The 542,511-nt window shown below is 44.9% G+C and overlaps 89 protein-coding genes and 1 long non-coding RNA gene across 153 annotated transcripts in view; 49 read left to right on the top strand and 41 right to left on the bottom strand.

The window, feature by feature from the left end:
* The first annotated feature begins 13,601 nt into the window (after positions 1-13,601).
* LOC6553059 (indole-3-acetaldehyde oxidase) lies at positions 13,602-17,959 on the top strand. Its single transcript, XM_001980042.3, has 7 exons — positions 13,602-13,711; positions 13,792-13,946; positions 14,010-14,750; positions 14,800-15,033; positions 15,095-16,186; positions 16,242-16,950; positions 17,013-17,959. Exons 1-7 carry the CDS (start codon positions 13,672-13,674, stop codon positions 17,810-17,812), a joined length of 3,771 nt encoding a protein of 1,256 aa, XP_001980078.1. The 5' UTR covers positions 13,602-13,671; the 3' UTR covers positions 17,813-17,959.
* A 175-nt stretch (positions 17,960-18,134) lies between these two features.
* On the top strand, positions 18,135-23,650 carry LOC6553132 (abscisic-aldehyde oxidase). Of its 2 annotated transcripts, none has more exons than XM_001980041.3 (8): positions 18,135-18,850; positions 18,913-19,013; positions 19,324-19,478; positions 19,538-20,272; positions 20,332-20,565; positions 20,621-21,712; positions 21,778-22,486; positions 22,545-23,650. In XM_001980041.3, exons 2-8 carry the CDS (start codon positions 18,974-18,976, stop codon positions 23,342-23,344), a joined length of 3,765 nt encoding a protein of 1,254 aa, XP_001980077.1. In that variant the 5' UTR covers positions 18,135-18,850; positions 18,913-18,973; the 3' UTR covers positions 23,345-23,650. The 2 variants fall into 2 exon arrangements, with proteins under 2 accessions (XP_001980077.1, XP_026836543.1); XM_026980742.1 differs by having other exon boundaries at positions 18,640-18,650.
* A 134-nt stretch (positions 23,651-23,784) lies between these two features.
* Positions 23,785-28,887, top strand: LOC6553131 (indole-3-acetaldehyde oxidase). The gene is made up of 6 exons (XM_001980040.3): positions 23,785-24,016; positions 24,143-24,877; positions 25,764-25,997; positions 26,060-26,504; positions 26,576-27,613; positions 27,674-28,887. Exons 1-6 carry the CDS (start codon positions 23,804-23,806, stop codon positions 28,804-28,806), a joined length of 3,798 nt encoding a protein of 1,265 aa, XP_001980076.1. The 5' UTR covers positions 23,785-23,803; the 3' UTR covers positions 28,807-28,887.
* A 449-nt stretch (positions 28,888-29,336) lies between these two features.
* On the top strand, positions 29,337-34,940 carry LOC6553130 (indole-3-acetaldehyde oxidase). Its single transcript, XM_001980039.3, has 6 exons — positions 29,337-29,596; positions 30,170-31,098; positions 31,207-31,440; positions 31,593-33,408; positions 33,470-34,090; positions 34,147-34,940. Exons 1-6 carry the CDS (start codon positions 29,557-29,559, stop codon positions 34,326-34,328), a joined length of 3,822 nt encoding a protein of 1,273 aa, XP_001980075.1. The 5' UTR covers positions 29,337-29,556; the 3' UTR covers positions 34,329-34,940.
* Positions 34,941-35,023: 83 nt separating this feature from the next.
* On the top strand, positions 35,024-36,581 carry LOC6553129. 2 transcript variants are annotated; one of them, XM_015154680.2, is made up of 3 exons: positions 35,024-35,268; positions 35,332-35,732; positions 35,781-36,581. In XM_015154680.2, the coding sequence occupies exons 1-3, from the start codon at positions 35,143-35,145 to the stop codon at positions 36,094-36,096; spliced, it is 843 nt and encodes a 280-aa protein (XP_015010166.1). In that variant the 5' UTR covers positions 35,024-35,142; the 3' UTR covers positions 36,097-36,581. The 2 variants fall into 2 exon arrangements, with proteins under 2 accessions (XP_015010166.1, XP_026839698.1); XM_026983897.1 differs by having other exon boundaries at positions 35,024-35,732; positions 35,781-36,108; positions 36,156-36,390.
* Positions 36,582-56,834: 20,253 nt separating this feature from the next.
* LOC26525991 lies at positions 56,835-57,721 on the top strand. The gene is made up of 2 exons (XM_015154950.2): positions 56,835-57,018; positions 57,115-57,721. The coding sequence occupies exons 1-2, from the start codon at positions 56,872-56,874 to the stop codon at positions 57,619-57,621; spliced, it is 654 nt and encodes a 217-aa protein (XP_015010436.1). The 5' UTR covers positions 56,835-56,871; the 3' UTR covers positions 57,622-57,721.
* Positions 57,722-57,984: 263 nt separating this feature from the next.
* LOC6553128 (major allergen Equ c 1) lies at positions 57,985-58,942 on the top strand. Its single transcript, XM_001980037.3, has 2 exons — positions 57,985-58,234; positions 58,337-58,942. Exons 1-2 carry the CDS (start codon positions 58,073-58,075, stop codon positions 58,844-58,846), a joined length of 672 nt encoding a protein of 223 aa, XP_001980073.1. The 5' UTR covers positions 57,985-58,072; the 3' UTR covers positions 58,847-58,942.
* Positions 58,943-71,624: 12,682 nt separating this feature from the next.
* Positions 71,625-72,392, bottom strand: LOC6553127 (ELAV-like protein 1). The gene has a single exon (XM_001980036.3). The coding sequence runs from the start codon at positions 72,390-72,392 to the stop codon at positions 71,625-71,627; it is 768 nt and encodes a 255-aa protein (XP_001980072.1).
* A 1,651-nt stretch (positions 72,393-74,043) lies between these two features.
* Positions 74,044-81,323, bottom strand: LOC6553126 (activating signal cointegrator 1 complex subunit 3). The gene is made up of 6 exons (XM_001980035.3): positions 81,092-81,323; positions 79,340-81,021; positions 78,311-79,286; positions 77,834-78,242; positions 74,889-77,777; positions 74,044-74,828 (listed from the first exon to the last, which is right to left on the bottom strand). The coding sequence occupies exons 1-6, from the start codon at positions 81,220-81,222 to the stop codon at positions 74,364-74,366; spliced, it is 6,552 nt and encodes a 2,183-aa protein (XP_001980071.1). The 5' UTR covers positions 81,223-81,323; the 3' UTR covers positions 74,044-74,363.
* Positions 81,324-81,914: 591 nt separating this feature from the next.
* LOC6553125 (trissin) lies at positions 81,915-82,638 on the top strand. Its single transcript, XM_015154681.2, has 3 exons — positions 81,915-82,065; positions 82,128-82,218; positions 82,277-82,638. Exons 1-3 carry the CDS (start codon positions 82,014-82,016, stop codon positions 82,455-82,457), a joined length of 324 nt encoding a protein of 107 aa, XP_015010167.2. The 5' UTR covers positions 81,915-82,013; the 3' UTR covers positions 82,458-82,638.
* Positions 82,639-82,791: 153 nt separating this feature from the next.
* Positions 82,792-84,229, bottom strand: LOC6553124 (opsin Rh6). Its single transcript, XM_001980033.3, has 3 exons — positions 83,364-84,229; positions 83,023-83,303; positions 82,792-82,947 (listed from the first exon to the last, which is right to left on the bottom strand). The coding sequence occupies exons 1-3, from the start codon at positions 84,069-84,071 to the stop codon at positions 82,827-82,829; spliced, it is 1,110 nt and encodes a 369-aa protein (XP_001980069.1). The 5' UTR covers positions 84,072-84,229; the 3' UTR covers positions 82,792-82,826.
* On the bottom strand, positions 84,145-85,540 carry LOC6553160 (B9 domain-containing protein 1). The gene is made up of 2 exons (XM_001980032.3): positions 84,991-85,540; positions 84,145-84,851 (listed from the first exon to the last, which is right to left on the bottom strand). The coding sequence occupies exons 1-2, from the start codon at positions 85,376-85,378 to the stop codon at positions 84,514-84,516; spliced, it is 726 nt and encodes a 241-aa protein (XP_001980068.1). The 5' UTR covers positions 85,379-85,540; the 3' UTR covers positions 84,145-84,513.
* A 5,994-nt stretch (positions 85,541-91,534) lies between these two features.
* Positions 91,535-125,900, top strand: LOC6553158 (A disintegrin and metalloproteinase with thrombospondin motifs 9). Of its 3 annotated transcripts, none has more exons than XM_001980030.3 (17): positions 91,535-92,921; positions 117,940-118,336; positions 118,425-118,732; positions 118,877-119,409; positions 119,482-119,631; positions 119,707-119,865; positions 119,928-120,508; positions 120,584-120,754; positions 120,846-120,983; positions 122,060-122,283; positions 122,342-122,622; positions 122,685-122,886; positions 122,948-123,112; positions 123,174-123,347; positions 123,406-123,774; positions 123,839-124,558; positions 124,625-125,900. In XM_001980030.3, exons 1-17 carry the CDS (start codon positions 92,517-92,519, stop codon positions 124,727-124,729), a joined length of 5,082 nt encoding a protein of 1,693 aa, XP_001980066.1. In that variant the 5' UTR covers positions 91,535-92,516; the 3' UTR covers positions 124,730-125,900. The 3 variants fall into 3 exon arrangements, with proteins under 3 accessions (XP_001980066.1, XP_026831616.1, XP_026831617.1); XM_026975815.1 differs by lacking the exon at positions 91,535-92,921 and adding an exon at positions 104,300-104,765; XM_026975816.1 differs by lacking the exon at positions 91,535-92,921 and adding an exon at positions 106,906-106,981.
* Positions 125,901-126,117: 217 nt separating this feature from the next.
* On the bottom strand, positions 126,118-128,036 carry LOC6553157 (actin, indirect flight muscle). Its single transcript, XM_026975817.1, has 3 exons — positions 127,948-128,036; positions 126,429-127,369; positions 126,118-126,355 (listed from the first exon to the last, which is right to left on the bottom strand). The coding sequence occupies exons 2-3, from the start codon at positions 127,351-127,353 to the stop codon at positions 126,150-126,152; spliced, it is 1,131 nt and encodes a 376-aa protein (XP_026831618.1). The 5' UTR covers positions 127,354-127,369; positions 127,948-128,036; the 3' UTR covers positions 126,118-126,149.
* Positions 128,037-133,155: 5,119 nt separating this feature from the next.
* LOC6553155 (myb-like protein I) lies at positions 133,156-147,249 on the top strand. The gene is made up of 5 exons (XM_001980027.3): positions 133,156-133,837; positions 142,793-142,886; positions 142,946-144,083; positions 144,164-144,373; positions 144,713-147,249. Exons 1-5 carry the CDS (start codon positions 133,771-133,773, stop codon positions 146,141-146,143), a joined length of 2,940 nt encoding a protein of 979 aa, XP_001980063.2. The 5' UTR covers positions 133,156-133,770; the 3' UTR covers positions 146,144-147,249.
* A 341-nt stretch (positions 147,250-147,590) lies between these two features.
* On the top strand, positions 147,591-151,551 carry LOC113564846. Its single transcript, XR_003408346.1, has 2 exons — positions 147,591-148,039; positions 151,245-151,551. It is a non-coding gene; the product is annotated as an uncharacterized LOC113564846 (long non-coding RNA).
* A 932-nt stretch (positions 151,552-152,483) lies between these two features.
* Positions 152,484-159,990, bottom strand: LOC6553002 (ataxin-2 homolog). 2 transcript variants are annotated; one of them, XM_001980026.3, is made up of 5 exons: positions 159,201-159,990; positions 155,879-156,279; positions 154,888-155,821; positions 153,460-154,829; positions 152,484-153,341 (listed from the first exon to the last, which is right to left on the bottom strand). In XM_001980026.3, exons 1-5 carry the CDS (start codon positions 159,263-159,265, stop codon positions 152,896-152,898), a joined length of 3,216 nt encoding a protein of 1,071 aa, XP_001980062.1. In that variant the 5' UTR covers positions 159,266-159,990; the 3' UTR covers positions 152,484-152,895. The 2 variants fall into 2 exon arrangements, with proteins under 2 accessions (XP_001980062.1, XP_015009795.1); XM_015154309.2 differs by lacking the exon at positions 159,201-159,990 and adding an exon at positions 158,852-158,973.
* A 1,225-nt stretch (positions 159,991-161,215) lies between these two features.
* LOC6553001 (sodium-independent sulfate anion transporter) lies at positions 161,216-165,805 on the top strand. Of its 2 annotated transcripts, none has more exons than XM_001980025.3 (6): positions 161,216-161,398; positions 163,305-163,969; positions 164,217-164,553; positions 164,631-164,893; positions 164,955-165,140; positions 165,197-165,805. In XM_001980025.3, exons 1-6 carry the CDS (start codon positions 161,368-161,370, stop codon positions 165,548-165,550), a joined length of 1,836 nt encoding a protein of 611 aa, XP_001980061.1. In that variant the 5' UTR covers positions 161,216-161,367; the 3' UTR covers positions 165,551-165,805. The 2 variants fall into 2 exon arrangements, with proteins under 2 accessions (XP_001980061.1, XP_015010169.1); XM_015154683.2 differs by lacking the exon at positions 161,216-161,398 and adding an exon at positions 163,051-163,232.
* Positions 165,806-167,908: 2,103 nt separating this feature from the next.
* LOC6553000 (RIMS-binding protein 2) lies at positions 167,909-194,115 on the bottom strand. Of its 10 annotated transcripts, none has more exons than XM_026976119.1 (19): positions 193,681-194,115; positions 187,292-187,457; positions 187,072-187,170; positions 186,779-187,006; positions 185,319-185,442; positions 184,795-185,255; positions 182,884-183,424; positions 182,708-182,819; positions 181,990-182,168; positions 181,672-181,872; positions 181,211-181,395; positions 179,987-180,674; positions 179,676-179,920; positions 178,485-178,565; positions 176,701-177,222; positions 175,765-176,136; positions 174,938-175,226; positions 172,088-172,155; positions 167,909-169,341 (listed from the first exon to the last, which is right to left on the bottom strand). In XM_026976119.1, the coding sequence occupies exons 1-19, from the start codon at positions 193,788-193,790 to the stop codon at positions 168,586-168,588; spliced, it is 5,427 nt and encodes a 1,808-aa protein (XP_026831920.1). In that variant the 5' UTR covers positions 193,791-194,115; the 3' UTR covers positions 167,909-168,585. The 10 variants fall into 10 exon arrangements, with proteins under 10 accessions (XP_026831920.1, XP_015009790.1, XP_026831933.1 ...); XM_015154304.2 differs by having other exon boundaries at positions 181,211-181,401; XM_026976132.1 differs by having other exon boundaries at positions 181,211-181,401; positions 181,990-182,135; positions 182,884-183,394; positions 184,840-185,255; positions 193,681-194,114.
* On the top strand, positions 185,569-186,749 carry LOC6552999 (FGFR1 oncogene partner 2 homolog). The gene has a single exon (XM_001980023.3). The coding sequence runs from the start codon at positions 185,692-185,694 to the stop codon at positions 186,481-186,483; it is 792 nt and encodes a 263-aa protein (XP_001980059.1). The 5' UTR covers positions 185,569-185,691; the 3' UTR covers positions 186,484-186,749.
* A 377-nt stretch (positions 194,116-194,492) lies between the features above and the next one.
* On the bottom strand, positions 194,493-196,850 carry LOC6552997 (programmed cell death protein 10). The gene is made up of 5 exons (XM_001980021.3): positions 196,557-196,850; positions 196,192-196,369; positions 196,001-196,133; positions 195,748-195,912; positions 194,493-195,361 (listed from the first exon to the last, which is right to left on the bottom strand). The coding sequence occupies exons 1-5, from the start codon at positions 196,620-196,622 to the stop codon at positions 195,277-195,279; spliced, it is 627 nt and encodes a 208-aa protein (XP_001980057.2). The 5' UTR covers positions 196,623-196,850; the 3' UTR covers positions 194,493-195,276.
* Positions 196,568-197,931, top strand: LOC6552996 (copper homeostasis protein cutC homolog). The gene has a single exon (XM_001980020.3). It carries the CDS (start codon positions 196,990-196,992, stop codon positions 197,767-197,769), a length of 780 nt encoding a protein of 259 aa, XP_001980056.1. The 5' UTR covers positions 196,568-196,989; the 3' UTR covers positions 197,770-197,931.
* A 5-nt stretch (positions 197,932-197,936) lies between these two features.
* On the top strand, positions 197,937-198,857 carry LOC113563980. 3 transcript variants are annotated; one of them, XM_026978176.1, is made up of 3 exons: positions 197,937-198,187; positions 198,249-198,508; positions 198,566-198,857. In XM_026978176.1, the coding sequence occupies exons 1-3, from the start codon at positions 197,949-197,951 to the stop codon at positions 198,754-198,756; spliced, it is 690 nt and encodes a 229-aa protein (XP_026833977.1). In that variant the 5' UTR covers positions 197,937-197,948; the 3' UTR covers positions 198,757-198,857. The 3 variants fall into 3 exon arrangements, with proteins under 3 accessions (XP_026833977.1, XP_026833978.1, XP_026833982.1); XM_026978177.1 differs by having other exon boundaries at positions 198,285-198,508; XM_026978181.1 differs by having other exon boundaries at positions 198,249-198,857.
* Positions 198,858-198,911: 54 nt separating this feature from the next.
* LOC6553100 (coiled-coil domain-containing protein 149) lies at positions 198,912-201,133 on the top strand. Its single transcript, XM_001980019.3, has 6 exons — positions 198,912-199,222; positions 199,280-199,864; positions 199,923-200,030; positions 200,092-200,179; positions 200,237-200,375; positions 200,437-201,133. Exons 1-6 carry the CDS (start codon positions 199,157-199,159, stop codon positions 201,005-201,007), a joined length of 1,557 nt encoding a protein of 518 aa, XP_001980055.1. The 5' UTR covers positions 198,912-199,156; the 3' UTR covers positions 201,008-201,133.
* Positions 201,134-201,230: 97 nt separating this feature from the next.
* On the top strand, positions 201,231-205,160 carry LOC6553098 (colorectal mutant cancer protein). Of its 2 annotated transcripts, none has more exons than XM_015154684.2 (7): positions 201,231-201,783; positions 202,346-202,595; positions 202,653-202,982; positions 203,039-203,172; positions 203,227-203,528; positions 203,590-204,300; positions 204,357-205,160. In XM_015154684.2, the coding sequence occupies exons 1-7, from the start codon at positions 201,496-201,498 to the stop codon at positions 204,487-204,489; spliced, it is 2,148 nt and encodes a 715-aa protein (XP_015010170.1). In that variant the 5' UTR covers positions 201,231-201,495; the 3' UTR covers positions 204,490-205,160. The 2 variants fall into 2 exon arrangements, with proteins under 2 accessions (XP_015010170.1, XP_001980053.2); XM_001980017.3 differs by lacking the exon at positions 201,231-201,783 and adding an exon at positions 201,999-202,278.
* On the top strand, positions 205,057-206,172 carry LOC6553097 (aprataxin and PNK-like factor). Of its 2 annotated transcripts, none has more exons than XM_001980016.3 (3): positions 205,057-205,629; positions 205,691-205,854; positions 205,909-206,172. In XM_001980016.3, the coding sequence occupies exons 1-3, from the start codon at positions 205,178-205,180 to the stop codon at positions 206,118-206,120; spliced, it is 828 nt and encodes a 275-aa protein (XP_001980052.2). In that variant the 5' UTR covers positions 205,057-205,177; the 3' UTR covers positions 206,121-206,172. The 2 variants fall into 2 exon arrangements, with proteins under 2 accessions (XP_001980052.2, XP_026833971.1); XM_026978170.1 differs by having other exon boundaries at positions 205,899-205,990.
* LOC6553096 (translin-associated protein X) lies at positions 206,135-207,295 on the bottom strand. Its single transcript, XM_001980015.3, has 2 exons — positions 206,446-207,295; positions 206,135-206,394 (listed from the first exon to the last, which is right to left on the bottom strand). The coding sequence occupies exons 1-2, from the start codon at positions 207,156-207,158 to the stop codon at positions 206,211-206,213; spliced, it is 897 nt and encodes a 298-aa protein (XP_001980051.1). The 5' UTR covers positions 207,159-207,295; the 3' UTR covers positions 206,135-206,210.
* On the top strand, positions 207,273-209,841 carry LOC6553095 (conserved oligomeric Golgi complex subunit 2). The gene is made up of 4 exons (XM_001980014.3): positions 207,273-207,483; positions 207,534-208,604; positions 208,657-209,342; positions 209,399-209,841. Exons 1-4 carry the CDS (start codon positions 207,391-207,393, stop codon positions 209,679-209,681), a joined length of 2,133 nt encoding a protein of 710 aa, XP_001980050.1. The 5' UTR covers positions 207,273-207,390; the 3' UTR covers positions 209,682-209,841.
* Positions 209,702-211,884, bottom strand: LOC6553094 (3-hydroxyisobutyryl-CoA hydrolase, mitochondrial). Of its 4 annotated transcripts, none has more exons than XM_026978143.1 (4): positions 211,740-211,884; positions 210,789-211,673; positions 210,152-210,420; positions 209,702-209,898 (listed from the first exon to the last, which is right to left on the bottom strand). In XM_026978143.1, exons 1-4 carry the CDS (start codon positions 211,740-211,742, stop codon positions 209,892-209,894), a joined length of 1,164 nt encoding a protein of 387 aa, XP_026833944.1. In that variant the 5' UTR covers positions 211,743-211,884; the 3' UTR covers positions 209,702-209,891. The 4 variants fall into 4 exon arrangements, with proteins under 4 accessions (XP_026833944.1, XP_026833946.1, XP_015009786.1 ...); XM_026978145.1 differs by having other exon boundaries at positions 210,789-211,670; positions 211,740-211,883; XM_015154300.2 differs by having other exon boundaries at positions 209,702-210,420.
* A 133-nt stretch (positions 211,885-212,017) lies between these two features.
* On the top strand, positions 212,018-215,335 carry LOC6553093 (cysteine protease ATG4C). Its single transcript, XM_015154685.2, has 6 exons — positions 212,018-212,228; positions 212,426-213,389; positions 213,448-213,643; positions 213,711-213,787; positions 213,956-214,431; positions 214,489-215,335. Exons 2-6 carry the CDS (start codon positions 212,426-212,428, stop codon positions 214,789-214,791), a joined length of 2,016 nt encoding a protein of 671 aa, XP_015010171.1. The 5' UTR covers positions 212,018-212,228; the 3' UTR covers positions 214,792-215,335.
* On the bottom strand, positions 215,116-217,869 carry LOC6553092 (transmembrane and TPR repeat-containing protein CG5038). Its single transcript, XM_001980011.3, has one exon. It carries the CDS (start codon positions 217,735-217,737, stop codon positions 215,620-215,622), a length of 2,118 nt encoding a protein of 705 aa, XP_001980047.1. The 5' UTR covers positions 217,738-217,869; the 3' UTR covers positions 215,116-215,619.
* Positions 217,870-218,072: 203 nt separating this feature from the next.
* On the top strand, positions 218,073-218,752 carry LOC6553041 (trafficking protein particle complex subunit 6b). Its single transcript, XM_001980010.3, has 2 exons — positions 218,073-218,243; positions 218,310-218,752. The coding sequence occupies exons 1-2, from the start codon at positions 218,175-218,177 to the stop codon at positions 218,697-218,699; spliced, it is 459 nt and encodes a 152-aa protein (XP_001980046.1). The 5' UTR covers positions 218,073-218,174; the 3' UTR covers positions 218,700-218,752.
* On the bottom strand, positions 218,702-221,064 carry LOC6553040 (gastrula zinc finger protein XlCGF57.1). The gene is made up of 2 exons (XM_001980009.3): positions 220,653-221,064; positions 218,702-220,591 (listed from the first exon to the last, which is right to left on the bottom strand). Exons 1-2 carry the CDS (start codon positions 220,980-220,982, stop codon positions 219,590-219,592), a joined length of 1,332 nt encoding a protein of 443 aa, XP_001980045.2. The 5' UTR covers positions 220,983-221,064; the 3' UTR covers positions 218,702-219,589.
* On the bottom strand, positions 218,732-219,391 carry LOC26526137. The gene has a single exon (XM_015154961.2). The coding sequence runs from the start codon at positions 219,388-219,390 to the stop codon at positions 218,743-218,745; it is 648 nt and encodes a 215-aa protein (XP_015010447.1). The 5' UTR covers position 219,391; the 3' UTR covers positions 218,732-218,742.
* Positions 221,065-221,088: 24 nt separating the features above from the next.
* On the bottom strand, positions 221,089-222,848 carry LOC6553039 (NF-kappa-B-repressing factor). The gene is made up of 5 exons (XM_001980008.3): positions 222,419-222,848; positions 221,952-222,310; positions 221,699-221,895; positions 221,479-221,640; positions 221,089-221,414 (listed from the first exon to the last, which is right to left on the bottom strand). The coding sequence occupies exons 1-5, from the start codon at positions 222,828-222,830 to the stop codon at positions 221,192-221,194; spliced, it is 1,353 nt and encodes a 450-aa protein (XP_001980044.1). The 5' UTR covers positions 222,831-222,848; the 3' UTR covers positions 221,089-221,191.
* Positions 222,849-222,932: 84 nt separating this feature from the next.
* LOC6553038 (surfeit locus protein 4 homolog) lies at positions 222,933-225,366 on the top strand. The gene is made up of 4 exons (XM_001980007.3): positions 222,933-223,226; positions 223,961-224,224; positions 224,290-224,700; positions 224,759-225,366. Exons 1-4 carry the CDS (start codon positions 223,176-223,178, stop codon positions 224,843-224,845), a joined length of 813 nt encoding a protein of 270 aa, XP_001980043.1. The 5' UTR covers positions 222,933-223,175; the 3' UTR covers positions 224,846-225,366.
* A 168-nt stretch (positions 225,367-225,534) lies between these two features.
* LOC6553036 (N-acetyl-D-glucosamine kinase) lies at positions 225,535-230,658 on the top strand. 2 transcript variants are annotated; one of them, XM_001980005.3, is made up of 5 exons: positions 225,539-226,091; positions 226,681-226,783; positions 229,211-229,421; positions 229,514-229,739; positions 229,931-230,658. In XM_001980005.3, exons 2-5 carry the CDS (start codon positions 226,758-226,760, stop codon positions 230,515-230,517), a joined length of 1,050 nt encoding a protein of 349 aa, XP_001980041.1. In that variant the 5' UTR covers positions 225,539-226,091; positions 226,681-226,757; the 3' UTR covers positions 230,518-230,658. The 2 variants fall into 2 exon arrangements, with proteins under 2 accessions (XP_026833994.1, XP_001980041.1); XM_026978193.1 differs by lacking the exon at positions 226,681-226,783 and having other exon boundaries at positions 225,535-226,091.
* Positions 225,866-228,756, bottom strand: LOC6553037 (serine--tRNA ligase, chloroplastic/mitochondrial). The gene has a single exon (XM_001980006.3). The coding sequence runs from the start codon at positions 228,227-228,229 to the stop codon at positions 226,979-226,981; it is 1,251 nt and encodes a 416-aa protein (XP_001980042.1). The 5' UTR covers positions 228,230-228,756; the 3' UTR covers positions 225,866-226,978.
* A 77-nt stretch (positions 230,659-230,735) lies between the features above and the next one.
* LOC6553035 (cytoplasmic FMR1-interacting protein) lies at positions 230,736-235,864 on the bottom strand. The gene is made up of 9 exons (XM_001980004.3): positions 235,500-235,864; positions 233,578-235,409; positions 233,230-233,522; positions 233,060-233,172; positions 232,800-232,999; positions 232,206-232,741; positions 232,046-232,140; positions 231,605-231,991; positions 230,736-231,539 (listed from the first exon to the last, which is right to left on the bottom strand). The coding sequence occupies exons 1-9, from the start codon at positions 235,704-235,706 to the stop codon at positions 231,327-231,329; spliced, it is 3,876 nt and encodes a 1,291-aa protein (XP_001980040.3). The 5' UTR covers positions 235,707-235,864; the 3' UTR covers positions 230,736-231,326.
* A 67-nt stretch (positions 235,865-235,931) lies between these two features.
* LOC6553034 (39 kDa FK506-binding nuclear protein) lies at positions 235,932-237,504 on the top strand. The gene is made up of 3 exons (XM_001980003.3): positions 235,932-236,091; positions 236,272-236,484; positions 236,558-237,504. The coding sequence occupies exons 1-3, from the start codon at positions 236,076-236,078 to the stop codon at positions 237,394-237,396; spliced, it is 1,068 nt and encodes a 355-aa protein (XP_001980039.1). The 5' UTR covers positions 235,932-236,075; the 3' UTR covers positions 237,397-237,504.
* On the bottom strand, positions 237,486-238,405 carry LOC6553050 (39S ribosomal protein L9, mitochondrial). Its single transcript, XM_001980002.3, has 2 exons — positions 238,268-238,405; positions 237,486-238,210 (listed from the first exon to the last, which is right to left on the bottom strand). Exons 1-2 carry the CDS (start codon positions 238,337-238,339, stop codon positions 237,536-237,538), a joined length of 747 nt encoding a protein of 248 aa, XP_001980038.1. The 5' UTR covers positions 238,340-238,405; the 3' UTR covers positions 237,486-237,535.
* A 267-nt stretch (positions 238,406-238,672) lies between these two features.
* LOC6553049 (serine protease easter) lies at positions 238,673-240,425 on the bottom strand. The gene is made up of 3 exons (XM_001980001.3): positions 240,139-240,425; positions 239,563-239,949; positions 238,673-239,490 (listed from the first exon to the last, which is right to left on the bottom strand). The coding sequence occupies exons 1-3, from the start codon at positions 240,197-240,199 to the stop codon at positions 238,760-238,762; spliced, it is 1,179 nt and encodes a 392-aa protein (XP_001980037.3). The 5' UTR covers positions 240,200-240,425; the 3' UTR covers positions 238,673-238,759.
* A 397-nt stretch (positions 240,426-240,822) lies between these two features.
* Positions 240,823-243,821, top strand: LOC6553048. Its single transcript, XM_001980000.3, has 8 exons — positions 240,823-241,002; positions 241,067-241,202; positions 241,331-241,481; positions 241,548-241,735; positions 241,798-242,401; positions 242,458-242,818; positions 242,873-243,177; positions 243,254-243,821. Exons 2-8 carry the CDS (start codon positions 241,084-241,086, stop codon positions 243,566-243,568), a joined length of 2,043 nt encoding a protein of 680 aa, XP_001980036.1. The 5' UTR covers positions 240,823-241,002; positions 241,067-241,083; the 3' UTR covers positions 243,569-243,821.
* A 397-nt stretch (positions 243,822-244,218) lies between these two features.
* On the bottom strand, positions 244,219-248,401 carry LOC6553047 (protein ENL). Of its 2 annotated transcripts, none has more exons than XM_001979999.3 (3): positions 248,237-248,401; positions 247,554-247,768; positions 244,219-247,482 (listed from the first exon to the last, which is right to left on the bottom strand). In XM_001979999.3, the coding sequence occupies exons 2-3, from the start codon at positions 247,732-247,734 to the stop codon at positions 244,859-244,861; spliced, it is 2,805 nt and encodes a 934-aa protein (XP_001980035.3). In that variant the 5' UTR covers positions 247,735-247,768; positions 248,237-248,401; the 3' UTR covers positions 244,219-244,858. The 2 variants fall into 2 exon arrangements, with proteins under 2 accessions (XP_001980035.3, XP_026836232.1); XM_026980431.1 differs by lacking the exon at positions 248,237-248,401 and adding an exon at positions 247,877-248,230.
* A 416-nt stretch (positions 248,402-248,817) lies between these two features.
* LOC6553046 lies at positions 248,818-252,001 on the top strand. Of its 2 annotated transcripts, XM_015154686.2 has the most exons (3): positions 248,818-249,075; positions 249,133-250,081; positions 251,384-252,001. In XM_015154686.2, exons 1-3 carry the CDS (start codon positions 248,989-248,991, stop codon positions 251,770-251,772), a joined length of 1,425 nt encoding a protein of 474 aa, XP_015010172.1. In that variant the 5' UTR covers positions 248,818-248,988; the 3' UTR covers positions 251,773-252,001. The 2 variants fall into 2 exon arrangements, with proteins under 2 accessions (XP_015010172.1, XP_001980034.1); XM_001979998.3 differs by lacking the exon at positions 251,384-252,001 and having other exon boundaries at positions 249,133-250,678.
* LOC6553043 (mastermind-like protein 2) lies at positions 251,829-253,819 on the bottom strand. The gene is made up of 3 exons (XM_001979995.3): positions 253,454-253,819; positions 252,788-253,389; positions 251,829-252,725 (listed from the first exon to the last, which is right to left on the bottom strand). The coding sequence occupies exons 1-3, from the start codon at positions 253,630-253,632 to the stop codon at positions 252,082-252,084; spliced, it is 1,425 nt and encodes a 474-aa protein (XP_001980031.1). The 5' UTR covers positions 253,633-253,819; the 3' UTR covers positions 251,829-252,081.
* A 1,598-nt stretch (positions 253,820-255,417) lies between these two features.
* Positions 255,418-260,334, bottom strand: LOC6553042 (tropomyosin-2). 2 transcript variants are annotated; one of them, XM_001979994.3, is made up of 4 exons: positions 260,142-260,334; positions 257,317-257,962; positions 257,024-257,201; positions 255,418-255,769 (listed from the first exon to the last, which is right to left on the bottom strand). In XM_001979994.3, the coding sequence occupies exons 2-4, from the start codon at positions 257,908-257,910 to the stop codon at positions 255,687-255,689; spliced, it is 855 nt and encodes a 284-aa protein (XP_001980030.1). In that variant the 5' UTR covers positions 257,911-257,962; positions 260,142-260,334; the 3' UTR covers positions 255,418-255,686. The 2 variants fall into 2 exon arrangements, with proteins under 2 accessions (XP_001980030.1, XP_015009785.1); XM_015154299.2 differs by lacking the exon at positions 255,418-255,769 and adding an exon at positions 256,595-256,722.
* Positions 260,335-262,108: 1,774 nt separating this feature from the next.
* LOC6553169 (tropomyosin-1, isoforms 33/34) lies at positions 262,109-289,639 on the bottom strand. Of its 14 annotated transcripts, none has more exons than XM_026977537.1 (10): positions 289,416-289,515; positions 286,301-286,450; positions 285,682-285,807; positions 275,665-275,798; positions 274,166-274,283; positions 271,493-271,563; positions 269,975-270,050; positions 269,735-269,797; positions 267,596-267,665; positions 262,109-262,791 (listed from the first exon to the last, which is right to left on the bottom strand). In XM_026977537.1, the coding sequence occupies exons 2-10, from the start codon at positions 286,412-286,414 to the stop codon at positions 262,715-262,717; spliced, it is 849 nt and encodes a 282-aa protein (XP_026833338.1). In that variant the 5' UTR covers positions 286,415-286,450; positions 289,416-289,515; the 3' UTR covers positions 262,109-262,714. The 14 variants fall into 14 exon arrangements, with proteins under 14 accessions (XP_026833338.1, XP_026833336.1, XP_026833351.1 ...); XM_026977535.1 differs by lacking the exons at positions 271,493-271,563; positions 274,166-274,283 and adding exons at positions 270,646-270,716; positions 275,367-275,484 and having other exon boundaries at positions 262,114-262,791; XM_026977526.1 differs by lacking the exon at positions 262,109-262,791 and adding an exon at positions 262,838-263,237 and having other exon boundaries at positions 289,167-289,639.
* Positions 279,825-284,086, bottom strand: LOC113563928. Of its 2 annotated transcripts, none has more exons than XM_026977508.1 (2): positions 283,195-284,086; positions 279,825-282,731 (listed from the first exon to the last, which is right to left on the bottom strand). In XM_026977508.1, exons 1-2 carry the CDS (start codon positions 283,550-283,552, stop codon positions 281,500-281,502), a joined length of 1,590 nt encoding a protein of 529 aa, XP_026833309.1. In that variant the 5' UTR covers positions 283,553-284,086; the 3' UTR covers positions 279,825-281,499. The 2 variants fall into 2 exon arrangements, 1 of the variants encoding a protein (XP_026833309.1); XR_003407702.1 differs by lacking the exon at positions 283,195-284,086 and adding an exon at positions 282,882-283,041 and having other exon boundaries at positions 282,639-282,731.
* Positions 280,323-280,649, top strand: LOC113563929. The gene is made up of 2 exons (XM_026977553.1): positions 280,323-280,475; positions 280,534-280,649. The coding sequence occupies exons 1-2, from the start codon at positions 280,323-280,325 to the stop codon at positions 280,633-280,635; spliced, it is 255 nt and encodes an 84-aa protein (XP_026833354.1). The 3' UTR covers positions 280,636-280,649.
* A 3,028-nt stretch (positions 289,640-292,667) lies between the features above and the next one.
* On the top strand, positions 292,668-293,335 carry LOC6553168 (cytochrome c oxidase assembly protein COX16 homolog, mitochondrial). Its single transcript, XM_001979992.3, has 2 exons — positions 292,668-292,858; positions 292,920-293,335. The coding sequence occupies exons 1-2, from the start codon at positions 292,740-292,742 to the stop codon at positions 293,116-293,118; spliced, it is 318 nt and encodes a 105-aa protein (XP_001980028.1). The 5' UTR covers positions 292,668-292,739; the 3' UTR covers positions 293,119-293,335.
* On the top strand, positions 293,245-294,928 carry LOC6553167 (nuA4 complex subunit EAF3 homolog). 2 transcript variants are annotated; one of them, XM_026975670.1, is made up of 5 exons: positions 293,245-293,393; positions 293,454-293,568; positions 293,625-293,740; positions 293,799-294,038; positions 294,156-294,872. In XM_026975670.1, exons 1-5 carry the CDS (start codon positions 293,321-293,323, stop codon positions 294,773-294,775), a joined length of 1,164 nt encoding a protein of 387 aa, XP_026831471.1. In that variant the 5' UTR covers positions 293,245-293,320; the 3' UTR covers positions 294,776-294,872. The 2 variants fall into 2 exon arrangements, with proteins under 2 accessions (XP_026831471.1, XP_001980027.1); XM_001979991.2 differs by having other exon boundaries at positions 293,799-294,928.
* LOC6553166 (ribosome biogenesis protein TSR3 homolog) lies at positions 294,883-295,870 on the bottom strand. The gene has a single exon (XM_001979990.3). The coding sequence runs from the start codon at positions 295,756-295,758 to the stop codon at positions 294,934-294,936; it is 825 nt and encodes a 274-aa protein (XP_001980026.1). The 5' UTR covers positions 295,759-295,870; the 3' UTR covers positions 294,883-294,933.
* Positions 295,871-296,073: 203 nt separating this feature from the next.
* On the top strand, positions 296,074-300,871 carry LOC6553165 (centrosome-associated zinc finger protein CP190). Its single transcript, XM_015154687.2, has 5 exons — positions 296,074-296,220; positions 296,745-297,241; positions 297,300-298,293; positions 298,381-299,327; positions 299,382-300,871. The coding sequence occupies exons 2-5, from the start codon at positions 296,840-296,842 to the stop codon at positions 300,327-300,329; spliced, it is 3,291 nt and encodes a 1,096-aa protein (XP_015010173.1). The 5' UTR covers positions 296,074-296,220; positions 296,745-296,839; the 3' UTR covers positions 300,330-300,871.
* A 16-nt stretch (positions 300,872-300,887) lies between these two features.
* LOC6553164 (zinc transporter ZIP1) lies at positions 300,888-302,717 on the bottom strand. Of its 2 annotated transcripts, none has more exons than XM_026975672.1 (5): positions 302,327-302,717; positions 302,002-302,261; positions 301,737-301,938; positions 301,227-301,605; positions 300,888-301,158 (listed from the first exon to the last, which is right to left on the bottom strand). In XM_026975672.1, exons 1-5 carry the CDS (start codon positions 302,573-302,575, stop codon positions 301,148-301,150), a joined length of 1,101 nt encoding a protein of 366 aa, XP_026831473.1. In that variant the 5' UTR covers positions 302,576-302,717; the 3' UTR covers positions 300,888-301,147. The 2 variants fall into 2 exon arrangements, with proteins under 2 accessions (XP_026831473.1, XP_026831472.1); XM_026975671.1 differs by having other exon boundaries at positions 301,737-301,941.
* A 104-nt stretch (positions 302,718-302,821) lies between these two features.
* LOC6553163 lies at positions 302,822-304,588 on the top strand. The gene is made up of 2 exons (XM_001979987.3): positions 302,822-302,840; positions 302,969-304,588. The coding sequence occupies exons 1-2, from the start codon at positions 302,826-302,828 to the stop codon at positions 304,580-304,582; spliced, it is 1,629 nt and encodes a 542-aa protein (XP_001980023.3). The 5' UTR covers positions 302,822-302,825; the 3' UTR covers positions 304,583-304,588.
* A 31-nt stretch (positions 304,589-304,619) lies between these two features.
* On the bottom strand, positions 304,620-305,752 carry LOC6553162 (ATP synthase subunit O, mitochondrial). Its single transcript, XM_001979986.3, has 3 exons — positions 305,631-305,752; positions 304,948-305,391; positions 304,620-304,884 (listed from the first exon to the last, which is right to left on the bottom strand). The coding sequence occupies exons 1-3, from the start codon at positions 305,658-305,660 to the stop codon at positions 304,729-304,731; spliced, it is 630 nt and encodes a 209-aa protein (XP_001980022.1). The 5' UTR covers positions 305,661-305,752; the 3' UTR covers positions 304,620-304,728.
* Positions 305,753-305,966: 214 nt separating this feature from the next.
* On the bottom strand, positions 305,967-307,739 carry LOC6553161 (protein SET). Of its 2 annotated transcripts, XM_026976162.1 has the most exons (5): positions 307,668-307,739; positions 307,310-307,581; positions 306,688-306,877; positions 306,275-306,625; positions 305,967-306,214 (listed from the first exon to the last, which is right to left on the bottom strand). In XM_026976162.1, the coding sequence occupies exons 2-5, from the start codon at positions 307,565-307,567 to the stop codon at positions 306,204-306,206; spliced, it is 810 nt and encodes a 269-aa protein (XP_026831963.1). In that variant the 5' UTR covers positions 307,568-307,581; positions 307,668-307,739; the 3' UTR covers positions 305,967-306,203. The 2 variants fall into 2 exon arrangements, with proteins under 2 accessions (XP_026831963.1, XP_001980021.1); XM_001979985.3 differs by having other exon boundaries at positions 305,976-306,214; positions 307,310-307,720.
* Positions 307,740-307,744: 5 nt separating this feature from the next.
* Positions 307,745-313,273, top strand: LOC6553114 (eukaryotic translation initiation factor 2 subunit 3). Of its 2 annotated transcripts, XM_001979984.3 has the most exons (5): positions 307,745-307,964; positions 308,523-308,697; positions 311,589-311,825; positions 311,891-312,764; positions 312,829-313,273. In XM_001979984.3, the coding sequence occupies exons 1-5, from the start codon at positions 307,899-307,901 to the stop codon at positions 312,902-312,904; spliced, it is 1,428 nt and encodes a 475-aa protein (XP_001980020.1). In that variant the 5' UTR covers positions 307,745-307,898; the 3' UTR covers positions 312,905-313,273. The 2 variants fall into 2 exon arrangements, with proteins under 2 accessions (XP_001980020.1, XP_015010174.1); XM_015154688.2 differs by lacking the exons at positions 311,589-311,825; positions 311,891-312,764; positions 312,829-313,273 and adding an exon at positions 309,351-311,091 and having other exon boundaries at positions 307,765-307,964.
* Positions 313,274-314,883: 1,610 nt separating this feature from the next.
* Positions 314,884-321,366, bottom strand: LOC6553113 (histone-lysine N-methyltransferase 2D). Its single transcript, XM_001979983.3, is given in 5 exon segments — positions 314,884-315,612; positions 315,752-316,716; positions 316,903-318,850; positions 318,914-319,328; positions 321,134-321,366. Coding segments are annotated over 5 exon segments (3,450 nt in total). The 5' UTR covers positions 321,177-321,366; the 3' UTR covers positions 314,884-315,533.
* Positions 321,367-322,114: 748 nt separating this feature from the next.
* LOC6553111 (putative ammonium transporter 3) lies at positions 322,115-324,246 on the top strand. Its single transcript, XM_001979981.3, has 4 exons — positions 322,115-322,570; positions 322,628-323,023; positions 323,089-323,996; positions 324,065-324,246. Exons 1-3 carry the CDS (start codon positions 322,155-322,157, stop codon positions 323,966-323,968), a joined length of 1,692 nt encoding a protein of 563 aa, XP_001980017.3. The 5' UTR covers positions 322,115-322,154; the 3' UTR covers positions 323,969-323,996; positions 324,065-324,246.
* A 388-nt stretch (positions 324,247-324,634) lies between these two features.
* LOC6553110 (heat shock 70 kDa protein cognate 4) lies at positions 324,635-328,513 on the bottom strand. The gene is made up of 2 exons (XM_001979980.3): positions 328,370-328,513; positions 324,635-326,821 (listed from the first exon to the last, which is right to left on the bottom strand). Exon 2 carries the CDS (start codon positions 326,819-326,821, stop codon positions 324,866-324,868), a length of 1,956 nt encoding a protein of 651 aa, XP_001980016.1. The 5' UTR covers positions 328,370-328,513; the 3' UTR covers positions 324,635-324,865.
* A 356-nt stretch (positions 328,514-328,869) lies between these two features.
* On the top strand, positions 328,870-338,949 carry LOC6553109 (serine/threonine-protein kinase ATM). The gene is made up of 28 exons (XM_001979979.3): positions 328,870-329,192; positions 329,251-329,359; positions 329,411-329,596; positions 329,652-329,872; positions 329,927-330,271; positions 330,335-331,438; positions 331,493-331,670; positions 331,728-331,897; positions 331,949-332,075; positions 332,133-332,500; positions 332,562-332,703; positions 332,757-332,877; positions 332,934-333,066; positions 333,122-333,415; positions 333,468-333,741; positions 333,800-334,176; positions 334,236-334,433; positions 334,487-334,634; positions 334,698-335,115; positions 335,176-335,335; positions 335,390-335,902; positions 335,967-336,272; positions 336,338-337,319; positions 337,379-337,546; positions 337,609-337,985; positions 338,044-338,296; positions 338,377-338,631; positions 338,692-338,949. Exons 1-28 carry the CDS (start codon positions 328,992-328,994, stop codon positions 338,874-338,876), a joined length of 8,313 nt encoding a protein of 2,770 aa, XP_001980015.2. The 5' UTR covers positions 328,870-328,991; the 3' UTR covers positions 338,877-338,949.
* A 507-nt stretch (positions 338,950-339,456) lies between these two features.
* LOC6553178 lies at positions 339,457-340,557 on the bottom strand. Its single transcript, XM_001979978.3, has 4 exons — positions 340,310-340,557; positions 340,060-340,254; positions 339,761-340,001; positions 339,457-339,692 (listed from the first exon to the last, which is right to left on the bottom strand). Exons 1-4 carry the CDS (start codon positions 340,528-340,530, stop codon positions 339,552-339,554), a joined length of 798 nt encoding a protein of 265 aa, XP_001980014.1. The 5' UTR covers positions 340,531-340,557; the 3' UTR covers positions 339,457-339,551.
* Positions 340,558-340,624: 67 nt separating this feature from the next.
* On the bottom strand, positions 340,625-341,521 carry LOC6553177 (28S ribosomal protein S10, mitochondrial). 2 transcript variants are annotated; one of them, XM_001979977.3, is made up of 3 exons: positions 341,421-341,521; positions 341,134-341,360; positions 340,625-341,070 (listed from the first exon to the last, which is right to left on the bottom strand). In XM_001979977.3, exons 1-3 carry the CDS (start codon positions 341,427-341,429, stop codon positions 340,815-340,817), a joined length of 492 nt encoding a protein of 163 aa, XP_001980013.1. In that variant the 5' UTR covers positions 341,430-341,521; the 3' UTR covers positions 340,625-340,814. The 2 variants fall into 2 exon arrangements, with proteins under 2 accessions (XP_001980013.1, XP_015009782.1); XM_015154296.2 differs by lacking the exon at positions 341,421-341,521 and having other exon boundaries at positions 340,630-341,070; positions 341,134-341,399.
* A 183-nt stretch (positions 341,522-341,704) lies between these two features.
* On the top strand, positions 341,705-343,549 carry LOC6553176 (protein arginine N-methyltransferase 1). The gene is made up of 2 exons (XM_001979976.3): positions 341,705-341,922; positions 341,986-343,549. The coding sequence occupies exons 1-2, from the start codon at positions 341,901-341,903 to the stop codon at positions 343,515-343,517; spliced, it is 1,554 nt and encodes a 517-aa protein (XP_001980012.1). The 5' UTR covers positions 341,705-341,900; the 3' UTR covers positions 343,518-343,549.
* Positions 343,550-343,596: 47 nt separating this feature from the next.
* Positions 343,597-345,643, bottom strand: LOC6553175 (probable histone-binding protein Caf1). Of its 2 annotated transcripts, none has more exons than XM_015154295.2 (3): positions 345,284-345,643; positions 344,672-345,229; positions 343,597-344,524 (listed from the first exon to the last, which is right to left on the bottom strand). In XM_015154295.2, the coding sequence occupies exons 1-3, from the start codon at positions 345,303-345,305 to the stop codon at positions 343,815-343,817; spliced, it is 1,290 nt and encodes a 429-aa protein (XP_015009781.1). In that variant the 5' UTR covers positions 345,306-345,643; the 3' UTR covers positions 343,597-343,814. The 2 variants fall into 2 exon arrangements, with proteins under 2 accessions (XP_015009781.1, XP_001980011.1); XM_001979975.3 differs by having other exon boundaries at positions 344,672-345,232.
* A 236-nt stretch (positions 345,644-345,879) lies between these two features.
* LOC6553174 lies at positions 345,880-347,986 on the top strand. The gene is made up of 3 exons (XM_001979974.3): positions 345,880-346,215; positions 346,361-346,553; positions 346,912-347,986. The coding sequence occupies exons 1-3, from the start codon at positions 346,152-346,154 to the stop codon at positions 347,864-347,866; spliced, it is 1,212 nt and encodes a 403-aa protein (XP_001980010.1). The 5' UTR covers positions 345,880-346,151; the 3' UTR covers positions 347,867-347,986.
* Positions 347,987-349,783: 1,797 nt separating this feature from the next.
* LOC6553173 (DNA-directed RNA polymerase II subunit RPB7) lies at positions 349,784-350,727 on the top strand. The gene is made up of 4 exons (XM_001979973.3): positions 349,784-349,894; positions 349,953-350,273; positions 350,342-350,479; positions 350,537-350,727. Exons 1-4 carry the CDS (start codon positions 349,883-349,885, stop codon positions 350,585-350,587), a joined length of 522 nt encoding a protein of 173 aa, XP_001980009.1. The 5' UTR covers positions 349,784-349,882; the 3' UTR covers positions 350,588-350,727.
* On the bottom strand, positions 350,617-353,761 carry LOC6553172 (small G protein signaling modulator 3 homolog). Its single transcript, XM_001979972.3, has 3 exons — positions 353,509-353,761; positions 352,917-353,439; positions 350,617-352,853 (listed from the first exon to the last, which is right to left on the bottom strand). The coding sequence occupies exons 1-3, from the start codon at positions 353,572-353,574 to the stop codon at positions 351,028-351,030; spliced, it is 2,415 nt and encodes an 804-aa protein (XP_001980008.1). The 5' UTR covers positions 353,575-353,761; the 3' UTR covers positions 350,617-351,027.
* A 186-nt stretch (positions 353,762-353,947) lies between these two features.
* Positions 353,948-358,270, top strand: LOC6553171 (trafficking protein particle complex subunit 10). Of its 2 annotated transcripts, XM_015154689.2 has the most exons (7): positions 353,948-354,259; positions 354,313-354,536; positions 354,595-356,595; positions 356,667-357,281; positions 357,343-357,685; positions 357,774-357,779; positions 357,931-358,270. In XM_015154689.2, the coding sequence occupies exons 1-7, from the start codon at positions 354,235-354,237 to the stop codon at positions 358,158-358,160; spliced, it is 3,444 nt and encodes a 1,147-aa protein (XP_015010175.1). In that variant the 5' UTR covers positions 353,948-354,234; the 3' UTR covers positions 358,161-358,270. The 2 variants fall into 2 exon arrangements, with proteins under 2 accessions (XP_015010175.1, XP_001980007.1); XM_001979971.3 differs by lacking the exon at positions 357,774-357,779.
* LOC6553170 (diamine acetyltransferase 2) lies at positions 358,185-359,096 on the bottom strand. The gene is made up of 4 exons (XM_001979970.3): positions 358,907-359,096; positions 358,793-358,844; positions 358,663-358,738; positions 358,185-358,602 (listed from the first exon to the last, which is right to left on the bottom strand). Exons 1-4 carry the CDS (start codon positions 358,979-358,981, stop codon positions 358,281-358,283), a joined length of 525 nt encoding a protein of 174 aa, XP_001980006.1. The 5' UTR covers positions 358,982-359,096; the 3' UTR covers positions 358,185-358,280.
* A 208-nt stretch (positions 359,097-359,304) lies between these two features.
* Positions 359,305-361,736, top strand: LOC6552897 (zinc finger imprinted 3). Its single transcript, XM_001979969.3, has 3 exons — positions 359,305-359,561; positions 359,628-360,756; positions 360,812-361,736. Exons 1-3 carry the CDS (start codon positions 359,442-359,444, stop codon positions 361,471-361,473), a joined length of 1,911 nt encoding a protein of 636 aa, XP_001980005.1. The 5' UTR covers positions 359,305-359,441; the 3' UTR covers positions 361,474-361,736.
* On the bottom strand, positions 361,615-363,866 carry LOC6552896 (MAU2 chromatid cohesion factor homolog). The gene is made up of 2 exons (XM_001979968.3): positions 362,301-363,866; positions 361,615-362,237 (listed from the first exon to the last, which is right to left on the bottom strand). The coding sequence occupies exons 1-2, from the start codon at positions 363,716-363,718 to the stop codon at positions 361,757-361,759; spliced, it is 1,899 nt and encodes a 632-aa protein (XP_001980004.1). The 5' UTR covers positions 363,719-363,866; the 3' UTR covers positions 361,615-361,756.
* Positions 363,867-364,276: 410 nt separating this feature from the next.
* LOC6552895 (serine protease inhibitor 88Ea) lies at positions 364,277-366,463 on the top strand. 2 transcript variants are annotated; one of them, XM_026979947.1, is made up of 3 exons: positions 364,277-364,409; positions 364,974-365,966; positions 366,025-366,463. In XM_026979947.1, the coding sequence occupies exons 2-3, from the start codon at positions 364,986-364,988 to the stop codon at positions 366,322-366,324; spliced, it is 1,281 nt and encodes a 426-aa protein (XP_026835748.1). In that variant the 5' UTR covers positions 364,277-364,409; positions 364,974-364,985; the 3' UTR covers positions 366,325-366,463. The 2 variants fall into 2 exon arrangements, with proteins under 2 accessions (XP_026835748.1, XP_001980003.1); XM_001979967.2 differs by having other exon boundaries at positions 364,277-364,386; positions 366,025-366,462.
* A 91-nt stretch (positions 366,464-366,554) lies between these two features.
* LOC6552894 (serine protease inhibitor 88Ea) lies at positions 366,555-369,931 on the top strand. Of its 2 annotated transcripts, none has more exons than XM_026976015.1 (3): positions 366,555-366,695; positions 368,458-369,458; positions 369,519-369,931. In XM_026976015.1, the coding sequence occupies exons 2-3, from the start codon at positions 368,472-368,474 to the stop codon at positions 369,813-369,815; spliced, it is 1,284 nt and encodes a 427-aa protein (XP_026831816.1). In that variant the 5' UTR covers positions 366,555-366,695; positions 368,458-368,471; the 3' UTR covers positions 369,816-369,931. The 2 variants fall into 2 exon arrangements, with proteins under 2 accessions (XP_026831816.1, XP_001980002.1); XM_001979966.3 differs by having other exon boundaries at positions 368,461-369,458.
* Positions 369,932-370,006: 75 nt separating this feature from the next.
* Positions 370,007-376,494, bottom strand: LOC6552893 (transmembrane protein 165). Of its 4 annotated transcripts, none has more exons than XM_001979965.3 (7): positions 376,402-376,494; positions 373,836-374,121; positions 373,478-373,768; positions 373,274-373,414; positions 371,764-372,324; positions 370,789-370,968; positions 370,007-370,720 (listed from the first exon to the last, which is right to left on the bottom strand). In XM_001979965.3, exons 2-7 carry the CDS (start codon positions 374,013-374,015, stop codon positions 370,541-370,543), a joined length of 1,533 nt encoding a protein of 510 aa, XP_001980001.1. In that variant the 5' UTR covers positions 374,016-374,121; positions 376,402-376,494; the 3' UTR covers positions 370,007-370,540. The 4 variants fall into 4 exon arrangements, with proteins under 4 accessions (XP_001980001.1, XP_026831815.1, XP_026831814.1 ...); XM_026976014.1 differs by lacking the exon at positions 376,402-376,494 and adding an exon at positions 376,020-376,220; XM_026976013.1 differs by lacking the exon at positions 376,402-376,494 and adding an exon at positions 375,856-376,013.
* On the top strand, positions 376,253-381,948 carry LOC6552892 (E3 ubiquitin-protein ligase RNF123). Its single transcript, XM_001979964.3, has 12 exons — positions 376,253-376,322; positions 376,892-377,174; positions 377,233-377,479; positions 377,633-377,778; positions 377,838-378,578; positions 378,640-378,922; positions 378,981-379,296; positions 379,372-379,781; positions 379,844-379,957; positions 380,017-380,667; positions 380,727-381,333; positions 381,398-381,948. Exons 2-12 carry the CDS (start codon positions 377,011-377,013, stop codon positions 381,715-381,717), a joined length of 3,999 nt encoding a protein of 1,332 aa, XP_001980000.1. The 5' UTR covers positions 376,253-376,322; positions 376,892-377,010; the 3' UTR covers positions 381,718-381,948.
* A 795-nt stretch (positions 381,949-382,743) lies between these two features.
* Positions 382,744-386,892, bottom strand: LOC6552891 (soluble guanylate cyclase 88E). 2 transcript variants are annotated; one of them, XM_015154293.2, is made up of 13 exons: positions 386,725-386,892; positions 386,383-386,662; positions 386,112-386,319; positions 385,926-386,049; positions 385,738-385,870; positions 385,383-385,609; positions 385,223-385,327; positions 385,014-385,160; positions 384,812-384,962; positions 383,684-384,755; positions 383,392-383,604; positions 383,059-383,334; positions 382,744-382,992 (listed from the first exon to the last, which is right to left on the bottom strand). In XM_015154293.2, exons 1-13 carry the CDS (start codon positions 386,890-386,892, stop codon positions 382,824-382,826), a joined length of 3,273 nt encoding a protein of 1,090 aa, XP_015009779.1. In that variant the 3' UTR covers positions 382,744-382,823. The 2 variants fall into 2 exon arrangements, with proteins under 2 accessions (XP_015009779.1, XP_001979999.1); XM_001979963.3 differs by having other exon boundaries at positions 383,392-383,625.
* Positions 386,893-392,745: 5,853 nt separating this feature from the next.
* LOC6552880 lies at positions 392,746-402,054 on the top strand. 7 transcript variants are annotated; one of them, XM_001979962.3, is made up of 9 exons: positions 392,746-392,850; positions 393,886-394,027; positions 394,521-394,730; positions 396,506-396,575; positions 396,645-396,754; positions 398,532-398,894; positions 400,100-400,330; positions 400,901-401,068; positions 401,610-402,054. In XM_001979962.3, the coding sequence occupies exons 2-8, from the start codon at positions 393,937-393,939 to the stop codon at positions 400,921-400,923; spliced, it is 1,098 nt and encodes a 365-aa protein (XP_001979998.1). In that variant the 5' UTR covers positions 392,746-392,850; positions 393,886-393,936; the 3' UTR covers positions 400,924-401,068; positions 401,610-402,054. The 7 variants fall into 7 exon arrangements, with proteins under 7 accessions (XP_001979998.1, XP_015010176.1, XP_015010185.1 ...); XM_015154690.2 differs by having other exon boundaries at positions 398,532-398,738; XM_015154699.2 differs by lacking the exon at positions 400,901-401,068.
* An 18,362-nt stretch (positions 402,055-420,416) lies between these two features.
* Positions 420,417-426,509, top strand: LOC6552879 (glycogen [starch] synthase). Of its 3 annotated transcripts, none has more exons than XM_015154702.2 (5): positions 420,417-420,620; positions 422,971-423,944; positions 424,444-425,311; positions 425,434-425,569; positions 426,063-426,509. In XM_015154702.2, the coding sequence occupies exons 2-5, from the start codon at positions 422,971-422,973 to the stop codon at positions 426,152-426,154; spliced, it is 2,070 nt and encodes a 689-aa protein (XP_015010188.1). In that variant the 5' UTR covers positions 420,417-420,620; the 3' UTR covers positions 426,155-426,509. The 3 variants fall into 3 exon arrangements, with proteins under 3 accessions (XP_015010188.1, XP_026831725.1, XP_001979997.1); XM_026975924.1 differs by lacking the exon at positions 420,417-420,620 and adding an exon at positions 421,346-421,696; XM_001979961.3 differs by lacking the exon at positions 420,417-420,620 and adding an exon at positions 422,737-422,894.
* A 110-nt stretch (positions 426,510-426,619) lies between these two features.
* LOC6552878 lies at positions 426,620-428,632 on the bottom strand. Its single transcript, XM_026975926.1, has 2 exons — positions 428,538-428,632; positions 426,620-428,016 (listed from the first exon to the last, which is right to left on the bottom strand). The coding sequence occupies exons 1-2, from the start codon at positions 428,550-428,552 to the stop codon at positions 426,811-426,813; spliced, it is 1,221 nt and encodes a 406-aa protein (XP_026831727.1). The 5' UTR covers positions 428,553-428,632; the 3' UTR covers positions 426,620-426,810.
* A 953-nt stretch (positions 428,633-429,585) lies between these two features.
* Positions 429,586-431,275, bottom strand: LOC6552877. The gene is made up of 3 exons (XM_001979959.2): positions 431,150-431,275; positions 429,848-431,089; positions 429,586-429,786 (listed from the first exon to the last, which is right to left on the bottom strand). Exons 1-3 carry the CDS (start codon positions 431,253-431,255, stop codon positions 429,611-429,613), a joined length of 1,524 nt encoding a protein of 507 aa, XP_001979995.1. The 5' UTR covers positions 431,256-431,275; the 3' UTR covers positions 429,586-429,610.
* Positions 431,276-431,403: 128 nt separating this feature from the next.
* Positions 431,404-433,848, top strand: LOC6552876. The gene is made up of 6 exons (XM_026981573.1): positions 431,404-431,587; positions 431,650-431,719; positions 432,126-432,185; positions 432,389-432,448; positions 432,555-433,439; positions 433,552-433,848. The coding sequence occupies exons 1-6, from the start codon at positions 431,504-431,506 to the stop codon at positions 433,743-433,745; spliced, it is 1,353 nt and encodes a 450-aa protein (XP_026837374.1). The 5' UTR covers positions 431,404-431,503; the 3' UTR covers positions 433,746-433,848.
* A 114-nt stretch (positions 433,849-433,962) lies between these two features.
* On the top strand, positions 433,963-461,891 carry LOC6552874. Of its 2 annotated transcripts, none has more exons than XM_026980499.1 (10): positions 433,963-435,344; positions 454,077-454,667; positions 457,028-457,144; positions 457,204-457,639; positions 457,844-458,092; positions 458,170-458,429; positions 458,499-458,643; positions 458,705-458,854; positions 458,918-459,095; positions 459,153-461,891. In XM_026980499.1, the coding sequence occupies exons 2-10, from the start codon at positions 454,090-454,092 to the stop codon at positions 461,720-461,722; spliced, it is 4,683 nt and encodes a 1,560-aa protein (XP_026836300.1). In that variant the 5' UTR covers positions 433,963-435,344; positions 454,077-454,089; the 3' UTR covers positions 461,723-461,891. The 2 variants fall into 2 exon arrangements, with proteins under 2 accessions (XP_026836300.1, XP_015010189.1); XM_015154703.2 differs by having other exon boundaries at positions 433,963-434,349; positions 458,915-459,095.
* A 1,819-nt stretch (positions 461,892-463,710) lies between these two features.
* Positions 463,711-480,155, top strand: LOC6552873 (protein fem-1 homolog CG6966). Its single transcript, XM_001979955.3, has 5 exons — positions 463,711-464,588; positions 475,882-476,242; positions 478,265-478,865; positions 478,926-479,712; positions 479,775-480,155. Exons 1-5 carry the CDS (start codon positions 464,529-464,531, stop codon positions 479,958-479,960), a joined length of 1,995 nt encoding a protein of 664 aa, XP_001979991.1. The 5' UTR covers positions 463,711-464,528; the 3' UTR covers positions 479,961-480,155.
* A 1,579-nt stretch (positions 480,156-481,734) lies between these two features.
* On the top strand, positions 481,735-482,490 carry LOC6552890 (low choriolytic enzyme). The gene has a single exon (XM_001979954.3). The coding sequence runs from the start codon at positions 481,735-481,737 to the stop codon at positions 482,488-482,490; it is 756 nt and encodes a 251-aa protein (XP_001979990.1).
* Positions 482,491-483,784: 1,294 nt separating this feature from the next.
* On the top strand, positions 483,785-504,589 carry LOC6552889. Its single transcript, XM_001979953.3, has 8 exons — positions 483,785-484,107; positions 484,688-484,850; positions 488,945-489,744; positions 494,105-494,610; positions 497,909-498,131; positions 498,721-498,848; positions 499,517-499,703; positions 503,519-504,589. Exons 3-8 carry the CDS (start codon positions 489,369-489,371, stop codon positions 503,926-503,928), a joined length of 1,830 nt encoding a protein of 609 aa, XP_001979989.2. The 5' UTR covers positions 483,785-484,107; positions 484,688-484,850; positions 488,945-489,368; the 3' UTR covers positions 503,929-504,589.
* A 14,614-nt stretch (positions 504,590-519,203) lies between these two features.
* On the bottom strand, positions 519,204-520,029 carry LOC6552888 (60S ribosomal protein L10a-2). Its single transcript, XM_001979952.3, has one exon. It carries the CDS (start codon positions 519,932-519,934, stop codon positions 519,284-519,286), a length of 651 nt encoding a protein of 216 aa, XP_001979988.1. The 5' UTR covers positions 519,935-520,029; the 3' UTR covers positions 519,204-519,283.
* Positions 520,030-541,459: 21,430 nt separating this feature from the next.
* Positions 541,460-542,511, bottom strand: part of LOC6552887 (EF-hand domain-containing protein D2 homolog) — a 1,395-nt gene continuing 343 nt past the window's right edge. Inside the window, exons 1-2 of one of the 2 annotated variants that reach the window (XM_026982744.1) lie at positions 542,258-542,511; positions 541,460-542,188 (exon numbers count right to left, since the gene is read on the bottom strand). The exon at positions 542,258-542,511 is cut by the window's right edge and continues 343 nt beyond it. In XM_026982744.1, the coding sequence (XP_026838545.1) occupies positions 541,635-542,188; positions 542,258-542,511 (808 nt within the window). In that variant the 3' untranslated portion in view covers positions 541,460-541,634. The other variant, XM_001979951.3, reaches the window with a different exon arrangement.

A 542,511-nucleotide genomic window follows, 5' to 3' on the forward strand; every position in this document is an offset into this window, starting at 1 on the left:
AGCTGGAAAAGCGGGCTGGGCAAAGGAAAAACGGCGGAGGTGCCGGTGGAAAGCGGTGGCGAAATGTTTGCTGATAGTCGGTTGTCTGTCAAAATGTGTGGCGAACAGCAATTGGCATTGTCTCCCGTGGTGGAGCAAGTGCATCGTCATTCAATGGAATTCGGCCCGGATTAGGTATGCTGATCAGAAGCGGTACTGAATAGTTGGATCAAATTAGTTCAATAGCAGGAAGATTATTTAGCTTAGAGTCATGTTTTTTGAATATCTAGTGAACTATTAGCACATTTGCCTTAATCCTTTAAGCCAATTTATATGTGTTTTTGCACCGCATGTGATGGGCTGTTCCCATGTGGTTCCCAAAACCTGCTCCTTCTGCTCCACCACAATCTTTGTTTGGTTTTGTCTGCAGCCCCCACGAAAATCCTTTCTGCCGTTTGACAATAACTTCATTAGCAACAAACCGACAATCACCCGACTTGACTTCGCCCCAAGTGCTTCACTGTGCCCCTTCGACCTCGGATGCTTCACTGTACCCCCACCCGCCACTGTCGCCCAGCCAACGACGACCATTTGGCCACTTTTCATATGGGAGTGTGTGTTCGTTTGGCAGTAAAAATCAACAGCTTCTTCCAATGGAGTGTCTGGAGCTTGTTCCATCCAAAACCAGCACCCAAAAAGTGCAGCGAGCAATTAGGCAGAGGTCGAGGGAGCAGACCATACACTGAGCGAATAAATTGACCACCGAAAGGATAATTTAGCTTGCTAATCATACATACAGTTCTACTACTAGTTACATGGTCATATAATTTATTGCTGATTTCCTCTTGTGTAATAGCATTTTTACATACACGTAGGAGTGCTTGGGAAAAGTGTTCCTTCGACCTCAAGAAGTGCACCCGCTATCCGATGGCAGTCAAATATCCCTCGGCATTTATTGACATTTGAGGGGCGTGGTCGTCTGGAAATTTACTACAAATTGGCACTCGGTGTTAGGTGAAGGAGCTGCCATTCTGCTAGAAGAAAGCCGAAAGAGTCATCTCCACGTCCATTTAGCGTCGAGTGGGTGATGCTTTTGTTCCGGCACTTTCCGCATCTGGCAGCCATTTGGGGTTCAGGGTTCAAGTGGCTCGGCTGGCCAGAGGCATCGTTACTACCCGTACAAGTTTCCAATTTAATTAGACAAATTTTTAATTGATATCATATGGCCCAAGCCCCGCAATCGTCGGCGCTTCCCGCCTAACTCCTCGGATGGCTTTTCAAAGTAGCCCCCGAAAGTTTCTCAGCAACTTGTTAAGGAAATTGCGTTGCAAGAAGAGCGGCGTCGGCAACTGAGGTCCTGCCAGCAAATGCAATTATTTGCGTCAGCCAGTATGGAAACTGTGGAGCTGGGAGCCGAGGATTCACTCGAAATGTGAACCGCTGCTCCGGGCACTCAAACAATTCAAGTTTGTCGGGGATCTCTTCTCGAGTGATTCCTTGGAAGGTGTGAGCATAATGGAATTTGAATGCACTTCAAGCGGCTGCAGTTGCGTTGCCAGCATGTTAACACAGTTGAAAACTCTGTGCCACTTCAGGAACGGAAAGTTGGCGAAAGTCAAAGGGGCATCAGCTTATATGGCTTCTTACCAATTAGTTTAAAAATGCCTTGCAATTGAATTAAGTGCGAGAGCTCACTTTTAAAAATGCCTCAAAAGAGCCATCCTTTGGCATAAATCTACCAATTTTGTGTACTCGGTTCATTCATTTTAAATGTACAATTCTTCCTATTTACCTTCAATAACTTTAGGCACTTAAAATCATTTTCGGCTAGCCTGACCTCCATTAAGAGGGATTCTCCGATAATCTATGGTGAACACAATTTACGCAGAGCTCCCTGGAATTTCAAGCAACTTTGCCGGCAGGTGCCCAACTATTTAGCTGTCCTCTTGTTTCCAGTCTATTTCCCCAGGAACCCTTTAAGCGCATTTTAGTGTTAAGTAAACAAGTGCATAATTAAGGAGATTCTAAACCAACAAATAGCAGCAGCAGGAGCAGCAGCACCAGCAGGAGCAAGGATTCCAGCCAGTCAGCAGGACACAGCCAGCATTTAAAAGGCAAGCCGGGAAATCCCAACTCACGACTGCGCCCCTCTCTTCATTCGTGGCCCAGCCACTCGCCCTTTCGTCCTCTTCGCCGGGATGTCAGTGACAGGCGATAGACAAACACACAGGACGAAGCGCCAAGGGAAGGACATTCGAGGGGGAGCGGCGTGAAGCAGCGGGTAGATAATGTGCCTGCAGGTCATAATATTAATTGTTTTTACCGTTCAGCACTTAAGGGGGCCAAAAGGGTTGTGTTCCGCCGGCCCGTCCGCCCGTCCGCCCGTCCGCCTGTCCACCTTACAGCAGAGGAAAATAAAGGAGGCGGCTAACAAAGTGGGCCCTATTGAATGTCTTTGACAGCCGCTGGCACGCCCAAAAGTATGCTTTCCAATTTTGCAATTAAGCCGACGCGTGTGCCAGGACATGGCTTTGATTCAATTAGCCAAAGAATCAAAGCGCCAAAGAAGAGCTGGTGGATATCTGGAGCAGGAGCAGGAGCAGCAGCACCACCACCACCAGCAGCCTAAGCCACATGATCCCGGGTCCTTGTCCTTGCTCCTGCGCGCATTCCTCCGCCGATTCATTAAGTCGACGAACTCCTATTAATTGAGCATTTGTGCGGCTTTCGGGGACTGCCCCCAGCGCCACTTGTCGCCGGCAATCGCCGCCAGTTGACAGGCCAAGTTTGCCAGTCCCACCCTCTTTTCCGGCCACATGTCCACCTTTGTGTCAGCTACATTTCCGGCTTTGCCTGCGACTTAATTTGATTAAAAGTTTGCGGACAAACAAGGAATTTGCCGCAAAGCTCTAGCCCAAAGTCCGCAGCAAATAATTGATGAAAGTAGCGGGCCGCCAAAATCGGGAAACAAAAGAACTTGTTCCTCATTGAACATTTTAATGATTTAATTGTCCAAACAATTAGGTGGCAAATCGCTGATGAAGAAAGTTGAGAGTTTCTGGAGCAAATTGTAGGTGAATTTGTAAACAAAGTAAGCCCAGGATAAACGCTTGTAAAGCTAATTAGATAGGCAGTTTTTGGGGTTGAGAAAGGTGGAGTGGCAGTAGCACCAATTAGGGATCAATACTTAAATTCAAGTTTTAAGGTACTTGAAGTTGAGAAAATGTTGACAGTAGGTAAAGCACAGTAAGTAAGCAGCTTAAGTGCTCATATTTATTGCAACTTATCTAAACCCAAGTAAAATGTATCTTTAATATTAATGAGCGCACATTTTTGCCAAAATACGGCAGCATAATACCATCCTAAGACCATGTAAGAGCCGAATATTTTGAGGTGCAACCAAATTTTCAATTTCTGCCTCTGGCCAAGTAGCCCATATCAGCATTTTAGCCCGGCTTATGCCACTTAAATTCAAAATAATATTTCAGGATGCTCCCCGGATCCCCAGACAACCGCACTTGCCATGCCCACGTCTTCCTGACTTGCATATTCATGCCGTTGAAGTGGACTCGGCTTATAACTTTATGCACATGTAACTGGCATTCAAGCAAGCGTCAAAACAAAAACTTGAGCGAAAGACAAAGAAAACTGCTGGCAAGACGGTGCTCGGAAAAACGCCGGGATGCAGAAGCCAGGAGTGCTTGTGTTCCCAACTCCATGACACTCCAGAGACCTCCTGACAACCTCTGGGTCTTAGGATTTTCGGGTTTTTCCTGTTCGTGCATGGCCTGCTTAAATGTCAGGAGCACAACAAACGCGTATGTTGGCCCTAAAGGAAGCGGAAGGCAATGTCAAGAATTCAAATTATTCGGTGCACAACAAATAGAGGGGATATCTGCCCTCCTAACCGCACTTTTTGTGTGGCTCGTTGCCATTACTTAATTGAATTGACTGCAAATACTTTCCTTTGTTTTTGCCACGGATTTTTCCGCTCCCGACTCTTTTGGCCTCGCTTTCCGTTCGATGATTACAAAGCGCAGCCAAAGGAATTTCTCATTATTGACCACAAAAGTCGTCGCTGGATCACCGCTAACAATGTCTCTGTTACAAATGGCATTCCGCTTCTCCACTCCCCTGAAAATGGAGGAGCATGGGGGCAAATGGAATTAAAAATCGTTTGGTGGCAAAACCCAATGGCTAGATTAATGTAAAATCCGGTACAAGCCAAGGATACTCGACTAGTTGCATCTGGGAAAAAATAGAATTAATTAAAACCGAAAGCCATCGGGGAAGTGACATCAAAGTGTTTCTTTATCCTGGCTTGGGATTCCCGGGTCCTCCTGAGCAAATACCAAAAAACTTCAATTAATGCAAGCAAATGAAGCTCGAATCATTCGCTCTGTTTGAATGTCTGAAACAGTGGTCGGTAAATGAAGTGGGTGATAAAGGAGTTGGAATATATATTTTTACACCATTACACCAAGTCCATTCCAATTTCTAAAGCTCATAAAACAAAGTGGAAAAGTAGAAAAGAAAACTCATCACCCGAGCTAATTTAAGCTAAACAAAAGCACAACAATTTTCTCATTACATGAGCACACACATTTCATCTTTCGGCCCAACATAATTTTCCCCCATAAAACGTCAAATGTGGCACTTAAAGTGGCCCACACCCAAAACGGGCATCCTCGATCCAGAATCCGAGAATCCGCACCACCGACTGGTGTTCCCGGTCCCACAGGTGTTTCGACCGCCCGGACGTTCTTCAAATTAAATGAAATGCGTAAAAATGGCAACAATTTGATTTTGTCAGATTTTCCGAGGGGAAAAGGACCCACTCACAGCCGCAGACACACGGGGCGGATACTTGACGGCAACGGCAACGGCAACGGGAAGGGGAATGCGAATGGGATTGGGATTGGGAATGGGAATGGGGAGTATCGTAGCTGAGGCACGTAAACATCTCGGGATGGTCGAGCAACCCCGAAACGCATGTTTTATGCAATATAACCTCCCGCTCCACCCACCAGCACTCCTCCTGCTTCGAATTGCACGCGCTGAGCTCCCAAGTTGCTAATTTAAGTGTAATAATCCTCAAAGCCAAGGAAACGTGAGCCAATTTATATGCAAGCATTAGGGCCAGTATTGCCATGGTCGAGGGGCTGGTGTGCAAGGGGAGAGCTGAGATATGGCAGCAGGTCCATTTACCTGATGGCCAGATTTGTACTAAATTACTGGGAACTAGTTCAGCGAGTAGATGGCCTGTGGTAATACTCTCGGTATATATTACATGCATTCCTAATCATTTTTAAAATCCTATCGAACTTACATCTCATTATAATGCTACCAAAGACACTAGAATAATGAGATGCGTAACGGCCAAAAAACGGCGTAACGCATAAAATTGAGAGCATAAAAATATAAACTAACTATTGCTTACCGATATAATTTGCTCCTTTTTTTAATTCATTTTATTAAATTTTTGTATGTATGTGTGTATGTATGTAAGTATGTATGAATGTATGTATGTGTGTATATATGTATGTATGTATGTATGTGTATAGTGTAGTGTAGTGTATGTGTTACTTGCACAAAGTAGTAAAAATTGTCTTAATTAAAGCCTGAAGGCTGTTTAACTTACTGCCGGAACACGTAGTTATTGCCGCTTCCAATATTTGCTTAGGAAAAATATTGTCTTGTAGCCCTATAATTCCCAACCAGTTCTCGTGAGGACTGTAAGGCATGTCTTCAATTTTGAGTCGCAAAGTAGTTTAAGTAATCTCTCTTAGCGGTCGAGCAGTGAGTGTAGTGTATGTATCGGTGTATGTAAGTATGTATGTTTGCATGTATGTATGTATGTATTTATGTATGTATGTATGTATGTACGTATGTATGTATGTATGTATGTATGTATGTATGTATGTATGTATGTATGTATGTATGTATGTATGTATGTATGTATGTATGTATGTATGTATGTATGTATGTATGTATGTATGTATGTATGTATGTATGTATGTATGTATGTATGTATGTATGTATGTATGTATGTATGTATGTGCGTATGTGCGTATGTATGTATGTGCGTATGTAGTGTTACTTGCACAAAGTAGTAAAAATTGTCCTAATTAAAGCCCTAATTACTGTCGGAACACAAAGTTATTGCCGCTTTTAATATAGGAAAAATATTTTCTTGTAGCCCTATTATTTCCCTATTGTTTCTCTTAATACCCAACTAGTTCTAGTGAAGACTGTAAGGCATGTCTTCTAATTTACAGTCGCAAAATAGTTCACGTAACAGTCGAACATTAATTAAATAATAAACTATTATTTTGTCATAATTATATTGAAATAGTGAAATAGTGAGCTCTTTAAAGTGCGTAGTAAAAATTGTCGTAAATAAAGCCTATAAAATGCCCGAAACGTATTTGAAACGTATGAATCAATTCTTCTAGTGTATTCGATGTTACCAATGCTAATTATTTGCTAACTTTATGATTAAATACTAATGTTTTTCTTAATAAATATTAGTTTTAGCACATTTCAGCCCTAATGCTGAACCTTCAGCTCTATTGGCCATATACATATCCCTGGGCTTTGGCTAATAATTGTGGAATACACGCGGCGGCCGACGCCCGCAGACAATTGTTTATCGAGGGATCCCTGGTTTTAGCCCACACCCTCGACCAAAATTATGATGCAAACAACCACAACAAACAGACCCCACAAGCCTCGCACCACCGCCCAAAATGTTGTACGTGTCCGTTGTTAAAATAAATTTAATATTGATTCAGCTTTTGTAATGAGAAACGCGACAGCATCAAAAGTCCACTTAAAACCCACGGCCTAGTTGCAGTTCATAATGCTCTAATGGAGACTGGTGGGGGATGTTGGGGATGCTGGGGATGTTGTCCAGGGTTACCCCGCTGTCAAATGTTGCTGCTGTTGCACTTTAGCTGCCCGAAATTAAAAAGCATTTAAATTATGCTGATGACCAGAGAGGAACGGAGAATAATCGGCAGTGGAAGGGCAGGAAGAAGTCCTTTTTCCACGCCGTGCTATATCCTGCCATCACATCACGCTGTACTAGCCAGCAAATGCCGCCCATTTCATACTTGTTATCCCTAACATGGGGCCATTTCATTATAATGCTTGTGGGTCCATCGGCAGACACCGAAAGCACTTTACACGTTTCAGCCGGCCCTTTCATTAGGTTTGGCATATAGCATAAATGATAAAGAAGGATGCGAACTGTGGGCGGGAGGGAGGAATTACAACAGAGTACTTAAATTGCACAAGTGAGGCCCTGGGAATTTTTGGAAAATTCTTACCACTTTATTACTGCGAGTGGAAGAGTTAAATACCAATTCTGAGTAAGCCTTTGAAGTGGCGAGGCAGGATATTTGCAAAACTCATATCACAACAACGCATTCCTTTAGGCTGTAATCTTTTAAGTAGATTTAGAGTATTGGTCAGACGAGAAAGTAATAATTTCTCATTAGTATGCTTGAGCAATTGTTACATATTCTGAGGCTCTGAAAACTTTTTCTGCCATTTCTTTGGCAAAACCATTCTCACTCCACTTTTAAGGACGCTTATTTTTCGAGCAGCTCATTAGGCTAAAGCAAAAGTCCTGTTTTGTGGACTTGACAAAGGTTGGCCAAGTGAAAAGACATCAAATCTAAGACTGACGCATTTATTTTTCGCTTTTGCATAAAGTAAATTTTTATATTTAGACCGCCTGCAGAGTGAGCCGAAGAGGAGGTAAAGGGTTCACAGAACAAACTATCGTCCTTTTGGCCACTCCTTAGCTGTTGTGACTGCTATTTTTGATAAAGCCCGGCAGGTGAGCTTCCTACCCAACTCTCAGTCGACATTGAAATGGAAATCTGCCCAAAGTTCCAGAATGCAATTAATTTCAACGCCAAAACTCATTAATATCCAGCGAGGAAGGACACTCGAGCGGTCCAGAGTCCTTGGCAGCTACCTTTTTGTACGTTAGCCCTTTTGCTATTTGCCTTGGTTAATAATAAAGCAGCCAAAGGCGCGCCTTGTATTATTTTCGCCCACAAAGATGAAAACAAATTCAAACTTGTTGCGCGCCCTGAGCTTTTCATATAAAAAATTCCGCCCCCACCTCCTTATTTACCCCTTTTGCCTCGGATTTCTCTTTTTTTGCAGCTTCTTTGAGGCAATGATTTATGGCCAGAGGCCAGAAAAGGTCCTGGCCGGGAAATGAAGTTCAAGGCATCGTAAGTAGTTTCGGAAACGTTGAGGAAACGCCGAAACTCCAGAAACGCTGTTAGAAACTGTAAAAACTCATTCTATCCTGTGCCACTCGTCCTGGCGCTCCGCAGCTCGTTACCTTGCTCAAATTGAAAGGCTCACTCGGGGCACTCGCGAAAGGATTTGCCGGAGATCTGGAGTCCCTCTTAGGCAGTTGTAAAAAGTTTCATTGTTGTCCCGGGATTTGGGCAAACAAAATTAAGCAGTCTGCAAGTTTTTAATTAAAAAAGGACGACCGACGTGTGCCTTAAGCGGCTAAGATGCGGGCCGCCCTTTAGGCCAAAAGGTGGGGAAGAGATCTCTTTAAAAATGAAACTCCATTATATCGTTCGGGGATTAATTTATAATTTTTCTAAGCCTCGGGCATATTTAGAATAAGGATTTCATCTTAATCCTAGCAAAGTTTAACCCAGCTAATGGCGTTTTCAAGTCTTCATTGACTCACGTCCACTTAAATTCTATATGGCTTTTAAAGTAATTTCTCTTTATCCCTTATATGCTAATTCTATAAAACTGTTAACGAGCTCTATGACAGCCAGACAAAAGTCGAGGATCCCCACCTGTAGGTCGCGTATATGGGCACAAATTGCGTGGCCGCTGGCAGGAAATTTGTTTAATCTCCCAACAAATTGGCGAAGACACGCAATCCACCGAATGCGAATCCGAATCCGAATCGCCAGTCAGGCCAATCGAGCGACTCGAGCAGAGTGTTAAGCCACAACTTGATGAGATGCAAATGGATTTGCGAGATAAAGAGCAGAGGAGGATCGTGGACCAGTTCGGAGACTGGGGACTGGAACCCAGTCCAAGCTCCAGACGTGGGCCGGTCCACGCCGGCTTATTATTAACTGTATAATGTAATGTGTAGGCAGGAAATTGATTTATTATCAACGTCAGTTAATTTTTTCTCATTTTATAAATTTTATAAATAAGCAACTCCACAGCGGGCAGCATAAATCTTGCAACTATTCCTCGCAGCAAAACAAAAAAAACAACGGCGAAAAATAAGTCACAAATTAAGTTGTTGGCTCCCACAGTTAACCAGGCCGAAAGAAAAGGCAGCGGAGCTGCAACCAAAAATAAATGAAATAAAGCCAAACAAAATAACGCCCGTCATCCGAAGATAAGGCAAGCTTGTTCGGGTGACAAACTCCACACCACAGGAGGATGTGGATGGCTTCCAGAAGGATCGGGGATGGAGCAGGGAAGCTGAGCAGCTGGGATGGGAGTCATCCCGTCACAGTCACTTAATAATTTATCGCGCCTACTTTTTATGTGCGTATCTGTCTCATTCACCTGATACCCTCACCAGAGGTTAAACCAGACGACTTGCTCATTAAATAATAATAAGCCAAAGAAGAAACCCACGGTACATCGTTCTATCCAAATCAGTGTCCCTTACATTGCATAAGATTCAATCAGAAATTTATGTCGATGTAATGATACTACCCCACATTCCTGTAACGTCAGCGTAATGTAATATATTTTGAAATCTTGACTATTATTTTATTTAATAATTTAAGAGAATCTCGGCTTCGACTAGAATGCACTCGATTATTTCCCGTCTTGTTTGTATTATCTTTGTATCTTAATGTTTTCTGTTCGTCGTCGGCTGAGATATCTGGCATTTTATCTGCTAGGTAGGCGCCTTGCCAAGATGCCGAGTTGTGCAAAAATGAATATTTGTGTAGGCCCAGACGAAAAAAGACAAATCAAATAAGAGCCGAAAATAAGTGAGATAACAGGGAACGACTACATTAAAAAAGACGTATTAAAACACACGCTCTTCCTATCTTAAGTGGACACTTAAAACTTTATAAGATACTCCTTTGTGTTGGTAAGACACCCTAATATCATATAAAATACACCAGCTCCTGATCGAGATAGTTGCCATCTGCCATCTGCCTCTGCCATAAAATCGAGCCCACTCAACTTTCGATTTCTGATCGATATTGTTCGTTATTTGTATGATAGCTGTTGCCATTGTTACGATTCGGACGGAAGTCCAACGAGTCAGTGGAGCCGTGACAAGTTTCCAATTGCATTTCATCAAAGTTTCGTCAATTTTCGGGTTCAACAGCAAATTGCTATTAAATTGCCACACAATTGCGAATGCCATAAATCGAATGGAATTGTTACGAATCCAATCGAATCGGTTCGAATCGAAACGGAGCGGAGCGGAGCGGCTGAAGTGGAGTTCCCTCTACTCCAGGTCCGTTTCCATAACCATAACCATGTCCATGTCTATGGACCCGACCAACTCCCACTCCCGCGGAGCTGAAATTTAATGGCCTGGTTTTCCGCTTGGTTAACTCAATTTGCGTGGCTTCTTTCAATTAGGTTTCCGCTGTCTGCTTTGTTGGCTGCAAAGCTCATTTCACTTAAATATAAAATTCGTTATTTGTTTATTTGTCGCCCATGGAGGAGACGGGGGTTCCGTTTAAAGAGTTTTTATGGATTTTCCGCTGAACTCGTAAAATATAAATGTTGAGTAGTGTTTCAGTTTCAGTTTCCATTTGTCTGCCGCAAATGAGTTCGACGACAGTTTTTGGTAGAGTTGTGGGGCAGGCTCGGCAGGTGCACGTTGACCCCACCCGTTTTCGGTGACCAACCGATCCCATTTACACCTGGGTGGCTCCAACAAAAGGCAACCCGAAGCCGAAGCAACGGCTAATCAATAATGAAGCGCTGATGAATCAATTAAAGGGCGTTTTGGCCACACAGAACTTATCCATGTGCAGTCATTTATCACACGCCCATGAAGAAGTTGCCATTCAATGCAGCAAAAGTCATTAAAGTGGGCCTGCGTGCCGCATCTCCTCAGCATTCGTGCCACAAACGGACGAGGAAGCTGGCCCAAGACGATAAACGCGAAATTATTTCAAGCAAATAATGCGAATTTAATGTGACATCCGACAGGCGACAAGAGACTCGCCAGGAGAAGCACCCAGTCCAAGTCCCGACAAGCCATTGAAAGCCAAGGAAACAAACATGTCGAGATGGCAGGGAAACTTGAATGCTCTTACTTGCGCGATTAGCCGAAGAATTCGGGGGCATGGAACATGGGATCTTGCAAATGTAAAAACATATAGTATTTTAAGTTTTAGGAAACTAGTTTACGAAACAATTGCTTTACTGTGGGTTGTACAACGTCTGCCATATCCTCAGCTGCACTACTTAAAAATGTTTGGACTCACTAAGTAATCAGCGCGAACATATTATGTTCAAATAAGTGGCACTTAGCCTGCGCCCATTTCAATCTAAGCTCCCAATAAACCAGGCTTTACCCTACCCTGTCCGCAGGAGGATTCTTGATACCTGCTGCCAGTTTCAGTCCCCCTCTGTCCAGTTTGATGTGACAGCCGACGGACCCGCCATCCCTTTGACTGCTTCAGGAGGGGAACTCGTGAGTCCCATCTCCACAACCCTGACACACCAAATGACGCATTATTGAACTGTCAATGGAAGTGACAAAGGGTTACCGGTGTCACCAAGGAGGGTTACCCATTTATTTCGGTCGCCCCGCTTTTCTCGCTTTAACATAATAATGCTGGTTGGTTGGTTTTCCGAGCTCATTGGAATAGGGTTGAATGTGAGTACCTTGAACTTTGCTAGAAGAAATAACTATTTCTATTAGGAGCAGTGACTAACACAAATTGAGTGACTAAAATAGAGCCCGCCCCTACATGCATTTTAGAAAGACTAACCACATCGTATTCTGGTATCCACACCACTATTTCGAGATATGTTACAGGCTCACCCAAGAGAATTCCCATTGTAAGATGGACGGAATAAAGTTCCACAAGCCTGGACTTCATCCATTCACTCTTTCTTTCACTGTCACTATCTCTGTGCGGAAAGTTTCCCCAGAAACTTTGCCTAATCTCAAGGCCCCGAGGCGACTGGGCATTTGGAGCTGGCATATTTATGGGATGCGCTGGGAGGCGTCTCACCTTGCCTTCCTGACCTGGGCTTGGCCGGGGCTTATGGCTCTGGTTGTGGCCCGGGTTTTGGCCCTGGTTTTGGCCTGGCCGACTGTCAGTGGGTCAGTGTCATCGTCCGAGCCGCACTGCTGAGCACCAAATGGCCGTTGGCCAATAAGGCCCAACACTTGGCCAGGGTGTGGGGATGTCTCGACTGGCGACCAGGTCTCGCTGCGCATCATCTTTTGGATCGGACTGCGAATCCGCATGAATCTGAAGTCGGAGGTGGGGAAGATGGAGGTGCTCACGTCACTTTTCTTGTTTGATAAGGATCCGCAATCGAGAACGAAGACAGGGCGAAGGCGTACGCTCGAATATATTGGAATTTTATTATGCATGACAGCTCCAAAAAAAGGAGAAACAACAATGGACACTCCCCCAACAACAACGGCAACAACAAGGAGCGGCTGGGTCAGCGTCGGGGTCTCCAGAAGAACCCCTTCCCCGACCTCCGGATACTTAACCCTCTGCTTACCTGTTTGACAGCGGGTTGCCTCCGATTCCATCGATTCCTCCGATTCCTCCGACTCCTCCGACTCCTCCGCTTGGAATAACCAAAATGCTTAGCCATGTGAGAAGAGATTGCGTTATTCATATTTTAATTTTACTTCTTTAGGCCTCCTCATCATTTTCTCCTCATCTCCGTTCGGCTTTGATTATTATTTTGTGTTTGGAGAACGATTCTTGAATATCGATAAGGTGCAAAGGCGGAACGGCTGCTTTGTTGTTGGATCGGCATAGCCTCTTGTTCTGCATGTTTTGTGCATGATTATGTAATATTTTTCGTGGCCGTTGCTCGAAAGGAAACATCGATTTATATTTTGACAAATGATTTACCAATGAGTTGACAGTTTTATTCGGCTTATTTTCCCCTTTTTATGGAAACGGTTAATAAAAGAAACAACGAGGAGGGAACATGTATTTAATTAATTAAGCCGCGTCAAGATACAAACTCCGAATGGCGATAAAGGAGCCAATAACGAAAAACATTAAGCCTTGTTAGGGATAAAAGTGCATGATAAAAAGTGACTAATGATGAGTTGGCAACTGAAAAACTGCATTTGAATACAACCACAAATTAAATCCTTTTAACACAAAGCATTGCATTTCTAATGGAATCAGTTACCTCCGCTAATCGGTATATCAAATAATGGAAATTGCAGCTCAACAAAAGCGAAAAATGTCAACATTTTGGATGAATGAAATCACCAAAGCGGGAATATGCTATTTATAGTTTTTTAGCAAATTACTCTTTATTTAGGCGCTGACAAAGGCGAATATTGAATTAGTGCACATATGGTGAAATGCAATAAAAGGAGGTTTAAAGCCAGAAAGTGCCAGTTGAGCGGAGATCGTTACTGCAGCCAGTTGTTGCGACCAAAACTGAGAATTTATTCAATAACTAAATATAAATTAAAGTGAAATGTCGACCACCTTCACCATCAATGGGCAACCGTACACGGGTATGAAACGACACCTGGCATTCGATCCTTTAGGTGCTATGAGTATCCTCTCCTTACCAATAAACCGCTTTCTGTGCCAGTTAACCTAACCGACCTGCCACCGGACATAACTCTGAACACCTTCATCCGGGAGCACGCCCAGCTGACGGCCACCAAGTTCATGTGCCTGGAGGGAGGATGTGGAGCTTGTGTTTGCGCAGTGAGCGATGGGAAGAGCACCTGGACAGTGAATTCGGTGGGTGGTGGGGCAGCCAGATCCTTGCAGCTCTAACTATGCACCTCGTCCGTCGCCTTTCAGTGCCTCAAGCTGCTGAACACCTGTGTCCAGCTGGAGATCATTACCTGCGAGGGACTGGGCAACCAGATAAGTGGCTACCATCCGATTCAGAAGCGGCTGGCCAAGATGAACGGCACCCAGTGCGGCTTCTGCTCGCCGGGATTCGTGATGAACATGTATGGCTTGATGGAGCAGCATGGCGGCAGAGTGACCATGGAGCAGGTGGAGAACTCCTTCGGTGGAAACATTTGTCGCTGCACTGGATACCGTCCCATTCTGGATGCCATGAAGTCCTTTGCGGTGGACAGCACTGTTGCAGTATCCCAAGAGAGTGTTGATATAGAGGATCTCAATCTGAAGGCCAGAAACTGTCCAAGGACGGGAAAAGCCTGCATGGGTACGTGTAGGCAATCCAAACTAATCTTCGAGGATGGATCCCAGTGGTGCTGGCCAAGCACCCTGGCGGAATTATTCGAGGCACTGGAAAACGTCGGCAACTCGGATGAATTCATGCTGGTTGGAGGTAACACGGCTCATGGTGTTTATAGGAGATCCCCGGACATAAAGCACTTCATTGATGTGAATGGAGTGGAGGATTTGCATCGGTACAGCTCGGATAAAGAAAGCCTAACATTGGGGGCTAATCTCAGCCTGACCGAAACCATGGAAATAATACGAAGTACTTCCAAACAACCAGGATTTGAGTATCTTGAGGTCCTGTGGCACCACATCGACCTAATTGCCAATGTTCCGGTTCGAAATGTACGTAAACTGATATCGTTTTAGGCCAGTTTAATATTTTAAGTTTCAGACGGGCACTTTGGCAGGCAATATCTGCACCAAAAAGGAGCATCCCGAGTTCCCATCAGATATATTTATATCCTTCGAAGCTCTAAATGTCAAGGTTATTGCCATGAAAGCTGTCGATGACGAAGAAGAAATGACTCTAGAGCAATTTTTGGGTGAACAGGACAGAAAAATGTTGGTCAAGGCTTTCATACTGCCTAGCTATCCCAGGGACACGTATATTTACGACTCCTTCAAGGTAAAACCAGTGAGAAAATTTAAAATATATTCATTTTGTAAAACTATTCACTAACCCTTAGATCATGCCACGGGCTCAAAATGCCCATGCCTATGTCAATGCGGGATTTCTTCTGGAATTGGATGGCAACTCCAAGGTGAAATCTGCCCGTATTTGCTTTGGAGGAATTAGACCGGACTTCATTCATGCCACAGATATTGAACAGTTAATGGTGGGTCACAGTCCCTACGAGTCCGATTTGGTGGAACAAATATTCAGCAAGCTGGAGGGTCTGGTCAAACCGGACGAAGTTCTTCCCGATGCCAGTCCCGCCTACCGCTCCAAATTGGCCTGCGGACTGCTCTACAAGTTCCTCTTGAAACACGCACCCGATGCGGAGGTCAGTGGAAAGTTCAAGAGCGGCGGTGAGCTGCTCCAGCGGCCACTCTCCTCCGGCTTGCAGCTCTTCACGACCCAAAAGCAGACCTATCCCGTAACACAGGCCGTGCAGAAGCTGGAGGGCATGATCCAGTGCTCCGGCGAGGCCACCTACATGAATGATGTGCTGACCACTTCCAACTCCGTTTACTGCGCCTTTGTGGGCGCCACAAAGGTGGGAGCCACCGTCGATCAAATCGATGCTTCGGCAGCTCTCCAATATCCAGGAGTGGTGGCCTTTTACACTGCAAAGGACATTCCCGGCACGAATACTTTCTGTGAGCCCAGTTTTGGCTACGAAGCCGAGGAGATCTTTTGCTCCGGATTGGTGCGCCACTCGGAACAGCCAGTGGGTGTAATCGTGGCTCTCACTGCTGACCAAGCGCAAAGGGCCACTAAGTTGGTCAAGATTAGCTACAGCAATCCCAGCTCTGACTTCCAGTTGATGCCGAGCTTGAAGGATGTGTTCTGCTCCGACACTCCGGATCCATCTCGCATTATTCCCTTGGTCATATCAAAGCTAAAGGAAGTAAAGTTTTCTGACAAACCGGACTTGGAAGTGAGGGGCATCTTCGAGATGGGCCTGCAGTATCACTTCACCATGGAGCCGCAGACCACGATTATTATTCCCTTTGAAGATGGGCTCAAGGTCTTCTCGGCCACCCAATGGATTGACCAGACTCAATCAGTGATTGCTCATGCCCTGCAGATGAAAGCCAAGGATGTGCAACTAGAGGTGGCGCAAATTATTTAATCATTTTTCTCTAATTAACTGAGTAATTGCGTTACAGGTGCGCAGATTGGGGGGTGGATATGGCTGCAAAATATCCCGAGGAAACCAGGTAGCCTGCGCAGCCGCCTTGGCTGCTCATAAGCTGAATCGTCCCGTTCGCTTTGTCCAATCCCTGGAGTCCATGATGGATTGCAATGGAAAGAGGTGGGCCTGTCGCTGTGAGTATCAGTGTCACGTGAAGACCAGTGGCAGGATCGTCGGGCTGTCCAACGACTTCTACGAGGACGCTGGCTGGAACGCGAACGAGAGTCCTGTGCAAGGACACTCCACGTTCACAGCAGCCAACTGTTATGAATTCACCGATAGTAACTTCAAGCTGAGTGGTCATGCTGTTCTTACGGATGCCCCAAGTTCCACTTGGTGTCGTGCCCCTGGATCTGTGGAGGGCGTTGCTATGATGGAGAACATCATCGAGCACGTGGCTTTCGAGCTCCAGAAAGACCCAGCCGAAGTGCGACTAGCAAACATTAGCAGGAAGACTAAGATGGCCACGCTCCTTCCGGAGTTCCTCAAGACTAGGGAGTACTACTCCCGGAGGAAGGAGATCGAGCAGTTCAATGCCAACAACCGGTGGAAGAAAAGGGGCTTGGGCCTCTCCTTGATGGACTTCCCCATCATCTACATCGGACAGTTTCCAGCAACGGTGACTATTTACCATGTGGATGGCTCTGTTGTGGTTACTCATGGGGGCATTGAAATGGGCCAGGGTGAGTAAGCAGCTCTCCAATATGGGATTTTGGCTGATTACAACCTTCTACAACCTTAATAGGTATGAATACGAAGATAGCTCAAGTGGCGGCCTATACCCTGGGAATTGATTTGAGCTACGTGAAAGTGGAGTCCTCAACCACCATCAATGGAGCCAACTCAATGGTCACGGGCTACGCCATCGGTAGTGAGAGTGTCTGCTATGCCGTCCGTAAGACCTGCGAGACGCTCAACGCCCGCTTGAAGCCAGTGAGGAAGGCCAAGGCCACTTGGGTGGAGACCGTGGAGGCGGCCAATGCCCAGATGATCAATCTAATCGCGTCGGATCACTACAAAACCGGCGACATGCAGAACTACCACGTGCTGGGACTGGCCCTTTCCGAGTTGGAGATGGATGTGCTGACCGGCAACATTCTGATCAGGCGGGTGGACATCCTGGAGGATGCCGGCGAGAGCCTGAGTCCCTGGATAGATGTCGGCCAGGTGGAAGGTGCCTTCGTCATGGGCCTGGGCTACTGGCTCAGCGAACTGCTCGTCTACGAGGGCGACAACGGTCGCCTCCTGACCAACCGCACCTGGAACTACAAGCCCCTGGGTGCCAAGGACATTCCCATTGATTTCCGCGTCGAACTGGTCCACAATCCGCGACCAAGCAGTGCGGGATTCATGGGCTCAAAGGCCACCGGAGAGCCACCTTGCTGCTTGGCTGTCAGCGTAGTATTTGCACTGCAACAGGCTCTGCAATCAGCGCGCCAGGATGCAGGACTTCCTCGGGAGTGGCTTCGCTTGGGGGCACCTACAACTCCAGAGACTCTGCTGCTTAGTGCCGGACACCAGGTTTCGGAATTCAAGTTGAAATAGTGTCATTCATTTCATGTATCCAAATGGAAGTATAAAACCTGCAAATATTTTAGTCCAATAATATACATTTCACTACAAATACATATGTATTTACATGTATTTATAACCAACTAAAAATGTACTATACTTCCAATGCTTTTAATTTTATTCCACAAATCTTTTTTCTCACTGTACTATATCATTCAAAGCTTGATATTCCCGTTTTTCGCCTAAAGTTGTCTAACATGCAGAGCTTTCAAAATGATTTATTTGTTTCGAAAGCTCTGAATTCCGAACGCGAGAGAAAAAATAAATATTTTTCGCCGGCCGGCTAACTCATTCTCTATTCTCTTCGTGTTTATCGCGGCACTCTCTTTTATTTTTAGTGTACACGTGATTCGCCTTTCCCCTTAATTACAGTTTTTGTGGCGCTCGTCGCGAATTAAAAGCATATTATTTGCGAGGCTGCCTATTTGGAATAGTCATTATAATATATTATTACATTTAATACATACCTAGTCAAATTATTCGCATATGAAATCAAAGTGCAATCTCAGTCTAACTCAGTTAATTTTTTCTGTTGATAGAGTACTTTTGTGACTCAGCATTATTGGTTTTTTTTTCATTGCTGGTCTTTCGATACTCTAAAAGGTCATTTTATAACGTCTCTTGTACGAAATGCATTAAATGTCTGAAGCAATATTCCAAGCAAATTGTAGGGTATCTAATAGGCTTCTACTGCAGCCTTCCTTTCCCCAGCTATTTTTACAAACATCGACGCTTCACCGCCGCCGAAAATTGCCGACGAATTCGGCGGACCCAGTTTTTAGATTTTTGCAGTCGAGGCGCGGAGCAACCAGTCCACAATCAGCAATTAACGTCGATCGCGGAGCTCGACAAGCTACTCAAATCGTTGTTGGCTCTCACGAAGTGTGTGGAAACTAACTTTTGTTTACTTACGGCAGTCTAGAAAATCACAATCTAAAAACGCAGCAAGCTACTCGAGCCCCAATGTTTTGACCAGTCGAACAGCGACACTCGCAGCCAGCGGAGCAACCAGTGAGCAAGTGGAAAATAATGGAAAGCCTCTGGCAAATCACAGCTAATTGAATTATTTATAGAAAACACTTGAGCAGCTGACATTTAAGTTCTGGTTACCCCGTTTTGCTGGAAACTAACAGAATGACTACCAAATTCTCAATCAATGGGGTGCCCTACGCAGGTGAGTTGCAGCTACATTCGAATTTGGGCCAGAAATTAGTTCTGGGTGCTGGGTTTTCATAGCTTATCAGCAAACTTTAAAGTGGCATACGAGCACATACATGGGCACACAAAATACTTGAACTACTCCAATGAACGCAGGTGTATCATTAGATTTCAAAATCAACGTTAATCGGAATTACTTATGCATAAGTCTGGTAAGCAAATTGAAGTGCAAATTTGGGCCCATTGTTCGATGTTTTTGCTCACCTAAGCCCACATTCAGGTTTGCTTAATTAAGTATACACATAAATATACTCTGTACTCCACAGTGAATCTAAGCAACCTTCCACCGGACATCACCCTGAACACCTTCATCCGGGAGCACGCCCAGCTCACGGCCACCAAGTTCATGTGCCAGGAGGGAGGATGTGGCGCCTGCATTTGCGTGGTGCGCGACGGAAAGCGCAGCTGGGCAGTCAATTCGGTTGGAGCACACCCACTGCATCTTAGCCAATCGATCGCTAATGAATTACCTCTCCCTAGTGCCTCACTCTGCTGAATACGTGTGCCCAGCTGGAGATCGTGACCGCCGAGGGACTGGGCAATCAGCGCACCGGCTACAATCCCATCCAGAAGCGACTGGCCAAGATGAATGGCACCCAGTGCGGCTTCTGCTCGCCGGGATTCGTGATGAACATGTATGGGCTAATGGAGCAGAATGAGGGCAAGATCAGCATGGCGGAGGTGGAGAACTCCTTTGGTGGAAACATTTGTCGCTGCACGGGATATCGCCCCATTCTGGACGCCATGAAGTCCTTTGCGGTGGACAGCAACATTGCGATTACCGCCGAGTGCGGGGACATAGAGGATCTAAGGCCCCGGAACTGCCCAAAGACCGGACAAGCCTGCAGTGGCAGCTGCCTTCCGTCCACTCTGGTCTACGAAGATGGTGTTCAGTGGCACTGGCCCAAGAACCTTAGCGAACTGGTCGAGGCCCTGGACAAGGTGAAGGACTCAGAGGAGTTCATGCTGGTGGCTGGCAACACGGCTCATGGGGTCTACCGAAGATCGGCGGATATCAAGCACTTCATCGATGTGCGCGGAGTGGAGGAACTGCATCAGCACAGCAATGAGGGACAGCAATTGAAGCTGGGAGCTAATCTCAGTCTCACCGAGACCATGGAAATCATTCGCACTACTTCCAAGCAACCGGGATTCGAGTACTTGGAGGCTCTGTGGAACCACATTGACTTGATTGCCAATGTTCCAGTGCGAAACGTAAGTAGATTTGATTTGATTATAACTTGATTTGAAACTTTCCTCTCCCCTCCTTACAGTCTGGAACTTTGGCTGGCAATATTTCGATTAAAAAACAAAATCCCGAGTTCCCTTCGGATATCTTCATATCCTTTGAGGCCCTGAATGCCAAGGTGGTGGCTTTGAAAAGCGCTGCTGACGAGAAGGAAATGACCCTCTCGGAATATCTAAGCACAAATGACAGGAAGCTGGTGCTCAAGGCCTTTCTTCTTCCTGCCTACCCGAAGGATAAATACATTTACGACTCCTATAAGGTTTAATACTTGCGCACACTCTCGATTACACTTTCTAAAACTTAATCCTCCACAGATCATGCCTCGTGCCCAAAATGCCCATGCGTATGTCAACGCCGCTTTTCTCCTTGAATTGGAAGCCGATAACAAGGTGAAGTCTGCTCGAATTTGCTTCGGTGGAATCCGTCCAGATTTTACCCATGCCTCAGCTATTGAGAAACTGCTGGTGGGACAGAATCCCTACGCACCTACTCCGGTGGAGCAGACATTCACACAACTGGAGGACCTGATTAAGCCGGATGAAGTGCTGCCGGATGCCAGTCCCGCCTACCGTTCCAAGTTGGCATGCGGACTGCTCTACAAGTTCCTCCTGAAACACGCACCCGAGGCGGATGTGGGCGAGAAATTCCGAAGCGGAGGGCAGATCCTGCAGCGGCCACTTTCCTCTGGCTTGCAAGTGTTCCAGACCCAGAAGAAGAACTATCCCGTCACCCAAGCGGTGGAAAAAGTCGAGGGCATGATACAGTGCTCTGGAGAGGCCACCTACATGAACGACGTCCTGACCACTTCCAATGCGCTGCACTGCGCTTTCGTGGGGGCCACCAAGGTGGGGGCCACCATTGATTCCATCGACGCCTCCGAAGCCCTCAAACAACCTGGAGTGGTCGCCTTTTACAGTGCCAAAGACATTCCCGGCACCAATACTTTCTGTGAGCCCAGCTTTGGTTTCGAGGTGGAGGAGATCTTCTGCTCGGGATTGGTGCGCCACTCAGAGCAGCCCGTGGGTGTAATCGTGGCTCTCACTGCTGACCAGGCTCAAAGAGCTTCGAAGCTGGTGAGGATCAGCTACAGCAATCCCAGCTCCGACTTCAAGCTGCTGCCGAGCCTAGCAGATGTATTCGCATCGCCAACCCCGGATTCCTCTCGCATAGTGCCAGTATCGAAATCGGATTCCAAGAAGATCAAGTTCTCGGACCAGCCGGACAAAGAAGTGAGGGGCATCTTCCAGATGGGTCTGCAGTATCACTTCACCATGGAGCCCCAGACAACTGTGGCCATTCCGTTTGAAGATGGTCTCAAAATCTTTTCGGCCACCCAGTGGATGGATCACACCCAGTCTGTGATTGCCCATATGCTGCAGGTGAAGGCCAAGGATGTTCAGCTACAGGTATATAATGCATACATAATCAGTACTACTAACGCATTTAATTGATTCCTCATTTTTATATTCAGGTCCGTAGATTGGGCGGTGGCTATGGATCGAAGATAACCCGAGGCAATCAGGTGGCCTGCGCAGCTTCCCTGGTTGCATACAAGCTGAATCGTCCCGTTCGCTTCGTCCAATCCCTGGAGTCCATGATGGATGTCAATGGCAAGCGCTGGGCTTGTCGCTCCGACTACCAGTGCCACATCAAGGCGAATGGCAAGATTGTGGGCTTGACCAATGATTTCTACGAGGATGCTGGCTGGAGTCCTAATGAAAGTCCCATTGAGGGTCATTCGACCTTCACGGCCACCAATTGTTATGATTTGAGCGGAGATAACTTCAAAAACAACGGAAACGCCGTGCTAACTGATGCCCCCAGTTCCACTTGGTGTCGTGCTCCGGGATCTGTGGAGGGTATTGCCATGATGGAGAACATCATCGAGCATGTGGCCTTCGAAGTCCAGAGAGATCCGGCTGAAGTTCGCCTTGCCAACATTGCGGCGGGTAACAAGATATCCGAGTTGCTTCCCCAGTTCCTGGAGTCTAGGGAATACGCCCAGAGAAAACAAGAAATTGAGTCCCATAATGCCAAGAATCGCTGGACGAAACGAGGTCTTGGACTGGCGGTTATGGACTATCCCATTTTCTATTTTGGTCAGTACCCGGCTACTGTGGCCATCTATCATGTGGATGGCACTGTTGTGGTTACCCATGGAGGCATCGAAATGGGACAGGGTAAGTAATCAGCCCCTTAAGATGTCATTTCATTGACAACATGTTGATTTTCTTATAGGTATGAACACTAAGGTCGCTCAGGTGGCTGCCTACACCCTGGGCATCGATTTGGGCTTCATCAAGGTGGAGTCCTCCGACACCATCAATGGAGCCAATTCGATGGTCACCGGAGGAGCTGTTGGCAGTGAAAGTCTCTGCTATGCAGTTCGCAAGGCCTGTGAGACCTTAAACAGTCGCTTGGAGCCGGTGAAGAAGAAGGATGCCAGTTGGGTGGAGACAGTTGGAGCTGCCTATGGCAAATCGATAAACCTGATTGCCTCCGATCACTACAAGGAGGGCGATATGCAGAACTATCATATATACGGTCTGGCCCTAACCGAAGTAGAGCTGGATGTTCTAACCGGAAACAGTCAGATCAAACGTGTGGACATCCTGGAGGATGCCGGAGAGAGCTTGAGTCCCTACATAGACATCGGACAGATTGAGGGCGCCTTTGTCATGTGCCTGGGCTACTGGCTGACTGAGCAGCTGGTGTACGATCGGGAAACAGGTCGCCTGCTCACCAACCGCACCTGGAACTACAAGCCGCCGGGCGCCAAGGACATTCCCATCGATTTTCGCATTGAGCTGATTCAGAAGCCCAATCCCACTGGGGCGGGATTCATGCGGTCGAAGGCCACTGGAGAACCACCCTGCTGTTTGGCCGTGAGTGTGGTCTTCGCCCTGCGACAGGCCCTGGATTCAGCCCGCCAGGATGCGGGACTACCGCGCGAGTGGGTGCGTCTCGGTGCTCCCACAACTCCGGAAACTCTAGTGGTCAACGCAGGACATGAGGCCGCCAGTTTTAGGCTTAAGTAAATGCGGGGTTTCGGGGATTTTCTGCATCACTTATGCATAATATTGTTATATCTTCCTACATATGCTTGAAATATTTTTATTTCGGAATGCCTTTGGCTGCATTGTTATAATCATCTATAATCACAAATCTGCGATTATCGTTTAGACGTGACGTTCACAAGTCTTTTTGACTCTTTCATATTGTATTTTATCACAAATGATATCATATGTGAAGTTCTGGAAATAAAAACCCAAACGGATTTAGTATAGTTTTCTGTGCAGCTTCTGCTTGTATTACAAAACTTTCAATAAAGTGTAAAGCATCAGCGCGCTCCGTTTCCCTCAGTGTATGCTTTCGACGGCACTGTTGGAGCAGATCCAACCCGTTTAGCCTAATTAACAGGTAATCAGGTTTCAGCAGCGCTTTGAAATAGCAACGAATGGCCAAAAGTGCTCCATTCGACCAACGACTGTGCAGCGATGAGCATCAAGTTCAATGTGAATGGCTTTCCGTACGAGGTGCAGGCGGCTGACTATGCACCGGACACCACCCTCAACGCCTTTCTCCGGGAGCACCTGCACCTGACGGCCACCAAGTACATGTGCCTGGAGGGCGGCTGCGGCTCCTGCGTCTGCGTCATCCGCAGGCGCCACCCGGTCACCCAGGAGGTTCAGTCCCGGGCAGCCAACTCGGTAAGAAGTCGCTTTTCGGGGAGTGGCTTTCTCCACACCTGAATACGGCGAGCAATTTAAAGCTGAGCTGCAATTACTAGAATGGAAATATAATTAAACGATGGGTTACACCTGACCATTCCGCAGTGCCTGACTCTTCTGAACACCTGCGACGATGCGGAGATCATGACGGACGAGGGCCTGGGCAACCAGCAGAGTGGCTACCATCCCATTCAAAAGCGGCTGGCTCAGATGAATGGCACCCAGTGTGGCTACTGCTCGCCCGGATTCGTGATGAACATGTACGGTTTGCTGGAGCAGCATCGCGGACAGGTGAGCATGTCGCAGGTGGAGGACGCGTTCGGCGGAAACATCTGCCGCTGCACCGGCTATCGACCCATTCTGGACGCCATGAAGTCCTTCGCGGTGGACAGCAACATAGAGGTGCCGCCGGAATGTGTGGACATCGAGGACTCCTTCGAGCTGCTCTGCCCGCGAACTGGGCAATCCTGCAGGGGCAGCTGCTCGAGACCTCCTGTACGGGATCAAGGAGGTAGTCACTGGTACTGGCCAAAGTCCCTGACGGAGCTCTTCGGGTCCCTCGGTCAGGTGGCAAGCGGAGAACTCTACATGCTGGTGGCCGGGAACACCGCCCATGGAGTTTACCGGCGACCCAGGGACATCCGACACTTCATCGATGTGAACATGGTGCCGGAGCTGAGGCAGTACATCATTGAGACGGATCACCTGCTGCTGGGCGGGAATGTCACTCTCACAGATGCCATGCAGGTTTTCCTGCTGGCTGCCAAGAGGCCCGGATTCGAGTATTGTGCCCAGTTGTGGCAGCACTTCAACCTGATTGCCAATGTGCCGGTGCGAAATGTGAGTAGAGCGCTCCATAAGTCCAGAAACTCGTTTTCGCGCTTGGCAAAGATAAAGATTAGCGAAAGTAATAGCACTATTCACAACTGAATGCTCTTTCTTGCGCGGTTTATCTCAACACTCATCTAACAAAATACTTCAAGGCCAGTGCACTTTTCGATTTATTATGTCACCATATAAAAATTGTTCTTATACATTACGGAGCTACTTTAGCTCTTAAATGAAATGTATTGCCTTGTATTTTATTCTCCAGTGCTTAACAAAAGCAAACAACTTCTAGCTCAGACAACATTTTAGCTTCAAAACCCATTTTACTTTCCCAACATATATTAAGGTCGCTGCAGACACTGAAAGAAATTGTATTAGGAAAAATGTATTAAATTCGATCTTTTTACCCGTAGAGTAAAAGGGTATACTAGATTCGTTGAAAAGTATGTATATATATTCTTGATCAGGATCAGTAGCCGAGTCGATCTGGCCATGGCCGTCTATAGCATTCTATCTTGTTTTTTATTTTTTCTTCATTTTTCTCATGTTTTGCTTTTAATTTTTTTGTAATTTTTGTGATGTTATGATATTGTAGTAAATTCAATAAAATTAAAAATGTTCCAAGGCCGAACTTCTAAAGCCCATAACTCAACTAATCTTAATCGGATTTTGAAGTGGCATACCTCCAAATGTTTCTGGCGCAATTTTCTAAAAATCTCCATCCAAATTTAGAAACTTTTTTATATAATTTTATAATATTTTCCCCAATTTCTACCGGTATTCCAGAAAATTTTGAAATGTCTCGTTTGTACTTCCATTATCGTATGTGATAGTCGGGAACTCGACTATAGCATTTTATCTTGTTATTAATTAAATCATTTTTTTGAAATCTCCACAGAATGGCACACTGGCGGGCAACATTACTATCAAGAAGCAGCATTTTGAATTTCCCTCCGATGTGTTTATCACATTTGAGGCTTTGGATGTCCACGTCCTGGTCTACGACAATCCCAGTACCCAAAGGGTGATGAACCTGCTGTCGTATCTCAGCGATACAACCTCCAAACTAGTGCTTGGTGGTTTCATCCTCAAAGCCTATCCAAAGGACAGATTCCTGTTCAGATCTTATAAGGTGGATAAATAGGTTCCTTAATATACACGTTGAGTTGACTGAATTTTGTCTCCAAATAACAGATCCTGCCCAGAGCACAGAATGTTCATGCATATGTGAATGCAGGCTTTCTCATTGAATGGCAGGATATTCAGCGCAGGATCGTCCACTCCGCCCGTATATGTTTCGGCAACATCCGTCCAGATTACATACACGATGACCAACTGGAGCAACTGCTCCCTGGCAGGGATCTGTACGATCCCGCCACAGTTGCCCAGATATTTCAGCAACTTCCAGCTAGTCTGCAGCCGGAGGAGCGGCCACCGGAAGCCTCCCCGGAATATCGCCAGATGCTAGCCTGCTCCTTGCTCTACAAGTTTTTGCTGGCCACCGCACCCAAGGAGCGGGTTCGGGAACGTTTTCGCACTGGAGGCTTGCTTCTGGAGAGACCACTTTCCTCGGGAAGCCAGTCCTTCGAGACCATTAAGAAGAATTATCCGGTCACGCAGCCTGTACAGAAACTGGAAGGTACATCATTCCAGGAAGCCCTTTTTCGTATGTGGAATAATTTCCTAATTCTTAACTTTTTGTATTTCCAGGTCTCATTCAGTGCTCGGGCGAGGCCACGTATATGAACGACTTACTGACCACCTCGAATGCCGTCCATTGTGCCTTTGTAACTGCTAAACGAGTTGGTGCCACCATCGAGCAGATAGATCCTTCCGCTGCTCTCCAGTGCAAAGGCGTGGTGGCCTTCTATTCGGCCAAGGATATCCCAGGTGCCAACAACTTTGTTCTGACGGATCAGCTCACCCCTGAGGTTGACGAAGTCTTTGCTGCCGGGCGGGTCAAATATTTTGATCAGCCGTTGGGAGTCATCGCAGCTCTCACCCATGATGCGGCTGTCTATGCCGCCACATTGGTGGTGGTCACTTATGCTCGGGATCAGCGGAAGGTGTACACGACCATGAACCAAGTGCTAGCGGAAAAGCAAACCGATCGCATTGTGAGCAAGAGCAGGGATCCCGTGGAACCCCTGAAGATGCCTCCTCTTGCACCTGGCGATGTTCTCGGAAGGGGGATCCTGGAACTCGAATCACAATATCACTTTACCATGGAACCCCAAACAACGATCGTGGTGCCGTTGGATGACATTCTACAGGTATACTGTGCCACCCAATGGATGAACTCCACCCAAGGAGCGATCGCCCGCATGCTGAGGGTTAGTGTGAACTCCATTCAGCTCCAAGTTAGACGAGTGGGTGGGGCATACGGCGCAAAGGTCACTAGGGGCAATTTAGTGGCTTGCGCCACGGCCTTGGTTGCTTCGAAGCTGAGGAGACCTGCCAGATTTGTTCAGACCATAGAGTCCATGATGGAGACCCTGGGCAAACGATGGGCCTGCAGATCGGACTACGAGTTCCGAGCCCGAGCCAATGGATCTATCATCATGTTGACTAATAACTTCTATGAGGATGCCGGGTGTAATCTAAATGAAAACGTCGTTGACTTCCTGACTCTGCCAGTTCTGAGAAATGTTTACAACCTGACTGACTCGAACTATAGGACCCAAGGCAGTGCCATCAGAACGGATGCACCCAGCTCCACTTGGTGTCGAGCTCCCGGCACTGCGGAGGGTAAGTCAAAAGCCATTTTGCAAATGGTTATGAATAATTATTTACCTCTCGCATTCAAAGGAATCGCCATGACGGAAACCGCCTTGGAGCACATAGCCTTTACATGCCAGCTAGATCCTGCCGATGTTCGTTTGGTCAATCTTCAGCCCGGAAATAAAATGGTGCAGCTGCTGCCGAAGTTTCTGGCCTCCACGGAGTACCGCAAGCGGCGGGACCAGGTTAACTTATACAACTCCCAGAACCGATGGCGCAAACGAGGTCTGGGATTGGCCCTAATGAGTTTCCCGCTGAACACGATCGTGGCCTTCAACTATCCCGTCACGGTGGCCATCTATCAGGAGGACGGTTCGGTGGTGATCTCGCACGGAGGCATAGAGATTGGCCAAGGAGTGAACACCAAGGCGGCCCAGGTGGCAGCATTCGTGCTGGGGGTTCCGTTGGATCAGGTGAGAGTGGAGGCCAGCAATACTGTCAGCGGAGCCAACTCCATGCTGACGGCCAACTCGATGACCAGCGAGATGATCGGACTGGCAGTGAGAAAAGCCTGCGACACCCTGAACACGCGACTGGCTCCGGTGAAGGAAAGGCTCGGACCTCGGGCCACCTGGGTGCAGGTGCTCCAAGCGGCCTTTTTGCAGTCCGTCTTCCTCATCGCCACGGAATCTTATCGGTTGGGGGATATACCCAACTACAACATCTACGGGCTGGGTCTCACCGAACTGGAACTGGACATTCTGACTGGCAACCATCTGATCCGCCGTGTGGACATCCTAGAGGATGCTGGAGAGAGCCTGAGTCCACACATCGATGTGGGTCAAGTGGAGGGAGCCTTTGTGATGGGCTTGGGGTACTATCTCACCGAGCAGCTGGTTTACGATCGCCAGACAGGTCAGATCCTGACGAACCGCACCTGGAACTACCACCCGCCGGGAGCCAAGGACATCCCGATAGACTTTCGCATCGAGCTGCTCCAGAAGAGTCCCAACCCGGTGGGCTTCATGCGGTCCAAGGCCACGGGTGAGCCCGCTTTGTGTCTGGCTGTCGGAGCTCTGTTCGCCATGCAACACGCCATCCAGTCGGCCAGAAACGATGCGGGTCTTCCGAGGGAGTGGGTTCGCTTGGGGGCACCTACGACGCTGGAGACGGTCGTCCTTAACTCCGGAAGCCAGGTGGAAGCATTCGCCTTGCAATGAAAGGAAGTTCTGGTTTAGATTTTTCCCATTTTTCCTTGGTGCACTGCTACTACCCCAACTATTTATAAAAATAATGTAATTTTTGCTCACACATTTTTCATAATATTAAAATATTCTTACTGGAATCGTGTTGAATCCCGTTGAATCGCGTTACATAATTCCCCTTGGAGTTGTATACATACATGTATGTACATGAGTGTGTTGACGAAAGCTTTGGAATCATGATACCTCACTCTGTTTACAACACTAGTGCCCCTTATTCCGAACATTAATCTCGCCAACTTTTTGTTTAGAAATATGAGCAAAACAAAGCGTCCAAACAAGCCGAAAATGATAAAGCTCTCAGTTCCGAGAGAGAGAGTTTTAAACACCGGGCAGATAACGTTTCCGAGTGCTAAGATGATCTAATGCCGAATTGTGAGCGCAGTACAGAGCACGGTAGTTAAGAGCGGGGAGAGGTGAACTTGAACTTGGGCACGCCAGAATCTCTTGCGGGGAGCGAAGAGCCCATATATATGGGACTCCGGAAGGCCCAAGCCCTCAGTTGCTCGGAGATCGACGTGGACATCAAACGAAGCGGACAAGTGGACTCGTTGCCTTATATGGTGAAATAGCATAGTTTCCAGAACGCTCAATCAAGCAAATAGTTCTAAACCCCGCGTCAATTGAGGGCGAAAAGGCTGCAATTAATTTCACAACGACTCCCGGACGGCTTTTAACTGATTCGAGGACTTATATAAGGAACAGATAATGGCTGGAAGCATTACAATCAACGGCACCAGCCACGCAGGTGTGTATCCGTGTGTGGGCAGTTAATTGCCTGTGGATTGACGGGGCTGTCATCTACAAGATTGTAGAGACAACGAACTGGAACGCCAGCGTAGGAAAATTGTACTACGGAATACCTGCTAGTTATATGGGAGTTGCGAGCTGGTAAAAAGTTTCCTCTTCCTCCAAAACTGCATCGTCATGGTGATGGGGTATACTTATAACCATAATTATGGTAACCCAAGGAAAACAATATTAAGTATCTTCCCCGGAACTTCGAACTGGGTAAACAGGTGTTAGATTCTGCATTACAAAATGGCTCGTTTCCGAAACAGTTGTGCTAGTTGTTAATAGGGCACATTTCATCTGCTAATCAGAGCATTTCTATAAGCATTGAATATCAATTACAAACATTTTCTTTCAAAACGCGTAAAAGTTATTTGTATTTAGAAAACCCTAATAAAAGCTCAGCAATCGTTAGCTTGCGAGGAATGCATCGCAAAGTATTGTACTGACATGTAGTGAGGAGTTGGGCTGCTCGATAAGATAACTGGATTGTGTAGACACCGATTCCCTCGTTTGTTTGTACCCCTAGTTAATCTGGCTGCCCTGCCGGCGGATATCTCTCTGAACACCTTCATCCGGGAGTATGCCGGACTGACGGGCACGAAGTTCATGTGCCAGGAGGGCGGATGCGGCGTCTGCGTGTGCACCCTGACTGGGACTCATCCGGAGACCGGAGAGCCGCGCACCTGGGCGGTCAACTCGTGCCTCACGCTGCTGAACACGTGCTTGGGCCTGGAGGTGACCACCTCGGAGGGATTGGGCAACAAGCGGAGCGGCTACCATGCCATCCAGCAGCGACTGGCCAAGATGAACGGCACCCAGTGCGGCTACTGCTCGCCGGGAATCGTGATGAACATGTACGGGCTGCTGAAGTCAAAGGGCGGCAAGGTCACGATGGAGGAGGTGGAGAACTCCTTCGGAGGCAACATCTGCCGCTGCACTGGCTATCGTCCCATTCTCGACGCCATGAAGTCCTTCGCCGTGGACAGCAATATCCAGGTGCCTGCTGAGTGCATTGACATTGAGGACCTGAGCACCAAACAGTGTCCCAAGACGGGCCAAGCCTGCTCCGGCAGCTGCAAGAAGCAGCAGCCCAAGGGCAGCCAACTGTATCCGGATGGCAGCCGCTGGAGTTGGCCACAGAGTCTGGCGGAGCTCTTTGCCGCTCTGCAGGGAGCAGTCAAGGAGAAGCTGCCCTACATGCTGGTGGCGGGAAACACGGCCCACGGGGTCTACAGACGTTGTCCGGACATCAAGGCCTTCATCGATGTATCCGGCTTGGCGGAGCTCAAGGGTCACAAGCTAAGCACGGATAGCTCCTCCCTAACTCTCGGAGCAAATTTGAGCCTCAGCGAAACCATGGAGTTGTGCCTCCAATTGGAGAAGAAAAAGGGCTTCGAGTACTTGTCTCAGGTGTGGCAACACCTCGATTGGATCGCTAATGTTCCAGTGCGCAATGTAAGTCAAATCAAAGTGGTTTCTAAGCCCTCAAGCCTTATCTAATCGGCCAACAATGAAAACACCTTGAGTACCCTGTCTTTATCAACCCATTTCGCATTAACCCAGGCCGGCACCTTGGCGGGCAACCTGGCCATCAAGCATGCCCACCCGGAGTTCCCCTCGGATGTGTTCATCGTCCTGGAGGCCCTAGATGCCCAAGTGATTGTCCAGGAGGCGGTGGACAAGCAGCAGACTGTGAGCCTGGCACGCTATCTCGGCTCTTCCATGGAGGGAAAGATTATCCGTGGTCTGGTGCTGCGCGCGTATCCCAAGGAGCGTTTTGCATTTGACTCCTACAAGGTGAGTAATGTAATTTGTGAAGTGCAGTATTATTTCTTATCAACGAAGGAAGGCGACTTTGTTAATGGCTTGTACATATTCCAAATCCCTTCCCTTCCTTTATTTACAAATGATTTTAAATTAAAAACAAATCAACTTAACTCTGTTTTCAGATTATGCCCCGTGCCCAGAATGCCCATGCCTATGTGAATGCAGCTTTCCTCGTGGAATTCGCAGCGGACTCCACTGTGAAATCATCTCGCATTTGTTTCGGTGGCATCCATCCCGAATTCGTACATGCCACAGCGATTGAGCACTTGATTCAGGGTAAGAATCCCTTCCAGAATGGACTGGTGGAGAGGGCCTTCGGCCAGCTCTCGACCCTGCTCCAGCCCGATGCCGTTCTTCCGGATGCCTCACCCGTCTACCGACGCATGTTGGCCTGCGGTCTTTTCTACAAGTTCCTCCTAAAGGCAGCGGCTCAGCGAAAGCTGGGACTGGGCAGTCGATTCGCCACAGGCGGTGCCCTCCTCAAACGCCCGGTGTCAAGTGGCCAGCAGAGTTTCGAGACATTCCAGGAGCACTACCCGGTGACCAAGGCGACGGAGAAGCACGAGGGTCTGATCCAGTGCTCTGGCGAAGCCACCTACTCCAACGATCTGCCCACCCAGCACAACCAGTTGTGGGCTGCGTTCGTCACCGCGAAGAAGGTGGGCGCCAAGGTCACCAAAGTGGATACGCAGCCAGCTCTGGATCTACCCGGAGTGGTGGCATACCTCGATGCCAAGGACATTCCGGGACCCAATTATGTGGGGCCCAAATTAAGGGACGCGCACTTCTTCCCACAGGATGAGGAACTGTTCGCCGCAGGTCAAATTATGTTCTATGGTCAGCCCGTGGGCATGATCCTAGCCAACTCCAATTCGCTGGCCAATCGGGCCGCAGAGCTGGTGAAACTGACCTACGAGGGCGGAGCGGAAGAAATACTGCCCACCTTGAAGGCAGTTCTGGATAAAGTTGGATCCGAAGCTGGAAACAACAAGCGGTTCCAGCAACCCGTCAAGTCCTCCATCGATGTCCTCCAGCTGGAGGAACCCTTCGATGTGAGCTCCTCCGGTCAGCTGGATATGGGACTGCAGTACCACTACTACATGGAACCGCAGACGACAGTGGTTCTGCCCTTCGAGGGCGGCCTGCAGGTCTACTCGGCCACTCAGTGGATGGACCTCACCCAGGACACCATCGCGAATGTGCTGAACCTCAAGTCCAACGAAGTTCAGGTGAAGACGCGTCGTATTGGAGGGGGATATGGAGGCAAGGCCACTCGATGCAATGTGGCTGCCGCCGCTGCTGCCTTGGCTGCTCACAAGCTGAACAGACCCATTAGATTCGTCCAGTCCCTGGAGTCCATCATGACCAGTCTGGGCAAACGCTGGGCATTCCATTGCGACTACGATTTCTTCGTTCAGAAGTCCGGTAAAATCTCCGGCATCGTAAGTCGGTTCTACGAGGATGCTGGATATCTATCCAACGAATCGCCCATAGGCCATGCCGTTTTGCTGTCCAAGAATTGCTACGAGTTCAGCGACAACTACAAGCTGGATGGCTACTTAGTCTGCACGGATTCGCCGTCGAACACTCCCTGCCGTGCTCCTGGCTCCGTGGAAGGCATTGCGATGATGGAAAATATAATCGAGCACATCGCCTTCGAGACCGGCCTGGATCCGGCTGATGTGCGTGCTGCCAATTTGCTGCCCGCCCACAAAATGGGCGACATGATGCCGCGATTCCTGGAGAGCACCAAGTACAGGGAACGCAGGGCGGAGGTCGCTGCCCACAACAAGGAGAACCGCTGGCACAAGCGCGGCTTGGGTCTGTGTATCATGGAGTACCAGATCGGTTACTTTGGACAGTACCCCGCTACAGTGGCTATCTACCATAGCGATGGCACCGTGGTGGTGTCCCATGGAGGCATTGAGATGGGTCAAGGTGAGTGCTGAACTTGATGAACTTCAGGAGCTGGTCTCAAACTTTAGTATCTGTCCGCCAGGCATGAACACTAAGATCTCGCAGGTGGTGGGCCACACCCTGGGCATTCCGATGGAACAGATACGCATCGAGGCCAGCGATACCATCAACGGAGCCAACTCCATGGTCACCGGAGGGGCTGTGGGCAGTGAAACCCTCTGCTTTGCAGTCCGCAAGGCGTGCGAAACCCTTAACGAACGATTGAAGCCCGTGCGCGAGGAGCTGAAGCCGGAGAATTGGCAGGATCTCATCAAGGAGGCCTTCAACCGCAAGATCAATCTGATCGCCAGCGATCAGTGCAAGCAGGGCGACATGGATCCGTACTCCGTGTGCGGTCTCTGCCTAACCGAGGTGGAGCTGGATGTCCTCACCGGCAACTACATTGTGGGGCGAGTGGACATCCTGGAGGACACGGGCGAGAGTCTGAATCCCAATGTGGACATTGGCCAGATTGAGGGCGCCTTCATGATGGGCTTGGGCTACTGGACCAGCGAACAGGTGATTGCGGATCCCAAGACCGGCGAGTGTCTCACGAATCGCACCTGGACGTACAAGCCGCCAGGAGCGAAGGACATACCCACGGATCTGCGCATCGAGCTGCTGCCCAAGAGTCCCAACAAGGCAGGCTTCATGAGGTCCAAGGGTGAGTATCCACACCATGGCTGTGAACCCATCTAACTGGGAGTTCTTCTCCTCCAGCTACCGGAGAGCCAGCCATCTGTTTGTCCATCGCAGTCGCCTTTGCCCTGCAGCAGGCCCTGCAATCAGCTCGCGATGACGCCGGCGTGCCCAAGTCGTGGGTGACCCTGAACGCCCCGATGACGCCCGAGTACCTGGTCCTCCACTCGGGCACCGAGCCCAGCCAGTTCAGGCTGAACTAGGCGGCGAAGCAGTATTTGGACTCGTATCCCTGACCGTGGGATGTGGCACGTGGCCGCGATGGGAACGCTCCGATAAGCACGCCAAGATAACCTGCACTTACACCCCACTTAACCTGGCGGATCCGCCGACCGTAGACTAGCCGACATTGTGTTGTCTGCACAATAAATTAAAAACTTATCCAGCGCTTAATCCGAATGACATTCATTGCCAGCCAGCCGTCGGCCTGGGTCAACAGAAGCCCCTGGCCCCTGTCCAGAGCTCCAGGCATTCGGAATTTACATTTTCCGGGCTCCCGCTTAATGCTTAACACCTCAACACGCGGACCCACCCCGCCAAGAGCTCTTCATTAATTTTAACATAAATTGTTGTATAGAAATTTTATGCCACGCGGAGCGTTAAGTGTGATCCGACCAAAGGAGGGCGGAAGCGGAAAAGGGGCGGGGCAGGAGTTGCAGAAGGACAGGCGCCTCTAATGGATTTTTCAAACATCGCCAACTGCTGTGCTCTTAATGGGCACATCCCTGACGACATTGTTCAATTGACACACTTGCAGGGAAGGTGGCAGCTTTAATTGGGGGAGTTCAAGGGCCCTGCGGTTTTGGGTCATGGCATACCAATTATAATTAATAATATCAAAAAGGTTTTCTATTTATTACACAAGGTACCGCTATACGCGCTCTAACTTCCAAGAAAACATGTGGAGAATAAGCAAAAGCCGCAGCTTTTCGTGTTCCTAGAAAAATTGATATATGCCGTGTCTAGACAATAAATAGGCGTACTTCCCCTGGCAGAACCTCCAGACTTCACTGAGAAATGGAGCTAAGTCGGTTCGTGTTCGTAGCACTACTCAACTTCTTACCCTTTGGATGCAGCAAGATGGTTGATTTTTGCCAGCTGCCCTACTGCGGAATAAATAACCTAGCCTGCAGAAATCCATCTGTGAGTAGCGGACAACAATCGGAACAAACGATGTCAGTGAAATTGTGTATCTGTGTATCTCAGAAATTCAGCGTCATGTGTCCATCGAATGCCAGAACTCTTTCCATGTCGACCTACCGAAATGTATTGCTAAGTGCCTTTAATGAGTTTCGCAACTTTACGGCGAGCGGAAAGCAAAAGTATCTCAAGGCAGCAGCGGCACGTATGTCCCGATTGAGTTACTCAGTGGAACTGGAGAACCTTGCCCGACTGGCGGTCATCACGTGCTCCGCGCACAAGTTCTGCCTGAGCTCACCGGAATTCTATTCCGTGGGCACCAATACAGGTTCCACCTGCTATTGGGGTAGCTTAAACGACTACGAGGACCTGGAACTCATGTTGCAGACTATCCAGGATTGGACCGGATATGCGGACTACATCAACATTAAAATGGTCCTCTATATGCCGACTACTTTGGAGAAAAGGTGGGTAATAAGGCTACTAGAGCAAACTGTTGAACGATATCTTTTCAGGGAAGTAGCAAAAGCCCTACTCCTGATGGCAGACCGGAACACCCATGTGGGCTGTGCGGCCATGAGATTCACAGTGGACTTCGTCCACAACTTCGTCTTCCTGTGCGCCTTCAGCACCGATCTCTTCGTGGAGCGCCCCATTTACCTGATGTCTAGTAAACCAGGAACTGCGTGCCAGCGGCTGGATCCCACATACTCAGCGCTTTGTGCTGCTGGGGAAAACTACGACAACAATAAACCCGTGGCGCAGGCAAGGGTATTCCAGTTACCCCTTGATGTATCCATTGCTCGCCAAGCTTACGTGCCAGCCACATAGACCAAGCTTTAAGTAAACTTTTGAATTCGCGCAGCAGAAACTAGTTTTTGTTTCTCCAGTTTTTTTAGAGTGCCGATGGCCAGACAAAAGTACACGCCCCTGGATACCCAAGCGAAATCAGCGCACAAAAACAAATAGTTAACACCCAGACATGGTCATGAAGGAGGAGCACAGAGGAGCACCAGCAGCAGGAACAGACATTTCAGCGCAGCCTCGATAATCACAGGACACATTTGCATACAAACACGCTTCCGGGCTGATGTCCTTCGCATGCAAATGAAAACATTAGCGAGACACACGCGCATCCGCATCCGCATCCGCGTCCGCATCTGCGAAATGCAGATACAAGGCCAGGGACAGATTCAGAACCAGATACAGATACAAATGGCATTCGTCGCTGTCGCTGCTGCCTCTTCCCTGCTCAAATATATATTTCAATTAAAATTTTACACACGAATAAATGCAAAGCCACGCCCAGCACATTAGATCCCCCGGTCACTCCTCCCGCCCTTGCGGATGCGAATGCGGAAGCTCCGCTGGCAGTGTCCAACTTGTGTCGCTTGTTTATGAGCGTCTGAAGGCCACGAGTGCAGACAGCAGACAGCAGACACGGACATGGCCATAAAACGGTCCCAGTTTATCGGGAGGGTGTTCGAGGTGCAGATACGTTGCGGACTCGGATGGGGCACAGGGATCAGCGCATTCGGGAAGGCAGCCAATGGAGCATGCTGCTGAATGTCCACCGAATTATTCAAAAGCTTCACGGAGGAGACGGAGCAGCGGATCCCATGGAGCGATGAAACGATGAGTTTGGCATTGTGACAAGACGAGTTGGCTGTCCCAAAAGGGCCAATCATGGACGCGAGGGTATGGGCATAAAGTGCTCTTGGTGTGTACATAAAGAAATTAGTAGGGAGGATGGGTGTGGGATATCATATCATATCCTTAATGCCTTAATGAGTAAGACCCATTGGAACGGTCTGAAATACGCATTCTAAGCATTCAACTTTCAAATGCCTTATCATATTATTTAGTGGATGCACCGCTCATTTTTCTGCGGCTGTCTCTTAATCCGGCATCATCCGGCTGCATCTCCATTTCGAGAGCAGCCCAGAGTCAACCATGAACTTGAACTTGCGACTGTAATAATAATAATGCAGATCCCGACTGCCACTCCCTGTGCCTCCCCACTTTCAGTTGGAGCTGGGCAGCCTTTATTCCTTTTTCATAGCCAGTGCATCCTCAAATCTGTCCTCCGTTTGTCTGCGGCCATTGTCTGGCTTGCATTTCAAATTCTAAGCAAATTTGTCGACCCAGGAGAGGGGTGGGGAGGAGCTGCAGGATCTGATTCCTGGGTGTGAGCAGGCGCAACATTTTATGAGCGTGCCCGCGATGCAGCGAGCCAGATATGACCAGCAAACGTCTGCTTGGCGGACTCCAACTGCTCCAGTTTCCAGGGAAACCTTTTCAATGGCTTTTGCTTTTGCACTCGCAGAAAAGGGCAAGGCAAAAATCCCTCGGAAAATGTTATGAACGCAATTGATTTGAGAACCCTTCAAAATATGATAATCTGAATATTGCGGTTGAAGTAAAATGTATGAGGAAGGAGAATTATAGTTTAGTTCACTGAAATATTGACTTGTCGGTAGAAACTGAGCATCTTGAATTGCCGCACTCGACTGGTACTCTTTCGCGCAGTGTTGGTGGACTGCTGCTGGTCTGCAATGGTGTTGCGTCTGCTGCTGGCACACAAAGATGTCCCGGTGTGATTTATCGCCGGCAGAGCCGGGATAATGGCCACGTATTATAATATCTGGCGCGCCCACAGGGCGTATGCTTATCGGAGTCGACACCGCCAACGACAAGGACGACGATGTGGCCGTCAAGGTCTAGACTCTAGACTCCTGCGGTGCAGCTGGTGGCAGCGCCAAGGAATTCGCACTCCGTTGGTCCTTCGTCCTTGCAGTTTCATTTGCATTTCCCCGTGCGCGGAAAACTGCATGCAGTTTATTAAATAGAGACGGCGCTGAAAAAAGGGTCTGCGATGAATTAAGTACATCATTTCGAGCCAGCTTGATTGTCCGCCGCTTTTGGCGCATATCCTGTGGGCAGGAGTTGTGCACACTCGCAGTTGCCGGATTGTGTGCCGCAGCAATGTCTTCTCCAGCAGCTTGAATCGTGAGGCAAATACATAAAATCTACGCATCCATGTCTGCCTGCCTTTTGATGTGTGAGTGTATCTCTTGCCGCATCCTTTTCCACTTAATGCCGACTGCATTGTGCCCAGATACACACATGTGCATACGTCCTGGCTCGGCATTGTATGTATTTGATATCATTAAAATTTTCAGCTTGCCACTGCAGTGGCAGCCAAAGAAGCAGAACCAGCAGCAGCAGCAGCAGCAGCAGCAGCTTGTCCTTGCCATTGGTCCTCGCCATTGTCCCGTGGTCCTTTCCCGGCCCCTGATCCTTCGACCGTCTGGCCAAATATGAATAGCAAAGTCTAGCAGTCTCCCCGAAAAAAGAAGGAAAACTATGCATTTATGATATGTATTTCAAGTTTATTTGTTCAACGGACTTTGCACTGCTCGAGCGAGTTAAAATATTTCTGCATGTATGCACAAGTTTTGGGAATTAGGAGGAATCCAGATTGAATCGAGGTGGGGAGATTTCGTGCCTTTCTTGCCACCGCTTTAAATTTTACTTACTGCTTAAAATGCCGAGAGATTCGTCGGAATCCCTCAAAGAGCAAGGAAAAAGCAACAACATGCCCAAAGTGAAGTTTAATTAAATTTAAATCCAAATGGGACTTAATATCGCAGTCTTTTCGTTCATAATTAAAAAATACGCAATATCCGATTTTTCAATAACCGAGTGGGGGAAAAAGTGAGCAGCATAAGGAAAAAGTCCTGCTGATGTCCCCTTCACGGCCATGGCCACCGCCATCGCGGAATCCCATTGCCAGGACGAGAATCCGATTCGGACGAGTGCGACTGATAGGCGACGACAAGGACACCGACTGCCGGTTGCAAAGGACAAGCGGGCGTAACTCAATCTGCGGATGTGCAAAAAAGGATGCCGCAGGACAATGATAGCAGAATGTGCTCAGTCCTGCCAAAGTAAAAGCGCTGCAAAAACTCCCACAAAATAAAACCAATCTGGTGGCCATTTGCTTATATACCCTGTATAAAATTGAGTCGCATCCATAAGGGTTTTGGGAAAAAGTCAGAACAGAGGATATATGGGATATTATTGCAGGAATACGCATATTTCTAACGATATTCTAACGATCTGGATGGTGTACAATCATTAAGGACTATACGAGTATATGTTCACTTTTCATAGACCTTTCTTCTTTCCCAGATTACTTTTCTATATCAAATTGAGGGGAACCCTCAAGTCCATAGATGGCGCGCCACTACTAAGCCGCTTCAATTGTTTTCCTTTTTACTCGGTTTTCGGAGTAAATTAAAAAGTAAATTTCCGCGCAGAGGGCGCATCTTCTCGCCCAGCCAATAATTCAATCAATTTATTTGCACTTTAATGCAGAAATTGGTGGGAAATATCGGGGTTGGATAGGGGGTCGATATGTCTGTATACAAGTATATATATACGTGACCGTAAAGCTTTCGCTGGCCGGCGGAGAAAGCGCGAATAAAAACGAAATCAATTATGTTGGAACTTTTTTGAGCGCCAGTACCGCTGTCTATGTTGTAATTAATACAAAATGCTCTGTTCCGAGACAGGCGAGGGAGTGGAAAGGGGTGCGGGGATCGTTATAGCCGGGGGCATGCCAAAAGTTGAGTCCTTGCCGCAGTGCCGTTGCCCCAAACTCAATTTGATAAAAATTTCATTTGCAATTGCCGACGCCGTCGTGGCAGTTCCTTTTTCCACAACTTGCGGGAGTGGACAGTTGGCCAGGACTCGCACGATTCGCAGGACTCCCCTTCGCCGCCGCCAATTGTTGTGTTTATTAATTTAATTTGACAGTCGCGAGTGCCTCGCACGTTGCCACTTCGCCTTGGGCCATTCCGCAGCAGCTGTGGACGCTTGTGGTTTTCCAAAAGGTTGTGAAAGGGCATTTTGGTGGAATGGCTTCGTTTTGTGGTCTATACTGCGGTCCGCATTAGTATCTAGACGAGGAGAGCAGGCAGCGGATACAGCGGATGGCTGGCACGCTTTATTTAGTCAATATCCGTTAACCATTTCAATCCATCCATTTGCTTATGGCCATTTCATAATCAATGGGACATTCGCTGAAGTCCCTGGCATCGCGTTCAGCAGAACTATTCAATGAATCAATCGAACGGATCAAGTGGGAGACTTAAGACCAACCTGAAGACTCGACGCTAAAGATATTCTATAATCGTGTGTTAATTCTTAAACTGAAATGATGTATAAAATTACATTTTCATTTAGTAACACCTGCAAGTGTACCATAAATATTTAACATATGATTCAAAAACTTTGGTGCGCTTTTTAGTTTCAATTACACCAAACATGAACTTAAACTCTCTGGCCTCTGCAATTTTTCCGATTAGCGCCGCGATTTGTTGTCAGTTAACTTCGCACGTATTCCGCATCGAGGTAGGTGGAAACTTGATAGCTAAGGCCCTTTCCTCCTTCTTCTGACCACTATCCAGAATGAATCCCAGTCGGCTGGACAGACGCTCTTAGTTAAGCGGCGCATGTGGCTGGCACATTTGTCAACCGGCAGCGAAGTCGGCAAAACATCAACGCCAACGCAACTAAACTGGGCAAAAACCCAGCTGCCTGAGGAGCGAGTGTTAAATGGCAGATATATATGTATATATACCCGATCCGATCCGAGCCGAACTGATCCCCTGGGCGCTGAGCTATAACAAATTTATGGGTTTGGGAAGTCTCGCGCCGGCGACATGCGATGCATGCCAAGCGCCTTTGCAATTGCTGTCAATTCGCCGCCCGGCAACTTGTTGGCCGGGTCAAAACGAAACGGTTCGGGCCAAGATGCGACTTTGGCAGCATGTTGGCAGAACGGACAGGTATTGCATTTCAGCTGCACTGGGACCGAACACAGAGTGAACTAGTTTCGACTTGCTTTTGAATACTGCCCAGTGTTGCAGTTGTCTATCACTTGGTGGTGGCAACTTTGTTGGACCGAAAACTTTGTTGCACTTGAACTTATGCCCCACGGTTATTTGGCTAATTATTCGCTTGGCCACTTTGTTGCAGCTTCCCCCCTCGTATAATTCACAAGAAGAAAAAAAAAATTCCAGCAACAATAGCTGAAGCAGCCAGCGAAGAAGAAGTACGATCTCGTTGAAAGTTTAACAAGTGTTAACTTTGCCATTTTCATTTTCATTTTCATTTCCTTGGGTTTTATTTTGTATTCATTTCGCGCAGATAAGCTGGGAAATGAGCAAAGAAAATGCTGCTGGGCGGATTGGGGGAGATTCTGGATTCTGGATTCTGGGCCAGCTGCCGCTGAGCAACTACAGTGAAATAATTTTAAATGACCACAAGTGTGTAATTAAAGTGCAGCGCATAATAACAACCGCAACAACAGACCACCATAATAGAGGGAAAACAACCACAATTACAAATGGAAACCCAGGCAATCAGCTTTTCTTGGCTGGAGGGAAATTCGCCATGGCTTGTCTGAATGCGAATCGCGCAACTCCTGAAGGAGTTAAACTTTTGGCCTGATATTCCCCGAATTGGGACTTCAAGTCGGGTTTCAGTTGGCTTTCAGGGGCACTTTTGCTGATTTAAAATTGAAATTAATTAAATCACGCAGCTAAGTCCTGAATGCTTGCATTGTTTGTCAATTATAATTGAAAATTCAGTGTGTATTGGGAATAGAATATGCAAAGCCGCTCTTCTCAGAAAGTCCTGAAACTTTAACACTGCATGGTAACACACTCGGAAATATAACTAGTAATTTTATAGATGTACAAGTAGGTTTAGTTCTGCTCTGGTTACTCCTCAATTTGTATTGCCCAATTCACCCGTATGACCATGTTTGCAGGAAATTCCCAGCAGTCGGCCCATTTAATTAAGAGTATTTGCATTTCTCGCTGATTTCTGATTCCATCGGCTGAACAACCCCAACCGCCGGCTTAGTATCTGCAGCATCCACTTCCGCCCTGCTGCTGCCGCTGCAGTTGCAACTTCCGCTCGCGTCCAGTAAACTGTATACTGTATACTGAATCCTGAATCCTGAATCTGAAACCCCCATACCATCTACGTTTGTGATCCATTTGGCAGACCGCGGCACGAGCATCAGGGCCACTTTTATGTGTATTTAAAATCGTTAAAAATAATCTGCAAATTGTGCATTTTTAATGCATTTCGTGTCTGCTGCTGCTGCTGCTGCTGCGTCCGCCCCCTTTATTTTTCATGGCCAAAGGGGGGGCGTGGCCCCAGGAGCAATCATGGCGTCTGGTGGGCGCGGCAACGTCTGGTTCTGGCCACCATGGTCATCATCATCGGCATCGTCATCATGGAGATTATCGTTCGCGGCATTGTCGCGGCTCCATCATTATCACCATGCGCTCTCCTCCTCGACGCCATCGTCATCGCCATCGTCATCGTCATCGTCATTTGCATTTATTGTTTTTGTGCCTTTGTGTGCGAAAAGTGATCAGCGATTGCCTTGGCCCACAACACTGAACACAGGACGCAGGACACAGGACGCAGGACGCAGGACATGCACACCTACATATACGCGTATGAAGAGCTGCCTCCATAAATGGATATGTATTTACATGTATGCATATGGCTATATGTCTCATTGTGCCTGCGCGTGCATTGATTGCACAGCGGAAGTGTTGTGGCGGAATTAAAATAAATAAATGCATTCGCATTTCCCGCTGCCAACTGTCCTGGATGTCCTCCGCAGGACTCGGCTGGATCCCGGGCTCCCATTTTGGCTTGTTGCTTCATTTGTTGCACATTAAACAAGGCCATAAGTTACCGCCACTGGCACAGCAGCTGACAACCTTCAATGGCTCGAATGAAGAGGATACGATCTTTGGTGAAAAATATCCGTTAAAAGCTTCAGTTGTTGCCATGCATATTTTTATTCAAACATGGATACCCATTCTGTAGATACCCACAACTGCCCGAACTTTAAGGTGAAGCACCACACCAAGTCCCAGAACCCGCCTGCGAAACCATTTCACCCCAATGAATCGCTCTTTAAGGTGGAAACTTTATCCGTGTTATTGATTCGAGGCGAATGTAACCGAATTTTGCGGCTCATTTAATCCGCAACACGTACATCTGAGGCGAACACGTATCTGCCAGATACGCCCATCCCCAGCCTCGAAAAACCAGTGCCAGTGCCAGTGCCAGTGCCAGATTCAGAGCCAGGACCCGGACCAGGAGTAGCCGAAACCAGAAACAAATCAAATCGAAGGTTTGCCCTTGCTTTGATGTCTCATTAGATGGGCGGTTGCCAGGTGACGACGAAAACGACGACGACGATACCGATTCCGTTCCGATTCCGAATTTGTATCCCGGGATTTTTAGGTGCTGGGCTGCTGGGATGGAATGTCAGCCGGCAATTGGGGCATGGTTACACGTACCTGTGCGTCCTTGCCGGCTGCAAGTGTATCCGGACTCGTATCGGTTTCACCTGATTCCGGCTTCTTTGGCAACTTACAAAGTGATACTTGCCTTGTTTGTCGTTGCCCAGGGAGGAGTGTGTATAATCAGCGAGCAGGTTTCGGTTACCCATTAAGATCATTTCGGTTTGCTAATTGCGCGGAGTCAGCTCACTGATTTAACCAGCTGAACTCTGGCTGTTGAAATATGACAACCCTTAATGGCCGAATTAATTAACACAAAAATGCCAATGGCAGCGATGGCGGAAGCACAGCTCCTGACCGTCAAATGGCCGCATATCAGGGGCTCGGAGGATATGGATATGGCCGGAATATCCGCACATCCTTCACACACGCCCAACTGAAGTGTTGCGGTGTGCACTTGCGATAATGAAGCGCTGGCCGCATTTGCATATCGCCAATTTGCAATCCGTTCGCGGTTCAAACAAGCCCATTCAAATTGGGTTTCTTGGCGGATGCACAAAAATAAAGCGCAAGTGAGTCACTTCATCAATGGTGAATTTGCGTTGATTCCCGGACTCTCTGCAAGCACAAATTCCCGAGCAAATACCTTTCCTCAACAACAATTACAACTTTTTCCCTGTTTTCCTGGATTCACCGCGAGTCTGGGAAACTTTTGCAGCCGGCCAGCAAAGTTTTCAATGCGGCCGCATATTAAACAAAATATAAGGAATATATTTATACCACGCCCATGACAGAAAAATATAGGAAACTTGCGCATTTTTTGGGATCCAAAAGTTTTTCGCCTCTTCCTTGGCTACATGTTTCTCTTACGGCATTCCTACTTTAATGCCCGGTGGTAGGAAAAGTTTACGAGAGCTCCTCGGTTCGGTCATCTAATAAACCAGGGCGGACGAGGCAGCCCTGGACTTTGGCTAAAAACTCAACTTTTACTACTACTAATATTGCCGCATAAACTTGGCACAGGTTGGTACTGCGTTCAAGCCCGCTTTTATTGGCCCCTCTGCACGGCACAAAAATATGAAAGCCTCTCTGACCCAGAGCTCCATCCATCCACTTTCGGTCCTAGAAGTTGGATGCGTGACTTTGCATTTGGTTTTATGTGGCCTGCGGCTAGTCCTTGGGGTAACATTAACATGTATTTTGTGCTAAAAGTGTTATTAGATTTTAGTTTCGAGTCAAGTGCGAGTGGGCGAGTCCTTGCGAGGCATTTCAGTCATTCGTGCACTAAAGTTTTATTCGGCCGGGCATAAACCAAAAGTGCCTTCGAGCCCGGCTGACAACACATCGCCGAGAGCTTTATGGCCGTCCCAGTGGGTGGCTGCGTCCTGATCCTGGCCAGCAGCAGCTGTGCGGATGTCACTTTAAAGCGTGCCGACACTTAACAGTGCGATAAAGATAACAGCCCCCACAATCCAGAAAGCCATGTATGCCGACTATACACTTGTATGAACTATCGTGACTTTGAGGGAAAAGCTAAACCGAATTAGAACATTATTATTGCCTCACGGGAGCCCTTCTCACTTGTTGTTGTGGTCCGCCAACGCGGGGAATGGCCATTTTAATTGCAAAGTTAAGTTTCTGTCTTCGGTCTAGACACAACTGCCACGAAATGTCAATCATAAACAGATTCCGAGAGCAGTTATTACAGGCTTGGCCAGGAGCTATTTGCTGGCTACACTAAAAGAAAATCTAAAGGAAGATAACATATTACTTTATTTGACATTATCTGTGTTGTAGATCCTTAAGATAGGGATCACATCGCTATTTGCCTGCTTTCATAACAACGAATTCATTTTAATAGCTGGCCTTCTTATTTAGAAATGGTTTCCTTTCTTCCAGTATTTTTCTGCGTTTCTCCGGCAGTTTGAAAAGTAATTTAAAGCCCCAAGCGAATGCTGAATGGCGAAAAAGAAAACCGATTCTGAAATCAATACGATGACATTCATCCGATGGCTAGACAACTTGGCCCTGAAGTGGACAGCCCGGCCAGGAGTTGACTCAATGCCAAAGGACATAGCTCTTTTGAAACGGAGCTGGAAGCTGTACATATTTTTCATTTGTCGCATTGACACGTCAGTGTCATTAAAACTGAAAACAGGCGACCCCAAATTAAATAAAAAAGTGATTATCTAAAGAATAAATAACGCAGTGCAGACAATGACCCATGCGGAATGGGTTTCCATGGCGCACATTTAGTCCAGACGGTCATGGCGGACAATTCATTTTTGGCATCAATGCATTCAATTTAATACGAATAAAATAGTGAATCATAAGCATTTGTGTAAATGTTTGATTACTATGTGATTACTAGGTTTATGTTCAATGCGCCGCATTGATGTGTCAACACCTTTGAAAGAACAATTTATATGGCTCCACAACCAAGAGTTAGCATTTTCCGAAGAAGCCCTATCGCCACCTAATTCGATTATGTCCTTTCAGCTTTCTTTCGACCCAAATCTTCCGTTCCTGGCACTTTCACCCCCCTATCCCATAGATACCTATCTGGCGTGTAAAAATAACATCTTCCTTGGACACCCACAGAGAATGCAAATGATGTATGCCCCAGTCCCCAGTCCCCAGTCCGAGCCCGATCCTGGGGAAATTCGTTTGAAGTTCTCACTTTAAAAGTTGACAAAATTTACATAGAGCTCGGCGTGCGTCGGGCTTCTAATTAAATTAAGAGTGTCCTGGGCGCAGGCGGTTGATATTCAATTTTGGCGGGCGTCAAGGCGTTAATAGCATTGAATTAGGTCGGTCGGGAGTGGCCCGTTTGGACCGGGAGGTGTTGGCAATTCATGTTTACAAGTAATTAGGCAATTTCCATCCATTAAGCAGAAAAAATGAGGCACTTTGATGTCGCACGAAAAGCCATAGATATAATATTCTTTTTCAGCCATCTCTTGATAACACCAGAATGGATTTTTTGATGGCGCCCACGAAAGGAGAAAGGAGGAAGCGAGTGCCGAAGCCGAGGGCGAGGGCGAGGCCACCACTAATTTGAGCTTTGTGCGCTGTCAGACCGACAGCATCTTCACAGCTCCTTGTGGCAGGAGCATCCTTAGGCCAGGAGTCCTGGCCATATTCCTGGTCCCCCTATTCCATATTCCCTGACAGCTTGTGGCTTTGTGGGAAATATTTAAATGTCGTTTGAAAAGCTGCGATAACAGCAGGGACAATGCAGAAGCTGCTGCTGAAACTGCAATAAAGTATCTGCCAGAGCGTCCGTATATATCTGTATCTGCATCCGTACCTATGTATATCCCTGCAGCTCAGAGTTTTCGTGCATTTGGCATTCAGCTTTTTGCTGATATAGCTGATTCCCGGAGAAGGAAGACGTTGAAGTGCGGTTTGCTGGCATTTATTTAGAGGTTTGTCCCTGGATTGTGCTTTAAGTGTGGCCGACTCTACCGGCAACCCATTTAACTTGCCACCTCCCAATCACAGCGATTTCGTAATGCCGCATCTAAGCCCCACTCCGAATCCATCAATCTTTGCGGCATAGCTGCGGACCTGCACTCATTAGACGTAAATCCGCGCCGAATTTAGCCAGATTCCGAACGGAATTAGAACCAGCCTGAATTAGAACCCCGGCCGCATCAATCATGCGGCATATAACACTTTAAAGCCTCTTTCTCCCGAGCAGAGAGTGTTGTGACAAAAGCGTATCGCTGTCTGAGGTGAAAGTCGGGCGAGTCGGCCAAGTGGGCCCCTTATTGATTGATTGATTGATGGATTGATTTGTCGCGGCAAGTATATGAATGCGAAATGTGCATGATTAATGAGTTGTTCATTAAGCCGGTTAAGGTGACAGCCTAGCCGGGATGAGCCCATCGAGCAGGACGTGGCCTGTTGCTGCTGCGTGTTCCTTGTTGGCAAGAGAATGCTGATGCTGATGCTGATGCTGATGCGGATGCGACAAAAATAATGTAACGCCAGCGTGAACCTGTCACAAAGGATGATTGTGCGGAGGTGACGGGGCAACCCGCTCGCGTGCCCATCAGATTGCCAACGTTATCCTTGACACTCCACGTCCTGGCGGCTGGCTGGTGGCTTTTTTCTCCGCCACTGCCAGCTGAAAAATGAAGTGCAAAACAAAATCAAATATTTTGCTTTGCCACGGCGCACACACACACCCAAAAAGAGCGAAAACGAATTTTCATAAATTGGGTTAAATCCTTGGAGGATTCACCGTGACAGCGCGAACAAGTGGCACGCTGACTGACGCTGACTGACTGACACCAGGGTGGATTCACTTTCGCTCCTTGGATCTTGGATTCGGCGGTGGGTCCACTGGTGGTGGTTCGCCACCCCTAAGTAAATGGCGGCGCAGTTTTAAGGCCGTTCCCCACACCTCCGACGCCGGTTACTGTATGTTTTTTAAAGGATGCAGGCATCCTGCCACTGCTCGTGAATCGCCCAACAATGGTTGCCTAATTTGGCCTTTTGAGGCATTTCCCCTGTGCATTGCCACGCCCGCTGCACGCCGCCACCTCCGGGCCACCATAATTAAATCATATTTTGCATATTCTGAAACGAGCTCGATGCTCATTAAGCGTTTGCCAATCAAGCCAAGAAAATCAACATTATTATTGAGACCAGCAGTGGGAATCGACAGAATGAAGGAGGGAGTGATTGTGGTAGAATAATGGCGAAGGGACTTGATATAAGCTGGTTACCTGGATTACATGCGGAAAGAGCTTAAATTCCTTCGAATTCTGGCAGTTGATCCGAGGAAAGAACATTCGTTTGAAGCTGGTGGTGTTTCCTCAGTTCCTCTCAGTTTCCTTTCCTCCTTTCTTAAATCTCTACATTTTCAGTATTTAATTTTGAGATTTATTTTGTTAAATCTCTTATATAACATCATGTAATTATTTTCAGAATTAGTCCATATGTATTATTATGGCATATCCACAGAGATATCTGCATCAGTTCCCACCCCTTATTAATTTCCCATTTCTTTGAAAAATGTTTTCCAATTACGTCAGGTAACCGCTTCTCTTTAATGAGCAATTCTTTTCTTAACTACGAGTTCAAAGTGCAATTGGCATTATCCATTTAGCCGCCAGCCGTTAGACACGTTTTGCGGCAGCGGGGAAAACACATTGTGGCAGGAAAATCAAAAGGGCGAGAGAGCCTCACGCACACTACTGCACGGCCTAGACAGCCAAAATGGCTGTTGGCATGTCATAAATTTGCGGATTAACTTTTAACCAATTTACAGTGGAAGCAAACAAGCTGCAAGGCCAAGATGCCGCCATATCCTGTTGCCCCACACTGAAAGTGTAATAAAAAGCAGCTGTGCGCCGCTCCCACTCACACGTACGAAGTTTTTTATTTTGCAGCGCTTATCACATCCAAAAAGCAAGGGAGTCTGGCCAAGTTTTATGCTTGGTTAAGGGGCACATGTCTACATAGATGATGTACGGCTTCCTGGGCTAGATGCTTAGATCGAAGAACACGGTCAAGGCATGGTACCCGTGTCCTGACGCCGGACGGAGTGCTTTGCGGACAAAATATTTGGTCAATTTGGTCATTTGGAGTGGGCCTGGTACCGGCCCCGGCACCCGATCTGTCAGGATCAAGTCCTAGCAGCGGTTGCCAAGGCAATCCCGGAGCTCCAGGACAACAGCAACGCGACGATCAGGTCGAGAAAGTAGTCCTGTTGAGCAGCAGAGTTAAGATCGTTCCAGCTGGACCCTGAAGTACCTGGGAGTCCAAATAGACCGTAGGTTCTCACATCCTGCTCACCGAAGAAATACCTTGACCTGCAAGCCCGGTGAGCTTGGCCAGGACTGGAGAGGCAACGTAGGTTTTAGGAGGTTTATGAATCGTGCCTGCCATCTACGAACGGCAGAGGGTATCTTCAAGGATTTCACTTTCCTACCGTATAAGATATAATAAACACACACACGTACGAAGGAGCCGAGTTTGTGAGAGCAACAAGGAGCAGGACGAGTCCTCGACTTCCTCTTGGGCACCTCAACGAGCATCACGTGCAGCCCACTTCCGTTTCCGTTTGCTTGTTTTAAACTTCGACCCCCTCCTGCCCGCCGCCCTGTGTGTAAATCAATGCCGAATGCGGGGCAGGACGGCAGGGGGTGTCAGACAAAGTACATTGCTTACACAAAGCTTAACAGCGGAGAACGACAACGCACAGCCGGCGGCAAAACCCCTTTTCACGCCCGCCACCCCCTTTGGGAAAGCCACCCATTGCGAAGGAAAAACAAAGCAGTGCATAAAAAAGTAAAAGTAAAGCTCTGTCGCATCCGCGGGAACATGATCAGGATGCGGAGCAGGAGCAGGAGCTGGAGCAGGAGCAGGAGCAGGAGTCTCGACATCCAGAGCCACTCATTAAGCTGATTATATTGTTATCCTTTTTATGATACGTGCAATACGTGAGCGCATATGGCTGAGGCCCAGCCAGGACATCAGCGACATCAGCCACTCCGCCAACTGTCAATGTCACCAGACGCCATCCGCCATCCGGCATCCGCCATCCGGCATCTGCCATTTGCCTCCTGCCACCTTGGTCCCCCGTCGAGGGATCCTTTGTCCTTGCCTTTTTCCAGTTAATTTTTGCAAGTGTAATTATATGGGTGGTTCCATGAGGAGCTTACTTTTATGAACCGAGATGCAGACAACAGCAAATTTATATGATCTTCCTGCGTGGAAATTGTCAAACGAGATTCTGCAGGGAGCAGAATAATGTAAAGGTTTCGAACTTGATACTTGTGTACGATGGAAATGGCGGTAGAATATTTTCAGAAAAATATGTTAATTGTTTTGACTAGTAAACTAAACTATTAACTTTTGTTCAATAGACTGCTATTATTTTTGTAGTAAGATTATCAGAAAAGTCACCCCTTCCCTGGTTCGAGAAATCAGCAGTGAAGGCAATCCAAAATTAACCAAATCATTTTTACCAACAATAAATTCACAAAAATTATATGCAAATTGTGTTCGTACTGCATTGCTCAAAAGCAAGCTGAGTAAATTAATTTGGAAAACGAAATGGAAATACAAATGTAAGCAGACGCGGCTAAGAAATAAGAGCTCACATTGCGGAAAGGGGGAAATATAAATTTGTTGGGCAGACTTAGCCGGCGAATGCAAATGAAAGTGCTCACAAAACGGCGCTGGATTTATATATAAACAAATGTAATTCAAATATAAATTTAAGTGGCGGCTCTGCTCCCCTGACGAGTGGAATTGCAGTCGAGTGCCGCGGCAGAAGGACAGCATTGCGTATACGCCGCGTGCGCCGACAACGAGCCATGTAAACCAGAGTGCGACTGCCAATGGCAAAGGAGTTGAGGCGGGGGCAGACGGGGGAAGGAAGCTGGCGGAGAAACCAACAAAATTTCATAATCATAATCAAAATGGCATTAACAACAGCAACAAAGGCAATGCAAATACGAGCATAAAAACGACAACAGACGCGCCGGAACAAAGTGTAACCAAAAATGCCATAATGAAATGCGAAAAAAGGGGCCAAATAGTTGTTGCTGCTGTTGTCGCCATTGTTGTGCATAATGCAGTTTCAATTTCAATTGTTGTCGCCAGCCAGGACTTGTGCCAACATGGCTCCTTCGAGCCCCACATCACCATCACCATCACCATCACCATCATCATAATCATCATCATCGTCCTCATTGTACCCATAGTCGTCGCCATCAGGGCAGCCAAATTATGCTAATTAGATTAAAGCATAATTTCATGCAACTTGCAGTCACAGTCACAGCTCCACTCCAAGTTAAGTCCGCCTTGGTCCTTTGTGTCTGGCATCCTGGCTGTTGTTGTGGAGTACTTTTGCCAAAGGATGTGTCAATTTGTCCCCTGCCGATGGGGGATAATGTGATTATGGAACAGGAATAATGTTCAGCAGATAAAACGTATTTAATATTATAGTTTAGGGAAGTATAACCATATATAATGTTATCATTACATCATTCAACTTTGCGTAACTTCACCCTTTCCTTCGCCTCCGAGTGGCAAGACAGTTCCAATTTCAAATTGATTTGCGCATCCCATTTTCTCGCCACACTAAAGTTTATTTCGCTAAAGTTCTGCTAATGTGTCAGTGGAAAACAAATGATTGCAGACGAAAACTAAGGGATAAGTTGGGAAATGCTGCGAGCTTCCATAATGCCATCAGAGGTCAACACTTGATAAATAGTTGCAGCTCGGCGAATCCTTGGCGATTCATAAGCGAACGCAAAGCGGAAACGGATACGGATACGGATGCGGATGCGGATGCGGAAACGCAAGCGAAAGCAATAATAAACTTAGCAATCAACTGTCAGTGCGTAATGGAAACTTGCTTCCCGGCTGCAGTTTTTCGACTGCGCCACTCCCTGGGAAAATGCAGTCGAGGAAGACAAATGATTAGCCGGGACTCACGTGCTCCGTACCCACGACGGAGAACCGGATCTGGAACTGGGTTATGTTCGGGCCAGCGCGTGATCTTTGGCATATGTCGGCGTGCACCGATATGTATCTATGGCTCTGGGTAAGTGGGCCGTAGGGCCCGTCAGCCAGGTAAAAACAGGAAACAACTTTTGACCATTTTTCAAATTTCACCAGTGCCCACCCCCCACCCCGCTGCATGCGCTGGATTTCGGTGAGCAATTTCAATATGCTCGGCACGTTTCCGCATGGCAGAAGCAGCAGGAGCAGCAGGAGCAGTTGCTGTTTACGGCCAGCTCCATCTCCGTCTCCATCTTGTGCCCGGCCACGCCCATTGGCCGGGCCAGGTCGTAAAGTGCCCGCCACGGTATTTACTCAGGGCCCTGGAGTTGAGTAATGATGACCATGATGCAGCAGCAGCAGCAGCAGCAGCAGCAGCAAAGGATCGAGGTGAGCGGGGCCAGGAGGACGCAATATGCTCGGGGCTGACGCTTATGCAAATATGAACAACACATGCCGGAGATGCCTTCAACTCGGAACAAGGCTCCCATTCAAATGGCTCCTCTGAAAATCATGTCCTGGCAGCGGGTCAGGCGCGGATTACCTGATGCACTTTCCAAGGCTAGTTCGAATTTTTCGAACCAAAAAGTAGGCATTTAGATGAAAATTGGAAGGACTCTTTTCGGCCGCCACCAGCTCTCCCATGGAATCCAATTAGATTAATGCAAGGCAATATAAACAATTATGACTCCCATGATTGTTTTTCAATGGATGACGACACGCGGCCTGTCTCCTGGCTATCAGCCTGCCTCCCTTGCCACCTTGCCCACCCCTCGATCATAAATCAGCAATGTTGTGTGTCCAAATATGAATTTAATTAAAGGTCCCTTTATGACAACAAGCGGCGGCTGGGTCGTGTGCTCGGGTCCACTTTAAAATATTACCAATATTGTCAGCTCTTTTCGGTGCGACCTCCGGCTCCTTCCGCTTTCCCATGCATTAGGCTTATTAGAAGGACACGCGTTCGCGTTCGCGTTTGCCGGGGGCAAGTGGGGCAATGTGCAGCGCATGCAACTTTTGGTTGTCAAGGTTGGTTGCCGCCTGACACCGTAGGATGGCCCGTCGGCCAGCACCCTAGCCACCCCAGGACTCGCTTTATTTGCCGCAAACAGTTCACGCATCAAAGGACCTGCAACGCATCCTTCGCAAGGCGGTTGCCACGAGTGACTCCCGAGTCGTTGAGTGAAGGTACACAAGGGAAAATAAGGTTAATTTATTTAATTTCATTAAATATGGGTCAGATCAAAGGGATTCGAGCTCATTTTGTAGGCGGCTCGACCCTTGATAATAAACGTTAAGCAGAATGATGGGTATTCCAAGTAACAGTGAAATTTTTGCCTGTGTATCATCTAGTTGGTCTAGATGGTCCAGACCAGTCTGGTCCAGCTTCTTTTGATGATGTGTTTCCTTGGGCCATAATGCCGTCACAGTTCCAGTTGATGCATGCAAATCCCGATTTTGCACAGGACACGCGTCACTAGGCATCAGCCCTCCTCCATCCCTCCAGCGTTTATATCCTTTGGGCGTCACGTGCTTCAGCGACAATATGGCAACAAACGTTTGATTGTCAGGGTTACCCATATGCGTGGTGGATTTCCCTTTTACGCATCCATTGCGGCCGGAACTTTCCCGGAATTTATTGACGGGGAGTGCAGACTAGGCAGAAGGTGTGTTGCTATTAGATTCAAATCCGATTTGGCAGATACAATCGAACTTCAACAGATCGAATCACAATTTCAGTTGCGTAGCTTTAATAACACAAATTTTCGAATGGTTATAAATGTGTAATCCATTGCCAGCTAAAAATGGAAATGGAAAGTAGTAGGTATTTCTCTACCTTATTCCAAAAACCTAAAACACGATTGCCCTGACATTCAAGACGATGACAACTCCGTTTGGCCGCACCTTCGCATTGATGGCTGCCAACTGTGGACAACAAGCACTCGTCCTTTGTTTATGCAATGCCTGAAAACGCTTACAAATTATAAATCAAAAGTGACTTTTAATTAAAAGTTCAAGCCTCTGTGGCAACCGACGGATGGGGGATGTGGTTGCTGGGAAAGCCCGGCTAAGATGCTGACGCCAAGTGTCGTTCGTCCGCCGGCTTAATTTTGTTTTGCCAGCGCACCCTCATAAATCACAAAAGGAGCAAAAGTCGGGGAACGAGGGTTGATGTTCCGGACGCAGACTGCCAGTATATTAATTGAAGGTGCAAATGCGACGTACTCGCACCCTCGAGGACCAGGAGAAACAGACAGCTACTGAGAAAGGAAAACAATAAAGGATGAGCATGAGGACGAGGATGAGGACTACGAATGCAAAATACGCAACAGTTTCATTTAAGTTGGAGTTTTTCATGTTCGCCCAGGGAATCGCCGTCGCCACAAAGGAGCTGGAGCGGAAGTCTCGATTGCAGTCGCCGGAACATAAAACCCACTTGGCCACATTTTCACCCCTCTGGCAGGGTTGTTTTCCCCCGATTTCCAAGGACTCGCCGTTGTCTTGGTGGTGGTGTCAAGTTCTTTTTGCGCCGTCAACTTGAATTATCATAAGTAATAATCATAGCCCAAATATCCGGAGAAGCTGGGACAAGGTGCACCGAGGGTATGGGGTCGGTTGTTTTGTTTTTCCTGGGCGGGCACGGGGTTTTCCTCATTGGGGAGTTTTTTTTACCAAGACGCTCAGTTAATTGCGCGACCCTCGGGTCTTTATTGGCATTGCAGGCCAATCTGGGGCGTCTCGTTTGCCACTGGGCTTATTCGATAATTAACCGGGAGTTCCCAGTAGTATCTGCATAGCTACAATGCAGGAGCGATCTCTGTCCAACATGCTCGTCGCCATCGGTCGTCCAAGGGCGACAAGTGTTAGTGCCCAAATCGGACCACGCCCACATGGCCGCCCAAGTGGGTGGCAGTGGAGTGTAGGTATTCTGGGAAAAGGGAGTTGAGCACTTGGGCAGGGTTGCCAAAGCCAAACACCACAGCAATTGAATGCCAGTCACAAAAATGCAATCACAGTTTGACACAATTTCACCGAGGCGCCACTTCAACACGTTGCAGCTGCAATATCCTTGCAGTTACAAGAGCCAGCCCACTCACACACGCACACACTCGCACACACTCGCACACACACGCACACACTCGCAACTCTGCAAACAACACAATGACAACTCTTTAACGCAGTTAACTTGGCAGCGCTGCAGCGACAATCGATGTGATGCCGATGCAGAGTTACCCATTTGCAAGTACTCTACAGGGTATCGCGAGTATCTCATCGTAACAGGCCTTATCGGAGGAACTTCAGTGCGTAATCGTACTATATAACACTTGATGGTAACGCTATCTAAGGTGCATATAAGTGTCAACATTGAAACCAATAAATAATGTTTGAATATAACGACCTAAATGATCTTGACCGTCCCTTCCTCGTTTAATAGCTTGAACTCTGACCCAAATAAGTCATACGAACATCACACTGCATCCAATCCAACTAATCCAATCCAAACTAATACTATTAAGTTATAAGCCTATTTTAACGTTCGCAGCATATTATCAATGAATCACACCAGTTTTACGAGGCTTGAGTTGTTATCAGCCCAACTATTTTGATTAGAAAGTTCAGAGCGGATTGAATCTTATCGAACCAGAAAACATACAATTTACCGCCTGACCTATAGAAACAGGTGATTTATCTTAGCAATCAAGATTATGACAGTAATAAATTTCAATTAAATAAACCGTTTAGACACTATAAGCTCTAATAATATAATTTATAAGCCCAAGAAGTTGTCTACATTTTGCTTGATAAATCTGTAAGATTTATAAATCTTGTACTTTTGGACTGCTTTCTGCCTAGGGCTTCAGCTATCCGAGGGTATCGGGAGATTCCGTACCGCAGGATTACCTTGCACTCCTTGGATGAGCGTGCTCGAGTGCATTTACTCACACACACAGTGGCACAAACACAAACACAAACACAAACAGATGCCGTTGCCATTTTTGTCTTTTTGTTGTTGTTTGATTGCGTTTTTATCTTCGTCAGTTCAGCAACGCCAGGATGTGGGGAAAAAGGACGAGTTGCAAGGACGAGTTGCAGAGGCAGTGCAACTGCAGCATGGAAGGGAACGGAAGGGGAAAGGGGGTTGCAGCGATATTTTACTGCGACAACATTTCATCGCAAACATTGTGCAATTTCACTTTAAGCGCCAATCGAATTTCACGTGATTTCTACAAGCAGTTCGCCCGACTTTTGACTTCTCTACGGTGTCCGCAAAGCGCATTGTGTCCCACTTTTTGCAATGAGACACATTGAATACGCTTGCAAGATTATAATTTGTTTCTGTTACTGCTGTTACAGCAAATGCTTACTTATAGATCATGTAATCATGTTGAGGTGTAAATTTGTTTACTCTGCAATGCGAACATTTCGAAGTCATAAAGCAAATAGTCAAAGTTACCAATCCCACTAGGTCATAGTGAGGAATCTAAAAATCTATGGGTGCGACTCGCTTTTTGCTATGACATGGGCTATGGGCGAATGACATGGAGTTCAAAGAAATGCGTTGGCTCATAAATGTTTATTTATCACCTAATGCTAATAAATATTTACTAGCTTACCAGCAATTATTTTATATTTATTTAATGATAAGCCACAGCATTTCGCAAGAGAATAAAAGGAGTGAGAAGAATTGAGTTCGCGTCTAGTTGCTGAAGTTAAGCGGAGCACACTGTTCGAAATGGAGGATCACATGTTTATCCGATCGCTTTTACTCGCTATTTGTATCTGCGGAATTGAAGCAAATATATTGCCCAGGCTGCCGGAGAACATACAGGATTTTAAATGTGAGGAAGACGATATTGGATTTAAGTTCAACTTAACAGACGTAAGAAAAGTCCAACGTTTAACGTTGTAACGTTATACTAGGCGATAATTATTTATATGACTCAAATCTGATGATTGATCTGATCTGATTTCTAAGTTCGCCGGCGACTGGTACGAGACTCTCCAAATACCATATGTTCCGGGAGTGGAGTGCCTGAATGTGTCGATTCCCTCGGAAGCCAAGGGCAATATTCTCACGTTGGACTTGCGCTACGTCACCATACTCAATAACAATTGGACCGTCAGCAGGGAAGCCGTGAGCTTTCCCTGGAACAACTCCACCCAGTTCGGCATCTTCCATCCCGATGGCAGTGAGGTCTCATACAAGCTGGTGACCACCGACTACGTTTCCATAGCCGTTCTCTGTGGCTACGGGAGCAACTCCGTGATCCCCATCTTCAAGCTCTTCACTCGAGATCGCGAGGTCAGCGCGGAGATCGTCGAGCTGATCAACACCCAGGCCGAGGAAAATGGTTATAGCTCCCTGATCTATTGGGAAAAGCAATCCCTTGAGGAGTGCAGGGAACCCAGTGGCCAAGCACCTTTGGCAGCTCTAGTGGGTCTAACCTTACTTTGTGGCTTATCTATTTGGGCTAGCAACTAGAATGAAAACCAGAGGGCGCGCTGTAGTCGTGTTTCCCGACTATCAGATACCCGTTACGCACCTAGTAGAAATTTCAGTATTGCTTTTCCATATCGATAGAAACTGGGAGAAATAATAATAAAATATTGTATAATATGTAGTTGTATATACATAATACATGTAACTTGTATTGTATAATATTGTATAAATTGTAGCTGAGTAACGGGTATCTGATAGTCGAGGAGTTCGACTGCAACGTTCGCACTTATCAACTATCGTTATTGTTAGTACGAGCTTATAGAATATGTGCACGTTTTAATGTAGATAAGCCCTATCGGTAACAGTGAGTCATCGCATAAGTTTTCATTAATAAATCGGCACCACTGATAAGCACATCACTGGAGAACTGAAAGCTTGGGCGGCACGGCAAGGCGTTTAGTTGTCTGGAAATCGGCACCGCGAACGGATCGAAATGGAGGTTCAAACATACAAGTATATGTGGATAATTGCATTGGTCCTCTGCAGCTGTGGAATTCCATTGGAGGTCGAAGCGGTCCAGACGAGAATGCCCGTTTTGCCAAAGTACCTAAACTGCCGGAATGAGAGCATTGCGTTTAACTTTAACCTGACGCGAGTGAGTAAAACCAGTACAAGTTTGGTACATTGCCTGGGAACTACTATTTTTCCAGGGGTACTTTGACTTTAAATATATTTATTCAAATAACCCACCACTTAGCTGTCAGGTTACTGGTACGAGGCGGCTAGAGTGCCCAATGTCCAGGTACTGGAATGCCTGAATGTCTCTGTGCCCGCTGAGATCGAGGAGGGCAGTCTCTCGCTGGACTTGAACTTCATCAGCACTGTGAACAATAGGTGGCAGTTCACCGAGGAGTCCGTCGCGTTCCCCTGGGACGACTCCACCCAATCCGGCATCTTCAAGCTCCAGTACGATACAATCACAGTGACCTACAAGCTGATGCTGACGGACTACGAAAACTTTGCCTTTCTCTGCGGATACGGAAGCATTTCGCCCGTTCCGCTGTTCAAGCTCTTCACCCGGAATCGGGAGGTCGACCAGGCGGTGATCGACAAGGCGGAGAAGTTCGCTGAGGAGAACGGCATGGGCGGCCAGATCGCGTGGGAGAAGCAATCGCCGGGTGAATGCAATGGTTCCGGCGGACTAGCTTCTATGGAAACTCTAGTGGCTACCATGGCAGTGCTCTGGGGCTTAAGCTTGCGAAGCTAAATTTTTGCTTCGAAATTACTATTTGCAAAGTGAATATTTCATTTTTCGCTACCACTATCAGAACAACTTCCTATCAATGTTTTCATTTTGTTTGCACGCAATGTGTTTTATTTGGGGTCATTAAAATGTGATTGTCGGGAACGGCTATTATTCTGGTCATTGCAAGCTAATGAGTAAGCTAATGTGATAATTAAAAACGTACTTGTAATTTAAAATATTGTTGAGTATTGAGGGAAAGCTATTTTACTCTTATCACTTCCCTCTAGCTTCTGGCTTTTGCTTTTCATTCTCTTAGATGTTTTCGAGTCCTCTCTTTGACCTGATGAGCGATTTGTATTCCGATTAAATCATGCCAATGCATCTGTGGGATACATGGGGAGTGAATTTATACTTCTATGCACTTTCCGATGGAAAGTGTGCATCGGGCGCCTTTGCCCCAGTAAGCTCATACGAGTTGCAATTACGAAGCCCGAAATTCAAAGAGAAAATGCCGAAAAATATGAACTGAACTGAACTGGAGCTCAAAAATGCTGTTGCTTGCTCGATTTTCTTGGCAATTTTCATTTTCATAAACCCAATTCCCCCGGCGGAAAATAAAGTGAATGGAAAACGCCTTAAATCGAGATCGATCCATTGTTCGCATCACTGAGAGAACTAATACTCCATTCTGGTATTCATTTTAAGCATAATCATTTTAAACATGTACTAATAAGTCTAAAAAATAAGATAAGATTATAAATATTTATTAAGTTCAGAGTTCCATATGTTGAAGTAATATTGAGGATTTTTTCCCCTGTGCTGTTTGCCTTCCTATTGCCCCGTTCTTGGGTGAGCCAATGAAGTGAAAACCGTGGTCAAATGAGCCGGAGTGGGGAGTCCTGGAGAGCCATCGATAGCCGGGCACTTTCATTGATTTGATGCTTGATGCGTTTGCGTGCCGCTTGCGATGGTTGCATGCTCGACTTGAGCGCCACCCAAAGCCAGCTGAAATCGAGGAGCCGCAAAGCTGTTTACTTGCAGCTAACCAAGTGAAATTGAAAGCCCTCTTGGTCCCCGATAATTGTGTCCGGTCTGAGCACCCAATCCAATCCGCTCCTGCTCCTGCTCCTGCTCCTGGTCTAGTCGTTCGTCTGGGTAATGGGATGCGGAAGCTGAGATTGGGTGTACACATGTGTTCGTGCACCAGATGATTACTGGGTCCCACAATCGACGTAATCATGCGATGACGCTGCAAAAGTATCCGCAGACTCTCCAGATGCCCAGCCACGCCCACCAAACACAGTGGATGGAAGGCAGCAGAACTCGGGGAAAGCTGGCTAAAAACGAAAGTTAATGTGGCACATCGGTGGAAGGGTTAAACGGAGCCAACAAGTGAGCCCCAGCGTACGTGTTCCAATTAAATTTGACATTTGCTCTTAATAGATGTGCAACAAGGTTTCCATTTCGATTGAGCTACGCCCCGAAAGTGGGTTCATCAGTGAGCTTCTCCTTCCAGACTTCAATGGTTGAATAGTTTTCAAAGAGAAACCAGAAAAAGCGGCCTACTTTGGGGCTAGAAACGAGTAGAATTCCTAATAATGGCCCAGGCAATAAGTTAATGGGATTTTTTTGCTAGCTGTGGATAACAATATCTGTCATAATCAAGCGTTTTTAAAGATTTTCCCAACTCATTACGACTAACTCCTGACAGATTCACAATTTATGCTCTGCACGACGAACTGCTCAAAAATGCAACTATTCAAAGTGCAAGCACAAAAATCTGGCCAACTTTGCGCATACTGCACACAATCGGAACTGCGAGGGGAAAGGGATAGGGGGCCAGGATCCTCCAGCCTCCTCCGAGGAGGGGCCAAAAAAAACAAAGCCTGCTGCACAAACATGCGAAACTATTAAAAACATGTCTTTGTCCTTTGGCCCGGGGTGCATATAATGAAATTCCTAGCTGCTTTGTGCCCACGACGAAGCCACTTGGCGGGATGTCCCGATCCCTGATCTGTCCCCTACATATATCCCCCTGCTGGTTTTTTGCCGTATCAATCTAGGTGAAATATTAACAAGCGGGAGTCGGGTATAAAGTTGGCGGGACGGAAAGCTGAGGGACAGAAGGACGCCGGCAAGGCAGCTCATAAAAATTCCTTAGTTGACGACAAGAGCTGAGGACTGAGGACTGAGGAGGAGGACTCTGGAGGAGATTGGTGGGCCTAGGGGGCGGCGGAGAGCTGGCTTAAAGCGGACCAAACGGCGATGAAACAATAGACTCGAGTTAACTTAAATTGATTCCCAGACGTTCCCGGCGAAATGAAACCCAACTCAATCTCGGGCGGGCTTCGCCATTTTGTTGTGACTCCAGAGTCACTGGAACCCCATCCCAGCCCTTTTCCGTACTTCTTGCACCTTGATTGCAAGTTATTTGCAATTTTGTGCAAATTTAAAAGGAGCAAAAGGACGAAAATGAAGGGAAATGAAGGAAAATGAAGGGAAACCCAGCCAGACGGCCACCATCCACCCACCCACCTTCACCTTCAGCCAGTGACTTTGGCACTGCACTTGAAAATTTTTTAAGTGCGCGCGAAATTTTTCATGCAATTTGTGCCGGAAAAGCAGGAATACCCGCACCGAATAAAACTGGGACCGAGCTGGTGGGTTATTGTTGTGCCCAGGAGATTGGCAGACTCCTCCTCCGGCTGCTCAATTTGCTGGTTTATTTTTGCATTCGGGATATTAAAATTGACACTTCATTTGTGTCACTCCCGCGGCAGCGACGTTGAAGGGATTTTTTAAATGATTTTCAAGCGGCTGCATTGTTGTCGATTGCCGTTGATTGTGCAGCAATTTGCATTCAAGGATTCCAGCACTGCATTCAACATGGAGTCCTTGTTGTGGCTGGGGACTTGACTTAAGCTGTGTGGAGTGCTCCATTTGGCCAACATGGATGGCTAAGTCGGGCAGTGGATATGGGTCTTAATGGAAGGTATTATAGGTGGAAGGATTACTGACCATGTTGTGATATCCATCAACTTGGACTTCAGAAAATTGATAACTATCTCAGTTGTAGGTATCATCAAACAAAGTCTTGATGTTTTTCAGTCTGTGCCCAGCATGCTGCCTTTATTTACTCCAACACTCCTCCGCCTGGAGGAAAGGACCTGGCCCAGGAAGATTTCATTAAGTGCCGGCCGTAGAACTCCTGCCGCCGCCCCACATCCTCGAGTCCTGTGAAACGCAACAAAGGAGCTGCAACAATGCCCGACCAACGGCAAGGTTGCACTTGAAGTCATTCAGCTTCGTCCTGGCAGTGCAAACTTTTTAAGTGAATTTTTGATTAGATCTGGACGAAACTTTTTTGTCGCACCGCCCAGAAAGTCGGGATTGTAGGGCGTGGCAGGGCGTGGCAGGGAGTGGCAGGGAGTGGCAGGGGGGAAACGGTTATAGATATAGTTGTCTTTCCAACTTAAAGTCACCAGTTAGTTGCGCTCTTTTGTAATTTGCGCACAAGTATATTTATTTGTGCGAAAGGATAATAATAAAATATGCGCTCCAGATAGTGTTGCGCAGTATTGCCAACTTGTCCCTGCTCCTGGGTCCCCATCTCGTCCCTCCCGTCCTTCCCGTCCCTTTTCGTCCTCGACGGTCCGACGAAACTGTACCTACTGCAACTTTTCGCGAACAGTTCACAGTCTGTCTGACCCTCACCTGCACTTTGCCCCACTCCATGCCCATTGCATCGCTGAAGTTTTGCGCAAAAGTTAATAAAATTATTTGCCACAGACTTTGATAAATATGAAACAGGTCCTGGCAAATGGCGAATAAATACAGAAACGGCAAGCTGAAACAGAAAATGTTTTGGGCCACTTTGTCCCTGATACGAAATATTTGGCAAAGTTTTATTGCAATTTTTGTGCAGGCTGTTTTAAGTAATTACGGTGCAGCAGAGATGCTACTAGACGAGTTTATACAGAACATGTAAAAACAAGGGAATTATCAGGATCTTAATTCGGTGTAATTACGTGCATGCATACTTCTCCTAAGTGGAGGTAAAGTAGTAGTATATGCGGTCAAAAATGAATTCAATAGCTTTCCAATTCTAACTTCTAATTCTAATCAGTCTCAAAAATCATCAAATACTATGTAAGGGAAGGCCCTTAAAATGGAAGCCAGCTTCTGCCAACCCTTCTGGTTTTCCTCGGGCTCGTCCTTTTCGCCAGCATATGCATTCCATGTAGTTATTATTCATTGTCGTGCTTCAGCAAATATCAAATGGAGTCCAGGACTCCTTGTTCCCAGCTCCTTCCGCCTCGGCATCCTTCGAACTTTGTTTTCCGAGCTACTTTTATTTTGCACATATGACCGGGGCGGGGTGGAATGACGTGGATTGGGTGTGGCTGCTTTATTGGCAACCCCAGAACGACATTGGCAAAAAAATGATATTTTTAATCGAAACATTTGTAGCGTGAAATTGTCGTTATGTTTGTTCTTCTTTTTTAAGCGGCAATATGTTAGGATTTAAACGTATTTTGGGCTTTGGGTATTTTAGGCTGAAGTTCTAAACTACATAACTGAACATATCTTGATCTGATTTTGAAGTGGAATACCTGATTGCTTTCTGCTTTTCCGAAAATTTCAATAAAGTTGCAACTTTGACGAGCTGCGAAAATTGCTGATGTGTGACATTGATGCGCCTGCGAAGGACGAAAGCAGTCATTAGCCGGTCATTAATCATAATTAGCTGGGATCTGCACAACTCTTTAATTTGGAAGGCAACTTTAAGCGCTAGACGAATCGAACTGCTGGCCATAAATCTCAATTTTGCACAAATTAGGCGACGATATGCCAAGCCGCCCAAAAGCCGGAGGACTTGGCCAACTTCCGGAGCAGGTAACTGAAAGCCACACATCAGACACAACTATAACTCAACTCAGTTCGGTAGTTTTGGCTTCTCTTCTCGCTCGGTGACATCTGCTCAATTTATCGTTATTTTTGGACTGGTCCAAAACAAAAAATCAATTTACCCTATGATAAAGAACCAAGACAGGCCGGCAAAAAAAAACACTCCCATCGAAATGAAGACAGCGTCGAAGGGAGCTGGGAAAACTTTTGAAGCTGGCAAATCGAACTGTTCCCGTTTCCACATCGACTCCTCGGACTCCTCGGACTCCTCGGTCTCCTGGAGCACCAGCCTCCCAGTCCCAGTGATTTATGCCCTGGAAACTGTTTTTGAAATGTGGCTTCAGTCTCGCCGAGTGAGCCTATTCCCCGCTCATTGCTCCATTGCTTCACTGCTGGCCAAAAGTCAAGAAGGGAGCGCCGCACACAAAACTGTCCAAAGTATACAAATTGGCCTGGCATGAGTTATTGATGATCCGGGCCGTGAAATGAACGACCGCTGCTCCTCGGACTGCCGGACTCCCGGACTCCTTGGCCTCCCAAAGGCAGCCAGACCGACTGACTAACTGGCGGTCTTACTGTCCTGGATGTGGGAACAAATGCCCGGCACTTGGCCGAAAAGAAGTCAAGTTTGTCTAGGTCTTATTTCCAAATGAGTGGGAGTCCAGCTAATTGAGGAACACTTTTATGTAGGAGCAGGGCTTCGGAAATAAAGGCCATAATGGGTTTTTAATAGGGTCCAATTTAAGCATATTATATTATTAAAAATGAAAATAAAACGATTTTTAGCGCTAGCAAAGCAAAAGGATTGAATCAGAAATAGAATTCAGGGATCTAAAAAATGTTTCCATTTTATGAGCTTCCCTACGAATTATCTGGAGGAAGTAGGCTGGCCCAACGTTAACCTAATTAGTCCAAACTATGACCAACTAAGACATAACTCATCCGCTCAGCCCATTAAAGCGTATTCCATAAAATATGCACGAGGTAGTGGGGAGCGCCCCTTCCCAATTATTACAAGATCATAACTCATGTCGGGGTAGGTCGTCGCAAACAAATATGCGAGTCTCGCTTATCACGGCGCCGAAATCGTGTTATTTAATGTTGTGCTAATTCCTGGCCAAGTCAACAGGATGGAAACACACCCCTGGTGACAACTGGGAGGGAAATCCCGTGCAACCAGGTGAAAGTCGTGACATTTTTCGTGTGGTTGGCAACGGGGGCTCATTTCTTGGCCATTTCCGTCAAGTGTTGCGTCTGCGGCTGCGACACGAACTATTTACAAATGACCAGACATTTAAGCCAAATGCTTCCGGGTTGGCCAGGTTAAATGCCTGAAAATTATGCTACCTTAACATGCAGGGGCGAGAGGCTACAGTACACAAAAAATGAATGGCAGAGTGAAGGGCGGGCAACGTCGAATACGGGATACTCTTAGAAGCTATCAAACATCAACATAAAATAACAAATGTGTGCAGACTCATTAATTATATACTGATAAGTCTCGGTTTCAGCATTATGAGATAATTTCTTGTCACTTAAATTGCAGACTCATTGACTAAATATTATACGTTTGGCCTGCAAAATCCTTTCATTAATTATTCATAATTCCCAAAACCTAAAATCGCAAGATGAGTTATGCAAGCATAGCTCGGCTATGTAGACCGCAGGGTGGTCAGTGGCTTCTTGGTGTCACTGTGTCAATTGCTCGGCTCCTGCACCAAAAGGAGCAGCCGGAGCAGCCGGAGCAGCTGCTGCCCCACCCAGATCGACTTGGACTTAATTAAGTTACAACCTCGGGGCGACAGAGTCGAGGACGATACAATTTCACTAATTTCCGTGCAAGGCGACACCAACAATCAGCGGCGGGCGAATGTTAAATGCTCGGCCCACCAAAAACTGGTCACGAGTTAATAAATATTGTCAGTGGGCGCACCCAGGCGCAAGTGGGCAAACATGGCCCGTTCCAGGCGTTAAAAGCCCCGAAATGAATGGTCAATATATGGGAGGGCATAAATAATATTTAGGGGTTGGCTGCCACCGATTGCCACTTTCGCTGCCATCGCCTAGCGTGTTTGAGCAGCATTTCCGCAGCGCTCTGTTTTGTTTGCTTTCAATTAACCAAAACTGGACTTGGACATCGCCCAATTGGACGCAGTCGTGGTGCGTCCTGGTTCTGGTTCTGGTTCTGGTCTATGGTCTCACGATGGCCAACTGCCTGCTAATTGAGTGCTGGCAGACATAATGTTTTCGGAAACTGAGCAAACTGTCGAATGAAATATGATTGAAAGTGTAAATAGATATTTCATTGGCATGGCAATCAACTGGCCGTATGTAGCTATTAAAGTGGGAATTAAGTAATCATTTCGCTTCAATGGAAACTAGATTTGGCTATTAGATTTAGCATATATGTGCGCCATAATTTCATTTAAATGGAAGGTCTGTGTGATATATCTTCGGGGCTGCAATCAGATTATTTGCATTTTATGAGCCATGATTAACTAAGACTTATTGGAAACTTAATAAGGCGCAATTTATACTGCAATACTGCTAATGCTTTCAATAGTGGTACCAAATATGTATAATTCACTCGCATAGCAACCTCCCTGCCCTTGCAAGATGCAGTTAATCATCGCGCTTCAAACTCTTTCTGGACTCTAATTGTGCTGACACCTAATGAATCCCCCTCTGACAGTTTAATAAGTCCAATGCTACAGGCAAAATTGGATTTATCCGACACTTTCCAGCTCATCGCCCCGCCACCGCTCTTCGCGGGCCCCAATGGCTTCAATGGCCACTTCTGGGAGCCGTTAAGACAGTCAGTCAGTCAGTGGTCAGTGGCCAGTGGCCAGTGGTCGGCGGTCCTTGGATAACCACCGGCACTTCCGACTACCCAGGGATAAACTTCAAAACGCCACCCGGGGCCAGCAAGAGAACAGAGAAGGCCACTCGCCCACCCCGCCCACTTTGCCACTTCAGCTCTCGAGCTCGTACAATAATCTTGATTTCGTGGTCAATTGAATTCTTAACTTCTCAAAGCCCGGCACACAACACACAACAGCCAAGGATATCTCGAGGGCGTGTATCCCGGCCACGGATGACAGTGCAAAGGAGCTGGCCAGTTGGCCAGTTGGCCAGTTGGATGCTTGGCAGTTGCTTGCCAAATTGCGATTACTCAACAATAGAAGAATAGAAGCAGCGGCTGGCCGACCATAAACCAGAAACCAGAAACCCATTTGGCCGTTGCCTACTTATTGGCCATTGATTTCTGAAAAATGGGCCAGGCCGAGAGTAGTCCAATTTGTGGGCCAATTTAATGCGTTATGATCTTTACGAGGCAAGTGTTTGCTGGACCTGCCAGCCAGCTCCTGTCGATTACATTTTGAGGCCCTCCAACGAGGCGAGACCGAATCATTTGCCATAACACTTGGGCAATGCCATCGTCATCCTGGCTTTCCATCCCAGGCCATGTTATCCCTTCCGCTCCAGACTTCCCCCCTGTAGTAGTTCGTGTTTCGTGTACCAACATCTTTATGGGTAATTAAAACTTTTGCCCATTTTTGTCTGAAAGTTGGCTTTTGTTTTGCACAATCCCCCATGCCCATACCAATTGGATTCCCAATCCCGATCCCGATCCCAATACCCAACCCCTCCACATTCACTTCCTGTGTTCCTAGTCAAATTTATTGCTGTTCAATAATACCAATTTTTGGCCTTTCTCTGCCGGAGATGCCAACAGATGTGTTGGCAAACTATTTCGCCCAGAAATAGTTTTCGGAGCACGTTTGTGTTCACACTCGAGTGTTCCACATTATTGAAATTGAAGCGCGGTAATGTGTCTGCAATTTTTGGTCTGGGCTTCCCTCTTCCGCTCAACTTTTCGCATTCCGCGCTTGGCAAATTATTTTCGCTGCCAATGCTCCGCGCTTATCTCGGCAACTTTTGGCCCGAACTTTGTGCTCCGTTCCACCCAGTTCAATTCCTTCGTATCGATAAGAAAGGCGAATAATGGATCGGAAAGGACTACGGCACTAAACCCATCTGAACTGGCTTCTTACGAAGAGACACCCTAATACCTGATAAGTTTCAGAACAACAATAACAGGTGATTCCAGTGATAATTAGTGCCAGAGATAATGTCAAAAGTCAGATCGAGTTTAGTTCAATCAGCTCAGATGGAAATTTCTTAAGCACTTAAGTAGAAACCCAAAGCTTAAGTCTCACAACTGAGTCTGGACCAACTGACGCATAAACCTGTGAACGCACTTATTGTTAACGTAAGGGCAATCCCAGCCAACTTTTAACCCTACCCAATGAAGACCCCCAAAGCCGCCTGGAAAGCGGCTTTCCCCGCATTATCTCCTGGTAGGTGGGGAATGGGGCCTGGTTTTATCGCAAATTTTCGAGTATTAACGCATCGTGGGGAAACTTCCGCTTGTTTGCCGAGCGGCTTAGAAGACTCACGAGCTCACGCACTGCCAACCCCCCAATCACTCCCCCACATCCGGCAAGACAAATTGCAGATTGGTAGACTCGGCTCCAAGGACCATCTCACCGTCTCTAACTGGGATTCGCCTTCGGGTGCGTGGAACAAAGAAAATCCATATTTTATTTTGATTATTTTCCGGCGCCACGGCAGGTGTCGATTTCGTGTGATTTTTCTTTGGGGCGAAATTAAATTTAGCCTGGGATTTTCCCTGCCCCCTGCCCCCTGCAACAGCCCCCTGCCGCACACTCAAATCAGCGTCAATCAATTTTGGTCGCTTTCGTCAGACAAAAACAAGCCTCCGCCGCCCAAGGAAGCCCAGGAAAACCACCGCGTCTCCTTTGTAATGGGAAAAATTATTGAATTTGTCAACGACTGCCACAGGCGCTGGGTCCAAAAAAAAATTAGAACGAAGGACGAAGGACGCCGGACGGAGGACGCCGGACGGAGGACGAGGACGAGGACTTTAAGCTTCCCCAGCCGGAATCAGCATTAAAGAGCTGCGAGATTTATGCGACTGTTGTAGGTGTCAGGCAAACAGAATTATGTTGGGAAACGATTTTCCACCTTTGCCGTCATACATCATCGGGGGGCGCAGCCCCGCCTCACAAGGCCTGGCAAAACAACCCTCCAACGTTAACAAATTTCTTTGCGACGTTTTTAAATTTCGGTTTTCTCGTACTTGTATTTTCATTCTGATAGAAGGGAGCGGCTAATGTAAATCGCATGTGCTGTGTGTATGACCTACGCCTTATTTAGTGAAGCGCCCCGCACACCAGTGCCAAGTGATTTGTTGACAAAGAAATTTTTTAATAATTCACCGAGTCTGGGACGGTCGGTCGGAAATCTCATTCAGCATAAGTGATGATGTAATTTTCGCCAAAAATTGAAAAAAATCCCCACGCAAGCAGAAGCCTGGGAGCGTTGAGGTGGGGAATCGAGGTTGGCGTGGAGCTACTACGGTAACCCCTCACGTAAAATATGTTGCAACAATATGTTGAGTTAGAGTCGAGTGTGTGCCGCTGACGATGATGAATGGGGCACGCATGCGTTGCACTGATTCCACTGATTCCACTGCTGGGACTGACGGACTGACGGACTGACGACTGACGACTGCCTGACAATCCCGTCACGGATCCCAGCGAATTATATGACCCTTCAGAGGTCCACGCTACTTTATCATTTCGGGAAGGGAGCTGGAGCGCGAGTTCATAATGCACCAGGTGCCACGATCGCCCAGTTTACATAGATTGCTTACTCCATGACTATATGGGGGCAGCTTAACATGCAATATTCCAGGTTCACTTACCAGCACTCAATAGATTACGCATTGCAGGCGAGTGAACCCCGTAATGGCCATCCATTACCGGACCTGCAACGGTCAAACTCCACCCCAGGCCGAAGAAACTCCCTCGGAATTACGCTGATGGCTCAATGTGCTCCTTGGGGAGGCGGAAGTCCTTCCCCACGCAAATGATATTCGGAAGCTGGACAACTTTTAATGCCTGCTGTCGATGGTCATGTGCATAGCTCATTAGTTTTTGCCTAATTTGAAAGGCAGCCGTTCGGTGCGGTTCGATTTCGCCTGCTGCCTATGCTGGCCTAATGGAATTCAATCAATTTCCATTTACTTCGATAGCGAAAGTCGCACCACCAAAGGACCCAACGAGGGCCAGGAAAGTGGGGTCCAGAGGCGGGAACTGAAAAATTTCTTAATTATCCTGACGTGACGCTTGTGGGCGGCTTGGTTGACAAGCTTTTTAGCCTCCGCCGCTTTTCCTTCCCCTGCCAATTTGCGGGCAGTCTGTTTTCCTAATGCTCGCGGACAAAGCAAGACAAATGAGTCGGAGTCACTGCGGGAAAATTCTGGAATAAAATAAAAATAAAATTCTGCAGCAGAAGTCTGCCAAATTAAAGCTTCATCCTATGACTGCCGAAAGTAAATTTAACTTCTGTTGAACGCAATATGCCACAAATGTCAATAAAACAATACACGAAGCTAAAAGGAAAATGCCCAAAACACTCGTAGCCAGAACGCCGAGTGAAGAAAAGAATGAAAATGATGAAAAGCGTATAATCTGCTTATCAAGAGGCTGCAGCCCTTCTTTTCTTGTACGACTCCTCATTTTTTCCGGACGCAACTGTTCCAAGAAAGACGAAATGAAAACTGTAAGCAAAAGGGATGTGAAAATTTGATTTGCATTTCCCACACAAGATGAAGCTGAAACCCAATTGTTCTCATTTTCGGGTTTCATTATGATTTGTTTTTTAGCTAACGTACATGCTAACTTCATACAACACTGATTTTTTTAACTTTGCCTCCTGACGTTTGGCAAACTACTGCTTTTTCATGAAATTTCAATAATTATGCACAATTTCTAGTTGTGACCCTTCACCTGCCTCTTTGAATTAAACATAGGAAGTTCAGAAGCAAGTTAATTTAACAGGGCAACAAAAATTGCAAGTCCTAACAATCTGTTTAATACTGTGAAATTATTGGTAAAAACCCAGCGATATGTTTAGTGCCCGACCATTCCCCCTGATTATATTCCTCAACCCAACCTTATGTAACTCCGTTTAAGCCCCGACCTTCAAAAGTGGATGCCACAGTGGAACAGGAGGCTCCTTGTAAAGCAGAGGAGAGTGAGCAAAATCTTTGAGTTAAATCTGAACTGGGACCAGAGGCTGAAACAAGAGCAGTCGAAGGGGAAACAGGCCGAGGAACCGGAGGAGATGCCGATTCCGATTCCGATTCCCAGTTGCAGGGGCAACTTTGCGCCTCAATTATAATGAGAAAAGCAAACGAATTGGAAATAATTTTCAATTCACTTGTTTCCCACCTACTTTCGTAAGCCGTTTCGGTTCATTCGGCTTGCGATCTTCAAATATTTATGCGCCCTTTGTTTTCATTATTTATTTGACTCGCGAATCCTTTGCATGCACCCCGCAATCGAAATCAAAAACCGAAACGGAATCGGAATCGGAATCGGATGCTCCGCACCTTTTTTGGCCAACTGGAGGCCCTGGGCAAATTGAGGGTACCAGGCGACTGATAAAGCTGTTAATGTTTTTTAGGAGCCGAGGAGCCGAGGATCCGACGATCCGACGTCCGTAGGAGTGGCTTGTTTGCGAACGATAAGCCAAGCTCCTGCGGCAATATAATGAATTATTTATGTAAGGCCAAAAACAGAGGGCAGCCAAATGCATAACTACATGAATGCGTTAAGACCGAAATTAATTGGACCGGACTACCTAAAGGAAGGTGGGTATAAGCTCAAATGGCATCTCCCTTTCCCAAAGGCTTTATAATAATATGATCTCGTTATATATTACTCGTTCTCAATTCAATTAAAAAATAAAACTAAACTAGTTCTGACAAAAGATAGGCACTGCAAAATACGCGCAATAGTTAGTCGGAGTCGCGAGAACGCTTGGACTCAGGGTGATCGTCCCGCTCCTGGCGGCGCTTGGAGGTTGATGGGAAAGCTTTGCCCCGGAGCTTAAAGTGGAGGCCATTGTGGGTAGGACCCGTTCCTCGAGCTGGCGAGTCCTTGGGCGGGCGATCCACAAACTTGACCGCCAGGGGCCGGAAGGCGCCCTCGATCATGTGCCGATCCATGCCGTACTTGGCCATCTCGGCGTCCCGCCAGTGCTTGAAGTGCACGAAGGCCACTCCGCGGGAAGTTCGGTTGAACTTGTGGCGCAGCAAGTTCACATCCAAGACGATGCCGTAGACGGCGAAGAGCTCTCGCACCTTCCTCTCGTCCAGGTGCGTCGGCAGGTTGGCCACGTATAGGTTGGAGTTCCTGCTCTGGTCCTCGGAAGGTCGGGCGAAGGCCACCTTCAGCCGCTTGCCGCGAGTCTCGTAGCCATCCATGCTGCTCTGGGCAGCAGCCGCCTGGCGGGCTGACACGTAGTCCACGAATCCGTAGCAGCAGCTAATGCCAGTCAAGCGGTGGCGAATGATTTTGGCCTTGCGGATCTCCCCGAACTTGGAGAAGAGACGGCGCACCTCCGACTCCGTCATGTCCTGCGGCAGGTAGTTGAGAATCAGGTTCGTCTGATCCTGACTATAAGGAAAACTGATGGGAGGCGGCACTGGGCTTCCGGTCTGGAATGTCTCGGAGCCGACGTATCCCCAGCTCAGCGTCTGGTTGGTGGATCCCTGGGTGGACATTGTCTCTACGCTATAGATGCGACTCTTCAGTAGGAACAAAGGCGTAAGTGACTGAGGTCAGTCCAATGCTTTCCACGGAATGGGATCCAATTCAGAAAAGTTACTATAGAAAATTGGCAAATTACAATATTGGGATGTGACTTAAAATTCGGGGTACTTTGCAGCACTTTCCAAATGCTAAAATTTGTGCAGGTACTGAAACTTAGCTTTCAAGTTTTTCAGAGTGTGGTTGAGGATTAGTTTTAGTTCAGATTAGAAACAGGTTAGCTTTGGCCAACAATCAGAAAATAAACTATAATTCTACTTTTGACAACTCACGTTGTGTTGCAAAACGAAGTTGTCGAAAGAACCAGTGCTGTGCAAAGTTATAAAATCTTTCAAACTTGGCGGCTTGGAACTTTAGATTCGTTTTAAACAAATTCAATACAATTTCTAGCTTCATCTGCATTAAAAAAGCCCTACTTAACACCTAAATCCGAATGCAAATTAAATAAATTCCACTTTGCGAAATCGCTGATTTGGCTGAAAAGTTGGCGTGCCAAGACAAAATGAAACCCTTTATGTGCACAAGGTGCAAAAGTTTCTGAAAAGTTTTCCAGCTGTTTATTTATTTGTTTTCTGATTATGGAATTTCGACATTGCCGATTCCAAGGTGGGATGGGAGCACTGCACAGAGGAATGTAAAAAGTGTGCAGGTGGAAATTAAATTGGATATTGTGGATATTTGGGGAACCAACATGGCACTCGAGCCCATCGATTGGATCATTGAATGTTCCTTTGTTTATTGCCAAAGCGAACTTGTTCATTATTTCTTTTTGTTTTACTTAGCCTCATATTAATTAATTTCCATTTCCGTTTCGTTTATCTTGGCTACGCCGATTTTTACCTTCATGCTGACTAGACAATTAATCAAGTTTAATTACTCGACTGCTGTGGGAGGAGGCCAGCTCCTTATCCTAGTCGGGGACTCCCCGGGGACCAGCGGATCCGCATTCGCCCGATGTGGTGGCCATCTGCATTAATCACTTGAATATGCTTTCATTTCTCAGCCCCATGTGTGGGGCAGGAGGGCAGGAACGTTGGAGTGTAGGAGCCTCCAGAAATGGGCAGGACTCAGATAAAACCCGCCATTAAAAGACGCCTCACGTAAACAATACATTCGGATGAGGTGGGTCGTTTACATATTTTCGCAGCGAATAATGTTCGCAGCTGGTATATTGGAACAGTTTAAAACGCCTTGCTCGGACTTGGGAACTAATGATTCAAGTACATATTTAGCCTCACCGGGCTTAAACTGTTTAACCTCTTCATGTTGTCGACTCTTTTCGTTCCTAACTTTCTTGGCTTACTTTCTCGCGTTACTCTCCTTATTTTCATAGCTTAACTCCCAAATTCAAAGTTAATAAATCAATTAAGAGTTATTTATTAAAAGCTATTTTAATCCTGTCGCTTGGTACTATTTCTTTTTAACATGCATTTTGATTCACTTCTTTGAAAGGCAAGTGAACGTCAGGTGTCGCCACTGTGCCTTGTAGAGTAAATGTAGTTAACATGTCAATAGGTATGCCAATGTATGTATTGAGAAATTAAAAATGATCATGTCGAAGATTCGAGTCCATTTTGTGGTGGAATTTAAAAACCTTTCTGCGCTTTCAGTACAAAGTTTATTCACTTTACTCAATAAAAATAGTTACTTCATAAATTCATAGAAAAGGATTCATGTAGGTAGGTTCTACATGGTCGGTTAACAATGGAGCTTCGTCGCGAAGCAAGTTACTAATGATAAAAATGTTATACATGTTTTGGGGAATCACACAATAAATACGCAAGTTCAGTTTTACTACAAGCTCTAGGTGATAACAGTGATTGTGGAAAACGTTCATAGGCCATATGAACTCCATTAACTAAAAGGTAAGCCTCAACTCTACAGAATGCTACGGTATACGTTAGATTTAATCTCCTAAGAGGACTTTAGACGTCTTTTGCATCGATGATCTCGAAGCGCAGGTCGTACTGCTGGTCAAAGCCCATGAGGCAGTCGGACATGAAATAAAGCGTGAGCTGTAGACGTCCAAGTCGGGGAGTTGCCTGGAACGAAATGCGGTTGGAGCAGCGCTGTCCGCGAATGGAAGTCCGCTTCATGGCTAGGAGCTCGTCATTGGCTTGGGAGCCCAGGGTTAGGAACCACGCTTCGTTCTTGGGCTTTGGATACTTGGGGCAGTGCACCGTGTAGCTTTGTCCACCACCTCTTCTCTGTCCACTGACATTAAGGCGCTGTAAGTTTACTACGAGCACGTAGTCCTCATTGGCATGTAGGGGCAACCATTCGCTCCTCGTGTCATCAGAAAGTGAGAGCGGTCGCTTGGCATACTCGTTCTCCATATACCGACCCTCTACGGCTATTTGAAGTGCTATCTCGGGCAAGTCTTGGATTACCTGGAAATGCGTAAAGTGCTGCTTATAAATCGTTCAGAAATTTGGAAATACGAAGCGTACCTTATACATCTGTTCAATCTCGTGCTCCTCGAAGGAATCTCGCAGAGGCTTCGCCAGTACTTCGTACTCTTGTTTGCACAGCTCCTTCAGCACGGGCAGCGTCAAATAGTCGTGCTCATCGTGTGGTATGCTCAAAAAGGCATCGAGATTGTCTGCGTTCACTCCTGGCAACGTTAGGAACTCACTGCCGTCGAACCAGCGGGCTTGAATGACGCTCTGCATTAGTTGCTGCACAACCAGAGTGGTTGACAACCAACCGCGCTCCGCTGTATAGTCCACCATGGCTTGCATCACTCGAGTGGCGTTGTCCAGAGCCGACTTGGTGTCTGTTAGGTAATCCGAATTCGGAAGGGACTGCCGCGTAAAGTGGGCCTGGAGTAGCAGGAACGTCTTGGTGTATGGGGAGTCCCAGGACGATGACGGCGGTCTAAAGCGACTCACTTCAGCCATCTGCTCGTTGTACTTGTCCTCGTTGTGCCGGACAGGTTGCTGATCAAATTCGTATGAATCGGCGATGGCGAGAAGAACTTCCTTGGTGCTCATGCCCGGCTGCAGATCCTCCAGAAAATGCTTCATTGTGCGGTACGACAGGTAGTAATAGGAACTGATTCGCCCCAAGAAGGTTGGCACCAGACATCCGTCCCGCTCCACCAGACAGGCAGCAGCAGAAAGTTCATAGACCACGCGCTCGACCAGGTTGGACATAAAGGCATTAACATTCTCGGGTTCTACGCCCTGTAGCTGGTAGTACGACGGGTTTCGGAGTAGTCGCCTGAAGAAGTAAGTCCACGTAAGATAGTCCAGAGCGGCCTGCTTTGACTGAACAGTTCCGGCAACGATTTCCGCGTTTATGTGCTCCGGTAGTACTCCCAGCAGACTGGACTCTACGGGGAATGGATCGTACAAGAACTTCTTGTAGAAATTCTTCTTTTCGTCGTGGACCAGAACGACGGCCACACCTTCATTGTCGAACTGCGGCCGCCCGGCTCGTCCCATCATCTGCAGCACATCAGTAATGGGCATGTCCACGTACTTCTTCACCTTCCCGTCAAAGTATTCGGTACCCTTGATCACCACCAGATGAGCTGGCAGGTTAACTCCCCATGCCAGTGTGGCTGTGGCCACCAGGACCTGGATCTTCCTATTCAGGAACAGCTCCTCAACACACTTGCGATCCTGTTCCTGCAAGCCGGCGTGATGTAGACCAATGCCAAAAGCTAGGCAGAATTTAAGGTTCTGGTCTCGAATATTCTGCAGAATCAGCTCCATTTCGTTCTCGGCGATGTGCAGGAACTGCTTGGGATTGGAGTCGCCGGCCACGAAGGTAATCAGGTCCAGAGCAGTGAGACGCGTCTGCCGGCGCGAGGAGACAAAGACGATGGTTGGCTCGCACGGGGAGTAGGTGCGAATAGCCTGGAACGTGGGCCGGTTCATTGTTGCCATGCGAGGACAGTAGTGCTTTCCTGGGAAGCCGTTGATGTGCACCTGGAGAGGCACTGGACGCACCGAGGGCTTGAAGTTGTACAGTCCCATCGTTTTGATTCCCAGCCAGTTGGCCAGATCTTGAGCGTTGGCCAATGCGGTGGACAATCCCACAATTCGAATCGCTCGACCGGTATGGGAACTGATAAAGTTTGTACGCGATACAATCACCTCGATGACCGGTCCGCGGTCCTCTCCCAGCAGGTGGATCTCATCGATGACGATCAGGGACACATGCTGCACGTACTCGCGGGTCTGCCAAGAGCGACTGATGCCGTCCCACTTCTCCGGGGTGGTAACTATAAGTTGTGACTCGCGGATGGCCTGGATGTCGGGAGTGACGTCGCCAGTTAACTCAACAACCTTGAGACCCAGAGAGGAGCGCTGGAAGCGCTGCTCCCAATCGCCTATGCGCTCCTTTACCAACGCTTTGAGTGGAGCAATATACACCACTTTGCACTTGGGATTCTGGTTAAGTGCCCTGAAGATGGCTATCTCCGCCACGATGGTCTTACCACTGCCAGTGGGAGCGCCTAAGAGCACATTGTGGTCGGTGTGGTATAGGCAGTGAAAGATCTGCGTTTGGATTGGATTAAAGTGCGTGAACTTGTACAGCGATTCGTAAAGAACGTTCTTGAGGCAGTTGACAGGGAGTGGGCGGAGGGGCAGAAGCTCCGTTAGCGGCGGGTGGTGTTCCGGCAGCACCAGATGTTGAAATGATAATGGAATACATGTAGTACTTCCAAGCCAGCTATCGCTGCTTACTCTAATGTAGTATTGTGGTGGCAGTGGCTCCTTCAGGGGAATGGTCATCACCAGCTGCTGCGACTGGCCACTCATCACCAACTTCCGGGTGACCTGAAACAGCTCCGAGTGGTAAATGTAGTTTGACTCTGGATCTTCAATCCACAGCCAGAAGCTTTGGCTCGTTTTTCCATGAACTCGGTCGTTCCATGTGAAGCTGGGCCAAATGTCCACCTTGATACGCAGCACCGTTCGGGTAATAGGCTGCAGACTGGCTTCCACCTCCAACAAGGGTAGTTCCTGCGCCGACCGGATAACCAGATCTGCATAGGTATTACTGCGTAGCCACTCTTTTAGCTCCCGCTGCTCCATATCCCTCAGCCGATAGACACTCAGACCGCGTCGTTCAAGTTTGTCGATGGTCTCAGCGTTAATGGCTGGGAACTGTTTGAGGTGGCAGTCAACGTCCCATTGGCGCCGCTCAAACATCTTGCAAAGCTGCAGCATGCATCCCGCCAAGACCGCATTATTTTGCCGCAGTACAATGGAGAACAGCGCTCTGGTTATCCTTCCTATATTCGTGGTTATATATGACATGTCGGAGCTCAGTGAAAAGGACTTCACATACCCATTGGAAAGATATGTCTGGATGAGAATGTTCACCTGGCAAAGAACATACAATTAAGCTTGGGTTCGGCTTGTACAAGTTTAATCATTACCTTGCCGTGTATATTCTCACTTCCTCCGTGTGGCTTTATCTTACAATAGTTGTTTCTCAGTTCGTCCAATTCCTCCATCTCATCATCGCGCACCTTAAGCTGCTGAAACTCCTGCGCCTGGGAAATCATGGCCAAAATCTCAGCCTGGGTCATAAATGGCTTCATCAACTCGTTAAAAGTCTCCACTGTATCGTACTTTATGTAGAAATGAGATGCAGTGCGACCTAAGTCAGTGATGTTCATGTCCATGGTGCGCTGGTTAAACCGCATCATCCGAGCTTTGTCCAGACTCATCGATGCGGTCATGATGAGAGCTCGGCGGCGAGTCTCTAGGGTGGGATCCTTCTGTAGCTCCGAATACTCGATACCGTACACATGCGGATTTATTCTCATTCGCACAAACAAGTACCTTTAATTTACGAAACAAAATAGAAAATAATCAAATAGATCGTACATATAAGTGCAGTATCAACATACGTGTAACTGAGCCACTCGATCGCTTCCTCTACATTGGTAATGGTGCCAAGACCAATTTCCGCATTAAGGTTGTCGGCCAGACAATTCACGAAGTTGGACTCGATGGGGAATTGATTGGTCAGCAACGACAGGTAGTGATTAAGCTTATCATAACTGGTGATGATCGTGCCCACTCCACTCTTGTCGAATTGTGGCCGACCGGCGCGGCCAAAGATTTGCAGCACATCGAGAATGCCCAGGTCGACAAAGCTACCATGCTTGGCGTCGTATATATCTGTTCCTCGGATAATAACAGCGTGAGCCGGCAGATTGACACCCCAGGCCAGAGTGGCCGTGCAGACCAGCACCGAGATGTGGCCTTCGACAAAGTACTTCTCCACCATCTGACGATCGGCGCGTAGCATTCCCGCATGGTGCATGGCCAAGCCGCAAGAGAACAGATCCACCAGCTGCTTGTTTCGGCTCCTCTGTATCGAACGCGTTGCAAGTCCGTGAGCAGCGGAATCCTTGGGAAGGAACAGGGCACTGGTATTGTTTTGCTGGGCCAGTTCGCGGATTACGTTTGCCGTTCGCACAGTGGCGTTCCGGGCATGGACAAAGACCATTATCTGATGACCTTCTTGCACCATCTCAACGCACTTTTGGTAACAGCACTGGTCCATATCAGCAATCTGCTGCAGCGGCTTAACCGACTTAATGCCCACAAAGTTGGTGTCCAGTGGAACAGGTCGGAAGCGGGAGTCGAAATAAAACAGACCCTTCATAGGATTCACACGCAGGAAGTGAGCCACATCGATGTAATTGGGAAGGGTTGCGGATAGACCTACGATGCGGATCATTGATTGCGAGGACTCAACAAGGCGGAGGGTGCGGGCCACCAATGCCTCCACAACAGGACCACGCTCACCGTGCAACAGATGCACTTCATCAATGATGAGTAGCTTTACCAGGCTTATCAAAGCCACGTCGCCGCTGCCTGAAACATCATTTTGTTAACAAGTTGTGCAAGATATAAAATATTATGCTTACCCTTTCGGGTTACCACGTCCCATTTCTCTGGTGTGGTGACTAATATCTGGGTGGCAGCCATTTCAGCCTTAGTTAGCTGCATGTCACCCGTCAGCTCACGTACAACGATCTGTAAGGATTTCAGGCGCTTGGAGAAGTTATCAACCATTTCCGAGGCCAACGCCTTCATTGGGGCAATGTAGACGATCTTGAATTCGTCCCGGTTGATGACTCCCTGTTCCAGGTGGCAACGGATGGTGTGCACAATAGAGAGCATAGCCACGTTGGTCTTTCCGGCTCCCGTGGGCGCGCACACCAGCATATTTTCGTTGCTGTGATAGGCAACCGGATAGACCACGGACTGGATGCGATTCAGCTCCTTGCAGTTGGCAAAGGCCAGTCGGCCCACGTCGTCCAACTCTTCGATTTTAATGCGCTTGTTGCCGACGGACAGTGGGGGTGGCTCACTCGCTGGGATCTTTACCTCCTCCCACTGCTTGTTATCGACACGCTGTGCGTTGTCGGGTAGAGTGATTCTGCTGCCTCCTATGAAGCCTGCGTGCTGTTTGGCCACCAGCTGGCTGTCGAACACATAAGGATAGTGGATGGGCTGGTTGTACAAGGACTGTTTGAACTCCGCTTTAGCCGCCTTTGTGCTGTGCAACAGAGGCTCGCGCTGCGCGGCCTCCAAGAGCTTTCGCTGGTGCTGCATGCGCAGCTGTTGAACGGAAACGGCAACTGCACAATTCGGATCATCCTCGGCCTCTTCGTCCTTAATGCTTCGCATGATGCGCTGCAGTTTTTTCTCCTCCCGCCGTTGCATTTTGCCCAGCTGCTTCTCCTGGGCCGACTGAACCACAACGGCACTAGCCACGGTGGGACGCCGCTCTGCGGCTCCCCCACTGGCCGCCGTCTGGATGCGCTTCTGTTTCACCTCCTTGACGCGGCGGGATCGGGTGGCAAACTGATCTAATTGGCGAGCAATCTTGTCCCGTTCCTGGAGCAGTTTTCCCACCAATTCAAAGTGATCGAATCCTAGAAGTTCCATTAGTTCATTCTGCAACTCCTCGTTGCTGCGCTTGGAACCGAGAATGTCGCCCACGCGATTCATTAGGTGCTCGTCGTCCAGCTTTTCGGAGATTCCCAGCAGAGTCTGCAGTTCCGTACTCAACTTGACGGCTTCCGAGCTCTTGGACCCCACCGGGTCGGCTTTAGTTTTGTACTTCATAGAGAACTTGTTAACGGTGCGGTTTTTGAGAAGCGCATCCGGCGCTAGATCCGTCAGCAGGCTGATGTCCATCCACTCGGCGGGCGTGCACTTGACATGGATATGGGCGCCCCAAAGCGGACCTACTCCGGGCGCCTTGTGCTGCGTCTGTCGCCAGCGCTTGAGCGCGGATCGTTCGTGATCCTCAAGCAGATCGCCGATGGCCTGGACGCAGTCGTGGATTTGCGTCTTTTTGCGATCGAAGGTCTGGCCAAACATGCCGTGCAGCCGCTGGGTGGTGGCCACCAGGAGCACCCGCTGATCCAGCAGCAGCCAGAATAGGAAGAGCGCGGCGTGCTCCACCACCTGTGGCTGTTCCTCGTAGCCCATACACTCCTGCACCAGATTGCGCAGCTTCTGCAGCTGCACCTTTGCGGCGGGCTGCTTTCCGGGCGCCATCTGGGCCAGAAGCCGCGCGATGGTTTGCTCCTCCTTGCTGGAGTGGATCGAAGTTGCAGGGAAACAAAGTTGAGCCGAAATTCACAGGTGGTGAAATCGCTACTTACATTTGGCTGTTCGTCGTCGTGGACGCAGTAGAGGTGGTTTTCGCCTGCCGCAGGACGCTGAAGCGCCGGCTTCGGGCCTCCAGCTCCGTTTTGGTGCGCAGCGATGCACTCAGTCGTGGCGGCTCCCACATATTTAATCGCGTTCTATGACTAGAACTGGTGCAAAATTAATGTTTACGTTTTTTCTTTCCAAATCGCAGAGTGGGCCGGCTTCTTCTTCCACCTAAAATACTGAAACGGACTAACTGAGGTCACACTGGATGGAAGCGGTGTTGCCACACCGTGGAAAATGTCTTGAATGTCGTATATCGTAAGTTGAAATTCAAACAGAGGTCGTTACAAATGTCGCTTTGCCACTAAAATTGATTGCGATGACTAAATTCAAGTAATTAAAGATATAAACCAACTGTTGGGACGGATTTAAGTTGACAACCTCACAACACTCAATGTGCTCAGTATGGTGTGGAAATCCGCAGTCGCCTTTGAAGACTTGCTCACAATTTTAATATGCTTAACTTGCCACTTGCCAGCAAGATTAAGAAGTTTTACAACCTGTGTCCAGCTGCTTTGATTTGCGGCTGCCAAGCGCCCCCCACCCCAATCGACCCCAAAATAACCCCATGAACTTGTTGCGCAAGCTGCAATTGTCTGTGTGCTGTTACTTAATATGCGCTGCGTGTTCACATGCCCACTGGAATCCTCCTCCCGGTTATTCATCTGCCACATGCTTCATTGACCACTTTGAATGCCACTTTGAATGAATCTCAAAGTGGGCAGCTGTCCTGCAACCGACGAGTATATAAAGTCAGGAGCCGGCATCTCGGTCCCTTCATTTGCGCTTTCTCAGGGATACGAAACAGGACACCAGGAGAAGATCATATGTGTGGCACCGCATTTTGAGCCGACTGCCGACTGCCGACCAATGACTAAGACAACGATGCATTGGCTGGCGCACTTCCAGATCATCTTGCTATGTGAGTTCAGACTAAGAGTAATCAATGGTTAGGCTGTGTAACTAAAGGTTTGCGTTGTAAAGGCGTTTGGTTGATGTGCCCCAGTTCGCAGGCCATAAAATGCGACACTTGTGGCAAGGAGTGTGCCAGCGCATGTGGCACAAAGCACTTTCGGTAAGATATGATATGCAAGGGGTGCGTTTCACAAGTGCTGTACATTTTGCTCACCCAGAACCTGCTGCTTTAACTACCTTCGCAAGCGATCTGATCCTGACGCACTGCGTCAGAGCTCGAACAGGAGGCTCATTGACTTCATCCTGCTGCAAGGACGTGCCCTCTTCACCCAGGAGCTGCGAGAACGGCGCCACAATGGCACTTTGATAGACCTCGGCCTGAACACCTACTACCGCTGAAGACTTCCCCAGATTACCCTGATAACGTACTGATAACGAAACTGGCACTGACTTTGATTGACGAACTATGTGATCCAATGGCTAGGCAAATGGTTGAAATGCTTGAAATGTTACTTACCAAATAAAGGCACAAACTTCTTTGGGGCCCTGCGCCCTACAAAGCAGTTGCAGTATGTGATAACTGGGTGATTTTGAATTTGATTTTGTATCAATTGCTGTTATATTTTTACAATATTTTTTTTACATTTTTCATTGCCATCTTTTTTTTGGGGTTTTCCTTGAGGTGCCTTTGCAAAATACAAGTAGTTGAGTCTTTGTAGATCTAGAGCCGTCAGTTCCCTACGTCTGCAGTCGTCGTCCCTGATTCGCCTAAGCCTGAGACTCGCTGATCTCGGCGGTGGCCTGTGTCCTCGAGTCCGAGGTGAGGTCGTCCTTGCCGCAAGCCAGGCATGGCATCTTCTCCCTGAGCACCTGCTTGTACTTCGGGTGGCTGCGGCAGGAGATGAATCGGAATATATGTTGTTAGATACATTAGATACATTAGGTAGAAGAGGGCAGCACCCACCTCAGTCCATACACAATGGGATTGCAGACCGCATTGGCCTTGGCAAACACAGATCCGCAAATGGTGCTCAGCGGACTCAGGTGCATGGACTCGAAGATGCCCGCGTAGTTGATGATGGTGTACGGGGTCCAGGCGAAGAACCACAGCGATATGGTGGTCAGGGCCACCTTGGCCAGCTTGATCTCGATGGCCTTGCTCTTGTCGGCCTCGCTGTTCCGCAAGGAGGCCACGTTCATCTTCTTCGCCTGCTCCCGCATGGCCTTCTCATGGGCAGCTACAGCCTGAGGGACAAGAGTCAGTCCTTAACCGAATCCTTGGATAATTACTAAGCGAAGTCATACCTTCATGATGTGCCAGTAGGAGAAGATGATGGTCAGCAGCGGCGTGAGATAGACCCACAGGGAGTAGACGATGATGTAGGACCTGTTCCACCAGTCCTTGGCGAAGTAATCAGTGCCGCAGGCGGTCATGTTGCCCTCGGGCACATAGCGATTCCAGCCGAAGAGCGGCATCAGAGCCCAGGCTCCGCAGATGGTCCACACGACCATGAGCCGGAGCACCGCCGCCGTGGCCGTCAGTGGTTTCCTGGCCATGCCCTTCACGATCACGCAGTACCGATCGTAGGCAATCAGCGTCATCGACCAGATGGAAACGCATCCGAAGAGCGAGCCAAACATGCCGTACAGCTCGCAGAGGAAGGGACCCATTATCCAGGTGCCATAGAATCCATTCAGCACCACCGGCGGGAACATGGTGAACATCATCATGAAGTCGGAGAAGGCCAGGTTCACCACAAACATGTTGGACGGCGTGCGCAGTCCCTTCGACGAGGTGAAGATGTACATCACAATGAAGTTGCCCGCCAGCGACATGGTGCCCAGAATGGCAATCACGAAGCCAATGATGCCGAACCACATGGGCTCCAGCGGTGGCCACTGGTACCAGTACGGGTCCACCATGTGCATGATCTCGGCGGGCACACTCTCCGCCAGGCTGAGATTGCGCCCATCGCGCATATAGGCGAAGCTCGGGGGATTCAGGCTGGCCATTCTGGGCGCTGGTACTGGTACTGGTGGTGCTTCGGTGGTGGCTTCGTCTGAACTTGGATGGCTGACTACTCTGCTGCGCCGACTACTCGCTGTCCATAGCAGGACGACTGACTCTCGGGACGCGAACTCGGCGGCAATGCCTGGGGCGGAACCATGGCCGGGTCTTTATATGGCCACTTGTGTTCGACGCGTCTTAGACTAATTGCCCTAATCCAATTAGCCGGCACTTGGCCAATCCAAAGCTAACCGTTCGAATTGGGCTTTCGATTGCCGCAGGTCTGCTGCGTCGGATTAGCAGCAGTCGCGTCATTTCGAAGCCGTCTTAGCTGCCACAACCAACAAGGCCAAGTTTGAGGTACCACCCACCCGGCAATTAGATTAAGACAAACGCTTTCCTGCTTCGCCCAGTTCACGTTTTACTGACACACTCTGGACTCTCCTCTCAGGAATGCCAATGGTAGCCCAGCTTGCGGGCTCCCCTCATCACGGAGGACAGCTGGAACTGCAGGCTGCCGTAGGACTCCATGGAGAGCCCCTTGCACTTCAGGTTGTCCAGCAGCACCTTGGGGTCCTTCAGCTCCGGCTCCCGGCGCAACAGCCAACTGGTGATGTCTGCCATCATGCTGGGGCACTTGGGCATCAGGATGGGGGCCTGCAGCTGCTCCGTCTGATCTGCTGGACGACGGCTGCCAAAAACGGGCAGGTGGATGTGGGCGTAGCCGAGTAGTGTTTCCCTTCCCAGGCCACTGCGACCGAACACGCTCACCAGGATCTGGGGCCCTGAAAACCAAAGGAAATGAAGGATATGCTAAAAAATTGTAACTCATTACCAAGCAGACTTAGTAAAAGTTCCCAGGTCTCTTTGCAGTGCTTGTATCTGAATCAATAATAGCTTCTAAATGATCAAAGTCGAACTTACAGCCATAGGGACTGGTGCTCTTGTAGGTCACCTCGATGGGCATGTTGAACACAATAGGCTCGTTGAAGTGGCCCCTTCTGTTGGTGGCCAGTTGGGTGAGTCCGTGCTGGGGTCCGGAGGACAGCTGCCAGTCGGGACCAGCGACCATTTCGTAGCGCAGGAAGACGAACTCCTTGTCGGGACCCAAAGGAAAGGTGGCCGACACTATTTGGCCCACGATGCTCAAACTGAAGTAGCTGGCAGTGGCTTTCGCGTCCATCGCATTCGGAACACTTTCTTTGGCACTCCGGAACTTCTTTTTGGCCTTTTTGGCCCTTTGTTTATGTTTTTCATGCGGCGGAGTGGTGTCCTCGTTGCCTGGGAGACTGACGCCCTCGCTGGCGCTCATGGTGGTGGTTACCGATTCTCGACGGGGTGTGTTTCCAACCTGGTTGAGTGCCAACTACTTTCCGCCTGACAACTGACATGGGCACAGACTTAGTGTTGAAAACGGTCTGAAAATATGACAGCTTGGCCCAAAAAGGGGTATTTTTATACCCGTTACTCGTAGAGTAGAAGGGTATACTAGATTCGTTGAAGAGTATGTAACAGACAAAAGGAAGCCTTTCCGACCGTATAAAGTATATATATTCTTGATCAGGATTAAGAGACCGAGTCGAACTGGCCATCTCCGTCTGTCCGTCCGACTGTCCGTATGAACGCCTCGATCTCAGGAACTACAAAAGCTAGAATGTTGAGATTAAGCCCACGCCCACAAAACTTTTAAAAAATGTTTAAGTTTCTTTTCATTTTATTATTTTTTCCACAATTTCTACCGATATTCCAGCTGATTCTAGCTGAGTAACGGGTATCTGTCGGGTAACTCGACTATAGCATTCTATCTTGTTTATTATAAGAACTTAAAATCGATATTTTTTGCTTATAAAGCAAAACTGATATTCAATGCATTTATATGATTTCTGATTTCCATGTTAAAAACCAGTAATGGTTGTCAAGTTTCTAAACAGCTAAGCCAATATTGTCATTTTCGCTTTTTTCCATTCGATTTTATTTAAATGCATTATTGACTTGCAAGATCAAAAAGGAAATTAATATAAACACTTTTCTATTTTTTGTTGATTCTTGACTCAGCACTTATCGACTTAAAACACGGAAAGTATATGGCCTGTCTGCATTTAATAATAGTTTAGATAAAGCGGCGATGACAATGTCTATTTTTCGCTGATTTAATGAGGCAAAGAGTTCATAAATCACATTAATGATACCTTTGATTGTAACTACATTAGTCGCCTTGGTCGCGTTGGTGGATTTCCTTTGTTTCGCTAGTTAAGTAAGGAAAACAACTTATTTTATTCGCACACTTTGTCATTGTCGACGGCAGTGTAATTTAATTCCAATCGACAGCGCTGGTTACATGGACATCGAGTGGTTCTGGCTTCCCATTTGCATGCTTTCATCCAGATCGAGATTGGAGCGGAGTAACATATCTGCGCACCGCTAGTAAGTGACAACTACAAGATAATAACTCATTCTGCAGACCGGCAGTCTGGGTGGGGCAAAAGGTCAATTTCGATTTGCCCAACAACGCTTGGGCCGTCGTGTAATTAATGCTGTAATAACCATTTAGCAATTTATAGCTGCCAACGCGGAATGCCTGTAAATCATTGTGACAATTGCCGGCGCTACCGAAACGGGAAGTCGCGCCTCCGATCTTCGATCTTCGATCCCCGGTCCCTGGTGCCGCTCCCTATTAGCATGAGGCATGAGGCATGATGCATTATGCAATGGGCCAACTGGCCAGCAGCCAGTCAGCCAGCAGTCAGTCAGTCAGTTAATCAGCCAATTCCCCCTGGGCGCAATTAAATTGCGCCTCAAGTAATGTCAAGGGTTCAAGGCGATTCCGGGCTCACCTGGCATCTTCTCGAGCCGCAGAACCACCACGCAGATGATCTCGCACCCACCGGATTGGAGTGTCGCTGCAGCTGGTGCCACAGCTGGGCCACCGATTGGTGCTGCAATAGGAGCCAGGTCAAGTGCTTACACTGCGCGAAACTGGCACTTCCCTGCCAGCATGTGCGATAATAAAACTTGCAATAGGGAATATTAATGTGGTGTATTTTTAATGAAAGCATAACCCATAAGTGAATGACGTGTAGTTAGTAATTATTTCAATGATTAACTGGTTTCAATGATTAAATGATGATTAATGATTAAAATGATTAAAATTATTCATCGCAAATTACACAGTAAGAAGCACGGAATACGCACCAAGTGCTGTTGGTCTATGACATTTCAGCTATTTTATCTAGGCGTTTCTAGCAGTGTAATGTGTGTGGCATGTGCAGTTCCACGAAACCAGCCCCTGATTGCCAAAACAAAAGCTTAGGCTTAGTCAGTCAGCCGAAAGCAAGAGTAAAGCCATCAGAAATCGGACATCAGGCCATATGCCAAGCCAAAAGCCGCTCAATTCGTGGCTGCAATTGGAGATTATGCTGATGCAGCGCAGAATCGACATAATTTCGGCTCGAGTTTAGCATTATGGCATATGCTCCGCGATTTCGAAAATTGGTTGGCCCTTCTAATACTAAGGAATACACCGCCTGTGGAGAAACTCACACACTGCATTCAATTACGTTTTTGGAATCAATGAACGGAGGAATTATTCAGAAAGAAATATAAATGTTAAAGCCTTATATAAAACCAAGCCGATTCATATCCATTGAATGGCCGGCCTGGTGTAAATGAAAATTTTCAATTGAAGTCTTTGGCAAGTGCATTGGCCACTCGAAGGAGGAGTTGCATTACTGAAAGTCGAGCGCCGTGTGTTGAACCGATCGGCGCAACGCGAATTTCTGGAGCGGTTCAGGGGCGGATTAGGGTCGGAATCATCTGCAGATGGCGGATGTCTTTCCCCAACTGGCAGACAGTTCAAAGAGTCCGGATGGGTCTCGGGAAATTGAGTTATGCACGCGTATGTACTTGAATTCTAGTCCATTTTCATGATCTTGCCTTTCAGCGGGCACTCATCTTTTATGGCGATAGAGCGGTGCTAGCCATTGTATGTTACTTCTGCTACTTTTAAAATGTTTTTAATTTCAGCTCACTTCAAGTCTTTTCCACATGATACCCATAAATATTTGCAAGCCTCTGGGATATGATTTGCATGCCAGTTTCTTAGACTCAAGGAACAGTCTGGTACACTGACAAAAGTAATGACTGTTGGGGAAATAGCATTTGAAGTCCTGATCAACAATGTATCTCAAGGGAAGAGCTAATCTAACTTAATTTAATTTGAAATACAAATTGAAATATATACATTTTATTATTTATATTTTTAAAAATTACTACTTTCTGTTCCCTACACAAATCCAAATTGGTCAGTGCTGACTGTGGAATCGAAAATAGTGTCTTGTTTCCCTCTGTGCATCTATATATAAACCACTATTAGTTTATGCTTTTCGCGTTGCGTGGGTGGGTGTGGGCAAGTCTCAGGGTCAACGCACGTCGGCCGGCTCCCAGTGATCCCCACGCCCGTCCCCATCCAAATCACCCCCGATTTCCATCTAGATCAGCATCGGCATCGCCATCGCCATCGCCATCGCCATCTGCGTGTGCTGTCATGGTGGCTGCTCTGCGCCGTAGTTGAATGGATGATATATGCCATACAGTTAAGTGAAATGTATCTTCGAGATACGCCACCTATATGGGAGTACCACAAATGCCTCTTACGCATGCCTCTCTATTCCGATTCCGATTGGGATGCCGATTCCCAATTCGATTCCTGCCGCTGATTGACAGCGGCAGTAATTGAGTTTGATTTTTGCGAATTTCCAGAATTTAGACATCATCGACGAGGGCATGGAATTGGGGGCTCTTTAGGAAAGGTTTTTGTTTAGTTAGCCCAAATATTTGATTCGATTTGATTGAGCAGCTGTCAGGGGAACTTCAAAACCTGAGCTCTCAATAATTGCGCAGGCCTGCGGATCGGATCGCTGGACTGCCTGTTTCGGGTTTTCGCAAGCTTTCGATCATTCAATCAGGATCAATATTTATTAATCAAGTGTGTGGGTGAGCGCAAAAAAGCCACTGAATGAAACTATCAGAGCATTAATATATAGAAATGCCAAGCCAACTCACGCATTAGGCATATGTACATATGTATATATGGACATAGATATACGGACAGACGCAATTGACTAAGAGGCCCGCGCGTGTTGGACGCACGGACGGATAAACAGACAGTCAGTCTGACATCGAACATCTGAAGACTTCGATCTGAAGACATCGATAGTGATCCATAGTATGGGGCCCTTCACAGCCTCTCGCTTATTGATCTTTGATCCACTTGAAGGCCGCTTGCCTGCGGATCGGAGTTGCACATATGCAGGACAGGGGGTCTGGGGATCCACCTGAAAGTGATGCTCTATCCAAAGCCAAATCCAAATCCACAACGGGGGAACGCAGCTGATGCTGTTGCCATATTGGCATCAACTGCTAAAAAAAAGTTTATGGCTGATGATCCAAATGCGTTAATTATTAGGATGATACAATACGATCTGAGCAGATACCATAGATACAAAGATGGATAGACAGATAGATACATTGTGGTCAGCGGTAGCGGTCTCCAGTGGCTCGATCATTAGCATCTGAAAACCAGCGGCGCCCCTTTGAGCAATATTTCCTAATTTAGACCGCATGGTTCCTCCAGATCAGTATGTGATTTGCTAGACTGAGCAATTAATTAGAGACTCGCAGTCTCCAGCTAGGAAGTCTTTTATTTATTTAGTGGCTCTGTAAACATTGCTTACAGGGCATGACTAGTTCGGTGCAATGTAAACAGGCTTCTAGGGGAACTCACTTGCCTCCAGACGTTTAGGGCTATTTTGTAAGACTTGCTATTCTGGCTGCTGTTTTATGTTGGCATCATTGGGATGCCGGCAGTTTGTTGTTGATTACAAAACAAGCGTTTTGTGGCCGATTGCATGGTTGCTGCTGCCCCAATGCAACGCCACGCTGGAGATTGCTCTTCCTGGAAACTTTTGAGCTGTTTTTCATTAGCCCAGCACTCTCATAACATCCGTATGTACGCATCATCGTATTTTGGAATACGAGTATTTTTAAATTTTTGCCGACATCCATGTGGCGAAATGGATTTTTAATTTCCAACTATACTTTAATTTGGCAAACGAGCTCTCGTCTCTAATTGATTAATTCTTATTGCTGCGTTTGATTAACGAAAGTATACAGAGGGTCAATTGCTACATATGGTAATTTGGCACAGAAGACACTTATGTGGAAGAGTTCTCGACGTTGAAATAATGGAGCATGGCTACTATTTTTATTCACTGACGCGATCAGTAGTTTGATCTTGACCCACATTGGATGGGCTGGGATCCAGCAGATGGCGCACACTCTTTGTCTAAATGGCCTAAAATAAAGTATAACATAATGTTACTAGGTTCAGACTTACTAAGCTCAGGCACTATCATTACTATTGCGAAATATATTTCCAGCTTCCGGTTAAATATTGTTAAATTTCAATGAATACTGATGAGCCAGTCATCTAGCATTCTTTTGTCATCCAAGTCCGATTTCCTCTGGAGGGAAGTTCCCCTCTGAGTAATGCTGAAGGTCCAAAAATTTTTTAAGTCAAAGTGTTTAGTAATTTGGATTAGAACATTTGTAATGGAGATTAGAACATTTTTTTCATGTTTTTAATTAATACTCACTATTACTTCCTGGAAGTTCCTAACTACCAACGTTACTCAGCTGGGGAAAAAACAAATTTAAAATTTTCCAAATGTTTTGGTCGTGATAGTTTGGCAGGTTTGTGGGCGTGGCAACATTTGAAAACCAACTTTCGCTGCGTCTATGTCTTTGGAAGCTGCCATCCCAGCATTCGAGCTTTTGTAGTTCCTAAGATCGAGGCGTTCATACGGACATGGCCAGTTCGACTCGGCTATTGACCCTGATCAAGAATATACATACTTTATATGGTCGGAAACGACTCCTTCTGCCTGCTACATACCTATTTACTCTATTACTGAATACTACAACTGAATAAAGAACGCAGTGGAAATGAAGCTTATTATACCCGCTTTCGCTCTTATTTTTAGAATATTTATGTTCATATTCTGCCCAAAAGGCAGATATTCTAGATGCCAAGATTGTTACTATGTTAACAGCTAATCTTATCGGATGATAATTTTCTGGCACCCCAAAGGTTGCAGAGCCTAGCATATAATCCGCACATGTGCAAAAGAGCACGCTGGAGTGCTCTTAAGCCTCTTTCAAGCCTCTCTTTGCGCCACAGCGCTCTCTCTGCGGAGAGCGAGAGAGCGAGAGAGAGAGAGACCGGCTCAGTACTGAGTTCTATGTACTGGGTACTGATAGGGCATTTCGGCGTCTTTCTAATCGCCCAAAAGGCATTCGCTTACAGTCCTAAGCCCTTCAGTCATCCCATATCCCTGCACATACATACATATGTATGTTGCACAGCAACAACATAAGAGAGCAGCTTTTAGCTTTAGCTTTCGGAGCGGTATGTGCTCGCGATCGCGATCGCAGATTGCCTGTGCGCGGTACGTTGGAAAGTCGGCTACCAACTGCGGATCGCCAAGCAGTATTCAGTCCGCAGCGGGAACTCAAGCGAGCCGAAACGAAACATCGCCAGATACAGATACATATTCTCTGGTTCGCAGCACTTGGTCCATCGGCTCGTTACTCGTCCGCTTCGTTTGTTTGCGCGCGCGTTAGAATTAGCCAATTGCTGAGTTTCATTTGTAATATTACTCCAGTTCCAGTTCCGATTCCAATTCCAATTCCAATTCCATATACTAGCTTAGCGGTGTATCCTGACCAGCCATGTCGGCCAGCTAGCGATAGCGGTAGCGATAGTATGCCAACCGATCGGCGCGTTCTTGTGAACTCTGACATGGTTCACAGTTGTGGGACAACCTTCGCCACCGAAAAGTTTGCAAAAATAGCCAGTGGCCGAAAGCGAAAAGAAAGCCAGAAACGCAGAATGCCAAAGGTGACCAAGTTAATGGTGCAGCTCGAAAGTGAATGCAATCGGCGCGATGTGTGAGGTTCAAGCTTAACATTGGCCAACCACCACGAATAAATTCTGTGATTCGGCAAAAAGATTCATCATGAGATCGTACTTAGGCTAGAGCAGTAGTACTAAAGTAGTTTATCTAGCTAATCACAGCCATAAGTGTGAGTCGTTTTAATACCCACGAGCCGTAGTAATCGCGTTTCTGTTCGTATTTTCGCATTTTTTGGCGGGTGCGGTGCCCACGGCAACGGAACGAGACTGTCGCATTTCAATTAACAAAATAAGCAAAGAGCCAAAGAGCCGCAGAGCCAACATAAGTGTAAAGATACATATATCTTCAAGATATATGTACATATAGCCGCACACACTCACTGTGGATTTTGTTGCTCTTTCGCGCGCATTTTTGCACGTGCCATTTGGGATTCGAAAGATTGGATTTGGGAGATCGCCATCTTATCTGGTCATCGCCATGTCCATGCCGGATGCCGGTTCACTGGAAGCCCCCGCCGGCGGCGGCCAGGAGGTCGAGTGCCATCGGCTGCTGTCGGACCTGCCCGCCTTCGCGTATCCCAGCACCACACTGCGCTCCACCACTTCCGGTCACAGCACTCGCACGAATAGTACCACTGTCTGCGAGTCCCCCGGGGCAGGGGATCGCACCTCCTCCGTCTCCGCCTTCGCCTCCGCCTCCGCTTCCACCTCTTCCACCGCCTCCGACGAAGACGAGGATGAGCGTGCCCTTGACCGCTGCCTGCGGGGGACGTCGGACGACCTTGGGGAGGCCGGGCTGCGGTATTCGCTGAAAGGACCACCGCCGGAGCTCTATTCGGCCAAGAAGGACTTCATCAGCAAGGGACCGCTGCTGGGCAGACAGGTAGGTCCTAAATCCGAGCTATGTATAAATATTTGCAGGGAGGCCTAGTCAGTCCTCCGCATCGAATTTCGTGGGCTGATCGAATTCGCATTTATTTGTGTTTGTATTCGTCGCTTTTTTCCGCTTTATCGAAATCGGCTAGCCAAGCGAAAAGCAAATTCAAGTTAATTTATTGCATTGATTCCACATCGATGTGCCGAGTTCTTTCCTTTCTTTTAAAATTTCGGTTGATTTGTCGATATTTTGGTGTGCTCGTCTCGTTTTGTATGCCGCATTGTTTTATTTCATTTCATTTCATTTCATTTTTTTTTGCCGCTTTTGCCGCTTCTCTGCCACTCTATTCGATTTTGATTAAATACCACTGGGGACACAAAGAAAGCGACAACCGCAGCGTTGACCACCGCATTTGAATTCACACGCCTCACTGGCCACGGAGCACCGCGCACCCGGCAACAGAAATGCGGATCTCGAGGTGGACTCGATGTGATTCTCGGCTACCTCGCCGTTCGACAGCTTTAAACAGACTGAAGAAGGCAACGTGCTCGGAGCACTGCGATCCAAATGCAAGAGTGCGTCACCGAAGTGCATCTATGCATCAAACACTCTGGTCAACAAACTATTTCGTGGCTATTCCACTTCTGGACTTCTGGGCTGCCACTTCTTTAGCTGACTCATAACCCACTCACCCATCCATTTGCGTCAGGCAGGGACTGACTGCTGACATGTCGGACGTGTGTTTCCGCCAGGTTGCCCCTATCTGGTTCTGCTTGCTCTGCAGCACCACTTTTCGGAAAGCGAAAGATTCTGCATCATCTGGAGCACATGTCCCACAGGAGATAAGAAACTCCAAGTTATCTAATAGAGATAAAGAAAATAGACATAGACGACCCTGTCTGGCTGGTGCTGCTATCCCCCGGGCGACTGGAAACGAACGGCTCTTACCCATTAGCGCGCTGCAGACGAATTTAGATGCAAATTTCGAAAACATTTACAAGTTCGGCTCGAGGAAGTGTAATTGCAATTACACGAGCTGGGTGGAAAGCGCACATAACTACGATTTACAAGGCTCGACACGGTGTGAAAAGCGTTCGTTTTGGGACGTGACAACAACAAGTATGGAAGCATGCCTAGAACTGCTAACTGACTAACTGGCTAACTGGCTAACTGGCCAACTGGCTTACAGGCCATTAGAATTTTATCAACGTCCGCCTGGCGGGCAATGTAAAATTTGAAAAACAACACGATCCCCCGGTCCACGAACACAATACATAATACATAATACATAATGATGGGTGCGGGTTGGGAAGTCTGTTGGCCCGACCAGCCCTGATAACAGGCCATGTGTAGCAACGTAACCCCCTCGGGATCGTATGGAACTGGGAATGGGAATGGGAATGGGAATGGGATGGGGATTGGGATGTACTGGTTTTTGGGCGTGCTGAAAGCCGACTATGTGGGTTGTATATATGCCCAGCGGATGGCTTTCAGAAGCACATGAGTAATTGTGACAGATTCAGTTCGGTGCTGTGCTGCGAGTGTTTCGAAAATAGATTTTCTAGTTTTTCGTGGCGCCTAGAAGCCGAGTCGGGAAATACTTGCTGTAAGTATTGCAGTGTGCCGTCCAATTTGTATTTCGACGATGAAATGTGCACAATGTGTAGAATTTGAATATTTATTTTCTCGGTTTTTGTTATTGTTTTGCTTTGCTTTTTGTCTTTTGTCGTTTTTTTCCGATTTTTTTGTATTTTGAGTCGTACGTCGTCGCTTTGCGCATGTTTCTCTGTCCCAACTACTTCTCGTTATTCATTTTGTCTTCAATTTATTTCGTCTACCTTAAATAAAAACAAGCAATGGAACTAGTTTCGGCAAGCCGATGCCTATATACCCTTGCGGTAATTATGTGCTTAAAAGCTTATTCCTAATATTTTTCCGAATGTTTCCTAGGGAAGCTGCGCGAAATAGTTGTGCGATTTAGATCAAATAAAAATCGAATTCTATGTTGCTTCTTTAGGATTGAAAGCCACCCACTTAAAACTACTTCATTACTAACTACTACTTCGCAGCTATTTGATATAGTCGTCCAATTGTTATCAAGGGAAAGGCTCTGACTGAAAGCAATGTACACAGTGCAAGGCTATAATGATGAAAATTTGAAGCGTTCATTGACACTAGCTAAAACAAGAAAAACAGAGAAAAGAAGTCTGAAATGCTCAATTCGTCAGTTGCCAAGAAAGCAGCACTCAATATGTGGGTGTTGTGGAATATGCGATGAGTATGACCATCCATCCACCCAAAACTAGATGGGCTATCCATCCGAAGACCCAGACCCTGCAGAAAATCGAATTGTAGCCAACGATTAATGATCGTTAAATATTCAGCTCGTCTCCCAGTGATTAATGCCACACATAACCATTTCGTATACCGATTCTCATGCAAATGAGTAGGGCGTGTCCTTGCAGCCCTTCGGCTGGATGGGGTGACAAATAATTTGTCGGAATATTAATGCCGTCAGAGAATACAAAAAATAAAATAATCACAAGCAGTTACAAAAAGCGGCGAGGCAATTTCAAGTAAAAAGGCCAGAAAACGACCAAATCATTTTAGGTGTGATGCCGGGGCGTGACTTTGGGGTGCTGTGCTTATGCTTTAAGCTGGTTATTTTGAATTTAATACAATTTTTTTCGCCAAAAGATGTATACGTGATCTGCATGCAAACACTTCTGCGAAGGCCCGCATCCCCCGCATCCCCCTCTTTCCCCCCTCCCCACGGGAAGCCACCCACGTTCTTCACAAGACCAAAGTCCCAAGTGCTCATTTTCTAGCATACGAAAACTGTCAAAATTATGAAAAAATGCTTATAAAAGTCTCGGGAATTATCTCAAGGAAGAGCGTCGACGCTGAGATACTCTACGCTGCATGCTGAGTAGTTAAGGCCGTTCCACGGGTAAAATATCCCTTAGACATGTAAACTAACGACTTCAAGCCAGCTCGCCTACAAATTAATCATTGGCTTACAGGTAATCATATTTGTATTGTTTACCTTGCGAATTAATTACATCTAAGCCATAGGAAGTGTGTAGGAAAACATCAACAAAGCACTCCGGGCCTGTCTAGTGATTGCTCATTTTAATTAATTCTTTTTTAATTTATCAGTCAAGATTAATGTTAAACATGCTCAATCTGGCTAGGAGTTGCTTTGGAAACCGAATTCGGCGCTGGCCCAGCCGGAGTCTCTGTGTTAATAATTTAAATATGGATTTTAGCGGCCTTTTTCGGCGGGGTATTAGCATAATTGGGGGCCAGTGTCCATCCCCGGCTGCCGAGCTAAGCCACTCAAGGCGAAAACACCTCTAATAATTACCTGTCCAATTTTTCTTCGCATTCTGGTGAATCTGGTGATTTTCTATCCATTCTGTGTCTGGTGTGCGAGTGTCTCTGCTCTGCTGCTCGCAGGTCGTGAATGAATTTTTCAACAAATTATTTGGATATTTTGGGAAATACAAATTTGTTCAACTGGCTGGTGGGCTTACATCAAAAGGCCAGAACCGCCCATAGAGCACAAGCTGGTTTCAGCTCGGCTTGATTGTCTTCGGGGTCCATTCCAATGCTTTATTTGGTGTTTAGTTTCTGGTCTCAGCCCCATCCCTAGACTTGGTCGACTTATCTGGCCGTTCCGCGAGCCTATCTTAATGATTTCTTATTTATTTGCTGCCATTTGTTGTGAGCCGACTTATCGCGTTTGTGGCCATTTGGAGATGGAGCGTGTAACATCGCTTTACATAAGTCCATTATATTTTATTTTTAACGACACTCTTTTAATTATTTGGCCCGCCGGTGGCATCATCGCTCCCATCTTCACGGTCAAGGCAAAGCGGGATCATCGATTCTGTTGTTTTGCATATACATTTGGGACTCCAATTTGGATTCAGATGCGTATTCGAACTCGGACGAGACGAGACGCGACGCGAAGATACGTGGACGTGGTCGTGGACGTGGAAGTGGGGCGGTGCGTCTTTATTCATATGCTAAACTCTTCTGAATTCAGAAGTCAGAAGTGGCTTAGCTGGGCCGACGGGCTCGGCACTTATTTGAAAGCCATTTGGAAACCTTGGGGCATCATCGCTTTATCATCGGAGGCGGATGGGTGCAGCATAAGCCGAACGCAGTCCGCGATCTAAATACTCGTATAGAAAGAAGAAGGTTCCTTAATGGCATCGCCAGTTTTTGGCGTATTGTTTTATTATTGTTCCCTCGCTGCTTTTTATTAATATTTCAAGGAGGAGGAATTTCGATATTTGTTGCGATTTATATGTGTCTGCTGAGCCTTTGTTTCGATTCCCCGAAATTAGACGAGGCAGTGCGGTTCTTGAGCTGCGATCTATGCGGGGTGTTCTTTATTTATGGCATAGCATGGTATGGTGTGGCATGGTATTAGATACTCATTCATTTTGAGCGGCATGATTTATTGGACAAGTGATGTCGTTGTGATGGCACATCACGTATACGCCCAGTGGTGCCATGCAGTTCCCGGACTGCAAAGGCTTACGGAGTTCAGCAGAAACCGCGGCCCCATTATTCTGGGAACGCCGAGCGATACCTGACATATATTAATACAACATATAATCGCATTATTGCCACACGCCCTCGTTTTGCCAAAATCGAATGTTAACCATCTTTGCCGCAGGCCATCTGACTAACGGTTTCGGCAACTTAGCGGCAACCAAAGACAAAACCGACCGCTATTTGCATAGAAAAACTATCAAAGACATTAATAAATCAACCTGTTTTATGTGTTATTTGTCAACATTGCACACATTGTATTAAGCCAAAGAAAGATTCGGGCTAATATTTGTACGAGTACACAAACGCAGTATAAGTAGATACCAATGCAACTAAGTATTTTCTGTTATCTCACTTGATGCAGCTAGTTCTGGGTAAGCTTGTTTCGCTTATAAAGCTATCTCGCTAGCAAAAACTAAGTACCATTTAGTACTTGTATGTATAGTTAAAAACAAATACAGCTACAGCCGTAGCTGGCATTTTCTCGGCAACCACACACGTGGTATCCCAAATCATAAAGATATAGTATATAAGTATATATAACTATATATACGTATGTATATGCATGTATATAAGCATATAGGGGTGTTAATTTGCAGTGACAGAAGTGCACGTCACGGCAAATTTGGTGTTTACCCAAATGCTTAGCAACGTAAGGCACACATCTTTTGAGCTGTAAGCCGTAGATACTCAGAAGGTAATATTAGCATAGAGTGTTTCTTGATCAATAGCAAGTACATCACTCCGTCAAAATAAAAACCTACGAAAGTGTTACTTTCGATTTCAAACACTGTGCCTCTTTGGATATATTTTTGCGTTATATATGCGACTGTTATTGTTATGACTTTTATTGGTCCCGCATGACAAAGTTTAGCACAATAAAAAATCATGTTTATTGCTGAATTATGTTATGACGGTCTTCTGTGGGGAGCGGGATTCTAGTTTCACGATATGCCTGAAATCATTTCGGTATTGGCCGAATGATGTGCTATTCGATCCCCATTATTTTCCATATTATTTCCGTGTACTTGAATCCGCAGCTTGTGAGTGCGATCGATGTGATCTGCAAATGAATCTGCGAGGCATCGCTAATTAATGCTGGTAGCAACAGGTTCAGCCCCCTTATCTGTATTTTATTTGAAATTTATTTTCTTGCCGGTGCCCAGCTCACTAAATACATACTCGTACATATGTGTGTACAATATTCGGCTCAGCTGTTCGACTAGACAAACATGGATTTTGTTTCTTTTTATAACATTAAACAGAAGTTAATGAAACGCTTATGAAACGCTAGCTGATAAGATTATTGCTGGAAATTAATAATATTTCCCAACCCCTTTGGAAATATGGCTGCTCTTTTTGGACTCGCGAGAAAAATGCTTGATTAATTACTTTATGGGACCGCCGTTTTCCACATCCATACATTTAACATGTACTGAGTGAACTTGGCCCGTTCTATTTATTATTTACGCAAGTGCACTTACCCATTTGTTGAAACAATTATATATTTTTAACACTTATGTACGTACATTTGCCGCTGTCCCGGGCCAATATTGCCCATTTTGTTTTTATATAAAATGCATATACAAACGAAATATGAAATTCTACTTGCGCAAATAGGAACATGAGCAGTGTGATGCTCGAATTCCTGTTGCAAAATAGCCTTTTGCAATTAATTCAGCGGCGTGGATGGATGAAAATTAAATTTAAATTAAAATTAATCCCCAGTCATAACAAACGCAAACTTTTGCTTAGCACTCGCTTCTTTTTGCCAGGGGCAAAATTCAGCCTTTGCTGTAAAGATAGCGCGTCACAGTAAAAAACAAAATCCAAATAAAGTGAAAAAGTGAAAAAACCTAAGCACCCCTTTTAATTTTAGCACTCCAGACAATTGCCACAAATTTTGGTAAAGCAGGCGTGTCAATTGCTGTACAATATAAACAAATTACTGTTGGCGGTAACTACTTTAACTGTTTTCGTTGCCGGCAGCCAAACTCAGGCGTGAATTTGTCAAATGCCAATGATGATGGCCGAAAATGCCACTGGTTCGCACAAGCTGCCGCTAGGTGGCTCAGCCGATAATGTGGCAGCAAGCTTTTAACGTGAAATCACGATTGTGTTCGCCAGCGAATTAGTCGCTTTTGCCAGTACCAATACATGTGCACGTATAGTGTATAACTTACCCGCTCCCTGCCACGTTATTGTACAATTAGTTATATTTATGCTGCTGCTTGTTCGTCGACGGCTGTTGCTGTCTGTCGTTCAATAATTAAACGACCATTAGGCGTATTTAGCGCACAGCTCCGAAAATTTGGGTCATTACCAAAGCAAGAAATCGGCCCAAACACAGCCACACACGTGCTGGCCGTCGATCAGATGTGTTTATTGTTTATTGTGATTGCGATTATGATTATGTTATTGTGGGCCGTGTCTATCCGCCTGTCCACTCGGCTATCTGCCCACCACCCATCCAAGCGCATCTGGTCTTCATTTAGATTATGGAACTCATAATTTAGAGCCCGCTGGCCGCCAAAACGATTTGCATCAAAATGCACAGCCAGAGCAATCACAATAACAATAATAATAACAGAGTTGGAAGGCGAAAGTCGGCGGCTGTTGCAATGAGCAGCTGAATGGATCGATGGTTATCCTCGAAGTGATCTACACGTATGATAAATGCAATATAAATAATGTGGTGAGGCCTCTGTTTCTAAATATATTTGCATGTGTAGAATTGCTTTTCAGAGCGATTCCTACATTCAAATTTTATTGAAACGTTATGGGTACTGCAATGTGCCATGCCATCTTCCATATTGAATGCCTATTACTTTCAGTTTGAAGTACCAGGTAGCGAATAGTCGATACCGGAGTTGGAGCTCCATCTTGTTTGGCAATATTGAGGCGTGCGTGAAGAATTCGAGGCGTGGGAACTCCGTGGCAGGCTGGGGTTCTCGATTCACAATTCGCAATATGCCATCCGCAGTTCTGAATGAACGTGGCCGTAAGCTGGCGTTGCTCTTTAGCGCCAAAAACCGAGGTTGTTTGCCCGGCTTTTGGCCCCAGGGCCCAGGGCGCCTGGCCGTGTTTATGGGCTCACTGACAATCAGACAACTAAACTCAATTATGACCTAATGAAATCGGCAATTGGGGAAAAAGAGACAACGCCCCGCTGAACTCGCGCAGAAACAGAATTAATTATTGTTAACCGTAACAGTTTTTGTTTGTAAACCTGCCAGGCATGTGTCAAGGAAATTGGGTCAAAAATCGCTGGCCAGGGCACCAGAATCGCAATGTCCGCAAAAAACCAAAAAAAATAATAATGCGAGAAAACGAGGAAACTTGTTTGGAACGGAGAAACTGAGTGAAAAGACTTGGGGCTGTTTGGATACAGGGTATACTCGTACAACACTATCCACCCACAAATGAACTCTTGTTCAATTTGTCATGCCGAGCGTGACAATCGAATAGGCAATCAATCGATCGCTTGGCCAACGGCCCTGCTAAGTAGATTGATGGCAGAGCTAAGCCAAATTAGAAAAATTAGAATAAGAACGTGGTAGCCCGGCTGGAATCGTTGGGGGTCATAAATAGCCGCGGTTAATGAACGCCGCTTAACGCCAGACAATGCAAAGCGGCAAACAAATGTCAGCCAGTTGAATACATTTGTATGGATACAACGATACAACGATCCATTGATTTCGTTGATTTCGTTGATTTCGTTGATTTCGCAATCCACGGCTCTGCAAATCGATCGATCGATCGAATGATACGATCGCGCTATTGGTGGGGCCTTACAATCCGGTCTTCGAGCAGATGTGCGTCGTCGAGAGCTCTGCACACACACCGTGTGGCACACCTTCTGATCAAGAGTGGCCAGGCGACGCTGGTGAGGATCGGGCCAACTATATAGTTGCTTGTGAAACTTGGCTCTACCCACTAAGAAAACATCGTCTGTGACTAAGTTCGAGTATGTGGGTCTGTTTGCTGAACAAGAGCATGTGTGCACTCACCGCCTCGCCTTTCAAGTACATCAACCTCGAGTGGATCTCGCCGGCTTGCCAAATAGAATACTCTTGTGCCCCCAGCCGAACTGAGTAATTACTATTACGAGTATTCATAAATATTAATTCGCCTCTAAAATGCCTTATTCGATTGGGTCACAGTGAAACAAAGCCTTCGACTGCACTGGTTAGCCCACTTGCCAGTCAAGCTACCAAATTGGTAGAAAAGACGATTCGAATCGATGGACAGATAAAGCCGAAGTGGTTCCATTTGCCAAATTTGCATCAAGATCTCCGCGGTCGCTCCTTTTCCGTGCTAAACTGCGTGCAATTAAAATTAAAGCAATTAAATTTAAGTTTGTCTGCGCCATTAATAATACATTTTGGTGGAGTTTCCAAAAATCGTTTCCTCATTTGTCGCCGAGGTCGTAGTTTCCGGAAGCCTTCAAGCACCCTGCCCTTTTACAGAGTGTTCACGAATGTGAATCTCTTCTTACGCCAGCCCAAAAATTTCGTGAGGGAAACCAGCTGCTCCCCATAATTAGCGGACTCTAGACTTGGCCAATCGAGTTTGGTTCTTGTAAACATGTCAAAGTGAAAACAAACTAATTGCCTGAGCACATCCGACAGCTGCGCGAATCTGTATCTGTACTTAAATCTCATTCGATTTGCTTACATATAGTTTATATGTAATAAGTTCGACGGGGCGGATCCGGACTACAAGGCCACGAGATTGGATGACCAAACTCTCATAATTTGAATGTCAAGAGCGTTAGGCGCTGACTACTTGAACAGATGCTGCCAAGAATTTAGATCAAATTTAGGAGGACGGGGCATTAATTTTGATGGCTTCTAATTGTCAGAAATAACAACGGCCTTTTAATGGAGTCCACAGATCTCGCATCTATTGAATACCGAGAATTTCGGCATATCATCCGCGCCACTGGAGCTGTTAGATGATTCTTGTAAAACCCCTTGCTCGCCGGAACGGACACAGATACAAATAACAATGGCAATTTCAACACATTTTGATGAGAACTGTCAAAAAATTAAGAAATTCCAGCAGTCCAGCACTCGAGCAGTCCAGTGGCCATCAGCGCCATCGAAGTTCCAGTCTTGTTGCCGTCCGCTCGCCTAGTTAATGAATATAATCTCTTTTGATGGATTGAACAGTCGCCCCACAAGCCTAATGCCCAATGCCCAATGCCCAAAAGCCCAACCTGACCAGGCCCAAAACCAAAACCAAAACCAAAAACCCAAACCCAAAGCCGAAAGCCTCAAAACGCGACTTTCAATGGCCAACTGGCAACTGACAACTGCCATCGCCATGAACTTGGCTCAGTTGTGTCTCTTTTCCCATTTTTTTCCCAGTTCAACTCATTGTCTTTGTTGTGGGGCCTTTTTTTGTTTCTCGTGCGTAATAATATAATACGAAATATTTATTAATTTTTATGGTTTATATTTTGTTAATTTCTTTTCCACCGGTAATCATCAGCAGCTTTTCGCAGCTGCTCAAATTTGCGAGATAAGTAAGCGCCCACTTGCGTATACCCTACACTTTTTATTATGCCCTGCCATTAAGCGCAATCAGTTTAACTGCTCGATCATCTTGGCTTAATTAGCTCAGCCAAAGATTGTCATTTTCGGCTATCAACGATTAGGCAACTGGGCAGTTTGAATAATTTGGCATTTAGAGTGGACCTTATCTGATCCTTTCGCTGGCTAATAAAATATTTAAAAACAAGATAAAATGCAGTCGAGTTTCCGACTATCAGATACCCCTTACTCAGCTAGTGGAAGTGCAAGCCAGAACTTTCAACATTTTCTGGAATATAGATAGAAACTAGGGAAGAAGTAGTAATAAAATGAAAAGAAAAACTTAAAAATTTTGTAAAAGTGTGGGCGTGATAGTTACTCTACGAGCAACGGGTATACAAATTCCTAAGCTCTTTGCATTCGTATAGCCACACAGTTCCGGTACAGAAGTTTTTGCCAGGGCACTTGCCAGACTCAATTAACTTAGATCTTATCGAACAGCGTGCTCTCTCAGTGAATCCGCCTTATCGATGGGTTCTGGAAAACCAGTTTCGCCCTCTCGAGTATTCCTAACCTTTTGCTGGCCCTCTGGCTGCCAAAAACTTTGTGGCTGTCGCTTCGCATTTGCTTTGTGGGCGCAAACGCAGACTTAATGAAGCGTTAATAAGTACCCAAACAGGCCCTTCAGGCCATCCAGAGCCAGAAAAGGGTCTTAAATACCCCATATCGACAATGGCTGTTGGTTCCCAACTCTCTGGGGTCTCTGACGTTTGCATATCCCAAGATACTCGTACTTGCTTTGGTGGACCCGTGTAGAATGTGGGGTATACAAACAGCAGGCCTATTGCCATGCCATGCTGAGCTCGGGAATTCATAAGTCCATCCATCCAGTGTTCTCATTAGTGTTTGTACAGTTGTTGTAATTAAGAGCGGCGAGTGCTGTTTTCATTTGTATATTCTTGCTAAGGCACAAAACTTCTTCAATCAGACGCCACGGACCACGTAATTATTTCAGCCCATTTTTCATTAAAATGTAATAATTCATTAGGGTATTATAAACAATGTACGCGACCATCTGAGTCGAATCGAATACTGCAGATGAGGCGACAGCGCCCTTACTGTTTCCCCTTGCTGCTGCTGCGGCTGCTGCGGATCTTGCTGCTGCTGCGGCTGCTGCTGCGGCTGCTGCTGCGGCTGCTGCTGCGGCTGCTGCTGCTCTTGTTGTTCTCGCTGGAGCAGCAGCTGTCGCCGCGGCACAAAACCAGCATCTGCGCCATCCGCCTGCCACCAACAAAAGTGATCTTTCAGTCGCTCGCGTGACGCAGAGCCGATCATATTTGCCTGCTCCTCCTACGCAAAAAACCAAGAAGAAAACCACTGGCACTGTGGCTTGTACCACATGCACCCACACAGCAAACAGGCTGTCTGCAGAGCAAGGACCTCCTGATTTGTGGCGGGGCTTGGCAGCTTAAACGCCTTACAAATTGCAGTTTAGTGAACCCATGATCGCGAGTTGCATTGTGATTGCAGAATGGAGTTGCGCCTGCGCGACATTTCAGTGCTGAATCGGTGGTCACTGAGTGCGGGAAAGGCAGCACAGTGAAAACTCCTACGGACGGAGGGACAGTGAAACAGTGTGAAACAATCAGAGACGATGTACAACAAGATGGTGATTTCCAGTGGGGATTTTCCCCAAGGAAAACAGCTGAAGGCAACGCCACCGACGCCTTTCATCGAGATCATTAAGGTAGGAGGCAAAAGGCCTGGTACAAGTAAGTCCCCGCATGGTTGTCATAAATTTACTTCTTGGCTGACTCTCTATTATTTTTAATAGTGGCCATTGGCCAAGTGGCGACCTCAATTGGTGGCCCATAAAATTGCCTGCCACAATGTCTTAATTTTAAAGCTAAAGTTGCTAGGGAATTTATGCACTCTTTTACGGGCAGCATAGAGTTATTGCCTTGTTTTCAACTTCTGCCAGTGGTTGCAGCAATAAAATGTACTTTAAGTGCCTAATTATGATTTGATATGCTGCTAATTGGGAAATCATAACAAAAACCCACATTTAAGAGCTTTTTTATTGGGGCATTCTAATACTAATTCCCAATTAGTGGGCTAGCATCTCAGATCATCGACCAAAACAATCGCACAGCCTTAGAGGTGCAATAAGACAAGCAACTCAAAGCAGCCGACTGGTGAAGTCTTCGCTGGCAGAGCCAGTTTCGCAAAGTCAAACATCTTTGCTCTCAAATATACGTATATACATATATCGAATTAATGTCACCGATTCAGGGACAATACCATAAATTAGAGTTAATTTGAGTGCAAATAACCCAATGGAAGCTAGCGAAACCGCTTGCATAACAAATTGCATACTTCCTGGAAGACCAGTGGTCCGAGCTCAACCCTCGAGATCAACGCACCCACATGTCGGATGGATCTGAGAATTGTAGCCTTATGTCACAGATCGCGGGCGAGGCACGAGCGTACATGACTCGGAGGCATGTGGCAATTAGAGCCAGAAAGCGGAACAACAGCCACCAGCCACCAGCCACCAGCCAAGCAGGCGATGGCAATTTTTTGAGAAAAGTCCCCGAAATTTGTCAGGGGCGTAGCGATTTCAGTTGGTCATAAATTCGCACGAATAGGGCAGGGCTGCGGTGCGGTGCGAACTTAACGAGCCAAGACGAGATGGTCTCCGAGATAGACACTCCCCAATCGGATCCCAATCCAGAGCCACGCCGCACTTGGGGATCCCGATCCCAGACGAGCAATTAGTTTGGCGGCCATCAATTGAAACAACAAACTTTTCCACTTTTCCGCTTTTCCGCTTTTCTGGCGGCTCCGAGGTTCAAGTGCAGGGCGATGGCCACTGGGCGCCAGAATTGCTGAGATTCTTCCTCTTGAAAGTGAGATATTTTCGTAATGGGCGTCGCATTTATCAGATTGTCAAAATCCGTTGCAGATGGTTGCAATCGAGCACTGCGATATTATTAGTAGTTGGCCCAGTGCAGCCTGCCAAAAAATGGGAAGTGCGATAACTTTGCATAGCCGAAGCTCACATATCCTTGCATTTGAGGCTATGTCGAGCATTTATGAAATTTTCTTTAGTAGCAAAAAAGGATTTTATTTGAAATTGTATTGCTAACCCTGTAACAAAAGTTAAGGTTTATGGAAGCTAACATTTTGCTACTGCTTTCACTCCATAAGTTTTCAAATCGTTCCTATGGAAGGTACATATAAATTTCTTATTCGAAACGGTGCATACATTAAGGGGTCATGGAGCGAACTAACCATAAATTCCCGATTTTTCCTGCATTCGTACGGCACACTACATTTATAAAACCGCCGCAAGGGTATGGAAATAGTCAAATACGAAATAGAAAGCATATTAGAGAACTTATGTGCGTCGTGCGAACACGTATAAAATGCTATTCTAAAATTATTTGCGAGAGAAAGAACTTTCGGCTAGAGGTGGGTGCGTGAATCTCTGGATTCCTCGGCGAAGAAAGCTCTACATTTTCACGCAAAAGTGGTCCGACATCCCACACCCACAGCCACAGCCACCCGAGTTACCTGCTCTCAGTCTTTATGGTTTGTTTGGGCCAAGCGCTGTGGAGCAGGAAAATGAGAACAGAACAGAAAGGAACACATTTTGTATAGTTCGGGAAAACGTTTTCTCAGTCTTGTCCCGAACTTCTAGCCAATATCTGCACAACTGCTGGCGGCGATCGCGGAATTTCATATATGCCGAAAACTTTGCGAAATATACAGATATCATAATTCAAGTGGGCTAAATAATATCGAAATAAATAGATTCCTTGCAGTTGTGCAGCGGAAGTGCAAAAATAGAAATATAAAATTGAACAAGGTTATTGTGGAATATGTCATATATTATTGTTCGAAAAACTACGAATTTTTAAAGATTTCTTCTGCCGCTATCTTCGAGCTATCCACATAAAGGTATTTTGTATAACATTTTGAAAAGGCTTAACAAATAAAAATGTATGTGACCATCACTCCTGAAAAATTACCAAACTAGGACTTTATTTTCAATGTTTATTTTACAAATCTAAGCATCACTAGATTTTAAATAACATTAACTTGTAAGCAGGAAATTAATATTAACACTAGATATTAATATCCACATTTCTTTCAACGGCAGGAAAATGCCAACATTTTCGGCCTATCTTTTCATGCTTCAGAACAAAAAAATTTTGGCATTTTGCTTACATACAGTGGCTACTAAAATTAATGTTCGAATTCTTGAGCGTAAATATTTTTACAAAAAAAAAGCCGACAGCATATAAGAAATTGGTTTTAAATAGACATTTTACACGGTGAATAGAATCGAATTGAAATTGAAGCAATGTTTATGCCAGACTTTCACACATTTCAGCGCCACTGCAAAAATAAAATCAAATCGAAATACAATAAAAATCGAAAATTAAGTAAACACGCCCTTTACTAAAAATAGTTAAAGCGAGCGAATTTCTGCCTCTGTAGGATGTTGGATGGCCAAAAGAAGAAGGCCAAAATGGATTTGTTAACTTTTTTGCAAGCATTCACGTAAGCAAACAAAACAGAAGAGAAATATGCGTAAGGAAAATGCGGGGAAAATAAACAAAAAACGCAAGAACTGTGCTAAAAAAAATTTAGACAAATGATGAGTGCGAGAGGCTTTGAGCTTAGATTTATGGCAAAATAAAATTTCCAATAGAAAAGTCGAAAAAAATTTGGGAAATGCATGGCATGGAAACGAAGGCAATCGAGGACGCCGATGCCGGGTGCCAAAAATAGCGCAGTCGGGTTTTTTCTGAATTAGCCATTTATTTTTTATGTTTATTTTACCATTTTGTGTACTTTCTTTTTCTTTCCCGTTCCCGTTCCCGTTCCGTTGTCCGTTGTGTGTATTTTTGCAAGTAGACAGAAGCGTGTCAGAATTTTGATTTATGTATTTATTTGAAATGAACTCTTGTGTGCAGCGAATCGAACGGCCATAAAAACCATGATGTAATGTGTGGCCAGAAACAACAGCGAGGAAACAATAAAATGGCTTAATTAACCTACCAAAAAAGCAAGGAACCAAGCAAAAGGCGGCATCTAAATGTTGAACAAAAATGCAATTAAAAACTGTGATATATGCAAGGCATAAACAAATATTATAAAAATACACCAGCAGTTTGACAATAAATAAAGCAGGCGAAAAAAGAGCCACCGGCAACAACAAGCAGCCGGCCAATAAAATATTTATAAAATACGAAAAGTAAGAGTACAAATAAATAGCAGAGAATACTTTAAAATAAAAATAATAATAGCTGTGTCACATGTGGGCCGATCCGAGTGCTTCTGTCTGGGAAATGATGTTCTTTTGGATTTATTAGCCGCGACTAGAGATCTCCGGTTTGACTTACGCATCTAGATGCTAGATTCTAGATTCTAGATTCTAGAGGCTTGTGCAAATGTATCAAGATATTTCTCAAGAATTTCTGTGCCCCCTAGTGTGACATTTTTCGGGCTTTTGGAATTAGCAGCACAGCCGGCGACGCATAAATAAATATTTTGATGACAACATATAAATGAAAACAAACCGGAGGCGTTAATTTTTTGCAAGCATTTTTGAGCCGTTAATAAATAACTGCAAATGTTCCAATGAACTGCGAGCTAATTGGTGGGTGTTAAAATGATATAAATCTGCATTAGCACAGTGCATTGCCACATGTGATAAGGAAGCAGTTTTAGGCCCCGCCATGCCATTCTGGTAACACAATGGAGTGCCAGCTGAAAAGTTGTAGCAGAAAGTGTTAATAGATACATCTCAACTGACAACTACGCGCATGCAAAACAAAAGCCGTCAAGAAAACCGGAGAAAGAAACGTGTCGGAAGTTGCACGACAGCAAACACGTTGATATTCCCACAAGTCTCGTTGAACATTAATATAACATTTGTCCGACTACTTGCTACACTTGACCTGAGTTCGTGTTTTTCTCGCCGTCTTTGTTTGGAGCGGAATTCCATGAATTATTCCTCGTTTTCGTGGGCCTCTGCTTCCGTTTATTGCAAGATCGATTAAAAGGAGATCCTCCCACTTCGACGAGCCCATCAATTTTAATTATCGAACAAATTAATCAGTCGCAACTCTCGCATCATTAAGATTAATGATGCCGGCCAAGCTGGGTGGCAGCAGCAGAAGGCACAGCAACACCAAAGCCAAATCAGCTGGCAGTACCAGCAAATATGCAAATAGCGCACTTGGCTGAACTCGAACTCGAACTCGAACTCGAACTAGAGTGTATCGCGAGCTGAAACAGTGGAGGAGAACAGAAAAGATTCAAGATCAGGCAGGGGATCGACGGCGAGCCAAATGAGCTGTGGCAAATGCGATTAGAGAGCGCCTATTAATTGCCTGTTTGATTGGAACTCAGAGGGTTTTCCCCCATCCCCACGATAATGCTCCCAATTGCCCAACACCCCAATCTCGATTCGGAACCATAAATAATGTCGCGTTTTGAAAAGTGCACTGACCCGACCAAATTTTTGATATGCTCAGACATGCAGACGTACTCACATGTACAAACTGCTTATACCCGCAAAATGTGCTCTACTCTACTCGGGCTGATTCATATGATTCATATGTCCCGTTTTGCAGTGCCTTCGCCTTTAAATGCAGTCGCGGGGGTCAGTGACGTGCCTCAAAAAGTCAGCCGTCAAATGTCGACACTACTGACGTATCTGTCAGATACAAAATGCCCGATCCTCGGTTCGCCGGCAATTTCGCAGGGATATGCAATGAATTATTTATGAAATGCAGACGAACTGCCTCCGGGACCTGAACGAACTGACAAAGAGACACAGGGAACACAAATGTAAAGATCACTGGCATTTCAATTGCCTATACATCCACTGACGAAATAAGGAAAATGTTGGCTGAAACCCATTTGATATATTCATTTTATGTCCTCATATAAAATGAATACAATTCGTGTTTTTGTTTTGCTTAGTTCAATACGTAATTAATTGCCCACATTGGAGTGATATTTCCACAGTGCAATCCGAACTCGAACTTCACATTGGACATGCACTTGGATTCATGGGCATGGACTTAGCTGGAGGGTCTGATAATGAGACGAAGTTGGCAGAATGACTGACTGAAGGAGTGGCTGCCTGACGGACTGACTGACTAACTGACTGAGTGACTGACTTACTGAAGTGAAATACGAGCACGAGCCCAGTTGCTCATGCAAATTTTCAGCGATTAAAAAGCCATAACTTACTGTATCAACGCAAAGCGTTGAGGTTAATTGACAGACAACCAGACAACCAGACAAACTCGCCCAGACACAGAAAAAGATACATATTCTCGCACAGCCAGGGATAGAGACACTACAGGCAGTGCTCTCAAATTAACACTGCACATAAAGTAAGGCAGCAAATGACAATAATTAGAATAAATGAAGGTTTCGCAAGGCTTTTCCGCATAGCTCGCGGAATGCAAGTCGCCAGACACGGAGCACATGCTCTTCGAATTTCACATCTGCTCCCTGGGCCAAAAAGGTTCCATTGAGTGGAGCTCGGCTTCGCCGGAACCGAATTTAATACAAGTCCGAACTGCTGATGGCCATTTCCAGGGAAGTACTCTGGCTTTGAATTCTTGACGTGACTCGGCGTCTGGCGAGCTTCCCACAGAGTTGCGAAGTCAGGAGGAATGCGCAGCGAACTGGGAGCATTTGGCCATTGCACGAAATCGATAAGATAGGAATCCTCTCAAGATTGATACTCTTAATTCCTTACATCTTTTTAATGCGATGATGGATGTGGCGCCATTCTGTGCGATCGGCGAAATGCACTGGGCCCCAGCTCTGGGTTTTTATATTATTTTAATGACAAGTGACAGTGACGAAGGCGCCCCCACTTTGTTTTTTAATAAGCAACGTATCTGAGTGACATTTACTGACACTGGCAAATGTGATCTTCCACATTCCAAAACAAAGGAGGACGCGTTGGCCGAGTGACTCGACTATCAGATGCCCGTTACTCAAACATTTGCTAATGAGATCTTAAATTTCATACGGACGGACAGACGGACGCTATACGGACATAGTTATCCCGACCAAGAATATACATAACTTATACTCGCAAGTCGGAAAAGTTTCGTAGCATAGCCTAGCATACTCTACGGTTTAATAATAATATGAAATTACAGAACCCAATTCGAATGGTTTGGTTCTTAAGCATAGGCATTCCATAGCATTCCTGGACTTTGGCTCCCAGTTGGCTCCCGTTATTGTACTTTGAACGAATCCCTGCCAGGCCCCCATAATTCTCAGTGGGCATATAAAATAATTAATGAATGCTCACCTGGGGCATGTTTTCTTTTGCCCGCCGCAAGCTCTTAATTGCCAGAGTGAATTTTCCAACTCATAATTTCGCGGTTCTGGCATACCTATTGGCCATTTTCTTTTTCAATGAGTAAATGAGTCAGACCATGACCATTTACCTGTGAGTAACCTTAAGCATTCAGGTCTGCGTGTGTGGCGAAGGAAAACCACACAAACGTCTGACTATTTTCGTTTAATTACCCCAAATATTTCACTCATCATAACCGCGAACGTTTAAAAATAGATGTATTGCCATCTATTGACTTGATGAATTAAAATAGCCCTGGCTAATGACTCAAGTCGGTTCGATTAATGGATGTGCACTAGTCCATCCCGCATGCACCTCACGTGAGCCTCTACCAGTGGTGTAGATGGATTCCCTTTTCGGAGCACGAGGCCATTATTCCCCAGCGGTCAGTCCACCGGCGCCCCTGGAAGTGCAATTCATCAATCTACTCGTTTGGCATTCAATTGGTATTTCTGATCGATTCAACGGTCGACTGTGGGCTGCCATTCAAAATAAACGACTGCGGCTGTAATTTGCCAGCGCATTCTGGATGTCAAGGCGGGGAAGACCCATCCAATATCCAATCAAACTAACGATCGCGTCAACACAATGTTTACACGATGAACATGATGATATTCATCGGCGTTGTGGACAAGGATGAGTTTGTCGTGGGCTGGGTGCTCAATTGAGATGTCAGACTGAGACTCGTTACTCAAGTGCATAATCAGAAGCAATTAAAAGCTGCACTGCCAATGCCAAGCACAACAAGATGCATAAGAGCCTCTGCCAAACAAAAGCAAACAACACAGTGCTGGCGTTTCAAGTTTATTCGCATTTCCCTCAAACACCACGAACAGTGGACTACGGTTGCCTTCTGCTTACATTTTATCTGCCGCCCGATTGTTTGTTTGCTTTTTAGGATAACATATGGTCAGGCGGCTCGCCAAGGTGGTATATCAATCATATATTATATGCGTTTGTGTATCGGATACATCATCCAAGTGCTGCATACACAACGGCGCTCCCCGAGGCAAAAGTGCATCACGTATTCCTCTGCTCCTTGTGATACCTCAGAGCTTTGAAGTGTTTATGAGATGCCCAACAATGAAAACATTGCCGTGTCATTGACTCTGCTGGTCTCCGAACACAAGGACGGCACGCTGGAGCGCTCAGATTCAGTTTCAGACGCTCGGCGGATACGGCAAGATCGGTACCCGTTAGCCCAAGTGAAATAGGAACCTTTACTAAGTTCGGGAGGAAGCAAAATTCTCGCATTTCTGGCATACCTGCTGCCAATCGCATTTGTTTAGACTCAGCACGGCGATTATTTAACTCAATGGAGCTTTTAATGTGCAACCTGAGAGAACCACATAAAAAATAAACAACGGGCACGATTGCTGTTCCGCCCTGCCCTGCCCTCCGTGCCCTGCAATCAACTCACATTCCACCGGTTGCTAGGCCATTTAGGCATATCCACACCTTGTTGCTCGAAGGGGCCATCTGTTCTGTGCCACCACCCACCACCCACCACACACCAGCCACATCTTCCACCGGTTTCGCAGAAGAGCGCCTGCCTTTGAAGTGGCCAGTCGAGGAAATTCGGCTAATTTACAGCGTTTTTAAAATCATTGCCTCGAATTTGAATTCAAACGGCTGCTCTCGGCTGGGGGCTCACGCCCCCATAAAAAAAGGGAAGGGAAAGGAAAACGAAACCGCTTTTAATTGTCAAGTGATTGGGGCTCGGATATGGGAAGGTGTGCCAGGTGCAGAGCCTGTTTCCCACTCCTCGCAGCGGGCACTTCATCTCGGGCTGTCCAAATAAACACGCATACACTTTGTAAGCGCCGAGGAGAGCAAATAAATATTTGTAAATTATACGTTTCTGGCTGCGTGGGCAACACGCCGCAGATACATAAATAAATCGGGTGTGAGAATCTGTAAGGCTGCATGCACTACGCCCAGCCAAGGCTCAAGTCAGGAAATGAACACAACGAGTTTGCGAGCCCGAATTCGAGAATTAATGGAAAACATGGAAATGCAGAAAACGCATTAATTTATCAGCTAATTGCGGACAAGCCTGCTGCAGCGCACAACAAATTGCCAACTGTTCGCACATGGCACATTGCTCATACGCAGTGTGTGCCCATAGAGCAGCATTGGCTTGTCTGCGCCTTTGTATCGCACGCCACTCGCAAAAGTGTGCCAAATAAATCAAAAGCATGACCATTAGGCCGGGTATTAAACAAAACCCAAGTAAACAAACAGAACGGGCCTTAATCGCATGACAAAACAAACCCCAATTCCAATGGTCAGGTTGCAACTTAATGGGCAGTTAAATCTTTACGATGCTTTGGGACAAGTGCACCAAAACTGGCTGCACCAACTGAGTCATCCACGCAGCCCATGCTCCCATGTTCCCACGTTCCAAAACAAACAAACCGAAGTTGCAAAATGCCGCATATAGATGAATGCTATTATTTTAGCTAATCTCTTGGCTCGCCTGCCCAAGTTTTTCCCCTGCTTCTTTTTTGTGCGAATTTTATGGAACGAAAGCTAAACAAAGCTGATTATTTTATAGTTTTGAATCAATCGAAACGGGCGAAAACACATAAATATATGTACCAGTATATACACCCAGCGATTTCAAGGTTAGCCCGGCAGCAACTGATTTGTGTGGTAGCGCCATGTGCTCCTCCAGCAACATAGGCGGCCGGCGAAGGCATTAAACAAGCGGACCAGCCCGTCCAGCCCGTCCTGCCCTCCGAGTCCCCGGATCTCCCGATCTCCTGACCTCCCCGGAAAACATATCCACACACTTCAGACGGCCCAAAGAAACACATGGGAAAAACGGGCGTTGTCCAGCCAGCCAGCCAGCCAGCCAGCCAGCCAGCCAGCCAGCCAGCCAGCCAGTCAGGCGACCAAAAAAATAAGGAGAAAATGGCCAGACGGCTGGCAGTCCAGCCAAATGGAAGGCATAGAAGTCGGTCTAATGCATTTTGTAGCCCATTTTCAATTAAAAATTTAGCACATTTCTCGTTTTTGGCCAAGGTTAATTGATTGAATTAGCGATGATGGCTTTCAATTGTGAATTTGAAGTTGCACGAGTATATGCACTTCGGCCAAAGGCTGATTTCAATTTAGATATCCGAATGCATGGAAATGCATTTCCATGAACTATCACGTCTATGCCGTCATATACGGATTTGAATTTGGATTGCGATTTGGATATGGATGTGGATGTGGATTTGGATTTGCCTGCGGTCATGGATCTAACTGGGCGCGTGCCGGATCCACCGGATGACCAGAGTTTACCATTAAAACGGTGGAGACTCACACATTTTCCAGGGAAGCGCGCAGAAAATGATTTTATGGCCCTGTTTTTCCCCGGCTGTTCATTGGGGTTTTGTTTTCGTTTTCGTTTTGCCATTTAGCATTTCGCGAAATTCAAGGGCCATGCCGCATCCTCCTGTCTATTCGCAAAAGGAAAATGGGAAAAACATTTCCACGAAATGTTTGCTTGTAATTGAAAAATATTTACAAATGCTTTCGCCCGTCCTGACTAAACGAATTCAAAGTAATTCCTGTGTTTTCCCATAATTGCCTGACTGCGTTCGTTCTCCAGAATATTTTGAATGCCTCAGCTGCAACATTTTCCTTCAATGAATTTTCGATCCCCATTTATAGGCCACACTTTCGCTGGCCCACTCCAGTTAGTTATCAATTTGTGTTGGGCCAGATATCGGCTTAGAAATTTCCAAGTAATAAAATAGTATTTACTTAGGGGCGATTTCGATTTTGTTTGTGGCAGTCACGCATCGCGCATCGCGCATGCATAACAGCCCCATAAAGTGCACAAGTTTATTTACCATTCGCCAGCAGGCACGGTAAACACACGCGCCCCAAATTCTACAAAGTGGAAAAGTGGAAAAATACTAAGTAGGAAAGCCGCAATGCATGTTGCAAATGGCATATAAGGTCGGAATGGGCATGGGCTCAATACGTGTAATTGTGAGAGCAGCGCGAGGATGAAATTGAAATCGATCTACGTCGATGCCCATGATTTATACCCAATTCGGAGCTGCAAGCTGATAATTTGCAGTTGCCCAGCCGATATTTGTTGCCATTTGCGGTTTGCCCGAAGTGCCAATACATGCCAAAAATCGCGCATACGACCTGTTGCCCAAAAGCAGCACTGGGCGCCAGTTTAGTCGGCCAGCAGTGCCATTAAGTCATTAAATACAAATTAACAGCAAACAATTACCAGCCACAGTCACAGCCGTGTAATTAAGCATACGCCGCGTTGTCTGGCCAGACATGCCACGCATTCGTCGGCTAACACCTCCAACTCGAGCTGCTGGCTGAGGTGGCTTACACGCGGGATCCAATTCCAAGTTGTGGCCTTCACGGGGACAGACTGAACGGCGGCGAGCCGACTCCGCAGACTGTGTGTAGCCACAGAGCCACAGAGCCATGTAGCCCCACAGCCATCTAGCCATCTAGCCATCTAGCCATATAGCCATTGGCATAAGTTATGGCACACGGCGGAATATAAAGCAATCGACTGACACACAAATCGCTTGTTTGTCCATTCCGAATGCCCAGTCAAGTGTAAACCTGTTTTTTCTGGCCAAAGATGTTTCTTCGGCGGCCGACCCATCGAATTGGTCAATTAGTCAGCGTGATAATAAATGAAGCCGCGTGGAAGTGAAGCATCCGCAGAAGCGGAGAAGTCCCAGAACACAATGGAAGCCCTAAAATAAAGAACGCCACGGAAATCCATCTGCAGCAGGCTACTTAACTGAAATGAGGAGGCACGCAGGGCATCTGCATATTTATAAGGCGTGTTTATAAGAAACAAGTTAATAAGCAGCTCTCCCCATCGCATGCATAACTAAGCCAGCGAGAGATAAAGCCCAGATTGGCCGGAATGAGGCTTTAATTAAATACTTTAAGCGTATAGATATCTTTGGGGCATCGCGGCATGCGCGATTTGCATTGCAAATTGCGCACAGGCATTTAAGTATTGGATGAAATTTATGATAAGCCTCACACCATCGGAATCAGTTCCAGATTTTAGTACGCAGATTCTCCAAGCCATCTATCTTTCGCAGATGGATTCCGGCCAGCCCGGGCAACTCAATGATAAGCTGGACCATTAATCAAGTTGCTGATGAAGCTTGAAGCTCAATGAATGGTTGGGCAATAAGTACTCAAACACAAAGTTCATTATACTGAACACCCATAAGTAATTTCCAGACTGAAGAAGAACTGCGCTTAAAAGTAGGCAAATTCAGACTGGCCGGCAAACTATTTTCTAATCTAGATGACATTTAGACTAATTACTAATGATTCCGATCGTTAAAAGGCCTTTAAGTGCGGCGGCACTAAACCTAATGAGAATTTTATGGCCCAACGTTCTCAGCTATTTGCGAGCATTATTAAGTTGTAACTTTCGGTGGCGCTGTGAAAGGTCAATGGCAATTAACAATTTCAAGGACAAGTTTTACGACCCGCTTGTGCTCAGAATGTGCTGAGCTATGTCTCTTTTAAGTTTCGAGAATAGTATCCCCATTTGCGGTTTCCAATGCTCATCAGTGCGAGAACCGCAAAATAGCCGGAAATGTGATCACGATCCCCTTCCTTCCACAGCCGGAATCACACGGCACGCCAGATCGGTGTCCATCCATCGATGTGCCATATTTTGCAGATACTTTTGAGGCGACACTCATGAGCATAACGAATGTGTCGGTGGCAGCAGAGTTCACAGAGCTGCCATAAAATTGTGTAAAACAGCCCATCATTTAGCGGCATTCATTTGCTAATTTCGCAGGGGAATCTTAATTTATTTGCGCTGATGTATGAATTGGCCGAAACAATTTCGGCGGAGGTGCAAGCAAAGAGCTCTCACATAAAATTACAAATTAGAGGTATTTAAAATTGTTTGCGCCGGCTGACTGGTTGGATGGATGGTGGGGGGCACTGAATCTTTTTATGCGCATTTTTTCGGCATCGCCTCGCTTTTGTTTTATCTCTCGAGCGCAAATTGCCGCTGGCACACTTTACACCTTCGCGTTTGGGCACTTATTTTAAACAAAATGTGCAAAAATTCGCGCTGCGAGGAAGTCTTTTCAACAGCTTCTCCTATCAGCTGCTCTCTATCTGGTCTGGCTGCAGCCAAAGGCCACCGCCGCCGGGCAAGCTCCTCCTCCGCCTCTCCGTTTCCTCTGCATCGGAGCATCGCACAGGTGGTCAAGGTATCTACAAGCATATGCCGGCGGCAGTCCATCAATAATTCTTTCAAAAGTCAATCACTCACTTGGTTTGGAGAGCACGGAACGTGCCCAAGCACTTATCTGGTCGGCTTTTCAACTTTTCAGCTTTTCAGCTTTTCACCTTTCCAGCCGCCAACTAATCGAAATCCGCACCCAAGGTGTGAGAGAATGCCGGACAGTCCGGCCTATCTGCCAGCGGGAGCCCATAATCTGCGGAGCAAACGATGAGCTAACCGGATCCCCTTCTTCTCCATCCATTCCAGCTCGAGGTGAAGAAGAGGTGTGAATGGTGGTTCCACAAGTACCTACAAAAGATGTCCACCCACTGGCGGCAGAACGCCTGCCTGTATGCCTGCTGCATCGCCTTTCTGCTGGGCATGTTCATCATGTACCACGTCGCCATGCGAAGTACCCATAAGGGCCAGGAGGAGCACCCGCTATCCATCAGTCCACCACCTGCGCCGCCAGCCACGCTCCACCCCAGTAGGCTGGATAACGACACCGCGACGGACTACGGACCACCCGATGGCCTGGAGGATCTGGACGCGGAGGAGCACAGCGTCTTGGTGACGCCCACCAAGGTCTACAACTACAGTCTGAGCGAGGCTGATCTGATCTACGAGTCGAAGCGAAACAGCGACATCAGCAGTTTTCTAAAAGGTAGGATCCAGTCCCCTAGCTTTCATTACTTCTACAGAGGAGGAATCTATAAAAATCGACCATTTGTATGCATGCCATCCCCATATAGAGTCCCCATCGGCCTTCAGCATGACGGGAACGTACCGCAACATGTCCAATGAGATCTGGGACCCGCATCCGCAGTACAACCTCAATGTGTTCGGTCGCCAGCTGCATTTGGTGCTGCGGCAGGACGCCTCGTTCGTCCACAACCACTCGATGCCCCGCATCCGGATACTGAAGGAGGGGGAGGAGAACCCGGGACCGGAGACGGCGACGGATACGGAGGCGGAGCAGCGGCACCTGGGCTGCTTCTACTCCGGCTACGTCGAGGACGACCCGCACTCGATAGTCTCCGTCTCGCTGTGCGGCGGCATGGTAAGGCCATCAAGTGTCTGCGACTGACCTTCGCTCAGATTCAGATTCCATCCATTTGCATCGCATTTACATATCGCAAATTATGCTTATCAATATGCCGCCGAATATGACCACTAATAAGCGTTTCCCCGCTCTCGGCTCCAGACTGGTTATATCAAAACGAGTTTCGGCGCGCTGCTCATTGAGCCGGTGAACCGGACCAGCAGCGATGAGGTGCTCCACCGGGTCTTTCGGAAATCGCAGCGCAACGCCAGACACGCTGTCTCCAAGCTCGAGCTGGGCCTGGACGCCTTCATGAGCGAGCTGGAGCAGGTGGAGCAGGAGGAGCAGAGGCGGGAGCAGAAGTCCAAGAGCCGCAAACTGAACCGAAAGAAGCGACACTACGCAGAGGTGGACAACCAGGTGTACACCTTGGAGGTGCTCATTGCCGTGGACAACAGCATGAAGCAGTTCCACGGCGACGACCTGCAGCCCTACATTCTCATCCTCATGTCGATCGTGTCCAGCATCTTCGCGGACGCCAGCATAGGTAACTCCATTCGCATTTTGCTGGTGCGACTGATCAGCCTGCCGAACATCAACGACCAGACGCATTCCAGCAACGAAATGCTGAAGCACTTCTGCCAGTTCATCAACCAGTCCGGATACGAAAGGGACACAGCCATGCTGATCACACGGTGAGTGGAGATCTAGTGGGGATCACACCTTCTAATAATTCATCTAATGGTATGATTCCCTCTGGACAATAGCGAACCCATCTGCGGCAGCGTGCCGGGCAAGATTTGCCACATGCTGGGCTTGGCCGAGCTGGGCACCGTCTGCAGCTCCAGTTCCTGCTCCATTGTCCAGGACACCGGACTGCCCACCGCCTTCACCATGGCCCACGAGCTGGGGCACATGTGAGTTATCAAATTGAGGAAGTGTTGACCACCTGGCTGATCAATGGCCCATGCCCTGTTTTCAATGTATTCCAGCTTGAACATGAACCACGACGACGACGACAAGTGCATGCCCTATGTCACCAGGCAGAACAACAACAAGGTGCTCCACATCATGTCCAGCGTAATGGGCATCCACATGCATCCGTGGTCGTGGTCCCGGTGCTCCCGCCACTTTGTCTCCGACTTTCTCGAGTAAGTTTTCCGCCCGTCGCGTGTTTATCAGATTTCCAATTTATCGCCTCTGTACGCCTTAGGAAAACCGACAAGTCCTGCCTGGAGACCTCCGTGGGTGGACACATTCCCTACGGCTCCGAACGGCTGCCCGGGGAGATCTACTCCCTGGACGCCCAGTGCCAGCTGAGTTTCGGCAATGACTTTGGCTACTGCCACACGGACGAGGAGTGCAAGCGGTTGTGGTGCAACCGCACTTCCGGAAACTCCAATGAGCAGTGCGCATCCAGCAATCTGCCGTGGGCCGACGGAACGCCCTGCGGCACCAGCGGCCACTGGTGTCAGCGGGGCAGGTGTGTGTCCAACATGCTCGGATACGGACTGCAGGTGAACGGTGGATGGGGACCCTGGACGCCCTTCACGCCCTGCAGTCTCACCTGTGGTGGCGGCGTGCAGGAATCGCGGCGCGAGTGCAACCAACCGGTGCCGGAGAACGGTGGCAAGTACTGCACGGGGAGCCGAAAGAAGTACCGCTCGTGCAACACCCACCAGTGTCCACCCGGCAGCATGGATCCGCGCGAGCAGCAGTGCTATGCGATGAACGGACGGGACTTGAACATTCCGGGCGTGAGCCCAGCCACCAAGTGGGTGCCCAAATACGAAAGTGAGTATGGGAGACAGCCATGTGAAGACCATTAGGGGGAACCCCAGGCTAACCAACCCCTTTCTCGACCCGCAGAGGATGCGTGCAAGCTCTTCTGCCGCATGGACATGCAGATCACCTACTTCTTGCTCAACAGCATGGTCACCGACGGCACCTCCTGTGCGGTGGACAGCTTCGACAAGTGCGTCAACGGCATCTGCCGGCCGGCGGGATGCGACAACGAGCTCAACTCGATTGCCAAGCTGGGTAAAGAGACTCATCCCAGCACCCATCGCATGGATGAAATGAATCACCTCCCAAGATCATAATTAATCGATTTCCGCTACGCTCTTTGCAGACAAGTGCGGCGTGTGCGAGGGTCGCAATGACACATGCCACGAGGTAACCGGAAACCTGCTCGTCTCCAATCTCCGGGGGCTAAATGATGGCAATGAGCCGAACAAGACACTCTACTATGTGACGCGAATACCAAAAGGTTTGCATACGCTCAGCTAACATTTCTTCAATTCATTTTTGGCTAATAGTTTCCTCAATAACTGCTAATGGTATCTGTTTGTGCCTTACGGGCCTCAGCTTAATGGCTCAAACGCTTACCTTACATACTCGTACCACACAAGTACGTGGAGCTCGCCAACTGGGGGCAGATAGTTCCCAGATAGAGTTGTCGCCGGATGATCAGGTTGCGGCGCCAGGTGAACGCACCCCACAGCATCACGTACGCCAAGATTGCACTATTTACGATTCGGGGCCTATCAACTGGGGCTGCTGCCCAGTTCAAAATTGTCCATTAACTATATTCTATATTGTGGCGCCAGCGGTAATCTTGTAAATTCTAGGCCTTGTGTATGTCGCAATGGCAATCAGCAGCGTCATCGCTGATTTCAAATTTTTGCCTTAACAACGCAAATATTTTGTGCTCACTCGGCATTGCATTCTTATCTCTGCTCCCTGTAATCTAATTTAAATTTACATGAATTTAAGGGTACTTGGGACTTCGAAGGGTATACTAGATTCGTTGAAGAGTATGTAGCAGGCAGAAGGAAGCCTTTCCGATCAGCACCAGTAGCCGAGTCGAACTGGCCATGTCCGTCAGTCCGTCCGTCTGTCCGTATGAACACCTCGATCTCAGGAAAGCCACAAAAGCTAGAATGTTGAGATTAAACACGCAGCTTCCAGAGACATAGACTCATATTTTGTTTCCAATTTCTACTGATATGCCGGAAAATGTTGAAATTTCTCGTTTGCGCTTCCACTAGCTGAGTAGCGGGTATCTGATAGTCGGTGAACTCGACTATAGCATTCTATCTGGTTTGGGGTCCGAATAGATACTGATTACCTGTTGCAAAGCATTATAATGGCATTCAAAAGTATCAATAAAGCCACTTGATGTCCTTTCTCGCATAGCGACTACTTTACATGACCTTATTAAAGCCAAATTAAATTGGCATAAGAATAATAATAGTTAATACCGTTTTGATGACCTTAAGACCTACTTGGTTTTCTATATTCAAGCTTTCGGAATATATTTCAATGAATTACGTATCATTACAGGTGCCTCCAACATTATAATCACTCAGCGGGGCTATCCCGACCAGAACTTCATAGTGCTGACCGATGACCGGGACAACGAACTTCTTAATGGCAAATTCCTGAAGACCTATCCATTGAAGTTCGTTTATGCCGGGGTCACCATGCAGTACACCGGATCCAGCAGTGTGGTGGAGCAGGTGAACACGACCTACTCGTGGAAACTGTCCCGTGATCTTATAGTACAGGTATGCCCGTTGGATCATCTACCACATGGTTAGTTGCAGTACTTATCCTCGTTTCCAGATCATTTCACTGGACGTGAGTCCGGCCAAGCGCCAGGACACTGTCCTGATGTCCTACTCCTACACCATCGACAAGCCGGCGGATTACGAGGCGGAGGTGGAGATCTACCGCTGGGAGATGCAGGCCCCGAGCAACTGCGATTCCCTCTGCGAGGGCAGGAGTCATCGCCTACCGGCCTGCATCAGCACCACCCAGGGCGTGAAGGTCGACCCACAGTTCTGTGACAAGTCCGCCATGCCCAAAATTGAGGATCGGGCTTGCAATACCGACTGCCGCCTGAAGTGAGTTAGGAATGCATTTTGCAACGTACTAAACTAAACTACATAAATCAACCTACCTGCAGTCTCACCGTGACGAGCATCTCGGAGTGCTCGGCCGCGTGTGGAGAGCTGGGCACCCGGGAGAAGACCTACACCTGCGTCCAGACATTCACGACTATGCAGCGATCCAATATCGTGGACATGTCCTATTGCAAGCTGAAGTTCGATGTGGCTTACCACGAGGAGTGCCGCGAGGGATGCTGGCTCCTATCGGAGTGGTCAACTGTGAGTTCAGCACAACATTTATTGATCGAAAAGGATCCTTCACTTACACTTGCCCTCGTAGTGCTCCAAGTCCTGTGGCGCTGGATCGCAGCAACGTGAGGCTCACTGCTACCTGCACAATTCCCGTGTCAGCGATGATCTCTGCAATCCGCGGACCAAGCCCCATCTGAGCGCCCTAATCAGGATATGCAACACCGAGTTCTGCCCCACGTATATAAAACCACAAGTAAGTCCCTGAAATCCCAGGCAATATTCCATGTGTAAGTCGCTGTTTCGTTATCCTACAGGATTCCCCGGCAGTTAATAACTGGGTGATTGGAGAATGGGGCCAATGCAATGACTGGTGTGAGAAGACCAGATCTGTGAGTTGCTCACATCCTTACGGAATCGGCTGCGGAGGCAAGAAGCCCAAGGACGTCCGCAAGTGCTGCCACATCAAGTACACCAGCGATTGGACAGACGTGAGTTGTGCCCATCGACAGTAGAGATCCAATAAGTTGCATTTCTCACCCTTCACAGTGTTCGGTGCAATGTGGCGAGGGCGTCAAGCGGAAGAAGCAAAGCTGTACCCGGGTCTACAAGCCGGATGTTCCGGGTACCCGGAAGCGGCGGGTGTACGTGGACGAGTCCTTCTGCATTAGCCGCAAGGTGCATCGCCCCAAGCTGCGCACCACCACCAAGTCCTGCAGGATCAACTGCAAGTGGAACGCCTCGGACTGGCGCCGTTGTCCCGCCGACTGCTCGGAGGAGTACCAAACGCGCGACGTGCGCTGCGAGACCTGGCAGGGTGACGGAGTGCAGGACAAGCACTGCGACGCCAAGAAGCGTCCATCCAAGCGACGCATCTGCAGCAACTGCGTGCGCCGGCAGTCGAGAGTCATCTCGCAGGTGAGTTGGCCCCTTGGAAAGCTGCCTTCCTAGACAGAGACTTACACTTCACATCCCCCACCAGTGCAACTGCGAGGGCGTGGAGAAGAGGCGGGACTTCTGCTTCAACTCGCACAAGGGTCGCATCGCCTGTCCCACACGCGCCAGGGTGGAGCGGCACAGCTGCACTCCGCCGGCACACTGCCGGAGGAGAAGTGCCATCGGGAGCAGCATCAGCAGCAGACCGAGGAGCACTGGCTTGAGTAGCAGCAGGAGCTTGAATTCAATTGGAAGTGTACGGCATCGCGGAAGACCGAAGAGCTGTGCGGACCTGAAGGAGATGCACGGCTACAACGAGGATGGCAACTATCAGCTGGAGGTGCGGTCGCGCATGGTGCACATCTACTGCCACCAGATGAGCAGCAGGACGCCGCGGGAGTATGTGAACGTGGATCCGCAGGAGAACTACTCCATCTACTACGAGTACAGGACGAAGCAGACCAACAGCTGTCCGCCGGAGTCGCGAGCCCACGAGTACTACAACGACCAGAACTCCGGCCGGACGCACTTCAAAAAGCTGCGGCTGAACATCACCGATCTGCGCATCCTGGACAACGACTTCCAGTTCGCCGACACGCGTGGCTTGCCCCAGAAGCTGGGATCAGCGGGCGACTGCTACAATCGCATTGGCCAGTGTCCGCAGGGCGACTTCTCCATCAACATGAAGGACACGGACTTCTCCATACGGCCGGGAACCGTGTGGCGGATGCACGGCCAGTACTCGGTCATGAAGCGTATCAGCGAGGTATGTCAGCCCAACCCAATCAGCAAAGTGTGTTATTGCTCACAGCAATCCTGTTCCCGCTTTCAGTTCGACACCACCGGGCAGATGCGAAGGGGATTCTGCGGAGGATACTGCGGCGGTTGCTACATCGCACCCGACTCTGGTCTTTACCTGGACGTGGCTGCAACGTGACCGAAGCCACTGAGCAGTCAGCGGGAAACTTTGTTTGACCTTCCCACGGTAATCGGGTCTACGTCCCGGGAAGGACCAAGGGTAAAGTTAATCCGAGCACCCCAGCATTTCAGGGTTACCCCAGCCAAGAATTACCACTACGAAGAGTCGCCGCCATCGATGGTTAAAAGTATTCTCGAATATTAGTTAGGATATGTAAGCCTTAGGAATCGTGACGAAGTCTGTATATATACTTATATTTCCCTCGAAATTAGTAACTAGATATTATTGCCATGTAATGTATTAAGTATTGTAAATACTAGAGGATGTGAGCCTTTAATGTAGCAAATAGGGGTATCCATATCCATGCTGTACACCATCATCATAGGTCGCCGCTCAGATAAGCCCGTATTTGTGCCGTATTGTGCCAAATACGCCACGTATGCAGTGATGGAAGGATCCTTTGCCTAGGTACACTCAATAATGGGTACTTTTTAGCTTACCAACAAATGCATTTCAACGATGAATAAGTTAACATACACTTACACCTTCCCCCACCTCCCACCATCTGCCCATCGGCCCATCTACCCATCATTATAATCCCCGAAAGGAGCCTAGGCCATAAGAAATGGTACTCCTCCATCACTCAGCAAGCGAAAACGAAGAGCTCGACTAAACTAGTGCAATGCCGGTTTGTACAATAGTTGTATTAGCTTAGCTCCGCGATTAGTTAGTTAAGAGGGAAGCTCGGAGCAAATGTATGTGTAACTAAAACGAATACTCATATTATTTAGGATACCCCGATCGCACAAGCCAAACCAAACCATTCATCGAATCGAATTAACACTGCTGATTGACTGTTACCACTGCCAGATTTTCAACGTTCAATCGATTGTATCCCTCATCGCCTAAGTCCCGGTACCAAGTATCCTCGCTGTATTTTCATTTAACTAGCTAGGCTAATGCAATGCAAAACCAATGTTAACAATTAATTTAATGTCAATTAAAGAAATTTAAAGCTGTTACCAACCAATCGTGGTTCGCACCTTCAGGGCTTTTCAGTACACGCTGGGCGGGTAATAGAAAAATGTATTTATTTAAAGTATTTAATAGTTGGAAGTTTAATGGAAGATATATTTGGCTTTCAATTCACTGACTAGGGTTAAAAGCTCCTCATATACATTTGATTGCTACGCGACATGGACAGTGGCGATTAGTTCTTCAAAGTAAAAATCCGCTGTGCCACTGCTGATGCCGCTGAAGTGGCCATGAAGGATGAGCTCCGGCAGCCAGAGGTTGCCGCTGATTATCTGTTGTGAATCTGAGTTGGATGATAATTGTTGTGCGATGGTTTCGCTGCTGGTGTCTATCACTGGGCGAGCCGAGGTTGTTGGGAAGCTCGATGGATGCCTTTGAAGAGCTTTCGCGGCGGGCGAAAGACTTAAAAGCACTTGCGGTGAACGATTCCGGGGCCGGACTCGTCGTACTCCTGCTTCGAGATCCACATCTGCTGGAAGGTGGACAGCGAGGCCAGGATGGAGCCACCGATCCAGACGGAGTACTTCCTCTCGGGTGGCGCGATGATCTTGATCTTGATGGTCGATGGGGCCAGGGCAGTGATCTCCTTCTGCATACGATCGGCAATACCTGGAAAAGCACACCAATCGGATGGATCGGATTAGGCATGCGTCTGGGCGCTGGAGCGGATGATTTATCTTACCAGGGTACATGGTGGTGCCGCCGGACAGCACGGAGTTGGCGTACAGATCCTTGCGGATGTCCACGTCGCACTTCATGATCGAGTTGTAGACGGTCTCGTGGATGCCGCACGACTCCATGCCCAAGAACGAGGGCTGGAAGAGGGCCTCGGGGCAGCGGAAGCGCTCGTTGCCAATGGTGATCACCTGGCCGTCGGGCAACTCGTACGACTTCTCCAGTGAGGTGGAGGCGGCGGCGGTGGCCATCTCCTGCTCGAAGTCCAGAGCCACGTAGCACAGCTTCTCCTTGATGTCGCGCACGATCTCACGCTCGGCGGTGGTGGTGAAGCTGTAGCCGCGCTCCGTCAGGATCTTCATCAGGTAGTCGGTCAGATCGCGACCAGCCAGATCCAGACGCAGGATGGCGTGGGGCAGGGCGAAGCCCTCATAGATGGGCACGGTGTGGGAGACACCATCACCAGAATCCAGCACAATGCCGGTGGTACGACCGGAGGCGTACAGGGAGAGCACGGCCTGAATGGCCACGTACATGGCCGGCGAGTTGAAGGTCTCGAACATGATCTGGGTCATCTTCTCGCGATTGGCCTTGGGGTTCAGGGGGGCCTCGGTCAATAATACTGGATGCTCCTCGGGGGCCACGCGCAGCTCGTTGTAGAAGGTGTGATGCCAGATCTTCTCCATGTCGTCCCAGTTGGTGATGATGCCGTGCTCGATGGGGTACTTCAGCGTGAGGATACCGCGCTTGCTCTGCGCCTCGTCGCCCACATAGGAGTCCTTCTGACCCATGCCCACCATCACACCCTGGTGACGGGGACGACCCACAATCGATGGGAAGACAGCGCGGGGGGCGTCATCGCCGGCGAAGCCGGCTTTGCACATGCCCGATCCGTTGTCGATAACTAATGCACCCGCATCATCGTCACACATCTTGGCAGCTGTTTATCTGGAAGGGAGAGGGTGGAGCCTGCGGTTAGCCCAATCCGCGATTACCTTGTACCCATACAAGTCTCGAAAATATGCTCTTAATAATGATTTTTCAAACTACCGCCTACACTCAATCCTTTAAATTCGAATGCCTTAGTGAACAGATGGAAAACTAATCACGAAAATATTTGATAAACATTAAACTTTCCGAGCCGTCGAAAGGGAAACTCTTTAGTCCGCACATTTGAGCAATTAAAATCAGGAAAAACTGTAGTATTTATTTGAAATTAGTATGTTTCATTTTCTTCTTTTGATTGTCTATTCTATTTCTAATTGGTTATTCACTTGAAACTAAAGCAGTGCTCTAAAAATATCCGAACAGAATAGTTCACAGAACTTAAATTAAACGGACCAATTAATTGAAAATTCGATTCGATGCAACTACTCTTCACTTTATAATTAGATATTGAACTTTAGAAGGTGAAATCCATCAAGCAATTCGAAACTTTTAAAAGGCGTTTTGATATCCCTTGGCTGTCCTCGCGGCTTTCTGTAATAATCCTTGGCTCCTTCGACATTGAGGTCGCACTCACACACCTTTAGGTCAACGAAAGGAGGTAAATTGATAAAGTCGCACGTTCGATTCCTGCTGACGACTAGACTCAACAACAAATGGCACGCCGATCGGTCTGTCCTGCCTTTATATCTGGGCTCTCGCTCGAAGCGATTTGAGTTGGATGCCAGGGCGGCACTGAGAGAAAGATTGAGCGAAAGTGCCGCGGAGCAATCAACTCGAATCGATCCATATAAGCCGTTTTCGGATTTCTGCTCGGGCATGTCAGAAGTTTGGGTGCCTGATTATACCAAGGCGACACATAGATGCGCTCCTCCAAAAAGGAAACCACAATTTAGGAATGATTCAGGAACAGGAAGGGAGGTTAAATAATTACTGTACCATATAAAAAAAGTTATTTCCATAGATATATTTTAAATGTAATTTTGAGTAGAAACTTATAATGAAATATAATAAATAATCTTTAAATACATCTTCGAATAAAATTTTATATTCATGATTGCTGAACATTGTGATAGTTTAGGAAAAGGTTAGACCATGTTCATATCTAATCCCTGACCATTATTAATTACCAATATAAGAATGAAGTTAGCCAGCAATATGAGGACCCCCATCATTCGTTGTAGGGAGTGCCAGGAGAGAAAGCTCGCGAAAGATTAGAGAACGACGCAGCCGAGTGATAAGTAAGTGATGTGCGTGACAGTCGGAGCATGGGCCACCTAAACGGCAATCAGCGCTCTCGAGTGGCCAATTAGCCCCATCTCCATCCCGATCCCCGATCCCTGCCCAATCCTGCTGCCCATGGGCCAGTGCAGCGGCGGACGACTCACGCGGCGCTGAGAGTTCAGAAAATAGCCACGGACCTTAGAAGGACCGACGCAAGACAATTGGCATCCGCGGCAGGGACTGGGAGAATGGGACATTTCAACGGGCACGCAGCGAGGCGAATCTAAAATAGACGCGCCAAGCAGAGCGGCACCTATAAATCAACATCAAGGTTGATCGAGATCTCCGCGCGCGGTGCTCGAGGAAGCTGCATCCACATTTGCAATAGCATTCTGCACTTTGCATTGCGGCGCCGTTGCAGCCACGAAGTTGCGAAATCACCGTGCCGACCATTTATCAGAGCAATTAACCATTGCCAGCCAGAACGAGGGAAAATGCATTTCGGCTCTTCTGTATTTTCTCAATCGAACTGTATTTATCCTTTTATGTAGATTTGATTATTTTTTACTTCTTTCTATTTACGCTTTTATTGCTAGCCCACATGAATAATCGAATGTGGTCGGGCTAAAGATAGGATCTGATTGCTCGGAAGTGAATTGGTGGCATTCCCAAAGCGTTTTATTTGGTAATTGCATTGATTGTCATCGTGTATTGAGCAAGAGGTTAGTGGCTGCGGACTGAATTAGTCAATGATATTTCATTTAACCATTGATTGGTCTGCCCACCACTCCGTTTTCAAAAAATTAGTTTCCTTTAGTTTGAAGTTTTTGATTTAACTTATTCCAAAATTTGTATTTCGGTTCGCCTATTCGGTATATTCCACTTAGTGAAAGAACTCTTAATTATTTGAGTGTTATTTTATGTATTTTCGGTTATTACTACCCTTTTTTAAATATATCAATACGAATTAAAAATGCTTTTACATTATATATATCAATTTATATTTGTATATATACGACTTCGTTAATAACTCACATTGTATTTGTATTGTGCGTAAGAATTTCCCACGAAAAATGTACTTTAATATTTCTTAGTCGAGACAAGAACCATTACCTGAAAGTGAAAAAATGTTTGCATACTTTTCGGCGGTAGCAAAAGCCAATTATAGATGGCGCTGCACTGAACCGCGAATGAGACGTATTTCACTAAACAATCTTTTTATGATAAATAATGTATTAAAATATATTATATATAATAATATATAATATAAAAAATATATTGAAATAGCTTCAGCACGGGTCCCTGAAAAAAAGCTCGACGAAACCCGTCTCCGTTGGCACCCAGCGTCGGTGAAAGACGCCAAGCGAAAGCCAAGCGACAGAAACGTGCTGCAAAACGAAAGACTTAAGATCCGAACCTGAACCTGAACCTCAAGCAGAAGTAGAAACAGAAGCAGAAGCAGAATGAGAAAAGCAAAACCGAGCCGAGCTCGAAAAAGAAAGTGCAAGTGGACGCAGATGCTTAAGTATTCCGTCAGCGGAGTCGGGCTTATTTTGTTACTTCGTCTTACCTCTGTGTTGGTGCTGGTTGTGTTGGTTTCACGGGCAGAGCGCACTGCTGGAGACCGAGACCGAGACCCAGACCCACAGCCACTCCAACACAACCACCACCACGATCAGCACGATCACCACGACCACCGCCACGGTAACCAGCACCACCACAATCACCACCGGAGGCAAAGCTAAAGCCAAAACCTGAGCCACGAGCGCGTTGGCGATGACGACGCCGACTGAGGCTTCGGCTGCGCAGCGGCCGCGCAGCTTGACCCACTTTTTGGCCCATACAATCAGAATGTTTCATGTTTCGATTTTATTATTTTATTTTCTGTTTCTCTTTTCGGGTATCTTTTCGATTTGCTGGTCAGCAACGTGTGCATGTGCACGAGTGTGTATGAGTGCGAAGTTACTTTTTCTTTTCTTGCAGCTTGGCTGCTCTCATTGTTCATGCTGCTGGCTGAAGTTGTAGGCCTATGCGAGATACGTGTGTAGATACAAGAACCATTTATTTATTTCGTGGCTTGACTTTCGAAAAATTGTTTTATATTTCACTCGCCGCTGCGTCGCTGTGCGGTGAAAAAATCCACTGCCAACGGAGATATTACTTTCAGATTCCATACTTGCTCATTAAAGGGGTAGCGGAAAATCAATCTGGATTGAGCATTAAGAATAACGAAACATCTGCTCATCCATGGCTGTCGGATTTTCGACTGCTGCATGTTGCTGTTGCTGCTGCTGCTGCTGTTGCTGCTGCTGTTGCTGCTGCGTTGCTGCCGGCAGCATGACATAAACTTTCGATTGTCTGCCCGTCACATAACTGTTACTCGTCTTTTGCCTCGGTTTCCCCACAGCTCCATCTCCATCTCCGATTTCCATTTCCATCGCCTTCTTCTCGTTCTTTGGGCCATTTCTTCTCCGCTACCACATCAATTTGGACTTTGGGCTTAAATGGGTAATTGGGTCAGACCCCGTTGACTGCTTTCGGGAAATGCTCATTTCACTTTAAATTCTTTGCCTTGTATATTTAGTTCGTTAGTCATACGGCCGCGGGCTCTTGTTCTTTGCGAGACTTTATGAAATTCGGAAATCTCTTTCCCTTCTCGGATTTTACAACTTTCTTGGCTTATTCTTTGCTTTGGCTGGTCTTTGTGGCTGGGCGCTTAATGCGTTTGGCATCGTTTTCGGCATCTTCGCTCGTTCTGCCTCGCCCTCTGCAGAGCTTCTTTGCCGTCTTCTTAATAATTTTATGTTAATTATTAAAAAGTGAAAATACGATTTTGGCTTTTGGGGTCTCGACTCTTAGCTGCATTAATCATTGGGCTGCGATACATCTTGGCTCGTTTCTTTTTCCCCCAGCAGTGCAAACGGTTCTGGCCCGGACGAGATTTATATAACGAACCGGGCGTCCAATTAAATCTATTAGCTCTCCTATTAACAAAGATCATCGTTTGGCAATAAAATGCGGTTTCGTTTTCAGTAGAAACAAAATATTCCGTTGCTCATTAGCATGTAAATACAAATTCGGGCCTATTAGTTGGTCGAAAGTCGTGGTCTGCGACACAAGATTGACCACTGGATGACTTATTGGGTCTTCGACAGGTTCTGCATCCCTACTTGCTGTGGAATACGGCATACTCGGTGTATCCGCAATGAAAAGATGATTTACATCTCTATATGTAACAGTCGATGGCTTTATCAGACAACTTTCACCTAGCTGGGCGATGGTAAAAGAATCGATCAATCGGCAACGGTGTGAACTCGCAAGCCTAGAATACTGCCTATACAACTCTACAACATTGAAATTCTCGTCGACAATTTATCAAGCTTGGGAAAATCTCGGAAGAACTAAAAGGCTGACAAATGCCGAGTAAATAAAGGCCTACCACTGTGCCGGCAGAGGCGGCAGAGAGGCAATTCAAGCCAAGTACCATGGCCAGGGGAAGTGCTGCAAACATCTTCTACATTAGAAAGTTTTCTACAACTACAACCAGCAGGGCAGCATCGCGCATCCGAGTGTAAGACAAAAGAAACAACTGTAAGTGCAGAGAGCCCCAGCCCCCCGAAAAGCACCCAAGACCCCCAGCAAACCCATTTCAAATGGAGCCTGCTGAAGACAGAGCTTTGCAACGCTCACTGCGCATGGGTAGACCAGTAGAAAGAGCAGTGCAAGTACCACTACCAGTACCAGTACCAGTACCAGTACTAGTACCGCCAGCAACAATGAGAAATGCAGCGGTGAAAGATTTCCAAATGCAACTCCATGCAACTCCATGCAACTGCAGCCCATTGGCGAGATGATTCAAGTTAATTTCTACCCGGCTCGCTGGGTGCTGCTCTCCACATTATCTATCCGGGGGCAATTAAACTATAATTAAGAATCTAATGGAGTTTCACTCTCCTTGTGCGTAATTAGCCGTGCGGTTTATGCAAAGAAAAGTAAAAACGGCAGCAACAATGGAAAAGCGAGCGGAATCAGATTGTCAGCGAAACGGGGGCCAAAAATGTGCGACAAGAAGAAAAAACGCTTAAATTATATAATTATAAAAAAAATCTTGACAAAAATAGACGAAAGTTGTAATTTTCAGCGCTTGGCAAGCCAGGGCAGCAGGGGGAGCGGGAAAAGCTGCTCTTAGAAGGCAGCGATGAAAGTTAAAGTTATAAAAGCAGCTCGGGAACGCACTGGAATCGAAACGATGGTAAGCTGTAAATAATTAACCATTCCGACGTTGGTGTGCGAGAGTGGGCTCCCAAGGCGAAACTCTTACTCGGAGCACATGGCAAGCAAAGCGCGGACCAAAACAAAAGACTTCAACGAAGAACCAAACTTGCTGTGGCCCGCCCGTGTGTGTGAGTATGTATGTATGTATGTATGTATGTATGGGTGAGAGAAAGAAATGGTAAAAGCACTCCTGAGCCGAAGAACCAGCGGCAGAGCTTCCACCTTGCGAGTGTGTGAGTGCGGCAAGCGAAAGCGTCGCTGCCGCTGAGAAACGAAATGGAATGGCATGAAATTTCTTAGCGATCTTTGAGGATAAGCGCTGGTTTCACTGCGCGCTGCCGCACAGACGTCTACCGCGTTTCGAGGCAGACGTTACGTTCCACCGTTCGGCGCGCAAGAATCGCCAGCCCAGCTCGTAGAAAGTCGCGCCTGCAAGCAAGAAAATCGTATAAGAAAAATAGTAGTAAAGAAAACAAGATCATATGAAAAGTGCGGAATAGCAACAGCATCATGCTGCCCAAGTGCAATCAAAATGTTGTCCTCTTTTGACTCTGTGGTTTTGCAATCTTAAATTTCACCGCCCCTCTCCGATTTCGAAGACCACGAATCCGTATTTATTAACTGCCTTGTGTTCTCTGCATATCAAAACGCAAAAGTGAAAGTGAATTTTCGGTGTTTCGGTGCGTGAGTGCCACTTGAATGACAAATATTGATATGCTACAATGACAACCGGGAACTACTAGCCAACCAAATAAGCTTCGCGAAGAGAAACTATCAAAAAATACATATATATTTTGTTGTGCCCATTGGATTACGGAACGTTCCCGATCAGCTCAAGGATACCAAGCGGGCTTGGAGTACAGCTAGCACACAGCGCTATTATCATCAAACAATTGGATTTGGATATGGCTGCCAACGAGATTATGACACCCACAGTCAATGCGAATTGTCAATACTCGACCAGATATTGTTGTAAGTTGCCTTGAACTTGGCTAGCTACTAACACGGAGTAGTTACTAACTACTAACTCTACTTTGGGGCTTAAATATTGGTCGGCACTGCTACACTGCAGTTCCTCTAAACTAGTTCTACTAATAAGAGGAGTCCCTAATGCAAACGCCCCCACAAAAGGCGTTTCAGATCCGTTCGAGTCTGGGTGTCCCATTGGGGTGCAGAATGCCAAGCGAAAGCAACAAACAAACAAACCATCAAACGAGCAAACCGTGCACTCGGGCAACCTGCGCAGCAAGAAAGAAATTTTCAAAACAAAAAGCAAAAGCTGCTTTTTTATAGAAAGTTTCCCCAGCAAGGGGACCCAACTGGCTGGAGTTGCAGCCAGTTTGGAGTTTGGAGCTTGGAGCTTGGCTTTTGGAGTTTCGAGTCGCCCAGCACTGTGCGATCTGCTACATGAGATGCTATATGCCATGCTATATGCGATGTGTTGCCGTCGTGGAACGTCGCCAGTGACTAGCTGTTTGTTGCTTCTGCCTCCGCAGTATCTGTATCTTTGGCTGGCGACGTATCTGTATCTCTGACTCTGGCTCCGCTTCTGCTTCTGGCCTGGCTTTAGCTTCAGCCTCAGCTTTGGCTGTGGCTTTGGCAGCTCGCTTCTGCCGCTGCTACGACACGAATATTAATAGGTGAAAGTTGTTGCTTCGTTGCTTCGTTTCTTCGTTTTTCTTTCGCCGTCGCAGTAGCCGTCGCTGCTTCTGCCGACGTCGCTGCCGCTCCTACAGCCACAATGAATAAAAAGAAAGAAAGATCCCTTTTCGGGTACAGAATTTATGTTTCCTTTCAGCCATTCAGTAATTTCTCCTTCTCCCCGTTGCCAGTAATGTTGCTTTCTCATGCAGCTCTGAGAGAAATACTTACTGCCTTCTGCAATTTGTTTGATATATCTATTTAATATTAGTTGCACACAACTTTTGCAATATTTTTCATTGAAATATTTGTTTCTTTGTAAATTTGAACTTGACAATATATTTCTGTGCCTATCACACTTTTAGTTATTGTACATACGCGTATATCGTATTAGATTTTCTTTCTCTGTGGGTGAATGTTGCTCGTTGGCTTTGAGTCCTGTCATAAGCTGACCCACTTTCTGGCACATTTCATTGCCATGCAAATGGATTTGAGCCCAAACCAGAAGTGCATATCCCTACAAGCGCAGCCTTCAAGCTTGTTTACCACTGCCATTTGCCTTTTACCAATTTAGCATTACCATCTACCATTACCATTCCCATTCCCATTCCCAGCAAACAAAAAGCACAGTTTCTGGCCGCCGTTTTGGCATTTTCATTTCCATTATAATTAAGCGATTACATAAGCCCAGTTTGTTTACAAACTCGGCTGGGCAGGTTCGCGTTCGTTTCGAGTTCAATGTCCCATCGTTGGGTCTCCAGATTGCAACAGTTCCTGCGCGACGCGTGTGGATCTCTCTCGAACGTATACGTAATATTTGTCTTTGGCTTGCTTCTGCTCTAGGGCCAACTAGATTTCGATTTCGATGTCGATGTCGACGTCGATGTGCTCTCTACACCAATTTATGAGCAGTTAGTTTCATAAATAACTTGTATGTCTGACTCCCTGGCACGCGCAATTATCGCGAATGACGCATCGGATTTTCTGTTGGCCAAAAAATCGATGCCAAAACACTGCTGAAGTACATAACAAGAAAATAGTTTAAATGCTGGCGTTGGCGAGCAGAGTGTTGGAGTATTGGAGTGTTGGAGTGGAATTGGAATTGAAATTGGATTGGAGTGGAGGTTGCCCAATACTGCCGTTAGATGATAAACCGCTACAAAATATTTGTATATTACCCCACCGCCATACACACGTCCATCCATTTCTTCAGTGTTATTTCTCCGATTGGTGTTTCTGTTTTCTATTTTCGTTTCGTTTGGACATTATGCAATCTGCCATCTTGTATCTGGTCATTTGTCCCGAAGCTAGAGGAAAGTCACAGATACCATCGGTAGCACCAGATCGGCAGATGATCAGATCGTATCTGACCAATGCCATTAGCCAACAGGCACAATAAGTGCCCAATTGGGCACTTCTGCACCATGCTGAAAGTGAAAATGCGGAGTGGCCTTAGTACCCCATAAGGTTGGGAAGCCATTAGAGTTAGATACTGGGGCTTTCTACTCTGGAACTTGCGTGAATTTCTCGCATTTTCAGCGCTCTTCAGCCAACTTCCTACTCCGACACGTAGCAATCGTTATGCAATTGCTTATTAATTCTTTTATAATGCCAGCTTTGTGGATTAGTGCCTTTTCGGCCGCCGTTTAATTGGCCATCCGACGTGCGAGCAAATGTTGGTAAAAAGGTAGAAGTGCGGCTGGAAGTCAGGAAACGCTACAGATGTACGAGCATTTGAATTTCAGTAGCCGGAGGCAGATGTGGCCATTCGAAATGCCTTTATGCAATCCGGAGAAAAGACTCTTGGCCTAGCAACCGAAATATAAAAACAACGTAACTGCCCAGGGGCTCGTAAACACAAAAAGTCGGTGATCGATAGGGGAAGTGTGTAAAAAACGAAAAACGTATATTTCTCCGCTGGAGTTGCAATTAATTCGAAATTACCCATGATAGAATCGCGCTCGCCGCAGACATTATTGTTCGCCAAAATGTAAAGAAACATAAATGAAGCATTTGTATTTCGCACGAACTGAGCAGACTGGTGGAAAAGACCACAAAAACGACAGAGAAAGAAATGCCTAATTTTATTTTTACATCCTCCATTCATCGGCTCTTTCGCATGGTATCGCACTACTGTATCTCACCTTTCTTTTGCTCACTCCGCTGGACTACCGCAACAGTGGCGCCCTCTATGGCACACCTGGATTGGCACTGGTTTATTAGAACTTTCACTTTAGGTCCGCTTCAATTTGGGGCCCCTCTGCTTTTTTTTCGCTCTGCGGCTGGAATTGAATAATAGGTGGTTGGGGTAGAAGAAGTGACCCAGAAAGTGAAGATGCTGAGACGTCCAATCAGTGCGGATGAGTAATAGTTTCCCAACATTAGGTGGGCTGTCTTGGGCGCTCGATAGAAAGTTAGCAAAGTAAATTCGAGGCGCTACTAATGCACAACCACAAGTCATCTCATTTGGAGTGGATAATTGCAGGTGAGGGCGCTGAAATGATCAGAAACGGCGCATAACAAATACAAATAAATCATATAAAAAACATTTTGGCTAGCGTGTGGGGAAGGTTAAGTTTTTATGTAAGATGCCGCAATTTAATATGATTTTTATTTTCTTGGCTGGCGGACAAGATGTCTTGAGGTTTGCCAACATCAACAATGGTTTTAATAAATGATTTGTTGTTTGAATATATTTTTTCGGGGTTTTTTCGCACTCGCTTTGAAGCATTGTTTCAATATCTGGCCTGATGTATCGACAGCACGTAATGCCATGCGTATACGTCTATATCTGTGTCTACCACTCATGTAGGTGTGTGTGTGTTGGCTCTTACCGCTATTTACATTAACATTAGAGCTTTAGGTTTACGGCGTTTTTTATTTTTTTTTAGTTTTTTCAGTTTTTTCAGTTTTTTCCTTTTCTTTATGCTGCTGCCGCTTCTGACAGCGCAAAGTGAAAGTTTTCGTAAGACTGTAAGCCTGTGAGTGTGCTGAGCTGAGCCAAGTTAAGTCGAGCTAAGCCAGCGAAGCCAGCGAATCGTGCGAACGCACCGAAATCAGGTGGCTATATCTGTTCGCAGCGATTGGCCAGCCTCGACAAGAATATTAATTCGCCGTGCTGATGAAACCAAAAGTGATTTTCTCGGTGACACATTTCTCGGTGTCTGTCCATTGCGACTCGCTTTCAAATAATGCCCATACTCATTAGCGAGGCGTTAAATCACAGGGGCGGTAATTGCTTAGAAAACGCAAGCATGCAAATGGTAAATGTTTGCACTTAGCCCCGGCCAGAAATCGCTCATCCGCCGTGTTGCACTTTCGAAAAATCGCAAGGGGAGATAGAAATGGTGCAGCACTCCAAGTGCATGACAAACAGTGCAATTGGCAGAGGCGGAGAGCAGAAATCTTTTGTAAAAGTTCATAAACCTTCTCGCAAACAATGAGATTACACGAATTTTGGCTTCTGCAGCTGGAAAATCAGCCAAAGTAAAGACCAAGTTGCATACAAACACACGTACCTACTCGTATGTACTAGTACATGAAAAGTTAAACAAAAATTTCCCAAGGCAACGGCGCAGAGAAATGCACAAAGAAGGCGCACAAAAAATATTTTTCCTAAATTACTTCTGACGATGTCGAGGATAATGATAATTGCCATGATGATCGTAATGCCGATGATGATGATGATGATGATGATGTTGCTGGTCATGATTATATGTAGTGCGGAATTTCCACAGTTGGTTAGCGTACATTCAACTGCAAAATGGAAAAGCAGAAAGCACAAAGAGAAAAGCCCGCTGGCGAAAGATAGAAAATTCCCCGCAACAAGTTGCCTTGTTGCTTTGCCTCCACGACTCTGTCAGTTTTGGTTTATATCATCCGAGGCTTTCCCGCTTTTCCATCTATCCATCCATCCATCCATCCAGCCTATTAGCAACTGCACACAGCCACACATACGAACGTATGTGGTCTTTGTTTGGCTTTGACTTTCTTCTTCTAGGTTTTCGCTGGAAAAATCATAACAAACAAGAGTGTTTCTTTTACCGTTCGCCCGTTGCTTACTGCTATCTCCAGACTCATTTGTGCATCATTTGGGAGAAAGTAAAAGCCAAGAATTAAATGCCACTAGCCGTTGGCTCAAGCTGCAGTGGCAGCCAAAGCTAAACCGAAGCTGCAGCTTGGTCGATGACTTACATGGTAAGTGCAGCCGCAACTGCCTGGCACACGGGGCGTATGCGCATTATAGCCGCTGGTCCCTGGCGTGCGGAGAAAACACCGAAAGAAAAGCAGCGGCAGTAGAAAACCGATCTGAAACAGCATCTGATGGAAAGCCACATGGCGGTCGGCTACCATTTCAATGCAATCGTTTTCGAATTGGGAGTCTGGTTTCCGTGGCTTTTGTCCAAGCTGAGGCCCCAACGAATTCTTGCATTCGTTTGGGCATCGCATTCAAGTTGAATGCATTTTTGCCAGCGAATGGCAGCGCAAAACTTTTTGAAGTTCACGGTGAACTTTGCAACTGGGTATAAAATGCAACTGGCATTCTGTTTTGTTATTAATAAAGGCTTCGGAAGGGGCACTACTTTGAAATTCCAAATCCAGCAGAATTGGAACGCCAGCTATCCTCCATTCTAGGGAATAGGAATTGGAATTGTAAATTGGAGGGCATCCGCAGGTATTTAGAATCGGACTCTGTCAACCCAGCTGCCATCAATCAACGTCCCACCGCAGACCTTATCGCTGCCCAATCTGGCGCAGAGTGCCATTCCATTAATCCAATCCAGTGCTCCATCCATTCTCCGGCCTCTGCGATCTGCCTATCACTTTCAGTGTTCGGTTATCGGGAGTAGGGCACGTCAAATGCTTCATTAATTCCCGCTTGCAGTTGGATGGAGCAAAAAAGAAAATGAAAGAAAGACGTACACAAATCCTGACCCAATTAGAAATTCTCACGCAAAGAGGAGACTGAAAGCGAAGAAATGGTGGACACGCGGAGTCTAACAAGAAGAAAACAGCGAAAAAACGAAGCGTCACGGCTAACAATTCCACGTTTAATCAAACAAACAAAGAATTAAGCAAGAAGAAAACTTGCCATAGCCTTCCAATATCGGCCTGTTGGTGAAAGAAAAAGAAAAGTGCAGGAAGCCAAATAAGCGTGGCAAAAAGAAAGCAAGCGAAACGAAACGAACGCGGCTCAGCACAATGGAACCGACCAAAAGAAGCTTACTACCAACTATCCATCGAACAACGCTGAAAACTGAAAACTGAAAACTGAACATTGAACACTGAACACTTCCAGCCATTCTAAGTAGCCATAGTCCGTGGCAATAAAAATAACATTCGAATTCGAAGTGGCAGCCAATTATAAAGGCAACGTGATTGGACACCCAAAACATGCCCAAAAACCAAAGAAAGAATCATTAAGATCCCCAAACTGAAATGAAAGAAAATAACCCAGGCCCATACAAAGCTGCACAGAAAGAAATGCTCTTTCATTTTGTACTTGATAATGACCATCCTAACAAAATGAAAGATACTCATCTGCATGTAGCTAGGAAGTTAATCACCTTCTTTTTGCAACAAGAAACAGATGAAACCACCTGCACAGTGTTAGATCATAAATACTAATTCGCCAGAGATTCAGACCCATTAAAATCCTATTCTTGCCGTGTACCCATGCTCGCCAGCCTGCATTTCCGAGCCAAAGAACCGGTTCTCGACCCACGAAAGTGCTCCAAACGGAAGTGAAGCACGTAGTGAAGCTATCGTAGCAGAGAGGCAGATAAAGAATCGTCGTCGGGCGAGAAGAGTTCGCTTGAATACTGACTCCACGCCACTCCGCTCCACTCCACTCCAGTCCACTCGACTCCACTTCGGCGATGCTTCGTCCGAAAAATATAGGCCAAAAGAGAAACTAACGGTAAACGTGGTTTCTGCGCCCCATGGCAAGCGAGTTGGATGGTCTGCGCAAGAAGCGCAGAAGCGACCACCGCAGCATCAGCATCGCATCAGCATCCGAGGATTTGGGTTACATAAAAGGGCGCAAACGGAAAGTAGAAACCGAGAGAAGCGAGAAGCAGTAAGCCCAGAGGCCCCATAAAGTGGCCAAAACCACCACACTCAAGCACCCGAGCGCTCTTACGATCACACACACGCGCACACACACGCACACACACACGCTCAGACCCACACGCATTAAACTTGTTGCGAAGAAAGTGAAACTTTTGTGTGAGCCAGAGCTGTCTTCAGTCTTCAGTCCGCAGTCTTCTGCCCCTTGGCCGCGCGTTCCCCTGGATACACACTTGTATATAGATACGAGTATGTGTATGTATACTGGAATCTATAGGTATCTGCGAAAGGGGAGCGTGGAACTTCAGCGTGTCACGATCAAGCGCGTAGAGCGACGCAGAAGGTTGAGGTTGTTTTGCAAGCTGGCGCTGGCTGCGAATTTTGTTCAGGCCCCAGCTTGTTATGTTTACTTATTTGGCTGGCCAGCAATTTTCGTGCTTTATTTGTGTTTCGTATTTCTCGAATCTGACGCGGAGATTTCTTAACGAGCGCTCTTTTGGGTTGGGCTAGGTTATAATGCTGCTGCCAAACCATTAAACGAATCGAATGGGGGCTTGGGAATTGCTCAACCAGCAGCGAACTGATGTCGATCTAATACCCCTTACCTTGACATAGAGCAGGCCAGTGAGTAATAGTTTCACAAAGACAGACCCCAGGCGAGCCGAAATTAGAAAGTACTCCAGTGCATCGGACATTCTTCCGTCGTCCGCGCTCGAGTCAGAGGAAAATCCAAAAAGTCCCATAAAACGATGATTACACTCAGAAGTAATTCAAATTATGAATTTGGTGATAAATATTTTAGGGCAAGCTTACGATGCTCACATAAAAATGTGTGTATTTTATTTTTATGCGCAGTTATGTGTATATTCATTTATAACGAAATACATTTAATTTAATATATTATTTCAAAGAGTATATATTGCTGAGTTTGAAGATAAATGTTTCCCCAAAGGAAGCAATTTATATTAGAGCTCGATATTTTTTCGGTGTAGTCTGCAGAATGCAGCGGCCAAACTTTTCCCAAGTTGTTCCCAGCCAAATCAAAGCGGCTGCCGCCGTTGCCGAGTGAGCTTTTTCTAGATCCGGCTTCGCATGCACACAGTTTTCTCTCGGAGAAAAACGGTTGGAAAACCCAGGCAAGGCTGAAAAGCGGCGCTTGTGCAGCCACACTGAGAGCCACAAGACAAGAAAGCGAGCGCAGCCGAAGTCGAGAGCCGACGCCGAAAACTTGGCCCGAAGACTTGGCCATTGGGAAAAGTGAGCGAGTAGAAATTACGGTAAATAAATAAAGAAAGACGGCTAAGAGAAATAAGCAAACGCGAACGGCGTCGTCATGAGCGAAAGTGAAATCTGCTAATGAATTCTTCAACGTTGAATAGTTTTCAGTCATTATGGACATCGCCGTACATACATAGGTACATGTGTACATACATACGTGCACAGTGCCGTTGTACGTGGCGTATACTTGATACTTGATGGTTACCCGATGCGCCTGTGTATGAGTGCCATGTAACCGGGCTGAGGCAGCCATTCCGCCAATTCGGCGATCACCTGACGGACCTGCGCATCTGCAACTGGAAACGGAGATGGGAATGGTGGCACTGAGCGAAAAATTTATGATCATTTGAAGCTTGCTATCAGCATGCCTAACATGAAGCCTAAAGCATGTATTCCAATACGGAATGGGTTTCATATCTTGCTAATTCGATTAGATTGCACTCCAACTTGGTCAATACAACATCGATGCTAGTTTCTTTCTGTGTAGAAGCCCAGAGCTGCTGCCGAGTTTTTGGCTCTAGCCTGAGATGCAGTTTCGATTTTAGGCTCTGGTACGCGGTTTCAGCGGGTAAAAGCAACTAGATTCGTTATAGCAATTAACCACAAGGCTCGGAGCCGTAAATGGCCGCGCAGGCATCGATGCCGATCCGCTGCCAGATGATTGCAGTGATTATCCGATTCCGACTGCCAGTCCGACTGCCGACATGCGGGTTCATTGAAACCCGGTGCAGTTTTCTATAATTCGCCACTGCGGCTGCCGTTATGGCCAGAGGTCTTTATCGATGGAGTGCGGCTTAAACTTGAAATGCATTTGGCAGGTGGAAAGTGGCCGCCAGCCAGATCAATGCCCCTCGATTTATCTGCACATTTTCGCAGTGCCTAACTACCAGCCATTCTTGCCCAACAACTGATTTGTATGGTTTCCATTTTTATTTGCAGGGGAGGCGGAAAAAGTCAAATCGTTGATCAGATTGCGGGCGGAACTGTCGCCTTTGTTCACGGGCAAGCGAAATGCCTCGAAATATGCCTGGGCGTAAGTGATCATTAATCCCATTGCATAACTCCTGTTTTATCCTGACTTCTAATCCTTAGCGTGGTGGAACGGGAGCTCAATGTGCCGCTGCCGCTTTCGAAGATCATTAAGAAGTGGAACAATCTGCTGCAGGAGTACAAGGCCATCAAGATGTCCGAGGAGCCGAAGCGGCGTGAGTGGCCCTTCTTCACCCTGATGGACGTGTACTTCAGCGACCAGGTGAACGATCCCTCACTGCGTCTCTTCTCGTCCACAAAGACGCTCAAGGAGACCCTGGACGACAGCGTCTTCGAGGATGATCCAATCATCGCCTCGGCCATTGCGGCGGCCACCAGTGGGGCCTACATGGACATTGATGAGCTCATTCGGCGGCAGAAGGAGCGTGCCGCCCTGGCCGCCGAGCGGAAGTTGGCTGCCGCTGCCAGTGGCGGCGGTGGCGACTACAAATTCGAGCTGAAGCCCATGCTCTCGAACAGCAAGTTCAATAGCAACAGCGAGATGGCCAAGCTGTCCAAGAGCGTCGACGACCTCTCCATGCAGCAGTACAAGATCAAGCAAGAGCTAATGCGCCAGCGGGAACAGGAGCAGCAGGAGAACATGGTCAAGATCAAGCAGCACGCACGCCAGCAGCAGCAGCAGCAGCAACAGCAGCATCACCAGCAGCAGCAGCAACACCACCAGGCCCAGCAGCAGCAGCGATTCCTGGGCCACCAGCAGGCGCTGTCGCCGCATCCACATCGTTTGTCGTCCTCGTCGACGCCACCAGCTTTGCAGCACGCGCTGCAGCAGCAGCAACAGCACATGCTGCAGCAGCACCAGCTGCAGCAACAGCTGCAGCAGCAGCAGCAGCAACACCAACAGCAGTTGCAGCAGCAGCAGCAACAGCACCACCAACTCGCTCATCCCCACCAGCCGCACACACCGCGCCCCAGTTCGCCACCCACCACGGCGCAGCAGATCCACATCACGGCCACCCAGCACCAGGCCGCCCAGCAGCAGCTCCACCAGCAGCAGCAGCAGCCGTCGCACAAGCAGCAGCAATCCTACGCCGATCCCAACACCATCGACCAGTACCTGTTGTCGTGGAACAACTTCCATGGGAACATGTGCCGCGGCTTCCACTCCCTGCAGAAGGACGAGAAGATGGTGGACGTCACCATCGCGGCCGGCGGCAAGATATTTAAGGCCCACAAACTGGTAAACTAGCGGCTCAGCGCCAGGAACTCCCGTACTCATGCATCGCACCCTCTTTTTGTTTTTGGTCCTTTTCGTTGCAGGTCCTGTCCGTTTGCAGTCCCTACTTCCAGCAGATCTTCCTGGAGAACCCATCGAGTCACCCCATCCTGTTGATGGCCGACGTGGAGGCCAGCCACATGGCCGGTCTGCTGGACTTCATGTACAGTGGCCAGGTGAACGTCAAGTACGAGGATCTGCCCGTTTTCCTGAAGGTCGCCGAGGCCATGAAAATCAAGGGGCTGCACACAGAGGTGGGTTTTCTTCAGGTTGAATCACTGACGATGGGGGGACTCCATAAGGCATAGAGTGTAGAAAAGAAAGAAAGACCACTTAGAATTACATTGATGATACTACTTTATAATACTAATACTAATAATGTAATACTAAAAAATGTAGTTCAAAAATGCAGTAATACTATTAAAAGTGTAGTTCAAGGATGGGCAACTTTTTATTTTAGACAAGAGTATTTGAGAGTTTCTGAAATGTTCAAAGGAATTAAACACTATTAGCGGCATAAATGCAAATATCAAGTTACCGCTTAGGGTGCTATGAACTTTTCTCCAAGTGTAACCTTCCGCTTTCACTTGCAGAAGAACCTGGACAGCGATGCCAGCGACATAAGCTCGCCGCACGAGAGCGACGGCACCGAGTGTCGTTACGAGCGCGGAACGCACAGCGTGAACATCACCAGCGGCCATGCCGCCGGCTATGGAGGAGTACCGCCCCCGCAGCAGCCCTCGCCGTCGCCTTCGCTCAATGGACCCAACCGCTGCCCGACGCCCCTTTCCAGCGGTGGCTCCGGCAATCCCAACTACGCGGGCTTCCGGGAGCACATCAAGTCGAAGGCCACGCTGGCCGAGACCTTCATGAAGAATCTCAACAGGAACAACAACAACAACAGCAGCAGCAACAACTACAACCACTTGGGCGGCAGCAACGGCAGCCTCAACCTGACGGAGGCGGAGAGCAACTCCTTTGCCATCCTGCAGGCGAACAGCAAGAAGATGCTGGACTCGGCGCGCAAGCAGCACAAGTATCTGGCCAAGCGCAAGATCCTGATGCACTACAACACGGAGCTGGGTGGCGAAAAGCGGCTGAAGGAGATGGAGCGGGAGCGATATCCGAGTGCCGAGCAGCATGACGACGCCTTGAACAACAACCACAGGCACGCCCAGGACAACATTATGGAGCCCATCATTACGACCATTGTGCCACAGACGCCGCCACCATCCACGCACAACAACAACTTCAAGATCCGCCTGGTGGAGAGCCATCACCTGACCAACAGCAACAGCAGCAGCAACAACAACCAGAATCAGAATCAGAGCAACAGCAACAACAACAACAGCAGCAGCAGTCCGCAATCCAGCAGCTGCAACAACGACAACGACGAGGAGGCACTGAATCTGGTCCAGATACCCAACGCCAACGGGGGCAGCAGGAACAGGGAGGCGACGCCCACATGTGCGACTCCCACGCCCGACATTCAGCTGATCAAGCGGGAAGTGGAGACGGAGCTGCCGTCGGCGGAGAACCTTAATGCCAACAACGGACACGACGACGAGATGGCTGGAGCCGGATATGATCGCAAGTACGATGACAACAACAACAACCGCGGACTGGACATGGAAACGGACTCGAACAACAACAACAGCAAGCCGGGAGGCGACACTAACAATGGGATAGCACTGGCGTTGGGCAAGCACAGGCTGCTGAGTGCGATCAACAGGAGCATGGAGCAGGAGCACCCCGAGCAGAACCAGCAGGATCAGGAGGCCGATCATGGCGGGAACAACTGCAACAGCGACGGCGACGGCGACGACGACAACAACAACAACAGCAACAATCACAGCCAGCACCTGGACCTGAGCACCATCAAGAACATAGCCACGGCGGAGATCCTGTGCGGACTAAAGAGCAAGGTGCTCAAGCTGGAGGAGGAGCAGCGCGAGCGGGAGCGCGAGAGGGAGCGGGAACGGGAAGCCTGTCGCAGCCTCAGCGAGATCAAGAATGCGGAGTGATCGATCCCCCTGATCGATAGCTTGATAGGGTGGAAACCACACTGCCCAGACGGATAATTATGCATTTGATTAAAACCAGCATAGAGCGGACTCAGTGTAGCCGCCTCTGTGCTTGCTAATTATAGTTATTTATTATACCACTTAATATCGTTAATGTAATTGTAATCGTTAATGACCTGACCCCACATGAACATTGGTTAGTTTGGTAGGCCTAGCATTCGCCCAGCACACCATTTAGAATCCCTAGCAGCTAAGACTCACGAATCATTAACGTATCGTATCGTATCGTATCGTATTGTATCGTATCTTATCGTATGGTATCAGATCGCTGATTACCGATCGAATTACAAACCTAATATTAGCACTTTGGAAATTGGCCCTGTTGCAATACGAATTAAGCCCATGTTAAACATATTGATATCGTTTAATAATGTATGTGTAGAGCAGTATGTTGTAGAATAATACGCCCCCCCCCGGCCGCACTTTCGACTTTGATTTTCAGCTCTTACATTATTAATACACACACATATCGTACTACGAATGTATCTCAACACCAACCACACCAATCACAATGCATATGAACACCCCCATACATACATACATTGCCCCACATACCGACGAGTATGGTAACGACCATTCGGCCCCGACCATCTGACCATGCAACACTGGAACGGGCCGTCATCTGCAAAGGATCAGAAAGAAAGGAACAATATATGTATCTCGTTTTTAGTTTTAACTTGCCAGACCTTCTCAATGAGCACTCAGATAACTCGGTTACATGCGATCGTATTCAGCTCGGCGCTCAACTTTCACCCAGAAGTGGTTCCGGATCTTGTTAATTGTTGTATGTACATGCCCATGTGCCTGGAACCCAGCCCCAAGCCCCGAGCCCCAAGTCCCCAAAAAGAAATATACGCACGACTTTTGGGCCCACGAGCCCCTCTCAACTGCAGATCAACCAGAATTAGCAAGGCACAGTGTAATTCGTACAATATTTATTCAGCTCCTTTACATTAAAAACAAAGCTTGTGTAATGTTTTTGCTGTTGAACATTATTTTATTGTAAATGAATTAATGAATGAATAAAGAACCCAACACATTCAAAATCGTCGCTTGCGTTGGAAATTTCGTTTGACATATTGCAAAAGTAAGTAGTTGGCAACCTGACAACCTGTACTATAAACTAAAAGAATACCTAATAGTTCAACCTATTAACAATCGTCTATAGCCAATGACATCAGCAAGTGATAACAATATCTAGGATCATCTGATCCTTGCTTCGGCGGAAAGTTCAAGGACCCGAAGTGCTGAGTTGCACTGAAAAAATGTGCTTAGATGTATAGCTTAGACTCTCCTGTACCTCTCACCAACACGCGCACAACAGACAGGCTCGCGTGCTCACTCCATCTCTCCTCTCACTTTCTCCCTCTCTGGCCGACATCCCTTACTCGACTCGGCGAGAGTCAGTGAAAGAGCGCTCGCCGAAGAGAGTGGTTCAGTGCGCTCATCGCGTCGGCGCAGAGCGGCGGAAAGTGAAATGGAAGGAGCAAGGACGAAATACATTTTGTGTATTTTCGGCGCTCGGCGGTCGGGGGCGCGCCGTTTTTTGCCCTTTTTTCGCGCGCGCCCGTTGTTGTAATTGAAAACTACACCGCGGCACGAAGGCGGCCCGAAGTTCTGCCCAAATCTCGCACTCACACCGGCGCAGTCGGGCGCACTCGGGCGCAGGCATACACACACACGCACGCCGGCACGAAGGACGAGCGAAAGGACGAAGCCGAGAAGCAAACGAGCACCGCCGCCGCGGCAGTTCTCTGTTCTCCGCTCTGTGTGTGGTTGTAAAAAGGCGAAAACGTCACGGGAAAAACCGGTTAATAAATTATTGCTAATCGAATGGTAAAATGCACACTAAATATGTTTATAAATAAATGCGAATGCTTTGAAATCGAACTAATTGCACGGCCCCGAAAAGTGTGCATAGATAAATGTCGTATGAAGCGCCCATGAGCAGTGAAAATTCGCAGTGAAAAGCGAAGCGGTGAAAATTTCCAACGCCACAACGTACGCTCGCTGGCTTTCCTTTTTTTTCCTACGCAGTTCATTGTTTTGCGGCCATATAAACTGCGCAAAAGGCACAGGATGCGTGGAGCGGATGTGAAAAGTTGATACACTTCCAAGCCACAAGCGATACGCTTGTGTCCGCAGGATACGAGGTACAGCAGTAGCCGGAACCTATCGAGATGCCAGCATTAAGGACGAGCTCCAAGGGCATGGTGTCCAGAGGAGCACCCTAGCGAACCGGGAGATCCTGCCTCGAAACTTCTAAATTACCAGCGCATTAAGTATATCTCGCCCTTGGGCGTTACTCCCAAAAAAAAGTATTCACAAATAGCCAGGATATATGCTCCTGAAGGTGAAGACTGCAAAAGTGGCTGCGTCGGCGGCCGTCGCCCTGAAACAGGAACAAAGCCGAAGGATCAAGGAGCGGGAGTGGCTGAACAACAACAATCAGCCCTGGCCATAAATGAATTTTACGTATTTTGGTATACACACTACAAACGCCGACTAGCGCCAGGACCAAAGCCCCAGGACGACGGCTTCGAGTTTGAGTTCCATTTCGAGGATGACGATGATGATGATTATGAGCAAAGGCCAGAGGGAAATGGAAATGGAAATGGAAAAGGAATAGGAATAGAAATAGGCAAAGTAAAAGGAAAAGGCAAAGGCAAAGGCGAAGGAAAGGCAAGGGTGGGTGGCTCTAGACCAAGTCCGTCTGCGATTGTACGAGTAGTAAAACACACACAGGCACAGCAGATGGCGTATAGAGAAAGAGTGCCAACAGGAAGAGGGAGAGGAGAGTGTGTCGGTGTGTCTGTGTGTGAGTGCGGGAGAGAGGAGCATAAGGGATGGTCGTCGCTTACTTTTCATACACATTTCTGTGTATTGTACTAGTCGACTGCAAAAACTGCAGCGGGCGGAGGGTGCGGATGGTACGGAGGGGGAGGAGGAAGGGGAAGAGTAAAGGAGCGGCAACAACAAACCGAGACTAGCCACAAATCAATCAGCCGACAGGGAAACACCCTACACAGCGAAAAAAAAATGTTCGTTCGAATGCTTTTTAATCGGTGATCTCTAAAATGGACTTATTCAAATTCAAATTATCCTAGTATATTATGTAAAAATGTTTTTGCATTTATGAAACAAATGAAGATTTTTTAATTCATTTTATATTACTCCAATTCAATTCATACATTTTCGTTACGGTCAAAAAACTTTTTTGTAAGGCTTTTGCATTCATACCTTTATTTACTGCTTTTAGATATGGGCCATTTAGTATAAATAATCGTATTTATTATAGAGCCCTACTTTGGCCTTCCGAAAATATAATTTCACCGCGCTTGTCTCAGTGCGCATTTAAACTCAATTACCGGAGATCCTTACTAGCAAAGAATGGGGTTAGACCAGTCAGCAGTCCTTCCCCTAAATGTCTCGAAATGTATCTAAAATCGAATATGCCTTGGGCCGCAGCTACTCAAATTCAATTTCGAAAAATTCGTCCTTTTTGGACGGAGTGGTAGTGGTGGTTGTTGTTCCCACCGCCGCCTGATCCTGAGTCCTGTGTCCTGAGACCTGGGAAGGGCATGTTAAGGGTGAACCGGCCGCACTCACGCACACACACACACGTGTGTATGTACACACATATAAAGCGGCCAGACGGACGTACAGACAGCGGCGGGAAGCACAGTTAGACTGGATGGCAGACGATTGAGCAGCGGCAGAGGGCGGTGGTCGCCGTCGCAGTCGACGCCGGCGTACGCACACACACTTATGCAAATGCACTGGCACATCCTGCGATGCATACACATGTGCACATATCTCTGTATGTATGTATGCAACATGCAACGAATTTCGGCTACTTAACCTACAGAACAAAGGAGGATACAGAAAAAATGAAACGTAAGGAAGTCGGGCTGGGACGGATAAGCCTGCGCAAGGCGCGCAAAAGGACACGCGCACACACAGCCACAGTCACCCAGACACGCACACACTCTCAAGACTAATTTAATCCTCTGGCTCAGTTCAGAATTCAGTTCCAGTTCCCTCGGCAACCGAACCGCCCCACTCAGACGAATTATACGAGAGTCCGGAAATGGGAAAACTACAGGATACAACCAACCCACACCAGCACACACACACGCACACAGATTCTCTCGCTCGTGCACTCACACGTACACACACAAACGCACGAAAGCCGCTTAACGTTACGTTAGTTACTTTACGCTGCGCATTTAGCGGCATGTAAATGGCGTTATTACGCCCTAAACGCCTTACGTCGTCGCCGGTTACGTGAATTACGTCGGTTTCCTTTGAAATAATACCCTCCTGTGGGTGTGTGCGGTGTGTGACGGTGTGTGTGTGTCGACGTTACCTCGTATCTTACTTTCAATGTCATCAAAAAGGGCTGAAGAAAGATATTTCTGCATTTGAATCGTATCACAGCCAGCTTTGATGGGCATTGCAATGAGCATCGATGGCAAGTGTGACCTGTGACCTGTGACCTGGGACCCCGCTCGATGCGAATGTCTACGTGTGCGATAACGATTGGGGATAACGATTGGATGCTAAGCCAACAAGTGTTCGTGATCCAAGACACAATTCTTACGTAACTCCTCAAAGGGTTGTGAAATGTCGACTATTATCTACTCATATCACAGCCATTTTGATGAGTTTCGTGCGAATTTAAAAAGCGGGTTAAGAAAACATATTTCAAAAGCGATTGAACAACGTCTTTCTTATACCATGTCGTTAAAATGTTTGTGAACTTATGTATTCGCAATCATATCACAGCCATTTTGACGAGTTTGGGTAAAGAAATCTCAACAATGAGCGCCACTTATGAGTTACTTGCAGATCCACTTTGCCATCTTGCATTTGTCGACGCCCAATACGCCCAATAACCATCTGAAAGTCGGAAAACGGAATAAGGATACACAAAAGTTTTAGATGTTTTGTTTTTTTTTTGTTTTGTTGTTTTTTTGTAGTTTTTGTTTTTATTTAAATTTATAATAATTGTTATTTTTATATTCTTTTTTCATTTAAGGAAACTTGAAGGTTTACAAAACAAAACAGACCACAACAGATGCTTCTAGATCATACGAAATATAACCAAACCGATTTATGATGGGCAAAGGAGTAATACGGATTGTTTTCGTTAATTTTCATTAATTTGGGGACAACGGAGGCACTAAAACCCAAAGGAAGCCTGACTCAAGCTCCTGCTCTTACATTAGCCTCTGCCTGTAAAAGTAGCAAGGAAATTTCTTCGAGCAACATCAAAACAATCATTCATATCGATGTCATTACATTTCTGGTAAATGCTAGCGAAAGAAGTGTAAAAGAGGCGGAGAAGTGGCAACAAAATTCAATTTAAACAAAAATTAATTAGTTCTACCGAATTTCGAAACGAATTAGAAACGAATAAATTTGAAGCTCTCTAAAATCTCACATTCGTTTTTCATTTCCCGCAGGGCAAGCAAAGAGCTTCCATCCAGCCTACAGCTTCGATCTCTTCGAGCTCTTTCCGAACCGCCGAACCGGAGTTCACATTATATGCTAAAGTAAGTTTACAATCGGAATGCTGGATGAAGCGCGGCCCTTTCCTTGCACCGGTGGAAAAACTAACTTGGAATGATGACTTGGGTTTCTGGTGTCTGTCGCTGTCGCTTTGCTTCTGGGGTTTGTGTGTGTGTGTTGGTTGGTTGGGTGTGTGTGTTGGGCATGCAAGTCTGGGATTTTGGCTTTTTGGGGGATGGGGGGAAGCGTGTGTGTCGGTCGAGGTGTGCCGGTCGATTGCCAAAGCGCATAAAACTATAGATAACGGGAGCGCAGAAGTGCATCAAAGAATTATGTTTAAAACAATTTTACAAAATTTCGCTCTTATCTTAGCTCAACGATTATTTGCATCTTCATCTCCTTAAGCTTTTGATTCTACTTCATTTGCGTTTCGGTTTACAATGTGATTGTATCAATTTGGTAGTCAATCGTTTTTGGAATTTTCGCCTCGGCTTACAGGACTTGTGCGGGGCAGGCAACGCTTCCTACAAACGCTCATTGTTCTCGTATTATAATTGATTTGACGGTTGCTTTTAGCTTTCTAAATTATTTTCTTTCTCATTTCTCATATCTCTTTTTGCATTTGCTTTTTATACGTTTGGTGTTTTCAGTGATTCTTTGATTTGATTTGATTTTTTTTTTTTGCTTTGTTTTGTTTTTTGTTTGCTGTTGTTGTGTTTGGCTTCCGTGCGCTGTAGAAGTCTTGCAATTTCAAAAAATTTACTAGTTTCCTTTTGTTTTAATTGTATTTTATAATTTCCTAGTTGTTGTTGGTGTTTTCGGTCTGTGAGAGATGTGCTACAGGATGGGCCGCTCGTGCACATGGCATAAGGATGTGGTTGGATGTGTGAATTGTGGGCGAAAATCGCTTGGAGCGACAACGAAAGCCGCGCGTTTACTCAAAAGGTTGATGAGAATACGGATGCGGATGCTGATGCAGGTGCGGATGCTGATGCGGATGCGGGTGTGGTGAGTGCTTCATGTTGCGTGTTGTGTCTGTATATGTGTAACTGTTTCTTGATGACGGCTGCCCGTACAGCTCCCACTCGCTACGGCGACATTAACAGGGAGGGGCCTCCTGTTCCCCCCGCCTTCCAGCTCGCCACCTTCCCGTGCGCCATTCCCCAGCTGGCGGTGTCTCACTGCGGCTGATGCTGCGGCATCACGATCTGATACTGTTGTTGATTCTGCTGCGGATGCTGCGGCGTCGGCGGCGGGAAATAATGATTGGCTAAGAGCGACGAGGGGTGCAAGCACATCAGCTGGAAAGTGGTACCCTGCGTGGGCGGCGTGAACGCCGGCTGTGGTCCCCCGCCGGCGGGGGAGGGCTGTGGCGGCGGATGGAACTGCTGGTGCGGCTGGCCCGGCGACGGTGTGGTCGACTGTGGCGTCTGTGTCATGAACTGCAACTGTTGCTGGTCCTGGTACACGCGCATCTGCATCGGCGCGTACGTATGTGATTGGAATTGTTGCTGGTGCGGTGCATGGGCGTACTGGATGAATTGCGGTATCGGGCCGGCTGTTATCAACGGCTGACCCGTGGCCGCGGATGCCGATACGTGCATCTGCGATGCGGCCATTGGAGCTGCAAGAGATCAGATAATATTATTAGCGCACAATTTCCAGTTTCTTATGGTTATACATTCGTCCTTCTTATACATACATATATACAAAATGCTTGATTATAGAAAAAATGGACTTACGGTAATTACTACGGCGTAGGCGCGGTGGCTGTCCGGCCTGTGGGTGTGTCTGAGGCGGGAATGGGTGCTGCGGCTGCACCACATAGATCGGCTGGTTGGCCGCCGGCGGTACATGTCCTCCCGTGGTTGTGTAAATGTTCGTCATGGGCACAGGCGTCTGTGGGGTGTGTGGGCGCGATGGATTCGGAGTGCTGGGCCCGCGGGGTGTAAATGGCTTGGCTGATGGGTTGAGCACATGCTTCTTAACCACCGGAGTGGTTCCGGTGGCACCTCCAGCAGCGGCGGGCGTTCCTGTGGGCGCCGTTGCGGAATTGCTCGTCGGAGTGGGAGCTGCCGGCGTGGTTTTCTCAGATCCAGCGCTGGCAATAACCCCTGCTGTCGGCGTACTGGCTATGCCCGTAGGTGTGGTGGTGTTGCTGCTTGGTGCCGGCGAGACTTCAGGTTTGGGCGTGGCAAGCTGCTGCGTCTGTTGTTGCTGCGCAACCGGCATGGGCTGTGGCGGAGGCTGCTCCATCAGAACCGGCGAAGTAACAACTACGGGTGAAGTCTGTGGAGGCGGCATTGTATGGTAAATTGGCAGCGGCTGTTGCGATGGATCCTGAAGCAGCTGTGGCGGCGGCTGCTGCACTTGTGTCTGCGACTGGTGCTGCTTCTGCACGTGCTGATGCTGGGTCTCCACCAATTGCTGCTGCTGGGTCTTCTGTTGCATGTGAAGCGGCACATGTTGCTGCTGTGGAGGCGGCGCCTGTTGAGGCTGCTGCTGAGGCACATAGTGTGGCTGTGATAGAGCCGCTTGGTGCAGGTGCGACTGCGGCACTTGGTGCAGGACCACGTGTTGCTGTTGTTGCTGCTGTTGTTGCGGTGGCGAGGCAGATTGCTGCAACGCTCGCTGTTGCTGCTGCTGCACTTGCTGCTGCTGCTGCTGTTGCTGCTGCTGCTGGGGTGGCGAAGTGTTGCTCGGGGCCAGTTGGAAGTCCTGGCCAAACTGTCGCAAATCCTGCATTTGGTTATCGCGCGTGCGCACCTGACGCGTCGGCTGTGTGTTTTGCCCTTGTGGCTGCATGTTCTGATGCTGCTGCTGCTGCTGCTGCTGCGGCGGCGGCTGTTGTTGCTGCTGCTGTTGCTGCTGTGGCCCGGCCGTCTGAAGCGGCGGCGAGTTGCTGTTTTGCCCGGGATGGCCTCCATGGGAGCCGTGCACGGGCTTACCCAGCGACTGAGGTTCACCGCCATAGTTCAGCGACGAGTTGCTCTGAGAGCCCTGGTACTGGCGCATCTGGCGCTGTGGCAGCGGCTTGTTGGTATTGGCGTTCGAATCGCCATTTAGCTTATTTGTGCCGCCCATGTGAGATTGGTTGCGGTACTGAGAAGACCTGCGGATGTACGGATGTTAATATCTGGTAGCTAGATTAAAAAACAGCTTAGATTTACCCATGCATAATTTGCGAGTTACCCTGGTAGGAGTACTGACTCGGCATGCCCATCGACGGCTGGTAGCCGCCCTTGTTCTGACCCACAGAGTTACCGTTGCCGCCCTGCGACACGGAGACGTTGCTGCCACCAGTAGGCACATTGTTGCGCATCACCTTGCCGCCCTGGGGCACAGTCTTGCGCTTTACCATCGAACCGCCGCTATACTTGCTGGACGAGTCCGCGGACACGTTTGCTGAGGGGGCCTGACCCACGAACTTCAGGCCGCCGGCCAGCATAAGTGCTGCCGTCGACTGCGTGGAGCCGCCTTGGCCCGACCCGCCGCCACTTTGCATCATCATGCTGCCATCGCCACGAGTGTCACGATCGCGTCCGCTGCCCTGCGAGGACATGCCAACATGCGATAGCTGCGGTCCGGTGATACTGCGCGTCTGTTTTGTGATGTAGCGGTCGCTACTCATGGTCTCCCTCAACTGGAAGTCACCAGAGCCACGGGGCTTGTTACTGCGATCGCGATCACGGTCCCTGTCCCGATCCTCACGCTCCCTATCCCGATCGTTGCGTTCGCGGTCGCCACGATCTCCGCGTTGATCCTGCTCCGTCGATGGACGCTCCACGGCCGCGAAGAGCGCCTCCTCGTCGCCATTCTCCAAGTCCAGACGATCGCGGCACGTCGGATTATTTTCGATCTCGGCAGCCAGCTTTTCGGCCTTGGCTTCGGCCTCTTTGAATTCGAGGGAATCACCCTTGTCCAGCGGTACCGTGTACGAAGCCAGAGAATCATCAAATGTGGATGTCACACCAAACGTATTCTCATTCTTGCGGAACATCTCGTTGGGATCCCAGCCGTTGGCGGCACTATCCAGTTCTATGTCAATGTCGCCATTAGCGCCAGAATCCCATGGTTCCAATTCCTTTTCGTCCGGACGCGCACCTACAAAATGAAGACTAATAAGTACGTGTTTACAAATTAAATTAGGAATGAGCTTACCGTTGCACTTGTCAGAAATGGCGCCATCCGTCTGAAAAGCGCCTGCGGTGGCGTACTGCGAGTCAAAGTCCTTGGCCACGATGGTCACCACGGTGTCGGCCGGGAATATAATGTTTTTTGGCACCTTGCCCTCCTCCGGCAGATTCTTGGACTTAATGCACGCCGGTAGCTCCAGTGCGATGTCAAAGTTGCCCGAGAATGTGCGGAATACGCCCTCGTAGATATTGCCCGACCGCAGTCGCACCTCCACCACGCTGCCCACCAGCGCCGTGGCCGAGTGCATGAAAAACGTGTTGTTGTAGACGCCCTGGGACACCGGACGCACCGCCCCGCCTCCGTTACCGCCTCCTGCGACTGCCTTGTTGTTAGCGGGCCTTAGGCTGTTATCGTTGGAGTTGTATCTGCGAATAGGCACACGAGACAGGTTAGACCATTCGTTAGTTAGCGTTGCGGTTTGAAGGCAGAAGACCGACTGAAAATGGAAATTCGATTTCATCCAGCTACGGTGGCGATATCGATTCGTTCGCCAACTTTGACCTGACCCAGCATTCCGCAACCCCCGTGAGCAGCCGTGCCAGTTTACGTTGTGTTTGTGTACTTCAGCTTATCTTCTTCAGTTCAAGAAAGATATACTATATGGTTGCTTAAACAAAGACTTTTCGGGGAATCACCATGTTGCTAAGTTTAAGCAAGTTTATGATTTGTGTTGCGTGCCCCAGTCGAGCAATTTATAATGGTCAAATGTGAATACATTAGTTTTGCATAAAGTAGGGTAGCCACTTAAGTCAATCAACGTTGATTATTATTTGTCAATAGTGAAACCAAATATTGATCTCTACAACACAATATCCTTCAAAAGGGCACGGATATTTACCAGTAATTATGACTTTTAAGAACAATTTGGCAGATTTACAAAGCCTGTCATATTCATTCCGCGACAGTAATCAGCCGAATGAGGCCCCTTTGGCCAGTCCCGCAGCGGTCGGAACTCGATTTCGACTCATGGACGCTTTTCGGGGTGTTTTGGCATTGGTTGCGTGCGGCCAGGATCGACGACCGTGAAATGCGCAACGCAACGCGCAATGAACCCGCGGCGGCAGTGGATGTAGACGTGGGTGTGGGACAGGGGCGGCGTCAGGGGTTGGGCTGTGGAGGGCGCGGGGGCGGGGGCTCAACGGAACCAATTGGAGAAGGGGGCGCTTGAGCAGTAGCTGATTCACGGAGCGTGCACTGTGCACATTTTGGTGAATGAAAACAAATAATTGATTGCGCCCCAGAGTGAATCATGCGTGAGGTGAGGCGCTGGCAGGCGAGCGGCTAGGGAAACGAATCCGGGAAATAGGCTGCGACGGAGGCAAACTTAAAATGCAAGTGTGCATGGCCGAGTGGCGAATAAATATGCATAGACGTCAGGCGGAAAACAAGAGCGAGGTGGTATATCGTTCGTTCGGTCAGCAAATTGTAAAGTGACCCAAATTTCGGACCCACGTTGGAGGCTCTCGGGCCGTTCGGGGGCTTTCCGGGGGTTGCGGCGGGCGGTTAGAAGAAGGGGTTCGAAGTGTGCCAAAGAACGATACGAAACTCAGCGCAGCCGCCGCACGTCACAGCAACTGAAAACGTATAACTAAAAACTGAAAACTGAAAACGGCAAGCGGCAAACGCAAAGCTGCAAAATGCTGACAATGCAAGAAATTGCATTCGAAAAAGGCGAGCGACGAGAGTAAAAAATATAGTGCACTACGTGCTACGTGAGCGAGTGTGCGTCCATCACCATGGGCAAAATGGGCACTATGGGCACGGGCTGCACAGTGGGCCAGATTCGCAGGGAGCGGCAGCCCAGGCCCACTGTGTCCACAAGCTTGAGGTTGTGATGTGGTGTTATGTTGATGCTGTGCACACTGAATAATGAACGCGCATTTCAAACAGTTTGCGGCACAGATATGACGAGGAAGACTCGTATGATAAGGCCAACGCGAATGCCACTACAGTGATACCTCTCCAGCAATCCAGTACAGGCTACAATTAGTTGCGGAGAAACACTTATTTTTTTGATTTCTATGTTAGTCTTTGGTAACATGTTTTAGTAATCACTGAATGGCACTTAAAAGAATGTAAAAATATTTCAAATTTTTTAGTCATACTGATTCACTTTACTGACTCACTTCCACTCCATTACAATGCAATTTGGGGAACTCTTATTATTTTGTTATTTCTGTAATTAATATCCCGTGTGATAAATCAGCCTTCATCAACTCTATTCACTCAACTTGACTTATATTATACATATGTGAATCTAAGAGATATACAAGTGTAATATATGCCTGCAACTTGAATTATGAATGATTTCTAGACTATTACGAAGAAATTAACTCGACTTCCGATTCGTTTCTCAACTATTTTGTATATATCATCTCTGCAAATCATTTCGTGAGTGGCTTTACGTAGATAAATTGATAAAACTGGCGAACGTGCCGATACTTGTGCGCCGCACTGTGTCCGAATGCGGATGTGGATGTTGATGTGTGGTTGCGTTTGTGGCTGTGTGCGCTGCAGTCATATTTCAATTGAAAATTTTAAGGGCGCAGCAGCAGGAGGAAAGGGGAAAGGGGGTCTGCCCGTTGGGGGTTGGGGGCTACGGTGCCCCTTTCACGGAGGTGGCAATGGAGCTCATTGGTGCGACAAAACGGAAACCTTTAAACAAATTATGCTCTCTACACACATTTGGCCATTGTGAAAGGGAAATGTAAACAAAGCATTAAGTTCGATTCTTGAAGCACACACACACACACGCGCGCGCTTGCACACACTCGCACACACAGCGCGCGCGATGGCCTATTATATAAGCGCCATTTGCATTCCAAAAAAAAAAAAGCTTAAGAATGGTTTTCCAAGAGATGCTGCAGTAGTAAGTCGCATCCAAGAGATTAAGAAGAAAAAAAATGTGAAAAACGGCGACACGAGACGCGCTTTCACCTTTGAATTTTTTTTAGTCAACCGGACCGGGAGAGAAAAGAGCTCTTTGTGGCGCTTTCGGTTGTCGCGGGTTTTCAATTTGTCAGGGCAACGGCGAACGGCGAACTGCAAACTGCGACGGCAAAAAGCAAAGGCAAAAAGCAAAAAAGCAAAAGGCAAAAGCAAACCAGCCCCAAATGCAGTGGTGTGCGTTTGTGCCCCCCTTTGTTGTGTGGCATGGCGCTCACCTAACTCTGGTGACTCTGCCTCCCTGCAGCACCCTGCTGAAGCGACGCCCCCGCGCTGTCGCCCCTGGTTTTTGCCAGTGCAGCTGGGTGCTGGTGGCGCTGGTGAAGCTGCTTCTTCTTACCTTGAGATGCCGCCGCTGGCACCACCGCCAGTGGGTCGGGTTTTCCGCTTGCTATTGTTGTTCATAATAACGTCGATTGGATGTGGATCGCCAATTGCCAAGTGCCAATTGCCAACCGCCGATTGCCGATGTGGTCGGGATGTGTCCGATTGCCGGGAGGCCAGGAGTAGCAGTCCGAGAGTACCAGTTCACCACCAGGACAATTTTTAGCAGTCGTTCAAACCTGGCGTTTTTGCTTCTTTTCTCTTCTTTTTCCTCTTTCGCCCGTTTCTGCTGTGCTGCTGCTTCTGCTTCTGTTCGGCTGCTACTTTTGCTTCGGCCGATTTTCCCCCGGATTTACCAACTTTCCGATCGGAGGATCCTGCTGCGATGGTCGCGAATGGGCGGGCGAGGCGTGTTCTAGCCAAAGTGTGATATTTCGGCGGCGTTTAGCACTGTTACTTGGCTGCTAAATACGCTTTTGTTGCTAAATTTATTTTTTCCCTGCGTACTGTAGCGATAACGAGCAAGGTTGCTTGACGAGTTGCTTTCCGCAGTCGATACTTTTTTGCACATCCCTAGCACACATCGACGGCGTATTTGGCAAATTGGAAAAAAAAGAAATGCAACAACGGAACGGCACGACAAGCTGCTGCAACTGGGCGGCGGGAGTGGTAAACGGCGAATTTTGTTGCGTCGAAAAACTATTTTGTTAATTTATTAACTTCAATCAGAACGGGGGTGCGTGTGTGCAGCCACAGTGTTCGGTATCGAATAGTTATCGTCAGCGCACTCGATTTGACAGCACCAGGCCGTACTGCCTATCGATTGTTCTGAGGTATCGCGTACACGAAAACAGTGTTGCACACTGTTGCTTTGGGCGCGCACTTTGAACTGCTCATGACAATACGAATTATGGTTTGTTATTAACCGCTGCGGTATTAACCAAATATTTGCTCTAAATCTAGTTCACAAATACAGGTGAACCTATTAATAGTCCTAGCTATCTCAGTAGGTGGAAAACATCCGCATATTTACCAAATGTCCAGATAGGCCGCCCCAGACACCCAACGACCTTGGATGTCAAGATATTCCTTTTTCCGAGAAAGCTGCCACCGCTTAATCATTTCAAAGTCAACCGTAAGTCCACTCTTCGCCGACCTATGTCGGCCTATGTCCGCTCCAGTACGTGATATAAAAGTAATTACGATGCTATCTGGTTTACAGCCCAACAGGGTCGCCATATACAAAAGCCGTAAATCTGTCCGGTCCACACGCCAGGTGGAGGGTCTTTGTAACGCCTCATAGAATCGTTAGCACCTACTGACATTGTCAGATATAATAATACGCTACTGAGCTACTTGGGTAGAAATTGTACGCTTTTTGGTGGCCAATTGTATCTCTCATTTATCGCAGCTACTGATTATTACAAATTAGAATATATAGTATTATCCTTGTAAAAGTTCTTATTAATATTATACTAAAATGGAACTACACACACTGGAACTAATTTATGCTCCCATAAGGGAGCGTTGAGAATGAGTGTCACAAGGTGTCACAGCTTATGCTAAGATAGATATTTGGCTGATTAATTTGTGATCTATTGACTTGTCTAACCCAAAATCAAAATATTGGTCCAACATTTATCGATCGAACTGTGTGGAATGCCACTTGACCGCCAGCCAAAGGTGGAAAATTACTTGGAGCCCACACGATAAGCCAGTGGGATGGAGATTAATGATTGGGGAGCGCACTTGAAGCGATATCGCAGTAGTTTCTGCCACCGGTGCCGTTGACATTTCTAGTTATATATATTCGTTTGTTCCCGCTCCGGACGACGGATCCAAATCCAAATCCGACCGCCCAACCCTCCGCAATGTTTGCTCCGCCTGCCAAATGGGCGTTAAGTGTACCATTGTTGTGCTGATCTCGGGCTGAAAATAAAAGCGCACCGTGTTTGTCGCCTTTTTCTTGACTCTTTTCATTTTTCGTGTTTATCAGAAAAATCTGCCCGAGCCCACTTATTTATCACTCAAGAATTCGCTTATTCGGCAGTTTTCATTAGATTGCGAAGCAGTGCACTTGGCTCAACCACGAGACAAGGAGAATCAGTACTTAACATTCCAAAGCTCCATATCCCGAATGTCCTTCGAATAAAGACATTTAAGTCCATACGGATACGTGAATAATGTCGATTGTGAAGAAGTTGTCCTTCGATGGTAAGGATACACATAGACATTATGGATAAAAACCTTCGGCTTTTAATACGTTGTGAAAAGTGTATTAATAAACAAGATAGAATGCTATAGTCCAGTTCCCCGACTATCAGATACCCGTTACTCAGCTAGTGGACTTTCAAAAATTTTTGAAATATCGGAAAAAATAAGAAAAAAATAATAAAATGAAAAAAAAAATCAAAAATTGTGGGCGTAACAGTTTTGGGAGGTTCGTGGGCGTGGTAACATTTGGAAAAAAACGTCTATGTCTCTGGAAGCTGCATGCTTAATCTCAACGTTCTAGCTTTTGTAGTTCCTGAGATCAAGGCGTTCATATGGACAGAAGGCTCGGCTGTTGACCCTGATCAACGAATTTACTACTTTTCAACGAATCTAGTATACCCTTTTACTCTACGAGTAAAGTGTGTAACAACGAACAGGATACAACAATTCGATATTTTAAGTGCATTAATTCCATTATATAACTGGACTAAGAAGCTTTTGCTGTAATTAACACTATTATAGTTGAAGTTCTGTGTTCTTTGGTGACTCACTATTGCAACAATATCGTGATCATTTTACAACCGTTCCATTTACACAACTTTGCCAATTTTACTACCGCCATATATGCCACCTGCCGATCTGCCGCCTTAATTAGCATCTGGAGATCTGGATATATAGTCGCCAAAAGATGTTAACAGCTTTGGCCTGAGGTTACGAATTAGCATTTATTTTGGGTTTTTTGTTTTCGCCCATGATGACCGATAGTTCATAAAAAATATATAACGTGTCAAACTGTTGACCGCAAATATTACCATTTGCTGAGAAAACAAAATTAATTAACAAATTTATTACGTTCACATTATATAAATTTGATTAACATTATAAAGAATCAGATCCTAATTGAGTAGACATTTGCAAGTTCCTTACAAATGGGAAATCAATTATTTTTTGCCAGCTTTTAGTATTTATATCGCATATAGCACCTTTTATTAACATGGATACGACAATATTGCAGCAGGTGTATTGAAAACCAATTCATGTGAAACGTCACATCCATGATCAATGGTATGCAATATCCATTTAGATCCGCAGACAGATATATGACTAATAGTCTGGACGCACTTGCGATCTTCCGAATTTATTTTCTATCTAAGCAACAGAAAATGTGCTAATTATCCGTTTACTTTCAGTGAAAAATCACCTTTTTAATCTTATATCTATTCGGGTTTCGCTTTGTTTACCTTTATAAAAATAACTGGGTAAACTGATTTTTAATGCGATTTATATAAAGAGCGAGGAAGGCACACATAACAGGTTTTAAAGACTCGCACGTACATATGTAAATGTATATACATATATGTATATCCGAACAATTAGGTGTTATATGAACGTACTGGCTCTCCAATAGTGTTCCTCAATATTAGACAAGAATCTCAGTAATTTAAACAAACTACCGGGAACAACACAGGCCGAGTCGAGAATACTCAACCATATGTGCTTAATTACGACTTCACACAATTAAATTTTTGCGCTTTTTTTCATTTTCGCTGGGCTTTCGGCTCGGCTCGGCCGCAAACAAGCTGAACTGGAGAGTTCGTTCGTTTTTTATTATTATTAAAATGCTAAAATTCCCCTGACAAAATCAAACAATTTTGGCTGGCAGAGCGATTGTACCCGGCCATTGGCGAAACGGAAACCGCGTCTGAAAATCAGTACACAATGCGTTGGCCGCGAAAGCACACGTTCGGCTTGTGGCCCAAAGGCAATGGTCGGAGTCGTGGCAATAAGGGAGCCACTGGGCAACCGGAGGCCACTGTGGCCACCATTTACGATCGTAGGACCCACGGATTAGCTGTGCTCAACTCGAAATCCTACTAAGCAGTCTTCTTTCCTGCCCCATTTTCAGCTGGCTGCGAGGAGAAGGAGAAGTACACGGCCCAGAATGGCGATGATTATTATGGCCAGGCACACACCGTCGACCTGGACGTGGCCAGCAAGTACTCCAAGCCCAAGGAGGCCCACTGGCTGGTGCGGCGCATATTCTTTCTCAGTTGGATTACCAGCTACGATCGGGAGCAAGCGTTCGCGGATCTGATTGCTGGCATCACCTTGGGCCTGACCATCATACCTCAAAGTATCGCTTATGCCGCGCTGGCAGGACTCTCCTCGGAGTACGGGCTGTACTCCGCCTTCATTGGCTCCATCATCTATGTGTTCTTCGGGACGATACCACAGGTGTCCATTGGACCCACTAGCTTGATGGCCATTCTCACCCTGCAATTCTGCGCTGACAAGCCGGTGCAGGTGGTCATCGTTCTGGCTTTTCTCGCCGGCTTGGTGGAGCTGGCCATGGGAGTGTTCCAGCTGGGATTCATCGTGAGCTTCATACCAGCCCCGGTGACCAAGGCTTTTACATCGGGCACCGCGTTGATCGTGGTCTTTGCCCAGATCAAGAATCTCTTGGGGGTTCGCATGAAGGGATTCCCCTCAATCGGTGCCTTTTTCACCAACATTCGACCCAGTGATGCCGCAATGGGAATATCCTGCATGGTTGTGCTACTTTTGTTGAGGGTAAGTTATACAAAACCTTATATAAATAAGTGATCCATAACCATATTGTCTACAAGGCTTCGAATAACCCGAATTAATTTGTTTATTAGCTTAACGAATAATCAGACATTAGCTAACTGCTGACGTGTTCACGTTTTCAAAAAAATTGCACTAAATAGATTAGATTAGTAGATGTCAATCAATAATGCATACTTCACATCCTAAAAATACCAATAATTTTCACTTTTGTGATGGTTTTCCCCGCTAGCTTCTGTCGCAAGTGAATTTCAAGCAGGACACGCCTGTAACGCGTCGCCTGAAGAAGATCCTGTGGTACATCAGTATTTCCCGCAATGCTCTGGTTGTCTTCTTCACTGGCCTTTTGGTTTTCATCTGGGTGAAGAGGAGCTCCATCGAGGCGGTGCCCTTTGCGCTTTCCTCAAAGGTTTCCTCGGCCATGCCCAGCATCAAGTTGCCGCCCTTCGCCTTCGAGTACCAGAACCGCACCTATGTGTTCACGGATATCCTTCATGAGCTGGGCAGCGGAATTGTTGTGGTGCCCATTGTGGCGGTTCTGGCCAATGTGGCCATTGCCAAAGCCTTCGGTGCGTATACGCAATATCAGGCGGGAATGCAGTCTGCCTATAATGATGGGCATTCTTCTCTTCCTCTCTCTACCCAGTTAAGGATGGCAATCTGGATGCCTCGCAAGAGATGCTTACTTTGGGTCTGTGCAACATAGCCGGCTCCTTCTTCAGCGCCATGCCCACCTGCGGAGCTTTCACCCGCTCGGCTGTGAGTCAGGCATCTGGAGTTCGAACGCCAATGGCGGGCATCTACACGGGACTGATAGTGCTCTCCGCCCTGAGCATCCTGACGCCCTACTTTCAGTACATTCCCAAGGCTTCCCTGTCCGCCGTGTTAATAGCAGCGGTCATCTTTATGGTGCGTATGGGCGTTCTTATCATCTAAATATACTTAGGTATATACTTTCCCCTTCAAACAGATTGATCTGGCACCCGTTAAGGAACTTTGGCAGACCAACAAGAAGGACTTCTTCAGTTGGGTGGGCAGTTTCATCATCTGTTTGGTGGCCGGCGTGGAGCTGGGTCTGCTCTTTGGCATTGTACTCAGCATGGTGTTTATATTGCTGCGCCTGGGCAATCCCAAATTCGAGGTCGCCCTGAAACAGGTACGTATTAAGGTTATATAAATAACTTTGATTTAATAGTTGAGCTCCCTTCTTAGCATGAGTCCACCTACTATGTGCACATCGTGCCCCAGTCGGATGTCTATTACACAGGCGTGGATGCACTGCGATCTGAGTTGCGAGGAGCCTGCAGATTGTATCACAATGATTTCCCAGTGGTTCTCGATTGCTCCCGCTTCATGCAGTTCGATGCCACCTCCAGTGAGATGCTGATTTCAGTGGCCAAGGAGATGGCCAGCCACGATGTCCTGCTGATCCTGCAGAACATGAGCCTAGAAGTGCAGCAGATGCTGCCCGTGATGGGCAATGTGAGGTTCTGCCAGGAGGACAGCCAGCTATGCAGCCATCTGCAGGTGGAAAAGGAAGCACCTGTTCTGGATGCCAAGCTGTAGTCACGTTCCTATCTGATCCAAATGCCTTGGTTCGTTCCTGTCTGTTTGATCCGGTTATGAGCGAACGTCACGGCATTTTTATCTCCGGATCTGTTACCGCTTGACGTTCGCACGCAAATTGCGTAATTAGCCAGCGGTGGCAGTTAGTTAACTACTTAGATTTAGGTGCTTAGTTAGCGACTGTGTAAATACTTTTGTGCATTATAAAAATACAGTAAATAGTACTCCCCTACGAATATATCAAGATAAAATGAAGCTCGAAAGTGCTCCTCCAGCTTGAATAAACAGGTGCCCATAAAGAACGCCTCGTGCCGTGGAACTCAAAAAGCTAATCTGTGTGGCGGCATACGTGTCGTATGAGTAATGTCGCCGAACTGCGCGAAAAAATGAATTGACCACTCATTGACCACAATTGAATTGCTGGTTGGGGTGTATTTTTTTTGAATTGTTGTTTAATTATTATTTTTTCGCTTTTTGTCGTTCAATAAGGAAATTATAATTTATAGAAAAAGTATAATAATACAGTATAACAATTTAGTTGGTTTTCATTTGTTATGTTTATCCATTTCATATTGCATAGTACTCATTGCCATTATCATTTTTTTCTGTTTTTGCCAGTGTGTGTTTAATGGGAATTTAATTTCATTTATTCTATATTGTTCGCTTGGTTTCCGAGGAAATAAACTGTTGTATACTTGTATAGGTGTTTCTAGTAAATGATTATAGAGTGTGTCTGTCTGCTTCTGTATCTGTATCCGAAACTGTATCTGTGTTTGGGTCTGTGTGTCTGTGTGTGTTTCCAGTCTGTCCCCGTATTCCGGATGTGATATATTTTCTGGATTTCCGGGAACAGAACGGCTTCGGTGGACGCCGAAGTTGGGCTTGTAGATTGTAATTGTCGTTCCGATGTGGCTGAATAATACAGTGATTTGATTGTAAGATTGTAAGATTTAAATCAGTTACGTGGGAAAAGTTAACGCTTGTTTCGATTTCGGTAAGTCCGTCTCCATTCATAACATCTGGCTAATTCCGATATCTAATTTGTTCTGCCCGCCTACTACATATTTGCCAGCTTACAATTTACAGTGTTCGGTTTAATTGCAGTGTATCTATGTGTCGTTCTGTGGATTTTGTGTGTGTGTGTGTGTGTGTAGGTGTCTGTGTGTCTAAAGTAATCCTTTACATATGCAACTCTATGCGCTCTTTAAACATGGCTCGTTTAATGTATTTGTTTGGTAAATTTTGTCATTAATATACTTTGTTATCTTTATACTCTTCACATCTTGAATGTTTGTATTTCTTCGTAAAGCAAGAGGTACGCGATGTATTTGTTTCTGTATGCCGAGTGTATGAGAGCTGAGTCAAAGCAATTTAAACATTTGGAAACACTTGACTATCTTTTCTCGATCCGGTTGAAAAGCAGGCTTCCCGCCTGGAGAGAAACCGAATTAGTCGTATGCGGCGTAAGTTAGTTGGTAATTTGTAATTGGTAGTATTAAAATAACGTTCGAAATAGTGTACTTTGCATAGGCAGGGGTAGATAGATAGCGATAGGAAGTACTTAGTAGCAAGGGGCGGCTTAAGTTTCTAAAGAAGGTATGAGAAAGTCTCCTTGCTGAATTTAGTGAACATGTCTCCTGGATCTCCTGGGTGTTCAGGGTGTTCTGGGTCTATAACGCTACGATCTTGTGCTTAGTACATTATATTTGTATTTGCCATTGGGTATCCCATATATGTATTTAAGTAGGAGTAGATCTCTCTTGGTCTTTGGTTTGCTTTAAGTTACACTGATATTTATCGCATATGGCTTCTATGGACATCAAACACTGAGAAAGTGGGGCGTTGAATAGAAGTTTTGAGTCGAGCAGTCGAAGGCTTTCGGGTTGGGTTGTTTCGAACCGGGAATTTTGGGATTTGGGTTGGTATTTGGCTCAGGCTATCACTGGGTTGAGAATAGATTGGTGTTGGGGCTGCGGTTGGGGTTGAGGTTGAGGAAAGTGATCTTCTTGTACTGGACTGGAAGTCAAGGTCGCCTAGTCTTGGAAATGCGCCCGATTTGAGGTTGGCCTGAATGCGAAATCGTATTTAGTATATGCGAATATATGTAAATATGTACCATATCGATTTATTTATTTACTTTAATGTATGTATTTTTGTTTTTCGTCATTCCGCTTGTATGACATTGCTCAACATTCGGTTGTGTTTTGATTTATAAATGTAATTTTAGTGTATTTCAATTTAGTTTTCAATATATTTTAAATATATACATATAATATATGTATGTTTATGTTTATGTTCGGTTTAGTTTACCTTATGTGTTTGCTTTATCTTCTCATTTCTCCTCTTCTCTTTCATTCCTCGTCTCTTTTTGGTTATTATTTATAAACTGGTCAGCAACAGTAGCAAATTTAACAATGTGCGTTAACAAATAATTGTAAATATAATGTATGTATATAATATATTTCTTCTCCTCCCTTACTTGTATTTGTATTTGTATAATATATGTGTGTTCAGTATCTATGTGAGTGGTGTGTATTGCGTCTGTGTGTGTGGTCTTCTATTATAGAGCTTTATCTTTTAGTGGGTTAATGGAGTTGCAGTCACCTAAACCGGCAGGCAATTTGTTAAATAATTTTACAACAATTTATCTGGGCTTTTCTGTGGCTTTGCTTTTTTTATTTGGATTTTCTGTGGCCCGGCTGTTTGGCCGATGCTGCTGTTGCTCGTCGGTCACTCATAATATTTCCATTAATTTAATTAATAAAAAATATTACCATTAGTATTAGTACTATTAGTCATATCATATCATATCATATCGACAACAACAACATATGCATTGGCCTACAGCTCGGAACCGGGCTTGGGTTTTAACTTTAGCATTGGTTTGTCTGTCCATCATTATCATTTGTGTTCCATTTTATATTAGCTTAGTAATCGTAATCAATAGCAATAATCATAATCATAATCATAATCATAATAGTAATAATAAGTCTAATCTACGAATAATATAACAGGACCCTATAGAATGACCGGGGTTATTTGCCAAAGCCGAACCCGAATTTTCCGAAGAGGTCTTTGCCTTTCGACAGGACATCGCCGCCGGGCGCCGCTGCCGCGATGCCCTTGAGCCCGCCCAGCAATCCGGCGCCCGGTCCTGGAGGCGGCGCCTGGGCTTGCGGTGGCACTTGTTGTGGCTGCTGCTGCTGCATTCCGGGCTGCATCCCCTGCTGCATGCCCTGCTGCATTCCCTGCTGCATCCCTTGCTGCATCCCTTGCTGCATCCCCTGCTGCATGCCCTGCTGCATGCCCTGCTGCATTCCGGGCTGCATCCCCCCCTGCTGCTGCATGCCCATGCCAGGCTGCTGGGCACCAAAGGCGTTTGCTTGTTGCTGCGCTGGCTGCACACCACCTTGTGGTTGCATTGGATCCGTCTTGGGCGGTTGCTTCGACCCAAATAGACCACCGGTGGCAGCCGAGGTAGCACCAGAGAGCAGGCTAGTCGCGCCGGAGAATAGTCCGCCCGTTTGCGCCTGTGTCGTCGGCGGCTGCTGCTGTCCCATCTGCTGCTGACCCATCTGACCCATTTGTCCCATCTGTCCCATCTGCTGACCCATCGGCTGACCCATCTGCTGACCCATCATTCCAGGTTGTCCCATTTGCTGCTGTTGCTGCTGTTGCTGCTGCTGCTGTCCCATCTGCGTCTGTTGCTGACCGTACTGCTGCTGCTGCTGCTGTTGGAGTTGCTGCTGCTGCTGCTGCATTCCGACATTACCAACGCGACCGATCATCCCCTGCAAGGTGGCGTTGGTCCAAGGACCACAAAAGACACGTTAGTCGGACTTCCAATCGGGTATCAGGTGGGCGCATTAAACGAATGGCAAACTAATTGTTAAGAATATATATATGGTACGTATATTTATGGGGTTTCTTAATTGTTTTCATGGATTTCTTTCAATGCTCTCTCAAGTATGTTTTCTGTTAGCTGGGTAATCGGTTAGTTTAGCGAGAGGTCCTCGAGCATTTGCCGCCGAGTTGCTGTTGATGGATTGGTTGTGTTATTAGTGGCAGCTACGTTTCATTAACTACGGAAAGAGGCTAGTCAAAAAAGCGAACTCGAATCCCTTGGGGGATTCTGGGGATCCGCTCTAGATGAAACATAGTGCTAGGCCGGTACGCAATCAATGGACTCCAAGTGCCATCATCTCCGCATGGAGCGAGGGTAGCAGGAGGCTTGATTTCCGGCTCTCAATTGAAACGAGTAACAGTAGCATTACGTGATTTGATTCTTTATACACTTCCGTTGGTTGGAACGAAACGAAAATATGTAGAACTAGCAACGTTTCTCAGAAGTTTGTCAACTGAAATCAATAGAAACGAGCCTAAGGCCAAAAAAGAACGAAAACTTGCATGGCAAAAATAAAAAATATATATTTCCAAAAAGATACGCATTCTGACAAAAACTTCGGACAGTGCGAAGGGACTATGAATGTCCCTCTTCAAACCGGACTTCTATGGTTCTAGAACTCTATTTATTTACACTACCTTGATGAAATGTCGAAGGTTGTGTTTCGTGAACGTGTCTGGACAATCATCGAAATCATAAAATAATCTGCGGATCTATGGCATCCGGAATGAGTTGTGTCGATGAACTAAACGAACCAAATCAAATCAAACATTGTGTTTTGAGTCATCGTTTTGCTATATATTTCACTTCGGTGTTTGAGCATTGATAAAAGTAAAAGCTAAATGCAAATCTAGTTGGGTAACTTATACTTGGCGAAGGTGAGCCAGAGGAAATCATATGCGGGGAAATGTTGATAGTAATCGAAAGCAAATACAGTTTGGGTTCAACTGAGGCGGGGAAAAGAACTGAAAATGCAACTTACGAAACCAAAAACTCAAGGTATTACACATACAGTGAATCACATAGAAATTTTTACACATTACATCCAATATTCCATATAGTAGTAGTAGCAATTAATTAATATAATTAGTAGCGTATACCAGTAAGAAAACAAAAATGTATTCATATATAGATATATATATATATTTATAGGTATGCATCGCGTCTTATCAGCAATACGTTTACTTGAGTGTGTATTTTGTATCTGGCATATATGGTATCTGGTATCTGGTATCTGGTATAAGGCGATTCTAAGATAAGGAGTTTCGGATACTGTGTTAATAGATTTGTACACAAATTGTTAAGCTTTTTATCTCACTGTCCGGAATTTGTATTGTTTGCTCTGTGGGCTAAAAAAAAAAATAATATCTGCCATGTTTTCAAGTAAAGTTTTCAAGTTTTATTGAAAACCAAGTTTAAGCATATTATTTTTCAATTCATCTGATGTTATTGGGGATTTATTTATATATTCTGGGGAGCAAAATGAATTTATCTATCCACTTTTCTTGGCAGATAAATGGCTGAAAAGCTTGGAAAGTCTGTAAGCTGAGTAGATATTGGCAAACCGAAAACACTTAAAGAAATAAAAAGCAGTGAAATAGTTAGAAAACCCAAGGTAATTGAAATGTATGAAATCAAGTGAACGACCAACTGAAGAAAAATCGATGTAAATGATTGTTGCTGTGGAAATTGTTGCTGATATTTGTTGAAAATCCTTGTCAGATTTTATATACAGACTATACACACATACACCTTCTGTTTTGAGTTCGATTACGAGTATATTACAGACTATGAATGCAACGATCTTGGGTTGTACATATCTTTACACGGACGAGCCTTGCTGATTTGTTGGAATGTTTGTATTTATAATGTCGCTGTTGTCTTTGGATGTTAACTACAAGATAAACATGTTGCTAGCTATACATATGTACTATATATATATAGGTATATATAAATCAGTTGATTCTGGTATCGTTAATTGGAATGTTCAAGTACTGTACTGTAAGCGTTTGAATCGGGATTGGAATGGATACATATAGACACGGTGAAATAGGAAGTATGCGTATTAGCTATAGACATAAAGAGAGAGAGAGGCAGAGAGAGAGAAAAGAGGACGGAACAATGGACGATCAAGTCGAGTAATGGAGAGTGTGAAAGAGTCCGCACAACACAGCCGTCGCGTGTGCAGGAAAGCGATAGCAGTATGTCGGGGGAAAGAGATGGCGTGTTCCTCTTCTGTCTGAGTGTCGGGATAATACGTGGTTTCTGGGCTCTCTATTCAGTGGGGGGACGGGGGGCTTTTTGCTTGGCCGAGAATCGGAACCGAAAAGTAATGGGTGACAGAGATAGCAAGTAAAGATATAGGTACAGGTAGAGGTAGAGGTAGAGGTACAGGAGTAGGTAACTGTTGTTGTAGTTTTGTATCTGTTTTGTAGCAATAATAAGATGGTATACGGTTTCGGGTATTAGGTGAACAGTTGTGGTTACATTTGGCGTATTCTTAACTCTTTTCTTTATATTAGCTTTAGCATTTATTTTCACAAACAAACAAATGAAAGTATTGTATATCTCTGCTTTCTTTTCATACGTTCGATATATCAAAACAAAGGAAACAAAAGAGAAAGAGTATTTACCTGCGTTTGGTGATCGGGGGCAGGATGGCCCGTGTTGTCTAACAGTGTAGGGGAAGCAGGGCGAGCATCTATAGCAACGAATATAACATAAAGACTTCACATTTACCACAGCAGACCATTACAAAAAATTATTTGAAAGAAGTTGTAGTAGTCAAAACGGAAAATATCGTAATTGAAACTCAGGTCGAACTTAGGCATTAAAATCGAAATAAAAACGAATCGAAAAATTGAATTTTTTCGCGTTGAATTCGCAGATAATTCGGAGCTGCCTGTTCAGAAACAGTGATTAATGTTGTTAAGGTTGCAAAGATTGGATATATATATATTTACTCATTTCCGCGCACAGTTGGGGTTAATCAAGTAATCGCTGTTCTATATAATTCACCGCACTTCACGAACAAATCAATCGACAACTCAAAATGAAAGGGTTAAATAAAAGATTTGAACGGACCCAAAGGTCCCGCTTTACATACATCCAAATACAATACGGGTATTTTCAAAAAAGTTATGTTTTAAATTTGGTTTGCGCAAAGACATAATTGAAACGAGAGAAAGAGGCGCCAAGAGGATTCAGATTAAATCGGATTGGTTAAATGTAAGAGAAAGACAGTTGAGTTAAATGATTGCATTTGATTTGATAGTGATCATTGGTCCATACGTAACTAGGTTAGAATTGAATTAAATATTACCTTCTTCGTTTGGCTAACGAAATATAGCCCTATTTGAACCCCGCTTTCGGACTTCTTGGGTTCTCTGAATTACTTATGTTCAGATATCGGTTCATTTCTTGCATTTGCACAAGCTTTTGTATGCAGTTAAGAGTATATTTTAGATAAGATACATGTTATATAGCATGTGGACGGGCACTTAATAGGCTTAGTATGTATATATTGCATTATAAATAAGTAGTAGTTATATGGAGATAAGTAGATTAAGTTTGATTTAGGTATTTTACAATATAAAATGTACATTAAACACAAAATACTGCTCGTATTTATTTGAGAATCGAAATATTTTGGATTTGGTGCTTTGGAGCCCTTGCTGATGCTGTTGTTGTTTTTGTTGTTATATTTTGAACAAAAATGAACAAATATCAAATATATATATATCGAAGAAGCTAATTGGCAAACAAACAAGACCAACATTCAGAAAACCAGAAGGAAAGTAGTCAACGGAAAACGAACAGAAAATCCAAAAACGAGAAATCAACGAGAGGAATCAACGCTAAAAGAAATATTTGATTCGAAAAGCAGATACTCGTACTCGTTCAAACGATATTGGGGGATTTCTTTTCTTTTTTTTTTGGGTTTCGGTTTCGGTTTTGGGTATCCGGGACTCAAAGGGTTCATAGCTTAGCGGTACCATACTCCTCTACTCGACCGTAGTTCCCTAGGACCTTTGTCCCGATCGGATCTGTCCTCCCACTGGCCTCCACCACTAATCTTTGGCTCTGGCTCTGGCTCTGGTTCCGTTCCCATCGGTTGATTGGGGCATTCTGGGTGACTTTCACATTAGCACTACTTCTTCATCGGCACAAGGCACATTCAGAGGTTGACTTTGTGATCTACGGTGATCTGTGGCTCGGTGGTGATCAACTTAGCAATGAACTCATTCGGCAATCAGGTGCAAGTAATTCGTATCGATAAGGCAAACAATTGCTTCACTAAAAACCAAATCGTAACCAAACCGAAAACAAACCAAAACTGTATTCAAATATACTTTAGTATAAGTATCATGCAAGAGACCATCTAGAATCATACACGTCTAGAAAGAGGCACGCAAGACAGGGAAAGACAGGATACGAGAAAGATGAGGGAAGTTATAAATAATAAATTATCGGTACAGACAGGTAAAATAATGCTAGGTGAAGAGTTATATACAAGGGGCTTAGGTTATGAACATGAACGTAAGAATAATGGCCCCAAATTTTCGGACTTTCATTTTATAACTTCTTCAATTCAGGATGATGGGTGATTGATCAATGGGGATGCTTAGATGCGCGGGAAAATGTAATATTGTGTGTGTACAACAACAAGAACAACAACTATCTATTGTATATTTTTATTGGATTAGAATTATATCATTGGAATCCAAACAAAAGTCGTACAAAACAAGAAGGAAATATTTATATATATATATAAAAGTTGGAGATATCAAACTGATTGGTGCTGGAAATTATTGATTTTGTACATCAACGAAAATCGCATTTAAGATTAAGGAAAAAAATGGGAGAAAAGAGTTGTACAAAAGTTCGCTCGGAATCGTAATGGAAATCAAATTAGCGGCGTTCAAAATCAGAAATTGTATTTAACTTGTAACTGTTTTGTTTCACTTGAAATTATTTTGCGATAGAGAGTTAAGACAGAAAGAGAGGAGTGAAAATATTCGCTGTGTTCGCTGATTTGTAATATATATATCGTTTGGAAAACGAAATCAAAATACGAAAATGAAAATGAAAAAAAAACACTTGGGGCATCGGAACAGAAATGGATTGCTATAGTATTGTATATATTATCCCGCTGGTGGAATTGTTATGTAGTCTGGAAGAACCTGCATAGTTATTCATCTTATAAAGTGCTTTCGAGATTAAAGTACATGTTTTGTATTATTTTGTAGTATTTCAGATTTCTTTTGAAAACGAATCAACCGAAAAGGAACCAAAAAACGTTTAAATAAATATACGTTAACTCTTGTTAGCCCGTATTAGTTCTTCGAATCGCTATCGAATCAGTATCGTTCGATCACTGGTTAATTCGCATTCAATTCGAACCAAAGACAAAACCAAAGAAGTGAACGTAAACCAAAATGCGAAAGTCCATTGGCAGCTCGATCTGCACAAAGCCTACTTACTTTTGCCCGGCTGGCCGCGCCCGCCCATTCCGGGCATCATGTTGTCACGTGGCGGGGGCGGCGGCCCCCTCGCTCCTGGCCCCTGACCCCTGCCCCTCTGGCTCAGACCGCCGCGGCCGGCCACTCCGCCCGGACCCATCTGGTTGTTGTACTGGTCGGGCGCGTCCGCCAGGAAGTTCGACGGCACCAGGCCGCGCACGCCGTCCAGTTCGCCCATGTAGAAACCGTCTTCATCCATATCACCGTAAACGAGTATGATTTCGCCCGTCTTGAAACACAATTCCACCTGCTGTTGGCGGGAAAGATGTCAAATATGCGCTATTAGTTTGAGCTGTTAACAAATATATCTACATAAACCAAATATCTTCTGCGCATTTTCAAAACAACAAAGTTATGGGAGCATGTGTTCAAGCTGGTCTTTTTTTATCATCGAAAAGAATTGCAATAGAGTGGAATAGCTTTGTGGTATTCGATTCTAATCTGAGCCAGGAACGTAATGATTTTTCCAAGTAATAAGCGACAAGAGCCGCCTACAGTAAATATTACGTATACGCAGTGTGGAACTATTTAGGCGATTCCAAAGTATCACAAGTTAGTTATGTACTCTACTTATGAGCTCCTAGCAACAGTGAATTCTTTACTCTTATCTATGGGACTGGACTCACTTCACTGGCCACAGGGGCCACAATATGTTGGCTAAATCCTGGCAATAAGCCGCCAAATAAACCTCCCATAAGACTGCCTGCCTGACTTTCCCGGCGCTAGTGTATGCAAATCGAATGAGCAACAAATGGAATGGCAAGTAAGGATCCAATGATGAGACTTACCTCGGCATCCACATTGGGACTCAACTCTTGGGGATCGTAGTCGTAGAGCGCGATCATCCGCTTCACGGGCATGTTGGCATAGATGTCACCCCAGCGGTCGCGGCTCACGTTCCGCATGCTCTGCTGCGGAGCACCCTGGCCGGGCATCACCTGGGCGGTGCCGCCCACGGCCACTCCCACTCCTTGTCCCTGGCCCATCTGGCTGGGCATCTGGCCGGGCATCTGGCCGGGCATCTGACCGGGCATCTGACCACCGGCAGTCATGGCGGCGGTGGTGTCCTCCACCTCGGAGACCATGTTGTGCGGCACATAGCCCCTGCGACCGCGCAACTCGCCCCAGTAGAAGCCATCGGCATCCTTATCACCAAACACCTAGTTTGGATAAAATGGGTACATGCCGGTGTAACCAGATATTAGTGTAAGTCATGGATAATCGGGCATTGAGTGGTTATTGTAGTTGTTAAGTGTATTGAGTGCATAACGCTAACTTAACGAGTATTTATGGAACTATTAGAAGAGAGAACAACGTCTACATAGGTGGATATAGAGTACTGTTTGGTTAGATAGTTGTGGTTTGGTTGGTTCGTTCTGGGGGTCGGGGTTAACTGTCAACGAATCTGATTCTTAGGATGAGATTACTGAGGATGTAAAGAGTTCGGAGCGAAGGAAAAACATGCACTGATTCATTCAATTAGCGCAACAAGCAAGCGCAGCCAATTCATCATTGGTCGCCAATGCATCCAAATTGCATCTTCGATTGGGTTTTGCGGATCTAATCGCATCAGATCCGATCACATCCGATCAGATCGGTTCGGTTCGATTCGGTTCGGAACGGGCTCACCATTGGTTGGTTGCTCGGTGAGATCGCAGCTGCGGCTGGAAAGTGTCTTGGTGGTTCTGTGTGGATTGGCTTGTCTCGGGAATCAGGGGGCTTACCTTGATCGTGTCGCCCTCCTGGAAGGGCAGCTCTTCGTCGCAGCCATCGGGATTGGGACTCATCGTGGATGGGTCGTAGTCGAACATGGCCACAAAGTAGCGGGGCTTCTTCTGTGCTCCGGGCATCTGACCCGGTTGTCCCGGCTGACCGGGCTGGTTCTGCTGTTGTCCTGCCTGCTGGCCGGGAATCATCTGGCCCTGCTGCATCTGCTGCTGCTGCTGCTGCTGCTGCTGTTGCTGCTGCTGTTGCTGCTGGTTCAGCGGTCCTCGTGGTCCCATCATCTGGCCAGGCATCTGACCGGGCATCTGACCAGCCATCTGCCCCTGCATCTGCCCTTGCATCTGCCCCTGCATCTGCTGGCCCTGCATGTTAAGCTGGCCGGGAACTGGTCCTCGGAAACGCGCGCCGCCCATGGGACCCTGGGGTCCGTAGGGCTGCTGCTGCTGTTGCTGTGGTCCCTGCGGTCTTCCTGGAATCGGGACCATGCCGCGCTGCGCACCTGGTTGGCCTGGCTGATAGCCCTGGTTGGTGTGATGGCGACGATCGCAGGAATTTAAATCAATTTGAATGAATTTAAAATTTTGTTAGCGTTTGATTTTGGACTCTGGTTTTCATTTTCGGGGTGTTGCAATTGGTAATTAGTACTCTGTTTTTCATTCACATTGTCTTTAGAGAGGTTTTCGTTTAGCAAAGTGGAGGCGTCTGCATTTAGCTGGATGCTTTAGCATTATCTCTTTAGGCTACTAAGGAGGTACGAAAGCTGCATGTGTGTTGTCTAGTGTGTGTACAGTGTTTCAATGGAGCATTACGAGCTAAATACAATCGAGTACATAGAAACTGAAAAGCCAAAGATCTATAGCTGATAGTCGAGTACGAAGCTAAACGAGTATGATACTGAGGGGTTAGGATGTGGTCGGTAGTAAGAAAGCACGGAGTTTCTTTATGTTTGGTATCTGGGTGGTATCTTCAAGTGACTCGTGTGGGTGTTTACACATGTTTCTAGCACTTACATACGTATTTACATATGTATAAAGGGAGGTCTTGAAAGGATTCGTGGACGGCATTTGTAGATACATTTGGACGGCATTATCAGACAAGGGTTCACCGAAGACATTAGAATGTCAAATTGCGTAACGGCCATACATTGGTTTTGCACGATGCATAAAATGAGAGTAGAAAAATCTAAAAATCCATGTCCCGCCAGAGATCCCGCCATGTCCCGCCAGAGATCCCGCCAGATATCCCGCCATGTCCTGAGCCAGCAAAAAATTCGTGCCCAAACAATTCGAATGGCGTTACGCATTTTGTTACTCTAATGTCTTTGGTTCTATAGCACTGAGTCCAATCGCGTAGACTAAGATACTTCTTTCTTCTAAGACCTACTTATCGTAAGATTAGATATAGCCATGCAATTCGTAGCCCTTTTTGATTATTTCCTTTGAAATATTTAAGGACTTAGAGGCACGGGTCAGTCGAAATGTCAACTTTTCTTCCCTAAAGGCATACTTGCTAAGAAAATAAATTAGGAAAATCTACAAAGAACACAAAAGCAAACCAAAGTCTGTTAATTACTTTGTATTTTCTCGAATATACAAGCCTAATTGTTTGTTTAGCAATCATTTTTAGCTAAGCTAACCAAATAAATATGCATCGAGTCTAGATAGATACTTGTACGCAAAGTGTTACAGATACTTATGGCTAGTGGTGTGTGGTGTGTGGCTTGGTGTGTATGTGTGTGTGTGTGTGTGTTCAATATGCGAGAGATGTTGTGGGTATAACTTACATTCTGGTTCACTTGATTCTGTGTGGGTTTCGAGAAGAGGCCACCGAGCAGGCCACCTAACAATCCGGAGCCTCCGTCGGGCTGTTTGTCGGTTTCGGTATCGGTATCAAGGTGTACGGGTTCGATTTCAGTTTTGGTTTCGGTTTCATATAATGAAAATGAACATGTACTTGTTTCGTTTAAAATTGTTCGTTGCATTGCGTTTTCCTTAAGACAATTGTTCAGCATTTCCGCTCAATACTTAGCTAGAACTCTACTTGAAATCGGAACAACTCAACCAAGTTCAAAATCTTAGATATATTTTATTGGTATTTGGTAATTGCAATTTGCTGCTGACATGCTAGTTGTGAACTATACTCAAACTAACTGAAAACCCAAAATCGAAAGAAACCGAAATAAACAAAAGGTTCTAGCGAAGGTTGCATACTCTGGCATATCTCTTAAATACCAAAAAAATTATATAAAGAAATTATAAAATGAATATGTGAGTAACTTTACATACATACAAGTTCTTTGGGTGGGAGAAGAAGGGCTCAATTCAATTGCTTGGGTTCTTATCGCAAAGATCGAGGACTCAATTGTCTCGCAGTTCTTTGGCATGTGAAATTTGTGTGAATTTTGTGCGATTGTCTCAACAATTTCTCTCAGTGTATGTATATAATAGGTTCATTTGCAAAAGAAATCGACCGAAAGTAGTAGTAGTAGTAGTAGTAGGATATAGTATTGGAAATTTAAGGCAGTCAAAAATATATTGGAGGATAGACAGAGATAGAAGATGTGAGGAAGAGGTAAATGTTTAAATAAATAAAGGTCAACATTGAACTCTTAACAGAAATATAAAAGTTCAGAAATGATTCGATGCAGTATAGGGTATTCATATGGATTTCGGGTAGCTCCAATTCAATCTTGGTATGGAGGTGCGCGGGTTTTACAAGCAATGGGTTCTTAAATTTGAAGGTATTCCTTTTGTGTGACTAGCATTCGGGTTGATAGAAGGTATGTGGTAGTTTACACGAGAATAACTTATGTACATTCTTCGGTGGTGTGTTGGCTTCAAGTTAAGGATACAATAGAATTTAGAAGAGCTCTCAGCCAATTGAAATTCGAAATGATAAAATGAAACGAGTTCACAGAACATTATTTACAGTGTACGCGTTGGACGGATCACCACCAACACGGCGTCGCACTCACCTGATGACCCGGCTGACCCGGTTGACCCGACTGACCCGGCTGCATGCCCTGCTGCTGCATCTGGTTGGGATCGTACTGGCCGTGATCCTGCTGCCCACCCATCATGTGCTGACCCTGCTGACCCGGCTGGCCGGGCATACCGCCCATCTGCTGCTGCACCGGCATCCCGTGCGGTCCCTGCGGCAACTGCGGTCCCATGCCCATTTGATTGGGACCCCTGCGAGCCACCGCGTTGCGCACCGTATCTGGGAATGGCATGGAAGAGTTTCTCACTAAAAGACGCTTCAATCGAAGACAAGGATGGACCTTACTTGGAATCAAAATGGGCGCACTGTCCGCCGACTGGGAGTCGCGCGACTTGGTGCGAATGGTGACGGCACGCGGATTGAAGACGCCCAGTTTGCCGATGTCGATGAGGGCGTGATCGCCGGTGGGCGAGTTGATGTCGGTGACCTTCTTACCATCGGCGTACACAGCATAGCCGGTTACAGGCCCCGTCGAGGTGGGCCTGTTAACCGGCTGCCATGTCACCAGAATGGTACCGTCCTGCGGACCGGCCTCTAGCTGGATCTCCTGCGGCGGATCGGGCAGGCCCTTGGTCAGGGTGCGGAAGTCGGCGTACGCTCCGGGCGCCTCCTCCTGTCCCGGCCGCCCAGCTCCGCCCGTCTGGCCCACATTCGCCGCGTGCTGGCCCACGGCCCGCAGGTGCTTGGCCCGCACCGTCACCCGGTACTGGGTGCTCGGCGCCAGGCCAGTGATCGTGTGCCTGTACATGCCCGGCTTGACGGTGCGCACCTCCACATTGTTTACACACACCACGTGCTGGTGGTTCGAGTTGGCCGGCAGCCACGAGATGACCGCCGAGGAACAAGTTATGTGCGAGGCGCGCACCGCCGAGGGGCCCAGGTGAGCGGTGTCCCGTCCGATGATCATCGTGCAGGCGGCATCCCGCGATGTCTGCCGGTTCTGGGTCACGCTCCGCACGCTGATGCGATGCGGCTGGAGGGGCAGAGATTTGGGTTTTATTATGGGGTCTCGTAAATGGTTAAGTGCGGAATACGTCTCATAAGATCAAGAATAAATTAAAGGTTCTTTTTTGAAAGCATTGTGATGCCATTTTGTAATTGACTGAATGCCAAATTGGATACAGGATAGTTATTGTATTTAAGTGATTATAAAGGGATTACGATATGATAGAGCAGATTTGTATCAGATCAGATCACTGAGATTTACTGGTACTAGGCAAAGATATAAGTGTATTAGTAATCGAAAAATGTGTGTATTGCACTTGGTTATTTATTGGTAACATGCGAAAATTAGATAGTGAGCGGAAATGGTATTCGAACCGAAGTAAATCGTCCAAAAACAACATGGCTGCATCTTGTTTAAGGACGGTTCACTCGCCATATTATACGATCTTCGGGTTGGATGGTGCCAATCCTTCGTTTGAGGATGCCACTGTCTCGTCGATCCCAAAGCGATATATTCTTGATTTTAAGAGCCCTTTCATTCCCACTCTTGGCAGCTCATCTCACCCGCGTGGAGTCAACGCCCTCGATTAGCGCGCGTGTGCGTTCGTTGGCCTTCACGGTGACCTTGAGCACGCCGTCCACGTAGACGTGGTAGCTGTCGATGAGGTTGTAGCCCACTGGCTCCGGCGGCGACCAGCCAATGAGCACGCTCTTGTTCAGCTGCCGTTCCAGCGTCAAGTGCTTGGGTGCTGGAACTGCGGGGAGGAGCAAGAAGTGTGTCATTAGCCAGCTGATTGACCCAGGGACAATAGCGCAGCTCCAAATGCAGCGGACTAGGTGCTAGCGATGCCCCAAAACGGCTCAAAGGTGGATTAAATCGGGGAACGGGTATCTAATCAGGGGTCTAAATTATGCTCACATTCATGCCATGCACAGGGCGACGCATTCGAGGATCGCCACAAAAACCAAAAGATTAACAAGTTGATAGGACCTAGGCGGACCAATTTTGGACCGGGAATAGTTACCATTGTCGCTGATGTCGTCCTGGTCGTGCTCCAGATCGGTGTGCGTCTCACTCAAGCGAGCCAGATCCTCGTGGGTGTGTGTGAGCAATGGGTTGTGCGGCGGCAAGGAGGGCAGCGACGTGGTGTCGCACTGCATCGATCCGTCCTCGGCATCGCGCAGCGTCGACAGCACCGCCTGGTGGAACTCCAGCAGGTCGTCGCCTAGCAGATACAGATACAGATACAGTTACAGATGCAGTTACAGATACAGTGCGGTTCTTAATAGCAGGCAGAGATCGTGGGAGAGCTATGTATTAGACTTGGGAAGCATTTACCCACCTACTAAGCGCTGCACAAAGGAGGCCGGAACGAGGCCGCGTCGCCCGTCCAGCAGCTCCGCATCCAGGTAGCCACCTTGGGGCTCACCACTGGTCCACACCAGCAGATAGTCGCCGGCGCACAGGGAGAGCTCGCCCTCAGCCTCCCTGCAAGGCATGGAAAGGAATTCATTATGAACACTGAAAATAACAAAGGTTAATCTCATGTGTTCTCGGTAGAGGTTCGGTTAATCATACAACCGTTGGAAGGATCGTTTAAGGATTGCGCATAAGGAAAATCGTTTAAATATTGTATTTATTACTCATTGGTTAGTTAAGAAGTGTTGACTGTTAGTCTATTGAGTGTTAATCGATAAAGTGCTAGTGAGCTACGGAAATATAATATCGCGTATACGACTGGTTGCTTATCTAGGTAAGCAAAGTTACGCGAATGTATTGCATACTTTTAGGCGGTTCTACTAATTTGATATTAATATCTGTGTTTAAATGGTCTGCCTAATGATCTCTGATTATCATTACAAAAGCTTAAAAGAAGTAAATAATAAACTGAATATCATAAATTTTGTTGAATTTATTCTATCGTGTTGGATTTAATTTATCTATGTTAACGAATCAAAGATTGATGAATGATATTCTCTCGTGCAAAATGACTTTTATAACTTTATGCAGTAGGGAAATGGCATTTAAGTATGATGTAATAAAAAACCGTGACTACTTACTCTGGAGGATCATAGGGAAATCGGGCTATAAACACACAGCAGCGGCCCTTTCCAGGAATATCGAGCATATCCACCTGCGGTTCACTGGCTCCATTCAGGCCATGATTGCGAGCTGTTTATCAGATGGGAAATTGATTTTAATCGTGGTTGGGTATTGGGTAATCCATTATACTCACTGTCCAAATCTAGGGCACCCAGTGCCAGGCCGCCGCGGTTGTGCATCATGGAGACACTGAGGCCGTCGGTGAACTCGTCCAGTCCCCAGTTGTTCGGCGGAATGGGTGAGCAGGGCGAACTGCGGTTGTACCGCGTCAGCGGTATGTCGATCTCGTCCAGCATTTTCATTTTGGAAGCCTGTCGCAGGGCGGCCGCGGTAAATGGATACGAGGCGCTCGACGCTACGTCCAGAAAGGGCGGGCCATAGGAGCTGCCCAGGCCACCGGCTCCTCCGCCGCCGCTTAGGCCATACAGAGATGTGGCTCCAGTGATGCCGCCGACCCCAGGGCCCACGCCCAATCCGCTCAAGCCGGCGGAACCCAGGAGGGTGCCGGTGTCCAGCAGACCCAGATTGGCCATGGTCGGGTGCGTCAGCGAGGAGCCGGCACCGGCGCCCAGGGCCGAGTAGCTCGTCGAGCCGGCGGGCGGTAGGTTATGCGAGTTGAGTGACAGGAGGGGCATGGTTGTGCTCTGCAAATTGTACAGCTGTATTGTTCCGCGCTTCTCGGTTCGATTCGATTTGATTCGATATTTGATTTTTTTCAAATTCAAATTTCAGTTGCCGTGTTGTGTGTTTTTATTTTTTTGTGTGGAATTTGGAATATTCGTTGTTTTTCAGAATTTACAGGGTATTTGTGGTGTTTGTGGTATTTGTACAGGTGTCGTTACACAAACATAGGATCACACACACAAAGATACAGATGCAGACATACATATAGATCGAGTCGATTGATTGATTGATTGATTGATTTTGAGCGCGGATCAATCATAATCGGAGTTATGGGGATCGAGTTGGAGATTTCATCGTTATAGAGAGTAGAGAGAGGGAGAGAGAGAAAGGGAAGACAGAGAAAGCACATAAAACGGAAAGAGAGATCACAGATACACGTTTATTCGGCTGCCTGTGGAAAAAGGCATCTAGAACGTCTTAAATGGACATCTATGCATGAACAACTGAGCATGTTGGTGGTGATTTTCGGCTGGTCATGAGTGGTTTGGTTATTGATTCTGCAATTAACTTAAGCCGTCTCCAAGCGAGGATTCATGGTTATGCAACACGGCTAGCATCCAATCATCACCATCAAAAAGTTTAACAACGAGTAACGGAAAGCTTTCAAATATGTAACTCCTTCAAAAGATACAAACTTAGTATGTATGTTTATGTTGGTATGTCTGTAAATGCAGCAGATGCATGAGCATGGTTGTGTACAATCGGTTTAACAACATATGATCTTCGAAGAAATGCTTCAAAAATAATAAGTTACTATTATAATTTCTAAGCAGTTCGCAAGAAATAAGCTGGATATTAGAAGTATTTCTTCGATTTGTGCATGGCCAATGATATATGAATATATAATCAGGTGGATTGAATAATATTAGTGACTAATAACATCCTCGATGTATCATACATGTGTTTTATCTGAATAAAATATATAGCATGCCAGCGAAATTGATTTCAATGATACAACGAATACTTGTGTAACAGGCAATCAAAGGTCGAATACAGATACTCAAATTTACTCAATTTAGTTGTCAATGGGTGTTTGTGACTCGTGTAATGATTCAGTTTGGTGGGTGGCTTCAAAAGTGCGTGTTTTTATTTTCATCAGTAATGAGACTACAACAAACGGCCGGTGGCTGCAGCAGCGACGATCAACAGAAGCGGATGGTCGCTCTATATGCTATATGGCTAGGCTATAGGCTACTCAAACGGATCGAATTCACATACAACTTATAACGCATATACATATGTAGCACTTTCTAGATGTGGCAAGCTTGAAGCAAATCGATCGGCAGCGGTACATAGTACATAATTGCTGTGGTTGCTGTTGTTGTTCGTAGTTCATTGCGATTGAAAATAGCTGGTTTACCTGACTTAATGCCGTCGGCATAGCCTTCATCGTGTGAATATTTACCGGCAGGGGTGGAATGCCAGTGATTCCACTAGTTCCGCTCAGCAGTTTCTCCACGGACGTCTGTCCGGCTCCGTACTGCATGGATTGAATGGCATGGCTGCTCAGACTCGAGGATATGCCGCTGATTGAGTTGGGCACCAGGGCCGATATGGATGATAGGCCGCCTTGGCCGCCGCCACCGACCACGCCTCCCGATCCAGCGGATACACTGTGGGCGGCAGCAGCGGCGGCAGCGCTGTGCGAGCCAAGGCTGGTGCCGCTCAAGCTGGTGCTGGCGCCTCCATTGGGCAGCGTGGAGGCTAGCGATTGCGGTATACTCGAGTAGCCGGAGGACAGGGCGGATACACCACCGCCACCTCCTCCGCCGCCTCCTCCCAAAACTGCTCTTTTGTAGCGGTTCAGTTCTTCTTCGAGTTCTGCGAGTAAAACACAGTCCATTAATATCTACTTCAGAGTTATGGTTATCTTGGCAGACTTACCACTCTTTGATATGGTTCTAAATTCGCTATTTACCGTGCTCAACATGGAACTGGGCGGCAATGCTGACATGCTGGCGCTGGCCGAGGTGCGAGGTTGCTCCAGCTCGGCCAGCACGCGGTTATCCTGCAAGGCAATAGGGATGCATAAATGAATGGAAATATAAGTAGAATCAACTGAAAACCCTATGGTGACAACCCTCTAGCAAGCTGGGAAAAGTAAATATATTATCAGTAGGCTTTGACTTTACCATTGACTGGTAAACTCTCTCTTTCTCCAACTGGTCAGAGAAGTCCAAAGGAATCCATTTTCTATCGAACAAAATCATCCAAATTCACCGTGAGCAGTCCAAACCAGATCGACCGGCTGGACAGGATGGACAGCCCGGTGCCTTTCGGAGCGGAAGGCGCACTAATCAAGAAGGCTGAGGATTTAGTTAAATGCCTGGCTGAACTGGAGATGAAGACCGATGAGCTGCTAATCGATGCCGAAGAGGTGGACAAGAAGTTGGCCGACTGTCGCAGTTTTCGCGAGGAGCAACTACTGAAGTATCTGACGGAGCGCAATAACGACGAGGAGCAGATGCAGTTGCTGCGGGAAAACATCGAGCTCAAGGAGACCCGCGCTGAGTTCCAAAGAGGCATTGCGCTGGTCATGGAGAAGTACCGGGAGCACGGCGAAGGGGACATGTTCATCGATAGCTACCAGCTGAAGGAGAACTACCTGGCCGGATTGGAGAAGGTGGTCCAAGAGCAGGATGCCCGAATCGAGCGTATGGTGGAGATGATAAAGCTGACGGCCGACTTCGACGATCGGAGCAGTGAGAAGAACCAGCAGATCATCTGCCAGCTGGCCGGAGAAAATGAGCAGATGCGCCGCCAGTTGCAGATCAGTAGCACCGATGAGCTGTTCAGCCAGGGAAACTTGGGCTCCAGCGAAAGTAGCACCCAGATCGGACTGAATGACTCCTTATATCCGGATTCCACCCGGGCGAATAGCATCTGCAGCATTGAGAGCTTCCTGTCCTGCCTCTCGCCGAGCCACATGGAGGATGATTCCGAGTACTCCTCCAACGAATCGCTGCTGAGTGAGCTGGAAGTAACTTGCTTTATTCAGGAGGCTTTGGCCGAGCATGCTGAGGAGAAGTCCTGCAACCTGGAGGACTAGGCACCTCAACCACACACGTTCCTGCCCCACTAAAACACTGAAGACTGGCTGTTTACGTTGTTGGACTGGACTTGGGTTCTGAACATTGAAATAAATTGTAATTCGGGCTGGAAGCTCGATCTTTTCCCAGATGTTTCCCATCGATTTCCATCCCGAAATATAATTTTATTCGAGGCTACACTATCTACACACTGCTCGCTGTCTGCTACTATTGCTGTCTTTTCAACGATCTTGTCACTTTCATAAAGCACTATATACCATTTTCACTCTAGACAGATTAATTCTATCTAAATACCTGCTCAATCTTTGCCATTATGATATCAATCTCGGTTCCTTGGTCCTGGTGGCTGATTGTCGGTGCCCAAGTGACGGTGGAGCTGCTGGCCGATGTAGGAATGGTTGCGCCGCCACCGGAGGACACGCTGCCCATTCCGGAGCAGGCAGAGCGGGATGCCTGTTTGGCCTTCAGAGCCGAGGTCAGTTCGATTTGCAGCTCCTCGCAGCGCACATTTTCCAGCGCAACCTACGGATGTACGGATGTACGGCATGTTACGATTCAGAAGGTATGATTGGGGCATATATAGTCACCTTCTTTTCCAGTTCCCGGGCTCTCGACTGCAGGTTCTCCACCGCCTCGGCATCGGGACGTGCGCTGCCGCTCAGATTGCGTATTTGTGCCAGGGTTTCCTGGGATGGAATGTATAATTACAATTTTGTTTAAAAAGAACGAACTATAAATCCCGAAATGATGGTGAAATGCCACTGGTCAAGATGTGCATGAGTTCATGACGCCTGGAAGGACACTCACCTGATGCGCCCGCTCGATCTCCGTGCGCCGCATCTCGGCATCGCGCAGCTGCAGGCTGAGGGCGTCCAGCATTCCGTTGGGGGTGGTGCCAGCGGCCACGGCAGCGGCCGCCGACTGATGATGGTGCATCGACTCGTACGGCATGCTGTGGCTGCCCCTCGGACGACTGCAATGGAAGCGATAATCGCACATGAGAACGGGGTCAGTGCATCTGCAGCAGGACGAATGGGCGAGCTGCCGCTGGGCCAAGACTGCAGGACTTGGCTGCTATAACTATTATCCCTTATTTATTCATGCGCCTTATGGCTGGTGGCTTCTGCCTGGCGAGCGTGGAAATAGGTCAGCTGCCTGGCACGCACGTGTCCTTGGGGGTCAGTAAGTATGTGTATGTGTGTGCGTGTGTGATTGTGTAGTGTGGCGAACTTTGAACTTTGGGTTAATTGCCTGCCTGGCCGTATTTATTGTCCACACACAGCCTACAAAATCGCTTATCTCAATTTCACAGTTTGCAATACAAGTTGTCGTTTATGGTTTATGGTTTATCGGTATGCCAGAGGCTGATTTAAAATGATTTCTAATTCAATTCGTCTTAGACATGTTTAAAAATGTTTTTCCATTGCTTTTGAGCAGGCAGACAAATTCGAACTGAGTCAACCCAAACATTACGCATACGCACCGAAGAGTTGCATTACTCATACGGCACGACATTCCACAATGGAAGGCGCCAGTTTGTCTAGACGGCGGCATGAATAGATACAGTAATCATGCTGGATCCGCTTGAGGAAGTGCTAAGGGAAGTCGGCCGGTTGGCATTTTAAGGTCTTCCATAGCCGAAACCTTAATCCAATCATTTAATGCAGGATATACAAAATTGAAATCCATTTACCAGAGCTGCGCTGCATCGATAAATTGTGTTTAATACATCAAAGCTCGCATCCATCGGAAGGCAGTGGACCACCACTGCATCACCCCGTGCACCACCCACGCACCCCCCACTGCACCATCCACTGCACCACCCACTCGGTGGGCTGTCAATGCCACTGTTTATGTGGACCGATACCGATGGCTCGGATGCCTGACATTTAAAAGCTATGACAGCGTTTATCCAGTGCCAATGATGATGATGATGGGGATGATGCGGCTGGTGATGATGCCTGGATGCTGCCTTTCGCCTTTGATGCGTTGTTGTGGATGCTTTTGCTTTCGGAATTCGTGTTGGTGGAGCCCCGCCCTAGTGGGCGGTTGCATGACAGCATTTAGCCGGAACCAAACGGAAGTCTTTGGCATTTGCGAAACGCCCTTCCGGTTTCAAGCACTGCCCACAACGGCATTTTAATGGCAACTTATATAGGTGGATGAGCACCGTGTTGCTTGGATACAGCTAATACCTTAAGTCTATCTACAGGACTCTATCCATCTACAGGTTCTTTAGAGCTCTTTTAATTACAATTTATTTCAAGGAGGGTGTTAAACATAAAACATCCTGTTACTGTAAAGCATTGTGATTCCTGATTTGCAAGGATGGGTTTATTTTCAAGATTTTATCTTTAAAAGGTAAAAAAAAACATTAAAATCGAATAACAACTTCTTCTGCAATCTGCGCGAAAACTTCTTGACCACGTTTCCGCCAAGGCTTACAAAGTTAAATGAGGGGGCTCAATTACGTATTCCAGGTGACCCGCAATCGCAGTAATTATCTCGTTAACTGACAATCACAGCGACTTGATGTCCTGTCATTCCACTTCAACTATACACTATGCACCGTACACCATAAATATTAAGTACTCACTGACACAACTGCAGTGTAGCGCGACTTGAATGTGAATGTGAGAGGGAAATGGAAAATGCGAACTGGGAAAAGCGATGGGAGAAGCACAGCCACTAGTTGCTGTTATGCATAGTGCGAGCGCGTGTGTGTGCATGTATGGCTGTGTGTGTGAGTATTACAACTGCACAAGAACAACAAAAACAAGTAGAAGCACATTTGCCCTACTACTGTTACTGTTACTGTTTGGCGCTGTTAATGGTTATACTCTAATTTTCGGAAGTGTAAAAGAGATAGTCGAGTGTAACCGTTCGAGGAGGTCAGCTATATAGGCTGCGAGTGAGCCAGTGAGAAAATGTCCCTCTGGAGAGAGAACGAGTTCACGCATGTGCAGAGAATATGTACTGTTAGCAGAGCTATTACTGTTGTGCTGCTCTGTTAAGCGTTAACATTTCACAGCCAGTGTGGCCATGTTTGCCTTGTGCGTGTGTGGGAGTATTTGCGCTTGGGTGGGTGTGCATGTGGGCCGCAGGATTTTTAATTATGATGAAGCGCATTGCAAGCATTTCGCAATTGAAGGCGATGTGGCCGAGAGGCCTTTGTTGATGTGAGTTGTAAAAGCACACAGAAAGAAACGGAATTTTTTAGCAAGCCCTAAGGATTTCCCTAAAAATACAATGTCCCACGAAATAAACATAAATAAATAAAATAGTACACATTAAGCTGTAGTATCTTTATGCCGGAAAGAATAAAGTCTTAAGCGATAATACTGCCTTACTAAGGTGCCTAGAAGTATGCAATACTATTTTCTTTGAATCTTATTTAGTGAAAAAATTTGACATATAATGCAATAGGTTATTTCCATTAAATTTCCTGTTCTTTAGTTCTCATATTGAGATATTTGAATAAGATTATTAAGCCCATTATTTCCTTTAATGTAACAGAAAGGGTATTTTTTCCAGTTAATATCTTATATATTTGGCGTGTCCTTTGTCCGGCAGTATCCTCAGATTGCTATCCGGCCGCTGTCATTTCCTTGTTTGTCTTCAAACACAACATCAGCCCAAGCCACTTTCGTCTTCTCCTACTCCTCCTACTCCCCCCACACCTCCACCAGCATTCCCCTCGTCCTGCCTTAACCCTCCGCCGGGCACCCAGCGATAGTGTCTGCCTGTGCCTGTCGGTGACTATTTTAAGCACCCCACCGTTTGCCGCACACTTTCGGGACTTGAGCAGTGCTTGGCACCATTTATCTCCACACACCCACACCCACACACACTCACTGACTCCTACATGTACGCACACACACAGCAATAGGAGCCTACGTCACAGGCGACTTGTTTGCCAGCCTCCCAAACACAGCGCAAAATTGAAAGCATCATGAATTAATTATCCTTGGTTAAAGGTCCGTTCCATCAAACCATTAATTCGCCAAAATGTACGTCACGTTAAGCTAATAACTTATCAAGTTAAGGCGAAAAAATCGTCAGAATTAATATTATTATTAATCAAATGAGTCTCTCTTAGCCTTTGCTTTAGCCTCTTAGCTCTTCAAATGAGTTTAAACTGAAATCCTTGGCTATTATTTACTTAAAATGCTGTAGATAAATGAAGCGATCTAGTTAGCAATTAAACATTTAACCTCTGGCCTCTGTGCGTTCCTCGAGAAGGAGAAGGCATCGATGTCTGGTGGCGCTGAGAGGAGGCTTGAAATTTTAATGAGTTCTTAAAGTGCAGATTAGCTGGAGCGTCAGACTGCGCACCAGGCAGCCTCTCAGGAGGGCCGATGGAACCTAGCAAACCACCCGAAACTGGGTTGCGGCCTGGCGCTGCTTTACACTCTATTAACCCACATTCTGGCCAAAGTCGTTGTGGCCATCGGAGTAAATTAAATGGAAAATTCCCATTCACTCGGAACTGAGCCACATTATCTAACAGGGAGAAAGCTGGGAATGAGAAGGTATGGCCGCCATCTCAGTATCTTTATTTTCGCACAACGTGGCGTATGCGATATTTCCTTTGCAAATGTATAGCGACAAGTGAAATATGCAAAAGTCGTAATTAAAACAATATTCGTTGACTTTTCGTGGCTCGCAAAAAGCCACAAAAAAAAAGACGAGAAATTCCTGCCAACTTTGTTGGCCGCAAACTTCAACAAACTAATTTAAAAACTTTGTTGCGTTTTCAGTTTTTGGCGCGCTGCAACTTTGATTTACTTTAAAATGAAGTGCCCAGAAACCAAGAAAAAGACGGAGAACAAAAGTTGCAACCCAAAATGGCAATTTCCACCTTGTGTTGACAGACAAGTTTCCAAAGAAAGGCAATTAATTAGCATCTCGACAAACCCACGGAAAATGGAAAAGGTGGCCCTACAAAGCTAATATTTATTCTCTATTAAAGATCGGTGAAAGATTTAAAGCACCACTGCCCGCTCTTTGATGCCTTAATGAGCTGTCGTTCAATTAATTAAATGCTCACACACTTGGGTCATAACAATCAAGTGCTTCTAATTGCTGCAATTAAAGCCGATGAAGGCCGGGGGCCAACAGCCATTGCCACCATTCCCACCATTGCCAACAATTACATGCATAAATAGTCGACAAAGTACTCGAGCCTATGACGAGTGGCAGGTCCTAAAAATAACACGGTGAGCAGAAACTTTTTAAAGTCGAGCAATTACAATTACAATTACGTTCAAGATGTTGGGAAAAGTTCATTATCCTGCTGCTGGCATGACCTCAATCGCAGAGCCAAGGAAAAAAACGAACCAGTACACGAGCACAAAAACTATCTTGCCTATTTATAACAAGCTGCACACACACAGTCGCACCAATTTCGTCGCTTCTGGCGCACAAATACTATAGAAAAAAACCATAGCACAGTTATGGGGTGGGAAACTAAACCGGGGAATGGGAAGTGGAAAGTGGCAAGTGGCAAGCGGGGCGGGAAGAGGAGCTGGGGGATCCCCGCCTGTGGACATCTCATGGCCGCAGTTTGGCTGGCAGCCCAGCGTATAAATTATTGAATGATTGCCATCTGTCAAAATTGGCAAAATTCAACGATTAATCCTACTCGAAAAAAATCCAATAAAATTATAATGGCTTTTCTTTTCCAAGAACCTCTTTATATTTTACAACGGAGGAGATTTTTCTATTGGCTTATAAGAAACTTTGACTGAATAGTGGCACACTTAAACGTCTAATATTTAAGAAAGTATAAAGTGTATATGCAACATGTAACCTGATAATTTACTTTTCGCTAACTTTAATTAATTAGTTATCTACAAAACCCATGCTGAGCTTATAAATAGTACGACGCGAAGAAGTTATTCACTTCATAGGAATTCCGTCTTTGATGCGATAACATGGTATTAAGTATCCGCACAGTGTACCAGGCTGTGGACGCGTGACTGTCGATCATTGCAGCGCAAACTGGGTACAGTGGGCTATAAATAAATACGAAATGCGTGAAAGCACTCAATCGGTGGGAAGTGCTGTTACGGGTAGTAAAACCCCGCTCCAGAGAAGGTAACGTTAACCACATGCACGCTGTAGATACCTTTTGTGTACATTTGTATGTACATGCAGGCGTACATACATACACACGTGTGTGTAGGGGTGTACAATGTACATGTGTATGTAGTATGTAGTATGTGTGTTACGCACGCAGCAGCAAACAACTTTAACATTGTTGTTGCGCAGGCTGTGGGCCAAGTGTGAAGTGAAAACCGCCCCCAGAGTGCGAACCCAAAAAGTGGGACTTTTCTGCTGCTGGTGTTGCTGGTGCTGCTGCTGCTGGAAGCTTATGAATATGAAACGCTCACACACACACATGCTGCTCCTGCCGTTGTGGCACTTGCAGTGGTATTGGTGCTGCTCCAGTTTCGTTGTCCATTTACATCTACTTTACTTACGTGCCTCTCGCTCTTTTCGGTTTCGCTGTATGTGTGTTGCGGGTGTATGCGTGAGTGTGTGTGGGTGCGCGCTTTTTTATGCCAAAATGTAGCCGAACTCTCCTTTAGCCAATTTCTCCGATTTTATTTAGGCATTTTTCTATAATTTCGGTTTCATTCACCATTTCGCCTGCCTTGGTTTTACAGTGATTACCCGCATTTGCATATTGTATATGCATCAGCAAGTGGGCGAGTGTGTATATGTATATGTTTGTATATGTATGTGTGTGTGTGTGTGTGTGTGTGGGAGAGTGTAGTTTTACGTTGACTGCTCTTTTTCGCTTTTCTTCCTTTATCGATATGCTTACACTTTTACTTTTCACTGGCCCACCATTTTCCCGGAACCATTATATCTTTCACTGGATTTTTTAACTGCACTCGCGGCGAGCTTTTTTCCGTTATTGGCGAGAAAATGGAATTTTCACGCAGCAGCGGTGCTGTTGGGGAAACATTTGGTGTACAGCGAAATTTTTCGTGAGCTCGCTCGCTCGCATAACAGTTTTTTTTTTTCAGCTTGCGCAAAATAAGTATTTACCACGCGATTTTGGCACTTTTTGCTTAAATTGCGGATTGGTTTTCGGAAGCACAGGATTTTATTCTTATTTTTAGGTTAACTTTTTGTAATAATTTTTTTTTGTTTTATATTTGGGGCTTTTCGAACGGGTTGCGAACCTTTTTTGCTGCTTGTGCTTCTGCTTCTTGCTTGCTGCTGCTGCTGCTGCTTTTTCAGGTCGCCTGTTTTCCTCTTCCACGTTTGCGCTGGGAAATTCACATAAATGCATATAGTTTACACTAGGCTACGTAGGCTGTACATAATATATCCGAAAAACGCGATCGCTTCACTGCTACTATATAGAAAAAAACTCCGCCTAGTTGTCCACTTTCAGTGGGTAGTAGCAGTTGGGTCTCAGTGCGAATACCGAAAAGTGGGTCATCTCGGTCGCGCTGCTGGCTTGTACTCTGATTTCTACCCAACTGCCAGCTCGGTGCTCAGTGTGCCAGAGCAGAGTGGCCCAGAGAACCCAGAACCGAGCACTCAGTACCCAGTGCCCACCATCCAGTGTGCGGGGAATCGATTTTTCAGCCAAATGACACTGAAAAACGGGCAATTTTCTCCCGCTCTCGGACTCCTTTGGGGTTGCAAGTGGGTGACTTTCTGCCCAGGGCCTGTTATTTGGGGTTTACTATTACTTCAGGCTGTTATCCGTTAACAGCGCCCTCCTCTGTTAGCGTCCTGTGCGTGGAAATCTGGGATGTTGATTTCAAATCAATCTGAGATTTTTGAAATCCATTCTTGGGTACCTTTAACTCAACAAAGGTACTTTTAACTTATACCAATTCTCAGATTGGAATAACAACTAAGGTACAATAATACAAACAATAATTTTGAATTATACCAAGATAATATCATACCTAAGACAAAAAATTTTAAAGTCATTTTACATAACATTTTAAACGAGCAATTGTTGGATATAAAACACTCATTTCAGTTTTGGAATATAAATACATTTATTTGTCGTTTTCTTTTCGCTATGTCTACATTATGAGTTTGTTGCCGTTCTTTTACTTTTGCTTAGTGTTCGATTTTCATATAACATTTTATTAATTAAAATAATTTTCTTCTCTATCCTCTGTTAATAGTGCTGTCAGCCACTAATGTCTTTCGCTTTCGCAGTTTTCAAATAGAACATATCATTAAGTAAAAGATTATTATGTATAGTGTTTAAATTTCAAACTCTAACAATTAAAAACAGTTAAAAATTTAAGTGTTCCGTTCATGTTCTTGTTTGTCTTCTCCTCGTAGTACATACATTTCCTGTTTCTCGTTTTTTTCCACTAATTTTAAATTTATTCGTAGGCGCTTCTCCTAAACAAAAACAAACTAGCCGATTTTGTTGTTTCTAACAGAAAAATAAGGAATTATTTACAATAAATTGTAAACGAAAAAGAAACTCTCGCACACATCGTCCGTCTCGATAAATAGATCCTCACTAATTAATTACAATGCTTAGGCTTCGCAGAATTTAGTGTCCGAGTATGTGTAATACATATATACCATATAAATTAGGCCTATTTATTTAGTTACAACAGATTTTCATTTGCGTTCAAACATTTAACTTGGACTGTGTCGGCAATTGTGTTTTTAAGTGTGTGTTCTCTCTTGAGTTTATTTGAATTGTTTGGGGTTGGGTTCGGGTTGTTAAATCGTTATTTAAACATAAAATTAAAATGCCACTAAAATTTGCCATAATTAAAGGATTTAATTCTCTACTCGCATTTACTCTTAACTGTCAGCATTATTTGATTCGTTTGCCGTATTAGAAAAAGTGCACTTATGAATACTGCATTAGGTCTGAAAATAGATAAAATCAAAGAGAATCGGTTAGAAAATCCTTGCTGTAACCCTTGGAATTAATAATGCTAATCGGCCTCAATTATACGAAAAGGTCAACGTAATAATAATAATAATAATAGCCATCAGAACATAATCGAAGCAATTTAAAATTTAAAATAGGCGGGTCTCTGGCTTAATATCCGCCCCTCCCAATCTCCGCCGCAAAATGATAAGCCAAACAATACCCGGAATTCCAACGGAATGACATCATCCATACGGTTGGCCCGAAACGATAAGAAACCAGATATGAGCCGATTAAAGAAACCGGCTGTCTTGGCGTCGCAAAGTATCGTGTGATAACACTAATTGTAAATAAGTAACTACAGGTGATTCTTCATACTTACTGTCCTTCTTTGAAGTACTCCTTCAGCGTTGTGCTGAACTTCTTGGAATATTTGACAAACTCCTTCTTCCGCTGCTCCACAGCCTGCTTGCCCGTTACGCCAGGTATGAACGAGCCGATCTCGTTGACCACATCAAGCAGTTTCTTTATGGCGCTGGCGATTTCCCTGTAAAATGCAGTGAAATTACGTTGTAAGTTTAAAGCTAGACTCTCTTAGGTACTGCGTTTTAGCTTGATTTCGAGTTTTTACTCACTTGATGGTCTCCAGGAAGGTCTTCCTGTCGTTTATCTCATCGGGTATGCGGCTGAGTATCACCTTGAGAGCCACGGATTTACGGTTGAGCTCCTGGAACGGCTCCTCCGTGCGAGTCAAGCGGTATTCATTGACTGTGGAAGGGGGAATCGTCGTTAGCCAAGAAACTTAGCTGCTGGCGTGGCTACTTACGGTCCGCTTCCGTAATTTTGCCCTGTAATCGGAGCACGGCCTCGTTTAGGTTTACATTCAGATCGGCCCGCCGCACAATTGTGGCTACGAGGTCATAGCAGAAGCCCGGATTGTTCTGCTCCGACTTGAGAATGGCGGAGCGCAGAGATTGGGCAGCGCCAACGTCGCGTCGCTCGAGCTGCAGGTAAACGTACACAACGTTAGGCAATTACAAACCCAAGTACCCCATGTAAGGGTTTACGCAACAGGCCCCGATCTGGCGGGGCTGAAGGGTTTGGAGGCACGGTTTTGGGTTCTCGGGATCGGAGCAGAGCAGAGCAGAGCGGAGATGAGCTGAGCTGAGCACCTGGGACCGTTTCACCTACCTGGGAGAAAATGGGCCGCAGTATGACGGGCAGAACGAGAGACGACGTGGGCTCGCCCATTGTCATTGCTACTAGTGCGCTTGGTCTTCTCTACTGGTGCCTAGGTGTCCTGGCGCATGCTGCAGGAACCCAGTTGCGGTTCCCGTTCCGTGCAATGTCCGTCGCTTCGCTCGCACGACGCTCGCAAATCAAATTAAAAAATTAACAAAAATTGTTCACAACAGCACAAGCACAGTGTTGCTTTTCGTGCCGTCAAACTACTCAACACTGGAAACTAACTGGTTTTTATCGATGAACATATCTTGCTCGGTTATATATCGATTGTTTTTGTACAAGCTGCTGGCAAAAACAGCTGACTTACATCGATCTATCGGATCTGCGAAATAAATTCGTTTATTTTTGTTTACCTGTCCGTTTATCAGTGATAAGAGAAATGTCCAGCCACGAAATAAAGTTGGAGGTCTGCGTGGACTCCATCCGATCTGCTTTTGCCGCCGAGGCTGGCGGAGCCTCGCGGATTGAGCTGTGTTCGGCATTGGGAGAAGGTGGCTTGACACCTAGCATTGGCACCTTGAAAACCCTTAAGGAAACGCTCACAATCCCAATTTACTGCATGCTGAGACCACGGCGGGGCACCGACTTTGTCTACAGCGACGAAGAGATGTGCGCCCTGCTTACGGACATGGACTTGTTGCGGGAAAACGGTGCCGATGGCTTCGTTTTCGGATCCCTGAATCCGGATCGCAGCATCAACGTGGATCAGTGTCGGCACGTTTTGCTGGCGTCGGGTGGTCTGCCAGTGACCTTTCACCGCGCCTTCGACCTCACTGACCAGAAGTCCATGGACGAAAATGTCCACTTGTTGCGGGAACTAGGCTTTAGACGTCTGCTGAGCAGCGGATTTCGACCCACGGCTGCCGATGGTGTGGATTGCCTGGCACAGCTGATAGCCAAACATCAAAGGGACTTCATAGTAATGCCCGGCGCCGGCATCAAGGTGTCCAACCTGGAGGAGATCCTCACGGTCAGTCGCTGCCTGGAGTTTCACGCTTCCGCCCAGGACACTGCCGGCGAGGACTATGTGGCGCCCACCACCACGCGAATGGAGTGCGACGTGACCATGGGCAAACAGGACGTAGACCCCTATTATGGAACCAACTCTAACGTGGTGCGCAAAATGGTCACCATTGCGAAAGCCATGAGCTCCCGCTGAATATCTTAGTTCTTAACCTATCCCTAAGACTTAATGTATTCCTTGAATGTTTGTGCACTTTCAGTATCGTCTATATAACTAGTATATAGCTTTTACGTAAGTAGTCATATCCCTAAAATTCTAAATTCTAAAAAATAAGCAATATAGCTTTATTTCGGCTAGCATTGTACTGCAACGACATGATTGTGGAGACAAAAGGGGATTCTATTTCGCTGTCACATCATTCCTTTAATGATCACTTGAATAATGCAGAAAAGGCATTGCACAGAATAGAAGCATACAGTCTAAAGCTAAATAGCCATATAAGGGGATTGAAAGAACTACTGGGCACCAATAGAAAGTTGATTGCGGGGCTATCGTACAACGAGCACAGCATCATATCTTTATTGGAAAATAAAGCCAAGGACAAAAAAATGGGGTAAGAAAAATAAGACGATCTAAAAGATTTCTGGCTCGGTGATAAACTTATGCGTTCTAAGACGAAAATCGAGTAAAAGAAGGTGTCATCTTCGTAGGACTTGCAAGGCGGCCAACATAAGAGAGGCATGCTGGACGCAATGCGAGTCTCACATCGTGCCACCAAAGGAAGAACACATCCAGGACTTGGTGAAGGTCCAAAGGACATCACATACTTCTTTCAGCCATCCCGGAAAAGAACTTGAACGGCAGATAGGTGGTCAGGAGCTAATAGAAAGAATGCCTTCATATTCCGATCTAAATGAGGAGATTGGTTTCAAAGGTATGGCAAAGTCCGAGATCTTTCCTTTTCAATCTAAGTACATTTATATATCTTAAGTAAAATGCATGCTAAAGCTGGTCGAAAAGATGGATTTTAAAACGGCCACAATTGCCGATGTAAAAATCGTTCGCAGAAGAGTGTTAAGTGCAATGTCGAGTTGCCAAAAAATATGTGCACCAGAAGGGGTTTGTTCCAATTTGACATTTATATCGAAAAATCCGTACCTAACTACGAGTATTTCTGAATAAAATTGTATTCCTGCAAATATTCCAATAAATCTATTTTAAGGTGGTGATTTCTTAAGATTACAACAAGACGTTTTCTATATATGATGCATTTTTTTAATTTATGATTTTGTCTGGTTAATTCCAAATGAAATTATTTGTTACCAAAAATATTTACTTTAAATCCAGTGAAAATATACTTATCGATATGAATCGAATTTCAAACATATGCAGCTTACATTTAGGGCTTACCGCGCAAGCGCATGTAAAATTGATTCACTCTAGCTGCGTGTTTGGGCCAGAATGGAGTCCTTGGAGCCCGAGAAAGTGTAATACAGCTGGGTCCAGACAGCCCCCAGTTTCCTTTCACTGTCAATGCCAACATCTAGAGCTCGGCATACGGAAACCCACTTAAGCATTCGGCATGGACATGGACGATGTGGCTAGTCAACACGGATTCGGTCAACATATGGCCACGTACAATGTAGAGGTGAGTCCGCCCCCACCCTCGAACGAACCAAGCGTGCTGTATGACCCACCCTTACAGACCTCGGCGGTGCACAGGAAACTGCAGAGCAAGGTGGAGGCCCTGAGGATCCTGCGCCAGGAGCTGGAGCAGTTTCGCGTGGAACGAGACCAGTACAAGCTGGTGGCGGAGACTCTGCAGTTGCGCTACTCCGCGCTGAAGAGTAATAGTGAACTCCTGGCTGTCGGTGGATGCGGAGCCCTCAGCGAGAACTCCAGCCTGGCAGCCCTGCTCCATGAGACGCGGGAGCAGAACCTGAAGCTCAGCACAGAAGTGGAAGCCCTGAGGCAGCGACTCAACGAACTGCATGGCGACATGGAACTCCTCCGGGATACGGAGGCCAGCAACAAGTCACGTGTACAGGCGATGGCCAGCGAGAATGCCGCTCGCAACAAGGAGGAGCTGCAGTGGCGTCGAGAGCGGGCCAACTTCATTTGCCACCTGGAAGGACTCAAGAAACGGAATGCTCAGCTGGCCTTCGACCTGAAGGCGGTGATCGATGAGAAGGAGGAGCTGATCACCGAGCGGGATGCCTACAAGTGCAAGGCACATCGCCTTAATCATGAGCTCTTTGTGGCCCTCAGGGCTAAGAAAACGCATCCAAGGGTGGGTTAACAAATTATACTTATTGATACTGATTGATACTTATTGATTTCGCTTCCAGCTCCTGGACATTGATGGTGTTTTGCTGGAGAACAAGTACCTGCATGAACGTGTGAAGATCCAAGACAGCGAACTGGAGCTCACAAAACAGAGCATCAATAAGTACAAGGTACTATATTAGTTAGGACTCTTTACCATTTTATTTAGTTATTTATGCTTAAATCATTCAGACCATATTGGATGCAAAAAGAAAGAAGGGAATTGTAAAACTCGGCGGTGGCGGCACAAATGAGGACACCATTCTAAGCCCCCGGCAAGGTGAGTTATTATATGGTGGCTAGCTCTTTGACACCTTGCTAATTTGATGTACTCCAGTGAAAACAATCCTCGAGAGTGGCATTGATCTGCCACAGAAAACAGAGAGCTTAAGCGACCTAAAATCCCTGTGTCTGGCGTTGCTGGACAATCTGAACGACAAGAACTTGGCCCTGACGCACCAGAAGAAGACCAACAAGTGGGAATATCCATCTCAAAGTCAGAACATACATATTTGATTGAAAACATATTTCCCGCAGAATACTGGCTGGCAAGATGACGGAGCTGGAGCAGCGGTGGCAACAGCTCCTCTCCGGAAACGATGACAACACCGAGGAGCACGAGGAGGACGTGGAATACGGTTATGCGCCCTCCCAACTGCTCCTCAATGGTTATTGTGCCGCCATGGTTGATGACGCCGACATCAGCAGCACTCCGTCCCTTGAACCAGATAATGAAGGCATCGCTACTACAGCGGATCGTGAAGATTCTAAAAAGCACAAGTCCGTTGAGGCTCTGCACTCCGACGATGGAATGTCCTCGCTTTCAACCGAGTCCGTGGATTCGTCTGTGTATGGGGCAGATGTGCAGCCCGACGACTTCCAGAAGTCTTCATCCGCCACAACAGATTCCGGCAATTGCGGACTGAGCAGCCGCTGCAACGGCACACCGCGGATATCCAGTGCAGTGGCACGGGAACGTATGGAGGATCTGAAGGACCTGCCGCCTCACCTGGCCACTCTGGTCCAGAAAGCACTTCACGACCTGGACATGCGGGACTACGAAGCTATGGTGGCGATACGAGCAGAGAATCTGGCGGCTATTCCTTAGAGAAATACTAGTTCAATTGAGAACTCCCAAAGAAATAGATGGAACCATATCTCAGTGTTGACAAAAGATATAATATATGTATATTACCGCAACAGCGTACAATAAAGCCAGATTATATAAAAGAAATCATTATTAAATCGGTATTGTGTTAAATATAATGGGTCTAGCTTACAGGTTCAAAAGGCGCGGCAATGTTATCGATAATTGATATTTCTGAGTGTTGTATACCGTCAGCATAAACACACTCTCACACACTCTCATTTCTGGGTATACATTTTCTGATAAGAATGCAATAAATATCCCGACTGGCTGGAGTAATTTCGAGTTTTTGAATTAAAAATGCCTTAAGACACGCTTTTTAAGAGCCATGTAGAGTTACCAACAGTGCCACATATCCTGGGAATGGAGCACCAATCGAAAGTCATCATTACGCGGCCAAAATCAGGCCAATTCTAGTCGCGAAGTCGTTGCAGCCGCCCACCGCCACCATGTCGAATGATGTACAGGTCGCCCGGGTGGCCAAGATAGCTACCGATGTGCCGCGTCGCAGTGGCAAGCAGCGCGACTCCAGCGGATTTCAGGGCAAGCACTCCGGCAGCGCGGCTGGCGAAGATTTCGAGTACGTCTTCGGTAGCATTTCGCCGCGCGGAGGAGGACCGGGTGGCAGACACTTGGTGGGATCCTGCGACCTGGACTCGCCGGAGCACACGCAGCGGGACACCACCGAAAGCGACAACAACATATCCAGCTGCTCCACGCTAGACATTGTCAACAAAGTGAGTAATGGTGCCACACTGAGATAAATACCCACCTCGGAAATCAACAAAATCAATATTATAATTAGCTTTGGTACATAGGTACTAAATATGAAAGGAGAGAGTTCCGTTTAAATTAAATTTTAAAATTAATCAAAAAATACTTTAAAATTAAATTATTAGGGTTGTTTTAAATTTTCTGCTAAGAAACGCATAGATTTCAGGCCTTAGTTTTTAAAGTGTTTTGGGCTTGAAATTCGGTTGGCGTCCAGTGCGCAGATGCGTGTGGAAGGCTGAGGGTCAAGTTGCAACGGCGGAGAGCGCGGATGCATCCGCGGTCGGATGACGACGTAATCGTCAGTCAAAATTTTCCACTGGACCATGATTGCGGAGCAACTGCTTCCGCGCAGCCTGAGCTGTCTGTGCTGCAGCGATACGCCATCGGCGCCCAGCGACAAGAGACGCAGTTGGGAGTACACGCTGATGGCTCATCCGCTGGCCAGGCGACCCATAAACGTGATGACCCCAACGATAACCACCTAGAAACCTCTAATCCGCCTATTTCCTTCTGATTCACCCCCAGGTTGAGCAACTGTCTGTACAGCAGCTGGAGAACCGGGTGCGGGATCTAACACAGCGACTGCAGCAGGCGGAAAGGCAGCTCACAGAGAGCAACACAGAGCGGGAAATATGCCACAAGCGCTTGGAGGTTGTCAGCCAGGCCCACGAGTGTCGCATCACCGAGATGCACTGTGTCATCGCAGAGTTAAGCAAGAAGCTGCGCAGCAAGCAGGATCACGTTATTATGGAGGAGCAAGAGCCTGAGGGCAGTGGTGAGTACAAGTTCCATATGAATGAAACAAATCCCTAATACACAGTCAAATTTGTAGAACTCAGCTTTCAGGAGGGTTCAGTTTACAACTCCGAGCTTAACCTCACCAATCCTGATGCCGAATGCCAGACAGAACCGCTGGAAGACTTCGAAGGCGCCTGCAGTACCACCAGTGTAGGGAACGTTGCCCACAGACCGCCGGAACTTAGCCATAAGGGACAAGTGGAGGCACTGCAGGAGGAAGTTCTGCACTTGCGAGCTCGAATCGCCCTTCTCCAGTCCGAGATTTCCACCAAGGATGCGGCTGTGGTCGAGGAGCAGACCAAAGTCGCCTTCGACTGCGAATCAGAAGTCAACGAGTGCGCACAGCGACTGAATGATTTGAATGGTAATACAAGTAATCCTTCCCGATGTTATCATGGTTTAAAAACCAGATGTTTTCAGTTTGCACTTCCTTGACAAGCCCGCAAAAACGTGTCCCAGCGGTACCGAAAATGGCGGAACGCGTTAAGTTGCGATGCGCCAGCAAACATGAATCTGGTGAAGATCCATCCCAAGATACATCTTTGAGCAACGAGGTGTGTTGATCAAACCTTTTTCAGCGAGTACATTTCAACCATTATCCTTTTAAGCAAATTAATCTGGTCGAACATTTGATGTCGGAGCTAAAGGAGCAAAACCTATTCATGGAGAACTTTATGGAGCCTCTGCATTTGAGCAAGGATTTGGAGCGGCTGCAACGACGTGTTGAACAATTGGAGATGCGAAACACCATGTTGGCACTGACGCTAGACGAATGCAAGGAGCACACTGAGCACCTGTATCTGCTATGCGGAAAGTATGAGTCCAATGCTGTTGCTTTGCAGTTGGCGCTAAACTGCAGTGATCGCGCCATCGAGGCCTACGACGTAATGTTGGCTCTGCTTGAAAGCAAGTAAGTCCAGTTATGGTGACTGCCGCATTGTTGTCTTTATTTTAAACATCGTGGTTTCTAGGTTGGCACTGCTGGGGGAGAAATCGGTGGCAGCCGAAGATAGCCGACGATCAGTGGAGGCTGTGGCCAGGCACCTGCTGGCACGTTTAGATAGCGAAAAAAACGTGTGTGAGAATAGCCTGGGACCGTGGCAGCACAACATCAACCTGGGCCCAGAGGATGCCCCAAAGACTGGCCGTCCGTGGTGTGCCGACGACGACAACCGCCTGCGGTACCACGTCTCCAAGCTAAAGGGACGCCGTTCAAATGTCCAGCATACCATTGTCAGTCTAGAATCACCCTTCAGCGACATATACGAAAGAAAGCGCCTGGCCTTGGAAAAGGAGCACGAGTTGCGGAGCGCGGACAAGAAGTCACCCATTGACTTGGAGACAGCAGTGATTATGCAAGAAATACTTGAACTGCGCGATTCGAATTTACAGCTGAAAACGAAAATGGAAGAGGCCGAGCAGGAACGGCGGAACGCCAACGAGCGAGTGGGCGTACTCCACGAAGCCCTGAAGCAACTGCAGGCGAACAACCGGGTTTCGTACTCGGAGGCGGAGCATGCGGCTCTCACAGAGCAGCAGTTGGTGGAGGCCTTAACTCGGGAAACGGAGCTCAAGGGGCGCATACAAACGCTGTTGGCGAATGTAACAGCTTCGCAAAAGGCCTTCGACGAGAAATATGAGCAACTGCATCAGAATGTGCGTGAACTGCAGAAATCCAACCAGTAAGATTCGTTTGATTCTATTCTATTCAAATAAATATTCAATATTTCCCTTTCAGCAATCTGGGACAAATGTTGGATCACACCAAGCGCAAGTACCAACTGCGTGTGAGGAAGCTCGAGCAGAAGATTGTTGACCTGCGGCTGGACTACGAACAAGGCCATAACCATGTTCCTGAGACAACTCTGTAGGATACGCATGTCGAACTTCCAGGGGGACTGAGCAACTGGGCGTGGAACGGGCGCGCTTGTCACATATCCCGCAAAAGATCTTTCCCTCTCGATCATATCGCTTATTTTACCTTTAATGCAATGACCACCCGCCCAGCAGTCGCCCTGGATCCGCCATGACCAAGACAGTATCACGAATGTGCCATGCGACTAAATTGCAGTCGGCTGGGGCTTGGGCGGTGTCCCTGCTCCGCAGAAAAGGCTGCAGCAACTACATACTCAAATACATACATATTCAGAGGTGCCATGAGCAAGGCTCCAACCTATCCATAAATCCGTGGGATTGGAGCATCCGTCTCTGGGCCACAAGCAATTACATATACACACATACGAATAGGCAAACTAAGGAGTTATTCAAGACGCATACACGGGATCCTATATTTATACAATGTATTCGCATTTTGCTTGTTATATGATTCAATATGTATTTAAAACTGTACAAAATAAAAAACGTCTACTAAAACTAGTCTAAATTCACGATTTTAATTATTAAACTAGTAATTGGCGCCAATAATTTATCGATAAGTATAAATAAGCTATATCAAAGATCCATCACCATATCGTGCAGTGTTGCAAGCCACCAAAATCAAATATATTAGCGTTCTTGTGAAATACAAATGTTTTGAAAATTTAACTTAATTCGCTTATAATGAATGCAACAGAAGCATTGGAAGAAGTGGCCAATGAGACGGCAGCAATCAACAGACCAGAAGCAGATAGTGGCGATAAACGAAAATCCTCTGAGGATATCACACACAATGGCAATGGAAATTCTGTCGCAGAAAACAGCCCAAGAAAGCGCGTTAAGTCGGAGGAACCAGTGGCATCCATTAAAGGTGAAACAAATCACGAAGTTGCAATTAAAATAAAAGCTGAGCCAGTGGAGGATGGAGAGTATAAAGATAATCCCGCTGCAGCGCCCACAAGCACTGATCCTACAATCCAGATAAAAACTGAACCAGCGAACAATGGAATCCCACCTGCAGCTGCGAAGGTAAAGACCGAACCCACTAATAACAATGCACAGGGAGCCGTCGAAGACTCTTCCGTATCCTCAAGCAGCACTAGGATTTCTTGCCGCTTCGGCATACGGTGCTACAGGTGATGCACACTTACGAACTCCCATATCATCAACTCAAGAAATACATTCTTCCAATGCCAGGCGAAATCCAGCTCATCGAAGTGCAGAAGCTCATCCGGGCGACCAGGACTACCGGCGACCAGACTTTCCTGCGCCACCCCTTGGAACTCCAGCTTGTCCTTTTGGGAACGCATGCTATCGCCGTAACCCAGTTCACTTCCAGGATTACTCCCATCCGGCGGATTGTAAGTAGGAAGCCTGGCTTACTTCGACTATAATTTGGCTTAAGGTCACTGTAGTCAATTCCGCGCAAAACATTCGAAATCGCCTGCGTCAACGACAAGCCAAACGGCAGAATGACGATGACTCGTGGACGGATGAGGAGGATGAACCCTTCGGTGGCGACAATGACAAGGATGCAGACTACCGTCCAGGCGCAGACATAGACGAAGATGAGGATGATGAGCTGGAGTTTGATAGCCAACGCATAAGTGGCGATGACCTTTCTTAGACTACACATTCAAATTCATTGTTAACTTAAAATATACGTTTCATTTACCAAATAGTGGCTTTATATATATTCTGTTGATGAACAGTTTCATTAGTAGAAGCCCTCGTCCACTTCATCGGTTGGCTTTTGATCAAAAGTTGCGCCCCATTTGGCAGCCTCTCCACCGCGAACTTTTACATTGTAGCAGACATTCTCGGCCTTAAGAAGACTCTGCCTCATGGTGGTGATCTTACGCCATAGTTCCCGAGCTCTCTGACAGTTCAGACTGATGTAACTGAAGGGAAACGGAAGTTAATTGAGTTTAATTAAGGGGGAACTAACCAACCCAGTGTAGAAATGCTGTAGGGTCTTGCAGGTCTCCAAACAGGTGTCTGTATCACCACTGCCTAGCGAGTTTATGCATCGTCGCATCAGTTCTCCAGTAAGATCGGAAAGTCCTAGTATATATTCTGTAGGGTCCACGAAGAACTGGAACTTCTTGGGGCTCTCATCCTGAGCTATAGCCTGCACATCTTCGCCTTCAGTTGGTTCTTCCTTTGGCTTGCTGCTCTCCTCGACGTACTGCATCACCGCCTGAATGGCCTGCCAATCAGAAACGCTCTTGGTCCCGTTCTCGCCCTCAGCATCCTCGTGGCACAGGTACTCCATGTAGGTGTAGGCCTCGATAAACTCTTGCAGTCCTGGAGAGTAGGAGCTGCGGAACTGGTAGACATCCTGGTCGCGCAGTTCCAGGGCCACAGCCCTAAAGTTCACTTCGATCAGCTTGGTCAGGCGCTGACGTGCCTCCTCCAGGACCTTCTCCTTGTTCTGCTTACGGGAGTCAATGGAGTGCAGCAGAAAGATGATCCGCTTAGACTCGATGGTAATGTCCCGGCTTAGCTTGACAATTCGCTCATGGCGATCGTGTTTCATGGTCAATTCATTAGAATAAATTCGAAATTGTTGGACAATGGGATTCTCTTCATCCAGCTGGGCAGCCGGTACTTGGCGCTTCCTGGGCGCATTGTTCCGATGACCAGCACTTCCGTTTTTCGGCATTGTGAACGGCTTACGCAATTTTATTTAAAGGGCTTATTTAAATTTAATGGGTATTCTTTTCAATCGCGTCGGCAAAAATTTCTTGTAAACAAATTTCCGATAATTTAGGTATCGACCGTATCGATAGTTGCCGACAAATATCGCTTATTGATATCGGTGCTGATAACCGAGAAACTTTCGTGGCAAGAATTGGTTAAAAAGGTAAAAACAATTAAATTACAGCCCGAAGGCAATGCATGATCCGGGCAAGAAGTCGGCTCACTTGACCGCCGGTTCCACCAGCACAGCGGAGAAGCTGTGCTTCGACAAGAATGAGTTTATGAAGGTAAGTAATCCATGTCAGATGCGTTCGCTTGCTAAAATTCCTTCGAACAGTCAAACTTCTCGGTGGATGAGTTTCTGCACAAGAACCGAAATGCACCCAGTCTGGAGCAGCTTCGCGACAACCTGGGACTTTATCTCAAAGGTCTGCGGGCGGCCATGATCGATTTGATTAACGAGGATTACGCAGACTTTGTAAACTTGAGCGCAAACCTGGTGGGACTGGACCAGAATATAAAGACCATTCAACAGCCATTGGAGCAGTTCCGCAGCGACATCGAGAGCATTCACGGCTTGATAGATGAGAACGTGGCCGAGCTAAGGGCCCAGCTGGAGGAGAAGCGTCAGCTTCGCGAGTTTAAACGCGGGCTGCAGAGCCTAAAGAAAGTGTATGAGACCATTAACAAGCTTCAGGATCTAATCGACCGAAAGCTCAGTGGAGAACAGCCAGTTAAGGCCGTTGACCTGGAGCGCGCTGCCCTGGACCTAATTCAGTTGAAGTTTCATGAAAAACACTGTTCCAAGCATCTAAGCGCCGAGCATCAAGGGAAGATCCTACAGCTTGAAGGGCAATTGCATCAGCATCTGCGACGTTTCTTCAATGACGCACTTAATCAGGCCCGCAAATCGGCGCCGGAATCCTTGGAGCGCTGCTTACGCATCTACATAACTCTAAATGCCTGTGACCAGGCTGAGAGCGCCTTCCGCGAGGATGTGGTGGCACCGTATATGATGGGCGTCATTGGAGAACAACAGTTGCAAAATTCGCCGCAGGGATTGGCTGGCATCTACAGCAAGATCCTCAACTTTATATCGCTGCATATGACCGATCTGCTACGCCTTACGCTATACTCAGATAAGTTTCCGGGCTTTAACTTCGTGGTTAATAGTTACTGGTCTGATGTGGAGACTCGCCTTGAACTGCACATGAATTCTATATTTGCGCCTGGCAACTCGGAGGTGTTTTATGTAAAATACAAGTGCACTCGCGACTTCCTGGGTAAAATAGAGGAGCTGTTGACCTGTTCCGGGGAGCATGCCGTGACGTTCTATCGCCAGCACAAGCAAACAAAAAACTTCGAGGCCCGCTGGAATCTGCCTGTTTACTTCCAAATATGCTTTCAAGTATGTAAATAAGGTTATAATAGAACATTGGGTTAATGTGTAATGTTTCTAGGAAATTGCGGGTAAATTTGAAGCCCAGCTGGAGCCGGTGCTCCAGGATGACAGTTTAAAAGATAATCTCACCGATAAGGACTACAAAATATCCGCATTTAATGCCGCTAAGGAAGCTATTACAAGGTGTTGGGGCGAGGGAGTTTACCTCCCCGAAGTATTTCCGAAATTTTACAAACTTAATGTACAGATTGTGCTGCGTCTTTCGCGCTGGATCACGGATGCCATTGCTCTATCGAAGGGCAGCAACTTTTCAAAGTCATACACTCGTAACCAGTTTTTAATTGCCCTACATGCAGACATTTGCAAGCTTGACGCGTATCTGCCAGAGCTTCAGCAATTAATTATTAAATCAGTGCCCGTTGAACAGTGTACGAACATCTTTAGTGACGTATTGGCCAAATCGATGTCCTGCCTAGCCGACACGCTAGCTGCGCATTTGACTAACATACAGAAGACCTTGGTGGAGTTGCTGATCGGAGAATGCGAGACGGAAAATGTGCGCCAAGTAAACGACTTGCCGCGATTGTATCGCAAAACGAATCGAGAGGTTCCCACACGAAGTTCGAGCTATGTGGAGCAAATGCTTCGACCGTTGAAAGCTTTTGCCCAGCAGAACGAGTCCCAGCTTGGCACCCTGGTGGTGGAACAGATTTTGTCGGAGGTTGCTAGTCACATAACCAAGGCGTGAGTATAATTATACGGTGGGATAGAACTTCCCTGAACTCTTATTCGCATTATAGGTACTTCAATGTGGTGAGCGATGTGCTCACATCCGTACAGAAAACCGAAGAGTCATTGCGACGCCTGCGAAATGTAAAAAGTGGTGGATCCGCGACTATATCGACTGGAAGCTCGGCTGTGATGTCTGACGATGATAAGATTCGCGTCCAACTGCGAGTGGATGTCACATCCTGGAAGCAGGAGCTCTGTAAACTAAACTTTCAGGCCACCCAGATCGATCGGCTAGTCGAATTGACAAACATGGTGGAGGACAGTATCAAGCTAAAGGATAACAGCGCTTAGACACTAACAACGATCAGTTATTAAACGTATACACTTCTTTTTATTCTTGGTAAACGAATTCTAACGATTCTTTAGGCACAATTATTGATTGTATTAGAACTACGAATTGTATATAATATATATAGGCATATATGTATATCATATATTTAAATGCATTGAATTTCACAATCGTTATTTGTAAATACCGGCGAATAGGACTCTTCCTCGAAGTTATTCGCTGTTGGAATGAAACAGAGAAGAGATTGCGGAAAATTAGCCGACAGAGCTCGTCAAACTGTGGCCACAGAACGGTAAAGATATATAAAGAATATTGCAGAACGGCAGGCAAGGAACCATGCATAACATAACTCAAACTTGCATAGATATATACAGAGATGTTTAGTTGTGTGTATATAAAAATGAGCGGCTCAACGGAAGACAAACAGGATTGCCAGGCTCAAACAAAAAGAAAACTAGGTTTGCTACATTACAGCTTGAGTTCCTCGGTGTCCGGCAGCTTGCGGAAGAACCACTGCACGTGCTCCTCAGTGACATCGGCTAGCTTGGTTGGCTGCCACTGGGGCTTCTGATCTTTGTCGATGAGTAGGGCGCGCACTCCCTCCTTGAAATCACTGCGCTCCAAGTGACGCACGGCCAGACGATACTCCATAATAAGACACTGAGCCAGAGACAGCTGGGATCCGAGCTCTAGTTGTCGGAACGTAACCTTCATCGAGGTGGGAGACATCTTCGAGAGGGTCTAAGGAAAAGAAAGAATCAATAACACTAGTTTACGATATAAAATTCTATGACGTGTTTGATTTTGCTAATAAGGTAAAAATTATAAATTGATATGAAAATTGTGACAAAACAACAAATACGCAAGGCAACAAAAATTCAAAATCTAGATCTAATATATATATATGCAATAATGGCTGGTTTGATTTTATGAACTAGTGTAACTTATATGTTCTAGCTAAGAGAAGTCGTGCTGCAACTAAAGCGTCGCTAATTGGCTGGAAACGGATCAAATATTAAGGCGCTAAAAGCGCGCGCCAAGCGATGATTGGCTCAGCCAATTAACATCCGATTATGTTCTTATCACTTAGTGAACTGTGCACCACTCACCTCAAGCGTTTTCTTGGCCCATTCACTGCCGTCGTTCTGCAGATTCTCTAGAATCCCCTCCACCGAATCCGCCGAAAAGTTCTTGTTGATCTGCTCCAAGACAGGGTCCAGCGAGAAGGGCTTTTCTGGCGTGGAATGAAACTTCTGCAGCAGCTCAGGCACATCATCCGCATCTGGGCAGTTAAGCAGTGCCGTCTCAAGATCGGGGATCTTGCTGCTCTCGCAGTAGTGCGTGGCAATGCCCGAGTAAAAGACATCGCCTCCGCGCAGTCGATATCCAGTAAGACCCAGATAGAGGCCCAACTTTCCCTGCAGTCGAGGCAGGAAGTATGATCCACCCACATCCGGGAAGAGGCCAATCGCCGTCTCGGGCATGGCGAACAGCGTCCGATCGCTGGCCACCCGGTACTTGCCGTGCACACTCAGACCCACGCCACCGCCCATGGTAATACCGTCGATAATGGCGATGTAGGGAATCTTATAGTTTCCGATCAGGGCATTCGTGCTGTACTCCTCCCTGAAGAAGCTCTTCGATTCATCCGTAGGGCCCGCCTCGACCAGGGCACGCACATCTCCACCGGCACAGAAGGCCTTGTCACCTGTGCCCTTGATGATCAGCAGCGACTTGGACTTCTCGCACTTCTTCAGGTGCTTGTAGATTTTACGTACCATCTCCAAGTTGATGGCGTTAAGCGCCTTGGGACGATTCAGAATAATCATCCCCTTATTGGAGGACTCCGTGGCCAGCACGGAGGAGGAGGATTGGCGGATGGAGAGGGCCATTGTAGTTGGTTTTGTGTGGGTTATCGTTGCTGCGCCGATCATCGGCAATTGGCTACAGGTGCGCTGACCGAATGTGTACACCAACCTTTGAATTGGGCCCTGCTGGCCGGAACCAAATTGTTTCTGATTAGCAAAGTGCTTCTATTTGCAGGAATTTGCATTACTTACCATTTTGAGCGGGTGTCAGTGAAGTTGTGTGTGGCGAGGCGAGTGTTTAGAAATTTAGCGTTGCGCAATAGAATTTTAGCACCCGCACAGCTGGTTATTCTTGTCGCGGTGCTGCCAGACCGCCCACATGCCGGAAGTAAACAAGGGTGTTCCAGAAATCATATTCCGCGCAAAATGTTAAATGTCTCTCAACCGGCATTAAGCATAAACAGACTTGCTTCATATTGTTCATTCAAATATTATTTACAACTTGGGATATAAATTTGATCAAAACAGTTAAATTACAAACATTCTATTAGCAAAATTCCTCATTTTTTTAAACTCATTATTAGATTAGCATAAATAAGAACACACCCTACAAACATACTTATAATAGAGCAGATCTGCAGTCTGGCAACACTGAAATTGGCAATTGTACTTCTCGCGAATAAGAATAAGAAAAACAAATTTCGTGTAGTTACTTTATCTTATTTTGTCAACAAATAAACGGTGAGTAAACATTTGTAATTAGCACGCAATCGGTGGTCGGTTGTCAGTTAAGCCAGGACCAGCAAGGGGCTCGCACCGAGATTACCATGCCTCAGTTCTTTAAGTTCCGCAAGCTGCGGACAAAGCGTCATAGTAGCTCATCTACCACTTCCGCCTCTATTTTCATGTCCTCGTCCACGACCACGACCACCAAGCAGATGAACTATGACGGCCTCCTTTCCAAGTTGACCGACGAAAAACTGATGCTCTTCGAAGCTGCCGGCGAGGGCAACATTGTGGAGGGTAGCCGGATATGCGGCCAGGATGCGGATCCGCTATCCTTGCCGCTGGTGGAGGACGGCGCCATCGAGGAGGAGCAGGCGGCCCCCATACAGACGATTCATCGTACCGTATTCGCCGTTCCACGCGCCCCCTCTCCCTCCCCCGTAAGCACTTCCTCTGCGAATCTGAACCTCAAGACGGAAAACGCTGCGACAGCGACTCCGCAGCGCAAAATATCGACGTCATCACGTTTCATGAACGCCTTTAGTCAGCTCTACGGCGGCAGCGGCAGCGGCAACAGCGGTCCGAGCTGCGGTCACGTGGAGCAGCACAGCGAGGAACCTGGTGACCTGTCGGCAAACCGTACTCCCACCAAGGGCATGGAGTCCAAGCTCGTGGCCATGTGGCACAATGTGAAGTATGGCTGGAGCGGCAAGATGAGGCAGACCAGCTTCTCAAAGGAGCAGCCCGTGTGGCTGCTGGGACGGTGCTATCATAGACGCTTTACGCCGCCCGTTAGTATGGAAAGTTCCATCACCGAGCTGCCCAATGGGGCGGATACCACCCCCGATAACGCCACATCGGCGTTCGACAGCATTCAAGCCCCATCGACGTCAGCCTCCTTGTATCCAGCTCTAAATCCCCAGCAGATCGATGAGATTGTGGTGCCCCAGGAACTGGGCATGGACGCAGTGGAGAACCAGGTGGGCGAACAGCCTTGGGAGGAGGGCATTGAAGGCTTTCGTCGTGACTTTTATAGTAGGATTTGGATGACCTACCGGCGAGAGTTCCCAATAATGAATGGCTCCAACTACACCTCTGACTGCGGATGGGGATGTATGCTAAGAAGTGGTCAGATGCTCTTAGCTCAAGGACTCATCTGTCACTTCCTAGGGCGCAGTAAGTTAAATTAGCCCCCACAAATAAATATAATTTCCTTAAAACCTTCTTGCTTCAGGCTGGCGCTATGATTCTGAGTCTCAGTTGCACTCAACTTACGAGGACAATATGCATAAGAAGATTGTCAAGTGGTTTGGCGACAGTTCTTCAAAAAGCAGTCCCTTTTCCATCCACGCTCTGGTGCGGCTTGGGGAGCATCTGGGTAAAAAACCTGGTGATTGGTACGGTCCGGCCTCTGTTTCCTATTTGCTTAAGTGAGTACTTATCTTTATCATATTGTTAAATCTCTATTAAATCTAATAACTCTCTACTTCACCACAGACACGCTTTAGAGCACGCAGCTCAGGAAAATGCAGACTTTGACAATATTAGTGTCTATGTAGCCAAAGATTGCACGAGTAAGTACAAGCAGAAAGGAAACCCCTTTATATAAGATTCATAAGATAACTGGCATGACACATTGATATGTCCATGAGTAATTGCTGCAACCTTGTTCACGAAGCTCATTACTCACTAGCTCAGTTGATAAGGTGTGTGTTTTGATAACCGTGTTGTTGGTGTTTTAGTTTACTTGCAAGATATAGAGGATCAATGCAGCATTCCGGAACCGGCGCCAAAACCCCATGTGCCTTGGCAACAAGCGAAGCGGCCGCAGGCGGAAACTCCTAAAACGGAGCAACAGCAGCACTGGAAGTCCGTCATTGTTCTGATACCTCTGCGCTTGGGCAGTGATAAACTGAATCCTGTGTATGCCCATTGTCTAAAGCTGCTGCTGAGTACAGAACACTGCCTGGGAATCATTGGTGGAAAGCCAAAGCATTCGCTATACTTTGTCGGCTTCCAGGAGGACAGGCTCATCCACTTGGATCCGCACTATTGCCAGGAGATGGTCGATGTAAACCAGGAGAACTTTTCCCTGCACTCGTTTCACTGCAAGTCACCACGGAAGCTAAAGGCCAGCAAAATGGATCCTAGTTGTTGTATCGGATTTTACTGTGCCACCAAGAGTGATTTCGATAGTTTTATGGAGAGCGTTCAGTTGGTAAGCAAAACCGAAGCATTTGGTGTCCCAATTTCCTAATAAATATCTTGACTACAGTATTTGCATCCCATGCGTTGCGCCTCTGGCGCAACTGTGGATAAAGCAGCTGGGAACCATCATACGACGCCTCAATCATCCCATCAAACCGAGCAAACAGAGATGAACTATCCACTGTTCACATTTTCCCGCGGTCGTTGCTTGGATCACGAGCGAGACGAAATGAGCGATTCGCTATACAAGCCGCTCATAAAACAGGTGGCTTCCCTGGCCCAGGAACTGGGCGCACAATTGGCGCCGCCGCAGCATGGCGATGAGAATGAGCAAGATGATAGTGAAAGCGAAGAGTTCGTGCTGCTGTAGATCGTCTCCGCCCCATAACCGTGTTGCTGTGCTAGCTGTGTTATTTGCTCATTATTATTTGATTTAGTTCCCAGCCGCCGTTGCTTGCTTGCTCGCCCAGAAAAACCCAACAGACCCGTATCTCAAACACAAAGACTTTGTTATACCTTTACGCCTACGTATATAGTACATAGACGCATGCATGTATCTTGAATATTTACTGATTTCCACGTTAATCTCTCTTTTGTTCGACCTGTTGTCTCGCATTCTGCCAAAGTTTTTCAGCGTTCTCCATGTTCGAGCAGCCCGATCTGTTTATATGTGTTATATATAAACTTATGTAATTTGCGGTATTATTATTTTAAAATCATGAAACTTTAATGGAATTGAATTATTATACAATGGTGCCAGAATTGTCACCATTCTTTGAAGTGTTTCATGTAGTCCTTAGTTCTAGAGTTTAGTTAATTTATGTAAGTCGTCTTGTAATTGTTCGATCATTATTTAGTTTTAACATTAATTGTATATACCCTCGAGTAAATGAATAAACTATCCTAACTTATACTAAATAAAATTAAGGTATTGTGAGAATTTGCTGATGGGATATGGATGTATGATATAGATACTATATTGCACAGAATTTGCATTAAATTATACTATCTATTTTTAATGTATTTTATAAGTACTTTCGAAATATTCGGAGGCAAGAAATTGAACCGACAACCTCATATTTCGTTTTGGATTATTCCAGCCTAGGAAAAGTACACAGTTCTTATTTCAAAAATTGCAATATTCTCCATACCTCTTATTATTTGGTTGGATCCATATTTGGCGGTGGGAATTAATAGCTTATCTCTGCGTGACCTGGGCCTCTCTCTCCAGGCGTTTCAAGAGCTTGCTGAGATTCTCCCGGGCTGTCGTTGCCCTAGCCGCGCTAATGCTTATTGCAGTCTGATAAGCCTCTATAGCCTCCTGCGTCTTGTCCCAGCGATGATAGAGAACTCCGAGATTTGTGTGATACAAAGTGTTGTGGGGCTCCAGCTCAACAACACGCTTATAGATCGCCTCCGCCTCTGGGTATTGTTTTAATTTGCCAAGAACGTTTGCTCGAATAAATAGGATACTGGCATCGTTGGGTAGGTGTTGCAAAGCCTGATTTGAGATGCGCAGAGCGTCGTCCTGCAACCCCTTATTGTCCAGCATTGTAAGAATGTTAGCCCAGGCTTTCGGCTGGCGGGGATTTAGCGCCACAGCGTGCTGCCAATGATGGAGTGCGTCGGCGAACCGTTTTTGCTCCAGATACAGATTTCCCATGTTGTAGTAGCAGACAGCAAAGTTGGCCCTGTACTTCAGGGCCTTCTCATAACTGGCCAATGCCTTGTCGAACTTTCCCTGAGCCGATTGCACAATGCCGAGATTCATCCAGGCCGCTGGAAATGCAGGATACGCCTGCAACGCCAATCGAATGTATTCCTCTGCAGTTGATAGTTGGCCATGCTCCCGATACAGGTTGCCAAGGTTCATCAGGGCTGACTCATAGTTCGGATACAATTCAATGGCCTTGTGGTAGTGCTGAAAGGCTTTCGTATTGTTTCCCGTATCAGTGGCCAGTCGGGCTATGTTATAGTGTACCTTTGCATTGTCAGGACACACCTGTAGAGCAGACTTGAACAACTGCTCCTCGTTAAGCCAATCGGAAGCTCGCTGTCGAGTCCGTAGCATCATTACGGTATAGAGGAGCATTAAAAAAATACTTAGAGCAGTGCGCCAATTGGTGTTCTCCGTACTGCAGTCGTACCAATATAAAAATCCGTAGATGGACAGCAGGCAAAAACCAATGGAGGGTACATAGAGCGTTCGTTCTGCAATTACAAATCCTACGCAAATGATTCCCGACGCGGGCAGGAACGGAATGATCATTAAGCCCAGAGCTAACATCATTCCGGGCAGGCGACGGAAGTTCATCAGAGCCACCAATACGATGGAGTAGAATCCGATCACGCCCTGCAGCCTCAGATCCCAAATATTGGTCACCAGCTTGACGCAACCCAAAGCCCAGTCATAGCATAGCCAGTGGGGGCACAGCATAAGCCAGATATTCATGACCAGCAGATACTGCTGGGAAAGCCCTCGGGTCAGCACATGCTCATTGTGTGCCACGGGGTTGTCCACTTCCTTAAAGGTAGGTGTCTCGAAGTCCTGCCACCAAAGGCGAGCCGTCAGAAGACCCAAAGTACCCAGCAAGTAGAACAAGTAGCTGATCCGGTTACGCAAAAGACTCCACTGATCCTTGAATCGCAGATGGTAGTAGCCGTTTTGAAAGTAATCCAACAGTACACACGACATGGGGATGGTCACTGCGGACTCCTTGAATAGCATTCCTACAGCGGTTAGCAGCATGATCAGCCCGCCAGTCTGTGGACCGAGTCTCCCGGTGTTGGCCACGGTCAGCAGAAGACACAGCAAGTGAATCATGCCGAACATGAGCTCGGCCCTACCCACCACACCAGAAACCGCCTCCGTGTGAATTGGATGGGCGGCAAATAGTGCCGCGGAGAGGATGGCCCATCTCGCCGTGCTGACTTCCGGAACATAGAGAGAGCGAATCAATCGCCACATGAGCAGCGTGTTGACGCAGTGCAGCAGGAGGTTTAGGAACTTCATGTGGGCGGCACTCAGCCCCAGCAGGGCATACTCGCAGTGGAACATCAGGGTGGTCAGTGGCCGAAACGATTTGTGGGAATCGGAACTGAGCAAGGAAGCACCCCAGAAATCGTGCGTAAAGATCGCCGTCCAGTTGGTGGGCAGTGTGTTGACATCTCGGTTCTTGACAATGGCCACCGTATCGTCAAAGACGAACTTAGCCCCAGTGAGGCCTCCGCATCCGTAGCAGAGCAAACAAATTAGCACTAGGATTGCCTGACAGACCATGCTGTGTAGAGTGGCTTTGTGAACGAGGTCAAGCATCCTGGATTATTTACTAATTAACGTTTAGTCAAGTTTAATTCACTTAATTTGCGAATTTTAATCGGAGTTCTTTTGTATACATTTTTTGTTGTGTTTCTGGCCAAACACCCCCTCACTAAACAGCGATGCCAGATCAGCGATATAAAAAAGTGCAGTTCGGCTAAAAATATGCATCAAAATACATATGGGCTTAAAATCATTTGAAAGTACTCTTAAGAAATCTATAAATGTGTATTATTTGAGAGTATATATACAACAAAATGATATATACCCTTAATAAATGTCCCTTATTTAAAAATAATAGTAGCTAAAAAAACACCGCTAAAAGCTGGCTAGACATTCGCCCGTTAACGCGTGCAACAGCTGACTAAATCTAGATCAAAACAAATCCGATAAAAAATTTGTTGAACTCACAAAGAAAAATTAAGTCCCTGAAAATGTCTGAAGAAATCCTTTTCGATTGCCTGCATGCGGAGATAGTCAATTATTGTCTGGATAGCAATAAGGTAGGAACCCGTGAGACGTGAAAAAACCAGTCATACAACAGATTTTGATTTGGTTTCGTCTATTAGGAGCACGACTTGGCCACTTTGGAGTATATCGGCTTCACCACCGGCTACCGCCTTATCGAGCGGCTCACTCGTGAAGTTTCGCGTTTTAAGGACGAGTTGGAGACAATGAAGTTTATATGCACCGACTTCTGGATGCTCATATATAAGAAGCAAGTGGACAACTTGAGGACGAACAACCACGGAATGTACGTTGTGCAGGATAAGGCGTTTCGCTTTCTGACTCGCATTTCGCCGGGCACCAAGCAGCTGGAGCACGCGCCAAAGTTCGTGGCCTTCACATGCGGACTGGTGCGAGGGGCTCTCAGCAATCTGGGCATCAACAGCACGGTAACGGCCGAAGTGCAAAGCATACCCGCCTGCAAGTTTCACATAGAAGTGAACAGGAACTAATTAGGATGTAAGGCAATGGTTTATTACTACAATTATAGAGATACTACAGACTAGACGAGGCTATCTTTTCGTAGAACGCCACAATGTTGTGGTCAGTCCAGTTAAGGCGTTCTCTTAAGATCCACTGATCGATGGGCAGTTGGGGCTGCGCAGGATTGGGATCTGTGTGGATTCCCAGGGCGGGCAGTGGCCCAATTAATATAAGCCACTTTCCTTGAAACACTTTCAGATAGTCCAGGAATGCTCCGCGATTGTTAAAGTAGCAGAAGAGCAAGGCACATGGATGGGCGTCTCTGCAGCATTTGGCCAATAAATCCGCGTCCAGTTGGCTGGCATCCTCTAAATAGTTAAGCGGTATGAAACTTCGGACGGAGTACTTGCTCTGCCACCAGTTGCGGTCGACCTCCAAGCCAAACATGGAGACTTCCCGACCTCCAGACACAGTCATAAGCCATTCCAAAAGCCCACTGCCGCAGCCTATGCTCAAAATTCGCTGGATGTCGTGCATTGCTAGCAGCTGATTAAAGTAGTCCAAGTCCACTGATGTGGGCCATATCCAGAGCAGCTTGCGCTTGAGCTGTTGGTCCAGGCAATCGCCCAGGGCGAGCAACTTACGCCAGTTGCCCGATGCATTATCAGTTAGGTAATAAATCTCACGCAGAGTCTCGAGTTCCGATCGCTCGTCCATCATATTGAATACTGTTCGTTGCAAATTAAGCGGTCTTGCTGCTTCCGATGGCCGGTGAACTTGGCAGTGACGTCGGCACGCGGAAATATGGCTAGCGGCCAACAAGATTGCTGCAGCTCGCTTCGGTTCGCAGCACCTGACTTATCTCTAATAAATTAGAGGACCCTTTTGAAAAAGGGCCAACTTATTAGAGATAATATCGTCACTTTGTGTTTTCTTCCTTTTGGTACCAATATTTGAAATTCTTGCGCCAGTGCATCTCGCTAAATTTGGAGCTACCTTGTCCCGGGATACGCGGCTGGTGATGCTGCAAGGCGGGTTCTTGTGCATCGGGGCTAGGTTCGCTAGAGTATTCCTCGTTGTCCAGATCCAGGATGATCTTGCGATACAGCTGGACATTTTCCTCTGGCATTACATCTGGCAGAGGCAGGTGCTCTGGGGCAGCTTTCCCTTGCTCCAGCTGCAGATCGGAGAGTTGAGATTGCAGTGGCGTAGTTTTCGGTAACATTACTGGCTCAACGTTGCCCACACTCTGGATCACGCTGTTGTATCGCACAGTCTCAGATGGTCTTTCTTCCGCCATCGTGGTCTCCTGAGCACTGGACCTCTGAACAACTATTTCCACAGTACTGTCAAACGCACAACCAGGATGCATGGATCGCAGATGTCGCAGCATGTTGTCCTTTCGGTTAACCGTAATGTCGCATTGGTTACAGCGGTAGCGTTCTGTAGCCTTGTGTTGCCTTATATGCCGGGACAGAGCATCCGGATCATTGTAGCTCTTGCCGCACAAAGAACAAGACTGACGTTCGCGACTTGAGTGGCGCTTCATGTGTAGCCGAAGCGTGGTTTGTCGCAGAAAGGACTTCTGGCATACTTTGCACTTGTGTCGAATAAAGTTCTTGTCATGTTTCCGAAAATGCTGGTTCAAATTGGCCTTGTTCTGGAAATGCTTAGAGCAGAGCTCGCATTTGAATTGCACACCGAGATCGCTGTGGATCGCCAGGTGGCTTTTAAGAGAGCTCTTGCGGCGGAAAACCTTCTGGCAGATCAGGCACAAATGCTTCTCCTGGCTGTGGGTAAGCATGTGGCGCTGTAGAACAATTGGTTGCTTGAAACTTTTCTGGCAAACGCTGCACGAGTGTTTCGATTGATTATCATGGCTCATGAGATGGTACTTTAAATGCGAACTGGTAGCAAACCTCTGAAAACAAAAATCGCAGTCAAGAACAATACCCATAGTAAAAGTACACAGTGCAACTAACGCGTCCGCACTCCATGCAGCTGAACTTCTTGAGAAGATCGTTGCCGCAGGTGAGGTGGTAATACTGCTGAGTCCGGCTGCGGAAATCCTTGTTACAGACTGTACAGTGGTAGCCCTTATCTGTGACAATAATTCGCTTATCCTCAGATGTCCTTGCTTGCGTTTCCTGCGCCTTCTGGATCTTGGCACTTTCCTGGGCTGCAACTCGACATTCCAGGCAATCCGATACATCCGCCACCAAGCAGAGACGACACTTGGTGTGTCCACAGCTGTCGGTGACGAGACGGTTCTGCCCCGTGGCATCGCAGTTGCAACGAGGACATTTATTCATTGCTAAATTTTAATTGCATTAAAATCGCACGTACAGGAGACTGCACTTGCAGCCTTGCTTCTTCTTTCCCCGCGACATTCAGCACGAAACGTAGACAATATACACGGCTAGAAATACTTTGCATGTATTTTACATCCTTTATATAAAAACTAAGAATAAAGAAGATCCTTTTATACGAGTACTACGAGCTGAGCTATTGTTCGTCCTGCCTATTCGCATACATTTTCTAACTCTAGGTCGGCCACATGACCGGGAAACAAGTGCGCCTTCTGCATGGGCACGTGCACAAAGTAACGCTCACAAAACTTGGGGTTGCGTCGAAACAGGACCTCAGTCAAAATTTGGCCATAGCTGATCTTCTTGGTGATCAACAGCCGCCGGGACTCGCCACTCCCATAGCTAGTGGAACGCAAGCCGAATTGTCTGGCAATCCTGTAAAGGGAAATGCCCACATTATAAGCATTTACTTATTACGATTAAGAATGAATGTGCTTACTGGTGGAGCATAGTCCTTTCTTCCTTCGAAAACGTGGGCTCAAACTGCATATCACGTATGTCGTCCGACCCCACATAGTTTTCTATAAGCCTGCGGTAATCAGCCAAGTTTTTCTGTGGATTTATCAATCCAAGGCCATTACGATTGTTCTTTAGCAGATAACTGAAAATATATACGGGTTTAGTTTCATTTGGCGATAAATTTAAAGCCGAAATCCTACCATACGGGCTCCTCACGGCCTTGCTTCAGGCGCCCTAAGCCACCACCTGTCCAGCCCATCAGCCGCATCATATGATATCCCTTGTTGCTGGCGTCCAATTTTGAATCTAACTGATTGTCGGCGGACTCCTTGGTGACATTGACATTGACGCCGTCCTTGTTTTTCTCCACCTTGATAGTGTCGCGCGATGCATTCAGCTGTAGAACGTCGCAATGGCTTAGATAAGGCATCAATTATTTCAGGACTTTCATACCTTTATACTATAGCAATGGGACTGGAGCGCCAGACACGCCTGCTTATGGGCAGCCATTTTGGCCGCCTTCAGGGTCTCACCTTGTCCTGTCGCTATCACTTCATTATTTACTAATAATTCGGCGTATTTCGTATTATCGCTAACTACCTGATCTAGGCTGGCACGCTCTTCGTATTTGACATTCGCAATATTGCAGGAGTTTTGCAGGCAGTTCCGTCCCCCGGCCAAGTACACAATGAGGTGACCGAAACGTAGATCCTGATAGAGATCGACTGGATCTCCGCCGCCAAAACACTGACGTTCTTTGTGCAAGCTTTCCTTTGAGGAACCCGCCGAGGGAACAGGTGCACCCCGGCGCCCTAGTAGTTGGAATTAGGCATTAGGCTGTGGTGTCTGGCTCGTATAGTTACTAGTGATATAAAGAATCTCCTCCCGCCACTTGGCCCACTAATTGTTTTTCCGTCTACCTTTGGCGCGCTGCTCCGCCGCATCAGATGCCGAGACAAATGTGCGCTTAAGGCGCTGTTCCCGTTTCTGACGGAAATCCGCTGCAATTTCCTTTGACAACTCGGCCACCAACAACATCGTCGCGCTGGGATACTTGCAGCCCATAAACTCCATGTTGACGAACGTTTGGGCCAGGCACACCAGCCGGTCCTCCTCAAAACGATCCTTGTGGGCCAGCATAAAGCTGCGTCGAAGATCCCAGTGCTCATCGCTTTCGTATTCCGTCTTGTAGCTGTCCACATCCCATTCCAAGGAAAATTCTCCGGATCCGTAGCCGGCGTCCTGCTGTTTTTTGGCTTTATTTTTCTTCTGTTTTTGCTGGAGCTCCTCCCCTTCGTTCTCCACTTTCTGACGCTTGGGTTTAACAGACATATTGATAGAATAATCAGTTAGCGTTGAACTTGTCAAATAAATTGGGAACGGGCACGCTTGTTTTTTGATTGCTTTCCCATTCACAGCGAATTATCAATTACCGATTGGCCATGTGTTGCCCATTGCCTATCGATAACGTAGAGATAACGATAGGCCCCCATCACGGCTCAACTTTGTCGTGCGTGTGTGTTTTTAAGTTCCTGCATTTTAATTCATGATTTTCTGGTAACTTAACAACAATTTGGAGAGCGACGCGACGCCCAGGAAGCCAGAAACGAATTGCCAAAGTGTCTCCATAGACGATTGCCCCAAAGTGAGAGATCGGATCAGTCCAAAGCAGCCAACATGAGCATACCCAACGAGTACATAGCAAAAACGGAGGATGTGGCGGAACAGGTAATATATATTAGGTTCAACTGCCGATCAGGTCTCCCAGGACTCCATATCCAACGCAGAGAGCTTCTTCCTGGTGCTTCCCGAATGCGGTTTGCGGGGAAGCCGTGACAGCTGCAGACTCGGAAAACTGCCAACGTCACCCAAACGCGGCAAAGTTCGAGGGTCTTGGCTGCATATAATCACGATCCGTTGACTTGGGGGCTACGTGCTGGGGCATTGGCTTCCAATAAGAATTGGGTGCAACCCAGATGCGTTAGCATTGTACTCCAGTACCGCAATTGCCAGTTGTTGCGTCTGCCGCAAGGAAAACTCTCTCTCGCTGCTTATGTTCAACCTGTGTGCGGATGTGTGTGTGTGAGAGAGCTGTCTCCGCAAGTGAAAGTGTTGAAAAAGAAAGAGCGGACAGCTGGACGCCAACGGCCAGGTCGAGTTCCGTAATAGTCGGGCTAGAAAGCCAGGTGAACTTGCTTGCGATTTACATATATACATGTATTAAATTACATAGACAGCAGGGCCAAAACCCGTTAGCTGGCAGATAGCAATCGAAAGATAGAGCGTTTAGAGACACGTCACAGCCAGCGTGCGATTTCCACCGACTACGCGCAAGCCACGCTCAACGGCATTGTATATTTAAGTCTCTTATCACCTTGTCAGTAGCCCCCTTATCACCATATCTGCACCCGTCCCGGTGGCCCTTAACACAACCATAACCGATTGAACGCTCTTTTTTGCAGGTCATCAAGCGCGGCAAGAATGTGCTGCCCACGGTGGCCCGTTTGTGCCTCATCGCCACGTTCTTTGAGGACGGCCTGCGCATGTACTTCCAATGGAACGAGCAGCGCGAGTACATGGACATGAGCTGGGGCTGCGGCAAGTTCCTGGCCACCGTCTTTGTGCTTGTCAACCTGCTGGGCCAACTGGGCGGCTGCGGCATGGTGATGGCCAGATTCAAGGTCGACATAGCGGTGGGACTGCTCTTCTTCATTGTGGTGCTGCAGGTGAGTCTGCATCCTTGTGTGCCTGAGGAAGAAGCCTTTATGTTAACCCGATCCTCTGTTTGCAGACCGTGGCATACTCCATTCTGTGGGACTTCCAGTTCTTGCTGCGAAACTTTGCACTCATCGGAGCCCTATTGCTCGTCCTGGCGGAAGCTAGAATAGAGGGTCGCAGTCTGTTCGCGGGCGTGCCATCGATGGGCGAGAACAAGCCCAAGAACTTCATGCAGCTGGCTGGCCGCATCCTGCTGGCCTTTATGTTCATCACTTTGATCCGCTTTGAGCTAAGCGTATGGCAAGTTATCCAGGACATCATCGGCTCCATTCTGATGGTGCTGGTCGTGCTGGGATACAAGACGAAACTGTCCGCCCTGATTCTAGTGGCTCTGCTCACGGTCCTGAACCTATACCACAATGCCTGGTGGACCATTCCGTCCTATAAGCCACTCAGGGATTTCTTGAAATACGACTTTTTCCAGGTTAGAAATTAATCATATTTTTGTATGAATTTTGTTAAATTTTCCTATTAATTTGCAGACTCTCTCTGTGATCGGTGGCCTTCTCATGATCGTGTCTTTGGGCCCTGGCGGCGTTTCTATGGACGAGCACAAGAAGAAATGGTAGAGGCCAGGCAATGGTCGCTTCATGCACGAAACTCTTTCAACATTTGACTTTTACCGTGTTTTACTCTTTCCGAGAAATGATAGTTAGGATTTACCATAAAATGGGACAACAACAGGAGCAGCATCAGCAGCAGCACAACACCGGCACGTATAAGAACTTGACAATTTTCAATAAAGGGACTTCCGCAATACCCCTCTCCACTGGCTCACTCATAGGGATCGCCCCACCCCACCACAAATCCATTCGCGCACATTCAACGACAAACTTCGACTACATTTAGGACATTTAATTTTTGTACATAAAGAACAGGCAAGAAATGAGTTTGGTCACTTTCGAGCCCCTCCCAAATGAGAGACACAACTGATTTTCGTATCTACGCTTGTCAATATCCATGTTTTTTGCCGATTTTTTATATGATTTGTACGCTCTTATAAATAAGTTGTAACCTTGGTGTTTGCGTTTTGTTGATTGCTAGAAGTTTGAAAATGAAAACGATGTATAAAATATGATGTACCAATTGACAATGATTTGTTTCTTTCGTTTATAAGCAAAAGTGTAATAGAATTAAATTGTAACGTTTTAATAAACACAAAGATGAAAAACTGAAAACTGTGCATTTCAAACTTGGCGCCAATTGGACGATAAATGGCAAATGCTTTTGTTTGTTTACCAGCACTGAGGCACAGCTGACTCGCAACGTCAACAAAGGGGAATATAATCCTTATCGACTACTGGCTACCCGTTACTTAGTAACCTGCTTATGAATCCGTGTACCACACAAAAGTAGTACGTTAATATTTATGAATATAAATGTAACAACAACAAAATCGATTGAGTAAGAAAGTGATCTGAATCTAAGAGAAAATAGTCAATGTTATAGATTTGACTGAATATAAAACTATAAAGGCAGTGAAAAACATACCCCCCCCATGTTTTTGAACAATTTGAAACAAAATCTATAAATAGAGATGGGTGCATTTCATCAAGTTCAAAATTTTCTTGCAATCTTCGCAGCATCATTTCAAATTAGTTGCAATACCCACTGCATATAAGAAACATATAGGGGCGGAAGCGTTTTCTTCAGCTGGCAACAAACACAATTGCGAGCACAATATACCCATGTATTGTGCAATTACCGGGTACACAAATATCAAAGAGTCGCTGAGCCTGAAATGAGAAATATAGCCAAACACAACGCATTTGTTGTTCGAAGCGTTCGGAACGTGGACGGATTGAGCTCCGCTGGGTAAGAGTTGGTCGTCGCAAATATTGTAGTTACATATGTGCCACTTCTAATCAAAATCTAATGAGTGTTTAGATGTGTAGGCGTGGTATAGTAAATCAAAATAGCAACCTCTGCTCCAATAATATTATGGGTGAATTGCCAGATATATGTTAACGTAAGCAAAAGTGAGTTATAAACTAGTTTGGAACACGCACGCTTGGCGCTCTCACTTCTGCAGGCACGAGCGGTGGTACAGGCAAACCTCTTGAGAACGGAAGTGGTATGAAGAAAGTCAAACTTCATTTATGTACATGTGCATATATCCGCCTCTATAAATACACCATAGCTGAACCAAAATTGCATTCTTCGAACGCATGCACCTCTTGCTGTGCTGTCTGTTTTGGTTCTAGGTTCAGATATTGGTTCAGTTATTCGTCTGGGGAGCTGACTTCACCTGTGTCAGCGGTATTTTCTTACCTGGGCGGTTGACAAATGTTTTGGGGCTAATGAAACGCGATAAGGTTGATCCGAGTGCTAACAACCCGCTGCCGTGCTAAAGTTAATCGTGCAATTGTTTATTGCTAAATGGCACTCGTTTTTTCTCTTGCAGGAACCGCCTTCTCCACATCAACAGCCTTTTGAACCACATTCCAGTTGGGATTCGCTTCGGCCCAGCTTTGTAAAACAATGAAATATTTTGGCGGAGTCGAAGGGTATGTAGAAAGGTCACCAATCGATTTGCAATTCAATAGCCAAACGCGATGATTAATGAACGTGATTAAGCGCAGGGTGTTATACCCCGATCTGCCAGATATCAGCTACGGGAAGTACTTCAAACTATTCCCCAGCTTTTGTTGATAAGCACAATGGTTTAATGATAACAGTCAAAGGTACAGAATGTGTTTAGCCTAGGCCTTGATGAATTTGACCAGCTTCGTCTCCGGTATTCGTTTGTTTCGCGTGATCAGCTCCTGGTGGTCCATGAATGGCCGCAGAACGGCAGGTATCTCGATGCCATCTTCCCGCTGATAGGATTCCAGCAGGGCAATCAGCAGACGCGGAATAGCCGTCGCAGTTCCGTTGATGGTGTGGGCATGGAGAATCTGACCGTCAACGGAACGGCGGTATCTGATGCCCAGCCGCCTGGCTTGATAATCCGTGCAGTTGCTGCAACTTGAGATCTCGCCCCACATCTGGCGCCCTGGCATCCAGGCTTCGATGTCGTATTTCTGATACGCCGGAGCGCCCAGCTCGCAAGGCGGCATGTCCAGCAGCCGAAAGTTGAGGCCCAGCCGCCGGAACAGATCCACCTCAATATTCTTAAACTCCTCTAGCTCGGCCTCCGACTGCTCTTCAGTGCAGATGGCAAACATTTCCACCTTGTTGAACTGATGCACACGATAAATGCCTTTCTCCTCCTGCAATCCCGATGTTTCAGCCCGATAGCATCGACTCACGGCGGTCACTTTCAGGGGCAGCTGCTCCTCCGACAGTAATTTATTCGCAAAAAATCCTGCCAGTGCCATTTCCGAAGTGCCCGATAGGCACTCGCCGGTGTCCAGTTTGTAGACCTGAGTGCGTTCACCCTCGGTGCGCATGCCACAAGATTCGATCACCTCCTTGGGCAGTATGTCGGGTACGGAGATCAGTTTGAAACCGTGGTCGGTGACCGCCTGAAGTGCATATTGTATGATGGCCTGCTCCAAAGTAGCCAGTTGGCCGGTCAAGTAGTAGCTTTTATGCCCCGTGTAGTTCCCCAAGTGATCCATGCGGTATAGGTTAAGAGCACGGGCCAATTCCGAGAACTCCTTCAGGGTGGACTGTGGTGGCAACTCTCGGTGGACATACTGCGCCAGTTCCCGCGGCTCCTCGCCGTAGTCTTGCAGGCGCGGATGCGTTGCATTGGGCAGCTGTTCCAGTTCCGCCTGGAGCTGACTTAGTTTGCGCTGGTCTCCAGCCTCCAATTCCTGGATGAGAGAGCGGATCAGTGGCATGTTGTTCTTGTGATGGCGCACAACCACATTCCGCTCCAGTTCGTCCAGCTGGGCACTGGTTGGAACCGGTCTGAGTTTTGGAGTCACCGCCGCCTTTGCGTCATGCGACCTATGGCGGCGCAGCAGCAGCAGATGCCAAAGTCGAGAATTCGTCGGCAATTTCATATCAATTAGCGTGCTTCTTTGTGGCACGCCAGCGGTCGCGGGTTGAGGATCACTTTCATTCACTTTTTAGTGAAAACATTTAATGTTTTTGCGCACAATTTGATAATTATATTCCGCACAACCGCACATAACAAATTGTAAAAGCCGCTAACATTCTGTTAACATTCGATTATTTATCGAAGTCTTCATTGTTTGATGTGTTAACGTTACGCTCGCTGTTACGTACGCTACGCAACTTCCAATCCTTATTTTGAATTGGCCCACCGAGATATTTTTATGACCGAAGTAAATTGAAAGAAAGTTAAAAATAGTTAAGCAGCAATAACAAACGTCTTTTGTTGTGGCCACTTTGCGTGGTCTATCAAATAATTTCCTCAATTGAGCGTATTAAGCAGTGCACTTTCCTCACGTCACGTCACGTCTTTTCTGACACTGGTTGTCAGTGTGCAGTATAACGGTAATTTCAAGCCCGTATGAGTTTCTTTTATAGGAACGTAAACTGTCTGTATGCTTCTCCAATTGGATTTCTTTGAATTGTTGAAAGCACTGAAACAAATTTAAAATATAATGTTTCAATTTTTAAAATACGTGTTTTTAATTTGCGATAGGAATGTGTAAGGGTTTTAGTCTTGAGTTCTAAGATTCTACATAACATAAGATACGATAACAATCTTGGCTAACAAAAATGCTTGCGTTTCTATTAGCTCTAAGCCGATAAATTTTTCTCCGTGTACTTATGGCCTCAGTTTTATTGGGATCTATGGGTTGTCGAATAGAATTGGTGCGTGTGACACGTTTTCCCTAAATGAATTTGTCAATTGCGTGGTTCTTCAACTCCAATTAGCCGTCACCAGATCGGTTAATTTAATTTCATTCAATAGCGGTATTGTCCGCGGTCACGGCCCCAACGGACGTACAACACCCATTGTATAATGATGAAGACAGCCCGGAAATAGAAACCATCTGCTTTGTCTCCTGCAGCGGAGCCACCCACTCCCGGCTGGTCATCTGCGATGAGAGCGGCCAATCCGTGGGCGCCACCAGCGGCCTGGGCACCAATCACTGGGGCATCGGCATTCCGGAGTGCGCCCGCCGCATCGCGGATATGGTGGAGCGGGCGAAGGAGGAGGCAGGCATTCCCAGGGACACACCCCTCACCAGTCTGGGATTGAGCCTCAGCGGCTGCGAGCAGGTCAGTGATTACAACTCATTAACTACTTGCAGAAATTAGATATTTTAAATAATTTTTTACACACATACATCAATACCACTCACTCCTTACAGGAGGCCACCAATCGCGAGCTGGAGCAGGAGCTGCGCACCACGTTTCCGGATCTGGCCCAGAGCTATGCGGTGTCCAGCGACACTATGGGCAGCATGTACACCGCCTCATCCATCGGAGGAATGGTTCTTATTTCAGGAACTGGATCCAATTGCCTGCTGCGAAACCCTGATGGCTCCACGTCCAATTGCGGCGGCTGGGGCAACTTCCTCGGCGACGAGGGAAGCGGTAAGTGGGGAGCACAAACCGGGGGGCCTTATCAACTAACGCTCTACTAATGCCTGGCCCAATGTTGAGATTAACGGCTGCATCTCCGATTAGAATTGCCTGATAGCGTTGATTGCCATTGACTCATTGCCGCTTTTGTTGTGCTTCATTTTGCAATCACCATACTGACCCCCAACCCTTCTATTTTCCAGCCTGGTACATCTCGTATCGCGCAGTCAAGGTGGTGTTCGACCACATGGACAACTTTGAACAGTCAGCGGCTCCCGTGGAGAAGACTTGGGCTTTGATCAAGGAACACTTCAGTCTGGAGACGCGCTTGGATATGCTGCCCCACTGCTACGCCAAGTTCGACAAGCCCTTCTTCGCCAATTTGTGCAAGAAGCTGTCGCAGAACGCCGAAAGTGGAGACGAGCTGGCGCGCGGCTTGTTTCGCGAGGCCGGTGTCCACCTGGCCAGGATGATCCTTGCCCTGCTGCCCAATGTGCACCAGGATCTGGTCAAGTCCGGGGACCTAAGCGTAGTCTGCGTGGGATCGGTGTGGTCCAGTTGGGATCTGCTGCAGGAGGCCTTCATCAGTGAACTCTCAAAGACAAGCATCGACTTCAACCTCAAGCTGGTGCGCATCACCAAGAGCAGTGCCTACGGAGCCTGCTACCTGGGTGCGGATAGTGCGAACTTCGATCTTCCGAGAAACTATGCCGACAACGTCACAGTTCTCTACACGTACACCGATCCTCGAAAGAAAGCCAAGGCCACCAACGGCGTAGCTGCTAGCTGAGTTGTGGTAGACAACGCATTCCGAAATACACTTCCCAATTGCCAAATTGACAATTAATATTCCAGTTAGTGGTACGGATAGATAGTATTATAGCTTATCATGAAATAAATAATGTTATCTTTTGACGAAATCCTCTGAAAAGTAATGCTTTCCTTTCAATCTTGCTCAAAGCACACCTCTACTTCCTCGTCGTCTTTTAAAATATGTGTCCCATTGTGTGGGTTTGTTAGAAATACGTATGAAAATTTTATTCGATAATGTTCATTGTATTAATTGCATGTGTCTCAATGCTGGCTGTCGTGGCTTCTTTGCATACACTGTGCGGCATCTTTTTTGTAATACTTTGATTGTGTTTAAAGCCAATTTGTTTTTATTTCGCCGTGCTGTCATCAATTCTTTGGCTAATTTGATTCTCAAATCGGGAAGCAGAACATAAATGTATCTGTTTGTAGCGAAGGAATACATAGGCCAAAAACATAATATCTTAGGGAGCTTAGAATAGAGTATTTGGGATAATGTACGAGTAGTTGAATCGAATTACATCTATATATGTATAATTGCTTGGATAAAACATTTAACGTACTGTAAGATTGAATGCGACATACCAAAAGAGATTTTCAATAAAATCGAATTCAAATAGAACCAAGACCGCCACTTTGACTAAATGAACTGTCAAAACTCAGGCAGTATAGCCAAGAACTTGGCTTTTCGGCTTCTACGTCGCTGCTTCGCTGGGGACTAATGCAACTGCGATTAAGTATAACCTATTTGTATGCGATTAGCTTAAATGCATCCCTTTCCAGGGGACCTCAATTGTTTATGCTCTGCCGCAGCTTCTGGGGATCCTGGTAGTGCGACGAGGACGATATGACCGAGGGATGCTGGGGCGGTGGAAAACACCGCACGTGCTCCACATTTGAGCCCTCGCCATCGCCGCCTTTTAGATATTTGTTGAGAATGGAGAAGATTTGTGAATTTAATACTTGGAACCGACGAATCCGATCCACCATTCGCTTCAATTGCTGTAAAGATATATTCGAATTAGGGTTCGATATTTGGTAGTTATGACAAAAGTGTTGCAACTTACAATGCCCTTCACGTCCTCATCCTTGCCATCAACGCGCTGTACCCGCAGAATGTGGTAACAAAAGTCCAAAGCCTCGAAACGCCGTTGCTGGCCCAGCAGTACAATCATGACGCAGCCAGCCCAGTTCAGACCTTCGCCGAAGAGCTCCTCGATGGTATACTCCGTGCCCCTTACTGGAATGCAATAAACGAACTGCAGTGCCGACCAAAGGCGGTGGAACTCCGAGCACTCGTCCACGTGGATAATCCCGTTGGCCGGTGGAGGACCACACCACACCGGATCGTCCAAATAGCTCTTCACGCGGTTAAGAATAACCTCGAAAATGCTGAGACCGCAGCAGAGACGCTCACGAGTCAACAAATCTCCCTCTCGTGCTATCATCGCTTGCTGTTGGTAAAGTCGAGTTACAAAGTTTCTTAATAAAATATTCTAAAGGTTCACCTTCGCAGTGCCGATCTTTTCCACGTTTGAAACTATCTGCAGATTGGCAAACTGAGCTTCGAGACGCTTTTGCTTAGCCTCCGGTTTTTCATTTTCTGAAAGGTGGAGTAAGTAGGTTAGTAACAAGAACTACTTTATGTAAGCGTCCACCTTTACATACCTTTGCAAAAAGGTCTGGGGAAAATGTTCTGGAAGAGGGCAGCGTGCAGTAGATCGCACACCTCCTCCTGCGAGAGCGCCTGTTCGATAAGCAAGCAAAAGATAATGCTGTTGCCAAACTCCCGGAAAGACTGGAACAGCTCTGTCTTCGCGTCCGGATATTGCACGATGTCTGTAAGATGGGCCTGATAGTAACTGAGCACTCCAGGCGAACCATACTCGCAACGGGGTAGTTTGCACGACTTGGGCATGGCAATCATCAGCGTCTTGGTGAACTGCAGCAGAGAGCCCTGGATCAGTGGCTTAACAATGTCCTTCAGTATTATGTCCATGACGACTGCTATGCCCTGATAGCCTAGCAGGCGGCACATCGCATGGAAATGCGGTGATCCGACAAAGCCAGTGTACTGACCATACTGTGTGGAATAGGCAGCATTCAGCTGCTTGGAACCCCACAGATAGTAGTGGGACATTTGTGGCGGCTTTTCACGTTGTATAGCCTGTGACGACGAAAGATTCACTTTGGTTCGAATAAAACTGAAAGAGATAATAGTAATAAGTGTTTTTGCCAATAGAAAATAGGAAGCACACTTACCGATTTGTGGCTGCATTATAACAGTAATTGACCAGGAAGTCGTAGTTCAATTCCACAAAGACGTGCAGTGTTATTCTGCCGTAAGGCGCCAGTACGTTGTGGTTAGCCTCCTTGACCATGCCGTCAAAGTTATCCAGAGCCAAGTATTTGCTTAGCAACTTGTGGCAAATTCGATTTGCCTCCAGTAGACCTTCAAGTTCCTGAAATCAAACGTGTTAGGGACTGATTCTGGCCATTTCCACGGTTCCGGTTCCCCTTACCACAATGCCGGTAATATCGTTGCCTTCGAAGCGGCTGATGGCCAACTCAATGCTCTTGTGCATGTTGGCATTTATGCGTTGTGTGATCAATTTGTTCAAGTCAATAGAACGGCCTTAAAAAAAAATAAACAATTAACCAAAAGTTCATAGGCAATGGGTGTTTTGCTTACCCAAGAGTTGGACATGTCGTTGTTTTAACAAGGTCTCATAACGATTATTGCGGGGATACGACTGGAAGTTGAAACCGAGTACCTCGCACTCCAATCGGAAACGTTTGTCCAGGAAGATGCTGCCCGCTAATTGCTTGTAATGTGCGAAAATCTGCTCGCTGAGCTTGTAGACAAACTGGTCGAAGCACAGATTGACTTCGGCCTCCACTTCGTCGTACAGGAACTGCTTTCGGAAGACAGTGAGGGCGTAGTACGCCGAGTCGTTGTACAAGTCCAGGGGATACAAGACAAATCTGTAAAAGGCACATAGTTAGTGCAAATCAGATCATTTGTTTGCCAGATACTTACTCCATCATTGAGGGCTCTTTTGTTTGCAGAATGTGGTCGGTAAGGATCCAGGGCATGGACATCTCAATTGGAAACTGAATTCGCTTCTCCATGGTGATCAGATCCTTGCATTCCTCGTTGTGCTGATGTCGCACCAAGCACTTGTTAACCTTACGACCCATAGTCATCTCCAAGTAGAACTCGCGGTACCACAACTGCGAGAGATCGCAGCACTTCTGAAGCGTGTCGCTGAAGTTGAGCAGGTAGCTCCAATAGAATGATGTCTTGTGGAACGTGTCGATCTGAAGCAAGCAGTTTCCATCGATGTCCTTGCGCAAAGTGCGCTTGCCACCGCTTTTGTCGGCGATCAAAGACTCCAGCATGGTGCGCACCATGTATAGCTGCGTGGAAGAGGGTCCCACATTGAGACGCGGCACCTGGATGCGGAAACCGCCGTCGGGATCCTTTTTGCCCTTCGCCACTGGATCGTCGGTGGGCTCATAGCCCTTCTGCCAGTCCGCCGACGTCTCTCGCACCGACATGATTATGCTCCGGATAAGATCCTTCTTGTTCTTTACGGCCTTGCGCAGCGGTTCACGAAGCGAAAGCTGCACAAAGTCCTGCAGCTCGGAGTAGATGTTACGCCGTATAGCCTCGCACAACACGGTCTCAATGCGCGCCATCAGCACCTGCAGTCCCTTTATCATGGCAATCACCTCGATGAGCGCGAACTTCTCTTCCGAGGTGTAATTGTAGCGCGTGGCCCGCTCGTACTCCTCAGCCTCAACGGGGCACTCCTTGTTCTGGTGATGATCAGTGGGATGCAGTAGCTTCCAGGAGTACAGCTCAGTGACCACACTGGTCCACTCAGACAGCAACTGCAGGCCGCGCAGAGCCAGGTCGGCCGTAATCCGGTTCTCGGCATCAGAGGGATTCTCCTTGACGGTGGTGGTCACCTCGTTTGTGTACCGCGCCAGCTCCGAAATGTACTTGACGTGATCCTCCCGTATCTGCGGCAGGTGCACCATTAAATCCGCCTGTGGGCTGATGGCGTTTGAACTGGACAGCGGCCACTTGCTGGAATCGAAGTGCTTGCTGCGCTTTATGTAGTTAAAGGGAGCAATCTGCATGTCGCCGAACAGAGGCACCACCTCCAGGTTTTTAAAGATGCGATCGATGCGATCCAGGCGGATCTTCTTCTTTTGATCGAGTTTGTTGATATTGCACGCGTCGCTGTCCATTAGGAACAGGCCAAAGCCCATAACCTTGACCAGCATGTGCTTCTCCTCGGGGGTCAAGTACATCTTTGTCTCGAACATGTGAACGCAAATGTTGACCACATCAGAGAGCAGATCCTCGTAGCCAACGATCTTCTCCAGCGTGTCCTTGACCGTGTCGCGAATTTTGTTCTGCGTGGCCAGGAACATGGATAGATTCTGCGACTCCTGCAGGGTGTGCGAGTCCGACATCACCTTGAGGAACTGCGCAGCTCGCCTGTACGTGGAGTAATCGTTCTTCACGCTGGACTTCATGTTCTTCAATTCGTCTAGGACGGCGAACATGTTGATGAACTTGCCCAGGGTCAGCAGGTACGCTTCGGACACGAAGTCCTTGCGCTTCTCGGCGTGGCACAAGCGCTTTACCTCGCCGGAAAAGGCCTCGATGGCCTTGCGCTGGAAGTACATGAAGTTGAGCAGCTTGTTCACCTCCGGGGCCAGCACCTCCACCGTCTTCTCGTAGATCTCCACTCGATTGGGCTGCTCGTTGGACTTGGGCTGCGGGATGGCGCGCGAGCAGCAGCGCCAGGTGTAGAGCATTACAGCGTGCTTCTGCCCCTCATCCAGGAGCACATTCTGCGGGCGGAGAGGGAGAGAGAGGCAGGGAGAGAAGCGGGCAACTGTGAGTAATGCTATAATGCAGATAAGCCGGATGAGCTAACTCACCAAGTTGGCATGGGTGGTAGCCTCCTCGATGTACTTGGCAATGCCAGTGACAAATCCATTGCGATCCTCGAAGTTCGTGTCGAAGTTTGCCTTGTAGATAATCGAGCAGGGCTGCGCCTCGATGCACGGCTGCTCGTCCGGCAGGGAGAGCTCGTCCAACACCTCCACATTGGACAGCGCGTCGGCTAGCGTAATCTTCTCCGTCATGCTGGGCTGCTTATCATGCTCCAGCAGCTCGAAATGGGTAAATTTTAACAAGGCGGGGCCCCAATCCAATCGACACAAATTTTTTTCGCCACAAATACAACACGACTCTGGCCATTCGCAGTGGTGCGCAGACAGGCGGGCATAATTAGCACATTTCTGCATGCGGTTGGAGTCTCCGCTATACACACTGCACGCTGGCTGCCCATCGCTAACTTCGATATTTAATCGCTGAATCGATAAAAACGCGCGCCTTGCCGATACATCACATCAACACATCACTAGCGTCTGTGGTTCCGTTTCGTTCTGCCGAACTAAATTCCTCTTTTTTGAATTGTATTTTCCGCTGAGAGTAGTCCACAATCCTGCAAGATGTCGATGTTTTGGGGTAAGTCGAACTGCTTTTATTTGCCAACTTGCCAACGGGCTGGCTATGCCACACAGCTGTGGGCTCATCCGCGCTTCTATCGCCGCCACGTGCTTGCCGCTTGATTTGCCGGCAGCGTGGAGCGGCGCCATTTGCATGCCCAAGTAAACCATGTTTTTGACCAATTGTGTCCTCGTCCAGGTTTGAACATGAAGCCTGAGCGCAAGTACTCGCAGACCATCATCAAATCATTCCATATATCGGGCGTGGCACTCGACAAGGGCCAGGAGGCGAAGTTATACCTCGCTGCCGAGAAGCAGGAGTACATTGTGGCCACCGTGACCAAGGCCATTCCACAGGTGGCGCTAGACCTTAACTTCAGCAAGGGCGATCGCATTATGTTCTACACCGCCGGTAAGTCCTCATATGTCCACCTGGACATTTCTGACGTTTCTGTCCGTTTCTGACGTTCTTATCCGTTTCACAGGCGACGCCAGCGTTTCTCTGCTGGGCTACTTGCACGACATTGATTCCGAAGATGAGGATGACGATGAGTTCACGCTCAAGGAATTGCTAAAAGCCAAGGGTGGCAAGAAAAGCAAAAAGTCTGAAGATGAGGATGAGGATGAGAGCGGTGAGGAGGAGGAGGAAGATTCTGATGACGATAGCCAGATTGAATACGACCCCTTCCTCGAAAATGGTGAGGAGGATGATGACGACGACGATGAGGAGGATGAGGATGAGAACGAGGAGAGTGGGGAGGAGGAGGAAGACAGCGACGACTCCGATGATGCAGAGGAACAGCCAAAGGCCAAGGTTGCCAAGCTCTCTCCGGGCGCCAGCGCCAAGAAATCTGGCAAGGAGCAGAATGGTGTGGTCAAGAAGGAGGAGGCCAAACAGCAGCCAAAGAAGAAGGAGAAGCCAGAGGCCAAGAAGGAGCAACCGAAGGCAAAGGAGCCAGCCAAGCAGCAATCGGCTTCCAAGGAGCCGCGCACCATCACCGGAGGCGTGAAGGTTGTGGATCAGGTCGTCGGCAAGGGCGAGGAGGCCAAGTCGGGCAAACGCGTATCCATGTACTACATCGGCCGGCTGCAGTCGAACAACAAGACCTTCGACAGCCTGCTGAAGGGAAAGCCATTCAAGTTCACCCTGGGCGGCGGAGAGGTCATCAAGGGCTGGGACGTGGGTGTCCCCGGTATGAAGGTGGGCGGCAAGCGAGTGATTACCTGCCCGCCGCACATGGCATACGGCGCACGCGGGGCTCCACCCAAGATAGGCCCGAACTCCACTCTCGTTTTTGAAGTGGAACTGAAGGCTGTGCATTAGTGCACTATATTAACTTCATATAGACTCGTAATCATAAGTAAGTATCCGCGTCGTACAACTTGATAAAATGTTAAATAAACTATGTTTTCCGGCTGTTCATAAAGAGTTTTGTAACAATCGCATTTATTTGGTCTATGGTCTATGTGCACTTTTCGGGTGCTCCTACATCCAGCAGGGGTTCAGACTGCAGTTTCCAGTGCTCGAGGACGTAAGGCAGCCGTTCGCTGGGATCTGTGCTCCAGTGATGCAGGCGACACTTGAGTCGCGCCTGTTCCAGCTTGTTTATAGTCACGGTGCAATAGAAGTCCTTGCTCTCCTTCTTCAGGTCGGGTCCCTCGATGCGCTCCTTAGGCAGAGTGATGCACTCCTCGCGACAATGGAACCCAGCCTTGCGCAGCGAGGCCTTGATGTGCCAGGGCTCCAGCACCCATGGCTCATCCTTGTTCATCACCACCGCTAGCACAATGGACTCCAGCATGTTGACCGTGCGCTGGGCGTAGGCGGAGCTATGCTTAATAGACGATTTTTCAGCCTCTGTCTTGGAGTACTTGGCCACATTCTCCGGCGTATTGTACGCGGCCAAACCAGGCAGCAGGAGCTTATTGTAGACAAAGTGCGGCTTCAAGGACACCACGTCACCCTTGTCGCCAACGCCCTCGACGAAGGTTTTCAGCACCACCTGCATGTTGGGTCGCTTTTTGACCAGTGTGTCTTCCACGAGCTCGTAGATGAAGTTCTTGGCCCTCATCCGTCGGGGTTTCTCGTTGGTTTTGTGCAGCGGCGGGTCATATTTGCGCTTCAGTACGAACGTGGTCTGGAAGTGATTGGGTGGTGAATGGGGATCGCTTCATTAACCCAGAAGAGCACTTACCCGCACTTGCTGTTGCAAGCTGGTGGCCGATTTAAGCAAATTTAACGGCGTTACGTAGATGTTCTTCAGCATTTTTAACACCAATATGTTTGCGTTGCCAGACTACACATCAAGTTGCAGAGTTGCCAGACGTGATTAATTAATCTGGGCGAACTTGGATGTAAATTTTTCAGCGATTTCAAAAACGATTTTAATTTTATTTCATCAATAATAAAAATTTTTTAATTTGGTTTTTTTATTTCAATAAAACTAAATTTTTTTATGTACACTTAATTTGGCATATATAATTTTCGTACGTTAGAAAGTATTATGACTGTCAATTTGCAATTTCATAGTTCTATTACTCAACTAGTAAAACTAGATATTCAAGTTACAAAATAAAATTCCAAGAAACTACTAAATCACTGTTTTTGTGACCAATCGCACACGAGTTAAAGCAGTTTTGAAACGAAATCCGATGGGCGAGTTTATTTACAAGAGGACACTTTGCAATCAGGACTCAATTGTGTTTTGGATCCAATCCACGTACTTGCCCACCAGTGTGTACACTCCTGGCCATCCGGCCAGACCGCACGGGGTCGGTCCAAAGGACACCACGCCCGCCAAGAAGTAGTAGGTGTTCACCTTGTTGGTGTCCAGGCCGATGAGCGGGCCACCGGAGTCGCCGCGACAGGAGTCGACACCCTCCTTGCCACCGGCACACATCTGTGTGTCCTCGAGGAGAATGTTTTGGCTGCTGTAGACGTTCTGGCACTCGTCCATTCGGAATCCCTCCACGGCTGCCTTCAGCTTGAGGTTGCTGGCCGACAGCTGCTCCGTTTTACCCCAGCCAGCCACGTCCATGGTGATGCCATCGAAGGTGGCCGACCGCAGATTGACGTCCAGGGGCAGGCAAATGGGACGCACAAAGTCGGTGTACTCCACCTGCTGGGCCAGACGTAGCAGGGCGATGTCGTTGACCTGGTTCTTGGAGGCCGGTATATAGTCGGGATGGGGTATAGTGCGCTCCACGGGCACGTCCAGATGCGGCGGCGCGCAGTCCTTCATGCCGCGCACATCCACTTCGCAATCGGGATTAGTGTTGGTGTCCCACTCGCCCAGACGGACACCCGACAACCGCCAGTCGGTGGGAAGCGACTTACCATTGACGCAATGAGAGGCCGTGATCACATATCGCGTACTGATCAAGGAACCGCCGCAATGATGACCTTTTTTGCCCTGGGCTGCATGTACATATGTAGGGATTAACCAGTGGGTAAGTGCGTTCAGATTGAAGAGGATTGCCCTGTACTCACCCTTGGTGTATTCAATTAGAGCCATCCAGGGGAACTCGTCGATCTTGGTCTTCATTCCGCCGTAGATGCGATTGGACAGGATGTTGCCGCATTGTCCTGGCTGCGGCAGCAGGCTGTTGCTGGTTACATTACGCTTGGGCGGCGGAGGCGTCTCCGATGCGCTTTCCCTGTAGCGGTCCGGACAGCAGATGAGCACTTTGCCGTTGGTATAGCCGCATTGGCTGCGACTCAGGTAAAGCCGGTCGGTGTCCCGGAGCGGAGTGGTGGTCAGGAGCCCGTAAAGGTACTTGCAATCCTCTAGGTGGATGCACAGCGCCCGCTCCCGGTTTGGCGTTATGCAGCGCCCATAGTTGGGCACCTGGGCCGCCTCGTTGGGGAAGTAGAACTCTGGAAGTCCAGACTTTAGGTCAGAGAGCTTACCAATATTGTGAATAAATTGTAATAAATTAGGTCATCATTAGCTGTGGAAGTACGGAAACAGGTTTCCAGCGACTTGTGAAGGCCCGCGGCAAAACAAATATGCTAAGCTTGTCATGTCCAGCAGCAGTGAATCTTGGCAATATTCTATTTACTTACGGCCCGCCGATGATTTCGTCAAAATGCCCAATAAGAGGCAAACAATTGATGGCCTTAGCATTGTTTTTACGCAAGCGCACCTCGTTAGTCCTTTCTCAAGACGTCGTCAGTGGTTTTATGATAATGTTGTGTGCACTGCAATATTATAGGCCGCAGAAGTAGTTATCAAAATAAACGGCACGATAATATGGACGATGGACCGACCGATACTGCAGCGGAGTTCCCACGGATCGGAGCGGAGTAAAGCGAAGAGGCCGAAGCTGAGCTTGGCGCACAACTGAATCTTCGGACACGCTGCTCAGCCCGCGAGCTTTGTCGTAAGCTTTTGGTGAGTCTCCACATCAGATACGGATAATCGTGGGAGCAGATCTTTATCTTTCCAGGTGGATTAATTTGTTAATAATAGAATACTTTTTACTCAACATTTATTCAATTGTTTTGCGTTCTTAGAGTAAAGTACTTGGCCAGCTCGAAGGACTATCTTTTATTATTGAATACCTGCCAGAGATTAGTTGTATAATGTAGTGTTTTGGCAGCAAATCGCACCTTTAATAATGATCAGCTAAACTGGTTATTGGGTTATACAGCCAACTGAGAATTATACCGACCTAAAAAAGCATTTCAATCAAGGCTTAAAGTTGCAGTTCAAATTGCAGCGCTCGCGTTGCCAACCAACGCAGTATGACCGAATTTATGAAGTTCTTGCCACTGTTGGGCAACTCGCATATAGCGGTACGCCGCAGCTGCTGAATAGTTTAATGTTTAAAGTAAAAAATGAAGTGGTAATTCAGTAAGATACCAATAGGCGGCAAATCTGGAGCTCGGCGTTGGTCCACGCAGTACGTCGCTGCGGTTTAAAGTACAGTGAGTGATGCACGTGCAGAAACAAAGCGATGCAAGTCACAAAAGTCTGGTTCAATATTTGCAGCTTATTATTTATTCAAAATGCGCTTTGTGCGGCGGGGAACTGTGCCCAAGATTGCAGCATGTTGCGGCGTGGTGCTCCTGATGGTCACCTGGTACGCATTGAACTTGGAGCGGGATTTGGATAAGAGCCTCAAGATGTAAGTATGCCTGGTTGTGAATCATAGCGGCGTGCGTTATTGATTGCGCGATGTTTGCCCATGCATATGTGTACATGCTTGTGATAAAGCCTATTTATCGTTGCAATTTAATTAATTTTGAATTGAAGCGAAATAATCGAGCGCTCCATAAGATCGGCGGTGAATCGTGGGGAGTGCCGGCATCCCCATCTGCCGCTGGACAATCCGGATATCATGAAGTTCTACAAGCCGGTGGAGCGAATCAACTGCGGCGAGGGCATGGACTGGGTTATGTGCGAGGTTGGTTAGGATTGGGGACCTGCTATGGGATCAGATTGCTTACCGTATGCTTCGATTCCCCCACAGAAATCAATTTGCTTCGTGCGACCGGAGATCGCGTCCAGCCACGAGGATGTGATTTGCTCCTACACGGACATCATTCGCAAGTCGGACTACAAGGTTCGCTTTGGGCGGACACTGCGCATGAAGGAGCCCTATGTGCTGCAGGCCAGCGACTTTGTCAAGGTGGCCTGCCGATCCTCCAGCGGCGAGAGGTGACAACTGACCTTTTTCCCAGTTTTGCACTCACTTTAAAAAGTATTTGTCATGTACTTAGTTGGTTTGGCATGGCCCACGGCATACGAGATACGGTACCCCGTCCCCCGGCCGCCAATTTCTCCCCGAACCTGGCTGTCCTGCCTCCCGAGGCGGTTGCGCAGGCTCAGCAGCAAATGCAGGACGGGTCCACATCTCCCTTCTACAATGTGCTCATGTTTGGGTTCGATTCGCTGAGTCGCAATGCCTTCATTCGTAAGCTGCCCAGGACTTACGAGTATCTCACCCAACAGCTGGGCGCCACCGTTCTCAAGGGCTACAACATTGTGGGCGATGGGACTCCGCAGGCGCTAGTGCCCCTACTCACGGGTTTCACGGAACTTGAGCTGCCGGAGACGAGGAAGCGGTTGTCCGGGGCAGGCAGCGTGGATTCGTATCCCATGATTTGGCAGGACTTTGCTCGCTTGGGCTATTTGACCTCCTTCAACGAGGATCTGCCCAATGTGGGCACTTTCACGTACCGCATGACAGGCTTTGAATCCCAGCCGGTGGACCACTACCTGCGTACCTACTATGTCCAGGCTGAGCACATGGCCGCCGAGAGCCAACCCAACTGCATTGGCCACCAGCCGGATCACATTACCATGCTGGAGTACACCAAAAACGTATGTTGTCTTCCCAAATGCGCTTGGAAACTAACACATTGTATATTTCATTACAGTTTATGCTTAAGTATCGCGATGCCCCGCGTTTCGTCTTCAGCTTCCATGGCGGCTTGTCCCACGATTCTATCAACCTGGTGGGAGCAGCGGATGATGACGTCCATGACTGGTTGGTGGCACTCAAGGAACGATCGCTGCTAGACGACACAATTCTCATCATGATGGCCGATCATGGCAATCGATTTGCCGAGGTCCGGGCCACTCTGCAAGGGAAACAGGAAGAGCGACTGCCATTCTTTAGTTTCGTGTTTCCCGAGTCGTTTAAGAAGCGCTTTCCGCAGCAGTACAACAACTTTGTGGCCAACGAGCATCAGCTGACCACGCCATTCGACATTCACGCCACACTGAAACACATAATACGTATGTACTATTATTGCATATCGCTACAAGATACTAATGTGGCATTTTACACAGAACTGCAAACCGCAGTCGATCAGTTGGGAGAAGTAAGCGATCTGAAAATTGAACCCAGCCAGCCTGGTATTCGCATCTCGGAGCTAGCCCAAGGACGTGCCATGTCGCTGCTGAATCCAATTCCGAGCAATCGATCCTGTGCGGATGCCTACATAGAACCCCACTGGTGTGCCTGCCTCAATTGGCTACCTTTGCAGCTGAACGACTCCCGGTATACGGGCATCATTCTCAAGGCTGCCCAAAGCATTGTCAATGCCATTAACTTGGCCACAGTAGAGCAGCGGCAATACTGTGAGCCCCTGGAGGTTCGATCATACATTTTTCTTTTACATTTCCAGATAAGATAAACGTACTACTTCACTTTGTTTCTTTGTTCAACAGATTCATCGTGTGAACTGGGCGCTGCGTCTGCAACCGCACAAGGAGCTGCTGCAATTTAAGACAAACAGCGACCGGGACGGCTTCCTCGCGGACATGACGGGTCAGACGCTGGTCCGGGACGAGATGTACCAGCTCCAGGTGGTAACGGTGCCCGGCGAGGGGTTGTTTGAGGCGAGTGTGGCCTACAGTCTGCACACGTTCAGTGCCACAACGAAACTCACGGACATATCGCGCGTCAACAAGTACGGAAATCAGGCCCGGTGCATATACGACCGGGATCCGGAGCTGCGGAAGTACTGCTACTGTCGCGACTAATTTGTGCACAAAAAGACCTAGTCCAAATCATAGAAACTGCTAAGCAATCAACTCGAATAGATTTCTGCACTAATTGTAGATTTTTGCCTACTTCTAGCTGTTAAGCGTTTTTTTCCAAAGAATATTGTCACGGTCTCCTTAAGTTAAAAGATCTGCCTCAGTTTGTAATATACGTTCCTTTAATTAACGATAGTAATGAGTTAATAAAAAAATGACATTTTTGTATTTGTAATAAAAAAAAGGTTAGTTTTAATCGAGCAGCGAATACAATTTGCTCAGATATGGGTACAGTTCGGCTGGTTAGTGATTCAACTCAAGCGATTAACTGGTGACTATGCCATTTATGCATACAGTGAAAAACACTTCCTTGTATACTTACGATTACCAATTAAATAGAGCATTTTTGTCGTTCCATATATATATATATATATATCCTCATATATTTCAAGGCTGATGCTAGTCCCGTTCTTAAGTAAGAGTTAATATTTCACTTTTGTTTAGATCGCTTAGGCAGATTAACCGTAGACTAAAATACACTGCGCACATTATTTGGTTATATAGGCCTCTTATCTTAGATAGGTTAACTATAATACTTGAAGTATGATATATTGGGTAAATGTAGGAGGAACTAAAAACAAACAAAAAGTATGTCCGTAAATATCGTACAAAAGTAGTTGTTTATTCGCAAGATTTTAGCAATAGCTTACAAACTTTACCTTTTTGGTGAGTACCTTAAAACCATTAACATAAAATACGGACAGCTGTTGTTAACTGTCATTAAATATAGATATTATTTATAATTATTGCATAGACTTCAATAAACCATTTGCTTATGCGTGTTATAGAGTTTGTTCAAGATCTCCATAAGGGGAACAAGGTTTAAAAGAGGTACACTCTTGGTGTAAACTAGGGGTTTATTAAATTAATGGAAAATATAAAAAAAATAGCGTAGCAAATGCGTAAAACGTTAAAATCGTCTAGATAGAGTCGAATAGGATTCCAAACTAATTTAAGATAGGTCTTAAAAAAAAATGAGTCTTAAAACAAATGAGTCTCAAAAACTAAAGGGCGACTTGAACATTTTCAAAAACGAAATCGGTCGGGTCTTCTAGGCCCCTCGGGCCAAAATCTTACGATCTAGCATGGGAAATTGAGGCTGTGTGCGAGCCAAGTTCATTTGCATTTGGCTTACATCGTTAACGTTAAGATTAATGATTTGGTTATGTGCATGAGGGGTTTGTGCATCGTCTAGCTGTAGAGAGCCGGGCCAGTAGCGGAGGTCAGGGAGTGTCACGAGACCGACGTCGCCAGGAACTCCTGCAGGCGCTGCACGGTGACGCGGTCCAGCTTGCACAGGTCGAAGTCAAACGTCTTGTGCGTGATCTCGTAGCAGCCGGTGGCCGCGATCATCTCCACGACGTGCTGCAACTCCTCGTTGTCCTGCAGGGTCATAATCTTGTGGTGCAGCTCCTGAAGCTCGCTCAAATACTCCGTGGGCAGCTGGAGCTGGCCGGGCGTCGTTAACTCGCCGGGCGAGTGACTGCTATTGCTGTTCATGTTGTTATTATTATTATTTAAGCTAGCCGCTACAGCTGCGCTGTGGTTGTTGCTTGGCGAAGATGACGGCGGAGCAAGGAATACGGATCCCGCATTGGGTGTCCCGGCTCCAGTGCCTGTGGAGTTGGTTTCTCTAGCTGGACGCAACGAGGGCGACTTGGATTTCTCGCCCGCCGCCTTGCTTTGCTCCTTTTTTGAGGCCTTAACAGGGGGTTCTATAAAAGCTCCGGCGACTCCTGCTCCACTCCCACTGTTACTACTTTGTGAGCTCCTTCGATTGCGCTTCTTTTCCTCCTTTTCCGACTTCTCTGACTTTTCCAGTTTGGGGTCCGGAGTCTTGTCCGGCTTTTCCGTTTTGTCACTGTTCTTTTCGAGGTTCTTGTCGCTTTGCTTCGACTTGCCCTTGTGTTCCTTGCCAGCAGACTTCGCCTCCTTGCCGGATGCGTTATTGCCCTTCGTCGACTTCTGCTGGCTGCTACTCCTGGCGGGTAAGTCGGGAAAACTGCTGTTGGAGCTGTCGGAGTGCTGGAGAGTGGCAGCTGCTGCTGCAGCCAGTGCGTTTGTGGCGGCAAGATCCGGAGCCGACTGCGCTGAGTCCATATCGCTAAGATCCAGGTTGCTGGGAGTTTTGTTCTGTGGCTGACCCGACTGTGACTGCTGTTTTCCAGTGTGCTTGGAATCGGCTGGCTTTTCGCCGGTCTCCCGTTGGCGCTTATCATCTTTCCCAGAGGACTTCTCCTTGGACTTTTTGTGCTTCTCCTTCTTGCTGCCGCTGCTAGCACTAGCATTAACAGGGGTCTTCTCCGGGGCCCCTGCCTCGTTAGCAGGACTAGCCCCCTCTAATTTGGGCGATGGCTCGACCGCCGATGACTTCTCGGAGCCGGTCACATGCTGTTTGTCCTTTTCCCTTTCCTTTAGCTTATCTTTGTCGCGCTCCTTGTCTTTGTCCTTGTCCCGATCGTTGCGCTCCCTTTCCTTGTCCTTGCTTTTGTCCTTCTTCTTGTGCTTGTGGGATTTCTTGGTGTCTGTCGCATTTCCATTGCTTGTGCTCTTATCAGCCTTGGAGTCTGACGCCTTTTCGGAATGCTTTCCCGTAGCCTCCTCTTTTTGCTTGCCACTGCTTGAGACCACACTGCTGCTGCTATTGCTGCCAACCGATGTGGGCGTGGCCTTACCGGTACTGGCCACCTGGGATTGCTGCTGCAGGTGGGCAGATTGTAGATTTCCGCCAGCCGGACTATCGGACTGGCCAGGACGCTCTTCTTTGGGCATTCGCTTGTCTTTGCTCTCATCACGCTGCTTATCGCGGTCGCGGTCACGCTCCTTGTCCTTATCCTTTTTGTCCTTTTTGGATTTCTTGCTGGAGTTCCGCTCCTTGTCCTTGGACTCGGACTTGACGGACTTATGCTCATCGCGCTCTTTGGAACGGGAAGCAGGTGCCACCGCACCAGCGGTTAAATCATTTGCCGTCTTCTTGGGACTGGGCGCACCCATTTCGTTTGGCTTTCCAAGCTTTGGGCTAGCTGTGTGTTTAACCAATCCTCCAGCTGTGCCCAAAGAAGTACTCACCGTGAGGGCACTGGCGGTTGGGGTGTTGCCTGAGCTTTGCTCGCGCTCACGCTCCTTGTCTCGTGATTTATCCTTTTTAGACTTTTCCTTATCCCGTTCGTGCTTGCCATCGCCGGACTTGCTGGACTTTCGGTCTTTGTCGCGACCATGCCGATCCTTCTTGTCCTTTTCGCGCGGCTTGTCTCCACCGCTGGATTTATCCCGATCCTTGCTCGCCTTCTCCCTGCCCTCGTGAAAGCCACCCTTGCCGCCGACGGCTGCGGTTTTGGCCTCCGGAGAGTGCTTGGAGACAGGTACCTGGGCCATGTTGTTGGCCGTTACGGTGGTCTTGGTGATGGGCGGACCGAAGAGGGCAGAGAAGGCGTTGCTCTTTCCGGGATCCTCGCTGCGCGACTTGTGTTTCTTGCCGGTATTCAGATCCACGTTCATGGAGATTGTACCAGGTACGCCTTTGGCTTTGACACCAGCCATCTCATTACTGTGAGCCGTCTCACCGCTGCCAACGCTGGGCGAAAGCGTTCGGGCGAGACTACCGGCACCGATGTTAGCTCCGAACACTGGCACTCCACCGCCTCGCATAAGTTTCGTTCGAAACTCCTCCGACGGGGCTTCGAAAATGTGCGTCTTCACCTCGACGTGGTGCTGCGGTGGACCCGTGGACTGCAGTACCAGGTCGTACTGGTAAACAATGCGCTTGGGTTCGTCGCGGTTGCGAAAGTAAATCTCAACAGGCAGTAGGAAGCCAGCGTAGCCGGACTCCTGAATGGCATACGGCGGTTCCTTGACCACTGCAAATGAACAATTGGCGTAAAAGAGTTAATCCGACTATACTACAGCTGTATGGCATAGGAGCGTTTACCTCGTTTGGGTTTGAGAAAGGATTCGTGCAGCACAAAGACAACTTTCTCCACAAAGGCACTGATGTCCGCCTTGTTTACGCCCTGCACATAGATCTCCCAGTCGTGCGTAAAGCCCTGCGGTGTCTTCTTGCTGCGCAGCTTCGACGTGTGGCCAATTTCGAATTGCACCTTGACCGCCATGCCTGTGGGTAGGGCATCAAGTTCCAGTGATTGCCTGCAATTAAGTTGTCAATTGAGATACTATGTACTATTAGCGCGCCAAAACCAATGAAACTGGGCTGTCTAGCTCCTAAGCTGTTTACGATGTAAACAAATAACTGACAGTTTCGTAGCACGGCCCAATAGATTATTAAACGAGGTGTCTTCCAATTATTAAGCTCCTTGCTTTGGCTTCTCAGGGTGCATGCGTGATATCCAATGCGACTCCTGCCGCAGGTCACGTCCTCCAAGTTCGCGCCCGGCTTCGGAAACCTTCCAGCTGTCCTCAGGAACTTCCCACTGGCTGGCACCGCTCCAAAATCCTCCGAATGCCGACGTTATTTGTTGTGATGCCCCTTGCGAGCATTTTGTTATTGTTTGAGTGCGAATGTGTGCCACAATGTGGACTTTTCATGTTGCAAGCTTTCGCCGTGTTCGTGTTATCCTCTTGCCACATGCCCCGCAAGTGGCACTTTCTACTTACTATCGCGCCGTGCGGCATTCGCATGGAGGTGCGCACAATTTTCAGGAAAACCGCAAAAGCTGTGAGCCAGAATCGGAAGAAATTTTGGAAAAACACATAGAAAATAAAATCCAAAATGTTAAAGTGTGACCAAAGCTCAGGGGACCGCGAAATCCCCTAGAGTCGGGTAAAATATACTAGAATATACCGCAAAGTGTGTCGGGTATACGTTTTGTAGGGTGATTCGTGAAATTAGTTTCAAGCTTACACCGTTTAAATGTACCGTTTGGTTATTAACTATGCTATTTCGTAATTTTGGTGTTTTTCTACTTACCAGCTGGTGGTAAATTTTTTCACAACAAAACAAGAAAATGTTATATGTTTATACATCCTTAAATACAATACAAATATACATTTATATACATCTTGACATGGGCTTTAAAACCATTACTAAATCTGCTCAATTCCAAGAAATATCTTATATCTTATATTAAACAATTTTTAATGAGAATACCTTTGCATTCGAATATTTACTGAAACTCGTCATGTTTGAAATTCGGGAACGCGCATAAACCTAATAGTTCGCAAAAGCTTCTGTGTTGCGGAACCAGTTCCGCCGCCTGCTTGGTTCGCTGCGGAACCAGCGACAGCACTTAAAAGAACACTTGGGAAAAACAATAAAAAAAATATTTCGCAAAAGTTATGTCGAGCGCTGAATAAGTCACCTGAAAGTTAACCTATCGGAGCGACTGCCTTGGAGCCACAGCCCACCCATGATGACGACCGACTTCGCGGGTAGCCAGTTCGTGTCCAGTAATCCCAACGCCAGCTGCAGTGCATCCCGCTGGCTAACGGAGGAGGTATTTGCACGAAGATGCAATTTGAAAAATATTTGATTAACATATTTTTGTTATAAGGTCTTCAAACTAATCGAAATTGTGCAGCGCGACGAGGCCATCTACAATCCACGGCACAAATACTACTTTTGCCGGCCGTACGTGGAGAACTTTTGGCGCGAGGTGGATTTGAAGCTGGAAAAGAATCCGGGCGCCAGCCTGGCTAAGTGGACCAATCTGCGCATCTCGTTCCGGCGGGAGTACACCAATTATCTGGAGGAGAAGGTGCCTCCCTGCTGGTCCTACTTCGACCGCATGTTCTTCCTGCATCCGTATCTACGCAAGAAGCACCAGCAGCCCAAGTCGCTGGACACTCAGGTGCAGGACGCACTGGCACACCTCTCCAACCTTTCCAGTCGTATGCAGCGCGAGCGTTCAGTGACCATTCCGGGCAGCAGCAGTATTGGTGGCCAGCCCACACCCTCCGCCCACCAGTCGCCACCAGCTCAGCAGCTGGACAACTATCTGGACTATTTTGACGAGGCGGAGCATAACAACTCCGAGCTCGATGACATCATGGAGGAGGAGCAGCAGCGCAACAGCCGTTTCCACAGCCAATTGGACGGCAACGACATCAAGTCTGAGTGCGAGGAGCCGGTGGATGACTACGAACAAGAGGCACACGAGCCAGAAGAGGATGAACAGGAAGACCAAGACCTGCACAAGATGGCGCCCACTTCAAGTTCTTCATCGGCGGAGTCCCAGCGTCGTTATGCTAACCAGCATTCGCACGCCAGCAGAATGCACTCCGGTCGTGTGCAAATGCGCGCCTACCACGACGAGATGCGTGGCGCTATTCGTCCACGTTCCCAGGAACTTCAAGCTCCAACTGCAGCAGTGGCCGGAGTGAACTACTCAGCGCAGCCGATTGCCCATCCAAATATTTCCTTTGTGCGACCCACTTTCAGCAAGCCCGTAGATCTGGTCAGCACAACAACGCACCCCGGAGGAGGAGGCGTTCCAGGAACTGGTGGCTTGTCCGAAGCGGAACTGCCCACTCCATCCACCTCGGCAGTGGCCACCCCGATGGCGCCCAGTAGTAGTGTTAGTGCTAGCAGTAGCAGTAGCTACTTGAGTCAACGCCACGGGCACAGCCACGTGCATGTAGGACATCCACAGGCGCCGCCTTCTGCGCTTCCTGTGCGTCTGGAAGCCAACAATCCGTCAAGCGGTTCCGTGTCCAACGGCGGTGCGGAGCTGTGCGACTGCAAGACCGATCCGGATGCCATGTTTCTAATGAGCCTCCTGCCCGACATCCAAAAGCTGAACGGGCGTGATCGCGGCAAGATCAAGATAGCCTTCCAGAACATTCTGCAGGACTACCTTTATCCGGACTAGCGTTGATCTCTGTGTATACCTTCCGCTTATAGCAAACGGAACCCAGTTCCAGTATCGATTTTGTTTAATATCCTTGTTTTTATTTTCTTTGGAGAAATCCCTTAAAGCTTCGCTGTGCAAGAACAAAGTATCCTTAAAACGTTTTGAAAACTATCCGGTATGTTTAATAATTGTATAAATATTTATAAATATTTAATGTGTAACACAAGAATAAATTCATTCGAAATTATGCGATATATATGGCTAGGTAACTGGAAGTATCACATGAGGATCGGATTGGATTGCATCCAATTGCATCCCATCCCATCCTCACTCGAACAGCTTCAGCTCGCGGGTGATCTTCTTGATCTTGTTGTCCAGCGTCTTGTCCTCGTGCTCGCAGATGTAGTAGTGCCGCGAGGTGCACTCCTGTCCATAGTACACATAGCTGTGCTTCCCGGCATTATAGCTCAGCCGTAGGCAGCGACCCTTGCCCTCTATTTGGACCGTGTTGTTCAGCACATCCTCGCCGGCCGCCTCCTCTGCCGCCTGCTCCGAACTGTCCACCAGATTGGCGGCCGTAGAGTTCTCCCCCTTCTGGGCCATCGCAATGGATGTGAGATTCATGTTGGGATTCACTGGCTTGGCCGAGTTGGACCAGATCCAGAGGAGGCCAGGGTTGAGACCGCCCAGCCAGTAATCGCGACCACGATGCGCCGGCTGGTTCAGCAGATAGGCCATGATCTCCTCATTCTCCGAGACCTTCTCGAACTCGGCCAGGTGGGAGTTTAGACCCTTGCAGGCGGAGTTGGCCGTCAGGAACTTCAAGCTCCAACTGCAGCAGTGGCCGGAGTGAACTACTCAGCGCAGCCGATTGCCCATCCAAATATTTCCTTTGTGCGACCCACTTTCAGCAAGCCCGTAGATCTGGTCAGCACAACAACGCACCCCGGAGGAGGAGGCGTTCCAGGAACTGGTGGCTTGTCCGAAGCGGAACTGCCCACTCCATCCACCTCGGCAGTGGCCACCCCGATGGCGCCCAGTAGTAGTGTTAGTGCTAGCAGTAGCAGTAGCTACTTGAGTCAACGCCACGGGCACAGCCACGTGCATGTAGGACATCCACAGGCGCCGCCTTCTGCGCTTCCTGTGCGTCTGGAAGCCAACAATCCGTCAAGCGGTTCCGTGTCCAACGGCGGTGCGGAGCTGTGCGACTGCAAGACCGATCCGGATGCCATGTTTCTAATGAGCCTCCTGCCCGACATCCAAAAGCTGAACGGGCGTGATCGCGGCAAGATCAAGATAGCCTTCCAGAACATTCTGCAGGACTACCTTTATCCGGACTAGCGTTGATCTCTGTGTATACCTTCCGCTTATAGCAAACGGAACCCAGTTCCAGTATCGATTTTGTTTAATATCCTTGTTTTTATTTTCTTTGGAGAAATCCCTTAAAGCTTCGCTGTGCAAGAACAAAGTATCCTTAAAACGTTTTGAAAACTATCCGGTATGTTTAATAATTGTATAAATATTTATAAATATTTAATGTGTAACACAAGAATAAATTCATTCGAAATTATGCGATATATATGGCTAGGTAACTGGAAGTATCACATGAGGATCGGATTGGATTGCATCCAATTGCATCCCATCCCATCCTCACTCGAACAGCTTCAGCTCGCGGGTGATCTTCTTGATCTTGTTGTCCAGCGTCTTGTCCTCGTGCTCGCAGATGTAGTAGTGCCGCGAGGTGCACTCCTGTCCATAGTACACATAGCTGTGCTTCCCGGCATTATAGCTCAGCCGTAGGCAGCGACCCTTGCCCTCTATTTGGACCGTGTTGTTCAGCACATCCTCGCCGGCCGCCTCCTCTGCCGCCTGCTCCGAACTGTCCACCAGATTGGCGGCCGTAGAGTTCTCCCCCTTCTGGGCCATCGCAATGGATGTGAGATTCATGTTGGGATTCACTGGCTTGGCCGAGTTGGACCAGATCCAGAGGAGGCCAGGGTTGAGACCGCCCAGCCAGTAATCGCGACCACGATGCGCCGGCTGGTTCAGCAGATAGGCCATGATCTCCTCATTCTCCGAGACCTTCTCGAACTCGGCCAGGTGGGAGTTTAGACCCTTGCAGGCGGAGTTGGCCGTCTTCCAGTTCACCTGCTGCTGGCTGTTGATGTAGTAGCAGTTGTCGCTGATGCGAGTGAAGTTCGCGGGACAGGGATCCTTCACCTCCTTCTGATTGTTCCCGGCCATCAGGTAGTAGATCAGCTGCTCCGAACGCCGCACGCGACTTTCTAGGTAATCTATGGGTGTTGGCTTAGACTTTAATTTGTCCATGAATTTGGAGGTATGACTTCAGACTTACCCACTCGATACACCAGCTTTTCAATGGCTCCCAAGAGATAAAGATCATTTTCGGAGACAGCTCGGAAAGTTGTCGGCTGACCGCCCACAAGATGCTGCTGTTGCGGGTGTTGCTGCTGTATCTGTTGCACTTGCTGCTGCTGCAGCGGCACCGGGCGCACATGCTGCTGGTGCTGGGTAGGATTACCACCACCAACACCAACACCAACACCACCACCAACACCACCACCACCACCGCCACTGCCACCTATGCCAAAGAGTTGCTGCAGGAAACCCGGTTGCTGGCGTTGCTGCAACTGTTGCTGCTGCTGTTGCTGTTGCTGCTGCTGCTGCATCTGTTGGTGCTGCTGGTGCAGCATCTGGTTGGTCATGGGTCGGAACTGGGGATTCACAATGGGACTCTGACTCTCCACGGGCTTTCGCAGATGCGGCTCCAGCTCCACCGCCTCGCCGATCCTCCTGGTGATGTAGATGTTGTTGCCGGGTCGCTTGTAGGCGGATGAGTGATAGCTGAGCGGTCCATTGATGCCCATATCCCCGCCCATATAAGGCAGGTCTTTGGACTTTCGCTGACTGCCACTGCCACTGCTACTGCTGCCTTGGCTGTAAAACGCGTGGGAAGAATTGGATGAATGGTGTTGCCCTAGCCCAGCCTCCTGAAACCCACCTTAAGACGTAATCTTCGAGAAACTGCGACCAAACGGGAGCTGGATCGTCCGCGACTGCGAGTGATTCATTGGCGTATTTTTGCCTAGTTTCACCATCGCTGCCATTGCATAAGAGTGTAATACCTAATGCCAGATAAACAAGGGCCGTAAGCCGGAGTTGTTGACCAGCCGGCGGCATGGTGACACGTAATGTTTACGGATGGGTATATTGCCCCCGCCTCGCAAAGCACTTGGCGATTCAAGTCGCGTGGTTTAGGTGAACACTTTCGATTTCGTTGCGTTTTCCGTGCGGTTTTTGCCGCGTCCGCTTTTCAAAGACGTCCGTTCGCTTGGGTCGAGCTGTAAACCACGACTGAAGCTCTGAGCTTGACTTTGGGCCTGGTCCACTCCGCTCGCTGGGTTCCTCCTCGCCTCGCCTCCCTCCGCACCACTCCAATGCCGTGCCAATGGCAATGGCCCAGACCAGACCAGACGAGACTGAAGACCGAAGACCGAAGACCCATTGTTGTTGCTGCCGGCCGCCGAGAAATGCAAAATTTCACTTTCTCCTTCGCTTGGCTCTGGGCAAATGTAAGTCATTGGGCTTTTCATCGGCATCAGCGCTCCACTCGCCGCTTTTGTGGTCCGACCCACTGTTTGCACTCCATCCGAATTGGCCCAGACTTAGGTAATTGACGCGGCTGTCAATTGAAGCGAAAACTGGTGGCTTAAACTAAAAATGAAATGGAGATGGGTGTGCTGGCTGTGCCATGTTCATTTGGATATTCTCCGATGTGTGAAAAATGACTTTCTGAATTCAGTTAACTAAGAAGTATAAGTTAATCATTTACATTTCAACTTCTACGTAATCCGAAAGATAGCAATTCATAAATTATTCCAAGCCACAACCATTCTATATATTCCTTCTTAGTAGAGATATAAAATTGTATCATATTGCAGAACTCTTTCTAACAAGGCTAAAAACAACTCGAAATGACTCTTTCTTTTTCTTCAAGTTGATGCCAAGCTTTCATGAGGTAAACATATCTGCCATAATGTAAATTATGTAAATGATGACTGCAGCTTTTAGTGGGCACTTAAATACACCACTTAAAGTTTTAATAACTATTTTATGGCGAAGAGAAATGGCCGGTGGCCAGATGGGGGAATTGAATGCGAGTTTAATTTATAAGAAAGGCATTTAGCCAAGAGAGCAGCCCCCATCTCGAACTCGATCACCTCGATTATTGATGGTCATACGGCGAGCTGCCCACATCCACAATTGATCTCTAGAAATCGCCCTGAGGACATCAGCAAAGATACATATACTATGCACATGTGTACAAAAGTATCTGAACTTTCATTATTCATTGCTTTGACAATTAGCGGATGCTAGCGATGTTGCAATGAAGGCCTCGATTTGCGGATCGTGATCCGTCGTCGATGAAGTGGTGACGCACTTCGGACGTGGTTATTTCGGCTCCAGCATCCATGGGGTTTCCCAAGAGTGCGAGAAATCATTGGAAAAAACTGAAGACATCTTTGCATATCCGCCAAATTTGTGGTAAGCTTCAGCGCGTTTCGCTGACGGGCAAAGAAAATCGGGTTTGTTCATCATTGAAAGCAAACATCAAACATATAATTTTTTTTTAGCAAAGTTTTTATAAATTTTTTTATACTTTTTTTGTGGGTGTTTTTTGTTTGTGGTGTAATTGTAAGATATAAACTGAAAGTAAAGCAGGCTTCGTTCTTAAAGTTTTAAATTTTTAGCCCCGTCTCTGTCCTGGGCACTCTCTCTATCTCTCTCGCTCTCATTGCCTGACTGCAAGCGCTTCTTAATATTTTTAAACATTGACTTTAAAAATACAAAATTCGTGTTCTTGTTTGGGGGTGCTTTATACATTCTGCTACTTTTTACTCTAGGTAATTTGACTTTTTATAAAACAAATCCGCGGTGCTACACAATCTATGCTTGTTGCTTTTGTTGCTGTTGTTGATCTGGTTGTTGTTGTTATTTATTTATTATGAAATATATAGATTTATAAAGAATTGCATACACAATGGATGTTGTTCTTGGTATGTACATATCTGCGGCCGCCGATCTTCGTGCTGGCCAAATCAATCTGAGATGTTCGTTTACAATTAGTAGAGTCTCCATCGTCGTCTCCATCTCCATCTTCAGGTTCATCCTCCTCCGCTGCTGCCGCTCGATGTTGGTGTGGATTTGGTATAGATATGGGACTGTTGGCCAACTTAGTAGCCAGCCAACTCGGCGAATGTGGAGTCCATCTCGTCGGCCAGGGACTTGTACCTGTCCTTGTTGATGCCCAACTCGTCTGCGGAGTGCAAATTGTGGATTGAAATGCGTTAGAAGGTGTTCAAAAATATGGTTTTTCAACATTGGAATCGAACGAAAAACACTCAAACTTCACACCACATACGAGTAGGTGTGCCAAGTTTATGGAGCTTTGATTGGGATTAGTGGCGCGCTGTTCTGGCAGGCGTTTCTAGGTTTTTTGGGTTAGTCAGCGGTTCTGTGCGTGGGCTCTTTTTGGGAGGGGGGTGGTAGGTCTATCTATGGGATGCTCTACGGGATCTGGCCATGATCTATCCAACCAATCGTTGCAGCAATCCTTGGCTCGGGCGGAAATGAGAGATTCACTCGACCAAGGCTCGGAACGAAAGCCATTGAGTGATGGACTTGGTCTTTGGACTTTTACTGATGATCGACGAGCAGAGAGAGAGAGAGAGAGACAGAGAGACATAGACTGAGATAGAGTGCTAGGCGAGATGGGTCAAGAGGTCATGCCACATCAACACGGGTAAGAATCTGGCATACAAACAACAATATGTACATTGATAAATTCACCTGTATTAACTACAGTTGCAACTTGGTTTGGCTTGATCTGAACTTATTTTTACAGTGTACTGGCGTAGGGAACTGGTTGTGTGGGTGTGGCCACATTCAAGCGAGACTAAACAGATTATTTACAGTGTATAGAGAAGTGTGGCGTGTTGGGCTGGGTGGTAAATACACTGAAACTGTCGGGGAATCGTTCCAAAAATAGAATATATATATACATATATATAATAAACTGTGTGGGATGTTCGGGATGTACTGAAAGTGTTTTGTCTTCTTTTTTTTTTGAGGGAGGAGGGGATTGGGGGGTTTTGGGGCTCTGTGTGAGTTCTGTTTGTGATTTTTTTTAATATCCAGTAAGTTCGGCAAATGTCTGGTCCAAATCGTCGCAGATTGCTTTGTATTTTTCCTTCTCATTGAAGAGACGGTCTGCAAAAAGCATTTGTTTGTTGTTCATTTATACAAATATATATAGAGATAATCAAAGTGGGCGAGAGCGAGATGTGTGGATGTGGAACGTCAATTAATGAAAGCAGAGTACTAAGTACGATTATTAATAAATATCCTTATGGCGATAAATACAATGCGAGCATTAGTCGAAGCCAGCGATCCGGCCGTTCGTGGCGGACCACTTCCTGTGGACAGCATCTCCGGTGTCCCGTGGAGAGATACCACCTCGGAAAATGGCTGAGTGGTGTGCCACGGGTTGGGCTAGGACTTGGATACATACCCTCTAGCCTGTCGACCTCCTTCTGCAGGCGCTTCACTTGCTTCTCGGCGTGCTCGGCGCGCTGCTCGGCCTCCTTCAACTTGATGGACAGGGTCTTCATCTCGCGCTTGAACTCCTCCACGCGCTGGTTGGCCTTCTCCTCGGACACCTCCAGGGACTTCAGGGAGTTGCCGACAACCTGGTTAGTTGGGAAAATGCAATGAATATCGGTTTGGGAACAGGGGGATTTCTTTTAAATGGTGTCTGAGATCAATGATCGTGCAAGACACTTGAGTTCTCAGTGCAAGACCCACCTTGAGCTCCTCCTCCAGCTCCATGATCTTGGACTCGCCGGAGCGGACACGATCCTCAGCCACCTCCAGCTCGTCTTCAACGAAGGCCAGCTTGCGGGAGACCTCGTCGGACTTGGTATCGGCATCCTCAGCCAGCATGCGGGCCTCCTTCAGCTGGTTGGTCAGCTGGTCCATGCGCTCCTCATCCTGCTGGGAACGGTTCTCCAGCACCTTGCACATGCGGTTGTTCTCATCGGCCGACTGGGTGGCCTCCAGCAGCTTCTGTTGGGCGGTGGTCGAGCGCTCCTCGGACTTCTCCAGATCCTCCTCAATCTGTTGCACCTTGCGGTTCTGGGTGGCCACCTCGGACTCGGTGGAGGTCAGGAGCTTCTCCTTCTCCTCCAGCTCGGTGTTGGCCTTCTCCAGCTGCTCCTTGGCGGTGACCAGATCGATCTCCACCTGGACGAACTTCTTCTCCAGATCGCGCACCTCCTCGTTCAGTTTGTCGGCGCGGGAGTTGGCATCCTTGGCTTGGTTCTCGCAGGTGTCGGCCTTGTCGATGGCATTATCCTTCTCAAGCTTCATCGCTTGCATCTTCTTCTTGATGGCGTCCATGGTGTTTGTGTTTTTGTTTTTGACTTACAAGGAAAGAAAACTGGAAAAAGCACTGTGCCAAAAGTTACAAATGAGTATGCTGAATCACTGAATCCTTTGTCACCAATTTTCTTAGGTTTTCACAATGCAAAGTGCTCTTCCGAAGCGATAAGACAATTTTTCGTAAAGCGTATATTGTTATATTATAAATAGTGTAATGTGTTATCATCAGTAGTATAGGAAATCATCATTGTCTAAGTATGGCTACTTAATTCTAATCTAATCGTAGTTTTCTATCGTTTAATTTTTCTAGGAAAACTATATTTTATCAAAGCTTCTTTTAACCCACAAGTTTCAAAAGAACAGTAAGTACATTCCAATTAAGTATTAAAGATCTTTTGAACTTGGAACTTTCTTCTGTCTATACATTTGTTTTTTTCTTTCCTGTGAGTTTCCGAAATTTTATGTTTCCGCTGCAAGACAAAATCGGTTTATCCTAAACGATCCAGCGCATTCTATATGTTAGCTATAGGTATAATTAAATATATGTACATATACCCTGCGCATATGTGTTCGTGCAATAAATTTGAAAATTAAATGTAAACACATTTTGTTTGGCTACGCCGAGCATTCAAAAGATCTCACGTAATTTTCCTCCTCCATTTTCAAAACGCCCACTCAGAATCCGAATCCGAATCCGGATCCGTCGGTGAGCTATATGTTTATTTGCTGCACGATTCGGTGGGGTTAAAAATAAACTTTATATGCTTTTGCATGTGAGAAAAAATATCCAGTCCACTCGCACACACGCATGGGAGAAATGCTTTTTTGGACATTGTGTGCTAAATGTAATTCTAGAGTTTCCCCCTATTATTTCGAAACACCGCGCACATATAGCTCGCCACCGATTGCAATTTGAAAAGTATTCAATTCTTTGGGGTCACTTGGTGCGTGGGCGTATTCGTATTCGTATTCTGTTCGAATTCGAATTCGTGTATCTATGTTGATTCCACCCAAAGTGGGGCAAAGTCATTTATGTTGTAGTTGCCGATCTTTTGGAGGTCTTTCGATGCGCATGTGTGTTTTGCTCCTAAAATTTTCTGGATATGGGCAAAGTTAAAAAGGTGATTTACGGGGTATAAAGCATTTCTACTATGAAGATTTTTAATATCTTATAATATGTAGAAAAGCTATGTTCTTAGCACATCATAAGATTTGTTGGCGCTTGCCAAAAGTACTTAGACTTTCAATCAGTTTGAATATGTATCTTAAAGATGGCAAACTTTGTGGCCTTCGGAATCATTCACGAATGGCAAGAAATACGTGTTCTAATATCCCCAATTTTGTGTGGGTGGCTATGCCATGCATATATGTATTCCCACATAGATACGATATGTATCCACACATCTGGGAATTGTCTACGTCTCTAATATTTCAAATATTCCAAAATATCTCTCTCGAAAACAATCTCAAGGATAAATACCTACAGTTCTCGACCGCCTTCGTTTTCTGAGATCACGGAAAGCTAGACGGAAAAGCTTTTTCGTATAAGTTTCAGGCAGAGTTAAAAATAAATGCGTGTGTGTGTGTGACAGGCAGGTGTCTGTCTGCAGTTAATTTTAAAGAATTTTCCTCGAGAAAAACTTTATCGGCCGAGTGTATGTGTGTGTGAAAATTGTGCGTGCCATAGGTGTGTAAAGTGCATATGTATATGTGTCCCATTCGTGTGGAGCTTTCCGAATGAAACTCATGAGTGTGTGTGCAAAAAAATTTTTCTCTCACACACACACAGATATTCTTTGGATGGTATTGGTGCCGTCAGATTTAGTTACAAAATTCCTTATAAGCGAATTTTTAAAATGTCCGAAAAATGATCATAAGATCTCCATTTTCAAGTAGTTAGGATCGTTTTATAAAATTTTTTTTTGAAGATATTCGATTTTATAGCTATAGCATTTTTCACTTTTTTTAAGTTTGCATCACTCGTTCAACTTTTTGTAGAATTTTATATCCAGGCTAATCGACACATATACATATGCACATATTATTTAAGTTTAACAAGGTTTTCCTTATTTTTTGGTTTGGTGAAAATTCAAAATGTATCATTTTGAATGCCATGCACTTTTCACAATTTTTTTATCCACTCGAGAACAGTTGAAAATACCAATTTGGTTAGCAGCAAGGCGAGCGATTTAATTATATTTCTTTTGAGTTAATTCTTCTTGTCGGGTGAAAATCCTGGCGTGACCAACCTTAGCGTTTCAAACACACTATACGCTGTCGAAACCCCGAGAACACTGATGCTGACCAAGTTGCTTAGCCCAGAAAGCGACCCCAAGATCCAACGCACACGCACACTGCCACTGGCACTCGGGAAATCGGAAAATCGGAAAAACTCACACACACACATGGGGCACACACCAACGCGGTATTGAATAATTTCTCGCCTCAAAAATTTCCCATTAATAAATGTATATACATCTATATATATATGTGGAAAAGCACTTTCGCAACTTTGCTCGGCGATCTCGAAAATTTCCCTCGAAATTTCCCCAAAAGCTGCTTCGCTCGATTCTCTCTTTAGATGCATTCTCGTGAAATTTATGCGCTTTTCTTTTTGCTTCTTAAATCTAAATTCAATTTATTTTTTGCTCACAGAACTCTTGCTGGCTATGTGTGTGTGTGTGTATCCGTCAGATACACGGCCAAAAATAGCCACAAGCAGCAAGAGCAAAAGTCCAACAAGATGAAAATCTATTTTCGCTCGGTAAAAAATATTGAGAAATATTTGGAATTTTGATCGGCCAGCGTTTTCCTGCCGTTCTTTCGCTTTCGAAAGTCTAGAATGCAAGGCAATTGATCCGATTTGTTTTGTGTTAATTGTGCCCGTCAGTGGACTTGCTAGTAGCAAACTTTTTATTAGTATAACTCAAGACTTTAATCTGTAGTTTATCGTTTTATTTTTCATCATCCAGTTAAATGAGTTGGATAATTGGTTTTAAGACTCCAAACAGTGCATTTCTATATATATCCATTCAGCTATTTAACTTAAAATCCAGTTCCAGTTTCTTATTCGCCTTTCAACTTTTTTGTGACGTAACATTTCCTTTAAAGGTTTAAATATTAATATAAGTCAAGAAGCTTATACAAAATTTCCTTCAGTCTCTGCATTAGAAAGACTATCATTTGTGATTTTTAAGTAATTTTAATAATCATACTACAACATCATATATTTCCTAATTATTGTATAGCTCTTTTAAAATCTTAACGAGGCCTCGATCGGAAAAATCAAATTTGAGAGCTGGAATTGTTTTAGTTTGTATTAATGCCTATGACGGGTATAATCTTCATGTTATTTCGATTTAAAAAACAAGATAGAATGCTATAGTCGGGAATGCTATATCCCCGACTATCAGATACCCGTTACTCAGCTAGTGGAAGTGCAAACGAAAAATGTTAGCATTTTCTGGAATATCGGTAGAAATTGGGGAAAAGTTTGTGGGCGTTAGAGTGGGCGTGGCAACATTTGGACACAAACTTGCGCTGCGTCTATGTCTCTGGAAGCTGAGATCGAGGCGCTCATACGGACAGACGGACGGACATGGCCGCATCGACTACATACTTTTCAACGAATCTAGTCTAGTTACTCTACGAGTAACGGGAATCACAAAAAAAAATATATTAAACAAATTTTCTAAATTTGTATGCATATTTTTAGAGAATTACGCCAGAAACATTTAGAGGTTTGCCACTTCAAAATCTGATCAAGATAAGTTGAGTTATGGAGTTTAAAACTTCAGCCTTGTAGCATTTCCTAATTTTTTCGAATTTCTACATTATTATAACATCAAAAAAATTACAAAAAAAATTAAAAAAAATGAATTTCTAAATCTAGATGCACGTATTTAGAGAATTGCGCCAGAAACATTTAGAGGTATGCCACTTCAAAATCCGATCAAAATAAGTTGCGTTATGGAGCTTAGAACTTAAGCCTTGGGAGATTTCTTACATTTTTTTAGTTTCTACAACATCAGAACATCAAAAAAATTTAAAAAAATGAACTTTTAAATTTGAATGCAGATTTTTAGAGAATTGCACCAGAAACATATAGAGCTATGCCACTTCAAAATCCGATTAAGACAAGTTGAGTTTTATATGCAAATGATTTCAGTTTATTGATCGTAAAAATATTGAGTGGTAAATAAAAATACATACATTGTTATATTTGTTTTGCACGCTTCATAGAATTACAAAAGCTATGTCAAATGTGTAAATTTAATTTATACGTCGTCGTTAATATATTCTATTAATATACCTCTTTTTCTTGTTCTTTAATCATATACAAAGGCCATAGAAATTTTGTAGATACACTTCGCAAACTGCCGTAAAACACAAGCTACAGAAATTTGAAGGAAATTGACTCTGGCTTAAGCGATACTGAGATTTTTTTTTAAAAAGATAGTGATTAACGATATTGAGTGGTGGGCTTTCTGGGGTTTTGTATTTTAAATATTACACATACTTTTTCGAGCTGGAATGTGGTTTCAAGGAAAATGGCAGCGTTTTTTGCGTTATACAACTCTTTTTAACTTTAGGCTCCATATAAATTGTATTAGTTATTGCTAAAAATTTACTTTATTGTAACACTCTCGCGCTTATGTAAGAAAGTTGGTTTTGGAATGCTTAGGCGAAGAAGTGTAATGCTAAAAATAATTTGTAAATCGGACGTCCAATGCCTTCGGACTCCAATTGCTCTTCATTTTCTTAGTTGTTCCGGCTGTAGTTGCTGATCTCCTCCTCATGAAGTGAGTGGGCCTCATTCCCCCTAGTAGTTGTTCAGATCGGCGTACTCCAGTTCCTGGGCGATGGTTTTGTACTTTTCCTTACCTTTGCTCACCTCGTCTGCAGCAGGTGGAATAGATAAACGAACGGAATAAATATGGCACGATTATAGGGAATTTGATTTTCAGTTGGCTGCTTTATTGCTTAGTTTGGATACAAATAATAAATAAAAACGTTTGAGTCAAACAAATACACAATTGTTTCAACGCTTCCTCCAATTGGTCCGCAGTCAAAATCAATCTACAAGCTACTCATCTACGAACACACAAATCAAAAGTGGAGGCTACTATGAAGATACGAGTACAGTGCGCCTACAATTATGCTACAGTAAAAACAATCGAAAGGTGTGCCGCCACAACAAGTAGTGGGTGTGCGGATCGATTTTGGTGTGGGTGCGAGGGGCCGTCAAGGTCGGGTCGCTTATTCCTTGAGGATGAGCTCGACGAAGGCGGTGTCGAGATCGTCTCCAATGTCCTTGTAGCGCTCCTTCTCCAGGACCAGGTCGTCTGTTCGAGTTGGTGTGTGGAAAATCATAAAAGAACGCAAGAGTAAGGAACAGAAATTAATAAAAAACGCATAAGAAATCATTAGAATTACACTTAAGACCTCACACAAACTAAGACCTTCACACGAAAACTTATAATCTGGACAATAACTGATAATAGTTACCTCTGTTCGAACAAAATAAATAAAAAGCCAGCGGTTGAGTTCGCAAAATCGGCGAGTTGTGCTAGCTGTTTGGTTAAAGTAAATGAAAAAGGTAGCAAAAACAGAAAATAAAAGCAGCATTTCGTTTTTATAATGCTTTGGCTAACTGAATGTTTAATTCAATTTCGTTTGGCGTTATTTCAAAAATAAAAAAACGTGCTCTAAACTAGGTTTTTAAAAGCAGGGCAGCATGTGGTAGCAGTGGTTTTCTCTTTCGGTGAAGTGCAACAGCGATTTCTGGCGCGGATGTGGCGAGCAGGTCTTAAGCCGGAGGTGCCTCGCCTTCGGCAGCAGCGGGAGCCGCTTCTGCGGGCGCGGCTTCAGCTGGAGGAGCTTCGGCGGCGGGGGCTTCGGCAGCAGGAGCTTCAGCTGGAGCAGCCTCGGCAGCTGGAGCTGCTGCATCAGCTGGAGCTGCGGCAGCCTCAGCTGGTGGAGCAGCACCCTCAGCAGGAGGAGCAGCACCCTCAGCTGGCGGAGCAGCGCCTTCAGCGGGTGGAGCAGAACCTTCAGCTGGCGGAGCAGCACCCTCAGCCGGAGGAGCAGCACCCTCTGCCGCCGGAGCAGCCTCTCCTTCAGCGGCTGGCACTGGCTCTGGCTCGGATCCGGGTGGTGGTGGCTCGTAGTTCTTGACGTAGGGCACCTCGGCACCCTCTGGGGGCAAATCGATCGAGTACTCGAATGGCGGTGGTGGTGGTGGTGGAGGAGTGGGCTCCTTCGGCGGAGTGGGTTCCTTTTCCGGCGCCTTTTCCTCTCCGGGTGCAGCGGGCGCACCCTCTGCCCCGGGTTCGCCTGCAGCGGCTGCTGCTTCTGCGGCTTCCGCTTCTGCAGCTGCGGCGGCTTCGGCTGCCGCTCGTGCCTCCTCCATGGCGGCCAGTTCTTCTGGCGTGGGCGTCGGGAGCTTGGGAGTCGGCGGCTTGGGGTTGCGCGGATTCCAGAACGGCTCCAGACCCTTAATGAGGTCCACGAAGGCCTCGTCCAAGCTGTCGCCAATCATGCAATAGCGCTCTTTTTCAACGATTAGGTCGTCTGGTTATGGCGATCAGTATCGGAATGCGAAGATGTTTGTGAGAAAGGCAAGACAAGCGATGGTGACGGGTATAGAGAGTATAGAGAGAAATCAAATAAAAAGTGAAACGGAATAGAAGCGTAAATTGAAAAGTAAACTGAATAATCTTGGGTGGGAAACAGTCGGATTTGATGGCGGGAAGGAGGAGCAGGCGAAAGGGCTCACAATCCGCGAAACACCAAAATTACATTCCCATGGAAGAACACTTCAAATTATATACATTGCAGCTTATTTACATTTTCGGATTATCAATTATTATTTTGGGAGCTTAGGGACTTGAATAGTTAGTGAGAAGGAAAACACTTTGGCCAGTTCTTGAACGCCGAGATCCTCCTAGAGATCCTTTCATCTATTTTCACTGATCGCAATAAAACATGTTCGGGGTTTCTAAGCAGGAGGGGCTTCAGCGGCGGGAGCGGCTTCGGCAGGTGGTGCTGCTGGGGCTTCGCCCTCGGCTGGTGCCGGAGCAGCTGCAGGTGCTGCCTCTCCCTCAGCCGGCGGTGGTGGTGGCGGTGCGGCGGCGGCTTCCCCTTCTGCAGCCGGTGCTGGTGGAGCAGCTTCACCCTCAGCAGGCGCAGCTGCAGGTGCTCCTTCTGCCGGTGGGGCTCCTTCTGCAGCTGGTGCTCCCTCGGCTGGTGGGGCTCCTTCCGCTGGTGGGGCTCCCTCAGCTGGTGGTGCTTCTGCGGGCGGAGCAAAGTCCCCAGGCTCCGCGTTCCTGACGTACGGCACCTCAGCACCCTCTGGGGGCAGATCGATGGAGTACTCGAATGGTGGTGGTGGTGGTGGCGTGGGGATCCTTTCGGGTTCGGCCGGTGGTGCCTCAACGCCGGGCTCAGTTGCCGCACCAGGCTCACCGGGAGCAGCGCCCTCCCCTGGTGCACCACCCTCCCCAGCCTCTGCGGCTGCCTCCTCGCCGAGGGCGGCCAGCTCCTCGGCCCTAGCCTTCGCCTCAGCCGCGGCAATAGCAGCGGCCTCCAGGGCGGCCTTTTCCTCCTCGGTGAGCTCCGGGGTGGGTGGCTTCGGATAGCGCTCGTTGTAGAATGGCGGCATGCCCATCATCTCCACGAAGGTCCAGTCCAGCTGGTCGCCGACGAGGGCATAGTGCTCGATCTCTTTGATCATCTCGTCTGGCGTGGCGGATGGGTGTGGTGGTTTCGTGGTTTTTTGGTGGTGGTTCAAGGGGTTAGAAAGTCGGATTAGAGCAGATTCGAGAGAGAGCAGGGCGATAGAACCTTCAGTGGTGGCCAAATGTGGGTGGGGCACACAGAGTCGGGGCAAACACTAAACGCTGGACGATCGATGGGCGGGCGGGTCATACGTTTGTCGAAAAATACTTTATTTGTGCAATTGCAGCAGCATGGTATGTATTGTATAGTATATGTATTGTATAGGTATATATTAAAGTATAAATAATTAATTTATGTAAATCGTAAATAGATCAAATTAGAATTTTTAATGCCATTTCTTGTTGCAGCATTCTTCTTATCTTCATTTGGGTGTCACGGTATTCAGAATCAGAAGATTTTGTAGTTAGTGTGTGGAAATTGGTTTTTGTTTTATTTTTTTTTTTTTTTTAATAAAATTTATCTGAACCGGTGGACGATTCGCAATTGGAATGATGTGCGCTAGCTAAAATTGTCTTTTTGTTGTGGAATTGAAAACTCTATCGAAAGAGTGGTTATAGTTTGTGGGGTGGTAGGCGTGGCGGCAACTTAAAAGTAGGCAAATATTACACAACGTTTTGCAAACACGACAATTTGTTTAAATATGTATAAACAAGGTAAACATTAGCATATTATTAATACAGTTAAGCTGGCGACAAAATACAAAGTTTTAGCGTAGAATTTACTCTTTAAATATAAATAACAGCGATTGTTTGTCTCTCTATTCAATACACGTAAACTAAAAAGAAGGCGGCAATGCGTGTGTTGTCCAAGTTGTCATCTCGTCAAATACAAAAGTACAAGTACAAATACAAGTACATGTATAATTTAAGGTTTAAATTAAAACAAAACAAGGTAGGGGTAGCAAAACCAGGCGTAAAATCAATCGAAAAAATATTAAATTTTGATTCAACGAAAGAATATTGCAACAGTATTGTAAAATGGCGCTAGCTGCCAGTCAACCGTTCGAATTTTGCGAAGTGCTATCGAAAGTATCGAAAGGATATCGAAGTAATCGAAAATATCGAAATGGAATCGAATCGTGAATTGGAATGCGCTTGTGCTACGAGAATGTTTTGCTTTAGTTTCTGCCCTTCCATCTGCTTCATTCATTGAGTTTATGTTTATGTTTAGAGTGTGTTTAACGCTATTTTTGATTAACTCTCCCGTTGCTTGGCGTTCGAAGATGGCTTTCGCATCCGCATGGAAGACACTTCTGTCGGCGTCCTTGGATCTTGTCTCGTATGGGTGGTGGGCGTGGCGTGGCGTGGGCGGTGTGGAGTGGAGTCGAGATATGTTCTCTAGTATTTAGATATGGAAAGCGCCAGTTTTGTGTGCGTGGGTGTTTTTTGTTTGACGTCAAAGCAGGCAGTTTAGTTAATTTACATAAGCAAATTAGTTGTTTACATGTTCTGTATGTCATGTAAGGTGGCCTCCATTTCCTCCTGCAGCAGTTTGTTCTTGCCCCGCACGTTGAGCAGGTCATCTGGATTCGATTTTTGGTCAGTTTTTTGCAGTCGTGGCAGGGCGGGGCGGGGCAGGTCATGCAACAAGTGGTTTAGCAAGCAGCGCAAGTTGTATTTTGTTAAGCACAATAACAATAACAACAAAATTATATATGAAAAGTAAACAAATTGGAAAATCAAATTATAAAGTGTTGCATTATAAAAAAATAATAATTACAAAATCGAGGTACATAAAAAGTTCACTAGATCACAATCGGTACTGGATTTGGAGTAAGGAAAGTAATTTTGAACCTACTTATAGTACTATAAATCATAATAAACAACAATAAAATAAAACTTTCATATTGTACTTTAATTTAAAATACTGCTACACATAGTTGAATATTTTCAAGTTTCTCAGCTATTTTCAAGTTTCTCCTACATTCTCAGTAAAATTTGTATAAAATCTTTGACGGACATACCTTCGAGCCTGTCGACTTCCTTCTGCAACTTCTGAACGGAGCGTTCAGCGAACTCAGCACGAGCCTCAGCCTTTTGATTGATTGAAGAGGGAAAGAGGTGAAGAGTTGAGTTAGTTAAATGATCAATATTCAGTGGAGGGAAAGCTACAAAAAGTGGCTACAAATGCAGGCCAGAGTTGAAGAAGTCAAATGCAACGAACTTCATCTCTTGCCCGACTGCAAAACATAAATTCTGAATGGGAAAGCTTCACTTTCCACAACTCATTCAGAACATAGGTTCAATCAATATTTCACTAGCCAAGAAGCTTCCCAAATATGCTACCAAAACCAGCAGTAAAACGTATTAAATAAATGGAACGTGACAAATGAACATTAGTCAGTAACCAAATGCGAAATGAAACTAGTTAATAAATGTGTATATGATACGGATTAACGAAACATTCAACCGAACAACTTAGAACTATATCGTTTTTGTTTGATTAAACTATAATGCTTACAAACTGCTGACGCTTGTGTACTTGGGGCTTTTAGACAAATCCTAAATCAGACAAATTAAATGTCGTTAGGGGAATGATAAGAGCAACGATTACTGGTGGAGGCTACGCAGTCACTGCATATAAAACAGAAAATGCTGTTAAGATCGCAATTCGACGGAATCTATAATCTCTATAAATCTATAATCTCTATAAAAACGCCAACGCATTTCTGCGGCGACTTACAGCTTCTACATTTAATTTGAACTGTATGAGCTCCTGTTCGTAATATTTCTGATTGGCGCGTGCCTAGACGTCGAGGAAAATACAACAAATTATAGTTTAAGACAATAGATCAAGATCAAGTTCACGTACATTGGGTTGCTGTGCGTGTGTGTGTGTGTGTGTGTGCGTGTTGCTGCAAGGGTGTGAGTTTTTGAGGATCTTAGGTAAAATATCTACCGAAATAAATGTCTCATTGAATTAATTTCGATCGTCTACATAGCGATAATTAATTCGATTGCCGCTAATCAGGCAGTAGCTTTAGGAGTGGTTTCTAATTTGTAATTGTAGTAATTGAAAATTCTTCGTTTTCTATGGGTTTAACTATGGTTTTTCCCACTTGCAGTCAATGCACAAAAAGTTGTTTTCAATTTTGAACAAATGTACACACACACGTCTTATGCGGGAGATTGGTTCACAGATACTTGCCCATGATGTACGCGATCTATAGCGATCTATATCGATCTATGTCAATCTATTGATCTTAAACTCATAACTTGCGCAATTCGGTTTCATTTGCTGTATTTTCACAAAGCGTTTGTTGTATTTGTCACATAAAAGAAAATATTAAATGTCGAATTGACGAATATGTACAGTAAATTTAAAATTGAGAATAACGATTTGTGCAATTCAATATTTTCTTTTTTGTTTTAATTTTAGTGCTTAGACTAAGGTTAGTAAGTAGGTAAGCTTAGTGGAATTTGCATAATTAATTTACATAACCAACACCAGAGATTCTTTTCACCGAGACCATATACAGTACTTATCAAAAAGTTCGACACTGTCGTAATACCTCTTTCAGGGAATGATCCAATACTTTGATTTGCGTCTCAAAGGTTTCCTCTTTTTGTGTGGCCTATGAGTTTCAGTTTTTGGTGTTCGGTGTTTTGGCAAGCGGTTGGGTATTGTGTTATAGGCATATTTTATAGAACATAAATTAAGTTTTCATGCAAAAACAAATCAGTTTGTAGGTGGCAAACATCCAGCAGGTGCGCAAATTAGCGTTGGGTAATTGGCGTTTTTTAGCGGCAACATTTAAACAAGTATATGGAAAAAGAACAGAAAATAGAAATTAGTAAAAATAACAAAGGAGTATTTCGCTTGATCTGTAAACGAATTTCATGTCGGTAGACATTTTCAAGGAATTAGTACGAATACAATTGAAGTATTATTCCCTTCTTTGCAAGGGGAATTGCATCGAATACACCTTCTCATTCATCGCCATTAGGTTAAACAAACAAAATGAAGAACAACAACAAAAGATAGCGTATATTCGCTGGTTTGGACACTCGGTTCGCATGGATTTCGGGCTGGGAAGCTCCCTTTGCTTTGGGCCACTTTTTGGTGCCAAGATGGGCGTTTTTGTATCGTATCTAGTATCTACCTCCTTTAGACGGGTGTTGAGGGTCTTGATCTGGTTCTTGTACTCCTCCTCACGTTGGTTGGCCTACATTAATATCGTTGTTGTTTGTTCATTTCGTGGGCAATTTGTTTGGGGGCGTGGAGGTTGGGGAGTTGGGGGTATATTCAATTGAAATATTTAAGAATGGTTTGTTTAAATCGTTTGGCAAATACAACTCCAATGGAGCAATGGGTAGGTTAGTCAACCTTTGGATATACTGACCTTCTCCTCAGAGACTTCCAGGGACTTCAGGTTGTTGCCAACCACGCGCAGCTCCTCCTCAAGCTCCACAATTTTGCTGTTGACACGCAGGAAAGATGGCACAGAAAAAGGTTGATAATTAAATAGTTGCTCCATAGTTCGGTTGGGATAGATATGAAGAAGAATAGCACAACTCATGCAATTGTTAAATATAAAGGTTTCTTTCAAGCGCAATTTATGCCCGAGCAATGCCAAAAAAACACAAGACGGTTGACCAACTCCAAGCTGACAGCACTTCACTTTCGAAAAAGATCTTGCCGATGGAGGCGATGAGTTAAGTTGACTTGGTCGCGTCGAGTTGACTTGGCCAAGATGGCCAAGAGACGAGAAACCGTCAAATCATGATGCGAAGGTCTGGCAAATATTTTTCTAATAATAATAACAATTGTTTTTGGACCAGCGCAACTCGAACGATTTCACTTTTTTCACTTTTCCGTTGCCGTGGCTATATTAATGCGGCTATTTATATCTATGGAAATTAAAAATAAATATTTGAGCATCTCGGGCTTAAATTGCGCGCAAAAACAGAAACAAACGTGGCTTATATTCAACCAAATGCAGTTAGTAGACAGTAGAAAGACAGCGAAGAATATATTTGAGGCAGATGTGGGGGCTTGGCAGTGTGGACAAACCTTTCGCTGAGCTCGACCTTCTCCTCGGAACGCTCCAGATCCTGTTCCATGAGCACCAGTTTTCTGGCCACCTTTTTGGCGCAGGGCGGCAGGGCGGCATGGCGGGGGCGTGGCATAGCGGGGGCGTGGCAAGGTGTTAGCATTGTGTTAAGTACACACATTTTGGTTTGGGTTGGTTTTGTATTGGTTTGGCATGGGTTACGGAGGGCATAGAAAAAACGGTTTTCGAGATTAGTTTCGTGTCTGGCCAAAAGCAGCGTATGGCAAAAAATGTGAATACTGTGCTGGTTTCATTCATGATACATGGCCACAGAGAGCAGTTGGGCTAAGGAGCTGAAAGTTCTCTGTCATTCCACGTTCTCCAATCTTGGGGAGCGGTTTATGAAGCGCATTGACCTGCAACTTCAGGTCATTGCAGCTCATTTCCTCAATTCACCTCAAGTGGAGTTCACTGCGCTTTGCAGCAGAACTCTGGCGTTTTAGACCCAGTGAAACTGAGTGGAAATTTTCAGAGACTTTCAAACTTCTCGCCTGAACTGCTCCATGTTTGTGCTTTTGATTGATCTAAACTATTTGAGGTATAGCATGCTTTATGTCATACAAAACATTGGGATATTCACATTTTTAACCAAACATTGTAAACATATAGGCAAAAGCTAGCTAGCTAGAAAAACAAGAACAAAATCAAATTTCAAACTCAACAGGGGGAAATGCAAAAATATAAGATTCACTTTGTTGGTTTAGATGAGGTTAGGTTGTGGCGGCAGTTTCAACATTGTTTTCGTTATTAGGCACATAAAGACTTTAACTCGAACAATATGTATTTAAATCTGGACTTATAACGTACTTTTCACCCTGTTCGGCACGCTCTTCGGCACGTTCCAAATCGGCTTCAACCATGGCCAATTTACGGGCAACCTTTTCTCATATAATATTACACATGGATTCATTGGTTCATTGTTGATTGATTGGTATAGTACAAGGAACGTCGGGTGTACGGGAGAACATATAGAAAATGTATTTAATTTCATGGTTTTTACAAAGGTTTCGTTTAGTAAGTGAAACAGAAAATCTTTGGATGTAGTATTTATTATATTTTAATGGTATTATAAATGGTTTGGTATGGTCTTTTGTGTGGTGGAGTTGCATATTTTAGTATAAACAAAACAATATGTGTAGCCTATTGTTATTGTGTTGCTTTCAGTTGTTTATCCCTTAAAACTTGTGCTTGACGAGTGGCTCTTCCATATCCATACTTTTATTTATTGTACTCAAGCTGTTTGTGCAGCATAACATATTGCTTGGGAGTTCTTACAATATTTGCAACTTTCAAATTTGTTGTACATTTCCCGGAAACCAAAGACCCTATTTCGCAGAGTATACCCATAAAATCTCTAAACAATTAAATATAAACCCATCTCAGCTAAAGGAAGTTACTCTCGGTAAAAAACATTAAAAATTTAACAATACCATATAGAAATCTTGAGATGAACCATTCCACTGATTGCCTTTTTCCTATTATAACATAATCATAATCTGCACCCAGAAACCTGTAAACTATTCTGGCCAAAAATGCGGAAATGTCTTGACCCATTTAGGGGCAAAGCCTATAAACTTTAATGGCCTTGTTAGCCAAAACTGATTTTAATTTCCTCCTCATGCCGATATGTTCCGGTGTGCTTAAAAGATCCCAGTGATTCACGAAGCCAATGCACCAAGACTGAAGTCAAGTCAGGTCTTTTAACTGGAAGCGTGGTTGCTCCACGCACATTCCTGGACACTGACTCACGACACTTTCCAATGGCCTACGTCTGAGGGTCAAGTGATCCCCTCTCGCACAATGCATCATCGATCGTTTTGGCCTGGGTTTTTAGGCACTTATGTCATGGCCCACCGACCGATGAGCTCCATGAGCATGGGCGTGCGAAATCTACTCGAATCCAATCGGATTCTCTTATCGCCGGCAGTTGAACAAACCCTTTGCCCCTTTCAGTCCCATTTGTACTCGTATTTTCACGCTTTCGTACAATCGTTGCCTCTCTGTCTTAGTTTCTGCGAAAAAGATAAGGTAGCGAACTCAAAGAACAATACTGCAGAAATGGGGCTTATCTGCGCATGTAGTATATCAGTCGGTATATTTTTTCTATCCGATTGACGTTGTTGTGCACGTAAGCATTTAGGCCACACCTGGCTTTAGAAAGGCAAGACTTATAGGGCGTAGAAAAAGACATTGTGCATTTATATCTTTACTCATAGATGTGCTGGCAATCCATCAAAGCAGTAAGCCCTAGTCCGAATCAATGGTAGATGCATCAATTTTGTAGCTTCACTTATCTAAATTCAACTATTTCCTAATAGCAAATTGTCCCATATTCGGCTAACAAATAGAAGTCTACATCATAGCTACAATTCTAGACCCCATATCTCCTCCACCTATAAATGTACAACATCATGAAGTAACCAAATATTATCTGCTCCATTTCATTGGTCAATAACATCAAATTAGTTTTATGCTGCAATTATATATTTGTATTTATATATTCTTGTTGTATATAATATGTTATATAAACATTAATTTGCAAAAATATTATTCCAAAATTAGACATTTCCTTGGGTTAATTATAGACTTAAGGGGTGCTTCTCTATGCATACAACGTGAGTATAAATTACATTTTCTTTACAAATACGTAAATCGAATGGAAATAAAAAGAAAAAGAACAAGTGAAGAAAGTAACCCAATTACAATTTAGTTTTAACAATCAATTCAGTGGCGATATGCTTTTCAAGCTGTTTATACGTGGAAGAGCATTGAGTACAATTAATAGAGTACTTGTGGACATTGTATGGACCGCTTAACAATTACTTTACATAATGCCATTGGTATTTTACATTACATTAAAATACACACACGAGCAGGAGCTCCAAAATAGTGGGGCTCTGCTCACACATTAGAATCGAAAGTTCATTGGATTGGATTTACATTGTACATATGTACATCGACTAATACATCATCATCATTATCGTCATAATCTATACACGTATATATATTGCATATTGTCAGGCGGGCGGGCGGTGCATGATCTAGGTCTAGATCTAAGCTCTAGTTGCCCTCAAGCATCATTCGTAATCGTCGTGGTAAGCACAAGTTTTGCATCAACACGCTGGCTGATTCCTGTGCCAAGATTCGGGTTTCTCTCAACCCTTTAGCAATCAATTCAATTCAGTTCAATTCAATTAGATTCAATACAAATTCAAATCACTTTGATAGCCGCTTGACAAAGGAAACAGATCAGGTGTCGTTGTTGGGATTATTGTTGTGTTCGTGGCTTGTGGAGGACAAGGTGGAAGTCTCTTCACCAACAGCAGCAGATGCAATAGTTCTGGATGCGTTATTGTTGTTGGTGCCACCAATATCGCTGGCATTGCATGGCTCTGGTTTACTGATTTCGATATTGTTACTGTTACTGTTGTTGTTATTGTTGCTTAGCTTAATAGAAGACAAATTGGTTTTTAGCTGCACCTCATCGTATTTCTTGTCAGCCTCCTCAGCAAGGAAACGCGCTTCCTTCAGCTGATTCTCGAGAGCGTCCATGCGTTCTTCATCGGCAAGGGCGCGGTTCTCAAGAATTTTGCGAGCACTATATCATATATAGTGCGATATGGTAGAGTACATATGGATATAAACCCCATCGGTTGCGACGACCATGCCCATAGAAGACAGTGACCAAGTGGTTAGCGATGATTTGCCGTTCCCCAGTGGAATTGCAGTTGGTACAGCCGAAAAGTTTTCACGAGAATCATTCGACGTCATCGTCCACATCGTGGGGTGTTCAGTGTGGTTGTTGTAGTTATAGTTGTAGTTGTTGCAATTGTTACGACAAACAGATGTTTTACACAAACATTCACATAGAGAGATACATTTTTGGTTTGTGAATATTGCAGTTTGGATGTAGTTGGTCGTGGTTGTTGTTGCAAAAGAGACAGAAATTTGTTGTTGCCAGTTGAGTTAACAATTCGGAATTTTCTACTTAATTAACAAGAATTTTACAGGGGGAAGGGGACACTAGGGGAGACGGAAAGGGTTAAGCAAGAGGCTTAAACTGTGTTTGGCTTCATCGAAGCGAAATGAATGGATATGCAACCAATTTGGTAGCTATTATTTTAAGGGGTATTTAAGCCAACGGACTAGTCTAGACTGGATTTAGACCAAGAACCAAACACACTTTAGGCTTCGTCTCATTACAATCACTGGGGGATTTTTCATTTTTTTTTAGACATAATTGTTTAACAGCCATTTGACTAATAGACTACTATAAGCCTAAGTAGGACATGCTGTCTTATACATCATTTTACAAAGTCTTTACAAGAATTCAGAGCAGATCCATGGTGTTCCAGTTCCAGCGGCGGGTCGACATCTTTCAACAGGGCAAACTAAATGCTGTTTACAGAACGTCTTACACACTAACTTAGATACATCGTTATTATCGTTAACATTATAAAAGTGACCATTATTATTATAACGACGGCGGTTATTGTCGTTGTTGCAGAGTCGGTAGAAATTAGATAGAAATTAGAAAATAGAGAGCGCAGATAGATAGACCCAAAACCTAATTAGTAACGCAAATGTTGACCAAGTGAACCTAACCTCAAGGAGCAGAGCCTAATAACCCTAATGCCCTAAAGCGGAGACCAAATTCCGCAAATGAATTCGTAGACTATACCTCTTCGTATTTCTTATCAGCTTCTTCTGCAATTAATTTTGCTTGCGCTAATTGGTTCTCCAATAGAGCTACTTTGTCATCTTCCATATTTGTGCGATTCTCAAGCGCTTTTCGTATCCTGAATTGGTCGCAGCATTGCGAAACGATATACAGATACGATTAAAAATATATGTTGTAACTCGAGCTTAAAAATTCTCTGTGAACTTAAGAAGTATTTAACATATTCGGGTACAGTGGGGGATCATTGGGTAGATTGGGTAGTGGGGCCAGGGACTTTAGGTGGTAACGTGGTACTAACCGTTCGCTCTCATCGGCGGCCTGAGAGGCTTCCGACAGCTTGGCTGTGGCGGAGCCCAGACGCTCCTCAGAGCGCTCCAAGTCTTCTTCGAGCAACTGGATGCGACGGTTCAGAGCGGCAACCTCGGATTCGGCCTATAAGACAAACGTTCGATGGTCGAAAGAACCAGATATAGCATATCCATTCGCTGAGCACTTAGGGCTAAAATCTTAATGTCTACTTTACTTCTTACGGTGCTAGACCTTATATGTTTTGGGGCAAGAAATACACATAAATACATAAATAGTTGCTACTTTTGGTTTGGGAAAACATACTATCCTAGCTTCGGTTTGGTCAAACAAGACAGCTATGATGTATTACTCCTGCATTTGCGCTCCCTTTAACCCCCTTTTGAAGTACTTAAAGTGCTAAACCTAATTTCCTCCCTACAATGTCGACCGTTGATCCCATTTTCTTTTGCGGCTTCCACCTGTAAAGAAAACTTCCTTTTTCCACCTCGTTGTTGCTGTTGCTGTTGTTGTTGCTGTCGTCGAAGCAAGGTCATAGCAAACCCCCCAAAGACGCCCTAAAGCACCGATATGAAATGATTGCGTGTTGCTTTGCTGGCCAAGTGTAATCGATACTCGCCATCAAAGTTAAACAAAAGTTCAACAACACCACTCTACCTGATATGGCTACTAGTCCAAAAATGAAGCCAATACAAGGTTCATGGCGTCATGACGTCATCGATTGAGTTTGGTCGAGAGTTTTCCCACCGTCTACAATACTATACCCATTAAAGAACGGAACATATTCGCTGCTTTATGGCCTTATAGAGGCCGCAGCACGTCGAAACGATGAAAAGCGAAAACAGCGCGCTAAGCAACCGCCCAAAAATGGTGAAAAAAGTATATAAAATTAAAGGCGAATCAAACTTTGAATCGAAAACGGCTGAAAAGCAATTGGACAAGGCAGTCCGGTGCCACTTCTAAGTTCCATGTCCATGTCCATGTCCAAATCCATGTCCAATGACTGATATGGTGCCGGGCATGGCGATAGAGATGGATATAGAGCTACTGCACTGATATGTACATGGAATGACTAAGTGAGCGAATGAACATTTGAACAACTGAACCACTGACCATCTGACGACGCCTAGAACCAAATGAACGATGTGAGTGCGGGTCGTAAAAGTATCGTGTGATTATGAATTGGAACCAACCGTGCTGGGTTACGTCATCGTACAAAATACACACACACATGAGCGATAAAAAGCATTTCGAATTGGGGGAGCAGGCAACGCAGCTTTCCAAACACGAAAGTCACACAACAAAACCGCCGATGAAGCCCAAGAGCCAGCAGCACAAGAAAAAATGCCAAAAATCGAATACAAAGTGAAGGCAAAGAGAGCAGTTCATATACCCTTGCCAAATCAAATCATCATATCTTTGTTAGACCTCAATAAAGAGTTAATTCTTAAGTCACCGGTAAATGTGCCCAAAAAGCACCAAGTTATAATGGAGTGTGCCTCGTGTTCATATGACAACAATAGGTTATGGTTTGAAATAAGCATCGGATTTGATCGTTTTTATATTGAAACTTGATCTATTCTTAGTTTTGGAGAAGAGTCAAATTACGCTTAGTTATACTTTGTGTGTAACCAACTTCTGCTCAAACTGGTTATACCCCTTCATCAAGGGTAGTCCCAAATCCCAAAAAAAAAGAAGAGCAAAGCAAAGAAGTTGAAGAGTGGATTCCAGTTGGGTTTCGTTTTGTAGCGGGAGTTCCAGTCTCCTCTCCTCTTGCTGTGTCTGTCTCTTTTTCGAGCTCATTAACAAAACGTATTGAAGATTAAACGCTTTATTAACGGGCCAAAACGGACGAGGGGAGGGGGGAAAATCAGTGGGCAAAGAAAAGCGGTGAGAGAACACGTTCCCAGAGAGAGCGAGACAGGGATGTGCGAGAGTGTGGCCTCCAATTGTTGTGGAATGTATGAAAAATGACCGGCAAAGTGCAAAAAAAAAAAAATAAATAAATAAATAAAAAAAATATAGTTGAAGTGCCGAAAGAAACTCCATAAAATCCAATGCAAAACTGTGGCCGAGAAATGGTACCAGAAATTGTTGACGGCTTAGTCACACACACCTTGAAATTTACGTGTTTTGCGTTTTTTTTTTTGTTTTATTGCCCTGGCAACCGAAAAATAAAACACCAGAAAGAAAAAGACTTATTGGAGCGGTACACGTAGGGCGTGTTTTCATTGTGATGATGCATTTTTAATTATGAACCGAAAAATAAGCCATGAAAATGTAAAACACTGCGCTAAAGACGCTGCTCTCAAGCATAAAATATTTCTTTCTCAAATATGCCGTTTGTCTGCGGAGTGGAGAGGTGTGGTGGGAGGGGGAAAAGGGCGGAGCGATGGCGTCATATGCTGTAATCTACGAATTACGAAACTGGCAAGAGGCAAAGCACACAAATCAAAACCAATTTGTCACAATGCGCGCATTGAAATTATCAACGTTCAATTGCAAGAGGGAAAAGCGAGGGGAAAATGGTGGAAATGCTAGAAATGGGGGGAAATGAGCGGCAGAGTGACATTGAAAGCATTGTATAGAAATCCGGAATGAAGCAAATTATGTTTTGTTTTAGTTTTCATTTTCCTCGTTTTGTAATGCGGGAAGCGAAACGTCAATCACTTGCTGGCAGCGTGGAAAAGACTCAACTAGGGAGTGAAATCACGCTTTAGAATCTTTTCAAATTCAAAATCAATTCGAATTCGGAACGGAAAAGTACAGTGAAGCTGCTTCAGGGCGAACTTCATGCAGAATAAAGCAGTTCTATCTTACTGCTTTAAAACTTTTTAACTCAAGTATAGAAGGAAGGTCGTGCTATGGAGTTTAAACTTTTTTCAAAGTTATGCTCCCTCAGCAATGACGTCATTGTGCACACACACACATACGCTCAAAGGAGCCCGCGCACTCAATTGTCTAATTAGAATTGAATTAGGAACATGGCAGAGCCAACGGGCAAAAAAGCTGCGAAGGCATTAGCAGAATTAAACCACTTATTGATGGCCGTGGCGTAAAAATCATAATTAATCGAATTTAGAACACCGCTAGCTAAACGATGTGGCTTCTTTGCCGGACTTAAAGCCGGTTTTTCTTTTTTCTTCGAATTTTTTTTTTGTCGCTGAGAAAGCAGAAAGCTAGAAGGCCAACCGAATCGCTCAATTTACAAAAGATTTCTTTCCTCCTTTTTGGCCTTATGTAAATGGGAGAGTGACTGGTGGTCGGTCGTCTGCATGTGTGTTTGTTTTATGCTAATTTTCGAGTGTGTGTGCTGTCAAGCGGGAGATAACACGCAATTCGAAAGGTGAATGAATTCGGTCAGCGATAAGAACAGTTAGCCCAAAAATAGAGTTAGGAGGGACGGGACCGGAAGCACCCTGTATCTGAGCCCGAAAATTCGTTCACCACGAAAAGAACAACAGCCAGACTGGAAAAATTTACAAAGAGTAAAAACAACAGCTTCAAGAGAGAGCTCAAAAAACAAGAGAGCGCCACCTTTTCAAACACTTGCGTTGTCCCGCTCCCGCACACGCAAACGGCGGCCAAAGAATAGAAAGAACGAGAGGGAGAAAGAGGGGGCGAAAGAAATGCGCTGGACTATCTTGTCTTTTTTTTCCGTCATTTAGGTAGGATTTATGCAAAATTCAGAAGACAGGTCACGCAGTCGTTTGTTTGCCCAAACCAAGGGGTAGCAAATTAAGTAAGTGGCTGGGCTGATCTTACTTCTTCGCGGCGCACCACCTCCAATTGCAGCCGCTTGTGGAACTCCTCGCACTCGTCTTTGTACTTCTCCATCTCCTCTTTGGTCTGGCGCATCTTCTTCTTCAGCACGTCCAAGAGAGTGCCTTGTGGAATGGTGGTCGTCATTTTTGTTGTTTTTTTCTTCTACTTGACTTTAGCACAGAGCTTGTGGGTGTTTCTTTCTTTTATCGTGTGACTGGGCACTTGAGCTCGATTTTTTCCTTACTGAAGAAGCACTCTGCCTATTCGGACAGCACACCAAATTTAATTTTCAATTTGGAATGGAACACACGCACACACAGGCCGAAACGAAAGAGCTCGGTACACACACACACTCGCACACTGAGTGAACGAACCACCGGTTTTTTTTACTTTGATAGCTTCAACTTCAACTGCTTTTACCCTGGCTGGGGATCGAATTTAAAGGGCAGTGTTTGGTGGCAAAACTGGCAGGCGAATAGGCTGCGTTTAAATATTGAATATTGCTATTTGGTGGCAAAAACACAAAAACGCAGAGAGAGAGACAACGACGACGCGACTGCGACGAGTACGTAACTGGAAATGAATCCACCGAATCGCCCGTCGAAGCGGCGGTGGTGGTTTGTGCGAGCGGGACAAATGTCTGCTGCTGAAGCTACTGCCTTCCAGTCTGTCTGCCTCGCCTAAAACGGTGCGCCAGTGTGTGTGTATGTGTGCTCGCGCGTGTGTGTGCGACTGGAAAACCTGTTAAAAGCCGCTAAAATTCTGTCCATGTCGACATTGTTGTTGTTTTGGCATTAATTAGTGAAGAAATATTTTGGATTTTTGTCATTTCCAGGCAAATAATATTATGCAAAAATCGGGCATGTAAAATGGGCAGCGAAGAAGATGAGTAAAGCGGTGTGGCAGGTGTGTGCGTGCGTGAGTGCCAACGCAACCTCTCCCCCTCCCACTCGTTCCACTAATTGCTTCCACTACGGCAAGCGGAAAACACAAAGCCGGCGCTTTATCACGCTTATCAGCAAACAACGTAAGCGCAACGTAATGACTAATCACGTTATGCTAACCGCTTTGTTTCGAACTGCTTAACCACCTGTAGCTACATATAGCTACACTTCATTCCCGACTTCCCGGCGATGGCGTAATTGTTTTGATAATGCAAACAATGAGCGCTCGTCCATTTTTAGCCGGGCGACATTGAAGAGAAATTAAAAGTAAATAATAGTGGAAGGTCGCGCCGAGTATCGGCGTTTAATAATTAATTTGTTGGCCAATTTTGGAAAATCGAGCTTGGCCGCGGCACTGCATGTTTTATGCTTTGGCCATAAATGGCCGGGTTTTCCTTTTGGCTTTTCAAACTGTGTTGCCTTTTTCGGCGCACTGAGCAAAATTAAAACAAAAACTGAAAAATGAAAAGCACTAATACCATTTAGCGGTCTTATCGGACGCTCTCTTTCTCCCGCCCGCACAGCAGCAGGCGATAGAGAGAGACACAGGGAAGGAGAGCAACAGGTGGCCTGTACGGTGGCGAGTACCGTTAGATATTCCAGCAATTGCGTAACTAATTAAACAATTGCCTGCAATTAAGTAAACTTGCACAAATTAATGGAATACTTTTAAAAGTAGAAAGGGAAAATCAAAGATTGAATGCTTTGCTAAAATATTTTAAGCTCGTAGTTAAATTTGTACCATTTCTAGGAACTCACGCACTATTAAAAACGTTGAAGCAACATTAATAAGCAAATCGATTCTGCCTAGTGAAAGGTGAGAGAAATAAGTGGTACGAACGAAGTGGGTCAAGATATACCGCAGCTTAATCTTTACCTAGGGCGAAAAGAAAACACGAGGGCCGAATAAAGACCCTGGGGCCAGCCAAGGGTTAAGGCACAACAAGAAAATCGCGAAAATACCAAGACGAAGACGACGACGTAATCGCTTTGCAATTTCAATGCGAAAAAAGACAGCGACAAATTGGAGCAATTTCTGAACCTAACCAAACTTTGGAGTCCCCTTTCGCAGAGCAACAACAAGGTGGCTTCTTCGCTTAATTTGGAGAAGATATAGATTAGTAAGGAATGTGCAACCAACTTCCAGTCTCGCGACCACTAATTACCCGTTTGAGTTGTGTGTTCATGATGTTGTGCAGCTCGTTGCGGATGATGTTGAACTTCATCATGGTGTCCGAACTAAAGATGGACCTGCCAAAGGCCAGGCCTGGATAATCCGCACAGCGTCCCTTGTTCCGGCGAGCCTCCCGCTCCGCCACAATCTCGGCCGCCTCACTGGTGCACCGCAGCTTGGACCACTCCGCCGCCTGGTTGTCGTCATCGTCGGCCAGTGCGATGCCCTCATCGATGGCCCCGGCACTGAGATCGGTGGCCAGGCTGTCGCTGCTCACCTCCATGGGATTGGAGCGTTTGCTGCGCTCCTTCTTGCCCGAGGACTTCTTCTTCCGGTCGGATTTCTCAGACTTCTCCGACTTTTCACCCTTCTCCCGCTTCTTTTTCTTGCTCTTGGAGGTGGTTGTGGCTGCTGGTGGGGCTGCATCTTCGGCTATCGAAGATGCGGCCGGATGGGTCGCCCCTTCATCCTGCACGCTGCTCTCGTCCGTGGGTGTGGGACTGTTGCTGCCTAGGGAATTGGTCACCGATTCACTAAGGGGCAGGCTTAAAGTGCTTCTGCTGGGCGGCAGCACCTCCTCCGGCTGCTGCTGTGGTTGCTCCTCCTCCGGAGGAGGTTGCGTCTCGCCCCTGAGATTGGAGAGGGCGCTCTTGGAGTCGCCGCGATAGAGGGCGGCCAGGATCTCCTGGACATTGGGCACATTGGGACGGCGAGTTCCCGAGAAGCGCGGATGATGCTGGTGGCCACGACGCTTCAGCGAGGCGGGAACTAGACTGGTATTGCTGGCTGTGTGGCTGCCAGTGCCACTGGTGCTGGAGTCGTCGTGCTCCATCTCCGAATCGCTCCAGAAATCGCTCACTGGCGTAGAACTCCTGCTCCGCCGGAGTGTCTCGAACCTTTCGTACAACTGGGCTAGATACAGTTCGGCCTCCTCATCGCAGTAGTAGAGCAGGTCGTCCAGCAGGTTCAGCTGCTCTTCGATGGAACACCAGCGGGATGATAGGCCCGAAGATTCCGATTGCGCCCTCGGATTGCGAGTGCTCCTGGTGCCGGCGCGCTTTCTCTGCTGCCTGCTGCACTTCTCCTTCGCCTTATCACTTTTGAACAATTGTTTCTGCTGCCTCTGTTTCGGTTTGGCAACTGTTTTGCCCGACAGCGGCTGCACTTGTGTTTTTTCTGAAAAGTTAAAAGGGGGTTTTTCTTCGATTGACTATGTTTGGGGTCGTTCGACCGTGTTGACCACTCTTTCCAATTGGTATTTTGAGTATATTTACAAACTGCTATGTTGTGTTACTTTGTTAATATTTACAAAATGTAATTATTTACTTTAAATTTTGTGTAATTTGTGGCGAAAATTGCTACGTGAATTTCTTTACTGGAACCAGCTGTTGCTGGATGGGGCAGTGTGACCAGTGTGGAATATGTCAAAAATACCAATTGGCCTGGAAGTGCTGACAACGGTGCATTTCTTGCTGGATCATGTGGAATTAGCTGTCCAACGACACCGTTTCCAGCTGCGTTGCCAACTACATGCGCACTGTGCAAGGCTGAATGCTGACTGCTACAGCACTTGCAGCTTGTGTGCGCGTGTAGAATAAGCAATTTGAATTTCGCATTTAAGTATAGATAAACTGTTTACGCTTTTGCTGCGGCTGCTTATCCTGACCGCCGCTGGTCAGTAAATGGCGATGTGCTCGCTTGATTTGATGGGCCAACGATTGGCGGCGTGTCGCGTTGCCAACGAATTTGATTTTGGGGCCTTGCTTAACGGTAATGCTGTTGCCGGTTAACGGTGGCACTGTTGCTGCTGCTCTTGCTGTTGTTGTTGCAGCTGTAGTTGTTGCTGGTGCGGCTTTTGTTGCATTTTTCTGCTTAACTTTAACTGCTGGCGCGGTGGTTGTTGTTGTCGGATGGGGTTTGTTATTGTAACTCACTTTTTGCCATACATATGCATTATTAACTTTCGCAGTTCCTATGTTTAATGTTTTCTCGTACATATTAATTATGAGCAATGCCTATTGTTGTTGTTGTTGTTTCCGTGTGATTTGATGCGTGTTGTTTTAGAGTCTTGTTTTTTTCTTTTTTGTTGCGGATCTTAAACAGCTGGACTCATTGTACCGTTAGTTTCGCTATTTTTATTGATGATTTAATACAGATCTTTTGCGAATTTTCATCGGCGCGTGAAAATTTGCAGAGAGAGATAGAGAGAGAGTCAATTTCCGCAACACTTTTTATGTAATTATACAAATCGCTAGAATTTCACTTAAAATCGCTTTAAATGAAAGTAGTGATTTTTGCTAAAATTTGATTAGACCGAACGGGTTTTCATTTAACGTATGCCGGTATATAATTTGGTTGTAATTAATTGAATTAACTAAGTTTTTCTTGCTAGATTTATGAGCGGGCGGCTGCTGCTGTCTTTTCTGCTGCTTTTTCCTCGGCCCCTCGTTGTGTTGTGTTTGTGTTGTACTTGAATTTTGGGGCCATGCGCTCACCGTTAGATGAGCATGGGGAAACTCACTGGCTCACTATCTCGCTCCCCATCCCCATACCCATTTGGCGCTCTCCCACTCTCTAGCTCGCTCTCTTTCGCTGCGTGTGGCACGTGTGCGAGTGAGTCAGCAGTATGGATCAGCATAGGATCCAATATGGATCCCCACCCACCCAATGAGCGAGAGAGAGAGAGTCCGACGGAGTGAGTGGGGGTGGGAGAAATCTCTTTTTTTTTATCTAACAGATTTCCTTCTCCCAGAAAGAGAGCATTTTCAGCATTTGATTCATTTAATTGCTTATCTCTGTTTTTTCTCCATTTTTCAATATTAGTCAGAGGCATCCGTTCGCTTTGTCATATTTATTTAGGGCTCTGGGCCTGGCCATGTGAATATGGTTGTTTGATAAGTAGTTACCTTGTGGATCCACTGCTAGCGATAAGTTTTCCAAGCGCTTTACCTACTAAGACCTTTTTGAAACGATGCCAAATGTCCTTGAAATACTTTCCGAAAATGTGGCAATCAAAAGACGAATCGCAATTCGAATTCTTTTTGGAAACACTGAGGCCCAACTACGAAAAGTGTTCTAGATACGAAGCTAATTCAGAGAAATAGAGAGTATGCGTATTTTTTTTGCAAGAACCATTTTTTTTATTTGGCAAGCCAACCGAAGAATTCAGTGCGGTTATTTGATATCTTGCGCTGGCTATTTTCAACGAATTTAAAAATAGCGCCTCTCTGCACAGGCGTTGCCAGCCCAAAGGAGAAGAGAAGAAAAGAGAGCAAGTGAGAGCGTGCTACGTGTCAATTGCTGACTGCTTTGTTTGAAATTCAAAAAAGGAATTTATGATGTTTTTTTGGAATGTCAGAGAACACACAAAATAAATGTTTCCCCCAAACAATTTCTCCGATTTCAAGCTGCCATGAAATTGGCGTTAAATTGCCGCTGCCCCATTTTTTAAACAATCTCCACCCAAAAGAAACCGCCTGCTGTCACCAAGTCACTTCAAAAACGCCTCTTATGAATTTATGTGTATTTCTTGCCTTGAATGCATTTCAAAATATTGAGCAGGAGCATTCAAAATATACGTATTTTTCTTAGGAACTAAAATGGCTTATGGTAAGTTTCAGGGGAAATGTCTTAAGATTCTGGACATTTAAAATCTGACAAATGTCGGACTACATTTTCAAATGATTAATGGAATGTTTTCCTTGTGTTTCAAACATTTTGTTAAGTGTCTTAACTAATTAGTAGTTTTGGGGTCGCTTAGACGCTTTTTCTATATCCAGTTCAATATTTGTCAAACTTAAATTTGAGCTACCAGATTAAAATAACATGAAAGGGAAAAGATTTTAACGATATTTGTATGTGTATTCTGCTTTCATGACTCAAAAGGAATTGAAAAAATACTTTAAGCTCGAATACAAAATGCCCAAGTAATAGCTTGGCGAATATGATAACGCCAAATTGCACAAAAAAAATACCAAATGGAGAACGATTCAATAAAGTTTGAAAAATGAGTCATTTCAATTGAAGACTAGAAATGTTTTGAAACCAAGGCAAACGCTGGGGTCTTATCGTAAACATAGCTTAAGAAATACTTTAAAATGGTAAATATTTCGGAAGATAAACTCACGTTCTGCAGAGCCTTGTTCTTCTCCTCCAGCTTGCCGGTGACCAGGGTCAGGGCTTCCTGGGTCTGATCCAGCTCGTTCTCAACGGTCTGGATCTTCTTCTGCAGCTGGCGAGCCTCCTCCTCGGCCTGCGGATTCGAGCAAATGAAATCAAATGTTATTCAAAAGCAATTCAAAACAGTACACAGAATACACAGAAATCGCATGTGCTAACAAGATTTATAGTGTTGTGTGAAAGCCGGCAATTATGCTCTTTGTTTCATTAAATGCTTTTCGATTCGCAGTGCATGATAGCCATCCACTGTATCATTGCAGGCTTACACCGAAAACAAATTGGGTTCCATTGAAAAGTACTATTTCGTGATTAAGTAATGTAATAATTACACATCTATAATTATACAATGTATAATGTTCAAAAATGATTGTTTTTGTTTTCAAATAAGTCTCTAAATTTTCAGAATTCTTTTCGTTTTTTTAAGATGATCTTAGTGTAACGTGTAACTCTGATCTCATCAGTTTATTATATGGGTCCGCCAATTTTGAGCAGTAAGTTATGAAGTGCATTTTTTACCGTGTACTGGGGCTGGGAAAAGGGAAGGAGAGGGGGGAGGGGTGACTCACCTTCTCGGCGCGGGTGTTGGCATCGCGTGCCTCCTGCTCGCAGACGAGAGCGCGCTCCAGAGCTCCGTCCTTGTCGACTTTCATCGCTTGCATCTTCTTCTTGATGGCATCCATGTCTGTTTTGTTTTGCTACTCTGCACTCGAAAGAAACTGCAATGGAACGGAGATGGCGATCAGATTGTGGCCCAAACTATGGCCAAGTGCAGGCAATAAAGCAATTAGCAGCTTTATGCGATAATCAGCCATTGCAAGCGGAGTAGCGGAGTAGCGAAGTCAAGACAAGGCTTGTGCGAAAGTGAAACTCTGCACATGTATTTGCATTTTATGATCAACCTATAAATGAGGATCCTGCAATCACAGCTTCGTTTGCATCTATGTTCCATTCCGGTTCTTAACTTTTAAGCCCAAGCAATCTGCATGTAATCACTAAAAGTGGCATATCTTCTTCCATTTCAAGAGACTCAGCGAATAATTAGCAATAATGGATAGCCTTATTTGGACGAAAGGTGGCAAAGCCAATAAATTATTCGGCCTGGCCAAAACGGAATCACCCAAGGCCCCCTTTTTGAAGCCAATCGCATTGTTCGGGCTCAACCAACTGATAAATTGAGAATTTAAAATTTCGCCGGCGTCTCTGCGCGACTTTTATTGCCCGATTCTTTCGCTGATGTTTTGAACTTTGAGAGTGTTTTCTCATCTCGTCACAGTAAATCATTTAAACGAGAATACCTGAAACTGGCAGCGCATGCCCGACTTTATTTTCTGGGGGATACCTCAAGCCGAAAATGCGGTGTTTAGTTATGCAGATCACATCGGATCGTATGGATCGTGGTGGAGCCAAACGAAGCTGGGAGAACTGGGGACATTCTCAAATAGAGAGTTTGTGACCAGGCAAAATTGTGTCAGTTGCTTTGGGTAATTCTAATCTGGGCCAAGAAATCGCTGCGTAGATAAAGTTTTCAAATGCTTCGAAAATAGGAGGAGGTATTGGAATGATTGTACGCACATTAAGTGTGTTTTTTAATTAAAATTGCATACTTTTAGGAACCACGTATTGTAAGGCAATACTATTTATATTTATATTTACACTAAGCTTTATCTTTCAATTATTTTCTTATCAGTAAGGTGCAGATGCTGAAGCAACCATCCTCGAATACAAAACCCAAGATGAGTCACCCACTGAGCTGCAGTGGAGCGAGACTCCAGAATCCAGACTTCTGACTCAATGTGAACGCAGCTGGAGGGTTTTTGGCCCCTCCTTCGGCCCATGGACACCCCTTCCTCCTGGCCAACCCGAAACCCACTTGACCAACATTTGTCATGGCTCGAACCGAGTGCAGCCGGCGGCTAATTGACTCGAGTTTCGCCCCGTGAAATTTTAATTCTTTATTACGGCTCATCGCTGGCATTTGTTGTTCGGCTGCCTTAAACATGCATTTATTTTTAAAAACTCTGTTTACATTCCTGAGCCTGATCCGCCGAAGAGAAGTGGCACTGCCAAAAAGCGCCAATCGAATAAGCCAAAAAAAAAAACGTTGAATTTTAATGAAATCGCAATCGAGGCAAATTTTCTGTTCGCTCAAAAAACATATATTGTATATATATGAAAATCTGCATGTGTATGGCTATAAGTCGATTAAGGTGACACAGTGAGTTATGTTTGCGTTGATTCAGCACTAAATTCGCATGACATCTTATAACTCCCGGCAATGACATATATATAACCGAAAAATGGGCCTACATTAAAGGGGCTTATAGATATTTAGAACATCCTTATGGCGAGAATATGCTATCACTAGGAAAAAAGGAAGTATTTTTAGAGGCAAAGTATCATCCTAATGTAATTTTGTGCTACATATAACTTTTCAAAAAGATACGAAGCTTATACAATCGGATCCCCTTATTTTTATCCTTGGCCAACTGACTGCCCACCTTTATGAACTTGCACTAAGCAATTCGTACTTTTCTGCCCAGTTTAAAGGTTTCAGATATTTTGTGGCCTTTTAACATCTAGCTTTCCACGGAAAATTTTCCAAATTATCGCATGGAAAATTCAGAATTTCATCATACAGAATACAGAATTTTCTATTCTTAGATTTCGATATATACACACGTTGGTTTAAATGGGTCTAACGCATATAGATTATTTAGCCAAATGCCTTGGGCGATACTCTTGCAGCTTTCCGCCTCTTTCCTGCTCTCTATTTCACTGCTTTGTATCTGTAGCACACACGGATTGTATCTAAAAATAGGCCAATCAAGGCATCTGTTGAATATCTTGCCTCTCCACGGATATTACTTAATACTAAGCTGCGAGGAAGGGAGCTTTCTGGGAAATTCTTGGCGCATTTCGCCTACGTTCGCTTCAGATTCATTTGGCAGCTACGGCCAGCGGTCGTGGATCAGATTTCAAATACAAAAGATACAAAATTGCAAAATAAATGCGCGTGTTTCGCAGATACTTGGAAATCTGCTTTACAGATTCTCATACATTTTGGAACAACGAAAATTTTAATTTGGGAACACAGTTTAAGAACAACCTTATTTCATCTATATCTTTACTCTAAGAATGTCTCCCTTGGTTTCTGAAAAGGAAAGCAAGCCTACAGGCTTCGATAGTCCTTTCCGCGTAAATTCTTTACTTCAGCCACTAAATTTCAGATCATTCTAAATTCCCACTGACCATGTTCATATATCTCATGAATACTTTTAGCTGAAACCCTATATAGCGACTTGCGGTTAGCAGACAAACTTGACAAGGTCCCCAGAATCGTTATTCTTAGTTTTTTGCGAACTGCAAAGGTGCTTAACCTCTATTTGGGTTTTTTCGATTCTAGCTGGAAATATCTTCAATTTTATTCAATACTTGCGGATGATTAGGGGTACAAATTACACAGCACTTTGGTGGATTTTATGTTAGATTTGCAGCAACGTTTTGGTTATGTAATTATACTGTTTGGTTGAGTTTAATCCTTTTCAAATTAGAATTGAATTCTAGCACAGTTAAAATGATTTTTTAAGCACTCGACAAGTTTTTTTTGTTGAAATATTCAACGATATCTTTGCTTTTTTAAATTTTTTACTGATCAACGATAACGTATTCCTTTTTACTTACAAAACTTTTATTCGGAGTTATCCGCGACTTGAACGGATTGTGATGTTCAACTGAAAATATTTATTCAATATGTTGACGTTCGATGCTCGCCGCTTGGTCGATTTCGAGCGGTTTGCGCTGGTGTGTGTGCGTGTGAGCCGCCGCACAAGTGCGCGTGTGTGCGTGAGTATCTGTGTGCGAGAGTGCGCACTTTTCGCCCAAAAGCCAGCCGATGTTGTTGCTATTTGCGTTCACTTTGGAACTGCACTTGGCTCTCAATTTACACCAAGAGCATCAGCGAGCTGTTCGGCTGGGGTACAATAGCTTATGCACTGCGCGAAATGAACAGAGGGGTTCTTTCTTCTTATATATATACTTATACATATTGTATATTTTATAATTACATCGAAATGTAATTATGTAGAATAATTTAATTGGCAATTTATACTTAACTTATTTATAAAATTAAGTCGCACCTAATAATTAATGAAATTGAATAGAACGGAAGAATAAAGCCAAAACCAATTTACTTACTCATTCTACTATTGCTATTGAATAATGAATAAACTACTGAACTGAATGGATTTATATAGGTTTTTCCTCTTTAAAGGAATACTACAAAGAATAATAAGCATGACGGCAGTTGAGAAGCTGAATATGTAATGCCCAAAATGCTTTCTTTCAAACACGATAATTTGGAACTCAGGTTAACATAGGTTTTTAAGTTGTTAAGCTCATACCACATTTCTTTCACAAGTCAACTTTTGTATTTTAATTCAATTATATTCGTATCCAGTTTCGGTCAGTGTAACGGTTAGCACCAGATCAGAATGTCCAATACAGTTACACTTTATTCCCACACCATCAAGCCCGGCGCCTGCGCTCTCTCTCTCTCCGCTTTCTCTCTTTTCCTATCCTCTCTCTTCCGATCCTTTTGGTAGGTGCTTTCACCTGTTTACTGCGCATGTATTGGTGCCCACTCAGTTCAAAGCGAACGCTTTTCTTTCGGCCTATTTTTGAAAATTTCCCCATATTTTGAAAAGCTCTTTCCACCCAGTGTTTTCGCCCATTGCAAAATATCTCCAATACTCAGGCAATCGTGTGCCGAGTGTTTTTCCGATGCGAGTGTGTGGGTTTGAGGATCTTCTTGTTTTGCTTTTTGATGTTCTCAACTTCTATTTTTAATTTTCAGTTATTGATATGCCAAAAAAATCTTGTTTCACGTAGTTATACGTATTTCCACCATAGGTCTACAGATTATTATTTTCTGCTCTACATATTAAATTCTATTTCTATAGATTTTTCAACGTCATGTCTGCGAACGGAACAACATTTTGTTGGCAATCATAAATGTCACATATGAAAGTATACGTTGTTTTGTAACTGTCTCGCAAGAAAATGCCCCCATGAATCATAGCTTTTTAAATTGCAATACGTGAAAATGACTTTAATTCAGTTTCCTCAAGATCGTTGTGATTCCGATCTGCTGATTTGCATATTTTCCCTCCTAGATTGCTTGTTTTTAATCGGTTTTGTTTTTAATTGTTTTTAATCAATTAAAACGTAAACGTGTGCTTGAATCATTTTCAAAATCTAAAAGAAGGGAGTAAATGTATTTTATTTTAACAAGATAATCATAAATTCAATATTAAGTGCTGAATAAATATGCGTAGTAACAAATTATAATAAAATAAATAAAAAATAATTATAAAACCTCTATATATTTCCTTTGAAGCAATTTTAACTTGTTGAGCTAGTGGTTTTTAGTTAAGGTTACTTAAAAATTATCGCACTATTTAGCAGATTATATATGCATGTCCGAATGCAATCAACGTCTTTAAATATAAACCTATAAATATAAACCAATTTGATAACCCCATTTACTCATTCCGTTTTTTGCTGTTCTCTTATCTTGGAGAACATTTGGCACTCGGGTTGTTGAAATTTTTAAAATTAACTCAAGCAACACCCACAAAATGACGTAATTGTGTATTCATTGAAAACAACAAGTTTTGAAGAAAGAAAACTAGATCAATATTTTTATAAAGACAAAAACATATAGCAGGGGGTGAAGAAGACATAGACATGGAGAAGACCTTTGAGAAAACGTCGAAAAACATTGTAAAATAGCAAAACAGTCTGAGCAACTTGCTAAATACGAAAACGAAATCATGGCCATCGAATCCGAACCGTCGACATGTGTTAGTTATGGAAAACCAAAGTTTTCATAATTCCAAAATATACGCGAATTAAATAAGTTCATGAGTGTGTATCACTCGGCTTGGCTCAGACAAGTGCGCAATCTTGTTAGAAAAATCGCAACCATATTTGGCGAAAATAGTATGGAAAAGTTTAATCCGGACTGAGGGGCATAGACGACTGGGTTTGGCTTACACAGACAAAAATCAGCTTATTTATTTGCGGCGGTTTGTCGGAGAAGATTGACTTCTTAAGTATATAGATCATTGTTACATCGGTATTGATCTTGATTTTTAAATGGTATTGATTTTATATCTGCTGGCAAATCACTCAATTTTAAGACAGTGTGTAGGGTGCACTGGAAACTGAAATACAATCTATTGGGGGAGGGGTGTGGGACTATCCCAGTCTCTCAGGGGCCGCTGATGACTCAATTGGCGCCGGCTCCTTGTGAATGAAGCCGCAGCGATCGCGAACTGGTTAAAGCTGTGGGCAGCAAAAGGAAATCTTCGCTGCGAGCTACTTGCCTTGCCAAAGCCTGCAATTGGCCAAGGTGATCCGCATCCGGATCGAATGTCGTGTGCATGTGAACAGCGTTTTGGCGCTCTTCAACTTTGTCAGTGTCAATTATTTGAAAACCAAAGAGACGACGGGGACCTTGAACTTATCGTCAAGCCTCATGCAAATTGTGGCCATTAGGCGTGCGCCGGAAAACAATGCCTGTTTTGAAATTGTTCAGAAATTGCTCGCACTTGGCAGGGACCACAAATCTTTCGATTTGGATTCAAGGACAACTATTTTCACAGACGACGCCAGCTGCACAAACGATTGACATAGGCGCCTAATGTGTGTGGCTAAAACCTAAAATAAAGTGCTGTGTACCAAATTAAATATAACTTTTCTTGATCCAACAATTTAAGTCTTAAAAATTTTTGTTAGTACTTAAGAAGCTCACATATGCAGACTATTTAAATAATTTTGTAGACTAACGCCAGGTTAATTTAACTATGTACATTCTATTTGATAAGAAATTTACGTTCAAATTGGCCGCCAAAAGTACAGCGTTATCATGCAACTGGTCACACTTCGATTTTAACTTGCAGTGTAGCCGCATTTGCCAAAATGTCATAACACAAAATAACAACAATGTCGCTCGTGGATAAATTAAATTATTACAGCACCCGAAAGTCGTTTAAATATGGCATACCCTTCCTCATCATGATGGTGGCAGGCTCCTTCGGACTACAGCAGTTCTCGAACCTCAGGTAAGCACTTAGGAATCCCCGGAAAATCCTTGGCAAACCCATGAGTATTCACCCTTCACAGGTATCAGTACGCCAAGAAGCAGCCGGTAACGCCGGAGGAGATGAAAAAGTACGGAGTAAACATGAAGAACCGCAAGGATGTGACTTTGGAGTCGGAGTACGACAAAGTTAAGTCCGTGGACATAGAAAACTGGGAGAACAAACGCGGTCCACGTCCCTGGGAGGAGCAGGAGAGCCAGCCGTCCACAGCAAAGCACTAGACTTAATGTTTTCAAAACAATTTACCGTTGAAAACAGACTGTTTGTTGTACATAGGCCATAAATAAATCACCATTGTTTATATCTAGTTAAACAATACCCTGTAAATAATCGATAAATGCATCGGTACTTTCGCATCCGATAGCCCTATGCGTGTCGCACGGTCACACTAAGATTTGTTAATTTTCTATTATTGAAAATAAAATGGGAGAAGTAAAACCCGCTAAAGTGGAAAACTATAGCACGGGGACCGATGCAAACACTATTTTCGTGGATGGTAAGGCCATAATTTTAGCTGAAGTATAAATTTAAGCTAACACATTGGCGCCTTTTGCAGGGGAACGGGTTCTGTGCTTCCACGGCCCGCTTATTTACGAGGCTAAGGTTCTGAAAACAAAACCCGATGCGACGCCGGTTGAGTACTACATCCACTACGCGGGCTGGAGCAAAAAGTAAGCAAGCCTACTAGTATGCACAGTGATCTGCATGAAACCCATCTCTCTTTTAGCTGGGACGAGTGGGTGCCCGAGAGTCGAGTCCTCAAGTACAACGATGACAACGTCAAGCGCCGGCAGGAACTGGCTCGCCAGTGCGGCGAGCGCTCCAAGAAGGACAATAAGAAAGGTGGGTTCAGTTTCACACTTATCTGCTGGAGTAATACATGAAGCTGCTTCCTTAATAGGCAGCGCCAAAGCCAAGAAAATGGAACAGATGCGTAACGAATCTCGTGCCTCGACGCCCTCTAAGGATAGCAACACTTCGCAATCGACCGCTAGCAGCATACCGACAAGCAGCGCCGGACCGGGAAGCAAATCGGATGCCGGCAGCACTGGCATCACGACTCCTAACAGCACCGGCACCACTACAACCAGCCGGGCCCATCGAAAGTCAACACAATCGACGGCATCTACAGCAAGACCTGGTACGCCGAGTGATAAGAAGGAGGACCCCGCCGCAGCTGAGACCACTGAGGACGAGGCTGCAACGCCGGTGGCGCCGAAAAAGAAAAGAATGAGCGAGCAACGCCCTTCTCTTACAGGAAGCGATGTGGCAGAAAAGGCTTTGGTGTCCACTACCACTCCATCCACACCCACCACGGATCCCGCACCATGTGTGGAAAGCGAGGAGGCCTACGCATCTAAGGTGGAGGTAAAGATCAAGATACCCGACGAGTTAAAGCACTATCTGACCGACGACTGGTATGCGGTGGTGCGGGAGCACAAACTACTCGAGCTGCCCGCCAAGGTTACCGTGCAGCAGATTTCGGAGCAGTATTTGGCGCACAAGAAGTCCGTGAAATCGACCAGTGCCAGCAAGGAGGTTGCTATAAACGATGTACTCGACGGAATTGTTGAGTACTTCAATGTAATGCTGGGCTCCCAGTTGCTGTACAAATTCGAACGCACCCAGTACGCGGATGTAATGCAGAAACATCCGGACACACCGCTGTCCGAGCTGTACGGATCCTTTCACCTGCTGCGTCTGTTCGTGCGCCTCGGCTCCATGCTCAGTTACTCGGCGTTGGATCAGCAGTCTATGCAGAACCTACTCGCGCACCTGCAGGATTTCCTCAAATTCCTTGTGAAGAACAGCGCAATATTTTTCAGCATGAGCAACTTTATCAACGTGGATCCCGAGTACGTACGAAATGCACAGTAGGCAATCATCTCTTCTTGACTTGAAGTAAATATTTCATCAAAACAGTTTGCAATAATTCTGTAGTTGCTCCCAACAACTGGTTTGTAAATTAAAACACAAGTAAAATGTTTTGTCATAAGCTAATGGTAATGCTAATAAATATCAGCACCTTGTAAAGATTATTTCTTCGGTTTCGCTGTCGCGTCTTTATCATCGTCCTCGCTCTCCGTTTCGCTACTACTACTACTGCTGCTGGTGGGATAGAAGTCGCGGAGATCCCTAGGCTTATCCCGCTCTTGCTGCTCCTTCTCCAGATATTCATTCTGCACCTTGACAATCTCATCGCTGCTCTTGCAGGCTGCATACTCATTCAGGAGCTTGTCGTTTAGCTCCAGAAAGGCATGACCCCATGAGAACTTGCCCAGAAACCAGCGAGCCTCCTCCGCGAATCCACAGATGTATAGAGTGGCGGCGATGGCCTCCACGCAGCTAAGCTTGCATGGTTTTCCATAGTTGATGGGATTAGCGGCCACCAAGAAGGGCAGCAGTCGCGGATGTGGGCTGCGCATCCTGCCAAAGGGCGTCTCGTCCAGCTTGGCCCACGAGCAGTCGATGACGGCCACGCCCGAAGAGGCCACCACATCCCGGTCCAGCGGACTTACACACAACTGACCAACGGGCGAGAGGACAAGACCAGGAAACTTCTGACCCAGTCGAAGATTTGAAATGAGGCCAAGGCGCGCCAGTTTCCTGCCCGAACACTTCTTTGGGTCGCAGTGGTTTAGGTCCCACATAGCCACCGCGAATTCTGGCGGCTGGCCGAGATCATTTTGGGCTCCATTTCCCGAGGATTCCGAGCCGGAGCTGTCGGTCTCACTGCTGCTGCTGCTGGCCAGTTCATTGGCCTGCTGCGCAAAGCTGCGGGCACAATTGTGATTCGCTTTGACATTGCGGTAGGGTCCTCCTCCACCTTTCTTTCCTTTCCCCCGGTTCCGACCACTCATTATGTTTGGTTAAAAACTTCAAGCAGAATAGAATCGAAGTTTTTTTAACGTCTCGTGGTGGACGAGCTGCCCACCCGATATTTTTTGTTGCAAAGAAGGGTGGCGCAAGTAATGTGATACATTAAAACGTCACTTTTTCAAGTATCAATAGTTGAAGTACAAGTTTATTTAGTTTAGTTTCAGTTATTTAATTATTATAAATATTTGTGTTGTGTTAAGTGAGCTTGATCTGCCAAAGCCATACAGTCTGATTTAAATATTATTAAAGTTTATGTTTAAAATTATATTCTTTTGCGTCACCTTAATAAAGATATGCATGGGATTGCAGTTATCGCATGGATATCGATAATTGCCGAGCACAACCCTGTCACGCTAACGATGAATGGAAAAGAATATGGCGACCTGACTCTGGAAAAAAATTTATAATTTGTCCGGTAAAAGTACTGTGCAATACAAGGAAATGTATGTATTAAAAGTGCAATTATACGGAGTTCGTCTCGAAAATTGAAATTCAATCAAAAGACACGTAGTATATAAGCCGCTGGGATCAAAGTGATTTGTGTGTGCCCCAAAAAAACCATTGTTGTGTGAAGTGAACAGGCGCGCCAAAAGGGCTCAAAAAATGCCACCCACCTAAAGATGCCAAGGGTGGGCTTACGGAAAAACATTGCAGAGTTACGCACAATGAACAATTACTGAAAAATAATACAAAAAAAGCCTGGCGACGCGCACAACGCACACACACGCGCGCGTAACGGGCACACGTACACAAGCGTATATCGATATTTGCGAGTTGCATTTCGCGCCGTGGCGGCAGAGCAAAATAAGCCGAATAACCGAAAATCAATGGGCGTCCATTTGAAAATAACATCAGAATATACTATACTTACTAATTGTTATTGTGTTGCTTCTTTCTCGGGTTCCCCACTGACCCACGGCCCATCCCAATACGCCCTTCCCGACTCCTTACCCCTGCTGGAGTACAGTTGCGCCCTGAAGCCACAGCAAGCGAAACCACGGGGAGGCTAACGATAAGGATTCGGAAACGGAGAGCACGGCCACTAGCCAAGGACACAGCAAGATGGGTGAAGTCAAGTCCGTGAAGGTGGACAATTGGGGAGTCTTCTTCCTGCAGAAGCTGCAGAACTTCTTCAACAAAACGGATTACTGCGACCTAACGCTCCAGTTCCGGGATAATTCACAGCTAAAGGTACATCGTCTGGTGCTCAGCGCCTGCACCGACTACTTCAATGTGCTGGAGCAGACCTGCGAGATCGTCGACGATGCCCTCATTATGCCCAACGAGTTCCAGGCGGACGTGGTGGTGCCCATTGTCAACTTCATGTACACAGGCACTCTGGAGTTCGAGCTTAAAATGTACGGCAAACTGTTGCGCACCGCCAAGGAAATGAACATGACGGTGTTGCTGAAGCTGCTAGAAGCGCATCGCCGCACCATGGAGAACGTTAATCGCCAGCAACGGGTGAGTGGTGGCACGTCATCATTTGCTTACATATTTTGTAACTTTTTATTTTCTTTAGCCCCCTAGTCCGAAGGGGATTCGCCGGCGCACAGTAGGGCAGCCCAGTTCGGGTCTTCCACAACAGCGCGTCTTGGGTCCATCGCCACAATCGCGAAATTCCGCCACTCCCATCGCGCAACGGGCCAACACACAGCGCGGGCCCACTGGCAACACAATGATCCGAACATCTGGTGGCACAAATCGCTCACAATATGCAGAGAGTAATGTCAAGCAGGAGCCAACGTCTCCATTCGAGCAGTTGCGAAAGGGTTATAACAACAACAAGAGGCCAGCACAGACAAGCCTGCTATCGCCGCCATCCAAGAAGCCCAGCTTGGAAGAGGTTAAGGAATTCGCTGAGCAACAACGGATGCGCAAGCAAATTGCTGCGGAGTATGGAGATCACGATCCTGAGTACGATGGAGGAATGCTTTATGATGATGTTCATGCGGGGGACGATGATGACGACGATATGCCACCACAGCCATCAACATCTAAGCAGCAATCCCCACAGGGTACACAGACCCAGCTGGAGCACGGATCCACTACCATTATCTTGAAGCAGGACTCACCCAGCCAGACCCCAACAATAATTGTCAAGGATTCCTCCAACGCCAAGCTGAATCACACCAAGATCATTGCCGAAGTCTTGCGCCAATATCCACACATTGTGAAGGGCCACAAAAACATCAAGCTAAAGATAATGCCCAATACTCCACCAGCGCCGACAGAAAAATCTACTCCAGCAACAGTAAAACCCCCGGTAAATCAGGCATCCGCTTCTACATCGCCACACAAGAAATTGCACGTGTCTTTCAAAGCCGACAAGAGTACGCCGCTAATTACAGCGCAGCAGAAGGCGGCTAGCTCTCAGCAGAAATCCGGAACCACGCAGTCAACCGCTACTGCGGCTGTGGCGAATCCACCAGCAAATACAACCGTAGCCCAGAAAAGACGCATTGACAGTAAGACAATGCACGCCTTGATTGCTCAGGGAGCAGAGAATACTACTGGTGAGTAAAATATATATAGATAATAGTGTACCAAAAGGAAAGAGATGATTCCAGAGAAAAAACTATTAATAAAAATCTCTCTTTCAGGCCCCTGGCTGTGCCTAAGGTGCGGCGTAAACGGACGACCCATTAGCATTCCGTCGTACCGAGGTTTCCGACGCCATTTGATCAACACGCACAAAGAGACAATTGATCCGGCGCTATGTGAGCATTGCGGCTGGAGGTCTGTCAACAACCGGGAACTGCATTTCCACATGTATATGGAGCACCAGATCAAGTCGCTGCTGTACACTTTTGCCGAGTGCGCGCTATGCAACCAGTCGTACCTGACCAAGGGGGAGTTGGAGACGCACATAAACGAGGCGCACACGGACGACAACAAGCAGCAGTGTATCTACTGCAACAAGGTGTTCGAGCAAGAGCTACAGCTGTACAGGCACATGAAGAGTTACCACAAGGAGCAGGCCCTGGAGGATGGCATTATCGATGAAACGGACGAGGAGTTCCTCGGCTCGCAAGACGAGGAGGATGAGGCCGAAGGAGATGAAGAACAAGAACCAGAGCAAGAGCAGACTGGCAAAGTGCGAATCCTTTCGGACATAAGTCTACCAGCCACCAGTGCCATCACAGTGCAGCAAGCTCACCAGGAGCAACTGCAAGAGGAGGATGTTGATCAGGTGCAGCAGGAAGTTAAATTTGTGGGCGCCGATGGCAATGAGGTGGAGCTTACTGATGAGCAGCGCAAAGAGATTCTCTCACAGCTTAACCAACAGCAAGCAGGCGCCGCTGCTGGCGGTGTGGTAATGGTGCTCAGTGACCCAGATGCGGAGCCCGTCAAGCAGGAGGCCGATGAAAAATCCCTGGCCGGCACCGAAGAGGAGTATGATGACAGTCAAATCTATAGCGAACTGGCTGCTGCCGACTCTGTGGAGAGCACGAAAAAGAATATTGCTGATGAGAGCAAAGAGTCCGTTGACAATCTGGAATGGGCCGAAAACCTTATAGCCGAGTCTGAAGAACAAAGCAACAAGGAGGTAAGTTTGTTAAACATTTTTATGCAAGTACATCTACAACAGTCCTCCTTACAGCCCAAATTGGATAAGTCGCGCGATGCCATCAGTGAAAAGCTTAAGGAGCTTACCGGCGACTGGACGGAGGATGAGAACGATGACGATGTCGACGATAAGCCCGCTACCACAGAGCTTGCATCCGAACTAGCCGCCAAGGATCCTGAGCCAACAGTACAAGAGGAAGAAGATGATATTGACTTGGCTCTCCAGTCTCTGCACAAGGGACCTGAAGAGCAAGCTGTAGAAAAGGCTTGTGAGGAATCTGTCACCAGTGCGGATGATGCAGTTGACCCTGACGCTAATATAAATAATCAGCCCGAGAAAATGGATCTAGGCTCGGAAGAAGCGAACGAGAAGGCTTCAAAGTCAGAGGTCGAGATCAAGAAAGAGGATGAGCTTGAAAACGACGAAGAGGAATTTATCAAAGAAGATTCACCTATGCAGCATTCCGTTCCCGTGACGGAGTTAAGCGAGGCGGTAGTTGCCGCGGAGGGCGAAGATGATGTGCATCTGGAGGCCGTTAACATACACAAAAAACTGCTAGATGAATTGATTGCCGAGGCCGAGAAACCAGATGAGGAGAAGGACATTGTCCAACCTGAAGAGACTGCGACGACAGAGACGTTAGACAGAGCAGTAACGGACGAGGATGACCTGGTGCCACCTACGCAGCTATCCACCGACCAAATGGAGATTGATGAACCAGTAACGGAAAAAGTAGCCGAAAATAATGAAGATACTAGAACGACAGACGAAAAGGAAGCCGACGAGGACAAACCAAACGAGACACAAGATGTAGTAACAACAGAAGAGGCGACACTAGAAAGTGCAAAAGCAGGTGATGAAGCGACGTCAGGTGAAGCAGCCAGCGTAGACAAGGTCAAGAGTCTCATTAGCGAATGGGGAGACGACGATGAGGACGAGGATGAGAATGGGGTTAGTGCGGCGGCGAAGGAGGAGCTATAATTACTAGATTTATTTATGTTCTAAGTTTGGCGATTCAACGCAGGTCAGCAGATAAAAGCATCTGAGCTCGGCAAGAATTTTTGGTTTCTATTGTAAATTAAATTGTTAATGAAGATCAAGGTGAATGATAAGATACGCATATGCACTGGTTTAAGTGTATAAGATCTAATCTACCCATCTCACGTAATTGTAAATCCCCTCCCATCCCAAATATGTTGCGCTGATAGCACTGAAATCGTAAATCTAAGAGCAGTTTCCTTAAATGCCCTTAAATGAGAGATCAGAGACCAAACAACCCAACATTTAGCTATTTATGTGTGCCCGTTTCTTTACACATACACCACCAATAGAGCAACCAACCAACATTTCGCGATTAGGTAAACACTATATATATACAAATATGCCTATTTACATACATATAGAGATGTAGTTACATAGATGTTGTTTTAATTCGTTTAAAACAGTGACAGGATGTTCCCAGAAATTAATAAAATGATTGACGTTTTATGATTGGCTAAGTAATATTAATCAAAAAGAAAAAAGGATGCCCTTTTTTTTTGATTACCAACTTAATTGTAAGGTTTATTACATATAATAAAAGCATAAAAAAATAACATCAACTTTGGAGGAAGAAAAAATATAAATGTAGACGAGAAGGTTGCACTTTTTAACAAGCCATTTCGTTGGAAATGCACAAGTAACAAGTCTTATACAAGAGATTAACAGCTGCCAATCCATAATATTATCCTAAGTTTTCTATGCTTAAATAGCGGCACACTATGTCACGGCGATGGGAAGATTTCTTAAAGAAAAGCTTCCTATTCCTCATCTGCAATGGGGTGAAGAAAATAGGTCAGCAATGGCATGAGTGAAAATATATGCCATCATTCTACGCACCAGAAAGATAAAAGTTTATGATGCACATGGTGGCAAAGCCGGCGAGCACAGTTGCGAACTGTGCAAATCCCGCCCATCGTCTCGTGGAGTTTGAGTGCCAGCGCGCCTTCTCGCGGGGTATCACTTCACAGACGGTGACGTAGAAGAGTGTGCCTCCCGCCAGAGCTTGAACGACAGGCAGAGTTTTGCTGGACCAAGTGGCGGGCACATCCACGATAAGCATGCCCAGGCCAATGCCAATGACGGCTCCTAGGGCAAATACCGAAATGCCGACGAACTGGGCGCGAAAACTCGTCCGCGGACTCGAGCGGAACTCGAGCCCTAGACAAAAGCCCATTACGAACTTATGGCAGGCGACGGCCCCAAGAAGAAATAGAACCTAAGACGAGACAAAGCAGATTTCGGTTATCTAATTGGACTAAGCCCGCGCGTTTCTTTGCTTCAATATTTGCCTAAGATTGCGCACCATAGCTGATCTAGTCTAACTATGTCAAGGCAGGCGGCACAGACCTTTGTGGAAGAATTCTGGACGCCGATTGCAAGTCCTTCGATGGCAGAGTGCAGCGACAGAGCCACAAAGAGACCCAGGGTGCCGGTCATGGATTGGGCGCAGGGTTCCGTGTGGCTGGTATGGCAGATGCGGGCGTTGGCGTCCTCTACACTGGCGTCATTACAGCCAGATGCGGTGGCCGGGTGATCTTGGTCATGAACGCTGCTTAATCGAAGCACAAAGCAATTAGTTTTGGGTGTGGGCACGGAAATGCAATAAACCTACTGCCTGTGGTGGTGTGAATGACTATGCGACGTATTGGGCTCTGCTGATAAAAGGGGCGCTCGCTCGTCCACTGCGCCATAGCCATTGCCATTGGTGGGACGTCTTGCAGGCTCTGTTTCCGGAGTTTCCGCAGCCAGGGAATGAGTGTGCTGAATAGCCTCACCAAAGAAGTAGTGTATGAACTCGTCGATAAAGTAGATGATGAAGAACCCGCCGCACATGGCAACCTCAGCGAATTTCGAGTCCATTTGCTCGCGCACCTGTTGCATTCGTAAGTCAACAGGTTATCAAATTGCACCATCTCACGATCGCAGCCCCAGCTCACCTCGGGCAGAATGTGAACCAGTGCGGTGGCCAGCAGAATCCCCGCGCCAAAGCACAGGAGCAGGGATGTGGTCAGCGGGAAGCGGCGACGATTCCGCTCCGAAATAAAGGCGGGCAGCATTCCGGACAAGAGACTCCCGAGGCCCAGGACCAGCATAGCCAGCACCTTTTCAAGTTGGCCGCGACTCGTGGCAGCCAGAGTGGGGCTCGCAGTAATGTCCATGGGTAGACCGTCGGTTGGCAAGCTCATTGTATCAACTGCCAGACTGTGTCATCAAAAGTGGGCCAGTAAAACACACAAAAGTTCGTTGCATTTACTATTTTTAAACTAAACAGTTGCGAAGATAGCGCAGCTCTTTTCCAACGAAATGCCAAAACGCCTCACAAGTGGGGCTGCAAGAAAGTAAGGTCACACTCCAATTTATACATTCGCGGTTTTTTTCTATTGTATTTTTGTATCAATAGAACCCTTTTTTTAATAACCATCACCGCAATTAAAAATGAAAAAGGAAAGGGTAAGAAGCCATTCCGATACCTATTGTGGACTTCAACAAATTCTCCTGTAGTTAAAATTCAAAATTTTACCGTTCCTGTCCTGGTTGTCCGTTGGAATATGCATCGTCGTTGTATAATCTGTGGCCAGGAACCGGGTGAGCACTGCGTCTACCCACGTAACATGTCGGAGGCTCGCCGGTGGCAGAACCTGGCCAACCTCAGCAGCTTTGACGTGGACCCTGAGTCGCTGTGCCGGCACGGATGCGTTTGCGCCTCCCACTTGGACAGCCATGGATACGGCTCGGAATCGGAGAGCTCGTGTAGTGCTGCTGGCCGGGCAAGGGCTCCAGCTGGCTTGCAGAATTGGAGCTCTTCGGTTTCGGACGCCGGCCGTGGCTATCTCATCAACAAAAAGGGTATCGAGCGAGCGCAGAACCAAAGCAAACACAGTTTGGGTTCGGAGAGGCAGGAGTTTAGCAGCGCAAACAGATGTACTAATGGTTACTGTCGTTTTCGAAACACCTGCAACAGTATGTTCCCGAGTAATCCCCATACGTACACCCAAATGGGACAGAAGTATCCTAATCCACAGGCGCCAAGGGCCACCGGTTTAGACAACAAAAAGCCTCCTCCTATCAAAGTAAATCCAAGGGTAAATAGACCGTCCTTTGGAGCTGTAAATTGCACCTGTGATGGTTGCACCTGCACTTTCTGCCCAATGCAAGGGATCAAGAAAGCGAGAGAATCTTTAAAAGAATCAGGCAGCCAAGAAAGTATAAATAAGGAAAAAAGGAAGGATATTTCAAAAAGTACCCCGAAAAATCCGAGATCCTGTGAACGTCTTACTTGTCCAGCCTTCAGGTCAATGGAGTTGAAGACTCCAGCAGATGATTTCCGCACCACGCCTTGTAGTCTAAACTACCCGGTATCGCCAACTTCACGAGGAAACAACAGATTTACGAATTCGATAAAACAGCAAACCACATCGCAAAAGCCAGAGCTGAAGAGCGAATGCTGCCAGGCTTGCATTACCCAGCATTTGAAGGATCAGGAAGTGCAGTGCTCAACGGTAACTTTGCAGACTCAGAGCTCTTCCCCTGTTAGTCGACCCAGGATGGCCGCGTCGTTCAGCCATCAAACTGGAAGCTCAGCGACGGGCTTCTCTGCCGGCTATACCACTAATTCAAGTAACTTTACGTGTGGGGGCGGCGAGAGAAGAACGTCAAATGCTATCAACGTGCTGCTTATGAACGGCACCCGAAATAATGACTATGAAGATTCATGCTGCTCTCCGGCCAAGCAACGTCCCATGGCTCCGCCTCCGGAGATTTGTGTTCAGGAGTCCGATCTGACCGAATGCAACGAACGTGCTGTATTCCCGGAGATCGACAAGCCCAATTACAGAGTTTGCCGATCCTCGAACGAGACCAACGTTCTGGTACTGGAGGAGGGTCCTTTGGATAAATGCAACACCATCGCAGGGGAGGATGCGAATACAGTAGATAGCAAGACGCAGAGTCATAGCGATGCTCAGCAAAATCCCAACACGAGTAAAGAGCAACAGAATAATTCTCATACCAACTGGCTCGAGTCCGCAGCCACAAATAACTTCACCAAGGTTCTGGAATTGCAGAGATCTCGCATCAAGGAGCTGGAGAATCTGCTGGAGCAGCACAGCCTTCTGCAGCAGACCATCCAGCACAAGGTTGCGGAGCTGCAGTGCACGGATATACCGGATCCTAAAAATAAAACTAAATCATAAACCAAATACTCATCTAGTACGCGTATCCTTAAGGGCATTTAGTTGGTTTTCAAAGGGTGAAGAGTGGTTTATTCGCTATTACCGCTTGAATTCCAATACCAAACTTTCAGTTTGACCATCTAAATCAAGAGCAAATCCTTAAGAGTCTAGGCAGCGGTCTGGATGACATCGGTGTAGAGCTTGACCTTAGTGGCAATGCTCATGTCGACGTACTTGTCGCCAATGGAAACGATAAGGCCACCGATGATGCTGGGGTCCACTCGGGAAGTGATCTTCAGAGACTCGTTACCCTTCAGGAAAGACTAAAAAGGCAAACAACCCATAAATTGTGTTTGTGAAACAAGACAGATGAAAGGAGTAGCTACCTTAAGGGCACCCTCCAGCTGCTTGCTCTGGGAGGCATCCAAGGGCTTGGCGGTGACCACCTCGCAGACAACCTCACCACGGTGTGCGGCCATGATGGTCTTGTAGGCGTTGATCACGGTGTCCAGCTTCTTTAGGCGTCCGTTGTCGGCCAGCAGACCCAACAGATTGGCGGTGGCCGGGGCGAAGCGAAGCTTCTCGGATGCCTCCTTCAAAGCCGTGGCCATGACCTTCTTGTTGATGATGGGGCTGGTCACGTACTCGCGCAGCTTCTTGTCGCTACGGATGGTAGCCTGCAGGGCTGTCAGATCCTTCTCCACCTGATCCAACTGGCTCAACTTGGAGGCAGCCGAGTACAGAGCGGTAGCATAGCGACCCTCCAGTCCGAACACCTGCACTGGTGGCTTCACCGTCGCCTGGGCGGCAGCGGAGCTGAGGGTGCGGCTCTGCGGGATTAGCAAAAGAAAGCACTTGGTGAGTTCTTCAACTTAATAAACATAAGCTACCCGTGTTTCGTGGGTTAAGGTGGGCAAAAATTACATAACCAAGAAACGCGCGTTAGATAATTGTACATATACGACAGCGGATTGCACAGGCAATAATAACTTGACATGCTCTTGAAATGGCTTGGCATAGACCGGAGGTTGTCCATTTTTTTTTCCTATTTATTCACGTTTTAACATACCAAAATTGCCAATTTGTTAATACAGGCCATCGTTTTTATCCCGACAATTTTTCAGCTAAAAATCTCAGCTGTGACCAGGGCTACGTTACTCGTTACTCGACACGAACCAGGGTTGTTTTGAGTAATGTAAGGGCTGCATGGCAGCTATCGATTACAAAAAATAGCTAGTTTCGAAATTGTATACTAGCTAGTTTCAAAAATTCATATTTTTATTAGATTTTATATTCACACTACTGACTTAACTATTTCATGAAAACCTCCAGACCATCTTAATGGTAACACCTTTTGTATCATAGAGATGGCTTAAGTAATTTTAAAAGCATCAAAATTAATTCTATCATAGTATTCGATTGACGTCTTTTTATTTGTTTTAAATTATTTTAATGGTGATTCATATTGATTTTCTGTTGCCTTTTAATGCAAATACGCATTTTGTTTAGATCGAAACCTAAATATGCCAGAAAATTTGCAATTATGTTAATGTTGCATAACCACCGGGAAAACTATATTTGCAAGTGGTTAGAAACACTGTGGGCTTTCGGTTGGGAGCGATTTGAAATTGCATGAATCAGTTTACTTGTCATCTAAAAAGGGTTAGACTGTTAGTAAATCAGTTCTGTACAAAAGACACTCCATTAGCTAACCTTCATCCTCGTCTTCTTCCTCGCCTTCTCCATCCTCACCATCCTCGTCGTCAAATGCCTCCTCCTCGTTATCATCGTTGTCCTCCTCGTCCTCAGGCTCCACCTCGATATCAGGTACCAGATAATACTGCAGTGGATTTGGCCAAAGGTCGTCCTTTATCAGTTCTGCGATCTCGTCGTTAACGGGATCGGTGTTATCCGAGAACCAATCAAAGAAGGTTTTGTACTCGGAGTTGCGCTTCTTCTTGTTTCCGTAGGGCTTCGTCAGCAGCAGTTTGAGCAGGTTCTTTCCCTCCTTCCATTTGATGGGCGTGCTAGTGGACGCGGGCCAGTCGCCGTTCTCAGAAGCAGCTTTATTTGAAATAGTAATAGGTTGGTTTAGCGGATTTGAACAAATATCTTTCACAACTTACCCGCTGAATTCAGATGGAACTCTTTGGTGAGTACCTTGTTTTCGAAGTAAGGATTCTCGTCGAAATGGAAGTTGATGCGGTATCCGGATTTTATGTCCTCGAACTCCTCCACCTCAAGTTTGTTAAGAGCGTGCAGGCACTCCTCCTCCTCCTCGTCCAGAATGCCGGATACTTGCGGGTGGTTGATGAACTGCACGGATGGTAGTTAAGATTAGCAAGGCGGTGCATGAATCAGAAAGCCATGTTTATGGCACTGCATTACAATTTCCCATTCTAATAATGCGAGGAACTATTCTTCATTAGTTAAAGTCAATTTAAAGACATTTCGAACTGGGCTAAGTTGTGTACATATTTCCCGGTTAGGCCCGCCAGACGGATGTATCGATAACACGATTTTTCCGGGAGGGGGCAAATGCGCGGGGAGCCGGCGGTGTCCGCATTACAGCCCAAGATGAGCAAGAAAAAATTCCTCGAATAGAGAAAATTTCGTGTACATGTGTGCTGGGTCACAGAAGTCATTATCACCATTTTTCAGGGCTTCAAAAGATCTGGGCGGCTCTGACGGAACCCAGCAGACGGACACGCGGACGAGGCAAACATGGCCGCGGAGCGAATAACTCACCGAGGTCACCCAGAAGTTGGGAATGAGCTTGACCAGCTCGCTGCGTTTATCGTAGCAGGGCTTCCGAAGCTTGTTGTACTTCTGCTCCACCTTGAGGATCTCCTCGCTGGCCTTCTCGTTCAGCGCATCGATCGCGTTCTGGCAGGCATCAATCTGTTCCAGCGCCTCCGACTCCTCCTCGTTGTTGCCGGCGGCGGCGGATGTGTTGCCATCGGCGGGGGCGCCGTCCAGCTTGGCTCGCTTTGGCACGCTCGACATTCTGCTCGTTTTTTCTGTGTGTGCGGTCGTAATTCCCGAGATATTTGATCAAACAGCGGCGGTACAGTTGAGCTGAAGAGTAGCGAAGCGGATTTTTTACCTTCGTTTGCGGCTGCGGAGCTGTAAATGTATCGATAGTAAAACGCTCTATCGATAGAGGCCGCAGTCGGCCAACAGCGACGCTGCGTAACACTGGCCAAGTATGATTACAGTACTATCGATATTGTCGGGTTCCATCGTTCTTCGATATCGAGATTTGATGCCGAGCTGTAATAGCTGAAAATTAATTTTATAATTTTGCATACGCATCGTTTTGAAAAACATCAGCAACATGGCCACGGCTGAAGCCCAAATCGGTGTGAACAGGAACTTGCAGAAGCAGGACCTCAGCAACTTGGTAAGCAGCCCAGAAAGACGAACGCCAGACGCCGCCTGCCCTTTTTTTCCGCCCGTGTGTGAAAGTGTACGCGTCGTCATTGTGGAGTCGCTTCCCGGAAAAACGGCGGTGCGTGGGACGCAAGGACGCGCCCATATTGTCTTGAGCGGTCCACGGGACGGTTTTGCAGGATATACCAGTGGGTTTGGCCTAGGCCAGCAGTGATTTGTTGTGGGTGAGAAACCTTGGTGAAAATGCAGCACGTGGCGCTACATTTAAGGTCTGTTTGGTTTTCCCCGCGATTTTGGCTCTGCATATGGGCATGATGCTGCCCTTGGCGGTATTTGGGCCGCGACAAGCCGCTCAGTTTTGCGAGGACTGCCCGACTGTTGTCATCCATATAGCTGATGCAATTCAAGCGACATTCTAACCTCAAAATCCACGGCTTTCGTACATACACACATGCAGCTGAGGGAGGGTGTTTTGTCAGGGGGTGTGGCGGTGGTAAACAAGACTTATGCTCTGCTTTCCCTTTGTGGATGCGGCTTTATTAATCACATGGTATTTGGAATCTTGCAGGACGTCTCCAAACTAACGCCTCTGTCACCGGAGGTCATATCCCGACAGGCGACCATCAACATTGGCACCATCGGTCATGTGGCTCACGGCAAATCCACAGTGGTCAAAGCCATCTCCGGCGTGCAGACTGTGCGCTTCAAGAACGAACTGGAGCGCAACATCACAATCAAGCTGGGTGAGTCAGGGATCCGTGTGAGCTAGTCATAGTCCAAGATGTATTTTTCTACTCGACTATAATTTAGCCTAGCCGTATGTTAATTCTTTCTGCTCACCTGTAAACCCCGTAGTACCCTAAGATTGTACACCTTCTCGGCTGGCCGAAAATAACCCATAATTATCTTAAGAACCCACTATTTAACACCGTTGCGCGACGGCACACCGCGTAGCCAACTCTGTCGCTGCTTTAAATCGAGATATAATCGAGTTGGAAAAGGGTTCTGCGAATGATTGTCTCTTCTAATTCCAATTCCTGTGTATTTTGTTTACTTAAATTGCTGGATTAGTACGCGTTGCCTTGTGTCGTCGCCCAAGTAGACTAAAATGAAAAAAGAAGTTGTCTTTAGAATGTTGTACTTTACAAGGCTTAATTAAAAAGCGTTCCCAAAAATTGGTACTAAGAATATCTTCCTGTTAGCTTAGTTTTGAATCTGTTACCTTGAATGATACGACTGATAATCCAGCAATTTAATTAATTGCCAATCTTTTTCTTCTTTTTCCCTATTTCTCCTGTTTTTTCGTTTTTTTCGGTTGCGACGCGTCCACAAAAAAAAAAAAAAAACACCGAACCCACCATCCAATCCAAAATTGTCCAAAAATTGTCATTTGCAGAACGCTTAAGCGAAAAGAAACTCAAAAAACTTTTGAGCTCCAAGCAGCAGCGACAGCAGTATGAAATCAAACAGCGTTCACTGCTGCGGCATCTGGCCGAAATGAGGCGGCATAGCCGATTCCGCCACCTCTGTACGATGCAAGCTTCGTTTTCCATGCCAGCATCCGCCTCCAGTGTAGATAGACGCACCACCCGGCGCAGCACCAGTCAGACCTCACTGAGTCCCAGCAATAGTAGCGGCTATGGCAGCGTTTTCGGCTGCGAGGAACCTGATGTGGACAAATTACACAGTGTCAAGGGATTCGCCAATCTAAAGCGTCGACGCAGCAGTATTGTGGGCACCCCAACTCCCTTCTCCAAGCGGTCGAAAAATAACGAGGGACTAATAGTCAAAAAGCCACCCAAAGGAGAATATGTTGTGGAGCGTATTGAATGCGTCGAGGTGGACCAATATCAGCCTGTTTTCTTCGTCAAATGGTTGGGATACAAGGACAGCGCGAACACTTGGGAAAGTCTTGCCAACGTGGCCGACTGCGCCCAAATGGAAGAGTTTGTGGAGCGGCATCAGCAGCTTTACGAGGCATACATAGCTAAGATAACTACCGAACTTGAGGAACAGCTGGAGGCCTTGCCGCTAATGGAGAACATTACTGTGGCCGAAGTAGATGCCTTTGATCCCCTCAATCTGCAGCTTGATCTTATCCTACTTGCCCAATATCGCGCTGCTAGCAGTCGAAGCCAAAGGGAGCCGCAGAAAATTGGAGAGCGAGCTTTGAAACGTATGCAACTCAAGCGGGCCCAATTTTCACGGCGCAAACAGCTAGATGATTTAGCATCGTTCGAGAAGTGTATGAATCGTGTGGAGAAACCATCACCCCCAATACGCGTTGAGAATAACGTAGATCTAGACACCATAGACAGCAGTTTCAAGTACATACATGAAAACATAATTGGCAAGGGTGTGCCCAAGCCGGAAGCGGGGCTTCTAGGCTGTAAGTGCATTGAAGAGAATGGCGTGGAGGAGTGCACTGCCTCTACGAAGTGTTGTGCCCGCATGGCCGGCGAGCTGTTCGCCTACGATCGAAGCACACGACGCCTGCGCCTTCGTCCCGGTGGCGCCATCTTCGAGTGCAACAGCCGCTGCTCGTGCGATTCAAACTGCTCCAACCGACTGGTGCAGCATGGTCGCCAGATACCGTTGGTGCTGTTTAAGACCAGCAACGGCAGCGGATGGGGGGTGCGAGCCTCAACTGCCCTGCGTAAGGGTCAATTTGTGTGCGAGTACATTGGGGAGATAATAACCAGCGATGAAGCAAATGAGCGCGGCAAGGCGTACGACGACAAGGGAAGGACATATTTGTTCGACTTGGATTACAACACAGCTCAGGACAGCGAGTACACTATCGATGCGGCTAACTATGGCAACATTTCGCACTTTATCAATCACTCTTGCGATCCGAATCTCGCCGTGTTCCCCTGCTGGATCGAGCACTTGAATGTCGCCCTGCCGCACCTCGTGTTCTTCACACTACGTCCAATCAAGGCAGGGGAGGAGCTGAGCTTCGACTACATCCGCGCGGACAACGAAGACTTGCCCTACGAGAACCTCTCGACGGCTGTGCGCGTCGAGTGCCGCTGCGGAGCAGATAATTGCAGAAAGGTCCTCTTTTGAACGGACTTGAACGTATTTTGTTATCCACCTTAAACATCATTGAATTAAACTTTTTTTTTTTCAACATATTAGTTACTAGTTGGAGCTTGCCGGCCATCTGTAAGCTGATTTTATGTTACGAACAATTAATTGATGGTATTTTTATTATTTATTTGTTAATGAAATCGAGTGTCGACGTATTGGATCTATAATTTTTTTGAGCAAGATACTAGACTAGAGAATAGAGGATAAATTAGTAATTTGTATAGTTTTTACATGTAATTTTATACATTTCATAATCATTAATATTAAACTAAGATTACCATAGTAATTGGACAAACACCTTTGTAATGTGCTGAAATTAATTACCGTATAATGTGCAAATAATTATTTCATAATAAATACCCTACGATTATTGATGTTTGAGATGTTTGTTTGTATACGGCTTGAAGAGTGAAAGAAGTTAGCAATAGTACTTAATTCCTTGTCGACAACAAAAATTACATATTGGAATAATTTTACGTGTTGGCCAGGTTAGGAGAATTTAATGTAATATTCTTCATAATATTTTTCGCAATGCTTCTAGGTTATGCCAACGCCAAAATCTACAAGTGCGACAACCCCAAGTGCCCGCGCCCGGCCAGCTTCGTATCCGATGCATCTAGCAAGGACGACAGCTTGCCCTGCACCCGGCTCAACTGCTCCGGCAACTTCAGACTGGTGCGACATGTGAGCTTTGTGGATTGCCCCGGTCACGACATTCTTATGGCTACCATGTTGAACGGCGCTGCTGTGATGGACGCCGCTCTGCTGCTCATTGCTGGTGAGAGACCCATGTTCTTTAGGAGCCTACGCAAGATTTTTTAATACTACCTTTTTCGTGTGCAGGCAATGAATCCTGTCCACAACCGCAAACCTCTGAGCATTTGGCCGCCATTGAGATTATGAAGCTCAAACAGATTTTGATCTTGCAAAACAAGATCGATCTGATCAAGGAGAGCCAGGCGAAAGAACAGTACGAGGAGATCACCAAATTCGTCCAGGGCACCGTAGCTGAGGGCGCTCCGATCATTCCGATCTCAGCCCAGCTTAAATACAACATCGATGTGCTCTGCGAGTACATTGTAAACAAGATCCCAGTACCGCCGCGCGACTTCAACGCCCCACCCCGTTTGATCGTCATCCGATCCTTTGACGTGAACAAGCCAGGCTGTGAGGTGGCAGACCTGAAGGGCGGTGTGGCCGGTGGCTCCATCCTGAGCGGCGTTCTTAAGGTGGGTCAAGAGATCGAGGTGCGTCCGGGCGTCGTGACCAAGGACAGCGATGGCAACATCACCTGCCGTCCAATCTTCTCCCGTATCGTCTCGCTCTTCGCCGAGCAGAACGAGCTGCAGTACGCCGTGCCCGGCGGTCTGATTGGTGTTGGCACCAAGATCGATCCTACGCTGTGCCGTGCCGATCGATTGGTTGGTCAGGTGCTAGGTGCTGTTGGCCAGCTGCCGGACATATACCAGGAGCTGGAAATCTCGTACTACCTGCTGCGTCGCCTCCTCGGCGTCCGTACCGATGGTGACAAGAAGGGAGCGCGTGTGGAGAAGCTGCAGAAGAACGAAATTCTTTTGGTTAACATCGGATCGCTCAGCACTGGAGGCCGCATCTCTGCCACCAAGGGTGACTTGGCCAAGATCGTTCTTACGACGCCTGTGTGCACGGAGAAGGGCGAAAAGATTGCACTCAGCAGACGTGTGGAGAACCATTGGCGGTGAGTATACAACTTATACATAATGTCTTCAAAATCACAACTTAATGATATATTCCCCTTACAGTTTGATTGGCTGGGGCCAGATCTTTGGAGGCAAGACAATCACACCCGTTTTGGACAGTCAGATAGCAAAGAAGTAGAACTTAGTTAGGTCCGAATGGTTCTACTTTTAGGAACAACACCAGCGACAACAGTAGCCGCATCATCTTTATTAGGCCTCTTCGCCCTGCTCCTTCTTGTCCCACAGCTCCATTCTTCCTGTGTCCGTTGATCAAACCGCAACTAATTAGTACCAACATGAAATACATACCTAACTTAATTTATTGAATTTTGTTGTCGAGTATGTATATAAAATGAAAACACACGATTCGCTTGCGAGTGTTGTGCACCTATAGCAGAATCAGGCATTACAAAAGCAACTAATAGGGTATACCTTATATATTATAATAACTAAAAGCAAATCTGATACATCGTAAAATTGTTTTTATGATTTAAATACAAAAGAAAAACTAAACGAAAAAAAAAACAAATTGTATTGCATTTTTTACAATGAAAACCTCAAGAACTGACTTCTTATTTTGGGATTGTTGGAATGGATTCCGTTGCTTAATTCTACAAATCGTGTAAAGAACTCAGAGAAGTAAGCCACATTATGTGGAGAAGAAGTATAGACGAATTCGTATTAATTTTTCATTATAGAGCAATTTATTTTTCCACTTTTAGTTCAATTAAATTTAAATAGTTACAATACGATGTTTGTTCAATAACACATTGATACTCGTAATATTCTGTTGTTTAAGCAATTATTCATACAAATCTCAATATCGTTTTTGAAACACAATGTCCGTCATCAGTCGGTACTCGACGTCGACATCAATTGTGTTGAATAATTTTTGAAACGGTTTCTTTTTTCGATTTGGTAAATTTGTTTTAACTATAGCACACTAATTTAAAGTTAATGTATTTTTTATCTTTTCGTAATTTTAAACTACTATTACCAAGTACGTGTTAGTTTAATATTTGGTTTCTTGAGACTTCTTTTATTAGTAAATATAGCTTATTGAATAAAAATTCGTACTTAGCCGTGATGTACATATGTCGTTTTGGTTTTACGGTTGAAACTAAATTTTGATAAATGACTCTCACTAATAAGTATATTTGAAAAACGTTTGATTTCGTTCGTTAATACTATTGAGTAATTTCTGTAATACTTGTAATTTCAGTTTGCTAAATTACGCCCCCGAAACTGGGGAACACGATTGCGTTGTGGTCAGTACACGCTTTGAGCATTTGATAACAGAGTCAAGTCTTCGTTGAACATACATTATCCGAACTTAAACAACAAATTGTACAATCCATGCTTGTCGGTCCGGTCGGCATATAGCTATTTTGAGCATCCGTTGAACACAATAGTTTTCAGGTCAGAGATCTATTACAACCAAAAGCGGAACAAGAACCGTTCTCGAGCACGTCTTCCTCATCATCTTGTCATCCGAAGGATTACCTAACTTAGGGAAGAACTGAGGACAAGGCAAACCAGGATAACTTACTGTGTAGTATCTATTCGGGTGTATCTCTGGCTTCGACTAATTGCTTGAGTAACGCCTGGCTTAGTGTGGCTACGACTAGTTTTGCAAATTGATCGAATCAAACAATTCATTCGCCCATTTCTTGTGGGGATCTCTTGCTCCTCTACCTGTATTCCATGTACATTCCATGTATAATTATATCGTGCTTATATCGTTGGCATTAGACTGTCTAGGACCCGCCCAATTCAAGAAGTAAACGAAAGTTATTCTCTAGCAAGTCCTTCGTTATCGATCAGGAAACCGTCTAATGTCTATTAAACCCCACACAAAAACGACTGGAAACGATTTCTTACTCCTAGATACTCTGATACTGATTTATGCAGTTTCATTTTATATGGTACATTCATTGATTTGACTGGGAAAAGATAGAAATTTAGAAGTTGGAAAAGCATCTGTCGGTATGCCGACGTTTTATATAAAGCGGGAATGAAATGGTAATGAGCTTTCAATTTAAATTCGTATCCTATGGTTTTCCTCTATTTATGCATGTATGTCTATGTCAATTGGTTTATTCTAGAGTTCATATGTGCAATGTGGGTGCATTTTGGGGATGAGCAGCAGGGAAAATACGTTGAATTTTGGTCAGCTTCCTCTAGTTGTATATAAAACTTTAATTTCTTACATTCATTATTTAAATATTACATACATACACAGTTATTGACAGTTAACGTTGGCAAAATGGCAGATGGCAGTAGGGTTTGACATCTTAATGATCAATTTCATATACGCTAAGTATTCAACAGTTCCGCTAATATCTTCATAATGCATTGGTTATAATTGATTTTATGCCCGCTCTAACTTTGCTTATTCTATCGTTTCATATCATATCGTATGGTACAGATTCAATTACATACGTACAAAGATATACAGGTGCATAACAAACACGCAGATTTATATGCCGCTTTTGGGTTGAGTATCATTAGTCATGGTTAAATCTAACAATCAGTTGGTTACCGTCTACAAATATTTAATGACACGATTTTATGCAGTAAACGGTTAAACGCTTAATATTCTTATATACAGGATCTATCTCTCGTTGCAGCAGCAATTGGTTGGTTACCTAAGTTGATTAGCCTTCCGAGGGCGGGGAGTTGGGTGTCGTGTGGTTTTGGAGCCTGCGTTTTCTTTAGGATGCTTTTCTGGCCGGGGATCGGGCATCTTAAAGAAAATGGCTTAAATCTCATTCGTTGATGTCCTCATCCGACGAGCTCGCAGCTGGAATCGTCGAGACCTGCCACTTCTCCCGGTTGTTATTCTTGCTATCGTATCGATAATTGGGATATAAAAACAAATTTAAATTACTAATTGCATTTGCTTAAATGGTTGTACTGAATCCAGTATACTATTTAATTCAACAACTATAGTTTGCTATATACACGTAGATTTGTATAAACTCACCCATGCTTTTTTGCATTGCTGGGCAGAGTGTGCGAGCTGCGGTAGTAGCTTTCCATGGGCTCCTCCTTGGTCTCCTCCAGCGACTTCCGCTGCAGCGTCATCGTCTCTTGGTGCGAGTTTGCGGATCCGCCGCCGCCTCCGCTCATTTCCGCATCCAAGTAGTACTTGGCGCTCTGCGCAATCTTACAGTTCTCGCACTCGCTCAGGTAGTCATCGTCCAGACTGGTGTCGTTGGGCAGGAAGTGCTCCTTGGGGTTCAGGCAGTTCTTTGAGGTGGTACACACGGGTAGCTGTTTGCTGGGCGACCGTCCGCTGGATCCTCCTCCGGTGGTGGCCTTCGTCGTCAGCGGGTAACTGGGCATTTGGCAGTGGGCAATCGCCAGACCGGTGGCAGTCCCTCCTCCTCCCGATCCCGATGATGTGTCCCGTTTCACGCGCAGGATCTTTGGCAGTGTGGTGCTCTTGGCCGGCACTCCGGTCTGGCCACCCGGATTGTTGTTCTCCACCGGCGGAATGCTGATCACCGAGGGCACCTTGCTGACCACACTGTTGATGGTGCTGTTCAACGACACTTTGCCGCTGATGTGCTTGGGCAGGGTGTAGGTCACGTGGTTGGCCAACGGATAGAAGGTGCTCGAGTTGATCTTGCCGCTGGCCAGCTTCTCTCCAGCTCCTGCGGCAGGGCTGGCCGGCGGCAGGGTCAGCGAGGGAGTCTGCTCCTTGCGCTGGCCACTGGTCGCCGGCTTGCTCAGCGTGTAAATGGTGGCCACGGCGTTGTTGTTCCCGCTGCCGGACGAGCAGGAGGACGAGGATGTGCCCACCACGGTGGCGCTCTTTAAATTCGTTAGGCTTTTGTAGAGTTTCGGTGGTAAAGTCGGATTGCTCGGATCTGGCTGCTGCTGCTGATTTTGCTGGTTAAAGAAATGTTGCTGCTGTTTCTGCGTCAAACTCAAGTAAGCATCAACCTAGAAAATAAAGCTAGATTAGCAGAGGCGCCAAGGAAAGCAGAAATCGAGGAATGAAACCAAAGATAACCATATGCCTTGTATGCAGCAATCAAAAAACAATCAAGTCCCTTTCCAATTTAGCATTCGATTCATTCCCCGCCTTATCAAGCTCTCTCAAAGGGATTACTTACATTTCGAACTCACCTTTCTATTCAAATAGACGCTGGAGAGGGAATCGCCACCACTGCCGCTAGACACACTGCGTCCGCCACTACCTCCTCCGCTGGAGCTCCTTCCCCTTTCGGCAGAATTGCTAGAGGATCGCTTTTGCACGCGACCCAGGACAATTGGCGGGGCAGACACCTCTTCGGGATGCTGCAGCGGGGGCGGGGGTATAATAGCCGACACATTGACCCCACCGCTGGATGCCGTATGGCCATGATGCGTCTCATCGCCCACCTGCTTGGAGATGGTGGCTATCTTGGGCTCGTGTCCACAGCCACTTCGTCTCAAAGTTCCACCACCCGAAGCAGCTGCCGTTATCAGATCCTGCGCCTGCAGGTTCGTCGAGGACTTAGCTCGTTGCCCGTAGGACAAGGTGGCCGCATGCCGAACTCCACCGGTTGCCACCGCTCCCGGTGACAGGGAACAGGTCGGTGTTGAGGTGCTGCTGCTGCTCGAGTTACCGGCGAAAAGTTTGCCGGCTCCGCTCAAGAAAGCATTCGCGTTGGCCGTGCTGCCCATATACGACATGGGCACGTGCTGGATAGGGCACTGGCACATGGGCTTCTTACTGCCCTGCTGCTTATCACCAGTGGATGTGGCACTACTGCTGGTCTTGGGTTTCAGCTGGAGAGGGTCGGCAACGGCGAAATAGCGAGGAATAGTGCGGTGATAGCGCCTCGAACTGGAGGGTGTCTTGCTTATCTGCTGTGGCTGGCTGTTCTTCAGCGTTCCGTGCAGAGGCATCTGTGTGGTCTGGGTCACCGAATCCGCTGTGCTGCATACAGGTGCCGACGATATTGTGGCTATCTCTAATGGCTGCAGTATCTCCATGCCCGGCGAGGATATGGCCGCCAGCATCTGTTGTTGTTGTTGTTGTTGTTGTTGTTGTTGTTGCTGCTGCTGCTGCTGCTGGTGCTGCTGTTGTTGATGCTGCAATACTTGGGAGTGTGTGGGTGTGGCCATAAGTTCCCCACTACCGGCTGGCAGGGTATGATAACTTGCGGCACTGGCACTAGCATTTATCTCCACATCGGCTACGGTTAGATACTGTTGCTGCTGTTGCTGTTGCTGCTGCGGCAACTGATGAAGCAACTCCTGGGATCCCCGGGGAGTTGTCCTTCGGCCAGCCGTATAAGCCGCCGAACTGGAGCTGGCCGCCGCAGTAGTAACACTGGCGCTAATGTTTAGATGGCAGTTCTTGTAACTGCACTCGGCGGAGACTGGCGGCTTGGGCATCGCCTGGAGGCAAATGGATCCACTGCTGACAGGAGGCTGTATAAGATGCTGCTGCGCCTGCTGCTGCTGGTGCTGTTGCTGTTGCTGCTGCTGCTGTTCCAGACTGAGTTGGTGATCACTTTGCAGGCTATAAGGCGGCTGGTGATTCTCCCCGGTGGCTATTGTAGTCACCCCGCCACTATTGATGTTAATGTTAATTAAGTTGGTGGTGCTCTGTGTATACTGGTTTGACTGGGGCAGCACATTGGCCGTGGAGTGTGGATGCTGTGGATGCGGATGGGCCACCAGCTGCTGGCTGTATGGCTGGTGGTGCTGCTGCGGCTGAGTGTGCAGCTGGAGAGTGTGCTGCTGGAGATGCTGATGGGCCTGCACCTGGGCCTGGATCTGTTGCTGTTGCTGGGCTTGCGCTTGGGCTTGAGCTTGAGCCTGGGCTTGTGCCTGGGCCACCGCCTGTTGTTGCTGTTGGCTGACTGTGGCTACCGTTCGCTGGGAACTCGCCGGCAGGCTGACGGTGCACTGGGCACTAAGGGCCTCCGCCTGGGAGATGGCCACAGCCTCCTCGTACGGCGGGGGAGCCTCACCACGCGGAAAATGCGGCTTCCACAAGGGATAGTGGGTGGCGGCGCCGCTATAGGAATAATCAATGGCACTCAGATTACCCTCCATGTAACCCATGTTCCCGGCTATGTAGCTGTATGGACATTAGAAAGACATTAAAGGGTCTGGGCAGAAAGAGCGTTAAAGGGACACTTACCCTATGCTGCCCACAATACTGCGCTGGTCCTCGGCATTCTGGCGATTCTCCCGCGCCCGCATCTTTCGCTGCCTCAGGCGATTCACCAGAAAGAACAGCAGCGACAAGGACAGCGTGGCCGTGATGCCACTGGCCACCAGTCAAATGCCGAAGTCGGTGCTCCCATCGCTGAATTGGTCGTCCAGGCAGATCACCTCGCAGCAGTTGTTGCCACTGCCCACCGTCTGGAAGGACTTGCACTTGCTAAACGCCTCGCACAGCACCATCTTGCACGCCTTGGGCAGTCCGCTGTCGCAGATGCACAGGCGACATGAGTCCGGTCCTGGCATATAGTGCATGCCAGTCTCGTACATCTTTCCATTGTAGTCGCGGCAGGAGCCGCCGGGGATCAGGCTCGAGCTCACCGCATTTCCATCTGGGAAAAGGAAAGAAATTCGATTGTGAGAAGTATTATAGGATTCATTGGCTTAAATAGGTAGACGAAAATAATCTGCTTAAATATGACTTTCAGATTATTACACATAGATGTACAATTACTATAGTAAATACTTATAATCCGAACATTTGTTTTTTATTAACAGAAGGTCGTTTATAAATTCATGTAAATCACCAAAAATAATATCTTTTATTCAACGTTATACACTTCATTAGCGCATTCTTTTTGGTGGTATTGGTTTATATTGGTTAATAGCTAATGGTTTTAGTTTCACACATATTGTTTCACATGTTTTATAAAAATTGCACTTAATAAGGAATCGGCTTCAACGATTAAGAAATTAATAAATACTAAGAACATTAGCTGGCAGAATTAATTTAGTTTGTATTGTGACCAACAAAATACTTGACTAAGGACCTTGTAGGGCATACATACAAATGCATGTGTTTGAATAGAATCCGTACGAACGTATATATTTGCACCTATAATGCACTCCCGATGGTAGCTGAATTCTTTATTTTGACACACTTGACCAACTTTCGCCTTTGCTGATTTAGCATTGGGCCACCAAATCACACATACACACTCAAGAGCATTGCCACAGTGCAGCAGGTGCTGTAAATACTCTCAGCGAAGAGTGGGAGACGAGCGAAGAGGATGCAAGGAGGACAATATTTATCACTTGAATGAAATTAAATGCAAACGCGTAACATTTTCGACATCATTTAAATGCTAAACAGCAAAAGGAAATTCAAATTAAAAACAAATATATGTGTGTACAGTACACACGCCCACACAGACACGGACTGCATATGTTTGGTATACATGCGTGTGCAGCAGGAAAGCAAATTTCTGGGCAGGAAACGCACGAACGAAAATGGCAAACAGGCGTGCGTTACGCCCCCGCAAGGAAAAAAATCGGAAAAATATCACATACAAAAAAAGTTTGTCTTTTATTCGAGAGTTTCCAAGTGAAACTCGCGTCCGAGTGTGTGTGTGTGTGCAATAAATACATACACGCGAGACAAACACATGCTCAGTTCACACCCATACAGTCGAGGCGAGTATACATGCAAAAAATAAACACCATACACACGCACCCCCAAACAACCGCCCACCAGCTCCACACACACAGGCCTGCAAGTTGTTCTGGGTGTTACACCTGGAGACATAGGTATATTAAATAGAGATAAAATGACTAGGAATAAATGACGATTATGTTTTAAATGTTTATCTTCCTAGAATACCCAGATATTTTCAAATAAATTAATTATTGTGAAAGAAAAATATTGATACTTTTAAAATATGTATTAGCACACCAACTTTTCTTTCAGCGCAGAGCAAGGCGAAATTTTGCAGGGCACTTCCTTCGTATTGCCATTTCCCCACCCAAAAGCCGTTATGCTGTGTCCCCTTTTCTCTCACACACGTTCTCTCTCTCCTCTCTCTTCTCTATGCTTTCGCTTTGCAGGAAAAGAGCGAGCATGTGGGTTGGTAGTAGTGTGCCCTGCCAAAGTGTGTGTGTGTGGCTCGTGTCCCATAAATTGCGAGCTGTGTGGCCATGGACCATATTTCCAATTATCACAGAAGGAGCCAAGGAATCGAAATAGATTTAGCATGAAAAACCTCTTCGCTGTCCGCTGTCAAGGAGTTAATCCTTGTACCGATTGCAGATATTCACTTATAACAAGGATATGGGGCTGAAATTGCATGGGCCCGCATGTGTATATGTGTGTATGTGTATCAAATTTTTCACACCAGTTTTTCCCACTTAGAACCGTTACCTTTGGCATTTCCAATGAACGCAAGCAATGCCAAAAAATACATATTGCACGCGTTAGTTAGCACTCAGCACGCCACAATTAATGAAACTTTGCTCAGTTTGCCACAAAACTTATATCCAACAATTATTTCCAACAGTTTTTTGCGAACGTTCGAGCAATACCAACAACCACCGACGACGACGAACCGAACGGGAGTTTTCGCACAGACATTACATTCCAGGGCTGGCGATCTCGGTACCGTTATCGTGGCTGATTGCCACGAACCGGTTCCAGGGCTGAGTCAAACATTTTGGTGGGTGGTGGTAACGGTGGACAAAATAACGGTCGCTTAAACTTGGGCACCAAAAGAATCTAAATTTATGTTTAATACATTTAATATAATTAATGAGTTTTGTATCTATGAAATTATCTCTCCTTCTTTTCGAATCCTTTTTATATAAGTGTAGCATACTTTTCAGGAATAATCTTTGTGTGTTAACTAAATTTCCTATGGTATACTGCCAACTGCACAACGGCAAAATCTAACCTTAATATTATAAGCAGCAGTATTTGTAATGCCCCCTGGTACATAAGGACTATAAACATTGAAAAATCCCAAAACTAGGCGATGTTTGTCGGACAACCGCTGAAAATTACTTTATACGTCTTGGGAACCAACTAAAACTTCGCGAGTTTAAAATAGATTTTAATTTATTGACGCATTCTAACAGCGCTTGGAGTTCCACTGATAGGTAAATTCAATTCACTCGAAATACGCTCATTAATTTTGCACAATGCACGCGGTGCATGCAACCCAGTGTCAAGTTTAAAACTTTAAGGGCCGCAAGCAAGCAACAATAGATTAGTGGGGTTTGCAAAAAACACGCACGGTAAATAATCTACGATTGCTGAACGACGATTAAGTTGCATTTAAAATCAAATGCGGGTAATTTTTAACATTCATGTTCAAAGGTATTTGTATTCGGCACTCGATTTCCTATCTGTTTTGGCAGTTTTCAATCGCCCGACAAACCAAACGGTCATGAAAAACAGCACATTGGGAGCTCCGAGGAATCACAGCAACTATGTGATTCCCGGGGTGTACGACCTGTCTGTCGAGGACACCAACTGGGTCCTGACCTCATCCTTCATCATCTTCACCATGCAAACGGGATTTGGAATGCTGGAGTCCGGTTGTGTGAGCATCAAGAACGAGGTGAACATCATGATGAAGAACGTGATTGACATTGTTCTGGGCGGATTTACTTACTGGCTATTTGGATATGGAATGAGCTTCGGCCGCGGCCCACTCTCCAATCCTTTCATCGCCCTTGGGGACTTCATGCTGGATCCGCCGGTGGGCGATGCCCTGATGGGACAGATCTTTGCCGCATTCCTGTTCCAACTGTCGTTTGCCACGACGGCCACAACGATTGTCAGCGGCGCCATGGCTGAACGGTGGGTAACCACGGTACATCTGTACACGGTTTACCAACTTGTTGTTTATCCTTCCAGTTGCAACTTCAAGGCATACTGCCTGTTCTCCTTCCTGAACACCGTTGTGTACTGTATCCCCGCTGGTTGGGTGTGGGGCGAGCACGGATTCCTCAGCAAGCTGGGCGCTGTGGACATTGCCGGTAGTGGACCAGTGCATCTGATTGGAGGCGCATCCGCTTTCGCGTCGGCCGCCATGTTGGGCCCTAGGCTGGGTCGTTACTCCGAGGGATATGATCCGCTGCCATTGGGCAATCCTGTCAACGCGTGTATGGGTCTATTTGTCCTCTGGTGGGGCTGGTTGGCCTTCAATTCGGGCAGCACCTATGGCGTTAGTGGGTCTAAGTGGCAATACGCGGCTCGAGCCGCTGTTATGACCATGATGGGATCTTTCGGAGGCGGGTTCACCAGCTCCATGTAAGTTAAATCCATTCAGAATGAGCAGCCAACCCAACTACGTATGGGGTTATGTTTCCTCATAGCTATTCGTTTTGGCGCCATGGAGGCGGAATGGACATCATGGATCTAATCAATGGAGTGCTCGGCTCCCTGGTGTCCATAACGGCCGGGTGTTTCCTGTACCGCGCCTGGGAAGCTTTCGTAATCGGAGCCATTGGCTCGCTGTTCTGCGTGCTGGCCATGCCGCTATTTGATCGCATGGGCGTGGATGATCCGGTGGGAGCCAGTGCTGTGCACGGAGTTTGCGGTATCTGGGGCGTGATTGCCGTAGGACTGTTTGCGGATAATCCCATTCCCCTGGACACGACCAACGGACGCAGTGGTCTGTTCAAAGGCGGCGACTGGTATCTCCTGGGCATTCAGACGCTCTCGGCGTTCTGCTTAGCCTGTTGGGGCGTCTGCTCCACCTTCCTGCTACTGTATGTGATCAACAAGATTATACCCATTCGCATGGACCCACACGAGGAGCTGCTGGGCGCCGATCTAACCGAGCACCGGATTCGGCACTCACAAATCGGTTTATCGCGAGCCATCTCAGCTTTGGCGCCCATTAAGGTGGATCTGAAGGATATCGCCGGCATCGAACCCATCGGCATCAATCCTGGCCACGAGCGCAGCATAGATCAGCTGCGAGCGGCAGAGGACAAATTGCAGCAGTGGCAATCCTACCTGGAGCAGGTGAGTGGTTCGCGGGCTAACCCAAAAATGGACGACGGTCAGTCGCACTCCGACATCAACTTCAAGCCCAGGACGGCGGCCAACGTCTTCAACCGTCGAATCCCCGCCCGGAGGAGCATCAGTGGTGGCCTGTACAGATCCAACAACACCGAGTTACCGGTGAAAGGTTCTGTGAACCTACCGCACAAGCCGGAAAAGGATCCCAACTTTGCCTGGGTTGATTAGACCTTTCTAGCAATTCAAGTCACAAATTGTAAGAGATTTCAATGACCCAACCGTAAATTCTGATGAAATCTAGCCACTCAAATTGTTTATTTTTAGATGATTCAGCTACGTCGATTTGATTCGGATATAAAAGTCTGGACGGTTCTTTAACGGAGTGACTAATTGTCTAGTTACCACATAGAGATATTGCCAGTAACGTGGGCGTGGCTGCCCTCTAGGTTATAGCTGTTTGCTCAAATAGATCCCACCCCAAACGGTTTTTAATAAAAAATTCAGGAAGTAAATATATTTCTTCAAAATAATTATGCAAGAAAACTGTATTTGTTTTTCGTTGATAGGATTAGTAGATTTGCTAGCGAAAGCAGTTCCATTTTTATATCAAACACATAAAGCCCCATTATCTCTTATCAACTACTACTTAAATGCTTTATATGTACATAAATACACAGAAAAGATAAGTACACATGCTATCCTCAAGTCCAGAAAACGGCACAGTCGATAAAATCAACATATTTCACAAAGTTCTTTAAACGCTGAAATAAAATCAACTTTGCGCAATGAAACAGCAGCTTTTGCAATTCTCAAATTTATTTATTGAATTCAAGTACAAGCAAATATTGTTTGGATGATCGATCGATGACAATAATATAATATATACTATTATGGAGCAGTGTGTTTGGTTTTGTTCTAGTATGAATTTATAATTTATATAAATGAACTACGGAGCAGTTGTCGTTTGACCCGTTTGTAGTTGAGGGGTGTTCAGTTTTGTTTAATGTTTGGCGAGTTCCTAATTTAGAATCCAAGTTTGTTTAAGCAACTTTTCTACTGTGTTTGGTTGGTAAATTGTTTGGAGAACTGTTACTGTATGGTTGCATTGAAGTGTGGGTGAATGATTTAGTCGACCTCCTCGATGGTGGGGCCAGCACCGCCGGCTCCGGCAGCGCCAGCGGCTCCAGCCGCTCCGGGCATACCTCCGGGACCACCGGGCATGCCACCGGGAGCACCACCGGCGCTCTGGTACAGCTTGGTGATGATTGGGTTGCACACACCCTCCAGTTCCTTCTGGCGGTGCTCGTACTCCTCCTTGTCAGCCAGCTGGTTGGCATCCAGCCACTTGATGGTCTCGTTGCACTTGTCCAGGATGGTGGTGCGGTCAGAGTCCGAGATCTTGGTCTTCAGGTTGTCCTCGTCGAGGGTGGCCTTCATGTTGAAGCAGTACGACTCGAGGCCGTTCTTGGCGGCAATGGTCTCCTTCTGCTTCTCATCCTCGTTGCGGTACTTCTCGGCTTCGTTGACCATGCGCTCGATGTCCTCCTTGGAAAGGCGACCCTTGTCGTTGGTGATGGTGATCTTGTTCTCCTTGTTGGTCGAACGCTCCAGGGCAGTCACGTTGAGGATACCGTTGGCATCAATGTCGAAGGTGACCTCGATCTGGGGCACACCACGAGGTGCGGGGGGAATGCCCGACAGCTCGAACTTGCCGAGCAGGTTATTGTCCTTGGTCATGGCGCGCTCGCCCTCGTACACCTGGATCAGCACACCGGGCTGGTTATCGGAGTAGGTGGTGAAGGTCTGGGTCTGCTTGGTCGGGATGGTGGTGTTACGCTTGATCAGCACACTCATCACACCGCCAGCGGTTTCAATACCCAGGGACAGAGGGGTCACATCGAGCAGCAGCAGATCCTGCACCTCCTGCGACTTGTCGCCGTGCAGAATGGCGGCCTGGACGGCAGCACCGTAGGCCACAGCCTCATCGGGATTGATCGACTTGTTCAGCTCCTTGCCGTTGAACAGATCCTGCAGCAGGCGCTGGACCTTGGGGATACGGGTGGAGCCACCGACCAGCACAATGTCGTGGATGACCGACTTGTCCAGCTTGGCGTCACGCAGAGCCTTCTCCACGGGGTCCATGGTGCTGCGGAACAGATCAGCGTTCAACTCCTCGAAACGGGCACGAGTAATCGAGGTGTAGAAGTCGGTACCCTCGAACAGAGAGTCGATCTCAATGCTAGCCTGGGTGGAGGACGAAAGGGTACGCTTTGCACGCTCGCAAGCGGTGCGCAGACGACGCAGAGCACGCTTGTTGGTGGTCAGATCCTTCTTGTGCTTGCGCTTGAACTCCTGCACAAAGTGGGTGACCAGACGGTTGTCGAAGTCCTCACCACCCAGATGCGTGTCTCCGGCCGTGGACTTGACCTCAAAGATACCGTCATCGATCGACAGGATGGACACATCGAAGGTGCCGCCGCCCAGATCGAAGATGAGCACGTTGCGCTCTCCAACAGCCTTCTTGTCCAGACCGTAAGCGATAGCAGCGGCCGTAGGCTCGTTGATGATGCGCAGCACGTTCAGACCGGCGATGGTGCCGGCGTCCTTGGTCGCCTGACGCTGCGAGTCGTTGAAGTAGGCCGGCACGGTGATGACCGCGTTGGTCACAGTCTTGCCCAGATAGGCCTCGGCGGTCTCCTTCATCTTGGTGAGCACCATCGAGGAGATCTCCTCGGGGAAGAAGGTCTTCTTCTCATCCTTGTAGGTCACCTCGATCTTGGGCTTGCCATCGGCGCTGACCACCTCGAAGGGCCAGTGCTTCATGTCCGACTGCACAGCGGCGTCATCGAACTTGCGACCAATCAAGCGCTTGGCGTCGAAGATCGTCTGGGTCGGGTTCATCGCCACCTGGTTCTTGGCGGCGTCTCCGATCAGACGCTCCGTATCGGTGAAGGCAACATAGGATGGAGTGGTACGATTACCCTGGTCGTTGGCGATGATCTCGACCTTTCCATGCTGGAACACGCCCACGCACGAGTAGGTGGTGCCCAAATCAATACCAACAGCAGGAGCTTTAGACATCTGGAAAATGAATTACAACGGTGTGTTACAATTAGTTTTTCCTTTTCGACTTTTATACATAAATATAAAAATGTGGTCAAAACGATACAAAGGTTGCCAGTATCACTTTTTCATACTGAGAAATGAAACAGAAGGCAGTTGAATTCTTATAAATGGAAAATTCAACGTTTGCTGAGATGGCAAAATTATATAGAAATATAAAGTACAGAAACCTTTGAATCTGATTAAGTATTGATTGTTATATTTGGGGGTTGCTTAATGCTTTCCCATAACAACCAAGGCGAAAGTAGAACACATTCCGGTTTCCTAGTGGAAACGCCATCTTATTTCGCCTTTTACAGAGAGCATTTCATTTTTAGCTTGCCAAATATGCCCCATGTTTATCTAAAACGGCTTGCCAAAGTCGGCGGATCACGAACAATGACTAATGTCAACCTATTCATTAAAATGGCAAGTAGCGAGATCAATGATGGATCGAAGAGAATTATAAATGGCGGACGAGCAGCTGCCACCTTTTTCTGCAAAGTGCGCAAAAAAAAAAAAAAAAAAAGTGAAGATACCGCATGGACAAAGGCGAAAATTCTGGAATGCTACAAACGCAAACACACGCGCCAGCACACACACATGCACATGTATGTACATATATAAACCACGCTGCTGAAGCCAGGTCATTTTGGAGGGTGGTTCGTGCGCTGCGTGCGAAAGGGACAACCACTGTGTCGAGGGCTGATTTGCGTGTGTTAGTTTTACCCGCTCACAAACACACACGTGCTCGCACTTTGGATGCCGGTTGGCAACGTGTTTTTAGCTTATGATGTTGTATAAAAATCCGCATAAAGTATAAATTTATGAATCTTCGTTCTATTTTTAAATTTTGTTCATGGAAGTCGACTGTATGGTTGGGGATCTAACATGTTTCTATAGAACAGCGAAATAATTAATTATTCCAACATATGCATGCACGCATGTGTATGTTTGAGTGAGGAAGCCGCACATTTTTTTCCAATCTGGAATATTCCAGCAATAGTGCAATGACACTTAAAATAAATTAGCAATTATGATGAGTAATTTGCACATTGATTTATTGAAAACAAAAACAGTAAAAAACAATGTCAAGATCACGCAACGGATGACGCAAGTTTTCTCGCAGCCCATACACGCACACAGACGACATGCGTCTGTGGCTGCAGTGTGAGTGTGAAGCGGTACATTTTCCAGTGGAATATTCCAGATAAGCGCAATCAAGCAATTGAGCATCAATATGCAATTAGTCAGACTTTCCAATGTTTCTAGAATGTTCATGTGCTTAATTACCCTTCCACTACGTAGAGGAGGTACTCGTAAATGCAACTATATATGTGAGTGTGCATCGACGCGTTACTCACTGGGGGTCGAAAGTTCGAGAAACTTTGCCTAATATGCGAGTATTGATTAAATGGTAAAGGGCAACGAAAACCACGTGGTTGGGTTCTACATTCTTTTCCGGCAAATGAATCCAAGTCGCACTTCTTACAAAAAAAAAATAAATAATGAAATGTAAACGCTTACCTTGTGTGTTGTTCCTTAGAAAGTACTAAAATATAACCGTTTAATTGCTACTTCACTTTTAATCTGCCGCACCGTCGACCAAACTGGCTGGCGTTCTTTTCTGAATTACAGCAGTACAAAATTTGCGAAAACCTTTTATACACTAGAAAAAGTGTGACCAAACTTCGGAATAACTTTGGTACTAAATTACCATTAGTGCCACTTCAAAATATACGTTCACCCTAATAACTCTTTCACACAGACGTCTAGAAATTTGGATGCAAAACGTTCACACTAAATCTGTAAAGCCAAAAAATCTGCTTCAACACTAAAATGCGGCTATTTGCAGTTTATTAATTTAATATAATTTAATTAATTTAGTAATTTATTAATAATAATTTTATGAATATAATTTTAAAATCTATGAATTTTCAATTTACTATGTGTTGCTCGACAAAAAGGGCTGATTCCCAGACATTTAACAGCAAAGTTTTGCTGTTTACACTGTTCATATTAACCTTGGTATTTTTTGGCGCTCTGGGAGAGGTCACTCTAAATACGATTTGAGAGATTAGTTTATGTTAAGTTCAATAACAATTGGAATAGGGCTTCCAGCGAGAACAGGTGATGCGGGGCAGCAAGGATGAGTGCACTATTAAATGAAATCCAGCGCATCATCGGGGACCTTCAGTCGGGGAAGGCAGCCAGCCGAAACAGGGGCATCCAGCAGCTGGATGAAAAGCTCTCAAGCTGCCGAGAGGATTTTGATAAGTTGTTTCTTAGCAACACTTGTGATTTATCCTGGACCACAATCTTTGAAGCGTCGAAGGAGGCTCTGTTTAAGGTTCTTAGCCATGATCTGTAAACTATCAGTTCGATTTGAAGTTTTGCCCTACTAACAGCAAGCTGCAAATCTGGAAGATGCAAATGAGAAAGTATTCAAGACGCTGGTAGGGAAAAACTATCTGTACGACAATGTCCTCGAGAAGATCACACAATTCAACTTGGAAGGTAACTCCCATACCCCTGAACTCGTCCGTAAAGCTAAAATGTGATTTACAGCGGGAAAGCAGACCGCCGGAAATGGACACTTCCTGGCCAAGACGAGCATCTTCAGTGCATTCGAGGATGGGATCAAGATGCGAGTGGTGGTTAAGTATTTTGGAGACCGCATTCTGAGTCTGCTGGAGAAGGGCATTTACTCATCGGACAGCTATGTGCGCGACCTGAAGATTAACGAATACAGCAGTAAGTGACTCCGTGGTCAAAAAGTGACTGTTTTTTACTGTACCTGGTATTTCAGGGATTCTCTCCTATCTTTTTGAACTGAATGTCGATATGGAAGAGGTCCTGCGCACAAGAATACTGAAATGCATCACAAAAACCGTCACTTTGGCCAAGGACCGGGTTCAGCTGCATGTAGATCTAGTGGAATATCTGCCGGAGCTCAGCAGCTTTGTGCTCTCCGCATTTGGAGCCAGAAAAACTGAGATTGTTCGCGTCTACTTGATATTTGCATCAGAGGTGAGACTCTGAATGTCATTATATCATGATACATACTTTGCAATAATCTTTCAGCTCGCTGTCAACTACAATCACCAATTGAACGTTCATATGCAGGAGATTCTACCCAAACTATGCGAGTACCATGACGAGGATGCCTTCCGGGACGACACAAGAAATCTATTTTTTCAGTGCGTTTCAAAGTCGCTTCATTCAATGTATCTTAAAATGGATAAGTCCGACTTTAATACTCTCGGTGTGCCTGTTCATGAAAAATGGCCGCAAACTCTACTGCGGCTTAAAACTATTGTCAATGTGGAGATCCGTAAGAATTCCTGGGCTCGCTGTAAGAACGCACTACTGAGCAATAACAAATTCTCCGACCCCTTCATTAAGATGTCTGCCCTGGTTATGTATATAGTAAGCTGCATAAGCTACTAATATTAATTATATTTAACTTAAAATATAAATATTTATTTGCAGGTGCTGTGGCATTTAGAGACGAAAAAGATCGATGAAAATGGGGAAGGCGATGCGCCGAAAAAAATCCCTAAACCTGCTGATAAAATGGAAACTGTATTAAGCCTGATCGACAAAAAGGAAAACACCTTTAATGACGTCTGGTTTGCTATCTTCACTGAGATACTCCAGCTGAGCAGCGTGATCCTAAATGTGGCCAACTACCAAGTGGCGGTAACCACCGTGGCGGAAATAATGCAAATGTACGGCAATGCGAGAAATCTTCGGAATCTTAGGTTATGCCTGGCTAATCTTCTGACCAAAGAACAGGAGCTTTTGCAGTCAAAATCTATTCGGGAGGATTTTCTGGGCGAGCTTTGGAGTCAGATGGCAAACCAGCTCATTTCAGAGACGACCGTAAACAGTGACGAGATCAAGGAAAAGCAATTGATACTGCAGATGCTGATCAGACACAATAAACTCAATCAAAAGATGTCCAGCACGCTGCTTAACAATATTATCTCAACTGAGATGTTAAAGCGTAACGAATGCTTACAGACAATTCGCGAGCTCTTTATCCATGCTGAGGAGTGTGGTCAGGACAAAGCCTCCGCTGATTTAGAACCTATTATAGCTTGGGCCTACGGTAGTGCGGATAGATTCATCGCCGCCCAGATGATTCACAATATAGACAGTATAGATGCCCAGCTACAGGCAGATACTTTTGCAATCAGCATTATAAACTTTCTGGATGTTCAGCAATTGCAGCAGATCTCTCGACGAGAGCATATCCTTGCACCTACCGAACGCAATCTTTTGCCCTACAAATACAACGAGCAGCTAATTTGCTTTGACAAGGACTACGCCATTCCGTTTGAGTCAATCACTCAAGTTCAGAGCGAAATTAAGAATTGTTTGATTCAATCCAATTATGATTGTGTTATGCGAGGCCTCAACTTTGAGATTGCGAAGGAGAACAACCCCGCGGCAATACTAAAAAACCTGAATAGTCTATTGAAGTTGACCTGCACAATGGAAAGGCTTTTGCATTACAAGGTTTTCGATGCAGATACCTTTACTGGCTGTCCTCTGATGAAAAGAATTGGACTATATCTTAGCCACATTGAGGTGGGTGCCAAATGAATAACATTGCATAACCTAGTTTTCTAATACCCCATTCAGTTCCAGCTCAAGGCGAACGGCTCTGAGATGCTAGATAAGAGCGATTTACCAGAGATTTTACGTCTAGAAATCTATGTACTTGATGTATTCAGGACGAATTCAGTCTTACTTAATTATTTGGAAAGGCAACCCATCGAAATGTTGGTGGAATTTGTTGGCGCTGCGCTTAAGTTGCATTGTAATGAAGTTTTCAATTAATTTATCGTTTTAATAATTGTAGAGTTAAATATTTTAGCCATGCAAAGGGAGCGATTTCTGGATGCGGATCATGGAACAATTACACGTCTGTGCCTTAATATATTGGCTGGCCTTTGCGCGTACAATTCGCACCGGGATGCAGCATTCGAGCACATAGCAAAGGTAACGATGCGTTGGCATCCACAGGATGTGCTTATTGTGACCAAGGTAAGAGTGATATCGTAACGAAAACAGAAGTAATTTTATGAACTCTTTAAGATGTTATGCAGCTGCCAAACCATTTCTGAAGCATCCAGCACTTGGTTAGTGACCAAATTAAAGACACTTTTTCAGCAACATCACCAGGATGCGGAAATTATGGATAAAGTGGTTCAACATATGCCCAGTGAGCTGATAAAAAATCAAACAAGTAACACAACACTATTAATAAATTTCATTCTAGCGATTTTTCACTTCGTATCGCACAAAGAAAACCATTTGGACGACATGCTTATGGCCCTTAACTCACTTTTAAGGATTGCTATTAAGAAGTCGTACACATCACATTTAACAGCGAAAATTTTGCGTTGTGTCGGATTGATTGCTCAGCGGTGTCCGGACATTTACCTTCTCGAGAACTTTGCTGTGATATGCAAGTCCACTGCAAAATTCATCACCATGCCCACTTTGGAAGTGCGCTTTGCCACACTCTTCACATTCACCATTCTGCTGGAATCAAATTGCGTCACCAGCGATGCCATTGGTCATTCTCAGACCCACTGGGATTTTTGCCAGGAGCTGTACGAGAGCATTGAGTTTAAGAAACTGACGGTCGGTAATTGAAAGTTTAGTTGCGTAGCTATACATTAATTCCAACCTAATTGATATTTAGTACAACAATGAGGATGCCATTCAAAACAACAATGCGTTAATCGTACAAATGCTAATTGCCATATTCCTGCGCAGCTCATTCCACCAAGAGATTGCTCTGAAGGAGCTGCTGCATCATTGTGCCCTGCGCAGGCTGACTGAAAGTGAGTAAGCTCTGTAATACTATATTCAGCTACGTGATAAAATCAAATTCCAGGGGAGTTTATTTCTCTGCAAGGAACGGCTTCCTGCAATGGGCAAACAGTACGTGATCTTATCCGACCATTTTCGGGTATTCTTCTTCACCATTGGAGCTCAAAGCGCTGGCCCATTTCCAAGTGAGATAATTGAACTAATCGAAAGAAAGTTAGGTTAACATCTCACTCTTCATCAGGTTTCCCTATTTTCTGTGTTATCCAACAAAGAGCGACTTTCGCAAAGCACATGCTAGTGAAATTATGGCTTATACCTTTCTGTATGGCAAAACAGAGGATATAGAACGATGCAGTAAATCCATCAGCGAGGAGGTAAATCCGAAGGAAATTTTTTCTTGATAAATAAATAACAAGTTATATTCTTCAGCTGGCCCTTCCGATAGTGGCTTCATTTTTACTGGTCAAAAACAGCTCTTGCAGCGAAAGCGAAGGCCAGAACTTTAAGGAGCAAATCCAGCTATTGTCGGAAAACCTTAGTTACTCTCAACTGAATGCCACAGATGTAGATCTTGACTTAGATATCCTGTGCTATGTGTTAAGCTTACTGCACGATCCGCAGGAAATGACGAGATTGTTTGGTTCCTTTGCGCCGTGCAACAGAACAGCCAGCTGGTATAGTCTGACTGGAGAGTCGCTTTTTAAGTGTCTAAACTTCCACATTGTAGGTATTTGGAAGGTCATTTCAAATGTGTCGTCTAACTCTTGTCTTTTAGAACCCTGAAATGAGGTCTTCGATGGACAGTCGGATCCAATCCATGACTACGCTTCAAATCAAACATTCTCGTGTATTGGTGGATGCTTTTGGACGCTTGAAGACCAACTGCTATTCAGCATCTTTTTCTAGTCAGGCCTTGCATGAGTTTTTCCTCTATTGTGTAGTTGCAGATGCTGTACATGATGCGGCCCAAAAAAATGAAACCATAGTTACCCAGTGCTCCTTCTTTGTTCGCGACATTTGGTTTTTTGTGGTTCGGTTTTTGATCCATAGTAAGTTAAATACAAATTTAGCGAAGCTTACGCATTGCTTAACGCGGACTTATTTCAGCAAAGTTCATACGCGTCCAAATGGCTGCTCTGACGTTTCTGGAACTTTTGCTAAACAAAGCCACATTCAGCTTGGAAGATTTCCAAAATCACTTCGGAGACGTAGCTAAGCTATTAAGCAATTTTCAACTTTCCTGCGAAACGAAAAAAGTTCGAAAAAAGACCATATCAATAGTAGTACAAATTTTGCAATCAAAGAAAGACCAGATCAATCTAAATTCCTTTTTGGAAGAGACCACGGACTGCGAGTTTCTTAAGCCTTTGCGAGAAGAATGCAATTCCGGTCAACCCAATGTGGATAGGTTGGATGTCGCCAACTATTTGCGCTCCTTTCTGTTAAGTCCAACGCCAGAGAGATTGCGCGATCTTAGGACATATGTGAGTTTGAATATTTAGTTAATATTTTTAAAACTACAAACTATTCAAATTTTATAAAGATTGCCGACCACAAGGACAAAGTGCAGGAACATGAAAAACTTTTGTTTGGGGTTATTAACAAGCTCATTCAGATGACACGGGACGCGCATAGTAAGACAATCAGCATTGATTCCCTAAAGTGCTTGGCTCAAATTGGACCGCTGAAAATATCCACAGTTTCGTACTATTTCCAGACCGACTTTGAAGCATTCGAAAAGGTTAGTTATCAACTTCAAGACTGCCAATTTTAAATTATCTTCTTTTAATGCAGTCAAATGCTAACCCCATGGAAGCTTTCTTAGGAGTTGTCTGCCAGACTTTGGATAAATCCTTGTTTCAATTCGATCCCAAAACTCACGAGGGTATGGTGTCCGTAGCCATTCAGGTGGTTAATAGTAAGCCTGGTTCAAATATTATGGGTAATTAGATTTAAATTGCTATTATATAGAGATAATTTTTCAACATAGCATAATTTTCCATAGCACACTATACAAATTTAAGAATCTTTGCTGACAAGTCTACTGCATCGACCTTTCTGCATTCTAATAAACAAATTCGTCGCATCGATTGGCTGTCAACACTTAAAGCAACAAAATGCCTAGACTATGAGCCTTGGATGTGCGCCTTTGTCTCCAAAATGTTTCAAATGTGTGGCTGGCTGGGATTCGATAAACTGGCCGCCACTTCTTTCGCCTTTGCCAAGAGCTGTCTGCTACCTTTTATTAAATTACTACTGGAAAACAGCCTAGATCACGTGGAGAGTCTGTCTCAGATGTTGGATTACTTTTTCGAAGGTTTTACTAGTTCGACGACAACGAACACCCAGGAGATTTTCCGCAATAAAAGAGCCATTAAGAAGTTTCTGCATATCTGCGAGTACATACGAATTTTTAATAATTGGTAATTCATATTCGTATAGATTAAATACCTTTTGAACTTATTGTGCTTTACCTATAACAGGACCATCCCCATTAATCTGAGCAATGTGGTTATGGCTAGCAATCACTGTCAGGCCTATTTCCTAAGCATAATGTACCTAGAGCTCTGGGCCTGCTCAGAGAGCCCTAAGAGTAAGATCAATTTCTTGGAAAACGAGTGCTTTCAAGATTGCGCCAAAAAGGTAAGAAATAACTATTGTTGAATATATTCCAAAACAAAGATGTGTTCGTTTCAGGCATACGAATCTATTGGCTGCTTAGATGCCATACCAGGCTTTGTCAATCCCATGCGCTCCCGTTTGGATTTCCTTGGCCATGGTAGCAATTTATCCACCATTTTGTTGGAGTCGGACCACTTGGACAGGGCCAGTGGTCAACTCTGTATAGACATAATGAAAGGAAATGGTTTGTGGTCTTTTGCCAAACTCCAGCAGCACCAGAACATTGATCCCGACTATGAAATATTTTGGCGCCTTGGGCAGTGGGATTCGCTAACAGACGCAAAGCATCAGCAAAATCAGACGACTGTTAGGACATCGCTTAATCTGGAGCAAGAGTTCAAGCGGCATCACTTCGTTGCCCTCAGAAGTATCGGCCAGCGGGAGGAGGAGAACAGCTTGTCGGCCATCGAAATGGCCTATAGCTGTGTGCGCGACATTCTGATGGAGATCAGCGTGGAGTGCCTGCAAAGTGTGTACAAGTACCTGACGTGGCTGTGCTCTCTTCAACAAGCAGAGGAGTTTTGCCAGGTGATGGTGTCTTCGGAATTACGCGATATACTTTACTGATCCTTGAGTTTTTTTCACACATCAGATCCAATTTGGCTCTCAACTGGATCCTGCTTTGACGACCAAGATTTTCAAGAAATGGCAAACGGAATTGGAACTTACGTACGGAAATTTTTCTTGTAAGGAATACGTGATTGCACATCAGATTGCTTTGCTGAAGTTGGCGGGAACAAGGGCTAGTCGCAGAATTAGCGAGTTCTATCAAAAGGATCCCATTAGCACGTACCTAATGAAGGGAATTAAGGAGTGCAAAAGCGCTGGGAAGTTAAATCTGGCAGCCAAGTACATAGCTACTTTACGGGAGCTTCCTAATATTAGGGAGTCCACCAAGGTTACCTAATAATATTTAAATTTACAATCAATTCTACATATGTTAGTAATTGCATATTATTTTAGATAAGCGTTCTGCTGGAAGATGCCGAAATCAATCTGAAGATGGGCAACCAACAAATTGCTAAAGCGATTTTGGACTATGTGACCAACAATAATGAGTTTGTCTACTGCGTACAACGAGTTCCTGCTCTCAGGATGCAAGGCGAGTTCCTCTTAGACTGCAATGCTGAGACTTTAAGTTGGGTTCAGTCTCACAACTTCAATAATTCGCTGAAGCTGATTGATGACTTTGTGCTGCACCGCCAGACGCTGAGCGAAAAGTATCGGGACATCTTCGATTGGCAACAGCTTGATGGTTTCGCCAGTAAGCACCGAACGGCAGCCTATGCAACGATTGCAAAGTATGCTGATCGGGAGTATCAGCAACTACACGACTACCGACACTCGCAGGAGTATCAAACGTTGAAAGATATCATCGAGCAGAACCGCCAGACGGCGGAAAAGGTGACCCAGCGCGAGAACCAAGACCGGCGCGTCATCTCCGTCCAGATGAAACGTTACGCTAGTTTGGACGAGCGACAGCTAAATCAGATTGAAGAGAAGCTTACAGAGTATCTGTGCCTGGCGTTGACCAATTATATGGCGTATTGTCGGTTGGACAGCGGCTTTTCCAGTGCCGCCATCTATCGCATAATTTCGCTGTGGTTCACCAACGCAACCAGTAAACAGTGCCAGGAGTCTATCAAGGAGGGGATACTTACAGTGCCTAGTTACAAATTCATCTGCGCCGCCAACCAACTGACAGCGCGCCTTAATTCCAAAAACACGAGCCTGCTCAAGGGGCTGACAGACCTTTTGGTGCAATGTGGCACAGATCATCCATATCATACATTCTACCAGCTGTATCCGCTTGTGTTTGCCCACCTGGATGGCGAGAACAGCAATACAGAGCGATCAGGAATTGCGCGTAAGATTATTGCTATGATATGCGAAAAGAATGCCACAGCAGGGGAATGCAGCAAGCAGCTGGAGTCGCTGCTGCCAGGTAAACGAATCGGTTCTACATTGTTCTCAAATGCTTGGCTAAGACTCGTTCTTTCACAGCACTCATAACTTTTGCCAACGAGGGAAAGACGGACGATAACAGGCCGGTGTCGGATTCCGTCCGCAATAAGCAGTTTGACAAGGTGAGGCGCTGGCGGAATCTCAATGCCGTACATTGCCCGACCCTCGAGCTGCCTGTTATGCCCAGCAAGGAGTACAGTATAATAAGTAGGTTTGGGAACCGAAGATTTATAGTTATGCCTTTAATAACCAAATCTCAATCCACTCAGGCGTCGTCAAGTGGAACAACGAGACTATACAGTGTGGGGGATTAAATGCGCCTGTTAAAATTATGTGCGTATGCTCTGATGGTAAAACACGGGCTCAACTGGTCAAGGGAAAGGATGATCTACGGCAGGATGCCGTGATGCAGCAGGTTTTCGGCATTGTCAACGAGTTGCTCAACCAGGACTCCGAATTTATCGAGCGTAAGCTCAAGTTGCGCACCTATAAGGTCACCCCGCTATCCATGCGTAGTGGCATCCTGGAGTGGTGCACCAATTCGGTTCCTGTGGGTCATTACTTGGTTGTAGAAGGGAAAGGAGGGGCGCATGCGCGATACCGGCCAAACGACTGGAATAACAACAAGTGCCGCAAATTGTCCTCTGTGCGTTTCATTTTAAATAAGAGGTTTTCGTAGCTTATATTATTTTTTTAATTTGCAGGATCACCTCAAGTTTCCCAAGGAGGCGCGATATGCCATTTACAAGCGAATATGCGAGAATATTAAGCCCGTTTTCCATTACTTCCTGCTGGAGAAGTTCCCGATTCCAGGCGTCTGGTTTGAGAGACGGTTGGCTTACACCAATAGCGTAGCTACCACCTCAATGGTGGGCTACGTTCTTGGACTGGGTGATCGGCACACACAAAATATCCTAATAGACCAGCAGACAGCTGAGGTCATTCATATTGATTTTGGTAGGTGCATAATTTTCATAATATAAATGCGGATATTGATATTGTTCATGCTAATGACAATTTTTGTGCGCATTTTTTAGGCATAGCGTTTGAGCAGGGCAAAATCCAGACGACACCAGAGACCGTTCCCTTCCGGTTGACTCGCGACTTTGTGGCACCAATGGGAATCTGTGGTACAAAAGGAGTCTTTGCCAAATCCTGTGAAGCTACCATGCATATTCTTCGCCGATATAAGTCCGTTTTTACCACCATTCTCGAGGTTTTGCTCTACGATCCACTCTTTATTTGGGGTGTACTTAAAAAGAAGCAACCAGGCCACGCATCACAGCAATCCGGTGAGCTCAAGCTCACTTACTACCTGTACAGTTCTCTCTATAATTTGGCATTTTTTTCAGGCGAGGAATCAGTGAATTTAGTTGCCCAGCGAGCTTTGCTTCTGGTGCAGAACAAATTGGATGGCAGAGAGGCCGGCACACTAGGCGACTCGAATGTCGAGGCACAAGTGGAGCGATTAATCAATGAAGCCACTCTACCAAGCAATCTCTGCATGCTTTTTCCGGGCTGGGACCCACACCTATAAGCCTAAGTACATCACATTATCATTACTTGTTAGTAGTTCTAATACAAGGTTTATACTATTTTTATCAAACATTGTGGTGCTTAATCTGGTTAAAAGCACACATTGTTGATTGGTTCTTTTGCTATCAGCGGGAAACGCTACAAATGGTATACATTATCTTGGCAACTGAAGAATTTCAATCTGATATTTCGACATTATACATTATCAAAGGTTTCGGCGTTTGATTGCCATTATATAGGTTGCATATATAGGGGTTTTTTTGGGCATGCACGTCACAAAGTTTTTGGGCTCCCAGTGAGTTTCAGGAATTATGTGGCCTCTTCTTTTTTATAATCCGACAAGGTGGTCATAAATCAATAACCGGCTGTGAAAATAACGCTTATCGAGACCCCATACCGACTATTCCGTGTTCATAGGTAACAAAAGCCTTTGTTGATCGCGCTATCGAACATACGGGAGCTGATAACGGACGGATTTAAATGCAAATGGGCTTTTGATAGTTCGATAGTCCTTATCACATATATAGTAAATGTGGCTAAACCGTCAAACGGTCTATAAATTGTATAATTTCAAGTGCTTACCCATTGTCCCCGATTTATAAAAACGTACATATATTTATTAAGCTAATTTAAAATAGTGGCTTATATAAGTTTAAAAGGATTTATACAGTCAGTCTTAGGGAGTCGGACTAGCCTCAAGCTTGCAATCGGGTTCCACACCCTCAAATATGGGTGCACTTTCTCCTTCGCCGCCTCCACCAATTATTATTTGAATAATTTCCGACAGAGTGAACTGACCCAAAAATTTGTTAACGGCCTGTAAGACATACATGGAAATTGAATTAGAAAAAATTTTGCTTTTGAAATCCTGAATTGTAAACCCACCGCTTGGACTTTGGAGACCACTGTGCCCTGTTCATAATCCCAGACGTCGCCGAGCAGCTCTACTCCCAATTCGTTCACCAAAGCATGGATAAAATCATTGATACGCTCCTCTTCCATCAAGTTCTCAAAGTTAATCCATAGTCCTCCCAAACCCAGCTCAATCTGTAAGGAATATATGGCCAGGGGAGACACGGATCTCAATCGGAACGAAATGAGGATTGACAAGTTTGTAATAGAGGTTCTAAAAACAGTAAGTAAGAGATTTGTTCGATGGTTGAAATGAAAAAAGTTGGCCTTACTCGGCATTGCCATCACCGGCCAAGTTTAGGATGTAGGCCAAGGATCCCTTGGCGGTGTATAAGGACTCGAAGTGCGTGAGTGGGAGGGTAACGTTAATGGTGTTCTTCAGAGTGGGCACCGGGGACAAGCTGAGTGCAGGGACATCAAAATCAGACAATCCGTGCAACTGAAAATTGTCGATGGACCCTGTAAAGCTAGAAATCAAAGGATTTATATCGCCTACTAGGACATATGCTGGCCTTCACTTACTCCACGAGGTATTTGTTGTTTAATTCTGTCTCGACAGGGCCGAACTGCAGTGGGTCCAAAGCGGGCAGACCCAGATTCGGGATTGGATGGCACATACGTACGCGGAACTCTTCAAGGAACGCCAAGATCTTCGCCTCGTACACGCAGGTAGCGGGCGACAGGCATGCGTAGAGAATGGCTATGGCCAGCAGGGCCTGTGAAGTGAGTTGTGCCCGCTGCATTCTGCTGATTGATTCGCTTCCGTCCGGTTTGGAGTAGCTACTGGTCTGCCAGCGGGCGCCCGCCCCGATTTTGTTTGCTCACATTTCAAGTGGATCCCATTGTGTGTGTCAAGATACGACTTTTATTTTAATATTTTGACAAAAACTTATCTTCGCTAATCGCGAACGGGGCCCGAATGCGGACGATTACCGTGCAAATTGTTGGTGCTTCTGTTCGTATTAGCCTAATCTCAAGCTCATATTGAACTTTTAATAACTATGGACTACTGTCGAATTGACTTCAGCTACACTTGCTCCGGCGGCTGTCGCAAGTGCTCTGGGATCTGCTGGAGCTCAGTCCTGGAAGCCTGCAGCGCCACGCCCTCGGGCAGATTTCGTTCAATGTACTCTAGGAAGGTGTCCAGCGTGGAGCCCGTCAGCTTGTGGAAGTTCATATAGCGGAAGTGGGTTCGCACCTCGTACTGTACACGATGTTTCTTATAGATGTGCACCGACTTCAGGAGCGTCATCCGCTCGTGGTGCGCCTTGCGAGGTGACCAACTGCATGAGCATTAGCAACATATGTTAGAGATTTCTTTTAAAAGGCGTATTCCTACCTCTTACCATTTGCCCTTTTCAATGCCCAAATGCTCGGCAGCCGTAGTGGCGAACCAGGTGTAGCTCTTCAGAACCGCCGGATCAATACCACGCAGCTCAATCTCCAGCTTGCTATAGAGTTTATCCGGTTCCGGAGCGGGTGTCGCAGGTGGAAGATTGGCTTGTACGCCGGGACTAGTGGTCACGGAGGACAGAGCACGCACTGGCTGTATCCAGCGAAGCGTCCTTATAGCCTGGGAATATAAATGTATATGTCTTATACGTATTCCCATTGATAAATTGGATTTAAGTACCTGCAACATATTAACAACTGTATTTACAACTAGAATTATGCAAGTGCGGGAACCGCAATACTGCTCATAACGCCTTTCCAAAAATACTGAAAAATACTACACACCAAATATGTAGTTTGACAGGTGAACTACATACCCTGTAATAAATTCTGTTTACTTCATATTATATTTAAATGCTTTACGATTTCTTTGTTGCAGAAAAGCAACATATATTTTAGCTCAATAATAATTTCACTTTTTACATATGATTAATTGAAGTAATTTGTTAAATTAAGATATATCCCCAGTGGTACCCCCTAAAACAACATTTCAAATATTCCAAAACGCGTTAGGCTATTTTCTTTCCTTAAATTTTCGCACGTGTTGGCGCCGCTTAAAAATATACGTTTTAGTTTACGTTTCTAAGTTTAGGATCTTCGCCTTGCGATTTCATTTCTTTTGCCTGATAGCAGGACTATAGGAGTGGCAAACAAAGATAGCATGAAAGACACCGAAGTCAAAGGTGGGAGACCGATAATGCTTTTATTACTTATGATGATTACTTATTCATCCTACCCCATTGCAGACAACACCAAAGAGGAGGAGCCCATGAAGGAGGAGGCACCAGAGGAGCCTGCCAGTTCCAGCTCCGACGAAGATGAGTACGATGACATAGATGACGATGATGAGCCAATGGACGAGGGCGATGAGCCAACCACTTGTCTGTTTTGCACCGAAACATCTGCAAACATATCGATTGCCATTGACCATCTCGACACCCGGCACAAAGTAAATCTATCGCAGCTTCAGCTAAAATTCCAAATGGACCAGTATTCCTTTATCAAACTGATAAACTACATAAGAGCCAACAAGATCAGTGCCGAGCAGTTATTGTCTGCGGAACAGCCTCATTGGCAGGATGAGAAGTACCTCCGGCCCGGGGAGTATGAGCCCTGGCTCTGCTACGACTACGAAGTCCTCAAAACAGACGCCACTCCGGCTCAGCCCTCGGTTCCGGAGCTGCAGCAGCGGATTGCTGAGCAGTCCCAATTGCTGCAGCAGGCCAACGAGGACATGGAACGCATGCGCAACGACTACAAGGCGCTTCTGCAAAAGGTACATGGTGGCGAAGAGTCCAAAGGTTCGAACAAAAGTGTACCGCGTAACAACGTCTGTCTCGACAACGAATACTTCAAAAGCTACTCCCACTTTGGCATCCACCATGAAATGCTAAGCGACAAGGTGCGGACCAGTACATATCGCGCGTCTCTGCTCCAAAACGAGGGTGTTGTTCGGGGTAAGACAGTGTTGGATGTGGGATGTGGCACGGGAATCCTTTCCATCTTTGCCGCGAAGGCGGGTGCCGCCCGTGTTGTCGGCATAGACAACTCTGACATCGTGTACACGGCCATGGACATCATCAGGAAAAACAAGGTGGAGAACGTTGAACTGATCAAGGGACGGCTGGAAGACACAGATCTCCCGGAGGCCAAATACGACATTATCATATCCGAATGGATGGGCTATTTTCTTTTGTACGAATCAATGCTAGACAGCATCATCTACGCCCGCGAGAACTGCCTTAACCCCAATGGTATAATACTGCCCAGCCGTTGCACACTTAGTCTCTTGGGCTATGGGAACGACACGCTTTATGCCGAGCAAGTGGAATTCTGGTCAAATGTTTACGAGGTGGATATGAGCGATCTGCGAAAGCGATCGATAGAAGAGCCACTAATGGAGGTGGTGGACGCAGAGTTCATGCTGACGGATCCCGAACAAATAGCCAACTTTGACATAATGACCGTCGATCTGAACTATCCAAACTTCACTCACCAGTTCAATTTGAAGGTCACGCAGCCGGGACGATTATCCGCCTTTGTGGGCTATTTTGACACTCTTTTTGAACTACCCTCCGCCGTCATGTTCAGCACATCACCAAGTGCGACGCCCACCCATTGGAAGCAGACGGTTTTCTTCATTGACAAGCCGCAGATTGTAAAGGAAGGAGACATCATTAGTGGAAAAATCACGTCGAGAAGACATAAAGAGGATGTCAGAGCACTTAGTGTAGACATAGAAGTCTTTGGCAAGAAACACAAATACATGGTAGTTTAATGTGGTTGATTTCGAAATAAATTAATTACGGTTGGAGATGTTAATTGGAATTTAATTTCAAATAAAGTAACCACAATTCTTGGCTTTTGTAATCATTTTTAATTAAAGATTCGTAGATTGTACAATCTGCTGACAAATGAGAGCTTAATTACTTTTTGTTTTTAAAAATATGTAAATATATATAAATTAAAATGAGTACCCACTGCCATTTAGGCTGGATAGCTGGACATGGGCACGGCCAAAACATTATCGGATTCAGTTGTAGTTTGGTGTGTTAAAGGAGGCGGAACAGATGCTTTAAGCGGTATTGGTTTCCAACTCGGAGGCGGGAATCTCTGGCTCCTCGTCGTTGTAGACATTCTCGGCCATCTGCCAGACCTGCATTATGTTGTCCTCGGAGACGGAGCAAATGATCCATGGCTCGTTGGGGTTCCAGGAGAAGTCGCTAATCTTCGCAGTGTGGCCGCCATGGATAAAGAGCAGCTCGGGTGGTCCGTCTTCAGCATCCTCCGAACTCTGTTCCTCACCGATTTTTGACAAATCCCACACGTGTAGGCGGCGGTCGGTGCCGGAGGAGGCGAGAATAGTCTCGTTATGCGGCGACCACTGCACCTGGAAGATTTCGTCCTTGTGCGACTCGAAGGAATGTAGTTTTAGCTTGAGGTTGCGCAGATCCCACAGAGCCACAGTCTTGTCAGCGGAGCCAGTGGCCAGAATGAACTCCGAGTAGGGATTAAAGCTCAGGCAATTTACTTCAGCTGTGTGAGCGTCCACCGTATGCGAGGGCTTCGAGGTGTTGTTGTTGCGCGTGTCCCAAATCATTAGCTTCTGGTCATCAGCCACCGATCCGAACAGAGACTCATGGAGCAGATGCCAGGCAACGTCCTCAACAACGGCTGTGTGTCCGGTGAAGATGTTCTTGGCATCAATAACCCTATGCTCCTTGGGTGTGGCATTGATGTCCCACAAGCAAATGGTGTGATCATCAGAGGCTGACAGTAAATAGCCTGTAAGGACAATAATGTTGTTGATTAATGGTTATATTAAGGACGCAATGCATTTTATATGCGTTCTTGCTTAGTGTTTTTATCTCAGACAATACATAAATATCAAATTATTAATGACGTTTCCACTATGTACAGCTAGGCACGTACCATTGAGGTTGGGATTCCAAGAGAGGCCGTAGCCTTCCTTTTGATGACCGCGCAGCCGCAGGTCCGGTTGGCATTCGCCAGACGGCTCCGGCTTGCTGGGATGCTTCGTGTAGTCGAAAACCAGGACATCGCTCGACGGCGTCTTGGTGGCTATTACACATGCGTTCTGGGGCATGTAGCGGGCCCTGTTCACTTCACCTTCGTGGTTGATCTTTATCTCGATCTCGATCTTGCCGCACACCGATCCAAAGCCTCCGAACTCGCCCTTCTCGTTGTCGTAATGCGATCCATCAAACTGGGCATCCTCACTGGGCAGCTGAACGCTGGCGATGAGGAGATGGTTCTGCTCGTCAGACGTGTGTGTGCCCAGTATAAGACGATGTACCGAGTAGTCCTTGCCATCCTGCTTGGTCACGTCCGGCAGCCACTGGGCGGTCAGCGAGGGCCATTCCAGGGCATGCGTCATGACCAGATCGTAAAGGAACGGCGTGTTCTTTTTCCAAATCTTGTACTCCTCGTTGATCACGCGCTCCTCGACGGCGTCGTCGAAGGACTCCGCTGCTAAAGGTCAATGGTTACAGACTGCGGTGATTAACTTCTAACCGGACTTACCATTATCGCTGCGATCCACCATTTCCAGGCTTCTGGGCACGCAATTCCTCAGTCTGCGTCAAAAGTCGGCAGCCGAAAAAATCGGGCGCCAAAACAAAAGCCGAAGCGGCAAAACGTGTGCACAGGAACTACGAAAGCCCGCTATGTACTGGAAGCTTTCTCAACGAACACTCAGCCGAATGTCGTTAAGGCAAGGATTGAGTCAATTCCTGGCCGGGCAATTACACTTTTAATGGCGTAACGTCAGCGCAAAATGGGAATTTGGCTAATTTCCTTCTTTTTTTTGCAAGCGCGTCGTCGATGATAGAGATGCAATGCAAGCGATTGTCGAGACGACTGCCATATTCGATTACGATACCGATAACAGAGTCACGGTGAAACTGTGACAAGCTGTGACATTGCGCGGTATTTAGAATTGTACCTTGTTTATTGAAGTTCAAATTTGTGTATTATTAATATTTAAAAAAAAGAAAGTAAAATTGTTATGTATATCTTAATAATTAATTTGAATAGCGCACCAATGTACTGTATTTTATATGGTAGTATTTTATGGTATATTTGGGCTTATAATTGGTATATTTTAACGGTCGCTGTTACCGCCACACTAAAGTGGATAAACAAAGTTTACTTAATTCGTTATCAGTTCGCATGATTCGAAACAAGTTTAGGCGCCAATGACCGGCTTTCCATTATTGCTTGTTGGGGCTACCGTGGCAGTTGCAGTTAATTTCCCCAACCACAACGACGTGGGGCAGCCGTGATTCACCTTAATCGCTATTTTTCAATTGTGTATGCAAAATGTTTTTGCACATAACGAGCTGAACTATCGAATTTGCTAAATAGTTTAACAAGCAATAATTGGGCCGACATGCAGGTGGATAGTTGCGCAAGCAGCTCATCTGAGATCCCCAACCACACAAAACGTGAAACGTGTAAGTGCACAGTAGTTTTGATGGCCGGTTGAATGAAAAACTTTCTCCCTTGGCGCGTCGACGGTTTTGTTTGCCTCTTTCTTTCACTTGTGTAATCCGAATTTGGCCCTCAAGCTCGTTTTCTACCTCGAACGTCACTTTCCAGGGAACAGTGGGAAAATGCAGTCGTCGCCGCATTCCAAAGATGGTCATAATGCAGCGGGGGCTAGCAAACTGGTCCAGGATCAGCAGGCAGCCGAGGACTACTTGCAGCACCTGATGACGGAGGGCAGTCAGGAGGGCGACAGCGGGGCTGACTTGGAGCTACCTTCATGGTACGATGAGCAGCTATTCAGGCGGTAAGTTGCGTGACGAACTGTTCACTGGCTGCATATAAGCCATTTGCAATTTGTGTGAACTACGCATAGTAGAAATAATTGCGATAATTACAATATCCCCATAACCGTAGGCTATACCTGAGCATGGAGTTACATATGTATCAGTTATCATAGTTTTCAGTAAGCGCACTGAGTCTGTACATAATACTCATCCATCTTAGTCTTTACTCATTTACCCATTTTTATAAGTTCTGGCTTACATATTAATAATAAAAAAGTGCGACATATGTATATTTAATTTAATTTTCCAACGCTATATTTATGTAAGTATATTTTTAAAAATTATAAATTTTGATGATTCTGTATTCCTTTTTTGCAGTGGTCAGAGCTATTTCAGCACGTATCGCTTCGTAATGAACGCCGGAATGCTGGCTGGTCTAATAGCCGTGCTGGCTATTCCCTCTATTCTTCGGGTGCTGTCGTGCACACGCCAATCCTCGACAGCGTTCACCGCCTACCGTCGCTATGTGCGCACTATATTCCACACGCAAGCCTGGTATAACCACAACATCGCGGACCGTGGGAGCAGGTTCTGGACCAGTATTGCGGCCGTGAGGCGGGCCCACAGCCGCTCCAGTCATGCGTGCGCTCGCAAAGGAGCTGGACAGATCACCCAGAAAGATTTGGCTCTCACACAATTTGGATTCATTGGCTTTATAACGATGGGCGCTCATCGCATAAAGCTTAACGATCCAGACTTCCTGGAGGCCACGACGCATATGTGGCGCGTTCTCGGCTATCTGCTGGGCATCAAGGATGAGTACAATATCTGCGGAAGGAACTGGGCGGAATCAAAGCTTCGCCTGGACATTGTGATGCGAAAAGTATATGAACCAGCTCTGACAAACACTGGTGAGGATTTTTACCGAATGACCGAGGCCTTGATTAATGGTTTGTGGCACATGAACACTATGCTTTCGGTAAACGCCAACATATTCTTCGCCAAGCGATTGGCATGTGTCAAGGGCTACGAGTACTACAGTTTCGATCATGAGAACGGAGTGGAGCAGGATCCTCAGCAGAAACTGCACTACTACGACATGGGATGGTGGGATCGTTTCGTAGTCAGCTACGGCCTGTTCCTTGTCACATATCTGCACAAGTACGCCCTGGTGCGATGGTATTTCAACTTCCGCGTCTGGCTGGTGGACGTACTGACCTATTACTTGCCCTACGTCGCCATTTGGAAGTTTGGCCCAAGGTTCGCGTATGTGCGGATCTTCAGAAAAGGAGGGGAGGCCCAAGATTTTACCTCGGGCTTGAAGGACGATTAGATTGTGTTGGTTTTGTGAGACTTAGTCATTAGGTAAATTATTAATAAATACGTTACTGTGACAATTAAGACTTTGAGTTTATATTTTGCTGTTAATTTGGAATAAAACAATAATTTTTAATGAAAGGGCTCTTATTATTTGATATTATGCTATATATAAAATGTTATATGGTTAAATATGGTTATATTCTATAAACAAATAATTTTTTTACCTTAAATAGATCGTTATACAGTTTCGGTAACTATAATAGCACCATAAGCACATTTCGTGTTTGTCCCAGCGTTTCTGTATTTTCTGACACTTTTTCATCATTTTACTCACTAAATTTAAATACTACAATGATATTCAATCGAAATAACAAAATTAGTAACAGATCTAATTGATATTTTAAAAATAATTGGCAAAACAAAAAAAACCTTCAAATTTAGGCGGTAACAAAAATAGCACTGTTTCTCGTAGTTCGCTAAAACTAAATAAAAAAAGAATTCAACAAATGGATTATATCTTAAGAACTATGTTTAAAGAATCTTAATATTTGGTTGCGTGACCTTTGTTGGCGATGACAGCTGCGCATCGTCTTGGCATGGAGTCCACCAAGTCCTGGCACCGTTTTTGAGGAATTTTGCTCCATGCATCCTTGACCACACCCCAAAGTTCCTCGTTATTATTGGGTTTGGCTTCAGAAACCTTTTTTTTCACGTCCGCCCAAAGTTTTTCAATTGGATTCAAGTCGGGTGATTGAGCAGGCCATTTCATTACTCGGATCGAATTCTGCTCAAACCACTTTCGAGCTTTCTTGCTCGTGTTGAAATCTTGTTGAAATGTCCAAATCAACGGCATTTCATCCTCGGCATATGGCAGCATCACATTTTCCAGGATATCTGTGTAAATGTGCTGATCCATGATGCCTTGAATCCAATGAATCGGACCTACTCCATAGTATGAAAAGCACGCCCATACCATGATGTTTGATCCCCCGTGCTTTACCGTCTTAGAGATGAAGCGAGTATTATATTCAGTTCGTAGTGAACGCCGAACATAAGACCGAGAGCCTTTTCCACCAAACAACACAATTTTGCTCTCATCTGACCACAAAATGTTGCGCCACTTCTCTACAGGCCAATCCTTGTGTATCTTGGCATATTCCATTCGCTTTTCCACATGCTTCACAGTCAAAAGCGGGACTTTTCTGGGACTGCACGCATTAAGGTTGTTTTGTCTTAAGTGTTTGCGTACTGTTTCCACGCTTGCAGCTATCTGAAGCTCCTTCTTCAGTTGCGTCGCCGGCTTAAAAGGCTCCTTCTTGCTTTGCCGAACCAAGCGCTTGATCTCCACGTTGGACATTGAGGGCTTTCTTCCACGAGTTTCGTTCTTTTCGACAAACAGCAGTGCGTTGCGGATCATTTTGTTTGAACAACCGACAATGCGACCAATTTCAGCGTAGGTTTTACCTTCAGAAATCATGTTTTTAATCAAATTTCTTTCTTCGACGGTACAATGCTTTCCGCGACCCATGACTAGAGAATTTTTGCTCTTCGTTTGGAACAAATTCAATTCAAACCTTTAAAGCAACTCCCTATTTCAAAATTTGTCGAAAAAAACCCAAAGCAATCACTCCTATTAATTTTATTTAGCAAACACGTGGTCAGTGCTATTTTAGTTACCGCCTCATTTCGCGCGCTTTTGCAGCATGTGCCCAAAAACAAAAGGAACCGTTACATTGAGAGAGTAAAAATTCCTTGGTCAGAGAGACAACATATGGTACTTATTATTCATGCAATATTTACTTATTATTCATGCAATCTGACTTAAAAAAAAATAGACATTCAATAATTTTTTTTAGGAAATCAACTTTCCACCTGTAGTAGTGCTATTATTTTAACCGCAGCTGTAAGTATTGGCGGTAAATTTCGCGCCTCTGTTTTTTCAAAATTTTCGAATCTGGTCACACTGGAGGCAGCGTCTTTTAGGTTCCGGCTGTTTATTTTAGTTTTTTTAACTCAGGAAAAATTAACAATGTTTTACCACGTGAGTATTTCAATCTCTGGAAGCTAGCAAATATAAAAGCCAGCCCCTGCCACCTTAGATATCGCTGGAGCACGAGATTCTTCTTCATCCACGTTATTTTGGCCCGCAACTGCTGGAGACCGTGAAGCAGAAACTTTACTCCGAAGTGGAGGGCACCTGCACGGGAAAGTACGGATTCGTGATAGCGGTGACGACGATAGACCAGATCGGATCCGGTGTCATCCAGCCGGGGCAGGGATTTGTGGTATACCCGGTTAAGTACAAAGCCATCGTCTTTCGGCCTTTCAAGGGCGAAGTTCTGGACGCAGTGGTCAAACAGATCAACAAAGTGGGCATGTTTGCAGAGATAGGCCCGCTGTCCTGCTTCATTTCGCACCATGTAAGTTAAATTACATGCTTCCCTTGAAGATTTAAGAATACACTTTTTCAATGAGCCATTCCTTTCAGTCTATTCCCGCCGACATGCAGTTCTGCCCGAACGGCAATCCGCCCTGCTACAAGAGTAAAGATGAGGACGTGGTTATCTCCGGGGAGGATAAGATTCGGCTGAAGATTGTGGGAACACGAGTGGACGCCACTGGAATTGTAAGATCCTTCTTAAATGATAATAGTTTTCGCAAGTTTATGCTCTAATTCTTCTAGTTTGCAATTGGCACTTTGATGGACGACTACTTGGGATTGGTGTGCAACTAAAATCAAGATTTTTGCGTACAATTTATATATATATATATATTAATCTTTAATGAAATGCATTTAGACAGTTAAACATCTATGTGTATATAGTAATAAATATGTATGTACTTTATAAGGTTTGATTTCAATTAAAGGTACGTTACATTTGTAATTTAGTAGATTGGTGTGGTCTAGGATGTATAATAATGGATGGACATTAAGTAAACAAACGGCTCGAGCTATACATAGGGCGATTAAAAGGTATAGTTACAGCTACAGATCATTATGATAAAGCACTTAAGTTAGGTGTACGACAACAAAGAAGTACTTAAAAAGCGAAGGCTTCCATTCAAAGAATTGCGATTGCACTTAGAAATGATAGAGAGGAGAAGGGGGCAATGAGATATTGGATACGGAGTTGATTGCCAACGATTGAACTCTTTACAAGGCGGCAGCAAGCCTCACAGATCCCACGAGAAGAGATGGTGCTTCACCAGCATGTCCCTTACTCCGTCCTTGAGCGGTTGCGACTCCTTGCCTCGCTTTGGAGGCAGTTCCCAGTCGGGGTTCAGATTGAAGGCAAACTGCGAGAGAATACGAAGCTCGCACTTGATCTGCACCCAGCCGGGTGAGTCAATGAAGCTCCAGGAGTGGTACCACTTCTGTACGACCTCCTGGCAGGCGCACAGCACCTCCAGCCAGAGGTGAAGAACCTGTTCGTTGAGGCCCAAACAGATTAGCGAGCGCAACTTAACATCCATTTGAGCGTGGGCATCATCGTGCGTCTGGTTGATGGCTTGAACGCAGCGGTAGAGTAGTTCCTCGGGCGTCAGTACCTTGCCATCCTCATCCAGTCGATACGTTTTGCAGAGCACAAGACGGCTGTACACCGACTCAAAGTCCTTCTCCACCTCCCGGGTGGCAGCCTCCTCAATATACAGCCAAGGATGTATCGGTCCACCCAGAAAGGTCGGCCGTTTCATGCCGTGCTCCAGAAAGGCCTTGATGGCCGGCGCCAAGGTGCCCCGCACCAGGTCCGTTACAGTTTCCGAAATGGCATCATCTCCGGCTGATGTGTACAACTTGCTCCGCTCGTCTAGTAGCTCAACGAACTTGGCTGGAAACCAGCCGCGCAGACCGTTCAGTTCTCCCACCCAGCAGTGTTCGTCTTTTTGGCTGATGATTGTAATGATGTCGTTCCGCCGAAATCCCAATTCATCGTCGTCGTGCCGTTCAAAGTCGTGCAAGGCTTTAGCCCTTCGCTTTCGCGTCCTTGCCACATTGATGAAGTTTTCGTGGTCCTTGGCATGCGACTCGGTGCTGTAGTTGGCAGTCAGCTGGATGTGACCGGCAAGCTTGGGTTCAATGGTAATGAAATGACGACCCACTTTAAGAATAGCCTCTCTTAAGTCTACCAGGATCTCCGTCTGGCGTATGTTCTTGTTCTTCAGCTGATCCCCTTCGTTTCCGTCGCCGCGGAAGAGAAAGGCTTCCAGGATGGATTTGCTTTTGCGCACCTGTCGTCGGGCCAGCTGTTGTTTGGGAAGATTAGGCGCAGCCTCGGGGTTTCCTATCTGATGTCCTTGATCCGCCATGAGATAGGCCAGGTGGCGACGACGATGGGTGTCGATTACCGTCTGGCTAAGCGATCCGCCTACCTCTAGGGCTTGGCGAAAGAGCACTTCGACGTCAGTGACTTCGCCGGGAATGTCGGAAAGTGAATTGAAAATCTGTGCGGAGTTCTCGAGGTGCTTCAGATCTTGCTCCTTCACCTTGAGCATGCCCAGAGTCAACTGGAACAGCACGATCGAGCCCTCGTAAAAGAACCAGTCCCAGATACGCACCAGAATCTTCATATGCACCACGTTAGCGAACAGCGTGAGAAACCAATGCAGCGTGATTAAAGACAGCTCGATGTCGTGCTTACGCAAGGACTCGTCCACGCTGCTCAGGTAGTTGGCAATGAGCGTGTGCATAACGCGCTGATCTGCTTGAATTCCCAGAAGAGTTGAGCTGTAGTAGGATGCTGGCAGCAGGTCCTCCACAATAGTGGCCATCATCCAGAAGGCGTTCTCCTCCTCCATAAAGAGAAGCAGACAGGCGACGATCACTCCGGTGCCCTGACAGTAGCCAATGTCAGGAAATAGCCACGCGATGCCCCTCAGAATGCGGCGTAGTCGGGGAATGCCCGTCCCGTTCGGATTGCTAAAGCAGGCATTCGTTGGCAGGATACGCAGTAGGTCCTTTTCTATCTGTTTAGAAGTCATCAGCTGGTCATTGCTAGAAGCTATCAAAATAAGTGGAAATTAATATATGTATTTATAAGCTCCCTTATCGCGTTCGATTCTACCTTTTACGATATCGTGGTAGCTGGTCTCGCTCTTTTGCTTCTTGGCCAGCGCTCCTGACAGACGCATCCACATCTGGGCGCGCAACGTGTGGGGAATACCCTGACGGACCATATTGCGCAACTTTTCTGTACGTGGGAGCATCACATCCACATGCTCCCAGGTCAGCTCGGTTGCCTCCTTGTTGTGGGAGAATTCCAGATGGGCAATCCACTGCAGCCGCTGCTGCGCGTCCTCCACAAAGGGTATGCTGAGCAATTTGTTGGAGCTCTGCTCCGGACCGTCCTCCTCCTCCACCCGGAATCCAAATTCGTCAAAGCGGTACTCCGGCTGATCGTTTGGGCCGGAAGCCAATTCTGCGCCACCACCTAGCTTGGCCAGGATTTCTTGGGGCCACATGGAGGCTGTAAGAGCGGAGAATGGACCGCCGGGATTTGGCCGCAGGCCATCGGCCACACTCAGTTCCTCCATCATGGGCGGCAGCTCTCCCAGATCGTCTTCCGAGCCCAGGTTCTGCAGTTTGCGCTGTTGGCAGTGGAACGATAAATATTAATTACCATGATAAGCAATCTTTTCTGGTCAATTTAGTTTCACCGTATGCTCTTCACGGCCCACGTAACCCTCGTGGTCGCGGCCAAAGATGCTCCTGGCCATGTCCATGGTGGGGCTGGCTAGTTTCCAGTCGAGTCCTGGCCGCGCATTCAGTGGAAGTTTCTATCAAATGTGTCTTTTTGGTGTGTGAATCACAAATATATTTTCTGCATTGTTTCGTTTCCAGTTAGCTACCGAAACTGATTTCACTATCAGCTGTTCGATAGGCGACTGTGGATGGTATCGATTTTTAGCCAAGCCATGAAAAACTGTGGTGTGGTGTTGTGTGAAGGGGATCAAAGGGGGAATTTAAGCCCTAACATATGTTTATAAAACTATTTTTAAATTAGTTTAGACCTTATATACAAATAAATAAAAGAGGCATAACCTACAAGTTAAAAATCATTAAGATTGGTTCATCTTAACATATATATTTCCACATTTCCTTAAACTTAGTTCTCTACGCCCTTGACCAGGGCTGCTGAAAACACACCTGTTGAATACACAGACAATGCTGTTTAATAAAATCATTAAATGTTTTTAATGTAGGCTAGCAATTACACTTTAATTGCATTTCTTAAAATAAATATAATATTTCAAGCCATATCAACCGATTTTTGATAACAAGCAACAATCGATTCCCCCGCCCTCGCTTAATCAGCTGTTTGGTTGGGATTGTTGTGTGGTTTTCGTTTGCCAAATGAAAAACACAAGAAATTTACAAAAACAATGCAGTTTAAGCCCATAATAACATGTGAGTTGTAAACAATAATTACACAAAATGTAATATTATAACTTTACTAACAGATTCTGGCTCGTGCCCGCTGTTTCGGTCGCTGGAGTCCCAGATCCTGAATGCGATTCCGTTGGACACTTGCGAGTGGCGACGCACTTTCCAACGCCCAACGAAACATGTTCGCCTGGAGGCCCAGAGCCAGCAGTTCAATGTTTCGGCCTTGGAAAAGTACAAACAGGGCGACTGGAGCATCTTGGAGCACCCCATACTGCACATCTTCGTCACCGAGTGCAATGTGAGTTGGCTGATCCTCTAGGAATCTCTGAATCCCTCCTCCATTAACTATGTTCCAGGACGTGGACACCTACAAGGCCACCATCAGGGAGGCGATCGACATTTGGCTAAAAACATTAACCAGTTATGGCATCTCGGATTGGATGATTTTGTTGGTCGAAACACTGGACATGCGGAAGACCAAGAACTTTATGCCACGCACCACTGTTCTGGATAAGATACGGTTGGATTTTGGCACCAAGAACGACGACCGCTGCATCTCAGTGCTGAACCCGGCGAAATTTGAACAGAAATCCACGGAGTCCTTCCGCTGCCTAGTGCAGCGTATCCGCTTCCTAATGCTCACTAGCTACAATCGGAACATAGTTAAGTACGAGGAACTTATACGGAGCAAGCGCGAAAAGCGAAATATTGAAGGCTGGGACTTCCGGCAGTACTTCTTCATGCAGGAAGACCTGGCGTTGATCTTCGAAAAGTTGGAATTGCCTACCGAGGCGTTGATACAGTATGATGAGCTAGACGCCATGTTCTCCCAGCTAATAACTCACACTGGCCTCAACGAGAAGCAGCAGTGGGTAAACCATTTCCGCAAGCCTTTAGACGCTTTCCATGGTATTTGTCTGACCCGCGCGGACAAGTTCGAAATGAGAAAGAAGATCCGCGATGAAGGCGTTTCCCTTTTGGAATTCCGCAACTACCTTTTTGAACGGCAAGCCTATCTGCTGCTTACTTGCAATGACATTCCGGAAATCGCCAAGAGGCTTCTGAACTTTCTGTTTTCCACACTGCGTGAGGTGGAGTTCATAAAGCTGGAGTGTCAGGAGGGCGCTCTTTGCTGCTGGGAGTTCGTATGTGCTCTGGAAGTCCTGCAGCTGTGCGAACAGGCCATGGAACCCAACGAGCTTACATGTTTCCAGCACTGTGCTCCCATCTGGAACTTGGCCAAGGATAAGTTGTACGAGCTCGGCAAACTGTGTGGCCTCTTGCCCGGCTGTACGCCAACTTCGGAGCAGTTGCATATAGTGGTGCAGCTATCGTCGGGAATTGGAGATGCGCCTCCCGAGCAGCATCAGTTCCTCCAGGCGACACCTCAGCTACGAGAACGGTCTCCCAATCGCAAGCCGAAAAAATCGGCGGCTGAGCAGCTAAAGGAAGCCCTGGGCTCTAATCAAGCCTTCCAGAAGCTATACCTCGAGCTGGCAGAACTAGCCATCAGTACTTACAAGCATGTGACACGCTTGCGATCGGCTCGTTTGGTTGGCCTGGACCTGGGAAACTTCTACTGTTCCCTAAATGAGCCGCATAAAGCTGTTGGGTTCTTTACGGATCTTCTCAGGGAGCTGAAGGCAGAGAATTGGCACATGTTGAGCTCCCAGACGCTGCTTGAACTAGCTAACTGCTACCGCAAGATGGGTGACTCGCTGGCCTATACCAAGACATGTAGCTCCATCTCGTGTTGCGCGGAACTAGAGACCTTGGTGCGAACCTTTTACTTCGACGAGTTTCTCAAGTCGCTGAAGACCCTGAAGACGACGCTTTCGGCTCAGCCGTCAATAGAGAATGCCAACTTTTGTGTACTGGAGGATCACTTTCGCATCCTGGACATCGAGGTTGTTAACCAAAAACCTATTATACAGGATGATTATATTGTAGTGCAGCTAAAAGTAGACAGTCTCTATCCGCGAGGAGTCGTAGCTGAAAACATCAAGCTTTGTTATGAGTTGGAAGCTTCCTCTCTGGAGCTCGCCATGGAGAATGTCAGCCTAACTGCCGCCTCTTCGACCGTAAAGACCAAGGACACCTCCTCACGATTGAAGGTCTCCCTTCAGCTAGTCTACAAGCAGGACAATCGCCTTCACTCTGCCGCTGTGGCCTGCGACTTGCCCAAAAGCAAGCAACCCGTGCGTCGCACAAGCAGCACCAAGCGAAAACTTTCGCCAAGTGTCCAGGCGGACTTCACCAATTTTGTTCAAGCGGAGAACATTGCCCTTCAGCCGGGCGTAAACATAATTGAGCTGAAGGCAAAAGCCACTCGAGTGGGCTGCTGGCATTTCAAGCAGGTGGGTGATCATGCTGGAACAGTTTTCTTGGCCTATTTTTAATAATATTGTATTTTTTGTTTCTACTTTAGCTATGTGTCAGCATGTCCAGCCTAGAGTTCTTGTCGGAACAGCTGCCATTTACGCCATCCAGCTTTGAGATAAGCACCAAGCCGGCAAGTGCCTCGCTGGAGTTCAAGACTCTGATAGCTGGCATAGTGCAGCCTATCAGCTTAAATGTCTCCGGTGGCAGTTTCATCTTTCCGCCCGATGCAAAAATCACGCTGCGCTGCTCCAAGAATCTTCGCATTCGCCTGGCGCGAAATTCGGAGGATGAAGCAGCGTATAACGATGACCAATCCTTCGAAAGCATGCTTCAAGTGCCGCTAGTGCAATTCAAATCGTTTGAGGAACGTAAAATCCCACTGGAGGTTCTCACTGATATGCCGGGCCGAAAGGTGTCTAAACACCATGAGCATCACATTGCCCTCAATTGTCCGTGGTCTCGAAATGAGCTGCCAATCGCGGTCGATTTTCAACCAGCAATGGAGGCCACTTGCCGGCTTCACACGTGTGGTACTCAGAAGTTCCTACAGGTGATCATGAAGGGTCTGGATGCGCATCTCCTTTTACAGCATGCTCAAGTCAAGTGCGATGTACCTGGTGTGCAATTGTTGGACCTAAATCCGGAGCCCCAGCAGCCTATTGTAACTAAATTGCAATACAATTTAATATCTAAAGTTACTGATCTCTATGCTTGTCTTTTAGGAAATCTACAAATCCCTGACTGTAACTTTTCTGTACGAGATTCAAGTTGAGCCCCTCAAAACCGAGCACGAGCTGCCCGTCGTTAAAGTGCATTTTGTAATCAAATACGCATCGCTGTCGCAGCCTGATGTGTGGAGAACGTATGGTTGCGCTTTTGATTTGGTGGACTACACAACGCTCTTTAAACTGCAGGCGCAGCTGGAGCCAAACGAGCTGTGCCGGCTGCGCACCGTGTGCAACATGAACTTGAAGATCACCAAGGTTCATGAGAATCCCTACACGGATCTCATGTACGAGGTGCTAAATGATCAGAATCTGTGGGCCGTATGCGGTCGCTCAGCGGGTAAGTTGTGGTCTTTTTATGAGTTGGTCTTTCTTTGCTTATGATTTAATTCTGTTTCTCTACACACGATTCACTTTTGCATTTTAAGATATGGGTAAGTTGTTTGGAATAGGACACACGTAGCACTAACTAGATTTGCCGTTGCTTTTGATTGGAAACATTTAACACTGAAAAAGAAAATTGCCATAATTCGATGAACCAACTGTCCGTGCTTGCTGACTAACGATTTTTACTCAACCTTTTAGGGGTCGTATCCATGAAGGATGTTGATAGTCATTCCATATCGCTGGATGTGATGCCGCTAAGCACCGGCTTTCTACCAATGCCCAGCATTCGACTGTCCAAGTACACTGCCGGTGGCAAAAGTAAGACCGATGGCCACTCCAAGGTTCATCCCTTTCCGCCTGGTCAAGTCTACAACTGCACGAAGAGCATGCAGATCCATGTCATAGCAAGTGTGGCGGGGGATCAATGAGAAGCCAAATTGAATACGAATTAATTGCAATGTACTCATAGCACATATGGCCTATGGTCAAGTATTATTAATTATTTATCGTTCTACCATAAAGTAGTAAAAATTTAAAATCAAATCCAATTAGGGTTTCTGTGCACTTAGATCAGCAGCCAATTTGGCCAGTTGCTTTTCCTCGACGCGGTAGTAGTGCCAGCCCTCCTTATCTGTCAAATCCACCGCCCCCAGGCTTTCGTAGAACTTACGGGCGGGATTCCACTCCAGTACGTTGAATTCCAGGCGTGGACACTGAAGCTCTACGGCACGCGCCGAAACCTCCAGGAAGATTCGCTTACCGGCGCCGCGTTTTCGGTGCTGTGGGCGCACATAGATGTCCTCGACGAAGAAGTACCGTCCCTGCCAAGTTGAGTAGGCCTTGTAACAAATAGAGTACCCAATCGCCTGACTGAAACAGGTATATAAACCCAAAGGTTAATCAGCTCATGTCCAAAACTATAGTAGTTACTTTGTTGCATTGTCTATAAGCACATAGACTTCACAGTACTCCTGGCCTCCAGTGAGACCTGCATCCCTTTTGAGATCTGTCTTATATATGTACGTTAGCATATTAATTATTGTTTCATTATTATTATTACCTTCCTCAGTTAACTGGGGACCATAGCTCATCTTCTCAAAGTCGGCCAGTTCCTGCAGAGCAATTGAAAATTATCTCAAATTGGGATCAAAGTGGGAATATTTCAAATAACAACCTGAATCATGGAGAGCACATCTTTTATATCTTCATCTTGAGCACGCCGGAATGTAAACTCTCCTGATTTCGACATTGTAGGAATCTTTATAAACAGTGTTGTGCTGATTTGACCATAAGAGCTTATCTTTAATCGAAACACTTCTAATCTATAGAGATGAGCCAAGCCCTCGTGAGTAAAAGTAGATCACAATTTCCGATTGGGAAGAGTTGAATTTGTTTTTAATAAGTGAAAAACGGGAAAAAACAATGATTAAGTTCCACAAGTCGGTGTTCTTGTTTTTCAACGATGTACTTTTATGTTGGCATTTGAAATAGTTTTATGTTAATGCAATCATCGCACTGAAAATAAGTTATTTTAACGTCTTCTTCACCCTTAAGTATTTTTTGAATTGTGCGAAAGCCGCCAACTGCATTAAAGGTGTGACCAGGTGCACTTGAAATGCATCGGTATATTCAGTGCCTCAAACGGCAGCCACACTGAATTTATTTAATTGTTTTATTTTGTTTCTGGTTTTGACCGATTGCGTCGCGAAATGGATGTGGACAAGATCTGCCTTACCTGCCTGAGTTCCACGGGACCCCTCCTGTCCATTTACGACGGCGGATCCGGCAGCTGCCTGGCGGACATGATCCGGGAGTTCACAAAAACCAAGGTAAGTGGCTGCTCCGCTGTGTGATCCTGATTTCCTTGTTAATCAAGGTTATTCTGCGTTTTTAAGCCCCGCCGCAACGATAATCTTCCCGAAAAGGTGTGCCTGAGCTGTTTAAGTGAGATCTCCAACTGCTACACCTTTAAGATGAAGTGCGAGAACTCCAGTCGCACTCTGCGCCAGTTGCTGCCGAATGCTCTTCCGGAGGAGCCCGATAACAAGGTGTCCATTAGTTGTCCAGTGGCCACGACAGACCAGGCTGTGCAGACCACTAGTTGGGAGCCCGACAGATGCACTGTCTCCGTGCAAACGGACGCAGTGGCTACCACAGACGCCGAACAGAATACCAGCCTAGTTAAGTCCACGATTTCAGTGGACCTGGACTACGAAGACGAGGGCGAAGTCTTCGACTATGAGCTGCCGGATGAGCCTGTCGAAAAGACCACCAGCCTCATTCTCCAGGTTCAGGGAAATTTGAAGGACGAAAAGGAAGTGGTGTTTACCCAAACCAATGTTATTTACGAAGGCGACGACAACGAGCTGGAGCAGCAGATTAGGGAGTGTAATCTAGCCATTTTTGAAGGTGTCGACAACGAGGCGGAGATCATCACAGTAACCGCTCCTCAGGTTACCACCAGAAAGAGCGCTGCCAAACTCTTAACGCAGCAGGAAAACGAAAAGCAGGAAACTCCTAAGGATGAAGCCCGCGAAATACAGAAGGAACACGTGCCTCAGACAGCTAAGCGCACCTCACGGCGGCGCGGAGGTGTCAAGCAGGATGTGCCAACTACCCCTACTTCAGAAGCAGAGCCTTCCTCCAAACAGCTTCGGTTGGGAACACAGCGAAAACTGTGCGCGCCAAGAACAGGAACAGTAAACAGCCCAAGCACCACGTCAGGAACAGCCATTACCCCTGAGCTAAAGTACCATTGTGATCGTTGCAACGCGGGATTCGCGCTGGAGAAATCTTTGATGATCCACAGACGCCAAAAGGGTTGCATTAACCGCAACTTCAAGTGCAATGAGTGCGAAAAGGTCTTTGTGTCGCCGGATCACTTGGCAGAACACCAGGCCAGTCATGGTGCCCACAATTGCCCGGAGTGTGGATTACGTTATGACTCCAAGGAGCAACTTAGCAAGCACATGGTGCAGGGCCACAAGCGGAATCTACGGAATCAGTGCAAAATCTGTCAGAAAGGTAAAGTAACAAAGAGTGGCCGAAAGTCCCATCTAATCGCCTCCTAATATTCTAGTTTTCACCATGCTATCGACGCTGCGTGATCACATGCGCATCCACACTGGCGAGAAACCCTTTATGTGCAATATCTGCGGAAAGAGCTTTACACAGAACGCCAATTTGCGCCAACACAAACTGCGTCACTCCGAAACCAAAAGTTTTAAGTGCGAGCTGTGCCCGCACTCGTTCGTTACCAAGGCGGAACTGACCTCTCATGCCCGCACCCACACAGGCGACAAGCCCTTCGAATGCGAGGTGTGTTTGGCCAGATTCACCACCAGCTGCTCCCTGGCCAAGCACAAACGAAAACACACCGGCGAACGGCCGTACGCCTGTGATCTCTGCCCCATGAGATTCACTGCCCTGAACGTGCTAAAGAACCACAGAAGGACGCACACAGGTGAGCGGCCGTACGTCTGCCCATTCTGCTCGAAAACCTTTACGCAACGGGGTGACTGCCAGATGCATCAGCGTACCCATCAGGGCGATCGTATCTACATTTGTCCGGTGTGCAATGAGGAGTTCAAGTCGATGCCCGAGATGCGAATGCATTTGGCCGGGCACGAGCAGCACGACAAACGCCTGGTGCATTTCACCTTTCTTAGCAACAAAGAAAACGGAAGCGGAGCCCTTGAAGAAGATCTTAATGAGATGGCCGAATCTGCACTTATGATATAAGGCGAAGTAGAAGCTGTGCAAGCATGGCGGCTTTTGTATAGATGGTTGAGACCCGATGACCCCAACTATGTATTCTCCATTGTAATAATGATTATATTCCTAAGTTGAAAATCCCAACTCAAGAGCGCACAACTCGTCCACTTTACATTTCCGTCTACTTTTTCCCGAGGGAACACAGTTTATGACAAAATTCACAACTTTAGAACATCTTTAGTCTTAACTTAGTCGCTAGGTCGTAGATAAAAATAAAAGCTTAAAGTTACATTGCATAATCATCTCATTGCTAGTAGAACTGACCGTATTGCCCCGCCGGCTGCATGGCTGCCGATGTGGAGGCGATGACGGGGACTGAGGCTGTGACGGAGGACTCTGGCATGAGCAGGACGGGGGCGGCTGGCGGTCCACTCGTCACAGGCGGATCGCCCTGGAACCAGTTGACGAGTTCGTGATGCGCACTTTGGACGCACTTGCGCTGGTCTGCAATCAGGTTCTCCGAGTATTTTACGTGGTTGGCATATGCATCCTTTTCATGCTGCACATCCTTTGACATACGATGCAGGTCCTTAAGTATTGCCGATCCCCACAGCTGGACGTGGATGTCGGGTATCTTACTGGCCAGCTGCATGGCCGGCGTCACCATGTTCATGCTTTCCTTTGAGTTTCCGATGCTGAGAAAGACGTGCGATAGCAGAACCAACGAGCAGCTGGTCAGTCGGTTGAGGTCCTCGGCGTTGGCCATTTTCAGGGTTTCACGCAGAAAGCGTCTGTAAAGAATAAAGACTGTGAGTCCACACTCAAACTCTATAAAGGCTTAAGGGGTTACTCACTTAGCCTCGTGGAAGCTGTTCTTGTGAAAAGCGTGCAGTCCTTGGACGTAATAAAAGCCTCCCATCAGTGCTTGACTGCTGTACGTGTGCGTGTTTTCCGTTGAGACTGCATCCAGGATTTGCTTGAGATCAGTGTCCCGCTTGGTGCGCAGATAAATGATCGCTAGGTTGAGGTTGGCAAACAGTTTCAGGTCTCGCTCACTGGTCTCACTCACGCACACGACAAACTGCCTCTCTGCATGCTCAAATAGGTTGGTGGACATGGAGTAGAGCCCGATGAGGCAGTGCAGCTGGGCCGAGTGACGCCGTAGCAAGCTGCGTTGCGGAGCCGCCATGCAAACATCTCTCGCGGCAGCTATTTCCCGGATAGCCAGTTCCCGGTTGCCCATCACCATGCGGCACATCACAATATGCTCCAGCAGAATTACCTTGAATACGGATAGAATTGGTTTGTCCTCCTGTTGCTTTAGTTTCTCGATCTGGGTGAGAGCTTTTTCCGTGTACTTCTGAGCCTTGTCCATGTAGCCCGCCATCATCGAGTGGGAGACGGTGACCAAATATACCAGGACATACAGCTGCTCCTTGGGTAGCCACACGAACATCTCAAGCTGATTTGCACCGAAGATCGCCTCATCCGAGGGCCAATTTGGCGCCATTATCGTTTGTATAGACATCTGTAGTTGTTTGAGACTAGGCTTCACCGTTTTTACCTGCCCCAGGGCCAGGTAGTAGCACACCTGTAACACCAGGAAAAACACCTTCAGGTACTCCTTCTGGTGCGGATTCGGTATGTTGTTGTCAATGATTTGGCCGGCGGAGTTGAGCAGGGCGAGCACGTCGTTGGTCTTGCGCTCGATCATAAGGATCATGGCGCGCGAGAGCAGGAAGAGCACTTTCAGGTACGTGGCGCTCGCCTCGTCGGCGCTTTCCGCGCCTACGGCCAGCAGTTCCGAGGCCAGCGAATACTCGCGATCGCTGGCATGAATTTGAGACAGCTGGAGCAGAAGCTTGCAGTGCCAGTAGACGTTGTTTTGCGACAGTTCCACGGCTCGCCGGAGCATCGCCTTGGCCTGGTGTGAGTTCCTGTCCGTCTGCAGATGCAGCTGGGCCAGCAGCGAGGCGGTGTCGAACTTAACGTCGAAATTGGGCAGCGGCTCGGATATGCTCCACGCCTTTTCCAAGTGCTGGCGCGCCAGATCGATATTCTTGGTGTAGGCCATCAGGATCTGGCCCATCTGCAAGTGTGTCCGCGCCTCGACCTTCGAGGGCGGCATAAATGTGAACAGGGCTTGAAGACACTGGATGCATTTCTTGATGTTCGGCGGCTGCGAGGTGCGGAAGTACTCCGCCAGGCCAAGGAGCGATATGTAGCAGGCGTCCTGGGACGCCGCCGTCGACGTGCTCGTCGATGCACTCATTTCGGAGAGCGGGTGCGAAATTCGGTTTGTTTATCGCGTAATTTTGTTGTCAATTCGCGACTATTCAATCACGGTGGTGGCTGCCAGTGTTGTCAAGTGTGGAATTCTAGTGGTGAACCAAGCTTTAGCGGTTATCGTTTAGCAGTCACAGTAGGAGTCAGACTTTTTTAGTATTGTAACTGGTCTCGTTCATCAGAACTTGGAGCGCTTCACTTAAGGCTTCGAAAAAGTTATCGTTTTAAAATTAAGTTAATCATTTTCACTTGTACGAATCAGAAACTATTTCTTTTTGCATTTAGTAATTAACAGAATTTTATAAATATATAAAATATCTCATTATATTGCATTTAACGAGTAAAAAAGAAACTCATAAGAATTTATTAGGGAGCAGAACGGCAATTGAAAAGCCATTTTTTGGCTCAATTCATAGTTTTTGAAATTCCGGTTCGTTAACCGCATTATTTAAGTGATGGAAAAAGTGCGTTATCAGTTTGTTTGACTGTAAAGCCGAGGATCAGCTGGGATTTTGCATGCTTATCGCAGTATTCGCTTTATTTTAAAACCAAGCTCTGCCTCTTACTTGCCACAGTCATTAGTTTAAGATTTAAAGTGCAATCGGTTAGACCAACTGAGTTCTGGTTTTATTCCTGTGTAATATTCCATTAAAGGTAATTCCCACGTAATTCCAAAGGTAATGCCTTACTTGTGCATTTGATTTTATACAATAAATATTTCATAGGGTTATCTTAATAACGACTATACGTAGTAATATAAGTTTGCAATAAATTTAAACACATACTCAAGAACATAAATGTTTCTTATCAGTGTAAATATACATATGTATATACGACTATTTTAAGAATTATCATGCCTGCAAGAAATACAGCATTAAAGCAAATCCGCTCACAAATGTGAAAAAAGATATTAGTCAGTATTATTTGACAACTCCTTTTTTGAAATAGTTCTAAGAAACTAGGGACACGTTTTAAAATTTGTTACTAATTTAATATTCATACATATTTAAGAATTCCATCTTTATTATCTCTGGCAAAAACCCAGAATATACTCGTACATACATATTATGAATAATAAGTTAAATTTCACGAGAACATTAATCATTAATGATGAATGCGTTTTCTTTGGGAAGTAATAATATATCGTGGCAAATATTTATGAAATTTTTCCATTTAATTTCACATTCTCTACTAATCCCTAGTCTTAGTTCATAAAATAATGGATGTCCTTAAATTTTTAGGCACTGCCAAACATGCACACCTTTAGTTTGGTCCTCTTGGCCCTCCTTCCAGTAGTAACGCTCGCTGTCTTGGACAAACCGAAGTTATCACAACTGAATGGATATTCAAACATTTTTAAGGGAGAACGAGACTTCTCCATAGCATTGATGAAACAGATCCGAGAAATGTATCCATATGGCAATCTGTTCTTCTCGCCGTTTAGCACCTATAACGCCCTGCTCCTCGCCTACTTCAGTTCCTCCGGGGCGACGGAAAGTGAGCTGGCCCAGGGACTGAATTTGGGATGGGCTTCCAGCAAGCAGCAGGTCCTAACTTCTTACACATTGGGAAAGAGGCAGGACGAATCTCGGTCGCGCCAAAATCCTATGGAGCTCTCATCTGTGAACCGCATTTTCGTCGACCAGTCGGTAAATGTTTCCAGTATATTCAAAACATTGCTCTTCGGTGAAACCGAGGAATTGGACTTCAAGAATAAACCGGAAATTTGCCTAAAGCAAATTAACGACTGGATCGCACAGAAGACGCACAACCAGATACGCGACATGCTCAGCTCCGAGGAGATCAATTCCCGTACCATGTTGGTGCTGGGCAACGCCGCCTACATGAAGGGCCAGTGGCTCAACCAGTTCAAGGTGGAGGAAACCTCCTTGAAGCCGTTTTTCATAAACGAGCATGAGCAGGAAATGGTTCACATGATGCACAAGAAGGACATCTTCAAGATGACCATCAATGACGATTTGGAATCGCAAATCATCAAGCTGCCTTACCGTACCATATACAAGTCGGCGGAGACTCACATTTCCACTCCCGAGCAGAAATCGGATGTCTCCATGGTGATCATTCTGCCGTACTCCAACGAAGTCAGTCTAAATTCTGTAATATCCAAACTAAATGCCGATACCCTCAAGCACTTGGTCAAAACGGCAGGTCCGCAGGAGATCGAGTTGTCGCTGCCCAAGTTCCAGTTTGAGCAGCGCCTGGGACTGACCCCGGTAAGCTATGGGTTGACTGGACCAATTGAGGCATACTAACCAACTTTTACCTTTCCAGATCCTTAGCGGAATGGGACTGGGCAAAATTTTCTCTGAAGAAGCAACCTTTGGAGACCTGACTGCCGATCGCATTTCCCTGGCTATCGATGAGGCCCAACATCTGGCCAAGATCCAGGTGGACGAGGTGGGCAGCACTGCGGCAGCGGCCACCATCCTCTTTGTCAGCCGATCCGCCAGACAGCCCGACCCCACCAAATTCAACTGCAACCATCCGTTCGTGTTCCTCATCTATGACGAAAGGGTCGATACGATCCTGTTTGCAGGCGTCTATAGCGATCCCAGAAAAATGAAGCACTAAAAGTGATCTGAAATGCTTTCGATTTTTTCACATTGCCACTTAAGTTAATACTTTCTGTTCATTAATAAAGTTCACTAAGTACCATATAACGGCCTAAGAACTTAAATGTAACTGCTTGTAGATGAAACGCAAACCTGCTGAACCTACCCACATCTTCCCTGGGCGGGGTGACCAGTCCAATTGAAGTCTGGCGATCATCGGATATCGATATCCAAGCTGCGCTTGGGTTTTAAGTACCCAAATACCCAGCTACTCTGGGCAGCCGGACTCAGTTTATAGTCAGATGCGCAGGTGAACGGACTTGCAGTCGATCCAAGTTGTCATAGTCTCTCTATCTCGGTGCCAATAAGCCTAAGTACAGTTTAAAGAAGGTATTTCCCAGTGCTCATCGAGTGTGTCTGTCCTAATTTACTCAACTTCCCGGCAATTGCGACGATCATTAAACGAATCGAGTCGAAATTAAAGCGTCGCCTATTACCGTTACACTAATCAGCATGCAAACGATTGCACAATTGCACATACTACACGCTTATGTATAGAGCGATTTGAAATAGGGCAGTGAATTTTCGTTGTGTATAATTTATTGACAATATAGCCTTGATTTGATTGATCTCTGAAGTGTGATACCATAATGACCTCCAATTTAAATGGGATTTCACTTAATAACTTCCAAGAAAAATATTGTTTTTATTGACATATGAATAATACGGGAAAAACAGTGGAAATTCAAAAGTTTATTACATTTTGTTTTGCAAAAATAATTTACAGCGTAATCACTTAAATGATATAAAGTAAATCACATTTATCTACCTAATTTGTATATTTGAAGAAGTAGTAAGAAATGAATGCATACTTCTTAAATCTGTTTTATAATTTACATTTTTGAGCAATTTCAAAGCAAGTATGGATTTTCAAAGTGTATTTGCCAAAACAAATAATCCCAAGTTCAATGCAGCTTAATTTAGGCTGACATGCCCACTTCCTTCTGTCGGTCAAAACTGGTTGTTTAATATTTTGTGGATTCGTCCAAAAAACCCAACTTGCGCAGAAACAAGCGTTACGTCTATGGGGTAAACCACAAAAAAAAAAGAGTCAGCCAAAAGCAATTACAAAATCGGCCATACAGGGTCAACAATGAGCATTCATACGCGTTGGAATACGAAACGCCAACAATTCGTCCCGTTTATGAATCATATACTATGTATATTGGTAACTGCCGGTGGGATCTGCAACCGGTTATCGAAAATGTTAATTTTGGGTTTTTTATTTTTACACAAAGCGCTTTTCACTGCAGTCACGCAACGGATGACTTCGTCATCGCTCAGCTGCTAAAAAGCAAACTGGAGCTATGGCACTATGCTCGCCACAAAGCTCAAGCTCCCGATCCGATCTGTGGGCGCTCCTCCATGCTCCAATGGATGCATATGGGCGGGATGGGAATGGGTGGAATGGCTCTGGGTACATTATCTTCGGATTGCGAATTTCGAGTGCGGAGCGGCAGAAACTTTCACTTTTTTGTATGTCGCCTCTGCGGAGATGTTGCAACTGTTGTCCGCAGATAACTGACCGACCACCACTCGATGGACTGGAAAAGCTTTCGATGAATCAGCCTAAAGCGATGTTTAACGAGCTGAAATCGCTTCCATATTATTCCTTTCCATCATAACTTAGTAATTAGTTAGTTAGTTTATGAACTTTTTCTAAATTGGTATATTACAACGTTTTCTCAATGTAACTATGTAACTAGAAAACGACTAATGACTTGAAGTTTGGGAATATTAAGTACCTAATTAGCTAGGACTCGCATTCTAATTTATGTACTCCTATAATTAGTGCTCATTTGCACAAAAATCACCGAAATCACTTTCAGGCATCTTATTTTGCCAACCTTTTGGGTGATTCACCATTTCGTATTGCTCGAGTGCGCTTTAAATGCTTAGTTGTCTAATAAATTATACGGGATTTATGAGGTGGGAAATTATACCAGGATTCGATGCCGGTCACGTATTCCTCACAAACCACACACCCAAAAAAATGGTAGACAAGGTCACATATTTAGGGGTCCCATGCCTTTCGGTTACTCATTTCTCTCACGAATTTAAATTTTAAACTAAAATGTGTTCTAACTCTTAGCAGGCTTTCCCAACATGCACATCCTCAGTCTATCTCTGATGGCGATATTGCCGGCCGTCGCCTTAGCCGGCCTCTGTGGTGTTGAGCCTGATGTGAGTTTATTGGATCAGCGGTTAAACCTCTACAAGGGCCAACAGAACTTCGCCGTGTCCATGCTGAACGTGATCCGGCAGAGTACCCCCAACGAGAACGTCTTCTTCTCGCCCTATAGCACGTACCACGCCCTGCTCCTCGCTTATTTCGGATCCTCTGGAGATACGGAGAAGGAGTTGGCCAAGGTGCTGCATCTGGATTGGGCCGACTCAAAGGAGGTGGTGCGCAGCGCCTACACCCTGGAGAAGATGAGGCGCAAGGAGCGGCAGACCAAAATGCCACTTGAGTTCTCCTCAGCCGATCGCATATTCTTTGCCAATGATCTGCACGTGACCGAGTGCGCAAGGAACCGCCTGGCCGAGGAGGTCCAGCAGATCGACTTCAAGAACCAGCCAGAGGAGTCGCGGAAGCAAATCAACGATTGGATTGCCAAGCAGACGCACGATCAAATACGAAATATGCTCAGTGCCGATGAAATCACTCCGGCCACTCGTTTGGTCCTGGCCAACGCCGCCTACTTGAAGGGCCAGTGGCTCAGTAGGTTCAAAACAGAGAAGACGGTTCCCATGCCCTTCTACACGTCCCCGTCGAACTTCTCGCTGGTGTCCATGATGCAGCAAAAGGGCACCTTCCTGCTGAATGTCGACGAGCAGCTCCGCGCCCACGTGCTTCAGCTGCCCTACCGCACCGTTTTCGAGTCGCAGGAGACGGAGGACAGCTCACCGGACGAGAACTCGGACATCTCCATGGTGCTCATCCTGCCGCCGTTTAACAGTAACTCCCTCGAAGATGTGCTCTCCCGGCTGAATGCCGACAGTCTGGATGATTCGCTCAAGCAGGCCATGCCCCGCGAAATCGAAGTATCACTGCCGAAGTTTGAGTTTGAACAGCGCCTGGAACTGAACCCAGTAAGTCCAAATCTCTCGACTCCAAAGTTTGATTTAGTTCTTACCCGCTCTATTCCTTAGATCCTTGCCAAAATGGGAGTCAGCAAAATGTTCGATGAGTCCGCCGCTACCTTCGATGATCTGACCTCTGAGAAGATTTCCATCGGGGACTCCAAGCACGTGGCCAAGATCAAGGTGGACGAGGAGGGAAGCACTGCGGCGGCGGCCACAGTCCTATTCACATACCGCTCGGCCAGACCCGTGGAGCCCGCCAAGTTTGAGTGCAACCATCCGTTCCTTTTCATCATCTACGACCGCGCTTCCAGATCGATCCTATTTACGGGTATCTATCGCGATCCCAAAACAATAAAGCAGTAAGCCACAAGGCACTGCAACTTCGCAACTAATCTAACCAAATTATTTTTCGACTGTAAAACACAATGTAAACTTTAAAACAAACTTAAACCATAATAAATTATGCCTATGACAAGAAACTAAATCCTCTTAAAAACAAAAGAATAACAAATGAATAATTTAATTTCCGCCGCTCATTAAGCACACTTTCTAATTTTTGTTTTGCTCAATTTACTAAGTTTTTCATACAAAAATCGCATAAATAATCAAATCTACAAAGTTTCATTTTGGTTGTTTCCATTAAGTAAACACGGCTACGTAAACAAATATGCGAATAAGGATGTGGGTTATGGAGGGAAGGATACAACTCGGAGGAGCGTGGGCATCGTGGTAGCTCTACACGCGTATGTACAATCATCTTTAATACTTAACACGAACCCGAAACTGAACAATCAAATCAAAGCGATACTAGACAATTGGAAAACAGAAGAATTCATTGTGTGAACTAAAAATGTATGTCATGGCCGAAGCGGAAAGCACTGAAGGCACTTTTTTTGCATAAATATGTCAGGTTGTTTGGCAAGAAAGCTACGTTAAATACATTGATGCATTCCGTCTTGAATGAATTCGATCCTCGCCTGATGCTCCTCGAAGAAAAATGGGGGTTATCAGTTAGTAACTAAAACTAAATCTTCATAATATTGTGGTGTCGTCAACGGGCAATCTCGTTTAGAGTATAAAGTCTTCGCCTACAAGTCATCCGGAGGTATGGCGACAGCGTAGATGGCGAATCCGATGAACACAATGCCACCCACAATGGTGACAGTGCGCACTGAGATTTTGGAAGCCACAAGACGACCACCAATCACAGCCAGGCCGGTGCAGATGCAGTGGCCAATAACACCGCCAGCGATTACGCCATAAACGTCCTGCAATGGAAAATGATTTCGTAACATGTTCTCTCATTAGGCACTTAGGATTAATCCAAACTGCTTACCTTGCTAGCGGCGAGAATAATGGTGGTCAGTTGGGAGCGGTCGCCCCACTCGGCCAGGAAGGTCATCGTAAAGGCCTGGGCCAGGATGCGCATGGTGAAGTAGGTGGCACCTCGTTTCTGTGGACGGCGACGACCGCTCTCGGCGTCACTCACCAGCGCCGCGTTCACATCACGATCCAGCTGTAAAAGAAAATGAGGATTTATATGGATCAGTATGGGATCAGCAGGCGGACTAGAAGGATTCGATGAAAATGTGCGCAAACAAAGGGGTAAAATAGCGAATTAAAATTACATGTAAATACTTTTGAGGCAGAAAACGTGGATACCGCTTTTCCTGCTGATTAAACCAAAAATATAAGCTAAAATCAAAAATCAAAAAACGATCACTTCATCATAACAACATGCAGAGAGGAAATTGGGTGAAATGTGTGCGATTCAATTGAAGTGAAACGATACCAATGAGGAATAAAAGACCTCGGCGACAAAACCAGATGCCAGATGACTTAAAGTTAAAAAATAATTGATGCTTGTGTTTTTTATGAGTTTTAGTTTTTGAGTGTGAGTTCTTTTCTTTTGGTCAAAAAGCACGTGAAACGTATATGATTGGGTAACAACAAAAGTTAGCGGATGTCAGATATATAGATTACCGAACCTCATTCTGATTACATTTTATAGAAATAAAACTGATTACTAACAGTTACTTTTTTAGCCTTTCATTTCCATTTTATAATGGAAATTTATCTTTAGCTTAGCTCTATTGCTCTTTGGAAGACTTGAGATTTTAAGTTAAGGCGGTTTATTAATCTAAATTTTATGATATTGGGGACAGTCCATTTATGACAGTCCATTCAACAATCTCTATGTACGTGTTTAGTGTTAACCCAAAAGCAAAAAGCCAATCAATTCCAATTTCGAAAAACGTAATCGAATGGGAAACGGAAGCGGAACAATCGCAAAAACGGTCTATGGCCTAACCCGTGCTTTGAGAGTGCCATTCACAGGTCCAGAATCCCCGTTCAGGCTGCCGTTGAGACTGTGCATGCTATCGTGTCCGGCCAGCGGAGCACGGGGCTCCGAGGCGCCGCCTACGGACGGATCGGTGGGATGGCCAGCCAGCTGGACATCGACGGTGGTGGTGGAGGCGGCAATGGAGTTGGTTTGTTCGGTCTGGTTCGATGAGGCCGCCGAGTGGGCCGGGCTGCTGGGGAAGGTCTTCATCTTGAGCTGCTCCACAATGCGACCGCCCTCCTTGAGGAACACTTCCGATTCGTGCTGCTCCCGGTCCTCGTCATCGTTGCCAGTTTTATCACAGCTATTTTGCTTACTATTAGTATGGATGGTGGTGCCGTTGTTGTTATTGAGATGGTTGCGCTGCTTTCGCTGGCGATGCTGCATGTCCGTGGTGGAACCTGCTGCCGTCGAAATGGAGTTGCGGCCATGGATGAGCGCCTGCTCGCTGGCATCCTCCTTGTCCGAGTTGCTGTTCTTTCGCTTGCCCTCCGCGTCCTCGTACTTTCGGCTGGCCTTGCGCAGTAACTGCGTTTAGAGCGGCCCACACACAAACCAAAGTTGAGTGCAACATATATATTTTATGTTTGTTTCGATAACATTTTCAGGGGCAACGTTATATCAAATTGTTTAATTTCGTGTTGCATAAAGGAAGAACAATTAAAAATTTGCATTAGCTAGAAATTCGATTGGCAGAAATTTTGATTTTGATTAATATTCTGGTGGAGTTTTCGTTTGCCAAAAAAGATTTTCCATTTCAAACGATTTTCTGGTTTAGTACGAATTTGCTTTGTTCAATAAACTTTTGAAACTCGCTTGTATTTGATATGCGCAAATCGTGCAATTAGTCACATGGGCATAAATGTGTGGTAAATGTTTGTATGTGAATTTCGCGCGATTGATTCTAGATAAATCAAAGCCAAAGATATTCGGAAGCTGAGAGAAACTGAGAGTATGTGGCCACCCAGGTGTTTCACTGACGCTGTTCGGAGCGTCCATTATATGATCGGCTTGGGTTATTCAGTTAAGGTAACCATTGATGTTTTGTTGGGGGCTAACAAAATTTTCTAATTAGCATGCAATCAAGGTGTAATTACAATTATGAAAAGCTTGGAGTTCGTGTTTGATTAGTAATTGTTTGCTTGTTATAGTTCGCGGCTCTCGTCTGAAGCAAATAAAATGGTGTTTAATCTCAAGTAAGACTGAAAACCAAAGCGTGGCATGTGAAGTGATCGCTTTAGCGGAGCATCAATTAGTTGTTGGTTTTTTGTGCTTTACATTTTGCCAGTCGTTATGGTTACAATAATAGTAAAACAACAAATTAAGCGCAGATATTAACAAAAGCAGTAAAAATAACTAATTACTATAAAGTAGCGCAGTAAAGCGTGACTAATTGAAAAAAAGTTAGGATCTAAAGAAACTACTGCAACATGTAGCACCACTACTATATACAAGGGATCCATTAAGGACGACTCACCTCATCCTCGCGCTTGCGCAGATCTGTTTGCACCTCTTCTAGTTCCTCCTGAGCGTCGGTTGGTTTCATTTTGTAGCCGTCGTACAGCATTTTCAAACCAAATATTAAAAATAATGCAGTTGAGATATAATACGTATAAGTCTGTGGGTAAAAATTAGTTTCTTTAGTCTGTGAAGTTATCTATGTCACATTGTGACGACCAACCTTAGGAATAAAGTTCGCTGCCATGCCAAATGCGCATGAGAGTACCGTCATTAGCGCCAAGGCGGCGATGGCACCGCCAAAGACAATCAAACGCGGATGGCGCATGGCCATGATGGCGGCAATGAAGAAAGTCTTATCCCCTAGCTCTGTTAGTAAGATAACAGAGATCGATGCGGTGAACGCATCGATAAAGGTGCCCGTCGACTTTGGCCGATCCGCATCATCCTTTGATTTCTCCGCTAAAGAACTCAGGTCCGTTGGCTTATTTAAATCGCCCTGCACCTCCAAGTTCTGCAAGCATTAAAGTATATTTGTTAATAGGTGGTTCAAAGGAGGAAATAGGTACATATATCCATACGCTCTGTATTCCGGATTCAATGACCGCATTGTCCGCACTATCCGGTTGAGCTTCCGCTGCACAAATTGTGCCGAATGTGAGCACCACCATCAGGGCCAGCGCCATGTGCCATTTTGCCGAGCGCTTCAGGTATACATTGTGTCTGGTCGTCTGCCAGAAGTAAGATTGGTTTTGTGACATCTTCTCTGTCTGTGTTTAGGAACTCTCGCTCCTCTATTCGCGTCGCATGCAAATCTACGGGTTCCTTTGAACTTTAAACGTGTACGTGTCCGTTGCCCTCGACTGACTGCAAAGAAATGAAGTAGGCCCGTTGAGAATCTCGCTCACATGGGGTAAAATATACTAGGCCAGGTACAATGTTTATGGCTAATCGGGCAACAAGTGCTCTCCGCAAAATTATTTGTACAAGGCAAACTGAAAATCACTCGTGCCTGTGTTTGGCCAAGTCAAAACTGGGCTCAATTTCGATGGGGTATGGGGCATGAAGCTGGCGGGGAAGGTCGGAGCTCAGATAAGCGACCACTGCGACAAGTGTCGTCTGATATGGTCAATCAAAGTCGCTGCCCTCGACTGAGTTGGGAGCGCGTACAACTCAGCTGCCTCAGTTCATCCACATGGCACGACCATTCAATACGTCAGAGACCAAAGCACTCAACTATCGATTAGGTAATGGCCAGAAAAACATTCGGGAAACTTTGCTATTTTTTGCTGAATATCAAATGCTCTGCGGGCTCTCCCTTGGCACATTTATATTGTTTATCTTGGAAGTCTTATGGTGCTAAATATTTATGTCTTATTTCGCTTAGATCGCAGTTCGTTATCTTAGGAATTAACCTACAGGCGGAAAAAGCTCGGAAATGATATGCAGACTGGAAAGGTTAAATGTGGTATTAGCGTAATATTTATACTTAAAAATAAAAGAAATTAATACTTTTCATTATCTCTTCAATTATTTATACACAAGTGAAAGGAACTACAACAAATGTGTACTATATGATTTTAAAACAGGACTCCTAAAGATAGAGTATAGATATACACAAATATGTACGTGACCAAAGAATCTGATCTATATCTGATGTACATGCGTAGATTCGTGTGAATATATGTATATAGTTTGGTATATATGGTTGGTAGTTATATATGTTTGTGGGGATTTTCTTTGATGTTGTGAAAATTCAGCGCTTTAAGTGTTGATTAGTAGCAATAATAGCACTTATATTATAAATCCCTATCATATCGTAAACAATTTCTTAGTTATAAAAAGGAAACTATATATGTATGTACTTTCTAAATAATCTAAAACAAATACATCTTTATCATATCTGAGATTAACTCTGAAGGTGTTTAATGCAAATTGTATGCTTTACTGAGTAATTAATATGGCTGAGTTCTTTAAGTATCATGGCCAAGAAAAAACAAAGGGGGTTTCATAATGTTACGGCTTGTTTAAAATGAAGCATCGTTGCTTATGAAAGAATCTGGTGGTTTTCCACTGGCTTTCCTGTAATTCTCATTTGCTTAGCAGAGATCCACCGCCGTGCTTTGCTCGTTTTATATTTGTTCATATTCCATTAACGTCACCAAAGTGGATTTTTGCTCGATAAATAAAAAGGCAGGGGGGTAAGAGCGAGAAGAGCGCGAAAGATATCATTATGTAAACATACAATGTATACGGATTCTTTGAGAGCTCCGTAGTTACGTACATGTAATGGAAAGAAGTGATAAGAAAACTATACATATATGTGTATTTTGGGAGGGCGGATTGGCCAAAATAATGGAAGCATTTGAAACATTGTAAATAACAATTAATTAATACGAATACAAACGTATTTCCAGTCCATTTTAACTGAATTCAAATTACAAACACACACACTCGGAAATTTGCGTTGATTGCCGCGCAAAAAAATAAATAAGAACAAGAAACGGGTCGAGAACGAGCAGATAAATCAATTGCCTAGACTACAAACAACTATACTCAAGTATAATCACAAATAATATTCATTTATGACCAGTTACATACGTATGTTGTAATGGTCTTGTCTTTGAATACTTGGCATTGATTTCTGATTCCCTTCTATTTCTTTTCGCGAATTCTATTTTTGTGAGACACGCAACAACAAGAACAATAAGCACCAAATTTAACGGTTTCACTCCACATCGCTGACCAGTTAGCTACATATGTACGTTTTCTTTTCTGCGTATTAACGTTTTAATACTCTCCACGCGAAGTTATTGACACAAGGTCAACTGTGTGATAGCTAATTTATTTATTTAATAGCCGTCATTATGAGAATTGTTTTCATTGCGTTTCACTTGGCACTTTAATTGCTTTACGTCTTTTTCCCGCCAGATCTAGCTAGCTTTCGGACAAATGGACATCACTATCAGCAACACAGCCGCTGACGACAGCAAATTGTCAATCAATTGAAAGGCAACTGTACTGCTCGTAAATATCAGACATTTCATGAGCATGGAGTGGTTCCTTTGGTAACTAATTTTTCATGAATCATCGACAACTTATAATTTAATTAGCTTTAATAGTGGAGCACAAAAAACACGTCCTTACATTGCGAGAATTACTTTTCGTTCTGATCAGTGTTGGGCAGCGCTCAAAAGCGAGCAGTACTGGACAACTATGTCGAATTTAAACAGCTGTTTGTTGGCGCCTTTAGAAAAAGATGGAGTGTGCTCTGCCAAAGAGCAGGATGGAAGTATTAGGGAGGAGCAAATGTATGCGATATTTTGCGGGGGTCAATGAAAGTAATAAAAAATGAAAGTAATGTACGATTGAAATTTAAATTTGAACGACGATTAGATACAGATTTATATTTTTCAAGACAATTCCCATTTTTATTCACTCGGTTTTGGGTATTAAGTTTTGAATTAAAAACTTGGTTTATGATGACAGGATTTTATTACACTGGGAACAGATTTTTACGGGTCAGCTATCCAAAAATAATAGAAAACTGTTAAATATTTTGTGAAAATTTCATTTCCTTCCAACCATCGGCTTGACGCGTGACTCGATATTTGGCACCGTTAAACAAACTCACAAGGAGTGTCTGAGTTTACCACCCCTAAAGCAAAATAATTCCTTTTTTGTGACGGTCGAGCTCGGAATCAGACACGAATTTGTGTCGCTGGATAAAGCTGGCATTGAAATGACAGAGCCAAGATGTCGATATCAAAATTATTCGTGAAAGTATTCAACGAGGATATATTCGAGCAGGTCGACCACGATAATCTATACTCGGATCTGGACGATGACTTGGAAGGCGCTAATTGCTCAACGGTTCCGGATCCGAGACCAGCAAAGCTCGCCGATTTGTCTGTTACCAAGTAGGAGTGTCTTGAGCCCCTGAGGTGTACCTCTACTATAGACAACCCTTTCCTTTAGGCAGATGATCATAGTGCGAACATGGCTAGATGACAAGTTCCAGCAAATCCAGACCGACAGCAATGAGGAGATCCGGCGCCTGTACATGGAGACAGAAAGTCGCATTGGCCCGGATCTGACCATATTCGATGTGGACTACACGACTACAGTGCGCGTGTCCTCGGATCGCCTGGCCCTGCGCTCCCAAGGCAGCTTCAACACGGTCCGGTCTAATTGTTGCGTGTACGGCGGTCGCTGGATGTATGAGGTAATCACTATTATAGGGAGTGGGCGTGGGAGTGGGAGTAGCTATAGATTGGGGAATGAGTGCTTGATTTGGCGGTGGTTGAGCACAGGTCAATGACTCGTATTGAGGAGTGTGGGTTGCTCGTGCGTACTAAGAACGTGTAATTTTTTACAGATCCACCTCCACACTAAGGGCGTCATGCAGATTGGTTGGGCCTCCAACTCCTGCCAGTTTAATGAAAACAGCGGTGTGGGGGATACAAAGTCCAGCTATGGATACGATGGCAGCAAACAGCAGATCTGGCATATATCCACCAAAAAGTAAGCTTTTGGCATATATCCACAATATATTCATAATTCATTTATGATTACATTTCTAGGTACGGCGATAAATGGCAGATTGGCGACGTTATTGGCGTGACTATTGATGTGGATAAAGAAGTGATCGAGTATTATCGAAACGGACGTTCGATGGGCGTGGCATTCAACAAGTTGGAAAAGGGTCCGGGCATCTCATTCTTCGCAGCCGTTTCCTTGGGCTATACGCAGGGTATCGAGGCTAACTTCGGGAACCGCCCCTTCATGTATCCGATATCGGGCTTCCAACCGCTCATGGCCCGACCTATCCTTAAGCTGCAGCGTGCCAACCTCCTGTTGACCTATTTGGTCAATCTCGCTGGCATCTTCTCCAAGTACAATGCCCAATCTGGGATGTCAGCCACAAATGGCACAGAGGCCCGCGTTTCCACTAAAAAGACCGTCTACTGCATATTTGCCACCTTGCTGATTGAGAAGTTCACCAATGAGATATTTGATCCATACATCATCGAAGACGTGCTGCTGAATAAGATCTCGAGCCTGGCAAATCTAGCGTCAGAGAAGGAAAACTCTTACAGCGTACTCCACGGCTTGCTATCTCTCTTCTGGAACTACATGGAGGGCGACGAGATCAAGTTTGTGCTTCGGAAGCTAGTGAACGCTTTGCTGTCTACTTTTACGCATACGATACAGGGCTTGGACTATGAGAAGCATCGCCAGGCGCTCGGAACGCTGCATTGCCTATGCCTGCACGAACAGACCAGAAAGTATCTGCTGGAAGGAAAGCTGTTCAAGAAGCACTGGTACGGCTAAGAGATGAAACTCATGTAAAATGTTGGACGATTCTAATAATCTTTCGTTTAGCCTCGCCTTTTTCCTGTACATACATCCGCTGGAGTTCTACATAATGGAGGAGCTGCTACCCGACAGTATGGCCTGGACAGAAGGAATCGATGGGCCCAAAGAAAAATATCTGAACGTTGTCGAGAAGGTGCGCAAAGTTACGGAGCCCCTGTATGCGGCACAAAAAGATTTTCTCTGCACACTGTTGATCAACTCGGATGGGACAAGGGAAAGTCCATCAAGCCGCTCAATATTTTTGGGCAAATTGCGTCGTTATGTAATCGATCTCAGCATGGAGCAAAGGGTAAGTGTGACCACAGATGATTTTGCATGGAGTTCATAAATCTTTTATCCTCATGTAGCCCTTCCACGCATTTTTCTTCATGCAATCGAGCATACAACATCCACTCGATGCGCCTGTGGCCCTTGCCTTTGCTAGCATTCTTATTGATCAGATCCGCTCGATGTTCAAGGAAGAAATGCCTACCAAGAACGTGGAGGTGAACAGCGATTTTTTCATAGATGGTACCTTTGACTACATGCACTTTGATCGCGTTGGAGGTGTCTTGTCCCATTTAAGGAAAGTGCATCGGGCCGACATCGATGCCAGGTTAGGATCTGCTCGAACTCAGCAAATTTATGAAGATGATAGGCAAAACTTGCGAGTCAATGAAGTGGGTATGTATGCGATAACTTCTTGTAGATGCTAAAGCACCCAGTAAGCAAATTACAACATGTAATTTATAATTTCAGATACTACGCTTTACCTTTTGGGCGAAAACATAAACAACGTGGCTGTAGTTGGACACACTCAGGGTGCCAACAATACAACCTACACCCATTTCTTAAATACACGACCCAATAACAGCACCGACTCCTCGCCGGGCAACGCTGATATGGAGGCCAGCCTTTGCGAACTTCTTGATCTGTGTATCATCTTTTACTACTCGGCTGGCCACAAGTATATAGTAAAGATAGGCGCGGTAAGGGACGAGATCGCTGCTCTAAATGAAGTACTCAAGGAGACGAAGTTCTACCGGGAGGACATTGAGCGTAAACTAGGTGCATTGGAGCAGCATGCCAATGTCTGTATGAACGAGAATCACCAGCATGTGATGGGCGAGCTGCGGTCCAAGTTCAGTCAGCGGCAGAATGTTTTTGCTGTAAGTGGGTAATTTGCCAATCGCTGTATAAACATTTAGAATGTGTTACTTCCCATTTGCAGACACGCTCTATTGCGCTGGCAAGAAAACAAGTTTGGCTAAGAGGGGTGGCCCTGAACAGTCACAGGCGATCCCTGCTCATATGGCTACTAGAGCGCATGCTACGAACCTTGACGGTATGCAGATTCATTTGTAATATTAACTCCTATTGATTTTATTCTTACCCCCTCTTCAGAGTGCCTCAAATACGGGTTCATTGTTCTCATTTGTACCTGAGGTGTATGTTAATACACTGCCTATTCTGCTGGATGCCGTAATGGACTTTAGTCACCATGACTTGAAAGCCCAATTCGAGGCCTCAGATGCGGAATGCAGCGTGAACGCAGCAGCGGAGTTTCTCGGCATTCATTCGGCAGATCCGCGCATTGTGCTTGCGTCCTGCAAGGACTCACTGCTGCAAGCTTTGGGAACGCTCACCTGCCACAAGTCCGGAGTGCGAGCTCTGGAACGAACTTCGAAGAGGTCTCAAGCTAGTCTGGTTCGTGCCCTGCTACGCCCCTATGAGAACAGGGCTTGGGGCCAGAGCAATTGGCTGCTATTGCGCTTTTGGATGGGCGAGGGATATGCCTACAAGGATTCCCGCCAGCCCTCTGTGTGGCAAGGTGGCTCGCTGCCCCTCCACCAGGGACTGTGTCGCAGTCGTTCCAGAAACGAGACGCATACAGGATTGCTGCACAACGTTGCTCCGGCTAATCCTTCAAAGCATTTTCAGCGTTTAATCGGCACAAAATTGTTGGAAGATGAGCCTTTTGCTACCGCCTTCCTGAACTCTGTGCTAAGCCAATTAAACTGGGCTTTTTCGGAATTTATTTTACTGCTTCAGGAGGTCAGTTTTTGGTTCGATTTCAACGATTTACATAAACTGTATTTAACCATATTTCGTAGATCCAAAACACCGCTCAGAGGCAGGAAAACACACTTTTTGAACCCAAGCAGCTCAAGATTTGCTCCATGTGCTTTGAATTGACTGTTTCGCTCATGCGATGCCTGGAAATGGTCATCACAGCAGCGCCTGAAATCGTCACGGATGAGTCTCGTCCGAACAGCGATCTGTTGCTAAATCGCATATGTCAGCTGATCAGCCAGGTGCTCTCGCGGGTTACAGTGCCACCCGGATGCTTCCAGTTCGTGGTGGACATGTGCTCTGCGGATCTAAATGCAGTCACCCACTATCCCATAGTGACCGCTGCTTTGGGGATATTGCTGGCCTTAATGCAGGACGAGATGGAGAGCGATTTGAGACCTCAGATTGTAACGCGGGTGTCCCGGGCTTTTCTCACCGATCCGAGCTTCCAGTTTGCCACGCTAGAGTTTGCACTAGGAGAAATACGGACACCACTGCTGGAGCAGAAGAATATACCGCGCGGTAACTTCGATCCCTCTTCCAGGCCGCACATTGATCCGCTGACAAACGATGTACGTGTGCCTCTACCTAATAATTCCAAACGTATTCGTGCCGATCCGCCAATCCTGAAGTTTGCCCTTAATGATTGTAAGTATTTTAAAACGACAATGAAATAATTATAAGTTAAGCAACGTTTCAATCCATTTCGCAGTTCCCTCTCATGTGTCCTGTGAAGAAATCGACAATGTTCGCAGGCTTATTGAGAGCTTGCGAGTGAAACAGACTCTGCTTTCGGACATTACACTGCCATCGGAGGACTCCCTGTGTCCGATTTGCTGCGCCAAGCCCATCACTGCCGTTTTCACGCCCTGCAAGCATCAGTCCTGCAGCGACTGCATCATGCAGCACATGATGAACTCCAAGGTGTGCTTTTACTGTAAGACCACTATTCAAACCATTGAGACTCTGGACGGTACGGTCATCTATTCCAATGAAGATGTTGTTCAGACGCCAATGATCGAGAGAGCCTAAGCAAAAAACCCACCGATAGCCCAACCAAATCTAGTCGAACTCCTACGCTTTGAGTGTATATATACATATATTTGGGTACATTAACTTGTATCGTTTCGTAAAATTTTTGTTTCAGTTGTATGCTTGCCATTATAAGTTCAGATGTGATATGCCAAAAGTGCAATGAAAATAAGTTGAAAAAATGAGGTATTCAACAGATTACAACTCAGAAATATATTAAGTAGCACAATATTTAATTTTGCTATTTTTATTTGCCATGCTTTTATACTGTTTTTCTCGATGAGTTAATATAGGAAACAAAGTGAATGCATTTATTTTGAAATAAATACAAAAATGTATAAATCTTTGTGATTTATAGTTTTACAACTGTCAACCTAAGATCTCTTAATAAAGGATGTGCCACTTTCAGATGAACAAGTATGAAAGCCATTCCATGATTTATTGTCTTTGGAATAGACCAACAAATTAATACATAGGGGAATAACATTTCAACTTTGCTATATTGCGCATCTATTTATTTGAATAGTTATCTGAGTTGTTCTTTAAAACATTTAGAAAATACATAGCTCCGATTTGCTTTGGAAATATTTTGTTAGTACTCGTCTACACATATAATCTACTTAATCATTTAACTACTACAAATATATAGAGATTTTATAGTACATTTATTTAGTATAGTTTATTTTGTGAGCAAATTCTGCTTCAGGTGGTTTCATGAAAATGTACGGAAAATGTCTTTCCTTTTGTAGTTTGATTTCCTGTTGGTATTGTCATATTTAGAGGTCAAGAAATTTAAAATCTTTTGAGTAATACACATAGGTATCAAGGGTGCTAACAGTTTTTACAGATTTTTAGCATATTTAGACACTGAGTTGCCAAATTTTAAAGCCCTGCTTGACTAGCTATAGTCGGGGTACACGTAACATGTAGGTACATTCTTTATCTAAGCTATTCTATACACTATGAGATTCAACATCTATCTAAATCCTAATAATTGCCGACTAGTTATTATTACTATACCAAAAAGCACGCGGGAACATTGAGCGGAATTCGAGTCAGTATACATGATATGGAATTGGTGAGAGATGTGCTCGTGCTGCCATCCTCTACAGAATTCGGCAGGCATTCGAGTGCATCCGGTGAGAGTGACGTCCATTTCCGTGTCCAAAGCCGCTGCAGCACTGATGGGTTATTCCGCCACGTGGAGGATGCTGGAAACTCTGGCTGTTGCTCATCTTCGGATCCATGTGATGACAGCTAGGAGCATGACTATGACTATGTTGCGGGAGGGAAGACAATGTTTGTAAGGAATATAGAAGGTGCGATTCAGGATCAACTCACCCATGACTGCACAGGCCGGAGTCTGAGATGGAGCTGGGCATCAGGCGCTGTTGCTGCTGCTGCGGCGGCGGAGGCAGAAACAGTGGACACCCACCGGCGGCCAAGTCACCACCGCCATCATGGCCATAGAGGGCCAACCGCATGTTGGCCGCCTTTGTCGCCGACTGGGACTCCACTTCGTGTACCTCTTCGATCATCTTGTCCAGCTTTTCCATTGCCTTGGTCTGCTTGGCGGCCAGGAAGGCCTTTCGCGCTGCCTTCGACATTGAGTGCGGTCTGGAAAATGATGTTCATGTTACTTTTGCAAAGATGTTGTCCTGCTTGTTAGCTCACCTGGCTGGTGCCGAGCTGGAACGATTGGGTGGGGGCGAGTGCAGGGAAATGGATGATACCGAATCCTTCGAACCTGGTCGTTGGCTGTCGCCTTTGCTGGTACTGGCCTGAACCATTTGTACCACTGGGGCCACTGTCATTGGCGGCGACTTGGAACGCATTGGACACACAACGGCAGCCACGGCAGTTGGAGTGGTAGCATCCAGACTGCTGCTGGTGGAGAAAGTGATTTTCCTAATAACGGAGGAGTTGGCTTGCGGAGCTCTAACATATAAACCATCTAAGAACTTACTTCAGCTTGGTCGCCTTGTCGCGATCCAATGATGCACTGCTGCAGCTGGCCGTTTCTCTGGCTGGAGCTGTCGACGGAGGCGTCACCTGGTCCATGGCGGCCAGTTCCTCCGGTGTAAACTTATCCGGATTACTAGGTCTCGGCTTTGGCGGTGCGCTGCCAATCCGGAATGGAGGAGTTGGGCTAAAGCCGCATGGTGTCGGATTGTTGTTGTTGTTGGCCAGTGAGGAACGGGAGATTTGCAGGTCCTCGAGAAACTCCTCAGTGTCCAGGATGAGAGAGCCGAAAATATCCGAAGGAGTCCGCATAAATACGTGGCCCGTGGAATTGGACCGGGACTCGCGACGCCTCTCCTGATCCGGTTGGGCGCTGCCCCTCACCGGAGAATTGGCTACACTACGCCGAGCCACATCCTTAAAGGTTACGGGTGAGTAGATGCGGCTGTTCCGGTCGTCCGGGGGTGGACCTCCACCCGCCGCCGCTCCTGTTGTGGCAGAAGCTGCTCCTCCACATACTGGCGGTACCACTTCAGATGAACCTCCGGTTAATGCCTCCGCCACCACCGTCTGGTGGTGCAAGGACATGTGTGCCGCTGCAGCGGCAGTTAGTACCAAACCGGAAATGCTTGACGAAGGAGCCATCACATCCACAGCAGGAACACTGGTGGCGGGACTGGAAACTGCCAGGGAAACCGAAACGGGAACCATCGGAGTCAACGCTTTGGATACTGGAGGCATTATGGCCTTCGTCTTGGGTGTGGGCGTTGGTGGAACAGGTGAGAGCGGATGGACCTGCAAAGCGGCGGTTAGCTGCAGAGGCAGCCGGTTCTCACGCTCCTCCAGCCAATATGTGCCCATGGTTCCCTTGCCCTTTACATCGATCTCACCGCGCTCGATGATCTTGTAGTTGGGTCCGATAAGAACCTTCGTGGACTCGGATATGTGCACCTTCATGGCGATGCTGGTGGACTCCATTCGTGAAGCGGTATTCACCGTATCCCCAAAGAGACAATAGCGGGGCATCTTAAGGCCCACGATGCCCGCCACCACGGCGCCCGAGTGGACGCCCACACCTGAAGGGGATCAGCTGGAACATTAATATATAAATAAAGATGGAATATTTTCTCACGTATCCTTAAGTGCTGGCCCGTTGAGGGATCCTTCAGATCGGTAATCGCGTCCACCATGTCCAGCGCCATATCACAGACTCGCTCGGCGTGATTGGCATCCTTATCAGGAGCCCCCGCCACCACCATATACGCATCACCAATAGTTTCCACCTAGGAATCATGGGTTAGCATAGAGGCAAACAATATTGGAATGAACCGCACCTTGTAGACTGAATTCCGCTCCGTCAGCTTATCGAAAATGGAGTACATGGCATTTAGCATGGACACTACCTCCATCGGAGTAATGCGGCTGCAAATCTCGGTAAAGGTCACGATGTCTGAGAACAGGATGGAAACGCTATCGAACATCTGTTGAGATAACATATGATATTGTAAACAGTATCTAGGATATTGTTCTGAGGGACACTCACCTCACAGGTATCAATGGGATTCTCGCCTCGTCGGAGCCTATCAGCCACCTGCTTTGGTATCATCTGATACAGAAGCTCATCCGTTCTCCGCATCTCCTCATCCAACTTCGGATTGCACCTTGTTATTTATGAGCAAAATACCCTTTCTTATAACTCTTACCAATCTCATGGACTCCTCCAGCTTCTTTGACTTCTGCTGTTCTTGATCCAGGGCCAACTTGAGTTCCACCGATTGTTGAGTACCCGCCAGCATAAGATCCCTACTGAAGTCGTGCATGGACAGATCGTTGATATATAGACCTGTGGTTATTAGCGAGGTCAGATCCGGCATTACGGGAGTACCCAGAAACATGATCATGCGCCAGTTCTCCATGTAGACCATTTGACCTGAAAAAAATACGAAAAATAACACTTTCTTTGAACACAGTTTTATAATTTAACGAAAGTTCAACAAAATGAGTTCATTTTCGTAAGACATTTCGGTTTGCCTTTTGATAATAAGACTTTTGACTTACCTTTTAATCTAAGAGACTTTTCCGGTTCGCTGCCATCTTCATGCTGAAGTAAGTCCTCGTTTTGCACATCGAACCTCTCAGTAACTGGATCCACAGTGACCAGCTCAAAAATGTTGTTAGTGCGATTGAGTATCTGATAGGTATTTAGGGGTTACGTAATGCTATGTATATTAAAGGCACACGCTTACGGTCTGAAACTTGAATGCAATTAGTGGACGAACTAGGTCAAACCAGGCCGTTATTTTTTTTCCCAGAAGTTCCGGTAAAATCACCATTAAAGAGTTACCAATACTTCGCACAACCATATCGGCACTAAATTTAAACAAATTCATCAAAAGTTAAAGAGTATTGCAATAAAAATAGGGTTTACTTACCCGAAGACCATACAAAAGGGAAAGATCTCGAACAACACATGAGCACTGATGGGCAGGTGCTTCTCCTCTCGGGTCATTGCCAAGGACGCTAGTGTGAACGCCCTATTATCGAAGGTCAGTTGGAAGGTCACGTGGACCGTGTCGAACAGGATCTCCTCCCGAACGAGCTCGATGTGCATCTCCTTGTGATAGAAATACCGTGCCACCTCTGAATTTATAATCGATATAATCAAAATCAGCTAGTACCCTCCAAACAAGTGCTCGGCATTACCTCGGATTTGACCCATCGTGTAGTAGACGAATCCTCGACGCTTGGAACGGTAGTGCAGGGTCAGACCCTGCTTCGTTTCGTTTTCGCAGATAAAGCTGGGAGCCCGCATCCGCGGATAGGAGAACTTCAGGTACTCATGCAGGTTGTCCAGTCCATTGAGGAAGTCGCGCATGTGGCGACCCAGAACGGAAAGGACACGATCGTAGCCATACTGGCCCACAAAGCCCACAAAGTAGACGCCCATCTGGTCCATGAAATCCCGCTCGGAAACGCCCAGCACCTACAAACGTGTGTTAGTTTCGAAGGAACGAACTTCATGTATTTTGAGTATTTGGCACACACCTGTTGAGCCTTTTTGGCCAGCTTCTGCAGCAGATTCTCGGGATAGACCTGATGGACGCTGAAGGAGGGCGAATCGATGCCTGCCTGTCGCCGGATGTCCTCCCATTTCTCCTCGCCGTAGACGGACTTGATGTACTCGGAGAGGTTCTCCAGCAGCAGTCCGTACATCTTGTGGCAGAGGGAGTCACTTCCTTAGGCTTCACTTGGCTGACATTGACAGACCGGAATCAATTGATTGACACCCGACTTAGGTCACTGGCTTAATTAGATGTACAGGAAATGAGTTTGAATGGGCCTATATAAGGTGATCAATCAAAGTGGTTTCACAAAAATATACAAAATAGGTTTTAATATCCTTGACATAGATTCTGTTCAAGAATTTGTTGCTTCTTTCCGCATTTTTAATGTCTTTTTAATGGCTTGGCATACTTTTTAAGAGAATTTATGGATTTCCTCAGTGTGAGTTTGCATTACACATACGCCCGAGTGGCTTCGGTCTGCCTGAAAAACTGTGCCATTTTTCAGCAGGTCCACTTTGACCGCGAAATCATTGAAAAACTGAATGCCTTACTTGATTCCAATGGACCAGACTGTCCATTGCATCCCTCTGTTGATTCAGCGTGTCATCGCATCCATCGTTCCACCCATCCGCGGAGACAACTGTCTCGCCATGGCTTTCAACGCCACTTTGTTGGCCCAAACCAAGGCTCGTTAAGATCTATGGGAACTAGCAAAGTGGTGGCACGTTTGCGGTATTAATTGGGAATCTTATATCTTGGAAGGGAATTATATTTCGTATAATTTTGAATTTAAAATCAAATCGTTATCTAACTGCAACTCTTAGAAACTGTTCTATTACCTCAAAACTTTTACAAGCCCGTTTCCTTTAATAACATGACCTAACCACACAGTTAAGTCACAATAAATTGGCCTTCAGGAAAAGCCATAAAGTACTTTCAATTAGTTGGGATAATTACATTACATGCCGCACTGTGACTGCAGTATGCAACATATATGGTACATATAGCAGTCATTAAATCACTCAGTTATATACGTGGCTGACATTTGAGTGGAGGAACTCGACTTTTCCATCGCCCAGTTCATTATCCTTGGGCAGGACGAAGCTAATTGCCGCTGGCCCAAGGATCTGTTAATTTAGCCAAGTCCAACTGAGTTGTGCTCACAATTTAGAGGCAAGGACAATTGCTATTTATTCGCTCCCCCCTTGAATCTGGGCTAATTGAATTGCATTCACATTCAAAGAAATGCACCTGGCTCTGGCCATGGCTACTAAGAATAAATTTCACTACGACACCTTGAGGCGTCTCGGCGGCACGGCGCAAATGAATGGGATCTGGTGGCATATGTTTCCTCCTCGAATGCAATTCGCATATGCTCGTCTCGATTGGCAACTAAGCCAATTTGCCAACTGGAAATTGAGTCGAGCACTTGGCTGCGCTCCTTTGGGAAATTCGCAGCCTGATGCGCCCAACTAACCAACTAACCAACTAACAATTGCGGCCAAATTACACCAAGACTGCAGCAGCTGCGAAGGAACCAAGGACATGCAACCCAGCCAAGTTGCAGGTGTCGATTTGTACAAGCCCTCACTTGTGCCCTCTGCACCCATAATTCACAGTTCGCCTTGTTTATGGCTTACTGCCATTTGTTGTGTCACAAGTCATTTCAGGCGCTTTAAACGTGGCCCATTATCCCTTCGCCCATAAATCGCCCGCTGGCGAATCAGGGCTGAAATCATAAATTTATGCATATCAGGGCAATTTGTTTGTGGCTCATGGTTTTTAGCTTTGCGTTAAAAAAGAAAACACATGAAAATTGTTCTGGTTTGATTACGGTAAAGTATGATTTATTCGGCGTTTGCAGAAAGGATATATAGAATAATATGCAATTTAAATACGTATGGGAAATAAAAATTGCAGTACCTACTGACCATAAACTGTGTAATATACTCAATTTGAATTTGTATATTTATTTAAATAAAATAACGTACAAAATATATTTCGGAAGCGTTGTTTTGCTTAGTGGTTAGTAATTAAGTATAGAATTTGCTATAAACAAAGGAAAAATAACTGTATCCCTTGACGTCAACTTGCTAATATACCTTGCATCGAGTCGATTTAATGTTTTGTTTTTTCCTGTCTTTTTTCTATTTTCCGTCTTTCTTTTTATACACAGATAAATGCCCAGATAAATCTTTGCTATATGTACGTGGTTCCAAATAAAAAACAGCTTCAAAATATTTTCATCACACAATGATGTGTGAAATACAGAAAACGACACAAAACTAAACGAAAAAGACAGAAGTCCTGAGAAACTGCCAAAGTACAAGACAATGAACAAGTTAAAAATTTGGACAGCCAAAAGACAGGCTAAAAAATAAACGAAACTTTCAGTTTTGACCTTCCAATATTTTGGTATTGGACAGTAGACACCCCCATAAAGAACTATATTATAATATCGAGAAACACTTGTGCCAAACATATCAAAACATTGTCCACATTTGTGCTGTCATCTATGGGCCAAATGGACTCGAGTAATCTTTATTCATATACTTTGTATAATTGTATATGTAAGATTCTTTTTATTACATACTTGCTTCCCCTTCGTTTCATGAATGGAATGCAGAGCCAGAATAAATGGCTTTTGTGTGCTTGTATTCATTTGTATATTATACACTGAAAGTCAAAAATAATAAACAGGATGTACAAGTTGTATCTCTGTGACGTCAGCAGCGTATTGATAAACGAATGACTTCTTCGCAAAAAGAGGAGGACAGTTCAGAGGAAATAAATTGCAAGTGGGTGGTCACTGGCGAACCATTAATGGCTTTCTTTATTATATTTGAAAACCGAAAAATTGTATCCCAAAGTGTCAGCAGCAATGTTCTGTAAGCGACTCAAAGCAAGTGGCAAAATATTAATTCGCTTTCCCATTTTGCCAGTTTGTCTGACCATCATCAATCTATCACCAGAAAAATTTGCGACGGAATTCAAGGTTAGTTCTGTACAATTTCCATATGAATCTATTAAATCCGCATTAACTGCATTGACCCTTGTGTCCTTGGGGATCAAGAAGATGAAAGGAAATAGACACTAATTTATTTATAAAAAAATATATGGGCCAAGCCAAACATGCCAAATAACTTGTGGATTTTTCAAAATTTTCAATTTTCCAGTCCGACGAAGAAATCGTCTGGCATTCAATTTTAATGAAATTATAAACAAAATGTGTGTTCTCAGGCACATAGCTTCTGAAAGCCAAATAAATTATGGAAGGCAAACCCCCTGTGGCATTGAGCAAATACACACATACTCGTATCTCTTAATACATAAAGCCCCATAAATATCCATTTTTTGCTCCCCCGCGATCTGCAATTGTGCGACTGCAGAAACAATTAATTTTCAAGTTCATTTGCGTGGGAGCAGGCCCGATCCCAATCCCAACCCAATCCCAATCCGATCAGATTCTAGCTGGCCAAAGGCTATAGATACGGATTTCGGCTGCAAAATCAGGCGAGAGAATATATCCACGCGAATACATCGAGTACACATATTTATTTTTATATTTCTAGCAGAATTCATTTGAAGGTGTCTGCTATATGTTAAGGTTAACCATCGTTATATATAGAATCGGCCAAACTATGTATTAGTGCCACATAATGTGTGTATTTTTATTCAAATTGTGTGATAGACAGCATAGAGTGGGAAAAAGCTTTTCAGCTGAGGCATTAGAAGCCATTAAGCTCTATTTATGAGTCCCCAGGTGATGCAAGTTGAAAAAAGGACTCTAAAAGAGTAGAGGAAAGTATTAACTGAAACCCCTTTCAACAAATTAATTTTGCTTTTATTTATATGGGAAATCTATTGAAAGGAGAGCATACAAAACGGTCACAAAACACAATGCATTCGGTACAAAACAAAAGGCTGAAATATATATTTATTTTCGCTAATTCCCTATGACTCAAAGTGGTATTTATATTAATTATATTTTGTAGCTTTTCTGCGCTGCTGAGCCAGAGCAAATTGCGCATACGCATCGTTGACATTGTAGGATCTCTATAATTCGTTTTTCGTTTCATTTCATTTCACTTGCGAAAACTATAATCGACCTTCACATTGGGAAAGCAATTTGTTACAGACCAAGTGCCAGAGTAATAAAATGTTTATAAAGTATATGCATTCTGCATATACATATATGCATTTTACTTTCTGACAGCTAAATGTCTGCTCCCCTCACCCTAAATTAAATGCAGTTTAAATTAATTTGGGTATAAACTGCATTATAAAATGTGGGGAATTTGCGAAAGCAATTTGTTTGACGTTGCTTGCATTTGTGCCATTAAATAATGAGCTTACATTTTGACCCCAATCCTCAAGGGCCATAAATTTCTCTAAGATAATTGTTTGTTAAGCCGTTTGGCAAAGAAATTATTTTAGAAATAATTGAATTGTATGAGCAAATTGAATTTAGCTTCCTTTTAAGGGTATGCAATTCCTAGCCAAATTGTGTGTGTCCTTCAGCACAACATCAAAGATGAAAAGTACACAATCAAATGCCAATAAACTAAAATTAAGTTAAAAAAAACGACAAAACGAAAGTAAAACAAAAAGTTGCTCAATGCATTGGGAAGCCAAAAAAGTGTGCCAGAAAGTAAAAGTTGAATCACATCACCGAAATCACTGATTGGCCGAAACGAAAACCTTTGCCAGGTATTTCCCAATTTCCCGTGAGTTTTAGTGCATTTTCATTTGATTTTCTATTTGGTTCATCAAACCGCATTCGGTTATTCAAAGTCAAGTTCAAGTTTAAATGACGCTGCAAGTCTGTTTAAGGGTAAAATTTACAAATTAGCCTTATGTAAGCTAAACAAACAAAGTCAAAAGAACATTTCAATGCACTTGCTGTTGGCATTGAGTTCATGGGTGGAAAAAGAAAACACATGCAGGAAGATCTGTAAGCGATCTGCACGATTGAAAAGGTCAAACCGATCTCCATGAATGTATTCACTATTATTAGAAACATATATACTGCCTGATCTGCCCTTCAACTCTGTCCAATGTAATTGTATATGAGGGGCAAGCTTTAGCCATCTTTGTTTATTCGTTTTCGTAGGAATTTCCCTGGAAAAATTGTGTTTGGATTATCAAGCATTAGGTCGCACGTGGGCAGAGAAGGTATACCCTTCGGGAGGGTATCTATAAAATGTATGATTTTTTTTTACTGATGTAATGTAATGTAGTAGTATAGTATTTTAGAAAACCAATCAACAGCAAAATATTATTAAATTTTACATAATACGTTTAAAAATGTAAAACTATCTATATAGGTAGGCATCATACATCATATACATATGGTCTAGTTAAAGTATCTGTGATCTGGCTTGAAATCTGGACCACTTTTGTTTATTTATCTGTGTGGGAATGTTGCTGGAAATGGTTTTTCCATTATCAGGAAACTAAATTTTAGCTAATGCCAAAACCAAAAAAAACGTAAACAAATAAACGGAATTTAAATGCTGTTGGGGCAAAATTCCAACGACAAAATTTACATTAGTTAAATAAAATAAGTCAATTATTGTACTGATTAAGAAAGATCGTATAGTTAATTAATAAATGACAATGACGCCTTTCCCTCGAGACTGTTAAAGAAAATGTGAAAATTATGAGAAACCGTAGGGAAAACAAAAACTGAGAACAGGGTGCGGTATTTTCTGAACGTAATATTGGCTCATACGAGTAACATATGTGCTAAGATATGTGGTATGAGTTAGCTGGCTTTCTTTTTATGATCATCGCCAGCGTCATCGCGATTTCGGTATTGAATCGTTGCAAACAATGAGTGGGTGCCAGCACACGATCTATCGGAATATAGGAAAGCTTTCCCATAACCGATCTCCGGAGCTTTGCCACACACAGATACGATGAAAATCGCTCACGGATAGAGCAACCTACGCCGTAAAGGAATGCGCCGTGCTTTTGGGGCCGAAACGGAATGGCAAAATTCTGAAACGAGGAAAATTGGTGAGGCGAATTTTCTTGGGGTTTGCAGTTTGAGAAAATTCTTCGTTGAGGATAGATCGCTATTTTTTAGGAGTAAATTTAAATTGTAAGCGAACCCGAAACATATTAAACAACCCAACTGAATAGTACAATAATAGTAAAATAATTATGAACGAAATGAAAAACCATCAAATCAAATTGAATTGAATAAAGTGCATTATCACATCTGACTGTGAAGAAAAACAATTACCTGGTGAAATAATTATGGAATTATCGCATTATGAATGAACCGATATTCCATGGCAAAAAGACATTGACTATAATTATATAAGAGAGATCTTACTCAATGACATTTGATACCAAAGTGTTGGAGCTCTTCAAGAGTTTGTGCAGTGAAATATTGATACAAAACTTCAATGAATTGAATTGAATTAAGTTCGAAATTGATTTAATTTAATGGATAATAAAGAAAAATTTCAAACATTCGAGTACCTAATACTTTTAAAATACTTCAACTAAATTGTTATTAGACTTTGCACACTTCTTCGACACTAAAGTAAATTCCGATGAAAGCCAGAATAACAGACGATTTCAACTCAAGGACATTTAAAAATAAAACCAAATTTAGCTGCAGCTTACACACAGATACATTTACGCCCACTAGCCCACTTACACGCACACACTGACACCTAGAATATTCGTTTTTTCTGGTTCTCATACTTAGAAGTGTGAAATTTGCTATGCAACAAAAAAATATTTTTATATTCGAGCAACCAGGAGAAGCCATACATGAAAACTCACAAAAACCGAACCGAAATACATTTATTTTTAGTGAGATTGATCTTGCGGTAGCTGCTGTTGTCTGATCATCGTGGTATTATATTATATGTTTTATAAACTTTGCACTGCTCTAAAGTGGCACACAGTCTGTTTATTTTCGAACCGAGAGACTTTCAACGCGAAAGCAAAAAATTCAACTGAGTAAACCATCCCATCAATCGAGAGACAAACGATTCCAATTCGTGCGTGCTGCCTGGCATTTCCCGGGAAATAGATTAAACCGAGAAACTGAAAAGCCGAACGGAAATTTGAAACACATTGGAAAATTGCTAAGACATCTCTCTTCCCAACTTCATTACAGCGAACGAGTTCAACGATTTTTTCGTGAACAGAACAAAACAAATCGATCAAAATGTTCAAAAACCACTTGGAAATGATTGGGCGCAATGAGAGCCCCAGCAAGAAGGCGAAATTCTGGCAGTCCTACATCAGGTCCCTGAAGGGTAAGCATCCAGTAAATAAGTTAAAAAGTCTCATTATATTAGTCACAATAATAGTCAGTTTGCAAAGTTCTAGAATAACTGCTGATCAACTCTCAGTATTCCCATTTCGCTCTGATTAAGGGACATCCAAGAGGTATATTATTAAACTCTGGGCAGTGAGCAACACAAATAGCTTAGCCTATATGTATAGTCTATTTATTTTGGCAGGTGTCATATCAGCCGAGCTATATACTTAGACACGCTCCGATGGGAAAGCTTTTCGCCATGGCGAATATAGAGTATATAGAGAGAAAAATGTAAAATATGTGCTCAGGCCAAAATATAGGATACACATAGAGGGGCGCATCTATGATAGACACCGAATAGAAATCAACTTAATTTTTGTGCCCCTTTCTGCAGCGCTGGCATTGAGCCAAATAGTGAAAAATAGCCGAAATATTTGAATAGCAATAGCAATGAACTAACGCCGTGTTATCCAAACACCTATTTATAGGCTCCGAGGATATCCGTGCCCACGAGGCGCCCCGTGCCTCTCGTCCCTACAGCTCCTACCTGGACTCGCCCTCCTACAGGAGCATCTACGACGAGCCCGCCACCGCCAACGAGCGCGTCCAGTCCTCTGGCTACAGATATCTGCCAGTGAGCCGCGACACCTACGGCTACTCGCCCCGTGCCATCTACGATCATCACTACAGCCGAACAAGTGAGTTGGGCCCATATATGGACCAATTGCCATATTCTATCTACTATCTACTATCTACTGCCGATCCCCGCCTAACTGCTTCACACAGCTGAGAAACTGTATCTTAATGCTTCCGAAGTGCGTGGCCTTGCAAATATGGATATGAAATTATCATGTTACATCCAATTGCTATGTTTCAAATTTCAAGAAACATCGTAAGGAGGATCTGAAATTCTTGTTTACATAACTAGACATAAGACGGAATAGTAGATGCAAATCAGGCTTTAATGTCTATGGCTGCCTTTTTGATTGACACTTTAAACAAATATCACCAGTCTAGCCTTTTGAAAATTTAAATAAAATTCAAAACCAAAAAGGTAATCACCCGATTGCAAGGTTACATAAGCTTCGGTTCAACCGAACGCCTTTCTGTTTCGCTTTCAGCCTATCTGTTTCGCTGCGATGCGCCATCAATCAATCAATCCATCAATCAGTCGAGTCATTACAATCATCTCACAACTGCACTCTCGCCACTGCCTGCTATTGAAGCTTTTGACAACACCTTGAATATCGCAGAACCGCCATAACTTTATGCGTTTTCATTTGCGATGGTAGTAGTGCGAGCGCTATGATTTCATAAATTTAAAAATAAAAATCGCCAGCGCCAAACGGCCAAATACTATTACGTCAATGAAAGTTTCGTTTCGTTTCGTTTCGGCTCGTTCGTGTTGATTTTGGCAAAAGGCCTCAGAAATGAACAAAAAATCAAGACAATATAGGCAACACACACACACACACATACACTTTGTGCGCTATATATCAAGTCAGGTATATAAGCGGAATTTTTGACTCATTTTTTTTCGGTGCGTGCTCTGGGATCAAATGACTGTGGCGGCCCTCGATGCGCGGAAGCCGAAGTTCTCTTTTCCGATTTTCCGAATTTCCACACACTTACACACTGGCAAATGCCCCCACCCCCTACCCCGAACCCCCAACCCGTTTCACCTTCAACCTGGTACCCCGTTTGCCTAAATTATTTAGTTTTCTTTTCGCTTTTTTTTGGACTAACCAATTGTTTTTTTCTTTCTCTCTCTTTCATAAATGTTTCAGAATATACATAAATGTGTGTCGTCAAGATAAATACACATATGTATCCGAGCGATATACATATACATATTTTGATATTTTATGCGCACTCTCTCGATATATATTTATATATATATTTGTTGTTCTCTCTAGGCAAAAGACAACTTAAATTTAGTGAAAAGGATTTTGTGTGTAGTTCTTAGTTAAATATCGAAATTAGAAAACGATTTATTCGCTAGCCAGTATATACATCTGTATATGTATATGTATGTGTTTTGTGTATGAAATAAAATCTGTAAACAACATGCTGTCGCTTTTCTGTGGTGTTGCATCCATCCATCAGACCATCAATCAAGGGTCATCGCATCAAAGGGTTTGCTATGAACTCCCATCGACGTGTATCATTGCCACCGCTTGCAGATCATTTATAATAAATTGCTATTTAATACGCTTTACTGCTTTACTGCTTTACTGATTTCCCGATTCCCTTCTTCTTATTTTTGCTGCTTTCGCTGTGATATATGATAATATTGCTTTCTGGGATGGCGTACGTATCGAATATTGCGCATACGTCGTGTGAGCCCACGCTAAACATACCACTTTCTGTAAGCATTTATTTTTGAGTTCTTTGCTTGCGTAACTGTTGGAATGCTCAACTAGTTTAGGGAGTATGTTTAGATTCATGTAATACCATTCTTTTCTGTGGACAGTTCCAGCTAACTACGACGCAGAGAAGGCATGGAATGATCATCTGAAGCGCATGCAGGAGATCGAGCGCAGGTGGGTGTCCCTAGTCCGTTAAATGCTCCCAAAGATCACCTATCATTTTCGGATCTGTCCACCTCCTAGGTACCCATCTCGCTATGGTCTCTACTTGAAGGACAAGCCACTCACGCCCAACGCGCTGGTGCCCCTGGAGTACGAGCCAGAGGACAAGCTGCTGGCTGAGCTCAACAAGGGTAAGGATATCAAAGACATTTTCTAAATCCAATGCCAGACACAAAAGTCCGACACCAACATCAGCAGGAAAGTAAACAACACAACAACATCAACATCGAAAATTTTAAAATTAATATATATATACAAAATGTAAGCACGAACTCAACAAAAAATAGCAAATGAAATCTGATCGCAACATCCAATACGAACTCAACGAAATTTTTTTTCAAATTCAGCCAACATAAAAAATACCTTTGCAGACTTTTCTCAATCTCGTTACAACTCGATTTTCGACTAAAATCTTATTTGTTTAACTCTATTTTGCAGCTTTAAGAGTTTGAGGCGCTGAGCGTTAGCGAAAATAAATACTTTTGTTTGCTTAGCTCGTAGATAGACTCTTGTAAATTTATGCAACATCTGTTCAACTTAAACGAAGTGAAGGGATAAACGAAAATGAATTGTAATCAATATTTGTCTGTAAGCAAAAAAATCCCAGATAACCAGCAATAGTCAAGTCGAGTGAAAATTTCGTTAAATGTTTCATTGTATAATATATAAATATAAATATACAAATGCTTTATTTTAATTATTAACTTATACAAAATCAACAACAACAAAAGTAATAAAACCAACAACAAAACATTTATAAAAGAACTCTAATTTTAATTTTAGCCATTAAATATATTTAAATAAACATACTTAACGAACCCATCCTCTCATTCGTTCCTAAAACCATCCATCCACCCCGATTATCTTAAGCCCCTCTTCTAACAGCTGCTGTACCAAAGAGCATAGTTTTTGCTGCTAAATCAACTATTTGAGCCCACTGTAGCCCCCACTGGCGACTATACCCGACAAAAAAACCAAATAAACACTATTTCCGCCCTTCAGTTTAGAGAACCAACCATAATCAGTAATAAAAACATTTTTAATAACAATCAAGAAAACTTGTGTTTTGGATCTTCTTATCGCAACGGAAATTCTTCTCTCTATGGTCCTTAATTTCCTAACATCTCATTCGCATTTCGATATTAATATGTCAATGTTTTACCTTGTCCAGTTCGCTGTTGTCTTTCGTCTAGTCCCTCGTTTCACTACTAAAATCCAAACATAGTAATTCGCATTACACTGTGCGGTGCCTGTATATAAACTGCCAACAATACTCAAAAACTAAACATTTATACAAACTCAAATGAAATATTTAACGAACTCTGTATTTGAAAATGTATGTTTCATGTTCTCTGGCAGACAATTTATAGATTTTCAATCAAAAACTTCCAATTTTGTAATCGTGTTTCGTGCCCACAGTTTTGTGTAATTTGTACTATGTATTTTGTTTCGAATGTTGTTTGTTTTCCATTGCAAGAGTTTCTTGAGCATCGTTGGTTGGTGAGGCTTTTCGTTCTGGTAAGTACAGGATTTTAGGGATTTTGAGTAGTAATTTGTTGCGGACGCCAAGATATTAGTCTTAAAAAAATATGGATGCCTTATAAAAGTCTTTTAATTCCATGTAGGAGAGATTAGAAGTTTTAATACCAAAAAGTGTGACGACATTCAAACTATCTTTGGAACATTCCTTTTACAGTATGACAGCCAAGAAACTTGTTAAATAAATACTCTCAAAATGATTAATTGATTAATGTGATTCTAGTGATAGTATCTTTTGATGGTATAGGCTTGAGGAGCAAATTATACTTTTTAGCAGGCTTAGCTCGCCTCATTTTTCAGGCATTTATTGAGGGAACTAGATGGGTGATTCTGGACATGGTTACTCACTTGCCCCCGTTCTGGTTTCAGCTCGTCGCTCGGCCTCGCCGTTCCGCCCTGCCAGGACGACCCGCGCCGGCAGCGAGCCGTACGTGCCACCGCCGAGCTACTGGAACCGCGAGGGCAGCGTGCCCCGCGGAGGACCCTCGGTCTTCGACCGTGCCACCAGCCTGGCCCCGTTCACGCGGCCCAGCTTCCGCGCCAGCTCCCTGGAGCCGCTGGACGAACTCTTTGAACGTAAGTTGCCCGCGATCGCCGAGGCTGATTCGGCGCCAGCTGATGCGCCCAGTCGGCCACTCGGTATTTTTGAGCGTGCCGGTTCGCCAAGTCCCACTCCCGTGAAAGCCGGTCGCTGGGGACCCCGTCCCACCGAAGTCGCCTACGATGCTGAGGGTAAAAGTCCAAATTTCACCTATACGTTCACTACCTTTAAACAACAACAAATAAGAAAAGAAAAACCAAGAAAATCCGAAGAAGAGACGAAATTTGCGTGTTATTGTTCAATTTGATGTGACTTTATGTCGGCTTCTTTTGCCTCTCGAAATGCGAGACAAACCAATGATGGAGCTTGTGGTGATGGGGCGATGATGATAATGTGCGGCGAACGCGTTGAAAAATCGTTGCCATATTTTTCGCGACGTGTTCAGACCACTTCCGCCCATAGCGCCCATCCCGCCCATCTGGCCAAATAATTTGTCAAAATTATTTCCACTCTTTGGCTTCGCCAGCACGAGTACTTCTCGTGTTTTGAGTTTGAGTTTGCCAGCAGCATCAGCAAAATTAGTACAGTATTGCCCGAAGTGTAAGCGCCGCGCTTTCCATCCTCGAAGGCAAATCGATTAAATGATTTTCAAATTTTCGAAATTGCACAAATTATGAACATTCTCAATTTGTACTCACTTGCAATAGCTATACATTTTAGTGTCAAGTATATCGGATAGTTTTCTAAAATAGTGTAAAACACATACGTGAATTGCCTTAAAACACAAATGAAATTTAAATACTAGTGTAAATAATGATAATTCAATAATTGAATTGCTTTCTGTTCAACTGAATACCAAAATTCCGATGAAAAAATTTTGCAAGATTTGAAAACCCATTTAACGCTTCATTGAATCGGTTTGCATTCCCCGTAAAATCCCCAACCAGAAACCCACCTTCATATGCCCACTGGTTCGCTTATCGATGTGCTCACTGTAGCGCCCGTCCATCCTGCCACCTGTCACTATCTATCAAATTCCCTTATCACTTTTCCTCGCATTTCCCACCATTTTCCTTTGGTATTTTTTCCACAACGAAACCCCAACATACGCATGGAAAATATCAAATTATTGTTGATTGTTAAAGCGTTATTTTTTTTTTATTTGATTTACTTTTATTTTAGTTTAAAGAGAAAACATAGCAAAACAAAAAATATTTTTCTTTCTGCTCTTCTTGTATACATTGCTACAACAATACAAACAATATCAAATGAAACCCAACAACATCTGATTGTATACCCAACAAAACGCACTACAACGCAACACAACACCCATACGATACCATCCAACCATGCCATCTCTGATGACTACTATGCTACTGAAATGCCAACAAAACAGGACTCCCCATCTTCCACCCACGCAACCGGTTCAGGGATCTGCTGAGCCCCAGCCCCAACTTGCCGATCTCCTCGATCGTGCGCGATCCCTTCTGGTGGGACGTGGATGACCTGGTGCCCTTCCGTGCCACCTCGGTGCCCCGTGCCTCGAGCCCCGTGGCAAGGGATTCGTACTTGTCGCCGGTGAAGAACCGCTACTTGTGGTCCAAGCACCCAGCCAGACCCTTGACACGTAAGTTATGGATTCCCGATTCCTAGAGATACGTTTTGATCTTACCAATTGTGGGGCTAAAATTGTGTTGAACATGGGGGGACCATTTCATTGGCTGTTGGTAAGATCGCCCGCTGTATATAGACAAACAGTTTGTAAATATTTCCGAATTGGTGACCCCTTTCCCTAGATGCCCATAGAGAAATTACCATAAAAGCATGAGAGAAATATACTTGCACCAGATAAACGTCGAATGTAATAAAGTTCACTCTAAATTAAATGTAAAAAGCAGATAGCATACTAGATTTTTTGGGATGTTTTGATAAGCACTTGGTTTAATATTATATTGACGACGAGTTGAATTCCTTGCCTATTTTATGTCCGGTTAGTTTTAAATAGCTTTATCACAAAATTAAAAAAATAAATCAGGAAAGTGTTTTTCATAAATATTTAGACTTTTCCGTGCTCTTTAAATAATTGCGTATGATTTTCTTTCATGGTTTTTGTAAGATTACACTACACATGTTCCAATATTGTTTATATTTAACATTGTTATTTTTATTTTATTTACATTTTAATTATCATGAACAGCTGAGGAAGAGGATTTATTCTAAACAAAATATATAGAATCAAAATCACAAACAATCGTTTAGCTCTAATAACAAAGCGACGCTATATCAATCATATAGCAGTTCTGTAATTTTTTTGTACTTAATTTTACATAAATTACATGTAACGAAATGTAAAAAAAACAAATTGGTAAGAAAAAGGAAAAAGCATGAAAAACGATAAATTTGTTCATTGTAGAAGCTACACAAATGACTTGTAGTTCTCACATAATACCCTATAATTTTCTTTCTCGCCCTGTAGTACCCTGAAGTAGTAGTTTTTCCCAACAAGTAGTGTTAATAACATAGAATAGATGTACGCATAAGTTTATGAATGATTGGGTTCTGTAGTTTTGGTAATTGTTACATTTATTACCTTACTGATGCATTTTGGCATCTCTTAAATTTCGTTTTTTACTTGCAGTAAGCTCCGTCTGAAAATAAATCAAATATTTAATGCTTATTTTATTACCATTTACGAGTATATAATAATATCACTGCACTCTACATGTTAATCGAAATCTACTTAAGCACTACAGAGCTTTCTCATTCCAATCCAAATTGTTATTAACCGATGTAGCAAACACATGATACAACTTCTGCACGCCACATACCTCTTATTTAATTTAAATGTTTATTTGGAATAGTATCTGCAACTTGGAGGTAATAATGCCATATTTTTCGACCCGTAGCTCACCGCTCAATTTTGTAAACGAACGAAACAACGAACTACAACCAAAAAGAACATCCTGTAGAACAAAAACAACGAATGCATCACAAGGGGCCCCCAAAACAACGACAACCAGCTTTGGAGTAGATCAGTAGCAAAAGGCTTTGCGAGTCTTAACATCCGTGAACAACGTTTGAATTTTTTCAAAACTGCAAGAACTCCTCTCGGAACCAGAAAACAACATCATTCCCGTCTGGGGTTCTCAAAATATTTGCCAAGAAGTGCGTAATTCCCGTAGAAAAAAAAAAAACAACCGAATAAAACTCAAACTCTCTGTTTAATTTTTATTTTCCGATTTCTTAAGAACCTATCGTAAATGTTAAGTGCAAGAATATGAAAAAAATCGATTTACATTTATTATAATAAAACAATAAAATCAACTTATGAGTTCCCATTTGAAACATCAACATCGCACAATCAATGGGCTTCATAAATTGTTCCTTTTTTGTATATCTTAGATGCTATATATAAAAAATATTTATACAACTACTTGTATTTGTAAAAAAGTATCGTCTCTGCTCCGGAGTTCGATGACATTTAGAAAACTGTATAAGGTATATGTATATCTGCCACAACACATCCAACATTCGGCCTTTCCATACATATACTGCACATTTTCGACTTGTAATAAAACAAACAAAAAAAAAACAACAAAATTATTAATAATAATAAAAAAAACTTCTAAAACCCAATCTAAATTGATTGATTTAGTAAACCTTTTGAAAGCTTACGAGTCCTACGCCTTTACTTGAGGGAATCTATTAGTTTATTTTGGAATACATTTTAATAATTTTAAAAACTCTATATTGACTAAAAGTCCATTGGAATGCAATGTCCCATTTTCTGATCCCTTCTCCGGTTTTCCCCCTTTTTCTAGTGGCCTATGCCATTTATTTTTCCATTTACTGCCCCAATGCTCCATTTTTCCAAGTTCCTTTGACGTTTTTGGCGTTTAGCACGCAATTGTTTCGCACTTCTTGTTCGCCCATATTCTCCGGCTGCCATTTGTCTTGGCCATGGCTTTTGGCCAAGTTAGCGAAGCGCTGGGAAAACCCGGAGGGAGCGGGAAAATTCATGGGGGCTGGGGAAATATTCCCTGGCCTGGCGGGAGCCTGTCAAGCTCCTGGCCTATGAAACACGCTTCATTGTGTTTGCTCTTCAATCGCCTTAATTTTCCTTGCTCTTTTATTGTTACTGGTCATTTGTGACTTCTTTTTTTTGGCTACCCATAGATGTGTTTCTTTTTTCATTCCACTTAATTATTGATCCTAACGAATTTTCTATTTGCCAAAGGTCAATGCAATGTCAGAGCCAACTCGTGGCAGATCTCAACTGCCGTGTTTCAATAGCATTTCAATTGCTTTTTAACTGCGTTCCCTCGAGTGTTTGCGTGTGTGTGTATGTCTGTGTGTGTATGTGTGCTTTGGGGAAAATGGAAAATGCTTGCCCAGTCACGTGCAGACTTTGCAATTTTCGTGTTTCTCCAGCCCGTTTAATTAAAATATTTATTAATTTTCCTGCCAGTATATGCATTGCATATACGCATAATCAGGGCCAACATCCAGGCTCTCTTTTTGACTATATCATGGTAAATGCTTAATGGGAATGGGATTAATGATTTTCCCAATGCTTTTGTTCGTGTTCCTCAATGAGTTGAGATAAATGGTTGTGCGAGCATAGAGCGTGATTCACATTTAGACCAATCTTTCACCCTGTCAGGTTTAATTGACTTATTGGAGCCAACGAGCTAGCAGAAAATTAGCCTCTGCTGAAAGGGAAAAATAAACTATTTTCTGGCAGCGAGATATGTGGCAAAAATTCGGATGAAGCCACAATTTGCAAACGAGCTTCAAGTAAAAGTTCAAATCAACTGAATAAGACACATAGTATTTTTTGCCTGTTATGACTGTAATGTAAACGAACAAGCCTAATTAAAATATTTCATCTTAAACTACCTTTACGAAACATTCGCAAAACCACGTTTCGATTTCCATTGAAAACAAACCTCACGTTGACCAAATTTAAATTTTAGTACTCGGAAAAAGGCGAGCCCCAAAGTTGAGTAGTGGCAAATTGCGGCTGCTGTTATCTGTCAAAATGTTTGAAGCTTCCTAGTTTGGTTGTCATCTGCGGTTTTCTGACGTCCACGCCTGTTGCTGACGTCCTCGGATTTTCTTTTTCCTTTTTGGTTTTGGGCCCGAACTGGAGATTTATGTCTTTGCCGATGCTTTTGCTTGCCGGTTATCGTTGTGGCCATCAAATGCACGTGCCTGAGAGTTGGCCATAACTGACAGCTCCTGTGCTAATTGGTCCTTTTTCAGCCTCGTGCGTATGTGTGTGTGTGTGTTTTGGCCACTTGACATGTACGTCACAAAGCACGAAGAAAAGGGAAGTGAAAAGCGTTGCCTACTTTTGAGCTGCACTTCCATTGTTTTCGATGGCTGCCCCAAAAAAAGGGTTTGCTTGTCGAATCTTTGGCTACAATTTGCTTTTAAGGCGAATTTAAAGTAAACCCAGTCAAGCGTGGAACTTTGTTTGCTTGACTGCGGTTTGGGTCAGGCAAATTAATTACATCAAACACGCAAATTTAATTTGTCCAAACGAAAGTCAGGCTCGGTCAGAGATGAATGAAAGTGAAAATGAGTCAATTGAAGGCTTCCCGCGGGCTTGCCGTCTGATTGAGCCGCATGGTAACTACCCCGAAGCCATTAGCCAGATAATACCACACCCCTTGTGACCCAGAGCCACCCTGCTGATGAAAGGTGATTGAACTGTTTTATTATGGATTTGCTTCTCTGGCCCAGACAATGATGGGGCAACTTTAATTATTTGTGCATATTTTGTGGTGGTTGTGAAGGAGGTCGAATTTCGTGGTTCTCCAGTTTCACTGAAGGTTAAATTAAAGTTAAATGAGCAATTACTGTGATGATAAATAGTTCACATGAAATGTATTTATATCACTGCAGTTGTGAAATTGTGCTGAAAATCAGGGATAAGAGTGCAAAATAAGGAAAAACAAGTTTCTTACTACTTTTCCGCATTTTGTTATCTATCGTAGCATCGCTCATACGCCACGTTGTCCTAACTTGGGCAGCATTTATAAGCGCAACTTCTGTTTGTTCAGTAAAACTAACTCTACAGTGAGCTTAGCTCGACGTAGATGTATTTCTGGAAAACTTGGGGAGGAAAATTTACGGAAAGGTATTTTGCAAAATACGAAAACAACTTTTTCATTAGCAACAACACCTGAGAGTCCCCAGCTGAGCCAGCGAACAATGGCGTAAGTCACAACTAAAAGGAAAAGTTTGAGTTGTAGAAAACTCGCAAAGCTGGCAAGTATCACTGCAAGTTCGTTAAGTTTGAGAAAAACTAAAAAATGTAAGACTTTCTGATATATACATTTCTATTTAAATAAAAGCGTTTACACATAACTGAATAATTTTAAAAATGTTCGACATATTCCCCCTAAAAAGTTGCAATAAAATGAACCACCCAGATGTAACTTTTAGCTGGTTTTTCCCTTACTCGAAACTGCAACTTTGATTGATCAGGCTGGAACTGATTAATGTGTCCGACGGCAGGATTCTGTGAAATCCCCGCGCTAAGTGATTAGCTTTGAGATATCCATCTTACTTTCTTACGCGTAACTTTAGCCGTGAACAAATTGAGACTGAGCGCCGCTCGGGTCATTTATCAAAAACATTATATATTATATAGCAAAATTAGCGATTTTTTTCGATGCAGCCCCTCACTAACCATCGGAATATCAGAATCAAACGAAGGTCAAGCCACGAGATGCTTAAGAACTGCCACAAAGATGCCCAGGGATGCGGAAGTGATTACTTTTCGGTGTCCTCCAAAAATGCCAAGAGGCTTAAGTGAGTTGCTTTTTTCCACCCTTTCAAGTGAATTATGAAGAGCTTTTCCGAGTGCGTGCCGAGATTGTGAGAATTTTCAATTTTTCATTGTGGTTATTAAGCATTAATGGGAATGGAGTTTCGATGTATGCTAAGCTGATTAAAAATTTAGGAAACATGTCGATGGAAAGGAGCTTTTTGTTTTTACACGATAGGGGATCGGGAAATCAAAGACTTTATAACATGTATTAAGGTGTACTAATATTTGCTGTAAGTTTAATATTATTGCGCTGAGCAAACAAATAATGCTGGCAAATAACACAAATTGGCAATGTTCATTATTATATTGCTATAACAATGCTCCATTTACAGCCACAATTTGGGTCATTTACATGCATAAAAACAAAATGTCCAGTATCATTCTCTATTCGCAAGTGCCGCTGCATAATCAGGCTGTCATCGCAGTAAATGGTATGAAAATTGTGGGAAAATGAACAACTTAGCATAGCAATTACTAAAAGGAACTCACTTCAATTTAATATTAAATTTTACCCTAAGTGGGAACATTTTTAAAAGATGTTTCTTCCTCTCAATGGAAAGTAAATATAATTTGAAGGACACCGAGGCGATTTCCCTGAGCGTTTTGCACCAACGACAAATTCATAAGCGAATATATATGTAAATGTTGTGTGTATATTTGCATACAACTTACGAAAGGGAATAAACAATTTCTGGGGGCGTCCTCAATCTTCAAGGTTGAATTTCGCCCACATAGGCTCCCTGCGAACCGAGATACTTTTCCGATTTTCTCATTCATAATAAATGCATTGCAATTTCCCAACACTCCAAAAAAAGCAGTTTGCTCTTTTTGGATTGTGCACAAAATTTTCCGTTTAGGCAAGCATAAAAATTGGAAATCAATTCGATGGCAAGCATCGCAGCATGGAAAATGATATCGTGGGCAACATTTTTTGCGGTAAAATATTTTCTCATTTTATTGGGGCAGACAAGATAAAGCTGTTGACCTTTTGCCGCTTGTAAATGAAATGCGATTGTCATAAAAGTTGGCTTCATGATTAATGCGGTTGCAGTTGCGTTCTCTTCATTGTGGTTTATTGAGTTGGATTGTTCTCCAACTATTGGCAGCTTGGAGAGGTAGAGTAAGCTGTCCTAATGAAATTAAATTGATTTATTGAGGTTTTCGGATTCTGTGGATTCTACAACAGATTTATTTAGATCTGCTTTAACATTTTATAGCATACTTGGACGGTAGCTTGCGCCCATATTTACTCAGGACTTTAAGTTAGCGAAAGGACCTCAGAAGGGTCCCCTTGTAATCAGCCTTCCATCTGGCGGAATATGGGTCAACATCTGCACTGGAGGAAGCAACCCCGAATCCGTGGGTTATTTATGCTGAACCGAAGCATATTTATTTACTTGTTTGTGTTTGAGCGGGTCCAAACACACATAGAGATAGACCATTCATTGTGTGGCACTCAGAGGAATCTGCTTGGCATTGTTATTGTTTGCTCAGATCCTGTGGACCGACAAGTCCTGCAAGGACTGTAGTATGTAGTATGTTAATGAACAGTAATCTGGCCAGCTTAAGTGAAGGGTATCTCGGACTCTTGAAAGTCTGTGGAGCGTTTGACAATGAGACAAATCAAATTGGGGTTAACGCATCAATTGCTCGACTTTCTCTCTTCGTAAACAAATGCCATGCCTTTCATCTTATTTGTCATGACAACCCACAATTTTGGACAGTCATAGCACCCTCCTACTTTTCGTTATACTTCGCCAAGCCATCAAAGATTATGGCTCAGTCAGCCAGTCAGCCAGTCGTATTTTCATTGACTTATTTATGGGTCGTAATGAGTAAATGCGAGTCAAGTAATTGATCCCACTGGGGGTACGACAACAAAGCAAATGTAGATTGTACATCAAGTTGTTTTCGCGCACAATAAAAGGCCAGCATTATTACATATGTACATTGACTTCTAGGAAAATAAACGACTTGTTTACTCTTTGATTGATTTCGAGAGCGTAGACCAAAGGCATGTTGAGTTGATTTTTTGTCGGAACAATCTAAAATATACAGATATGTACGGAACCTAAACCTTTAAGGCTGCATCAGGAAAAAACGAAGTTTCCCGGTGGCGTTATCAAACGAATTTCAGCCTGCCGTAAAGGTTTTATCTCAGACAAAAGCCGTCAAAGTTTTCCCCCCTCGCACGTCGTAATTTTTACCGTTCTTGTAAACTTTTTTGACTTGTTTATTTGCAAACAATTTGCCTATTTGCTCATGGTTTCTGCCTGATTAAACATGCCAAACACACGCAGCCACAGCCACATAACGATGCCAAGCGATAACTTTTTGAAATGCTATCAAATGCCCCTTTTTCCAGTGGAAACTCGTGGGCCTGGCAGACGGTTTTGAGCCATCTCAGCTTTGTGTGCGATATCTTTCTATCAATAAAATAATACGGGGACAACAAAATGAAACTGTCAGCTGAAAAAGCTTTTGGCGACCTTGGTAACCAAAGCCATTTGACTCCTTGACTTGCCGTACAAAAAACTTTTCCCTTGGCCTCCAGCCAGGTTTTTTTCCTTAAGTGTGAAAAAATGAAGAGGATTTTTGTATGCTTCGCAGGATGCTGAGCCAAATTCGAAACCCAAGTAGTTGTGGGAGTGCGGGAAACCACACCCACCGCCTATTTAATCAAATTGAAACCACTTAACAGATGTCTGGCAAGGAATTTTAATTAAATTTGAGAGCTACATTTAAATGACCCCTTGGCTGTAATTCAGTTTTCTTAAATTTCTTGAATGTTGTCCAATAAAATTGCCAGCCAAATGTGACACAGAAAGCAAGAATATGCGGCCGAAATTCCAGCCAAGTAAATTGCAACACCTGAGCAAAATTCTTAAAAGATTGCCTAATTTAAATCCCAATTACATATATTTTTCCTCTTTTGCTGAAATTGAATTTAATGGTGCTGTCTTGAGTGTCTACCTTTTTGTTCAATTTGGCTTTGTTTTCCTTTTGAATACAATTTAGGTCAAAGCACCTGAATAAAGCTTGTTTAAAATGAGTTGCTTCTGAAATATAAATTAAATTTAAAGGGATTTTCAAGGGATTCTACTTCAAAATTAATTGAACCTTGTGCCCACACATTTTCATCTTTTTCTTTCGCTAGGGAACTCACTTAATCTTATTAAAGCGCATTCCCCACTAATGACATCAGCTTTTATACTAAAGGAATATTGCATTTTGAAGTCTATGTGCGCAAACTGGCTTTAAAATGTAATTTTTCCTTACAAAAATTATAGAATCCCTGGCTTTTTGCTTTATACAAAAGCGAGAACTAAACAGAAACTTCCTGCAGGAGGCGAATTCATTTGCTTCAACTGACTGCTTGGGTTGCCCCATAAATGTGCACTTTATTTTTATTACAAATTAAACACAACAACGGCTTTCGGCCTTATTCATTTGCACCCACTTTCCTCTAAGCCGCTTTCCAGGAGATTCTCCTGGTGCTTTTGGCCGGATGAAAATGCTCATGTGTGTAGAGACACATTATTTTCTCGTTGACAGTTGGCATTAAAATGAGCGCCCATAAATATTATTAGCTGCTCTCGCTTTTCCACATTTTCCCCGCACTTCCCAGCCCGCTTTTCCTTTTTCCCACTGTGTCAGAGTGACAAGCAGCTTTGCGTAAATTCCCTTCATTTTTACCCTCATGCAATTTTTTAATATTCTGCCCGAGGACAAAAATTTGTTTTATTTGCCTCGTTCTTTTTTCCGGTTGAATTTCATTCGCATTTTGTTTTGGCCTTTCTTTTCAGGCTGGTACTTTTCTGGCCAAACATATGTTGGCTCATTATCCTTTTTTTCTAAGCTATGTTTCTCGGCGCTTCCGTAAAGCTGGCCAAGCAAGCGGGTGGCAAAGGGACGCCTAAAAACTATTTATAGCCTAAATTGTGGCAAAGGTCTGTTTACTTTGACAATTTTTTGTCGGGAACGACGGGAAAAATTCAATTTTTCGCCGACGGCTTCATTAAATAAATTGGGATGAAAATCTCTGTCAAATGAGGTTCAAGTCGGGGCAGTAGAACAAAATGTTTATGTTGTCGCATTTGCCAAAATTTTACTTAAAGCTTGAATGTGCATTCGAAAGCGTAGGCGCTGTCGGAAAAACACATTTGCTTTCAACATGTTTTCCGGGACATTTGCGGTTTTCGCATTTTCCGAGGGTAGAGGGAGTTTTCCCGAAAATGCGATAACCTTGTGTAGAAGAGCCACTACCACAATGTTGTTTTAGGTTTTTTTTGTCTGCCATGAGAAATGCTTTTTGCTAAGTCATGTGCGGTGGCTCCAGTTTTTTTTTAGTTGCTACTGTTCTTATGACAGTGTAAATATTTCTCTTGGCCCAGAAAGAAGCAGCAGTGCCCCAGGTTTGTTTATAAATCTTTGCCTTTATTTGCGCTTTAGCGCATCAACTTAAATTAAAAGGGAAATAAAATGCTGTAAAGGAAAACAAAGAACGCACAGCCAGCTCCTGCCACAAAATCGTCCTTTCTCCCGCCTAATGTCCTTTTCCCACTACGATTTCGTCCTGTGTGTCCAGTTCAGTGTGTGTTTCATTCGCTTTGCTGTCAACGGTGATTAGTTGGTCTTAGTGGGGTTCGTCTGCGCCAAAATGGAAGAGTGTTTGTTTGTTTGTTTGTTTATTTGTTTATTTATTTCCCAGCGTCCGTTTGTCTTTTTCCCGCCCAGCTTGGGCACTTAATTTCATTTCTGTGCGCACGTTGAATGAAAAATTTAATTCAAGTCAAGCCGCTTAAATGTCCTTGGGGACATTTGCTATTTCTCTGTTTCTCTGGTCGCTTTGCGGCGCTATTTGGCATTGCTCTTATTTATTTGCTCGGCTACTAAATAAAGTTTAATTTCTTATGCTTAAAGAAGAACGCTGATTTCTGTGGCTATTAAGTCGCTGCTTTCTCGTTTCCTCTAGCCTACTTAGTTGGTTTTAAATTAGAATACTTTGTTTTCCGACACTCTAATAAAGCAACATCCAGCCTTATTATAGGATTATGACCTTTTTCTCCTATTTTCCCTTTGGAAACTTAAGTGCGGCGCGAATTCAAGGCCTCGTAATTACTCGAAGGAAGCGTCGCCGACGTCCTCATATTTAAACTTGCCCCCGCTAATTATTCATAATTGAAATAAGTCAACTGCTTAAAATTTCACAAAAAGTTTCGCCCACCTAAGGGAGTTTGTATTTGCTTGTGTTGTGTATTTATGGCGGGGATATTTTTCACGGCACAAGGACGTAGCTCCTGGCATAATACGGTTAACAAGCGGCGGGTTAACTTTTCGGCTTAGCATAAATTATTCGCGACGGCTCCGAGCGGAAGTCAAGTTCCCCTGCCCCCGGGCAGCGTTTTTCTTGTGATGTGGCAGGCACGCATCTTCATTAAAAACACACACGCTGCAAATTAATGAGCGCCAAACGTGGCTTTGCAGCCCCCCGACACATTTCATACCCTAGTTACTCATCAGATTGGCAATAAACGGCGTGCCGACACGTGAGACAAATGCACATGAGTTTAGAGGCCCTTTTAATGGGTCTCCTGGCTAAATAGAGGGCGGAATAGCTATTAACATGACAGACACAGACACAGACACAGACACAGACAGAGACAGAGACACCGGTCCGGACTGGATGTTTACCCTTGGCTGAAATCAAATTAGCGCCAACGCTGCGTATACGCTATTCAATTGCGTATGCACAATGCCCGTGCAGCTAATAATTTTGTTTTGTCGCTTCGCCCACTGCAGAGAAACTTTTAATGGGATTTCCTCTACAGAGTGCCGTTTGCGTGCTCAAAGTTGACCAAGTTTTGCTTTAACTCTTTCAAGTCGGCAAGTCGGGCCTTTCAAGTCTGCCAGAACTTTTCCCTTTCCACGATCTTTCCTGTTTACCTAGGCCAATTAAAGCGCGGGATGTATGGCGAGAAGTTTTAAGTGCTAATTTGTGTCATCAATGAATATCCGAATTTAGTGGGCTGTTTTTAGAATGGTGAGGAGTATAGATAGAGTACAGAGGATAGAGTATAGATGATAGAGTATAGATGATAGAGTATAGAGGAATATAGATTAAAAAGAAAATTCATTGACAACTCTTTCATTTATTTCATTGAAATTCATTTTTTTTGCAATTTGTTTGATGTTATGATGCAGGAATTCAAAAAAATGAAGAAATGTCCCAAGGCTGAAGTTCTAAACTCACACACTTTTAAAAAATGTTTAAGTTTTCTTTCCTTTCATTACTTTTTCCCCAATTTCTACCGATATTCCAGAAAATGTTAAAAATTTCTCGTTTGCACTCGACTACAGCATTCTATATTGTTTTTTCTTATAGTTCGGTTCACTACCTATTCCAACTTTATTTATTATCTTTGACTAATCATAAACAAACTTTCCTGGTCCTGGTGCAATCTCTATATTCAATCTTATCCCCCCGTAGATTGACTTTAGTTTTCATCAAGTTCCCAAGCTGCTGTAGTGACAATCCAATCCCAGTCTTGGCAAACTCGTGCCCCGGCATAAGGCCACAACTTGCATATTCACGGACTTCATTTCCGTTTTCCATTACAGAGGGAAAAATTTCATTTTCTGCCACACTGATTGGTTCAGCGAACGGGCCTCGACATTGCCACTTTTCCCGTTCACCTCTCCATCTTTCTGGTTAACAGGTGCACACGGGGAAAGTGGAAAAACAGAGGCATACTGCGGTGAGTGGAAATGCTGATGGTGGAAATGGTGGCCATCAGGTGAAAATGCGTGGATTTCGGCAGCTTGTTGAGTGTTTCGCTTTAGCTGCTCACGATTGTTGCCTCGGCAACCTGGTCCCCATCTTCATTCCTTACTTTATCCCTCGTTGATTGCCTTTTAATTAGTTGGAAGCTGATTATGCAAATCTCGACACAACAAGTGCCATAAACAGCATATTAGCTAGTGATGTATGGTATCGATTTAGCAAGGATTCTGCCCTGCCGACAAGTTTGAAAAGTTTTATGGCCCTGCCACGTCTGGCCTTAATATTTAATGGTACAGTTGAGCCTTGAAATCTATAATTTTACATGTGAGACCCTAAAGTAAATATGGTATTTGTAAAAAAAAATTTCTCTTTAACTAAGCTTAAGCTGCATAAAATAAAAAAAATCCATTGCCCATAGCATAGCCTTAATGTTTGAAATAAAGTAAGAAATGAAGGCTTGTATATTTCCCCAAAGTTGAGAAATGATTGCTATAAAACCAGTTTTAATCCACTGACACGGGCGTAAACTGTAGTTCCTTAAGCTTCCTGGAACCGCTTTCCTACCGCTTGTCTCTTGATTTATGTATATTTAATAATTCAGACTTTATCTCACAGAGCCCGGCCTGTTTTTGCCACCATTTCAGCCACAAGCCGCCCAGAACTCACTTACTCATGTGACTGAGCATAAAAATTCAGTATTCCGCTTGGCCGCCTACTGGCTGAGAAAGAGACAGACATACAGGCATAGTGGCCAGAGAGAGAGATGGCAAGGGAGTGCGAAAGGAAATATCACTTACAGACATAAAAATGCAAATTACAATGAGATATGCTGCAGTCCAGCTGGGATGGCACAGAAAGCAAGACGGGAAAAGCGAGGAAAACTTTAACACCAAGTTGGCCTAAAGCTGAAATCAAGAATGAATTATTGGACTTTGCCTGCTGAAGGCCATATTTTTATTCCGAGCAGATTATTGGCCATAGCATTGGGGAATCGCAGGGGCTCAATGGAATGGGACAGCAGCCAAACTTTCTGAAATGGTTCTGGCCAAACTTACTCACAGATTTCCATTGTGATTTTCCGATTTTTGGCCAACATTACGAACACGTGCGCCATGTGATTTATCCAACGGGTGTTCAAATATATGAATAATTGCAAAAGTGCTTGAATAAATTAACATGAAGTTCCGCGAAGATGATTTGGATCTGCAAGCAATCTAATTACAGGGTAATCATCAAGGTTGTTTATAAGTAAAACTCAATAAAAAATGCAGCCAATGCTAAGACATCCAAGCTCGATCTTATGAAAATAAATGAAATTTTAAATACTGTTCAATTTCCTGTACTTTTTTCACCCTCAAATAATAATATCAGCCATTTTTCAATAACAAATTGTTTTCAGTCAGATGCTGTCAATCAAGAAGTGTAGAAAACATTTCAATAAGCCAAGTTCGTGTCACCTGTTGCCGCAAGGTGAGATTGAGTGGCCATGTCAGCAGTTTAACAGTTCACTGGGCACACACGTAACAACCGAGAGAGATGGGTAGAGACAACCAGAGAGAGATGGCTGTAGGAAAAGGACCATCTCAAGTGTCAAATGTGCTGAACTAGAAAAGTTCCAATAAAGATGAAAACAGAATGGTAGGCGATTCGAAATTGAATTTGCCTGAGGAGCATTTTCCCGGCTCACATTTAGGCCCACAATGTGCGCTTGTGTGCGTGTGTTGAGGCCAAGGTTGTTAAATTTTAACGCTTTTGCCTTCTGGCAATTTGCATGCCTGTGGTTAAAGTGCTTATCATTATAATCAACGCCCGAGCATCGAAATTCATGTAAATAGAAGTCGAACTGTTTTATACACTTTCATAAAAGAGTAAAGCGCGATTAGTCAGCGAGAAATAAGCAATTAATTGTTAATAGTTTATGAGGAATTTAATTTAATTAGATTTTATTGTAGGATATTATTTAATTTTCAAAACTCTAATTAATCCTTCAAATCGTATATTTTCTGGAATGCAAATACTTTTCCACATTAACTTGCAGAGAAACCCGTAACAAGTGCCTAATAATTTTTCATCACGTGTCAGAGGGAGGGGATTTCATTGTTATGAGTATTGTTGATGTGACAAGCTCATTTTACGTTTATTAACTTGACGAGCAAACAAGGCGGTGTATTCACGATTGTGAGAGCCCCTTTGACACCAAAAATATATTTTCGGTTTATTTTTGGACGGCCAGCGTGACTGATAAACGTGAAGCTCGATTATAGGTAACTGTCCAGCAGTCGTGATCCCATTGATACAGATTGCCAATTTCACGCGTCCAAAGCTATATTATAATTATAATTAGCAGCCACTATTTTTGTGTTGACTTCATTTCCTGTGTTTGCTTACCACTTGAGGATTTGTGTATTTCCTCCAGCTTGATTAGGCTAATCGCATTGCTACTGATAAGCTGCGATTGGCAGCAACTATTGGCAGTCGATAAAAGTTTGCGGCTATATTTAGCGCACGTGTTCCCAAATGTGTGGGCGTAATTTCAATAAAATCATATCTAAATATGCTAGAAAACAGTTGGTATTATCTTGCATTATCATAAACTTAAGTGGACTTTTATGTATAAAGCCCCAAAACATTTTTAGTACATTAATCATGCTACGCTTTTGCAATTTATACTTTCCTTCTCATAACTCAAGGGGATTTTCCGCACTTCCGTCCTTGCGACAGTCACCAAAAGCATATATGTGTAGGGATATGTGCATATGCCCATATTCGAGAGCCCCCAACTGACAGCACATTCGTCAGGACATTTTGCCTGCCTCAGCAAACCCTTTGGTCCTGTGTCATGCCCTCTTCCAAATCGTATAAAACTTTCACGCCATTTTCTATTTGTTTTCATTTCCTCCCCCTTGCTGTTTCAGTTGTGCCCTTTTCATTTTGTTTTGTTTGTTGTGGCTTTTGGCGAATTCCGACGTTTCATCGCGCCTTTAGTGGGGGATATCCTCGCAAAAAAATCAGGAGCAGAAAAACAATAAAAATTGGAAAGACTTTTCTCGCCCCGAAACTCATTTGCATAGAATTTAGCTGGGCTAAGCCAGAATGAAACTTCCCCGGGCAAAAGTCTTGAATGATTTCCCCTTTAAAGCACATTTTACTTTGCCTTCTATTCATTTCTTTATTTTATGTTTTTTTGATGCGCTACATAAAACTATTTATGAAATGCCGATGGGAAGTTTTTTTTATACACCACATATGCGATTTTTTTGGGACTGCACTTTGCTCTGCCATCTCTTATGTTTTATGGCCAGGACTTTGTTTTTATGGCAATTCCTGCCCCATGACTTTGCTCCGAATGCACAAGTAGAATCAGCCGCCTCGTAAACATTAAAGTTACAAAAAAAAAGAAAAACAGAACGTTAATGCTGTGGAATGGAATGCTTTCAGCGCCATTTGGAATAAATCAATAGGGGAGCTGATAAATCACAGTTCCGCTCATTGATTAGCTAACGATGCGCCTGTAATTTCTTGTTGGGCAGGAAAAATCTTCAAAACATTCAATTAGCTTGGCTTAAGTATTTTGAGGGGACAACACAGGAGAAAGAACTTTAATTAATTGGGATTTTTGATTATTTTGTATTAGTAATTTGTACATTAAAGAGTATTTTACAAATCTGTACTGACTTTTATATACCGGCAATAACAAAATGTTATATTGAAACCTGAGTTACCCCCGTGTTCCATATTTATTTATTATTCTTAATAAATCAAGTTTTTTTAGCTTACCAAACGACGCTAGGTTCCTTATACTTTTGCGGACCTTTTGAGTTTCCTAAATATTTAATGTGGCACGTTTCTTAAATTTCACTTTGCCGCCTCGCGAGTCGCGTCTTTACATTACACGCACATATACATGCATATTTTATGTGTCCTGATGCTATTATTTTTTTTTATTTACGACATTTAATTTTATATTTATGTACTTTGATTTTCATTACACGATGCGGATTTGCGGCCCGCTTAACCTGCTCAAGAAAACAAGAGAAAATAGAATGTCGGCATGAACAAGGCATACGTATTGTATTATGGGTCCGCGTTGCTCATATAATTCGGTTTTATTTGATTTGATTTCATTTTTTTTGCGTGTTTTTATTTCCGTTTGGTGTTAGCGGGATTCGAACGTCTGCGGGCGTTCCTCAGATTTGAAGGCGTGACAACCAAATTATTGCCGGGATAAATGAATCTCGGCTCATCATATAAAGTGATTCAGGTTGCGTTGCTTGAATGCGGAAAACTCGTAAGTGCTCTTCAATTAAATTGCCTGAAAATTTGGTGCGCTCAGCATAACTTGAGTGAACTTGTTCCTGGCCTTTCCTTTACTTTTCTCGCACACTTTGCAGCAGCTCGGTGCTAGAGGCAAATAAGCCTTGTTCTCGCCACACAGATGTTGAAATACCCTAACATATCAAAACAGACTAAAAGAAGAGATTGTTTTAAAACAAAAATGTAAATGTATAAATGCAGAACGTTTTAGTAAACGATTAAATTTAATGAAATAAATTATGTACGAGTATAGCCAAACATAACGAAACCAATCTGTTAAATGTATAAATATTTATTTATTTATTTAAATATGCATTGCGAAATGATAGCAAATGAGTACAAAATGCCTATGCCTCGACTGACTGCTGAGTTATTGTCATTAAAATTTTGGCTATTTCCGAAAGAGCTCGGAGCTTCCTTGCTGTGTAGCGATGCTCGCTTAAATTAATTACGCAATTTAACTGGTTTTTCCTACAAATCGCATTATAAAGTGGTTTTTGATGTTGCCCCTTCGAGATTTTCACTGTGGCAGGTGCAACGGGGGCAAAGTTGTGCCACCGCTTGAATTGGCCTACCGGGCGTATGCTTAATATAGAAGCAAGGCGTTTAAGAAAAACATTAATTAAAGCTGCGTAAAGCGCGTAGGGGAATTATTAACATCATTTGATGTCAGAGATTTGGAAAATGTAATTTTGCCGTTTTTTTTTTTCAAATTATAAGTCTTCATTTCTACTTCGTGGGCTTAGTTGTATTTCCAATGTAATAGGGTTTGAGCACAGGAACCTGTTTTAAGTTTTTGGCATTATTTAGTTATTCATTTTTTAAATGGTTACCAATTTAAATTATGTGTTTGTTTTCTTTTTTTCGGATTTTCTTTGTTTGAAAAATTATTTTAGCGTGACTTTCTGCGTTTTGAACCTTTCGACGGAACTTTCAACATGGCTTTAAACCGATCACTATTTTGAAGCTCAGCTGAGAAGCGCGAGGACAACCGACTGCCGCCAGTGGCGAATAGTAAATGACAGGTTTGTCCCTTGTCCTGGAGATAGTTGGGCCATAGTATTTGCGACTAGTTGCCACTCGCTGGTGAGTTATTAAAAAGGCAACAACTGACAACGACAACGACAACGACAACGGAACGCACTTTGAATATTTTCCGAGCACACGAAGGATGTGCGCTCGGAGTTCAGAACACGCAGCTCGGAGTTCGGAGCCCAACAAAACCGCACGCAACGTGCAACAGCCGCCAACTGATGGGCTTTATGTTCATCTGCCATTGCCAGGCAGTCACCCACACAAATACCCCCAAACACCAGCCACACACACACACACACACACCCAAACGCACTCACACAGATACACGGCGTTTGTTGATAACAGTTTTCGAATTTCGAATTCGCGTCGTCAGCTGCTGTGGCTTCTGTTTTTGCTGCTCCCGCTGCTGTGGCGCCTTTTTTGTGTACAAACACTGTCAGCATCCTCCGGCTAGCACCACCCACAGCAAGCGCCCACCCGCCACCAGCACCACCCACAGCGCAACCACGTTCACCATGTTGCACGTTCGGTATGTGTAAACGCATGCGCCGCGCAGTAGGCAACACTTTTTACACAGTATTCATGTGATTAGAACGAATGCGCTATTTATAATGCAAGCATTTACAATTTTTAGAAAATATAATATTATTCTTGGAATATATGATAACTTATTTATTAGTAATAGTATTTTCTAGGAGTTTTAATGATATCAAGGCTGAGCATCGTGTTTTTGGTTACGACTACTGATGATGAATGCTTTTTTCAATATTTTCTTATAATATTTTCCTAATAATAAAGTATTTTCTTTTTAGGATCTTATGTGGTAGTAATGAAGTAATGAGTATCTTTTGGTTGAGATCATAAGCCTACACTAATTTCCAGCTGTCTTGGTCGCTTCTTGTGCCACATAAGCGCAATCAACGCAACCTCGACTTTTTTGAGAAGCTTCTTTCGTTGTTATCTTTATTGTCCTGCAATATTTCGGCAGCGGGTGTTATGGCAGTGGGCTTGTTGGTGGCGGGTGTCATGACATAAATTAGCCACATTTCAGTTGGACGTCCCTTAACCTTAAGTCGGTTAAGTTGGGCTCCCACCAAATGCCTTATTCCATTGCCGGCTGACTGGAGTTCACGTGCCTAGCCATGGTCACTAATGAATTATGGCCAAGTTTTTAATTAAGCTCTTTATGGCGTGGTCAAGGCATTTGGCCTCGATAATTCCCGTTTATTTTCAAATTCCCGTGCCTTTTTGGGTTTTTTTTTTGTGGGGTGATAGTGGCAGTTAAGTCTGAACAATAATAATAAATATAATTTGTGGAGTAGTCTTTAGAAAATTCAAATTTCATGAATTGCTGTATAGATAGGATCATTACACAAATAGTGCAGAAATTCAACAACCTTTGCTTAATAAAAATTCACACCGCACATTTATTTATTTGGGCAAAGAGCCAACATGTAACACTGTCCTTGACCCACGAATATTCCGAACAATTTGTGTATTCCCTGGCCACAAAGATAAGGCAGTCATGAGTGTGACCATTACGACTATGAAGTGTAAGTGTGAATGTGAGTCCTGGTGACGATTGTCCCTGCAGGAAATTGCAAAACTAACTAAAATCGAAGGAAGGGGGCCAAAATGAGAGGGTGAAACAAGTGAGCCAAATGCAATCCAAAATGATTTACAGTGAAATGGCAAGGATATGTCATAAACATAAAAGTCGGCGCTTCTCATATTGTCCTTGTGCCATTGTGTCTGTTATCAATGGATGTTTGTGAAGGACACAAAGAGCAAGTCGCTTCAAAGACATTGAAAGCAGACGAGTGGTCTACAGGGCACGAATAATAATATTAATGTCCTTTGACCTTGGGAACCGACGATAAAGTCAATGGTACAGCCTCACCTACCGTCGGAGTAATTAAACATTATTAAAACTTTTTTTTAAATTTCTTGTACTCCGTACGTTAGTTTTTCTTCTTTGAAGAAAATGTATTGAAATATTTGCGGTTACTCAATTGACCCAGTTATCCTGCTCCATCGCTCTCTTTCTATTCGTAAATGACTGCCTGTTCTTCACACTTTTCAATTAATAAACATAAAAACGCAAGCTCGAAATGAAAGAATGGGAATTGAAAGGCGACTGGGAAGTTGCGTGTCCATCTCCCAGTTTTAATTGAGGTTAAGTGAGCGGATATTAAATTGTTTATAGAGCAAGGTTACGACAAACTGTTCAAATTTCTGTGAAATATGTCTTTTTATGAGAAAACCGAAGAAAATTCAAGGTGAGCTCTGACGGTGGACAATTAAAGGTTTATATAGACAACATGATTTGGCTCAAGGTAAGATTGTAACTAAAGCCAAATATGAAATTCAAATGTGCAAAACAAAAAACCTTTTCTATAATATAATATAATATTATATAATATTATTTAATATAATATAAATAATTTTACAAAAATTTTTGTTGTTTTTGGTACTAAAAAAATGTAATAGAGCTAGTTACTTGAGTATTTTTGTGTTTCTTGAAAAGAAAGCGCAAAATTGTTCGGATGCAATTGTACTTTAATATGAGTGTTTTAGACTCGCGCAACTTTGAAATTCCCGCCCTATGGCGAAGTACAAACATTTTCTTAAAGCTGGCAATGCTGCTTGCGTTACTTGCTTACGTTATTTCAATAACAAGAAGTTGGCGCTCACTTTTTAAAAGGAATATTTTACCGCTCTTCGTACGGTCACTTTATTCGTACAATATTCACCTGGTCGCTCTCTCTTTTTCTCCTTGCGCTCTCTCCGCATTTCTCTCTGCGCAAACTCCCACTCGCCAGTGCAACAACAAAAACAAGAACGCTCCCGGGTGCCCATGGATTTTCTTTTTGTTTTCGAATTCTTTTTCAGTTATTCGTTTTGTTTCGTGTGACCAACAACAGCGACTGCGGTGGCTCTAAGGTGATTGAGTTTATTTCCGAGATCGGGGGACTATATAATACACAGCCGTGCGCGTGCCAAACCTAAAGTTATTCCCACACACCGATTGATGCACATTTAAGCAAACATCGTTATCAGCGGGATTTTGTTGCATTTAGCAATTGGCGCCAAGCGGACATGCGTTATCAGATTATTCGCACTACCTGCTGGAAAAGTGATAAACGCGAAACATAAACAAAATGCGGTGATAAGCGTTATTGCCCTTATCAATGCGCCGGCCGCAAGAAAATAAAAATTCCTGGCGTCCTCTCTCCCACTCTCTCCCCCCTCCACCTTCTTTTGGCCACCTCAGGGAGTGCAGCAACAAAATTATCAAGTTTTCAAACTTGTTGAGCGGGTTGAATACGGGAACAACAATTGCTACAACAACAAAAATATGAACAAAACAACAACAAAAAGGGGCGCAAGAAGCAAACTATACCAATAATGGTGAACAATTTTTAATACTCTCCCTCTCTCAGCAGCACGCCAATGACCTTTATTTGACTTTTAGCTGGCAATGAAAAAATATCTCTGCCTGCCACAAACACACAAACACACACGTACACTTGAGGTCTCTCAACTGCTTGCCGTTGTCGTTGTTGTTGCTGCTGCGTTGTTGTTGTTGCTCTTTTTGGAGTTGCGTTGCAGCAGTGCATGTGTGCGGGTGCGAGCGAGATAGCACAAGAGCCTTCATTTTCACCTCTTTCTTCGCAATTGAAAAACCAAATTATCAAGTGCAAGAAGTCGAAAATTGTTCAACTGTTAGTAGTAGTGTCAAGAGCTTTTCCTCACTTTTACCTTTTCTCACATTCGTTTGTTAATTGCTTTCAAACATAATTCTGAGTGCCAAGTGCGAAGTGACAAGGAGAGAAGTGCAATCGAGTGAAAGTCAAAGAGATCTCTTCACGTGGATATCACGCCCTCTAGCGGCGGATTAGGCGGATAAACTCCTGAAAAAAGTGCTACGATACGAAGATTTAATTCTTCTCCACTCATATCCTGAGTAATAGTTTGAGTTTCAGTAAAGATAACAGCGCAAACTTAGGAAGTACAAGGTATGGCAGTACAAAGGTAGTCTTAATAAATTTGGGTGTTAGGCGATGGCCAATGAGTGATTCGATTTATATTAGGTACAAATCCAGATAAATTATATATTAATACAGAGCCGGCGTAGAGAAAGTTAAGGCCAGATATTATGGAACGTATTTTGTTATATCAACACCGATAAGATAATTACAATGTTAAATGATTTCATTGCCTCGGCTCTCTGAGCCAATTAATATTTTACGGTTTCTTCGTTTGCCAAGGTCATTCTGGACAGTTCAATTAGCAATGTACAAGCCCGCTATGACATTAACTTTTAAAAGATGAGTAAACCTGAACATAAATATTTTGGAAAACTAAGTAAGTAGAAGACGAACTCTAAGCCTGACGCCTTCAGCATTTTCCTCTTAATTTGTGACGTTGACAATTGAAACATTTACCAAATTTGCATGTATACATATACATAAATATAGAGCGGAAAATTGGCAAACTCATCATTGCTCACCAATGAGGCTGAACATTTCCGACATCCGAAAATAGACCTTTGCCTTATGGACGGACGCCTCGTCTATAGCTATAGTATGTTATAATATGGCACGTATGTACATAAGTGACCGACTGTCAGGGACATGGGCGATGTCGCATAGAAGCGCTTATCAGTCCATAAACTGCAGCGATGCAACTGCACTCGGCTGATAGCGGATCGATCGCACCTCGCTGCGTGGTGATGCAACAAATGCCGGCATGTGATGACAATGAATACCAATACCAACAGCGCGAAACATCAAGCGCGGTCGATGCACCGCGATAAATGAGATGTTCTTCAGCCAGGTTACTCCTATTTAGACCGATCGGAACTTAAAAACCTATGAGTTCAATTTTTTGGACATACCCAAGGCTGTGTAGAATGCATCAAACTGCACATTCCTTTAAAATATTTTTTCAACTCATAGCTGTATTTACGAAGTAAACGTTTTGGTTTAATGTACAAGTGTAAAGCGATAAGGAATCGATGCTTGTAATGTGGGTCAAGCCGGTGGCTAAATTTAGTTGACACTATCAGTCCGCATCGAGAGCCTCAGCGGAGAGGTTCAGCTACAGATCAGCGGCGCCTAGTTTATAGCATCCCATTCCCAGCATATCAAGAAGATGCGCAGACAGCAGTCCTACCGCTTCGAGGACAATGAGTCCACCTCTTACGCCCTGAGGGTGCGGAATAACTTAAGGCAGGACGAAACGCTGATTATACGAAAACTAATTGCTTCTATTTCATACTTCGTTCCAGATGAATCGACGCTTTTCGAGAGTGGAGTCCGGGGCGGACCTGAAGGATTATTTCGATCGAGGTGACATCGCCTCGCGGGAGAATCGCTGGAACTTCGAGGTGGCATGGGAGGTGGCCAACAAGGTGGGCGGCATTTACACGGTGATCCGGTCGAAGGCCTATGTCTCCACCGAGGAGATGGGTGAGCAGCTGTGCATGATGGGTCCCTACAAGGAGCACTGTGCCCGCACCGAGATGGAGGAGATGGAGTTCCCCAGGGGAAATCCCCTGCTAGATGCTGTCAACTCCTTGCGCTCGCGAGGCTATAAAATCCACACCGGTCGTTGGCTGGTGGACGGCAATCCTCAACTGATTCTGTTTGATATTGGATCCGCCGCCTGGAAGTTGGATCAGTTTAAATCGGAGATGTGGGAAAAGTGCCACATTGGAATACCTCATTTGGATATCGAGACTAACGATGCCATTATCCTGGGCTTTATGATTGCCGAATTTCTGGAGGAGTTCCGCAACTTTGCCGTGACTTATTCTCAAAACAATGAACTGAGTGCTCCGAGGATTGTCGCCCACTTCCACGAATGGCAAGCTGGCGTGGGTCTCATTGTGCTGCGCACACGTCTGGTGGAGATTGCCACTGTGTTCACCACCCATGCAACATTGTTGGGTCGTTACTTGTGCGCCGGCAACACCGATTTCTACAATAACCTGGACAAGTTCGCCGTGGACGAAGAGGCGGGCAAGCGTCAAATCTACCATCGCTACTGCCTGGAGCGAGGTGCCACCCACTTGGCTCACGTGTTCACCACCGTCTCCGAGATTACGGGCTACGAGGCGGAGCATCTGCTGAAGCGCAAGCCGGACATCATCACGCCGAATGGATTGAACGTGAAGAAGTTCTCGGCCATCCACGAGTTCCAGAATTTGCACGCCGTTGCCAAGGAAAAGATCAACGAATTCGTGCGGGGTCACTTCTACGGGTGAGTACACAATACCGATCTCCTGGTTACCAAATCCTCAATATCAGTTATCCGCATAAGACTGCAAATATGTAGTTTTTGACCTAATTGGCAATGACAATCCAACGAGAGATAGTATTAGATAGATAGATAGTATTATCTGAAGGAAATGTTATGCGGAAATGTTTTCAATATTCTACACCCTTGAATAAAGGTTAATCGATAGAGGCATGGCATTCTATAAGCTACGTATATGATTATATGATTTCATGTCTATAATACTTTAATGTTAGAATGGAACTTAAAGATTAATACTAAAGGGATTATATTGATTTACACTTTAGATAGAAATAAATTTGGGGATAATCAATTAATGATCAGAGCTATTGATATTTCCATTCTACGAGTATGCTTGATTTATCTGAATCTGACAAAATGCTCGTTCATGTGAAAGTTGTGTAGTAATAAATAATATTGGTAGTCACTTTCTTAAATCCAATTATATTCTCTATCTCTATAGCCACATTGACTTTGATTTGGATAAGACCCTGTACTTCTTTATCGCCGGTCGCTATGAGTTCGGAAATAAGGGAGCCGACATCTTCATCGAGGCGCTGGCCCGTCTGAATGCGATGCTGAAGCACGAGAAGCCGGACACCACGGTGGTGGCCTTCCTCATCTTCCCCACCAAGACCAACAACTTCAACGTGGACTCGCTGCGAGGACATGCCGTGATCAAGCAGTTGCGAGATACGATCAACAATGTCCAACAGGCCGTGGGCAAGCGTATGTTCGATACCTGCCTGCAGGGCAACATCCCCAATGCCGATGATCTCCTCCAGAAGGATGACCTGGTCAAGATCAAGCGTTGCATGTTCGCCATGCAGCGCGATTCGATGCCGCCTGTTACCACGCACAATGTGGCTGATGACTGGAACGATCCGGTGCTATCCTCAATACGTCGTTGCCATCTGTTTAACTCGCGCCACGATCGCGTCAAGATGGTCTTCCATCCGGAGTTCCTCACATCCACAAACCCTCTGTTTGGAATCGATTACGAAGAATTTGTCCGTGGCTGCCACTTGGGTGTCTTCCCCTCATACTACGAGCCCTGGGGTTACACTCCCGCCGAGTGTACGGTGATGGGAATTCCTAGCGTAACCACCAATCTGTCCGGTTTCGGCTGCTTCATGGAGGAGCACATAAGTGATCCCAAGTCCTACGGTATCTACATCGTGGACCGCCGCTATATAGGATTGGAGAACAGCGTTCAGCAGCTGTCCAGCTTCATGATGGAGTTCTCCAGGCTGAACCGTCGCCAGCGCATCATCCAGCGTAATCGCACTGAGCGGTTGAGCGATCTTCTGGACTGGCGCACCCTGGGCATTGTTAGTATTCATTGGGTTTAGTTACATCAAAAGCCGCAGAAGCGTTCAAATATTAATATTAGTTTACGCATTTTTCACATTATTTCACATTATTAACCGATGATGCTCGCTTTTATTTGCAGTACTACAGACAGGCCAGGGTTAAGGCCCTGCAGGCTGTTTACCCAGACTATGTGGATGAATTGTCCCTCTATGGATCGAAAAACAACTTGATCTTCTCGCGACCGCACAGCGAACCTCCCAGTCCTACTTCATCGCGTAAGTGGCAGGAAGAAGACGCAGATCGCTAGAAAAATAAATATTTCATCCAAATTTATTCAATACACTCCAATGTAAATGCATTTTTAAATACTTTTGATGTACTTTCGCTCAAAAAGATTTTATTCGTTACACAGTCTTGAATAAAACAGCTGTTGGACATTCCACTTTGTAGCATTACGATTCTCATTAAGTAATAAAAAACGTGAATAAATTCCCGTCAGCTTTGTTAAGTAGTAAGCCCGAACTTGTTAAATAATGTTAAATAATGAAGTCCAAAAGAGCGCTGCGAATATTAACTCGCTTTAATGTTCGTGAGTGCAATTCTATTATATTTACTGATAAAGCTGTGCAAAAATGATTGAATACTTTTAGACTACTAAAGTTTTTAGCAAGATCTTGAAGGCGGAAATGAAAATATTTAATTTATACGCGATTGTGCTGTTATTATACAAATGAAAAATGAATTGTCTAATAAAATGTTTATCGCCAGGACACACCACACCAGCTCCATCGGTCCACGGTTCGGATGATGAGGACTCCGTGGATGAGGAGACCGAGCTCAAGGAATTGGGCATTAAGTAGAGTACTTCGCCAAATGGATGACCCTTATAATTGTAGCGAGCAAGCCAACTAAAATCAACACACGCGCAATATTACCATAAGTTCCAGTAGTCTTGTTCCACCAATGTTCATCGAAATGGGGGCAAAACTCCCGCTCGGAAGCCTTCGAAACTATCTACCTGCAATTGGAATACCAGAACAAATGTCTAATCAAATTATTAATATTATGTATGCCCAGATCGCAAGCGTAAGCATTCGAGCACGTCGAGTCCAGATTTTATTAAACGTTGTTTAGTCTATAAGGAGAACGGGGTCTCCCCGCCCTGTCACCATGCTTTATACCCTGCCTATCAAATAAATCGTTATATAAAGTACATTTTGATGCATGTTACCAACTGAAATACTGATAAGCAGCGATAATTGGCAGCTAATTCCTAAGAGGGGAAATCCCAGGAATAAATTTTCTTAGAATAAGGCTATTAAGACTTCAAATAATAATTTTTTTAATTTGCAACATCACTTTAATTCGGTAAAGGAAATATTATTATACAGAAATGGCGAGCATAGTAGTAGTTATCTAAAGAAATCTACGTTCTGGTTAAAGAAAAATACTTATAGTTGCGGAAGCAAAGTGCTTGCAGAAAATCTGGGAAGTTTGTGGCTTTATCTGGCATTGATTAGTTGCGATTCCGTGTGCTGTAAGATGATCTCGCAAAGTGGCGGGGGCTTTGACGGCGTCTCCTTCGCTGGGCTGGAACGTTGTAGTCGTCCCATTCATCTTCATCGACTGGTGGATGTCCAGGTGACCCTTGCTGAGCATCTATGGTGTCCTCCGCGCTTGGGCAATTTTGGGTGCCGTCACATAAGTTCCATCCTTCGTCATCTGAACCTGCGTTGGTCTTGTCTACATCGGTGTCGTCGTTGTCTGCATAGTTGTTGTCGTTTGTGGGCGGGAAATTGTTAATGATTGGATACGCCACGTAGGGATTGTACATCAAAATAGGACTGGAGTACATGGGTGGAGATCCGTATCCCTGGAAGCAGGCTGCACATTGGGCTTGCAGACCATACTGCAGAATGTACCCGTAGGGATAATTGAGACACTGCTGGCAAGTATTGCGTTTCACCCTCGTCGGCTGGACGAAATTTCCATTTTGGCCTGGATTTTGCCGGCAATTGAAATAAGGCCACCTGTTGCCTATGTATTGACAGGGTGTAGCTTCGGTGGACTTCCTCTGGTGGATTTTCTTTCTCCGGGGCACAAATTCGATGGTCTCGTGGCACTGATCCGAGTCTTCGGCGTCACATTGCACCACTCTTCTGGCCAACATCACTTTGGCCTGACACTTTTCGCCACAGACTAGCTGTCTGCTTTTCTCCCTGCAATGGCGACCATCCACCTTCTCACAGTCCCGATCCAAACGCACCACAAAGCAGCAGGATCCCTTGTCAGTGTAGCCCAATCCAAAACGTCCCCCCACCTGTGAGACATTCTGCTGCACCTGGACATTGACCTCATTGCGATTTTGGATTTGGTGTTCGATTATATTGTGGATTTCGTTGGTCAGCCGAACAATGTTGGTCGTATTAATAGGGGCCTGAGAACGGTCCACTATGTTTGTGTCGTTAATGCCCTGAACCATCAGGGGCTTGTCGTACAGCTCCGGGCAAACAGGACACTCGTCCTCGCACAACCGTTTGCCAGCGCAGACATTGATGCAATTGTCCCTGTTATCCTGGCATTCCTCGTAGTCATGGAGAGTGGGTTGATCGTAGTTCTGGAGAGGAGTGTGTATAACTATCGTTTTGTTTTTAGGCTGATCCTCCGCGGTGGCACCAAAGGTCAGCAGGTGGAGTAGTCCACATACAACCCACAGTTTCAGCTGCGAAAATATAATCGTTTACGTTGCATTTTTTTTAGAAAGCTTTTAACTGAAGTTTAAAGCTAATCACACGAAAAATGCCTTCATCGTTGATTTAAAATATACACCATTTCCTGAACTGTAATTTTTCCAAAATATGGGAATACTTTTTAAATCAAAATGTTTTCTTTAGGATAAAATTAGAGTCCAAACCTTTGTCTATTTTTTGCAAAATAAAGTAAAGAAAGCCACAGTGTAAGCTGACCCTTATGTTAATTTCTAAAAGTCTTGGGAAATACAATACATCCTAAAAGTCTAAAACGTGAGCAATTAGTGGTTTTACCTAATTTATGTAAAAATACATGTGCCACTACATCTGCCAAGACTAATAACATGTGATGTTATCTTCAATAATAAATGGGACCATTAAATTGGCTACTATCGGACCATCAGCCAAAGTTCAGAACACTCACTGATAGCAATAGTAAAAATAAACCAATTGCCTTGAATTTTTTTCGCGAATTCGCGAATTTATTACTGACCTCGGAATGTGGCATTATCGAATGTCTGGCGGACCCTTTGGTTTGCTTCCAGCTTATGGGACATCCGATTGTGCCAAGAGTAGAGTTTAAACTGCAGTAGTTCAATTTATGCCACCAGCCATCATAGTTACCCTCGAAGATAAGTTTAGATAACACTATCAAGGAATTGATTACTGGTGAAGCTTTCACTCAATTACCTGAGTCATTTGCAATTCCACGGTTTTCCTAGAAGCACCACAAATATAGCTCATGCGAATGGATTTCAAGCAGATTCTATGACTGATAAGGATTTTGCACTTCACCAGTCATTGCCAACTGGTGTCAGAACGTACACATTATAGATACATCCGCTTTCCACACATCTAGGCAGAGCTTTTTGCTGCCTTGGCGCTCGGAATGTTGGGATATGACGCACTGTTTCATATCAATACTGTGCACTATGACGTCAAATCTTAGAACTATTGCAGATAAAATAGTTTATAGTCAACCGGAACTGTGAGATTCTTTACGTATCAAATAGGCTGTTGTATTATAAAAAAGATTATTATTAGAATTTGCATTTCTTCAATCATTTAAAAAAGTATTTATTGAAGGCATTTTTATGCCTGTTACTCGTTGAGTACACGGGTATACTAGATTTGTTGGAAAGTATGTGGCAGGCAGAAGGAAACGTTTGCGACCATATAAAGTATATATATTCTTAATCAGGATCAATAGTCGAGTCGATCTGGCCATGTCCGTCCGTCTGCCCGTATGAACATCTCGATCTCAGGAACAACAAAAGCTAAAATGTTGAGATTATGCAGCTTCCAGAGACATAGACGAAGCGAAAGTTTGTTTCCAAAGTTTGTTTGTTTGTTGTCACGCCTACTCTAACGCCCACAAACAGCCCAAATTGCAAAATGTGATATTATTCATTTTTTAATATATATATTACGCCCTCAAACCGACCAAAACTGTCACGCCCACACTTTTGAAAAATATTTTAATATATTTTTACTTTTTTATATATCTTGTAAATTTCTATAAATTAATTTACATATGTGGTTTATATATTTTGCCCTTTTCGAGAGTTATCCACTCAGAGCCCATCCATCTTCCGGCCGGCATCCGATTTGGCCAGCGTATTGGGAGCAGTATTGGGCCTGATCATAGTAGGCACAGTTGTGGGTGCTGCATTTGTAGGAGTAGCAGTACGAGGAGCAGGTCGAAAAGTCAGCCAACGCACAGCCACTGCAGTCATAGAGGTCTAAAGGGGAAACCCAGAAGAAATGAGGCTTAATCCGTGGAACTAATATTACTAAACTCACTCTGAGGTTGTTGACAAGTGCCATAATTGGACTGGCAGCCCTGACCTGCCCAGTTGGGAGGGATGACCACCATCTGGTTGTTGGACTGCGTCCAGGTAGTAACTGCTGGCGGAGCGAGCATCACCTTGTTGGCACTGCAGAAGGAACCACACTGCTGCTGGCTCCTGCTGAAGCACTTGTACTGCACTTGACCCACCTGGTTGGTGCAGACCCGAGGAGCGTATACAATGCAGCAGGGTGTTGAAGGTGGCTGCGGCGCCACCACTTCCTCATCCTCTTCCTCCTCAGAGACTAGTCCTGGGATAGTGATGGAGGCGTTTACCTTGACGTTGTTCACATTGTTTAGGATCAGGGGGGGCTGTGTTCCAGGCAGCTGGTGAATAGTGTTCTCTATGTGGATGGTACCGAGTTCCAATGGCTGTGGTTTCGAGCACCGGATTCCCGTCCAAACATATCCTGCTGGACAGCGGGTCCGAATGCAGCGACCTTCGGCGTATAAGCTATTTTCTCCGCAGAAAAGTAGACGGCAGACACCTCTCACCAAGATTGTTCCCTCTGGACATCGGATAATGGGAGCTGGTGGTGGCATAGTGACTGGGATTGGGGTCGGGAGAGGTGTAGACTTAGGTGCCGGCGCTGGTTGTTCAGTAACACTTGGGGGAGTTGTTGTTGGTGTAGGTGTTGTGCAAGGATTTTGAGGAGTGTTGGGGCAAATGGGAGGACTAGGAAGAATTGGATCCACTGTAGGATATTGTGGAGTGTTGGGGCAACCTGGAGTACTAGGAACAACCGGATTCACTGTAGGACATTGAGGAGTGTTTGGGCAACCGGGAGTACTAGGAACAACCGGATTCACTGTAGGACATTGAGGAGTGTTTGGGCAACCGGGAGTACTAGGAACAACCGGATTCACTGTAGGACATTGAGGAGTGTTGGGGCAACCGGGAGTACTAGGAACAACCGGATTCACTGTAGGATATTGAGGAGTGTTGGGGCAACCGGGAGTACTAGGAACAACCGGATTCACTGTAGGATATTGAGGAGTGTTGGGGCAACCGGGAGTACTAGGAACAACCGGATTCACTGTAGGATATTGAGGAGTGTTGGGGCAACCGGGAGTACCAGGAAGAACAGTAGTCACAGGATTGGGAGGATTGCATACAATCCCTGTTTGACCCCCGCACTGGTTATTATACACATTCACAATAGTGGGGCTGCAACCGCCATTGGCATTTCCCTGACCTGGGATTTCAAAGACGTCATTAATGGAATGATGGATAACGGCTTCCAAGTCGAACTTACCAATTTGGCAGGGATTTGGTATATAATTGGTGATAACCCTCGCTGGAAGTATGCATATTAGCAGCAGCAGCCGCTGCACCCAGCTACACTCTTTGCGATTAGACATTCTGATTCGAACTAAGCCGGCTCACCGAGTACGGGGATTCGGTACCACTGCAGCTGTAGCCCAAGCGACCTTCACTGTTATCTCATGAAGGTTATCGCAGCGCCAGCAATTATGCTTCCAATTCAAAAACATCCCAGTGAGCACATCGCCGAATCGGGGTTCGATTAGTCTCTTTTTAAGTGCGGACCGCCGTGCATCGCAAATCTGTGTCGCAGGTTCCGAAGATATTCTCCCGGAACTTAAACAGTATGCTCGTAAAATCATTGGGATTGGCTCTGGTCGCCTGCCTAATCACCCTCCTATTCCGCAGAAATGCTCTAGCAGACATCTTGGTAAGCGAACGTGGCGTAATATGATGAGTGCTGCCTATTCTTATGCAATAATATTACCGTAGGAGCCGACATGTCCGCCGGGGTATCAATATGTCAACGGCCAGTGCCTCCTCATTTCCGTTTGTCCAACAGGTTAGAAATCTCTGAAATATCACTAATCGTGTTGTACTAATTAATCAGCCCAATTTAATCAGCAGCATGCTAGGACTATTAATAAAACTAATTAAAAACTTTCATTGATAACAAATTGTCAAACTAGAAGGCATTCAGAGATATATACATATTTCACTTGAAAGCGGATGGGTTGTGTCATCCATAGACCAACAACAACCCATGGTAGCCTTATAAAAAAAACCTTATAAAAAAATATATAAAAACTTCTAAACCTTTAGATCTTAAAATAACTTTCTGTTATGACTATTAATAAAACTATTCGATGGTCTCGTTCATAATTTTAGAAAATAACGACAAATATTAAAATTATGAAAGGTTCCTATTATGTTATAATACAACTTTTCTGTTCCTTTTCGTTCATTAGGATATCAATTGAAAGCGGATGGATTGTGTCATCCACAGACTAAAAACTACTGCCAGCCAGGTAATAAACGTTAAGTTACACCTGGTAGCTTAATAAAAACTTCCAAACATGTAACTCTTGAAATAATTTTCTTTTATGACCATTAATAAAACTATTCAATGCTCTCGTTCATAATTTTAGAAAGTATACGACAGATTTAATATACATTTTAACATACATATTATTGTTATGATATAACTTTTCTGTTCCTTTTCGTTCATCAGGATATCACTTAAAAGCGGATGGATTGTGTCATCCACAGACTAACAAATACTGCCAGACAGGTAATAAACGTTAAGTTACCATTAGTAGCGTAATAAAAAATGTTAAACCCTTAAATCTTGAATTAATTTTTTGTTATATTTCGCTATATTCCTTTTATTCGTTTAGGATACTATCTTAACGTTGATGGACTGTGTTATCGTACGAATCCTGAGCCGTGTCCGTTTGAATCCAATACTTCTACTACGACAGCAACAACAAACGAGACCACATGTAAAACTGCAACTACAACTACAACGGAACCAACTACTACAACAACAACAACAACAACCACCACAACAGAGCCCAGCACGACAACAACATCAACAACCCCTGAGCCCCCATCGATTCCTCCTCCCGTCATTGCAGAACTGACTCGCTGTCCGCCGGAATCAATTTTATTCGAATCGCAGTGTAGGAAAATCGTCTGTTCGGAGGGCGAATATTACGGCGGGCGTTGCATTTTATCGGCGTGCCCAGCGGGAACCGTGTGGTATCAAAAACGCTGCCAGGAACCGGGATATATCACGACTATCCTTGAGATCGGCAATGTGGTCCACAATGAGCACAAGTACTCGGTGACCAGCGAAAACATAAATAGGGTGGAGTACATTACATCTGCACCATATGATCCCTATAAAGACAAAAGTTACGATTATAGTACACCTGCCAATGTCCCGAATAATATTGTAGCCCCACCAATAACCAGACGTCCCTGGATATATCCTACTTTGAGGCCAACTGTGGAGCAGTCGGTGGTCGGTGAACTATTTCCGGGCCGTAATCCTCCACCGGGTTGCTGTTTTGTGAAGAGCCCCCGCATCTGCATCAACTACGCCCCCAATTGGGTGTGCTCCAGCAAGGAGAGGAAGTTCTGCGATTCGCGAGTCTGTACAGCCCCAGTAGTATATCTTAAGCCACCAAAGATCGTATTTGACGAAAACCAGAAGCGGGTGGTCATGCCGCCCAATCCGCCTCTTTTGGGCTGCAGTACGCCGGAGTGCAAGGAGAGCGGTGAGTCTTCGAATGTTTATTTTCATTATATTCGTGCTATTCAAACCATATGAGATTAGAAAGAAACTAAAATTGGGCCTTAAAATCACTCATTAACACAATTTTTCCTCAGACGTTCTTGATTGCTCTGGCTGCAAGGATCATCAGCGGGATAAGTGCTCACCAGGCTGCTACACCTACTACTGTCCCAATGGAAGCTGTACCTATATGAATACCGAGGTTTTTTGTGCCATTCATCCGGGCGAATTTGGTTGCAATGCAAGGGACGGATGTATCTGGGATTGGTGCAATAAGAAGTGCAACTAGTTCAATCAAAACTTACTTTTTCAACTTAAACAACACGATTTAACTTTCAAGGTAATATGTTAAAACTAATAAAGTTGTCGCGAAATGCCCGTTTCGAATTTTAGTTTCACCGTTAGTATGGCATTTCGATAAATAGCTTGTACACACTCCCAACTTAGCAAATACACAGACCCTCTTCCAGTTGATAGCAGGTATGCAATGCCGATAAATCGATAACAATTGGGGGCTGCTCCAGCTGTTGTCGCCAGTCTCATTTTGTTTTTGCATCGCGAGCCGGACGGTCGCCGAATCGGATTCATACTGGAATTCGGAAATAGCGCTCTAGCGGAGAGCGGGCCTTTTTGCCTTTCTGTGTGCTTTTGAATAAAGTCTGCTTGTAAAAAGTGTAAAGAAAGCGGCGCCGCCAAGTGAGCCGGGTGTGTGTGTGCGTGTACCCTTTGTTTTTGTGTGTTTGCAAGTACAAAAGTAAAACAGCCCTAAAAGCAACTACAAAGTCTCGGCTGTGGCGGTGACAGCGCAGTAGCAGCGACGCAGCGGAGCAGTAGCAGCGCAACGGCAGCGACGTCCAGTGCATTTTGGTGCAAACTAATTGTTGTTGTGAGAGGTACGCTATACTGTGCATGTGCATGTGTGCGGGTGGGTGTTAGTTGCAGGTGTGTGCGTGCGATTTGATTTGATTTGCTTTTTTGTTGTGGTTTTATTTTGCCATCTTTTCATCAAGTAATAACATCGAAATAAAAGGAATTTGTGTGGAAATTATGAAATGCGCATAGATATATAAAATGTTTTAGTAACAAATAATTCAAACTCAAAGTACATTTATAAAATTAAGAAGTATGAAATGAATCGACAAATTGTCAAGAGTTAAATTAAAAAAATACACGAATAACGTACACGAATAACAAAAGCAAAATAAAAGAAAAATCATATTTAATAAACTGCATAGTGGGCTGTTGTATAAGCATTTGTTTACATAGTGCAAAAGCCCATAAATTGTACAATTCCCCAAGCAGAGAAGTGTTCTCTCTCTCTTTCTCGCCGTCGCTTGTGTTAATTGAAAAAAAAGTCAACAAACTTCCTGTTTTTAAAAAGGTCTCCCTCCGTTTTCCGCACTTTTCATAACTGTTGCCGCAGACAACAAGAGTATTATTGTGGCAGTACCGCCCCGCCCCCTCTCTGCTAAGCCCTTTCTTCCACCCACAAACGCTCTCTCTCTCTCTCTGAAAGGGGAAGCGAATTGTGAGAGTGGATGTGTGTTGGCAAGAAAGTTTTGTATTTGCTCTTGTGATTTCTGCCTGCTGTTTGATATTTGCCAGAAGTGCGGGCGCTGAAGTTTTTAGTGCAACATTTCTCTGCTCCAGCGGGAGCTTTTATAATGTGTGTGTGCGCTATTATTAAAACCCCCAACGCTCACACACACAGAGCCGTGTGCATGGGGCAAAAAACTATGGCCATGTGTATGTGTGCGAGGCGTTGGCGTTCTGACCAGAAGAAGAGGAAGATAAAGCAGCGGTAAAGGGTGAAAGGAAACGGAAAGAAACGGAGAAATGGGGAAGGCAAAAGAAGGAGAGTGGCAAGGATACTTAATAAATAAATCAGGTAAATGATAATGCATTACCATAAAGGAATCAAACAAATAACCAGAAGAAAGTAGAAATAAAAATGTAAATAAATAGATACAATGCTAAACTGAACGGAAATACGGTTGATTTTGTAGAGCAAACAGTATAGAGATATTACTGTATAGAGATTTACTTCGTTTAAGTTGAAGTTATTTGTAATACCTCATAGGAGTGTTTTAGTTTGCACTTTTTAAAAGTCTGTAAGCTAGAAGGGTAACAAAACATTCAATTATTATCCATATTATGTAGGAACTAATTATGTTCAAAGAAGATCGGGGAGCAGAGGCTTGTCGGTTTTTGGGGTCAGTTGATAAATAAATAAAACAAATCGGGTAAAACAAAAAAAAACATAAAACATTATGTAAATCAACAAACAGCGCCCAAGGAATTCCTGTTCAACGGCAATTTCGAGTGCTTACCTTTCGCCCCCTTACCTTCTCCTTCATCCACTTGTGAGACATAAACGTCGCCGCACATTTGCCGTACTTAACCCCCTCTTTGCGGGGTATTGTAATAAAGCGTTTTACGATCTCCGGTGCCTGACGCACTTGTTGTTTTTACGACAGTTAAGCTATTTTGCGTATGACACGTTTGACAGATGCCAAGCGCCCAATGCTGCTGTCAACGCCGGTGTTAAACGCAGGCCATCTCGCTCCCTCCTTTCCCGGAATTCTCCCCCAATTTCCCCCACCCACCCACAGTTGGGTGGCGCCCCTTTTCACCAAATGAATGGAACCAAATTAACACTTTGATTTCGGCCAGGGCGGAAAATATACGACAGCATATCTTATGAGAATATCATTGATCTGTTTCAAAAACAGTACTGAATACTAGACTTTATGAAATTAAAGCTTTAATATTATTCTCATCTTAATATTGACATCAATTAAGGAATAGCCAAACTGTTGGTTGCCAAAAATATTTTTCCATGTTGAAGTCTGCTCGACCAATAAATCGGCTCACCCTAACCCACACCCCTTTGTTGGCCGAAAAAGTTTGTGCATGTTTGCTGCGCAGGCATTCTAATTTCACCAACCATTAAGTATAGGAAGAGTGGGCGGGTGGATGGTGTGGGGCGGGGCAGTTCGTAGCGGTGCGGACAGTGGAGCTGTCTTTTTGCAGCTACTTTTACGCATGTTTTCGCGCTAGGGCCCAGAAAGAACTCGGCCTGACATCAATTTTCTCGGCCAAATGTGGCGAACTGCGACAGCAGCTACAACAGCAACATTAAACTGGGCCACGCCTACAAACACCATAAGCTGCAAACATCAAATATCAACGGCAGCAACAGCAACAGCTAAAATAACAACAAACTGCCGCTCGGCTTGTCGCATGTAATTGCTTGCCGCAAAGTAAATGACAATAGCGCAAGGCAAAACACACCGTCATCGGTGGCAGTGGGGCAAATGGCATGCTGAAAGGCCATAATTAGTATCAAAAAATGATTGACGATGCTGGGGATAAATTGGATAACCAATAATCTAAGAATTATCGCTTTTCAGCTTGGGCTCGTCTTATATCTTATATAATACAATCAAAATGAGTCTGTTTTGAGTCAACACGTTCACAATTTGTACAGTTTTTATTTGTTAAAAATGCTTACCTTTTACGAGCATCGGATATATTTTCTTGTCTGAATTCTTGGATGTTTTTAAATATTACGAATACGCAGGATAGATTTTTATTATACATAGTAATATTGTGTTTTCCCTTTTAATAAATTAAGGCAGAATAATTAAATATGATAATAATCGTTAAGTTATTTTTTAGCACACTCAATAGTTTTTGGGTTTCAAATTTTACTTTTGTATGGGTCTTGCTCCGCTTTGTGCCACTGTACCGGCGAACAAGCTGAGGTCGGTGTAACTAAAAACCGCAAAAGCTTGTCACTCCCCCTTTCGCACACCGCCCCCGGCTTCCGCTCCCGCCACGGCCCCTCGGTCGCACACACCTCTATGCTGTCGAAGTTGTTGCTTCCGCTCTCGCTTGAATAAGTGTGTGTACAATGTGTGTGTGTGTGTGTGTGTGTAGAAGTATCTATCGCAGCTGTATCTTTAGCTGCTGTTCTTTTTGTTGTTGTCCGGCGTACGTGGGCGGCAAGGCATTAGAAAGAAAAACCAACGTCAAGCCCGATGTTCGGATTCAAAATATTTGCTGCATGACGTCGGCGGCCAATCTTTTTTGTCGTCCATCAAAATACGAAATTTCTTTGACGCATTCAATGGATGCATGCGCCTAGGCTTTGAGTTTCCGCCTCGGATTTCTAATAAACAAATGCAAAAGTCCACAGACAAAAAATATAAAAAGAAACTGATAAGGCGCGCAAACATTTAAACACTAGCTGCCATTTGCGTATCGAATATCGTTTTTGTTTATTCTCGTCCCATTATTTCTTGTATTTATTTGCCTCCTCTTTTATTCGCTTTTGGTCAAAGCTTTTGGCCATTTAATATTCATTTATTCAGCCATGTTTATTTATTTATTTGCGTGTCTCTCGGTCGGAGTATTTGTGATTGTGTTTTCTGCTTGTGTGTGGGTAAAAGACCGAAAGACATTCAAAAAATAACGAAAAACGTGAAATCGCATGCTAGGAGCCATGGCCATGATTTTGAATTTCAGCGGGCCAGAGTCGCGACAAAGAAATCCAAAATAAAATCCAAATGAAATATAATCGTAAAAGGCACTTGGCATCTATTTGATACCCTTGTGGGGAGGGTCATCGATTACTTTGATTTGCCATTTCTGCACTTCAATTTCCTGATCTTTGCGGGGTTTCCAAAAATGTTAATATCTTCTGAGTGAATCTTTTCATCATTTAGAGTCAATTAAAGCCAATTTAAAGTCAATTAAATACTATTTGTTGTTTAGTTTTATTTCCATATTTGTCACTTTACTTTACAATTAATGGTTACACAATAAGTTGTGTGAACCAATTCGAGGTAAGCTGTTACACAAACACCATCAATTTCTATTATGTTTACAAGCTGCATTGGCTTTTTCGTACGGTTCACAATTTAAAAGGAGCACAATATTTTAGCTTAGAGAAATCCTGCGCTACCAAAGCCATATTTCATCTGGAAAATCATAAATCTCCAAGAGTTTATGTTGGACCTAGCGTAAATCATTTAGTTTGTGCGCCAAGCAGGAATTAATTGAGATCTTTTAGACAGCTTAAATAAGAATATATGCGTATGTTCACATTGGATTTAAGGGTATGTGCTTTATCTGGCTTGACAAAGCAATTTAAATATTTTAAATCACCGATTGCCAGCATCAACTTTTATGGAAATTTTGTTTGGTAAAACCACGATGCCAATGGGAAAAATAAGAAAGATAGAACTGCTTGCCACTCCCACCCATTCCCATTTTTACCATTTTTCCTCCCGTTTTCCCACCAGCGGGGCCAAAAGATTTTCGTAGCTCATAAATTCTTTTGTTTAACTCGTTTTTCTTTGATTTCTTTAGCCGGGCACGTAGCGAACCAAGCCGCTCGGGTGAAGAAAAAGTGAAAATTCAGTGGGAAAATTGTCGCTGTCTGTGGCCCACTGCGATTACAGCAGCAAGAAAAGCAGCCTCAAAACTAATTAGTTGCGCTGCATTCAAACTGAGTTTTACTTTTTGCCCCAGACTGCAACTTGGATTGAGTAAGACTTTCATCTGATACCCGTTGCCACCTCCTTTCCCCCAATTGTCCGATTTTCCACCACTTTTCTTCGCCACGGTTGTGCAACTTTGGGCTCAAACGAGATGGTAAGAGACAAATTCAGTTAACTGTTACACACAGTCACTGGATGACTTAATTCCCTACATTTTTACGATTGTACCGAGAGGCTCGCGCGGCTTGCACATTGGTTGAAAAGTGATCTGGAAATGAACGCATTTTGCTCCACTTCCCCTTTTCAATTTGGGGATGTTTATGTAATGGTGCCCTGCTCATAATCAGGTTGATGTTGCCGCCTGATTAAGTGCTTCAAACAGCGCAAATTGTTTTCGATGTTACGCCAGACTATTTATAAACGATCGGATTACACCTGATCACCGCTTGATAGCAATTGGGTCTGGAAAAGTTTGCTTAGTCAGCCTTAAGGCGCCTAGCATTACTTATATTTCAATCTGCTAAGGGCATCAGTCAGGCATCAGATTCAGATTATGCCTCATATGTGGAAACTAGATTTCTTTAATTACCCGCTCTAGGCCACTGATTATATGTCTGATTATGTCCACTTAATTATTTAAACTATTAAAACTATTAAAATGACTTGATAACGATAATGCGGCGGAGTAGTAGTAATTTCTAATATTCAGCAAACAACAATAAAAATGACCTTTTCGGAACTGGCGGTAATACATATTTAAGAGTAATACCGACTTGCTAAACAAATCATGTGATTAATGTTATTTATAAACCTAAGTGTCGCCCCTTAAGTTTAAAGTCGAAATATGAAACAAAACATTGCTTCGGTATTTATTTATATTCGTAAAATGCGTACCTTTATTTCTGTAGCACTGTATTTAGCCACCCATCTGTTGATCCCATCAAACAATCATCAGTATTCCCAATTCTTCGTCAGCCTCTTCATAAACCTATCATTGCGGGCAATCTATAAAACATCTGTTGATCCATTCACCCTAAATCTGTCGGCATTATCGTTTCGCCAACGACCTTGGACCACTGTGCATTCGAGGCGACAGTCGTTGGCTTTAACTTTGGGCTATTGTGCTACTGGGCGGGCAACTGGTGTACTGTGGTGTACTGGTGCTGCTGTAATCGCTGCTATAGCAATGGCATCTAGTCCCTCAGCCCAAATCAACGTCTTATTGGGATTACGCTGGTGCAATTTTTTCGCCGGCGGAGCGGGAGTGGTGTAATAAAAAGTATCTGGATATCGCAGATGTCTATCCCGCGTCGCTGCTGCTTTTGGGCATTAATGAATGAATGGAGACCGTCTTAAGTAAAGCCGGCTTGGCCAACTGACAGTGGAGCGCAGCTGGGAAAAAGGGGCAGTACGCTGGGAGTTTTTCCATTGCTTGATTATTCTCCTGCTGCGCTCCACTGCGCGTCAAATTTGCGCTCGACCCTCCCATCTCCCATCTCCCGCCTCCGACCATTTCTTGTTAAAATTTCCATAAAATAAGAATCAAGCGAATAAAGAGCGTGTAGAAGCACAAAAAAGTTGACAATGTTGAGAGGTTTTTCGGGTGAGAGTATATATATGCAAATCAAGTAATTTGTCTCTAAAGCATTTGTCTGGCTTCCGAATGAGAGCAAAAGATGCAGATTGGGAAGAAACCCCCAGACGAGCAAAAGATGAGGCAGCCACAACTTCCGGTGTCAGTTTAGTTATTTTTTTTTTTTTTTTTGCTTTTTTTGGGCGCGTCTTCTGCTCAACTTTTGGTCTGGTTGTGTGTAGGGGGAGAGATTTTATAAATAAATTACAAAACAAAAACGAGACACAAACGTCGCTGAAATAGTTGGGGAGAAGTCGTGGATAAACTAAAAACAAGAAGAAACCATCGCCTTTGGCTTTGTTGGTGGGGCATGCAGGTGGAAGCTGTTATCGTTGTTAGCGTTTCGCAAAAGAGTTTTCATCATGCTCGATACTCTGGCGGATTGTGGTCTTTCGATACTCCGAGGAGGTTGAATGACTTTGAATGTTATTGCCGCCAGTAAGGCACTTTTAGTATGTAATTCACATAGACTGAAGTAAGCGAATACTTAAAATGTTTTTTTAATTATTCCAATATTATTTTAAATTTAATTTTAGGGTACGTCAGGTTTCGATGGCTACCATAAATCTTGTGGTATTTTTATTGGAAATATTTTTCGGTACGCTCTCGCCTCGCTGTTCATTTCAAAGCCATTAACAAATGGCAAGAAGCAGCCAAATTATTATTATTTCACTATAAAAATAGCTAAAATATGCTTAATTTAGTTGGCACTGATGTGTGAGTGGTAGCGTATCCCACATAATTATTTTTGGTTAAGTAAGGCCAGAATTTAGCCGCGTGGTTGTCAAAACGCCCACCATGACGCCAGTCCACAAAAAAATAAAGAAAAAAAGACGAGGGCAGAGCCAACGTCAGCAGAGGATGGGGCCAAAATATTGGGGAGTGGGGAAAACGAGACGAAATGGAAGCCAAAGCCAAAGCCAAAGAATTATGGTTGTATTTTCCTTATTTAATAAAGTATATTTATGTTTTAGTACAATTGTTTTTGGCCCGCATTATTGCTGTCTTGTGCGGCCATCACTCCTACACTATGAGAAATTCCCAGGGCTTTCGGGCTGGGCCGCAAATGCCCGGCACTGCGGTCCATAAAACCGCCCAAAAGCGTAAACCAAATTAGTTCATTTATATGTATGGAATATCTCTCGGTCTGGAATCCCCCCAAGTTGGTCAACTTTTATGGCATTGCGGCAATATACGATTATTATAATTCTGCTTTTTTCCTGGGTGGCCAAAAGGGTCAAGGCACTTGAATGGGGTTGGGAGATTTGGGTGGCATCAATGTCTGGTGTTCAAGTGCTCGATAGTCCGGATAGAAATTCAGATAGAAGGTTAAGTAGCCTGAGATATGCACTTGTAGGCACTCGTAACAAGGATAAGTTTTAAAGTTATGTTTATTTGTATAATATTGCATGAGACGATATTGGGTTTGAGATAAATTGGCTTCTACTCGATTTCGTGGTTACTGCATTCCAAGAATCAATGTTTTGTTTAAAAATGTAGTTCTCTTATAAGTACATGACTCTATTGGTTATTGATTCAATGGTAATTGATTCAATGTAATTCAATGGTCTGTTGTATTTATCATAGCTTTACTTGGGGCACCACAAGAAATTTCTTCTTTCATTACCACTGGGCTATAAAAAGTAATATCTAATAACGCGACTCATCCGAAGCAATATATTTTGGCCATTGCGAACAGAGTAATGACCTGGGCCAACACAACACAATAGATTGGAGTTTATTGCGCGCCTGGGCAAATGTTGATAAGGGCCGAACTGTGACCGCCCCCGACTCTCAGATCCTCCTCCCATTTTCCGCCCCAAAAAATCAACAAGCATTTCCCCCAAACAGAATCAAGCAATAAACGACAAGCTCAAACATTGATTTTTTATCATTCTGGTGGCTTTTGGGACTCCAGTCGCGACTTTCCGTTGACAAACAGAAGAGAACAGAAGAGAATTTCACCTTAATTTCGTCTTGAACTTGTTTTTACCCAATTTAGTTCCTGTTGCCGTATTTGTTATTTACTTGCCCAGCACTAAATGGAATTCCGTTGAAATCGGCTTAATCTTGATGTCTTGCTTTCGGGCAGAGTTTTGTGTGTTGTACTGTCAGCGTTTCGTTTGCTCTTCAAGATCTCATTTTTCCAGTGGGATCGGTCGGTCTGTGTGCTATATATGGTATATGTATGTGACCCGTCACTCCGACACTCAGTTACTCAGTCACTCAGTCACTCATTCACTCACTTAGTCATTCAGGCAGTCGTAACGTGGTCGTCAACGCAATGCCAACGCCTCTTCACTTCGCCAGTGAGCCCAACCGAACCCATCGCATCGCCTTTCCCTTTGGTTTCGTCTATTTGCGGGTCTAAGGGCCTTCTGGGGTCTTCAACTGGCCGACACTGCCTCGTTTTCGTTTTCGTAGACAAGTGATCTCGTTTTAGCCCGTATTTCCTAAGATTTCCAATGTGAAGATGGATGGCCGGCCACCGTGGGGAGGATTATGAGTACGATGTAGTAAGAGATCTTGATAGATTATGAAAGCAGATCATTAAAATGCAATGAAGTAACCACACCTTTGGTATCATCAAAGGTAGTACAGAAAGAAAATCCATTGGGAAGGACTACAAATTCATGTGCCATGAATATACGGACAATATATAAATGCATTTTGTCTATATACGTGACAAAACATTCAGCTCCATAAAGAATCGGATGCTTATCTCAAAAATACCAAGAACCGATCTTCGACGAAAATCCTCTACAAGCCAGAATCTTTCTCTAAAATCTAATATACTTGGGATGCTGTTTGGCCCTTTTGTTTTGTGACAACTTTATTGAAATCAAACAAATTTAGTGATTCCACTGATGGCTGCGCATACAGTTATGCACATTTCACGTTATGTCCCATGGCAGTGCCTTATTTCCACCGATGTAATATAATTTATTTTTTTGTTATGACCAGACATGCTGTGAGAAGGGATTTTCAAATGGATTTGCACGTGATGTGGCCAGATGTTGCCCTAGCCCAGAAAATACGTACAACTTTGGCGCTCAGAGCTTTGAACGAAAGTAAGGAGAATAACGAAAACATCGCATGGAATAAAATGTGTAATAAAATAGAAATAATATTTATAGCTGAGACGTCGATATGTCTAAAAATAAAGGAACACAGGCAGCCCAGAAGCTGCCCCAACGGGATCCCCCCTTCGGAAAACGCCTCCCTTGTTTTTTAGCCATGTGCACGAGCTCCCATTCATGGAGGCAAGGCACCGTGACCTGCCTCAGTCCCCCGTTTTCCCGCATTTCCCCCACCATTTTCCATTTTCAACCTCCCCTACGATGTAGACAAATCCACTTGGCAGAGCAGAACAGACCGGAGCCCATGAAAAAAAAGAAGCAAGAAGGGGAAGTTGGATGGACATTGATTTAAATCGATATTTTGCGGTTGAGCTCATTTGGCGTAAAATAAACTTGGCCCAAGTCAATAATCCCTTTGTTCACCCACTCTTTGCGGCATTTGGAAATATATCCACCTCTACACTAATTTCCCCATCTTCGGCTTTTCACTTCACACTTGTTAACAAATTTTTCGTGTAAACAAAGGGGGAATCCACTGAATAGAATGGAATTGAAATTGCTCTGCCCGTATCATTGTTTATTGATTGCATGATTTGGTTTCCTCATTCTTGCCTTTAGAGGTGGTTCACTGTGGGAAAAAAGACCTATAAAGATTGTTCAATTCCCAAACTGTACATCGTAAAATCTGATTAGTGGTTTTCTTTGAATTCAACAGATTCTTGCCCCCCCCGGCATGTCCTTAATTTTAAATGCTACTTTATTTGGGACTGCTTCAATATTAACACATTTAAGAAAAACGTTTCTCAAACATTTACTCAAATTGATATCTCAGTGGCCAGGACTCCCCATTCAATATTATCTGATTGGTTCTTTTTTCCTACGCTGATGAAACGTGACATTTCAAGCCAAACTCAAAGTGCTCCCTATCCATTCATTCACTCATTTGATCAGGCTGTCATTCAATCGGTTTAATGGCGTTTTCTGTTTTGTTATCTGACGTTTCCCCGCTTCCTGTTCCCGCTTTTCCATCCATCCACGGAGCACCTCCAACCGGAAGTCGTAATTAATGCGCGCCTCGGGGGCGTTTTCCGCTTCCGTGTCCTGCCACCAAAGAAGTCCTGCTACGTGCCTGTGTGTGCGTTTATTTATAGCAAGTGCACACGGCAGGACCTCTGCTGTGTCTCCGTGGGCCACCTGCATTCGAGTGGCCTACAAAGTGAGCAGTGTTGGAAATTAGAGGGGTCGGATCGGAGTCACCTGAGCCAGCATGGCGAACGCCTAATGAATCCACGGACAGGGCGATGGAATTCCTCGATTGAACACGATTCAAGAATTTTTAATTTGAACTTTTTAAGTTCCAGGCACTTGATGCGCTGAGGGCTAAATACCGAATTACTTTCAAATTAATGGGAAATGTCAATCTTACTTTGACTACCTATTCATTATTTACTTCAAGAGCTAGAGCTCTTTTATACATTTTCTGGCTTAAAGTTTACAATATATATACGGGTACCAGTATATATATAACTACAATCAGTAGTTATCTTCACAAAAGTACACAACTAACTCAATGAACAACTAACTTTTAAGAAATATTCCAAAGAAATTTCTCAATTTTCGCAGCTGTCCATCAGCGAATTCTTTGGCCGTTCAGTAAAAATATTCATACCATTTTGCCCTCTCAAATTTCTTATGCTCAATTTTCCAATTAGGTTTGACAAAACATCAATTTTGCACATTCCAGTTAATCTCATTTCAACGGAAATTGAATCGACCTTTTGGACGCTTGTCGAACTTCCATAGATAAATCCCAAAAGCCCATAGACAATCTCCCACTCTGTATATGTGTTTGTGCGAATGTATTTGCTAACTTCTGTCTGCAGGCCAATCCGCCAACTTTTGCTCCAGAAGTTATGCCAAACAGCCGTTTTTTCGTGGAGCTTGTCTAACATCTTTCTTATCTAACGTATTTTCAATTCCGGATAAGGCTGGGGTCAAATGCCTGCTTCTGCGGTAGCCCGAAGCCCTTCACTTGCCGCCTGAGTGGACAGGACATGCTCCGAACCCATATTGCCGCTATATGTATGCAAGAAATTGCCCTGCCTTGGGCTGCACACACACACACACACGCACACACCTGAACGCCTGACGATCCTGGCCAGCTTTTCTCCTCTCCTTTTTGGCCTTGCGGCTAAACGGCTAATTCGCCAAGACACAAGCGGCAAACAAATTGGCTGGGTGGATTTGGGGAGGCGGAACGGGGAGGCCACCTGAATGGCCATTTGTAAGAAGCCGAATCGAAATGACATTTCGGTTTAAGTGAAAAGGCAAAAAAAAAAAAGGGAGAAGCCAATTTCAAAGCAGCCGAAGCGCGACCTAAAGCCAGGAAAAATAAAAAAGGTACAGTGAGAACTCGAAGACAGGCACCTTTTGAATCGTTACATATGGTATTATACGAGGCAACTTTCAACTAATACAGTATGTGAGCTAAAAACTATGTTAAATAAATAATTCTAATTGCAATGTATGCAATGCGCATAAATTATATAGTTCACTTTAGACCAGTGATCACTTTAGCCATCGACGAGGCAGTTAAAAAGGCATGGAGTCCGAGGAATTTCTGCAACTGAAGCACAAGACAGAGCAAAAAGCAGAAGTCGGAGCAGAGCTAGAGCCGGGGGCGAGAAACAAATGGCTAACAATTGACTTGGCCAATAAAGCATAAAGCCGTTAAATGTGTGCCGTTGTGTGGCAGCGGGAGTGGGCCAAATGAAGGACGACAAATTGCCAAACGCGCCACGAACATTAAACAATTTAGCAATTTGTTTCCATTATTTTAAGCTGCGCCGGTGCCTCCAAACGGGCGTCCGAAATCACCACCCCCCGTCTGCTGAGAATCTTCCCTTCATAATTGTGTCAAGGAGGTTCATTCGCAGTCATTAGCGATGGAGGGCGTGCGCTTGTTAAGTCCTCCCACCTACTTTCTCGCCTGCACTCACTCATCATCATCAGCGTGGGCTGGCCTTGCCACCGGGTCAGCGCCAAACGCCCTGCCACCCAACCACCCAACCACCCACCCCTGTGCCCCGTCATGTGTCATGTGAAACAGCTGTTAATGATACAAGTGTCTCCGCTATTCCGTAAAAATTTACATTCCGCTCGGTGGGTATCCAAGTGCCAAATGCTTGCCAAATGCGTAATGCCTCCTCCAATCCTCCAAAGGAGGAGGCCATTTGTCCTAAATGATTACAAGATGTTTGGACGGGGAAACATAATCCCTGGCTTGCCACTGTTGTCGATTGGGTAACAGACCGAGGAATGGTGCCTTGGATCAACTGGTACATAGATCCGGTAATTGAAAACGATATGGATGACAAAACAAATTGGTTTCTGCTCATTATTCAGAAGCATTTGATTTATTCGATTTATTAATAAGGCAAGCGGACACTTGCATTCATTTTCTAGTTAACAAGACTCAGGAGCATATAATTTAGTGAGCTTCAAAACGAACACGAGTAGAATATTTATTCGTAAATTGTCTCGTGGAGTATTTAATATAATATATAATGTTAGTTTCAATATGCGAAGTTGCTGAAGCGATAAACGTTCTTCATTTGCATGATTTTATGCGGCTCTTAGTGTGCAGGACATACGAAAATGTCACAGGTCGCATGATTAAAGGTCAAATAAATTCACTAAATGTAAAACTAAAAATCCTTATCTTCAATTAAATGAATTGATTTCTTCTTTATAGATATCTATATCTTATAATATATATATCCTATATCTTAATAAATTCGCAAGGTGATCATTGGCCAACATTATACCCTATTGTCATAAAATGAATAGATAGAAGTAACTTCTAAAGCTTTTAAGGCAATTATGAATGGGAATTTATCAGTGCGTATGCGCATTACTTGATCCAATTTAATTAAACAAAAAGTCGTCGGTATTAAGTGGGATTTCAATAACCCACATGCCATGCCATTTTATCAGCAAGGTTTACCAAGTGGAAAATGTTGGAAAACTCTTTGCGCAAATTTTCGACAGCCACAAAAGTTGACGACACTTGCCTAACCAGATGCTGCCCTGCTGCCCGACAGCCAAGACAATCTCCGGGCCAATTTGATAATCCCCCGGCAGGGCAGCCACAGCAACAGCAACAACAATAGCAACAGCACCAGCAGCACCAAGAACAACAACATTTTTGAGCTGTTAACACATAGGAACCATTCCATGCCATTCCATCCCATTCCCCATCCCATTCCACCCACCAAAACCCAAAGCCACAAAAGCCTGCTTGCGTCAAGCGGAAAACTACGAAACTGAGACATCGCTTCAATAATCCTAGACTTCATAGAGCTGCTTGTTTCGTGACTGCTGTTCGATGGCATTGGAAAACAGCAAGAGGCTTGCACTGAAATAAAATACTTATCAGGATTACATACATAGGTGTTATTTAAGCACAATGAATGCTGAACAGAAAATGAATATAGATTGGTGGTCTACCATTCGAATGTTAAGCTCACAAGAAATCTATAACGATATCGTAGAGTTAAGCATAGTTGTTTGCATAATATAATATTAGAAATCAGGTTCTAGTGAGATATACTCCCCTTGCGCTTTTTAGACTGTCAAATAATCGCGTCTAATCGATTTCACTGTAGACACGTGCTGCCTTTGGGAGCGGGATCCACATGCCCAAGACTGAGTGTGAGTGCGGCAATAAGTGAATGAATAAGTGAGTTGGACGGATTTGGAAGGGGGCGCGGGAGTGGAGAAGAGGTCGTGGCACTGCCTGATGAATATGTTGAAATCAATCAGGTTAGCCAAAAAGCAAGGCACGTTACCAGTACTTTCTTTCTTCCTCCGCCTGCCTCACTGCCTCACTGGCTCACTGGCTCACGATTGGCCCATGATATGTGACTTGGATACGTGAAAATTGCACTTCATGCGCCCCGCCATCGCCGAAGACGAGAAGACTTCACATCACGTTATGTCAGGCGCTATGAGGGGGATACTTTCAGGTGTACAAGCTCTGTGAGTTCGCTCGGCTGTTGCAGTTGACATTTCGCTGCTGTATTTATTAAAGGGGAGGGGGAAAAGTGGGGAAAATTGTGAAAAGACGGCTCTGCCCGGCGGGCACTTAATAAACTCTCTCGTTTTCCTTATAACGAATTCCCGTGAACTTGTTAAAAACTCATTATTTGGCCGTCGCAAGTCAAGTTCTTTCTTTCCTTTGGCCCTCGTATGTGGGGCGTAATGTGTTCACGGTATATCAATTAAAAGTTTCGCCCTAAGTTGTAATCAGCCGAGTGAGTGTCTTTCTCAAAATGCGTCTGTAATGTATTTTCTTTGTCTGTGCTTGTGTTGCCTACTTCTGGGCGTGCCCCAGTGATTCTGCTAATGAGTCGCTGGCCAAAAAGGAATCCCATGCCACATTGTTCTCTCCTTGCTTTCCGATACATTTGATGCCGGCGCTTTTGTTGGGAAATCCCAGCTCAAAGTGTGAAATTAGTCGGTTAATGACGGTACGAATTAGTTGGATTATATGTTATGTTGGCCTTAAGTGGTGTTCATTCTCGTTCTACTGAGAAGCTGTAACAGCTACAAAGAGCTGGGAAATGCAAATATTTTCTTTGAATATAGTGCTAAGTGGTGTTGCATGTACTTAAGTTTCCAATTGGCATTTAATATGCTTGGGCATTAACTTGAGCCTGAGGAAATCAATTTGCTAATGTTTAGTCTGTGTGCACAAAAGGGTGAGTGAAGCAAATAATGTCTCAACTCTATTAGAACATAAAACCTTTTCACTACTTAAGCTTACGCCTGTATATTATAAATGGCAAATACATCGAATGAAATGTAGAATCTGATAGTTGGAAGACCCTCATTCCTGTGCAATCTCACGTCGAGCACCAGCAAAGCTTGCATGCGTTGCACTGCCGGATTCCTCATTCAAAACTATCTAGATACTCGCTCCTTATCAGAGCCACGTTGCCATGGCAGGGTTGCTCCGGGTTGCCAAGTTGCCAAGTTTTATGAATGGATGTTATCGCTGGCCGTCCAAAGCGAAAGCGTTTTCATGAATGTACCTCGAGTGCCCCAACCCCCTGCCCCAACCAAATCGAAAAAATAAAACAAATTGATATACCGCCGTTGCTTTTCTTTCATTTCGTTTTGCCGTGTGTGCGTGACATTTCGAGAATCACGTTCAACCGCAACCCACGGCAGCGATATCCCGATATATCGATGCCTGGGTAGTTATGGGTGCCGTGTCTATATGGACGTGGATGTGGATATGGATGTGGAATGGATATGGCCACGCACACCATCGCATCGCATGTGCATCTATAACGATCTAACTAAATGGCTGGCACATGCTTATTCCATCGGGGAGCTAAGCTTGATGTTTGGTTAAAGGTTTTGCTTTAATTTTATCGATTACGTGGTGTGCAAACGAGTGCACAGATATCATTGTGAACCTAACAAAACTTCAGCACTTCAGTACTTCAGCCGAAAATCAACCGAGATTACAGGCAATTTGCATTAAAATATTTAGCAGTGCAAATATGAAGTATACGTATTATGTTTTAATATGCGCAGGCCCATTTCTTTTTACTTTTACTTTGTGTTAAATGTAATTGAAATGAGCGACAGCGTCGGCAAAATAAATAACGTCAAGCAATTTTATTTCATTGTGCCGCCGTAATTTCTTTTCAATTAACAATAACGAAACGGAGCGAAATTGGTAAGAGCCGGAGTAGCAATGCGAAATGGGGGGTAAAACTGGGCTGCTGTAAGAGCTGCAAATTGCTGGAGTCTTTAATGCGAATGCGAATGCGAATAACAAATGCATTCACAAATTGTGTTTAATTTCTCCACAAAGGAGAATTTCCATCGTCGCAGAAAAGGAGGTTTTGGGCGGCAGACGGGGAAAATTGCAATAACAATCCACCTTTCATTTAAGCCCTCGGAACTGGGACAATTTGCAGAGCTTAACTTTGTTTTTCAGCGTTTGTTTGTTATTATTTTTTTATTTGTTACTGCTGGTCAACATTTTCGTGCTTGATGCTGCTCGCTTTTTGTTATCGCCATCATCAGACTCTTGCTGTCTTTTCATTTATTTCTTTTCACTGCCGCACAATTTCCGCACTGACATTTTACAACTGTCCATGGCCCGCACACTTGCAGACAAAATAATAGCAATCAAGATGTTATCCGAAGAATTACATCTTTAAGTGTGCCTTTTAGCGTTTTCATATCTTAAAGATGACGCGGAATGCTGCTCCAAGCTTTGTGTTTCGGTTAAAGTTTGGCTGATTGTTTTTATAACTATCCGTTTTGATATTTAAAACTTTCCCAACTATTATTTGCCTAAGAAATCCGATTGATAGCAATCACTATGAGAAATACAGGGTTTTGGAGAAAATCGCTTTAATTTTCTACTTTAAAGCGGCAATTAAATGTTCTATGTCAAATATTTACCTTGTTAATACACAGGAAGTAGTTTGCAGCAAATGCAGCGCCATTTCATATTTGAAACTCTCAGCCTGATTTCCAAATCATAAAGAGGTGTATGCAGCTTATTAAATAGAGGTTGGAATTACCTATCATGTTGCCCGCAGCTGTGTGTGCTATGTGTGGTTTCCATTTACTGATCTCTGTCATTGCCCCGACGTCATCCATCGCACATAGAGACTCACACTCGCAACGCCACGTGCATAAACATTTCTCAGCTGCCTTTTCTCTCTGTTGACACAAATCATTCGCTGGAAGTGTCGCTCCCGTTTCCATTGGCCCCTCTTCCTGTCCCGGCTTTCAACTACCCCACCCACCACCCCCACCCAGCCCCATCCCGATAGCCACCAGCCCGCCCCAAAAGCGACCCCCCATTCTTTCTTGACAACTTTTGTGCTTGGTCTTGGTGTCCAAATGCATGGGCGGCATGAGCTGGAACCGCTTTCGAATTTCGTATCGGTTACACTGGGATGGGATGTGGAAAGCTTCTGACGATAGCGAAAATGTTTGCTCGGCTAAGAGTTCTGAGTTCTGAGTTCTCAGCTCTTAGCTCTGCACATGCTAACTGAAATTCTTAGCCTTTTTTGTGGGCAGCCAAGGGAGGGGAATGTGTGATCTTTTTAAATTGATTTTTGTTTGTCAAGCAGTCGTGAAATTCCATGGGAACTTGAACGTATTTAGAGAGTTATGGGATACTAATTTCACTGAAACACAAGCTTACGATATGGTATGGATATGGATATTTTACGAATATTTAATATACAACGAAATATTTTGGCTCATGATCCGTTTGGGGGGTCCGTTCAACTGCTGGACAAGTTCCTGTCTTGAGTCAAATCAACATTCCGTAGTCGAGCATTCCTAACCCAGAAAAGAAAAACGAGGGAGAACAACTTTATGAACATTTTTGCACTTGTCATTTGGTCCACTCCCAAACAAAGAAAATATGTAATTCAAAACATTGTTCAAGTGTTCCAGTTTTTAGTGTTCGAGTGTGTGTCTGCAAAGTTGTTTATAAAACTTCTTCACCACATAGGAAGAATGGAGAAAAATACACATAAGAAGTCGCAGGAGGAACTTGACCATGTCGCGCTGGTCGCTTGCCGTTGTTTGCCAAGCCGTTACTGGCACTGCAAAAAACTGACAGTAATCAAATAAGAATTTAAAAATATGAATTATAAATTTTTTAATTTTCCAATTACCTGTTAGCTGTTAGCCAATGCTTGGAAATGTTAGGGAAAGTAACCTTCTTCTAATATTTGCTTCTATAAGTATTTTATGAGTATTTGTTGACAGTTTAACCAACTTCAAGAGGGTATTAGTTAGAATAACTATTTGTAAGAAAATCCCCATTCCCTCCAGTGCAGAGCCCATTCCTTTCGTCGCTCCCTGTCATTATCACGGAGCAAGTTGATGAGCTGTCCCCCGGCGGCTCCTCTTCCACATCCATCGTGGACCAAGCTCGACTCTGCTCGCCTAATGGATGTCTCTTTGTTTGGCTGGGATCTGTCGTATCTGGTTTTTTGAAGTCGCATCTATCCACTCTAGTTCTCCGGTTCTGCAGACTCCTTTTCCGTTGCGGCCCGTTTCCGCCAGAAAAGCCATCGAGTGAAATTGCGCAAGCAAACAAACACATCCATTTTTGCAAGCGTCCTCTTGTTGTTGGCGGCTTGTTGTTTGGACTCAGCCAACTAGCCGCACTATCGGCCATTGCCACTCACCCACACAGACGCACATACAGACGTACATACATACACCCACATGCACATATACTTTTGGCAGACGTATCTATGTTTTATCCCTGCACTGCCACAACTGCCACAACTTCCTCAACTTCCTCAACTGCCACACTCCCGCCTGCCGCCTTCCGGTGCGGAATAAATTTGAAAAAATCTTTTTGCAATCCATTTACTGAACCATGTCAGAGCCAAAAGCCGAATTGCTGTCGGTGGCGTTGAAATCTAAACATTATGCAAATGCAATGCTCTTTGATATTATTGAGGAGTTTGGACAGTGTAAACAATGTGGGCGGGGATTGATAAATTCGGCTGCAATGCTGGAATGGGTTTGCCCAAAACGAATTGGTCCAAGTTTGCTTTAGTTTCTTTGATATGTTGTTTTTACTCAGCATGCATGCCAGAAACTAAATGGATTTACTTGAAAATAAACCAAATATTTTGGCAACAGATTACACGACTTTAAGCCAACTGCAATGTCATAATAATTTTGATATAAATCGAATACTGTTTCTACCAATAATAATAAACCATCAATGTGAATGCTGTTAGTCTGGATTTCTCTTGAATTCATTCGTATTCCATTTTCCATTTCCTTATCGCTGTGATCCTTCACCCAAGAGCTCCATTTCGCAAACCATGCCAACTATTTGATCCCATTTCGAAACCAGTTCCTCCTCAGCCATGGCAAAACCATTTCTGCACCATTGCCAAATTAAGGAGCAAAACATATGCAAAAAGAGAGAACGAAACCAAACAGTAAAAGCAAATTGAAAATTGTGTCATAACACTAAAAACAAGTTGGCCTAAAACCTGAACCTATCCCACCAATCCCGATGATCATGGTGACCATGGTAATGGGCATGTCTGTTATGGGGGACCTGTTTGGTTTTTTGTCAAGACCGTAGCAGAAAAGGCAATGCCGTCGGTCTGTCTTCAGACTGTTAGCTGGATGTTGAATTATGGAGGAGCCTGTTTGCGGCCAAAGTGGGTCGGTCGTCGTGGTCGCGGATTGGAGTGGAGTGGAGGGGGGTGGAGTAGAGTGGAGTGGAATGTGATTTGTGGATCGAACAATGTGTGAAAATGGCCCGACAACAACTTGACTTATGTGCCCCCCGATTCTGCTCTTCTCTCTCTTTGCAGCGAATGTGTTTCAATGATGTTACTGCCTTCGGGGCGTTCGAATAGTGATGTCTATCCGCTACAAAATGCCGCAAACACAACAGCAACATCGACAGGAGGAGCAACATCCACTGGAGGCGCGGGAGGAGCAGGCGGAGTTGGAGGCGTAGGAGCAACGTCCAAGCCCAAGCCCTTGCTACTGACACGAACATCATCTCCTCAATTGACAACGCTGCCGACAACAAATGGCTCTGTTGTCCATGCCACGCCCACCCGCTCCAACGGATGTTCGCTGCCCCAATCCTCCGGAATCCCAGTGACATTGGCAACAACAGCCTCGGCAATGGCAACAGCAACAGCAACACCAGCCACATCTGGATGTCAGGGAGTGGAGGGCACAGCATCGACGGAGCTGGGCTCTGGGTTAGCAAATGGAACTAACTGCGGCACCGGCATCTATGGGCCACTTTTGGGTCAAAGTCATGGGGGTGTCATCGCTGGCATGGCCGAAAATTGGCCAGAAATTGATGGACACTTGGAGGCCATACAGGAAAAGCTCAAGCCCGGCTGGAGTGTTCATGTGGGCAAGGAGGGCAGGCTCTACTATTGCAAGTGAGTAGTCAATAAGATTTTCAGGAAATCGAAAAAATATTTTAAATGCCGTAAATGTCGCAAAAACTTTGTTGGCTTTCAAAAATATCAACCAAATGCGTAAGCAAACACTTTAATGGTTTTAAATTGTGCAATATTGATTTCACTCGCTACTAAATGGCCAATTAACAAAGTTTTGTACGTTTCTAAATTACCGCTCCCCAAAATGAAATTTATTGCCATTGCCAATTAGGATTCCTTTCAGAAGTTTCAAGATATTTTAAATGATTTATGCTCTGTGAAAATTAGGCATTCTCTAAGGCTTAAATATCCTGCCGTCTTTCAGAGTTTTAACAATAATATATAGCAATAAAAACATCAGAAAAAAACAAGATAGAATGCTATTTCTAAGTTTAAATTAAGATTTTTAGAAAATTGCGCCAGAAACATTAATCCGATTAAGATAAGTTGAGTTGTGGAGTTTAGAACTTCAGCCTTGGGGCATTTCTTCATTTTTTTACAGTATTACATTACATACTTACAACAAATGTGGCCGTTTACTCTACGAGTAACGGGTATACATATAAATCTAGCAGGTTGAAACATTTCAATAGACGAACCTAGAAATAATTATTTTTGCACTGCAACATTTATTATTTGTGGCAAACTTTCGTTCGTGGTTTTTTCAAAAACCAGTCTAATAACCTCGCCACTTTTCTGCGTTCGCCACGCACAAAAAGGAATATTTAACAAAGCAGAAAGTCGGACATTTATTTAGCCATTAGCATGGGCAAAGTTTTAGCATTTCAATGGTGGCCCACTGACGAACTGGAAAACTCACAGAGTGACAGACTGCCTGACTGCCTGACTGACTGACTGACTGACTGACTGCCTGAATGACTAACTGACTGACTGACGGAAGGACGAAAGGACGAGTGGACTTTGTTCCTCGCTTGGCCATGTGGCCATGTGGCTAGATGGCTTGGACGTGGCTGAGGACGCTGAATGGGCGACTGAATGTTGGCTGGGCTCTCTGCTGCACATAAATTGATTATGCACGAAATTCTATTAAATAATTTTACACTTTGTTGCACATCAAACTGAAAGCGCACAAAATGCCATAACCGAGTGGAAGGCGAGTGGGGCACGGGGCGTGAGAAGCGGGAGGAGTGGAGGAGTGGAGGCGGCACTTGGATGCGGGATTGGGTGAGTGCCACTGGGGCGATAGACTGAATGAGTGAACAGAGCCGTTGGATGCCATACCCGTTGGGTGCCCATACCCACTGCCAAACCCACTACCCGCCAATCCTCTGCCCGCCGAGAGTGTGCAAAAGTGCAAAACTAATTATCACAATTGTGTGCAGTCAGGAAATGAAGAAAGACAGCAACGGAAGCCACCAAGGTGGCTGATGTGGGTCGCAATTGGATTTGGCTGGGGCGCTCGCTCGGGGGATCGGGATCTGGCCGGGATCCCACAGTCCAGCTTCAATAAAGTCAAATTTTCCATAAGTTGTCCATTATTTTGGGTGGACACTTCTACGGATTCTAAATATTACACAAAGTCAACAAGTGGTGCAATGTAAGATGAGCAGTCCCAATTGGGGACTGTAATAAGTTAGAAAGCAATTTGGGTCTTAATATAGATGGTACACTTGGTCGAGGTTCCACTGTAGCTGCCTTTAAACGGGCTGTGGATTGGGGCTAGGTTTAGTTTTAGCTCTGCGGCCCGATTATGGGCTGCTGTTTATTGCAAAGTCGAGCAAATAACCCAATTAGCTCTGATTAATGTCAATTGGAATGCATTTCCAGCTCACCCACAGGGCCAAACAGCCATCTGCTGTTGTTGTGATGGGCGTGGCTACAAGGGCTTTTGCCGCAGGCTGTGGTGGTGGCAGGCCAATAGTTGACCGCAGGTTCAGGGTCAACGTGGGAGGTGGGTCAAGTGCAAGTGGGCGAGTTCTTGCATGATTTATAAATAGAAAAGATAAATAGAAGAGCAAAGTGTAGGTTACAACCAGGAGCTATTCAATTGGGGAAAGCAATGTAGCTACTTACCACAAGATGGTTGTTGTACCTACACATCCTTTAAATAGTTTGAAACTTAAATGACATGTTTGAATACATGCAACATATTATGTTTAATCTGAGGACTTGTTTTTTCTATTTTTCTTGTACTTATTACGTAAATACAGATACTTTTCCGTTTCCGTATACACTATCCATATTTGGCCAGCTCTTTTGTATTTGCTTTGTTGAATTACTACTGCATGTCTCATATTGAGGAATGCAAAATGATAATAACTTGACTTCCTCTTGAATAAGTGACAGGAAGGAATCGAAGCCCCAAATATTTAAAATATTTATTTATCATTTGTCTTTAGTCACATGACGCAATCTGCGGGTTGGCTGCCAGCCTGCGAGGATTGGAGCAAACACGAGGAGCTCTCCTATGGCTGGGAGCGTGCCATAGACTCCAAGGGTCGTTCCTACTATATAAAGTGAGTATAATGCCACCACAATGTCATATATAATCTTACGAACCGAATTCCTTGAATAGCCACCTGAATAAAACGACCACCTACGAGGCGCCCGAGTGCATACGCTGGGATGAACATCCTCCGGAACCGCGACATGTTCAACTCCAGAGGAACGCCAGCCTGGGATTTGGATTCGTGGCCGGGAGTGAACGGCCCGTAATCGTGCGATTTGTGACGGAGGGTGGCCCCAGCATCGGAAAACTGCAGCCGGGCGATCAGATCCTGGCGGTGAATGGCGAGGATGTGAAGGACGCGCCGCGCGACCATGTCATCCAGCTGGTGCGAGCATGTGAGGCGCAGGTCAATCTCTTGGTGTGCCAGCCCATGGCGCACTGCGTCCTTCCGGGCAGAAAATCCACCCTGCTTTCTGCGGGCAAGCGCGCCAAGCTGAGGTCGCGTCCTAGTCGAGTTCGATTTGCCGAAAGTGTCTGCGTCAACGGAGCTCCACTGTTCCCGGTGAGTTATATTGTATATACATACTTGTATATGAAGTTATATAACTTTTGGGTTCTCAAAATGCTTATGTCGTGGGACACACACGAAAAGTATTATAAACGCCCAAATTACATATTAAATAAATAGTACAGCCTTTTAAAGGCCTGAATCAAGTGGAATCAAATCTTTTGCTCATTAATTTGCATGGATTCTTTATTATTTCAGCCCTCGGCCTTCTCCCTCGGCGACATCTGCGTACCCCCGATGGCCAATGTGTTGAAGGTGTTCCTCGAGAACGGGCAAACCAAGTCCTTCAAGTACGACGCCACCACTACGGTGCAGGACGTGGTCAGCTCGCTGCTGGACAAGCTATGCCTGTGCTGTGGCGAGCTCTTCAGCCTGGTGCTGGAGCACGTGAAGAGCCTCAAGCGAAACAAGCTGACCCTGCTGGATCCGCAGGAGTCGCTGGCCAGGGTGAGGATAACTTAATATGCTTTTTCTCACGACGAAATTGCATTTATTTTTGCATTTCCGCCTATTTTCCTTACTAGATTGCTGCGCGTCCGGGAGCGCACAAATTGAGATGCCTATTCCGCATCACCTTCGTGCCCATCTCGGCCGCGGAACTGGCGCAGCGGGATCTGCACGCCCTGGACTACCTGTACTTGCAGTGCTGCAACGATGTCAACCAGGAGCGATTCGCCCCAGAGCTGCAGCCGGAATTGGCCCTGCGTTTGGCCGCCCTCCACATGCACCAGCACGCCCTGGCCAACAACTTTGCGCCCGCCAAGCTCACCGTCAAACTGGTCGAGTAGGTTCAGCCGCATCCTTGAGACACCACACCGCCTTCTTATGACTACAACAATCTGACTTCTTTCAGACGTGAGTTCGGACTGGAGCGCTTTGTGCCGGTGAGTCTGTTCGAGGGCATGAAGCGGAAGGAACTGCGCCGGCTGATTTCTCACTTCCTGAAGCTCAACGCGGAAATGACGGGATCCTCCAGCAAGGTTCTCACACAGCTGCAGGTGAGCAAAATGCACTTTAAGTCAGAAAATCAAATAAATTCATATTGTTCATCGTTGGCAGGCCAAACTCCATTATCTAGATATAATCGCTAGCTTACCAAGCTATGGAGCCAAATGTTTCAGCACAAACCAAAGAGAGGGCGTCGAGCGCGTCCTGCTGGTGAGTCCACGCTTTGGACTGAGCCAAATATCCAGTGCCCGCAACTCGGTGGTGAGTCTATCTCGATTCTGTTGAATGTGGAACCTTCTATAGCTTATTGCTGTTTCCAAGCAGCCCCAGCCTATTTCCGCCATCGAGGACTTCACCCATGTGGTCGTGAATCGCGAGGATGATGTCACCTGCAGCGTATCCATATTCATGCTCGGAGATCGAGCTGTGAAGTTCACAATGGAGGATCGGGATGGCTGCGAATTTAGCCTTGTCCTTGGTGGCTACTACCGACTGCTGACAGGTGAGGAATTCAATGATTTATATTTGCAATGCGATTATTATATCATATCTATGCCAGGAAATGTGTTAAATATCCTGAGAGAACGGGAACCGAACGACGAGGACAATGCGCCCGGCTTTCTGTCCCAGCACACCGTGCTCCCAGCGGGATGGAGCTACCTGCTTCCCTTCCACACTCGAGCGCACAGCGTTAACTTCCTAATGGCGCCACCCTACCATCCGCTGATCCAAAGGGGTCAGCTCCAGCAGCAATCCTCCATTCAGGCGCCTTCTTCACTGCCCTACGTCATGGACCTGGACTTGCACAGTGTGATGGCCACCGAGCTGCTGGAGGAGGCGGCCAAGGATTCGGGACTGAGTGACAGCAGTGGTAGCAACTACTGCGAGGGACGCAGCCACTTGGGCAGCCATCAACTGGAGGCTAAGAACGAGCAGGTTCTGAGGAGGGTCCAGGAACTGCAGCACCTAGTTCAGACCTCCGAGCAATATCTGAGTGAACAGGAGCAGGGCGGCGGCGGCGGAGGCGGAGGAGGCGTGGCCATGCTGGAATTCGATTCGGATTGCGATAGTCTCAACAGCAGTAAGGTTTCCTCGACGGAGGGCTCGCAGGGTGGCACTATTCTGGGACCAGGAGTAATCATTCCGCCAGGACATCCTCTGAAACATAGTGATTCCCTTACGCTATTGGCGGAGACCATTAACCACGAGTTGAGTGGCATAACCCAGGGATTGAACTCCATTCCCGAGTCTGCTCCAGTTTCCACATCTGCTCCTCCGACTCCAGCGACGCCCAAGCGAAAGCCAAGTCTCTGCAGCACTTCCAGCCCGAGACCGCAAAGGAAATTGAATGGCTTTAGCCAGCTGTTGAGTGACTTGCAAGCCTTGGGCACCGATTTCTCCCAGAGCGAAAGTGATTCGGAGTCCGTGGCCTCACCAGCGCAATCTCCTACAACCAGAAGACCACAAATGATGTCGCTCCAGGCAGCAGGATCATCCTCTGGATCCGGAGCACCAGCCAAACAGCAACTCTCGCAAAGGAGCAGCTTTGGCTTGCACAGTCCCGATGGCACACATTTCGGCGCCGAAACAAAGGATTACAATCTGAGGGAGTATCTGCAGCAGCTGAAGGAGATTAGCAATGCGGCATCTGCGGACACGGACGTTGCTGCCCGTCAGCTTTCTGAGATTTATGGATTTGAAGTGAGGGAAGATACATTCATTGAAACCGATACGGATCTCATAGATCTGCGTGCCATTCCGCCACCCCAAACCCCCGATGAGTTGGATTCCCTGTCCCTGATGAATGCAGCTCCCCCAAAGGGATTCGAGGGCAAGGCTGAAGAGCTGGACAGTTTCCTGCAACAGATTATGGTGGCACCACCCACGCAGAAAGCGACACCCGCCAAGGAACTGACACCCGAGGAGATAATGTCGTTCATCATACCACCACCGCCGAATTTGGAGCAACAGCAGGTGGTTCCTCCAGTGGAAACAGAGTGCCTGTATAGCAATTCTGTTCAGGCAAAGAGGGAGTTCTTCCAATCGGTGGCCAACGGCAACAATGGAACTGCTAGTCACTCACCCCACGTTATCGAGTACGCCACTGTTGAGAGGAAGAGCAAGTTCAGCTGTTGTCCCACCAGCAAAAAGGAGGAGCAGCCGGGTCAGGAGGAACTGCAACCACCGCCCAGAACACCCACTACCGAGCAACTTTCACCGCCGCCGGCGAGACCACCGAAAAGTGCCGAGCTCCTGCAGCGCTATTCGCCCAAAAAACAGGTGCGTATAGCCGCTAGCCCAGTAATGCAGCCGCAGGAGCGGCGGGAACTCTGTCCGCCACAGCTGCCGCCGCGGGGAAGTCCCACGCTGGATGGAAGCCAGAACAGTCCCACGAACCCGGTGAGTGGTCCCAAGAAACCCCCGTTGCCGCCCATCGCCTGTCGCCCGCGTCCTTCGAACGGAGTGAATTCTCCGAACTCCTCATCACCCGGATCAGCACCACCTGCCCACTACTCACCACCCATTCCGGCCACCGTTCGTCTGCCCCACTTGAACCAAGCCAATGGAACACTTCCCCTGCTCCCTAAGAAACCACAGCAGCTGCATGGCGAGAAGTTGTTCATTAAAAACGGTCACCTAATTGATGGCGAGGCGCTGCTGGCCAAAACGGATGTGGCCATGGCCGGTCTGCTAATCAAGTTGGACCAGGTTGCCGCCCAGTGTTCGGTGGCTCAGGCGGCAGGAGGCGGCACCTCCATCGACGAGGAGAAGTTCCAACGCGCTAGGAACGAGTTGACCGAACAGACCTTGGCCCTGGTCACGGCTAGCAAGTTCCTGGTGGCCTCCATGTCGGACATGACATTGATTACGCTGCCAGAACATCTGACTTCCTGCCTGACAGCCATTCGACGGATTACGGAGCTGGCCCAGGACATGACCAGGCACACTTCGGCTCCGTTGCAAACCAGGAACATAGTGCTCAAAGTACACGATGTGGCGAGTAGTTTCAGGGAGCTGGTGGGCGTTGAGATCGGACCCATTGGCGCTGGACAATTGGCGCTGCAGGCCGAGTGTCTGGCCAATGTCCTGGCCACTCTGCTGAGATCCCTGCGCGTATTCTCTCCATAACCCAGCGAGAGCGAAGGAAGCGGAAGTGGAGAGGCAATCGAAAGCGAAGTCAGAAGTGAAAGTGAAACCCGAAATAGCAATTTATCCAGTCCCGACATATCGCACGTTCGTCTGTCTATGTGTAAATCTCCTTACACCACCTACGTCTAGATGTGCATGAAGCCCCAAACATACATATTTATCCAAAAATACTTCGACTCTCGAAACTAACTTACAGGTAAAGGGCCGCGTCAGGGAATCGATGGTCTGATGGCTCTCTCGGCTTAGCCACGCTGTATCCTCTCCTGCGACTAATATCGAATCTGGAATGTGGCAGCTCATGGGAGGGGATCTTAGTCGATGTGGTGGAGTGTGTTTAAAGATCTTAGGGATATGTTTGCCGAAATACATATCGCAATTTTATGTCGACGCACGGATGAATGGCTAAGAATCTTTCACAGGAATTAAACCTAAATATCTTGAACATATCTGAAAGCTCATGGTTTGGGACTTGCTTACCTTCCAAAGAATATTCACTTCTATTATAGTTTTTGAATTAGCAAATAACGTACAATTTTACATATCAATTCAAATCTTTCAGAGATAAAATTCTGCAAATGTGTGCATTCGTCGATTTTTAGTGCACTTGCGATATTCTTTTAATATTTTTCCCAATTGCCATATCGTGTTATATATCCCTATACCTTAATCATGCCACCACATCTCTAAGACCTTCCTAAAACATATTTCTAAATAAAATACGATTAAATATCATAAAAAGAACACTCTCTTAACTTAACGCATGCAACTAACTCGAATTTCTCTGTAATCTCCTAAAACATCTATTTTAAACTAAATTTATATCACTCGTATCGTTAGTACTGCTCTGTATACCAAGTCCCCTAAAACTAGAACTCAACCAATTCCTCACACCAAACGAGGAACCCCATTTAATGAAACTCCATGACTTGATTATCTAGACCAATTTATATGAGAAACTTACGGAAATATGTTTATTAAATTATGCTATTAGTATATTTTCTTATGTACATAATTTACACACCTACCTAATACCATATATATACAAGTACTATACATATAAATATTATAATAAAATTGACCAAACAATAATCAAAATTTTAACTTGTGATATAAAAAATGGAAAAAGTAAAAGCAAAAAAAATGAATTATTATGAAAATAAAACTTTTACATTTTCTTTGTTTAACAACAAATGTTTTAACAGAATTATTTTATATGTTCGTTGTTGTTAGGAACGATCAACCCTTTTGTTATTGTTTATGTGTCATATCTTTTGTTGTAGTTGTTGCTGAAGTACAAGAATGCGCACTAAGTTGTAGCTTTAACTAATTATATTATGGTACACAATATGTTTAAACGTTAATCAAAGTAAGCAGAAACTCAAGAATAATCCGTTTAAATATAACTAATCGAAACCCAATTGTTTTCATTTTGTTTGGAATTTTCTGTTGGAACAAGCACACACATATGTATGCATAATAAACATAACCATATGACATATACATACATACAAAAAAATATATACAAATATGAACTAAAATAATAATACCAATTAAGTAAAACATAATCAAATGTACAATGTAAAACAATGTAACAGTTTATGATTTAATGAAAACAAATACAAATTGCATATGAAATTGTATGGAATTAATTCAATAAATAAACCAAAGTAAAATAAAGTTAATGAGAAATTCAAATTCAAGTATCCGGATTTTGTGGCAGTGATCTTGCGTCAGTGAGTGTCAGATGCTGATTGCTGCGTTACTCACTTTGAGAGTTGCCAGCCTACCTTATGCAGATGCCGAGTGATGCCATACTGAGGTAAATACATGTGTACTCGATTCCATTCGATAATAACAATCGAATATGCACATGTAGAAATCAGGGTGGCAATTCTCGACATGTGTAGAAATCGGAACGGCCACTAAAAATAAAAATACTAGCAAAGGTTCAAGTGTGACCGCTCTCGCACACGTAAAAAAATCGCCTAACGCGAAAGAACAAAAAAAAAAAATTGACGAGCCACAGCTGAAAAAAGGCATTTTATTTTCCATTCGCGGGCGGGACGGTTCAAAACAGCGCGACTCCTCGCGAGCGATTTCAGAGCATCACAATCGATCTGCTTTCCTGGCTGTCGGACGAGTTTTCGAAAAACTCGGGAAGGGATTTAGATTTGTGCTGAATATTATGTGGAATCGCAACGGATCGGAAAAGTGTGCCGTTTGATGCTCTAGTAACCGTTTTAGAGAGCTAGAATTAAAGTCGCCAGCGAATCGAAGTAGAGAAATGAGATTTTCGTCTTCCTGAGACCGAACAAAAAAAAGAAAAAGAAAGAAGAATAAGAAAAGGAAGCACGAAAGACGAATGCAAAGTGCGCAAAAAGATATATGTATGTTTGTGTGCAATTCGATTGCCAGGAAGACACGGAAGCAATAAAAAGCACGGGCAAAAACGCAAAACGCAATCGCAATCGTTACACATATATGTATGTACATACATATATTCGCTCGGTTGGAAAGTTCTTTTGTGCAGAAAATCGACCACACATCAAAATAAATTGCTAGGGAAAAAAGGCAGCAACAACAACAGCAACAGCATCCTCAAGAATCTCGCCGCTCTCCTTCACTCGCTCGCGCTTGCCCTCTCTTTCTCTTGACGAAGGCGAAGAAAGAAGCAAAGCAAAAGCAACACAAATTTACATCTTTCGCCGCCAAACTATAAGGAAAATCATTAATTTTCAACAAGCTGGTTGCTGTGGCATTTATGCCAAATAACTGAATCACAAAAATGGATTACAAATTCATTGTCTTCAACGCAGCGAGGGACAATAATTTGGCGCAATTAAAGGTGAGTTTTGAACACATCGTCTGTATTGCAAGTTGGGATTCGGCCATTTCTCCTTCCAATTGGCCATTTCTCCTGCACACCTGGGCCGTCCAATTGGAAAGTTGCGAAGTTCTTATTGTGATTGTTGTTAGAAATCTCAGCTGCTCAGTAAACTCGGTAGCTTATTTAGCCTTGTGACTAATCAATAAAATTCTCTCGCTCACACACACACGCACACTGTCGCAGCGCACGCACACACACAAGCGCTCTCCGCTAAGCCGTACACGCGCATGTGTTCCAGCGGTGTTGGTGGGCCCCCAATCGAGTCTGGCTAGAAAAAAGCCAAATTATGAAAATGTCGATTCGCTTAGTACATCGCTTTACTAGCGGGTGGTTTTATGCTGCACAAATGCTGCATTTGTGGAACAACTACAAGTCAAACTATTCAACCCTTTCAATATTGTCAGGAAAGAATAATCGGATTTCTTTGCGAATCTTGAGTGGTATTAGGCTACTGAGATTCCGTGAAATATCAAATAATAGTGACCCATCATATGTTTTTTTAAAAATTAAGATGGGATTACTTTACAATAGTTTAGTTTACCCTATAGCTTAGGATGCAAAAATCTAGCGAATTAAAACAGAGAGAGCAATGCAATGGGTACACCTAGTTAGTTAGCTAGAATCTAGCCAGGCGCCCCGCCCTGGCGCAAGACAATAACAAATACACATGTTGGGGGTGGGCGTGCTGGTGGGCGTGTTGGATCCGAAACTTTTGCTGGCGATGCAAGACTTACGAACACGCTCTTTGCATAACCAAAGTTCTTGGGCCCGAGCCCCGGCTGTGCCTGGCCTGGCCTGGCATCCATGTGTGCCATCCACTCCGTCCGGCGGGGCAGCTTGACATTGGCACACACCGCGGCAGAAGCCAATGCAATGGAAACCCCTGCACTTAGCAACGCCACTGCAGCTGCCACAGCCACAGCTACAGCCACAGAGACTGGCTGCAGTTGGCGCTGTTGCATGGGAGCCCCGCTCGGCCCCCTTTGCATTGTTTTGCTCTGCGGCTCGTGGGTGTTTATTATTTAGTACGGGCGAGCAGTTTGATTCTAAGCTTAGCACAGCCATATTTCGCATATATGCATGTACTACGAATGTATGTACGAATGTACATATGTATGTGCTTGGGCCTGGCAGCTCGGTAAATTAGATGCGCATACGCAAATACGTGACATGGAAATTGGTTCGGCGAGGGAAATGCAAATCAGCTGGAATAACTCACTTTAGCCCAAAGATTTTCCCTAACATATGTGGTAATGAGCTGCATTTCGAGTCGCAGCAATTAGGCAACGACAATTGAATTCGATAAATTAACTGGCAGCACTTGCACGATATAAAAAGATTTTGCAATTTATTCGAGTGGTGTTTCCTGTTCTTGTTAGCTTTGATGATTAAGAGTGCACTTTAACTTGCATAGAGCAAGGTCAAAGGGCTGAGGTAAATCATGCCATTTTGATTCCCAAATTATGTAGATTACAATTTTAAAAGAGCCTTCTTATCAGGGAATTGTTTCCAGAAAAACATCTGGAAAGGCCAAAGTTTAGACGCCCATATAAATAATCATGTTGATAAACTCTATGAAGCGAGTGTAGAGTATGTTTTGGTTAATTATAGAATTAATCTACAGAACCTTTGCTGGCTTTTCAATCTCTTTGCTTTTCCATTTTCCACGCGTTTGATTCATTTCCTTTGGACGCCTTATCTTATCGGCTCAGACACTCGTCGTTTGTTTGTTATTACATATTTGTGTTGTTTTTGTGGCTGTTACCCCGCTGATGAGTGCTCCAAATGCGTAGCAAGTATTTTTAACCATATTATGCGAGTGCTGCTTTTGTCTTTGGGCCACGTTGCTGCTGCCGCTGCCGCTGCCGCCGCTGCTACCGAACACGTTAATAACGACGGCGAATTTTAACAGCTGAAATCACGTCGTCAGCGACGGCGTTTTACTTCCGCGATTGTCACCTGCCGGAGCAGTTCGTCCCGTCTCTTTCTCCGCCCATATGCCCCTCTCTCTCTCGCTCCCCTGAGTCTGCGCCCCTGGGCACGCCCACAATGGAACGCACTTTGCTTATTGAAATAAATATTACGCTGATCGCCGGGGGAACAAAGAGCCATTCGCTGGCTTTGTTTTTTCGGCTTCCTACTCCTTTCCGGCTGCTGTGTTGACAAATATCCTTGGAAGCGTTCAATCACTCCGCTTCAGAAGGCTCGGCCCTGTGCACTGGGCGAAACCAGCGATAAGTCCATGATGCGAGTCGAGTTACTAACTGAAGTTAGAAGCACTCCAAGATAAATGCTACATTTTATAGGTGATAAAATAAGATACTCCTTGGTAGTATCCCAAGCATTTGAAGCCATAGCAAAGAACTAAATACATCATAACTCTTCTAACTCTTAGTTGGTTGACTATTGTAGGATTATAATGTTTTAAGCACAATGCCATGTATGGCTGAAAAAGTTGCATTCCAATCTTTATGGATGTGCTAATTGCTCTTTTCAGATACTTTGAGCTTAGCCCACCCATATTTGTTCAGTGCACCGCGATCTGGATATTCCTGTTCGATTTCGGTCATTGTTGTTCCCATCAAACTTCCTGACCGACGGGGCTCGACCCTGGAAATATGTCATTCAGGGGTGTGCGCTTTCGGACTCTGGCCGAATTGAGGACGACGAGTGTGTGCGCTGTTCCCTGTAAATGGAATAAATAAATACGGTGCGATATAAATACATAATGCATACATATACGCCGAAGAGTGTGCCCCGAAATAGCTTTTCTGTATGGGCTGCTGCACTCAATGCTCCAAATGCGAATGGGGGAGACGCTATGAGCCTATGGAGCTGTGGAGCTGTGGAGCTGTGGGGCTGTGGGGCTGTCGAGGCAAAGGCAACCTGCTTGGCGGTACGACGTGCAACATGTTCTAGCCTTCGCCCCGTGGAACTGGTTTTTCTTGCTCGCCGTTGTTTATGTTTGTTCCAAAAATAAGAAGGCACCCCCCTCGCCGCCCCAACAACTCCCCTGCTTACGGCAAAAATACAACAAAAAAAAATAATATAAAAAACACCTCGGCGAAGAGTTGGACGCCGTACACGAAGTAGAAGTGCCACTTAAAGTTGAGTACACACAACAAAATATTTCTTGTTCTGCTTCTCCTCTCGGTTTCCACTTCACCTTCCTCTTTGACTCTGTTTTCCCCAGTTGGTTGGGTCTGGGTCTCCACCTACATGTACGTGATATGGGGCCAGATCGAATGATTGATGAGGTTGAGGGCGGTTGATGGATAGGGAAACTAGACCATCTCCGTAGACCTACAGATAACCCAACGCAACTGCTTAGAAACTGCAGAAAACCGCTGTTGAGGAAAATATATCAGTAGTAGGAAGAACAAAATTCTATTGTTAATGGGATTAAGTTTTATATTTAAAATACCCCTTCACCACAGTCGTTATGAGTGCCAGCAAGTAACTAGCACCCTACGTTTTATATAACCTTTCAGCCACGTGCCAGTTTCACTTCTCTATAAATTACATAAACATGTCTAACTGAATTAAAGGTATCAGTCCGGTTTAAAAGCATTCAAATGAGTTTGTTTTTGCTCCGCCTTTCAACGAGCTCGTAAACTCTAACCTTTGGGCCAGTTTTTAATCGAGAACGGATCTAAGGTTCAATGACTAATTTCCACGGAAACTGGTTTGAATTAAATGAAGTACTGCTCAGCCTAGAAACACTAGGGTCAGTGATCTTGAATCGTTTTCTGTCTTTTAAGCTAATGAATTTCGATTGCTCTTCTCATATCGCAGAACATAGAAGATAGCCTGTTCCTATAAAACGATAACTAATTTGAAAGAGCGAATGCCTGCTCTTGTCCATCTAATTCTCGAGCACACTACATGCTCATTTCGTTTGGAATTGGTCATTACTGATTAACCTTGTAACGATAAGCAATTAACGAATGCTGATTAATTATTATCACTTATGCCTCATTAAATTTGTAGTAGTTGTTGCTGCGTGATGTTTTTGATTACATGCAAACACAGCTCGACAAGTCCATTTGAAATCAAGAAAACGTTTTCGCGCAGAAACACTTCAATCAGGCAGCGTTTTTTTGTGCGTTTTCAAAACATTTGCCAAGGCACAACATTTAAGATAATTCGATGTACACTTTGTTATTGGTTTTCCTCTGTTCGCTTTTCGTTTTTATAGTTTGGCGGCTCTATGCAAAAACCCAAAAACCCAAAAAACGAGAAGGCGAATTTTTAGTTGGTCAACAGCTGTTTCTTTTACTCTTTTTGGGGTTGAGGTTGATTCTTGTGCTGTGCAATTTGCTCATTTGAGGCTTGTTGGCGTAACCTCAAAATGCGAAAATGCTGTTTGCTTTTTTTCAGTTTTGTTCGATATTGTTTGGGGCGGCGCGGCGCGGAGTTGGAGCTTTGGAGCTTTGGAGCTGAGCTGGGGACCTGCTTCTTTTCAATTTCAGTTTTCTACTCGCCTGCCGCTCAACTGCTTCTTGATTATTAGCTCCCAATGGTGTGTGTAAGGTCAGAGCCAACCTTGCTGGTTTGCTTTGACTCCGATTCTCTGTGAGTGTGGATATCTGTGTGCTGTGGATGCATGTCGATGTGGATGTGGATGTGCTCTTTGTCATCCGCTGGCTTTGTGGCCATTGGTCTCTGGTCTCTGCTAGTACGAGAATATGTACATACATGTACGAGTATGTACATACATACATACACAGCATTGAGTACATAAGCAGGTGCACTCAGGAAAATGACGGGGCTAACCTGATGCCTGTGGACGGAATAGGAAACTTTTCCTAATATTGTACCTTAATTGAAAAAGCTGTAATCAGAATCCTTGTCGGAAGCTGGTTACTTCTTGACATCACGACGCTATTTTCAGAACCTTCCTGTATTTTAAACTATGTTTAAACTACATTTGTGTCACTGATAAATGAAGTGTAATTATTTGGAATTTTACAAGGCGAAGCTCAGTAGCAGCCAATACATATACGGTTTTCTATGTCTGCAATATACATATGTGCATATGTACTAAACCATCTGAACAACAAATAAACAAGGAAGGGCAATTAGCAGCCACAAAGATAACAACACAATTGAAGCCGAAGAGCCAAATAAGCACATAGTAGATACAAAACCCCAGTTTGAACTCGGTGCGTGTTCTGTTTGTGTGTATTTGATGATAGCGTTCATTGGCTTTATCGTGGAGCGTTTTGTTCTCTTTGCTCTCGAATTCAATTTCAGGCCTTTTGTTTTGGTCTCTGCACTGCGAGAAACGCAATCAGAATTCCTCCGCAGATGGTGTGGCAATCAAGAAACTCAGTTTACACCCGTTTGCCCATATTCAAACACTAAGAATAGTTTTGCAACATTTGGCGAGCTTTTGGCCGTTATGCAATCGAAAAGTAGAGTGAGACTGGCATTAGGAAGTGCTAAAACAAGTTGCCAAATACTCGAGTAGAACTTCTTAATTAAGCAACACATTTGGCTTGGAATGGCTTCTTATGTACAACTGACTTGGAACAGCTTTTGCATCATTGCGGCTCGTTTTGTTCAATTAATAATAAATAAGTAAATACTACTTTATGGCTAATGTATTCATAACAGGAGCCTGGCAATTGCTCAAGTAAATAAGCTACAAAACTTGATCAGTTAAAGAGTAGAACAGTTAAAACCAAATTCAGAGCAGTGTTCCACTCGGAAGCATTCAGAAATCAGTTATAAGACCGCCACTTTGAGAGTCGTAAAAATACTCTGACCTCTTTTGGCCAAACAAATATTTAGCAGCGCAAAGCGACGAAACAGAGAATAAACGCAAATAATCGTTCAAAAGGCAATGTTTCTTTCTTGAAGGTGACATCCGGATTTGAGGTTTTACCTCAAATAACCCGCGTAATTAGCCATGACTGTGAATTGAACAGCCTAGAAACGCGGCCCATTACTATTTCGCTCAGTGCATTTTATCGCCCATCTCAACTACTAACGACGCCAACGAACCTCTACAAGGAGATCGAAAGACAGCGTTGTTTTCAGATCTATCAGTCGCATGATTTATTGAAGTAAATAATAAAGAGTAATAATGTATGCACCACCACCCTGTAAAGTAATAATACATGTTTTTTTTTGAGCCACAAGCAAATTAAAATGCGAGCAATAATACTCCTTATTAGTTAGGTAGTGGGCTATTTACTTAAAATTCAATATATGTACACGATATTCCGTTTTATATGGTGTTATATGTTTTATGGTGACTATAAAAGGCATCGTAAATCAGTAGGGTATCGACATTTCGACCCCCATCAAAAGTAATTTCACTTGTACTTGCTATTTTATTTACTACATTGTGTTTTCTGCGATCCAAGCTGTCAAGTTCATCGCACGATTAACTAAAGCAGCAAAATGGAGGAAAGTGCGATTCCGTGTGGGCTTCATTAAAAGCGCTTATGAAATGTAATCATAGAACTGAGAGCGGCAGCAGCAAATATGAGGAAGCGTTTATTCAGTGTTTATAAGTGCACATGTGCTTATCTTTCGAATTCAATCCCGATTGCTATCTGCGTTTCTGTTTGCCCAGCGAAAGAGGAGCCCCCAAGATACCTATCTCCATCCCCCAGCCAAAGCCAAGCAAAAGTGACACCATCGAAGTTGGGAGCGTGTGTCCGCTGATAAGGGCTGTCCTAAAATTTCCACGCTTCATTTGATGCAGTAGTACTTTTCCACTTGTCCAAACACCCTGAGCCATTCAAACGACCTTGACCCTCACACTGACGGCTCCGCTCGGCTCCAAAGGGTTCATTTCATTGAGCCACTTTTGTGTCCCCCACCTCTAGCCTCTCCCCTCTCCCCTCTCAGATGCTCCGTTAAAAGCACCGTTGACCTCAAAGTCCTATGATAATGAGCTGAAGCTGAAGCTGCGGCTGCGCAGTCCGATATTTGGCACTGAAAGAAATAACTGCCTACTTAGCATTGCTATCAATAAAGTTCAATCATTATCGCAGTTGGTTACATTTGCAAAAGGAAGTTGTATAATTGATTTCTTTAATTTATCAGAATAAGGGGGGAAAGAGTTTCTTATTCCTGCTGCTTTGTTTTAATGCTTTTTTCCGAGTGAGCTTCTGTTTGTGCAGCTTTATCGGCTACTGGTCATTTTGGCTCACTTTGCATTTATGGCTCAAAAGACTGTGGCTTTTGTCACCCTTGAGCCGACTGCGCAGTCGCGGCTAAGCTAACGAATAAGCCAAACAATTTGAGTCAGACGCCGCTTGACTGATTTGAATGCCGGTCCCCAAAGCTCCAAAGCCCCAAATACCACCGAATACTGAGTGCTGAATTTCGAAGCAGAATTCAGTTGAATGGGCGATCGGACGATCGGTCGAACGGCATCCCAAATTGAATTATATTGGAGTGTGATCACAAAGTCTGAAGTCGGCTGAACTTGAGGATCGGGCTGTCTACTTGCATATGGCGTCGACATTGAACTCGTTCAATGTCAAAATTATAATAAATTATGCGTGTGCGGCTCCAAGGGGGTTTCTCCGGCGGCGGGGGGGAGATGTGGCGAATGGTCAGAGCTGAAAATTGATCGCACAGCGAAACGACCAACTAACAATTCACACAGGCCAGCTGAAACCTACAAACTACACTGGCTTGGCAACAACAATGGAAAGTGGTTTGTTGCTTGTTACACGGAAACGAACAATTTGTTGTTAACTTCATTTAATAGCCGTGCTTAGGCCGCTTTTCGCTTTTCGCTTGACATTTGCGCATAGCGGTAAACGGGGGCTCAAGGTGTTTCCACTCTCGTTTTGAATTCGAGAACAAACATGTGAAATGCTCGGAAAACAGCAGATTACCTTGGGAAATCGCTGTTGAACATTTCCCCAATTTGCCGTACAAGCCAGGAACCAGACGGCAAATTAAAAAGAAATTTATTTACTCAATTTGTGGAAGTGAAATTTCTCGTGTTCGTTTTTGTTTTTGGTTTTGGGTTTGCTTTTGGTTTTCCTCTCCGGCGCGAGGTGAATTATATGCATATTAAAACATAAATTTCCTCGGCCCGCTGCATTCGGACTAGCATATTTACTTTTCAATTCATTCATCTTGTCTGCGGGGGAACTTTTTGGTTTTCGGGAATTTCCCTTGCCACTCGGCAAATGAACGCAATTAAGTGGAAAAACAAACAAGAATTTCTCAAAAGAATACTAAATGCTAATTTTGTGGCTGTTAACTATGGCAGGCAAACTGTGTAGTAGTTAAAATGGCAAATGGGAAATTCACGCATTTGTCTAAATCCACAAGTGGCTTCTGGGTAAGGGCTAAAATAAATAATAATATTACTCGTAGATCATTGCTTGACTGCATATTGGATGGTCCCGGATTAAGACTTATGTATGTCAATAGTGACTGAGGACTTAATGGTTCTGTATTGCAAGGCAAATTGTGTGCTGTTGAGTTAGACATTTCATCAATCGATAAATATTCATGACAGTCGGCTTTTGATTGTGGCAAATTGTGAACCCAGAAGTGCATATTCAAATTTCGAAAAGGCTTTTCAACAATGTTTACAATGTCTCAGGCGACAATCCGCTGGGCATTCCCACTGTCGCTAGTTATTCTTTCACTTAGCATAATTACATAGAGGCAACGACACATACGAGTGTAGCAAGTGAAGAGTTTCCCATAATTTAGATCAATTTCTTGATTGGATTTCCATATATTGTTCGAGGCCGTATCTGCGGGGTCGCATCTATTATGGCATAATGTGGAGCGACCCGAGCTCGATTGATTGATTTTCCCTACTGCTGCCATATCCGCAGCCTTCCAACCCGCCACCTGACCACCTGCCACGCCTCCGCCCCCTGCGAACCGCCCACAATTCACGTGTCGCTGCCGTTTTGTGCCACACAGCCTGCCTCTCTTACCATTGTCAGATTGACTTTTCATTTCGTTTAAAGCTTTTTCGGCTTCCGACCTGACCAACAAGGTTAAATAATGGCCCAAAGGAGATGTAGAGAGCGAATAGGTAGAGGAAATTCGGTGATACAACAGCGTGAGTAATTTGTGTGGCACTGGGCTGAATAAGGTCATTTTCAAGTTGCCATCCTGGGTGAACCCAGTTATTTAACAAGTTCATCAGAACTAAAACCCTCGGAAAAGTAGCCCTCAGTTCTCAAATGCTCAATGTTCAAATGTATCTTTCTAACATGTGGTTAAATCAGCGTGAGAACGACTGATTTATAAGAAGCTCCTTGTTTAGTGAGCTAGCTATATAGATTAAATCAAACAACTTGATGATGTTTTGCGAATGGAAGACCACCATGTTCTGCCGATATTATCCCACTTTCAGCTCCCATATCACTCAGACAGAAAGCTGATTCACGGCTGTCAAAGTCGCAATCATAATTGATCAAAAGGCGGAAAGGAAGCAAACAGCGGCTGGCTGATGATCAACTTTTGCCTCGGGTGCGAAAGCGAAAAGTTCAGTAGCCAATAAAATTAAATGGAATCGACGATGACGCGTCGCTGTAACATAAATATAATTCAGCTTTTGCTTTCGCACCGAATTAAATGCGAAATTAATGCGTAATTTGCATTGTTCAATTCGCTGGCGCACTTGCACTTGTTGTGCCGCAATAATCTTTATTTTGAAAATACGTTTTCCGCCTAATAGTCGTGCCAAAAATGTTTCTTGATTCGTATTTCCTCAGCTTTCTCTGGTTTTGGTTCAGGTTCTAATTCTTGTTCTTGTATTTGTTTAAATGATTTTTATTTTCGCTTGTCACGCGCACGAGGCGTTGATTGCCGGGCGGGTGGAGGGGATTTGGGGGGGTCTTAAGGCGGCCAAAACAAAGAATTCCGCTGTCTGGTGACGATACCAATAATATTGGCACAAGGCGAATTGGCCAAGAGCGCAGTTCTCTTCGCAAAAAGTAGGAAGCGATCTCCTTCTGACCGAAATGGTTTGAATAACTGAGAGCAATCGAAAAGTTGGTAAGAGTATTCTAATGCAGAGAGAATGCTAATCAAGTCAATAAACAGGCAATATTTAATATTATTATATTTATAAATAAAGGGATCTGGGAATTTCTTCATGCAAATGCCTTTTAAAATAAATACGTGGTGCTATTTCTGGTCTGCTGTCTTCAAATCTCTGACAACATCGAACTTTCTAGGTTGGACTGTAACTAAAGAGCCGTGCGGCATTCACAAGGTCTTTCGATGCCCCCATTCCCCTTCCCCACCCATTTTCCTTTTCGCCAGCATCTCTTAACTTGGCTTTGTTTGTTTTTATGTAGTTTCTGGTTCTGAGCAGACTGATGAGGGTTTTTCGGAGGTATTTGGGGGCGATTTTGAGGTGACACAGACGAATGAAGGAAAACTAAAATTGAGCTTGATAGGTGGAAAATACTATTGTCTCGACGGATTGATGAGGCACAGCCAAGGTTTTCACTAAATGCGTTTTGCTGCCTTAAAGAGGAGGGTCATAAACATTGTAAATGTAGTATTATTTCTGTTTCTACCCGGTTTTTGTTGGTTAGATTATGGAATTGATTTGAATAATTATTAGTAGAATTAATTGAAATCTTAATATATTCTCCCTAGCCAATCTGGCGACCACCCCACCGCCTCCCACCCACATCTCCCCGCGCCCCTCTGCCCGCCTATTTTGCACGCGCTGGCAAACAACATAATTAGCATACTATAAGCAAAAACGAAACACGTTTGACATAAATGAATTTCAATTTCAAATCGGCATGGGACGCAATGCGGCCGCTACACAATACAAATGATCAGCAATCGTGAGGTTACATTTCATTCTATTCCCCAGCTGATTTCTGGCTATATCTCCCCGATTACCCCACCCATTTGTGCTATCCATTGCTCAGGTGGTCTACGTTTTTTCACGCTCGCAGCGATTCGCTTTGTTCGTCATCAATTTGTTTGAAAGCAGCTATAATTACTATCGCCTTTCTTGATAAAATACGAATAGTATCTAATTGGAATTTTAGCGTGATTTCGTAACTATCAGGGAGAAAATAAGATCTTATTCAAAAAATATTAGTGAAGTCAAATACTATAAGTGGAATATAATCCAGGAGCAATTATTAGCTTAGTTTATGCTTCATTTGAACTAGTTAGATATAAAACGAGTCTCAGAATCTTTATTGATTGACACGAGTCGTGCCAAAATCTTTATTCACACATCTTACTAAATATGCTCCGCTTTCCTAATTTCTAGGCCACCCTCTACAACAAAAGCTCCGGCGAAGTGGGCAGCCTGATCTCGGCGAAAGTGAACGGAGCCACCCCGCTGGTCATCTCCTGCCGCAATGGACACTACGACATTGTAGAATACCTATTGACAAAGTGTCGGGCCAACGTGGAGCAGGTGGGATCGGTCAGCTTCGACGGGGAGCCCATTGAGGATGCCCCACCGCTGTGGTGCGCAGCGGCTGCCGGCCACCTGGGCATCGTGAAGATGCTCGTCCGCCGGGGTGCGAATGTGAACAGTACGACCAGGACGAATTCCACGCCGCTGAGAGCCGCCTGCTTCGATGGACATTACGAGATCGTCAAATACCTGGTGCACCATGGAGCAGGTAACTAATTTGTTTCAATAGTAAGGGAGTGTTTGGAAGTTTTCCCTAACACTTGTTAGCTTAGAAAGGGGCACTGATCTTCCAGCTATTACTTGTCCAATGTAAATAATATAAATGTACATCCTAAAGATTGTATAACCAAAGACACTAGAATAATAAGATGCGTAACGGCCATACATTGGTTTTGCACTATGAATTTTATCAATTTTGATCTAAGAAACGAATTTGATTAATGTTTTGGTCAATTTAGTTGTAATATGAGCTAAATATTATTTAAAAATTGTTGCCGTGACTATTATTTTTTTTAAGAAGTTGTTTTAATATTCTTTAGTTAAAATCGTCGCTCGAGCTACCGTTTACATATAAATATTTTTATTATTAATTATTTGTAATATATGTATTATTTGGTACCCAGGGAACACCACGGGGAGGACATTACAATTGTAATGGGGTCGTATATTTATATGACCTTCGAGATAATAAATGTTAAACATAAAATATTTCCATGTTCCCCAACTAAGCTAGTTTTCTAAATATTGCTTTTCGATATAATTTGCTCCTTTTTTTAATTCATTTTATTAAATTTTTGTATGTATGTATGTATGTATTTATGTATATAGTGTAGTGTAGTGTAGTGTATGTGTTACTGGCACAAAGTAGTAAAAATTGTCTTAATTAAAGCCTGAAGAATGTTTAACTTACTGTCGGAACACGTAGTTATTGCCGCTTCCAATATTTGCTTAGGAAAATTTTGTTCTTGTAGCCCTATAATTCCCAACTAGTTCTAGTGAGGACTGTAAGGCATGTCTTCTAATTTAGAGTCGCAAAATAGTTCAAGTAATCTCTCCTACCGGTCGAGCAGTGAGTGTATGTGTAGTGTATGTACCGGTGTATGTATGTACCGGTGTATGTATGTATGTACAGGTGTATGTATGTATGTATGTATGTATGTACGTACGTACGTATGTATGTATGTATGTATGTACGTACGTACGTACGTACGTATGTATGTATGTATGTGTGTATGTATGTGGTACGTATGTAGTGCATGTGTTATTTGCACAAAGTAGTAAAAATTGTCTTAATTAAAGCCTGAAGAATATTTAACTTACTGTCGGAACACAAAGTTATTGCCGCTTTCAATATTTGCTTAGGAAAAATATTTTCTTGTAGCCCTATAATTCCCAACTAGTTCTAGTGAAGACTGTTAGGCATGTCTTCTAATTTAGAGTCGCAAAATTGTTCAAGTAATTTCTCCTAAGTGTGTTCTTAAGTGTGATTACTTGCAAGATCGAATTGGCATCGCTCTTGAACAAATAACCGGGCAAATGTTATTCGTACGTGTTTGAAATGTTATAATATTTATTTTAAAATATTTATTCATAAAAATATTTAAAATACAATATAAAATTATGGTATAGAAATTGATTACCCTACACTGAAAGGGATATATATTTTTATGTTTATTCGTATACAAAGTGCTATTAAATTAATCTCGAGTTATAAGTAATTAAATAATAAACTATTATTTTGTCATAATTATATTAGTGAGTGAAATAGTGAGGTCTTTAAAGTGAGTAGTAAAAATTGTCTTAAATAAAGCCTATAAAATGCCCGAAACGTATTTGAAACGCATTGGCACAATGCCAATGTATGAATCAAACGTATCAATCAAAATCTGCCCTGTTTTTTCATCCTTTTTTGAAATTTTCAGCCTATTTTTTCCGTTTTTTTTTCTCAATCTGTCCTTTTTTTCAGAAAAATATTGGCATCACTGGCTCTAGAGCGCTCTCTTTCTCTGGCTCTTGAACAAAAATTCGAGAGAGCCTGGAGCCAGCTCTAGAGCCAGCCCGAAAAAATCGTGTGCAAAAAAATCGTATGGCGTTACGCATCTTATTATTCTAGTGTCTTTGGTATAACTATTCAAATATAAAGGTCTCATATAAATACAATATAATAACTGGAACTGGTTTTGTTAGTTTTGACATTTGATATGTGCTAATTGTTTGTCTAATTCCGTAGACTTTGAGGTGGCGAACCGTCACGGCCACACCTGCTTGATGATCGCCTGCTACAAGGGTCACTTCCGCATCGCCCAGTATCTGCTCTCCCTGAACGCCGATGTGAACCGCTGCAGTGTGAAGGGCAACACGGCGCTGCACGACTGCGCCGAGTCGGGCTCCTTGCAGATCCTCCAGCTGCTGCTCAAGCACGGCGCCACCATGGACGTGGACTACTACGGAATGACTCCGCTGCTGGCGGCCAGTGTCACCGGTCACATGCCCATCGTCGAGCACCTTATCACTTTGCCCTGTGTGAGCAGGGAGTCGAGGATTCACGCTCTGGAACTGCTCGGTGCCACGTATGTGGACCGGAAAAGGGACATGGCAGCGGCACTAAACCTGTGGCGCCGAGCGCTCGAGGAGCGTGCCGTGGAGCCACCGCTGGAGAAGAAGGTTCAGGAACCAGTGCCGGCCTATGAAATGGTTCGCGAGGTGACCAGCGTGGAGGAGCTGGAGGAGATGGTTTTGGATCCTGATGAGATGCGAATGCAGGCTCTGGTCATTAGGCAGCGCATTCTCGGACCCACTCATCCGGACACCAGCTACTACATTCGATTTAGGTATTTAACTCACATTGTATTTCCCTATGGCATTATCTAATCAACTTTATATCGTTTCAGGGGCGCTCACTATGCGGACGCAGGGCGCTTCGATCGCTGCATCGAGCTGTGGTCCTATGCGCTCACTATGCAACAGAAGATTCTACAGCCACTCAGCCCGATGACGCAGTCCTCGCTGCTGTCCTTCGCCGAGCTGTTCAGCTTCATGCTGGTTGAGGCCGGTCGCCTGCTGCCGAGAGGTCGAGTGGTTCCGCCCATCGAGGCGGACGGCATGCTGACGATCTTCTACAAGGCGGTCAAAGAGGTTGAGCGCGGTCAGGCTTTCACGCTGGAGCAGCAGAAGGACCAGCAGCAACCGCAAAAGCAGCTGCCAGCAGCTGACAAATCGCCATCCTGTTCGGCTTCCTCATCCGCATCTTCCTCCTCCTCAACGACGCTGCTTTCGGCCCATCAGCACGATTGTAATCACGATCCCAATGCCCTGAGTCGCACCATGATAAGTGCCATTCACATAGGCTGTCTGCTGAGCTCCCTGCTAGACACAGACGCCCTGAACCCAGAGATGCGTCGCCAGGTGATGGGAGCGCTGTACCGCCTGAATCGCTTGAAGGTGCGCGTAAGGTTCGATCGCACCGCCTTGCACTACGCCTGCTATCGGGAGGGTACGCTGGCCGGCCGCTATCCCTCATGCCAGTTCCCCTCGGTGACGCTGGCGAAAGCCTTGCTGGAGGTGGGAGCAGATCCGAATGCCATCGACGAAGCGGGCAACACGCCACTCCATTTGGCTACCATGCAGCCCTATGTGGAGCCCCTGTCGCACATCCTGCTCGAGGGCGGAGCGCATTTGGTGAGTATGGTATCGAGGGCCGTTCCGTTGACCGTACTAATATGATTCTCTTCTCCTAAAAGGACACCAAAAACTATGCTGGCGAGACGTTTGAGAGTCTGCTGGCCCCCACGCCCATGCATAAGATCATCGACCCAATGAAGTACACAACGCTGACGTGTTTGGCCGCAAGGACGATCAAGAAGCATGACATTCGCTACGAGGGAAGCGTACCAGCCACTCTGTACGAGTTCATCGAGCTGCACTAGAGACGAGGATCGGGACGAGGACTGGACGCAAGTCAAGCACTCAATTCACTCAATCACTCAATTGATCACTAGATGGAGCAATCGATCTACAGCCTGCCCGCCCGCCATCCATTAAATAATATCTACTACTACTATGACTACCGTCTATTTACTGTATAATTAAAGATGGAGAGAGAGTTTGAAACTATGCTGAATGATGAAAAGTGTGAAAAATGGACGAGATCGTTACTAACGACTAGAAACTGATTTGTGATGTTAGCAAGCGAAGTGCCTGAATCGACGGATCAGGACGAAAACTACAACTGACAACGATAACAAAACAGAAGCCAACAAAAGAATACCAGGCAGACAACTCATAGCAACGCGAAGAAAAGTTCTGGAAGAGGTCTTTGCTGTCTTTGAATTTTGCTTGCGAAATATGTTGAAACTTTCTTTTTAATTATGTGTTCTTGCTACTACATTTTGTATGACTTATCATTAATAGAATATTGTATGTACGTGTACTATAATACCAAAAGCCTGGGCGTGATTGATCAGCTTAATTTTAATTATCTGGCACAAAGCCGACTCCTCAACGCTGGAGCAATCACGCCCAAGCCGCGGAAAATCCAAAAACCAGAATACCTAAAAAAAAAAAACAAAACAAAAAAATTACCGACCACCACACACAACTCACGACTTAGTGATGCGTTTGTTTATAAACGAAAAAACGAAGTTTTGGAAATATACAATGTGTAATTAACACCATTAATCAACTATTGGTTTATACCTGGAATTATAAATACTAACTCCCAAGCTACATAGCCCTGACTCAAAGAACCCAAATGCAAAACCCTAATGTATGATATCTACGTGTGCAAATGTGTAATATCAGCTCATTCTGATCACAGGAATGTTTTTTTTTGTTTGTACTTGCATAGACTCAGCTTATCGGAGGAGTTTTAGTTGCAGCGCATCGAATTGCCTGGCGAAATACACCGGTGTCTAGAAAAATTAATTGCAAAAGGTGAAAATATCTAATATATAAAAGCTTTGTATAATTTTCTAAAAGGTATCTGTAAATACTTTCACTGAGTTCACATTAAATCAGAATTGGCATATTAGCTAAAGATGGTTTTTTGAATTGCAAATCATCATCCAAATGCAATTTCAAATTATCAGTTATTAGGTCATCGAATTTCGCCATTTTAGCTATAGAACAGCTGAATACACATATTTTAAACGGTAGTCAAAAATTACTGTGGTTGGCTATTTACTTGGCCAACGTTTCAACAGTAACGTACGTGTTTCTAGCCACCAATGTGTTCTGAAAAGCAGTTCGATGTGCATTCATTAGGCTTATGCAAACGTATAATTACGACTATTGTATCTATGCTAAGCACTGCAAATGCTAAGTTGCAACGCAAGTCGAGTTTGGCTCCATGGAAAAGGAGGTGGGTTGTGGAGCTTTAATCTGCAATTGTGTTTGGTAAACTACACTGTGCGAAAAAAAATGTTCAAAACTATTTTTAATTGGAATATGTTCATTTTTTAAATACTCGTTTCTTCAAAATGTTGAAAGGAAGACAAAATCACTTAAAAAGTTCAAATTTATGTTGCACTGTATGTTAGGTTTGTGCTAGGGGACATTTTTTTGCCTGTACTTGATTTTTCGGTGTGTATGTAAAGCCTTATTTTAAAGAATATTTTCGAGACAGAAATAAAGCTGATAACTATTTTAATTAAATGACTATAAAAGCGGGCTAGCAGTTGTAGTTTGCTCACAGCTTAAGAAATGTTACTTCAAACTGTTCGGTATCTGCTTTTGGCGACTTTTCTTGGACCCATCCTGGTGACGTCCGACGGAATCGAGTCCTACGAGAACTACTATAACGAGATCCATGTGGATGACGAGCAGGCCGAGGCCAAGACCCGAAATGCGTTGACTTCTCCGCTCCAGCGCTGGCCTGGCAATAAGGTATACTACCGCATATCTACGGACTACAGTGAACAGGAGGTGGCCAATGTGCGGACAGCAATGTCGAGTTTTGGCGAGCACACCTGCGTGCAGTTCGAGGAGATCGAAGGATCTCCTCCCGCAGGCCGACGATATGTGTCCTTCAAGAAATCGCCCAATATGTGCGGCACTCGGGTGGGCTATCAACCCTTGTCCTTTGGTCCGCACGAAGTTCTCCTTAACGAGAGATGCCTCACCATGCCGGCCGTGATTCAACACGAATCCCTTCACCTGCTGGGCCTGTTCCACGAGCAGAGTCGTCCAGACCGAGATGAGTACGTGAAAATCGACTACGACAACATCCCGAGGAAATACTGGTCACAGTTCATGGCCATGGACCAGACAACCACCTTTAATGTCCCCTACGACTATGAGAGCGTTATGCACTATTCTAAAAACGCCTTCGCCAAGGATCCCTCGAAGCCAACTATTCGAGCCCTGATCGATGGTAAGGCTGTGGAGAGGGAAATGGGTCAGGTGCGGGGACCTTCTGAAGGGGATTGGACCAAAATTCGATTGATGTACAAGTGCTAGAGTGGCGGAAGAAGTCTGCAGGGAGTGGGATTGGTTAATAAATATCTTGCGTTCTGAAGTGGATGTGTTTAAATGTGTTTGGAGATCTGCATTTCAATATGGTAACCATTAAAACGATTGCCGAATGACTAAATAAATTAAGGACTAAAGTAAATTAGGGCTAAATCATTAAATCCCACATCCTCGAAAAGTGCTACTCGTTTAATGCCAATCAGGCAATGTCCGTTAACTAGAAAAACGTTTCTCCAGCCTCTTGGAAATGGGCAGTTGCTCGAACATAAAGGAAATCCAAATCCAAGCCCAAGGCGAATGCATTTGATTTCACAGAAGTGCAAGTGTAAGTGTCAGTTAACTTTGAAGCAGACTAAGGAGCAGCAGAGGAAGAAAGCGGGGCTTTCCGATGCTGAATGGGGTCCGGCGTGGATTGGGCATGAGTCCAAACGACTGGGCAGCAAACAATCCAAGTCCCTGGCACTTAATGTGCACTAAGTGCCCAAGAAGGCCGAGTGTCTGGAGCTGCCTATTAGAAGTCTCCCACTCCCCTGTCCAGTGGCCACCCACTTTGGAACAAGATAGCGTTTTATGGCTTTTGGAATTTAAACACCGTTTTCCAAAGCTCTGACAGCACTAGTTATACAAGAAGAATCACCTAAGCCCATGTGTAAGAACATATCTTTAAGCAAATTCTTTTGCCCACATTTGTTTGCCCATATTTGTTTGAAACGTAGCCTTCTACCAATTACTTGGAAATGAACTAGCTCATATGCTAAGATAAGAATAATATTTACTGAAAGGTGACGAATAATGTTTAATAGCGGTGACCTTTAAAGAAATTCGTCGGAAAAGAACCTAGCTAATAAATGGCACTTTCATAGATGTCCCTCAAGGCAGTAAGCGAGTATTCCTTTCTTATTAGCAGCCACATTCAAGGAATTTAGAAAAGGTGGCTTTAGGGATAAAATAAATAAGAAATTAAGAGCACTCGCGTTTCAGTTTACCCTTCTAAGTGGTACAAAATAGCACCATTGGCAAGTGTTGAATTCTGTAAAGCAGGGCAAAGAGTTGTGGCACCGTGAGGATGCCAACAGATGGCCATTAAATGCTGGCCTTAAGAGAGCAGGATGTGAAAGAGACAGCGAGCGTTTCGGGAAGTTCGAAAGTGGCATTGGTGAGAGGGAAATCCGACTGGAAGGGAGTTGGCGGGATGAATGCATTTTGCCCCACTGTGCTAGGCGGAAAAGCTCGCTCTCTCGCCAAAAAGGGGAAGAGGAAAATGGGAGCTTTGGCTGGTCGCCAGGCTTTTCAAGCCGACGCCGTTCGTGTGGCTTTCAGTGTATTCAGTGCAGTCGTATCGTTCGGTTCGTTCTCACGGTGAAAAGCGGTGGAAGGTCCTGTTCGGAGGACAACCTCAATACGCCACTCACACACGCACATGTGGGCTTACTCACACGGACACGGGTGCGCTAGTCGAAAGTAAAAGTTGTCCAGTGTGCAATAAAGGTAAATAATAAATAAGCAAATGTGAAATATACGCACGCAATGTGAAAGTAAGGAAATATATGAAAAAATGTTCGGAAATATGAAAATTCAGACCTGCGTGCCAGGATGCAAAATCAAGTATGCAACACTCAAGTGAAACGAATATCGCGAATCAAAGTGTGCGCGATCCTTGAATATTCTAGTACGAAATACTGCACAAGTACTGAAATATTAAGCCAGACTAAACCTGAAACCTGAACCGAACCTGCCCCAACTGATCCTTCACCTCAATGCTCACCTGTCAAGGCCACACGGCGGCTGTGGAATATTAACATACACAGCCAACTCACACAACAAATTGTATTCAGCTTTATTCAGTTTTTTAGGACCACCAAGGTCGTCCGAGAATTAAAAAAAAATAATAATAAAAAAAACTTTGAGTTATCCTTTTTAAATTTCACGGAAAATGTTGCGATTTTCCTTCTGAACTTTTGCTTTTTAACTTTTTTCTTTCGCATTCCCTTTGGGGCCATAAATTAGGGTCGCATTCCGCGTAACCGGGAATATTTGCATAAAATGGGAAAAAGGGCGAGAAATGGTTTAAATACGGGAATCACACGGCTCAGATATTCAACACATGAAAGAAAGGGGCAAATAAAAGGAGTCCACAGGCCTTGATGGGGTGAGATAAAGCAAACATTAAAGTCCCTTTATATAGATGATAAAAAATTGAAAAAAGTGAAAATTAACACTGGCAAAATTGCGAGGTTCATAACGATCCGGTACCGAAACTCTTGAGTAAACTTAAGTTTTATCAAAACGCATTTAATCAACGAAAAGTGACAACAAACAGGAGCAAAGGACAAAGGCAGCGCGGCAAGGTAAGCCCTTTTCATTTTATTGAGCTAATTATCCAATAATTTCTTATTTCGTTGTCTATTTAACAATAGTTATGTATTGCCTTACAAAAAAGAAAAAAAAAGACATCAACATAGTCCCACACATTTGTGTCATTGTTTGAGTTAGAATGGTGCGTTGGTTTTTCCAGTGGCGGAAAAGCCGAGCCAACGGGCGGTACGGTTACATTTTTGTTTATTGTGTTTTTTTCGCTGTTTCACTTTGCTGCGGTTGGATGTTGGTCATGAAAAGGTTGACAGGGGGGAAGGGGGCTTGGATTGCCAGCTCAATTTAATTATGAAAATGTCAAGAATTTCTCTGGCACACACGTGCCTAAGCATACAGGTGGGTGGGATTCCAATCAACTTATTGAATGTTGTAGTGAAAGGATCCAGAAATCTCATAAAAGCTGATGCTAAGACTAAGTGATAAGTGTGTGTTAAAAATAATGATGGATATTTTTATTTAAATAACGAACACCGTGACATAAATAATATTTTAGAAACGGAATATAGACAAACATCTTTGAGATCTGGTTGTTAAATGAAATTTTAGCAGGCAACTGGTCTTAAACCTTATTTGGTTTGTTTTAAAACGTAATTAAGTTCTCTTGGAAACATACTAACAAGCCAATTTAAACTCTTTCAGATTAGGAAAATGCATTAGCCAATTATCCATTAATTAACTGAGCTTATAGTTTGTATCTCTAAAATCCATAAATTCGAACTGCAAAGGCTACATATAAATGGGTCATGTGAGATTTCTAATTTTCAGTTTTACTAAGAGTCGTAGTTTTCCAGTCATGCAGCACATATTTCTGAGGCGACCGCCACAAATTTCCATTACCAAGATTGCCTTAGAAAATATGCTTAAGCTGCACCTTTGACCGCTTTTCCAACACCATTTCCTGCGAGCTCAGAAAAGGTAACTAAGACTTTCCGCCCGGCAAGATTGCTATTTTATGCAAGACATTTCTCGGAAAATAAAACAACATTTTATTTACACGCTGCTTCAGCAAGGTCATATACTATGGCTGGGATATGGAACTTTGCGTTCCAAAAAGTTGCCCAAATACATAAATTATTTTTATTGTACTTAACCTTTTCCTTGCCTTGACTTTCCTCTTCATTGTCTGTCCCAAATCAGCTTAAGTCACACAAAAACGAAATTCATAAGCTTGCTTTAACGTGCGAGTAACCGAAAGATACAAATAAGTAAAGTAGGCTTTCAAAGTTGTCTGTTCTCTATACAAATTAAAATAGCTTACTCATATACTCGTACTCATATTTGGAGTCAAATTGCTTTCACATTGTGGTTGAGCCTGGAAGATTTCAGATCGACACTTAAAACCCCTCCTGTTACTTAAAAAAGGATTATAAAATTGAGCAAATTACAAGCAAAAAATTGTATTTTATGTGAATGGCTTCCTCGAATTCATTGAAATGGATTGATGCAAAAAGTAACTGTAGCTGATTAAATTTGCTTATGACTCTGTGACCTGAATATATTTTTCTATTTAATCAGCTTACAATTGTTGCAGTATTTTAAAATTGCACAATAAATTTGAATATACGATGCAAGTGCAACACAAAATGCTTCCATTATATTTGCTTTGCCATTGACGTATTTACTTGATTTAAATTTTTATGAATACCTTTTGTTTACTACTGCAACTCTTTGAAAGTCCAATTTTGAATGAATGAAATATTATGCAAATGTTTGATAAATAGCAGGAAATCAAAAACAAACAAAAGAAGAAAATTGTCGAGCGAAAAAATAATAGATGGGAATCAGACACAATTGAAACCGAGAAAAGACATAATTAAAAGAAATATATATATGCTCCTATATATTATATATGCGTGCGTATGGGTGTTAATCAAACGTAATTACTCTGGTCATGCATATTTGATTAATCGGTGCGAAGGAAGGTCCTGTGGTCGTGTTCCACTTTTGTTCGACCTGACAGCTGTCGCTTTAAATGTCAATGCATTGATGACCCATCACTTTCAATGTCCACTTCAATGGGCCATGCCCCACTTAACATTAAAAGGATAGCCCGCTCAAAAAATAGTCGAACCAGAAAAGAGTACAAAAATGCTTCGCTCTGAAATGTTTGGTTTAAAAACCATTTATTTGAAAGTTTTGACGATTTTTACTGCATTGATATTAAAGTAATATTTTATAGTATTGTATAAGCATTGGTGCCGGGAATTTCGTCTAGTCGTATATAAAAAGAATATGCTGTTTTTGCGGTGGAAAGGATTAACTTATCCCCTTGGACTGAGCCATTGTATGGGTGGCCGCCCAGTTTTTAATGGAAATTTTAATGAGACGTCGGTCTTTAATTATGCATGGGCTTGGACCTGGGTTCAGGTGTTCTTTCAATGGCTGATGCTCGGTGGGCGGTGTAGTGGGGGGTGGTGGTCGGTGGGTGGTGGGTGGTGGGTGCTGTTCGGTGGGCGGTTGGGAGGGAGCGTGGTTAGCCGGTCACGCCCTGGCACTTACAACTTAATGCCCGGCCATCAGCGTGACGTGCTTAACACAGGACGGACCTTGGCACTAATTAAAACTAACCACCGACAGCAGCCAGAGAAAAATGCTTGAGAAAAGGAAAAATTACGGCAGGCTTCACCTTGAGCTTTTCCTATGCCACATTTCGACAGTTTTCCTCGGCGCCGTCCATTGTTGGCCGGCGAAAGTTTTGTGGCACATTTCTCTCGCATTTGCCACGCATCGACACGCCGAACTGGGGGCTGCTGCATATTTTGTCAGGCTCTGACATTGCACTTGATGACTTTTCCATCCCCAGCTGCCCCATCTGCCCCATCTGCCCCATCTGCCACATCTGCCCGCAAGGGGAGCACATTTTTTTGCAACTTTCAAAGCGCCAGGGAGGCGGTGGGCTTAAAAGTTTCGGCGACTCAGCTCGACAGTTTTAAATGAAACTTTTGCTGTAACTTACACTGTGACGAGTCCTGGGTTTTGTTTCATTCCCCAACGATTTTTTGTCGCCTTTTGTTTAACGCTTTGTGCCCCATTATTTTGGATTCTGTCAGGCACTTTGTATCTTGCCTCCACCATGGTAGCATTCCGCCTTTCGCTTGTCGCGAAAATGAATAATGAAAGTTGTAAATAGACATAATATGATCAGCGCTGGGAGGCATTAGTGGAAAGTTTTTCGGAAAATGGAATGCAAGTGCTCTCCTGGGTGTGCACACAAATGTCGAATCGAGTGAAAAGTTATCTTTAATTTAGCCAGTTTGCTGTTGCTCGTCCTTTTCTCAAGATCTCGAGTTGGGAAAGGATTTATAGCGAAAGTTGCTGGGGGAACAAAAATTAATGCGACCTGAACTTTTAATGCGTTTTATCAGTTGTTATTTATATTTCGTAAAGTTGCCATTATTTTTGCCCCCACCAAAAAGAAGGTACAGGAAAATCCTAGAAGCATTTCCTACAAGATTGTTATCTTTGGTCTATTTTCTTCTACTCTTATTGTTTTTTACTTTTAAAATGTGTTTCAATATGAATAGTATTTTGCCCTAAATAAATGCAAATTAAAATTCCTTGCTGGGCCCCGGCTCACCAGAAATTCCAAACTTCGGGCACTGGCCAATTTAATTTATTATTTGTTGCTTTTTTAATAAAAATACATTACGATATTGCCAGCGCAGCGCGAATTTCAGCGTCATCCCCACAATTTCTTGGATTGGGAAAACTGTTGTCACCAGTTACAGAAACACATTCATAAAGCAAACAGAGCCAATCCAGCAGACAGGCGAGCCACGCGCCGCGGAGATAATGTAATATATATTTCTATATGTAAGGAATGGGAATGGGAATGGAAATGGGACCCACATTTTCTTTTCAGGTGGAAAGGGCAGAGTTTTCGGGCATTTTTTGGGTATTTTCCGAGCAGCAACAACAGCACGTGCCGACCAAGGCACCAACACAAACATACACCCACACACACACACACAAATTTCCATTTATTTTGACATTGACGTTTGAATTTTTAATGAAATTCCAAACATTTTTAACGCCCCGAAACGGTTCTGTTTGTCCTTTTCATTCGCAGGCAGCTGAGTCCTGGCATCCTGCAATCCTGGATGGGCAGCAATTGGCTAATGAAGATGAAGTGAGATTGTGTTCGAGCCGAAATTAAATAGAATATAAATCGCTGGAAAAATGGCGGCGATTTGTCAGCCTTTGTCGAGCAGAACAAATGCAAAGTAGTTCCACGGCCAGCAGAAGGATAAACTATAGAAGGGAAATTCACAAGTGAATTTCCTTTCCTTTCGGCTTCTTCCAGCGGCAATTTCACGCATCGCGGCAGAATGATGATGACGGCAGGCGCTAATCAGGCCGCCCCCAGCCACGCCCCCCATCTAGTCCACAAACACATTTTCAAATAGGTTTTCGAGGCGGAAAAGAGCAAACGGGAGCAAGGGAAATCCGCATAGGAGCGCAGGGGCTGGCACCACGCTCGCTAGTGAAATATTATGGCAACTTTTCAAATGGAAATGCACCAGCAGCAGCATCAACGAACGAATTTAAGGCAACGAGCGGCGGCAGTGGCAGCATCCAAAGCCAGGCGACAACGACAACATCTGCAGCCGGAGTCCACTGACTCGCCACAATACGGCACCGATTGCATAAGACTGTGGCCAGGATGTGGCCCATCCACCGCTGACAGGGCCATCGGCAACTCACCCACCTGCAACAACACCAGCAGCAGCCACATCAGCCGCATCAGCGGCAACACGCGCAGCAGCAGCATCAGCAGCATCAGCGGTTGCAGCTGCAACTTCGGTCGGCAAAGAGCGCTGATTATGCTCAGTGTGCTCGTCGTTGTCATGGCTCTGATGTCTAATGGAGGTGAGTCATACCCTATTAATTTTGAATTCAATTAAATTTAAATTTAAAAAGTTCCATATACTTCAATTACTTTTTAAGCAAAGAGAGAAAACTATATGAAAATGTGCCATGTAGAGATTGAAATATCCCACGTTCAATAAATAATTAGATTATCTTATTCCCGAAAATGAACTATGCCCATTTTTCATAAGGCCAACTTACAATTTGGTAATCCAGTGTCGTAAAAAGTTTCCACTTTTGGCTGCACCAGAAAGTTCCCTTCCGAATGGCTTTTCCTCTGCCTTAATTCCGGCTACAGTTTTGGCTTTATCCACAGGCCAAGCTCATTTCCCATTCCAATTGCTTTTTTATGCGGCAGGCGCAAGACCAACAAACATGGTAAAACGAAAACTTTAATCAAATTTCGTGCTCCAGTTTCCCCCTTTTCTGTGTGCCCCAGTCGCAAAAGTGCAATTGTTGCCAAATTGATTTGACCAATTTCATTTATTGATTTCGATTTTCGATATCATTCATTTTGGCCGTTGTCATGCCCAAATGAGTCAGCAGAAAAGCGGAGCCAAATCAAAGCGAGCCGGAAAATCGAGAGGGAAAATCTATCAGCATCGAGTGGCCGGAAAAATGAGAGTGCGCCTCCTTGGCTCGGCGATTCCGTCCTTACATAATTTCAACGTCTTTCGTGTGCTGGTTTTACTCATTCTTTTTCTTTTTTTTTGTATTTTGTATTTTGTGTTCTGGGTTTTGTTGCCTTGTGGGCTCCGTTTTTAGGTTAGGTAATTAATTTTGTGTGCCTGAAAAGTCTTGGGAAATCAATGTTTTGGCTTGGCCAGAAGCAACTCCCAGGCGGTGTGGAAATTCCGAGCTCTGATTGCGTGGGTGTGGGCCCCGAAACGCCAAAACGCCCAAAACGCCGACGAGTGTGTGTGTGCGTTCATTCGACTTTCATTTTTCATATGCCGTGCGCCGGCTTAATGACGCGCCTGCCTTTGGGCCAAATTCGAATGCCAAAGGATTAGCGGCTGGAAGGAGTTAAGTCATCATTAGGCCCTAATGAACTGGGCAGTCGTGGGCCAGATCCGCAGATAAAGAACATGCCAACGGATATTCAAATTAGTTAGCAAGTATTTTCAAAGGAAACACAGTTCGCAGAAGTAGAGATTTATGTTCGGGTACATCTGTAAAATGGTAATACAATTTGTTAATTATCTGAAGTGCTTATAGGTTACTTACTTTTCGTATTTATCGAGAGCGCATCTATAAGTATTTCTATTCCCATTCTATTTGTAACTAAGCACCGACATCCAGCAAGTTTCGTGAAAAAAGAAATCTTATCTAGCGGCTGCTGAAGCAGGATTAAGGCTAACCAAGAATATTAACCTGCGGCTCGAATTACCTTGTCCGATTCCGTGGAAGCTCTCCACGCAATTCCTAAGAATAATCACCTAGCAAATTAAACAAAGATGAGAGGACTGCCACAAGGCCCAAGGCACCCTGACAAATGGAAACCTTTAAATATTTAAATATACAATTCCCGTGCAAATCGTTTGGGGAGTCACAAATGTTTTTTAATTTTTTAAGTGAATTTAAAAATTTAGGCGTGACTGTCGTTCCTCTGTTTCGCTGATGTTTCCTGACAGTTCACCTCAGAAGGCAGACAAACGCATGCATAACACGTGCGCGAGGGGGGACCCAAAAGTTTTGACATTTCAAATGTTTCTGACAACAAGAACCGCCACCGAACTGCGCCACCCTCGTTAATAATAACTGTGCGGGCGTAATAATTCAGCAAGCCAGTGGAAAGAGATGGCAGGATGGGCTGCAGAAAGGGAGGGAAGAACAGGACCGAGAACAAGAACAAGACAAAGACGAGGCTACAGATGAGCAACAGGAACATGCCCTGCGGTCTACTTGTGTTCAAGTTGCTGACGTTGACGTCGACGAAACAAGCCGGGACATAAGACATGGGACTCAGGACCTGGTACTTGGTACTTGGGACTCCGGACACAGGACTCCGGACTCAGGATCCGGGACATGAGACGTGAACACGGCAAGGACTGCGCCTGCCACTGAAACTGCGACCCCGGTACACGACTTTCGGATTCCTGCAGGGCGCTTTTTAGCCAAAACAGAAATGGAGCCCAGAATAAAACCAAACATTTGATGGCAAACACGAAATGCGTTTCTTAATACCCTTTAAAAAACATAAGGTATTTTATTTCGCATTTCATTTTGTATAGCGAATTCGAATGCAACCCCAATCGGGTTTGCATCAGATTTTTGCAGATCAGAAGATTTGCATCAGAGTATACAGCATTCAAGATTATTTTTATAAATATTTTTAATATTCATTTTTATTTGACTTCTAGCATACTCTGGATTAACATCTAAAAATATATTCCCTCAATTTAGTGATTCCTTGCAAGGGCATAAAGATAATAAAGAAAGAAAATAAATATTTTCGCTGCTGGTCTAATTTATGTTTGGCAGCCAACAGTTGACGGTGCGGTCTTTTGTCCCAGGCAGTCAATTTATTTTAATTTCTAGCCCGAGGCGTTTTATTTATTATCATGTTTGGCCCGGTTGCCGCCCCTTCCGCCCCCTTCCGCCCCCTTTTCCCAACTCCCACGCAACAGAACATGGCTGGAGTCAGGTTATTAGCAACATTGTTTGGGTACTGCCAATTGAAGCCAGGCGGCAGACCAAAGAGCAGGGCCAAACTGCAGACGGCTCCCAACGCTTTGGCTGTCAATAGCATTTTGGCTTGGGAAAATGGAGGAGTAGCAGGATGGAGGATAGAAAACCTCTGAAGGAAGGCAAAAGGCGAAGCCGGAGAAGGAGCCGGAGCCAAAGCAGTTGAAGCTGGGGCAGATGATGAAGGATATTCGACTTATCTGGTACGAACATGGCCAGCGGGCCAATGCTGATGCTCAGCTAATAGTTTGGGTAGTAAACTGGCTGGCTCCAAAGGACAGGGGCTGGAACACAGCAGGGAAGCAGAGGGAGTGATAAGACGAGCATGCATGTGGGATATGTGTTTTGGCGATGAGCTCAGTCGCACAAAACGTGACCGGAACTTTCCCAGATACTAGACTTCGGATTTATCAGGCATTTTTAAAGACTGCACAAAAGCACAGAAACGATTTTAAGCAGCTCTGATTATATCTGCGCCTTGAAAATATTTTTTTAATAAAAAATATATGTTTGGCTTCCTATAAAATATTTCAAACCGACAATGCCACATCTTCGAACTCATCTGCGATTTTGGTCTGTTACTTGCAATTGGTGCACGCGGCGTATGAGTAATTTTTGATAAACAACCTGGCCAGAATCCAAAATATATTTCTGTTTTGCCCTCTTCACGGTGACCGAGTCACTGGAAGCATCTCAGTCCGTTCAGCGGACTGTTCGATGTCTGGGTCTTCGGGCGGCGACGTGCACAACATGCTTAATCTAATAAAGTCGCTAGCCAGACTTGCCGACTTGGTCCATAAAACTGGTGGAGGAGAGTGTCGTAAAGAGACGTTAGTGCTAGCTGCGATGTAATAAGCGTATCAAGTGCCCCGAGATATTTGCGAGGCATATTCGAGGGTTCTGTGGGTAGCAGCTTAGTTTCTGGCCCAGACGCAGTGGCGTTCTCGCAGCTAAGTGATGGATAAATGCCGGATAAAAATTGCTCTAACGACGACAACAACCAGTTTGCACACACACCCCCACACCCACACCCACACCCACACACACGCATTCGCCGTCGGGTTGTGCGGAAAAACATGAAAATTTGATAAACGAAAAATGGCGAACGAACAAAAAAAGTACGCTGAAAAATTGGGGAGAACACAACAAAAAATTTGATTTACCTTGCGTACCCACCTAAAACTTTGTTTACGCTCCCAAAAAAGTTGTAAACGTGTTTTTCCAATTTGGTATGAGTGTGTATGGTGTGTGTGTGTGTGTGCTTAATTCGCTAATTACCTAAATGGCAGCCACAAAAGGTGGAAGGTTTGGGAGTTGCGTTGTGGGCTGTTAAAAGTTCAAGCCAAACGAGTTACAAGGTTTCCCGGTTCGGGTTTCCAGTTCGCTTGTTATGGCCATCGATTGAAGGACTTTAAGGCAAAGTTTTTGAATTTGAAACATTTACGAGGGAAAACACCTTTCGGAATTACCATGGGCATTATTTAATTTAGGGTAGGTGACCTTGTCAAATGAATATTAATAAATAAGTACAACATTCAATTATAAAAAGAGATACGACTTAAATGTTTTCAAAGGCCTTTTTAAAATGTATTGATTAAGGGAATTATTTAAGCTTTGGTTGTGTATTGTGGTTTTCAAGACTGTAACATGTACAATGCAATTCCCTTTTCAGCTTACGCCGCTCAGCGCGACTCCTACAACTCGAAGGATATGAGTAGCAGTAACAATGCCCTGCCCAACGAAGGAGTGGGAGGATCTGCAGCTGGAGCAGGCGAGCCGGCTGCTCCTGGTCCCACTGGTGTCGCCGGAAGCGGAAGCGGCAACAATAGCAGCGGAAATAACAAAAACGGCCATCCCGCTGCCGGATCAAGCGCTGCCTCCGAATCCGATGCGCTGACAACCGATGCCAGTCGCAGATCCTCCGGCAGCCCCACCACCATCACGGGAATCCCGAGCAGCAGCCTCCACAAGGCCAGCAGCGCCAACAGCGCCAACAGCGCCAGCAGCAACATATTCTCCTCCCAGCTGGCATCCGGCTTCCATCGCAACAGCATCGATCTGGAGGAGGCCCGCAATGCGGGTCCCTACTTCGACAAGGCCTTCTCCAAGAACGTCACCGCCCTGCTGGGCAAGACGGCCTACTTGAACTGCCGAGTCAAGAATCTGGGCAATAAGACGGTGAGTTGCAATATATGTGTGGCAGGTTCGGACTCACTGGAAGGAAAACCAGTAAGGTGACCCTACTGATCCAAAAATGATATTGAAGTTTAAAATATTTGTCGGTTACGTTATGATTACTCCCTTACCTCTATCTAGAGTTTAGCGCCATAAATCACATGCTCGCCATCATTTGACTATTTGCCTTGTAATTATCGTGTAATTTCTTTGTCGTTGCCATCAAATTGCGATTTGTTGGCTGTGCATGAGTGGCTGCCCCACTGTGTATTCGGTTTTTCTGGCTGGCTAATTAGCACGTTGGCTGCTCCCAAATGCGGGGCGGAGTTTGGGCCTGCTGGCTAATTGTTCCGCTTGCCAGAGAACGCAATGATTAATTATACCCAAACAGGAAACAGATTTTACTTTATTCAACTTTTGCGTTGCGTCGTGAGCGGAAGGAAGTGCCGCAAACATTTCACAAACACAATCTCCAGCACCACCACTTCCACCTCCACTTCCGGTCGAGGCCTTCGCTCACCTGAACTATTCAAATGTAGCAAAAAGCCCCAAAATTCATTTAGTTTTTTTTTTTTTTTTTTTTTTTTTTTGCCTTCTCGGCAGGAGCTCAGTACCGTTACATCTAGACCGTAGTCACTTGGTTTCCGTCACTTCCGGCGGCGTCGACGACCGGAGAAGGTCCCTGCCCGTTTTTCCGATAATAATATGTTACATGTCCCGGAATTCGGGGCTTGCATGCACCACCTCCCTCCCACATTGGTGTTCCCATTTTGAGGGAAACTTTCTGGCAGCCAGTGATTAGCAAGAGGTTCTGGCTTGTTTGAGTTGCGGTTTCGAAAACTAATTTGCGTGATTATTAAATTGTACACAATGGGCTGGGGGAGCAGGCAACCTCAATTTGGGGTTGAGTATCGAGAGCGGGCTAAATGATTTCCACCTTGTGGTAGGACGATGCGAAAGTTTTGTGCTCGAGGATGTGCGACACACTACGTTCCCGGGATAACTTCATTAAACGTGTTAGGTGGCATAGCCGCATCGATCTCCTCCTTTGTGTCCTGGAGAACGAGTTAATTAAGGACAGGGAGCTCTTGGAAGTTTGGAGTTTGATGGTGATATTCGAAGGACTTTCTCAGTGAGCAGTGAACAGTGAATTGCATGCGAGAATAAACTTAAAGAATGTTGGTTTAACTATAAAGCATACTTTTTTAAGGTACTGAACAACATACAAATGGCTATGCTAGCAAGTAAGCCAATTATAGTTTGTACATTGTTTGTAACAAACATAATGTTCAAAATTCCTAAGACCTTAGATCCCTCCTATAAAATGCTATTCTGCAGACAGCTTAGGAAAATATCCATTTCTTGCTCATCAGCTGCCCGAAAAAACACCCAACACATTAGACAACCTGCAAAATATATTCATTACCTTCGTGTGGCAGCTTAAGATCTAATTAGCTTTCAGTTCTGCGGCAAGCCACAAGCCGCCCCAAAACCACCCACTTCCGCCCCATTTTTTCGCTCCCGCTTCTCCGACCTCCCCCCAACCTTTCCACCTGAAGTAATACATCATTGCTGCTGAGATTTGGCAGCATCTGGGTGAGAATTAAGCTGGTGCTGTGGGGAAAGTGCCAGGGAAAACGATGAAGAAAAATCCTTCTGTTTTACGCTTGTGTATGTACTACGTACGTACGTATATGTGTGCTCTTTGCTTCACACCGTCTATAATGATAAACAGCGTACGGATGTTGATGGTCCCTGCATTATTAATGACGTTTTTCATTTGCGCTTTGCTCGGGGAGAGCTTTATGTTTTAATGCCAGACACACACAGCCAAAGTCGGAAAAACCCGCTGCTTTTCCATAATTCCAAGGAAATACGGTGTACTATTTAGTGGAAAGGTGAAAGGTGCATGGGATAGAGATTTCTTTGGGCGGCTCAATCTTTGAAGAAATAATAATGGCGTGTAATTTATTAAAATTTGTATTTAGTTTTCGCAATATATCTTGGTACCTCACCAACGTTCCACGACTTCAAAGTGCTTTTTACCGCGAAATACATAATTTATATGAGTACGAGTATATCTTTTCTCGGCTTCACAAATTGAGCTGTAAAATAATATTTCCAGATTTTGATGTTCGTTTGGCAAGCAGTAAATGAAGGAAAATATTGATATGCTTAAAATTTTACGACACTGTAAACAAGCTTAATGCGCATAAAAAAGTTAAGGAGCGCGGCAAAAACCAGTGAAAATGTGTGTGGTTGTGCGTAAAAGTTGCTGCCCCACTCCACCTGTGCTGTGGTATCACTGCTGAAGGACTTCGGGTGTTAATTACATGCAACTTTGCTTAAGCAGCTGCCAAAGTTTACCTTTGTGTCTGGCAACTAACACCTGGTCCAAGGGCCACCCCCATCCACCCACCTATCATCGCTCATAGCTGCTCCTGCCTTCCTTCCTGCCCAGAGTTTCTTGTCCATTAACTTTGGCAAAGTCGTCCTCGACGTCGTCGTTCATCGTTAGGCAGGATGTTGCTAAGCTGTTGTCATTGAAATTGAAAATTCCCGCAGCTGACGTATGACACGCAACACAGCCAGGCGTGTCCTTCCCCACCCACTTGCCCTCCCACTTGCCCACCCACTTTCCCACCCCGCTCTTTCATCAGTGCCCCCCGCTCGAATTTGTTAACCCCCCTCGTGACTTAGGCAATCCCTAAATCAGCGTCACTTAAAAATGTTGCGCCCTCGGCGAGGAAAAGTCGAGCATTAAACAGCAGGTGGTTGGCAAAGGCGTGGTCCCAAGTGCACAGGGGAAAACAAAATATTATTAATAATTTAATTTGGTTTTTTTGCGCATTTATATTCAGCTACGGCGGAAATTTAATTCAGTTTGCAAATTAAAGTGCCTTGGGTCTCACATTTCTGGCAAAAAACTATATTTAGCAGCACTTGAGATATTGTAATTGGCGAACTCCATCCCAGCCTATGCGTTTTTCTTCTCAGTGTGGGCGTGTGTGCTAGCCCACACACATTGTTACAATCAATTTTTTGTCTGGCAAAGAAATCACTTCACCTGCTCTTGTCCTTTGAAAGTTTACCTTGGCAAGCGCAAGCAAAAAATCATATAAAATATTTCGAAATAAATTTGCATTTTACACGTGTGGCCCTGACACAAAGGGAACCCAACAGCACGCTTCATTCAAGCAGCTGCGTATGAAATTGACTTTTTAAACTGTTTGCCGAACAAATGAAATCCGAAATCTTAACTCCCGTGCTAAAACTTTGCTCTTCCTCTCAATCATTACAGATGTTGCTTCAGGTGTCGTGGGTGCGACATCGGGACATACATTTGCTGACAGTTGGCCGATACACATACACGTCGGATCAGCGCTTTCGGGCCATTCATCAGCCGCAAACTGAAGACTGGATGCTGCAAATCAAGTACCCGCAACATCGCGATTCCGGCATCTACGAGTGCCAGGTATCGACCACACCCCACATGAGTCACTACATTCACCTGAATGTCGTTGGTAAGTTGGGGAAGTCAAAAGTGTATTGTGCACATGTATAGTTTATGCTTAAGCTTTACTGCATTAAATGGGTGTAATTGCTGGCATGCAATATTACACCCATTGGTTACACTAAACTCCGCCAATATACTTGAAACTGCTGTTCAAATCAAATCCGGAAATGTTTCCTGCTACCATTTTTCTTATTGCACCAAATATATTGCCCGAGTGTTTGGAAAACTTGTGTTTCCTTATGAAATGAGCCCTTAACTCTTACGCGTTCAAGTTTGCTGAGAACTTAAACTCACTTTCTTTATAGACCCTTCTACAAAAAGTGTCCCTTCCATCCTTTCGAGAGGTTAAAGTTTCCGCGTTAAATTCTGATTGAATTAAATAACAAAAGAGTGTAGTATAATGGAAAATATTTTCATCTCCCTCTTCGCGCCTTTCAATTGCGTCTCTTGAAAAGGATGAACATGTTTTTCCTTTCACCTCGCTACCTTCATCACAGATGGAAATCTCGCTCTTAGCTAATTGATATTTTATTCCAGTTTGATTCACAATACAATTTTCTGCACTTCACCGTTTTAATTACCGTTTCCTTTTTCAGAACCCTCGACGGAAATCATCGGTGCACCCGATCTGTATATAGAAAGTGGTTCCACTATAAACCTTACCTGTATCATACAAAACTCACCGGAGCCGCCAGCCTATATCTTCTGGAATCATAATAATGCTGTGAGTCTGAGTTCCCTAATCCCAGACTCACTTTCATTTTCGGGGACAAGCAATTACTTTGGGGCGTCATTATCGCCTTCCTCCTCCCGAAAGAGCCAGAAAAGTGTGGAAACCCTTTAGTGTTCAATTTAGTAACTTTTAAATTAGCTTTGCCGAGCGAAAAGTTTCCTTCTTTCGGTTTTTTATATTAGGAAATGCCATTTAAGGAAGGAAGTGGAAGCAGAGCCTGGGGAAAAGGGTTCGGTTCCTGGCTTTAAATGGATTTCGGTTTTGTTTGGACTTGGCCACGTTTTAGTTTCCACTTTAGGTGTTTTCCCCACACTTCATGCTTTTGCCCCTGGCTTATTGTATTGGGTTTTAAGGGTTGACGGTCCTCTATTGTTATGTATTTTCTATAGAGGCTGTGACAAGAAAGGGAAAAAATATTGCCATTAGTGCTGACTCTTTCCCTTTTCTTTCCCTTGTGCTCCAAAGAGATTTAATTTTATTGTTTTGCTTCGGTTTTATTTGCAATCTGTCTATTCCTACGCCGCCCACTGACTTTAATTTGGCTAGTGTGCAACAGTGCGTATGCGTAATTTGGCCTAGGTTTTATGGCTTAGAAAATCGTGGAGTCCTCGCCCCCGCCCAACAGGAAATGTAGCAAAATATTTTATAACCCTTAGAAGTTTCCCTCTCACCCGCAGATCATCAACTACGATTCGCCGCGCGGAGGCGTGTCCGTGGTCACCAATAAGGGCGATACGACCACATCGTTCCTCCTAATTAAATCGGCGCGTCCGTCAGACTCCGGGCATTATCAGTGTAATCCATCAAATGCAAAGCCCAAAAGCGTTACAGTACATGTGCTCAATGGTAAGTAAAATCAACGACAACACACCCACACACAGCCACAGGATATCCACAAAAAATACAACAATGGGTCCTTGAAAAAGCAGGGAATGCACGAAATGAAACTGTGACAAAAACGGAATTGCACAATGGGAATGCTAATGGGTGACACGACGAGTTTTGGCCTGGAAGACAACAAAAAGTAATGGGTTGAATGGGCGGTTGAAAGTAATAGCGGAAAAGAATGCGATTGCAGCCGAATAAAAAGCCAGAAGTCGACATGAGCTAATGGTGAAGAAAAGTGGTTTCACATGGCAATAGATTTCCAGTTATGTGGCAGACCATTTACTGCTTGAATTTAGTCAAGTTTTCATAAACTCTTTTATATTTATAATTGTTGTCTTAATATTTGTTCAACTTGAATTTATTTGGGACTGCTTTAGGTGAAATTCTTGTGCAGTGAGTTGCTAGAAAGCTGTTAAATAAAGTCAAGGGGATTGAGCGATTACCGTGGCGTTAACGTGAATGCAATTATCTCAGACGTTTAAGAAGTAAATACGCTTTTAATTTAAGTTCGTTTAAAAAGAGACATTTAAGCGAGCGAATTTGCGCGCTAAGTTAAGTACCGACAGAAGCTCAAGAATTTCCGTCTCAGACCCAGAAGCGAGATCCAAATCCCCCCAGAGCAGTTAATACGCAGACGACCAGGCCTGAGTCAGCATATCAATGGCTGAAATCTGTCCAAAGGCAGCCATAGAAATTGCAGCTGCTAAAGCTCCTCGGGCAGCCCAAGAAGTGACACAAAAGCCCAGAAAGATCCAGGCCAGCGTAAAAAGAGTCCGGCAAAACAGAGTGCCAAAGGGCGCCAGAGGAAACGGAAACTGAAACAGAAACGGGGGAAAGTTGCAAGCTACCTAGAGGTGACAATAACTATCCAACAAAGTGTTGTTTAAACTCGGCAAAACTACGTGAAAACATCAACAAAAGAGTGTAAAGGAATCGGTTCGGAAGCCAATGAGCAAATATTGATTAGTGAATGGACTCGCTATATTGGGGAAAAGTGCCTGCTGATGGGGTAAGTGGTGTCTCTTTCAATTTTTCGAGCTAAACCAGACGGAAGCTCAGCTAAGTGAAATCTGCTAGAAAAGTGGCACGTGAAAATTATCTGGAATGGAGCGACAGAGTATTTCCCCGTAACCCAGCTGGATAACCATTATCCCCCGAACCCGTCACCTATTTATACTCATCTGCCGTGTCTGTAACCAACCACTCTGGAAACCGTCAATGTTTGCCAAGCAAATCTAGCCAGGGGGCAAAAGATATTTTCGGGAGATTTCCTAACATTCGAGGGTATATGAACTTTTTAATAAGGGTTGTTAGATCGAAACTCCTTAAAAGACAACGAATGACTTTATATTTCACTCAAAAATAGTTACAATTGTTGTTTCCCTTACTAAAACTTAAAACTAGCTCTATACATAATTAAGTAAGACTGTGGTTCATACGTATTAAGAATATCTTTATTCGTCGTGCTAAGTTCTTTCAAAAGCAGTGTATTTAAATGCACTTGCCTTACCAACTTTGGGGTCTCGGCCTCCTGCTGAATCTGGCACGCGTGCCACATGAAAATTATGCTTATGCTTCGCCCCTCTCCCGTAGATTGCCCCCTAACCACCTGCCCCTGCGACTGTCTAGGAAAACTCACAGCGGCAGCAGGAAAAGCTGGAAAAGCTAGAACAGCAGTTGCTGCACGCTACTTCCTTTGCGACTTTCACTAATGTCAAGTTGTCGTCGTTGTCGCAGCAACCGTGTCTGCTAGATAATGTCACACGGCGTTGTCTTTTCGCAGAGCATATACAATTATGCAGGCACTGCTAAAAAATCCTTGAACAACCAAGCAATTCATATTTCAACATTACATTTTTAGATTCAACAATATCGGGACTTAATAAAGAGTAAATAAGGAATGATTATTCTAAAGGTTTGACAGTATTTTCCGAACAGTATTTAAATGTTACATTGTAGAAGCTGAAGATTCTGTTACTGTTAATGGCTAACATTTGTAGCATACTTTTAGGGCTCCTTAGACAAAACTGCTGTAAGGAAGCTATTCTTATGCAATACCTTATAACCTACAGCATGTTAATTAATCTAATGCGTTGTTAAATAAGAAATCGAATTCCTAAATAGGATTTAACTTCTTCCTCCGATTTTTCCGAGTGTTAGGGGTCTGGACGAGGGGCACTCATCCCCGTCAGCATATTGCGCATGCAATGCGCGTTGTTTCCGTTAACTGCTTTGGCACACTTGTTTCTGATTATTATTATGTTTTGTCTCTTGTTCTGCTGCTTTTACCATTGTTCCTTGCCGTTACATTTTGCTTTGTTTGTTTGTTATTATTATATGCCGTCGACAGTGTTGTTTCTGCTGCCATTCCGCTTTTGTTACCATCGTGTTGCAGCGCCAAAGTTTTCCACTCTCACTCCTACGCGGCCATCTTGTGCTTACTTTTTGCATTATTTTCCTTTTTATTGCTCATTGTTACCTGTAATGCATATACAGCATATACAGCTATACAGCACATATAGCGACATCTGGTGAATCTCTGTCTTGTTTGGCTTGCCGCATCAGCAGCAGCCACTGCGTCATCAATGGGGTCAGAGTTCTCGGTCTGGTTCGCCGTCAGGCTTTCAGATTTTCTCACTTTCAGGCTTTCAGTTTCCGCCGAAGGACGGTGGACTTAAAGTGCAAGTTGGGACTTCCATTTCGCTCCGAACCGATCCTTGCCAGCTGCAGTGCATAAAATTGTTTTTCCTCTGCTAGGGCATCAAAAGTTATTAGGGGGCAGCACAAAGTTTTTTGATATCTTTTGTTTGCTGATAGAAATAAAAATTCCAATAAAATAGTGCCGAGTGGCGGCAATTCGGTTTGGTCTAAGTAAACTGGGTTTTTTCAGGTTATTTAAAAACTTTTATTATTATTGAAGCTATATTAATTTATATAATTATTAATATTGGAAATGGTAACAGAATTCCTTATGAAATACTCTTTTAATTAAGTCATATCTGTTTTATTTACATTTGTAATGTATCATTGAGCAATATTCATTACAAAATAGTATTTACACCCAAGTAAGCAAGGTTCGCAATCCTTGACTAAGGTTTTCACAATGTTGATTTTAGCTTTCTGTTTGTAAACTCCAGTTGCAAGTTGCTGGTGCATTTGAAGCTTTTGTACCTGCAACAGCTTCAGTAAGTTGTAAACAGTCGTCCGTTTTACTATTCTCGTTTTGCTGTTGCCTTTATTTCATGCCGCACAGTTGAAGATTTTTTTTGTTAGTTTTATTTAGCTGCTCGTTGTTTTGACTTTCGTGACAATCCAAGTATTGTTTCGTGCTTTTCCTTTATCTGTGCAGTTTTATTGTTTGGCCGCTTTCTGGGTGTCACCACCCACTGCCCTCTGTGGAAGGTGGTAATCCGTTTAAAGTTGCTACTTTATGTGACGCTAAGTTTTGATAGTCAAATGAAAATGTAACCCCTTTAAAGGATCATTGATTAATGCAGGGAACACAGTCAAAGATAATACAAAATATATTTCGATAATATTGAACATTATCATTTAACATTTGACATGGCATACAAATTTTAATTTAAATTTGATTATTTTAAATATTGTAAGTACAAGTATTCTTGATTTAAATTGTATGTATCGCCCATTGCGGTGATACTTTCTCACAGTGCACACTCACCCACCCACAGCCCAAAACAAACTACTTAACGTCTTTTCAGTTCGCCCAATGTCTGAGTATAAGGACAGCAATAAAGATGTAAATTAAACAGGTGTTTCCCATTCCGTTTCCAGGGGAGTTCCCAGCAGCAATGCAGCACGCGGCACCAGTGCATCCTCGCCCCTCGCCCACTCGCTGTCTGTTTGTGTACCTGTTTGTGTGCTTCTGCAGCTGGGCGCTTGCAGGTGGATCGCTGCGCTGCTGGGCGCCGCTCTGGCCACGCCCCCGCCGGTCCGTCCCGCCCGGCGGACGACAGGGAAGCGTCCTGGATCGGCAGGATGTGCGCCACTCGGCTGCGACATGCGCCACTTCCTCGCCAGCGTTCTGAGGTGGCGATGGCGATGGTGTTGGCGCTGGCACTGGAAAGGTACGCAGCAGCGGCATCCTTGGCATTATGTGAAGCCTCAATCGCGCAGGGAGGCGGCAACGTGTAGACAGCCCTTCGAGGCGGACATAAGGTGAGCTCAACGCCCAACACCTTCCTCAAGGCCACTCTCAACTCAATCGTAAGCTGTAACTATAATAACTATAACGTATGCATACAACATAACTCTATTGGTTATTGCGTTTTTCTATGAATCAGCGACGTATACGTAATATTTAGCACAAAACCGAAACGAGAAGAAAAAGAGAGAACGTAAATATATGATATACCTAACTATAGATAAAACCGAAATCAAGCCAAGTTGTCGCCTTTTTTTATGTACGACTTTGTATCATACAATGAAGCTATCTAAGTCTTTGGTTCCCTTAGAAATTGGAAATGGTGTAAATAGGCTGCTTAGCATACCTAGAGGCGCTTTTTTCGATCGACTCTTTCCAACCTTTGTAACTTTTATAGCCAAAATTAGGCAGATGGCACCCTACAGAAAGCTGCTAAACACTGCATTCAAAATACAAACAAGAAGCAAGGGGAAAATATATTCCGCAAATACCAGAACAGAAAACGCTTTCGACTGCCACTTTGCGACTGTTTCCTCGAAGCATGGAGAAATTCTCATTTGCATTTTGCGTAATCCTAATAGACAGATAAATGTTCAACCGAAAGGCAATTAGCACGACGCAAACTAAAAACATTCAACTTCAAGTACAGGCTATAGAAAAAACGAAAAAAAAACCTAGAAATTAAAGCGAAAAAAACTGTGTAAAATATAAAAGAAACTTAAACCCAAAGGGGAAAATTTAGCTACAAGTTAAAGGAAAATAAATAAAAAGAGAGCAAAAGCAGAACTCGTTGAGGGGAGAATTTTTCTTTTGGCTGCATCTGAATGGTTAGAAATTAAGTCATAAAATATGTAAAAGGGCAAACCCTCGAATAAGTTGTTTCGTTTCGTTCTTGTAATGTACAAATTAAATAAACGTAAGTATTACCCCACGTGCAGAGGAATGGAACGGTTTGAATTTAGGATACAATCGGCTGAGATGAAAAATTGTTGCACATTTCATAAATTTATTTGTTGTTACTCAATGCAAACGAAAATTAGTCAAGTGTTAAAAGAACGAAAAACATTATGAAATATTGAAAAAACTCTCTACAATGTTAAATTTAAATGATTATTCTGACGTTTTACAAGTGCTATTCGATTCATATTTCAATTGTTTATTTTCCATTTCCGATTCCTAGCTTAGTTTGGGCTACAATTTTTGTCTGACTAATTTCTGTCATCACAACAAACTTTGCCATAGAGCACATAGCTAACCAAATACATTAAAACGAAAAATAAATCGAGCGTTACAGAAAACAAAATACTATTGATAAAAATTAAAGTAAAGGGAAAAGTTTCATTAATCAAGCTAAGCATTAAGCAAAATACAAATTAAACAGTAATAACAGACAAAACACTATTGAAATACAGCATGAGTACTCAGAGACTAAACCAGGTCCCGACATTTTTTCCCCACGCTTTTTCCAATTACCATGTAAAATATCAACAGAGCATATAGACATTCAAATTCCATTCCATTCATATGAAATTTCAAGCGAATAATGCCTTTTAAAATGTGCAGGCTACAGGAATGGAAAAAGCGAATTCAAATTAGAAATCCCATTATGTTTGATGAGGCGTTTTATAGTTATTCGATATTTATTGCAAAAATGTCAACTGTCGATCAAATGCACACACAATATTTCTTTGTTTCACGTGATATATTTAAACTTTGCCAATAAAATTCTGTATAAAATTCCAATTTCATCAAGCATTTCAGATGGTGACGAATTCTTAAGTCTAAGCATTCAAAATAAATAAAGTATGACATGAAAACTAAAAGACCGCATAAAACTGAAGTAAATATTGTATATGTAAATGTGTATTTATAAAACTACGACATCAAGAAAGCTATATATATATATACATTAAAAACCTAGTTTATTAAACACACAGAAAATCGAAAAACTGAATCAACAATGTTATTAAAGCTATTAAAGCTAAACAAAAACGTAACATTTGAAAGTATTTAATTGAAAAATATGAGCCATACAGAAATACGATAAACCGAAACCGGAGTCGGAGCAGAAACTGAAGTAAAAAGAAAACTTTTTAAAATGTAAGAATTTAAAATGTGCAAATAACAAATGGATGAATGAGAAAACGAAAATAAAAGCAAAAACTGAAAAAAGGAAACTAAAAGAAAACTAAAGCATATTATGTCAACTGTTAATTGAGTTGTTTTAATGGTCAGATGCTGGATGGGTGGGTTAATGGGCCAACAAATGTGTAATAAATTATGCGTAAGTAAAACTGAAACAAGTCCTGCCTAGTCTACAACGACGCTCTAGCAAAATAAGGACAAAACCCATTTTTCATGCCCGGAAAGCGGAAGCAACAAGGGCTAGGATGTGGCATTAGCGATAATATAATGAAATGGGATTAATCATACGACATGTGGGCCAGCCGTAAGGGAGGCATAATGAATGCCGAGTCCTTGCAACACATTACACACACATTAACCAGGCTAACACGGTGCTCTCGCCGATTTCGACAATCCTTCTCAGCAATTACACACACAATTTAGAGACCCAACGCCATTACGTGCCATTACGTTACGTGAGGCCTTACGTCGCTCGTTTTTAATAAATATTAGCACATTGTTAAACAGTTGAGCGCGCGCTGATGGAAAATCAATATGTTCCCCTGCACTGCCCGCACAGCTCCGCTTTTATCCTTCGTCCTGTGGCGCTGCAAAGTATGCTACATACACATATTTTATTGACGAAAAGTTTCGCGGAAAAGCGTTGGGTTGGACAGTGGGCGGCACTTTATGCAAGCAAACCACTCAAGGACAAGTGGGCAATAAGCGCAGCTTTTATTGTTTCATATTTATCAACGCTTAAAGACAACGGAAAGCATTTAAAATAACAGCGCGTGCGAAAGTAAAAAAATTTTAAAAGTGAAGTTCCATTTAATGTTCTCTTTTATATCAGTTAGAGTAGCCCTTTTTTCCCAGTGTATCCGTTGTCGTGTCAGGCTGCAACGTCTGCGGCAAGGACAACATCATAATGTTTCATATATTATGTCCAGCCCTATAATTTCATCTCCCGAATGCATGACTTTCCAGCTATCTGTTCTCACTGCTACCTCATCCATGTGTAATTTGGCACTTTCAAGTGCTGCAGCTGCAAAATGCAATTGCTTTCAGTGGTGTGGGAGTGGGAGTGGGAGTGGCATGACACTCGATGTGGGCGTGGCGGGGGCATGCCACACCCGCATTATAATGCAGCAGCTGCACGGTGCCGTAGGTGTTGATAGCCTGTTTATGGATGTGGCGCAATGTGTGAATCCTGCGCTAGTCGCACCAATGGAATGTGGTCTGGTATATTTGGTTTTGCGTTGGATTAGTACGCGTTCGCTCCTGGATGTTGGATTTTTAGGAGCAAGCGGACATTGAATCCATCAAACAGATGGAGATTGGTTGATTGATTGCGCCGGGATTGATGTGTTGGTGTTAATTAGATTACAACGAGCGGAGATGATTGGTACAGAATGTCCCAAAGTAGAAAATTACATAAACCGAATGTCGATATGCATTACTGAAGCATTGAAAGGTGCGAGTATTGGTATTACACGTCCACTTCCTTAGTTAATTTGCAAATTGCTTGCGGATTTGATCCACATGTTAATGCAACGGAAACTGCTTTTTCCATTTACCAAATCGAAAGAGAAAGTCGTCCGATTGGCTGGTCCGAATAAGCCCAGCTGACAAATATAAATGTACACGGCTTGTTTCTTCTTTCGCTGCTGCAGTTTATGGTATTAATACATTTTCCGTGGCCTGCCCTTCAGCCCGAATTGTCTGCTCACTTCTCTTTAGCACTCTCAGTTATTTTGTGGCCTTTTTCGGCCGAGGGTTTATTGAATTGTTACAGCAGCCGATTGTGATAAATCAATGACAAAACGGCCGAGAAAATCCGCGCGTTAATAAATGGGCGAGCTCCGTGAGGTTTATTTAATTTGCCATAAATACTCTTGCTCTTGGGACTCGGCCATAAAGTACATCACTCAGCAGATTGACTGGGACCAGGCCATTGCTTAATTAAGGCCAAGCTGTGGGATCCTCCGATTTCCATCTGCATCGGCCGAAAAACACAATCTGCCCTCACCGAAAGTATTTTATTAGATTTCTCGCCCAGCTGAGCAGCCTCAAGATAATCAGCATTAAAATATATGTGCATAGGGTAAAGTTGCAGCCCAATACAGTCGGAGTCGAAATAATAGGTCTATTAATTTGAAATGCTTCCTAAGCTGTTTCAGTATATTTTCTTATTTGTAGTCTGGTACAATTTCCAAAAAACGAAGCATAAATTAAAGTAAGAACCATGACTCAAGATATTTCACGATTAAGAGCTCAAGCCAAATTCTGGTCTTCTGATCCTATCTGTATAACTGCTAAGTCCAATTGCACCATGAAAACTGCAACGTTCAACTCTTATTGGTTTAAGTGCCCCTCTGTGGAAATGTGTGCATAAATACGAAAGCTTGCCCGGCTGCTTACGTGTGTACGGACATTTATTACGGTCCATAATCCGCAAAGTCTTATGCGTGTCTGTTCTATCTGCCTTGAACCCTTCACCCAGCATGTGTGCATCGCCCACAAATGGAACTATAATTAAATTAAAAGTTTTACCAGCAGTTGCAGCCAGCAAAGAATGGCTACGCAGAGTGGCCAGAGAAATTTCTTCTCCTATTAAAACGAAATTATTCAGCAGGAACCGCACCAGCTCGCACACAAAGAGCTAAATACGCTTTGTAGCGGTCGTTCGCCCAACGCGTCGTATACTTAATGCGCTAAGCAGTTTTTCGGATTAACTGCCGCCGAATGTCTAAACTGTTCCGCAACCTAACCGCAACTAGAGATATGTATTGTATTGAAAGCTTGCATTAAAAGACTTCATTCAACATAAATATAAAAAAAATATTGCTCTAAAATAAATACTTTCATTATTTGTTATATTCTCTTCTAAGAATACATTCGTGTAAAATTCGCTAGCTATAATTTTCCCACCATTTAACCCTTACCGCCTAACAGTTCGAGCACCTTCTCTGCCCGCCTTTGGCTTTGGGGGCGTGGCAAAAAGGATTATTACCGGCGGCAACAGAATAGAAAAATAGACTCGAGTAGAGCTTATATTCACTTGGGTTTAACTTGAATATTTAGTTCTTTCTAGAATGTATTTTCTGCATTATTTTTCAACCAAATTTTTAAATAATGTTTAAAAATAACCCCATATTTGTTTGCTTAATACAAACTTGTATGTATAATCCATATGCCATCGGGCTGCAGAGTAACCGGCATTCCGTGGAGCTATTTTGCTATTCACGCTCCACACACATATGCATATTTTGTTGTTGTTCTCTTAGCTGTATAGGGTTTCTTGAATGAGGGTCAGTTTTATGCTGGAGGCGAACTCCGTTCTTGTTCTGCAGTTAGATTTAGATTTAGAGATAAAGATACGAGATCTCACCCCGAATGTGCGGCTATAAATACATATGTTTTAATTTCCGCACTTTTGGGTTACTCCTGGCAACCAAAACTGCTACCACTTCTCTGCATCTTTTTCGATTCAGAAGCAATGTCGAAATGAGGTCTGGATTAAAGGCAAATGCGGATGTGAACGTTGCGTGTTTCCGCTTTCCAAAACTCTTCTTCGCTCTTCTTGTGCCTCTTGTTTGTATTTATGAGCTCACAATGACCCACACTGCAAAAAACAATTACTCCCAATTTAGCAATTGTTTATCACACTTCATATGGGTATATGTGGCATAAACTTTTCGCCAACGATATTGATAGTAATCAATTTGTGGTCGCTAAAAACACAAAGTTTTAGCACACACAATATTGTTTTTTCTTATAAGATCTGTATGAGTGCATTGAAATAAGTTTATGGTTTGCAGATCTTTTTGTTCAGTGCGGTTACATATGTGTGGGAAAACTCAGACCGGTCAAACGTATCCGCTGCAAGTTTTTAGTTTTTTCGATTTCGTGTTTATGTTTTTGTGCGCACTTCAACGGCATGAATGTCCAATAACATGTGTGTGTGCGGGTGTGTATGTGATGTGTATGTTGGACTCCACACATGGCCACTTTCATAAACATAATCATGTGGCATACGACAACGGCAGCACCAAAAAATCCATCGATCCCTCCTTTCCGCCTCCCGTTTCTTTTCAGTCGCTACACTCGCACAACTCGGTTAAATGACTCATGAAATTGCCGCTGCGACCCATTTTGGCGCTGTATTAGTGCGGCTGTACGTGTGTGCGTGTGTGCTGGTGCTTGTGTTTGTACTTGGTGTGCGTGTGTATAAGTTTCAAGTGCTCGTTTATGGCAAAGCAATATTGTTTGCTCCCGTTGCCGTTCGGTTAATAATTTAGGCTTAAATACATACAACAACCCAGCACATTGCGTATACGCCGTGCTGGACATTTTGCCAAGCTGTTGACACGTGCAAACACACACACACTGACAGATTGGGCTTACATGTACCCACACAGAGAAAAAGAAACGAGGGACTAGAAGTCCTGACAAAATGTGCACAAGTGAATATACAAAATGAATTTGCAACATATAGAACTTGAAATAAGTGAAATCAAGTAGAATGCTATAGTAGACGTTTTTTAAATATAATATTACATAGGTCATAGATCGATTTATAAATCGTTAGTCTTACCATTATCCTGACAGTCTCAGTAGTGATTGAAGGATGCTTAGGATTTGAATGGGATCTTTGCCCCTATTTCTCAAGGTGCCGAAGTGAAGGCCTAAGTAGCCGCAAAGCCAATTGTCGAGAGCAGAGGCGACTGGCGAATTTCGGGGGAGTGGCAAATAAATCAAAGCGCGTTGCGAAAGCGAGTGCAAGAGGTGCGGGCGTGTTAAGTGGGCTCAAGACAGGGTTGATTGAGCGCGAACTTTGTGTAAGTGCGTGGCAGGTAAAAGGAGCGGGGCAGGTGGGAGAGAAGGGGCTGCAGGTGGAAGTTTGCTTGTCCTTGTGCGCTGCCGAAAGCTACTCTCTCCTGTTTAAGCCACTTAAATGTAAATACAATTCCGACAAACACAACATAAAACCAGCTGAGTACATTTACTAGACGCCTGTGGGATGAGCGAAAGTTGGTAAGTGTATGCACTTAAAACGTTTTATTTAAAATTAAAGCCTAATAGAGAGCTGGGCGGGGATATACAAATTTTGTTTAAATGTGAAATCAGTTATTTTTAATGTGTCCATAATTGAATATGTTATAATGCATTACAGTTTTGCATATACCTGCACTTTGTTATTGTATTAAATCTGATGTTTTTTCTAAGGAGATAAACGATCATCTCAGCCTACTAGGGATTTTTCTAATAAAGCTGTGCAGACCTGCTGGTTAAGTAATTCGTCTTTCCTGGGACTCGTGGGACGTGCCACAAACTGAGCCATGAACTATGGGAAACAATCCACAACAAACATCCTTCAACTGCTATCTGTGAATTTAACCACACAAGTAAGGGACACACATGCACACTCAGCACGATAAGGTCACACATATACTAGAAAAGGAGATGGAAATGGAGAGGGAAAAGGAAAAGGGGAGGAAGGTGGACCGCAGGCTGCCTATATTTGCCTACAATGTGGTGCCATCAAATTACCGGTCTCATTTTCTATGCAGAGTCTATTATGGCCGAAAAATGTTGTCAGGCCAAAAAAATGGGACAAAAAGTGGCGCTAAACTTCACACTGACACACGCACCTAAAAACGAAACATGAGAGCCACGAAAAATGTAGGAAAAAGGACGAGAACGAGGACAAGGAGCAGGATGAGGCGCTGAAAGGCGAATGAGGATAAAAAGCATTTCACATGCGTTGGACACCGCAACCGCAAATATGCAAATTTGTGCCTCGGACAGGAAAGCCGGGAATCCTCAGCTCGGATGGAATGTTGAACTTTGAACCAGTCTTGACTTGGCCAACGTTAATGCGCCAAAGTTGGCATTACCATGGTCCGAAAAGTCAGTTCGAAACAAAAACAACGTGCCAAAATGTGAATGTCCACGGACCAAAAAGTTGAGTGGGGTAATAATGCTTTTCGGTCGTGATTCGCAACTGAATTAAATCGTTTAAAGACCTCGGCCATTTCTTCAAAAAGTTTCCAGCTATTTCTCTATTCTGCAAAGCACAGCTTGTACTTATACTTTATGTTTAATATATATACTAAGTTGTATATTTATTAGTAATGTGTGAGCTGACTTGTTTTATATGAGTTTGAGCACATCTCCAGATAAGTGGTGCTTTTATTTTTCACAGTGTTTTAACCCTTTGTAGCACATTTCTTTTTTCATATTTTAAATTTAACTTGGCAAACGACATTCATGCTGCTGATGATGGGACTGGTCGGGAAACTAACACAGTCCCATAAATAGGGAAAATGGCCTTGCAGTGCCAAATTGGCCAAGCCGAGGCTCAAAAGCCGGACCCCGAAAAGAGCGCTTTAAAAAACCATCAGCAGACTTCATTTTGGTGTGCAGAAAGGAAAACTTAAATTAGTTTATTTATGCTTTGTTTGGGCGGCACTCTGCTCCATATTTCAAGGCGGCTAAAAAGAGCCAGATAACTTTGTGTGAAAGTCTTGGGCATTAAGATTTCACTGATTGAGTTGGGCTTTCTGCGGCTTTGTTTTGACAATCCCGTTTTTTGGGCAACTTTCTCCTTAAAGTTGTCAGCGAGGATCTCTTCGAGTTTCCTACACCAAAGACAAAAGACAAGCAAACAGTGCGTAAAATGTTTGAGAAGAGCGAATTAATTACACCCAACATCAGCCAGCAAAAAAACCCTTTTTGGAGGATGGGAGGCGTGGCTTTTAATTGTGCCTTCGCATTTCCGCTTGCCTGGGTTTTTCCGGCAGCGACGCCAACTGCAAAAAAGTTGCGACGAAAATTTACTTAAGAATTTTCCATGAAGCGCAGCATTAACTTTGCCGCAGTTTCAAGCCAATGATGACTCAGTAATGATCTATTTGTACGCTTTAGTGACACATTTTACCAAAGGCTTTGAATAATTCAATTAAGCTATGCAGCTTATGGAGAATAAATATACCGAAGTAAATTCTCGTGGCTTATTTAATAATCATTTTTAAGGCACTTTGATTTTACTGTCATCATTGGATTATACAATATAACTTTCCATGTATCCCCTTTTTACTAATTTGTAATATGTAACGTTATGTTCCGTTTAATAAAAATATTTCGATTTATTAGTCAATGTATATACCCCAAACCGAATATAAGTTAGCTTCCCTTTTTCAATATTTTATTTTGTCAAATTTTTTCTTCGTGTTTAATTTGGCGCATGCGATTAAATTTCATAGCTGCCTAACTTTTGTTTTTTGCTGTCTTAAATAATTTGTTTTTTCCTGCAGAGGAATTAGAATTTCATTGCGCGTGAGGAGCTTTCGGGGAGCACCTACTTGGGACTTGGGCCAGACCCCGGTTTTGGGCCATCCAACATATAGGCCCTGATTCCGACCTGACTGACATGTCACTCGACAGGGGCCCATGGCCACCTGTAAATGTGTCTGAGATATGGCCCTGGCAAATGACAAATTAGCACCATCAATTACTGAAATTTATTTTGCCAGCCTTGTTTGCCTCGGCTCTGGAATTGACCTGCCCCACCAGCCCACTGGCTGCCTACGGACTCATTTGTTGTACTTAATTTGGGTTCCATGCGTTTCGACATGCACTGAGAGAAACGTTGTAGTTTCCATGATGGGTTCCGTACTTTTAAGTTTCTATGAATTTGCTTTAAGTACATATAAGTTTCACATATATTAGCTCATTTTCCTTTACTTTCGTGTCCTTTTGTTTAGAAATCCATTTTTGGTTTCTGCAATTCCTTTTTATCGGATCCAAATACAACCAAAGTTTTACGCGAACCATGTTTTTGTTCGAGTGCCTGGCCATTTCGGTGGTCATGAAACGGAAACGTTAAAAAAAGTCAACGAAATGAGCATTTTGGCATTGTTCTTGCCACTTTCACCCTCTTACTCCCCCGCACCCCCTGCCGCAGTCAAGTGCTGTAAGGGGTGGTTAGCCGGAAGTGGGTGGCTTGGGAAGGGGGTGGACTGGACCAAATGAGTTTTATGATGAGCTGCTGCGGCTGCTGTTGATTTACGTTAGTTTTGTTTGTGTTGCACTAGTTGAAAATGCTTGGAAGGCAACATCAACTAACTAACTGTTTTGTCACACACACTCCCATAAAGCCCACCACCCACACACATGCACTTGTCTGGGTGTCTAGTGATAACTGAAAACAAAAGTTCGTCCTGTGATTTATGTGCCTTTGGGTTTAGCTTTGGATTTAGCGTGAAATTGTTTAGGGATACGGCATTCAAGGCTGCAAGATGAAGGCTGGCCGACAGCAGTTAAAGAACTTGAATTATTTAAATGAATGGAACCCAAGTCTACCTCAACTGTAAATGAAGTATATCTAAAGATGTGTTGTCAAAGGCCGGAATAAGCCCACCCAAATTGAGGTTGTACAAATGAAATGTCCAATAAAAAATTAATACATTCATATATTCTTGCGCTGAACTCTTTCCCCGTACTGCCGGAGACTGACACTCCATCATTAACTACATATCAGGGTGCCCCAATCGAAAGCAAAGCTTGGCTTCTATTTATATTTATCATTTGTATTCCGCCCCTTGTGGAGCACAATCACCATCAAGAACAGCAGACCCAGACCACAAATTTCCGCCCGAAAGAAACTCATATCAATGTCGCCATTGGAAAGGCAAACCAATCAAACATCAAACATCAAACAGCGTTCCATCATTGTCAGCAGCAGCAGCTACTACCAGAATATGGCTATATATTCGGGGACAGAGACAATGATGACCCGGAGATAGCCGGAAAAATGGGGGAACGGAGGTGAAACATTTATGAGTTCATGTGACATAATACTAAATATTCAAAGAGCAAATGTTGATGCATCCATTGGGCCAGAGCCGTTCATTCATGGTCCCATTTGCCGCAGCGGAAATACAGTTTGCGGGCCATGAAATGCGTTGTAGTTGGCCACAGTTATACTCTCCGCTGGAGTATGACTCTTCAGCCACTTCAAACAATGGCACCGCAATTTGTGCCGCACAATTTGCAGTCGCCTACACTGGGAAAAGCAGGAAAATCAATTGAGAAACCTCCGATATCTCTGTCTGTATCGATTGATTAGAAATTAAAAAGTTGTATGTGTCGTACCTCCAAAGAAAGATATGGCTGTATTCATTGGAGTCTACGATTCAAATTTCATTTTCTTGCCATGTACGCCACTTTGCTTCGACAAAATGGAATAAGTTTTTCGATTTGCTAAACTATGGCTGATTGCTCGATTGCCGAATCAAACTGGAGTGAAATCACTTGCACACGCTCCCGTTATTGACGCACATCCATCAGATTCGCAAAATCTGTATCTATACTCGCCCACTTAAGTGCATTATACATCATTTGGGGTGTGTGTGCAATGGAGCTAAGCAAGCTGCTGGAACATTGCTGGCTTATCTATTGAAAATATACATTTAAATCCGAATCGATTTCGGTTGTCTGGCGCAAAGGGCGAAGGGTTAGTGGGGAGCTGGTCGCCTTGGTCAACCCCTATCAACAAGTCTTCGGTCTAAAGCTCTTGAGCCACAAAATCCCTTGGCCTGGGTTGGCTGCCAGGAGGGATGTTCTTGGAGGTTTGCACTGTGTGTGTGGGGGATTTCAAATTAAGAAGCAGGAGTCACAATCAACATTCAACGGAGACGTGAGTGTTGTTGTCGGTGTTATTTTTATGCAAATATTACGCATATGCTGTAGAAATCTGAGTAAGTGGATGCAAGAATGGGTATCAAGGGTGTGCTGATTTTACGATGGAAACATATCTGTACATGCAAAATATTAAATGTATTATTATTAATTAAAATAATACTACCAGTAAATTATGAATACACCAACAGCAACCAAATTTATGTAATCTTAATGGTATTTTGTTTTATTGAAACTTGTAAATTAGTGATCTAGTGATAAAAAGTAAGTGCACTTCGTTTTACCACCGAGGAGTAAAGTCTTCAATTTATTGATAAAGTGTGGATGAAATGTATAATTCCATTAGCAAAACAAATAATTCAAGCATACCCTTTGTTTTCAGGCCCTAATAATTTGAAGAATGAAAGTAGATTCCACCTGAATAGTCAACCCATTTTGTAATTTGAAGAATCTGATTAAATTTCATGTACAAATTACCATATGTCGATGGGTCTGTGAAACAAACAATGTGTAAATGTGAAGGATTCGTATTGTGCAATTTATGTTTCCATAATTCAGCAAACTCACGGAAAATGCTTTTTGATTGTTCCCAAATTTGCATTTCAAGCGGCTCAATTTAATTTCAGAATCACGTGATATATGTAATGGCCCCGTTCACATGCGATCCGGTCATAATTTGGGTCGCAAGTTTGCGCTTTGCCCCCATCGCCGAAACAAATAGCGAGGTCACTCGCTGGCGTCTTAAGTAAATTAGTTTTGGTTACGAGTATTGGCCAGGCCAAGAGCATTCGGCCGCCTAGAGTGCCGTTCGGCATATTAATATTATGCGACGCAGATTGAAACAAATACCGCAAATGCCTAATTATATTTGGTTCGTCAGCCGCGATGAAGAAGCTTATACCAGAGAAGGGGCTTAGATTACTTGCAAAAAACTCGCACTTGGAATAACAATTGCCTTGTACTGAGTGGCCATGCACCATACAGAATACATTGGTGACAATACAATGTACTGGAAACATCACTATTCTAACATGCTTAAGAAGTTTTTCACATTGTAGTTTTTCTATTTCAGTCCTACTTATATTAGGTTTGCAAATATCATAAAAACTATAGTAGTGCACTCAAAAAGTGAAATTACTCACCTAGGGACTTCCCCACAAGCATAGCCAAATAAAAAAATTTAGATGTTCTGAAACTCTTCCCAACAATGGTCAATATCCCCGAATTCCTTTAAGTGAAATCGGGAGAAGAAGGAAAATCAGTTTCCCTATTTTCTTTGGCTCGACTTTCCATTTGTTTTCGTCCAAGTTTTGGGTTCTGTCTGTGTTTTAGCTGCTGTATTTTTTTCCAGTAGCTTCTTCCCTGAACAGAATGTTTATTTTTGCTTACACTTATCAAAATATTTGGCGCACACATATTGTTTCGCCTGGCTGTCTGCATCAAGCATAAAGATATCGGAGTTGGGTCAACTGGAGAGGTTTGACCCCGACCCCCTCCTTGTTTGGCCAGAGTCAACAGGAAAAACAAGAAGAGACAAATGTTTAAGGATGGAACTAAGGAGAATATGAGATGCTCTTGGTACCATATTAATTTCCCTGGGAATTGCAAATGCTTATTAAATGAAAGCACATTTCTTATGTAATGTGCCTAGTGGATCATTTGTTTACACTTTAAGTAAAGAAATTTTGCAAAGTTACACAAAATTCATTTATGTTTCTGTTGAGGGCATACATGCATAATGCATAAATGGTTACATTTGGGAAGCCTTTCTTGTTTAACTAACTGACGAAACCTGGAAGTTAAGCTGAATTGCTCCCATTGCCCACTGAGGAAATTGTAATGCCCTTAAACCGAAATATTAAGACAGTATACTGTATACTGGAAAACAATGGGGGAGAGATTGAGATGGGGATCGATACACAAAAAAAATTATCTGCCATGCCACATTCTGTTGAATTTTTCAACATGTGCGTGTGTCGGTGTGTGAGTGCCGTAAGTTTCCCCTTGTGGTCCGGGTTCAGCCACCCACCGTTCTCCCACCCAACGACCTTCCCCAACACTCCACCCCCACCCACTCTCCCATCGTCAGCACACTTTATTTGCCCAGTTTGCCGCTGCTTAAGTTACTTTCGCTTTACGCTTGAATTTCTTTTTCTTGCCGTTTCCTTAGCCTTTTGGATTTCCCTTGAATCTTTTGCCGCTTTCTGGTTTCCCCTTTGCTGTCGCTTGGTTTTTCCTTAGCTCAGCAGCTCATTTTCCATCGGGCGTGTGTGTGTGTGAGTGATTTTTGTTGCCTCGCCAGGCTTCGTTTCTTTGTTTCTGTTCTGTATTTCCTGCGTCTGTTATTTTCATAAATAAATTTGCATGTCAAATGACATTGTTTATGGTATTTCTATATGAAAGACATATATCACTTGGCCAGATGGAATTGTTGTGCCCTCATCAGTCGCCGTTTTTGGGAGTGGGTGTGCATCACACGTTGTTGACATCTTTGTTAAAATATGTTTACAAGCTGAAATTAGTAACAGCGTTTGCCATCCTCTAGATGGGCGTACGTATCTGTTTCTCCGACTTTGTCTGTCTGGATGTCAAAGTTGACAAGCGAAATGAATTCGTAATTGAGTTTTCCGATATGTTTTCCAAGAGCTCCATTGCTGGAGCAGCCGCTCATGTTTAATTTGAATAAGAAATTATCAACTTTTTTCAGGATGGCACCTTTCCATCCCGCTTGCATTCGTTTCAGCTGAAAAAGACTTCTCCAAAATAATGGGACATTTTGGGAATCCTTTCGGGTAAGAAAACCTGAATTAATTTCCATTAAATATGCATTAGCTTACATAATATCTCATTGAGAAAATTAAATTAACAGTATGGAAGGACCAGTAATATATTTCCAGCATATATAATGCTGTATGTAATGTATTTTTGATTTTTTAATCTATATTACAATTTGTAATTTAGTTTCCGTATTCATGGGAGGCGCCAATCTGGCGGCGGCTTTCCCATCCGGATCAAAGTTTTTGCCTAGGCCGTAATTATTTCAACGTTCTTATCGACGCAGCAACAAACAGCCATAATTATTGAGGATAAGTCAAGCGCAGCACATTTGTTGCCTCTTTGCAGGATCCCCAATAAAATGCCTTCCTGATTAGCGTGCTCAGCATGTGCCGTGAACTTGTCTTATCTTCCCCGCTTGGCTTAGACCAATCCCCCCCATTCTCGGAAAAAGTCGAGAAGAAATTTATAATATATCGCCGGGCTAACAAAGGGGATTGCTCATAAGCCAAATAAAGAGTGGGATGTGAGGCCAAAGAAATTATGTCACAGCTTACTGAGATTTTGTCGAATACTTGGGGAGAAAGCAAGGAGACAAAAAGATAAAAACTTGACAAGTTGCTTTGAAAAAAGGGCTTAATTGTGGTAGATTGCCATAATTTCTTAAAAATGACATAAAAAACGTACAATCAACAAAGATAATACAGAAATTTTATTGCACGCTATAATACATGAATGGACACTACTTTTTATTTAGCTTAAGAAACTGTTAATAGAGTCGGTGGGTTTCACCCAAGGATGATTTTATATGCAGTGAGCGCACATTCTGCCAGTTATCCTTCAGCAAGGACACTAAAAAGTTGATGGATGTTGTTATGTTTCGGGCCAGTTCCTCTGGGTACATGCCAACGTGGCCGACATTAACGGACAGACATTCCATCCTTTTCATATATAGCTTTTTGGTAGATAGTATCTTGATTTTGGTGCTCATAGACTCCCCATGGCTCAACGGAGTGAGAAACTTGCCCGCATTGGTGAGACCAGGACCCAGTATCCTTGGGATCTGCTTGATTATCGATTCGGAGGCTAAGAAGGCATCGTAGGACTTGGACAACTTCTTGGTCAACTTGGGATCTTTGTTCAGCTTTTTCAATGCCTCCACATCCAGGCAATCAACTCCAATGCTTTTGGCCTCATTACAGTGCTCCTGATCCCCGAAGACGCAGACCTTTAGCTGAGGAACCGCCAGGTGATGTAGTAGCACACTTCCATGGAAGCGCTTGCATTTTTCAGGATCGTAGTTCCTGAGCCCAATCTGCAGCTCCACCGTTTCCAGGCAGTTTGGTCCTTTGGCCTGTGAGTTCTGCAGGATATTTTTGACAACAACGTAAGCCGTATCACGAGAAACTTTCGACACCATAATTTATGATTAATGGTAAGTAATACAAATATTTGAAAAATTTTATTCGAATTTTACGAACGTGCGTAGCACAAAATTTAAAATGTATTGTTATGTTCAAGAAATATTTTGTAGACAGTTAAGTTATGGGTATCCTAAGGCAAATCAATTTAATTTTTAAAAGTCTCTTGGTATGTAAAAGCAGAACTAGCAATTACCAAAACTTTCTAGTGCTACGAGTGTATGCGCAAATTTAACTGAAGTCGATTTGATTATTTTGTGCATGTACAAAGTCATTAGCTTAATTCGCAAAAACTCATAAATCGCTTGGCCAAATTCCTTCCAGTGCTGCAGTTCGTTGTGTCCTTATGGTTCCAGGCTGTGCATAATTGATTGGCCAAGCTGCAATCGATTTTCCGACCCGAGGCTCCAGTGAACTCACCACCGGCGAAATTGCAAATTCCAAATGCCGCACGCCAGATGCCACTTTCCACTCGAAATCCGGCAGCTGAGCTGGTCAGGAGGTTCAGCAGTTCAGAGGTTCAGGTCAGTTCTCCTCAGGTGAGTTGGATTCGGTTTCCTTCGGTTGGGCTGACATCCGCCGAGTTTTGCGCTAATTAGGGGAGTGTTGCCGCCAGGTTTTTGGCCAGCACTTTTGCAGCGTTGACAACATTTGTCGTCCTGGGGTCAGAATGCAGTTGGAAATGCAGGCTGGGCTTTCTGGCTTGTGTGTAATTATAAACGGAATTATAAGCTGTGGCCGTGCTCCGTGTGCAGCGGAGATTAAAGTGGAAATTGCAATTCTGGCTGCTGTCTACTGTGATCAAGATCCTTGTAACGGGAGGATGTGCACGCACATCACGGCGACGATGAGGATTTGTTACCTGCCACTGCTAATTTACACATTTTGATTGCTCCCGACTGCCGATGGGGAATCACCGCTCCACATTCCGCTTCCCATTCAGGCGCTTTGTCGCCTTCACTGATAGCATTTTAGGCCATTTTTCTACAGCCTAATGCATAATTTGCGTCCAGGGAATAACGATAGCTAGCAGTAGCAGAACACCTGGAGAAATATGCATCAATATGCGATATTAGTAAGTTTAGGTTTAACAAGAAAAAAGTGCATTTTGGTATCTTACATTAAAATTACATTTAAAGTATCAAAAGAAAGATATATGAGAAAGTGGTGCAATAGTGTTTGGAACATCTATATTTTATTTTCACCGACACATGTAGCACTCTGTTCTTCTCTGTGTAGCACTTTCCTAGCCCAACTTGACGATTTTCCGGGTGGCGTTGGGTGACTGCTTTGGAAGTACTTACTGCCCTTAGATAAGTTCACGTTGAGCTGCTTATTGGGCGGCATTTTGGGGATTTTCCTCTGGCAAGGAGCCTACTTCCTCGACTCTGGCTTTCCCTTTCAACAAGATGGTGCTACTATTTCCTCGATTCCAATTGAATTGTCACCAAAGTGGGAGAAGTAAGCCATTTTGCTGGTACGATTACAGGCTAATGGCAAATGATGTATCAAAATCGAAGGCGAAATAAGTACGAACAAATGGTGTCTTCTTTTCTCTGCTAATTTGCCTTCTTCTTCAGCAATACAAATTAGTTTATAATATTTTCGATTCAGCACAAAATTGCTGGCTTTATAAAGTGGCTACATCTCCCACAGTCATCCAAAAGAAGTTCCCTATCAGCCGCCAGCTGCCATTTGAAGAAGCTGACCCTCCCACAAGCCATCACACAACTCACAAATGTTGAATGGCCTCCGTGTACTGATAGTCGATTTGTAAATGCCGAAACGTTCAATGGCCTGCCTTGGCCATATCATATAGAATATATGTGGGCGAATATATTCCCTGGCCAAAGACATTGCCAGAGTTTTTCGCATTTTTGCACTTTCGGGCCAAACCTTTTTCTAATAGCAAATGTCAATTTATTTGGGGTAAAGGGAAAAAACTAATAAGCAAATACTTCGCATAATTTGGTCTGAAGCTTCACGCCAGGGGACACGGAGTTTTGGGTTTGGACCACTGACGTAATCAAATCGACAATCAGTAAGAGATATGTATGCGCATCAATGTGCCCGAGGGGTTGGGGCGGGCTCATTCGCCCCACATCCTTCCTATCTTCTCCTTTTTTGCCTCCATATATCCCCCATGTGTATATGTATGTATATCCGCATTCGATGGCCATGGTAAACATTTTGGCCGAGAAAGGGACACTCTGGGTGCCATGCCTGCAGCTGAATCTTTTTTTGAACTGTCCCTAACAGTGCGTAAATTGCCATTTTCAAATACATTTCAATCCGCACATACATATCGGAATGTATATTCGGGGTATTTTTTAGAGGACAACAAAAGTTTAAATACTCTTGCGAGGCTATATCAAACTTGCCAAATGGTCGTTAAATGTTTTGCATTGCAAATCGATAAAGGGAATTAGCTTTACGGCAGTTTAACTCGTGTATTGTAAATAAATATGATTTTTGGATTTCCCTCTACATGCATAAAGGGAATATATTTCAAAGTTGTTTCGAAAAGTTGGCTAAAAAATAACTAAAAATGAGTCATCTAACACAGCACATATCAGGCGTCAAATGCCGCTTTATTCTGTGATTGATATTGGCATTTTTCGGACATCCAGATTTCAGTTTTCCGTAATAAGTTACTTACTTATTTATTAATCCGTCTTCAGTCAGCGAATTGGAACGTCGTTAAATATTTATGAAAAGTCCCTCTGGCATTGCGTAGAATTTTCTTTATCGATGGCGCTGATGTTCTTGGGATGAATGCGATTTTTATTGCTTATGATGCCTGACCTTTCCCATGTCAATCAGCTTCGCATGGCGACTGCTGGCGGATCTCGCATTCCGCATACGCCCTGATGGCCCGTCCTCGTAATGCGAGTGCCAAACAAAAACTTCAATTGTCAACTGCTGACGCCTGATTCACGCTTCTGTTTGTTGCTGCCCCTGCTGTTGTGCTTTGCCCTGTTATTGCACTGTCATTTTATCGCCAGCGCGCTGGCGTAGACTGTCTTTGATCTCGGCACGCGCCCCGAACTATGCTAACCATTTTCCATTTTCCACCAGCCCCCCGCTCGACCTTTTCGCTCGCACGTGCCTGAAATGTCAGCGTCGGTTTTCCCACACACACACTAGCACACACACATGCACACGCACACATGGTCACACTTGGAAAAGTTTAGCATACCTCTGGACCACCAAACACCAGACTTGGCGGAGAAAGGTCTGGAAATTATAATGAAATTCAATGGGAATTTTTCTAAAAGTAGTTTAATAATCATTTGAATAATAATAATTGATTTTTTTGTATATTCTGGTAACCACAGACTTAAACTAAATCATTATTAACTTATTACGGACCATTTGCAGATTTTACGAACTTTCCATCCTTACATCGAGGCATCATAATCCCCGAGCTGAAAAAGCTTTACATCAGTACCTGGAGTAGATTAACAGTATCCACCCACAACATCCCACCGAATAGTTGCTGCTCCACCATTATGTTTTATAATCATTTTACAACCGGTGTGATATTTAGAATACGACCAAAAGTTGCTTCATCGTTTCTGTTTTCAGGGAAAGTTTGCCATGGCCACAGCATATCTCCCTTGCCCACCAAATGTGGTTTTTAGTTGCAGGCGTGGGCGGATGGTGGCCAAAGTTGGTAGCAGCGCCACATGGCAGATGTGTTCGGCTGCCGTTGCTGTTGTTTCCTTTTTTATAGTGCTGGCCATAAAGTACTTAAAAGTTTCATTTTACGCCTATTTTGCTGGACGAGAGCCCCATTACCAGGGAGAGGGAGACACCAAGTGACCAACTGACCTGGCCAGAATTCACCAGATTTGCCTGCCCGCCTCTGGCTGGCAAAAATCCAATTTGCCAACATTTTAACAATCATTGCCGTCGGGCACTACAGCAACTCATATTGTGGCCATCCACTTTTAATTGCTTGCCTAAACAAATAATATTTGAGTAGCACATTTCCAGAGGTTTGGCTGTGGCCACACAGAAAACAAATATGATCAAATCGTATTATTCTTTATCTGTCGCTAGTTTACTTTTGTAATTTAAGGCACACATAAAGGCTTAAAAATACAGGCTAAGCTTATTACCTTTCAAAATTGCTTTGCAAGTGTTAGGTACAGTATTTTTTTGAAGTGCACCAATTAATAGCTGAGAAAAAGCGTAAAGTGGTATTAAGACAGCCAAAAGGTCAAGGGAAAGGGCCAAGACGCTGGGCGATTGGCATGTAAATTGCTCGTCAGCTCGTCGAGAGCTCCAAACTGGAACTCATCCTTCCGCACAGAAAGTTGTGCCTATCAATATGCCGGCCTGATGAATGCCATCATCATCATCATCTTGGTTCGTCCTTTGGTTCGTCGTAGTAAAAATTTTAATAACTGTATTTCGCAGAGCACATTGAATGTCCTGAGCCAGCTTGTTTATATTTCCTTTCGCGGCCTCTCTGCGCCGAAAGTTTTTTAACAATTTATTTTTATTTTAGATACATTTTTTAGCAGCTCCCCCGGTTTCGCCTTTTGCCGTTTGCTCCACTTAAATACAAAACGTCCGCCCGCCTGCTAATGGCTTTTCTGCCCGGGAAAATGGGCGTGGCAACGTGGGCTGAATCTGGTTCGGTTTGGCGGTTCTCGTAAACTATGAGTGCCTTTGGCCTGAGTGGGCAGAATGGAAAACGGAAAACTGATAGCTGAATTTTCTTGTGCTTCAGCTGCGGATCAATGCAACATGGCTCCTTGCGTAACCACTTAAGAATTTATAGTCATTATGGAGAATTTGTAGAAAACTTAAAAAAGCTCTCGTATGGTCAAAGAAAACTTCTGAACGATTGAAATGGGATTAAAGCTGTCTGCCACTGACAGTCAAATTAGTCTCGACAGATGATAAGTTCCAATACTTTTAGTCTAAATAAAATAATAATATTTACATGGCCTAGCAGCTGTTTTGCTAAAGTAGTTTTCATTTTGTGTAAGGAACCGAGCATCAAGCTTGTTCAAACTTAAAGTGAGAAACCATAAATGTGGCTGCTGCAGCAAGCTGGAAAGAGGAAACATTTTGTGGACGACCTTTGTGCGGCTTGAATGCAAAATTTGTTGCACCCTGCGAATGCCATCGTCATTGTGCCATTTTTATGTGCGCTAATAAAAATGCAAAATGAGTGCCAACTAAAGTAAACATAAATCGCATAAAATACAAATTAAATGCTTGCCCAATGGGGCGGCACTCCTCACTTTTCCCCGTTCTCTGTCCCCTATGCATATCGGCCATTTATATGCGGTGCTTTCTGTCTACGTAATTGTCCTGCCGCCCCATTTCCGCCCCCTTCGCATTCTCTGTTGTGGGTGTCGCCCCTGTGGCCTGGCATTCCATGGATTGCTTGGTTTCTTCGGGGCAGACTCCAGCGCTGCACTGAAAAAAACGGTAAGCTTTACCATAATATACATATGCTATCCCCTCAAGAGCCGGTAGAGGAAGATGATAAGAATGTGTCTTCTTACTGAAACCCATCAGCCTTATCCATATCCATATCCTATTTTTGGACATATTTATTATTTATTATGCATTTTTTCTGGTGTACTCCCATTTTCCCGCTTTTGGCCAGCTGCATGTCTATGCATGCAAAATGTTTTCATGCTCGAGACTTCGCCAGGCGGCCAGTGGACGGGGTATAGAAGGCGACTCGAACTGTGGGATCTCGTTTCCAGTTGCTTTCTACTTTTTGTGTTTGCACAAGTGTCCGTTGCGGTTGAAAGGTGAACATGACGTTGGCACATTGCAGGTGCTCACCGTGCCACAACACACCCTGCACCCCACACACAACCCCTTGTGTTAGATGAAAAATAAACACTATGCAGCATGTCCAGCTCCGACAATTTCCCTTTTTCTTTGGCATTCTTTGACGCCCCCTGCTCAAGATGATTTACAATGCTTTGTGCTCCTACCTGTCTGGCCACTCACCCCCTTAATTTGCCCCTTAATGTCCCCTATTCAATCCCCTTTCACTCCCTCTTCGCTTCCCCTTTCACTCCCGAACTCATTTACCTGCTCCTTGCGCTTGTCGCATAATCGTTTCGGTCTTAAAGGCTACGCCATCGGTTGAACATGCATTGAAAGGCATTCCCCCCGGCGGTTGAACCTTGCCACGCCCCCATTGCCCCTCCCTATTGCGTCCTTGCATAATGAAAAACAACACAGCTCGAGGAAAAAATGAGGAAAATCGAGAAGAAAATAATAATAAAGCACTTGAAACAAACGTTTTCAGTAAATTTAACATTAGCTCCTATTGTTGGGCCATAAAAAATCCGCCAGCCAGAAGGAGGTAGATGATGGTTACACTGAGCACTAAGTTGGGCAGCTCCTTAAAGACTTAACTGCTGACTTTAATCATTACCTATTTCTAAATCACTGGTTGGAAAGAAATCAAGTCAGACATAAATACTCAACTCCATTCAATCCAACTTTCAAGACGTATTCTCTTTTGATCATTTGTTTATCTTTTAGGGTGCTTCTAATGCATGTTTCCTACAACCTAAAAAGTTGCCTAACTGTATAAATAATACAGCTTGGTGAAACTTCTGCTTCCTAAGTGGACCATTTCTAATTTTGTCAGTGCATGACTTTTGCGTGCGCTCCTGCGAGCGGCGGCTAAAAAACTTTGGCTGCCTTCCGCGAGGCGCCTGCAAGTAGGCAACAATATTCTTTGTTGTTCGTTGAGAGCGGCAGCCATGAAGTTATTATTATATGCGCCGCACTTGCATGTGTGTTTGGGTGTGTGTGCTGGAGTTTACTTGCTCGGTGTAGCATACTTTTCAGCTTGCGTGGCTGTTGTGTGTTAAAGTTGGCCAGTCCTCCGCCGCTGCCACGCCCCTGTCCCCCGCCCAACGGCTCTGTCAACTTGGCCGCACATTTGTGATTTATGTGGCAAGCCAACTGGAATTTTACACAGGCCAGCTTGGCATTCTTTTGGGCCTGCTCAAAAGTGGGCAAATTATTTCAGTTTCCATTATCGTATTGCCATGATTGCCAGCCGGAGTTTGGCTCTTTGCTGTTTATTTACCGGAATGTCGGGCGGATTTTCATTGGCTGGTTTGTGTGGCTTATTAACCCACATTTGATGCGAACCGCCAATGCATTCCGCCAAAAAGAATGCATTGTCTTATATTTTTCTTCTGGCAAAAGGTCAACGGACTCGCACTTAAACGGCTTACCTGTAAAATCGATATGTGCGAGGATAAAATCAAGATTTTCGTATTGCCTGTCTATTTTTATAATTAATTGGGCCTTTAGTCAGTAAACACCACGCACTGAGCATGACATCGTTACGATAATATCTGCAGTTTGCCTACAATTAGTGTATTAATCAAAAAAGAGGTAATAGATAGAACAGGAAGTGGTACAACATTAAGCAGTATGATTTATTCAGATATGGTACAATAAGTTTATTTAATGTACTAATTGGAAATTGTTCCACAATCCCAAATGTGCAAACTAAATAACCCATTTTATATTTTTTTTTTATTTTATTGTACAGGAAATGCTTTTAGTTAGCTGGCATTACGGAACATGGTATCGAACACAAGCACCTAATGTGTTTGCTAAATTTGCTGAATTTATAAAAAGGAAGCGTTGTTTAATTGCCTTTGCATGGCTCTAAGCATTTTAAGAGGCCAAAAATGAAGTGACAGAGAGTATATGAAATATTTTGCAAGTTATTGGGGCTATTGTTGATTGTGTCTGCCTCCTTGTTAGTTCTGCGTACTTTAACTTTCGGAAACACTGTGCAAACAAAAGTTGCCAGCACAAATTGGCCACAAATTGCTCATATTGTAACAACTCACTTAGGATCTCCGTCTTCTTTTCTTGTTCTTGCCACTGCGGCCATTTCCCATTTCCCATTTCCGTTTTTCAACTTTTATGTTTGCATTTCCATTCACACGCACATCCACTCACATGGCGACTGGAGTTGAGTTTTATGTGAGCGTGGCGCTCTAATTTTTTTGAAACCAATAGTTGTCCAATCAATTTCAAGTGCCCGGCTCTAACTTAAATCTACATAAAAATGGGCGAACACGCACACGCAGCTACGGCAAAGAAAATGGGGAAATCCGTACCAGCACACGCACAAGGCCAGCCATAAAATTCATTGTTGACGCATAACGATGGCGACCAAAAAAGATGGCTAAAAAGAGAGGGCGATGGCGTCGGCGTCTAGGAATATCGCATGTATAAATTTCCACAGCCGCCACCGACAAGCAGAAGATGCAGGGCCATTGGAAAAACCAACAAAACAAACTGCAGTGAGAGGAAATGCAGACAGAAAGCCTGAAGAATGGCTGCCAAAATGCTGCCAACAATGGGAGCGCTATGAAAATGCAGGGCTGGCACGTTGCTGCATCGTGATGCGACTTAAAGGCTATCCTTTAGAAAGAAATGTTATGTTCGAAAGATTTGAATGAAATGCTTGAATTTGTACTACATTTTGTATTATATAAGGTTTAGCTAAGGTCCCTGTGTATTCTTTTTTAGAAATTGAAGTGGGTATCTTCGAAGTGTTTTTAATTGAAAATAAATCGTAAAAAATCAATGGTTCAAACCAAAATACAAATAAGAACTAAGGTAGCCCATCCGAACAGTGACCTCTAGCACTGCACACAAGTACTTCTAAATTTAAGTATGTATTTCGTGTTTGTCATCTCCGCTTGCCTGGAATATTTTATTTAGGCCCACAGCATTGCCTTTTGCAGTCGTGACAAGGCGAATGGCCTTTCTGATTGGTATTCCGACTGGATCCCTGGCTGCCCGATTTTCGAGAAACAGCAATCCCCTCTGACAAAGGCATATTAAATTGAAAGAGCCAGCCGGCGCTTCGGACTGCTTGTGCGCCTGCCTATTTTGCAATTAATGAAAAAATCTAGCGAAATGAATTTTTTAAGTCAATAGCTGGGCCAACTGAGGGCTTGCCATCGAAATGGGTCATGTTTGCCATGGTGTAATGTGTAGAATGATTGCAACTTTAAAAAGCAAACAAACAAAGCTGAGCCGGTGGAGGCAATGGCTGTGACTATGGCTATGGCTCTGGATCTGGATCTGAATCTGGATGTGAATCTGAAGCCCCGCCCAGCAAGATAAATAGCAAACAGCCTTGTGAGGCAGGAATAAGCAAACAAGGAGCGAGCAGAGCGAAGCAAATCCCGCGCCCTTTCCCTAGTATCCATTTTTATGCCCTCAAACACGTTGAAAAAACTAAGTATTTGAGAGAACATCAATGGAATATGTGGGAATTTCATCTTAAAATGGTGAGCGCGAATTTCATACCCTTAAACTATATATTGGCAATCGAAACACATTTTCAAGTGCCGAGTTTTAGATGATAATTTGTTTCAGTGCATGAAAAGCCAGCAGTTGCCAGTAGTAGACTTTGAATGGCAGGCGTCAGTTGAAAATCTGCTGGGGAGGAATAGAGGAGGACGAAGAGACGGCATCGAAGCGGCACTTGGCCAAAGCACCGGAGTACTTACAGACTGGCTCAGACTGCTTCCTGTCTTCCGATTCTCTCGCTTCCTGCGCTTCCATCCACAATGGCCGCTGATTGCCAGAGTCGCAAGATGGCCAAAGGACCTAGGTTTCAGCCGCTCTCAAGTGGCCAAAGGTGGATGGCTGCTGAGCGGAGTTCCCAGCACTTTAAAGGAGTCTTGGATGCCCTGCAGTTTGCCCATTCACTCGCTTATCCCGCCCCCAATCTGCAAATCCGTCGGCTCATCTAAATGCAGCCTGCAGGCGGTATTCCCATTCGCCGAGTTGCCCACATTGATTACGAGCGCCAGCAGATGGGCTGAAACAAAGAGTCTCATCATCTGCATCCAACTGGGATGCATATTCACCTGATGCCTGGCTCCGATCTCAAGCTGCCGAATAGCAATAAAGGGGTACACAAGTAATCCGCTTTCACAGGACTAAGGGTCCTCGTAGACCAGGCAGCACTAGAGCAGTGGAGCACTGGAGCAGCAAATGCTTGAATACGGCTGATTTTGTTAAATCGAAACAAATACTCAGTAGTCCGCATTCATTTAAGCGAGCACTACGAGAAAATACTAAACTATTTATGTACAATCCCTTGAAATAATTGTTTTGATGATTAGTTGAAAATTACAGCTTAAGCACCATTTTACGCTTCTTTTACTGTTTTTTGTACATTTTAGCATATTTTTTGCATATTTCCTGGGGTTGGCATGAACTTGAATATAATTAGTTATTCAATTCTCCAGTGCAGCTCAGCCGAGTCATTGGATTGCTACTAGAAATACTGCACGAAATACAAATGTATCTATTATCTCGTCGTAATTAAAGCTCGCCTCTAAACGTTTTATAAGTGCCAGTCAAATGAATTGCAAATGATTTGTAAAAACATCAGCCAGCAGTTTACAATTACCAACACACTCACACACATAAACATACATATACACAACCGTAAAAGCCAGAAAGCAGAGGGCAAAAGCATCAGTAGAACTCGCTGAATGGCTGCTCCTTTGGATCCTTTGGATCCTTTTTCTCCTCCGCGGCGCTCAAAGGCTTGTGCCTTCTGATTAAAAATGGCGAGTGCCAGCAGCTGCAACATCGGGGCAAATCGGTTGGAATGGGTTGGTTAGGTATGGCGGAGCGACCCTTTTAACCCAGATTGAAAGAACTCGAAATTAGTTTTCATTTATGTTCGCTGCTCGTTCCCCCAAGTTCGCTTTTTACTACGCTGGCAGTTAATTTTTAATGGCTGGCATCTAAACTGTTGCTTGGCATGTAATTATGCGTGTTATGGCTTCCAAAGGCATCCAGTTAAGCGGCAGCAATGCCCACAACACAGGGCCCAGAACCCACAACAATGGTCAAGGCAACAGCCGCGCTCAGATATGCAGTTTGTTGGCCGCCAAATGCTAATGCATAAAACGCGCTCCTAATGTGTTTGTATTCACATGGGCATGACCGTTCCACGCTCTGCTCCACGCTGCTCTTTCGCTAATGTTCTTCAACCGACTATTTTAATTATTTAATTATTGATATATCATTCTTAGGCTGGATATCAAAGAACACTGCATAATTAGAAAAATTTTAAATTCGAATTGCTTCAAGCAAGAACAGATTAAAACACTTTCCGCCTAAATTCAGTGAAACACGATGCCTGCTGGCCCCTCAAAAGGGTTCGGCTCATTCATGTTCTATCACTCAATCGTTGTCACTCGGCGCCAAAGTTGGGAAAATGAGCGATTCGGATGGCGATAGCTGAAACGCTTTTCCCCACGATAAGCCAAACAATGTGCGAGCGAGTTCGAGCAGTGAGTTTCCATCGATTTCCGTTTAGCAAACGATGAAACACTAAAACCGAACAACAATATAGCGTAGCGAGCGGTTTTGTTGTTGATGTTCGATGGCTGCTTTTTTGTGGACGCCACTTTCCCCTGCACTTTCACTACAGCATTTTGCACGTTTGCGTTGTTATCGTTTGCTTTCTGCTGTTGTGCAAATTATTACATTGACCCAGTAAGCAGGAATCGCTATACATATACGCATACATACGCAAATGGAGCAGGAGGAAGTGTATGGGTGGCCATAAAGAAAATCTGGAAAATCAGGAAAACGAATCAGAAGGCATAAATTAATTGGGCCAGCGAGCAGCAAGAGTAATTAACTTAAGACTATAAACATTTCCTTCATTTTCTTTAATGCTCAGCAATAAATCAGGCTTAGAGAATAAAAGGGTATAAATTCAGTTATATCTATCAAATATTTGTTTCGTTATTAATTGTTCTGTTATATATGGAAATGTTTTAAACATGTTTAGTACGCACAAATCTATTTAACATTGAATATGAAAATGTCTTGATTAATCATAAATGTCTCGCAGAATGATTTAAACAAATACATTTTACCAAAACATGTTTAAAACTGGCATTGCCCCAAGTATCAATTTAATACCCATTTAGGGCTAAAAAAGTTTCGATGGAATTTGGCAGCAGCGTTTTCTTGGCCCGCCACCACATTTAATCAGTTTTGTTCAATTTTTCCATATTTTGCCTCGTATCTTCCGTTTTGTTTGCTGCTGTTGCTGGCTGAACCACAAAGCCTAATTCAATAATGGCCGCAAGCGACAACGTCTAGGCACAAAAAATTGGCAACAATTTAAAGCGTAACCGCAGGCGTTGTCCATATTTTTTTACCCACTCGCTTCTGCCTATTTCCACTGTTGCAGTTGTCAGCTGTAAGAGAAACAATTTTTTTTCGTTCGGCCAATGATAAAACAAGAATGCCAAAAAAATATTTGTTGAGGCGTTGCAATTAATAAAGGCCACAACCACACACATTTGGCAGAGTGGGATTGTATCGGTGTGTGTGTGTGTGTGTGTGTGTGTGAGAGAAGTGGAAGTGGAAGGACGCAGGACATTGACACGGCAACAACGGCGAGTAACAACTTGCAGCTTGTCCAGACGATTGCCGCAAAAAGCAACGAGGCAGGGCTCACAAAAAAATTGTGGAAAGAAGGCGGAACCATAGACTTGCTTGCAGCTGAAGGCACATAAATTAGGGGCGTGTCGAGTGGCACAACAAATAAGCAAATACACACAGAAAAATAGTTCGGCTCTTGACAATTGCATAGGTTCCAAAACATATTGTTTCAGCGCCGAATTTCAAACATATTTTTGCTCCCTTAATTATAGAACGAATTTGTTATATTTCAGAACTACTATAAAATTGAGACATTTTTGAGAATATTGATGTATAATTTTTTAATAAAACTAATAGTTAATGTGCGTGTCTAGAGATCTGTTTATCCATTTGCTTGCTAGTAGCCCATTCCTTTCCTTTTGAATGGGCGTGTTTGCCGGCTGGCTGAGTAAATCTTCAATGTTGTTGCACAGGCGATAAGGAAAGATAAATGGGGCCTTAATGCAAAATAAATTAAGCACTTGTCGTGTGTATTACGGTTGGGGTGCCAACTGGTGCTGTTCGGCATGCCACGGATGACATTTGATTATCAGGCGGTTGCAGTGCGAGTGCCACGCGACTTCGACGCGACTTTAACCGCGTGCGCGTTAAATAAATCAATGCCACTGTTGACATCCACATTTGGCTGTGCGAGTGTGGGCATTTTACTGCTCCAGTGCGGCATAATCCTGCCACCAACTGCGCCTTAATTAAACTTGGCTAAAAGAATGGCATTCCGGCCAAGAGCTTAAGGTGCGTCCTACCCACGAAAAAGGCTCGCTGCCGATAATAAATTCACCAGAAATGCATACCTTTCAACTAACTTTTAAAGGAATTAAATGGGAAATGTCGAGTAAGGATATAGCTTTTTTATATTAATTGAATTAGCAAGTAGCTAAGTTTACCATATTTTACTGGTAACTTATTGGTACATTTTTGAAACTACTGCATCGAAATAAAGGTAAATGTATCTGCATTCTATTTAATTATAGGTTTTTTTAAAATTCGCTCTAGTTTGTTCCATGGCGAAGAACTGTTTATTGTTCCATCAATTAAATGGGAAATCACACGCGATAGCCTCTTTTCCAATTGAGATTACACTTCGAGTTACACGGCCTGCATTCCAAAGATACATATTTTTACCAGTTGATTGCCGTCCGACATTTGTTTGTCTCCGGTGCTTGGAACCTGCTTACCTGCCGAATGTGTGTAAATACGGAATTTACTTTTCATTAAAGTAAATGAATTGCCCACACATGCCATGGGCTTTTTCTCGCTCCCATTCGTTTCAATTGAGTTTTGCGCATGCATATTAAATGGCTGGTGTGACTGTTTTATTGGTTTATGCTGTTTGAACAGGCCAAAAGGGGTGGGTGGTCGGTGGTTGCACGGTGGGTAGTGGGTGGTGTTTGATGGCTGGTGGGATGGTGGACCAGGCGGTAAGCTTGCGTGTTGTCAAGTGATTAGCAGGAACTACAACGAGGCAAGTGGGTGATCACTATCTAAGCCATTTGAGAGCAGACATCCAGGCGTCTGGAAAGCCATAAAGCCTTGGACGCAATTAGCAGTTGTCTGGGAAATTAAGCCGAAATCCAGACGGATTTAGCATAATCCTTTTTTCTATTTTCCCCATTTTTCATGACGTTCCATCAATTTTCACTTGACGCTGCATAATTAATGGCGGATATAAATGTTTTTAAGCCTAAATGCGTTCGTTCAGTTTACTGGTTAATTCGTTTTGTTGTTTTAGTTAGAATTGCGGAGCGGATAGTTTTTGCCATATGCTATAAATTAATTAAATTGTTTATTTCCGCTAGTTAATTAAATGGCAACCGAAAAAACAGGGTTTGAATGTAATTTTTAATTCAGTATTAAATTAATATGACAAGCAATAGCAACTCATTTGGAAAAATGTGTTATAATTAGAAGGGAAAAAAACGATTCACAGCAAGTGATTCCAAATGAAATATATCGTTTAAAGTTTGAGATATCCTTTAATTTATATGATTATGGTGTTTATATATTCAAAATTATTTGATTAATATTTACATAAATACATAAAGTAAATATTAAAGTAATAAATTAAAAACTTATACCACTCAACCATTATTTGCATAATATTCTTTTTTCGGAGATCTCGCCAAGGTATTTGCATTCAAATTGATTAATTTACATAGCCTGTTGCGGTTACAAAAGTTAGATGACGATGCCATCAGCTATGCAACATAATGTATATTTTGTCAATTAAATTGCCACAAATGTTGGATATTAAACAGAAATTATTTCGCATGCTGGAAGGTGAATTAATTGCATGTCAAACAACAATTGATGGGAATTCGTATCAATTGGGGACCCATTGGAATCTCGTGTGATATGTGCTCTTGTTCTGGGGATAACAGGGAAATGCACTATGCGATATTGTCCCATCCTGTTCTGTTTTCCCTTGTTTCCCAGTTCCCAGCCCTTTCCCCGACTTCCTTCTATTTGCTTACGACCTCAATTACATGCGCAAATAAACTGCAACGAACATTTGCCCAGAACTCATCACTCGAGTGCCTAGGGTAATGCTATAGTCGAGTTCCCCGACGTCCTGATCAGGAATGTATCTACATTATATGGTCGGAAACGCTTCCTTCTGCCTGTCTGTTACATACTTTTCAACGAATCTAGTATACCCTTTTACTCTACGAGTAACGAGTATAAAAAACGAGGAATTGAAGGCCTGCTATCAAAATTGGGCTAGTAAAGGGCCTTGCCCACCTGCATCAGAAGTTATACTATACATAAAACCGCGATTTTAGACATGCAAACCGATTTCGCTTTGAGTAAATTGTATGAGTCGATCTTATATAGCTTCTGAGATCAAAAGTACTCAAATTGAGTTCGTTGGGAACGGGTTTTTCTCAGTGTGTAGACCCCATCCCCCGCACCCTTGTCGCCCATATACCACCATACACCATTTTCGTTTTCTTTCCGAGTTGCGTTTGTGTGTGTGGTGTGGTATTAGAATTTCTATGCAAATGTCCTTGTCACATTTGGGGAATTTATTTGAAACACACGATGGCGCTTTCAAGAGCGGTGTGAGTGTGTTTCAGTGTGTTTGAGAGTCCTAGAACATCACGCATAATAAGCAACCAAAAATGAAGTTGTGATGCGTTACCAAAACCATTTCCTCTTTCAGTTGTATCCAGTACGGAATCAGAGTTATGACAACGCTGTATGACAGAATCACCTTCGCCCTTGCTCATATGTTTTTGTAATGGGTTTTCCTTGTTTGCTGGTTTGGTTATATACACTTATTATACTTTGCGTTAGATGTTAAGCAATCAAGCTAAAAGTATATTTAATTATGTCTAGGCTTAGTTATATTTTATTGAAGGTCAGTGTATTTGTGATATGGTAATAAAAATTCGCTTTTCGGAACTCGGTCTCGTGATTTCTATGATTTGCATGTGAATTTCGGCCGAAAGGCAAATCCGCCACTCCGTCAAAAACCCAAACTTGTAAAGGAAATTGTGCCGCACACAAAAACACACGAATGCTGGGTTTCATTTGTGGCACACACACAAGTGCATTTTGACCTTCTTAATGTGCATAATTTGGGGGCTTGTCGGGTTTGTTGCGCCTAATTGCAAGCATGCAACATGGCGCACAACTGGGCATCGATTGCATGGCCCGTAAATCTTCCCAGGCACTCGGCATTACTTCGCCTGGTTTTTGGTTGTTTTTGTGGAGAATGGCGGAGAAAAGGGAGTTCTAGGCATTAATTTCATATTATCAGTGGCCCAGCGGCTATAAAACGCGAGACTCAAACGGAACTTACGGCCAGCGTGGCAACACAAAAATGTAATCCCAAAGTGTAAGTTTTGCGACTACTTGCTACCTATTGCTAACAAAGAATTATATACTATGCATACACATCTATTTATGTGTATTATTTTGGTATAAATAAAAATATTTTGTATTTTTTTTTTATTTGCTTCTTGCCATTACCATTCTTACCACCAAGCAACCAAGTGTAATGTTCTGGTGCCTGATATAAAATACTAAAACGAAATGGGTAAAGTCTGGCGCACTTTAGGGCCCCAATTTAATGGCGAAAACAGCGCCGGACCCGAATTTGAGCTAGGGCCAAAAGCAAGTGCGAGAGCATTACCTTCTGACCCGCATTTTCCATCCTCCCTGGCTTTTCTGCGATTTTCCTGGCATGGCGAACTTTTACTAGCGCGCATTTTCGATGAGCTCACGTGCTCACTCTCTCTTTCTTTTTCGGCCCTGTGCGGACACAATTTCACACCGAAATGATTTCCAAAGGGTTTTCCAGCACCGGCACACAGCTTTCACCTGGTCTACTAGAAATTTGAACGCCGAAAGATGCAAATTTACTATGCTCCAAAGTCGAAATAAATATTAGAGTGCAATAGGGCGGTAAAGTCTCGAAGAAAGTGCTTCGGCCAGCGGCCTTTTTTCCCACTTTCCTCGAAATTAACGTTTGCACTGGGCTTATGGCCTGGATCGTTTCGGGGCCATAAAACTTGTTCATTCATAAATCATGCACAAAATTATTATCATTATGAAACTCGCCTCTCAGTATCATCAGATAGAACGAGAGCAAAAAAAGGGAAAAGTCCAAAACTTCGCTTGCAAAGGGTTAAGCGCATCAGGGAGAGATTTTTCTTCTACTCCACCCGTTTCCCGTTTCCCGTTTTCCATTCCTCATTTTTTTAGCCCTGTCCCAACGTTGACTTTCGTTTTTTCAATTTTTCAACATCAAGACGAGTTGGGTTCTATGTGTGATAGAAGAAAAATGAATGTTGCATAGATTGCCGGCGTAGAGATTTTCTTTATTCCTCATGCTGTCTGAATATATTTTCACTTTTTACATTTTATCATGACATTTGAGAGCTTTGGCTCTCTTTGATAATTTCACTTAATTTCATTTATGATGTCTGCTCGCTCTGAACAAGCTGATCTCCTATCATCCACTCGAAGATTTTGGAATTTCGAGGGTTAAAGTTCCGACTAAGCGATGCATTTCAATCTTTTGCAAGTTTTCAGCACACTTTTTTCCTCGGCATCTTTGGCAAGTAACAAGTTTATTTCGTTATTGATATGCAGCCGGAAGTTTTTGTTTTCTCTCGGAGCCCCAATGAAAGAAAACAGAACTGAGGATGTTGTCTTAAGGAGTACTCTATGCTAAGGTACACAAGGTTGTTCAGCACTCACAATCAGCTTACGGCTTATGGCGTAAATAAATCAGATGAACAATGTGTTTAAATAAATAATAGTACTCCTTTCTTGTATACTTCCTTTCACAAACTTTCACAAATAATACCATATACTCGTACCATATATTTTGTGCTCCCACCTAGCTCGATCAAATTCGATGCCCTGTAAATCCAGTTGGCAGAGTTTGATGCGCGGATATTGTTCAGCGAACTGAAGGCCAAACCCCATTTAATTCCCACTCGCACTTCAACGGCAATAAGAATCGCAACTGCAGCTGAAGTTTCGCCTGTGCGGAGTGCATAAATCTTGCAGTTTGCGCGAATTACTTAGTGCAAAAAGAGGCGAAGAAAACTTTTAGCCGAGAACAAGAAACTAAGTCACGCCTACTCGAGAAGCTGCCAATGTTTTCGATACTATATACACCACATATATACAAACCCACTCGATCCCCAGGCCATCCTGCCTGAGTATGCAAAATAGCAACAAGCGCATTGTGAACACGGAAATTGAATCGAAAAGCTGCTCCTGCTGCCTTAGCCGGTTTCTGGTTCCTGTGGCAGTTTGCCGGGGCTCCGGGCCAACAAAAATACTCTGGCCATAAAGTAAAGAAAAACAGCAGCTAGGCAAATGTAAGCAGCGGCTGGGGGAAAACTTTGCACAAGATCTTGGGTGCTGCAAAATGTCGGGCGATTGGTTTTTACTGCCCAACAAATTGGGACTCACAGCGACTGCTCATCATTCCTCTAATTTTATGTGCTAATGGTAAACTACAAATGCTAATTTCAATAAACTCTTTAAAGAAGGGGCTTAACTATTTTTTAATAAGTCCAACATCATTTAATAATGTTCTCGCTGACTGCGTGATTTAATGCCTTTCGTTGCAACTCTATTTAAATCGATCTGTTCCTCCGAGTGGAAACCAATTTTTGGAATATTTCCCCCAAACTATTCGAGCAACAATTTCATGTTTTTCATTGCACTAGTTGTTATTTTGCAACTAGTTGTTTCTATTAGGCACTCAAAAGCGTAGTTCCAGCTTCAGAGCTGCAACCTCTCAGTTTGAACCCCAATTTTCATTCAACATTCTTCTTGCGGAAATTCCGCTGCTGGCAGCTCAATCTCTTGCAATAACCAAAAAACTCCAATTTGTTTATTTCCAATTGTTTTTTATTTTCATGTGGCAGCATTTGAATTTCACTGTGATCAATTTTATACAAGCATTTCCAAAATAAGTTTAATAGTTATGTGAAATGTAAAGTGATTGAGCAGCTGCCTACAAATTAAAATTAATGTTCGTAGAAAGAACATTACTATTACGATACCAGTTATTAAGTTATAAGAAATTATTAACCCAGATGGAATTTCAGCCATATGACCATATGACCCCTTTCCCACACGAAACATTAGAAGTTTTTAATAATGCTACCAAGTGGTTGAAACCCGATTCCCAATCATTATTTTCTGTACCCGACCTGGGAGTTAACCTGAACTTAAGCTTCGATTAAAAGGTATAAGTTTTCACTTTCACAGCTAACCACGTGAAGGAATCTGATATGAAAACCTTACTAAGTTCACTTGGGACTATTCAGGAGACAACTTTGTGAGAAGGGTTTTGAATAGGAGATGGGAAAATATATCATATCCCACATCATATACAAAAAATTGGTATGCGTTATCAAGTGAGACGAGGGATTCTAGTCCATGTCCCTAAAATATTGTGTTGTATACTGGACACCGGACCAAACTTCGTGGCATTGAATTTAAGGCATGCTGACAGGCTGACATTTAGCTTTATAACGAAGAGTCTATGTTCATGTTCCTATCTCTAGAGAACTAGGCTGTGTATCTGGGCTCCTGTCAATTATGAGCGGAGGACGAAGATACTACGCAGATGCCAGAAATTATTACATCAACTAATTGCAATTGGCAGTGAGTGGGTGTGGGTGAGGGTGTGGGTGGGTGGAAGTGGGGCTGTACCATCCACATGGTTTCTTTTTCTCGGGGCAGAAAAAGTTGAGCGCAAATGAGGCAAAAACCGTGGCATACTTTTCGGCGCCCAGCCTCTCATCCGCGCTTGTTTGTGCTGGTTTGTTTGCAAACGCTTAAAGGCAAGGCAAACCGTGTCAATGACATCTGACACGTGACCCTTTTCCCTTTCCACACACGTGCACACACACACGAAGGGCCTCACGCACTCACACTTGCGCAGGCAACCATAAAGCAATAACCATAAACATTTTGTCAGGACATCCCGAAGTTTTCCCGCTTTGTTGTAGTGCAACTCAAGTTAAGTTAAGAAAGGTATGTCAGGCTAATGTACAAAGGAATTAAATGTTCATTTTTCTATGTTAACTAGGGATTACAATATAAGCTAGGAAAAGAGTGTTACTTATTTCTAAAAGAACAATTGAATGAAATCAATTGAAAAGTTATGTATTTAAAAGCAATCGGTTGGCGCCAGGTTTGTTTTCTATTTAGATACTGTACAAAAAAGTTTGTTTAAGTTAGTATAAATAGGTATCGATTTGTTGGCACCATTTCGCCTTTTTGACTTACCCTGTTAGCCTTTTTCGGGGGTCGTTCCGACGTGATTAGATGCGATTGTGCGTGCAATTGAGCGAAATTGATGGCAATGCCGTTAAAAGGTATGGCCGGTCATGCCTTCGCCCAGGGCCACTCTCCGCCGCCCTTTGACCCCACTGCGACCTCTGCTTTTCCGGTAAACGCTGCATTGGTTTCACTTACGACGTCACCATCATCGCTGTCATCGCCATCGTCGTTCATAATTAATTTTCTAGTGAATTTACTTTCATGGCATTTTGGCTGACTGCGAGTCGAGCAGCGGAGGAAAAGTCCTACCGCTTTTCCGCCCGCTTGCCCAATTTCCCAACCACCTCCCCCGCTGTGGGCACATGAAAGTTGTTACAGCTGCGGCGTTTATTTTAATTTGAAAACTATTTCCCATGCCTTTCGACGCATCGCCTTCCTGCTTGGCTTTAGTTGGATTTTTATAACATTATTTTCCGCGATATTGCGTATACGCAGCGTCCGCCGCTTTCGTTTTAATTTGTATATGGCGTGTGGCCAGCAACCGGCTACTGCCTCCACTCGGGGCTTGCCCCCGAATCGAAATCAGTTATAAATATTAGCACACAGCCCCCATAATGGCAGCATAATTGTGTGGCGTGCCTGGTTTTTGGCGAGGCCAACTTTTTGATATCCCGGCCAAATGAACGCTCACCTTGCAGTTTGTCGGTTTATCCATGGCCCGCAAGGGTATGCAAATACGTATCGAAATACCCGGCGTAGTTAAGAGCGCAAATTATTTGCACGAAAATATTTTTATGCCCTGAGGACTGGAGGCCGCCGGGTAACTTCCGGAAAGTCGTCCAACTTGCCACTTGGCGTGTGTGGCGCACATTTGGCTCCTCGGGGAGTCGTTGCCCCAGCCAAATTCCAGCTGCCAGTGGTGCCGTTTTTTCCGGGATGCCCCGGAAATGAAGAATTGCCTCGTAGCGAGGAGAACCACGGAAACTAAACTGATAAAAACCATTGCTCCACTTAAGTTGACAATTTATTTCAATTGGCTGGGCTGAACCAAGTTACCAACCATTATAAAAAAAATTCGTGAAAAATAGGTTCAGCCGAAAAAAGCTGAACTGGTATCACTATTGGGCATAATAAAAGGAAGGAAATAAAATTGAAAAGTAGCCGCCCCACGAGAAGTGGGAGTATCAGAAAGTGGAGGTATGGTTTCTGCAGACCGATTACCTTTGATTGGTCACTTAAGCAGCGTTTGCGTTCCTGGATCGCTTTTTATTGGCAAATGATTTATGGAAAGCTATGGAGTAGATACAAGGTCAGTCTGTAATAAAACTCAAAATTTTGTAGTAATTCAACTGGAAATTTGGCGCAACACTCTTGATTCAGAATTGTATGGTTTGCATTGAAGGCTTCCACGCGAATTGACTACTGCTCACTTTCGAGCTTTTTAAAAAGAGCGGCAGCGGACTTAAAATTTACTCTTCTAGGGTCTGTGTCCTCCTTATTCAATGTTTGAACCGGAACTCTGGCCACCGTTTGATCCGAGTTAATTGGTAAGGGATCATTTTGCAGTGCTATTTTGGCTTCGAAAAATTGTTTTGCACCACTAACACCCACTTTGGACACGTCTACCGCTTTACTTCGGGCCAAACGCTGCCGTTCCCGATTCAATAGATGCCACTTCTTTAATTCCAAGCGGTTTAAAACAGTTCCGTAAATAAGAAGCGCATGGCAGAAGTGCATTCGTACCGCGTGATTTCCCACCACATGGGTCATTAAATTTTTGGCGGCCAAGTGGGTTTGCGGCCTCTCGAGTTTTTCCAGGAATCTCTTCAGCTCTCCCAGACATATGTAGCCGTCCAGGTCTTCATCCGCCTGCATAAAGCAGGAAAAAGCGGAGTCTATTTCGTTGTGATTGAACCAAGCCGAGAAGCGTTGGTGAACTTCGTCCAAGCTAAGCTCGCAATCACAGTCGCTATCTTCGGAAGAGACAGTCATTGATCTTTTCTCCATTACGATCCGGACGGATGAGCTACTTTTCTCAATACCTGGATATAAGGGAGTTCCTTGCAACTGATCCTGGTCTGTTTCCAGATCCCGATTGAGAAAACGATCGATTGGGGAAACAATATCAATGCCACTATCCAAACTCAAGGTGGATGCGTCACGTATCTCCCTGCAGAGAATCGACTTTCGCATATATCGGTACGAGCAACAGGATGTAAAGGATGATCCGGAACTGAGCTCCTCCTCCTCTTCTACAAACGAGATCTCCTCCAGCGCTGGTTCATTTGGTGTGTTA

Source organism: Drosophila erecta, unplaced genomic scaffold (assembly GCF_003286155.1).
Source record: "Drosophila erecta strain 14021-0224.00,06,07 unplaced genomic scaffold, DereRS2 tig00000000-arrow-pilon, whole genome shotgun sequence".
NCBI lineage: Eukaryota > Metazoa > Arthropoda > Insecta > Diptera > Drosophilidae > Drosophila > Drosophila erecta.

Coding starts and splice junctions, on each gene's coding strand:
- LOC6553098 (XM_015154684.2), top strand. CDS start 201,496: ATGTCGAATGATGTACAGGTCGCCCGGGTGGCCAAGATAGCTACCGAT. Junction 201,784..202,345: donor CGCTAGACATTGTCAACAAA/GTGAGTAATGGT, acceptor ATTCACCCCCAG/GTTGAGCAACTGTCTGTACA. Junction 203,529..203,589: donor TTGGCTCTGCTTGAAAGCAA/GTAAGTCCAGTT, acceptor CGTGGTTTCTAG/GTTGGCACTGCTGGGGGAGA.
- LOC6553001 (XM_015154683.2), top strand. CDS start 163,118: ATGCGTTGGCCGCGAAAGCACACGTTCGGCTTGTGGCCCAAAGGCAAT. Junction 163,970..164,216: donor TTGTGCTACTTTTGTTGAGG/GTAAGTTATACA, acceptor TTTCCCCGCTAG/CTTCTGTCGCAAGTGAATTT. Junction 165,141..165,196: donor TCGAGGTCGCCCTGAAACAG/GTACGTATTAAG, acceptor CTCCCTTCTTAG/CATGAGTCCACCTACTATGT.
- LOC6552876 (XM_026981573.1), top strand. CDS start 431,504: ATGCTCGTAAAATCATTGGGATTGGCTCTGGTCGCCTGCCTAATCACC. Junction 431,588..431,649: donor ATGCTCTAGCAGACATCTTG/GTAAGCGAACGT, acceptor ATATTACCGTAG/GAGCCGACATGTCCGCCGGG. Junction 431,720..432,125: donor CATTTCCGTTTGTCCAACAG/GTTAGAAATCTC, acceptor TTCGTTCATTAG/GATATCAATTGAAAGCGGAT.
- LOC6552874 (XM_015154703.2), top strand. CDS start 454,090: ATGATGTTACTGCCTTCGGGGCGTTCGAATAGTGATGTCTATCCGCTA. Junction 458,093..458,169: donor CGCAGGAGTCGCTGGCCAGG/GTGAGGATAACT, acceptor TTTCCTTACTAG/ATTGCTGCGCGTCCGGGAGC. Junction 459,096..459,152: donor CTACTACCGACTGCTGACAG/GTGAGGAATTCA, acceptor TATCTATGCCAG/GAAATGTGTTAAATATCCTG.
- LOC6553040 (XM_001980009.3), bottom strand. CDS start 220,982: ATGAATAAATGTCCTCGTTGCAACTGCGATGCCACGGGGCAGAACCGT. Junction 220,592..220,652: donor GCTGCATGGAGTGCGGACGC/GTTAGTTGCACT, acceptor TTTTGTTTTCAG/AGGTTTGCTACCAGTTCGCA.
- LOC6553128 (XM_001980037.3), top strand. CDS start 58,073: ATGGAGGTTCAAACATACAAGTATATGTGGATAATTGCATTGGTCCTC. Junction 58,235..58,336: donor TTAACTTTAACCTGACGCGA/GTGAGTAAAACC, acceptor CCCACCACTTAG/CTGTCAGGTTACTGGTACGA.
- LOC6552894 (XM_026976015.1), top strand. CDS start 368,472: ATGCACATCCTCAGTCTATCTCTGATGGCGATATTGCCGGCCGTCGCC. Junction 369,459..369,518: donor AGCGCCTGGAACTGAACCCA/GTAAGTCCAAAT, acceptor TCTATTCCTTAG/ATCCTTGCCAAAATGGGAGT.
- LOC26525991 (XM_015154950.2), top strand. CDS start 56,872: ATGGAGGATCACATGTTTATCCGATCGCTTTTACTCGCTATTTGTATC. Junction 57,019..57,114: donor TTAAGTTCAACTTAACAGAC/GTAAGAAAAGTC, acceptor CTGATTTCTAAG/TTCGCCGGCGACTGGTACGA.
- LOC6553039 (XM_001980008.3), bottom strand. CDS start 222,830: ATGTCTGTTAAACCCAAGCGTCAGAAAGTGGAGAACGAAGGGGAGGAG. Junction 222,311..222,418: donor GGCGGAGCAGCGCGCCAAAG/GTAGACGGAAAA, acceptor TCCAACTACTAG/GGCGCCGGGGTGCACCTGTT. Junction 221,641..221,698: donor GGCCGTGAGGAGCCCGTATG/GTAGGATTTCGG, acceptor ATATATTTTCAG/TTATCTGCTAAAGAACAATC.
- LOC6553167 (XM_001979991.2), top strand. CDS start 293,321: ATGGGAGAAGTAAAACCCGCTAAAGTGGAAAACTATAGCACGGGGACC. Junction 293,394..293,453: donor AAACACTATTTTCGTGGATG/GTAAGGCCATAA, acceptor CGCCTTTTGCAG/GGGAACGGGTTCTGTGCTTC. Junction 293,741..293,798: donor CAAGAAGGACAATAAGAAAG/GTGGGTTCAGTT, acceptor CTTCCTTAATAG/GCAGCGCCAAAGCCAAGAAA.
- LOC6553000 (XM_015154304.2), bottom strand. CDS start 193,790: ATGCATTTATGTGAATTTCCCAGCGCAAACGTGGAAGAGGAAAACAGG. Junction 187,458..193,680: donor AAGCACAAGCAGCAAAAAAG/GTTCGCAACCCG, acceptor CTTCCATTGCAG/TCGTCCGAGGGGCAGCCACA. Junction 180,675..181,210: donor AGGGCGTTGACTCCACGCGG/GTGAGATGAGCT, acceptor CTGCCCCTCCAG/CCGCATCGCATCAGCGTGCG.
- LOC6553095 (XM_001980014.3), top strand. CDS start 207,391: ATGCATGATCCGGGCAAGAAGTCGGCTCACTTGACCGCCGGTTCCACC. Junction 207,484..207,533: donor ACAAGAATGAGTTTATGAAG/GTAAGTAATCCA, acceptor TCCTTCGAACAG/TCAAACTTCTCGGTGGATGA. Junction 209,343..209,398: donor GCTAGTCACATAACCAAGGC/GTGAGTATAATT, acceptor TTCGCATTATAG/GTACTTCAATGTGGTGAGCG.
- LOC6553050 (XM_001980002.3), bottom strand. CDS start 238,339: ATGCTGAAGAACATCTACGTAACGCCGTTAAATTTGCTTAAATCGGCC. Junction 238,211..238,267: donor GCTTGCAACAGCAAGTGCGG/GTAAGTGCTCTT, acceptor AATCACTTCCAG/ACCACGTTCGTACTGAAGCG.
- LOC6552890 (XM_001979954.3), top strand. CDS start 481,735: ATGTTACTTCAAACTGTTCGGTATCTGCTTTTGGCGACTTTTCTTGGA.
- LOC6553155 (XM_001980027.3), top strand. CDS start 133,771: ATGGCTGCCAACGAGATTATGACACCCACAGTCAATGCGAATTGTCAA. Junction 133,838..142,792: donor ATACTCGACCAGATATTGTT/GTAAGTTGCCTT, acceptor TTTTATTTGCAG/GGGAGGCGGAAAAAGTCAAA. Junction 144,374..144,712: donor TCAAGGGGCTGCACACAGAG/GTGGGTTTTCTT, acceptor TTTCACTTGCAG/AAGAACCTGGACAGCGATGC.
- LOC6553175 (XM_001979975.3), bottom strand. CDS start 345,305: ATGGTGGATCGCAGCGATAATG. Junction 345,233..345,283: donor GGTGGATCGCAGCGATAATG/GTAAGTCCGGTT, acceptor ATTGACCTTTAG/CAGCGGAGTCCTTCGACGAC. Junction 344,525..344,671: donor TTGGAATCCCAACCTCAATG/GTACGTGCCTAG, acceptor TTGTCCTTACAG/GCTATTTACTGTCAGCCTCT.
- LOC6552997 (XM_001980021.3), bottom strand. CDS start 196,622: ATGACAATGGGCGAGCCCACGTCGTCTCTCGTTCTGCCCGTCATACTG. Junction 196,370..196,556: donor TGCGGCCCATTTTCTCCCAG/GTAGGTGAAACG, acceptor GTTTACCTGCAG/CTCGAGCGACGCGACGTTGG. Junction 195,362..195,747: donor GAGTACTTCAAAGAAGGACA/GTAAGTATGAAG, acceptor ATCTATTTTCAG/ACCTAATGCAGTATTCATAA.
- LOC6553173 (XM_001979973.3), top strand. Junction 350,274..350,341: donor CCTGCTTCATTTCGCACCAT/GTAAGTTAAATT, acceptor CATTCCTTTCAG/TCTATTCCCGCCGACATGCA. Junction 350,480..350,536: donor GAGTGGACGCCACTGGAATT/GTAAGATCCTTC, acceptor TAATTCTTCTAG/TTTGCAATTGGCACTTTGAT.
- LOC6553164 (XM_026975671.1), bottom strand. CDS start 302,575: ATGAGCTTGCCAACCGACGGTCTACCCATGGACATTACTGCGAGCCCC. Junction 302,262..302,326: donor TGGTTCACATTCTGCCCGAG/GTGAGCTGGGGC, acceptor CGAATGCAACAG/GTGCGCGAGCAAATGGACTC. Junction 301,606..301,736: donor TCCAGAATTCTTCCACAAAG/GTCTGTGCCGCC, acceptor GTCTCGTCTTAG/GTTCTATTTCTTCTTGGGGC.
- LOC113563929 (XM_026977553.1), top strand. CDS start 280,323: ATGAGTAAAGCGGTGTGGCAGGTGTGTGCGTGCGTGAGTGCCAACGCA. Junction 280,476..280,533: donor GCAAACAACGTAAGCGCAAC/GTAATGACTAAT, acceptor AACCACCTGTAG/CTACATATAGCTACACTTCA.
- LOC6553124 (XM_001980033.3), bottom strand. CDS start 84,071: ATGGCCAGCCTGAATCCCCCGAGCTTCGCCTATATGCGCGATGGGCGC. Junction 83,304..83,363: donor CCTACTGGCACATCATGAAG/GTATGACTTCGC, acceptor CTTGTCCCTCAG/GCTGTAGCTGCCCATGAGAA. Junction 82,948..83,022: donor CCCATTGTGTATGGACTGAG/GTGGGTGCTGCC, acceptor CTCCTGCCGCAG/CCACCCGAAGTACAAGCAGG.
- LOC6553109 (XM_001979979.3), top strand. CDS start 328,992: ATGAGTGCACTATTAAATGAAATCCAGCGCATCATCGGGGACCTTCAG. Junction 333,742..333,799: donor GGTTCGGTTTTTGATCCATA/GTAAGTTAAATA, acceptor GACTTATTTCAG/CAAAGTTCATACGCGTCCAA. Junction 337,320..337,378: donor GCTGGAGTCGCTGCTGCCAG/GTAAACGAATCG, acceptor GTTCTTTCACAG/CACTCATAACTTTTGCCAAC.
- LOC6553177 (XM_015154296.2), bottom strand. CDS start 341,399: ATGGGAATACGTATAAGACATATACATTTATATTCCCAGGCTATAAGG. Junction 341,071..341,133: donor GGCATTGAAAAGGGCAAATG/GTAAGAGGTAGG, acceptor ATGCTCATGCAG/TTGGTCACCTCGCAAGGCGC.
- LOC6552892 (XM_001979964.3), top strand. CDS start 377,011: ATGTCGATATCAAAATTATTCGTGAAAGTATTCAACGAGGATATATTC. Junction 379,297..379,371: donor CTTGCGAGTCAATGAAGTGG/GTATGTATGCGA, acceptor TTATAATTTCAG/ATACTACGCTTTACCTTTTG. Junction 380,668..380,726: donor TTATTTTACTGCTTCAGGAG/GTCAGTTTTTGG, acceptor CATATTTCGTAG/ATCCAAAACACCGCTCAGAG.
- LOC6552891 (XM_001979963.3), bottom strand. CDS start 386,892: ATGTACGGACTGCTGCTGGAGAACCTCTCCGAGTACATCAAGTCCGTC. Junction 386,663..386,724: donor TGGCCAAAAAGGCTCAACAG/GTGTGTGCCAAA, acceptor ACACGTTTGTAG/GTGCTGGGCGTTTCCGAGCG. Junction 383,626..383,683: donor GACAAGGCGACCAAGCTGAA/GTAAGTTCTTAG, acceptor CTCCGTTATTAG/GAAAATCACTTTCTCCACCA.
- LOC6553094 (XM_026978143.1), bottom strand. Junction 210,421..210,788: donor GGGCCAAGAAAACGCTTGAG/GTGAGTGGTGCA, acceptor TCTTTTCCTTAG/ACCCTCTCGAAGATGTCTCC.
- LOC113563980 (XM_026978176.1), top strand. CDS start 197,949: ATGATTGTGGAGACAAAAGGGGATTCTATTTCGCTGTCACATCATTCC. Junction 198,188..198,248: donor GCCAAGGACAAAAAAATGGG/GTAAGAAAAATA, acceptor ATGCGTTCTAAG/ACGAAAATCGAGTAAAAGAA. Junction 198,509..198,565: donor TGAGGAGATTGGTTTCAAAG/GTATGGCAAAGT, acceptor ATATATCTTAAG/TAAAATGCATGCTAAAGCTG.
- LOC6553097 (XM_001980016.3), top strand. CDS start 205,178: ATGAATGCAACAGAAGCATTGGAAGAAGTGGCCAATGAGACGGCAGCA. Junction 205,630..205,690: donor TTCGGCATACGGTGCTACAG/GTGATGCACACT, acceptor TTCCAATGCCAG/GCGAAATCCAGCTCATCGAA. Junction 205,855..205,908: donor TTACTCCCATCCGGCGGATT/GTAAGTAGGAAG, acceptor AGGTCACTGTAG/TCAATTCCGCGCAAAACATT.
- LOC6553157 (XM_026975817.1), bottom strand. CDS start 127,353: ATGTGTGACGATGATGCGGGTGCATTAGTTATCGACAACGGATCGGGC. Junction 126,356..126,428: donor CGGCACCACCATGTACCCTG/GTAAGATAAATC, acceptor GTGCTTTTCCAG/GTATTGCCGATCGTATGCAG.
- LOC6553096 (XM_001980015.3), bottom strand. CDS start 207,158: ATGCCGAAAAACGGAAGTGCTGGTCATCGGAACAATGCGCCCAGGAAG. Junction 206,395..206,445: donor CTACAGCATTTCTACACTGG/GTTGGTTAGTTC, acceptor GTTTCCCTTCAG/TTACATCAGTCTGAACTGTC.
- LOC6553092 (XM_001980011.3), bottom strand. CDS start 217,737: ATGCTTGACCTCGTTCACAAAGCCACTCTACACAGCATGGTCTGTCAG.
- LOC6553174 (XM_001979974.3), top strand. CDS start 346,152: ATGCAGGTGGATAGTTGCGCAAGCAGCTCATCTGAGATCCCCAACCAC. Junction 346,216..346,360: donor CCACACAAAACGTGAAACGT/GTAAGTGCACAG, acceptor GTCACTTTCCAG/GGAACAGTGGGAAAATGCAG. Junction 346,554..346,911: donor GATGAGCAGCTATTCAGGCG/GTAAGTTGCGTG, acceptor CCTTTTTTGCAG/TGGTCAGAGCTATTTCAGCA.
- LOC6553162 (XM_001979986.3), bottom strand. CDS start 305,660: ATGGCCTGTATTAACAAATTGGCAATTTTG. Junction 305,392..305,630: donor TTAACAAATTGGCAATTTTG/GTATGTTAAAAC, acceptor CTAATCCCGCAG/AGCCGCACCCTCAGCTCCGC. Junction 304,885..304,947: donor AGCTGGAGGGTGCCCTTAAG/GTAGCTACTCCT, acceptor TTGCCTTTTTAG/TCTTTCCTGAAGGGTAACGA.
- LOC6553166 (XM_001979990.3), bottom strand. CDS start 295,758: ATGAGTGGTCGGAACCGGGGGAAAGGAAAGAAAGGTGGAGGAGGACCC.
- LOC6553093 (XM_015154685.2), top strand. CDS start 212,426: ATGAACTATGACGGCCTCCTTTCCAAGTTGACCGACGAAAAACTGATG. Junction 213,390..213,447: donor CTGTCACTTCCTAGGGCGCA/GTAAGTTAAATT, acceptor TTCTTGCTTCAG/GCTGGCGCTATGATTCTGAG. Junction 214,432..214,488: donor TTATGGAGAGCGTTCAGTTG/GTAAGCAAAACC, acceptor TCTTGACTACAG/TATTTGCATCCCATGCGTTG.
- LOC6553125 (XM_015154681.2), top strand. CDS start 82,014: ATGACTAAGACAACGATGCATTGGCTGGCGCACTTCCAGATCATCTTG. Junction 82,066..82,127: donor CTTCCAGATCATCTTGCTAT/GTGAGTTCAGAC, acceptor TGCGTTGTAAAG/GCGTTTGGTTGATGTGCCCC. Junction 82,219..82,276: donor TGTGGCACAAAGCACTTTCG/GTAAGATATGAT, acceptor TTGCTCACCCAG/AACCTGCTGCTTTAACTACC.
- LOC6552889 (XM_001979953.3), top strand. CDS start 489,369: ATGGCAACTTTTCAAATGGAAATGCACCAGCAGCAGCATCAACGAACG. Junction 489,745..494,104: donor GGCTCTGATGTCTAATGGAG/GTGAGTCATACC, acceptor TTCCCTTTTCAG/CTTACGCCGCTCAGCGCGAC. Junction 499,704..503,518: donor TACAGTACATGTGCTCAATG/GTAAGTAAAATC, acceptor TAAATTAAACAG/GTGTTTCCCATTCCGTTTCC.
- LOC6552879 (XM_001979961.3), top strand. CDS start 422,835: ATGCGCAGACAGCAGTCCTACCGCTTCGAGGACAATGAGTCCACCTCT. Junction 423,945..424,443: donor GTGCGGGGTCACTTCTACGG/GTGAGTACACAA, acceptor CTATCTCTATAG/CCACATTGACTTTGATTTGG. Junction 425,570..426,062: donor TCCCAGTCCTACTTCATCGC/GTAAGTGGCAGG, acceptor GTTTATCGCCAG/GACACACCACACCAGCTCCA.
- LOC6553130 (XM_001980039.3), top strand. CDS start 29,557: ATGGCTGGAAGCATTACAATCAACGGCACCAGCCACGCAG. Junction 29,597..30,169: donor CAACGGCACCAGCCACGCAG/GTGTGTATCCGT, acceptor TTGTACCCCTAG/TTAATCTGGCTGCCCTGCCG. Junction 31,099..31,206: donor CTAATGTTCCAGTGCGCAAT/GTAAGTCAAATC, acceptor GCATTAACCCAG/GCCGGCACCTTGGCGGGCAA.
- LOC6552877 (XM_001979959.2), bottom strand. CDS start 431,255: ATGTCTAATCGCAAAGAGTGTAGCTGGGTGCAGCGGCTGCTGCTGCTA. Junction 431,090..431,149: donor ACCAAATCCCTGCCAAATTG/GTAAGTTCGACT, acceptor TTGAAATCCCAG/GTCAGGGAAATGCCAATGGC. Junction 429,787..429,847: donor CACTTGTCAACAACCTCAGA/GTGAGTTTAGTA, acceptor TTTCCCCTTTAG/ACCTCTATGACTGCAGTGGC.
- LOC6552873 (XM_001979955.3), top strand. CDS start 464,529: ATGGATTACAAATTCATTGTCTTCAACGCAGCGAGGGACAATAATTTG. Junction 464,589..475,881: donor ATAATTTGGCGCAATTAAAG/GTGAGTTTTGAA, acceptor CCTAATTTCTAG/GCCACCCTCTACAACAAAAG. Junction 476,243..478,264: donor CCTGGTGCACCATGGAGCAG/GTAACTAATTTG, acceptor CTAATTCCGTAG/ACTTTGAGGTGGCGAACCGT.
- LOC6552895 (XM_026979947.1), top strand. CDS start 364,986: ATGCACACCTTTAGTTTGGTCCTCTTGGCCCTCCTTCCAGTAGTAACG. Junction 365,967..366,024: donor AGCGCCTGGGACTGACCCCG/GTAAGCTATGGG, acceptor TTACCTTTCCAG/ATCCTTAGCGGAATGGGACT.
- LOC6553165 (XM_015154687.2), top strand. CDS start 296,840: ATGGGTGAAGTCAAGTCCGTGAAGGTGGACAATTGGGGAGTCTTCTTC. Junction 297,242..297,299: donor ACGTTAATCGCCAGCAACGG/GTGAGTGGTGGC, acceptor TATTTTCTTTAG/CCCCCTAGTCCGAAGGGGAT. Junction 299,328..299,381: donor AAGAACAAAGCAACAAGGAG/GTAAGTTTGTTA, acceptor TCCTCCTTACAG/CCCAAATTGGATAAGTCGCG.
- LOC6553132 (XM_001980041.3), top strand. CDS start 18,974: ATGACTACCAAATTCTCAATCAATGGGGTGCCCTACGCAG. Junction 19,014..19,323: donor CAATGGGGTGCCCTACGCAG/GTGAGTTGCAGC, acceptor TGTACTCCACAG/TGAATCTAAGCAACCTTCCA. Junction 21,713..21,777: donor CCAAGGATGTTCAGCTACAG/GTATATAATGCA, acceptor TTTTATATTCAG/GTCCGTAGATTGGGCGGTGG.
- LOC6553041 (XM_001980010.3), top strand. CDS start 218,175: ATGTCTGAAGAAATCCTTTTCGATTGCCTGCATGCGGAGATAGTCAAT. Junction 218,244..218,309: donor ATTGTCTGGATAGCAATAAG/GTAGGAACCCGT, acceptor TTCGTCTATTAG/GAGCACGACTTGGCCACTTT.
- LOC6552897 (XM_001979969.3), top strand. CDS start 359,442: ATGGATGTGGACAAGATCTGCCTTACCTGCCTGAGTTCCACGGGACCC. Junction 359,562..359,627: donor GGGAGTTCACAAAAACCAAG/GTAAGTGGCTGC, acceptor TGCGTTTTTAAG/CCCCGCCGCAACGATAATCT. Junction 360,757..360,811: donor GTGCAAAATCTGTCAGAAAG/GTAAAGTAACAA, acceptor CTAATATTCTAG/TTTTCACCATGCTATCGACG.
- LOC26526137 (XM_015154961.2), bottom strand. CDS start 219,390: ATGATGGACGAGCGATCGGAACTCGAGACTCTGCGTGAGATTTATTAC.
- LOC6553042 (XM_001979994.3), bottom strand. CDS start 257,910: ATGGACGCCATCAAGAAGAAGATGCAAGCGATGAAGCTTGAGAAGGAT. Junction 257,202..257,316: donor AGCTGGAGGAGGAGCTCAAG/GTGGGTCTTGCA, acceptor CCAACTAACCAG/GTTGTCGGCAACTCCCTGAA. Junction 255,770..257,023: donor GGAGGTCGACAGGCTAGAGG/GTATGTATCCAA, acceptor TGCACTCCGCAG/ACGAGTTGGGCATCAACAAG.
- LOC6552888 (XM_001979952.3), bottom strand. CDS start 519,934: ATGGTGTCGAAAGTTTCTCGTGATACGGCTTACGTTGTTGTCAAAAAT.
- LOC6553046 (XM_015154686.2), top strand. CDS start 248,989: ATGATGACGACCGACTTCGCGGGTAGCCAGTTCGTGTCCAGTAATCCC. Junction 249,076..249,132: donor CCCGCTGGCTAACGGAGGAG/GTATTTGCACGA, acceptor TTTTGTTATAAG/GTCTTCAAACTAATCGAAAT. Junction 250,082..251,383: donor AGGAGGCGTTCCAGGAACTG/GTGGCTTGTCCG, acceptor CGCACCCCGGAG/GAGGAGGCGTTCCAGGAACT.
- LOC6552896 (XM_001979968.3), bottom strand. CDS start 363,718: ATGAGTGCATCGACGAGCACGTCGACGGCGGCGTCCCAGGACGCCTGC. Junction 362,238..362,300: donor AACAGCTTCCACGAGGCTAA/GTGAGTAACCCC, acceptor TATTCTTTACAG/ACGCTTTCTGCGTGAAACCC.
- LOC6553043 (XM_001979995.3), bottom strand. CDS start 253,632: ATGCCGCCGGCTGGTCAACAACTCCGGCTTACGGCCCTTGTTTATCTG. Junction 253,390..253,453: donor CTCGAAGATTACGTCTTAAG/GTGGGTTTCAGG, acceptor CGCGTTTTACAG/CCAAGGCAGCAGTAGCAGTG. Junction 252,726..252,787: donor AAAGCTGGTGTATCGAGTGG/GTAAGTCTGAAG, acceptor CAACACCCATAG/ATTACCTAGAAAGTCGCGTG.
- LOC6553059 (XM_001980042.3), top strand. CDS start 13,672: ATGTCGACCACCTTCACCATCAATGGGCAACCGTACACGG. Junction 13,947..14,009: donor GCACCTGGACAGTGAATTCG/GTGGGTGGTGGG, acceptor GTCGCCTTTCAG/TGCCTCAAGCTGCTGAACAC. Junction 14,751..14,799: donor CCAATGTTCCGGTTCGAAAT/GTACGTAAACTG, acceptor TTTAAGTTTCAG/ACGGGCACTTTGGCAGGCAA.
- LOC6553035 (XM_001980004.3), bottom strand. CDS start 235,706: ATGACGGAGAAGATTACGCTAGCCGACGCGCTGTCCAATGTGGAGGTG. Junction 235,410..235,499: donor CTACCACCCATGCCAACTTG/GTGAGTTAGCTC, acceptor CTCCGCCCGCAG/AATGTGCTCCTGGATGAGGG. Junction 231,540..231,604: donor ATGAGGACGTGAAGGGCATT/GTAAGTTGCAAC, acceptor ATATCTTTACAG/CAATTGAAGCGAATGGTGGA.
- LOC6552893 (XM_001979965.3), bottom strand. CDS start 374,015: ATGTCACAAAACCAATCTTACTTCTGGCAGACGACCAGACACAATGTA. Junction 372,325..373,273: donor TGCGCAAGCGCGAGGATGAG/GTGAGTCGTCCT, acceptor CTCTAAACGCAG/TTACTGCGCAAGGCCAGCCG. Junction 370,969..371,763: donor ATGGCACTCTCAAAGCACGG/GTTAGGCCATAG, acceptor TTTCTTTTACAG/CTGGATCGTGATGTGAACGC.
- LOC6553048 (XM_001980000.3), top strand. CDS start 241,084: ATGCGCTTTGTGCGGCGGGGAACTGTGCCCAAGATTGCAGCATGTTGC. Junction 242,402..242,457: donor TGCTGGAGTACACCAAAAAC/GTATGTTGTCTT, acceptor ATTTCATTACAG/TTTATGCTTAAGTATCGCGA. Junction 242,819..242,872: donor CACACTGAAACACATAATAC/GTATGTACTATT, acceptor CATTTTACACAG/AACTGCAAACCGCAGTCGAT.
- LOC113563928 (XM_026977508.1), bottom strand. CDS start 283,552: ATGTACGAGAAAACATTAAACATAGGAACTGCGAAAGTTAATAATGCA. Junction 282,732..283,194: donor TAAGCAGCCGCAGCAAAAGC/GTAAACAGTTTA, acceptor TTAACTTTTCAG/AAAAAACACAAGTGCAGCCG.
- LOC6553169 (XM_026977547.1), bottom strand. CDS start 286,414: ATGGATGCCATCAAGAAGAAGATGCAAGCGATGAAAGTCGACAAGGAC. Junction 285,808..286,300: donor CCAACACCCGCGCCGAGAAG/GTGAGTCACCCC, acceptor TCGAATCCGCAG/GCCGAGGAGGAGGCTCGCCA. Junction 274,284..275,664: donor GCCGCCGATGAGAGCGAACG/GTTAGTACCACG, acceptor TATATGATATAG/TGCTCGCAAAATTCTTGAGA.
- LOC6553172 (XM_001979972.3), bottom strand. CDS start 353,574: ATGGACATGGCCAGGAGCATCTTTGGCCGCGACCACGAGGGTTACGTG. Junction 353,440..353,508: donor TGGGCCGTGAAGAGCATACG/GTGAAACTAAAT, acceptor CACTGCCAACAG/CGCAAACTGCAGAACCTGGG. Junction 352,854..352,916: donor CTACCACGATATCGTAAAAG/GTAGAATCGAAC, acceptor TTATTTTGATAG/CTTCTAGCAATGACCAGCTG.
- LOC6553126 (XM_001980035.3), bottom strand. CDS start 81,222: ATGTGGGAGCCGCCACGACTGAGTGCATCGCTGCGCACCAAAACGGAG. Junction 81,022..81,091: donor ACGACGACGAACAGCCAAAT/GTAAGTAGCGAT, acceptor GATCCACTCCAG/CAAGGAGGAGCAAACCATCG. Junction 77,778..77,833: donor GTGAGAATATACACGGCAAG/GTAATGATTAAA, acceptor GTTCTTTGCCAG/GTGAACATTCTCATCCAGAC.
- LOC6553002 (XM_001980026.3), bottom strand. CDS start 159,265: ATGAACAACAATAGCAAGCGGAAAACCCGACCCACTGGCGGTGGTGCC. Junction 154,830..154,887: donor AACTCGCAAATTATGCATGG/GTAAATCTAAGC, acceptor GTACATCCGCAG/GTCTTCTCAGTACCGCAACC. Junction 153,342..153,459: donor CCTACGCCGTAGTAATTACC/GTAAGTCCATTT, acceptor GATCTCTTGCAG/CTCCAATGGCCGCATCGCAG.
- LOC6553038 (XM_001980007.3), top strand. CDS start 223,176: ATGAGCATACCCAACGAGTACATAGCAAAAACGGAGGATGTGGCGGAA. Junction 223,227..223,960: donor CGGAGGATGTGGCGGAACAG/GTAATATATATT, acceptor TCTTTTTTGCAG/GTCATCAAGCGCGGCAAGAA. Junction 224,701..224,758: donor TGAAATACGACTTTTTCCAG/GTTAGAAATTAA, acceptor ATTAATTTGCAG/ACTCTCTCTGTGATCGGTGG.
- LOC6553160 (XM_001980032.3), bottom strand. CDS start 85,378: ATGAGCGCCAGCGAGGGCGTCAGTCTCCCAGGCAACGAGGACACCACT. Junction 84,852..84,990: donor GAGCACCAGTCCCTATGGCT/GTAAGTTCGACT, acceptor TTTGGTTTTCAG/GGCCCCAGATCCTGGTGAGC.
- LOC6553127 (XM_001980036.3), bottom strand. CDS start 72,392: ATGTCCACCCAGGGATCCACCAACCAGACGCTGAGCTGGGGATACGTC.
- LOC6553171 (XM_015154689.2), top strand. CDS start 354,235: ATGCAGTTTAAGCCCATAATAACAT. Junction 354,537..354,594: donor TCTTCGTCACCGAGTGCAAT/GTGAGTTGGCTG, acceptor ACTATGTTCCAG/GACGTGGACACCTACAAGGC. Junction 357,282..357,342: donor CGGAGCCCCAGCAGCCTATT/GTAACTAAATTG, acceptor CTTGTCTTTTAG/GAAATCTACAAATCCCTGAC.
- LOC6553176 (XM_001979976.3), top strand. CDS start 341,901: ATGAAAGACACCGAAGTCAAAG. Junction 341,923..341,985: donor GAAAGACACCGAAGTCAAAG/GTGGGAGACCGA, acceptor ACCCCATTGCAG/ACAACACCAAAGAGGAGGAG.
- LOC6552999 (XM_001980023.3), top strand. CDS start 185,692: ATGGACAGCCCGGTGCCTTTCGGAGCGGAAGGCGCACTAATCAAGAAG.
- LOC6553161 (XM_026976162.1), bottom strand. CDS start 307,567: ATGTCGAGCGTGCCAAAGCGAGCCAAGCTGGACGGCGCCCCCGCCGAT. Junction 306,878..307,309: donor CCAACTTCTGGGTGACCTCG/GTGAGTTATTCG, acceptor CCATCCGTGCAG/TTCATCAACCACCCGCAAGT. Junction 306,626..306,687: donor GTTCCATCTGAATTCAGCGG/GTAAGTTGTGAA, acceptor TTTCAAATAAAG/CTGCTTCTGAGAACGGCGAC.
- LOC6553170 (XM_001979970.3), bottom strand. CDS start 358,981: ATGTCGAAATCAGGAGAGTTTACATTCCGGCGTGCTCAAGATGAAGAT. Junction 358,845..358,906: donor ATGTGCTCTCCATGATTCAG/GTTGTTATTTGA, acceptor ATTGCTCTGCAG/GAACTGGCCGACTTTGAGAA. Junction 358,739..358,792: donor TCCCCAGTTAACTGAGGAAG/GTAATAATAATA, acceptor TATATAAGACAG/ATCTCAAAAGGGATGCAGGT.
- LOC6553129 (XM_026983897.1), top strand. CDS start 35,143: ATGGAGCTAAGTCGGTTCGTGTTCGTAGCACTACTCAACTTCTTACCC. Junction 35,733..35,780: donor CCGACTACTTTGGAGAAAAG/GTGGGTAATAAG, acceptor ATATCTTTTCAG/GGAAGTAGCAAAAGCCCTAC.
- LOC6552996 (XM_001980020.3), top strand. CDS start 196,990: ATGTCCAGCCACGAAATAAAGTTGGAGGTCTGCGTGGACTCCATCCGA.
- LOC6553114 (XM_015154688.2), top strand. CDS start 307,899: ATGGCCACGGCTGAAGCCCAAATCGGTGTGAACAGGAACTTGCAGAAG. Junction 307,965..308,522: donor AGCAGGACCTCAGCAACTTG/GTAAGCAGCCCA, acceptor GGAATCTTGCAG/GACGTCTCCAAACTAACGCC. Junction 308,698..309,350: donor CAACATCACAATCAAGCTGG/GTGAGTCAGGGA, acceptor TGTCATTTGCAG/AACGCTTAAGCGAAAAGAAA.
- LOC6553131 (XM_001980040.3), top strand. CDS start 23,804: ATGAGCATCAAGTTCAATGTGAATGGCTTTCCGTACGAGGTGCAGGCG. Junction 25,998..26,059: donor TCCTGTTCAGATCTTATAAG/GTGGATAAATAG, acceptor TCCAAATAACAG/ATCCTGCCCAGAGCACAGAA. Junction 26,505..26,575: donor GCCTGTACAGAAACTGGAAG/GTACATCATTCC, acceptor TTGTATTTCCAG/GTCTCATTCAGTGCTCGGGC.
- LOC6553047 (XM_001979999.3), bottom strand. CDS start 247,734: ATGGCGGTCAAGGTGCAATTCGAAATTGGCCACACGTCGAAGCTGCGC. Junction 247,483..247,553: donor CTTTCTCAAACCCAAACGAG/GTAAACGCTCCT, acceptor GTTCATTTGCAG/TGGTCAAGGAACCGCCGTAT.
- LOC6553034 (XM_001980003.3), top strand. Junction 236,485..236,557: donor CATTATGTTCTACACCGCCG/GTAAGTCCTCAT, acceptor TCCGTTTCACAG/GCGACGCCAGCGTTTCTCTG.
- LOC6552880 (XM_001979962.3), top strand. CDS start 393,937: ATGTTCAAAAACCACTTGGAAATGATTGGGCGCAATGAGAGCCCCAGC. Junction 394,731..396,505: donor TCATCACTACAGCCGAACAA/GTGAGTTGGGCC, acceptor TTCTGTGGACAG/TTCCAGCTAACTACGACGCA. Junction 398,895..400,099: donor AGTCGCCTACGATGCTGAGG/GTAAAAGTCCAA, acceptor CCAACAAAACAG/GACTCCCCATCTTCCACCCA.
- LOC6553158 (XM_001980030.3), top strand. CDS start 92,517: ATGTCCATGCCGGATGCCGGTTCACTGGAAGCCCCCGCCGGCGGCGGC. Junction 118,337..118,424: donor CATCAGCAGTTTTCTAAAAG/GTAGGATCCAGT, acceptor ATCCCCATATAG/AGTCCCCATCGGCCTTCAGC. Junction 119,632..119,706: donor GCCCACGAGCTGGGGCACAT/GTGAGTTATCAA, acceptor AATGTATTCCAG/CTTGAACATGAACCACGACG.
- LOC6553100 (XM_001980019.3), top strand. CDS start 199,157: ATGGACATGGACGATGTGGCTAGTCAACACGGATTCGGTCAACATATG. Junction 200,031..200,091: donor AGAGCATCAATAAGTACAAG/GTACTATATTAG, acceptor TAAATCATTCAG/ACCATATTGGATGCAAAAAG. Junction 200,180..200,236: donor CATTCTAAGCCCCCGGCAAG/GTGAGTTATTAT, acceptor GATGTACTCCAG/TGAAAACAATCCTCGAGAGT.
- LOC6553168 (XM_001979992.3), top strand. CDS start 292,740: ATGTCGCTCGTGGATAAATTAAATTATTACAGCACCCGAAAGTCGTTT. Junction 292,859..292,919: donor CAGCAGTTCTCGAACCTCAG/GTAAGCACTTAG, acceptor CACCCTTCACAG/GTATCAGTACGCCAAGAAGC.
- LOC6553110 (XM_001979980.3), bottom strand. CDS start 326,821: ATGTCTAAAGCTCCTGCTGTTGGTATTGATTTGGGCACCACCTACTCG.
- LOC6553111 (XM_001979981.3), top strand. CDS start 322,155: ATGAAAAACAGCACATTGGGAGCTCCGAGGAATCACAGCAACTATGTG. Junction 322,571..322,627: donor AGCGGCGCCATGGCTGAACG/GTGGGTAACCAC, acceptor TTATCCTTCCAG/TTGCAACTTCAAGGCATACT. Junction 323,024..323,088: donor GGCGGGTTCACCAGCTCCAT/GTAAGTTAAATC, acceptor GTTTCCTCATAG/CTATTCGTTTTGGCGCCATG.
- LOC6553178 (XM_001979978.3), bottom strand. CDS start 340,530: ATGCAGCGGGCACAACTCACTTCACAGGCCCTGCTGGCCATAGCCATT. Junction 340,002..340,059: donor GCCGGTGATGGCAATGCCGA/GTAAGGCCAACT, acceptor TACTGTTTTTAG/AACCTCTATTACAAACTTGT. Junction 339,693..339,760: donor TGGTCTCCAAAGTCCAAGCG/GTGGGTTTACAA, acceptor TATGTCTTACAG/GCCGTTAACAAATTTTTGGG.
- LOC6553037 (XM_001980006.3), bottom strand. CDS start 228,229: ATGAAATTGCCGACGAATTCTCGACTTTGGCATCTGCTGCTGCTGCGC.
- LOC6553049 (XM_001980001.3), bottom strand. CDS start 240,199: ATGCTAAGGCCATCAATTGTTTGCCTCTTATTGGGCATTTTGACGAAA. Junction 239,950..240,138: donor GACGAAATCATCGGCGGGCC/GTAAGTAAATAG, acceptor CTGGACTTCCAG/AGTTCTACTTCCCCAACGAG. Junction 239,491..239,562: donor TCTAATTGAATACACCAAGG/GTGAGTACAGGG, acceptor ATGTACATGCAG/CCCAGGGCAAAAAAGGTCAT.
- LOC6553036 (XM_026978193.1), top strand. CDS start 226,018: ATGAGAAATATAGCCAAACACAACGCATTTGTTGTTCGAAGCGTTCGG. Junction 226,092..229,210: donor GACGGATTGAGCTCCGCTGG/GTAAGAGTTGGT, acceptor TGTCTCCTGCAG/CGGAGCCACCCACTCCCGGC. Junction 229,422..229,513: donor GCCTCAGCGGCTGCGAGCAG/GTCAGTGATTAC, acceptor CACTCCTTACAG/GAGGCCACCAATCGCGAGCT.